Source organism: Vulpes vulpes, chromosome 10, assembly GCF_048418805.1.
Source record: "Vulpes vulpes isolate BD-2025 chromosome 10, VulVul3, whole genome shotgun sequence".
NCBI classification, from domain to species: domain Eukaryota; kingdom Metazoa; phylum Chordata; class Mammalia; order Carnivora; family Canidae; genus Vulpes; species Vulpes vulpes.
In genome coordinates this window covers 38,487,939-39,064,654 of record NC_132789.1, presented here as the reverse complement: position 1 = coordinate 39,064,654, position 576,716 = coordinate 38,487,939, and the positions used below count along the sequence as shown (strand labels likewise).

Sequence of the window (576,716 nt, the reverse complement as noted above, 5' to 3'; positions counted from 1 at the left end):
TCATTAATATATTTCTCAATTCCACATTTATGGAGTGCCTCCTCTGTGCCAAGACTGGAGATCCAGGGTGCTAAGACAGGTAGACAGTCCTTCTACCCCTCGAAGCTCTCGATCTGGTTTGGGGAGGCCAACAAGCAAACCACCAGTACCTATATTACCATGGAGGGCCTGGGATGCAAGGGGGCATTTTATAAATTGAATGTCCCTTGGTGACAATTCAACTTTCTCTTCCCCAGAAAGAAGTGATTCCTTCGCTTTTTTTTTTTCTTTCAAAGTTCCTATTTCCTAGTGACCAAATACAGCAGGATAAGAAACACCTGACAAATTCTAACCCTAAAGCATCTACCTTCCTTCTGGTTTCAGATGCGAAGCACATTCTCCACGGCGCCTGATACCAGTCACAAACCCTGCATGCTAAGGCCATGTTAATGAGGAACTTGGTTCAGGCATCAGCCGTAGAACATTAATATTCATGGTTAATATTTGCAAAAACCTTCATTTCAATCTTTTGTTTCTGTTGTGGGCACGGGGAGGGGGGAGTCTTAAAATGGCCAGAAATTCCCAATTCCTATTTATTCTATCTAGGCCTTTTCTTTTTGGCTTCCATTATTTCATCAGGGTTGGCAAGGAAAGTTGGTTCTGCTCCTGTCCAAGTGTTAAATGGATACTCATGTGTCTCTTTGCCACACTGGTATAATTAATTTTATTGCAAATAGGATTTTTCTTTCTTCCCCTTTGCATGCAAATGTGCTCCCCTTTCAGTGTTTGCATAATAGCAGTAATTCTTTCATTTGTACAAAAGGACATGCATTATTTTGGCAGATAGATGGAGCTTTGATGGAGAGATTATTACATTTCCAAAAGCAAAGAGAATAAATCAGAATTTAGCCAGACGCTGACTAAACACCCCCTTCCCCCAACTGCACTGATCACGGGCCAAGTGGCTAACACGCTGTGCTTTCCTCCCGGAGAATAAACCTTGCAGAACAGTAGGATCTTACTGGCTACTCTCTATTCTTTGCCCTTCTCTGCCCTGTTCTGTGCACTCTCCCACCTGGGCTCCCTTGCTGTCTGGCTTCTGCTTGGGTTTGGCCAATGAGAGTCAGCAGCGTGGAATGGAGGTGAGAGTAGAGGCAGGCTGGGGTATTTACTTCCCTGCTCCCTCCCTGTTTGCCAAGGCTCAGAGGGTGGCTGTACTCCTCCTAGGCCACAGCTCCTCTATGGTCACCTTTTTCTGCAATTCCAGCTCCCACTGGCCTCTGGGAACCCCCTTCCTTCCTTTTGCTACTCCAGGCTAGGCCCTGCGAGCTTCGCTACCTGCTGTGGGCTAACCCTGCCCACATCTATATAAATAGGCCTTTATGTTCAGCCTTTCTGAGTGTGCCTTTGCCTTCCAACACACTGACAGAACCACCATATTCCTAGGATGTCGCTTGGTTCACTAGATACCTCCCCCCACACACACGCGTGCACATGTTCCATAGCCCTGGGAAAGTGATAAGGAAACCCAAAACCACTGAAGTATAGAGGTCCCTTTATGTCTGCACAGAGTTTTTAGAAATTCCACCAAACAGAAGAGGAGTTTTCCCTAGGCATGGCTAGTCTCATGGAAGTCATGGAGAGATTTTTGCCTTAGTCACCTTCTTCTGGTCACCGCCCCCTGATTTCCCTTGAGGAGCCATCTCTTCCCTACTCTTGGTACATGTGGTTTAGGGAGGGCTATTCCCTCCCTCAGCTGTGAGGAAACGTGAGACCCAACGCTGCCACTCAGTACACCACGTCCCCCAAACCACAGTGTTGGTTCAGGGATAAGCATGTGATATAAGCCAGGCCAATAAAAACCACTTGGATGAAATTCTCAGACTTTGGCTAGGGCAGCTAGGAAAAAGGTGCTTTCCTTCCTCTGATGTTGCTGAGGACATAACCTGAAGTTTTGGTGCCCATCTGCCTTGAGGTACAGAGCCTGCTTGAGAAGTGATCAATCACGGTGGAAGCAGAGCTAAGAGAGGAAGAGGGAAAATCTGGGTTCCAATCATCTCACTTGAGCCCTGAACCAAGCCTTGTGTTGCCTTTGCACTTATGTGAGCAAATGTTCGTTTGTTACATTTACTTAAGCTGGGTTCCTGTCGCTTGCACCTTAAGCTTGTTCCAGTGCACAGAAGATGGAAGCTCCATATAAACTATCATGGACTGGGGAGGGGGCAGACAGAGAAGAAAAAAGAATTTACTATTTCTGGAGCATCTGTTGTGTGATCCAGAATAGAGCACATATAAATGTAGGTTAATTTATTTAATCCTCAAAATAACTTTGCGCAGCTATGTTGAGGAACTTGCCAATTGCTACACAATTAGCAAATGGCAGGGTTAAGTTCAAACCAAGGACAGAAGGACAGCCTGCTTGCAAAGCTATATTTGTTCCACTATAATGTGCTGCCATCATGATGCTCTTCTTCATCTTCCTCCTCACTATCATCATCATCATCATCCTCATTTTCTTCTTCAGGAAGCTCAGTGAGGAACTAGACCACAAGATCAGGAAGCCGAGATTCTTGGTCTCCTGAAAACACAGACCCTGAAGCATATATATGCGTCTATACAAATAACTAGGACATGAAGGAGAGAGTGATCAGTGCCAGTAAAGAGGAGCAGACATCATATTGAGAGGGATTACTTCCATTTGAGGCATTGGAAGAGTTCAGACCCAGATGGTGGAAGGGAATCCAAACATAAGGTAAGAGTCTGAGCAAAGACATCAAAATTAGGAATGCCAGACCACAGAGAGATTCAGTTTGCACATTTACAAACTTCTGTCGTTCTCCAAGGTTCTTTCCTTGGCTGCCTTCTCAATTTCTTTTTCATTTTGTTTTAATGTAGTATGTTAGGAACATTTAACATGAGATTTACCCTCTTAAGTTTTTTTTTTCCCCCTCTTAAGTTTTTAAGTGCACAATCAGTATTGCTGACTATGGGTACAATGTCGTACAGCAGGTCTCTAGGGCTGATTGATCTTGCTTAACTGGAACTTTATGTTCATTGATTAATGACTCCCCATATCCCCCTCCCCCGCCCAGCCCCTGGCAACCCCACTCCACTCTTTGATTCTATGAGTGAGCGGATTTGACTATTCTAGATACCTCACATAAGGGGAATCAGGCAGTAGTTGTTTTTCTGTGGACTGGTTTATTGCACTTGGCAGGATGTCCTCAAGGTTCATCCATGTTGTTACACGTTGCAGAATTTCCTGCTTTCTAAAGGCTGAATGGTATTTCACTGAATGCATGTGTGTATAACCACATGTGTGTATGCATGTATATATATGTATGTATATAGGATGGATCACATTTTCCTTATCCATTCATCTGTCAGTGCACATTTATTTTTTTTAAGATTTTATTTATTTACTCATGAGAGACTGAGAGAGAGAGAGAGAGGCAGAGACACAGGCAGAGGGAGAAGCAGGCTTCATGCAGGGAGCCCGATGTGGGACTCGATCCCGGGGTCCCAGGATCATGCCCTGGGCCAAAGGCAGGCGCTAAACCATTGAGCCACCCAGGGATCCCCTGTCAGTGTACATTTAGGTTCTTTCCACATCTTGGCCATTGTGAATCATGTTGCAATGAACACGGGCATGCTAATATCTCTGAGATTCTGATTTTTGTTTCGATAAATATCCAGAAATGGTATTGCTGGATCATATGATGATTCTACGTTTAACTTTTTGAGGAATTTGTATAGTGTTTTCCATAGCAGTTGCACCATCTTATAATCCCACCAGTAGTACACAAGAGTACCAAGTTCTCAACATACCCACCAACATTTGCTGTCTTTTTTTAATACAATAGCCATCCTGACATGTGTGAAGTGACTTCTTACTGTGGTTTTGATGGTCTTGATTTACATTTCCCTGGTGACTAGTGATCTGCATTTTTTTCCAAAAAGAAACAACCAACAGTGTGAAAAGGTAACCTACAGAACAAGAGAAAATATTTGAAGATCAAAGAACCAATAAGGGGCTAATTTCCAAAGTATATAAAGAACTCCTACAATTAGGTAGCAAAAACAATAACTTGATTTTAAAACGGACCGAGGACTCGGATGGACATTTCTCCAAAAACAACATACAAATGCCAACAGGTATTTGAAAACATAGTCTGTGTCTCTATTTTTCTCTTGATGTTCTTCCTTGGCAATAACAAGACCAGAACATGGATACTTCCAGTCTCCCGCTTACCATGGTGCCTGGCACAGTCCTTCTCCACTTGACGGCAGGGTGAGGCAAACTCCTCTGTCCTCCAGTATAAATATACCTATTCTTCAAAGGAGTTCACCTGGAAGACACAAGCAACAGTGAACTGGTAACCATGCTAGCTGGTGTGAAAGGTGAACCTACAAGCCTTTGAATGTGTCCTTGAAGTCCTAGCACATCAAGGGTCCTATCCAGCTTCCAAAGAAAAAGGTGTCATGTGTTCCAACATTGACACTTGTTATAAATATGGTGTGAATTCAGCCCTAGAGACACTGCTTTTTCTCAGGATTTCAGCAGAAATCCTGCTTTGACCTCTCCTTTCTCCTATGGTTTGTCTCATTACTCTGTGAACAAGTGACAAGCTTTCGCACATGCATCAATGCCTTGTTTTAGCACCCTTCCATCCCACATCCATTAACGAAAGGTGTTGCACTGATGTGAAACCAGGCAGACAGACCAACCCCCTACACCCACCGTCAGTGAGTCTGCTAAGTAAAACACACGAACACACAGTGCACTATTTTTAAAAGCAAGTTAAATCAGGTGCCTTTAAAGTTGAGTCCTCTGGGATTGTATTGAGTCCCTAAGTTCTTGGTTTTGTGATCCCAAGGGACCAAGCAGGTTAGCTTTAATTGTTTAACTAGGCCACTTAAGCCACTGAGCCCTTGTCTAATAGGACAATATTTATAGGCATTGCATCATTGCAGAGTTGCACTGTTCTTCTCAGTTTGAGATCATCCTTCAGTTTGTTGGGATTTTTTTTTAACTCAGGAGGGAAGAAATGAACTGTGATTTCATTAATAGAAACTACTGATAAAAACAGAAGAGTGGAAAGATGTCGAGATGCTAACTTGTGAGTGGTGAGAAAGGCAGATTCTCTCCTGGCAAGTTTTGATGGTGATATGAAAAATTTGAAGGTGATATTTTGACCAGTGGAGGCTGGGGCAAATTTTATTAAAATGACTAGTCTGAAAAAGTCAATTTCACCAAATTTTCTTCATTGCTGTGGTTTGATATAACTTTATTGTTCTGTGGTAGAGGAGACTGATGTGTTCATCGTTTGGACCACACATGATACGTTGTGAGTTTATTTTGCTATTATTTTTTTCAGAGCTTTCTAGCTCTGTCCTAACTTCATGGTTTGGTTGTTTTATCTATCAAGGCTAATTGACACATATACTCATGATTTAATCATGAAGATAACAATGCTTAACATTTATTGGGCACTTACCATGTGCCAGGTACCACATGTAAATACATCAGATGTATTATGTCTTTTGATCCTCAAGCAATCCTCTTTGTTTCTATTATTATCAACACATCAAAGATGAGGGAAATGATGCTTAAGAGGTGTGTACACTGCCCAGAGTCACACAACTAGTAATCAGTGGCTTCTGGGACTTTAAGCCAAGACTGAGGGATTCCCAGGGATTCCCAATCCTCCTAGCCACAACAGCAGGCTGACTTCTATCAACAAATCAATTGTGCACTTTTTCCATCCAGTCTTACAGTTGAATCATAGAATTTTTGAGTTGGCTTTGCTGGGGGCGGTACCATGCTTACATGAAGAGCACAAAAATCCCCATCAAAAACAACAGATTTTGGGGATGCCTGGGTGGCTTAGTGGTTGAGCATCTGCCTTCGGATCAAGGTGTGATCCCAGGGTCCCCGAATCGAGTCCCACATCAGGCTCCCTGTGCAGACCCTGCTTCTCCCTCTGCCTATGCCTCTGCCTCGCTCTCCATGTTTCTCATGAATAAATAAGATCTTTTTTAAAAAAAGACCAACAGAATTTTTTAAGTTGCCTTATTTTCATTAAAACCATAAAAACTCACAAATTTTGGGAATATCTTATAATAAACAAAAGTAAAAGTATTTAATAAAAATAGTATTTTCAATGTGTAATTATATGGCTATATATGCATGTGTATTATATGGCTATAATATGTAGCATTCAGAAACTAAAATTAAATGGATATTTGAACAAAGTGGATATTTGTAAAGTCTATCTTTACAAGGTAGACTGGACTTCCAATCAAGAGGAAGCACTAAAGATGAATGCTTTGATCCACCCCCTTTGCTCCAAACACATGCAATAATTGATAAAATATAAGAAGTGCAGGAAAAAAGATAAATATCTCCACTGAGCAGAGCTGGCAGTGAATTACAAAGTGGCGAGTAGGTTTGAAGCCACAAGTCTGTTATGTTCCAAGTCTGCAAGTACATAGCGGCAGCTCAAATTTTGGCTTCTACCACATAATGGGAACTAACAGTGCTTGCCGCACAACAGTGGAACAGAGCTATGCTCACTGCTCGAAGCCAGAGGCTAGATTGGGCTCCTCCTTCTAAAGGAGTCTGTTAAGAAAAAGCAATTAACAACTTACTTCCTGAGACTACAATTTTATAGAGGATTCTTGGCTTAGAAAAGTGGGCTGTAGATACAACTTCCTGGCCAGGAACTGAGCCAGCCACCTGCTGCCCCATGATTGGATCTGTGATAGCCCCAACATCACTGCAGAGCAAATTCCACCTGGTGCTGTACTGGGGACATGCAGGAGGGTCAGATGGAGGCAACTGTAAATCCCAAAACTGCTAGACAAACAGGATGAGAGAAACACACACACATTCTCTCTCTCTCAGACACACATTCAAAATGTGACTGTCATAGCAAATGAAGAAATCTAATACCAAAGAAGGAAGCCTGCAGAACCATCAAAATCATTCACTGAAACATGAAATGTCTAGAGATAAAATTACTTTTATGCAACAGTCTTACAAAAGCTTTAAAATAAGTATGTCTAAAAAATAAAATAAAATAAGTATGTCTAAAATGTTCAAAGTCATAAGCCAAGGTAATACATTCAATAGTAAGGAGTAAGAAATCTGAAGCACACAAGAGACATGAATGAAATAAATCCAAGCAGGCATTAAGAAACCACAAACATAGGGGATCCCTGGGTGGCGCAGCGGTTTAATGCCTGCCTTTAGCCCAGGGCGTGATCCTGGAGACCCAGGATTGAATCCCACATCGGGCTCCCAGTGCATGGGGCCTGCTTCTCCGTCTGCCTATGTCTCTGCCTCTCTCTCTCTCTCTCTCTCTGTGACTATCATAAATAAATAAAAATTTTAAAAAACATTAAAAAAAAAAGAAAGATAAACCACAAACATGTATTTGTGGAACTAAAAGAATGTGGTTACCAAAATTTAAAAAACAAAATTCAAAAGAAAAGAGAAACTCTAGGTTAGATCCAGAGAGTACTGAATTGAGAAATAGCTGCGAGCCACACACACACAGAACTTCGTCCTGAGTGACAACAAGCTGATTTTTTTATTATAATAGTTAACAGATATGAACGATGCCCTGAGAGGCTCCACCCTATATCTGAGAGATGTTCCAAGAGAAGAGGATGGAGAGAATGAGGGAAAGGTAATATTTGAAGAGATTAGACCTGAGAATTTTCATAACTGCAAAAGACATGTGTCCTTTGATGGGAAGGACACTCTGTGGACAGAGCATGACACATGACAGTGAAAGTGCAGATCACTGTTGCTAAGAAGAAAACCCTAAAAGCTACCAAAGAGAAAAGACCCCCCCCCAAAAAAAAAATACCCAGAAGAAACCAAGAGGTTGACAGTGATTTATTTTCAGTAACAATTGTGGCCACAAGACAATACAGTAACATCCTTAATATGCTAAAAGAAACTAGCTGTCAGCCTAAAATTTTATATGCAGCTAAATTATTATTTAAGACTAGAGACAAAAAAAGATGCTTCAAAAACATGAAGACTAAATGAGTCCTCCCACAGACAGCTCCACATCTACATACTTAGTGAAGGATGAATTTCAGTCAAAAGAAATGTGAAACTACAGCAGAAGTTGAAGATAGAAAGAACAATGAAATAACTGAGAAAAAATTCACAAAATATGTTTTTATGCCTAATTAAATATCGAATGTGCATACACTATGGCTAGAAGGATAGAAATGCCAAAGAACAATGTGTTTGTTAGAATATTTTTTATTCAAATAATATATGTTAAAATTTTAGGAAAATTAAAAGATTAACAATCAACAGAGGAAAAATAAAAGGAACATTTAAAAATCAATTTGCCAACCTAATAAATAATCAAAAAGGAACAGAGAGTGGATGAGGAGGAACACAAGGAAAATGCCAATAAAGAGAAAATACAAATAAAGTATATCAGAAATCACCATAAATCCAACTGCACTAAATTCATTTAGTACAAATCAGAGGTCAACATATAGGATTGTATGGATTGAAAAAAAGAGATGGAAAAACTTATATATGTCTATCTCCAAATAAAGCTAGTAAGATGATGTTAATTTACTGCACAAAGTTAATGGGAATTAGGGGGGATTGCATAACAATAACAAGCAATCTACCAGGAAGATAGAAAAATTGTCAATTTACATGCATCTAAAACGTAGTTTCCAAATACATAAAGCAAAACAGACAGAATTACAGGGAAACGGACAAATCCTAATCAGAGTTCAAAATTTTTGAAACGCTTCTATCAAACACACATAGATCAAGCAGGCAAAAAATTAGTAAGACTACATATAGTAAATATGAAGAACAAAATGTAAAACCATGGTATAATATAGAATTTTCCAAATGTTTTTTATGTGGTCCCTTTAAGAAATATATTTTATAGCAAAACCTAGTATACAAATGGACACATACACAGATAGATGATAGATGACAGATAAATAATTCTATAAACCATGTTCATCTTTAATACAAGTGATACATTCTGATACAATTTATTTCATTCCATTCTATTTCATTTGTTAAAAAACGTGAGTTGCAACCAACTAAATTGATTTCACAACCCAAGAATGGATTGTGACCTTTAATTTACAAAACACAGATCTTATAAATATATTCAGCTGTGCCTCCAACAAGTAACAAACCTTCTTTTCAACCTGCAGTAAATAGTATCTACAATGGTGAGTCCGCAGAAGCATACAAGCTGGAACAAGCAAGGATATTTGCTGTAAACACTTCTATTCTACATTGTACTGGAGATTAAAGTCAATTCACGATGTGGGGGGGGGGGGAGGAATCAAGAGGATATGAGTTTGAAAGATTGACTAAGACAAATTGCAGCTGATTTTATTATCTGGTAGAAAGCATAAGAGAATCTACAAACTTAGTAGTAATAAGAGAGGTCAACAAGGTTAACACAAGGATAACACAACAAGGTTAACACAAGAATAACAAACATTAATAATTTAATGCCTAGGGGCACCCAGGTGGCTCAGTCGGGTAAGCATCCAACTCTTGATTTTGGCTCAGGTCATGATCTCAGGGTCAGGAGACAGAGCCCCACAATAGGGCTCCATGCTCAGTTGGGAGTCTGCTTAAGATTCTTCCCCCCCCCCTCTCCCTCTGGCCCTCCCCCTACTCTCTCTCTCTCTCTCTCTAAAATAAATATTAAAAAAAATAATTTTCTTAAACACCAGTAATGATCAATTATTAAATGTAATAGACAAAAGTTACCATTCATAATAGCAACAAAAACATAAATCACCAAGGAATGAATCTGGTGAAAGATGTGCATGGCCTTATAAAGAACACTATAAAATATTGTAAAAGATATAAAGGAAGACCAGAATAAATGGAGAGGCATACCATGTTTAAGGATGATGACGATTTCATATGGTGAAGGTGGCAGTTCTCTCTAAAATACTCTGATATTGAATATAATTCCAATCAAAATCGCAACAGAAATATATCTACCCTGAAATTCATTTGGTAGAGTAAGAAGATCTGAGTAACTCGGATAATTTTGAAAAAGAAGAAGGTTGGGGGGCTTCTCTACCAGAAAGCTAGATTTATCTGAAGCCATAACAACTAAGACAAGTGGAATTGGCTCAAGAATGCACAACCATATCAATGGAGCCAGAGAGAATGTAGGAACAGACTGGCACACATATGAAAACCACCTAGGGCAGAGGTAGCACTGTAATCAATGCAGAAAGGAAGGGTTGTTTGAGAATTTACACTGTGACACATCCAAAAGAAAAAATTAAGATGTAATCATCCATTCACATTCTATAAGATAAATTCCAGGTAAAGATTTAAAATTAAAACTTTAAAATTTCAGGGTCACCTGGGTGGCTCAGTGGCTGAGCATCTGCCTTTGGCTCAGGTTGTGATCCCAGGGTCCTGGGATCGAGTCCTGCAACAGGATCCTCGCAGAGAGCCTGCTTCTCCCACTGCCTATGTCTCTGCCTCTCTCTGTGTCTCTCATGAATAAATAAAAAATAAAATCTTTTTTTTTAAAGAACTTTAAATTTTCAAAAAATATATAGAATACATTTAAGGTTGTGAGGAAAGAAGTATTTAAAACAAGATTTCTTAAATGCGAAGCAAAAAGGACCAACCATAATGTGAAAGACTGGCATATTTGTCATTAAAATTAACTGTTGGGGGATCGCGGGGTGGCTCAGCGGTTTAGCGCCTGCCTTCGGCCCAGGGTGTGATCCTGCAGTCCCGGGATCGAGTCCCACATCGGGCTCCCTGCATGGAGCCTGCTTCTCCCTTTGCCTGTGTCTCTGCCTCTCTCTCTCTCTCTCTCATGAATAAATAAAGAAAATCTTTTTTTTAAGAAATCTTATTTCTTTTTTTTTAAGATTTTATTTACTTATCCATGAGAGAGACAGAGAGAGAGAGAGAGAGAGAGAGAGAGAGAGAGAGAGGCAGAGGGAAAAGCAGGCTCCATGCAGGAAGCCTGACATGGGACTCGATCCCAGGTCTCCAAGATCACACCTTGGACCGAAGGTGGCACTAAACCGCTGAGCTACCCGGGCTGCCCTAAATAAAGAAAATCTTTAAAAAAAAAAAAAAAAAAAAAAGGATGTCGGTATCCCTGGGTGGCGCAGTGGTTTAGCGCCTGCCTTTGGCCCAGGGCGCGATCCTGGAGACCCGGGATCGAATCCCACGTCGGGCTCCCAGTGCATGGAGCCTGCTTCTCCCTCTGCCTGTGTCTCTGCCTCTCTCTCTTTCTCTCTCTGTGACTATCATAAATAAATAAAATTTAAAAAAAAAGGATGTCAATTGCAGATAAAGATGTGACATATATATATATATAATAAAAATATATCTAATGTATAATACATATGATATAACATATGTAATATATACTATTATATAACATACATAATGGAATATGCTCAGCCATAAAAAAGAACGAACTCTTGCCATTTGCAATGACATGCATGGCTCTAGAGAGTGTACTGCTTAGCGAAATTAGTCAGAGAAAGACAAATACCATATGATTTCACACATATGTGGAACTTAAGAAACAAAACAAATGAACGAAGAGAAAAGGAGACAGACCAAAAACACTCTTAACTATAGAGAATAAGGTGATGGTTACCAGAGGGTAGAGGAGCAGGCGGTTGGGGGAAATAGGTGACAGGGATTAAGAGCACACTTGTTGGGCAGCCCCGGTGGCTTAGTGGTTTAGCACAGGCTTAAGCCCAGGGCGTGATCCTGGAGGCTCAGGATCGAGTCCCACGTTGGGCTCCTTCTGCTTCTCCCTCTGCCTGTGTCTCTGCCTCTCTTTCTGTGTATCTCATGAATAAATTAAAAAAAAAAAAAAGAGCACACTTGTCATGATGAGCACTGGGTGTTGTATGAAACTGTCAAATCACTATGTTGTATACCTGAAACTACTATAACACTGTATGTTAACTATGCTGGAATTAAAATAATAATAGTAATAATAATAATAATAACCCCAATTTTAAAAAAGAATGTTCACTGCAGGATTGTAATGAAAGCATAAAATGGAAAGAACCTAAATGGCCATAAATAGAAGAAAGGACAAATGAATTGTGGCATGCTTCTTCAGTGGACGACTCCATAACAGGCAAATAGATCAACGAAAGCTACCTATGTCCATAAATATTAAGACATGACACTGAATCCAGAAGCAAGTTGCATAATAATATGCTTGGGACAATAATAGTGGCAATAAGTCTGGAAACTTGAAAATTATGCCACCCGTAATTTGCATACACACAAATGTAGTAATTATATTAAAACAGGCACAGGAATGATAAAACCAAAATAGTTGATTATCTCTGGGCAAGGAAAAGGAGAAATGGGATAAGGACAAGTTCTCAGTGGCTTCAACTAAATCTTTAAATTTTTTTGTCATAAGAGAATAAAAGGGAAATACGAGGTCTTTCCGGAGCTGAGTGCAGGGTACACAGGTGTTTACTGTCACTCTCCATGTTTTCCTGCATTTCATCACAATTTCTTTAGCACAGAGGAGCCTGGGTGGCTCAGTTGGTGAAGCATCTGCCTTCAGCCTCAGGTCATGATCCCAAGGTCCTGGGGTCAAACCCCACATCAGGCTTCCTGCTCAGCAGGGAGTCTGCTTCTCCCTCTTCCTCTGCCCCTCCTCTCCACTTATGTTCTCTCTCCCTCAAATAAATAAATAAAATCTTTTTTAAATGATCTTAGCTAGATCTTCTATAGAAGATCTATAGCTTCTATTTTTTTAAGATTTTATCTAATTTATTCATGACAGACAGAGAGAGAGAGAGAGGCAGAGGGAGAAGCAGGCTCCATGCAGGGAGCCTGATGTGGGACTCGATCCCAGGACTCCAGGATCATGCCCTGAGTCTGAGCCGAAGGCAAATGCTCAACTGCTGAGCCACTCAAGTGTCCCAATAAATAAAATCTTTAAGAAAAAAAATAATTTCCTCAGCACAGTTAACCCCATCCTCTTCTACTTTCTGTTTATTTGTGGATTGTGATACCATGTGTTTGAATTACTTCTGTATTAATAAATTGAAAGACCTAAACAAAACAAGCAAAATCTTTCTTGTATTATTGGTTCTCAAATATTCTTTGTCTTCAATAGATGCTTTTGCTTTGAAAACCTGTATGGTTGCCTCATTTATGTCACTCCAGTCCAGATAATTCTCACTGGTTCATAAGGGTGAATTTGTAATCTCATCAGAAATCTATATTTTTAGTTGGTTCTCTTTAAAAAAAAAAAAAAAGTATAGGGGCACCTGGGTGGTTCAGTACATTCAGCATCCAACCCTCAGTTTTAGCTCTGGTCATGGTCTCAGGGTCATGAGATAGAGTCCTGTGTCCTGACAAGCTCAGCATGGAGTCTGCTTGTCCCTCTCCCTCTGCTCCATCACTCTCTCGTGCTCTCTCTGTGTCTCTCAAATAAATGAATGAATGAATGAATGAATGAATGAATAAATAAATAAATAAATAAATAAAATCTTAAAAAAAAAAAGTACAGAAGTAAGTAAAAGATTTCCAGGAAAGATGGAAGAGTAGGAGGACCCTAGGCTCTCCTTGTCCCTTGGAAACAACTAGAGAATGCTCACATCAGTGTAAATAATCCAGCAAACGACCCGAAGACTGGCGGGATAAACCCCATGACTAAATGTGGAGACGAAGCCACATCGAAGAGGGTCTGACCACTTACTGAGCTCTTCATAGATACTGACTAATTGGCAAAACAGAGTATAGAAGTAATGTATAACACAATCATAGAAAATTTGGGAAATAGCAATCGCTTAAAATTCTCCTCTCCCCAAAATGCTATTTACTCAACTATTCTATCCTCTCGTGCTTGTGTATGGGTCAGTGCAGTTGTAACCAATTTGCACACTTAACTCTGTAGCCTATGTTGTTTTGTTAAGTCAGTATTGCCCTGTGGTCTCCTTCTCTTCCTATTTTTTTTAAGATTTTATTTATTTATTCATGAAAGACACACAGAGAGAGGTGGAGACACAGGCAGAGAGAGAGGCAGGCTCCATGCAGGGAGCCCAATGTGGGACTCGATCCTGGGACCCTGGGGTTATGACCTGAGCCGAAGGCAGATGCTCAACCGCTGAGCCCCCCTGGTGCCCCCTCCCTGCTCTTCCTCATCTCTCTTATGTCTCTTTACTGTCTGTGTAATAGTCCAGCCCACCTTTCTACAATTATTTAACCTTTCTTCTATTATTGGACAGTGAGGTTTCTTTTTTTTTTCATGAAGTTTGTTTTTATTTATTTTTATTCTTTTTTAAATTTTTTTTATTGGAGTTCAATTTGCCAACTGGGTGTTATAGCATAACACCCAGTGTTCATCCCGCCAAGTGCCCCCCTCAGTACCTGTCACCCAGTCACCCCAACCCCTCGCCCACCTCCCCTTCCACTACCCCTAGTTCATTTCCCAGAGTTAGGTGTCTCTCATGTTTTGTCACCCTTGACAGTGAGGTTTCTGTCAATCCACATTCATAGAAATAAAAATCCAAGACAAAAACTTCGTGAAAATATATTTTTTTGTATTTTGAATGATTTGAGAGCTAGGATATCTAGTTTCAGAACATGAATCTTTCCATGAATTGCTTCCCCAAACTGACCTTGCTGTTCCTTGCCCCCAGCAGTGTTTGACAGCACTGAGTGCCTCACTGTGGCTCTGGACTCCAAAGTTGCAATTCTGTAGCAATAATCACCAAATCCTACTTTTTTTCTAAAAGATTGTCTTTGCAATCTTTGTGACTGTTGCAAGAAGACAGTTGACACGTCCCCATTCTGCACTGTTTATAAAACTTTCTAAAAGATGACCTGAGACTATAGCACCAGGAATATAGTCAATAGGGACACCTGGGGGGCTCAGCAGTTGAGCGCCTGCCTTCAGCCCAGGTTGTGATCCCAGGGTCCCATGATCAAGTCCCACATCAGACTTCCTGCAGGGAACTTGCTTCTCCCTCTGCCTGTGTCTCTGCCTCTCTCTGTGTGTATCTCTCATGAATAAATAAATAAAATCTTAAAAAAAAAAAAGGAATATAGTCGTAATATGGTAATAGTGTTGAATGGTGACGGATGGTGACCACACATCATGGTGAGCACTGAGTGATGTACAGAATTGTTCTATCAATACTCCATACACCTGAAACTAATATAATGCTGTATGCCAGCTGTGCTTTAATAAAGATAATAAAATAATAAATAAAATGATAATCTGAGACAATGGCCTATCAAATATATAATTTGTGTATAATTAGAAATAACTTGTGTCAGTCCTACCCTTGAATTTGAACATCTTAAAACTCTGTTCAAAAATGGGGAGGGTGGGGCAAGGAGAAACATGTTATTTTTTTAATCTAAATTGTTATAAATAAACTTCTTGAAAGTTGAGTTTTTAAAAACTCTTTGCTGGGGGGTGGGGTCTGTATCTTTCCTTAAGTACAAGAAGAACATATTGAGAGATGCCAAAATATGAAAAATTAAATATAAATAAAGATATTGAAAGCTCAATCTGTTCTCAGGGTGATTAATTAAATGGTATTTAACTTAAAATCACAGCACATTTTGTTTTTTCTACCAAAGCAGGTTAATTGGGGCATATTTTGGAAGTGATTAAGTGGTGGTAAAACTTGCAGGGACATATGTACAAGGATGTTCTTTGCAGCACTGTGGAGGCAAAAAAATCTCAAAACAGAATGAAAGGCTGTCACTGGGAACTGGTTAAAGAAGTGTTGTCACATGCATGTTATGGAATGTGATGCAGCAAATAAAATGGAGCCTTCGTGTCTGCCCACATCATTGGAGAGATTTCCAGGCAGTATTACTAAGTGGGGGAAGCAAGATCTAGAGATTATATCACAGGACACCTGGGTGGTTCAGTGGTTGAGCGTCTGCCTTCGGCTCAGGTTGTTATCAGGGTCCTGGGATCAAGTCCCACATTGGGCTCCCCGCAGGTAGCCTGCTTCTCCCTCTGCCTATGTCTTTGCCTCTCTCTGTGTGTCTCTCATGAATAAATAAATAAAGTCTTTAAAAAAAAAATAAAGATTACATCATAAAAACAAAAATAGTATGTGGGTATGTACAACTGTATAGGATCATGTCATTAACATAGGGTATCTGTGCATAGGAGGGAGGAGGAAAGAGGGAAGAAGGAACAAGAAAAGAAAGACTCCTTTCCTACAGACAAAGGTGAGCAAGCATTTACATGAAACTGTGAATGAGCAGTAAAAGAAGTAAGAAGAAGAAATGCCACTCAAACAAGTGTGAGCAGCTCAGTTCAAAACTTCCCCAGAGTGACTCCTGGCCTTACGTCCCTTACCGGCCGCTCCTGTTGGAGACTGACATCAAATTCCACTTTCTAGCCTCTTTCTCTCCTTGTACCTAAGATGGTACAGCAGACAGCATAGAGTTCTTCTTTAAGATACATAAATAAAAATAAAACCTTACAGGATAAAGGTAGACACGCAGTATGTATGAGTCAAGAGCTCACTAAAAACAAAACAAAAAACAAACAAACAAAAAAGAGCTCACTAAAGAAGCAGAAGCAACAGGATAGAGATCGATTTTAAGGAACAGGGACTGACGAGTGGCAAGTGCAAATTCTGCAGAGTAAGCCAACAGGCTGGAGGCCAAGGGAAGAGTGGATGCTGCAGCTTCAGTTTGGAAGCTGCCTGGAGACAGAGTTGCTTCTTCCTTCGGGGACCTCAGTCTTTTTCTCTAAAGGCCTTCAACTGATTGGAGGCCACATCACGGAGGGTCGCCTGCTTCACTCAAAGTCTACTGAGTGTAAATCTCTTTGAGTCTTAAGTAGACTAAAAGTCTACTTAAATGTTAATCTCACCTAGAAAATGTTCACAGTAAAAAAAAAAAAAAGAAAAAGAAAAAAGAAAAGAAAATGTTCACAGTACATCCAGACTGGTAGCGGACCAAACACCCGAATACCATGGATAAGTAGGCAAGTTGACATACAAAATGAACCATCACATTGACCAAACTTTCAGAAACATCAAGACCGTTTTCCTTACAATTTCCAAGTGAACTCCATGAGATGATCACACTTTCTCTCAAGTTACATTAGAAGATATAATCAGAGCACAAACAGTATTCAAGGTTCTTAAGGTCTGGCTTGGATCCTAATTTCCTTCACTGACTTGGCTCTGTGTGTGTGTGTGTGTGTGTGTGTGTGTACACTTGACAGTGTGTCTATTAGCAAATTTCCTGAGCATACGGGCTGGACTTACCTATGCTAAAAGCTACCTGCGTGTGCCTTTTTGTAGGGTTAGTCCCATTTCTCTGACTTACTCCCCAAGCCATTCTCTTCTCTCTCTTCAATGGCTCAGAAGTCCTCTGCCGTGGACTCAAGACTCAGTTCAGATATCCTTGCTTCCCAGAAAGTGTCCCATAACCACTACCACCGCCCCTCCGAGTCACGTTCCTCAGCCCAAGTCTGATGCAGTGCCCCTCTGTGGTTCCCACGGTTCCCTTCCACCCTCCCCTTCCCTACGCACACCCTTCTGTCCTGGCACCTGTCACACTGCATGGTAATAGCCTGTCTGTGCATCTGTTTTAGCCCCAATTGACTGTGTTCCTTGATGGCAGGGATGATATCTTATCCATTATTGCATTCCCATGCCGCAGCAGTATTTATTAGAAGAATTAATAATTAAATTCTGCTTTCCTTAAGAAGTTCTTCAAAGAACCTTGCCTGGCCCCTCCAGGCCACTACTGCTGAAGGCAGTTTCATCTTGCACTTTGAGGGATTGAAACAACCTCCTTTAAAGGCTGTCCAAGCATCTTTAAAAAAGAAAAGAAAAGAAAAGAAAAGATTTATTTATTTATTTATTTATTTATTTATTTATTTATTTAAAAGCATGAGAGAGTACAAGCAGGAGGAGGGGAAGAGGCAATGGGAGAAGCAGGCTCCCCACTGAGCAGGAAGGCCCAACCCCACCCCACGCCCACCCCTGTGGGGCTCAATCCCAGAACCCTGGGACCAGGACCTGAACCAAAGGCAGACGCTTAACCGATGAGCCCCCACCCACCTCTCCACCCCCACTCCACACACCTGTCCAAGCACCTTAAAGGTACAGCTGCCACCAATGCTATTCACACATCGTGAGTGTTTAGAAAGTGGTATAAGGACTGGGCAGTCTTCCAAGGGAGGATCCTGCTGTGCTATTTTGATGTCACTGAGGCAGACCTTGAGGAGGCCTTCAACACTTTCATAAAATCACCACCTAAAATAAGCATTTTAGGGATGATTGGCCCAGCTTCTAATAACCCCTCCCCTTCTTCTTGGAACTGCCTCTGATCCCCCCAGAGCAGGCTGCCAGCAACCCTATTTGGACCGTTTGATGGCCTAAGGTCATCACCTAGGAGATCACCTGTCCCTGGGGCCCTCAGGTTCCCTCTGCCTGGCACAGAGGACCCCAGCGAATCAGTCCCTGCCTTAGCTACAAGTCAGAAGCCACGTTCTCTCCCATGAATGGAAGAGATAGAGAACATTTGTCACCAGTGATAAAGACCAAACCAGAGGTGAGGGATGGAGGGAAAGTTTTCCGTCCTTCCCGAAACCACAGAGGGGCACATTCTACGTTCCCACTCTGGAGGTCCAGGAGACATCCCTAAGTCTTCACAGCAAAGTCCCCCTGCCCAGGTCATGTTTACTCAACTGGATTTCTGTTCCTCACAACCAAAAGAGTGCCACTGACTTTTCCAGCCCATGCAGAGCAAGAGCAGAAGGTTGCAGGCATCTTGACTTAACTGGACAAGATCGCTGGTTATACAACCAACCTCACTCTTCCTCTCCAGAGAAACTGAACAGGGAAAGGAGAAGAGGGCATGACTTGCCAGTCATGGAGCCTCTTTGGTATCTCAGCTTTGCTGTAAAAGCCTGACATATATCCCTGTAAACCGCCTCATGCTTCAGTTTTCCCCACCCATGCAACAAAGATAATGTTTGCTGAACCTTCTCCCCAGAAGAGATATGAGGCTTAAGTAATAAATGTTTGCTCTGCATGTTGAATTTCTCAGATAAAAAAAAAAAGACATGTGATATTCAGTATTACTTGGAAGTCTATCATCCAGGGAAATATATTTTCTAGCAACACCTTCCCTACGCACTCGGAAGGCTCAGCTGCATATTTTACCTAAATATTAAAGCGAAATCTGGGCCTGTGTGACCCCTCGACCTACAATTTCCCCACTTGAGAAATCGAGATTTGACACTTGGAACAAGTTCTGAATCGCCCACTGTCATATCAGAGAGGGAGAAAAAAAGGAATTAAAACCATTTACATAGTTTCCACAGCCTTTGGTTTGGACTGAACCATAGAATTCCTCTTCAGCAAATCCTAGTTTCAGTTTCCCTTCTTCTTCCAGAAAGAACAGGAAAGGAATAAGAGCCTCTGCTTTAAGAGAAGGGAACAGCTTGAGGTGTGAGCAGCCCACAGGACAAGCCTACAAGAATTCATAGTCGCTGCTGTCCTGTAGTTTCACTACCTACAAGTGTTAACTGGGAGAAGGCTTCAAAGGACTACAAAGAGACTAGTATTTCAAGGCCCCTAAGGCAGGCAAATCCTTGTGTCCACTGGAGGTGCTGAGAGTGATGGAGGGTTCCAGAAGGAGAGGGGAAGCCAGGTGGTAATCAGAAACAATGAACAGGCATTTCTGGTTGGTGGCTGAAAGAACTCCCAGAAGAAAGGGTCCTAGAGCTTCTAGACCTAGCAATTTGCTGTGATTTCCCTTTTTTTCCTTCTAAGAAAACGCATTAGTACCTAACTTTATATTCATAGTCATTTTTCTGAAAACAGGCACCCTGGATTGCACAATATTGAGACCCACAAATCCTGGACATGTACCGATATTAGGACAGGTTGTAAATGACGTTGAAAAGTCCTTCCTCCACCCTCCCCTCCCCCGCCCTGGCTTCTAATTCCCAGGCCTTGCCAAGGTCAAGCTCAACCCTGCCTCTTCAGCTATACCCCACCATCCTTTCCAACTCCCTCCTCAAAACCAATTCAAGGGGTGCTGGCTCAGTGGGTGAAGAGAGGGACTCCTTATCTCAGAATTGTGAGTTCAAGTCCTACATTGGGTGTAGAGATTACTTTACAAAAACAAAATCAGGGGGACCTGAGTGGCTCAGTCACTGAGTAACCAACTCTTGGTTTCAGCTCAGGTCATAATCTCAGGGTCATGAAATGGAGCCTCAAGTCTGGCTCCATGCTCAGTGGGGTGTCTGCTGGAGATTCTCTCTCTCTCTCTCTCTCTCTCTCTCTCTCTCTCTCTCTCTCCCCCTCCCCACTCTAAACAAACAAACAGAAAACAACAACCGCAATCTGGCCTATCTGGTTCTCTTAGGACCATGTTGCCCCACTTGCATCTTTCCGAGATAACAAATTAGTTATCTAACAGACTAGAGCTCTACCAAGGGATCACAGCCTGAAAATGGGTTGGAATCATGGGTTACATTGAAGATACAGAATCTTAACCCAAATGAATGAACTTCAGTTGAAATAAATTTAAAAACAAAATTTTGTCGTTTATTTCATATTACAGATGTGGTGTATTTAATTGAGAAATTTTAGAAAATACAGAGAAGCCTAAAGAAGATTATAAATATCATCCTGTAAAAAAGCAAAACACAACACCAGTAATCCCATCACCCCTCACTAATCTCCCTAAACATGTTCTTCTGGATTGTTCATTTCTAAGCATATACACAAAAACTATGAGTTCTACAAACCTGAAATCAGAATAATGTTTTGAAACCTAGTTTTTTCACTTAATAATATACTGTGAACATTTTTCCCTATCATTAAATATTGGTTTATAGGCTCATTTTAAATGGCTGAATAACACTAAGTTTTGGGATAATCCATATAAAATGGGCAAATTCCTAGAAAAACACAAACTACCAAAATCAACTTAAAAAGAAACAATATATCTGAGTAATTGTGTAACAAGTACTTAACAAGTAAAGATATGAAATTAGTAATAATATATTTTTTTAAAAAGACAATTTCCCACAGAGAAAAGCACAGCCCCCAAAATAATTTACTGGTTAAATCCACCAAACATTTAAAGAATTAATGCCATTCGTTCTCAAACTCTTTCAAAAAATTGAAGAGGAGGGAACACTTCCTAACTCATTCTATGAAGTGAGCATGACTCTGATACCAAAGCCAAAACATGAAAAAAAAAAAAAAAGGAAGTTACAGACCGTTGCTACTTATGACTATGCAAAATCCTCGACACAAATTAGCAGATCCACTCCAACAACATTAAAAGGATTATTAACCGGGACCAAGAGGGTTTTATCCCAAGAAGGCAAGGATGGTGCAACCTAAGAAAATTAATCAATGTAACACATTGAATTAATAAAACAAAGAGGAAAAAACCCACACAATCATCTCAATTGACACAGAAAGGGCATTTGACAAAATCCAATGTTCTTTATGGTAAAAACTCTCAGAACGCAATAGATAGACGATAGATAGATAGACTATTACCAAGTATTGCCAAAGACGGGAATAAGCCAGAACCTTCATATCCTCCTGGTGGGTGTGTAAATTGGTATACTCACTTTAGAAAACTTTTCAGGGGCATCTAGTAAAGGTGGATATATGCCTGTGCTGAGACCTGATAATTCCATTGCTAGGTATATACAATAGAAAATTAACATACGTGCACCCGAAAGATGGGCACAAGAACGTCTCTAGCATTTATTTGTCATAGCACAAGACTGGAAAAAATGTGTTTATTGGTAGAATGGAAAAAATAAAGGGTGGTGAAGCCCTGCAGTGAGCTAACATACAGCAATGAAACCAAACCGGCTGCAAGCTGCCGCAGCCGTGGATCTCAGAGATGCAGTGCCAAGCAAAAGAAGTCCGAGACACAAAAAAATATGTTCTGCATGATTCCATTTGTTGGCATTTCAAAACAAGGGAGAGCTACCTATGCTTGGAAAGCAGCATAGTGGTTACCTTCGGGGGGGATTAGTGACTCCCGGGAGAAACAGGGGGTCCAGAGTGCTCATTCTGGTCTGTTTCTTGGCCTGGATGGTAGCCACACTGGGGCACCCACCTTGCAATTGTAACTGAGCCATGCATTTATGATTTGTGCTTTCATGCGATGTGCTTGGCAAATAAAGGGAGATATATTTAACTGCGATGGCATACACAGCCCTAGTCGCTCCCAGCGGTGTGGCCCTGGTATCCGCTGGCATGCATTCTCAGGCCTGGAGAAACCCACCGGCCACTCCTCAAAATTTACAGAGAACCTAATACACCCTGGGCTTTATTTAGCTCCTGTTCCTGAATCTACTGCCACCCAGCATGCCCCGGTGCCCACCTGCCACGGCAGATAAGGGGCTTGAGTGCCTGCCCACCTTTCCTTTCCTTGGCCCCAAAGCACTCTGAATGCATACCCTCCTTCCTCTCAAAACCTGCCTCCTCCAATGCAAAAACCACACATGATTTCCCCCAAACCATCTGAACGTTTGGCCCTCATGCCTGAGAAAGCTTCCCACCCCATTAATAAGGAGAGGTTATCACAAAACCCACACCCCGTCCCCTAAAGAGAATCATCCTCTCCTTGAACTTCCTGGCCGGGGTTAGTGGCCTTGGGTAAGTCACTTAACCTTCCTGAGGTTAAGGATTAAAAAATAATACCTGCTTTTCGGGTTTGTTTCAAGGATAAGAGATAAGGTATCAACAGTGAACACAAAGATTTGTGCTTTGCTCGATAATTTCATTTTTGCTTAAAAAAGAAAAACACAGCAGAAACAAGAAAGCACACTGTCTCTAAGCCCCGGCCTTATCCTGGGTTTAGGTGTTAACTCCTTACTGGTAAAGTAAGGAAGCTGTGCCAGAGCTCAGGCCAGAAACCAGAATGTAGAAAGGGAATGGAGGCACCATCTGGCCCGTCTCCTGAACAAAGCAAGACCCCCCCCCCCCCCGCAGGGACCACCTGTTTCCATTCTGCTCACCCCCAGAAACCCACCCCTTCATGATGCAGCCCAATCGGCATTATTAATACTTACAATTCATTCGGCAGATATTGATGGACTGGTATGTGGTCTATGCCAGACATTGTGTCATGGGGTTGAAGGTGCGGTGATGAGCAAGACAAAAGCCAACCCTACGCTCTTGACACTTGGGACCTAGTGGGGTAGAGAGTTCTCACTTTTAGAAAGTTCTTTACATAACACTGTGTTGAACAAAGCAGGACTCATAGCCCAAAGCAACTGTATTCTTGTCTTCCACTGTCTCTTCAGGTTCTGGTCACTCTTGGGTAACACAGGATCGCCTGTCCAGTCCGGAGGGCATCCAGTTATCAACTCTTCCAAATCCATTCAACACCACTTGCTCCCCCTCTGCCCAGCTTAGGCCCCTGGTGGAAAGCCCCAGACAGGCTTCTTTCCTCTTTCTCTGCCCCCCACTTGCTAGCTGCTAGTACTGACTCCTCCTCCCCCCAAGATCTGCAGTGAGTGGGAAGGGAGGAGGTTAAGAAGAGACAGGAAAGTTCTTATTTGATGGGCAACTGTGCAAGCGGCCTCTGGGCTCTCTGGAGTAGCCAAGGGTTTACAGTTGACCCTTCCTCTTATGAGTGTTTCTGTCATTTCTTCCGGGATGGCCCCCGACCCACCAAGGTGGGGCTAGCAGCTGCCATTCTCTTGGTCAAGCACCCCTGGTGTGTCTGTTCCTCCAGCAGCCCTATCAGATGGGACGTATCACCACTCCATCTGTGGCCACTTGCACACGTGGCCCCAGGCTGGTGTGTATAAAACACTCAACCATCCTTGGCCCTGAGCGCCTCTCTCGTCCCATTGGGCCAGCCTACCCCTCCTCCTTCCCCGAAGACTTCTCCGATGGGAATCAGACCCCAGCTGACCACCCTCCCCAGACTGCAAGGGCATAAGTTAACTACCAGAATTGCCCTTCTCTCTTGATTTAAGGAAAATGGGGAATTGCCCCTCCCCACATAGCAGCACACGGAGGCGGAGGGGTAGTGGGAACTTTCTTCACACCCTGGTCAACAAGGAGGTGCACTGATTACAGAGAATTTCAAAATCATAATAAAACCAACCAAAGGTTGGTCTGATTTTTATCACCAACATGATTTGGCAACGCTACACAATACTTGTAAATACTTCTCCCCACTGGGGCAGACCACTCCCCATACACCTCTTGGTACACTGCTACCCCCACTTCTCCCCTTGGTGTTGGTGTTGGGGGGGCCCTTACGGCACACCTGCAGCTCTCCCTAAAAGCCCTCTCCACCAGTGGTTGCAGTCTGGCCTTTTAGTACACTTGACATGGGCGAGGGCAGTAAGAGTCATCGAGCCCGTTTTATTATATCACCTTTGATAATGAGCATCTGGGACGAACCCCTCACCATGAAACGTATTTTGGTGCATCCCTTTAAATTTCCAATTTACCAGGCTGTCACCCTCACATCAAGCTGGAATCCCCCCTCCTGCCTCTCCTACTCCTCTCCTGGAGGTAATGACCTCTTAGGGGCAGGAACATTCCGGGGGAGTTAAGAGGCAAAGCACCTGGCTCAGAGTTTGGCACATGGCAGGTGCCCCCACCCCCACCACCTGCTCCCAGGGACTCAGAGGAACCTGACAAAGGGGTGTCTTCCTCACCTGTGCTCTGGTTTCCTCCAAGCAGAGTGTCCCCCCAGTCCATCCATTTGGGCCAAGCACATGCTTCAACTGTCTCCTCTACCTGGAAGCTACATGGTTAACCTTGGCCACACCTTTCTTCAATAAAGCCTTTAATTAAATCATTAAACTCCACACTAGGGCAGCCCTGGTGACTCAGTGGTTTAGCGCCCCCTTCAGCCCAGGGCGTGATCCTGGAGACCCGGGATCGAGTTCCATGTCCGGCTCCCTGCATGGAGCCTGCTTCCCCCTCTGCCTGTGTCTCTGCCTCTCTGTGTGTGTGTGTGTGTGTGTGTGTGTGTGTGTGTGTGTGTGTGTGTGTCTCATGAATAAATAAATAAAATCTTTAAAATAAAATAAAAAATAAACTCCACCCTATGTAGGGAAACAGAACCAGAGAGACCAGGTGACTTCCCAGAGCGGCAGAGCTTGTGTGGTGGAACGAGGCAAGGAGGGGAGCTCTCCTGCCCCCCTGCTCACTGCCCATCTTGTGTCATCAAGCTGCCACCAGATAAGCACGCCTGTAGTGTCTTGGCAAAAAAGACTGTGCATTTGCCTTCTGCCTTTGTGCTCCCTGAAATCCTAACACACTTCAGCAAAATGATCCGCAGCAAAGTCCTTAGGTTCTAGGATGGCGGGCGTTCAAATAGCACACATTTCAATTCTGGTTTGATTGTATGTTGTTCTATGCTTACATAGAATAAAGAATGTGTGCGAATTCAGAGAAAATATGACAAAGACTTGACTGTGGGCAAACTGAGATTATGTGACATTGTATCAGAAGTGTGGCAGCGAGGGATGCCTGGGTGGCTCAACGGCCAAGCGCCTGCCTTTGGCTCAGGTCCTGATCCCAGGATCCAGGACTGAGTCCCCAGCATGGAGCCTACTTCTCCCTCTGCCTCTGCCTCTCTCTCTCTCAGTGTCTCTCATGAATAAATAAATAAAATCTTTAAAAAAAAATAAGCGTGGAAGCGAGTATAGACATTGAGGAGAAAAACTTTCAGAAATCAAATGTACCCAGGGGTGAACTGGTAAGCATTTAACAGATGGAGGGTGAGGAGGAGCAAAGGAGATCTGGCTCATGGCACTTGGCTGCTTTCTGTGGTGTAAATACTGCCACTGTGGCCGATTCCTTGGCAGTTGTGACATCACAGGAGGTGGAGCTGCGGAAAGATGTACACCCACAGCTCCACCACCAGGCATGAGCCAGCTCCAGCCCAGCACTGAGAGTAGCACCGGTACGTCTGTGACTGTTCTTAGTCACTTATTCTTTCTTATACCAAGAGTAAGCCAGGCATTGTGCTAAATATTGGAGATAAATGGGAGGGGAAAAGAGACCTGGTCTTCATCCTCTTGCAGATCAGTCTAGTGGTGAGATAGACATTCAATCAGAAAACCATGAAAAAAATGTAAAGTTGTAACTCTGAGAAGTGTTAAGGGGAGTTTATGGTGCTAGGAGGTCCTGGAGCCAGAGGACAGACAGCGTCAGCTTGCCTGGGGCAGTGATCGCTGCGCTAAGATCTGAAGGAAGCTTTGGAGCATCATCATGCAGAGGGAGGAGAGAAGTGATCAAGCCAGAGGCTGGAACATGTGCAAAGGCCCTGTGGTAAGAACAAAGTTGTCTGGCACATGATAATGTATAGACATAACCACCTTGGTCCTTTTCTTTTCCATATCTCCTTACCTGGAAAGGTTTCAAAAACCCATCAGAGGCATCCTGGTTGCTGCAAAGATGATTAGGATTTTTATATCAAGAATGCAAAGACAAATATTTAATGCTCTATTTTTCAACTTCTTAAAATACATTTCTGTGTTGAGCCCCCAGTAAGAAACAGTTCTGGGAGCCAAGTTTTTAAAAAATTTTTTTCAAGAGTTGGGTTTTACTGGGAGAAAAAAAAAAAGAGTCTCTCTTGAGACTTCAAAAAGAAAGGATGCAGAACTCAAACCTTAGCTGTGGGATGGAGAGAGGAGAGAAGAGATCATCCACAGCTTCCCTCGGCACTGAGGTGGGGAGGGGAGCTGGAGGGGGAGCCCTCCTCCATAGATGACACTAGTGGGTCCTGGGCAAGGGCAAGGCAAGTGGGAGCCACGCTCTTAGACTGTCATTGAGCCAGCCCTGGGCCACACAAACAATGCCATCACCACTCTCTGGAAAGGAGCTTTCCCTGACAGCTCCTGAAGGTCGCCCATGATGTACAGAAGTAGGACAGTCTTCTGGATCCCAAAGTTATGCTGAGGGTCATTGGAGCTGCCCCTTGGTCAACAACCCAGGTCATGCATAATCTCCAAACAGAAGGCGGTGTTCCTGACTCACCGAGGGGCCTGGGGGACAAAGAGAAAGCAGGACCCTTCGCTGCACTGAGATGGGACTGGGAAGCGGTAAAACCTGCCCGGTGCACCCATCTGAGAAACAGAAATGTGGAACATGTGGCGGGATGTGGTGCACATTTAGGGTGGAGGGGCTGAGGCTACACCAGAGGGCCTTGTACACCTTGCTGAGGAAGGTGTCCTTAGAGACAGCGACAGGCCACTGGAGGGTCTCACCCAGGGGACAGCTGTGAGTTACCATGTGAGAAGAATCTAGAACTGGGATTCCTTCTGCTGCCCACTAGATGATGGGCCGAGTTGGTGGTGTTTCTATCATCATTCTCTCTCCAGTGCTCTGTCCATGACCCCAGACTGATCCTGGGGTCCTGATTCTCTTCCCCCTAGAAAGAAATGATACTGAAACACATTGCTGGTGAGAAGTTGAGGAAATGGGCTCTGTCTACATGTTGGTGAGGTCAGAAAATTGAGACCATACCTTGGAGGGCGGTTTAGAGAAATGTCCCAAAGATACAACCTAAATGTCCATTAGGAGGGGGTTAGTTACACAAAGCATATGGCACACGGGACATTCGTATGCAGAATATTATGCCACAGTTAGAATGAAGTTGTACCATTTATTGACATGAAGAGATTCTCAGAAGATACCAGAAAGGGCAAACAGCAGGGTAGCAAATGATATATGTGGTGTGACTTGTGTCTGTGTGGGTCCGTGTGTGTCTAAAGCAAGAACATGTGGGGGGTCATTTTAAGCCGATGGAGGTGGCTTTCTTTATTTTTTTATTTTATTTTTTTAAAGAATTATTTATTTTTTATTTATTTATTTATTTGTTTGTTTGTTTGTTTGTTTATTTATAATAGGCAGAGAGAGAGAGAGAGGCAGAGACACAGGAGGAGGGAGAAGCAGGCCTCGTGCCAGGAGCCCGACATGGGACTCGATCCCGGGTCTCCAGGATCATGCCCTGGGCCAAAGGCAGGCGCTAAACCACTGAAGGGACATTATGGGGAACTATCTTTAGAAGGGACGTTATGGGGAACTATCACTTTGGATGGAATACATTTCTGGCCTCCCTGGTAGTGTATTCTTGCGCTTAAAGGGATGAAAAGCAATAAACGTTAAGGCTGTTGTGGAAGTTGGAAGACAGAGAAGCCCTGCCAGATGGTGGAGAGGCTGCTGAGGACGGTGACCCCAGGGATGGGATCGCTGTGTTCGCTCTCTGCTCAGACCCTGGACAAGTCTTCCCTCCTCTCCAGGCCTCGGTTCCCTCGTCTGTACAAGCCCGGAAGCGAGTGTGAGACTCCTGGGAAAAGCTCAGGCCTGCATTCGAATCCTGACTCTTCCACATCTAGCGGATGACTTTGGCAGTGACCTCCTTTGAACTTTGTTTTTCCCATATGTCAAAGGGGAACCTCCCCTCCTCCCCCAAGCACCCACCTCAAAGGTGCTCAAGAAGACCACCAAAGGCCTGGCCCCATCCTGGAGCAGCCTGGGTGCTTTTGCAAACCTGGTTTCCTTGTCCTGCCCTCAGCCCACCTCTGAGGCTCAGTGATGCACACCACCGAGCCGTCTTGCCTCAAAGCACCGCCTCGGTCAACCCACCTCCCCACTGTGAGAAAGCTTGGACTTGTCACCATGTACCCAAGCTACGGCAATTTTTTTTTTTATGCTACTATGTGCCCGGCTTCAAGAATTCAAAAGAAATGCTAATTTTGTGGTTCTTCTCTTAAAACAATTTGCAATCTATACAGGACTGGAGAAGAGAGGAAGAAGTCTTATTTCATCAACTTAAAAGTGTTTCTTTTTAACCTTTTTTAAATCTCACAAAATGTGATCCTTTTCTACTATTCAAGGTCTTGTCAAAAAGGAACACTAATTATACCAAACGCTGAGAAACAGCTTTTAAAACTCTGGTTTTAACCACTTAATTGAAAATAATTATATTTCAGGGCACCTGGGTGGCTCAGTCGGTTAAGCGCCTGCCTTCAGCTCAGGTCATGATGCCGGGGTCCTGGGATCAGGGGGAAGCCTGCTTCTTCCTCTCCTCTCACTCCCTGCCTGTGCTTTTTCTCACTCAAATAAATAAATAAAATCTTTAAAAAATTATATTTCAAAGATTTCTTGCCTGTCACAAAAGCTAACTAGGCTCAGTGAACTTCATTCATTTGTGCATTCAATGAGTATTCTGAGTGCCTGCTATGTGCCTTGGTTTTGGAGATGATTATTTTTTTTTAGATGATTACTTTTAAAACATACAGGGATTTTGAAAATCTTGACCCTTGTGGAGCTTACATCCTAACAAGGATGGGCGTTGAGAGACATGGAAAAAAAAACAAATAATACAGTAAAGGAAGATAGAAAGCATCCAGAAATGGAGTTCTAATTTTAAATACAGAGCTTAGGTAAAGCCTCACTGAGACCAAAACACGGCAAATGTACAAGAGCAAGTCGTGTGGGATAGTAAGTGCAAAGGCCCTGAGGTGGGAGTGAGCCTGGCATATTGAAGAAACAGCCACGAAGCATGCCAACGAAGACGAGCAGAGGCTCAGGGAAGGGAGCGGAGTGATGAGTCGGAGGGCCAAGTCCCGAGAAGGAGCACCTCCAACACAGTCAAGAGCAGCAAGGAGGCCAGAGGCCGTTGGAGGTGCTTTCCCCTGGCCAGCAGCCAGCCCCTCACACCCAGGGGAAAGGAAAGAGGGGCAACCGTATCTACAGTGATCACAGAGGGAGGCTGGAGCTGCCCTTGGGCTCGGGCACCGGGAAGCGCGGAATGGAGACACACTCCTGGTCTTGGATGCATCTGTCAAGCATCTGAGCATATGCTAGCGGCAGCCGAGCCTACTGAGAACACCTCTAAGGGCCTCCACGTAGCCACGTACCCAGGGGCCTGTTCTAGAAGTCTCTGTGGATGCAAGTGATGACTGCGAAGACTCAAGTGGCAGCTCACGATGCAGGATGAAGTGTGGACTTGGCCTTCCCCATATGATGGCAAACACCCAAACCATCAGCACGGCACCTTTTTTTTAAGTAGCAAAAAGAATAAAGCCACCATGTGATTCTCTTAAAAGAGAGAGAGAGAGAAAGGAAGGAAGGAAGGAAGGAAGGAAGGAAGGAAGGAAGGAAGGAAGGAAGGAGGAATGGAGGAAGGAAGGAGGAAAGGAAGGAAGGAAGAAAGGAAAGGAAAGGAAAGGAAAGGAAAGGAAAGGAAAGGAAAGGAAAGGAAAGGAAAGGAAAGGAAAGGAAAGGAAAGGAAGGGTGGGGCGCGGTCGGGCAGGGTATGAGGTTGGAGGGCAGCTTTCGGGGCGCAGGGCTGCAGAGGCCCCAAGGCCCGAGCAGAGGCCGTGAGGTCTGGCTCAGGTCCCCCCAGGCCCCCCGACCCTGGCCTAGGGAGCAAGGCTGGACAGAGGCTCACCCAGGAACCCGCCTGGGCCGCGAGGGGAGATCACGGGCTGGGGGGCTGGGGGTGCAGAGGGGCGGCCACGTCCAGGTGTGTGAAGGTGGAGACCATAGGATTGACCGAGGCACTGGGTGTGCAGCGTGGCTCGAGGGGACGGCCGAGCACCCGCTCAGGTGGGGCAGGAGCATGAGCTCACTGGGGACTGGAGTCTACATCTGCGATGTCTAACAGCCAGCCCTGTGGAAACGTCTTGAAGGAAGCTGGACCCCTAAGGCAGAGTCCACAAGACAGACCCGGGCAAGAGGCCAGAGCGTGTGCGGAAGGCATGTCAAACCTCACTGGGTGCGACCAGCAAGCAAGCGGGGAGGAAAGCAAAGCTCCAAGCCTGGGCCCTGGAACACCTCAGTGTTTAGAGGCTGGGAGCTGCAGAGGGCCCAAGAGGGAGGCTGTGGTAGGGGTGGGGGCCAAGTGTCCTGGAAGGCAGGGGGAGAAGCACGGCCAAGAAGGGAGGGGGGTGCTTTAGCAACACCCGCCAAAGGGTCAAGCAGGGCAGTACTGAGCATTGACCTTTGCTGGGCAGCGAGGAGGTCACTGCCAACCTCGACCTCGGTGAGAGTAGTGCCCCTCGGGGCAAAAGCCTGATCAGAGAGGGTTCGAGAGCTCAGGGGAGAAAAGGGAGTAGAGACAACATCCTACTCTTTTTTTTCTTTAAGATTTTCTTTATGTGTTTATTTATTTGAGAGAAAGAGTGAGCAGCAGCTGGAGCAGGGCCCAAGGGAGAGAGGATCTCAAGCTGACTCGCTTCCAAGTGTGGAGCCCTAGGCGGGGCTCAATCTCACAACCCTGAGATCATGACCTGAGCTGAAACCAAGAGTCAGATGCTTAACCAGGTGCCCCGACAACATCCTAGTCTTTATGGACTTCTGCTACAATGGGGGGCAGAGAAGGGACACCTGCCCCTGTGGTCTGCTGGCCCCTAGGAATGATGCAGTGGGAAGAGGGGATGGATGCTGGACACAGGGGGATAAACCTAGGAGCCAGAAGTGGATGGGGAGGCTGGGCTCCATCCCCGCTGCAGAGCAAGCCTGAATGCCCAGAATGGGGAGCGGGGGAGAGAGCAGAGGCCAGGTGCTGGCAGGTGCTGGCGGCAGTGCAGGATGTCCCCAGAAGTTTCTTCTGGCGGTTTGTTTTCTCTGACAGTGGGTTTACCTACCAGTGTCGGGGCTGGAGGACAGAAGAAGAAGCATGGACAAGGAGCAGAGAAGTCACCAATCATCTCACTAACTGAAAACAGGAGGCTTAAGAAACGGTCCGAATTTGCCATTTCCAGTTTGCAAAAAAGAAGGGCCAAGTTGGATGCTCTTGGTGCGTGTGAACCCTGGTGTATGGTCCCAGGTGAGTCAGACAAGAGGGGCCCTACATACGATCCTTGTGGGTGGAGGGAGGATCTGAGCTGATGCTCTGAGTACCCAGAATTCAGATATGTAGTGAGAAATCAATAATAATGCCAAGCACTCTACATTAACTAGGTCATTTAATCCTAACAAAAACCCATTAAGACGTAGCTATTTTTATCATTATCACCAAGCTCAGAATCATTAGCTGTAGGTCACATAGATTTAAGTGGTGAGGCTGGGATGCAACCTGCCATCTGTCTGGCTCCAGAGTCCTCGCTCCTGAGCGTGCCTCCGGACTGTTAGTGGGGAACCGCACAGGGAGCAGGCGTCTTGGGACCAGCAATGGAGTCTTCGGCAGAATTTACGGGTAGGATGAGCCCCATGTGGACAAATCCGGGAGATCCACCCAGGTACACTTACCAAGGCTACGCAGAGGGATCAAAGGACAGCGGCTTCTTAAGTACACTGGACCTTCCTGAAGACATTTACAGTCCAGGGATAGAACTGGTCCAGGCGGGAAGTCACCGAGCCCCATCCTAGGGTGAGGCCCATCTGTATTTAGAAATGTAAAACGGGGATCCCTGGGTGGCGCAGCGGTTTAGCACCTGCCTTTGGCCCAGGGCGTGATCCTGGAGACCCGGGATCGAATCCCACATCCGGCTCCCGGTGCATGGAGCCTGCATCTCCCTCTGCCTATGTCTCTGCCTCTCTCTCTCTCTCTCTCTCTCTCTCTCTGTGTGACTATCATAAATAAATAAAAATTAAAAAAAGAAAAAAGAAACGTAAAACGTAAGGAGCCAGGATAGGAGAATCCAAAGGAAGAAACGTGTCCAGGAGCTTTTGAGAGAAACACTCCCTACTCCTTGAACTTTGCTTAATATCCAACTTATTGATCCATAATTCTGCAGAGCACTTAGTATCGTTTACTACATTAGCATTCCTCACACAGGACTTGCACAAGATACAAATCACAACAGATGGATTTGTCAAAATGAAGATTCCACAAACACGAAAAATCTGATTACTGACTCATTTCATCTTTCTTCTGTTGAAGATTGTAGCTCTCATATCAGATTTTCTTAAAGATCTTAAACCCCTCAAATTTAGCATGTGCATAATCTGCTTTATGCTGTTGTATTGAAATGCATTTTAAAATACCAAATTTAAATTTCATAATTAAATTTAAATTTTAATCATGTGCCCCTTTTTCTGGGGTTCCCTCCAATGACTATGAAAATGTTGCCAGGTATAGTATCTATACCTGCTTTGTCCAATATAGTGGTCAGTAGCTGCATATGGTATTTAAATTTAAATTAATTTAATTTAAAATTCAGTTCTCATTAGCCACATGTCAAGTGTTCAGTCAGCAGCGTAGCTGGTGGCTAGTATGTGGGGGGCATTGGTGTAGAATATTTCCACCCCTGCAGATATTTCACTCGGATATAGCTGATCTATACCTTCTTTGGGTTGTAGTTATCTTTTATTAGACTCAAACGAAGAAACAAATACTGCCTCAGAAAGCTAAATTTGCACAATCTGGGGTGTCAAACTATTAGCTCTTGCTTGAAATAGGAGGCCTGGCTGTACAGCCCAAGGAGATTCAAACCCAAGTCCTCAGTCATTGGCCTGGGCTTCTTTCAGAATAAAATTTCACTCATTACATCAATGGGAATTGATTTCATGAAAAATTCAGATTTGTGACATTTCCTTTTTCCCAGATGTGATGCACTCCTCAAGTTTGACAAATTCAGAATTACCTAATTAATTGATTATCATTGTGATAATCTAGTCTGTTGACCTAGTCTGTTAGGATTATTGAAATTTTTAAGTGGACCTTGTCAGATTCTCATTATAATTAGCAAGAACATCTAAATGAGAGAGTCTACGTAATCATTTCTCCTCTTTGGGAAACTTGGCCAATTTATCAGCCTAGAACTCTCTTCAGCCCTAACTGGAAATGACCGCTGATGCAGAATAATTGCTGACCCCTCATCAACTTGGTTCTTTTGATTGACCCATGATTGCAAACATTCCTTGGTGTCCTTGGTACCTTTCTGATTTTTTCCAGGATTTTTGGCTCATTTGCATGTTTGTGTTCATTCGTTCTTGCTTACATAGATTAAAACACTAAATGTGTTGGTTTAATAGCCCATGTATTTAAAAGCACCAAAAACTCTAAATATTAAGATCCTCATTTAAAAGAATGAAAATTAAGCATATTTGATTACACCCATCCCTTCTGTTGTACTACAACTACTTTCTCGTACATTTTATATTAAATTTTCTCTTTTGAGTGTCATTAGGATCTTGTGGACTTCCAGGTACCGAATTTTTTCCAAATACAGTCATAATTACTTGTATTCTCTGTGCTCAGATTGTCACAGCTTGTTGAGTAGGAGCCTCTGTAAGTCCTTTCAGAAATTATCCTTGCTTCTGGAAAACAATACAATTTTCCAGAATCACTCTGATCTTTTCCACTTAAGTGGAGAATGATGTTCATTTATCAAAAACTAGACCTAGGTTGAGATTTTTTTTGTCTGTCTGTTTTACTGAGGTATGATAAACATATACCAGCATATCAGTGTCAGGGATGTGACATAATGATTGGGTATTTGGATATATGGCCAGATGATCACAATAAGTCTGGATCATACCCACCATTGCACATAGTTACAATTTTTTTCCTTAGGATGAGAACTTCTAAAATCTACTCTCTCAGCAGCTTTCAGCTATGCAAAACCATATTTGATGGCCCCGTGCTTCTGCTACTGGTGGGTCACTTTTAGTAACAGGGCTTGAAAGATATTTCTTTCTAAGGTCATAAATTCACATTGATTTTTTTTTCGGCATTCAACCTTGTGCACCCCTCTCCTATTGCCAGCATGTTTCATTTACCACTAAGACTTACTAACATAACTGGGGTGCCTGGGTAGCTCAGTCAGGTAAGTGTCTGCCTTCCGCTTGGGTCATGATCTCGGGTCCCAGGATAGAGCCATGAGTCAGACTTCCTGTTCAGTGGGTAATCTGCTTCTTCCTCTCCCTTTGCGCCTCCCCTGTCCCTTCTCTCTCTCTCTCTCTCTCTCTCTCTCTCTCTTTCTCTCTCCCTCTCTCTCTCTCTGTTTCTCTTTCTTTCTCTCTCATTCACTCTCTCTCTCCAATAAATAAAATCTTAAACAAAAAAAGACTTACTAACATAACTGAATGAAACAAATTTAAACAGTCTCCTAGGTCACTTCTCACATAAAGAATATCTGATGTAATTTTTAGAAGAATAAAATTCTCTCATCCAACAATTCTGTTTCCATTATAGCAGGCTAGGTTATTAGACTGTCCTCCTGACTCCAAAACAAAAACAAAAACAAAACAAAACAAAAAAACAGAAGTAATGTGTAAAATATTTCTAAAAATTTCCTTAAAGTATTATAGAGCCAGCAAGAAAACTGAGGAATTAGCAGGCCAAAACCAGAGCAAATGCAGGCACCCAGGAAAGTAATTAAGTCCCTCAAAGACTTTTTCAAATCCTGGCAAACTCCAGCTTTGGTTTTGACGGCTTTGTAGGCAAGAGCTCAGAAACCAAAGCATTTCTGGGGCAGGGTAATCTGATCCTCTTACATACCTGGCAAGACTCTCAAAGGACTACATCCTCAAGGTAAGACTGAGCCAAAGGAAACTGCCCTTGAAGGACCTAAATAGATGTTTCTCCAAAGAAGACCTGCAGATGGCCAACAGACACGTGAGAAGTTACTCAACGTCACTTATCATCAGGGAAATGCAAATCAAAACCTCAATGAGATATCACCTCACACCTGTCAGAATGACTTAAATAAAAACACCAGAAACAAGTGTTGGTGAGGATGTGGAGAAAGGGGAACTCTCGTGCACTGTTAGTGGGAATGCAAGCTGGTGCTGCCATTCTGGAGAACAGTGTGGAGGTTCTTCAAAAAAATAAAAATAAAAAAAAATTTTAAATAAAAAAATAAAAAATAAAAATAGAACTACCATGTGATTCAGTAATTCCACTACTGGGTATTTGCGCAAAGAAAATGAAAATGCTAATTCAAAAAAATATGCACCCCTACCTTATTACAGCATTTTTACAATAGCTAAGATATGGAAGGAGCCTAAGTTTCCGTCCATAGATGAATGAATGAGGAAGATGTAGCATATATAGGATAGAATATTACTCAGCCGTAAAAAAGGGCAAGATCTTGCCATTTACAACAACATGGATGGACCTAGAAAATATAATCTTAAGTGAAATAAGTCAGACAGAGAAAGATAATTACCAAATGATCTCACTCATATGTGGAATTTAAGAAACAAAACAATAAAGACGACAAAGCAGATTCTTAGATACAGAGAACAAACTGATGGTTACCAGATGGGAGGTGGGAGGATGAGTGAAATAGGAGATGGGGATTAAGAGTACACTTATCATGGGGCACCTGGGTGGCTCAGTTGGTTAAGCATCCAACTCTTGGTTTCAGCTCAGGTTATGATCTCAGGGTCCTGGGATCGAGGCCCACATTGGGCTCTGTGCTCAGTGCAGAGTCTTCTAGGATTCTCTCCCTCCCCCTCTGCTCTTCCTCCTGCTCACATTCTTTCTCTCTCTCTAAAATGAATAAATATAAATATATATATAAATAAAATAAAATGAATAAATAAAACACACTTTTAAAAAAGAATTTAAAAAAAGACTACACTTATTATGATGAGCACTGAGTAACGTACAGAATTGTAGAATCACTATATTTTACAACTAAAACTAATATAACACTGTACATTAACTATACTGGGGTTTAAAAAAAAAAAAGGTAAACTGCCCTCATGTACTGGAAGCCCTTATTCACACCATCTAAGTGGTCCAATAGAAAAACAAGCCATACATTTAATTAAAGTAGTTCCAGACTGATAATAACCCTACACACTTGAAAGAAACACAAAACTCTTTGAAGAAAGACATCCTAAGCCAGGTGTTAGCAAACTATAGCCCACAGGCCAATCTGAGCCTCAGCCTGTTTTTGTAAGACCCACAAGCTAACATTGTTTTCACATGTTTAAGGGTTGTCACAAGGAGAAGGAGGAGGAGGAGGAAGAGAAGGAAAAGGAGTGACAGAGACAGTATATGGCCTGCAAAGCCTAAAATAAGTCTACTGTTCTTTACAGAAAAAAAGTTTGCCAATCTCTGTGGCTTGGACATTGAGGAGTATACAATCACAGAAAAACAAGAGCACACACATAAAAAATATCAGTGAGTAAAACCAGCAGACACCACAGACGTCAGAACAAAACCCACAAATTAGAAAAAAACAAAACCCACAAATACTTCTGGCTTTGAAGTGATCAGAAAACTCTTAAGAATTTTTGCCTCGTTCTATTGCTGAAGCAAATGCAGCGCTAGCTCCGATTGGAGGAAGGGGAAATCCTTCACCTGTAGGGAGGGCTGCAGACTGACAGCACAGAGGGGATGGATATAGGGAAGAATGGGACCTGGGTCCATTGTCTTCTTTTTTCTTTTTTAGTGTATTAAAACATACATAACAACATATGGGGCACCTGGGTGGCTCAGTCAGTTAAGCATCTGCCTTCAGCTCTGGTCATGATCTCAGGGTTCTGGGAGGGACCCCGTGTCGGGCTTCCTGCTCATTGTGGAGTCTACTTCTCTCTCTCCCTCCGCTCCTCCCCCAGCTCATTCTCTTTCTCTCTCTCAAATAAGTAAATAAAATCTTTTTTTAAAAAACCACATATAAATAAAATTTACCGTCTTAACCATTTCTAACTGTATAGTTCAGTGGTATTGAATATATTCATATTGTTGTGCAACTATTGCTACCATCTGCCTCCATAACTCACTTCATCTTGTAAAGCAGAAACCCTACGCCTGTTAAACAACACATCCCCATTCTTCCGTCCTGCTGCCCCTGGCAACCACCCTTCTACCTTCTGTCTTTACTCTTTAGATGACTCTGAGCACCTCGTGTAAGTGGATCATAAGGCGTTTGTCTTTTTGTGACTGCCTATTTCACTCAGCAAAATGTCTTCGAGGTTCATCCCCGTTGTAGCATGTTAGAGTTTCCTTCCTTTTTAAGGCTGAATAGTGTCCCACTTTGGGTACATACCCCATTTTGCTTATTTGTGGGTCAGTCGACGGACAGTTGGATTGCTTCCACATTTTAGCTATTGTGAGTAAAGCCGCTGGAACGTGGCTGTAGAAATATTGCCTTGAGATTTTGCTTTCAATTATTTGGGGTTTATCCCCAGAAGTAGAATTGCTGGGTCATATAGTATTTCTATTTTTAATTTTTTGAGCAGCCTCCATATGGTTTTCCACAGTAACCATAGGCACCACTGTACATTCAAGACTGGACCCAGTTTTGCAATAAATCTACCACAGGGTGACTTATCTGAGTAATGTCTGTCTCCCCAAGGCGACTCTAAAGCCCTAGAAGGGTGGGAATTATGTTTTGTTTGCTCCCTATTTTATCCTCAGTGCCTAGCACAAAAGCCTCATATATAATACTTAAAAAACAGTACGCATTTACTTAGCACTGCATTTACTTAAAAACCGTTTTCTTTTCTTTTAAAAAATTTTTCAGATTTATTTTTATTTATTTGAGAGAGGAGGGAGGCAGAAGGAGAGGGAGAGAGAGTCTCAAGCAGACTCTATGCCGAGCGCAGAGCTCAACAACCCCGAGGTCACACACAATCTGCATGGAAACCAAGGGTTGAATGCTTAACCGGCTGTGCCACCCAGGCGCCCCTCAAAAACTATTTTATTTGTGTCTGATCATTTTTATATATAAACTTCTGTATTTCTGTCGTCTTTTTTTTTCTGACGGATGCCAGTCATGGCATCACGTTTACTCCACAATATGCCTGGTTTACTTTGATGCAAATGGTGGATGCTGCATTAGGAAAGTGTTTGTAGGTGTAACCTGAGGCTTCAGATGATGATACCTTCCTCTGGAGAAGATGTATATTTGCTGTTGCTTGGTGCCCAGTGGAGGGGGAGGGGGAGGGATGGGGACACCCGCAATCCAGGACCATCTTAATCCAGTTGCAAGAATTGAGATTTTCCAGGCCACCAAGGCAGTTTGAAGCTGGGCTGTGGCCTGGACAAGAGCTGGCTAAGCTCTCAATACAACAGACTATTTTTTGGTCCAGCTTGTCTCATTGTCTTTAGCGAGAAGATTGACCCTCTTTGACTAGAGGTGGAAATTCTCCCTCAGTACGTGTTTGTTCACTAAGACATGAGATAAATCAAATGGTCTCCATTCTTGGCCTTTTTGAAATAATATTTAATATTATGGGAGGAACGAAAACATTGCAGTTTTCAGAGATGCCTGTGGCTGTTTTTGCATGCTAGGGGTGGCAGCAAAATTCATCTATGGGAGAGATTCTCGCTCTCCTGTTTGGGAAATGCTTTAATGAGCCCCTTGAGTATGCAGAGGTGAGGCGAAGAAATTAGTCTGGAAAGGGAGGTCAAAACAGTGAGGAGATACCTGCGTTGCCAGAAAATGTGCAGTGTTCCTGGGGTGCTGGGGTTATAATGATGCCAACCACATTTTTGCTTTCTTGGGTGGGAGGAAATGAGGACTTGGGGCCCCAAGACTTGAGGGAAAGAGAATCTGGGTTTAGCAAACTCTGCAATGGGAAGAGCTTCGACCACCTGAGAGGATACAGTGAATCCTGTGCTGTGATTCCTCTGCGTTGTATGTAGGTCTTGGCTCCTTTGTTAGTTCTGCAGCCTGGTGTCTGTGGTACTAAAGGGAGCTAACCAGTCCACACTGGGGCAGCCTGGGGAAGGAGGGGGAGGAAGGGTGCAGCCTGTTGATGGAGGCAGGGAATCCACACTGCAGCAGCCCAGAGAAGCAGCTCAGAGCCGGCAGCTGCAAATGGCACCCAAGCTATAGGCCTCAGTCTCTGACATCTCCTGTCACCACCACCCCACCCCCCCCCGAGCCACTTGTTCCCCTAAGCCTGGCCATATTATTCCTCAAAAAGCTCTTAAGTGTTTCCCCTCCTCGCAGCCCACGGCACCTGCCCTTCAGGTGTCACCGGGTCCGACCTGAACACCTGCAGCTGCCTTAAGCCAAACCACAGGTTCTTCTGCTCTAGGTCATCATCACAGATGCCAAGGGGATTTTTTCCAAAGCCCAGCTCTGGCTGCAAGCTCTCTTCCGCAGGATCCTTCTCTGCTACAGGGTAAAGTCTCAGCGCTGGCAAAAGGCAGACAACGCTCTCCGCCATCCAGCCCCGACACACGTGTCCATCTCATCTCCACGGCTTCCCTCCACCCCATGCCATGTGCGTGGGGCACATGGTGACAGTGTAGTGGGGAAGAGCACGAACACCAGAGCTAGCCTGCCGGGTTTGGAGTCCCAGTCCACCACTAATCAACTCTGATCATAGGCAAGTGGTCATAGGCAATCTCATCTGGGTAGAAGGATGAAGGGGGCCAGCGTACCCGAAATCAAAGAGCAGTGCCCGATGTTGGTGCTACATCAATGTTTGCTAGTATTATTACCATTTCTGCTATTTCTGGACAGTCCCACTTCCTATTTCTCCATGCTTTTCCCTTCCAGAGACTTCTGCCCCAATGTCCTTCCTATCTCATGTGCCCGACAAATTCCTTTTCAACTTTCAAGGCTCCTGTCACCTCCTCCATGAAGCTATCTCTGATCTTTCATGACCCCATCCATTTTCCCGAGAGCCCTTGGCATTCACTTCCCATCTGAGGTCACAGATCTCTGTTCACATTTCTGTCTCCCTATAAGCAAGCAGGCCCCCATCTTATCCCTGTCTCCCCAGTCCTTGGCACACAGTAGATGTGCAATAAGTATTTCCTGAATGAACCTCCATCTCCCATCCTAGACTACAGGGTCCCCCAAAATGGGACCACATCTCAATCACCTCTGTGCTCTGTTCTTAACTGAGCATCTTGAATTTTTTCTACCATCCATTGTCTGCACTCTTCAGCCAACCCTGCGAGAGTCCCAGATCTCTGGTCAGTCTCTGAAGAATTCTGATCTCAGACATTGGTTCTTGCCTGGTGAATGCTGGAAAGATCAGTATTTGACCTGTCGTCTACTCTTGCTATGTGCCAACCCTCACACTCTTTTGTCAACAATTTATAGCCATGGGTAGAGAATTTAGAGAGTGTTTGGAAGATTGACACAAAAAACAAATGGACAGCTTTTCTTGTGACCCCAGTGCCCGCAGAATGCCAATATGCATATGATTTATTTAAATAGGTCCTGGGTTAGCAAGAGTCTGGAGAACTTGATGGGGGCATGGAAACAGAGCCAAATGGTCTTTGGAAACAAAATGTTTCGTTGCAAAGGAAAACATCCAGTTAACTAAAAGATAAAGCAAAGCAGCATGCCAACTTTATGACCTTGAATATTTATGTCACTAAACCTCGGAGTAAAGATACTATGTATGATTTCCAAAGGATGGTCAAGAATGTCCATTTCTAACATAGTCTCGGTCCTTTGGAAACTGAGGGAAGAGATTCATTCAGCAAACATTAGAAATAATTATCTTGTCCTGCCAAATGGCCCAACTATGACACTACAGTCAACCCCTAGTAGTGAGCTTGTGGAAGGCACGCTAGCACGCTCGCTCTCCAGAACACGGCCTATTCCTGGCGACCAGAATTGATCTGTTTCCTATTGTCAAAGATTCTGGCTGTTAAAACCAAGAGCTCAGTGTTTCCAATGTCTCTTACCTGCACAGGAATGAGAGAGGAGAGATTCAAGGTGTTTTGAAAAGTCATTTGAAAAGTCATCAGAGGGGCACCTGGGGGCTCAGGTCACGATCTCTGGGTCCTGGGGCCAGATCCTATGTCGGGCTCCCTGCTCTGCGGGGAGTCTGCTTCTCCCTCTCCCTCGGACCCTCCTCCTTGATTGTGCTCTCTATCTGCCTCAAATAAATAAATAAATAACATCTTTGGGGAAAAAAAGAAAAAGAAAAGTCATTAGAGAGAAACAGGCACCGAGAGTAAGGGATAACCCACGGGTGCTGAGGGAACACGGTACGTTAGAGTGGCTGTTCCATTTCTAGGTCTTGTCCCTGCTAGAGACACTCCTGTCTGAGGGACACTCCAGCCCCATGGTGGGCTCTCAGTAAACCAAATTACGAGACCCCAGGACTTGACCCAGAACACCAGGGTATTTGTCTCCTGTGGACACTCCTCTTTCCAATCACTAGCCTGGCTGCTCAGAGGTCCTGGAACACAGGCTTCTTAGAATAGAAGGTGATTCATGGAAAGGCTGGCCTCAGTCTGAATTGGGGAAGTATCTCAGGACCCATCACATTTTAGCAGGTCAGTGTTAGGCACCTCCAGCTAAACCTGGTCATCTTTCTTTATCTATTGTGCAGGGCCACCCAGCGATGCCTCTACTCCCTTGGTCTTCAAGTGTCCTCCACCCATGTACGTAAAGAACAAGGAAGTCCAGGAAGGGAAGCTGGGTGCTGAGGGGCAAGGGTGGCAGGGGCACCTTGCCATCATAGCCTTTTCCTTTTTACCTTGAATTTTGTGCCACTTGAATATATAACATATTCAAAGAATAATAAAATTATAAAAAGAGTACCCATACCCTTGGCCTTATGAGCAGCTAGTTTTTGGAAAGAGAACTATGCCCCAAGCCAGACACTTGTTGATTTTTGCCAGAGTCCAGGAGAGAGATACAACAGCCATCTCAGGATGGCCAGTTGCAGGGGCCACGCAAGCCTGGGGTCGCCGCGGGGAGCTCCTGCAGGGGAAGGAAGCTGACACCAAGGGGCAGAGCACCGAGGGGTGGCCTTGTAGCAATGCTGGAGCTCCTTAATCCCCGCTCCCTCACACTTTTCAGTGACACGAAACTTTTCTGCCTTAAAAATAAATTAAAAGAATCTGTTTTACAAGATACTGAAGAACTTCTGAGCTGGTTTAGAGGGTTGTCGACACAACCATTTGAGAGAGTCAATGTGAAGGAAACAGCATGGCAGGGTGGTTAGGAGTTTTGGGACTCAGAGACTTCTGGAAATGAATCTGGCCTGATCACTTACCAGAAACAGAATTTAACTGGAACCTCCATTTTCTGGTTTTTATTTTTTTTATTTTTTTTTTTTTTTACAGTTTGGGGTTGGTATTGGTACCTCTCCACTGGAATGTGAGCTGCCTGGGGACAGACCGTTGTTTCCCTCGCTTGCTGCTGTATCTCGGGGCCTGGACAATGCCTGCTATAGGTAGGTGTTCATTCCATAGCTTTCCAATCAATGATAAACACCTCACAGGGCTGTTCTCAAGATGAAACAAGAAAACGCAGGCCAAGTGTTTTGCAGAGCATCTGGCCCTCGCCGAACACTAAATAAATGTTGTCTTTTACTATTATTGATTTGGGTAAAAACTTCTTGAGAGAATTGTCTTTTCCTTTTTCATCTTTTAACTTGTAACTGAAGTATAACAGGCATGCACAAAAGCACAACAATATTTGAATTATTTGACCACCACCCCAGCCCATCTCTCTTCGTCCAAGGACCCTTCCTCCAGATGATCCCCCCTACAACATATTGTTTCTGTCCCTCCATGCCAGGGGTCATCCTCAAGCTAATTGGGTCAGTTACTTGAAAGTCAGTTGGCTTCACGTCTTCCACTTAGGAAGTGACAGGGGAAAGTCTTCATTCCCTGCAGATACCAGCCACGGCTTACTGAAGAATCCGGTAATGGGCATCTGTCAACGTAGACGCTTAAATGTCAAGAATGCATCTTCGCTCTAGGGCCCTCTGTGGTTTCTGAGTGCTGCCTGCAAATGCGGCCCCTCAGTTAATGGTTTTGTCTTCTGCCCTCGTAAATGGGGATCCTGCCTTCCTGGTGACAGTGCCAAGAGCTATTAGACAATAAAATACCAAACAGATAGGGATAAACTAAGGGGTGGTCTTTGCAGATAGTCATTCATTCATTGCACACCACTTCGGTGAGTGGTATCACTGAGTTCTGTGAAAAAGGATAAAGCTACAAACAAGTTACAGTGCCTGCTTGATAGGATAAAGGTCTGCTAGGCTAAATGGATACTAAATAATTAACAGGTGCGATGAGCATTATGACAGGGGAAGGCTGGGGTTCTTTGTAAGTATATATCAGGGGAGCTAACTTCATGGAATGAGGAAGGCAGATCGGGCAAGGCCTTCCTGAAATGTCAAAGATGTCCAGAGACCAGAGTGTGTGGGACCAGGTGAGGCCCACCTTTCCAAGGGGTCTCCCCCAGCCACGTGCCTCCTCTGTCTCTAAGCCACACTGGAGCCACGCAATGAAAATGCGAAAGAGTGCCTTGAAGTTTCCCGAGATACGTGCCCACGGACGTTTGGGAGTTCGGACTCGGAAGGGGAAGCCCACACATTCACATCTAAAGCCCATCCTGCCTCGCCTGCCTCAGCTCTAGAACATTCCCTAATCTTGTGTGGCCAAACTTCCCTGGAGATAGATCCTTGTCCCTCCTGCTGTGTGGGAAGTCTTCCAAGCTGTTGGATCTTGATAGGAAAGAGTCAGCTTTAGATGTTCCAGGAAAATGCCTCCTGTCTCCAAAGTCGGCCTTTCTAGACTAGGCTGACAAACGCATTTCCATAAAGGGCCAGAAGGTAAATCTTCTAGGCTCTGCGGGCCATAGAGTCCCCAGTCCCGATGACACGACTCAACTCTGCTGTGGCAGTGCAAAAGCGGCATACACAATTTGTAGGCGAATGAGCATAGCCGTGTCCCAATAAAACTTTATTATGAAACCAGCCACCAGATTTGACCCGCGTGCCATCGTTTGCTCTTATTCTAGACCATTGTCTTTCCGTGGATTTAGAAAGGCTAGTTTGGAACTTAGGGAGAGCGATAATTTCTTTGCTTTAGGTAGTAGCCTCTTTCCTCATTCCTGGGCAATGAGCTTGGTCTCCCAGCCCAGTCTTAAGGGCTGTGAGAGAGCGAAAAGTAAATTGCTAAGAAGGGAAAATCTATCAGGAGGTTCTTCAAAGCATTATCCTGCGATACAGTAAAGCCTTAACCAAAAGTATTTATAGCATAAGAATGAAATCCCATCTGACTTTATTCATTGTTATAAAAGCCTGGACAGCTTGGAACTAATCTCCTGCTTCTGTTCTTGCCTCCTTTCAACTCATTTTCCACTCTCTTGCCCAAGTGTCTTTTAAAAACACAAATCTGATCATGTCATTCTGCTGCTTCAAGTCTTACAATGGCTCCCCGTTGCTCTTGGGACAAAGGCTCCACAGGACAATAAGTTCCTACCAGCATCCATCCTCCCCTTCTTCCTTGCCACCAGAGCCTGGCTGGCCCCAGGGCATGCATGGGTCCTGGCTGGTCCCACCCAGCACCTCAATCCTATACCAGGATCGCTGTGGGTTATGCTGGCAACACTGTTTTGACCCACAGACTCAAGAAGAGGGCTGCTGGGCACTTTAGGGAAAGTTCTTCTCTGATAAGAGAGAATATGTAAAAGAAAGCTGTTTTCTCCTGCTCTCAGAACACTCCCAACACCAGACCCATGGGCTTCTCTGCATCAAGCAATTCTCAGTGGGCATTGAGATGGGCATCCTACAATTTAACTCAAATCTGACACTTCCTAAAATAATAATAAAAAAAAAAAAATCTGACACTTCCTGCCTGGAGTTAGTGCAGACACCACAGGTTAGGAGCTCGGTCTCACAAGCCTGCCCCCCACTCAGGCTCACTTGCAAGTCTCGGGTTGTCACCTGTTCTTTTGACTGGCCGGCTATAAATCGAGAGTTCTAGAATCCCTCCTTGGGGTGTGATGACTTGCTAGAATGGCTCACAGAATGCAGGGAAGCATTTATCCGTGTTTGCTGACCTATTCTGAAGAATATTACAATAGATATAGGAGATCAGCCAGCCCAAGAGACGCATAGGACAAGGTGTGGGGAGGGGGCACCAGTTTCCATTTGCTGTCCAGCCACACCGCCCTCCCTGCACCTCACCTGTTCCCCAGCCCAGGTGCTCTTTGAACTCCATAGGTCAGGGATTTTTATGGGTCCCTCAACACATAGGCATAACCAATTATTAACTCAGTCAGCAGCCCCTCATCCCTCCCCGGAGGTTAGGGGTAGAACTGAAAATTCCCAGCTTCTAATCAGGGCTTGATCTTTCTGGTGGCCAGCCCCCTTCCTGGTGCTATCTAGGGGCCCCCAGCCACCGGTCATCTCATTAGCATACAAAAAGACACTCTTATCACCCCCAGAGATTCCAAGAGTATTAGAAGCTCAGGACCCAGGGTCAAAGACCTAGCACCCCTACCCCTCAGGAAATTCCAAGAGATTTAGGGACTCTGTGCCTGGGAGCAGAGACAAAGACAAAGATATTTATTATATCACAGCATGCAAAGAGGCTTTTTCACAGCCCCTTCCCTTCTGGTTGGGAAACTGTCATACTGGGAGGGCTATGCCTGGACCTGCCCCAGCACATTGGATCATACAACCCCCCAAACCAGGCTATCCTTTAGATAGCATGAAGTTGATCCAGAATCCCTTGGGACCCCAAAGGCTTCAACTCCCAAGGTCTATCCCAAGGAGAGCAGAGTTCCTAAGCAAGCCTAGACCAAATTTAGTCCTTGGTTGTATAGGAAGCAAGAAGATGAATGGACAAGTCCAGGTCTCCCTGGGTCGAGGCTGATAGGAGCCCCTCTTCCCTTGCCACTAGCATATCCAGCATGAACTTTATCCTCCCAGGAGACGGGCTTAATGGAGAGTTGCCCAAAACTGTCCACTTATGGCAAGTCAGGCTCACGGCTAAGCACTGCTAGGAAACTTCTGCTTGAATTAGCATGCAGAGCTGCAGAGGCACTGGGTTTTATTTACCCAGCTCAGTACCCAGATAGATTTTCAAGATTTTGAGCTCTTATGTATACATGTCATGCCACCAAAGTTGCTATAAACCCTTGAGCAATTTGCAACATACCCTAGACCGGTCTTGGCTCCCAGGGGTTACCCTCTGAGGAGGTACTGCTGGGTTCTTGGAATGTGGTCAAAGAACTTAACAATGAAGGAATTTTCCAAATATGTGCATGGAGTGGTGAAAGCTGTGCCTTCTCCCTGCCTTGGCCCAGTAGCCTGGGGCGCTACAGTGGGCAAGAGCCAAGGGAAACTCATTTTTCTTCTCCTTCCTGCTGGGGTGGCACCTCCTTCCTTATTCAGACTGGCTTTAAAAGGAAGCAGTGTCGGGAGGAACTGTAAGGAATCCCGCTCTGGGAGAGAACTTGGGATCTCGGTCTTTGGTGTAGTTCTCTCCCTGTGTCCCGTGACTGCCCCCAACTCCTTCCTTTACGTTCTCCAGCTCCATGGAACAGAAGACAAAAATCCCAAAGGGGCTGGGACTTCCTCTTGGGAGAGGAAAAAATTTAATAGAAAAGAGAAACACATAAAAATATACTGCAGATTTGTATTACGCTCAGAATGAGGAAAGCCAAGACCTCTAAGGTTGAGGGGTCCCCTGTCAGAAAGTTAATATCGAATGACAGCAAGCAGGTACGGTGGCCCGCCCACCCTGTTCCTTACTTTCTCCATCTAATAATCTATTTAAACATCCCAACAACCTTATGAAGTAAATGTTACCATTGTCATCCCCATCTTACAGATGTGGAAACTGAGGCACTTGGGGTTTAAGTCACTTGCCCAAGGCTACAGAGGTAGCAAGCGATGGAGCTCAGATTTAGAGCAGCACTCTGATTCCAGAACCCTCTGCGACCTCTTAGGATAGGAGATAAAACAGCAAAGATAGAGTGTGTATTTAAAATGCAAATCAAAAAATATATAAATAAATAAATAAATTAAATAAAATGCAAATCAGGGGCGCCTGGGTGGCTCAGCAGTTGAGCATCAGCCTTTGGCTGAGGGCGTGACCCCAGGGTCATGGGATCGAGTCCCTCATGGAGCCTGCTTCTCCCTCTGCCTGTGTCTCTGCCTCTCCCTCTCTCTCTGTCTCACATAAATAAATAAATAAAATCTTTAAAAAAAAAAAGTAAAAAGGAGCCAGTGAAATTAATTTGAATAACAGCTTATTTTACCATGTCTCTAAAAGATCATTTCCACATGTAGGCAATATGAAAATTATCAATGAGATGTTTTGTATTATTTTTATCCTACTAAGTCTTCAAAATGCAGCCTGTGCTTTACACACACAGGACATCTCTGTCACACAAGCCGTGTTTCAAGTGCTCAATAGGCTCATGTGGCTCGCGGCTGCCGTACTGGACGTGAGGCCTAGTCCAGCCTCCTGCCCCCAGGGAGGTCCAGTGTGGCCATTTCGGGTGATGCAATTGAGGTCCAAAGCGGTTAGTCCGGTGGCTCTCAACCAGGGTGCTCTCTCCCCCAGGGGACATTTGGCAATGCCTGGGGACAGTTTTGCTTGTCATGACTTTGGAGGGGGCATTTAGGAAGGTGCTAAAAGTGCTACACTGCGCAGCACAGCCCCTGACGCAAGGTTGGCAGGGGTGCACAGGGTTAGAGGAAGGACTCTGGGACCCACGCACGCTCATTGCGTGCTCATTGTTCCCTCCTGCCTTCCGAGCCTGATCTTCTGCTGTCTACACCATGGGCTGTTCCACCTGGAGACTCACAACTCAGCTCCTGCTGAGCCCTCCTTTCTCCATCAGTCCAGCGGGGACTTCCGAGGACTGGCAAGCCGGGGTGGGGGGTGGGGGGTAACACAGCTGCCCCCGGGGGAGGGGAGGGAGCCAAGTAGCATCTGTCTTAAGTCTGTATCCTACACACACACATACCCCCCAAGAGGCTGGGGGTGGGATCCAGTGGTGATTTCCATTGCAAACCATTTCTGAGCATCATTAAAAATCTTCACTTGAGTTGGTGCAGGGAAGGCAGGAGCACCAGACCGTGAACAGACGCATTGTCTCAGCAGAGTCCGCCCTCCCAGCAGCCAGGCTGCCATACGCCCGAGCCAGCCCCACGTCCCCGAGGAGCTGGGAGATGAGAGCACGCGGAGCCAAGACCCAGGGCCTGCCCCCCAGGATGCCCCTTCCCTGGCCGGCCGACCACCAGCCTCTCCGAAGCCCACCGATCTCTCACCTTCCCCCAGTGCCTGGCAGGGGCTTTGGGGAAACACTCCAGGGAACTCCCTTTCTGGAAAAGCCAGGACAACACATCTGAAAAACTGAAAGCCTCTCAGATCCCGAGAACACAAAGTGGACGTGCCTCGTCCAGGGCCTGGCCTCTACTGGAGACGCAAGTTTTTTTTTTTTTTTAAGATTTATTTTATTTATTTATGTGAAACATAGAGAGAGGGAGAGGCAGAGACACAGGAGGAGGGAGAAGCAGGCTCCATGCAGGGAGCCCTACGCAGGACTCTATCCCGGGACTCCAGGATTGCACCATGGGTGAAAGGCAGGCACTAAACCACTGAGCCACCCAGGGATCCCCTGGAGATGCAAGTTTTAAAAATGGTTTTACGAACTAGGGGTGGTGGAAGGGGAGGTGGGCGGGGGGCGGGGGTGACTGGGTGACGGGCACTGAGGGGGGCATTTGATAGGATGAGCACTGGGTGTTATTCTATATGTTGGCAAATTGAACACCAATAAAAAATAAATTAAAAAAATAAAAAATAAAAAGTCGTTTTAATACGCAGTAGTAAGCTAGAGGGAGCCAGCGCTGAACCACTCAGGGCCTCCAAGACTCTCAAACCCTCCATTCTTCACATGCGAATCTCATTTTTCCAGTTTTATTGAGGTATAACAGACAAAGCCGAAGATATCTGAAGCCTGCGACTGGGTAAGTTTTGAGAAACGTGTACACCTGTGAAGCCCCTGCCACGCCAGGTGGTAAACCTACCCTAAAATGTCCCCATGTCCCCTCGTCCCCCGGCCACCTGCTTCCCGTCCATTGGGGTTTGTTCGCATTTCCTATAATTGCGTATATTTTATTTTTTATTTATTTATTTTTAAGATTTTATTTATTTGAGAGAGAGAGAGAGGCAGAGACACAGGCAGAGGGAAGAGCAGGCTCCATGCAGGGAGCCTGACGCGGGACTCGATCCTGGGTCTCCAGGATCACGCACTGGGCCAAAGGCGGCGCTAAACCACTGAGCCACCCGGGCTGCCTGATTGAAAATAATTCTATTGGGTTCAGAAAACCTCAGAAAAAGCCCACTGTTTGGAATTGCACTATATTCATATATTAATTTTGAGAGGCCTGATATTTTTAATTATCTTAGTTTTTCCTTATGACTAATTTCCATTTATTCAGGTCCTTTTTCAGTTTTAGGTCCTTCCATAAAGGTTTCATAAATTTAATAGTTTTCATGTAATTCTTAGGCCTTCCTCGGTATTTTATAGTTTTCGATACTATTGTCAATGGGACTTTTCCTCCTCTATTTCTTCTTTCTTTTCAAGATTTTACTTATGCATGAGAGACACACAGAGAGAGGCAGAGACACAGGCAGAGGGAGAAGCAGGCTCCATGCACCAGGAGCCCGACGTGGGATTCGATCCGGGTCTCCAGGATCGCGCCCTGGGCCAAAGGCAGGCGCCAAACCGCTGCGCCACCAGGGATCCCAGGGCCCCCAGGCCCGTTTTTAAGAATCGAGTTAGTGGCTCAATGGTTCAGCATCTGCCTTTGGCTGGATCCCCAGGATCGAGGCTTCCTGCAAGGAACTTGCTTCTTCCTCTGCCTGTGTCTCTGTCTCTCTCTGTGTCTCCCATGAATAAATAAAATTAAAAATAAAATAAAATAAAATAAAATAAATAAAATAAAATCGAGTTAGTTGGCGGGGGGGGGGCGGCGGGGAGTGAGTTCTTTGTTTTCTTCGTTGTTGCCTGTTGAGAGTTGTTTATATAATCTGGATTCAAAATCTTGTCTACATATGGGACTGGCAAATTTTTTATCCCAGCCCGGTGCTCGCCTTTTCATTCTCTTAACAGTGTCTTTTGAAGGACAAGAGTTCTTCATGTTTAATTCCAAAAAAAAAAAAAAAAAAAGAAAAGAAAAGAAAAAAGACTCACCTTATTGTGAAGCAATTTCATAGATGTTGGGGGACCCATTAGGACTGCTTTGTGGAATGTGGAGACTAAGCTCTTGTCGCCAGCCAAAGGACTCCCCTGATGAGCAGCCTGCAGCCACATGGGGTCCCCAAGAGGTTTCTGGGAATAACCTTTCTGTGCCTCTATTTTTTCATCTGCAAAATGAAGATGATAATTAATACCCACATCATAAGGCTGATGCAGGAATTAAATTAGCTAATATCTGTCGAGCTCTTACAACAGCGTCCAGCACTTCATAAGGGCTGGGTGCCTGGTCCTGGCATCATCACTCCACACTGAGGACGTCCATGCAGGCCAAATACACCGTCGTGGGGCAAAATACCTGGACAATTGTTGTGATAAACATTTATTTCTATGACGGTCCTGGGCTAAAAACTTTACTAATTTACCCACTGAAACAACCAAAAAGAGGAGGTACAATTATTAACCACACTTTACACCTGAGGAAACTGAGATCCAGTGTGACCGGGGAGTAGCTGAGCTAGAATTCAAATTTAGGTCTGTTTGGCCCCAAATCCATGCTATTTATTGCCAGTCCACACTTGCTTTCTTCCCCAAAAGGACTTCCTGCCACTGAGTAGAGGGGACCATTTCTAACACCACAGGGGGCTTCTTCTTCTTCTTCTTTTTTTTTTTTTTTTTAAGATTTTATTTATTTATTCATGAGAGACACAAAGAGAGAGGCAGAGACACAGGCAGAGGGAGAAGCAGGCTCCATGCAGGGAGCCCAACACGGGACTCGATCCCAAGACCCCGGGGTCACACCCTGAGCCGAAGGCAGACGCCTCAGCAGCTGAGCCACCCGGGCGTCCCACCACAGGGGTCTTCTGCACCTGGTCCTGCTTGTCCACCTGTCCTGGTGGGAGACCACAGACCTGCCCAGGACCTTGTTGAGAGTTGATCCCCCCTTCTAGACGCCACTCTCCGCTAGGGCCACAAATGGCACCGCTTCAAGGGCCGCTTGCATACAAGTGAGACATAGACTCACAGGTTCTTAAGAACAGAAATAAGTTTCAGGGTCACTCAGTTCAGCCTTTTGCTAACACCAAACTCCCAGGATCACCCTTGGCCCCGCTCGGGGTGGGAGGGAGCAGAGGGAGTCGTGTCTCACCAGGCAGCTTTCCGCTTCTCCAGCGCTGGTTGTTGGACACCCTTCCCACCTCCCTGTGGCTTCCTGACACACGAGGGCCCTCAGCAAACGTTTTGGAAACAATGGGCTGGGGACCCCTGGGTGGCTCAGTGGTTGAGCGTCTGCCTTTCGCTCAGGGCATGATCCTGGAGTCCTGAGATCGAGTCCCGCATCGGGGTCCCTGCATAGAGCCTACTTCTCCCTCTGCCTGGGTCTCTGCCTCTCTCTGTGTGTCTCATGAATAAATAAATAAATAAATACATAAATACATAAATAAATACATAAATAAAATCTTAAAAAAAAAAAAAAGGAAACAATGGGCTGCCATGGTGCAGGTCTTCCAAGGAGCGTCTGCCAAGCCATTGCAGCAGGACACCTGTGGCCCACCAGGAGGCCCCACACCTGCCCCACGCCTGTTCCCGCGTCAGGGATCCTGACTGTTCCAGCTCCTGGCTCTACCACCCTGGGTGCATAATCTCTCAGAGCCTCAGTTTCCGCAGCTCTGAGGGGGGGCCTGTCCCCCACGGAGGGTGGTGGGGACTGAAGGAGTGAATGTAGGTAGAACACTGCCAGCCGTAGACCCAAGGGAAGCGCTCGGTCGGTGGCTGCTGAGTGTTGATGTAGGAAGCTCACGACCTCCCAGTTTGCTGCCAAGTCTTGTCCCAAATCACGGTAGAAAGAAGAGGGACAAGTGAGAGATACATGGGCACCCAGAACACGATGGATTTTTGAAGAACAGGTGGGGACAAAGAGCAATGAATGGTGCCCGTTGGAACGCACCCCCTTGGGTGTTCAGCGATGCTCAAAGGCCCAAGTCACTGCCAGTCCCTGCACCACTTCTTCAGGAGCCCCTGGGGGTAGCAACTAATAAAGGAAAGAAGTTGGGGACCACTCTGGGGTGCCATTTGGGGTCCAAAGAAGATGCAGAAGAAACACCCTGAAATTTGCTTTCTCCGATGACTGTTTCCAGCCCAGACTGAGCAACGGAAACGTGATGGAATCCGCGGGATGGGCGCCCAGTTGGGAGTTGAATAGCTGTTCAATATCTACATTCTGATCTTTTCCTTCTCAATATTCTTTCCATGGCTTTTCTGGATTCGCTCCCTCAAAAGGCACTCACTGCCTTTCGTTCGGAACCACTGCCTTCCTGTAATTCGCCAAAATGACAAACACAGAGGGAAAGGGGAGAGGCCATCTCTCGGGGTTCTGCAGCCCCTTTGGGAAAACGAGGAGCTGTTCCATGCAAACCTGCAAAGAGGGTGCGTTGGGGAGTCAAACGAAGGGGGGCACTGTTCAGAAAGGGGGGGGATGGCCTGTAAATGCCACCAGAGCAAAACTGGAAGAGTCCGTGTTGCCCGGGCTGCCGCTGGCATTGCTGTAAACAAGTTGAAGGCAAGGTTCTTGCCAAGAGAGCTCATGTCTACACTGTGTTAAGCAGTCTCCCCACGAACCGAGTCGGCTTCCTGCAAGGCCTGAAGGAAAACTCTCAGAAGAAGGCTGTTCAACCAACGCCAGCCTCTCCACGCAGGGAAGCACGCCTGTGAGAGCCACTGCAAAGGAGCCCGAGTTCGTGGAGTAACAGGTGCAAAGAAAAGGAAGGAGGCGGAGGAGGGCAGTGAAGGTACTTTTTGTGGTGTCACAGTGACGGATGTACGTCATTCTATGGTTGTCCAAACCCACAGAATATTCCACACCAAGGACGAACCCTAAGATAAGCTATGACTTTAACTTCGGGTGGCCAGGGGATGGGGTCACTGGGTGACGGGCACTGAGGGGGGATCGTGATGGGATGGGCACTGGGTGTTCCACTATATGCTGGCAAATTGAATTTAAATTTTAAAAAATAATAATTTTTAAAAACTTTAACTTTGGGTGCTTATGATGTGTCATTATGAGTTCATCCTTGGTTTAAAAAAAAAAAACTGTGCCCCAGTGTGAGTGGTATTGGTAACGGGAGGGACAGAGGTACGTGGGGAACCTCTCAGTTTTGTCGTGAACCTACAACTGCTCTTTAAAAAGCATCTGTGCGTTTTTAAAGACCTCTGGGATCTTTTTTAGAAAGGCATTTATTTAAGAAAAAAAAAAGGCATTTATTGAGCATATTCTTTCTGCCAGCAGTGGGTTAGGCACTGTGCCAGCACATGGGAGGTACAAAAACGAATCGAAAACAGTCCCTGACTTTGAATCACCGTTGCTTATGGTTTCATGATTTGCGCCAAATGTGAGGCTCCGCAGAGGCGCTGGTGAATTCCTCAGAGCAATCCTATGAGAAGGGTACTCTCCTAATCCCCACTTTACAGATCAGGAAACTGAGGCAGCGAGGCGTTAGGAAGCCTGTTGGTGATGTCACAGTCGGTAAGGAGCGGAGCCAGGACTTGGACCCAGGCAAACCGGCAGCACAGCCCATCCGCCCCGCTGAATGACCCCAGGAGAGCTCAGCTGGGGAATAAGGTTGGGGGAAGTGGACATACACCTGGGTAATATGTGGATACCAGGGCCCCTAATATGTCCTCATAAGCCAGAGTTGTCCTTTAAAAAAAAAGAAAAAAACTTGGTGACCCTAATCTAGAGAATGTCACCTACATCATTCATATTTACTTTTTTTTTTTTTAAGTTTTAATTTATTTTTTCATGAGACACACAGAAAGAGGCAGAGACACAGGTAGAGGGAGAAGCAGGCTCCATGCAGGGAGCCCGACACTGGACTCAATCCCAGGACCCCAGGGTCAGGCCCTGGGCCAAAGGCGGCACTCAACCGCTGAGCCACCCAGATGCCCCTCGTGTCACCCATTTATTCAAGAAATATTCAGTAAGCATGTGCAACGTGTCAGGTACGTGCCCGTCGGAGGCCTGAGCAAACCACACAGGGCTCCCACCTCGCGATGGAGAAGACACACCCAGGTGGGCTTGCAAAGGCACCGAGTGCCATGAGGACGCGCAGAGGCTTGGGACCACCTTCAGGGAGACCAGCCTCCTCGGAGAATAGGGACAAGTGTGCCAGGAGGAGGCGCATAGTAGCCGAGAGTTATGCTCAGTCGGGAGTGGGGTGTTCCAAGCAGAGGAGAGAACATGAGATAAGGTCGTGATGTGAGAGACTGTCTGGAGTGTCGAGCTCCTGGGAGAAAGCCAGTACAGCTAGTGTAGAAGGAGAGAGCAGAGACGGGCTTGGTGGAGCTGGAGAGGCAGTCAGCGGCCAGATTTTTCTGGATCCTTCATCCTGAAGCAATGGGGGAGCCACAGAACTAGTGGGGCCTTTTAATCGGGGCAAGGCAAACTGCTATCACAAGTCAGCCCCAGGGGCACCCGGGTGGCTCAGTGGTTGAACATCTGCCCTTGGCCCAGGGCGTGATCCCAGGGCCCCAGGATCGGGTCCCACATCGGGCTCCCTGCATGGAGTCTGCTTCTCCCTCTGCCTGTGTTTCTGCCTCTTTCTCTCTGTGTCTCTCGTTTTTTTTTTTTTTTAAGGTTTATTTATTCATGAGAGAATATATGACAAATATATGACAGGAGTTTCTCACTCACACCACAGGCCAAGGCTAGATTCATTCCTAGTTGGTAGACTGCTGTATCCGTTACTTGTCATCGCCATGTGGCGAAACAAACAGCCACAGACCCTCAGTGCCACACACACAACAGTAAACGCTTATGGCCCCGACATCTGGAGTCTGATGGGCCTAGATCGCTCTGCTCATCTTGCTGGGCTCATCCCCACGTCAGGCATTGCTGGTGGAAGGCTGGCCTAGACTGGCCTTGGCTGAGCAACCGGGGGACGAGGCTCAGTCCGTGCGAGCAGAGGCTGGGCTGTGCTGCCGGCAGTCTGGGCCCAGGTCCCAGCTCTCCTCCTCACTGACTGCGACGTGAGTCGCAGCTTCCCAACCAGCTTCCCAGGCTCGTCTCTTCCCCTGTAGCAACTAGGCAGGAGTGTTCATGTGCAGGTGGCACAGGTGCAAGCAAACACACGGAAGCCTGCGCGATTTCATGAGGCTGGGGCTCGGATCGTTGCCTCATTTGCCTGATTCCACCGATGTGAGCAAAATACTCCACCTTCACTGTGCATTCACATCACAGTAAGACAGACGCGCAGAGGAGCGAGAAGAGGAACTCTCTGATGTACTCTACGACGGCCCATCCCGATCGTGTCCGTTGAAGGACCCTGGCCCTTTCCGTATTGTGACTCTGCCGTCTTCCAGAGCCTTGTCATCATCGGCAACTGGTCAGCGAGAAGAGGAAAATGGGGATGGGGGAGGGAGGCCTGCTGCCTTGAACAACAAGCAGCCCCTATCACTTCCTCACACATCCCAGTGATGAGGGCTGGTTCTGTGACCAAGCCTAGCTGCATGTCCCCAGCTCGACAGGTGCTCTCCCGCCGTGGCTGCGTAGTCTGGGAGGGGAGAGGGAATGGCAGCAGACAACCAGCCGTCTCTGACCCAGCAAGTGACTCACTGTCATGCTACCCTAAATTCCTATGGGAATGGGAATGGGAGTAACAACGTCCTGTATCCTCGCACTGTCCCAGGTAGAGGTGAAGACAAACCCTCATCATCAAGCCAGATGTTTCAGGGGGCTCAGGGAGCAGTGTACGGACCAGGGCTCAGCCGGGCCTAGACGCTAGTCTCTGCAGACCTTAATGCAGCCTACAGAGAGCTAGGGACCAGACAGGGGACATCGTCCCTGGGCTACCCTCCTGAAGTTCATCCAAGCCGCCGGTGGGGCTTCTGGGAGGGGGTCCCCCTCCCTCCACACAGATGTCTTCCCTGACAAAGAGGATGCCACGTGACTGCTTGGGACACCCAGCCACCATCCAGCGCGACAGGCTCAAGCACAGGGCCGGAAAGAATCCCAGCACCCCCTGCCTGCCCCCTCTCCGAACCATGGCCCAGGAACACGCGCCTCTAGAAAGCAGTGGGTCGGCTCATCAAGCCTCTCTCCAGAAAGCCGAGACATGCCTCGAATGCCAATGATCCCCCACACCCGAGAGGAGGGGAACGCAATTACAGCAAATTCTGCTTACGGCTCAGATTCAATATTTGGAAGGGATGATCGTGAAATAAGAGATTGCCTGATTTCTCTCCCAAGCCCGTGAATGGTTCATTAGCTCCTATTTGACATTTGATGGTTGAGTCTGATTGGCTTTATTGTGGAGTTGGACTTCAAGAAGTCCCCAAGACAGAGCAATCAAGTTTCACAATGATCCCCAACTGCAAATTTTGAAACATAGATGGCAGCTGTGCCTTGGACATCGATCCCATGAATGCTGCGGGGACTTTGCATCCCGTCCCCACTTAATGAGACGCCGTCCTGCTTGCCAAAGCTGGGCCCTGACTCAGCACTTAGGATTTCCTCCACACTTCAGCCCAGGGACCACAAACAAAGAACCCCTAGACTCGGGCATCAGGAGGGACCAGTGCATCCCAGCCTAGGCCACCTAGGCACGGGCGTCTGAGGAATGTGAAACCGAGCCTGTGGCCCCGGAGGGGACGCCGTCTAACTGGGGAGATGGGTTCCTTGCACTAAGAACAGGATCAGAAAGGCAGCAGACGCTCAGCTCCACAGTGGGGGCACAGGGGCTGCAGGGCAGGACAGGGGCAGGACAGGAGGGTAGGGGGGCCGTGGTCTGGGCTGGTGCCCTGGCAGGTGGGACAGGGCAGGGGGTACCCCAGGCATGAGATGCAAGCAAGGGGTTGGGGGAGCCTGACAGCTCCCCGACTCCACTTCCACGCTGGAGGCAGGGGTGCCTCCTCGGGGCTCCTGCCCCTGCTCCCTGATTCTGACGCGTGGCCTTGTCCCCCTCTGTCCTGATGGACTGGGTGCCCTTTGCAGGCAGGGACTGTCTCACGCATTTCCAGACCCTGGCTGGTGCCTATTCAGTGTTCGTGGGTGTCCCGTGTCTGGTCCCTATCTCCCTGTCGACTGCAGAGCGGCGCCCAACCGCATTGTACGCCCACCCCGGGTGTGACTGTTACGTTGCCGGTGGTGTCATTATGTCCACCAACATCCAGGTCTCTTCAAACCGACCAGAATTCCAAGAGTCCGGGGACTTCTGCAGCGAGGCAGTGCTCACAGGGGGCGTGAGAGGTCGCCTTCCTCCCTCGATGGCTCCCTTTAAGCCCTAGGAGGGACAGAGAGCAGGAGGGGGACACTCACACAGACACAAAAATACACACATGCACATGCGCCTGTGCACCACTCGCACATGCCGGCTCACCCTCCCGTCGTGTGCACATGCCTACACATGCTCGTACACACACACTCATATACACCCATGCTCTCACCTCTAAAGATACAGACACATGAAGCACCCACATACCAACACACTATTCTCATATATGCAAGCGCACACATGCTCACATCACTCTCACCCACGCACGCAGATGCACACAAACCCACTCACATGTATGCACACAGACATGTTCCCATACACATGCTTACAGGCATGTGGGTGTGTGCACACATGCTCACACACACACACACACACACACACACACACACCCCTTGCCATGCCTGCCTTTGACCTCAGGGGAAGCAAGTCAGAAATGCCAGCAGAAGTCAGGGTCGCAGGCACACACCATCTCCTCCTCCCAGAGCAGCTCTGGTCTCTGGAAGCCTACACATGTCCTCCTCTGTTTCTCCTGCCGCCTCAGCTGCCCCTTGGCTGCCCCCAAGACCTGATTTCAATGCCAGGCCCCCCCACCCCCATGGCATGAACTTCCCCTTCTTCTCCTCCCCATTTCAACCTTCTCATTCACCTCAGCATCCGCTATCTGGAGAGCACAGGCCCTGGGCATCAGCCAGCTAGCAGGAACTTTTCCGGAACAACCTCACACATTTTTCCCTTCTGGCACCTCCCAGGAGTATCACCAATGGTGACCCTCATGATCACGCTGGTGGGACCACCTCCCACCCAGGCGTAGACGTGGAGACAGAGGCTCCGGACTGTGGCTCAAATCAGGGACAGTAAATGAGCTCACCCACAACTCTTCAAGAACTGCCTCAGAAGGATGGAGTCTGAAGATCAAGGGCAATTTGGCTTTCTCTGCCTGCAGTGTCAGCTGCCCAACACCAGGGGGCAACCCTGATCCGCTTATTTGTGTTTAAACACTTCTTCCTCAAGCTGGAGAGAATATGAATAAACCAGAAAGGGGGTGGAGGGAATAGAGGAGATATGAGGGGGGGGAGGGGGATGTGAGGCTGTGTGGGTGTCTGTGCGTAGGTGGGGTGGGGGAGTGGTGTGAGTGCGTGTGGGTGTGTGGGAGTGTGGGTATGTATGTGTGGGTGTGTGCATGGGTGTGGGTAGGTGGGAGGCCCTGGGGTGGGGCAGTGGGTGTGTGGGGGAGTGTGGGCCTGTATGTCTGGGTGTGGGAGGGCTGGGGCGTGTATGTGGGGAGCCAGGGGCAGGGGGTTATGTGGGTGGAGGCTGGGCGTGGAGAGCACCATCAGTAGGATATGGCTAGGCTGGGAGGAGCCAAAGGGGAAGACAGAGATTGAATGAGATTCAGTGTGGTTGCTAATAATGGGGTACATATGTGGTTCTAAGTTTCCTGTTGGCCATAGCACACACAGAACCACCGCCCAGGTCACCCACTTCTCCAGAGACAGGCCAAAATTTCATTTGGGGGGCTGCTGGAAATCTACCACACCTTGGTTCATACAGCTCCTGGTTCAGGGTCTTCGGGATCAACTCTGCCCATGCGTTGGACCCAATATGCTGATCCTTCTTTAAATTTGTCATCTTTCAGGGAGCCCGGGTGGCTCAGTGGTTTAAGCACCACCTTTGGCCCAGGGTGTGACCCTGGAGACCCGGGATCGACTCCCGCATCAGGCTCCCTGCATGGGGCCTGCTTCTCCCTCTGCCTGTGTCCCTGCTTCTCTCTGTGTGTCTCTCATGAATAAATAAATAAAATCTTTAAAAATAAATAATAAATTTGTCCTCTTTCCATTTTAGCCTTTAACTTTAAAGTGATAGCTAAAAACGCTAGCTCTAGAGCCATAGCGCACCCCACCAGGTCCACTCCCTGTCCTCCTTTCACCATCCCACTCTGCTCAGCTTTATATCTGCTCCTTTCCCAGAATAGATCTTCTCAAGGTCACCAGCCACTTCCACGTTGCCAAACCCAGGAGCAGTTCTTGTCTTCATCTTACCAGAGCTAACTACAGCCTTTGACCCAGAGAATCACGCGCTGGTTCCTGAAACTTCCTTCATTTGGCTTTGAAGACACAACACTCAGACTGGTCTCTAGGACTGCTCCTTCTCCGTCTGCTTTGCTGGCTCCTGGCTCTGTGCCTTACCTCCCAATGTTGCAGTGCCCTATTACGGTCCTGTCGTGGGACCTCTCCTCTTTCCCAGACGCTCCCTCAATCCAGGGTCAGAACTCACTGTATCATATACTCCTTGATGACGACAAGATATATGTCTGTGGCCCTCATCTTTACAGATGTCAAACAGGCATCTCAACACGTCCAATCAGAGCTCCTGATACCCTCACTAGACCTGCTCGCTTCTGTTCCCCATCTCGATGGCAGCACCACTTGACTTGGGACAAACTTAGAGTTGTTTTTGACTCCTCTCTTCATTCACCCCTGACATCGAAGGTAACAGAAAATAATCCTGTGGTTCCAACCTCAAAGAATGTCTAGATCCAACACCTGCTCACATCTTAATCCCAACTCCTCGTCCAAGCAACCAGCATGGCTCGGTGTGCAGTGACTTTGTCCATTGTGTTGGTTGCTGTATCTCTTGTGCCTAGAATGGTGCTTGTCACATGGTAGGCCATCAGTAAGTATTTGTTAAGTTTTTTTTTTAAGATTTTATTTATTTATTCATGAGAGACACAGAGAAAGAGAGAGGCAGAGACACAGGCAGAGGGAGAAGCAGGCTCCATGCAGGGAGCCACATGTGGGACTCGATCCTGGGTCTCCAGGATCACGCCCTGGGCCGAAGGCGGCACTAAACCGCTGAGCCACTGGGGCTGCCCTATTTGTTGATTAAGTTATTGGATGCCTTAGAGTTTGCTATGCCCTGAAGACACAGAAATGATCATGTTTCCTGATAAACCAATGATTTCACAACGATGAGAATAATAATAACATTATTATTATAACATAATTATTATTATTAAATATATTATAATAATAACAATTCAGCATTTTCTGAATACACAGCATGGGCCAGGCCCCTTACATGTGTCAGGAAGGTGCTAGATGCGAGGAATGAGAGAAGTAGGAAACTGTCCAAGGCCAAACATCTAGTGGTTCCTGGAGTAGGTACTTCAAACACGTTCATTTATTCAACTCATCAGCTCTTGGTTGGGCACCAGCTATTTGGCAGATATTGTTTTGGGAGAAGAAGATAGACAAATTCCTTACTCTAACAGAGCTTATAATCTAGTAGGGAGGGAACACAAGAGACAAAATGGACATGTAGGACCAGTGCTACAAGAAAGCAAGGAAACAAGGGGTGATGGGGGAAGCTCTCTGAGGTAGGATGGCCAGGAAAGAGATCTTTGGCGGGATCCCTGGGTGGCTCAGTGGTTTAGCACCTGCCTTCAGCCCAGGGCGTGATCCTGGAGACCTGGGATTGAGTCCCACGTTGGGCTCCCTGCATGGAGCCTGCTTCTTGCTCTGCCTGTGTCTCTGCCTCTCTCTCTCTCTCTCTCTCTCTCTCTCTCTGGGTCTCTCATGAATAGGTAAATAAAAATTTTTTTTTTAAAAAGAAAGAGCTCTTTGGGAAAATGGCATTTGAGCAGATACCTGGAATGAAGTGACAGATGAGCCATACAAATATGTGGGAAAAGAGCAAAGACCTCAAAATAAGCAACCTTTGGCATGTTTGGGTGGCAGCAAGGAAGCTAGTGTGGCCAGAACCCGGAAAGTAAAGGGCAGACTCTTTGGAGATTAGGTCAAAATCTTTGGAGGGGTGCCAAAGGGACCTTGGAGGACAGTGGAAGCCTTTGGCTTTACCCTGAGTAAAGTGGGAAGCTGTTAGCAGACTAGAGCAGAGGAAGGACATAGTCTGGCTTAGGCTGTGATAGGATCACTCTGGCTGCTGTGTGGAGAAGGGCCTGGACAGGGGACAAGAGTGGACACAGAGAGATGAGGCTCAAAGTTTCTCTTGGCCAGGCAATGGCGCCCCGTTGTTTGGTCTGGATGTTGCCGTGAAGGTAGCTTTTCCGATATGATTGACATTTACAATCAGCAGACTTTGGGTGAATCATGGGGATGGGCTTCATCCAGTTGGGTGAGGCCTTAAGAGCAAAGACTGAGGTTTCCCAAGAAGAGAGAAATCTGCCCAAAGATTGCAACATAGAGACCCTGTCTGCGTTTGCCACCTGCTGGCCTGTCCTTACCGGTCTCCGACTCAAGACTCCAACATCAACATCTGAAGTTCCAGACCAGCAGTCTGCAGTCTGCCCCACAGACTTCAGGCTTGCCAGCCCCACAATTAAATAAGCCAGTTTATTAAAATAAATCTAGATAGACAGGCATAGATTAGATGATTGATAGCTAGATGATAGGCAGGTAGGTAGAAAGAAGGAAGAAAGGAAGGATGAGATATGAATCATATATACATAAAATAGGATAGGATATATATATATATGTATTAGATGTTGGTTCTGTTTCTCTGGAAAATCCTGACTAATATGCTATTGTAATAATTTGTGAGACTAATGATTAGTGATGAGAACTTGGACCTATAGGTAGCAGTGAAAATGATGAGTCATGGTTAGAGTCTAGAAATATTTTTAAGGTAGAGCCAATTGGATTTGCTGATGAATTGAATTTGGCAAATTAAAAAAAAAAAAAAAAAGGCATCAAGGTTGACTCTCGGATTTTTGGCCTGAGCTACTGGGTGACTGGTAGTACCATCGACTGTAATGGGAGATACTGAGCTGGTGAATGAAGGAGTCTGGACCTGAGGAGACAGGTCAGGTTAAGGGGAGAATTGAGAACCGGTGGGCACTGAAGTCCCTGAGATGAGATAAGATCTCTGGTGACCAGACCCGGGACTGAGCCATGGAGGCCCTGGAGCATTCTGAAGTCTAGAGTTCAAAGAGGGAAGGAACAACCAACAAAGGAGCCTCAGGAGATGAGCCAATGAGGTCGGGGAGCATGCGTCCCAGAAGGCAAGTGGAGAAGATGCTTTGTTCCCAGAGAGACAGAGTGGTCGGCTGTGACAAATACTGCTAGAGAGGCGGTCCATTTAGGGGCAGGGAGGGTCACAGGTTCTGGGACACCAGCGGTGCCGGGGGAACCCAGTTTGGAGAGAGGAACGCCCGAACACACACACACAGGTAAACTGTCACTCTGCCGTGGCGTTTGAAGCTTCTACACAGAGACCAGAGTCACTTCCCATGTCCCTGAAGAAGGAAGTGCCCTGAGAAATGTCAGGGGACCCCAGCTGAACGGGGTGGCAAGCGTGGGTTTACGTCTGTGCCAGTTAGTTTTGATGGATGGTGGGTCATTCAGAGAGTGATTGGGAGGAGCTGGGCTGAAATATGAATTTGAGTCATGTTAGACAGATAGGGAAGTCACAACTTGTTCCCAGGAAAAGAGTAACACATGGCTTCCTGGCTGGAAGAGCTGGAAGGGCCTCCAGATTTGTTCCTCGCCCTTCCTGTGGGGCGAGTGGGGCTGAGCTCGCTCTGGTTGAAAGAGCAAGGATTTGGGAGCCAAAGATCAGAACTGATCCAGCTGTGGGTTCAGAGATGGGGCCTGTCACGGAGGAGAGGCAGAGGCACCACCACTGACTACGTGGCCGCCGTGGACCAGACGCCAGCTGGAAAGGGGTCAGCTTGGGGCCAGGGAGAGTCACAGGTGCCCCTGGGATGGGACTGGCCAGTCTCTCCTCACAACAGCCACTATGACAGTGTTCATTATTTCCTCTACTTACTGATGAAACAGAAGCTCAGAGAAGCTGAGTAAGGAACCCAAAGTCACATGGTTGAGAAGCACTGAGATCTTCTTGCCTCCAGGGCCCATGTTCCTTTTTCTAGAACCCAGTCAACTGAGCAGATGCAAGAATTCCAGAGATAAATCCTGTTGCCCCCTTGTATGCACATAGCACTTGACCTTTTCAGGCCTTGGGTTTCTCATCCGGAAAATGGGAGACAATATAGGGTTAGATGGAATGACGCACACAAACCAGCCCTGAGCCTGGCTCTTGGTGAATGTTCCCAAAATGAAAGCTATTATTGTTATTGATGAGTATTTTCAGTTTACAAGTGAAAAACCCATGTAAGAGTCCATTTGGTTCCTTCACATCCTAAAGAGTAAAGGCTGAAGTCTGGACCCCCAGCAAGACACAGGAGAGGCCAGAGCTCACCCAAGCCCTTTTCCATCCCAACCTAAGATAGGGAAAAGCGGGAGATGGGCATGTCAGGCTGCTGGAATGCCCCAGCAAAAGCATGGGCAAAGAGGGCATCAGGGCGTGTGACAACATCACATTTTAGCGACAAATTGGAGACTGAGCCTTAAATAGTGGGCCCAGCTGAGCCACCTGGGCTTCAATCCGATGTCACACAGTAGGCCCCCTGTCCGGCAGAGGTGAGCCCGGGCTCCAGCTCTGTTTACAGCTGCCTGGTGGCAGTGGTGAAACGCCCTTGTGGACTCTGCCCTCTTCTCTCCAACTAACTGACGCTCGGCCCCAAGGGGTAGAGGGGTTAAGGAGTGGCGGGAGCTCCTATTACCCAGGAACTAAAGTGGGCCCGGCCCCACCATCCCCACAGTGACCTCATTATGGGAGATGCTGTCATTGTGCCCATTTGATGGAAGAGCAAAACAGGCTCCATGAGAGTTGGTGTGACTTGTCCAAACTCACACAGCCGCGGTGGGACCAGGATTTGAGCCTCGGTCCATCTGTCCCCAAGGCTGGCATGCTTTCCTCTTCCTCCAAGCCGATAGCCTGCTGGGTTAGGTGACTGGCAGGTGAGATGGGGCAAACACGGCCTGAGGGTACCCAAGCACCATTTGGAAGTGGCAGAGAGGCAGGCTGAAGGCCTGGGTAGGTCCCCGTCAGAGGGATGAGCCTTAAACTGGGAGGCGGGGGAGGAGACACAAGGGTCCAGAGACACAGAGAGCCCTGAGGTCAGCCCTGTGTCTGCCCACCATGCCCCGGACCAGCCTGTATGTCTACATCCTTCAGCCAGAGAAAGGACAGGGGCCGGCCTGAGTGAAACAGGGGCCAACACTTGGGTCCCCGCACTGCCACCGACTAGCCTGGTGACCGGGGCCAAGTTTCTTCACTTCTTGAGCCTCATTTTCCCTGTCTGAATGGTCTCTCCATCATCCCACTTGAATGGGTGTATTATGGAGCTAAGGGCAGTGGCATGTCCAAGGCCCTCCCACAGAGCACCCCCGACAGGTGTCTGCCACACAGTGTCCCATCCCTAGGTGCGCTGGGCCTCCCTGCCCTTATCACCCCCAGCCCCTTTCCTGGGAATGGGCTCCTGGCTTGTCAGAGAGACAGTCAGCTATCAACCCCACCCCAGCTGGCCAGTTAATGAGTGACCAGGGCACTGGAGCCCGGCCTATAAAGAGCTCCTCACCAGGAAGGCAGATGGGAGCCCGTGGACGGTGGCTGTGGGATACAGACAGAGCAAGATGCGCAGCAGGATGGTGTCAGGGCTCCTGTCCCGGGTGGCTGTGGTCCACCTGCTACTGCTGCTGCTGCTGCTGCTGCTGCTGCTGCAGGACACACAGTCAGTCTACATTCAGGTGAGTCCCTCTGGCCACTGAGCCCTTTGCCTGAAGTGAGAGGCTGGGGTAGAGAGGGGATGCTAGGAAATTCATGGGCTACGGGGGAGCAAGGGCCCAGGGCTCACCCCAACACTGAATCACCCCAGGGACCAAGACAGCGGGTGGGTGGGGGCGGCCAGAGTGCCGATGGTGATGACGATGGTGATGATAGTGATAATAAACCACCGCTAGTCAGCATTGCTCTCTCAGAAGGCAGGTCCTGGTCAGAGGTCAGAAGGTGGAACAAGATGCAGTCCCTGCCCTTGAGGAGCCCGAAGGAGAGGGGTCTCCCCACAGCTCTCTATATTCACCCCATGTACGGGTGGATGGGGGATAGTCACCAGAAAGTTTCCCTGGCGGGTAACCGAGCTGACATTGCAGGATGAGCAGGAGAGCCAGCCTCCGAGGACGTGGGCTGCTCCAGGCAGAGGGCACAGCGTGTACCGAGGCTCCTTCCAAGACGATGTGAAGCTGGAAGGAGTCACGGAAGCAGGGCCTGCCTGCAGGGTGGCAGGATGCCCCTGGGCAGCGAGGATGGGGAAGTCTGTGGCCCTGGGTGTCTGTCCCATTCCTGACTCTGGGTGAAGCCTCCCTGCGGGGGATGGAGGAGAGTCAGCTTCCCCTGCAGCCCCGGCCTGGGAACCAGCCAGCTTGGGGTTGGGCATTTTGCCATGTCAGTTCAGGGGGGATCACCCAGTTACTGACTGTAGACTGACTGTGTGCCCTGTAGCAGCAGCAGCAAGAGGACCACAGCCATCCTGGGCAGGAGCCCTGGTACCCAGTTACCGAGTGGCGATCACCCATTGTGGCCTGGGTGCCAGGCGCTAGGGAGGCGTCATTTGTCAGATGAGACTCAGAGTGTGGGATATACAGGTGCCAGCTGGGAAGAGCTGGGATGTGAACGGGGGTTCCACGGGTTCCAAAGCCCATACCTTGACCCACTCTCCGCAGCGTCACTGCGACCACGTTTACAGGCGGGGGCCTGTGGTGCGCTGGGGTGCGAGGTGCCAGACACCACCTCCCACCTCCCAGCTGTCCTTTGAGTGTGGCCTGGACCCTCCGTAAGAACAGGGAAGGCTCTGTGGGGTGTGCGGCGTCCTGGCCCGGGTCTGGATGCCATCTCATCTCCTCCCCCCTCCGGCCCCCTAGCACCAAGGCTTCCAGGTCCAGCTGGAATCAGTGAAGAGGCTGAGTGACCTGCAGGGGACGTGGGTGCCCAGCCCCCGCCTCCAGACCCAGAACCTCGTGCCCCCTGAGTGTCACCACCCGGCCCTGCCAACGGACCTCCAGCCCATCTGCACGACCAGGGAAGCTGCCAGCATCTTCAAGGCCTTGAGTGAGTATCCCCACCCCTACCAGCGTCCTGGCCCTCGCTCTCTGTCCTCCCCATACTCCAGCTCATGCTCTCTAGTAAGCCCCCAGGGGACAGGAGGGTCACGAAGCTCAGCCCCTGACCTGCCCTGTTTGGGCACCGCATCCTACCCCAGCCCCCAGCGCCCCAGACCCTTGGTGGTCCTGGTGGACTTCCCAGATGGGAGGGAAGGGGACGCCCGGCAACTGACCTGTAAGCAGGGACTGCACTACAGTGGGGGGCAGGGGGGCACAGAGTCTGGGAGGCTCCCAAGAGGAGGTGACATCTGAGCTGAAACATGAGGGAGGGAGCAGAGCTGGCCAGTGAATGTGGCCACTGACTGAGCACCCCCAGGTGCCTCCTCTCCTCACCACCCGTCAGCTGATACCGTCCATAGAACCCACGGGAAAACTCGGGCCTGCCCGCCCCGGAGGAAGGAGAGCCCCCCCACCCCCAGGAAGGAGAGGCCCGGCCCCCCAGGAAGGAGAGGCCTGGGACCTGAACCCCTGCCTGTTGAGAAGATGCCTCCCCTCAGGCCCCCCTTCCTGACGGCTCCTCTCTCCCGCCCAGAGGCCATCGCCAGCGACGACTGTGAGCTGTGCGTGAACGTTGCCTGCACCGGCTGCCTCTGAGGGGGCCGCTACCCCGAGCACCCCGCGCCCCCAGGGCTCCCGGGGTCATCGTCACCCAGCCGAGGCCCGAGCTGCGGGATGCGGAGCCCTGGGACACGTGGCTGGAGGGGCATCTGGCCCCTGAGGAGGCCCTGCTGCCCAATAAAGATCCCCCACCTACCTACGCCCCGAGTCTGGCATCCGTTTGTCTGCCCGGCGGCCGTGGGCACAGCTGCCTGGGATGCCCAGGTGCCTGGGAGAAAGGTTGATTCCCTGAGGCTGCCGGGAGTTTCCCAGGCTATTTCCTAGAGGAGGGGGGAGCTGGGCATGGAATGAGCCCCCCCAAATCCCAGGGTGCAGGGAGGGCGGGGAGCTGCCCCGGGGGTGGGGCCGCGGGGCTGGGTGGGTGCAGGGAAGAACCGGCCGCGCCCTCTCCCCGGGGTGGGTGCCTGCTGCCTCTGCCCTGGGGCTCCCGGGGGCCTCGGCCTTCACCCTTTACCTTCATCAGCTCCACTTTCTCAGGCCCCCCAGGACTGTCTGTCCAGCTCCAGATGGGAGCCCCCGCCCCCCAATCTGGAGGCTCCGGGCATCATAATAGAGCCCACATCTAGGGAGCATTGGCTACAGCTGAGGCACTGTTCTAAACTCACTGAGTCCTGGAAACAGGCTGGTGAAGTGGGACTAGTTACTAGTTACTAGTAACTAGTTACATTAGAAGTGTTGCTAATAGGGCAGCCTCGGGGGGCTCAGCGGCTTAGCACGGCCTTCAGCCCAGGGCCTGATCCTGGAGTCCCAGGATCGAGTCCCACGTCAGGCTCCCTGCATGGGGCCTGCTTCTCCCTCTGCCTGTGTCTCTGCCTCTCTCTCTCTCTTCTCTGTGTATTCTCATGAATAAGTAAATAAAATCTTTAAAAAAGAAGTGTTGCTAATAACCACTCCACAAACAAGGAGACCCAGGAAGAGCGAGAGGACGGACTAGACCGGGACCACCGGCTCAGCCACAGCAGGCTTCCTCCCAGGCAGGGCCCCCCATGCTCCGAACACCAGCCCCATGGAGGACACCTAGCAGAGGGGGCTCCAGGTTCTCAAAGCTGCGGCCAGCATCTTGGGCCTGTCCACGGGGTGGGCTCGTCCACAGCCCCTGTCCCGGACGGCCAGAGAGGAGAGCCAGGCGCAAAGGGGCTGCACTCCCCGAACTCAGCTCACCAGGGCCAAGGCCACAGTGAACCACCCCCCCCCCCAGGCCAGCTGCCCCCCTACAACTGCCCAGCTCTGCTGGTGAGCCCTGCAGCCTCCCCCTCCCGCAGGCCACAAGCCCCGGAGCTCTAGCTCCTTCCTCTCCCTCACCACACAGGCAAGGCTGGCTGAGGCCTTTGCAGTCCCTCCTGCGTCTCTCAGGCCCAACATGCAGGAGAAAGACCGCAGCGCTGCTCTGATGGGGGCCCCTTACCCTTCTGTGGCTCCCCAGTGCCCCTCTCTCAAGTCTAAACTGAGCCCACGCACCATTGAGCCCAGGCTCTCACTGACCCCTTCAGCTGCGCTGGGTCCCCACCTGCCTGGGGAGGAGGCGGTGAAGGGAACTGCCTCTGACGAGCACCTGCTCGGTGCCAGGCTCAGGGTGAGCAGGGGCACAGGACCCGTAAGAGCAGCACCAGCAGAGCGCCCACTACGGGGCCCCAGGAGCTTCTCCTGTGTTACCTTGGCTCAATCCTGCAAAGTGGGGATTCTTGTCATCCCTGTTTTACAGACGAGGAGGCTGAGGACTGGCTGCAGCCGGTGACAGGCTGTGCAGAGCCAGGATCCACACCCAGACTCCAGCCCCAGAGTGCAAGCAGTAAAGGACCCTGCCCCACCTGCGTCTCCCCAAACCCCCTGCAGCCCAGGGCACTGCTGGGCTCTGTCAGGATCCCCATTGTCAGATGAAACCAAGTGGCACAGAGGGCTTCACAACTTGTGAGTGACATGGCCACGTCCAAACCCAGCCCTGTGTGCCTCCTGGGACTACCCCGTCCAGACCAGACCCCCCAGGGCCTCTGGCCTTCCCGCCTCTGTGTCTGCACCTACTCCACCTTCCAGAACACCCTTTGCCTCCTGCCCTCCAGACTGGCTTGTGATGTCCATGCCAGGCCCACAGCAGTGGTGCAAAGGCCCGCCTCCCCTCCCACCTGCAAAGCCTCCCTGACCTGACCCTAAAGAGTCTCATCTGGCACTTCCCTGCCACCCAACTCCCTGAGAAATGCCTCTTTCCCGGTCCCCCTAACTTTGCTCACAGGCAGCCCTCTTAACGGCCTCAGCTTGAGCCTGGTTCCCAGCTTTTTTTTTGTTTGTTTTTACCATTTATTGAACTCCATTCAGCCCCGGCCTGACCTGAGCCCGCAAAGCATCCCCGATCGCGGGTTACCCCACCCCTCCGCGGGGCAGGTGCTATTGCACTCCCGAGTTTAGTGGGGGGAGGGGGGGAGACTGAGGCACAGAGAGGGCAAGCGGCTTTCCCAGCACCGCACGGGATGCGGGAGCGCCGAGGCTGGCCTGCGGAGCTGCGGCTTTCCCCGCGTGGGTGAGAGCCTCCCGCACCCACGGGCGCCGAGCGTTTCCCCACGACAGACTTGCCCAGGCCCCGAAGCCCCCGTAGGGCAGAGGTCAGAGGCATGCGGGGCCACGGCCGGTCGGGGTGCCCTCCCAGCACCCCGGACAGGGCGGGAGCGGAAGACCCCTCCTGGGAGGGGAGGGGCATGTGATGTGGCCAAGGGAGCCCAGCCTTGGGGCCTCGGGAGGGGCTGACCTGCTGACCCGGGGGGGGGGGGGGGGGGGGCGGGCAACCCCGGGACATGCAAAAGTGAAGCTGAGGCTGCAGGCTGGGGGCCTCTGGGCCTGCGCGGGGTGGCAGCCCCCTCCCGGGGCGGGGTGCAGGGGCCTCCCAGGGCAGGACAGGCACCCACCACGCCGGCGCCCAGCCCACCGGCGGAGGAGGAAGGAAGCGACACCAGGAGGACTCTGGGAACTGGTTTATTGGCGGCGGGTTGGAGGGATCCTCGGGGGGCACCGGCAGCTCCTCGGATGGGCCAGGGCCCGGGGTCCCCAGGGCGCTCCCCCGGGCCCTGTGCTCCGAGCCGGCCGTCCTAGCACCCGGCGCAGGCGGCGAAGGCACAGATCTCGCACGACCTCGGGTCCTGGGCGATGGACGCTGCGCAGGAGACACGCGGCGCCGAGGGGGTCAGAGCCCCGCTCCCCCCGCGCCGGGGCCTGGACGGCCGCCCCCGGGACCCCGGGAGGACCCAGGCCCACCCCCTCCCGCCCCGGAGCGCTGAGGCCGCGCAGTGCCGGCCAATCACCGGGCGCAGCGAGGAGCGCAAAAGTAAGCTCCGCCAATCACAACCCGGGACGGACTCCGGCAGGTCCGTCGGGCCCGCCAATCAGAGCACGCCTCACCTCAGGGCGGCCAATCAGGGAGCTCCGCCCCGCCCCCCCGCCCGGGGCTCACCCAGCCTGCCGAGGATCTCCCGGGCGTTGGGCTCCTTGCAGAGCGGCCTGAGTTCTTCGGGAAACTTCAGGTGGCTGCAGGCTCTGGGGAGCGCGGGGCCGCCACGCTTCCTGCTGCTCCGCATGCTGCGCTCCTGGAGCTCCCCGAGGGCCTTGAGCTTCTTCACTGACTCCAGAGGGAAGGAGAAGTCTCCGTCCTGAGAGACACGTGTCGGCGCGTGGGGCCGGCTGCAGCCTGCCAGCCTGCCCCAGGGCGTCCGCAGCCTGCCCGACGCCCAGACGCCCAACACCCAGGCCACTGCTCTGGCCGAGAGCGGGGCTGGGGAGTAAGGGCTAGAATGGGTTCTAGCTCCTTCACTTCCCAGCCGTGTGCCGAGGGAGGGCCTTCTCCGAGGCTTTTTCCTCCCCCGAAAAATGGGACTGAGCATCCCCGTTTTCCCAGGGTGACCATCAGGCTTCACGTGAGCAGCCTGGCTCCTGGCAGCCGCTCAAGAAATTGGCTAATCACCACCCCCCCCCCCCCCCCCCGCTTCTTTCCTAAATGGTTATTTCTCCTCTCTCCTCCAAGTGTGAAAGGGGAAAGGGGTGTGGATGGGACAGGTTCCTGAGAAAGAGCCACACTTGAGACATACCCTCTGCTCCATCCCCAAGGGGACAGGCCCTGGGCCTGGGCGCAGAGAGCCAGCAGGGCCCGGGGAGGGACAGAGGATGTACCTGCACGGTGACTCCCTCTGCCAGGACAGCCCAGGCCCCAAGGAGGCACAGTGCAGAGAGCAGGAAGGCGTTCATGGCAGCAGTGGCCAAGAGGGAGGAGCAGTTGGTTCTGGATGCCAGAGGGAAACAGTGGGGCTTTTAACAAGGGCTGGGTTACTGAGTAACCTGGGAGCCTCGTCAGCACCTCATCGGCTTTCCCATCGACTGGGGCCTGATCAGATAAGGCTAAGACAGCCTTGCAGATAAGAGATCAGTCCCTGAGGCCGACAGAGTCCCAGCCCCGCCCTGGGCTCCCACTTTTCCCCACAGCCAGGCGAGGTCCTGCACTCGTTCACCAAGCACACACACTCACTGACCCCTGCTCCCAGGGTCCAGGCCCCACACTGGGGTAGGCCTGCACTGGGGTGGGCCTGCAGCCCCAGGCCAGCCCTTAAGGAGGGAGACGGGTCCACACAGTGGCGATGCAGGGTGATCAGGTGAGAGGGGGTGGTGGTGGGTGCGGGAGCCGCCTCATCCAGCCCAGGGCTTGGGGAGTTCAGGATGATTTCCCAAAGGAGGTTGTGTCAGCACTGAGTTCTGGAGAGTGGGTGGCATTTTCTTAGAAAAGGGGTGGGGGATAGGCCATTTCTTGCAGAGGATGCTCCACGTAGGACACCCAGGAGGGAAACAGGTCTGGAATATTCAGGAAAATGTGAGTAGTTCAGCCTTGGGAGGAGAGGGGGTTACAAGAGGGTTTCACATGATGAGAGATGAGCTGTAGGCCAAGGTAGGTACCAGGTTGGGCCACTATGACTTCGAGGAAGGGCTCAGCTCTGCTGTCCCATGGGCCTGGGTTCAAGTCCTACCTGCTGCATGATTTTTTTTAGATTTTATTTATTTAGGGATGCCTGGGTGGCTCAGCGGTTGGGTGGCTGCCTTCGGCTCAGGTCATGATCCCAGAATCCAGGATCGAGTTCCGCATGAGACTCCTGCAAACAGCCTTCGGGACTCGATCCCGGGACTCTAGGATCACACCCGGAGCCAAAGGCAGATGCTCAACCACTGAGCCACCTAGGCGTCCCCCGCAGCATGATTTTTGCACTTGGGCAAATTGTTTCTCCTCTCTGAGCCCCAGCACCCCTTGGGGGTATTAGTCAATTATTATTAGTCAATAATACTAATAACACCTACCTTGTGGCCTTATTCTGAAGATCAGATGATGTAAAAATGCTTCACTCAGTCCCTGGCACACAGAAAGCACTCAGTAAACGGTCATCCCATTATTATTATTTTTATCACTAGCAGCAGCAGCTCCTGGCTGATGACCACCTGCCCATCTGAGCCACAGCCTGTCCTCATCCTGTGCTGACCCTGCCTGCCCGTCAGCCTCAGATTGTCCTAGAAAGAACTCCTCCCCTCTCCCTCCCGATACCCTTGCCCCTGCTCCCCTAACCTCCTCTGTTTCTGTCTTCCGACTACCCGTCCCATGTGTGCTCCCCCTTCTGCTCCCCTTCTTCCCCTACCAGAGCAGCGTAATCCCCCAACCCTGACCTTTCTTACCAGGCTCACCTCGCCCACCCTTCCTGAACATGCTTCCCTGCCTTTGAATGGGCGGTCTTATCTGCCTGGAAGGCCTTTCCACCCTAGTCACTAGGTGAACTCCTACTCAAACTTTAAGGCCCAGGCCAAATAACCCCCACTGCATGCCCAGCTAAATAACATCTCTTCGTTCCTGAAGAACCAGATACATTCCCCCACTGGGGATCTTATTGCGTAGGATTACCCGGCTGTGTATTTCTGCCCCTCTAGACTCTGACCCTTGGGCTCAGTGTGTGTTCCTTGTGTTCTGTTGTGAGCAAGGTCCCCAGGATACCTGAAGAAGGAGGAAAGCCCTGGGAGCTCCAGTGTCCTGATGGGCAAACAAACCAGGCCAGAAGCCTGGCCAGCTTGAAGGAGGGGGACAGGGTAGGGTGGAGGGAGTCAGTACTGAAGAAGGGGCTGGAGGAGCAGAGGCTGATAAATGGGGTCGCGTCCAAGGGAGGGGCAGGAAACACCTGCTCTATCTGCCCTCCTAGGCCAGTGCTCAGAGCGAGGGGGCACTTCCCTCCCGTGTGTGTGTGTGTGTGTGTGTGTGTGTGCGTGCGCACACACACACGCACACGCGCGTGCACCCTGAAGTGGGGGGCGGGGGTGCAGCCACGTGGTGGCCTCTGCTAGCCGAGCGCTGGGTGGGGGCACGTAGCAGGGGAGGGGGGATGGCATGGGCTCTGTTAGGGTTATGGATGGGGCCCAGTGGAAGGTGAGACTAGACACTGGCACAAGGGTGGAGTTTGCTGTCATTGGGGTGGACGTGAACCCTATGTAGAGATCTGGGGGATAGCCGAGGTTGGCCCTGAGACTGAGCTGGGGTGGCTGGAGTCCAGCCAGGTTAGGGTGAGAGCTGGGGAGGGTCAGTCTGAGGTCCTGGGCTGGGGTTGGGGCTCGGCGGGGGAAACATGGAAAAGCAGTTAGTGGGAGGCGTTCAAATCAGAACTCCAAGTGGGGTTTGAGTCCAGGGCAGAGGAGCCGAGGGCCGGTGGGTGTCGGGGTTCGCTTTGGAATTGGGGAGCTGCTGGGGTTGGGTTGATGTCGGGATTGCAGGCGCTGTGGAGGCTGGTCAGGGTCAGGTTTGGGATCAGGGTTGGGTGGGTGTGGGGCTCAGGCGAACTGAAACATAACTGACATTAAGGATGGGGCTTGGGAGCTGCTGTGGGCTGGAAGGGGCCTGCCAGGGCTTCCAGTCCCTCCCCTCCCTGGCTACAGAGGGGCTGAGGGGGCTTGGGCTCCTAACGCCTGCCCCCGCAGCCCCCGAGCCAGGCCTACCTGGAGCCAGGCCTACCTGGAGCCAGGCCTACCTGGAGCCGGAGCCTGGGGGAGGGGTTGGGGAGTGACGTGGTTCACGCTGTGGGAAAGAGGAAACGGCTCCTAGGACTCGCACCTTTGGGCCCTGCCCTACTAACTCCACCTCCGACGTCGGCCTGGGAAATGGGAACCAGCTCCCCTTCCCGTACCAGCCCCGGCCCAGGTGTGAGTTTGGGCGGCCTCCCCGCGCTCCTGGGTGCTGGATCTTGGGGCCCTTCCAGAACCCCGTGTCCACACCTGAGCCCCGAGGCATTGGCCCAGCACCTCCACACCCCTCTTCATTCCCTGTGGGCAGCAGGTGGGGTGGGGGTGCTGGGCCTCCCACATCCACGGCCGCCTCTTCCGGCAAACTCGCTCCTCTGTAGCCTTGCAGGTGGTGCCGCCTCCGGGCCTGTCCGCCCCAGACCTTCAGGAGAAAGCCCAGGCCCCCTGGCCTGGCCTTCAAGGCCCTTCAGGGGCAGGCCCCACTCACTCCTTCACCAGGATCCCCAGAAGCGCCCCGAGGAGCGGCCCAGGGAAGGAGGGCCCCCCCTGTTGTCGGTGACAGTCCCAGCCCTTCCAGGGAACAGCTGTGTGGCCTTTCCCACACTCTGTCTCTACTGTCTGAAAAATGTAGACAAGGAGTGGCTTTCCGGCCATCAGGGAGCGTCCCCTCCAGCCCCAGCGCCAGCAGGGTGGCTGGAGACCACCCCTCCTCCTCCGGCTGCAGCACCTCCCAACCTCTGTCTCCCCACTTGCCTCTGAGCTCCTGAAAGCAGAGCCCCGCTCACGGTGGGCACAACCCCGACTCCGACGGGCCTGGCACCTGCAGTGGGTGCTGCTGGTCCATCGCAGGTGGCCCAGTGGCCCCGACCCAGCTCTGCTTCCTGGCGGGCCAGAGGCCCAGAGGCCCAGAGGACAAGAGGCCCAGAACGGAGCCCACGCAGGCATGAGTCTAGAGACTTCCATGCTGATCTGCGTGACCTTGAAGAGGGAGGGTGCGGCTCACAGGTCACAGCCTCCCCATCCTGCTTGTAAACACGTCCTGGAGGGTGTGTGACATGCTCTGGTTCCTCCAAGAGCCCAGAACTGTCCGGGGAAGACTTGCAAGCTAGCTGGGGATCTGTGAGGAATAACTGCAGAGCTCCATTTTATTGATGGCTAAACGGAAGCTCACAGAAGCCAGGACTTTCCCAACCGCACACGCGGGGGTGCCGGGTACGGTTGTCCTGGTAGCGCACACGGCGTGGGGCCCCCAGACAGCAGAGAGGTGGCTGGCTACCCGGGCCTCGGGGAAGACACAACTTTCCCCATTCATGGCCGGGTGCACTTGGCAGTAGCTGAAAATCCCAGAGCAGAACCAGGTCTCACGGGACGCCTGGGGGGCTCAGCGGTTGAGCACCTGCCTTCCGCTCGGGGCGTGACCCCGGGGTCCTGGGATCGAGGCCCGCATCGTGCTCTCCCCGGGGAGCCTGCTTCTCCCTCGGCCTGTGTCTCTGCCTCTCTCTGTCTCTCATGAATAAATGAATAAAATCCTTTAAAAAAAAAAAAAAGAAGCCAGTTCTCTTGAACTCCAAAGACACATTTACTCGGTCCACACCTCCTACATCTCCTCCTGGCCCTGGCCCCGCATCTTGAAGGGAAGGAAGAAGACGGAAGCAGCTGCTGAATTGCACCCCATGAAGTAGCTCCGTGGTGCACACTTTACAGAAGAGGAAACAGGTTCTCAGAGGAGAGGGCCCAGCGCTACCCAGAAGAGGATGGAGTTGGACCTCGAAGGCCATTGGCTTGACCCGTCGGGGCTGGGCTGGCGGCCGGTGGGCGGGCTATTCCCCTGCGGCCCAGGGCAGGTGGCCAGAGCTCCCTCCGGCAGCCCTAGGCGCTCCGGGCCTTGGCCTCACCCCAGAGGCCCCAGGCCCGGGGAGGCCGCGGCGGGACGCCCACCGGGAGCGGCCAGAAGGTCCGCTGGGGCCAGGTCTGAGGATGCCTGCCGGATGGGCGCCGACAGGGCCTCGAGCGGGGCCTCGATGGAGGGACACGGTCTGGACCCACAGGGATGGGGGCCGAGGCCGCAGGTGCACCGGTGGGAGGGGGGCTCCCCGGGGGGCGGGCCAGGTGGAGGCAGATGTGGGACCGGCTGAGACCAGCAGGGAGGAGCGGCCAGGGGCCGGGCCGGATGAGAAGGGGGAGGAATTCCTTGGTGTCCACGCAGGCCCGACCCTGACAGAGGCCGGGAAGCCCGCTGTCTCCCAGGCAAGTGACGCCAGGTTGTGGGCCCCTGGGGGTGGGGGGCCCAGAAGGCTCGGGAAGGGGAGGGAGGGTGAGTTGGAGCCGAAGCCACCTGCCCCCACACAGCCGGCTGCAGGCCCCTAGTCCCGGGCAGGGACTGTTCCCACGGAGGGCTGGGAGGCGCCCTCGGGCGGCAGGAAGTTGCCACTCCGACCCTTGGGCGCCCTCTGGGGGCCGGGGCAGAGAGGGGCATCGCCCCGCCCTGTGACGTCAGCCCAGGCCGCTCCGGGGCGGGCGGGGCGGGCGCGGTGGCCCCACGGAGGCCAAGGGCACCGGGCGGGTCGTCCGGCCTCGCTCGCTGGCTGTGACCCCCTGGCTGTGACCCGGGCAGGGGCCCTCCCGCCTCTCCGCGGCGCTGTCGGCGATGAGCGGGACCATGACGCGACCTGCAGGGCAGCGGGGGCTTAGGTCGGATAACCCACGGGCTCCCGCACTGGGCAGGGGCCACTCTACGAGAGGGGAGAGGGGGGCCGTGTGGTTCCCCGAGGCCTGCTGAGGCGACGCGGGGCTGGGAGGGTGCGCTGGGGGCTGGGGCCTCCGCACCTGCACCTGCGACTCCGGGGACTCCGGGGAGGCGGCGGCCTCGGAGCTCGGAGGGTTGGGGTTGGTGGGGTGAGCTCCGCCATCCTGCCCTGGGGCGGGCAGCGGCTCAGAGGCAGCTCCGAGCGGGCCCCACCCCCATCGGGAGGCTTACCGACGGCACCCACGGGGCTCCTTGGCTCCCCCAGCATGATCTGATTGGAGAGAAGACTCTGGGGCCTGGTCGCTGGGCTCCCTCCGGCCCGGTGGGGAAGGCCCTTCAGAAACTGGAAGGGCACACGCTGGCGGCCACGCGCCCTCTGCCGGCCTCTGCCGCTCACTGCAGCCTCGCTGCTCTGGTCTCAGGGCCCGGGCTCTGCGCAGAGCCCACAGCGGCACATCTGAGTGACCAGGGCGGGCGGCGGGCGGTCGGCGGGCGGCCTCCGTTTGAAATCCCAGCTCTGCTGCGGCTCCTGCTATCATCATCATCACCATCATCACCACCACCACCACCACCATCACCACCGCCGCCGCCACCACCACCATCATCACCACCACCGACGACCACAACCACCACCATCGCCACTGCCACTGCCAACACCGCCACCCCCACCGCCATCATCACCACCACCACCACCCCCATCACCACCACCCCCACCATCACCGCCACCGCCATCATCACCACACCACCACCCCCATCACCACCACCCCCACCACCACCCCCCACCACCACCACCCCCCACCCCCACCACCACTACCATCACCACCATCACCACCCCCATCACCACCACCCCCACCATCACCGCCACCGCCATCATCATCACACCACCACCCCCATCACCACCACCCCCACCACCACCACCCCCCCCCACCCCCACCCCCACTACCATCACCACCATCACCATCATTCCTACTACTTACAAGCTGGGAGGATGACCCTGGGCAAGTGTATGGCTCAGATTCTTCACTTACAACCGGAGCTTGAGAATACCATCTACCACCTAGCTGTTTTGAAGAGTAAATACGACCTACAAGGCGCAGCTGGGAGAAGTAATATTAATAAAGGGTAGCTGTGTTCTGTACTTCTGGGGTCAGCGTCACGTAGGGGCGCTGCTCTGAGTGGGAGGCTGGAGAGGGCCCTGCTGCAGCTGCCCGCCAGGTGTGTGCTCTGCACGTGCTGACTAGTCACCATCAACGGGAGGGAGACATACAGGGAGGTCGGTTCAGAGTCACTCTTGAAAACCCTTTAGGAAGGAACCACGCTGGGGACAAAGACCCCGTGTCTCAATAAGGCCAACACGGCCAGTTTTTCCAAATGTGGGTTACAGTCTGCCTTTGAAGTAGCTGACTTGCGGCCAAAGGCCATGTTATGTAGAACACGGGTGTCTTCATCCACTGGGGTCGCCCAGTGACACAGGTGCTCACGCACACGGCACAGGGTAGCAGCCCCCAGGGACATCCAGCCTCAGGTGGCTATTCAGTACCTCCGTCCTCCCTCTTTGGCCACGTGTGTACAACTGCCCCGGAGAGCTCTTCTGAATGCACGCCGGATGCAGCTGTGATGTGCCTGCCTCCCTTCTGTAAAATGGGACAGTAACAGTACTGGAGCAAGGTTCCTGCGCAGGTCGAGTAAGACAACGTGTGAATGAATTTTAAATTCCTGTTAAATGTATGATGCTCTCTACGACTCCCTTTCCCCAAATCTTCCCCTAGACGTGACTGAACAAGTCACTTCCCTCGCTGGGTCTGTGTTCTCTACAGGAAGATGCAGGGGCTGTATGAGAGGATTTCAAAGAGCCCTTTTGGCCCGAAGCCTTCGAGATAGTCATGATTCTAGGCAGTTCAGATGCAGTCGACCCTTCGACAGCCCTTCACAGGCACTGCTAATGACCAAATTTTACCTGTGAGGGGGCCGGGGGGACAGTTCCTCACTGCAAGAGGCACACATGTGCTGGTGGGTAGGCATTACCTCTGGCTTTGGGAAAATTTCCTTTTGGAAGGCAATAGGGTAAAAAAGAAATGAGCTTTGGAGTCAGGCCCAGACTGAATCGTCCTAGATCCTCTATTAGCTATGACAACTCAGGCAAGTTAACCTTTCTGAGCCTCAGTTTCCCCAACTGTAAAGTTGCAACAAATAGCTTTTTCTGGCAGTGATGTATGGGTTCAGTAGGAAATAGCAAGAGGCCCTGGGCAGGATTATGGGATTGGTAGGAAACCCTCCTCTGCTTGAGTTAGGCAGGGTGAAGCTTCAAGTCCACTTCCACCAGTACCGTTGGTCTGCCCAGGAGTTAGCCTCTGAACCTGTTTCCATGTCAATCAAGTTGGGAACTCACCACTTATCTCATGATTGCCCTGCTCATATGAGAGGTATGCTCTCATTATGGTGATGAGACCATAATGGTAAAAATGGTAATTTTTGGTAATGGTAAAAAAAATTTTACCAGCAAACCGTCCCTTCTTCAGCTTCCATTCCCCCCATGGTAGTCTAGCGTCCATGCCTGGCTCAGAGCAGTAGTATAAATGGAAAAACCTTCTCCTGTCTGTTCAGGACCCTCTGAGGACTCAACTCCAGTAGACCATGCTAGGCTGAGGCCTTCCTGGACCACTGCCTCAGCCCTCAGCATAACCTAACACCTCACCACCAGAATCTTGCCTTGCCAGGGTGCACCTTTGGAGCAGCTTCCCCGGGCCATTCCCCTGGGCTGGTGTCCGTTGCCTGTCCTGGGTAAGTCTGCACCCACTAAAGGCAGGAGTCATGGCTTTCTCACAGGAAGGGTGACAGAGTATGTGTGCTCAGCCAATGTTAAGATCCACTTTCACCTTTGGGTGGTAGCCCTCTGGGAAGACAAATCTGGGGGCAGGAACGGGGTCAAGGACAGGGGAGTAGGGGAATTTCTTGAAAGAGGATGGTGTAAAAGAATCAAGTGACCCGGATTCAAACCCAGCTCTTATCACTTCCAATAAAGGATCTGGGTAAGCCACTGTACTTCTGAGTCGGAACCATCCTGGGAGATGAGGATAACAGTATCTACTTAGCACAGCACTTGGCACATGCTGAGTGCTTTTTCATGGCCCAGGTACTGTTCGAAATGTTGAAATGCATTAGTTAATTTAATCCCACTACAACTCTAGGAGAAAGGTATTACTATCCCCTCATTTTGAAGGCATTCCAAATGAGGAAAATGAGGCTCAGAAAAACTAAGTCAGTCCCCCAAATTCACAGAGCTAGTGAGATATTCCTAAAGGCAGCATGGGACAACAATCTCTAAGGCCGTAAGGACTGTCTGCAAGTTTCTGCATCAGGACTGGCTCCAGTCTTGCTCCCTCGATTATAGCGAATGACACAGGCCAACTGGTGTTGTGAATAGAGTTAACATAATATATTTATTTTAAGTGCCATTCATGCATATCAGTTCTGGCAGCAACAATCCTAATGACACTTGGGGTATTTCTTTACAGCACTAAACAGTTACAAAGAATGGGTGCCGTTCATCATAGAGGCAAAATATGAAATCGTGCAATAGCAAAACTGTAGAAACATTAAAACACTGACTGTCCAACAGCAGTACAGAGAGCAGATTGTGTTTGCACAAAAAGCCAATGCATTTTCATCACATATATACAATATAGATATGTACACATCACCCTCTGAATGAACAATATCAAAATACTCTATTCCATTTGAAATAATCCCCGGATTGATTCCCTCCCACTTCAAAGGACATCTGAGAGACATGTATTTACAAGAACACACATGAATACATTTACATTTCAAAAACTGCCACAAATGCCAGTCGGATTATTCTCCTGGACAGAGTACCCCCCCCATTTGATTATAAGCATTTATTATACTTTTCCCCAAAAGTCTTCAGTCAATTTAAGCCCAAGACAGAACTTGCTCTGTATTAACAACTACCAACTGAAACAGCCACTAGAGGGGATGCTCTGCACCTCACCAGGTGGCTCTGGCTGGCTGGAGCCTGCTGCGAAGGCCTGTCCTGGGCTCCTGGGCCACCTGAATCACAAGAGGGCAATGGGACTGAGTGGAGGCTCTGCCTCCAGGGCCATTTGTGTTAAGTTTAAATTTTCATAAAAATATTGATCACTGCAAATCAGTAAATGATTGCCAAATGGGAAATGAGCTTCACAGAATTTGTAAAATCTTCATCAGTGGTTTCTACTCAAATCATTCAATGTAAGACTGCATTCTAATACCCAAATTGTTTAAAGTGCACATTGCTACCCAAGCAATTTAAAGTTTCAAAACAGCTATTTTGGTATCTAGAAAACAGTGACTTGAGCAGACTACTGAACCCCCCCCACCCCATTTTTTCAAGTTTTTTTCTCTGCAGGCTGCTATCTCATCTGGCCTCTAATCCGTGTAAGAGGGGCCCTGTTGGTGGTCTTGCCAGAATCCTCCGATTTTCACTGATCCAAGGGGCTGGAACTGAGCTTCCATTTTCATGCCAAGCAGGGTCCAAACAACAGGAACATAAAGCCCTTCCTTTCTCCCCAACCTCACCAGCCTTTACTATGGCTGGCTTCCCAGTGATTCATTAAAGGCAACACTCCATCAAAAAAAAAAAAAACCCACACACGTTGACAAACACTCTCACATACACACATACAAAGATGTCTGTTTAGTTCAAGTAGAGAACACTCAACCACATTATCACTAAGGCTAATTAAAGTGATTTAAGCATGGCTGATAAAGAGACTAGAGATGCTAAAAAGCAACCAGTGAGCAGTTATTACTCCTTGATTTGATGGAACGTATCATTCCCCCATTATAAATGAAAGAAATTCTGCCTTTTTTTATGGTCTAAAGAACCAATTCAAAACCTATTCATTTTTTAAAAAATCTCATTTGTTACTTTTATAAAACTGATTATAAAACTAAGACAATCAATCCATGCAAAGTAACTATGATACAATATGAAACAAAACAAAAAACTAATAAAAACCCCAATGAGGCACACTGCATTTCAAAGAAAGTAACCCAATGTCATGCATACACAGACACACGGGACAAGAGAAACAGCAGACCACTTAAGGGTTTCTGCACTGAAGACTGAGGCAAATAAAATCTGTGTGTGGCTCTATCCTCTTTTCAGTGCTTCCTAAACAGAAAGTGAGGAAACTTGCATTATACACAGTGCCCTGCTGTTCTATTGCCCAAATGAACTCTGATTTGAATTCCAGAAAAATCCTATTTAGCTAATATGTCTCAATCAGCAGGAATGCTAAGATAGAGAAATATACTCACATGGTAAAACGAGCGATGATAAAGAGAATGACACAATCTCTCTGATTGTCTTGTCTGTAAACTCTTAAGAAAAACAATTCTGTGCTTTCAGACACCACACTTCTCCTTAATGAACCCAATAGGATCTGAGCATTCACAGAAGGTAGCAATAAATATTAAAATAACACTTTTGAATAATAAATACATGGGTGACTATGGAGGCAATGATTTTGTTAAAGAGCCAAGCAATGCTCAGCTGCTAACTGATCAAATACATTTTAGAACTGTTCTAATGCAGATTTAAGAAAACAGACATTGACAAGGTACAACATAAACTCTGTAATCCCCCAACCATCAAAACAAATTTGGTCAGTTCTTTATGCTGCTCAGGAACAACATGCCCCTCTGGACTGTTTGGAGAGTATCAAACTCTGGGTTCTTTGACTTGCTGAGTTGAACTCAATACCCACATCTCTGAAAAAAAGATTAAATAAGGGGAATTGGGTTTTGAAAAATCTATTTCCTTTCAGTTGCCTACATCAGTTAAAAGCATCCTGCAGGAAATAGCCTAATGAGGAATAAAAACTCACAGTAACTTTCTTTTCAAGACGTAATAATCCAATTAGAAAAATTGAAGCCTTTCAGTAATTTTTGTACATATATTTACACATATGTATCTATAAACTGCTTGCAGCAAAATAGGCTCTGTCTGAAAAATCAGTCTGGCACTTGTGGTCAACATCAAACTGACACAAATATGCAAAAGCTGTTCAAATCACACAACAGTTAGGAGCTACATAGGGCAGCTGGCAGGGAGACAAACATGTAGTACTTGTTTGGATCAGATAAAAGCAGTTAAGTTATCCAGCCAAAATCTTTTTGATTGTCTTCAAAAGAAATTTTGATAACATCGGTAAAGTGATTAACAACTTTGTTTTCTCAACTGGATTCTCTTAAACCTTTCCCTTCACTGCACAGAAAGGTGACGCTGGGGTCTGGTGCCTTGCAGAAACAAGCTCTACACAATTGAATCCCAATCAAAGTCATCCTGGATGTCATCTGGAGGCAGAGAACGTCGCATCTGGAAGGCTTGGGAAGGCATCATGTGCTGCTGGTTCATGGCTCCGTGATGGCCTGCAAGGAAGGAGGGAACGTCAGTAGTGACTTGGGTAGAGATAAAAGGAATTAATATCAGCTGAGCGCTTCCTTTGTGCCAGGCACTTGGTGCACATTAACTCCCTAGTCCACTCAGAAGCTCTCACTGAGGTGGCTCTTATGATCATTTTATAGATAGCAGGGCTTGGATTTAAAAGAATGGAACAAGTTACCCAAGGTCATACAACTAGGAAGGCAAATAGATTTGAACTTTGTTCACTTGACCTCCAAATACATATGCCTGTTTGGTTACTCCAAGAGGTAGCAAGGAGGGCATAAAAAGAACACTAGAGTGTCCAAATGCTGATACAACCCTCTCTCTTAGTCTGTCCTGCATCAATATATGTTCCAGTAACATGAACCGGCTCCCATGAGAATGGTAAAAGGGGAATGATGTCAGCATACCAGTGTGATGTCACACTGGGTCATCCTGAATTCTCAGCAAGTTAACTTTTGTGCCATCAAGTAACAGTGGGTGAACATAGAGGATATCGACACAGCTGAATGCAGGAAGCCATGGTGGACCAGAGTGAAGAAATAGGATGCCCACCCTCTCCACACTCAGTCTTCTTAGATTAGTGTGGCTGTGTGCAGCTTGTCCTCTCCCAATTTTGGTGCATTCTGCCCTTGTCTCCACAGCTTTGTCAAGCCCGATTCCAAGCCAGACTTTTTCTCTTAAGTGATAATTTCTATTTACTTGCAGAATTCATTATTTTATTAGGAATTAAACATATGTTGTTAATGTTGTGGAATTTTTACTGGATTGTTGCAGTTTTTGTTTGATTTTGCTTGATCTGATTACAAAGTTTCAAGTAGTCTGCTGCTAATCTTATTTTACTTATAAGCCCTGTATATTTTAATGCACCATTTTATAAAATGTTAAGGCCTTTCAATATATCACAGTGTAGCAGAAATGCCTGTATTTATTTTTTGACTTATTAATTTCTTACTATGTGCCAGGCACTAATTTAAGTGATTTATGTATAATCCTCGTTTAATTCTCTTAACAACCAACCCTAGGAGTTAGATAGTGTTATGAGCTCCCTTTTAACAGACCAGGAGGTTGAGCTAGGAGGATTAGGCAGCTACCAAGCAGCAAAGCATCAGAACACAAACTCTGGGAATCCAGTTCCAGAGTCTTAACTACAGTATCTTGCCACCTACAGGTTCCTGGTGAGCGCTGAGGAGAGATAACACTTATTCCTGCACATTCATCAAAGCACAGGTCAATTGGCCCCAACTCCTCCTTCACTACTGCCTGGCACACACTTGTTGGGGGTTTTATTTTTTTAGGTGAGGGGGTTTTAAATTCACACCTGCACATGACCTTTCTGTTCCTCAAGCAGCCTAAGTGGAGAAAACAATAAACTCTAAATCCAGTTATCAAGACTCGAGTCTTGGTTTGTTCCTTTAGCAAAACTGGTGGCTCTGAGTAAGTTATCTCCACTCCTGAGCCTGAATTTCCTCATCTAGATCCTCCTTAAGCTCCCTTCCACCTCCACCCCATGCCTGCCTTTGCTGCCCTGATAAATGTAACTTATCCAGCATTCAGGAACCCAGGGGAACATTTATGAACTAGTGACTCTTGCAACTTACCTCCTCTGTAAGAGACATCCTTAGAAACTAGAGCCGGGGGGGCCGGGGGGGGGGATATGAGGAGAATGAATGGAGCAGAATATACAGGAGCTAATCAAACAAGTTCTTGAAGCCTGTTCAAGTCCTGTTGAAGTCAAAAAGCCTCAAAGATGCCTAAGACCCCAGGACAAGCCCTATGCCCCTGGACCTCTTTAGAAAGGCAAGACAATAATTAAAATCATAACATCAAAGAGACTTCAGGTCATATGGTCCAAATACCAAATGTCACTTAATTCCCCTCACCCAGCACTAAAACCAAGTAACTGTACACTGTCAACCCCATCCTCCCTTACCAGGGAGTTCACTCCCTCCTGAATAGCCTCACACTGGGACAGCTAAGGTCTTTTTTCATACTACACTCTGAGTACCAACTGCAACACAACACACCCCAAATTACCTGCAATTGTTGTTCCTGGAGTGCTGAGTGCCTGTGGGATGTGAGGGTAGCCAGGGGGCGGCATCACTGAAGGAGGGAGATTTTGCCTGGAGTCTATGTACAAATTTCCTAATCAGATTGAAAGGCAGAATGAAGGAAAATAGACTTACATAAATAAAACAAGTCAAGCATTAAGACCTTAATAAAATTATTACCTAAAACTAAACTAAGCAGGTAAGGCAAGGAAGAAGAAAGAAAAATTACTTCTTTCAGATGCTAATACCAAAGGTGGTGCCAGGCTGAGTGTTAGTACACTAATGCTAATTATGGCATTGCCTCTTTGTGTCTGAAAGCCTGCAGGCAAGTCATCTCTACTGCTGCTGTTACACTTCATAATAGTTCAAAAGCATTTTCATATCTACGTTATCATCTGAATCTGAGCCTTCCATTCAGTCCAAAATGAGGGCAAGACAGGGCATATCCCCATTTTATGGATGAGGCAACTGAGGCACAGAAAGAAAGACTAAGCTGACATGCCCAAAGGCACATCAGTTTGACAGGGCTAGCGTGAGCATCCAGTTCTCCTGGATCATGGGCTCTAAGAACCACTGTCCCTCTCTTCCTTACTTTTTCACTTTCAAAGAAGACCTATATGTGTGCCCTAGCTGATTAACAAAATGAATGAGTAGAGGCACAGAGTGACAGGAAAGGCTTGCACAAGTTTAAAAGAGCTACATCAAGTAAAGCTGATGAAAAATCTATTATTTAGAAGTGTGAAGATGGGAAACAGAGATCTCATTTGAATGGCATTTCTGAAGGCTCTTAATATATTTTCCTCGACAGGAGCCATTAAGTGTAACAGCTCTAAAATGTCAATTATGCTGCATCCTAATGCAAAGTAGAAAGGGAAGGGAGCAAACATCATATGCTCCCTCCAGCCCCCCATTACTCCTGGGGAAGAAGAACCATAACACTGGCTCACATTGTATGGAACATCTGGAATTCTGGAAAGGCTATTTCTCCCTTTGGTATTCTACTGTGTCTAGAATTACATATTACAACTGCATTCTAGCAATGCTGTAATCAAACTAGAAAACAGCAACCATTTCCCAGAGGCAAGTAAAAAGATACTCAAGGTAGGAACACTCTATTTGGCTGCTCACAAATTCTTACCTGTCAGTGGAATGTCAGACTGTCCAGGCTTAAAATAGCCTCTGAGACAGCCTGATTCAGGCCTCCCTCTATTCATGCAGATGAGGACATTAAGACCTACAGAGAAAATGCGACAGAACCAGGAACAGAACCCTGCACTTCTGAATTCTAGCCATTGCCTCCCAAGATGACATGCCTTTTTAGAGTAAAGTTTACAGTCAAAACTAAGCTCTTTGATCAATTTACATAAGATTTAGGAAGAAAAGAGAGAAGAGTTATACTAAATTGTAGCTCTAGTATTTTCTTAGAGGAAAAATAAAAAATAAAAAAATTTAAAAAATCTTAAAAACAAAAACAAAAACAAAAGTAACCTATGATATCTCAGTCTAGAAAGAATCCAGAAGAGGTGCTTGGCCACATGCACACGGGACAGCAGATGGTTAGTGCTTTTTCCATGACCACAAATGCCAAGTTCCAAAACCAAAAGGTACACTGGACCTTACTTAAAAATTTAGGTCACAAAATTGAAGAAAAGCATTACAATTCCAGAAAGGGGGAGCCACTGGCTAACATATACCATGGCCCTTGAAATAATATTCTCTTAAGACTGACCCACACATCCTTCTATCGGTCTTCCTAGAACTTCCTGATCTGCTGGAGGCAATAATCTGTAAGCAACATAGGTACCCCACCCCCCACATTAGCATTTTAAGGCTGGCTGAGATGATCTGAGATGATCTGCAGAGAACATGGCAGCACTTAGAAGAACTAACTTCGTTATTTTGGTTGAACAGGGAAAGAAAAGAGGAAAGGAAAACCAACCAAGGGACAAAAGACAGAAGGGACGGTACACCTCTGGGATTTAGGACAAAAGACAGAAGGGACGGTACACCTCTGGGATTTAATACAAGTTGGAAAAGTCAAAGTATCCTGAAAGGGAAAACTATAGGTTTGAAACCTATCAGATGATCAAAGAAGATAAGCCGTCTATGTACAAGAAGAGATAAAAAGATGAAATGGAAGAAAGCAAATCAGTGAAAATATACGGCAAGTTATACAGAACTTGATACTTAAAAACAGATATAGGGAGGATTCTGAGAAGACAGTAGAGTAGGTAGCACCAGGAACCTCTCTTCCAACCTAGACAAAGCTACACTGGTAGACTTTGTCCAGTACAACAGAAAACCCTAGAGCCTTTGGAACTTTGGAACCCTGGAAGTCTGCTGAGAGTTTACAATTTGTAGAGGATGGCTTAGAGGATAAATTGCGGTTAGTTTTGGTCAATTTCAACTCTTAGCCCAACAGCCATCACCTAGCCATCCATCTCTACCGCATGGTAGGCAGCTGTGTACATGTTCCTGGAACAACTCATACAGCTTACAGGAGGAGCCAATGTGGGCTAAAAGGCCATTGTGCTTCAACTACTGGGGACCTGTGCTCTGATCACAGAGATGCAGACACAAAGGAGGGTGGCCACTGTTGCACCTTCCACCAATGCTGCAAGCTTGTCCCCTCCAACTGAACTGATTTCCAGAGGCTTTAAAGGGGAGCTACTGCCTCCTCTCCCCCTTCTTTTATTTTTCCTTTTTACCCTTCCAGGAGACAGAGAGTAAAAGCTAGGACACTGAAAAACAACTGCATATACTGAGAAAATTAAAAAGTGACCACCTATGCCAAGAAAAAAAGCAGACTCAGAGAAGACCTGAGAAGACCTTAGAGCAAACCTTAGCACAAGGATACCTTGCAGCCATCAAGAAAACAAAAACTGGAGACAAAATAATTAAAAAACAGAAAACCCCGGGGAAGGGATAGAATTTGGTTTCTATAGGTAGCACTTTATTAGATTCAAGTGTCTAGTTTTTTTTTTTTTTAAATATTTTATTTATTTATTCGTGAGAGACACAGAGAGACAGACACAGGCGGAGGGAGAAGCAGGCTCCATGCAGGGAGCCTGAGGTGGGACTCGATCCCGGGCCCCAGGATCATGCCCTGGGCCAAAGGTGGCGCTAAACTGCTGAACCACTGCGGCTGCCCAAGGATCTAGTTTTCAACAACAAAATCACAAAGCATACAAGTAAACAGTAAAGTATGCCCTATTCGAAGCAAAAACAAATCAACAGAAAAAGATCTTGAAAAAGATCTGATGGCAGATCCACTACACAAAGACTTTAAAACAAGTGTCTTTAAGATGCTCAAAGACTAAAGGAGATGTAGAAAAAGTCATCATTACAATGTATGAATAAACTGAAAATATCAATAAATAGAAAACCTAAAAAGAAATAACAAAGAAATTCTAGAACTGAAAAATACAATAATTGAAATGGGAAAGAAAAAAAAAAACAGGATTCAAAGGAAAATATGAACAGGCAGAAGATAGAATCAGTGAACTTGAAGATACGACAATGAAAATTATTAAGACTAAGTAATAGAAAAAAATTAAACAAGAGACTAAGGGACCTGTGGGTCACTATCAAACAGATCAACTATGCACTGTGGGAGTCCCAGAAGGAGGGATGGGACACAAAGAATATCTGAAAAACTAATGGCTGAAAACTTCCCAGATTTGATGGAAGAAGAACGGCAATATCCAAGAAGCTCAATAAACTCTAAATAAGATGAAGCCAAGGGACCCACACCAAGGAACACAGTGTAATTAAATTTTCAAAAGCCAAAGATAAAGAGCCAATCTTGAAAGGAACAAGAGAGAAGTGACTTGTCACACACAAGGGAACCTCAGTAAGAATACCAACAGATTTCTCATGAAAAACAAGGAGTTGGAAGGCAGTGGAACAATCTAGTCAAAGTGCTGAAAGAAAGTGTCAACCAAGAACTGCTATACCCAACAAAATTTTCCTTTTCAAAAGTGAGAGAGAAATTAAGACAGTTACAGATAAAAGCTAAAGGAGTATGTTACCATTAGATCTACCCTCCCAAGAAATGCTCAAGGGAGTCCAAGAGAGTGAAATAAAATAGTAATTCAAAGCTGTATGGAGAAATAAAGAACTCAATAAAGGTAAACACACAAGCAATCCAAAGAGTTAGTATTACTGTAGCAACAATTTAGAACTCCACATTTTCTTTTGTACATGACTGAAGAGACTAATATATTTTCTAAAAGTGGTTAGTCTGGGCAGCCCGGGTGGCTCAGTGGTTTAGTGCCGCCTTCAGCCCAGGACGTGATCCTGGAGACCCGGGATCGAGTCCCACATCGGGCTCCCTGCATGGAGCCTGCTCTTCCCTCTGCCTGTGTCTCTGCCTGCCCACCCCCTCTCTCTCTCAAATAAATAAAATCTTAAATAAATAAATAAATAAATAAATAAATAAATAAATAAGGTTAGTCTAGAAAGTAGTATTATTAAAACTTTCATTTGTTAACTCCACATGTTTTTTATATAATTTAAGAGACTAATGCATTTAAAGGAATTATTAATATAGGTTTTGGGGCACACTATGTAAAAGATGTGACTTTGTAACATCAACAACCAAAAGGGACGGAGATGGAGCTATAAAGGAGCTGAGTTTTTTATGTTATAAAAGTTACACTGATATAAATTCAAATTAGAGTGTTATGACTTTAGGATGGTAAACCCAATCCCCATGGTAACTACAAAGAGCTATATACAATAAACACAAAGGAATACGAAAAAATTCAAACATTTCACTACAAAAAAATCAGCAAAACACAGAGGACTACAGTAGTGCAAAAATTAAGGGACAAGAAAGCCTATATATATATATATATAGAGAGAGAGAGAGAGAGAGCAAAATGACAAGTCATTCCTTATTGGTAACTATTTTAAACATAAATGGGTTAAATTCTCCAATCAAGAGAAATTGGCAGAATGAGTAAGAATAAGAGCCTCATTTTAGGACCAAAGACACAAATAGAATGAAAAGTGAAAGGATGGAAAAGGCAACCAAAAGGAAGTAGAGACTAATATCGGACAATATAAGACTTTTTTTTTTTTTAAGACTTTGTTTATTCATCTGAGAGAGACAGAGTGAGTGAGAGAGAGCACAAGTCAGGGGGAAAGGCAGAGGCAGAAGGAGAAGCAGACTCCCCACCGAGCCTGATGTGGGGCTCGATCCCAGGACTTTATGACCTGAGCCGAAGGCAGACACTTAACCAAATGAGCTACCAGGAGCCCCCAAAATAGACTTTAAATCAAAATGGTGACAAAGAAGGACATTATGTATCAATGAAAGGTTCAGTACAGAAAAATTATAAACACTTACACACCTAATAACAGACTGCAGCAAAACAAATGAAACAAAAACTGACAAAACTGAAAGAAGAAATTAACTACTCTACAATGATAACTGGTGATATAAATACCCCACACTCAAATGGAAAGAACAACCAGAGAGAAGAAAATAAGGAAACAGAGGACGTAACACAATGAACCAACTAGATCTAACAAGTACAGAACATTCTACCCAACAATATGCACATTCTTCTCAAGTGCACATGGGACATATCCCATATGTCAGGCTGCAAATTAGGTCTCAGTAGTTTATAAATGATAGATATACTAAGCATCTTCTCTGACAAGAGGATGAATAGCAAAAGTAGTGTCAAGGGGGAAAATTGTAACTACAAGCACATTAAAAAACAAGAAAGATCTCAATCAACAACCTAACTTTACAACTTAAGGACCTACAGAAAGAAGAACAGAATAAACCCAAAGCTAGCAGAAAGAAGGAAATAATAAAGATTAGAACAGAGATAAATGAAACAGTAACTAAAATTAGATATGAAAGTGGGGACACTACAACTGATTATAAAGAGAACAGGATCCAGAAAAGGGGGAAGGAAATAGCATCATTTGCTATTGTATACCAGCATACTGGATAACCTAGATGAAATGAACAAATTCCTAGAAACATAAAAACCACCAAGACTAAATTACAACAAAATAGAAAATCTGAATACACCTAAAACTAGTAACACTGAATCAGTAATCAAAAATATCCCAATAAAGAAAAAAGCCCAGGACCTGACGGCTTTGCTGGTGAATTCTACCAAACATTTAAATAACACCAATCCTTCTCAAACTTCAAACTTTTCCCCAAAACTGAAAGACAGAGAGCACTTCCTAACTCATCCTATAAGGCCAAAATTAGCCTGATACCAAGTGAGACAAAGACATCTATAAGGAAACCACAGACTAATATCCCTTATGAACACTGATCCAAAAATCCTAAACAAAGTACTAGCAAAATTAATTCAATACCATATTAAAAGGATTAAACATGACGACCAAGTGAGATTTATTCCTGGAATAGAAAAGGATAGTTCAACATATGAAGTGATCAATGTAATACGCTGCATTAACAGAATGAAAGGGAAAAAACCTACATGCTCATCTCAACTGATGTAGAAAAAGTAACTGACAAAAGTCATCACCCTTTCATAATAAACACTTAACAAACTAAGAATAGACTAAAACTAGTTAAACATAATAAAAGCCATCTATGAATATCCCATGGCAAACACCATGTTCAAAGGTGAAAGACTTGAAAGCTCTACTTCTAAGATCATGAACAAAAAGCAAGGATGTCCACTTTAGTCAACATACTACTAGAAGTTCTAGCCAGGGCAACTAGGCAAGAAAGAAATAAAAGGCATCCAAATCGGAAAGGAAAATGTTTATCTCTGTTCACAAATATGATCTTATATGTAGAAACCTCCAAAGATCTTACATGTAGAAACCATCCAAAAATAAAGTAAATTGAGCATAGTAGTAGGACAAAGTCAACATGCAAAAATCAGTTCCATTTTTACACAATGAACAACCTGAAAAGGAAATTTTCAGAACAATTCCATCTACAATGGCAATAAAAAATACTTAGGAATTAATCACAGAGGTGAAAGACTTGTACAATTAAAACTACAACAGTAGGGGCACCTGAGTGGCTCAGTGGTTGAGCGTCTCTGCCTTTGGCTCAGGGCATGATCCCAGGTCCTGAGATCAAGTTCCACATCTGGCTCCCCACAGGGAGCCTGTTTCTCCCTCTGCCTGTGTCTCTGCCTCACTGTGTCTCTCATGAGTAAATAAATAAAATCTTAAAAAAAAAAAAAAAAAAAACCTACAAAAATATCACTGAAAGAAATTTAAGACGACATAAGTAAACGGAAACACTTTTCATGTTCATGGACTGGAAAACAATATTGTTGAGATGTCAATGCTATCCAAAGCTATCTACAGAGTCAATGTAACCCATATCAAAAACTCCTTTTTTTTTTTGACAAAAACATAAAATCCCATCCTAAAACATTATAGGGAATTTCAAGAGACATTGAATAGCCAAAACTATCTTGAACAAAAATAACAAAGCAGGGGGACTCATACTTTCGGATTTTAAAACCTGCTACAAAAATATAGTTGAAAACAGTGTGGTCATGGCACAAAGGCAAATATACTACAAGCACTGGAATCAAACAGAGAACCCAGGGCAGCCCCGGTAGCGCAGCGGTTTAGTGCCGCCTGCAGCCCGGGGTGTGATCCTCGAGACCCAGGATCGAGTCCCACGTCGGGCTCCCTGTGTGGAGCCTGCTTCTCCCTCTGCCTGTGTCTCTGCCTCTCTATGAATAAATAAATAAAATCTTTAAAAAAAAAAACAAAAACAAAAAACAGAGAACCCAGGAATGAACTCATGATCTCTTGCATATATGGTCAGATGATTTTTTAAAAGGGTGTCAAGACCATTCTATGGGGGAAAGGACCATCTTTTCAGCAAATGATGCTGGGAAAACTGGATATCCATATGCAAAAGCATGAAATTGGATCTGAATCTAACGTCATATGCAAAAAATAACTCAAGATGGGTCAAATCAAAGACTTACATTTAAGACCTAAACCATAAAATTCTTAGACAAAAACATAGGGCAAGAGCTTCATGACACTGGATTTGGTGATGATTTCTTACATAGGATACCAAACTCATAGACAACAAAAGAAAAAAAAGATGAGTTGGGCTTCCTGAAAAATTTTAAAATTGTGCATTGAAAGACACTATCAACACAGTAAAAAAGAAAACAAAATAATGAAAGAAAATATTCATGGGACACCTGGGTGGCTCAGTGGTTGAGCATCTGCCTTCGGCTCAGGGCATAATCCTGGAGTTCTGGAATCGAGTCCCACATTGGGCTTCCTGCATGGAGCCTGCTTCTCCTCCCTCTGTTTCTGCCTCTCTCTATATATATATCTCTTGCAAATAAATAAATAAAATCTTTTTGTTTAAAAAAAAGAATAATCACAAATCATGCATTTGATAAAGGGCTAATATCCAAAAGAATAGAGAATTCCTAAAACTCAGCAATAAACCAAACCGGATTTTAAAATGGGCAAAGGACCTGAAAAGATACTTCTCCAAAGAAGATACAAAAATGGCCAATAAGCAGATAAAAAGATATTCAATAATCATCAAGGAATGCAAACCAAAACTGCAATGAGATACCACCTCACACACAGTAAAATAGCTACTATTTTTTAAAAAAGAGATTAAAAAAATAACAAATGTTGGCAAGAATGTAGAAAAACTGGAACCCTTGTGCACTGTTAGGAGGGTGTAAAATGGTATAGCCCCCATAAAAAACAGTATGGTGGTTCCTCAAAGAATGAAATAATTACCATATGATCCAGCAATTCCATTTCTGAGTATATACCCAAAAGAACTGAAAGCAGAGCCTTGAAATAATATTGGTACACTCTGGTTCACAGCAATATTATTCACAGTAGCTAAAATATGAAAGCATCTCAAGTGTTTGACAAGTGAGTAGATAAGCAAATGTGGTATATACATACAATGGACTAGTAATCCAGCCATAAAAAAGGAAGGAAATCCTAATATATGCCACAACATGGATGAAGAAATGCTAAGTGAAATAAGTCAGTCACAAAAAGATAAATACTATAGGATTTCATTTACCCTAGATACTTAGAAATAGTAAAAAATCAGAAACAGAAAGAATGGTGACTGCCAGGGGCTTGGTGGAGGGTCAGAGGGACAGGGGTTAAAATGGGGGCCTGTATTGTTTAATGAGTACAGAACATGCACTTTACAAGATGAAAATTTATGGAGATGGATTGTGATGACAACTGCACACTATGAGTATATTTAATGCCACTGAACTATACACTTAAGGATGATTGGGATGGTGATTTTATGTTATATTTTACAATAAAAAATTTTTTTCAAAGAGTATTTACACATCCAAAAGATACCAAATAGGAAGTGACAAAAAGAGAGGGGAGAGGGAGGGAGAAAGAGAAGGAGAAAAGAGATAAATGAGCCATCAAAAAATACAGTTTAGTTGTCAGGCACATTGGAGGGCACTCAACAAGTTCAGCTAATACTAAGTACCTTGTATATGCCAAGCACTGAATGAGGCTCATGGGTGGATGTAATTTACGAAATGAATGAGCCACCAAAATCAGTCACTGAGTTTCAAGTTAGGTAAACTATTCAAATGGAAGAGGCAAAGATGATGGAAGATTTCTATCAAAAGACACAGAGAGCTGTCTAGGTACCTTCATCAGTTCAATGCCCGACTCTTGATTTCGGCTCAGGGCATGATCTCAGGGTTGTGGGATCGAGGCCCAGATTGGGCTCCATGCTCAGCAGAGAGTCTGCTTCAGATTCTCCCTCTTCTTCTGCTCCCACCCCCCGCCCCCACATGCACTCTCGCTTTCTCTAGAATAAATAAATCTTAAAAAAAAAAAGACACAGAAATAAAGATTTCACATGAAAAGAAAGCTATAGCATGGCTGGGGATCTTGAGAATATGTAAAGACCAAATTTGTGAAATAAGCTAGGATAAAGGTTGAAGGAAACCACAGGATAGAAAAGAGACTTAAAAATGCATCAAATGTAAAACCAAAATAATGAACAGAAAAGAAGTCAAATTAGAGATAAAAGGTTGCAAGAAAATAAACAAAGAAAGCACTTAAATATTAAACATCTACAGAATGAAAAGGTGCTGCAATTAGAGTAAAATAGATGGCTACAAGGGTAAAGAGAAAAAGAAGAAAGTTAGGTGAAAAACACAAAGCATGAATTTGAAGTACAGAGTAAAACACCGAGACAATTTACCATTACTGTACTCTTTACTTGAAGCTTTGAATTTTAATCTTAACATTCTTAGAAGATATATAAAATAAGACATGCTGATTTTCACTGCAAGTCTCCACAAGTTTAAACAGATATAGCTTCATGACTATGTTCTTATAAAATTGTATATATCTTTAAAACACTTAACTCTTGTTTGAACTGAAAAGGTTAAAGATCACAGTCAACTGTAAACAATAATCATATAGATCATGACAAAAGTCTCCTTTATCTCAACTTTTTAAACATATCTTTAATAATATATAAATTATTTTATTTCATTGCATTTCTTAGAAATGAAAATATGTAAACGGATCACTATCACACTAAAAACATACCAAGCTGTCTCACTAAATTTCACACAAATGAGAAAGACAATCAGGAAGATAATTAAACCAATACCTGTTCCAATGTGTTGGGAAGGTTTTGTTGGATGCATGGCACCGTGACAGACATTTTGCTGAACATTACTTTGTGAGTGGATAAGGCCAGTTTGTGTAAAGAATTGATTAAGAGAAGAACAGAGATCAGCAAATTGAACCTGATCCAAAGACCAGTTCTTGAGATCTGCCTGTCTCATACTCTCCATCAAACCTATGAGAAAAGTATTAGAAACAGCACAGTTTGTTCTGCAAGCATTGCAAGGAATATAACAAGACACAATTTTTTTTTCCAGCCCTCAAAATTTCCACTGGTAATGATTAACTGTGCAATGAAGAATGACATTTAAAAATTATTCAAAGCTTAATTACTTCTAAATGTGGCCAAACTTCTTTCCGAACTCTTACCTCTGATCCTCTGCTACATCTACTAACTTAATCATGAATTTTGCAGTGTTGTTTTTTAAGCATACTATCAACTGCAAAAGAAACACTATATAAGGAGATACTTTACTACAAAGAACCATCCCTATGAGAGTAAACAGATCATGTATTTTTGGTTCTATGTCAGAAAGAACCCATACTTACCTTGGAACTGTGAAAGGTCTACATCTGACCAATTAACACTGCTGGCAATTCGACAACTTTCTTTTAGCATGTCAAGTGTTGCATACCAGTCATTTGAAACACCTATAAAAATAATATTGATAATACTACATAAATCTTGGGTAGTGAAAGTCTGAAGTATATGGTAGGGGGAAGACAATGAGCTGGGCTTATTCCATCCAGTTTTATGAGTGATTCACATCCATCATATCATGTGTTGATGTCATATGTTGGGGCAATCGTCTCTGTGAAACAGGCAGAGGAGTCTTATTTCTCTTTATTTTATAAATAAAAAGAAACTGAACCAAGAGAGGTGGCATAACTTAGCAAGGTTACTATGATCAATCTAAACCTTGAACCTGGTGCTTCCAAGCCCCAGTCTGACAGCTTACAAACTGCCCTATCACCTTAAAATGTCAAACTTGATTACTGCTCTTTACATTTGTACAGTACAAATGAATGACAGGCAGGGCAAGTCGGACAAATCAATATACCCTCCCTCCTTACTATATGAAGTCCATTTTCCTGTCTTGTTATGACATTAAGAAATATGTTCTTTGTAACTCAGAGGCAAGTTCACATTTAGAAGTAACACACAGTATCTTAAAGCACTGACTTAAGAGAGGCAAATTAGATTGTATAGCAAGAGGACAAATTTCTTATAAGGCAACCCTGACAGAGAGAAATGCCTTAGCACAGTCTTCCTGGCAAAGTAGCAAAGAAAGGACTGAGACATCTGTAAGAAATGTTGATGAATCCAAACCAAGGCTAGTCAGGAATAGTATCCTCTGATTGTAGTATCATCAGGAGGGTTAAGACTCCACAGTCTATATGTCAGCAAAGTGGTCACCACTCAGGGGCATGGGGCTAGAGCTGCATTCAGTGACAGTGCTGAGTAGATGAAGAAAATCCTCCATTTAGTCACTGCATCAGAAATTATTCTGTTATCAGAATCACCACTGGATGGATAAAGGTTAAGAACTAATAAAAAGGATTTTTTGCTACATCACAGATAACTCTGTATCAACTACTGGTTATTTGGTTTACAAAATAACCAATTACGGATTTTTTTTTCAAATAAACAATGAACCAGAGACAACATGACTCTGCCCCCAGGCAACTCATAACTAGAACTTTGTTGGGGAAAAATAAGTAATGCCACATTCAAGTCTATGAGACTTTCATGTCCATGACCTATAATAAATGCTAATTTGGCAACACAAAGCAATCTCTGCAAGACCCACTCAGTAAATGTTTACTGATTTAGTCCTTTTGGAATTACTGGTGTTATAGTCTTTGAAGTCCTGATAGGCCAAGATATAAATTCCAATTCTAATGCTTATTAGCTCTGATCTTAAGGCAAGCTGTTAAACTTCTTTAAGTTACACTTTTCCTATCTATTAAATGTGGTAATTTATAGTTGCTTTGAGAGGACAATAGGAGATAATGTATCTGAATTGCCTATCACACAATGGGAACTCAAACAACTGTTAGTTTCTTCCATTCCTTCCCTATTAAAGACAATTCCTAATTCCTCCAGGTGAAAGGCTATTTTCCTTCTCTGGCAAGCTACCTCTGGTATAGCAATATGCCACTAAGAACACACGATGGATTGTTTTCAGTGGTAATAGTATTTTTTTCTCCCCTGGCAATCAGTAGACTTAATAGAAGCCATGACCAGAGCATTACAGACTTCTACTGACACCAAATCTCTACAATCATTAGTCAATCCTTAAAATCATATTAAGAACAAACTTAACTTTTTGAAGAGTGTACTGACATTAAAAAGGGAGGCAGTAGTATAATTGAAATAAATCAGAAAAAGCCAAGTATCATATGATCTCATTTACATGTAGAATCTGAAAACAAAACAAAAGAAACAGCTCCATTTTTAAATACATAGAACATGTGGATGGGGGGGGGGGGATGAGCAAAATGGGTGAAAAGGAGTGGAAGGTACAGGATTCCAGTGACGGAATGAGTAAGTCATAGATGTGGAAGGTACAGCATAAGAAATAAAGTCAGTGGTATTTTAATAGTATTGTATGGTGACAGATAGTAGCTACACTTGTGAACACAGCATAACATACAGAGTTGCCGAATCACTATGATGTACATCTGAAACTAACCTAACATTGTGCATTAACTATACTTCAGTAATAAAAAAAAAAAAAAAAAAAAAAAATTTAAGTCAACAATAGTGACTAACACTAAGAAAAGAGGGCACTACTTATACTTTTCTCTATGCATAGACCTATAATAATTTCAAGACGTTTTTGGGGACTCATCATTATCAAGAATTATACCCAATTTTCAACTTCATTCTAGAACCTTCTTAGAATTATTATTTTTCTCCCTTAGAATTATTAACTGGGAAAACAAAATAAATTATGAAAAGGAATTTACTAAATCTGAAGTACCCTGATACGCATTTTTTGAACCTTATATGATTTTCCTCAAAATATTACTTTTCCACTTTGTAAAAAAAAAGGGGGGGGGGGCAACAGTTTCAGAAAAACTTAAGCTTTATAGCAAAGTCAGAATATAAGAGACAGTGTGCCCTATCTAAAGATCATTTCCCTGACAGTAGTTTAATTGCCTGAAATAATGATCGATTTTTAATTGTTAAGAAGCAGCACTATCTAGCATATATAAATTGTCCCTCCAAGATAAAAATCTCATCAGTGATTTGGTTTTTAAATGGATAGCCAGGCAAGCTATGGGAAGGATCTGTACTCTGTACAACTCCAAAGGGCCCCATTCACCTTGTAGTCTATGTCGGGGGCATCCCTGGGAGTTCTGCAGTGCAGATGCGTGGGCTGTGAGCAATGTGAATTCAGCATCTCACGAGAAACCATCAATACCTATCTTAGGAGCAATAGAGTTTTTAAAAACCAGGATATGAAGAATATTTTCTTCCTTTGCAATCTATCTCTCTAAAATGAGATACTTGGCAGCAATAAGCAAAGAAAGGAAGAGTGGGAACATTCTCTGAATACTTAAAGGCAAGGTACCAGCAGAGGCATTTCCTATTTGTATTCTCAATGCAATCCTCATAACAACACTGTATACCATGGTACTTTAGTTCCATTTTTATAGATGAAGAAATAATGAGACTAAAAGAAGTAATGCACGAAAGGTCGTAAGAGTCATAATGAGAATTTAGATATAAGTTTTTTCTGACATAACCTATATACTTTCTTCTATACCACACCGAATCATACTAGATTGCAGATAGACTGTGTATCCCATTCTTGGAAATGCTCACTAAAACACTGGTTTTCCAGAAGGACAAATGAGAGTCTAAACCAAAACCTACAAGGGTTGGTGAGTTTGCCTATGTTGTCACGGTAAATTTTAATCAAGAAAATCTCCAGATCAATGTAAGGATTGAATGAGTTACAACTATAGGGTTACAACAAGGAAGCACAAAAGAAGACAGATGAGAAGGGTTTCAGGAGTAAATATACATAAGCCTCAGATAACAAAGAACAGATCCTAATTCACAGTCAAACACGAGTCAGGAGACACCAACTTACCAGAATTACAGGATACCTGTTGTGGGGTTGGGGGTGCCTGATGTGTTAACGTCTGATGCTGATGGTTCGGATGGTGCTGTATGTGTTGATGTGGAGAGGGGTGCTGGGGGTGAGGGGGCTGGAGCTGGCTGTGCTGCTGCGGGTGCGATGCTGGGTGCTGGGGACGCTGTGGATGCTGTGGTAAACCATGCGGTCGATGGGACGGATGTGGAGACGGCTGTGTGTGCATCTGGGAGTGGGGCAGTGAGACTTGTGCAACCGAATTACTGCCCGTGGTGCTGAGGCCACCGCCATGATTGTTGGACAGGCTGCTTTGGTTGCTGTGTGGGTGAGAGCTCACTGTGCTGCTAGGAGAGTGCTGATACGAACACGAGGTGTGGGACTGCTGGGAAGATTCAGAAGGGATGGTCATCAAACCTAGACATAGTGAGAGAAAGCAAGAACATTCTGGGTCAGATTTCAGTTACATTTTATGGCAGACATTTACAAAATTATTTACAGAGCAAAGGTATACATATCAGGAAGCAATGCTGGCTCAGCTTAAGAAGTGTCGACACTCTCCCCTCCTTCTCCCTCTCAGAAAGAAGAGGAAAAAGAAAAAGAAATAGAAAGAAGAAAAGAAAGAAAGAAAGAAAGAAAGAAAGAAAGAAAGAAAGAAAGAAAGAAAGAAGAGATAGAAAAGAAAGGAAGAAAGTAAAGGCAGTATGTGAACTGAAATCTTGAAAGACTAAGTAAATTTGGGGGGAAAGTGGGAAAGGTGTTGGGTCACATTCAGGATAGTTCTCTACAGGCGTGAAGACCAAGAATTTGAGAGAGGTAGAGGAGGGAAATAAGGCTCAGTTATTTCTGAACTTTTTCTTGGACAACTCCAAAAACTTTTAAGTCAAAGGTGGCCAGAATTCTTAAGACTAAGCAAGACAAAACAGCCATCTTCAGTGCTTTTTCATTCAGCTTATGAAATATTCTTTAGACCATACAGTTTAGGAGTTAAGAATGCATAATTTATAACACCAGAAATTAAGGATTAAAGTCTTTGTACTGCCATCTGCACACCTGGTAATGCTGGAAAGTTATTAACCTCTGCAAGTCACAATTACCTTAATTATAGATGGGTATGGATATATCTATTTCACAGAATTATTGTGAGGATTAAATGCCATGGTGCAAGTGGAAGGTGAGGATTAGTTCAGTAAATGTTAGCTGTTAGGATGATATCGATGATTAGGCCAGAAGAGACTAATGTTAAAAATGTACTTTTGGTTTGCAGGTGGACACTCATTTTAATAAATCTTATTAGAATATTTGATCCAACATAACTAGGCTATTTTCAAATCCCAAAGGATGTCACATACAATGTTTTACTGAATCAAAACACAATGGATTTTATTAAATGAAAAAGAAAATCCTATAGCACAGTTATCATTAATAAAAGAATCAAATCTTTTAAATGAAAATATTATTCTCACATTGCCCATTAACAGTAAAGTTATATTGAAGTATATTGTAAAATAATCTTAACTAATAAGTTAAGGTTTTATACGTAGAAGAGTTAATAAAAGTTCTTGTCTTGGCCCTGGAAAACTATCATTTGAAGGGAATTTATAGGGTTCTTACAAGTCAGATGAAAGGAAGCACAGTTATTTCATTATCCATGTCTAATAAAGTCCTAGCATTGTAAAAAGGAACTCAGAAATGACCTAAACCAACATTTTCAATACCAATTTTTTCTTTTTTTAAAGTTGGCTCCATGCTGGACATGGAGCCAATACAGGGCCTGCATTCATAACCCTGAGAATTAAGGCCTGAGCCAAAATAAGAGTCACGTAACTCACTGACTGAGCCATTCAGATACCCCTCCAAACTGTTTTTAAAATAAAATTTAAGGATGTTGTATAAAATAGTGACCCACAGCTTACCACTAATCAGTATGTTCACTTGTAAGTGCCATACATGAAATTGCAAATTTGGTGCTACCACATACCACCAGCTATCTCTGCGCTAATAACAGTAAAGACAGGAAAAGCACATCTATTCCCGTGGTGCAACATTTACCACTCAAACACTTCACATGCTAGACGTTACTAACTAACCATGGCAGTCTTTCCAGGCTAACTAATCTAACCATGGTACAGATGCAATGTCAGAATCCTTCAACATGCGCTATTCCAGGATACCACTAGTAAGTGAAGTAGGTGTATGCATTTTTGTGCCATTATACAAATATATACAAGATATAGTAAAGGCACAAAGAATATTCAATTGTGACTATGATGATACTGTTCACGATTCAAGAAATTTAACAGCTGCTATGTGAAAATAATTAACATTTTTCAATAAAAATATACTCTACAAAATAGTATTTTAAAAACTCCACTTGAAATTAATAGGTTATGTATGTCAATTATACATTAGTAAAACAAAAACCCCCACCCCCAAGAAAACAAACTCACCTTGTTGACTAAGTGACTGCTCAAAAACTGACTTATAAAGGCTCCGAAATGAGGCACTGAGATCTTCAAAATTATATTCTGAGAAAAGTAGTTGTTTGTCTCGTTCTGGAAGGTTGTACTGTGGTTGCTGTTGAGGAGTTAATGACTGAGAGACTGGTTCTGGATGGTTTGTCACCTAACATTAAAAGAAAATACTACTAATTTAGTAGCTCTATATATCAGAATTGGTCCGTTACATAAAATAACTGAAAATATCAGAATAGATTCTAGAATCCAAAGGAAATAATGTCCCTATCTTTGACTTTCCCATCCTCTGTTAAGCTGGGTACACATGAAGGACAAGACCACAAAATCGTTACCCTGGATTTTGAAGATCCACAGAAATCTAATCCAACCCCCACATTTCAGAGAAGAAAGGAAAGAGTTCAAAGAATTTAAATGACCTTCCCAACACCATACAACTAAATAATAGGCTAGGCCTGGAACCCTTCAGTGGAAATGGTGACTTGATAGACTTTGAACAAAGCAGGGTTGCAGAATAGAGCTTTTCTCAAATAATTTGTTGTTTGAGGAGTGTCTCTAGTCTGTACATTTTAGAAAACCCAAAATAATGGTTTCAGTTGGCCAAAGTGTCTGTTACTAGTTATGTCCTTATTTATGGCCTAGGATAAGAAGTCTCTTCTGGGAAATTTAAGCAAATGATTAGACAAAGGATAACACATATTTTTCTCAGATGAGTTGAGAAAAGTGAGAAAATGAAATGAATGATTTTAAAAATTTCTAGTTTTTAAACTTCCAGCTTCTGTACAACCTATATCTTCATTTCTACTGAAGCAATTTCATCTCAAACTCTACTATGATATTACTAACATTTTCATTCATTTATTCAAGTAATCTTTAGTATTTAAGCTCAAATACTGTTACTACTGTGAGTCAGGTAGTATGGTGCTGCCCAAAGCAGCAAGGAGCTTCAACACACCTAACTTTCATTTCTAGAGAAAAACATTTTTTAAATGAAATTAAAGGGAAATGAAAAATGTAACAGGTAAAGAGAAATGTAACATATAAAGAAGATTCTAAGAAAAACAATATAGCATGGCTTTGAGCTATGCAAAGAAAAATAAAAACCATCATTAACAACTAAAAAATAAGAATTATCACCAAAGGCAGCACAACTAAAAATAAAAAAAGATCAGTTATATCTCTTAAAGATTTTATCAAGGGATGGTAAACTGCCTTTTTTTTGTTTGTTTTAGTGCTTTGAGAAATTAAAATATGAACAGTCACTGTAAATTTATGCAGCCATTCAAAATGATGCTCATAAGAAGTCTGCAATAACAGAAAAAATATGAATTTTGTGTAGGGGAATGACTCCACCACTGGCATTCTGGTGACCTTACACGTCTCCACAGAGGCGACTGGAAGCAACGCTCAAATGGCAGGATGACCTAAGCCTTGGTGATTATCCTGGAACATGGAATGTGAGTGGTCTTATGAGGAGCAAATTCTTATTAAAGACAGTTTCTCATCTGCCTCCCTATTTCAAGTGAGGCAGGGGACTTTCTACTTTACTTCTTAGGTACAGCTGTGAGTCATACAACTGCTTAGCTGCAGTTTGGAATCCATTCCTCCTTTACAGGGACCCACCACTTGTGGAGTTTGTCATCTGGTTCCTCCAGTTTGGTGTCATCTTGTGGGATGTGGGGAGATGGCACCATACAAATCTGGTTTATACATAAGTAGTAACACTGTCTCTGTGCACTTGGGCTCACTGTGTCCTCACAGGATCAATCTATAAACATGTGGCAAGCCCAACCCGCAGCTGGCACTGTCCTGTTGCTTACAGAGCGTTTGATGACTACCTGATGTCTTGTTAAAGGAAAATGCACAGTATATGATGCCTAGTTTTGCACAGGAAAGTTTAACCTTCCTATGTGTACTGGCATAATAGACCTGTTCTTTCTTGTGTCACCTCGTTCTACAAATATAATTTTTTCTTTTTATTATATTTTGTAATACTGGACACTCTTGGTGTCAAGATTCTCCACATTTTATTATTTAAAAAACATTTTAAAAATTATTAAATCTTTGCTTAGTTTGCTTCAATGCTCCAACTAGTCCTCTGATATTATGATTTCATCATTACTGACTGCTTTAATTTAGTTTACCTTCTGATCAACAATGTTTTTCAGGAAGGGCACATGAAAGGAAAGGTAGGAAGCTTTTTAAGCTCTGCATATCAAAAAATATCTCTCTTCATATATGAATGCAAATTTGGCTGGACATATATTTATAAATCCAAACCTATTCCCTCAAAATTCTACGTAAAGTATTATTCCATTATCCTCCGGTACTTAGCATCATAGAAGCATGATTTGTGTTTCCCTGAATGTATCTAACTTATATCTGAGTATTTATATGGGTGATAATTTTTGAAATTTTAAAATTTATCATGATGTGTCCAGGGACAGGTTTTCCTCCATTAACTTTTCCTACAACTCAGAAACCCTTTTATAATCTCTATTTCTTCTGAAAACTGCTTCTGCGCCAACTATTCTAGCTAGCTTCTTCTTCAGGGAAACCTGTAATTCTCAATTCTCCAGATCTATTATCTTCTTGTACATAACTGTTATTCCCTTATCTGTAACTTCTACATTCTGAATATTTTCAGAATGTAGAATATTTTAGTTTTTTTTCCCTCCAGAGCACTGATAACAGTTTTGCTGAGCCACCTTTTCTTTTCATACATTCATACATTAATTCTCCCCTCTCATTTTTTGGTTTCCCTTGTGTTACTTTCTTATTTAAGGTTCCTGTCCCCTATATATCTTTGTCCTGTGTAAGGTTTTGTCTATTTACTCATCCGGGAACAGGGAGTGAACTGGGGAGATCAAACTGAAACCAATAAACAGTGCAGTGTATGGCTCCTGAGCTCTGTTCTATCCTCTAGGGAGGACAGTTGCCAGATGATTTGAAAAGAGGTATCAGATAACACAAGGGTCATGTTCTTATAATAGGTAACAAAATCAGCACACACAGATCCCTTTATAGTATAGCTTTGTTTTCCAGACCAAAATTAAAAATATACGGCTGGTTAACAATGGAATACCAAGTTGTCCTAACCTCTGAAGTTTGCAGAATTCCCTTCTCACATCTACAGCTGGAAAACATGGTAATATAAACATTCTCTAATTTCTTTTACCAAGGACTATGAAGTATCATCAAATATAGCTTTGTTAGACTAAAGTACAACTTTTCTCCTATTCCAATTACTTTTCACAGAACACTGTGTTTCACTCACAGAACAGATAAAGTAGACCAAAATGATAAAACAAAAACATAGTATAACCACATATCTGTATCTAATCTGGTAAAATATAAGTACAATTAAAATATTATCAAGGTAGGAACCTACTTTACTTATCCAAGCTAAATAAACTGATTAGTGAAAAATACACACATCTTCACTTTTTCATTTATACTTCAATGACATTTGGCTTATTTTTAAGCACTAAAGGAGTTCTCAGCAAAGAAGTTATTAACTTCACCAAGACTTACCGGTGTATAACTATGCACACTGCCAACACTGTTCAAATTAACAGATGCCAAACTCTGGTCTGAGAGACTGTTGTTAAGGCTACTGCGTGGGCTATCACTACCATCCTGATCGGTGTTGTACAAAGTTACCTAGAGAAGAAAAACATTTGCATAAGTAAGTTCTCACTGTATAGAGTTCTTTCTAAGCAACTCCACACAAAAAAGCCCAATTAGGATGGTATATGGCAAGAAGACAAAACATTAGTGGTCTTTCCTTTGGTGCTTACCTACTGCAACTCCATGCCCTTCACTGCTAATGCCATGTTTGCCGTGAAATAATTACTCTCAAACTGAAAAATATCTTATCCAGAAGCACATAAACTCAATATACTACCAGGTGTAATTAGTTCATCAACATTTAATAAGGGGATTAAAGGTTTTCACTGTTAAATATTTCTACAATGTACAAACTTATTTTTACTCAGGTGTTAAGCAAAACTGTTATTCTCTTTTATTAAAATATTTAGGCATCGAGGGATGCCTGGGTGGCTCAGTGGTTGAGCATCTGCCTTCAGCTCAGGGTGTGGTCCCAGGGTCCTGGGATGGAGTCCTGCATCAGGCTCCATGCAGAGAGCCTGCTTCTCCCTCTGCCTTGTCGTTACCTCTCTGTGTGTCTTATGAATAAATAAAATCTTAAAAAAAAAAAAAGGCATTGACAAAAGAACACAAGGAATTTTTAAGAATCATAGGCATTATAGTTATATTACTGAAAACTGGACACTCAACTGTCCAACATACCTGCAAAACCATAGATAGATAATAATAATGTGGCTCCATCGGTTAAGCATCTGACTTGGTTTTGGCTCAGGTCATGATCTCAGGGTTGTGGGATTGAGCACCATGTCGGACTCCATACTCAGTGCAGAGTCTACTTGAGATTCTCTCTCTTCCTCTCCCTTTGCCCCTCCCCCCTCTCATGCTCCCACTCTAAAATAAACCTTAAAAAAAAAAATTCTAACATACATATCAGATGCCAAGAACTATAAATCAAACTGTTAACAATGGTTAACCAGAAGCAGGCTGAGCATTCCTGAAGACTTTTATCAGTATTAACATTAGAATCTTAAATTGGAAACAAACAAAAGTTTAGAACAGATAGCCTATTTATCCTTCAAGGTTCTATTCAGATGGTACGACCAACTTTCCTTTCTATGTTCCTATTTCCGTGGGTACAATATATTTAGCTTTATGGTATAACTAATTTTTATCCACTAGTAGACTCCTTGAGTCCCCAGTAAGTAATCATAACCAACACAGTGCTTTCTATTCAGTATACAATTAATATTTAGTGACTTAACCAACTGAGCTATCACCGTTTGTGCTAAAAATGGAGTCACATTTGCCAAAAGAGACCAACTATGTAGAAAACTAGGCATGTATCCCGCTATACTGAAGGCAAAACCAAACTGTCCCCCATTCACATCAGCTAGAATAACATGCCTACAAACTAATTAGGGAAAAGAATATTAAAAAAAAAAAAAAAAAATCAAGCTTATGGGCTCCTAGCTCAAAAAATTACAAGCACCCTATGGTAATTTTCTTAGCCACTCACACTCTCTCCTATCCATGCTTAGTTATCTACCACTCAAGCAAGAAATCTTGGACAAAATCTTAATAGCTTATTTTTTATCTGCAAAGAGGATAAACATCTTTATTAAAATTTAACATGTACATAATAAAGTGCACAAATGACTAATTTATTACAAAATGGGCATACTTGTACAATCACCATGTAGAACAAAGCATGGAACAGTTCTCAAACTTCGATCCCAGAACATTTTTGCAGTCTTAAAAATTGAAGTCAAGGAGCTTTTGTTTGTGCTGTTATATCTATTAATAATTGGCATATTATATACCCCCCAAAATAATAATTGGAATATTATATATTAAAACAAATTTTCATTTATTAATTAAAAATAACAATTATAGGGATCCCTGGGTGGCGCAGCGGTTTGGCGCCTGCCTTTGGCCCAGGGCGCGATCCTGGAGACCCGGGATCGAATCCCACGTCGGGCTCCCGGTGCATGGAGCCTGCTTCTCCCTCTGCCTGTGTCTCTGCCTCTCTCTCTCTCTCTCTGTGACTATCATAAATAAATAAAAATTTAAAAAAAAAAAAAAATAAAAAAAAAATAAAAATAACAATTATAAACCCAACTAAATGTTAACATGAGAAATATTTTCTGGGGCACCTGGGTGACTCACAGTCAGTTGAGCTTTGGCTCAGATCATGGTCCCAGAGTCCTGGGATCAAGCCCCACATCAGACTCCCTGCTCAGTGGGGAATCTGGTTCCCTCTGTCTCTCCCGGTGGTCGTGTTTTCTCTCTCTCTCTCTCAAATAAATAAATAAAATCTTACAAAAAAAAAAAAAAGAAGAAAGAAAGAAATATTTTCTCTCAATAAACAATATTAGAGTTTCCTTGTTTTACATTTTTTGTAAATCTCAATGCCTGGCTTTTAACAGGATTAGATTCTCTTATCCACTTTGTATTCCATTTGCTGCAATGAGCTGTTTAGGTGGAACTATACAAAGAAAAACCAGTATCACACATATATATATTTGGAAAAGGGAAGAATATTTTAACAGGCTTTCAGATTATTGTGAATGGTCTTCACCAAAATATGCCAAGTCACAATTTTTTAAAGATTAGTTACAATGTGGATCTGAAAACGCATCAATTTTTCCTACTGTTACATTAAAATCATCTGTTCTACATTGTACTTTGAATGGATCATTCATCCAAGCATGATTTTATAACATTATGCACTGGCCATTTGGAAAATACTGATTCAACAAGTTATATAGATCTTCCGAATACTGACATGTTTCATTATACAACATTAAAACAACACACTTGCTAACATGACCAGTGATTTCTTTAAAAAAAAGAAGTCTTTAAAGTCTGCTATTAGACTCATTATGATGGATAAAAGTTTTCTAAACTTCCATTTTTTGCTTAAAAGCTCAAATTTTATCATTGCCAAAGGATACTGTCAATTATTTTCCTTGAGGCAACAAATTCACTTTGTTCATTATCAAAAAAAATCTGCCAAATACCGAAATCTGAATAATCAGTGTCTATTATTCTTTCACGTACAATGATCCATGAACAAAAGCAGCTAGCTCCACATCCGACTCAAACAACCACACAAGAAGGTTGCTCTTCCTTGAAGCAACCACTGTACTTCAGCATGTGTTTTATGAATACTTTCCATTTCATCATACAGAATATTAAGACATGTACTCAAAGGTCACAACTTAAACTATTTTTCCTGCTTCACCAAGGAAATCACTGTTAAACTAGTAACTTGTTTAAATCATTTATTAATTCTAAGAGTTTATCTGTAGATTCTTTTGAATTTCCCATATAAACAATCATGTCACCTGTGAATGACAGCTTTGTTCCTGCTTTTTCCAAGTTTATTTAATATTTGTTTCAGGGGCAGCCTGGGTGGCTCAGCGGTTTAGTGCCGCCTTCAGCCCAGGGCATGATCCTGGAGATCCGGGATCGAGTCCCACATTGGGCTCCCCGCGTGGAGCCTGCTTCTTCCTCTGCCTGTGTCTCTGCCTTTCTCTCTCTTTCTGTGTCTCTCATAAATAAATTTTTAAAAATCTTAAAAAAAAAGTATTTGTTTCATAACACTTCCCTTCTCCTCTACCTGCCTGAATACTATTGTCCTATATTTTACTTCTACATGTTTTACACCCACAATGTATTTTTTGTATTTTTGCTTTAAATAGTTTATTGTCTTTTATGAAGAGATTTTAAATTAAAAACAAACAAACAAACAAAAACACCCAAAGCTTTGTATTTACCCACAGTTACCATTTCTGGTTCTTAATTCCTTTCTGTAGATATCCAGATATCTTAGTTGTTAGCCCAGCATACTAATATTCTATATACTTTCTAGTCTTTTCATATGTTTTATTTTGTCTGACTTTTGTTGCTCTAATCTTCAATAATCTTTCCTTCTACAATGTCTAATCTGCTGTTAATTCCATCCAGTTCATTTTTCAAATCAGACATAATTTTTATCTCCAAGAAGTCTGATTTGGATTTAAAAAACCTATATCTTCCAAATGTCTATACACATGTTCAACCTATCATTTTACTCCTCCATGGAACACAACTATTTATAATAACTGGGCTTTTTCCAGCTTTACGAGATATAATTAACATATAAGTTTAAGGTATACAATGTGTTCGTTTGATACACTTATATTCTGCAAAATAAGTACCACCATAGCTTTAACACCTCCATCACCTCACATAATTGCCATTTCCTTTTTATGAAGAGAACATTTAAGATCTACTCACCCATTCATTCATTGATAGGTTACTTCTAGATCTTGGTTTGTAATTGTTTGCTGTTTTATACTAATTCTATCATCTGTGTTATTCCTGGGTCAGTTTTGCTGTTCTCATTATATATTTTTTTAACTACTTTTTTGCCAGCCTGGTAATTTCTTATTGGATGCCAGAACACTGGGAATTTTACATTGCTTAGCACTGGATATTTCTGTGTTCCTATAAACATTATTGAGCTTTTTTTTTTTTTAAGGCATAAATTTCTTTGACAGAGCATAAGCAGAGAGTAGTGGCTGAGGGAAAGGTAGAAGCAGACTCCATGCTGAGCAGGGAGCCCAGTGTGGGGCTTGATCTGATCATGACCTGGGCCGAAGGCAGATGCTTAACCAACTGAGATACCCAGTCACCCCACATTCTTGACCTTTATTCTGGAACACAGTTAAACTATCTGACCACAGAAATAAAGTACTGATACATGCTATAATACGGCTGAACCTGGAAAATGTGTTTAGTGGAAGAACCTGGAAAATGTGTTTAGTGAAAGAAGATGTAACAAATTATGTATATGATTCCATTTATATGAAATGTCCAGATTAGGCAAATTCACAAAGTTAGAAAGTAAATTAATAGTCACAGGAAATGGAGAGAAAAGGGAATCAATAATCAATGGTAATGGGTACAGGCTTCTCTTTCTGGGGTGATGAAAATGTTCTGGAATTATATGCTGGTTAATGGTTGCAGCACACCCTGGTGAATATACCCAAAACCACTAATTATAAACTTTAAAAGGGTATTTTTTACAATGGTCTCTAAATTACATCTAAAAAATTAAAATCAAAATTTAAAAGTAGAATTACCTAAAAACAGATCAATCTTTCTGGGTTTTGCTTTGAAGGTACGTAGATAGGACCAGAGCAGCATTTTAATCTAGGGCTAATTTTATTCTACTACTGAAGCAAAATCTTTGAATACTTTACTTAATGACCTGTGAATTATGAAGCATTTCACTCCTGTGTGAACAGTCACTATACCTGGCCCTATAGAGTAGCAGTAATTTCCCCACTAATACTTGCAGGTGATTCTTTCTCTAGTCTTCCTTACTCTTGCACTGATAAATACCCAACTGAAGAATCGGATGGCACCCTCAGTCTATCACTGTAATTTTCTTTTGGTACAGCTTTCTCCTCTCTAATATCCTCCTGCCCTGGGAACTTTAGCCACCTTGGGGATGCCATGATCTCCCAGCTCCACTTGTTCCACTCAGGGAAACCTTTGAGCCTTGGAAACTTTGTCCGGACAGGAAGCTAGGACAAGTTTAGGGTTGACCTTGTTTGTTTACAATTTCTCACAGATCACTGTCCTATGGCCCAATCTCTTAAAATCCATTGTTTCATATACTTTGTCAGTTGTTTCAAGTAGTGGAGTAAATTTAGGCCCTGTTATTCCACTTTGGCCAGAAACTTTATTAATCTTTACAAAGAACCAACTTCTTGTTTGTTGACTTATTTTTTATTATCTTTGTCTTCTTCAGATTTGTTTTGCTCTTTATCTAGATGCTTAAATCATTAATATTCAATCTTTCTTCTCTTCTGGTACACAAATTTAAGGCTAATACTTTGACTGCATTCCTTCCACAGGGTTTCATATTTCTGTTGGTCATCAATTCAAAGTATTCACTAATTTCTATTAGGATTCTTTCTTTGTCCTTGGGTGATTTATAAACTATACTGCTTAATTTTGTAAACTTTGGAGGATTTCTGATCATCTATTTGCTCTTATTTCTACCTTAATTACACTCTGCTGAAAAATATGCACTATAAGGTGTTGGTCTTCTGAAACTTGCTGAGACTGCTTTTATGTTCTAGCATAAATCAGTATTACATGATCAATTTTGGTATATATTCTATATGCACAAAAAATGTATATTCTGGGGGCAGTCAGTTGAGTGACTCTTGGTTTTGGCTCAGGTCATGATCTCAGGATTGTAAGATCAAGCCAAGTCAGGCTCCACACTCAGCACAGAGTATGCTTGAGACTCTCTCTCCTCTGTCCCTCCCCTCCACACTTTCTTGCTTTCTCTAAAATAAATAAATTTTTTAAGAAAAAGTATATTCTGCAATTGTTAAGTGTACTATTGTGTGTGTATGTGTGTGTGTGTGTGTGTGTGTGTGTGAGACTCACCAAATGAGTCAAACTTCCTAATTTCCTGGTTCAAACCTTTTATATCTTTAGTGGAATTTGTTTATGTTCTAATTTTGATCTGCTGCTTCTATGAGTTATAGAGACATATGTTAAAATCTTCCTCTTTGGTCAATGACTTATCCATTTCTCCTTTTAGTTTTGTCAGCTTTTGAGGCATATATAAATTTAGTATTCTTATTGAAATGATCCTTTTTCATAATAAAGTATCTTTGTTTTCAGGAGTGTATCTTGTCCTTTAAAAGATGTATCTTGGGCAGCCCTGGTGGCTCAGTGGTTTAGTGCCGCCTTCAACCCAGGGCGTGATCCTGGAGACCTGGGATCGAGTCCCACATCGGGCTCCCTGCATGGAGCCTGCTTCTCCCTCTGCCTATGTCTCTGCCTCTCTCTATCTTTCATGAATAAATAAAATCTTAAAAAAATAAATAAATAAAAGATGTATCTCTTGCAGGGCACCTGGGTGGCTCAGTCACTTAAGTGCCTGACTCTTGGTTTCCACTCAAGTCATGTTCCAGGTTTGTGAGACTGAGACCCATGTCAGGCTCTGTGCCCAGTGTGGAGTCTGCCTGAAATTCTTTCCAGCTCCCTCTCCCAACTCACACTCTTTCTCTCTAAAATAAATAAATAAAATCTTGCTCGTGCACGCTATCTCTCTCTCTCTCTCTCTCTCTATATATATATATATACATAAACACATACAAACACACATATATATACAGTCTGACAATCTTTGAATTTTAAGTGGAATATTTCATACATTTACATTTATTTCCTAACATAATTCAATCTAAATATTCGTTAGTGGAACATAATCTCAGGGTTGGGAGTTCAAGCCCCACACAGGGTGTGGAGATTACTTTAAATAAAATCTTTAAAAAAAAAAAAAAAAGAAAGAAATTCAAATTTTCAGACTCCAATCCAATGTACTAAACCAAAAATTCTCAGGTGAGGCTCAGCAATCTGGATTTTAACAAGCCCTCCTAGTTATTGTGACATATGTTGATGAACCACTGCCCTAAATATTACAACATGCTCTTGCCTTAATACTTTTACTACTTCCCATGCAATGCAAAGACTTTAACTGTAAATACAGTTGATCCTTAACAACATGGATGTGAACCACATGGGTCCATGTATATACAGAATTTTTTCAATAAATATAGTACAGAGGAACCTGGGTGGCTCAGATGGTTAAGTGCCTGACTCTTAATTTCAGTTCAGGTCATGATCTCAGGGTTGGACATGGAGCGTGCTTAAGACTCTTTCTCTCTCCCTCTCCCCCTGCTCCTCCCTGCCTTTAATTAATAAATATATAAATATATATATATAATAAACAGCACAGTTACTGGGGCACCTGGCTGGCTCAGTAGGTAGACCACGCGACTCTTGATCTCGGGGTTGTGAGTTCAAGCCACATGTTGAGTGAAGACTTTGATTTAAAAATATAAATAAATAGGGGTACCTGTGTGGCTCAGTCAGTTGAATATCTGACTTTGGCTTGGGTCACGATTGGGATCCTGGAGTTGGGATCCTGGTGCTGTCTCTCTCTCAAATGAATAAATTAAAATCTTTAAAAATAAATTAATAAACAGGACAGTAGTGCAAAAATGTTTTTCTCATAAGATTTTCTTAACACTTTCTTTAGCTTTATTGTAAGAATAACAGTATATAACATACAAAACAGGTATTAATCAACTATTTTGTTATTAGTAAGGCTTCTGGTCAATAGTAGGCTATTTATTAGTTAAGTTGTGGGGAAGTCAAAAGCTTTATGAAGATGTTCAACTGTGCAGGAGGTGGGGCGGGGCCTTGGCATCCTTCAACTCTACATTGTTCAAGGGTCGATCATATTTCTTCCTGCCTTACCTGAATACTGTCATGTATTTTAACTTCTACAGTTATTTTAGACTCAAAGGTATTGTACTATGTAACAGAACTGCTATTGTAAACAGTCAATACATACTTAGCTCTATAAACAGACATACTTTTTTGGTGTCCTTCATTCTTTCAGCACAGGATAATTTCCATCTATCTAAAAAATTAATTCCCTTTAGCTGTTTAATACTAGTGTACTAGTAACGTATTCTCTCTGATTTTTCTTTGGCTGATAAGGTTTTCTTTTGATTAATCCTTCTTTAGGTTCTCAGAAGTTCTAGAATCTGTACTGTGTTATCTTTCATCAGTTTAAAAATTTTAATATATTGTTTCTTCATTCCTTTTTCCTCTCCACTGAACCTAATAACAAGTTTGTTAGACCTTTTCCGCTCTCTCCCACTGATCTCTTAAGCTTTCCTGTGTTTACATTGCTTTTCTTTGTGTTTCAATCTACATATTTTCTACTGACAGTTCTTCCAGTTTACTATTCTCTCCTCTGGTGTACCTAATCTGCTATTAGACCCATGTATCAAATTCTTAATTTCAATTATTATCGTTTTCAGTTCTAGAGTTTCCTCTTGATTCTTCCATACAGATTCCAATCGCTGATAAATTTTCCATGATTCAACTATTTTCTTACAGTTATTTCAAAATCAGTATCTAGTAGATCACTTGTAATATGTTTATGCTGTTTTTCCTTACCCATTCCCTTGTTATTTATTTGGTCCTGTTTTCTATTATGTCTACAATTTTTGACTGAAAGGGAAATCTTACTTAGGAAAATTTGTAAAAACTCACGATGATGTTATTTCTTCCATAAAGGATTTAGTTTTCTTTTGGCAAGTTGAAAAATATTAGCGACCACCCTAGTAACAATTTGAAGCTGGTCTATTTTGGTTTACTCTTACTCACAGAAGCCTTCTGAGGTACTGACTTGAAAGCCTGGAGGGTTTACCATAGATCCCTTCCTCCTTGAAGATCATAAACAATAATTTTGTTCCCTCCTTCTGAGACTTTAAATCTGAGTAGTGAAAAATCCACTTCATGTTTCTATGCCTAAGCCCAAATACAGGAGTTAGAATTAGTAAATGCCTTAAGTCAATATTACTTGCAAGAAGTTGAACTCACTACTGAGATTCACGAGGATCTCAGTCCTCAAGTCATGGCTGTTTGATAGCTTCAAACTCCAGTTTTCATCTTCCTAGCCCAATGACTGGTCTAGGTGTCTGCTTTCTGTTCAGCCTCTATGCCATGCATTGAGAACTGAGAAATGTCTCAAGGGAAATATGCATGGCTTATCTCAATGTATTTCCCTTTTTCCTGGGATCTTCGCCCCTGAAGTCCTGGCTTTTCTGTTCTCCAGTGTCTTTCCCCTCTTTTTTATTGGTAGTGGGGATGGTGGTATTTTATGTAGATAGAAAGAAGGATTAGTCTAATCTAATCTAATAGTAGCTATTCCATCATATTTGGAAGCAGAAGTCTGAAAACTCCAGCTCCTTTGACCCCCATATTATTTCATAATGAAGTCCGAGCTTTACTATTTCCTGATTGTTTCCTAATAACCACACTATCTATGTTTAGGCCTCAGTATCTCCTACTTGTACTACTGCAAAGAATAGTATTGGATATTTCTGATTCTAACCCATGTGCTCCACCAGAAATTCTCAAGTTTAGTTGGCACCATTAGGGATGATTTCTTAAAGTACATATTTTTAAACCCTATCCATAAGTATAAAATAAATGAGTTGGCAGGCCTTCAGTAAAACCTTAGAATTACCACCAGCCCCACCAAACACACACATACACATGCCTTCCCGAAGTGATTCTGATAGAATCATTCCATGAATTGGTATTTGGAAAAAATCAATACTCTATACCTCAGCTGCCAATTTCCTTTCTGAATTGTAAATCCGATCAGCCACTAAGATGATAATCTGCTTGTATTGGTTTATTACCCTTCTACAAATAAAAAGAATCTATGTATACTGTATCAGTATAGTTATGTATATACATAGGTGTATGTTTATGTGTGTGCATGATAAAGTGGAAGAGATAAACCAAAAACCAGTGTAAGTAAGGGGGAAAGGAAGGGAGGGTAAAAGCAAGGTATGAAAGTGAGAAGGAGCATGACTGTGAGACATATATGGCTTCAAGATGCTCATGGTTTAGTAAGGGAGGAAATACATGCATAAAACTTAGCTACTTCATGAACCTCCCAGAGACTTTTTAGGTTTTAAAAGATGAGCCTAAGAAATTACTTTGTAAAGAAGAGATATTTATATCCCACTAGGTATCTAATGACTTGCATGAAATTTTGAAGTTCTGACTCTTGCTTCAAAAGGACAGGGAAGGAGAGGGGAGAGGAGGGGAGGAAAAGGGAAGGGAGGAGAGGGAAAGGGAGAAAGAGAAAAAAAGAGAAGGAAAGGAAGGAAGGAAAAAAACAGCAGACTACTACATACTATCTCTGGCTATGCACCTACACTTGAATATGAGTATCATGAAATAGGTTGACCACCATTCAAAGAACTCTACGAGTTTGTCTAAATTATTCATTTTACTGGATAATGTTAACTCCTTGGGAATCTGAAAATCTTTTCTTCAAGCACATATTTAGAGGGGTAATTAACGGTTTTTGAAACAAATTGATTCAACAAATTACTGACTAAAAAACTCTATCAATAGGAACTGGCAGTGGCAAGAATTTAAATTAAATAGAGCTTCCCAATAAGCATCCTCCAACTTCTTTAGAGAAATATTTTCTTCTAACTGTGTATACCTCAAAACATTGTGGATTCAAGCTTTCAAGCTCCCATGTATAGGATAGCCAAATTTGTATCATCTTTAAATGCAATCATATAAAACTCTATTGTTATTATAAAGGCAAATTAAACGTATTATTCAATGACATTTCAAAAGTGTTTTAAAAAAACAGAATTACTTTGTTAGTCACAGTGTTGATTGCCAGAGTTGGAGAGGCACTTCCCGAAATAATACACTCCATTCCCAAAGAATCTGAATCTATGCTATATGGAGTTGAGGCCTAAAATACAAGAACAAAATAAATAATCATTAGCTTATATATCCAGCAACTTTAACACAATTTGAAGGTATTTCATCAAATTCTCCAACATTCAGCTTTGTGCTGTTTCTGAAAACATGAATTTAAATCCTTACTGAAATCTCTTGTACTGTATTTTAATATGGTACTGACTTGATATCACAAAGTCCATTGGTTTGGCTACTTTGAACCAGCTCTTTTAACTGACTGTGGAACAGCTGAGCAAAAATCCTAAACTTCTGTAGTAGAGACTGCTAGCAGTCATCTAATATCCATTTTCCATCTTCTCCCTTTTAGTAATAAAACCTTATAGTTATTGACTTATGGCGGCTCTGCTACTACCACCTTTCCAGGCCTCATTTGCAACCAGTTGTGGCCATGTGACTAAGGTGTACAAGTGGCCACGTAACTAACTTGTGTAAAGCAGATGTGAGCAACAGTGATATGTGCAACTTCTGTCTACCTTTTTGAAGAACCTGCTTGTCTTCCACTCTGTCTTTCCCTCTTATTGTAGGCTGGGACACAGATACGGGGTGGTAAACTTGCTTAATCAAAAAGCCAAGGGAAATACCCTAGGAACATCGAAAAGATGAGAAGAAACAAAAACATCTGAATGAACCTGTAGAACACAGCTGGTTGGTTATCTGTCTAATCTATCAGCTCTAATTATGTGAAAGAAATAAATTTCTGATTTAAGGTTCTCAGCTGCTTAATTTTTCTTCCTTTATCTGTTAGTGCAATAGAACAGATCTGAGTAACACAACTTCATACACATTGTTTATAGAGCTAACATGGAGGTCAAAATTCTACATTTAGAATCCAGGGTATAAATGGTGATAACTTCTTTTTTTCGTAAGAGATGATTTATGGCTTTGGTGAGTACTCAAGAGTGTTCAACTTCAATGCCAAAGCTGAAGAAGGATAGACATAAACAATGTGTGGCTATGATGCTAGTTCCATGTATATTCCTCTTCTGCCCGCCCCCCCCAAAAAGCCATATATGGTCCCAAGTGAGGATGCATTTTTAAAACACCACACTGAATGAAAAAGAGGGCAGTTTCACCAAGACATATTTCTAAGATTAATCTACTTATCACTTAATCCCTCATCATGAATATTTTTCTTCAGACAACTTACAAAAGGTAGGGACACGCAGTTTGATTGAAATGAAAAAAAGAAAAGGCAAGCCCCCGCCCCCCGCCCCACCCCATGTGAAGATAGAATCTAGCACTTTTGTGCTGGGTACATGGGTACACATTGAGAGTGAGGCAAAAGTGGCAAAGGGCTTCAGAAATACAAGTGGAAGAAGTACAAAGACGATTTTGTCTATGCCTCAATTCTAGTGCCAGTCAACTTAGCTAAACCTGAATTAACATATAAGATTACTTTAAAACACTGTATCTCATGTTCCTCTAACTTAACTGAGTCATCTCCAATCCCAACTACTGGTTCACTATTTCTCACTCCTCGCCACTGGTAGGAAGAAGCAAGCATGTGTCTGTATGATGGCATGCAAATTATTCAACCTTTATGCTCTTTCACCCATCTATAAAAAGGAGGATTATGTCATTTCCTTCAGAAGTCTGTTAAGAGCATTAATGAAATAATTCATGCAAAGCTCTCAGCATGATACCTGAAACACAGTAAGGGCCAGCCTGTTGACTACTAGAACATATCTGCTATTGATGCTGAGGATCTTTGAAACAGAGGGATATTTAATAGTGATTGAGAAAAGGGACAGATTTGATATGAGACACTGTTTTCCTACAAAGCTAGATTCATAGCTTCAGCTATTATAAATCAGATGGTAAATTTTAAAAATCTTTTAATTAAATATTATTTATGGACACTTCAGTCTGGTTCAATCTAGAGAATAAACAACACTCTCTTTACAACATGCTTTGATATGCTCAATAGTGTGGCATATATTTTTACTTACAGGCACACTGACAGACAATAAACAGTCTGATTAATAAAGCCAGGGGATCTAGGTATCCCAAAATGTATCTTGATAACTGTTGTTATTGTAGCCAAAACTCAAATTCTGGACAAAGAAAGCATCAATGAGTCTAATCTGGGGGAACCAGTCAGTTTATGAAAGATCCTTTCTGGCGTTTCCTCTTACTCCCTGTCAAAATCAAAATCCTACCCATTCAAGTTCTACTTCCAGTATGGTGGTGTGATATCCCAGAGAACAACCTTCTGCTGGTAACAACTACAAACTGGGTGGAGGGGGGTGAGGGAAGGAGGCACAGAGCATAAGATGACAACAAGCAGAGGATTCCAAGGAGTAAATATATTAGGCAGATATAGAAAGAAGTCAAAACTTGGAGACACTAGCCTCAGTTTCCTGGTTTCTTGCAGCTTTGCCCCAAGGCGGGGCAGTAGATGTGGAGGTAGGTAGCTAAAGTTGTCTTTCTGTCAGGTGGAACTAGGGAAAAGAACCCAGGTAAACACTGCCAGATATCAAAGAGAGAACAGAATCTGAACAGGGTAGAATGTCAAAAGGGATACTCTAATACTATGTATGAAACACCACACAAGTCACAAAAGGCTGACCTGTGACTATGCAAATGCAGACTAGAAAAAAGCAGACAGACTTACAGAATCAGACCGAAATTGGAACCACTGTCCATAGAAAAGAGAACTTACCAGTTTGAGACTAACATGGTTAACTGCCAGCTAAAACAGAAATACCAATATTCTATGGAAGATTGTAACAGAATCCAGAATCTATAAAACATTATTACTTACAATGGCCAAGATACAATCCAAAATTACAAGACATACAAGCAAGGAAAAGACAACCCACTGTCAAGAGAAGAGATGATCTATGGTAGCCTACCACAAGAAGACTGAGATATTGAAATTATGAGACACAGACTTTAGAGTAGCTAATTCTAATCATGCTCAATGAGATAAAGTAAAAAACAAAAACGAAGCACACTTGAATGAAAACATAATAAAGCAAATCTTAGTGGAGAAAATAAAAATATAAAAAGGAACAGAATCAAAATTTACAAAAGAAAACTACATTAGCTGTATTTTGACAGTCAGAGGATAGGCTTAATATTAGAATGGAGATAAAATAGTAAAGAATCTGTGAACTCAAAGGCAGAGCAACAAAAATTAAAGGACCAAAAGAAAAAAGATTGATTAAAAAAAATTAGAGCATCAGAAAGCTATGGGATAATCTCAACGGTGTAACATACTTAGAGATCAGGAAGGAGAGGAAAGAGAAAAAAAAGAAAAAATATGCAAGGATTGATGACTGAACACTTCAGAAATTCATTTAAAGACAAATGTATATATTTGAGAATCTCATGGTAAACCTCCATAAGACCTATTTTTTAAAAAATCCCACTTGGATATATCATGATTGAACTACTGAAAATTAAAGACAGAAAGCAGCAAAAGAAAAATGGCGTATCACATATAGAAGAACACTGATTGGAAATGATCAGATTTCTCATAAAAATGATGGAGGTCAGGGCACTTGGGTGGCTCAGTCAGTTAAGTGGCTGGCTCTTTATTTCAGCTCAGGTCATTATCTCAGAGTCCTAGGAAGGAGCCCCAAGTTGGGCTCAGCACTCAGTACGGAGTATGCTTGTGGATTTCCTCTCCCACTGGCCCTTGCCCTGCTCATTCTCTCTCTCTCAAATAAATCTTTTTTTACTTAAAAATGATGGAGGTCATTAGAAAGTAAACATCTTTAAAGTACTGAAAGAAAAAACCTTTCAATCTAGACTGTATATCATAGGAAAATATTCTTTAGGAAAGAAGGCACAAGAAAGACATTTTCAGAGAAACAAAAACTAAGAGAATCTGGTGCCAAGAGACCTGCATATATTGCAAGATAGTTCATTAGGCTAAAGGTAAATTACAGCATAGGGAAATGTGAACCTTGAGAAGTGAATTAAATAAAGCACCAGAAATGGTAAACATCTGGGTAAATATAAAAGCTTGTTTTCCTCTTAGGTTTTAAAAACAGTATGATTATTTAAGGCAAAATTTGTAACATTGTCTTACAAGACTTCCAATATATGCAGATGTCATACATATTACAACTAGAAGGAATGATGAGAAAAGGGGCAAAAGGGACCCATGTGGTTGGAAGAGATTTCTGCATTTTATATGAAATGGTAAATTATTATGTCTGAGTAGACTACAAAAGGTTAGGAACATATACTGGAATTCAAATATATAAGTCCCAATCTATAGCTAAAAAGCCAATAGATAAATTTAAATAGAAACCTAAAATACACCTAAGTAATCTAAAAGAAGGCAGGAATGGGGGAAAGAAAGGAACTAAAAACATAGAGGTCAAACAGAAAACAAAATGAAGACCTAAATCTAACAATATCAATAATTACATTTAAGTTAATAATCTAAACCTCCACTAAAAAGATTATCAAAGATACTAAAAAAGAATCCGCTAACTGCAGCCTACAATAGTCACAACTTCAAACATACAGACACAGAGGAGATGAAAGTAATACATGAAAAAATATATACACTGTAAACAGTAAACATAAGGATGAAATGACTATATTAATAGCAAATAAAACAGACTTTATGACAGAGTATACCAAACGATTAAAAAACACTTGATAGGGATGCCTGGGTGGCTCAGCAGTTGAGCGCCTGCCTTTGGGTCCTGGGATGGAGTCCCACTTGGGTCTTCCTGCATGGAGCCTGCTTCTCCCTCTGCCTATGTCTCTGCCTCTCTCTGTGTTCTCTCATGAATAAGTAATTAAAATAAAATAAAATGTAAATGTGACTAATAAAAGAGCTTCAAATTACATGAAGCAAAAACCAATTAAAATCAGTAAGAAAAACACTGGCATGCATTAGCAAAATGCCTTGATCTAATTGATATTAGAGAACACTATATCCAACTGTAGAATACATATTCTTTTCAAGTGCACACAGATATTTCACTATAATATAACACATGCTGAGCCACAAAATAAGTCTTTAATAAATATGTAAAAGCTGAAATGAAAAAAACACTTTATTATAAAGCAGTAAGATATCTAGGAATATCCAAATATTTGGAATACTTGGAAATAACACATTTATATAAGTAATTCATGAGTCAGGTAAGACTCACCAGAGAATTTTTTTAAATACTTTGAACTAAATGATAAATACAGAAATAAAATAGAAAACAGACAACAACAAAATTTAACAAAGACAAAATCTGGTTCTTTGAAAAGACTAACAAAATTGAGAAACACTGAGCTATCCTGGAAAAAAAAGAGAAAATACATATCCTCAAATTCAGGAATGAAAGAAGAGTTATTACTACAGATTCTATAAATATTAAAATATCATAAACCACTTTATACCAACAAATTCAACAACTTAGATCAAAGGAACAAATGCCTTTAAGAATATAACTTACCAAAAGTGGCATTAAAAAGAAAAAATATTAATAGTCTCATATCAAATAAATTAAACATCAAAAACCTACCCACAAGAAACCCTGCAGGGCCAGATGGTTTCCACTAATGAATTTTCTCCAATATTCAAGAAAGATATACCAATCTACAGAAACCTTTTTTTAGAAAATAGAGGAAAGAATATCCCCAATATAAGGCCAATATAATCCTAATGTCAAAACCTGAAAGACATTACAAAAGAAAATTATAAATCCAAATCTTTCATGAACACAGATGCAAAATTCTTTAACAACGTAGAGAAAACTGAACCCAACAATATATGAAAGTAATAATATATCATGACAGTAGGCTTTATCCAAGGAACACAAGGTTTAACACAACCAAAATGCAACCAGTGTAATTAAACATGCTAACAAAATGAAGAAAAGCCATATGATCTATACCATTTCAATTTGTATAGAAAAAATCTGATGAAATCCTACACCCATTCATGATTAAAAACTCTCTGAAACTAGGCTTACTGGAGACCTTCCTCAATTTAATAAAGGGTATCTACAAAATCCCAACAGATATGTCACACATGGGGCTGAAATACTGAACACTTTCCCCAAAAAAATTGAAATAAGGAAAGGATGCCCACTTTCATCACTTCTACTCAACACTGTACTGGAGATTCTAGTCACTATAATAAGGTGGGAAAGAACAAGAGTAAGAAGAAGGACAGGAAACTGTTTAATTGGAAAATCCCAAGGCACTATAAAAATGACTACTAAAACTATCAAGGTCATAGGATGCAAAGTTAATATATAAAAATTAATTTTATGGGCAGTCTGGGTGGCTCAGCGGTTTAGCGCCACCTTCAGTCCAGGGTGTGAGCCTGGAGACCAGGGATTGAGTCCAACATCCGGCTCCCTGCATGGAGCCTGCTCCTCCCTCTGCCTGTGTCTCTGCCTCTCTCTCTCTCTCTCTCTCTCTCTCTCTCTCTGCCTCTCATTAAAAAATGAACAAAATATTTTTTAAAAATTAATTTTATATACTAGAAGCAAGCAACTGGAAAACTGATTCTAAAAAAATATATAGCTTTCAAAACCAAAATATTCAGGATTAAATCTAACTGGAAATATCCAGGTCCCCTACGCTGAAAACTTAAAAAAACATTCCTGATAGAGAACTAATGAATGAAGAAACAGAACACTTGGATAATTAATATCCTTAAGATTTCAATTCCCAGGGTACCCCTACCCCATGCCCACCACCATCAGGACTGCCTGGCAAGGAAAATGGAAGAAGGCATGAATGACAAAGAGGAATGAGGAAATTTTTGGTGGTGACTAAAATGTTCTTTTGACACTGGTGATAATTTCGCATGTGCAAATTCCTTAAACTATAAACTTTATTTGATGAATTGTATATAAACAATCTCTCAATAGTATTGTAAAATAGCAGAAAACTACATCCTACCCATTCATCCAAATGAACTAATGAAAAACACTTCTAGCCTATAATCTCTAACTGGACAGGATTTCTTGGCTTTATAACCCCCAGGAACTTTTATTCACACCTACCTTTTAGAGGCAACATGTAGTTCCTCCCACATGATGTATACTCAGTACATGTTTACCCAATTGAAATAAAAAATTTTTTTTCAGTTCTAAAAGTAGGAATGTAGATTGCATTCCTTCTGCTCACCTATACCTTTAACCGAATCCCCCCTTACTCAGACTCAGGCTCAGAGATAAAAGGCACACAGAAGGGGATCACCTAACCAACAAAACCACTCTAACAATGACAGAAACTAAGTCACAAAATGACAACAATCTCAGATATGCAGCAAATGTAGAATATCCTGCCTAGAAGAAGGTCCTCTTTTCTATTTATCCATCCATCATCTTTTTTTTTTTTAAGATTTTATTTATTCATGAGAGACAGAGAGAGGCAGAGACATAGGCAGAAGGAGAAGCAGGCTTCCCGTGTGAAGCCCAGCCCAATGCGGGACTCAATCCCAGGACCCTGAGACCTGAGCCAAAGGCAGACATTCAACCACTGAGCCACCAAGGTGTCCCATTCCAGTCATCTTTTTGATTAAACTTGTAATCGCCTTTGAACTGTCACACACAACTTAAAAATAAGTAATGTGTATGCCCCCATCTTTGTTCCAATAAAAGCTGGATAATTGCAGACTGTATGGTTTTTTTTTCCCCCCAGAGGCCAACACGTTTAAGATAGTGAGTTTATACAATACTTCTATATATCTGGCTTTTACTCCCTCAAGTAATTTCCGCAACAATGCATTGTAAGATTTTAGAAGAACTATCCACAGCAATTTCCTCCTTGTCTTCCTGCTTCTACCACTGTTCTCCTAGAGCAGCTAACAGTGTTCATGTTACAATGTAAGTCACTACTTTGCTTATAGCTCTCCAGTGGCTTTCTACCCTACCCCTCCCTTGGCCTAAAACCCAACTCTTTACAAAGGCATACAAGGCCCTGCACAATCTTCCTCCTACTCCCATTTATCTCTTTGATGTCAAGTTCTACTACTCTTCCCTCCTCCACAAGCTAGAACAGCCACAGTGACGATCTCGTTGTTTCTCAAGATTCCAGTTATGTTTCTACCTTGGAGTCTCTGCACTTGTGGGATTTCCAGGGCCCAAAGAGCTTATCGGCTCTGACAGCTGATAAGCTTGTCATTTACATTTATACATAAAGAAACTATGGCCAGAAAAATTAAACCTCTAAATTATAATACAGTAACTTTAAAACTAGGTCTCCTAACCTTCTAGCTAAATTCTATTTCCCCTAATCCATGTAATCCATGACTTTGTAACATGACTTGATTTTACTTATAATTTTATTATGTTTTTACACAAAACAACTCTGGATGATTAAATGCTGCCAAAATAGAACACAATCTACGGGGGGTGGGAGGGGGATGTTTTTGTCTTTAGAATTTCTATTTCCTACCACTGGCAGCACCCCAGGGGCATTATCTCCTATTCAGAACTCTCAAAGCACCTTACCAGTGCCAAACATACAACAGAAATACAGTAAACATGTGCCCTCGTTACCCATAAGCAAGTTACATACAACCATTTCAGCTTCTTCTATGACAATACTAAGTTTGCCCACTTGTTTTAAAACCCTGAATGAGGCACTCAGGCAAACACTAACCAGTGACCAGAAGAGTCTCTTTCAATTACAAGAAACAATATACTCAAAAAAAATGCACCCTTAGTCTACTAATTTAACGGTTGTGCCCATATACACCTTGAAGAGACAAAAGATTTTTAAAAGATTTTTTGGATTAGATCCAATTTAAGAAATAAGTCAAAGGCTGTGAAAATGCAAGAGGCTGTGAAAAACAAAAGTGCACACAGATCTGAAAACACACACATATATTCAACCAATAGAAAAGAAGACATGTAGCAACCACATTCTCCTCTGTGTTCATCTCTAGCCTGTTTACTACAAACACCTGTACCTCTCTACCTGAGCATATTTTTTCCAATTGGGGAACATGATTTGGCTTTGTGCAGGGCAGGCCAGAAGCACAAAAAAGGTAATGTCTCTAGTAACATCATCACTCAATGAAGGGGAAGAGCTGACAGCTCACTGTCCAGAACTCCCAGTGTTTCCTAGTTGGACTGAGCATTAAGTGCTCACGGTGATAACTGACTTGCTAATCACCCCACCTTCCTAGTATCACCCCTCAAACTACCTGTACTGAATTCCTTGTCTACTCACAACAGAACTCAAATCTTGACAGGGATCTTCTTTTCTCAAAAGGAATGTCTACTGGGAGAGACAGGAAATCTTCCTTTAGCACAACAGTCCTCAAATGTTTTTTATCTCAGGACTCCTTTGCACTAGTACAAGTTACTGAGGTTCCCAAAGAGCTTTTATTTATGTGACTTATATCTATTTGTATTTACCTATTAGAAATTTAAACTGAAACAAAATTTATTAATTTATTTAAAACAATGATACACTGCGTGTTAACATATTTTGTATGAAAAATATAGTGAGAAAATAAAAAAACTTAGAAAAATGGCATTATCTTATATTTTTAAACAAGCTGCTTTAATGCTTTGGTTAACAGAAGTCTTCTGCATTCAATCTATTACAAAATCACAGGTCATATAGCCTCCGAAAAACTGTAAGTAAAAAAAGCAAAGAACATCTAATATTATGAACACAGCTTTGACCCCCTGGATCCCCTGAATGTGCCTCACACAGCTTTAGTATAACAGATTCCTATAAGCAAAGAATACTACTACAAAATGACCAAGACACATGATTAAAATTTGAGAAGGGGGGAAGGCAATCAAAGAATGAACAGAGAATATGTTTCTGTGATTATGAACATGATAAGAGATGAACTATACTCATCTGAAGCACTCATTCTCTCTCTCTCTCTCTCTCTCTCTCTTTTTTTTTTTTTTTTTACAAAGAAGTGCTTAGAACAGGAGTTCCCTTTTCTGTTCCTTAACATTCAGTTCCCTTGGAACAGTTTCAGTTTTCCAGTCTTCAAGAAAATCTCCATAGGTAATATCCAGCTAATTTTGCTTTTTCTACCCTAAAGCAGCTTCTAGTAGGCAGGGCACTTTTCATCAATATATCCGTTGGTTGAACAGAATAAGCAAAACCAAATTAAAAAACCAAAATAAATGCAAATGGTTAAAGAAAATATTTGTTAATCAATATAAAAACAGAAACTAATAGGACAGGAAAAAATGAAAGAAATTACTATCGTTGGACTCTATGCTCCAGCCATACAGACTAGCCAGTTCCTTAAAACTCTGGGCACTTTTTTTATTGAAGTTATTTATTGGGGGGTGCGGGGGAGGGGCACAAAGAGGGAGGGAGGGAGGGGTACAAGCTGATTCCACCCTGGGCAGAAGGCGGGTCTTGATCTCATGATTCCTGAGATCATGACCTGAGACGAAACTAAGAGTTGGATGCTCAACTGCCTGAGCTACCCAGGTGCCTCTTTGAGCACTTTTTTTTTTTTTTTAAACAACTAGGCTTGTACATGTAATTCCCCTTGCTCTTTCACATTGCCAATCACCCTCATCTGCCTTATTTCTGTCCATTTACCAGGCCTCATGGAAACACCAGTTCTCTGCTTTATAGGTCCAAAGTTCTCAAGACCCTTATCTTTTATAGTGACCACACAATTTATCATCCAAATGCAATTTTTAGAATGAATAGGGAACTATTAATTATGCTGAGACAAGCAATATTATGAATTATCAGTTTAGATTTCCTGCTTAACTAAGAGTTTCAAAGGAAAGTCTGTCTTGCTTACCACTATTCCCCCAACACTTAGCTCTATGCTTACAATGTAAAAGGTGTGCTCTCTCAATAAATGGCAAAAAATAATGCAAATTAATTTATTTTTTAAACATTTTTTATTCATTTATTCATGATAGACATAGAGAGGGAGAGAGAGGCAGAGACACAGGCAGAGGGAGAAGCAGGCTCCATGCTGGGAGCCTGATACGGGACTCAATCCCCAGTCCCCGGACTCCAGCATCATGCTGGGCCAAAGGCAGGTGCTGAGCCACCCAGGGATCCCCAATGCAAATAAATTTAAAAGAGGAAAACCTCATCCAGATAAAATGAACTGCTCTGTTCTCTCGCAAACCTGATACTATTCCACCCCTATATCTTATCTTCTTTGATCATGGATCTCTTATCTCCCTATCTGCACCCTCTCCAATCAGAATATAAACTTCAGGAATGCAGAAAATATCTGTTTTGTTAAATAATGTTTCTCCAGCACATAAATACAGTGCCTGGTCAGAGCAGACACTCAACACTCAAGAACTGTGTGCTAGTGAATGCTCCTTTATCCTGCCTTGCTGCAATCTCCACCTGAAAGCCAAGCCACATAAGAAGCCATCCCAGATAGTCCCAATAAAAAAATGTCTCCTTCCTCTGCATATAGCAATGTGTTGTATTTTCTCCTAATATTTTTTATACATACTTTGTTCTTGTGCTAGAATTGTGTCTTATCATGTCTCATTGTTCTTGGGATACCACATAACATTTTAGCACAATGCCTGACACACAGTATCTAGAAAACAAAGTTGTATCAAATGAAACTGGTAAAATGGCAGCATTTCACACAATTATGAATACATAGTAAGAGACTGGATACTATGCTGCTCTTCTAGAGAACTTACTAATTCATGCATATATCCCTAGCCCAGACCATTGTCATTTTACAATGATATCTACTCAGCATTGAGGGGGTTCAGAACAAGCCACCTCAGAACAAGCCATTTCGGAATGTGGATTATTTTTAGTTGAAGGCAAACCAGACCCAGGAGACTCAGGAAAAACTTTTTACTTCCTGCTCCTTAACTGCCCAAAAGAAATTAGAAAGGGGCCTGTATCAGGAAGAAAGTCACTACCACAGATAAGTTTTTATACCTATCTGCATGACAGGGCAAACATTTATTTACTAAACATTTGCTCTTCTCCCATCTTCCTGTGAATTGCCTTCTTCTGTGAAAGCCCAAACCCCTATGTCTTTCCGTAACCCAGGATGGTTTATAAACCTCAAATGCCTGGCTGCCCTGAGTCTCATATCTTTGTGGGACTCCCATAAGTACTTATGTAATTAAATTTGTTTTTCTTAAAGGAGGAGGGGGGCCAGGAACCTAGAAGGGCAGTGGAAAAAACAGCATCTTCCTCTTACAAAGAGTATTTTATAAAGAGAGATATCTTTCTTAAATGTTTTGATTCATTTCTCAACACTACAGGCTATCAAATCAAAGTAACTTCCTTAATCCCAAGGCTTTAGGCTTTCTACTCCTTATCTAAATGTCCACACCCTAGCCTAAACTTTACATGATAGTTAAAAAGGTTCTCAATTATGCCCACCTGCACTTCTTGCCCATCAATCATGCACACTGTTTTCTCCAAGTGGAACAACATCCTTTACTATTTCTATGCAAAAAAAGTTACATGCTAAGCTTCAATCCTCTTCCCAGAGGCCTTTCCAGGGCAGCACTATCTATTTTGAGTCACTTCAGCTATCCTTGCCTGGTCTAATAGATTTATTAGTTAATACTTGTTCGTCACTTATAATCATATTTAAGCCCTAATCGTATATGCGTGTCTCTGTATGTATGTACATAATATAAATTTTATATATACGTACATTAAATGTGGGGATTCTCTTTTAAAATCATGGACCATTAGCTCACAAGATATGCATATATAAAAAGAAATCTGAAATTTGATTCACTGTTGTAGTCTTCAACATAGCAAACACTAACGCCAGGAAAGGACAGTTGTACACAGCATAAACTCTAAAGGCAGGCTACCCAGGTTCATAATCCTGGCCTTGGTACTTACTGGCCTTAGTACCTTTTGATAACTTACTTAATATCCATACCTATAAGTTTCATTATTTGAAGTTACTATAAAAATTACAAGAGTTAGGGCAGCCCAGGTGGCTCAAGAGGTTTAGCGCCGCCTTCAGCCCAGGGTGTGATCCTGGAGACCTGGGGTCGAGTTCCACGTCAGGCTCCCTGCATGGAGCCTGCTTCTCCCTCTGCCTATGTCTCTGCCTCTCTTTCTTTGTGTCTTTCATGAATAAATAAATAAAATATTTTTTAAAAAATTACAAAAGTTAATATATTTAAAATTCTTTAAAAAGCATCTGGGGGGTATCTGGGTGATTCAGTCGGTTAAGTGTCTGATTTTGGCTCAGGTCACGATCTCAGAGCCCTGGGATCAAGTCCCGGGTTCAAATCCATGTCAGGGTCTATGCTCAGCAGGGAGTCTGCTTGTCCCTCTGCCCACTCATGTGCGTTATGTACTCTCTAATAAATAAAATCTTTAAAAAAATAAAAAGCATCTGGCACATAAACTCAATATAATTATCTATTATTTTACAATGTTGTCTTAGCACAGGTTGCTAGAAAAAATAACTATAAGCTTGGTGGCTTATCAACAACTGAACTGTATTTCTCACAGTTCCAGAAGCAGAAAATTCAAGATCATGGTGCCAACACGGTCAGGTTCTGGTGAGAGCCCTGTTAGTAGGTATCCTCACTGGTTTCTCACATGGTGCAAAGAGAGCTAGCTAGCTTTGTGGCCCATTTTTATAAAGCCACTAATCCCATTCATGAAGGCTACATCCTTCTGACCTAATCCCAAAGGGCCCACCTCCAAATACTATCACAATAAAATTAGGGTTTCAAACATGAATTCTGGGGGAACACAAACATTCAGTTCAAAGTAGCTGTTGAGACTTCCATCTTATTTTATAAATGGAAGTACCGAAACTCAAAAACAAAACAAAACAAAAACCAATTTGCCAAAAGTCACAAGAACAAGTAAACTATAAAGCCAGAAGAGAAACAAAGGACTCCTTCTAAAGGAGTCTATTCATGTCACCAAACTAAATTTTATTCAGTAATATTTTTAAGGTCTCTAGGTCCATTTTAAGGTAAAGAAAAAGTGGCAAGAGGTTAGAAGAAGAAAAAGGAAAATGAGAAACATTTATATATGAAAGGATTAAGAAAAAAAGAAAGGAATCATGTAATGATTAAGACAGAACATGGGCTTATGTTCATGTAAATGGAAGGGACAAGGAGGTGGTCCAGAGAACTGAATTACAAATACTAGGTTGGAGATAACTATCATTCTTTATTTTTCATTTAGGACATAAAGATATGGTTACTTGCATTTTTAAAAATCCTTTCTCTTTAGCAGTTTAGAAGGCCAATTCTGTCCCACTAAAAGCTCATCTCTCTTCAAAAATGTGTAAAATATTTTGATTTTTCACATAGAATTCTGAGAAAAATATTTCAGAAACTTAATAAACTTTCAATGATGTCAACATACTTACCATCTGCATTTTTAAAACTTTTAAAAGTTTATGGGTGTCTGACTGGTTAAGAGAGCTTGTAACTCTTGATCTCAGGGTTGTGAGTCTGAGCAGCACGCTGGGTATAGAAATTACTTAAAACAATAAAAATAGGGGTACCTGTGTGGCTCAGCTAATTAAATGTCTGACTCTTGATTTCAGCTCATGATCTCAGAGTCGTGAATCAAACCCCCTCAGGCTCACACCTGGGCAAGGACCCTGCTTAAGATTCTCCCTCTGCCCCTCCCTCCTTGCTCACTTGCTCTTTCTAAAACAAACACAATTTTTTTAAAGTTTCAACTTATGGGGTGTCTGGGTGACTCGGTTAAGCGTCTGACTTTGGCTCAGGTCATGATCCCAGGATCTGATAGAGTCCTACACATCAGGCTCTCAGCTCAGTGGGGAGTCTGCTTCTCCCTCTACTCCTCCCCCCACCCCGCCCCGCTTGTGATGGCTCTTACACACTCTCTCAAATAAAATCTTTTTTTAAAAAGTTTCAATTGATGGCTCATGTTTAGTTTTTAAGAAGACTTTAAACTTATAAATATATTCAGAACCATCATTATTTGACTATCATATGCATTTCCTTAGATAAATCCCAATGGTCATTTAAAATACAATCTCTGTTCTAATAAAACTACTACCTTCTTTCAACTCCCCCCCAAAAAACCCTCTAAATGAAAAATACAAACTTAACTAGTTTGTCAGAGCAAGAAATGATATTTTGTAAGAAGACTGCCTTTCAGAATATTTATTAAACAATATCTGTCTGCCTGATTATATGTAGTCTGTTTACAGCTAGAATCTTTCAATATAGTTCCTCTCCTACAGAGCAACCAATACAGAGCTCAGGCCAAAATAATTATCAATAGTACTAACCAAAAGACTGGCTATCTTATGAGACTACACTACAAAGGTAAGTTGTTGAAACTTTTACATGCTTTTCAATTCAAAATGAAGATAAAAAGATAAACAGTAGAAAATACAGGTCCAAAATATACATTCAAGAATACATGCTTTGTATATAAAACATACTTCTGAAATCAGAATCCTTTATTTCTATGAATTTCACTGAAAAACAGGTAATTTGGTCTTCAGAGAAAAAAAATTACTCACAAAAGTAAAGAGTGGTTGCTCTAAGAACTATGAAACAAGGTAGTAATATTCAGAGTTGATATCCAAAAGGAATGCACAGTTGTCGATCCACCTACCAATTCAAATTTCCAAAAATAATTCAAGTTCCAGGAACTTCAGAAGAAGAGAACAAATGGGAGAAGACCATGATTCCTCAGCTTTCCAAGATATACATGCTGTTGATGCCGTGGGTTGACAATGTGGATAGTTCTCCTCTTTCTTCAAATTCTTGCAATAGATGCTAAATGTTTTCTACCCCATGTCCTCACACAATTAAAGTCCAATTAAAGCTAAGTCTCTTTTAAAACGCAGAATTTGGAGGACAGGAACTGAGGTTCATTCCTTCTCAAACCATTACATACATGGTTCATCAACATCTCAGTCTTAAAACTTACCAGAAGACCATCTCACCAATACTAAACTTTAATTTCTTAAACTGGTATGTATAAAACCAAAAACCATTTTGGTCTAAGAGTTCACCTCTAATTCAATATAGATAAGTACTGGAATATTGAATTCCCACCGCCGGCTCCATAAATCTGCCTTACCAAATATCCCATGGCTGCTATACTTCACGAGCTTACCTGATCCCAACTTACACCCAGCGTAAGGTCCTTATCTTTGAGATTGGGAAGTTCTCTCTACCAGGAATGGGGATAAATATCTAAGGAAATTTATCTGACCAATTATTACCCAGTTTCCTTCATCTTATTCCCTTTGCCCCGATTTATTCTGCAAACATTACGATCTTATTATGAGCTGTGAAAAATACTAACACTGGAGATACAAATACATTTTCTCTGCTCTTAAGGGATCAGAGTCCAGTGAAGGAGACAAATGTAGAAATTCTACAAAGTGTGGGAAATTCTAAAAAAAAAAAACTGTAAAAATTCTACAAGAACACAAAGAAGTAAGGAAAAGCTTCACAAGATAGTTAACATCTGAAATGAGTCTTAAGGAATAGTAAGGTAGAATGGTGCATATATGTGTTTTAGTTGAGATGATGAAAATACAGATTGGTGAAAGCTGAAAGGTAAAGTTAATATCTGATGACAGCCAAACTGGACTAAAAGTATATTGCAACAAATAACTTAGGATATCAACTAGAGCTCCTTTTATCTTCCACTCTTACAAATTAATTTTAACCACAAATTTACAAGAATGATCTTATACAAACAACAACCACAAATTTACAAGAATGATCTTATACAAACAACACATATAAACAGGATTTGGTACACAAAATTATTACTACATGGTTGGAAGCAGGAAAAAGCATTTTGAAGACAATCAGGAAAATTCAATATAATCAGACTGATTGCCTGCAGTGAAAGGCAGTAACTTTGTTACATAAAACCAGTCTACAATGTTGTAGATACGGAGGAAAGGACACCAAATTAAAATTCAAGAGACCTGGATTCAAGTCTCACATTAGCTGTGCCCTAATTACAAAACAAACTTTTTATGGAATTCCTAAACTGCCTACCTCACTCAAGGGGCTATTAAAAGCAAATAAAATGAGTCTGAAAATGCTTTCAAACAACAGAAATGCTATACAAATAACATATTACCTTCATTAAGGTTGTACTTGTCATACTGGAAATGAATTTAAAAACCTGTATTACTGACATAAACCCTACCATACTAAATTTGTGATAAAGAGCTTTTTACCCGTTCTACAGATCGTGCTCTCTTCTTTGGCCGAGTAGGCAGCGCATCTTCCTTCGGATTGGTGTCTATTGCCCAGTAGGACCCCTAAAGGTAAAGACAGAAATCACATTAACAGTATATTACAGCAACCCCATACCATTAAAAATGGATTTTTATAATCCTTTGCTCCAAAAGCAAACATTCTGCAGATACAACAGTGGAAAAGTAGCATAAGAAGATAAACTAGCTTCAAGAAAAGTAAAGTTTATACGAAGAAAAAAAGTCCATTTACAACTAGATTATTGCAGGAGAAAAAAATTGTAATCTGAAGTATCAAGGTCTGAGAACTTCTGGCACAGCCAAAGTGCAGTGCAATGAACACACTTTTAAAATATAGCCGGATTCTTAATTGGACACAAATATGGTAACTACAACATATGACATTCAAATCTAATAGAGTTTTATGTATAAAGAGACTACGCTCTGGGACCTCACAAATCCAAATGGTAACTTATAAGGACAAACTGCCTGAACACATTTTATATAATAAATGCATCCTGGGAAGCAATGGTCTGTACATAAATCTTTTATTGCTTATTCTATTACAACTTTTAAAATATTTATCCTCTCTTAGAAACAACTTCTTAGACTACTCATTTGAAAATACATATTTAGCACCTACTGTGTTCTAGGCACTCAGAAACTGTGATTCCTTTAAAAAAAATATTTGAAAAGTATACCTTTTCACATTATTATTTTTTTAAGATTTTATTTTATTTATGAAAGAGAGAGAGAGAGGCAGGCACAGAGACACAGGCAGAGGGAGAAGTAGGCTCCATGCAGGGAGCCCGATGTAGGACTTGATCCTTGGACTCCAGGGTCATGCCCTGGGCTGAAGGCAGGCACCAAACCGCTGAGCCACCCAGGGATCCCAGCATTTGCACATTATTATACAGATGAAGAAACCAAAGCTCAAAAAAAGAAATGGTCTGTTCAACCAAGGGTATTGAGAACCAGAACCAGAATCAAGGTCTTAACTTCCTTTCTTGCTCAGTTACTTGTTTACACACACACACTCACTCACTCACTCTTGAGGGAGGAGGGCAAGGAATGAAGGAGAGAGTAAGAAAAGGAAAGAAGGGAGAGATGCACTTCAGCTTCCCAGGCTCCTTTTACAGGCAGTATTTGACAATGAGGGGAAATAAAGTGCTCATCTACCAATCCTCAAACTTTGTGCCCAACATCAATTAGCTGTTTAGAGTTTTTTAAGCATACCATGTCCTTTCACACAGCTCTGCCTGCCCTACATGCTGATCTCAAGGCCTATAATATCTACCCTACCACTGACAACCTCACATTCTACCTTCAAAATTTAGCTCAGATCTTATCTAAAGGAATCCTTCCTCTGATCCTCCTACTATCCTTAAAAACTCGTGACTCTCTCCCTCTGTAAGATCTCCATACCATTTAGACAACTGATTGCAATTAACATTTATAAACTTATTTATAGGTTTATATCCTTTCCGGGCTGAGTTCCTGATGGTGGAAACTCATTTCTATGTCTACTGTGCCAGGCACAATGTCAGACAATAGTAAGTACTCAATAACACTTGCTGAAATGGGGAGAAAAGCATGTGAACAAACTGTCAACAATTTTAAGAGAACAGGGCATCATACCATGCCTTCCCAGATCCTAGCGTAAGCTGGTACCTGAACTTAGCACTCATTTCATCACCCAGCCATTACCAGAAGATTTCTTCCATATCTTTTCAAAGTAGTCACTGCAGTTTCAGCTAATGAGTCTACCAGACCCGATATAAGCTTGCTAACAACCATGTAATAAAATGTACATGTTACAGAAATTAAGCACCAAAAATGAAAACGATTTTAAGTTCAGCTAGCAAGTTTCCAAATAAACAAAGGCGGAAAAAAGTTTTATACTCAGTTGTTACATAAGTTGATAAATAAAGCAGGAAGAAAAATACCAATGCTCACAGGACAATAGCTTAAAATCCACTGTTCATGGAAATGACAAATTTCCAGTGTTTAGTATTGTTTTTAATGGGATTTATGTATTAACCTGGGGAAACCACTCAGTGTCCATACACCAGACTGACTTATTGTTAAACATTTTAATAAAACCATAAAAAAGTATACTTCCACACAAAATATGATTGGCTATAATTTATCACAAATATATCAAGAAAAAAATTGTTCATAATCTGAACTATTTAGGAAATACTAAAAAACCCTAAATGCCCAAATGCAAACACAAACAGTTGAAATTATTCACAAAAGAAACTGTACAATCTGGACACCTGCTTAGCTCAGTCGGTTGAGCATTTGCCTTTGGCTCAGGTCATGATCCCGGAGTGTCAGACAGAGCCCCACACTGGACTGACTCCCTGCTTGGCAGGGAGTACTCTTCTCCCTCTCCCTCTGTCCCTGTTCGTGTGCTCTCTCTCACTCACTGTCTCTCAAATAAAATCTTTAAAAGAAAGAGAAAAAGAAAGAAATTGTAAAATCCTCCACCTTAAGTAGCTCTTGCTAACCCACTGTCTGAATTTCATCTGTGAAATCACAGGTTTGCATTAAATAACCTCAACATCTCCCTTCACAGATCAAAACCACAAGATACCACTTCACACCCATTAGAAGGCCTATTAGGAAAAAAAAGACAAAAAACAGAAAACAGCAAGTGTTGGCAAGGATGTGGACACGCTGGACCCCTTACACATCACTAATGGAATGTAAAATGGTGCAGCCACGGTGGAAAATAAGTGGCAGCTCATCAAAAAATTAATATGATCCATCAAATCTACTTCTAGATAGATACCTAAAAGAACCAAAAGCAAGGACCTGAACAGATATTTGTATCCTCATGTTCATAGTAGTATTATTCATAATATCTAAAATGTAAAGCAATTCAAAGGTCCATCAATAGATGGATAAATAAAATGTAATATATATTTTTTTTCAATGGGAAATTATTCAGTCTTTAAAAGGAAGGAAATTCTGGGGCACCTGAGTGTCTCAATAGGGAAAGCGCCCAACTCTTGGTTTCAGCTCAAGTCATGATTTCATGTGTTGTGAGATCAAGCCCCATGTGGAGCTCTGCACTCAGAGCGGAGTCTGCTTGAGGATTCTCCCCCTCTGCCTCTCCTAATTGACTCTCTAAATCCTTTGATTCTCTAAAATAAGTCTTTTAAATAAATAAAAAGAAAGTCTGATGTATGTATGCTGTAACATAAGTGAACCATGAAGACATCATGCATGTTAAGTGAAGTAGGTCAATCACAAAGAGAGAAATATTGTATAATTTCACTTAAAACAGACAAAGCCACAGACACAGACAGTAGAACGGTGGCTGCCATAAGGTGGGGGATGAGAATATGAGGAATTACCACTTAATGGTTATAGTTTCAGTCTGGAAAGATGAAAATGTTTTAGAGATGGATGGTGGTGATGATTGTACAACAATGGTAGTGTATTTAATTCCACTGTACTATATATACTTTAAAAATAGTTAAAATGGGGCAGCCCCAGTGGCGCAGCAGTTTAGCGCTGCCTGCAGCCCAGGGTGTGATCTAGGAGACCCTGGATCGAGTCCCACGTCAGGCTCTCGGCATGGAGCCTGCTTGTCCCTCTGCCTGTGTCTCTGCCTCTGTGTGTCTCTATGAATAAATAAATAAAATCTTAAAAAAAAAAAAGGTTAAAATGGTAAATTTTATGTTCTGCCAAGCCACACAAAGGTTACCTTTGTTCTTCCTTATTAAATATTTCTCACAGAAACTGAACTGCCCAGATACAGGCTATCAACAAACACATTCCACTCAATTTCTTCTCAGAGTAAGGCCTGCACTCAGCAAGTTGCACTCTAGACCCATGTGTGACAAGAAGGAAACAACAGTTTTTTCAAGTGGTTTTATTTTTAAAAACGACTTCAATGGAGCATGTATTCTTTTAAATAAAGCACACCTATTTTAAGTATACAGTTCAAGGAGTTCTGGCAAATGTACACATTCATGCAACACCAAAATCAAGATACAGAACATTCCCATCACCCTAAAAGGCACCTTTGTGTGGCTTGGCAAGCAATTCTCTTTCCTTTGCCCCCACCTCCATCCCATACAAACACTGACCTGTTTTCTAATATTATAAATTAGTTTTGCCTTTTCAAAATTTCACATAACTGAAATTAGCCTGTCAAACTGTTTTCAATGCCCACTAGCAATATATGAGGTCAGCTGCTCTATGTCCTTGCCCACACTTGGCATTTTAAGTCTTTTACAATTATAACCCATCTAGTGAATATTATAATTGTACCTCACTGATTTTCATGTTATTTCCCTAATAAACGATAGTAGGCAGCATCTTTGCATGTGCTTGCCATCCATTTTTCATCCAAATTTTGCCCATATTTTATTTGGGTTTTAAGACTGGATTATTTGCATTATAAGAGTTTTTAAAATGCTTTTTGATTAACAAAAGATATAATATATTCTATCTAATATTTTCTCCCAGTCCGTGGTTGTCTCCTCGTTTTTGAAATAGCATCATCTAAGGAACAAAAATCTCAAGTTCGAAAGTCCAATTTATCAGGGCACCTGGGTGGCTCAGCCTTTGGCTCAGGTCCCAATCCCAGGGTCCAGGGATCGAATCCCACATCAAGCTCCCTGTAGGGAGCTTGCTTCTCCCTCTGCTTATCTCTCTGCTTCCCTGTGTCTCTCACGAATAAATAAATAAAATCTTAAAACTAAAAAAGTCCAATTTATCAATTTTCATTTTGTGGTTTGCACTGATTGTTTCTTTTAAAAAAATATACTTGGTTACTAAAACATACAAATATTTGCACCCATGTTTTGTTTTTTTTTTTTAAATAAAGATATCTATCTATTTGAAAGAGTGAGCAAGAGAGCACTGAAGCAGCGGCAGAGGGAATGAGAGCAGCAGACTTCCCCGCTAAGCAGAGAGCCTGGAGTAAGGTTCGATCTTAGGACCCTGGGATCATGACCTGAGTGGAAGGCAGATGTCCAACCGACTGAGCCACCCAGGCACCCCTATTTTCACCCATGTTTTCATCTACATGTTTCGGAAGATACTTTTAACCTTTATGTTAAGGTCTCTGATCCACTGAGGGTTAACTCTCTGTATGAGGCAAGGATCAATATAAATTTTCCTTCCACCCACACCACTCCTTGGAAAGACTACATCCTTTTCCCACTGAATTACATTGGCACCTCTATCAAAAATCAGCTGAATATATACATGGGTCTATTTCTGAATTCTATCCTGTTCCACTGATCTACATGTCTATCCTTATACCAATACCTCTGTGTCTTAATTATTGTAGCTGTACAAAAAAATCTTGAAATCTGGCACTACAAGTCCTAAAGTTTCCATTTTTCCAAAATTGTTTTTGCCTATTCTAGGTCCTTTGCATTTCCACATAACTATGAGAACCAGTTTGTCAGTTTAAGAAAAAAAAATTCCATTAGGATTTTTATTGGGATTGCATTAACTCCATAAACCAATGGGGGAAAGACTGACATCTAACAAGTCCTCTATTCCACAAACTCATAAACATGTTATAGCTCTCCATTTACCTAGGTTTTCTTTTATTCCTCTTGATAATGTTTTACAGGGTTTAGTGAACAGGTCTGCATTTATTTTGTTAAAATGTATCCCTAAAGTATTTCATGATTTTACAGGCTACTATAAACGGAATTGCTTTTGTTAACTTGCCTTTGTTCCTTGGTAATCTAAAAAAATTATATTGACCTTGTATCTTGTGACTTCGCTAAATTCACTTATTAGTTCTAGCAGTTTTTCCATAGCTTCTTTATGATTTTCTACATATGCAATAATGTTGCTTGCATATAAAGACACTTTCACTTAGTATTTTACAATTTGGATGTCTTTTTCTTGCCTTACTCCACTGGCTTGGACTTTTTTTTAATGATTTATTTATTCATGAGAGACACAGAGAGAGACAGAGAGGCAGAGACACAGGCAGAGGGAGAAGCAGGCTCCATGCGGGGAGCCCGACGTGGGACTCGATCCTGGGTCTCCAGGATCACGCCCTGGGCTGAAGGCAGGCGCTAAACTGTTGAAGCCACCCAGGCTGCCCACTGGCTCGGACTTCTAATAGAATGTTGCATAACAGTGAACGCAAACATCCTTGTTTGTTCTCAATGTCAGAAGGAAAGCATTCAGTTTCTTATCATTAAATATGATATAAACTGTAAATTTTTGATAGATGCCTTCTTAATCAAATTAAGGAAATTCCTTTTTATTCCTAGTTTGCTGAATGAGTCTCAATATTTTTTTCTACATTTGAGATATGATTTTTCTGTTTTCTTCTACTATGTAGTGAGTTATATGTATTAATTGGCTTTCTAATTTTAACCTGCAACACATCCCTGGGACAAATTCCACTTGATCATGACATATTCTCCTTTTTATATATCAATGAATTTAATTCGCTAATATTTTGTGAAGATTTTGGGTCTGTGTTCACAAAGGATATTGGTCTGTAGTTTTATTTCTTTGCCTGACTTTAGTATCACAGTAATGCTAAACTCATGAAATGAGTTGTAAACTGCTCCTTCACTCACTATTTTTTTTTTAAGTTTCTGGAAGATTGGCATTGGTTTTTCCTTAAATATTTTAGCTTCTGGTTTCATTGCTTTTATTTGTTCATTTTCCATTTTCTTGATTTCTAATTTTCCTGTTTCCTTCCAATTACTTTTCGAATTTGCTCTTATTTTTCTACCTTCTTAAGGTAAACTTGCGTAACTGATTTCACAGCCTCCTGATTTTTCTTAATTTAAAGCTATAAACTTCTTCCTTAACACTGCACTGGCTGCATGTCACAATTTATTTTTTTTATTCTGCTCTCATTATCATTCGTTCAAAATACTTCTAACATTCTTATAATTTCTTTCTCTAACCCAGAGGTACTTTAGAAATGTACCATTTCATTTCTAGACATTTGTGGTTTTTTAAATATATTTTTGTTACAGATTTCTAATTTAATTCTACCAGTCAGAAAACATACTCTAAAATTTCACCCCTTGGTAATCTACTAAAACTTGTTTTCTGGCCCAGCCTAAGGTCTATCTTGGTGAATATTTACTGTGCCTTTGAAAAGAATATACTGCCTTTTTTTTTTTCAAGATTTTTATTTATTCATGTGTGTGTGTGTGAGAGAGAGAGAGAGAGAGAGAGGCAGAGACACAGGGAGAGGGAGAAGCAGGCTCTCCACAGGGATCCCGATGTGGGATTCTAACCTAAGGCTCCAGGATTACGCCCTGGGCAGAAGACAGGTGTTAAACAGCTGAGCCACCCAGGCTTCCTTCCCTATAATCTGCTTTTGATGAATATAGTATTTAGAGCCTTAAATCCTTGTCTAATTGTTCTATTATTTGCTGAGAGAAATATGTTAAAATATCTTCCTATAATTGTGGATTTGTTTCTCTTTTTAGTTCTGTTTTTTTTGTTTTGTTTTGTTTTCTCTTTTTAGTTCTGACAGGTTTTTTGTTTTTGGAAGCTCTAGCTTGTTGTTTTATCCAAGATATTATCTTTAAGTAATCTCCAACCAGTGCAGGGCTTGAACTCACAACCTAGAGAGTAAGAGTCCATGCTCCATCGATGGACCCAGCAGGAGCCCCAAGCAGCTGTTTTTTTGGGCACACACATTTATAATTCTTAATATTCCTGATGCAGAGGTCTTATTTTCTGCTACCTATATAATATGCTGTTAGGGTCACTCAATGACTTATCCATTTATAGTTCTTTTCAGCTCTACATTCTCACTGGTTCTTTTCATAGTTTCCATCTCTGTAATGAAATTCCCTATCTGTTCACTCATTCATTATTTGAATATACATTATTTTTATTCTTTCAACATGTTTATAGTATCTGTTTTGAAATTTGTGTCTACGAAATCCATATTCTGAGCCACTTGTTTACCTGATTCAGGAGCTGAGATAACTCCCAACACTTTCCGGTGCCATACTGACTGACACCAGTCTCTTTCATATCCTACCCTTTTAGGCTCTCTATGAATTTTTCCCTGAATAATGAATGCATCATGCTGGATTCCAACATAAGTACTACAATATTTAGAAGGTCATATGATATCCTGAAGAGAACATCTATCAATCCACATATGTGGATTTAAACCCCAGATGTGGTTCAGGAATTTTGAACAAGATGGCAAACCTTTGATCTACTTTTCTCTTATCTATTTCATAGAGTTATCATAACAATTAGCCCAAAGTATATACTAGGAAAACTAGTTATTACTATTTAACTATGAACAAGAAGTGTCCATGGGACAGAGAAGTTAGGTCATTTTAGAAATTAACTTCTAGGATAAATAACAAGGAGAGTGGGAAACAAATTTATGAGATTTTTAATACAAATTTAAGTATAGTAAACCCAGATTTTCTTTTCTTTTTTTTTTCAGATTTTATTTATTTATTATGAGACACATAGAGAGACAGGCAGGGACATAGACAGAGGGAGAAGCAGGCTTCCCACAGGGAGCCTGATGTGGGACTTGATCCCAGAACCCCGGGATTATGCCCTGAGCCAAAGGCAGACACTTAACCACTGGGCCACCCAGGTGTCCCTAAATCCAGATTTTCTGTAACATATAATACTATATTTATTATATCCAAGTTTTTCTGGTTTTGGAAATATATATACCAAAATACTCCTGAATATAACTAATTGTTCATCAACTGTCGTGCATAAAACTAAAACATCTAACCAAAAATACTCATTCCAAATTTCCAATCTCTATATATACGCTCTACTTTTTATTACTTCTGTTTCTTTAACTTATATTTTACTATCAAAAGGCAATAGTGATTTCAGATTTCAAATATATTGAATAGATTTAACATATTATTACTTCTGGTTGTTCTTATATTTTCAAAATGCAGTACTTTTGAGATTTTTGATGGCCCAGGATTTTGGTGAAGGACAGCCATCTGTCCCGAAATTACAAAAAACATTCTCATATTTGGTTTATAAACACCAAAAAGATTGAGGACTCTAACATTTTTTCCTGTATCATATATTTCCTCCCAAGCACTTTTGTTTACACATCTGACTTTAGGATTTGTCCTCTTACGAATTATCGAGTTTTGGTGCAGAAATATCATAAAAGATGAAAAATGTGTCACATTGCTTTATAGAAAAAAAACAGGATGATTTTTATTCTAGTCACAAAATACAACATGAAGATTTTCTTGTTGAATGACTAAAGGGATGAGAATATTACATTATGTTTTTGTCCTCAGAAATATATCAATAACTCAGTATCTTTTGAGTTTGGGAAGATATATCTAAGATATTATTAGATGGTGATTATAAACATGACAATTAGAGTCTGAAGTGTTGCTCTCTTTGTATTCATTTTTTTCATTCTACAGATAAAAATAAACCATCCTCCTTTGTCAATTTTCATCTTTGTCCTTACAGAAAAAAAAACCCCTAACTCTCACAATATATATTCAATGAAAGTTAAAAGGGGGAAAAAAAATAAACTTAAAATGGCACCTATAGACTTTTATTATACATTCTTGAAAGTGTTTGGGCATCTCAATAAGAAAACTGAAGTATAACTGATGATTTCATTATTACATCATCCTTCTAGGTCATTCAATCATTCTTTTGTATTCTGATTTTTTTTTTTTTTAATTTTATGATAGTCACACACAGAGAGAGAGAGAGAGAGAGGCAGAGACACAGGCAGAGGGAGAAGCAGGCTCCATGCACCGGGAGCCCGACGTGGGATTCGATCCCGGGTCTCCAGGATCGCGCCCTGGGCCAAAGGCAGGCGCTAAACCGCTGCGCCACCCAGGGATCCCCGTATTCTTCTGATTTTAATGTTTGGGCATATGGATAAAAACTGATGGGCAAGGATGAAATAATAAAGGTGATGTAACCATTTCAAGATTTAGGAAAATTAAGATCAATAAAATTCTACAGAGACACCTGGGTAGCTGAGTGGTTGAGCGCCTGCCTTCAGCCCAGGGCATGATCCCAGTCCTGGGATGGAGTCCCCCACCGGGCTCCTCGCAGGGACCCTGTTTTTCCCTCTGCCCATGTTTCTGCCTCTCTGTCTCTCATGAATGAATAAATAAAATCATAAATAAATAAATAAATCTATAATGCATGTTATATTTATAAAAGAATCACATGGTAATTGCAAGATAGCATAAGTTCTATTCTTTAGAACCTAAAAAAAGGTTTTATTTGCAAGAGAGCACAAATGTGGGGGAGGGGTGGTGGTGGTGGGCAGAGGGAGGGAGAGAAGCAGATCCCCTACTGAGCAGGGAGCCTGAAGTGGGGCTGGATCCCAGAACACCAGGATCATGACTTGAGCTGAGGGCAGATGCCCAATGGACTGAGCCACCCAGGTGCCCCTCTTTTTAAAAAATACATAAATTTCCTATTTGTCCTTCAAAAGATTTCTAAGAAAGAATAAAAGTCATAAAATAATCATCTTTACAAATTAAAATTGCTCAAAATAGATACCTGAAAACTGAACTGGGTCCAATGGACCCTGATGATATACAAAGGGTTAAATATATACGAAACATTTCCTCCTCTAGTATTTGATCACATATAGTTTTGCACTAATCAGTTAGTACTTTTTCTCATCTCCTACAATTTCTAAGGTAGAAACATAAAAATATTTGGCAAATCTTACATTTTAAGGGCTGAAAAGGACCTACTACAACTATTACAACTTTCATTCGATTGCCAAAGAGACTTGTGCCTACAAAAGTTAAATGACTCTAAAAATTTATCTTTTCTTTTTTAAAAAAGACTTTATTTGAGAGAGAGCACACGCTTGTGCACACACACACAAGCAAGGGGAGGGAGAGAGAAAAGCAGATTCCCACTGAGCTCAAAGCCTGACCTGGGGTTTGATCTCTCACAACCCTGAAATCATAACCCGAGCTGAAATCAAGAGTGGATGCTCAGTGTACTGAGCCACCACCGGGGTGCCCCTCATCTTTTTTCATTTAACATTTGTTTTATTCCTACTTTGCACAAGAAAAAACAGATTAATAATAACAGTCAAAATATATTTAGTGAAGCTTAATATCAGAAAGTAAATGTAAGAACAAGCCATACCTGTACAAAACCTAAATATTTATCTAATCTACTACTGGGAAAATGACACATGCTGAATCACCCAAACTGGATAAACTTCTCAAACTATGGGCAGATATCAGAAAGGTAAACAACCTTTCTGTTAATGACAGTTCATGAAGGGTTGATCATGTGCTAGTCACAATGCTAGCACTAGGAATATAATACAAAGTCTCAGTCCTCAACTGTGGTGAAAGGGACAGAAAAGATACCTGGGTAATTAACTCTCACCACTTTCATGTCCCTGTTCAAAAGTCACTTTCTCAATAGGCTTCGCTTGCTTGTTACTGTTTTGAGAATGGCAATCCACACTGAATCCACTTTATCCTACATATTTTTCTACAGCATTTTTTTAAAAGATTTTATTTACTTATTTGAGGGGGAGAATAAGAGAGAGCATGAGCACAGAGGGAGAAGCAGACTCCCTATTGAGCAGAGAGAATGATGGAGGATTCAAACCCAGGACCCTGAAATGATGACCTAAGCAGACACTTAACCAACTGAGCCAGCCAGGTGCCCATCTACAGCACCTTTATTATCTAACATTCTATATCATTCTATATAACTTATGTATTTGTTTATTGTTACTCTCCCGTAAGGCTGTAAGTTCCTCATGGGCATGGATTTTTTTGTCTGTTCTGTTTCCTTATTTATTCGAAATACCTAAAATAATGACTAGCACACAGCAGGCAAATAGATAATCAGCAAGTGCTAAATGAGACAACTGAGCTAAATCTCAGGATGATCAAAAGCTCAAATGTGGAAGAAGGAAAAGGGAATAAAAACAATTTTAGGCAGAGGAACGAGCTCAATTAGCATTTTTAACCTGGCATTCATGAACTCTCAGTCTATGCACAGGATTCAGGGACTTCATGAAACTGGGTAAGGAGAAAACACTAAAACTCGGCATTTTCTTCCATTATGAATGTAAGAAACAAACAACATTAGAAATACCTAAAAATCAGTTTAATTCCTGTCACATTAATAGTTTTTATTTCAAAATGTCAGTCATTACTACTCATTACTCATTTCTACTTGTTATTTAATGCTATATTCCAAAAATAACAATGTGCTACCACATTCAATTTCAATAACTCAGTATCAAAGTATTAAACATTATTTAATGTTTCTAAGGGAGCATATAGATTACTGTATCATAAATGTTATAATATTTTTATAACTATTTTAATGTAACTGTTTATCTTTTCAATCCTGCATTCTAGTTTAAGCATTTAAAAATACTCTGAGAGGGTGTTCCAAGGCTTCAAAAGAACTGCCAAATGAAGCCATGGAATAAACTGTACAGAGAATTCTGGTACTAAAGTCAAAGATCTATGAGAGAGAATAAGAAAGAATCTGTTCATTTGACTAGGTTAAAATAATTATAAGACATGGTAAGAGAGGAGTCCAGACAGCTAAATTCTTTTTTTTAATTTTTCTTTTGCTCCATTTGAATACTATTTATTTCCTTCAATATTTATGTGGCATGTTGATTTTAAGTTTTCTTGTAATTACTAATTCATAAACACCAAAAATTCATTTAAAATGTATTGGGATCCCTGGGTGGCGCAGCGGTTCGGCCGGTGCCTTTGGCCCAGGGCACGATCCTGGAGACCCGGGATCGAATCCCACATCGGGCTCCCGGTGCATGGAGCCTGCTTCTCCCTCTGCCTGTGTCTCTGCCTCTCTCTCTCTCTCTCTCTCTCTGTGACTATCATAAATAAATAAAAAAAAATTTTTTTTTAAATTAAAATGTATTATATTAACCCATCCAAAATTCTAAGTCTTAATAGTCTTTAAAGTACTTACTTTTTAAATTCTCCATAAGCTGTCACAAGAGGCAACACTAAAAAGTTATGCTAATATACAATTTATACTCACTGTTTTATATAGTGAAAGCTTTACACAGTAAAGACTAGCCAACAACTTCAAGAAATCTTTATCTCTAGGGGCACCTGGGTGGCTCAGTGGTTAAGTGTCTGCCTTTGGCTCAGGTTGTGATCCTGGGGTCCTGGGATTGAGTTCCGCATCAGGCTCCCCATAGGGAGCCTGCTTCTCCCTCTGCCTGTGTCTCCTGCTTCTCTCTCTGTCTCTCATGAATAAATAAATAAAATCTTAAAAAAAAAAAATCTTTATCTCTAAACCTAATATACTGTATGAAATTCTGTTTATAAGTGATTTTCCTACCAGAAATTTTACCAGACCAGAAATTTTAATGGTAGTGATCTTATTCATCCTAAGATCTCCAGAGCCAAATAACTAGCAAAAAGCTGTAACTTAATAAATGACTGCCAAACTTAACTCCAAAAAATGTCTTATTTGTAAAATAATTAAAACATTCAGAACATCCCAGAGCTAAACAGGGCTTATTACATTCTGTAGCTCTACTTGCTTTTATATATACCCAGCATTTTACTCAAGTTAAGAGGAATAAAAGATGCTCACAGACTGAAAGATTTAATATCGTTAAGATGGCAATATGCCCCAAAGTGATCTCTAATTCAACACAATCCGTATCAAAATTGCAGTCAGTTTATTTGCAGAAACTGACAAGCTGATCCAAAAATAAATAGGTATGTGACCCAAAACAGGCAAAACAATCTTGGGGAAAAAAAACAAAGTTGGGAAGATTCATATCTCCTAAATTTAAGACTTACTATGAAACTATAGTAATTTGAATTAAGAGTCTAGGAAAAAAAATAAATGTATTTTATGGTCAAATGGTTTTCCACAGAATGAGATAAAACAACAGGGAAAGAATAGTCTTTTCAACAAATGGTCCTGGGAAAACTGGGTATCAACATGCAAAAGCATGAATTTGGGCCTCTTACCATCATGCATAAAAATTATTCCAAAATGGATCAGAGATCTAAATGTAAGGGCTAAAACTATAAAACTCTGGGGAAAGAAGTGCAAATGCTCATGATTTTGGATTAATGACTTCTTAGATATAACATCAAAAGTATAAGCAACCAAAGAAAAATTGATAAATTTATCAACAGACACTATCAAGAAAGTGAAAACACAGCCTGCACAATGGAAGGAAATCCACAAAACATATAATACAGGATTTGTATCTAAAATATATAATGAACATGTAAAATTCACTAATAAAAAGACATCCTGTTTTAAAAATAGCCAAAGGACCTAAAGAGACATTTCTCCAAAAGAGATATACAAATAGCAAATACACACATGAAAAAACAAGCATTATCATGTCCCATTATAGAGCAATACAAATCAAACTTGTCACAGAATGAGATACCACTTCACACCCACTGGGATGGCTATAATTAAAAAGATGTAATAAAAAGGGTTGGTAAGGGTATGAAAAAACTAGAAGCCTCATAATTGTGAGAATAATTGTGAGAATATAAAATAGTGTAGCTCCTATGGAAAATTTTGTATGGCAGTTCCTCAGAAGATTAAACATATGATCCCAGCATATGATTAAACATATGATCCCTACAAAATGATCCCTACAAAATGATCCCTACAAAAGATTAAACATATGATCCCTACAAAAATGAAAATATTATACAAAAGCTTGTACAAAACTGATCACAACAGAATTTTCATAATAGCCAAAATAGAAACAACCCAAATGTCCATCAACTGATGAACAGATAAATAATTGTGATATATCCATACGGTGGAGTATCATTCAGTCACAAAAAATGGATAAAATACTGATACATGCTACAATATAGGTGGCCCTGAAAAACTTAGGCTAACTGAAAGAAGACACAAAAGGCCACAAATTACATGACTCCATTTATACAAAATGTCCAAAATAAATCCATAGAAAAGAAGAATGAAGTGGGAATGACTATTAATGAGGACAAGGTTTCTTTTGGGGTGATAAAGTAAAAATGTCCTGAAATTAGATAGTGGTGATGGTCCCACAACTTTGCAAATATGCTAAAAAAACCACTGAATCATATGATGTTTTTAAAGGGTGAATTTTATGGTATGTGAATTTTAAAAATACTTTAATTAAGGAAAACAGGAGTCATGGAGCTCTGATTTAATACAGTGGTATGCCCAACACAGTCAAATGCCACTTTTCACAAAACAAAGTCAGTGGTATTGCCCAAAAAGAACTCAACTCCCTTGATTTGTAGCTGTTTCCTGGCTTTCCTTTGGACCATGTCAATCTTTGATAAATATTCTAAACAGTCATTAATGTCAGAAAAAGCCAAGTAGTTCATCCACTTTAAGAATTCCAGATTCTCTCGGATTCAAAGTATAAGTGAATTAGTGTAAAATGGAATAAAAAGTCTTGACCCTGCCTTCCTGACCAAAAGAGTAAAAAAGATGCAAAGTGACAATTTCTAAACATCTAAAAACCAGCCTTAATTGAAAATAGCTAAAGAATTAATGTATAATTAGAAAAGTTTCCTTAAGAAGAACCCAACACTGGGGGACCTGAGTGATTCAGTCAGCTAAATGTCCAACTCTTAATTTTTGGCTCAGGTCAATCTCAGGGCTGTGTGATTAAGCCCCACTACTAGGCTCTGCATCAGTGGAGAATCTGCTTGAGATTCTTTCCCTCTGCCCCTCCCCCTGCTCAAATACACTCTCAATCTCTCTTTCTAAAAGTAAGTACAACTTAAAAAAAAAAAAAAAAAAAAACACAAAACCAGCTACTTCTTAACTAGGAAAAGACAAACATCATTCTTACAATAAATGTTTAAGCATCTATTATGTACAGATACTATGCTTGGTGCTATGGGGATATGAAGATGTCAAAGACCCAATCTATTTTTTTTTAAGTTTTATTTAAAGCAATCTCCACACCCAATGTGGGGCTTGAACTCATGACTTCAAGTTCATTGATTTCTGCCTGAAATCAAAAGTCACATGCTCCTCCAACTGAGCCAGCCAGATGCCCCTCAAAAATCCAATCTTGGTCAACAAAAAAACACAACAGATTAGAACAGGTCAAAACACAGATGCCTACATCACTTAAGAACCATAAAAGTTGTATGCTCAAAAGGCTATGGTAATAAAAAGAAAAGAGGTGAAAACAGGGAAAAAGAAAGAAAAAAAAGGTGAAACAGAGAAAAAGAACTGTTACTGTGTTTCAGAGTAATGCTGACATTTGAACTGACCACCAAAGGATGAATAAGATGGAAAGACAGACTATCTTAAATACTCTAAGATACAATATTTGAGATATGAAGATATCCTCAAAAATAAGAAGATATAAAACTGCGTCATAAATGCAAGAAAAATAATGCAGTACAACTTAAATATACAGTTTAGGGCATGAAGCTGCGGGCGGGCTAGAAATGAAAATGTGGCAAGAGAGACAGGTTTGTGGTTCTGTTTATCATACCTGAAGGCAACACTAAAGAAGATCGAGCAAAGGGAAAGAGAAATTAGAGGAAAGAGACCAGTTAGAGATGACAAGTAATCTAACTTGTCTTAATTAAAATCAACTTATTTCTTAAAAATCTCACTTCTTCTAATAACTTTGTTTTAGATGTAAAAACGAAGGATCTCAAAACAGCAGTGATGATATAAGGAATCAGATGAAAGAGTGAATTAGGTTTGGGGCACCTGGGTGGCTCAGTCAGTTGAGCATTTGCCTTTGGCTCAGGTCATGATCCCAGGGCCCTTAGCAGGGAGCCTGCTTCTCCCTCTCACTTCTCCTCTCCCCATCCCACTCATTCTCATGCTCTCTTTCTCATGCTCACATTCTCTCAATAAATAAATAAAATCTTAAAAAAAAAAAAATGAAGGGCACCTGGGTGGCTCAGTGGTTGAGCATCTGCCTTTGGCTCAGGTCCTGATCCCAGGGTCCTGGGATCGAGTTCCGTGCATCAGGCTTCCTGCGGGGAACCTGCTTCTCCCTCTGCCTATGTGCCTACCTCTCTCTGTGTGTCTCTCATCAATAAATAAATGAAATTTTTAAAAAATTAAAAATTAAAATTAAATAATGTTCATGAGCTTCCAAAACCTTATATGGATCAGGGACAATACTATATATCTTATTATACATCCTAACGTTCCAGCATCAGAGCACTTTGTTGAACTCATTTCACCAATTATCTCTTAATATACAGAAAAAAAGACCAATGGAAATTCTACAAATAAAAAATCCAATAGATGGAATAAAAAGTTCATCTCATGTGCTTAATGACAAGACAGAGTGAAAGAGAGATCCTGGAGACATATCAGTAAAAATTACCTAATATGAAGGAAAAAGAAAAAAAAAAAAAGACAAGAGAAAATAAAGCCTCAATGACCTGTGAAACAATGTCAGTCTATATTTTAAATGGACACTAAAAAGAGAGAAAATGAAGCCCTAATGTATTTTTAAAAGAACTAATGACCAAAATATCCCAAATTTGGATGAAAGCCTCTTCTGTAGATCCTAGAAGATTAGCAAATCCCAAGCAGAATGAATACAAGGAAAACTACACTGAGGTACAAACACCTTCAATCTAAAAATTGGGAGAAAAATCTTGGAAACCAAAAGAGACAAGGATTAAGAGGCACCTTACAGTAGTCCTCCTAATCTACTGGACATCCATTCTAAGACCCCACAGTGGATGCCTGAAACTGTGAGTAGTATCAAACCCTAAACATACTATTTTTTTCCCTATATACACATACCTTTGATAAAGCTTAATTTAAAAGGCATGGGGTGCCTGGGTGGCTCAGTCATTAAGCATCTGGCTTTGGCTCATATCATGATTACAGGGTTCCTGGATCAAGCCCTGCATCGAGCTCCCTGTTCAGTGAGGAGTCTGTTTCTCCCTCTCCCTCCAACTCATGCTTGCTCCTCCTCTCCCTCTCCCAAATAAATAAAATCTTAAAAAAAAGAAAAAAATTAGGTTTAATAAGAGTTAATGATTAATAATAAAACAGAACAATTGTAACATACTATAAAAAATTATACGAAATGTGGTCTCTCTCAAAATATCTTATTGTACTCACCCTTCTTCCTGTAATGATGTGAGATGATAAAAATGCTTGTGAGATCATAAAATGCCTATGTGATGAAATGAAGTGAGGTAAATGACGTAAGCATTGTGACACAATATGAGGCTATTATGACTGACCTTCTGACAGTATGTTAGAAGGAGGATCATCTGCTTTGCAACCACAGTTGACCACTGGTAACTGAAACTGCTGAAAATAAATCCACAGATAAGACAGGTTCTACTCTAAGGCGGGGGGGAGACACAACAGGACACACCACCACATATAAATGACAGCTGACTTTTCACCAGAAATAATGGAGGCCAAGGAAAAGAACATCTTCAAAATTCTGAAAGGTAGGGAAAACCCTGCAAACTCAAGATTCCACATCCAGAAAAAGTAGTCAAGAGGAGGAAATAAAGACGTTTTCAGATAAATAAGAGCCAACAAAATTTATTGCCTGCAGACCTACACTATAAGAAATGCCAAGAAAACATCCTTTAAGGGCTAAAGGAAAAAGAGATCAAGTCTGAAATTTGGATTTACAGAAAAGAACACTGGAAGGTAAATAATTAGGAAAACACTTTCTCCAACATAATTTCCTTAAAACGCAACTGTCTAAAGCAAATAAAACAATCCTAAAGTGAGATTTGTGATACAAGTAGAAGATATGACAACAGCACAAAGAAAGGGATGCACAGATAAATAAAACGGTACTGTTGTAAGATTACTAGATTTGTGAAATGGGTGGGAAAAGGTAAGCAGTAGGAAGTATGAAATATGAAGTGAAAAGGTGGTATATTACTTCTAAATAAACTTTTAAGTTAATATTACATATTAAGCTGTAGCATGACTACTAAAAAATAAAAGGAGCACAGCTAAAAAGTCAAAAGAGAAAAAAGAAGAGACTTTAACTATTTAAGTACTTTAAACTATTTGAGGGGGACACCTGGGTGGCTCAGCGGTTGAGTGTCTGCCTTTGGCCAGGGTGTGATCCTGGAGACCCAGGATCCAGTCCCATGTCAGGCTCCCTGCATGGAGCCTGCTTCTCTCTCTCTGCCTACGTCTCTGCTTATGTCTCTGCTTCTCTGGGTCTCTCATGAATAAATAAAAATCTTTATTAAATAAACAAACAAACAAACAATTTGACGGATGCCTGGGTGGCTCAGAGGTTGAGCGTCTGCCTTTGGCTCAGGGTGTAATCCTAGAGTCCCAGGATCAAGTACCACATCGGGCTCTCTGCGTGGAGCCTGTTTCTCCCTCTGCCTGTGTCTCTGCCTCTTTCTCTCTCTCTGTGTCTCTCATGAATAAATTAAAAATAATAAACTATTTGATTAATCCCAAAACTTGCAGAAATAAAGCAACAAAGAAACAAAAGAAAAACAAATTGTAATCATATGAACAATCATTTTAAATATGGACTAAGCACCCTAAGAAGGCAGAAACTGTTAGATTGAATTTAAAAAGCATGAGCCAATGGCTATATACTGTTTATAAAATACAAGAGCATATATAGACTAAAAGCAAAATACTAGAAGATATATGCTGTGAAGCTACTTAAGAAAGCTGTAGTGGCTATATTAGAAGAAAAAAGTAAGTTTTAAAGAATATTTTAAGAGTATTTCATAAATATAAAAACAAACAGGAAGATTAAACATCACACACAAATATTAATTTTATTTAAGTTTTTTTAATTTATTTATTCATGAGAGAGACAGAGACAGAGAGGCAGAGACAGAGGCAGAGGGAGAAGCAGGCTCCATGCAGGGAGCCCGACGTGGGACTCAATCCCGGGTCTCCAGGATCACACCTGGGCCGAAGGCGGTGCTAAACTGCTGAGCCACCCGGGCTGCCCCAAATATTAATTTTAAATGAGTCACAGACCTAAATGTGAAATTTAAAACTATAAAATCTGTGGCACCTGGCTGGCTCAGTCAGTAGATCATGCAACTCTTGATCTTAGGGTCCAGAGTTCAAGTCCCAAAATGGACATAGAGATTACTTTAAAATATTTTTTAAATAATAAATAAAATTATAAGATCTACAGAAGAAATCACTGGAGAAACATCATTATGAACCTTGGTTGATTTCCTGGACAGGACACAAAAGTCACTAATCGTTAAACTAAAAATTGGTAAATTAGACTTCATCAAAATCCAAAATGTCTACTCTTTTTAAGACAGCATTTTATCAAAACCACAATGAGATACCACCTCACAACAGTCAGAATGGCTAAAATTAACAACTCAGGAAACAAGAGATGTTGGTGAGGATACGGAGAAAGGGGAACCTTCTTACACTGATGGGAATGCAAACTGGTCCAATCACTCTGGAAGACAGAATGGAGGTTCCTCAAAAAGTTAAAATAGAACTACTCTACAGGGATCCCTGGGTGGCGCAGCGGTTTGGCGCCTGCCTTTGGCCCAGGGCGCAATCCTGGAGACCCGGGATCGAATCCCACATGAGGCTCCCGGTGCATGGAGCCTGCTTCTCCCTCCGCCTGTGTCTCTGCCTCTCTCTCTCTCTCTCTGTGTGACTATCATAAATAAAAAAAAAAAAAAAAAAAAAGAACTACTCTACAACCCAGCAACTGCACTACTAGATATTTACCCAAAGGATATAAACAGTGATTTGATGGGGTACATGCAGCCCAATGTTTATAGCAGCAATGTCCACAAGAGCCAAAATATGGAAAGAGCCCAGATGTCCAACAACAGATGCATGGATAATGTGATATACACACACACACACACACATAAATATATATATAATATGTATATTACCTATACATTATATTTATATATTACATATATTATATATATGTATACTGGAATATTAATCAGCCATCAGAAAGAATGAAATCTTGCCACTTGCAATGACGTGGATGGAACTAAAGGGTATTTTGCTAAGCAAATTAAGTCAGAGAAAGACAAATACCATTTGATTTCATTCATCTGTAGAATATTAAGAAACAAAACAGATGAACTAAGGGAAAGAAAATTAAAATAAGATGAAACCTGACAAGGAGACAAACCATAACAGACGCTGAACTCTAGGAAACAAACTGAGTGTTGCTGGAGGGAAGGGATAATTGGGGGATGGGCACTAAGGAGGGCCTGTGAATAATAAGCACCCACTGGCTGTTACATGCAACTGATGAATCACTAAATTCTACTTCTGAAACAAACAAACAAACAAAAAAAAGAATACCTATTAATAGAAATCATTACATTCAGCAACAAAGATATAAAAATATGAAAGACACTATTATAATAAGAAAAAGGCAAACTAGTCTGAAAAAATATTTATATAGAATAAATCTAGGAAAAAACATATCCAGAACATATTTTTGAAAAACCTACAGAGCGCATGGATGGCTTGGTCAGTTTAAATGTCAGACTTTTGGACTTTGGCTCAGGTCACGATCTCAGGGTCATGAGATGGAGCCACATAGGTTCCACACTGAATGTTGAGCCTGCTTAAGATTCTCTCCCTCTCCCTCAACCCCTCTCTCTCTCTCTCACTCTCTTAAAAAAAAAAAAAAAAAGCCGTTGGGTTCATTAAAATAAAAAAAAATTACAACTCAATAATGACAACCAAATTTTAAAAAGAAAAAAAGGCCAAAAGACTTTAAAAGAACCTCCAGAAAAGAGGATATACATATGACCAGTAAGTACATGGAAGATGCTCAATGTGGAAAATTCTATATTAAAACACAATGAGATACCACTCCATGTCCACTAAAATGACTTAGTCAAAGATAGATACATGATACCACCTGTTGACCAGGATGTAGAGCAACTGGAATTCTCATGCACTGCTATTGGAAATTTAAAATACACAACTACTCTGGGAAAAGATTTGGTAGTTTCTTATAAAGTTAATCTCCCACCTACCCTTTGACACAGTAAACACTATGTTAGAGAAATGAAGGTATATATGTATGAGAATTTCTTAGTAGCTTGTTCCTAATAGTCCCAAAATGAAAACAACCCAAATGTCCGCCAAAAGATCAATGAATAAATGGAATACTACTTAGCAATAATAAAAAACAAACAACTGACGTGCAATAGCATCACAGACATCCTGCTGAAAGAAGTCAGACATAAACAGAGGGTACAGGTAATCCAAGAACATGCTTGGGGGCACTAACAGCCCCCCACCTCTGGTTAAAAATCCACATGTTACCTTTGAGTCCCGCAAACCTTAACTACTAATAGCCTACTGTTGACCAGAAGCCTGATTAACAATTAACACATACTTTCTTTTATATGTATTATTCACTGTATTCTTACAATAGAGTAAACTAGAGGAAAAAAGTGTTTAAAAAATTATAAAATACATTTAAAGTACTGTATTTATCGAAAAATTCCATGTATAAGTGCACCTGTGCAGTAGAAACCTTGTATTCAAGGGTCAATTGTATGCTGAATGATTCCATTTATGTCAAGTTACATTATGTGAGTTTTACACAAACTAACCTACTATGGAAAACTCTACTGTGGACTTAAAATATCACAATCTGAAACTGGGGTTTGTTGTAAAGATTGAGATAATACCTATAAAATAACTCCCTAATCTGTAATGCAGTATACAAATGTAGACATTAATTCATATCAACAATTCTGGTACAGCACACTAATGTTCTCCTGAAAGAGAGACTCCAACAGCCTACCTAGTGTGCAAAACCCCAAAGATCACAAATTAGAACTGTATAGCTTTGGGGATGCCTGGGTAGCTCAGCGGTTGAGCATCTGCCTTTGGCTCAGGGCGTGATCCCAGGGGTCCAGGCTGGAGTCCCGCATCGGACTCCTTTCAGGGAGCCTGCTGCTCTCCCTGCCTGTGTCTCTGCCTCTCTATGTGTGTGTCACTCATGAATAAATCAAATCTTAAAAAAAAAAAAAAAAAGAACTGTACAGCTTTGAACACACCTTCTAAAAACAAATCAACTGCCAACTTCGAGATATCCTAAAATATGGTGCCTCTATCTGGCTTATCTGGCTCTGTTAGAAGAGCATGCAACTCCTGATCTTGGGGTCATGAATTCAAGCCCCATGTTGGGTGTTGAGATTACTGAAGAATAATACTAACAAAAAAAAAATTATATATATCCATCCTAAAACAAAGATTGATTTTAGAGGGGGGAAAAATAGCACCCAATTGATTTTAGAGGGGGAAGAAAGTGGCACCCAATTAAAAACCAGGTAGGAATCCTAAACTGAAGTGATCAAACAATACTGATAATTCATCAATTTCAGGAAAATTAAGGTAATCAAAATCTAGAAAATGCATCAAAAATTAAAATGTGCCAAAGACCAACAATGGACTTAAATACCTTTAACTTCATCATTACAAAATATTTATCACTTAAAATAAAATACAATTATCCTAATAATTTATTTCTGATTGAAATTTTATGTCAATAAGAAGTACCCTGCTCTATCACACATTAATTTGACCTTTCTTTAACAGCCTTCAGATTGAAAACAGCCTAATAAAAATGCCATTATCTGGTACACTTTGCTAACTCAGTTGCTGGAGCATGTGATTTTTTTTTTAAAGATTTTATTCATTCATTCATTCATTCATTCATTCATTCATTCATTCATGAAAGACACATAGAGACAGAGAGAGGCAGAGACACAGGCAGAATGAGAAGCAGGCTCCATGCAGGGAGCCCAACCTGGGTCTTCTGGATCCTGGGTCTTCTGGATCATGCCGTGGGCTAAAGGTGGCGTTAAACCACTGAGCTACCCAGGCTGCCTAAGCATGTGTTTTTTAATCTCAGGGTTGTAATTCGAGCCCCACGTTGGGTACACAGACTACTTAAAAAAAAAAAAATCTTTAAAAACTAAAGCCATTATCTGATTAAATATAAACAGAAGTTGTTACTATTTATTTCATATTCCCGGGGAAAGCAGTCCCTATCATAAATTACTAACCATTCCAAATGGCTAAATCTGTGAATTTTATGTTTTTGATTTCAACTAACCCTATTGACAAGTTACACATTCACTGATAAAGTGAATCACCAGAGACTATTCTGTGTTCATCCTTAACTCTCAATGCCCATCATTAGGGCCTCTGACACATACTGAATCCCTTCTGTCCCTGACTTTTTCTTTGGCTTCATACCATGTCTCAATGTTTTATTTTTCTCCCAGTTTAAATTTGCCAATCCAGTTTTAAAAGTCTGTTTGTTTTCCCTCCAACATCTTAAGATGCTGGTAATTGCCCAGAGCTCCATGGTACAGCATTTGCATGTACTATATAGAGTAAACATACTTCCCAATTTTTGTCTTGATTTACATCTATTGCCTAAGCATAATTAAGAAACACCCCCTTTCATTCTTAGAAGTTTCTAGTTTGGACTAGAAGTTAAATAAATAGTCACTCTACTCAGACCACAAAAATAGACTGTAAATAGTCAAATATACTCAAAGGCAGGCAGCTTGGTTGGCTAGCTGGCTGAATGAATGTTTGGACAAAAACTACCTTAATGATAGCTCAGGTCCTTGGAACATTTTTCTTGAACAAATACAGGCTTTTATTACTTTTACTTTTAAATATATTGATTACCAAATTAAGCTAAGTGGTTTTTTTGTTTTTTGTTTTTGTATATAAGCTAAGCGTTATTCAGGAAAGAAGACTGTTAAGGAATTTACTCTTCATCACTGGATTAAAAATAATACATAATAAACATATTGATTATAGTAAACAGTTCCTTAAACGTTAAAGATACTTAAAAACAGTATGTCCGATTAAGTGATCAATAGTTGGTCATATCTTGTTTTTAAATTACCATTGCCGGGATCCCTGGGTGGCGCAGCGGTTTGGCGCCTGCCTTTGGCCCAGGGCGCGATCCTGGAGACCCGGGATCGAATCCCACATCAGGCTCCCGGTGCATGGAGCCTGCTTCTCCCTCCGCCTGTGTCTCTGCCTCTCTCTCTCTTTCTCTCTGCGACTATCATAAATAAATTAAAAATTAAAAAAAAAAATTTAAGAAGTGCACTACCTGTGATGAGCACCAGGTGTTGTGCACTAAATTGTACACCTGAAACAAATACTACTGTTAACTAACTGGAGCTTAAATAAAAATCTTTAAAAAAAAAAATAAATAAATAAATAAATTACCATTGCCTTAGCTTAGTCCTTTTAGAAATTTTTTTTAAGTTGGAGAAAAATAAAGTTTTAATGTATCACAACTGATTTCCAAGAGAGAGAATTCTCACCTATGTTTAACATAACCCACAAAGCAGTTTAGTATGGTTACTGTGTTATTAGGTTAGGTTAATTCAACACTGTCTTGTACCTTAGTATTTTGTCAAACTAATTACTGACCCAAAGACCAAAAGAATTTGATGGCCAAATGAAATTATAACTGACAACAATCCACATATTCTTCAAATGGTGATTAAATGTGGTAAATCTATACAACAGAATATATAAAACAAAAACAATGAACTGCTAAAACAACAACATAGATAGAATCTCAAATACATTATGCTAACTGGAAAGAAGCCAGATCCAAAAGGCCACCCACTGTATGAGTCCCACTTACATGAACTTCTGGAAAAAGCAAAAATATAGATTGAAAACAGATCGGTAGTGGCCTGGGGGTGGAGGAAGAGGCTGACTACCAACGGACAATAATGTTCCATATCTTGGGGATCCCTGGGTGGCTCAGTGGTTGAGTGCCTGCCTTCAGCCCAGGGCATGATCCTGGAGTCTCAGGATCGAGTCCCACATCCAGCTCCCTGCATGGAGCCTGCTTCTCCCTCTGCCTGTGTCTCTGCCTCTCTCTCTCTCTCTCTCAATAATGAATAAATAAAATCTTAAAAAAATATATATGCTCCATATCTTGATCACAGTGTTGGTTACACTGTATGCTTTTGTCAAAACAACTAGAATCGGGATCCCTGGGTGGCTCAGCGGTTTAGTGCCTGCCTTTGGCCCAGGGCGCGATCCTGGAGTCCCGGGATTGAGTCCCGCATCGGGCTCCCAGCATGGAGCCTGCTTCTCCCTCCTCCTGTGTCTCTGCCTCTCTCTCTCTCTCTCTCTCTATCACAAATAAATCTTAAAAAGAAATAGAATTATACACCAGTGAATTTTACCATATATAGTTTTTTAAATTAATTTGTTGACAAGGCACGCCTGGGTGGCTCAGCGGTTCAAGTGTCTGCCTTCAGCTCAGGGCATGATATCGGTCACAGGATCGAGTCCCACGTCGGGCTCTCTGTGAGCATCCTGCTTATCCCTCTGCCTGTGTCTCTGCCTCTGTCTCTCTCTCATGGATAATAAAATAAAAATCTTAAAAAAAAAATTGTTGACAAAAAAAAATATATATATATATATACATATATATATATATATTTTTTTTAAAAATAAATAAAATAAAAATAAAATAAATAAATAAATAAATAAATAAAAAATAAAAAAATAAAAATATAAAATATATATATATAATATATATATAATATATATATATTAAATATAAATATATATAAATATATATATTTATATAAATATATATATTTATTTATATTAATTATATATATATTAATTATATATATATTTATATTTATATATAAATATATATATATTTATATAAATATATAAATTTATATAAATATATAAATTTATATAAATATATAAATTTATATAAATATATAAATATATATATAAAATATATATAAAATATATATTAAATATAAATATATATAAATATATATATAAAATATATATATATAATATATATAAAATATATATATATAAAATAAAAAAATAAAATAAATAAAAAAAATCTTAAAAAAATTGTTGACAAAAAAAAATATATATATATATACATATATATATGTATATATATATATTTTTTTTTTACAAAATACTTTTTGTAAAATCTTAAAAAAAAATTGTTGACAAAAAAAAATATATATATATATATATATACATATTTTTTTTTTTTTTTACAAAATACTTTTTTTAAAAGTAGTTTAGAGATGGGAAAAAATAGAGGAGGCCAACAAGAACAAACTGTGACTTCCCATCCTTAAAAGATAATGGAGAATATGGCATGTGGAAATAAAAGGCCACTCTAACTCAACTGCCTTTCCTGAGTATATTGTTAGGGCTCTGTGCAGCACATTTATTTCTGCAATGTTCTCTCTGAATAGGATCCTCATCTCATTCAACTCAGTCTTTCAAATCTCTTCAAATGCCAGTGCTTATTTACTTTTAGGCTTTCTAACCTTGCTTTGTCTACTGAACTGTCTCACATTCAAAATCCACCTTTGCCTTAACATGTATTCCCTGGTACTCATCCTTTTCTTCACTCTTGGATCTCATGTGAGTACAGTGGCCCCCTCTTTAACCCCAGTTTCACATCCTGCAGTTTGTCACAAACTATGGTCCTTCTAACATATCATCAGAAGGTCAAGAGTAGCCTAATGAGCCATCACAATCCTCCATCACTCACCTCACTTCATCTCATCACGCAGGTACTTTATCATCTCATATCATCATAAGTGGGAATAGAGTATAATGTATTTCGGGGGGATGACATTCACATTTTTCCTACAGAATAACATTAACACTGTTCTATTTTATCATAAGTTATTATCTCTTACACTATGCCTAACTTCTGAATTAAATTTTATCATAGGTGCATATGTATAGGAAAAAGACATGCATAGGGTTTGGTACTTTCCAGGGTTTTGGGCATCCACTGGGGTTCTTGCAATGTATCCTCTGCAGATAAGGGCAGATTACTGTACTTACATTAATTCCCTTAATTCCTGATTCTATCTCAACTTTATTCTCACTGGTCCCTTAGCTCAATTTGATCGTGTCCTCTTCTCAGCCTTCGAGGGGCTCTTACCTACCACGAATTAAAGCCACAAAGGTTATTAATTTGATCTATCCCTAAAGTGCTTCAGAAGTGGCAAACTCTAAAATATCCCTGGGAACCCTACCAGTGTTTTTTCAATCAAATAAATAACATGTCCTTATTTTTGTCTAACCAAACTCTTGCTTTTATCATTAAATCCCACTTCCTATTTGGTTTTATACAAAGAGGTCAAATTCTTCACAAAAATCATGCATCTACTTTAAGACTAGTATTAAAATTACACTCTTACCTTCTTTCCTCAGAGTAAATACCACATACCTGTGATTTCTACAACACTGTTAATCACTTAATATCTTACATACTTTCAAACCTCTCTAGTTCTTCTACATCTTTTAACAAATCAAGTGACCAAAACAGGATACTTATGAATAAGAAATAATTTATAAATAAATACAACACAATACTAATATGGCCAAAAAAGAAAACTCTTTGTAAAAAAGAGATCAGTCAACTATGCTATGGTCCCCATACTATGACAGTGGACAAGAATAGGAAAAAATCAGTCCAGAATTTCAGAAAATTCTCTAGCAATTGTTTCCTCACAAACCACTCTGATTTTCACAGCCACCAAGCCTTTATGAACTTCCTATTTCCAGGCAAGAAAAGCATGCTCCACCCTGCCCTAAAAAGCTCTTCTTAGCATGAATCCACTAAAGTTAGTCTCTCTCAGAACAGGCAGGTGGCCCTCATAGTGTCTTCTTAGCTACTACCTCAGTTCTATTAGAACTCACTGCCACCAACTAATTATACAACTGTTGAAACCACTTCCTGTAATCTTTTATTTCCTTTAAAATCAAAGATTCATTTTTCTGAGCTGGAGAAGAGGAAAAAAGGTTGAAAAAAGATGAAGGCAGAAAGCAAAGAAAGAGATAGGATTTGTTTTCCCATAATGTGAAAACATTTACCTTCCTTTAAGATAATTAAGAGGCATGTGTAAATAAAAGGCAGGATAAGAAGACTTTAAAGACAATTAGATCATAAAACAAACAGAAAATAAAACTAATAAAAATAGAAAAGATAATTAAAAATGGAGATGGACTATAAGATGCAGAAACAGGATTGTAATGAAGATAAAAGAAAATAGACATCTGTCTTAAAAGAGGCAGCAGAGTTACTGATGCAAAACATAATTTCATTTTGTGTTTCTTTTTTAAAGAAAGCAATATTGAGGCTATTTGAAATTAGTTTCAGGGAACATAAGAAGACTGATCTCAGCCCATTAATGTATACGGGAGAGATTCAAATATTAAGGGATTTCACGGCAAAGACTTCTAGAAAATGAAGGACTGATTTAGGAATAAATAGCCATATAAAAACATCTGTAATTCAACAATACTCTTCTAGGTTTAGGCTGGCCTTCATATTTCTCTGGTGATACACTGAACAGGAAGCTATACAGATAAAAATACAAGAAGAAGATACTGGATGTGCTACTTCTACCTCTACCTCTTGGACCCTTATGAGTCATGGCAGCAACTAGTAAAATCCTAAGGGGTTAAAGTCCACCCCATACCCAAGATCAAAAACTACTCCCACCCCACCTTGGCTCAATGGTTTTCTCCCACTGTGGTGAGGGTGGTTTTGGAAAAGCTCCTCAAATGCCAGGCAACACTGTAATACAAAAAGAAAAAACAATTCATAAGTACCAAAACTTAACTAACATTTTGGCCTCCCTCTCAAGGAAGATTGGTGTAGTAGAAAAAGCTTTAGTCTAGGAACCAAGGAAACCAAGGGTATTCTGCTTGTGCAGCCTTCATTCTAAGATGTTTGTTACATTCCAGATAGGGAGGACACCAAAACTCTCACCTGCTAAAGGTTAGTAAACTAGTGGAACGTAAATCAGAAGCTGCGGATGGTCATCATTGCCATTAACTGGGCTGATAAAAGCAGCCATCAGAGAAGCCGGTAGAACTAAGGGACTTTAGTAGACTCAAGTGACACAATTTAAGAACCAGGCTCCAGGGATCCCTGGGTGGCGTAGCGGTTTGGCGCCTGCCTTTGGCCCAGGGCGCGATCCTGGAGACCCGGGATCGAATCCCACGTCGGGCTCCCGGTGCATGGAGCCTGCTTCTCCCTCTGCCTGTGTCTCTGCCTCTCTCTATCTCTCTGTGACTATCATAAATAAATAAAAATTAAAAAAAAAATTTAAAAAAAAAAAAAAGAACCAGGCTCCAGTTCCTCCTATATAAATTTTCTCCCTTAGTTCGTCTGTAATGGGTTTCTGTGATTACAGGTAAGTCTGGCCAATACACTTGAGTTCTAATTCCACACTGAATCTGGACAAGTCATTCCTCATATATTAGCCTTAGTTTCCTTTTCTATAAAATGGGTTAGATCTGAGGTTTTTCAAAAATGTTTTTTAGGCAATAGTATTTTTAAATAAAAAAATTGTATTTTGGTACCAAAAATTAAAATGACTTTATTCCTATAAATGCATTTTATTAAGATTCAATTTACATGTACTTCTGACCAAAGAAAGAACAATGGATATTTAAATCTCACCTTGAGACTGAAAATAAAAATGTCTTTATTAATATAATGTACTTTATAAGATTAAATGTATGATATTCACTATTATGACCAAAATTAATTATAGCAAAGACGTGCTTTGATTAAAACAAGACTTTAAAACTGGAAACTAATGGGAAAAGTTGAAATTTGTTAAATTCTCAGGATTCTGAGAAAACATGTTTTCCACATACGCCTTATCCCATGATACTATTTAATTAAAGGTGGAGAAAGTTTTAGGTTCTGCACAAAAGAAAACCTGACAGCACAAGTTCTTTTTAAATAGATTGCCAGTTGGTTAAGACTTAGTACATAACATAGTAAAGCAATCAGGTGTATTGGGCTTTTTTAATGATTTAAACGTCATGTAAAAATTATATCTGAACCAACTATTTATAGTATTAAATCAGTGCTCTCAAAGAACTCTACTAAAATAATCTCTAAACTCTTGTAGGAACATTTTCAGTCAGATTCATATATACTCACTGCCCATCAGAAATTGTAATGAAGCAAATATAACATTTCTTTTTTTATAATAAGCCTGCTTTAAAGAAAAGAAATACAACCTTAGAGAATTATAAACACAGCAAATAACTGAGTCAAATAAGAAGACTATAATAATAATCTATTCGATCTTACTGAGAACCAACTTGATGGGGCACATCACAGAAGGTACTATAAAATATACATTAAGAGTGCATTCTTTATAGTGGAAATGATTAACTTTTTATCTCTAACCTCTAGAAGTTATCTATCTAGCAGAGGATACCATTCATTCATTCATTCATTCATTCAACAAGAGTGCCTCATCCGTGACACCAGCCACTGTGCAAGCAAATGGAGCTAAAAAGTGTGTGTGTGTGTGTGTGTGTGTGTGTATCCATACATACACACACACACGCACACGATCCCTACCCTCTTAAAGTTTAGACTTCAACCTAAGGACAGCAGATAATCCATGAAGATTTTAAACAAAGAAAATTTTTAAAAAATTAAACAAAGAAAATATAACAGGATAACATTTTTGAAAGATAGCACTGGCTACTATGTAAAAGTTACTATAAAGAAGTAGTAAACCCAAGGATAGACTGACTGGTTAGGAGCTACTACAGTGATGACCAAGTAACAGAAAATCAAGAGGGAGTAACAGACTCAGATGAAGTATACGGAAACAAAAAAGCTTCAGAGAAGAAATGCTGTAGCTCATCAACCTTAAAAGACCCAAAGAGTAGGCCACACAAGTAGAGAAAGGGAGTTTGTGCCGTAGGAGATAATCATACGAAAAGCATGTTTGGGAAACTTCAAGAAGTTCCTCAGAGTCAGTTTGAATATGAATCATAGCTAGAAAGGTAGATCAAGGAAAAGCATAAAGGGTATTTGATAACACAAGGAAACATCTCCAAGACACTGACCGGGCAGTACTTTTAAGTAGGGGTGGTAACATAGCCAGGTTTACATTTTAGAAAGATTCTTCCAGGGATAGTTAACTTAAAAAGACCGTTTGGCTGGTTAGACTTTTTAACCAGCCAAACAATAGTGCATTTGCCAATAGATAAATACACTGTCTCAAAATCATCTAATAATGCATCCTGACAACCAAATTATGGCCCAAGAAAGTACTCTGAGCTTTAGAAACCAAGTAACTAGTACCAAGTTCAGGTCACACTGCAGTTGATATGGCTATTAAAACCAAAAAGAAGGGAAGTCCCTGTAGATAAAATACTAGAAGTAAAATGGTGGCAGGAGATAAATAGAATGAAAAGGAAAAAACATCAACTAAGAAATTAGGGAAACAAAGAATTTTATTTCAGGGTAAGAATTATTGGCACTTCTGTCAAGACCTACCAAATATACCTCTTATATGCAATAAATAATGAACTGTGGTTCCTGACAAGCAATTCAAAAACCAAATAGACACTACTTAAGAAAATAAACAAAACTAGATTAGAAGCAGCAACCTATTACAGAGGACCAGCTCTACACTAGAAGTTACTTCCCACTGCTTAAAGAGAAAGCTCTCTCTGCCTGGTTGGTCCTTGAAGATTACCAACTAAATGGGGATGAAGTAGGGTAAAGTGAAGGAGCATCAGGAAGGTTCCTGACCAATGAATTAGACAGGTTCTTGAGTGCTCTCATTCCAATTCTCTATGTGTAACAGATTATTACTCAGATACAAACATGACAACAGATAAATAATGAAGAATCCAATTATTTTATCTTAAGATAATGAATCCTACCTTTCCGGGATCATCCTTTGATCGAGGCACTTTAAGGAAACACTTGTTCAGTGACAAATTATGTCGTATGGAATTCTGAAATTAAAGAAAAGCCACAGGGTCATTGGAATCCAAGAGACAAAAACTACTCTTAAAAACAGAATCAGAAGCCTAAATACCTCTGTGCACTAGAATACAATTTCAAGCTTCAAATGTAAGCCTTTCCAATTTTTAAATTATCAGTGCTGCAAAGTAACTACTGGGAAAGACAGCTTCTAGTAAACTTTATAAAACTCCAAATGATGAAACATGTATCCCATTTTAAACGTTTATTAAGACCTTTTAGGAAGATGTGCCTATGATTAATGTTAAATATTAAATACGAAATATAAAATTGTATATTACATCATGACTATGACTTTTTTTAAGATTTTATTTATTCATGAGAGACCGAGAGCCAGAGAGGCGCAGAGACACAGGCAGAGGGAGAAGTAGGCTCCATGCAGGGAGCCTGATGTGGGACTTGATCCCGGGTCTCCAGGATCACGGCCTGGGCTGAAGGCAGCGCTAAACTGCTGAGCCACCCAGGCTGCCCCATGACTATGACTTTACCTGTGGTATTCATTCATTCACTTTTTTTAAAAGTAGGCTCCATGCCCAACATGCAGCTAGAACCATGACCCTGAAATCAAGAGCTGCATGTTCTACCAACTGAGCCAATCAGGCAACCCCCATTCACTCATTCTTAGAATTACCCAGAATTGTAAAATGCTAAGTTATTCTACCTGAATTATAGGAGATAATTTTTTTCTTTCCTGCAATGTTCAAATAAGCTATAATGCACAAGTATTATCATTTTTCTAATGAGTTAAAAAAATGTTTAAGCAAAAACAATTCCACTGTTCCATTACAAGAATGTATAGAAGCTAATTAGGTTCTTACTTCAATTTGTAAGAAAACACATAAAACAGGGTAGCCCTGGTGGCTCAGCGGTTTAGCGCTGCCTACAGCCCAGGGTGTGATCCTGGAGCCCCGGGATCGAGTCCCACGTCGGGCTCCCTGCATGAAGTCTGCTTCTCCTTCTGCCTATGTCTCTGCCTCTCTGTGTATCTCTCATGAATAAATAAAATCTTAAAAAAAAAAAAACCACATAAAACAGTGGCTACAGAGGGCTAGCAAGAACATCTAGCTTCATCAATGCAGCAAGAAAGAATAACTATCCTGGATAGCAAGAAAATGAACTCAGCGACCTGAAGAATCTGTGAAACAGAAAATCTTCTCTTGAATAAGGACTGTGCCACAATTTTTACAAAAAATACCCAAAGGCCATTTCTTTTTTAATTTTTTTTGTTAACTTTTTTTATTTATGATAGTCACAGAGAGAGAGAGAGGCAGAGACATAGGCAGAGGGAGAAGCAGGCTCCATGCACTGGGAGCCCGACGTGGGATTCGATCCCGGGTCTCCAGGATCGCGCCCTGGGCCAAAGGCAGGCGCTAAACCGCTGCGCCACCCAGGGATCCCAAGGCCATTTCTTTTTAATACAATGTTCCAAAATCCATTCCATAATTTCTGTGCCAACATGGCCAGGTATTTGGTAGAGAGGGGGCTCCAAAAGCATTTAGCCAATTTTAGGGGAGTATTTAGGGCATATTTTAAACATAAAATCCAGAACTCTAACAACAATGCCTATATGAAAACTTTCCTCTCAGGACACCTGAGTGGCTCAGTGGTTGAGCACATACCTTCAGCTCAGGTTGTGATACCAGGATCCTGGGATTGAGTCCTACATCGGGCTTCCCATAGGGAGCCTGCTTCTCCCTCTGCTATGTCTCTGCCTCTCTCTCTCTGTCCCTCATGAATAAATAAAATCTTTAAAAAAGAGAGAAAAATTTTCCCCTCGTAGAGGAATATCAGGATTACAAAAGTCTTTTAAAAATGACCACCGAATATAAATTCAAGCCTATCTTATTACCAAACACCAATTTCTAACTTAAGAATGGGAGTTCCACCTCTGCTTGGGATATAAACAGCTACAGAGAGTAATGATCGCTCCCAAACAATGAAAAAACATTTAATGGTGAAGCCAAAAAACAAAACCAAGAAAATCCTATTTTTGAGTCACATCAGAGAGATGAAGCTGCAAGGCAGCACAACAAATTAAATTCCTAAGAAGGACAAGCCCATTCAAGGAGAAAGCAGACAAACTGTCTCATCTTTTGGCAGAGAGTATGGGAGAAAGAAGTGGCCACCATCCAAGCATCCAAGAAACTAGCTAAAATTTGTAAGGTAAAGCATAGGCTGGTGTGCTTTTTTTTTTTTCAAGATTTTTTTTTTTCAAGATTTTATTTATTTATTCATGAGACACAGAGAGAGAGGCAGAGACACAGGAAGAGGGAGGAACAGGTTCCCCAAAAGGAGCCTGATGCAGAACTTGATCCCAGACCCTAGGATCACTCCCTGAGCCAAAGACAGAGATTCAACCGCTGAGCCACCCAGGCGTCCCCGATGTGTCAGTTTAAAGTAGCAAGGGCCCCAACCATAAGGGAAGTTCCTACTCACTCTTAAAGCTCTTTCCCCATGAACCTTTATCACATGCTCACAAGAAAGAATGGGAATAAGAAAGGAGAACAAAAAAAAAAAAAAAAAAAAAGGAGAACAAAGAACGTTTCCCTTGTAGTTCATAAGCAGGAAGGAGGTAATAGTTGTAGTGGGAAATAAGGCCCTACCACCTTCAAGAGATCTCACAAAGCAACTTTAACTGTGAGGCAGGAGCAGCAAAACTCACCGACAGGACTCTGGCAAAGATTGATTCTGAGGGAAGAATGGAAATGATGGAAATGAAAACCCTCTCAAGACACAAGCAAAGATCTACTGATGGCTGGGAAGGAAGAGTAGAAGCAAACCCCCTTTACCTCTGGGAAAACTGTCAGAAAGTACCTTGGACCCGGGACCCTACATTAAAAGAAACTATAGATACCCTAGTATGGCTCAAGGGAAGAAACACTGAAAGGCCATACCTCAAGTCCAAGGGCCTAAGTATGACTGAGGCTGAATCAAGAAAACAGAGGGACACCTGGTTCGTTCAGTGGGTAGAGCATGTGACTCTTGATCTTGGAGTCATAGTAGGGGCCCCAAGTTGGGCATAGTTATTTTAAAAAGGAAAGGAAAAGGAAAGGAGGAAGGAAAGAAAGCAGAGAAAACTCAAAGCCCCTATCCCAAGCCCAGCAGTGAATAACAAGTGAGAACAGCCTATTGATAGAAGACAGGCAGGAACATGGAGAGATCCCCAATTGTAGCAAGGTAGGCAGAGACAACAAAAATCTAAAGAGAAAACAGGAAAATTGAGAAAATTCTATAGTACCCAGGCACCTCATTCCAAGTACAGGTAATAAAAGCCTATTGCTACAGCAATGCAAAGTCTGTTATACTGAAGGTAAAGATACCAACAACAAAATCCAAATCCAACTCAATTATTGACAAATTGATTCAACTCCCCAAACAAATGGCCTGGGGAGAAAGACACTTGTCCATCTACAGGTATAAACATTATTTACCTTGGGTTGCCTGGGTGGCTTGGCTGATTAAGCTCTGACTCTTGATTTTGGCTCAGGTCATGATCTCAGAGTCATGAAATCCACGCTGGGTGTGGAGCCTGCTTAAGATCCCCTCTCTCCCTTCTTCTTCTGCCTCTCTCCTCAGCCCCCACCAACTACACTCGCTTCCTCTCGATACCATTTATCTCAATCTTGACCATTCTTCTATACATATTATCTGGCACTCAGTCAAACATTGCAAGACATGTAAGAAATGCAAGGGAAGAAACTCCACTGTCAAGACATAAAACTATCAACAATATTCAAATGAAAGGTCTTAGAACTATCAGACTAGAACTTTAAAATAACTAACTGATATGTTCCAGGACCAAGTAGAAAAGGTAGTAACTTGCATAAAGAGATAGGGAATTTCAAGGACACCTGGGTGGCTCAGCGGTTGAGCACCTGCCTCTGGCCCAAGGCATGATCCTGAGTCCCAGGATTGAGTCCCACATCATGTTTCCTGTATGGAGCCTGCCTCTCTCTCTGTGTGTCTCTCATGAATAAATAAATAAAATCTTAAAAAAAAAAAAAAAAAAGAGATGGGGAATTTCAACAGAGATGTGGAAACTGTAAGAGTGAAATGTAAATAATAAAATTAAAGGACATAATCAAAGATAAAGAACTCCCTAGATAGATTCATCAGCAGACTGGACACAACCAGGGAAAAGCTCAGATATTTGAGGCTAGATCAACAGAAATTATCCAAATTGACACACATGTGAACAAACTTTAAACACACACACACAAGATCATTCAAAAACTGTGGAACAATATATGTAATGGGAGTCCCAGAGGAGGAAAAAAAAAGTATGGAGAAGAAAAATGTGAAGAACAGCCAAGACTCTTCTGAAAATAATTCAATACATCAAATCACAGATGCAGAATTTCAGAGAACGCCAAACGGAAGAAATTAAAAATTCACACACCTATTTTCATTAGAGGTCAAAATGGTGAAAATCAAAATGAAGAGAATATTGTGAAGGCAGCAAGAGGGGGAAAATTATGTACAGAGGAATAAAGATAAAAATTATAACATCTCAAAACTGTGCAAAGTTTTTGAGCCATCTCAAAAACTGTGCAAATTAGAAGGCAACAGAGTGACATCTCCAAAATACTAAAAGAAAAAAAAAAACCTATTCTGTATGCACTGAAAATGTCTCTCAAAAATGAAGACAAGATAAAGACTTTGAGAAAAGCAAAAGCTAAAAGATTTTATTTTTTATAGTGCCTGTTGGCTGGTAATGCTATATGGAAGTTCTTCAGGCAAAAATGTAACAAATAGGAACTTGGATCTACAAAAAGAAATAACAGTTCCAGGGGCACCTGGATGGCTCAGTTTGTTAAGCAGCTGCCTTTGGCTCAGGTCATGATCCCAGGGTCCTAGAATCAAGTGCCATATTAGGCTCCCTGCTCACCCAGGAGACTGCTTCTCCCTCTCCCTCTGCCACTCCCTCTGCTTGTGTGCTCTCCCATGTGCACTGTCAAATAAATAAAATCTTAAAAAAAAAAGTTCCAGAAATTGTAAAAATGAAGGTAAATTTTAAAAACACTTTTTCTTATTTATAACACTTTAAAAATATTAACTATCCAGGGACTCCTGGATGGCTCATCGGTTTGGCGTCTGCCTTCGGCTCAGGGTGTGGTCCCGAAGTCCCAGGATGGAGTCCTACATTGGGCTCCCTGCAGGGAGTCCTTTTCTTCCTCTCTGCCTGTGTTTCCCCATTTCTCATAAATAAATAAAATCTTTAAAAAATAATAAATAAAATAAAATAGAACTATCTCGAGAAAATATAACAATTATGAAGTTTATAATATAAAAGTAAAATGCATGACAACAATAGCACAAAGGATGGGTCAAAAGAATTAGAAACATAAGGTTTATAATGTTCTTACACTATACATAAAATGGTATAGTTGAAGGCAAACCTTCATAAAGATGCATATGGTAAAACTAGAACAGTCACTAAAATTTAGAAGGGGTATAACTGATAAAATAATAGCAGAAATAAAATGGAATCATAAAAAATAGCCCAAATCTAAAAAAAGACAAGAAAAAAAAAAGGAACTAATTTAAACAAACTGGAGTTCATCTACCCACCTTAAAAGTTTAAGATGGGGGTGAAAAAATTTTTCTAAATGGCCTCAGGGGAAGGACACATCTCTACTTAGGGCTTCCTCCTCTACAAAAAGCTAAGATGTATGTTGGAAATCATCAAGACTCCCCCCCCCAAGTCCTTTTTTTCATTTCTACATTTGCTGCCTACGTAAATCTCATCTACAGCCATGGCTTCAATGACCATCTGTGATGATCTATCTGGACCTCCAAACTACACCTATCTCCTGAGTTCCTAACATATATTTTCAACAATCTACCAGACATCTCCAGAAACACCTTAAACTCAGTATGATTAAAATTAAACTCAATCTTTATCCCCACTGTGATCTTCCAGTTTTCTCTTCTCAGGTTAAAGACAGTTATTCACATAACAGCTCTAATCAGAAAGCATTAAGATGGGCACTTAGATGGATCAGCTGGTTAAGCATCTGCCTTCAAGCTCAGGTCATGATCTGAGTCCCACATCAGACTCCCTGTTCAGTGGGGAGTCTGCTTCTCCCTCTGCCCCTCCCCTCAGCTCATGTTCGTTCTCTCTCAAAAATAAAATCTTTGAAAAAAATTTAAAAGAAAGCTTTAAGACATATATAAAATTAAAACCCTTCTCTCTTCTTCACCATCTAAAATAAATGTTACCAGATCTTTTTTCTTTTTTAAAGATTTTATTTATTTACTCATGAGAGAGAGAGAGAAGCAGAGATATAGGCAAAGAGAGAAGAAGGCTCCCCGCAAGGAGCCTGATATGGAACCCCGGGGTCATGCCCTGAGTCAAAGGCAGTCATTCAACCACTGAGCCGTGCAGGCATCCCAATCTGTTACCAGATCTTAAGTCTACCTTTGATCCACCTACTTTATTCCATCTCCCATCACTATCTCAATCCAGGACACCATTCTCACCAAAAATAGTACAAAGGCTTCCTAAGTGGTGTTGTCCTCCACCTTCCTCTCTTTGTCTCTCCCCCACCATGCTCTACTCTGTAGGCAGTTCTCCACAAGGTATTCAGTACTATTCCTTCACTTAAAACTTTTCAATGACTTCCCACTGCACTTAGGATAAAATCCAATAACCTTATAGCCTCCAAACTCCTTCATCTGACCCTACCCTCCTTACCCTACTGTCTATATTCATCCCCTCTAATGTTCCTTCTCACCTCTAGGCTTTCATTTGTTGCTCCCTCAAAGAGGACTGCCCCAGCATTACTCACTCTATCCCTTTCACCTGAGTCTATTCAACTTCAATTCATTCTTGGCTTAAACATCAGTTGTTTGTTTTTTTAAAGATGTATTTATTCATGAGAGACAGAGAGAGAAAGGGGGGTGGGGGGGGCAAAGACACAGGCACAGGCAGAAGGAGACTCCCTGCAGGGAGCCTGATGTACGGGACTCAATCCCAAACCCTAGCATCATGCCCTGAGCCAAAGGCAGATGCTCAACCACTGAGCCACCCAGAAGTCCCTAAACATCAGGTTCTTTAGGGAAGTCTTCTCTGACTTTTCTCAATAGTTTAGGTCTCACTGTAATAAACTTATCACCCTGGATTTCTCATCACACTTGTAATTATTTGTTTAATGGTCTTCTTCCCACATACTGCATCCTATACCAAAATGTACGTAGGCTCCATGATGGTAAGGACCTTGTCTATCAACTCATAACCTAGAATATAATGCTTTTCATATGGTAATCACAAATCAGTTGAAAAAAAAAATACCAAAAGTATATTTAGAAAGTTAAAATACCCAGAGAAAAGGGCGCCTGAGTGGCACAGTTGGTTAAGCATCTGACTCATGGTTTCAGCTCAGATCATCATGTCAGGGTTGTGGGGTCAAGGCCCAAGTTGGGCTCCGAGTGGAGCCTGCTTAAGACTCTCTTTCCCTCTCCCCTTCCCCCTGCATGTGCATGCCCCACCCCCTCTCAAATAAATAAATCCTTAAAAAAATTTTAAAAATGCCCAGAGAGATACGAAAGTCAAGACATGAATATATATACATATATATATATATATATATATACATACACACACGCACGCGCGCGCACGTAACGAAGAAGATCCTCACATCTTGGCCAGACTGTAACTATAATAATTCCAAGAAAAGAAGTTAGGAGAATAGAGGTAGATATAATTTAAATGGTCTAGGTTAACCTGGAGAAAAATGGCCCAGGTTAAATAACTGATCAAAGCATATTGCTTGGCCTTAAAAATCTCAGCCAAAAGTGGTTTCTCAAAAGTAAAATTTATCTGGACTAAAATCACTTATATTGGTTTTTAATGCCAATTCCTAGGCTCTATTCAAGATGACTAATTCAAAATCTCTGGAGTTGTGACCCAGGAATCTAAATTTTAAAAACATTCTAAGTGATTTTTATTTTAAACTTAATTTTAAACTGGTACCTCTAATTCAAATTAACCACCACATTCCTACCTGTATCTTGTTTTTCCCCATCACTGTGAGAGCCCTAGTTTCCCAACATCAAATATATGTACTCATGAATTCTATCATACCATGCATTATTATATAGTTTTAGAATTACTCCCAACTTCTCTTCTTGGGGTTACTGGAGGTAGAGACTGACTGCCTCTAGTGAAAAACCATTAAACAGAGCTATTAAGTAAACGTCATGGTTTCTTTGCAATTCTTTTCAATCTTAGTATATATCCCATGGAAATAATAGAATACTCTTTTCAAAAGTTCCTTGAATTTTTTTTGTGTGATTGTGTTATTCATTTGGTAAGACGTATGGCTTCTCTGTTTCTGCTTATATTCAATTCTAAAGTTTCCTTTTTCCATCCTTTTTGGTTCTCTCTCTCTCTCTATATATATATATATAGTGTAAAAACACATGGTTTAGAACTAAATAAAAAGTGTACTCAAAATCTTATTCTCTTCTATACTCCTTCCACCTAGGTTCCACCCAACCCCTTATAAGTAACTATATTCACTACATTTCTAGTTTATTATTCCTGTTTCTTTTTTACGATAAACAAATATAGATTTTTCTTTCTCTGCCCACATAAAAAGTAGAATACACTCCACATACACATAACATTTTTTTGTATTTTTCTTTTTATACCCTAAACTCCAGTAAGCTAAAAGGTTTTCTTTAGTAAAATGAATAGCGCAAAAATTTAAATTCTTTTTCCTCTAGTTCAGATTACAAAATCATTCCATCATAGAAATTAAAATAGTGTTTTTTAAACTCTTCTGGAATATTCAAAGAGTTATTTTCAGTATATAACCTCCCTTCAATGCCCTAGCACAGAAATGAAAGGGAATTCTAACTAAATATTAAAGTTCTATCTGAATCCTTTCAAATGACCATGGCAATATTTTCTCCTCTGGGTGACAAGAAATACTGAGCAGCAGACTGTAGGAGTGTGCAAAACAAATCTAAGGAGAGCAAATTGTAAAATGTGAAAATAGAGTTAAGACCGGAGCAAAGGAGGTGGTAAACCAGTTTCCATTTGTCTCCATTTGCAATGTTTATTTTAAACTATTTCTCTGTCTACAGAAATAAAATTGGCAACAATCCTGGCAAGTTCTAAGCACCTTAAAATTGGGGGAAGAGACTTTTTTAGAAGAAAAATTATAAGATAGCAATCCCTGGAAAAATTAAAGATCTGCCCAAAGCAAGAGATTGGACCAATCTCTTTGGTTCTATGAGCAACATACTCCTCCACCTATTCCCATTTCTTCCCTTTCCCCTTCTTTCCTCACTATAACTAAGCCATTATCTTCCAGCTAAAACTATCAGTTACTTCCAAACCAGTGTCAGGGCATGAGTTGGGCTGGCCAGCAGCACAAAATTCAGCAGAATGGATGTGGCACTCTCATGTGGACTTACACTTGAGCCAAGCTGAGGTCAGACAGTAAATGAGGTACATAATTGATCTTAATGTACTATTCACTTCGAAATTTGGACCAAGCTCTTCAGCATGGCATTCATATATTCACAGAATCTCTGCATTCTGGCTCTATCCCAACTCTTACTGCTTTCTCTCAAGAACCCCTATAAGCAACTGTTTCCTGAATGTTTTATATATATATATATATATATATATATATATATATATATATATATATTTTTTTTTTTTTTTTTTTTAAGATTTTATTTATTTATTCATGAGAGACACAGAGAGAGAGAGAGGCAGAGACACAGGCAGAGGGAGAAGCGGGCTCCATGCAGGGAGCCCAATGCGGAACTCGATCCCGGGACTCAAGGACCACGCCCTGGGCCGTAGGCAGGCACCAAACTGCTGAGCCATCCAGGGATCCCCCTTTTATATATATTTTAAATAAAAACCCAAATCTTCCTCGTCTTCAAAATAGTGCTCAATTACACTTCCTCAATAGTTTTCTATTGATTCACCCTTCCTGTGTGCTCCTAGCACTTAGTCTTTTTGCCACTCAAGAACCTCATCACGCTTGCCATAAGCTCTTCTAAATTCTCACAGCACTTATTAACTTCAATCTTCATTTAACACTCTTTACTAAGTCACACATATACTGGATAGTATTACACACAGTAGGTGTGCCCAATTAGTCAATTCATCACAGCACAGTATTCTATATTTCTCTATTACAGAACTGTTTACATAACATCATACTTACTTGTTTATAGATTATCCCCCTTATCCAATAAAGATTATAAGCTTCCTTAGGAGGCCTGTGTTAATAAGTTTCTTAGTACTGCCAAACTCAACATACTCACAAGAGCATACAGTAAGTAAATCCTTTTCAAATTAAAGACTAAAGTAGCTGAAAACAAGAGGATATGATCTAGGCCAGAGTCCACAGAATGAACTCAGCCAACAGACTTATGTTTGGCCTGCACTGTATTAAAGAGAACTGGAATTAAAATTTTAAAATTGGGAAACAGGGCAGCCCAGGTGGCTCAGTGGCTTAGCGCCACCTTCAGTCCCGGGTGTGGTCCTGAAGACCAGGGATGGAGTCTCACGTCAGGCTCCCTGCATGGGAATGGAGCCTGCTTCTCCTTCTGCCTGTGTCTGTGCACCCCCCCCCCGCCCCCACTGTGTGTGTGTGTGTGTGTCTCATGAATAAATAAATAAAATTTAAAAAAAAAAAACAAAAAATAAATTGGGAAGCACAAAATCCAGATTTCTGAATTTTCAGGGGGTGGGGGGATGTAAGATCTGTCATATTCTCTAAAATGCAACAAGTGCCTAGAGCACAGCTGCCTTACATTAGACATGCACTCTTCTGTTAGGCATCTTTTTTGCTTTACTCATTTATGTCACCTGTCTGGTTTCTGCAAATATTTAAGTTTACAACCAGTTATAGAGACCCATGAATCCCTGATGGGCTTTCTAAGCCACTTATTCAAATTTGGGGCATGTCTATTCCCTAGCCACCATGTTTTTCCAATATTAAACAGGTTTATCAAAATCTGCCTTCCCTTATCCGAAATCTTGACAGAAGGACTCTACTGAATAGTAGTGCCTAAAGCCAGAGCACACAGTTTACATGGATCACTACTACTTGGTTAAAATGATGTTTTTTTTTTAATTCATGGATCAAATACTTTTATGTATTTCCTCCAATGAAATATTGTTAAGAGTAGACTCTTATTCATATTATACTGTTAACAATTGCTGCTCATACTGAGTTGGCCAGTTGAGACAGACCATCTTGGAAAATTAAATTTAATAAATATTTATACAGTGTTTACAAAATTATAGGCCTTGTGTAATGGTTAAGGCATGAGATTTGAAATCTCCAAATCTCCAAGTCTGTTACTAAATCTTGGGTTCCTGCATTCTTTGAGAAACTGTAAAGTTAGTTCTCTAAGCCTCAGTTTTCTTACTTTGCAAATTTGGACAGTAACAATACTTACTTCCTAAAACTGTTGTGTGACTTAAAAAGACAAAGATGTAAGAAGGCACTTGGGAATAAAGCACCTGACACATAGAAATAAAAGCAACTATCACTTAAGTATTTGAGTACAGAAACAAAAACTAATGAAACAAGATATTTGAGCAAAAATCTAAAAGTCTATGATGCTGTTATTAATCAAGCATATGGAAACAGAAGAGATTAGTTCTATAGGGAGGAGAGAGATAACACAAGCTGAAAGACAAAATAGGATAATGCCAACTAGAAAAAAAGGCAGAAAGTCCAAGGACAAATAAGAGAAAATTGAAAGCAAGGAAAAAAAAATCACAGTTTTTATTTCCAGGGACAGCTAGCAGGCTGGAATAGGCAAAAGAAAAAAGATGCATAAGAAAGAACTAGAAAAAAGTAAAGCTATGAAAGAAGGCTGGGACCAAGATTCAAGGTTTCACTTGAACCACATTTCCCAGGCTTACTAAATGGAAGCACTGTACTAGGACATGGAATAGAAGTGGATATATTAAAAATCCCTTCCCTTGAGACACCTAATTATCTGACATGGTGCATAGCACATCATCAATGCATAATAAATCAGTAAATATCTTTAATAAATCTAGTCAAACAAAAAAGACAAAAGTGTTGAGACAGGAAGGCTTAAAAGAAACAAGAGTAATTACCATCTAAAACTCTAAATTCCCTTTTTCCACATGCATATACACATACCCTACATAGCATACAACTGGGTAATTCTCATATGGAATATAAACAATATGTGCAGACACAAAAGAAAGTTAAGTTGAATTATTTGTTGTAGAACATAAATTAGGTAGGAAACCAATTTGACAGTTCATCAAAAAGCTTAGATGAGGAACGAGGGCTTCTTAAAGATCTGGTTGATTCTACGAGTGGACAGGAATAATACAAGATGAGCCTGGAACATCTTGTTGTGCCAGAAAGTTAAAAAGTGCTAAACAAACAAAATAACAGGGCCAAATCAAAAGGGCACAGGAGCCAACTTCTAAGAGCTCTTTATGGCCAAAGCTTCAACTATCTGATTGACAAATAATGACAGCACAAATAAATGTCCATGAATGCATACTATGCAAAATAAAAGACTGAATAAGTAAATAAAACGAGAAAGTAGAAGTCTTGAATACAAAAGAATCCCAATTAATAGAGAAGGAATAAAGGAAAAGAAAAAACTCAAAAGTACTGAACATCAATTTCTCAGTTTTTATCACTGTACTATGATTACATAAGATGTTAACATAGAGGAAGTGATTGAAGGACACAGGAGAAACCTCTGGACTATTTATGTAACTCTTTGATAAATCTAAAACTCTTTCAAAATGAAAGTTAAAAAAAATCTTAGATGAGGAAAACAATACTAGTTACAATACTTTTTTTTTTTAACTAAAGACCCACTATCCACTTACCTGAGCTGTAGGTATTGTTTTCCAGTGAATGCTAATTATCTCTGTTCTTACTTTATGTTCTCTCAGTCATGCAACATAATAAAGTTTTAACGAATTGGTATTCCATCAAAGGTAAAATTAATCAGTTAATAAAAAAATTTTACTTGTCTGACATCTTAAAAATGACTAATCATCAGAATTTCACTTTTTAATTATATAAGCCCCTACAAAGCTTTATCTTCAACAGAGCCATTTTTAGGTTTATAGCATATAAATAATAATTTAAATAAAATCCTTACCTTCCAACCACTGCCAGCCTCTCTATAATATGGGAAGTTATCACAGATCCACTGGTAAATCTCACTTAGAGTCATTTTCTTTTTGGGTGAGCTATTAATTGCAAATGTAATGAGGCTGGCATAACTGTATGGAGGTTTCCCATCTTTGTGCTGTTGGACTTCTTCTTGGTCCAGTGTTGTATTTGGGTCAAGGAGTGCATTCTTCTTGGAAATTCCCGTTCCATGTGCATTTTGTGTAGCATCAGATTTTTGGATGGCTGCTCTCATGGTGAGCTGTGGTAACCAGTCCATAGATGTTAGGCTGCTCTCCAGTTCAGATGTCATCCTGAAGGTAAATAGACTCCTTAGTCAATATCAAGGAAAGAACCCCTGCTTCTCAAAATATCCAATATTCACAAATCTAGGAGTTCCAAAGTGAGGGAAAGCCTGAGTTAAATCTGGAGGAAAAAGATTGAGTATGTTAATGACCAAAACAAATATTTAAGGGCTCAACATTTCCAATCTTTTTAAATTTTTTCCTCTCCAAAATACAATAAATTTGGTTTTAAAATGTTTAAGATTCAGAACAATACCTACACACAAAGTGATCCCAATGCCAATGTTTCTAAAAAAGACTGTCACTTTAAATAGGGCAACAGGATCATAGTATGAAAAATAAGTCTGCAGTCCAGCTCTTTACTCACCAATATCACAGGCCCTTTAAAATCTTAAGACTGTACACTTGGCATTTCTTTTACACAAATTTTAGGGGAGTCATACAAACAAAAGACTATCCAAAGTAAAGAAATCAGAAAAGTGACTGAGAAACAAGCACAGGAATTTACAAGGAGAAAAGAAGGTAGAGCTGAGCAGGTGGGAGGTAGGAAAAGCAAGAAGGGTAGACAAGAATAGTAAGCAGACAAGCTAGCTGGGGGAGCTGACCGAAAAGAGGAATGCAAACTCAAGGACACTGATGAACAAGAGAAGAGGAGGATAGGCAGTACCAAGGCAGCTAAAAAAATAAGTAAAACACCACAAAATCAATGAACAAGCTTAAGAAAACTAAAGATCTGGGAGTGTAGGATAGATGAGATAAAATCATATAAATGGATATCAAGAAGCATTAAAAACTCAGGGCGGTCTAATGCAAACATCTAATGATCTGGATTCTGTAATGTATTTCTCTCCAAGGCTGAAAAATTCAGGCCATTACAACCCAAAGAAAGAAAAGAAAAACAAAATCTGCCACGTTAACACATATTCCGGAGAAGGGAAAAGGCTGCTTATAGAATTGAGGATAAAAACATAGAAACAAAGCTTGACACTTCACACTGGAATTGCTAACTTTCAGAAGATACAAAACCTGTCTACCATGGGATTAAAGAAACAGGAATAATGACTGTGGTGATAGAGAAGAATCAGACTTCTAAATGATATCAAAGTAACAAGAAAAAACAAAGTACCTCACTGAAAGGAAAATTTTGTGGCAAATAAAATCCAATACGGGCCCTCATGCCAAATGGCTGCAAAAGGGACTCTGGGATATGCACTTCTGGGAGCCAATACAGAACTGATAAAGAATGCAGGCTCTCAAGTCAGAGAGATCGGAGTTCATACTAATTCTACTAGTTACTAGGTCCAAGAAATGGAAATTAACATCTCTAAACTCCAGCTTTCTCATCTGTAAAATGAAACAATAATAGTTCCTACAGTTAAAATATTACTTTGAGGGGGCACCTGCACGGCTCAGTCAGTTAAGCATGCATGGACTTCCAACTCAGGTCATCATCTCAGAGTCCTGTGATGGAGTCCTGCATCAGGGCTCTCTGCTCAGTGGGAGAGTCTGCTGCTCCCTCTTCTTCTCCCCTGTCACACACCCCTGTCCCCCACCCTGGCCCCAGCTGGAGCACGCTCACCTGCACTTTCTCTCTCTCTCTCAAATCTTTAAAAAATTAAAATATTACTTTGAGAATTAAATGTGGTAGCATATACACAGAAGAAACATCCGTTAAGCATTAGTTAATAATATTACTCTAGGATTATCTGGCGAGGGTACTACTGCACTATAAAGTAAACCAGATTAGGCAACAGTAATTATAAATCAAGAGACAGCCATGAGGAGTCTATCTGTACTGCCAGTAGAGACCTATTATCTTGCTCTTTGGATATTTTCATCCACAGTTTTACCTTTTTCACTTTCTCAAATTTCCATCTCTACTCTATATATTCCTCTGAAATGTGAACTTTAAATTCTCTACACAGCACCTTCAGAGATTAAAAATAAAAACAGAAACAACTTACCATCCTGCTCTATCATCTCAGCATTATATGACATGCTCGTTGCCAGGATGAAAGAAGTTATAGGAACTTAGGGACTAAAGAAAACGCAAGGGCGCCTGGGCGGTTCAGTCAGTTAAGCGACTGCCTTCGGCCCAGGTCATGATCCCAGGGTCCTGAGACTAAGCCATGTGTTGGCTCCTTGCTCAGCTGGGAGCTTTCTCCCTCTCCCTTTACCCCACCTCCAACTCATGTTCTCTCTCTCTCTCTCTCTCTCAAATAAAATCATTTCTTAAAAATTAAGAAATAGGGCAGCCTGGGTAGCTCAGCGGTTTAGCACCGCCTTCGGCCCAGGGCGTGATCCTGGAGTCCCAGGATCGAGTCCCACGTCGGGCTCCCTGCATGGAGCCTGCTTCTCCCTCTGCCTGTGTCTCTACCTCTCTGTTTCTCATGAATAAATAAATAAAATCTTTTTTAAAAAATTAATTAATTAAAAAAATAAAAATTAAGAAATAAAGAAAACAAGATAATTTAGAAAGTGGGGCTTCTGTTTGCAAATTATTAAATTTTTAAAAAGATTTTATTTATTTATTTGACAGAGAGAGAGAGTGCACGCGCGCACGCACAAGCAGGGGGAGCAGGACAAACAGGCTCCGCCAAACAGGAAGGCTGACATGGGGCTCAATCCCAGAACCCTAGGATCACAACCTGAGTGAAGGCAGGTGCTCAACCAACTGAGCCACCCAGGCGCCCACAAATTTTTAAATTTTATATATTCTTGGTAGTAAGGTAAAAAGTGTTTCCACTGCTGTGTGTTACTTGGTTGCCGCAATGGTTCTCCATTAAGCATGAAGAACACAAAAAATGACCATTAGATTTGACCAGATCATCAGTAACTTTAGAAAGAAACCTCTTAATGGAATGGTGATGACAGAAGTCCACTTGTATAAGAGCACAGATGGTGGTAAATTTAAAAACAGCATGAGAGGCTCTGAGGAATCTGGTTATGGAAATCTGGTTAAGAAATGTCAGGCCCTCATTACCTCACCTCATTCCAAAAGCTTCCTAGCTGGCCTCCCTGACTGATTTCTTACCACTCCTCTCTGCTAATCACCTCGAGAATCCATGCATACACTCCAAGGGAAATCTGGCAACACTATTTTCATGCCCTTGTGCCCCAAAACTTTTAATGGTTCCCTTTCTCCTATTATACTAAATCTAAACTCATTTTCAACTACCTTAGTTTTTATTAATCTTTTATTAATCCTTCTCTAAATTCCCGGAGCAATCATAACCTCAATATGGCATTTACCATGCTGTTTCATACATATAATTGCGTCATACACCTTAGCTTACTACCCTCATTCCCTCTTCCCTTACCTCCCCACTGAGAAGAGTACCCATATAACTAATACTTCAGATGCTAACTAACCCATGCCAGGTACATGTTATCTGAAAAATAACACAGTATTTGGATTAAAAACATTCTTTTCTGGAATGTCTTTTCCTTCTAACACTGCCTAGCTGGTTTCTACTTCTTTTCAAGTCTCAGATTAAATACCCCCCCGCCCCCCTCCAGAAAGCCTGGTCAATCCACTCTTCTTCCATCTCCTAAACTGAACTAGATCCTACTCTCATAGTAGCATATCAACACCTCTATCCCAGGATTTACACAGAATTATAACTATCTTTATCTATCTCCCCAGAGACCATGAGCTCCTTGGAAGAAGAAACTTTCTTATTCTTTTCTCTCTCTAATGCCTAAGAACATAATAAGTGAAGGGTTAATGAAGAATGGTTAAATGATTGAACCAGTGACTAGCCAATGAAGGTATGAATGTGATCCTTCCCAAAAAAAGTGAAATCATACACAATGACAAGCTAAAAGGAAGCAGTGAACGAAAAAAGGACTCAGTAGCATGAGGTAAGGATAATCACAGGATTCAAGAACTTTATGAATTGGAAAAAAGTATGACTCAGACTGACAAGTAGCACCACACAGGAACAGAGACAGTTCTGGAATAGCAGAGAAAAATAGGAAGATGGAAGCAAAGATAAAAAGATAATGTTACTTATAGGAGAAAACAGGGCATGGAAAATTGAAGTCTTAAATTCTTAAACTCTGTAACGGTATTTATTGCTAAAAAAAAGTTTCATGAGGAATCTTTTCTGCATAAAATGAGACTGTAAACAGCACTGAGATATAACAACTCAACATTAAGTCATGAGATGGGGGGAGAGGAGGGGATTCTAATCCCACTTTATGAAACACTGCCATTGATATCCCAAATAAGCTTTCTGGGTACTTTAACACATTGCTTGGCCTCCCTCTGCAACCTCCCTAACTACCAAGGAGTAACCAATAATTACTCAGGAAGTTTTCAAGCTTTCAACAGTATCAAAAAGGAGGGGGGGGGGAAGGGAGAGAAAAGGTAGAGATATTGTTGGCTTCCTAAATAAAGGTAAGACAACAACAAGGAAAATAATAATAATGAGGATAATGATGTCATGACCTAGATATTCTTGAATCCTCCCACTCTATTCCTAGCACTTGGCATTTCATCTTGAAAGACTTAAGAAAGGGACGCCTGGGTGGCTCAGCAGTTGAGCATCTGCCTTTTGGTTCAGGGCATGATCCCGGAGTCCCAGGATCGAGTCCCACATTGGGCTTCCTGCATGGAGCCTGCTTCTCCCTCTGCCTATGTCTCTGCCTCTCATGAATAAATAAATAAAATCTTAAAAAAAAAAAAAGACTTAAGAACAATCACAAGAACTATTCATCATAAAACTTCTAAGAAAAACTAAGCAACTGAAAACTCAAAAGAAATTTCTGTAATTACCACAGCAATAATTCTGATCACATGCATCTCAAGGAATATATATTTTTTCCTTTTTTTTTTTTTTTAAGAGGGAAGAGGGGAAGGAGCGAGGGAGAGAATCAAGTAGGCTCCATGCCCAGCACCACGATGGACTCAGGCTTGATCTCACATGACGTGTCAAAACAAAGCGACACTTAACCGACTGACCCATCAAGGTATGTGTGCATGCATGCATACACATACACACACACACACACACACACACACACCTTAAAATATATGACTCCTATTACAGAACCTAGCACTCAAGGCAACAAGAAGTAAGATCTATGGCAGAAACCATCAACTGCCACCTAATATCTGTTATGTTCTTCCTTAGGAATATAATCTCAATTTCATTCTGGATGGCATTGCACCTCTTGCCATGCCTGCTCTCTGCAATGTGAACACAACAGCTATTGCTCCAGCAGTCATCTTAGATCATAAGGTGATCTTTGAAAATGGAAGCCAAACACTGAGGATATGGGAACAGAGAGAAGGAATCCGGGGCCCTGAGTTTTTTGAGAAACAATTGTGAAGCTGCCATCCGAGCCCTGAACTGCCTACCTTCCAGATTTCTTATGTGTCCAACTACTATAAAAAGATATCTACCAGCAGATGAATTCAATTCTTAACTAATATGAAATTTGGAACATGGAAGTGGGGTAATACAAGTAACAGAGACTAAAATAAGGCACTCTTAAGGGAGTTGATGAAGCAAACATTAATTCTGATATTGCTAGCTGGAAAACCTGTGACCTTATTAAAAGAGAGTGAAGGATTTGGTCAACTGTGGTCTACAGAAATTAGAACAAACCATATGTCAACTAATGCTATAGCAAGGAGAGAAATATAGAAAAAAAAAATCAGAATGTTGGCATGTGCTGGCTTCTTATCACTTAAAGTCCTGAGAGAGAAATAAACTTCAGAGTTGCAAGCAGAGATGGAGAAAATGCAGATTTCCTAAGGGAGGGTAACTCCCTGCCTATGGCCTGCAATTTAAGCTAATAGTCCTATAATTCAAAGTCTTGCATAGCTGAAAAAACACAAACTGCTTCTGAAGTAGCAAACTGAAGTAACTGAATGGTAGCTACAAAACTGCAGCCTTGGCAGTAGGGAAGACTGGTACCTTACCACACAAAACTGAGGTCGTAAGGGTGTTGTCTTTCCACCCATGATTTCCACCATTGTTTCAAATGGCCTCATCAGAATCATCATTCCCTCAGAAGCCAGAAGAGGCTTCTTGGATGGGGAAAAATACTATTTTCACCAACTTGTAAGTGAAATTTAGCATTTCTTTTAATTATGAAATTAGACAAATCATAGTACTTATGACTTTGCTACCAATAAAAATCACAATATATTCTCACGTGTAAATGTTGCAGAATCTCAACTTTTCATTTAAACTTAATTACTTAAAAATTGTGCTATTATATTAGACTTGCCAATAGATCTTTTATTTAGTAAGTTAAAAGCACATATTACTATGTTTCAAAGTTAATATTTTGCTGTCTTTCAATATAATTGGTTTCCTTTGTAATCCTAAGTACTTTATATTTTGTGAATTTTGAGACATCATTCTGAGACGGATCCACAGGTTTCACCAGACTGCTGAAGGGGTTCCACAGCACCAAAACAAGACTGGAAATTCCTGGGTAAACAGAGCACAAAGGGCACAATCTTCACACTGAAAAATTCTGTCTGGGCAGGCACTTTGGATCAAAGCAGCAAAAAATCTAGAAACTAAGTGTTTTAAGATAATTGTATGGGAGGTGGGGAGAGATAAAGAGACTAGACTGCAAAAGCCTCTTAAGTTTCCAAAATAATAACCAAATTCATCAACAAGAAGTGACCTATAAAAGCTGTACATTTCCCAGAAAGGGCATCTTCACTAATACCCATCTCAAATGTGGTCATGGAAGACACTGGACAAGATTAAGACCTTTCAGAAGGTATAGGAGACAATGGAGGCCCTATCAAAGAACAAATCTTTTTTTTAATTTTTTTTAAATTTTTATTTACTTATGATAGTCACAGAGAGAGAGAGAGAGAGAGAGAGAGAGAGAGAGGCAGAGACACAGGCAGAAGGAGAAGCAGGCTCCATGCACCGGGAGCCCGACGTGGGATTCGATCCCGGGTCTCCAGGATCGCGCCCTGGGCCAAAGGCAGGCGCCAAACCACTGAGGCACCCAGGGATCCCCCTATCAAAGAACAAAATCAAGAATTTATTATACTATCAGGGAGCCACTGTCACTCCTAACCAGTAAGATTTTATAATGCACTTAATAATCCCCTTTTCTGAATAATAGCTTCAATCACCGTTATCCTAATTCCTTCCCTACCACTAGTATTAGGTAGAACGTCAATAACTCATCTTTGGTTTACAGAACTTTGAACCACAAAACCCCACACTACGATATAATGAAAAAGACTGTGTACCAAAAAAAAAAAAAAAAAGACTGTGTACCTAAAGAGCTTAGATTTTCAGTTATTTATAATAACTGGATGAAACTCTGGGTTGTTCCCCTTTGGAAAGAATAAGTTCAGTATATAGGAGAAAGTACACGTGAATATTTGTGTACCCACAGGGGCAGCTTATGGCAGAAATCTAAAAAGAAATAAAATAATCTACAGATTGACTTTATGTTTTATAGTCACGACAAAAAATAAAATTTTATCTTATAAATGAGGTAAAAATTTAAAGCTAATTTTACCTAATTTAAAGGTAAAAATTTAAGCTATTTCCAAGCAAAAGTAGATGGTGTTACTTTAGTTTTCATATACCAGCAAACTCAGTTTCCTAGTTTAATTTCAACAAAGTAACAGCATCCTACATTAGATATGACTTAGTAATGAAGAACACAGACTCTTGAGCAAGTCTGCCTGGATTAGAACCCAAACTCTTTGGCTTTAAGCTATGTGACCTTACACAAGTAAATGTCTCAGTTCCCTCATTTGTTAAGATGAGGATAAAAATAGCATCCAACCCAAAGGATTGCTGTGAGGATTAAATGAGGACTAAATGAGTTAATACAAAGTACTAAGAATAGCTTCTAACATACAGTCAATTTTATTATCAGATTCATACTCTTCAGAATTTCCTAAATTTTATTTCATTTTTTAAAATAAGATTTTAAGTAATCTCTATACCCAATGTGGGGCTCAAACTGACAACCCCAAGAATAAGAGTTGCACACTCTACCGAACTCTACCGCACCAGTCAGGTGCCCCAGAATTTTCTAAATTTTAAATGATTGTCATTCTTATTCAGTGGTTTTAGACTTACATGCCCTAACTGACAAAATAATCATTTAACCACCTCAATGGAAATGAGCCCCTCATTCAATTATTTACACTAAAGTGACCCAGAAAGAATAAGATTTTAAATTTTTGTTTGTGGACTACGTATGAGAATTGAGAACATACTCTTCCCCATAGAAATTAGATGATGTGACGATGATTTCTGAAGCAGACCACAAAATCCTATTTATTCCATAAAGGAATTCTAACTCAACAGTTCTTAAAAGCCCCTGTTGGATATCTTGGAGCAGAGAGACAAAGGAGTAATGGCGGGGGGGTGGGTAAAAAAAAAAAAAGAAAGAAGCTTTTCCATTTTCCTGGTGCAAGATCAGCTTGTTCTTGACAAAATTTCAGTATGGTTTATATCTGACATACTTCTAATTACCCTCTATACCTTGGCTCTCTCATCTCACATGCCCTAAGCCTCTAATATTGGCCACCATGTTGGTATCATATAATGCATAATTACTTGATCTTCTCTTTCGGTAAAAACTCGCACCTCTTCAAGACAGTTGGTCTCTGCTCCATTTAGGAAAAAAATGGACAGCATCAAACTAATCTCCACCAAGGTATGAATAACTGAGCCTTTAAACTTCCTATAAGCAATGACCTTTTAAAAAAAAAAATAAGCTGAAAAATCCTCACTGGTTTGAAGTGAAAATAGAGGTGGAGGAATCAATTTAGGAGAAGGAATCCAATACACAAATAGTAGAAGGTCACTCTTCAAACCTCATGACTTTCACAACTTCTATTTCCCCTCCTAAAATTCCAAGAATATTCACAACACAGCTCACACAAAAATCTGGGAGATTTAGTCAGGCAACTGTCATTTGTAAAACTACTATGATTTCAGAGCTATTATCATAAAATCAGAGATGAAAAAGAATCTCAGTAGGTCATTTTTTAAAATCCTGCTATTATCTATTTTGGAGACCAACAATATTCTTTTAAGATCTTCAAGGGAAGAAAAGTTCACAACTTAACTCAGTCTGTTCTAAGGTATGTAACTCAATGAGTGTTTTTTTGTTTTTTTTTTTAATTTTTTACTGGCTCAGGGCACCTGCTGGCTCAGTTGATAAGAGCACGCATTTCTTGATCTTGGGGTCATGAGTTGACCCCACACTTGGCATAAAGACTACTTTAAAAATAAATTCCTTTAAAAATTAAAATTATTAACTGGCTAATATATATCCCCTTTGCTATGGGAAGTAAAAGTCTTTAAATTCTCTCTTGGAAAATGAGAACTGGTCAGAATTCTATTCACGATACTTCACGTATTGTACAATATTAACACAACTTGAGTTCCTTTTTCTGTAAGCTTAAAGTCCAGAATTACTCCAATAGTATCTGAATTTGGAACCCTAATATATTTATTGCTCTTTTCCAGATTCTCTCCAAGTTACCCCACATATGATATTAGATTTAAAAAACTGTATTCTGAATTCATACAAGCCATACTCTTAGAACTCCATTTAAGGTACAAACTTAGGGATCATGTGGTCAAAAGATATTTTCACACTGTATGTATAATTATCATCTAAGGTATCTTTTGCTCCACAATGTGAGAAGGAAAAATAAACATTTTTGGACATTAACCACTCAACTACATTGTCATCAAGTAAATACTGTATTTTACATTTAAATCTCACTCACCTACTAGAATCTCTGAGTAGTTTGGAAAGACTGATGAACACTAGTCCCTTTAACACAAGAACACTCGAAGTCACCTTTCTAGCTGTTATTTAAAAACCTACACAGGAGCACCTGGGTGGCTCAGTAAGTTAAGTGTCCAATTCTTGATTTTGGTTCAGGGTCCTGGGACAGAGCCTCATGTAGAGCTCAGTGCTGAGCTTGGCGCCTGGCTTAGGATTCTCTCTCTCCCTCTCCCCCACTCGTGAGCTTGTGCATAGGAGCTCTCTAAAAAAAAGTTAAAAACCCATACAGAATCTGCTATTAATACTCCTTAAACTTACTTTAAAATACGTACGTGTGTGTGTGTGTGTATATACACACATATATATGTAGTATATATAATAAAAGTCCTCTGAGTGACACATATCCACTAATTCATCCTGTCTCAATAAAGTGTTTATCCTAACCTCTTACAACCATACTGTTCCAACTCACCATACATTATACCAGTAGTTTGGCATCAGTGCTGGCAGAGGTTGACATCGTGGAAGGTAATCCCATCTTACCTTTTACGGTTAAATATGTTGCACAGAAAATGTTAAGAAACAGCTTCAACTTCTACATGTCATGTCTCTGATTCAGTGATCCTAAAAGTGTTATCCAGACACCCTTTCAGGGGATCTGAAGGATCAAAACAATTTTCATAATGAGATGTTATCTGTCTTTTCCACTCTCATCTCTCGTTAAGTGTACAATGGAGCTTTTCAGATGCTATGTAATGGGTGATATCACATCAGAATGAACGCAATGGCAGAGATGAGAATCCAGCTGTCTCTATTAAAACAGTTTCTAAATTTGCAAAAATGTAAGGCAATGCCAATCTTATTCATTTTTTTGTTTTGTAAAATACAGTTAATGTTTCATAAAACACGTTGTGTATGTTAGCATACTGTGGGTTTACTGTTATTTTATGTAAATTAATAAGTATTTTCATTTTTTCCTAGTTTTAAGCCCTAATATAATAAATTTTGATAGATATAACACATAAACAAAAGCTCTTTGGATGCTAAATAATTTTTGAGAGACCAAAAAATTTAAGAACCATGTTATATGGCTAATATAACCTTAATTTTATAACTCATCATGAAGATCACAGTTTCCAATATAGTACAATGTAATGAAAACAGCATGGGGCTTTTTTTTTTTTTTTTAAGATTTTACTTATTTATTCATGAGAGATGCAGAGACAGAGAGCTAGAGACATAGGCAAAAGGAGAAGCAGAGAGCCCAGTGTGGGACTTGATCCCGGAATTCTAGGATCAGGTGCTGAGCCGAAGGCAGACACTCAACCACTGACCAAAATAGGTGCCTCCAGTATGGGCTTTCCAGTCACTCAAAAAGCTCGAATTCTCACTCTCCCACTTATTAACTGCATCCTTAGATAAGTCAAACAAACTTGTAAGTCTCATAGATTTCCTGTGAGTAGTAAATGACAAAATATATATGGAACACGCGAATACAGTTAATGCCTGGCACACAGTAGACACTCAACAAATGACAACTATTAGACACCTTTAAAAAAAAAAAAAAGAAGAAGGAAAGAAAGTTAACCGCAAAGAAAGGGGTCCCTCAGCTTAAAATCTCCAAACTGCAAAGAAAGGGATCCCTCAGCTTAAAATCTCCAATCAGCACCATAACCTTTAACAGGGACCTGTCCGGGGATCCCTGGGTGGCGCAGCGGTTTGGCGCCTGCCTTTGGCCCAGGGCGTGATCCTGGAGACCCGGGATCGAATCCCACATCAGGCTCCCGGTGCATGGAGCCTGCTTCTCCCTCCGCCTGTGTCTCTGCCTCTCTCTCTCTCTCTGTGACTATCATAAATTAATAAAAAATTTAAAAAAAAATTTAAAAAAAAAATAAAAAAATAAAAAAAAAAAACAGGGACCTGTCCATAAGCACCTATCCCTCAGATTCTCAAGTAAGCATCAGTAGGAGGCAAAATAATCTTTCTGTTGTCCTTTTCTTTTATTGTTTCTATGAGAATCTTGAATGATAGTAAGCACATAATGAGTATGTATTCAATACGTATCTGTCAAAGTCAACAGAACTGGAACAAGATTCCAGTTCCAAATGCACAATTCCAAAAGGAAGGTGGCAATCTAGTCTCCCATTCACTACCCATATGACTACAAGAAAAGGGTCTGAATCCTAAAAAAAAAATCCTCTCTTGAAATCCTAACTCTTCTCACCCAACATTGGATACATGCTTCTTTGTATCAGATATTTCCTGCAGTAGTTTGCTTAGCTCACCATGCCCTTTCTCAGAGTTATCTGCATCCCCAGAGCCCTGAAAGTCATATCTATACCAACAAATTAAAGGAGGAGAACCAGGGTTGACACCTGACCTAAGTTGTTCACCTGAATTTTCCTCCTTAGGAACTCAGAATTAGGACTGAAATTAGGTTTGAGATGGCCTCCTGAATGAAGAAGCTATGAACTTGAGAGGTATCGGATGGCCATGTGCCAAAAAAGGCAAAGAAAGTTGGTTTGTAGAAATGAGGAAACAAATTACAGTCTGAGAAAAGCAAGAGAGGAGAGAGTATACTGCCTAGGTTCCTAAGAACCTAAGTTCTAGCCCCTCAAGAGATCCAACTATCCCCTTGGTTCTGTGAAATACTCCCATATTCTCCACAAATAAATTTCTTTTCTATTTTGTTTAACATATCCAGTGCCAGTTTCCTTTACTTGCAGCCAAGCAAAGTTTGACTAAACTAAGCTTACTAAATCAAATCATGACACTTTTTTATTTTTCAGTACTATTTTATATCTTATACACTGTTGACAGGCACAGATTTTATACTTAACTCTTTTACTTTGCCAACATACCCAGTGATGCTTTTTATTCCCTATTACCTCTGATATCATTTCCCCCACATACATGAATTTGTGACAACTCAAATTTCTCCATCTCCCTATAAAAAAAGCTGCTGCCTTTCATAACAAGTTTTTTTTTCAATTTTAGAGAACGTAAATTCACTAGTTTTCTATCACTTTTCTCTCCAGTTTCCTGAATTGATATTTCCTTTTTATTTTAAAGATCTTATTTATTTATTCATGAGAGACACAGAGAGAAAAAGAGAGGCAGAGACATAGGCAGAAGGAGAAGTAGGCTCCACGCAGGGAGCCTGACATGGGACTCAATCCTGGGTCTCCAGGATCACGCCCTGGGCTGAAGGTGGTCCTAAACCGCTGAGCCATCCGGGCTGCCCTACTTCCCTTTTATAATTTTTTTATAGTATCCTCAATTAGTAGAATATTTTTGACATCCCTCATCTTAAGAAAAAACCTCAAATTATGATGAATACTGACAGCCAAGAGGCAGAACTTCATGATTAAGAGGATGGGCACTGGAGCAAAGCCTACATATGAATCCCAGCTCTGTCCCTTCATTCCCTGCATATCCTTCAGTTTAGCTTAACTTTTATATCTCTATTTCCTCACTTAGGAAATGAAGACAACAATGGTATCAGCCTTATAATAGAGCTGTTGGAGGGATTTGATTAATATATTTTAAAATGCTTAAATAATGCCTGGTCTAGTAGTGAGAACACCATACATGCTAGATATCAAAGTCAATATTTAGTCACAAAAGTTAACTTTTTTAATAATATGTCCTTAAGTCAATGACTAGTCAAGTGATACTCTTCAATACCTAATAATCAGAAATGGAAGCCCTGGGGCATTCTGTCATCTAAGATCAAAGATAAAATTACATTTAGGATGCTCAAGGCCAGAACTGTCCAACAGAACTTTCTGCAACAGGGCAGCCCCGGTGGAGCAGCGGTTTAGCACCGCCTTCAGCCCGGGGAGTGATCCTAGAGACCCGGGATCAAGTCCCACGTCGGGCTCCCTGCACGGAGCCTGCTTCTCCCTCTGCCTGTGTCTCCCCCCCGCCCCCAATAAATAAATAAATCTTAAAAAAGAAAAAAAAGAACTTTCTGCAACAATGAAAATGTATGTGTGCTATCCAGTATGATAGCCACTAACCATGTGTAGCTACTGGGTAATTAAAATGTAGTGTAACTAAAAAACTGATTTTTTTGTTTTTATTTTTATTTAATTTAAATAGTCACATGAGGCTAATGACTACTGTATCAGACAATAAAGCTTTACAATATAAGCCAGAAAAATTCAAAATATGGTTTAGAAAAGTCTCTGTAATTGTCAAAATTGAGAGGGTTTCTCATTACTCTTTATTTAATTGGAATATGCCACACCTAAACAGGCAAATTAATAGATTCTATCAATTCCCCCAAAAAGCTTGATAAACATGGTAACAAGGATAAACAATGGCTATTTTTGCCACTGTGTGGGAGAGACCTAATAGCGTAAAATTATAAATATAATAAATATGTAATATTCAATGTCAGCAACATCCTTAGCCTGAAGGCCTGCTGCAAACTTGAACACTACTGGCAGTTACTTTAGAATCTAAGAATTCAGAGCAAATAGAGGAAATCTCCCATGTTCTTGAGCTAACAGCAAAGGACACAAATCTGTCCTCTTTTTTTCTAAAAATGATGATCCCTTTTGCTTTCTACTACTGAAAAAGAGAAAAGAAAAAATATGCCAGGTGACTTATGTATATATTTAATCCCATGAATCCTAACAGAGCAGTGAGATAAGCATTAAAAACCCTGTTACCGCAAAACTGGGAAAAGTGAAATAACTTTCCAAGATCATATGGGTAATTCGTGGCAGAAACTTAAGCCTGCATTTACCTAATTCTAAGACTATATACCAAAGCTGCCTTATTAATACCAAGCCTGTTACTAGAAATAAGGCAATAAGAGGTCTTAAAATAAATCCACCCTTTTCTGGTCATTCTAAATAGTAAGGTCATCAATATCAAGAGAAGAGAAATGAGGAAACAGATGGACAGGAAATTTATCTGGGACACTAACACATGAGGTTCTCCTGTGCTAAAATATCCGTATGTGTTTCCTAGTATATCCTAAACAGACAGATTGGATCAATAATAAAAGGCATCTTTAAGGGAGAAGCATAAAAGGGTACCCTGGGTGGCTCAGTCAGTTCAACGGCCAAACTCTTGATTTTGACAGGGCCATGATCTCAGGGTCATGGGATGGAGCCCAATGTTGGGCTCTGTGTTCAGTGGAGAGTCTGCCTGAGGATTCCCTCCCCCTCTCTGCCCCTCCCCCAGGTCACAAAGGCAAGTACGCACACACTCTCTAAAATAAATAATTTTTAAGGGAGAAGCCTAACAAAAAGGAAAAAGGGCAAAAATTCCGGTAAAAATAGGAAAAAAAAAAAAGAAAAAACGAGATCTCAGGTAGAAGGTGGTGTCACCAGAAACTACTTATAGTGCTACTGATAACCACCAGTGTCCCAGGATTTATATACACGGGAACTGTAAAATCAATCCTCTATGCAGAAATACATAAAGGGCCTCAACTAAACAAGTCTAAAGAAACATCAAATTTTATTTTGCTTTAATCAAACCAAATTATAATAATCTATTGTAACAAAATGCAAAAGAAGTAGGTTATATACACATATGTGTTTACTTGTCTACATAAATGTCAAGGAAAGTTTCTACTTTTTTGGTAAGCTTTTGTTCTTACTCTGTACTTAGAAATAAAATACAGGTACATCTCAGGACTCAAATCTATACTTTTCAAAAGATTTTATTTATTTATTCATGAAAGACAGAGAGAGAGAGAGGGGGCACAGACACAGGCAGAGAGAAGCAGGCTCCATGCAGGGAGCCCGACATGGGACTCGATCCCAGGTCTCCAGGATCAGGCCCTGGGCTGAAGGCAGCGCTAAAGTGCCGAGCCACCCGGACTGCCCTAAATCTATCTTATACAAACTCAGGAACCAAGCAGATTCTGCTAAATTTTTAAGATTCTATTGTTTAATAGAAACCATATCAATCATCATCTGAATTCTCATTCTTGTTATCCAAAACTGAGGAATTGAACAGATGGAGGGGATGCACTATTCACTATCTAGACTCTTACTATCCAAACTCAGGATATGAATGCAATAGATTCAGATTGCAAAGAATCACTGTGAATCTTATATCAAATTTTAATATAATTTCACATGATTTACAAAATTAGGATTTTTTCTTTTAGCAACATATAAGTATTCTACTAAAATCAGATAAACACTGGCTGCAAAACATCTGAAAAAAACATCTTTTTATACCCTACTTCTCAGTAGTTAGCTGGAACAAGTTATTAAGTTATTGCCTCTCAGCTCCAAACCCAAACCCTTCTTTCCAATCTGCCTTAATGATGCTGAAACTGGGATTCTGCAAACCATGTTTGCGCTTTGCTAGGTGGTTGTCTCTCAGGCTGCCAAGAGCCAGTATTTCAAGATGGACTGAAACCCCAGAGTAGGAAAAAGATACTGGTGCCTTTCTGTCTGTTCTTTGGGCTTTACTCCAGCAAAGATTTCCTCATTCCTACAACAGCATATCCTCCCATAGTAGCAAGTGAATCCACGTTATAGTTCTCCCAAGACTTGTGAAAGACACCAAGTCCAGTCAATGCCCACTCTTCAAAGGTCTGAGGCTCAAACCTGTGGGACCCTTCTCTTGAGCTCAGACACCAGCACCAGCCATGTAGTGTCTTTTCCTCAGAGGTCTGAGCTTTGATTCTACAGAACCCTTCCTCCTAAGTCTCTAGGTTTTCCCTTTAGTCTCTAAGCCCTTGGTGCTGATAGACGCTTCTTGAAGTGTCTCTCTCCATGATAGTTTTATTTTTATCCTTTGTTACCTACTTAACTTTATATCTAGTTAATGATTTTGTTAAATCATTTTGTTTAACATTTTGTTAAAATATCTCTATTCAGGGGCACCTGGGTGGCTCAACTCGTTAAGTGTCTGCCTTTGGTTCATGTCATGATCCCAGAGTCCTGGGATCAAGCCCCACATCGGGTTCCCTGCTCCTTCTCTCTTTCCTTCTGGCTGCTGCTCTGCCTACTTGTGCACTTTCTCTCCCTCTCTCTCAAATAAATAAATAAAATCTTCAATAAGAAAAATCTCTGTTCAAACAAACGGTGTGGTTTCTGCCTCCTAACCGGGACCTGACTGATTTAAAAGAAAAAAAAAAGGCTCATTATATAGAATATAATACTGTTACAGTAAGTTCTGTTAAAATTCAATGCTATCCATAATAACAAGCAAAGAAGTGTCAAAAGTAACTTGTTTAGGGGTGCCTGGGTGTTCAGTTGGTTAAGCAACAAGGGAGGCCATTCCTGGTATGGAGAAGACTATGCGAAAGTAAACTAAAGTTCATTGTGGTTTAAGTAATCCAGATTCCTCCCCTATCGCCACCATCAAAAAAAATAGTCTTTCTTTTCTCCTCTTCTTTTTTTTTTTTTTTTTTTTTTTTTTTTTTTTAATTTTTTTTATTATTTATTTATGATAGTCATATATATAGAGAGAGGCAGAGACAAGGCAGAGATAAAGGCAGAGGGAGAAGCAGGCTCCATGCACCGGGAGCCCGACATGGGATTCGATCCCGGGTCTCCAGGATCGCGCCCTGGGCCAAAGGCAGGCGCCAAACCGCTGCGCCACCCAGGGATCCCTCTCCTCTTCTTTATATCATTAAGTTATACTTGCTTCCAGTTACCAAAAAAAGAAAAAAAAAAAATCAACGACAAGCAACAGTTTTCTACCCTAACACATTTAAGAATAGGAACTCTCTGCTTCATAGATGGACCATACAGAATATTACAAAAATGAAAGATGTATATAAGGATACTAAATAATCCAACTCAGACACCACAGAGTACTAATTAAATGCTAAAGGTATAGCTATATACACAAAAAAAATTTGATTCTAGAATATTATGCACAAGAATTATAATACAATATTACAAATGATCAAATAACATACAGTTCTTTTCTTTCATCATTCCTTCCAATTCTATAATTCTACCAAGCTCAGAAGTTAGATATACATTATTCCTAACCCAATGTCACATATAGGCTTAAACCTACACATAAATACTCAAAGAGGTTTAAAATCTCAATGACTTTAGTATAGCATTATTTCAGCATATCTCACAACTAAAATATCTTTAAGGAAGTCTAATCAGTAGATCAAAGTCTCCAAAATATCCCAATATAGCCATATTCAAAGTTTTAAATATTAAAAAGGGGAGGGGGGTAAAATGACTCCTCCCATCATTCTGAGCACTATTAAGTCAATTAGTTCCAAAGCAGCTTTGGAAATCAAAGAAATGATGATGGGGCACCTGGGTGGCTCAGTGGTTGAGTGTCTGCCTTTGGCTCAGGGCATGACACCAGGGTCCTGGGATCGAGTCCCACATTGGGTTCCCTGCAAGGAGCCTGCTTCTCCCTTTGCCAATGTCTCTGCCTCTCTTTATGTCTCTTATGAATAAAGAACTTTTAAAATCTTAAAAAAAAAAAAAAAGATGATAGTCTCTTTTTTTTAAAAGGTTCTTTTCAGAGCTATATAGGTGTCCCTCACTTGGAGGTACGGACAGAGGACACATACACTCTAGCAAAGTAGAAAAGCAACCTCTCCATCTATTTCCATGATAAGCTGGAGATGCATTCTCAGGGAAAGAAGTGCCATAATGGCAGAGTAAAGCTTTTCTACTGAAGCAAAGGACAGCCAGCATTGGCCTGCTGAAAATTCAAGTACATAAAAATGCAAATTCAGGGGCACCTAAGTGGCTCAGTAGGCTAAACGGTTAAGTGTCAGCCTTCAGCTCAGGTCATGATCCCAGGGTCCTGGGATTAAGCCCCTTATCAGGCTCCCTGCTCAGTGGGGAGCCTGCTTCTCCCACTCCCTTTGCCCCGGCCCCTGCTCTCTCACTTGCTCTGCCAAATATACAGAAAATCTTTTTTAAAAATACAAATTCATTTTTCTTCTGTGGCATTCTAGACCACCAGAATTGCTTTCAAGCCTTAGGATTCCCTAACTTCACATTCATAGCTCTAACAGCTTTTTATCTCTCCTCTCTCTCCTTCTGCCCTCCAAAACTGGGCATTCCCAACTCTCTTCATCACTTACTCTGTTCTAGCCATGCTGACTTCTTCATTAGTCTTCCAAAACACAAGGCAAGTCTCAAGCCTATCAGTTCCTGGATTCCCTCTGCCTGGAATGCTCATATTCCATATACCCCAAATGGAAGAATCCATCACTCTTTCAGTTCAAATATCACATTTTCAGTAAAGCTTTCCTTGACTAAAATGACACACAACCCTATTATTTCCCATTCCCCTTCACTATTTTTTCACTTAGCCCTCATCACCATCACTAACATGCTTCTTGTGCTTGCTCTGGCACTATATATACTAACAGATATTTCTTGTTTATTAATTATCCCCTCCCCAGAATGCAGCTCCATGATTATAGGATTTTTATCTGTTATGTTCACTGCTATAGTCAGCATTTAGAATAGTGCCCAACGACATACCCAGGTGCTCAATATACCAAATGAATACATGATACTGCTCCAGCAGTTACTTGTAACCAGGACATGCTACCATTAACAGTTCACATTCTAGTCTGAAAGATTTCAATTAACAGATTAGATTTAGGTTATTTTTTCAAACTGTGCTCTGGGAACTGCAACAATACCTCAGGGGCAATTGTGAGGGTAGAACATGAAAACCTAATAAGCAAGCAAAAAGTCCTGTATGCTTTTATTCACAGGATTTCACATAAGATTTAATTTGTAAAAAGGATTTAGCAACTTCAAAAACCTAAGACTACTGGATTATATACAACTTAGTTTCTACTTTTTAAGCTTTACTTATTTACTATAAGTGAGGATAATCTCAGTATATTTATATCATGATTTAAAAAGAGATAAAAATAGATAAAACTAGTCTTATTTAATCTGCTACAAAAGCAATCAAACTCTACTGTGTACTTTCTAATTAAAACAACTAGAAAGCAGAATAGTTCTTTAAAAAAGAAGTATAAAAATTTTGTTATTCCATGTATAAGAACATACATAAATTCAGTAGTTGGAAATTAAAATCCAAATCCCATTACTACAAATATCTCCATACACAAAAATATCTCCCAACCCATCAAATAGCACTGTCTGACAAAACAATATTTTATTACGAACCTTAACTTGAAATTCATTCTAATATGACCTGACCAGTTGAACTTTTAAAATGTTACACATTCCAGTAAGGAAAAGAAGAGCACTCACCTTAATGAAGTTACAGATGGACAAGCCTGTCCATACAAACCCATCTGGCCACAAAAAGAATCTGAAAAGTAAAGAAAAGTTAGTTATCAGAAGCTCCAAAGTATATTAAACTATAAATAAGATTCATTTCTTAAAAAAAAAAAAAAAAAAAAAAGATTCATTTCTAATTAAAACACTCTGAAAACAAACAGAAGGCTAAAATATTCAACTCTACCTGAACATTTACCTTTATGAATCAAAAATGCTATTAAACAATGAGAGGAATTATACTGAAGACAGACATACCAGGAAGCATAAGAAAAACACACTATAATTGTAACATCCAAAGGAGCTGAAAACATAAAATTCAACAACTTGTTATGCTAAGTATTATACGGAGAGGATAATAATGAGTATGCAGGTTCCCATCCTCACATAATTGTCCCCTATGCCATCTACTCTTCAATCAAAACAGCGTTATCTTTATTGATTTCTTTTATACTGGACTTAAGACTTCACCTGAAGAAAGAACAGTTCCATCACTTAAAGTTAAAAATAGCACTCAAACAGGAGTTTTGAATAAGAAACTCTAGGTTCAAAATCAACTATGGGGGTCCCTGGGTGGCTCAGCGGTTTAGCGCCTGCCTTTGGCCCAAGGAGTGGTCCTGGAGTCCCAGGATCAAGTCCCACATCGGGCTCCCTGCATGGAGCCTGCTTCTCCCTCTGCCTCCCTCTGCCTGTGTCTCTGCCTCTCTCTCTCTCTCTCTCTCTCTCATGAATAAATAAAATCTTAAAAAAAAAAAAATTAACTATGACACTAAAAGACCTTAAAGAATTTATGTAACCTCGCTGAACCTAAGATTCTTCATCTGTAACTTGGGAATAAATACTGCCTATATAATTCTATTTACTCATCAGGGATAAATTCCAGGTTTGTTGTTAGAATTAAAATCAATGAACAAATGTAAAATTGTCTATTAGTACTACTACCGGGCACAAGGATGATCCACAAATGTCTACAGGTAACATGAATGAGAGAACTTGGAATGGGCATAAGCATAAACATATGTATACACTGCACAAATAGTGGAGACTGTGTACAACTAAAGAGAACATGTTCACACTGAAGGAGATGGATCAGCTGCTATTCCCAGTTCCAGCCAATTGCTGCTAAGGAGAATTAATTGCAAACCCAATATTCTAAGAACTAATTTTTCAAGATAAGCAAGTTATCCAAAATTTTATTTGCATTCTCCTGATTTTTCTTTTCTAAATACAATGTGGACCAAACAAAACATTAGATTCTGTCCCAAGGTTATAACCTTTAAGCTAGAGGCTGAATGAATTCCTTGCATCTAATTGTTCCTGCATGCACTAGAGAGAGACAAGGCACTTCTATTCCTGCCAAAATGACAGAATAGATAGCTTAATCAACATGTCACTGAAAATTACAAACACTGGATAAAATCTTCCAAAATCTTTAAAAATTAATCAATAATCCTGAAGGAAAATAACATCTGATCAAGGCCTAAAAACTAAATATAACAGAGAAACTAAAGAAGTATGCAGGGAACTGAAACCAGCTTTCATTCACCTTCAAGGCATTTTGCCAAACCCTATGAATTTCAGCTTGCACTTAGAAGGCCTAATGGGGCCCAAGGTACAAGAGGCAAAGTCCAGGTATTACCCAAGAGATAGCAAGGAAAACTTGCTTGCTTAACCTTGGCACTGAGTGCCAGCCAGGGGATGGGGGCCTGTGATTGCAGTAAAACAGTATCTCCCCTGATACTGATAATCATAAACTGACTCTCACCTAAGCTGACTCTCCCCTCTCAGGGTTTAAAAAGCTTCATACATAGAATTTTGTTTACAGTAGTCCTAGAATGGTATTATTCCCCACCTGTCCTTGAGAAAAACAAATGCAAATCCTCTCTGGGGAATCTGCCTTTGATCTAGGCCTAGAATTCCCAGATAAGGTACCAAAATAAATAAATTCACAATCAAAAATCAGAAAACCCAGAAGGAATGGGGGATCACAAAACCCAGGAGGGACACCTACCTGGGTGGCTCAGCAGTTGAGCATCTGCCTTCGGTTTAGGGTGTGATCCCAGAGTATGGGATCAAGTCCTGCATCCGGCTCTTCCAGGGAGCCTGCTTATCCCTGTCTATGTCTCTCACGAATAAATAAATTAAAAAAAAAAACAAAACACAAAAGGAAACAAGCCACCTTAGAGTAAGATAAAGCTGAAGTATCAGTTTGCAGAACCAAAACCTCAAAGATCTCCAGATATGGTAATTACTAGACCCTTAAAAAAAAAAAAAGATTTTATTTACTTATTCAATGAGAGTGGCAGAGACAAAGGCACAGGAAGAAGGATCCCTTCAGGGAGCCTGATGCGGACTGATCCTAGGACCCCGGGTTCACAACCTGAGCTAAAGGCAGACACTCAACCACTAAGACACCCAGGCAACCCTACTAAAGCCTTTTTTTTTTCTGTTTTACTTTATGAGTGATTAACTACTCCTCTGTTTCAATTACCTGTATGACTCTCAAATCTCTAACAGGGATCAATCTCCTAATCTCCAAACATAAATATCTAACAACATTCCATCGTGGAAAAAACAAATCTGTCATTCCAAAACAAAAATGATCATCTTTCTTTAATAAAGTTCCTATCATAAAATGACATAAGTCCTTTTACTTAAGAATGGCCTTTTAGCCTAACTCCTTTCTTTGCCTTTGTTAAAACAGAACACCTCTTTCCATTTTTTTATTTCTGTGAGAAATGACTTCTCTAAACACTCCTGAGCTCTTAACCCACTCCCCACCAAAGAGGTAAGTAACTTGATTACTGGGTAGAGCTAACTCAGGACTCTACATCAGGACTCCTCCACAGGCAGTGATCTGGATGCACTGCTCTGTTGACCCTAACAATCTACGTATCAGATGGGCTGTCCCATGGTCTAGATTCGTAGGCAGGGATAAAAGAATGGAGAGTGAGCCAGCCCACTTGACTTTAAGATCTAAATAGCATTCTGTAATATTCTACAACATCAGCTTTAGCAAAAACAAAGGTAACTCCTCCAAAAGTTACCATATGACCCAGCAATTCAATCCTACACACAAATGTATGTATGTATGTGTTTATAGAAAAGAAATCCTCTTGGGGATGGATAGATGGACACACTCACACAGGTACATGTATGTGTGTGCATGCCCAACAGAATTTAAAACATATATGTGCAAAAACTTGCATACAAATGTTCATAGCAGTTATTACTTATAATGGCCAAAAAGTGGAAATAAACCAAATGTCCAACTTATGAATGGATAAATGAAATGTGGTATACCACATTTGGTATATTGTGGTATACAACATTCATATAATATACAATATTATTCAGTCATAAAAAGGAATGAAGACCTGTTACAAGATACAACATGGATGACCTTGAGAGCCTTATGCTAAGTGAAAGAAGTCAGACACAATAGATCACATATTTGGAAAACAGATTAGTAGTGACCAGAAGATGAGGGAACAGGGAGGGACTTCTATCAGGCTTTTTTTGGAATGATGAAAGTGTTCTGGCACTTGATAGCAGTGACAGTTGTACAAATTTGTGAATAAAAACCTTTAGTAGAGAGGCACCTGGGTGCTCAGTCAACTGAGTGTCTGACCCTTAGTTTCAGCTCAGTCATGATCTCAGAGTCATGGGATCAAGCCCCACATTAGGCTCCACGCTCAGTGACAGTCTGCTTGTCCCTCTCCCACTGCTCCTCCCTCCACTAGTGCTAATTCTCTCCCTCTTTTCTCTCTCAAATAAATATAAATAAAAATCTCTAAAAAAAAAAAAAAAAACCTTCAGTATAAAACCACCCAATTATATGCCTTAAAATGGAAACTTTATGGTATGTGAGTATGTATCTCAATAAAAAACTATATTTAAAAACAGTAATTTTGGGATCCCTGGGTGGCTCAGTGGTTTAGCACCTGCCTTCGGCACAGGGCGTGATCCTGGAGTCCCGGGATCGAGTCCCACATCAGGCTCCCTGCATGGAGCCTGCTTCTCCCTCTGCCTGTGTCTCTGCCTCTCTGTCTCTGTCTCTCATGAATAAATAAAATCTTAAAAAATAATAAAAAAATAAAAACTAATTTTTTTCATCTGTTGGTTCTCGTTAAACTCCTCAGTTCAAAATTCCCTCCTCAGGCCAGGGAAAAGGATCTTATATTTTGAGTCCCCCAAACATCAACAACCTTAGGACCTCCAATTAGTTACCATTTACTACCAACTCTAGCTCCCAGGTATCTTTCTGATTTGCTTTAGCCTCAGTGCCTTAGTTTCAGTTTTTAATCTGAATTTTAATTCATTTTTAATCTAGATTACTCCTCCTAAATGGTGAACTCTAGGCTGGTTAACTGAAAGAACAAACATCTGCCAATCTTCTCTCTACCCAGCAAATGACCAGCAAGCAACATGGAAAGAAAAGAAGGCTAAAGTTTACAGTTCGGTCAGGAAAGTCCCAGTGTCCTCTGAATTACAAACTCACATTTCTGAAGCCAGCTATAGTTGAGTATATTAATTCATTCATTTATATCCATAATTTATACAGTTTGAGCTAGTGTCAAAAGCACCTAGTAGAATTTTCTCCAAACCCTTTAAAAACCAACATACAAGTAGGTTTGTATAGAATGGCAACCGGAAAATGAGTGGTAAAGATGAATCATTCACTGATGAGTATGCTTCAATAGAAGCAACTGTACTCTACACTGTCACCAACACAAGATTATGGAATTCCTTTTAAGATAAGCAGTCTTCAAGTGTATATTAAATTGAGTTACAGGGGCACATGGCTAACTCAGTAGAGCATGTGACCTTGATCTTAGAGTTGTGAGTTTGAGCCCCACAGTAGGCACAGAGATTAATTTTTTTTAATAAAATATATGAGTTACAAAGTATTTACATTTAGGAAGATGTTTATCAGACTAACAGTAGTATAATAACGCATTATTTAGGAGCAGGAGGTGAAATGGGATGAAGTATTTTTAAAAAGCTCCCTAATTCTTATCTAATTTTCCCTCTCCCACTGACACAGAGATGTAATGCTTTATAAGTTTACAAAGAACTCAACATTCACAACCTTGAGTCAAGACATAGATTGGAATACCAATAGTGACCTTAGGTATACTATTAATTTTTCTAAGGCTTAATTTCCTACTCTACAAAAGAGAAGATTCATGCCTCAGATTCTCTGTGGCTACAGCTTGAATGAAAGCATCAGCGTAACCTTAGAAAAAAGAACTACAAGTTTGTTTAAAATAAATGCTACAGCACTAGAGGTTAAGAGACTATTCCTTTTTTTTTTCTACTTCTGAACTTAGACCTGTCTTATAAAAGACTTGAAAGTATAAAATTCACTAGCATCCATGAAGGAATAACCCCTTTGACTCATATTACTTAACTGAGCATTGTGACTTGTTATACCATTAGTCACAGGTAATTATTAAAGCAGTCAAAGAAATTACCTACCTTAATCAGCCTGAACAAAAGAAATCTGCCAGAGGAAGGAGTAAAGGGAAAAGAATCCTGCTGAGTAGCCATAAGCTGCCCATCTCACCTCCACCTGAAGGTACTGGAGCAGCTTGAGCTAAAAAGTGAGATCTCAGAGTCCTATGCTCCAGAAAGCAATTAAAATCATGTGAGAATTGGACGCCTGGGTGGCTCAGGAGTTGAGCGTCTGCCTTCATCTCAGGGCGTGATCCCAGGTCCAGGGATTGAGTCCCACATCAGACTCCCTGCAAGGAGCCTGCCTTCTCCTTCTCTCTCTCTCTCTCTCTCTCTCTCTCTCTCTCTCTCTCTCATAAATAAAATCTTTAAAAAAAAAAAAAAATCATGTGAGAATGATCAATTCACCACGGGAGTATTAAAGGAAAACGAGAGGCCAAACATAACTTTGGAGAGCTCTGATAATTAAGAGAAGAGGAACTAGTTTAAAAAAAATTTTTTTTTTAAGAAAATTGTACCGGAGATGGCTGCAAGTGATTTAATGCGCAGAAAAAGCAATAATGCTACATGTTAAGATGGACACATACTGAAAACAGAATATTGGCTTTTATTAAAAGAGAATTAATAGTAAGAGGGTGGGTTTTGAGTCCTAGTGAAAAAAAAAATAGACTGCAAAAGGGTTAAGAATTAAGACTGGGTTTGTAGCTAAAATACAGGGTTAGCTACAAATTGAACAAAATGAAAATAAATGGGAAATGCAATAAGGTCAAGCAGTCAGAGAGGAACAGATTAAGGAATCAGAGAAGGTGAGTATGTTACAACATTCATCACACTGCATCCCCCATTACCCTGTTTTCTTTACAGCTGATCACCAACAGATATGACCTGTTTTACTGTGTTTCTCTCCCACTGGAAAGCAGAGAAATAGTTTCATTCTGTTACATCCCAGAACCTGGTATATAGTTAACTGTCATGTTTGTTCAATAAATGAATAGAACAGGTTCCACAAGCAGTGAAAAAAGAGAGTACAGGTAAACTAAGAACAAAATCTGACTGAAAACTCACTAGACCTTTTAAATAAAATCTGTATCCATCAACTACCTCTCGCTACTTCAAGGCAAATAATTTAGGACCAATCTGCAGTTAGAAAAACAAGTATCCAGAATATATGAAAAACCCTTAAAACACAATAATAAAAAAGTAACACAATTTAAAGTGGGCAAAAATTTGGAGATACAGCTCATGGGTAGAGCATCTGACTGCAAAAATAAAAGGGCAAAGATAAAAGTTACTAAGATCTGTAAGTGTGCATTAAGCACATGAAAAGATTAATCATCAGGGAAATGCAAATCAAAACCACAATGAGATACCACTTCATACTCACCAGGATAACTATAATAAAAAAAAATAGACAATAACAGTGTTGCAAAGGTGTAGAGAAACTGAAACTTATATATTGCTAGTGGAAATGTAAAAGTGCAGCCACTTCACAAACAGTTGAGCAGTTTACTAAAAAGTTAAACAGTTACCATATGACATAGCCACTCCACTCCTAGGGTATATACCAAAGAAATTAAAACATTCATGCATAGAAAAATCTATACACAAATGTTCATAGCAGCATTAAATCTTAACAGCAAAAAAGTAAAAATCCAAATGCCCATTAGTTGATGAATGGATAAGTTAAGATATGCTATATCCATACAGTGGAATAGTAATTGGTAATAAAAAGGAATGATACATGCTACAACATGATCCTGGAAAACATGCTACGTGAAAGAAAGCAGTCACAAGACTACATGATTCCATTTACATCAAATGTCCAAAACAGGCAAATTTATATTAGTAGTTAGACTGTGGATCACTGGTTACATTTAATAAGATTAGTAGTTTCTTAGGGTCTGAGGAGTAGGGGACTAAAGGGGACTGACTGGGGATGGAGTTTCTTTCAGAGAGAGGAAGATGTTCTAAAATTAGACTGCAGTGATGCTTACACAACCCTGTGAATACATTAAAAACACTGAATTTCACACTTTAAATAGGTGAACTGTATATGAATTCTATCTCAATAAAGCTTCAAAAAATGAGAGAAGTTTAGAAGTCCATCACACAAATGTTCTTAAGTTCCTGCTTCCCTCGCTAGTGCCACAGGAGCCACCCCCACCCCCAAACTGGAACAGGAAAGGTAGAGTAAAAAAGTAATGACTTCACCAGAAAGCAATGCTACCACAGCAATATTTTCAAATATATAACCCCTGAATCATTAGTGGTTCAGGAAAGTTTGTTTTCTGGTGAGTTCCACTATTTCCAAACTGTATCATCTATTAATTAAACATGTTTAATGAAGATACCCTTACGGTTCACAAAAAAAAAAAGTTTTATACAAAATTCTAGAGAAAATTCTACTAGTATCTACAAATCAACTACTTAGGTTAACTGCCACTCTCCTCCTAAAACAAGGACAGGTCTGTTGTTCTCTAATAACGGAAGACTAAAAAAAAAAAAAAAAAAAGTGCATGCCAAGCAACAATCAGCTTTTAGCTTTTTAAGACTGTTTTAAGACTAAGGAGTCTGAACTAACTGCCTCTTTCCCGAACTCCATAGTTTATGTCTGGTGTCAAACAGGCAGTAAATGTGGGGGGAGAGAGGAGCTTCTTGGCCAAACAACACAGAGCTATATAGCTTTTTACAAACCCCAAACCTTACTTCCTGCAATTTATGTAAACAGATCACAGGCCACCCTCTTCAAACTAAATCATAACCCAAGTAAATAACACAGGATTCTATTTCTGGGTCTGTCATTAACTCACTGGGTAATCCTGAAGCTTCAGTCTCTCTACTCTGCTCAATAACTTAACCACAATTTCCAGTCCTAAAATCCTATTATGTGGTCTAATAAAGAACTTGTTCCCAATTTACAGATTTGTTTTTAATGGAAAATCTGACAAAAGTATATGAAATTAAATATTATGTTCAAGTCGCTTTTACTGAATGTACTGAAATATGAAAAATTCAAAAGATTGTTTACTTAATCAAAAATGTTGAACTCTTCCACTTTAAACTTTTAAAGGTATTCACTAAACAGAGAGAATAGGCTTTCAGAAGGCTGAAGGGTTTTGAGGCTTTAAATTTAAACTCAGTTATATTTAGAAAGCCAAGATGCCACCTCTCTGGATCCTGTATCTTTATCTTGGGCATTTGATTCATGTGCTTTGCCTGGTGTAATTCAAAGCAAGAGATCCTACCATATCCCTGAAAAGTAAACTGAACACATCAGAATGTACTGATCACCAGAGGAATGTCATACTGTACTGCAACCAAAAAGATAGGAAGCTACAGTCTCCCACTCCTAGAGCTGTTTAACAAAATAAAAATTACCTATCTGGTCCAAAGGCAGTCCACAAACCACTGCCAACATTGTAAGAACAAATTTTATCCCATCACTAAAAACCCTGACTCAAGTCTAGGGTGAAACCTAGGGAACTTGTTAAATAAAAGTATATCAGCTGATTCTGATGCACAGGAACTACTGGTTTACCACATGGCTAGCAGAAAGGCTTCATATCACTTACCAATTATGTTCAATAGGTAATAGCTATCTGAAGTGCTACACTGAGGAGGTCATGTCTAAAAACAACCAGTAATTAGTAGTTTGCCATGGACAAAGTGAAGGGGAAATGGCCACATGCAAACCACGTATCTATCATCTGTGATTCAGACCACCGAAAGGGCTTTTTTTTTTTTTTTTTTTTTTTTTTTTTTTTTTTAAGGAGGCTTCTGGGGTAAGAGAAGAGACTAAGATCTGCATTATTTACTTTTAACTAGCAAAAGCTTTGGCTGGCTGACTCTGGGGGATGGGGTAAGAGGAAGCAAGAATAGGACCACTAGCATAGGTACCCACAGTCTCCATAAATACTTATTAGTATAAGCTTCCCAATATTACACAGAAAAAAACAAGGTTTCTGCTCTCAAAATGTCAATAATCTTGTTTGAAAAATGAAAATTCTGCACAATTATATAAATTTCGTTTAAAAAAAAAAAAAAAGGAGGTTGTGCCTTGAGTTCCACATCTGTTAAAGGTGGGAGCTAGTGGGAACACTGAGTACCAAGCAAAAACAGTATAATTTAGATGGATTCAAGAGGGAATCACCTGGAGGTTCCTCATCAATACATGACTAAAGTAATGGTTAAGATTCCACTGGCAGTATTTTCCAGGAAAAAAACAAAAATATATAATCAACGCATGACACCAGAAGGCAAATAATCTGCTTTGTATTGTTTTGTATCCATCTATCTCTAACATTGGATTGCTGGTTCCTAGTGGTCCAGGTACATGTCAAATTAACTGACTGGGTGGCTCAGTCAGTTAAGTGTCTGCCTGTGGCTCAGACCACGATCCCAGGGTCCTGGGATCAAGCACCGAGTGGGGCTCCCTGCTCAGCAGAGAACCTGCCTGTCCCTCTCCCTCTACCCTTCCCCCAGGCTCATTCTCTCTCTCAAAATATTTTTAAGACTTAAAAAAATAAATAAAATAAGCAAAAAGAAAAAAGAAAAAAAGGCTGTTGAAGCATATATGGCAAATAGCTTAATGACAGACCTGTGATGGGTATATGAGGATTCATTATACTTTACCTACTTTTGCAAATACTCAGCAATGCACTTGTGGACCTTCCTGTTACTTGGTCAACTCCAGCACTGTACAATTAATTCTTTTTCTTTTCTTTCTCAGATTTCAGGAAGCTTAAGAATGACTGGTACTTCTGAAGAAAACAGCCTAGACTCAATCAGAAGAAAACCGGCATTCATTTGTTAGCTCTACTAATAGGAAATCTCTCTGAATCTACTCAAAGAACTTCTTGTAAATTAATATGAGAACTGAATATGAACCAAGAGAGTGACTCAGCTGCTAAAAAGAAACAAAATACAATCTTAAACTTCATTAAAAGAATAGTATCCAGATCAAGGAAGGGCCCTGGTCCCAAGCACTCTTCCCTGGTTGGTTCACAACTGGAGTATTATGCTCTGTTTTGAGCGCCACATTTTAAGAACACTTACAAGCTAGAACGCTTGCAGGGAGAGATATCAACCTAGTGAGGAGTTTAGAAGCCAAATGTAAGTGCAGAATGTCCGAAAAAACTGGGTGTGTTTAATGTGGAGAAAAAAACATTTCCCTGCTTTCCTTGTCACCTCAACCATAGAGACCCTCAGTATATTATTTTCCAGAGGATTTCAAGAGTTGTTAATAAGGATTCCATTGTCAGGTAAGTACGTTTGAGATGAACTTTTTTCTCTAACAGACTTACCATAGTGTTCAACATCCTCAAGTGCTTTATGATTCTTCAGGAAGGATGTTCATTCAGTATTTCCAAATGGAACCATTTGTTCATGCAACAGAAATTCACCAAGCCCCAAATACTTGCCAAACATTTCTCTAAGTGCTAGGGATACAATGAACACTTTTAATATTCTGGATGATACTTTGTGAAAAGACAAGTGATCCTCTTGCTACTCCTCTAACTTGCATTGTGCTCCCATATCTCTAGGTTTTTTTATTATGCTATCAGCCTAGAACATCCATCACTAATCTTAATTCAAATATCATCTCCTCCACAAAGCTTTTCTGATCATAAGCAAAAACTCACTTTCAACAAGCCAATGGCTTTTTCTCTGTATCAGTTCCTTGAGAATAGACTACGCCTCTTAATTATCTTCAGATCTCTCATAATGCCCAAGACAGTGTTCAAGAAATATTTGTGGAATAATCACTGAAATACTTGAAGGATTATCTTGTTAAAGAACGCAAACTAGGTCTCTACTGTTCCACAGAGGACTAAGAGATGAAGTTAAAGGAAATGCTGCCTCAATTAGAACTAATGCAGCCTACCTTACAGGTGTTCAGCGACTATAGGTGTTCTAAGGGTAGCCAAGTAAGTATGTATCAAGAGCTTTAGAGGGAAATCTCACTGGCCTAAATGAAGGATTAACTCTTAAAATTTAGGAACTACTGTACTTCTATTTTAGACAAAAGAAAACTTTTGATAAAATAGATTTGTATCAATTTTAAAATTCCAGGGGCATCTACGTGCTCAGTTAAAGGGTCAGACCCTTGGTTTTGACTCAGGTCACGATCTCATAGCCGTTGTGGGATCAAGCCCCAAGTTAGCTCCCGGCTCAGTGCAGAGTCTGCTTCAGATTCTTTTTCCCTCGCTTTCTGCTCCTCCCGCTCACTCACTCTCTTTCTCTCTCAAATAAAATCCTTCCAAAAAAAATCTTAAAATTAAACTTAAACATTAAGTACCCTTTCACTTACAACTATAGTGAATATATAATAATGCCTGTTAATGTCATTTACAGTGCTAAATATAGAGACACAGTCTCTATTCTAAAAGAATCTAAAAGCAAAACATTGCTCCCAAAGCTAATCTGAAAGCATAGATCATTTACCTTAATAAAAAATGTTCCTTAGGGGGGAAAAAATACTCCTTAGATGACGAAATTCTTTAGATGACTTTGAATATTTTGCAGGCAGAGGAATAACTATGAAGCCATTCACTCCTCTTAAAGATCTCTACAGACACCACTAAATACATTAAGTTCTTCAAAAACCAAAGGTAGCCATTCTGGCTTTTTAGTTAAAAACTAGAGAAAATAAAATAAAATAAAATAAAATAAAAAACTAGAGAAGATACCTCCACATAACAAAGGTTTTCTCTGCAGTCTCTCAAACTAAAAGCTGTAGTCTTTGCTGGCAAGAACCCTGTCTTCTACTTGTTTCCCCAGCATTTAGTAGAATGCCCAGGACATAGCACAAACAGTGAATAAATGAGCAACAAGTTAGAGAAATTAATGAGTCCAATGTCCCTGAATGAAAACAGCACCTTATGGGGCACCTGGATGGCTTAGTTGGTTAAGAGCCTGCCTTCAGCTCAGGTCATGATCCCGGAGTCGTGGATTGAGCCCCACATCAGGCTTCTTGCTCCGCAGAGAGACAGCTTCTCCCTCTCCCTCTGCCCTGATCCCCCTTCCTCCATGCTTGTGCTCTCATTCACTCTCTCTCTCTCTCTTAAATAAATAAAATATTAAAAAAGAAAAAAAAAGAAAACAGTACCTTAAAGAAGCACTAACAAGCAGTTTTTCTTATTAGAAACATGCCAGTAATATGGTAGCATACAAGCAGATCTTAAGTCTAGTTTTCATTATAAACCACAGTGCTATTTTCAGATCACTTATTGATAAGTAATTACTGTAAGTAAACCTTAAAGTCTTGGTTGCTTCTAGGGAACTGAAATTAATTCCTTAATCAGTAAAGCTAAATGACCAAATTCTAATGTGAAGAAAACACAAAAACACTTATTACACCTACAACTTAACCAATAGATTACAATGGAATAATTATCAAACTGATTTATGAACATAACTGTCTAGAAAGCAAAATACTGTGATAGCACCAAGTGTTTAAACTGCTTTTCAAAGTGTTATGATTCACATTTCTCTGAATCCTCTAAATTCTCATACATGTCGAATTTTTCTGATTATAAAAATGATATAAGCTCACAGTAGAGAACTCAGAAAATATAAACAGGTTAAAGGAGAAAATAAAGACTACTCACTGTGATGCTTTCTTTCAAAATTTTTTTTCTATGCAGTTGTAACTTCTTTACATACTATTACTCTTCCTACCCACTAGGCAAGAGAATAGACTCACATTATGACAGTAACCTAAGTTCCCTCAGCAGACTCATGTTCCAGGAACATTTTAATGTCTACATGTTATAGATATGTACTCCCATAAGACCAAATCTGCTATTTTGTAATTCTTGAAAGTGTCCCTTTTGATTCTATCTCCTCCTTGCCTCCAAAATTCTACAAAGACAAAGAAAGCAGACTCAAGTAAAAATATATCCAACAACTGGAAACAGACCCAAATTTAACAAGGGAAGAAGTTGTTCTCAATAGTTTTATGTCCCTAGTCTGATATTATCACAAGACAAATTCTGCTCTACATAGCCCAGGTCCTTTGGGGTCCATAACCTCTATTTTCTACCTCAAAAATCCAAAGTATGTTCTTTATAAAAATTTTGCCAGTTTTCTATGAAGAGTACAAGACCAGAAACAGAATGCAAGATCTTTGTTCCTGTCTCTGCTCTATTAAACGACTTGAGTAACAGTAAGTCTTAACTTGTATCATTTTCTCCGTTTGTCAATAATAGGTGTATTACTTGCCCTACCACTATTACTGGGCTGTTCCAAGGTTCCAAAATCCAACAGATCAGAGAAAATGCTTTTCAGAAAGTATTATTCAAATGTAAGATGGATATTTTTCCAAAACACACATCCCCTATAATAAAGATTATAAAACAGTACTTCCCCAAATATGCAAAATGCCTTTTCCGATGGTGATACTAACTACACACACACACACACACGGTGAGACAACACCATTAAGAACTCCTTACACATAGGGTAGACAGGTAAAGCATGTTATAAATTCACAGACCCAACCACACTAGCAGAAAATGATGCCATATATTATTCATCTCCTGCTAGGACAGTCAACTTGCTCCTGATTACAGCATATTTGACTGTTGTATGTCTGTACTTCCCAAAGTTCTACAGCCAAGGCACAAAACCTTTAGTCATTTTTAACAATTTAATAAGCATCCAGAAACCAGAGTGGTTTAGTAATTATTAGATTCTATGCTTTATTAAATGTGTCAAAGTAAGAGTTCTTGGGGATCCCTGGGTTGCTCAGTGGTTTAGCACCTGCCTTCAGTCCAGGGTGTGATCCTGAAGTCCTGGGATCGAGTCCCACATCAGGCTCCCTGCGTGGAGCCTGCTTCTCCCTCTGCCTGTGTCTCTGCCTCCCTCTCTCTCTCTCTCTCTGGTCTCTCATGAATAAATAAAATCTAAAAAAATAAATAAATAAATAAATAAAAGTTCTTGAATACAGTCCTAATAAAATCATATTCTTATTTATCCTATATTTTATCTTGTCACAGTACAAAAGTCTGACATGTATAAGTCTCATTTGCTTTCTGTTTCAGTTGCTTTGTCTCAATTCTATAAAAAAGTAATAACCAGTTTGAAAGACATCACATTCTCAGGTTATCAGTTAGTATGTCATGTAGAATAGAAGCCGAAGCTACCTAACTACAAAGGTTACTTAAAATAAGTAGAATGCCATTGTTATAAATATAAATACAACATCTGGTTCCATATAACAAAGCTATTTCCATATCCCAACAGATGGCCCACAGTAATAATGCTTTGCTGATCTGGTTATAACAAATTCTATTAAATCCAAAATCCTGTATAGCAGATGCCTTTTCCAATTTCAGTGTAAGTCAATCTCTTTAACCAAAACACTGTGCTTTGGTTCTTGTTATTTGTGCACTAAAATCCAATTATGCCAATTAAGATGATCAAATTTTTTGACAGGTGTTATAAAATGCCACTACGATGTTTTCTGAGTTTTCAAGAAAGGAGGGTAGAGTACCTCTATCTAGGACTGAAACACTAACTGCTGAAAATGGAAAACAAAAACAAACAAAAATTCAGTTATAAAAAGGCTGAGGAGAGGTAAAAGTAAGCTTTAGCTGTCCCAAGCCAAGGTTTCTGAACAGCTGCAACGTGAAAAGCTAAGTGATTAACAAAGCCAATGGTGAAGAGCACTGAAAATAATGCAATTTCTGAGTTGAAAGGCTGTTAGGAAGGACAAACAAAAAAGGTGCTTATAAGCATAAACAACATGTATCTCTGTACACTAGAATCAGGTTCGTAGTTTTTAAAAATATGGACACAATGTCAGCTTTAATTTTGCTGTTTGCTTCCCCAACATACTCAATATCCAATCTTCATACTCTCATCATGCCCTTACTTGAAATATTACCCTCTATTAACTCATAACACAGTAAGCAGTACAATGTAGTGATTAACAGCCACTAAGTTCTGAAAATAGACTGCAGGCGTTCAAATCCTGCCTCTTTCCATCCCTGGCTATAGAACCTCAGACAAGCTACTTAATCTCTCTGTGCCTGTTTCCTCTCTGTGCCTATAAAATTGATAAAAATAAAACCTACCTTTTAGAGTTGTTATAAGGATTATATGAATAATAAACATAAAGTACTCATAGTAAGTTTTGGACCCATAGTAAGGCTTCAGAAAATGTTCTCTACTATTATTATCATCACATAAATACCCACTGGTGATCTGAAGAAAAGACAGGAATATGAAATGACTTCTCTAAATCACACAGCAAACAAGTGATAGAATCTGGTTTAAAAAAAAAAATACACACACATACAGATTTCTTCATTTTAAGTCCTGAAGATTAATCATTAAAAATTACTGATTTACTAAGAAGATTTCCCAGCCCCTGTAATTATCCAGAAATTCACATAGGAATCCTTTAACTTAGACAATAGCACAGAGTAGCAGAAATGGCAATGAACATGGACTAAGAAGATCCCACAGCTCCATTACAGATTTAGATGTACAATCTTGAGTAAGTCACCTAATCTAAACTTCGAATCACTCATCTTAAAAAAATGCTTTGCCTACATCACAGGACTGTTGTGATATGAAATGAGATGATGTATGAGAAAATATATGTTAAGTGTTCAAGGGCCATGTCTTACTACTCATTTTTATATCCCCAATTCCTATTAGAAGGCATAGCAGAGGTTACAATCTAAAAGAAAAGCCACTGGAGGAATGAGATTGACAAGTAAGGGCTAAGATGAAGAAAGGGAAAGGTTTTTACAAGAATAAGAAACCCAAATGTCCAACTAATGAAGGGATAAATAAAAGGTAGTATTGCCATACAATGGAGTATTATTCAGCAATAAAAAGGAATGAGATACTGATACAAACCTCAAGATGGATAACCCTTGAAACATTATGCTAAGTCTAAGAACCCAGATACCTTATGCTGTTATGATTCCATTTATATGCAATGTCCAGAACAGAATACAGACTTTCTTTTATGGGTTGATGAAATGACTAAAGATGACTGTGGTGATGGAAGTACAACTTAATATACTAAATATACTAAAAACCATTGAACTGTATAATTTGGATGAGCAAACTATATACTATGTAATTTATACCTCAATAAAACTTTAAAAAAAAAAGAGTAAGAAAAGTTTGTGAGAATCATTCAAGTATAAAGTCACTGGTTTTAGAATACATTTGTTTCTCTTTTTAAGGAAAAAAAAGTGAATTTTCTGATATTTGAGTAGCTCTGGACAAGAATGAGACTGGTGGAAGCATTAGGAAAAAATCCTTAAAATTACAACACCGGGGCCCCCTGGGTGGTACATTAGCTTAAGAGTCTGACTCTTGGTTTCTGCTCAGGTTGTGATCTCAGGCTTGTAAGAAGAGCCCTGCGTCAGGCTCCACACACAGCACGAAGTCAGCTTTAGACTCTCCCTCTCTCTCCCCACCCCCTAAAATAAATAAATCTTTTTTTTTTTAATTTTTTTTTTTTTAAATAAATCTTTTTAAAAAAATTACCACACCAGACCATAATGTCTCTACAAATCCTTCCGTGGAAAACAAACACCTATTCTTTCCTTTCAAAATTCTAAGGTTAAAATTTACTTCCCAGGCCTACCTGAATAGTCTTCACCATGCTGTTTTTGAACTTTCAGACTATCTCTGACACTTATCAACCATATTACTTCTCCTATCCTTGGCTTCCATATAGCACTGATGTACTTACTTCCTGGTTCTCCTCAGAATGTTTACCTGTTAGTCTATAACGTCACCCAAAATTCCAAACCTCAAAGGTCTTTCACCATCATACTACTAACTTCCTATCACTCATCTACTCACCTGTTTTTTACTACCATCTACAGCCCTGGTCAGTGAACAATCAATATTTTTATCTCTATTAATCCTATAGTAATGTACTACAAATATTTCAATCTTACTCTAGTCAATTCTTTATGGTCTTTTCTAAGGCTGGGAAGCAGTACTGAGGCTCAACCAAAATAATTTCTATCCTATTTCTATGTGACTTTGCAATGTGGAGTACATTGTTTTCTTCCAAATAGATATCTGTTCTTCAGGGTGCTAGGGTGGCTCAGTTGGTAAAGCAGCTGCCATTGGCCCAGGTCATGATTCCAGAGTCCTGGACTCCTCACTGGATGGGCAGCCTGCTTCTCTCTCTCCAATACTTGTGCTCTCCTACTCTCTCCCTCTCACAAATAAATAAAAATCTTAAAAAAAAAAAAAAAAAAAAAAAGATGTTTTTCTAATTGTTTTGCTTAAACTAGTCTTCATTTCCAGAGTCAGACCAGCAAGGAGAAGAGACCATCAGGACTGGCAAGAAACTAGCCTGCTACTGAAAAACTGATTTTACCCCAACTAATGTTGCCCCACAGTGATACTTTCCTAATTTCCTATTATCAATCATCCTCCCAGGACTCTAGGCTTTTATCTTTTAATGTTTTATTTGCTATCTTCCCTTCGTCCACAATCATCACTAAGTTCAAATTAATTTTTACTCACACATACATCTTCTTACATATCCTATGTTTCTTTCTTAGGACAGTTTCATTTAACAATTAAGTGCAAAAGCTCAAAGATGAGACTGCCGGGGTTCAAATCCTGGCTCTGCAAGGATTTGGGACAGGTTACTTAACCTCTCTGTAACTCAATTTCTTCATAAGAATAGTAAGACCTTGGGGATGCCTGGGTGGCTAAGCGGTCTAGCGCTGTGTGTGATCCTGGAGTCCCGGGAACAAGTCCCGTGTCAGGCTTCCCGCATGGAGCCTGCTTCTCCCTCTGCCTGTGTCTCAGCCTCTCTCTGTCTCTCATGAATAAATAAAATCTTAAAAAAAAAAAAGAAAAGAAAAAAGAATAGTAAGACCTTTAAGAAGATTCTGAGATAAATACATATAATGAGCTTAGAACAATGCCTGGCATACAGGAAATAATAAATGTTAGGTATTATTTTATTTCCATAATCATTACCTTGTATCGACCCTCATCTCATTCCCCAAATTCTCCAAGACCATTCTTGTCAGTCTCCTCACTCCAGAACACTCCGATAATACAAAACCTTCCTCAGGAACAACATGCACTATCTTACTTCTAATCTAGAATCCAATATGATACCCCAACAAACTAAACATTACATTCTTGATAGGTCCTCTACCAATACCCACTCACTAATCCTGAATTCATTTATTACTACTTACCAATCCAGACTCTCTGTGCAGGTCAACCGGCTTGCTGTATCTTTTATACACATTGTCACTTCTCTATCTCTGTAAATACTCCTTCACTCTCCTAGAATACATCTCCTCCCCTCTGAAAATTCCTATCTTTTGCAAATCTCACTTATACTTTTGAGGTTGGGCATTGTTATCCCAACCAGGCGTCTGATGTTGCTTGGTGGTTTATGAACACGTATGTTACGTGTTGTTTCCCCATAGAAGTTGAAGCATTTATAGATAGAGACATATTTTATTCCCGTGTCTCTTCACACAGACTACTTCACACGCAGCACAGTATTTTGCAGGACACAAATGCTGACTTGCTAAAAAAAAAAATATGCTTCAGAATACATCAGAAAAACAGTCTCTATTTTCCACTGCCCCACCCATACTTAGCATAATGAAAGCAGATAGAATCTGTATTTAAATATTATTTTGCATAGAATACACTAGCAATTGTACCACATAAAAGGAAAAATATATATACACTCAAAAAGAATGCACAACGCAAAAAAAAAAAAAATCAAGAAAGAGAATGCCAGCCAACTTGGAATCTAAAAAGTGACTTCGTAATATTAAAGATTTTTTTATTTGGCCCAAACTAATGAACCAAAGAGAGCCAAAATAAACATGTCCTGACCCCATCCAACAAACACCTCATAAATACATGAAAAGTTCCCAGTATCACAAATATCGGTAACGAGATTCACCTCAACTCCGAGACACTAAAAGAAAACAAAAATCCTCAGGTGTCTCATAAAAACGAAAAACTTTAAGAATTCAATCCCAGGGATCCCTGGGTGGCACAGCGGTTTGGCGCCTGCCTTTGGCCCAGGGCGCGATCCTGGAGACCCGGGATCGAATCCCACGTCGGGCTCCCGGTGCATGGAGCCTGCTTCTCCCTCTGCCTGTGTCTCTGCCTCTCTCTCTCTCTCTGTGACTATCATAAATAAATAAAAAAAAATTAAAAAAAAAAAAGAATTCAATCCCACCTCATGAATATATGCCATCCAAACAGAAAAGTGAAAAGAGCTGCTGCTTTTGTATAAATATTTGCTCTGGTTTAGGAGGAATTAAGGCTTCTCTCACTGCGAGTGGAGCCTGCGCCCTGTTAAGGGATCACACAGGAGCGAGACGCCTCGGCAAAATGCAAGGAGCCCTCAACCTGGGACGCGGACATTAAAGGAAAACAAACTACCCCCAAAACGCGTTTCAAAACCAGTTTCAGAAAACAGAGGAGCGCAAAGATACTCAACAGAAAAAAAAAAAAAAAAAAAAACAGGAGAAGTGAAATAAAGGAGCTCCCACGACCTCTGGGACTCAGGGACACTACGGAGCGCCGCGTTCCAAGAGCCATACAGGTAAGCAGATAAGTACTTCCACAACACGCACTCGTCTCGCTGGGAACCAGAAAGGAAAACATAAAAAATAAAAATGAATGAATGAATGAATGAGGGTCTGGAAAAGACAAAACAGATGTCCACCGGCCGCTCGGTGCCCGGCCAGCCCGACTCCGCTCATTTGGGAATCCGCTTAGAGACGGAGACATAAACTAGCGCAACACAGGAGGGAAAAAAAAGAAAAAAGAAAAAAAAAAGGAAAAAGAAAAACCTCTGCCAACCAGACACACAGAAAGTAGAACGGAGAAGTGCAAACTGCACACCTCGGTGCATCAGCAGCTAGAGCACACTCTGGTGGAGTCGCAGGCAACGGATGGGGCGGGGGGGGGGGGGAAGAACGAAAACAGCTAAAAGCGGAGAAGGGAAGAGATCTGGGAAAGTAAGCCCGGCCGCGTCCCCCGCGGCTTCCACTTTCCGAGAGTACGACGCCGGCTTCTCCCGCCGCCCCCAGCCTAAGGTCGGCCTGGGCGACGCGCACTGACCCTACGACCAGCCTCCCGGAGGACGGAGGACGGAGCACCGCGCAGACCTCCCTCCTCGCCAGCTGCAAAAAAATGGAGGGGGGAGGGGGAGACACCCTACCACGTGGGCAGGATGAAACACACACAGGACAGCAACACGTCCGCACGGAGCGGCCGCTCGCCCCGGTGCCCGCGGAGGACGCGGCGTCGGGGTGCGCGGGCCGCTCCCGCAGGCACCCCCGGCGGCCGACCCCCCCGCCCCGCCCCGCCCCGCCCCGCGGCTGGAGGGGAAGCAGCTGCCTCGTGCCGAGGTCGGGGGCCGGCGGGGGCCGGCGGGGCGGCGGGCAGGCCCCGGGGGTGCGGACGGCCGCTGTCCGCGCGCTCGGCGCCCCCGGGAAGCCCGTCCGGCGCCCCGGGGCCCCGCTGGGGGAGGGGCGGCAGGCGCGGAGCCGCCGCTTCCCGGCTGAGGGGCAGCAGCAGCTGAGGACGAGCGCCGCGGGGGAGGGAGGGACGCAGCGCTCGCCGCCCTCCAGCCGCCGCCGCCCCGCCGCACGGCCGCGGCCGAGAGGGGAGCCGCCGTCTCGCGGAGGGCAGCCCCTGCCTCCGTCCCGGGAGATGCCCCAGCCCCGCCTCCTCGCCCGCCGCCTCGGCCCCGCCGCCCCGGCGGCGGGCACTCACCTCAGGCTGCGCAGGCCGGGACGGCCCGGCCGAGCCCCCGGCCGCTGCGTGCGTCTCCGCCTCCCGGGAAAGGCCCCAACGGCGCCTGGTGCGAGCGGCCGAGGCCCCGAGCAGCGCCGAGAGCTGCGGCGGCGGCGGCGGCGGCGGCGGCGGCGGCGGCGGGAGCAGCCAACATCCGGGGCCGCGCACCCGGAACTACTTCCCGGCCCGCTCCCCTCCCGCCCCGCCCCCCCGCGACGTCGCTGCGTCAGCGCGTCACCGGCCCGGCGTCGGCGGCGTCCCCTTCGCTCCGCGGAATCGGCGCGCGCGGGATCCCTCCGCGGGGACAAGTAGTGCCCCGGGGCGCCGGGGGCGCCGGGGGCTCGGCGGCGGGGCCGCCCGCGTCTGGCGGTTCCGAGCGCTTCCGGGCGTCCCTGCGCCTCCGAGCGGCGGCTGGGGACTGGGGGCGGCCCCGTAGTGGGGGACGGCAGGGACCCGCGGCTCCCGGACTCCTCGGGCCCCGGAGCCACGGCGCCCTGTGACCTTGTCCGCCCCCCCCGCCCCCTCGCGGTGGCGACGAGCGCCTCCGCCTCCGCGGGGAAACCGGACCCCGTTTCCACCTTTGCACGGCGCGGGCACCTGGCGCCGTCAAGCCCAGGCTTCTAGGCCCGTCCACCGAGCCCATCCCCGGTCGAGCCTTAGCTTCCTGCTTAGAGCACAGCACCGAGGCCCTTCTGATGCTACACCGGTTGTCCCGGTTACGGTCCTTGCTCCCAACAGGTGGAACCTGCAGAAGGGTAGCTCGGAAGACGTGAACCTCGGAATCTCCTTCTACGTCAATCTTCACGGTTTCTTTCTCTAGATAATTAGCCCTGCGGATCCGCCCTGTAATTTCATGCTTGATTACGTTCAGACCTCTAATCTGCTGTTGTTGCATCATTGGATCAGTCACGTCTCTAAAAAGCGAGCCCCAAGCATGCATTTGAGCTCACAGTAGGTGCTCAGTGTTCGATGCGAATTGGCCCTAGGAACCTTTTTTTGACAATGGTCTGGTAGGGAATCGGATAAAGACCTCAGGTAGTCAAGGAGCTGAGTACCCAGCTCCTTCAGCAAACACTGAACACCTGCCATTGGCCAAACATTTCTAGGCGCTGGGCATTCAAAGTACTCCTGTATTCCATTTTAATTAATTAATTTTTTATTCATGAGCATACACAGAGAGAGGAGAGAGAGAGAGAGAGAGAGAGGCAGAGACACAGGCAGAGGGAGAAGCAGGCTCCATGCAGGGAGCCCGATGTGGGACTCGATCCAGGATCTCCAGGATCAGGCCCTGGACTGAAGGCGGCGCTAAACCGCTGAGCCACCCGGGCTGCCCTCCTTTTCTATATTTAAGACGCTAGCAAGTCTCTGAAAATAAAAAGGTTCATTCACGCATTTGTCCAACAAATACTTGCCAATTACTATTAAGGTTGTCAGACACTATTTTAGTGCTTTGGATGCATCAGCAAACAGTAGAGAGAGAGGAGGAGGAGGAAACATCCTTCCCTTTTGGAGCTTTCATTTATTGTGGGGAGAAAGGCGATTAACATGACAAGAAAATTATTTGGTGTGTTAAAAGGTATTCAGCGCTATGGCTGAAAAGAGACCAGGGTAAGAGATGTGAAGAAAACTGGAGGACGGTAGGGCTTGGGATTTTTTTTTTTTTTTAACAATAGCAGTTTATTTATCAATATTAGTTTTATTTGGGACACCTGGGTTATGCCAGACAGTTGGTTATACATCTGAATTCCGCTCAGGTCACAATCTCAGGGTCCTGGGATTGAGTTCCACGTTGGGCTCCCTGCTCAGAGGGGAGCCTGCTTCTCCCTCTCCCTCTGCTGCCTCCCCTGCTCATGTGCTGCTCTCTCTCTGGTGAATGAATGAAATCTTAAAATAATAATAATAATAATGTTAGTAGGTTTATTCAACAAAGCCAAACCATGTGTTAGGTGCTGGGGCCTCAGTGAAGAACAAGCCAAAGCTCCGACCTGGTGGACTGTCCAGCTAGTGGAGACCACATGCCAGGTGCTTTCACGTGTCCTCTCATGCAATGCTTTCGCAAGTCTGTGAGAAAGGACTCTTATGCTCATCTTTGCAGCTGATGAAATTGAGGCTCAGGAGAGAAAAACCAGCTGGAATTCAAACCTGACGTCTTCATAGTCCAGCTCCCTTTCTAGCTTCAGCTGAGGCATTTCATATTTTTCTGTTTCATTATACCTCACTTCTTTCATCATGGAAACTCATGTGTAAATCTAGGCGAATGGCCTTAGGCCAGTATTGAGGCAAAAAGGAGGGAGAAAAAGAAAATATTTAGAGGAGGAGAGGGAGGAGTTATCAAAACATCTAAACGTGTGGAGCAAGGTAATAGGGGTAAGCAAAGAGGATTTAGTGGAAGAGAAATGAAGGGAGATTCATTAGTATTCCAATTCTGGTTTTACAGGATGGGATCTTAAACAGCCATCAGGGAGAGCCCAATTCATGAGGTGACTTTAATGAGAAACTTGAAAGAGGTGAGGGAGTGAGCCATGCCTTTGTCTGGGAGTGTCCCAGGCTGAAGGACTAGCTAGTGGAAAGGCCCGGAGGCGAAAGCATTCCTGAAAGTGTTAGAAACCAGGAAGAATCCAGAACAACTAGAGCAAGGTGAGCAACAGAGGCAGGAATGGACAGATAAGGTCACAATGGGGTCTTGTAGGCCACTGTAAGGATCTTAAATAAAAAAAAATCCACAACCAGGCTTTGAACAGAGGAGCAATATGCAGTTCATGCTTTCTAAAGACCACTCTAGCTACGGTGCTAAGAGTAGATGGTGAGTGGGCATTGGAAGCCAGAGGCTCCACTGTCCTGGTTCAAGATGATGACTTGGATCAGTAGGAAAAATAGGATACAGTCTCTATAAGAATTCACAGTATTGGGACGCCCAGATGGCTCAGCGGTTTATCACCGCCTTCAGCCCAGGTCGTGATCCTCGAGACCCGGGATCGAGTCCCACATCAGGTTCCCCGCATGGAGCCTGCTTCTCCCTCTGCCTGTGTCTCTGCTTCTCTCTCTGTGTGTCTCTCATGAATAAATAAATAATATCTTAAAAAAAAAAAACACACAGTATACTGTGGGATGCAAATAGATCTGACAATGACATTACACTGTGATAAGGGAAAGAGTATCCTGGAATAAGCCCCACATCGGGCTCCCTGCTCAGCCAGGAGCCTACTGGTACCCCTCCTTCTGCCTGCAGCTCCCCCTGCTTGTGTGCTGGTGCGTGCTCTCTCTCTCTCTCTCAAATAAATGCATGAAATCTTTAAACCCAGCCTGGGAAGGTAAACCTGCGTTTAATCTTGTGTTCCATAGCTTAGTTCTTGTGTGCCTGTATCAAGCAATTTAGTTTCACTTAGTCTCATTTTCTTGCCTATTAAATGGAAACAAGAACCTATAGCTACCTAGCAAAAGGGACCCATGTACAGGCTGCCATAAAATAAAGGCTCCCCCGGGGTGCCTGGGTGGCACAGTCAGTTGACTGTCTGATTTGATTTCAGGTCAGATTGTGATCTCAGGGTCATGAGATCAAGCCCAGCATCCAGCTCTGTGCTGAGCAGGAAGTCGGCTTGGGTTTCTCTCTCTCTCCCTCTCCCTCGGCCCCTTACCCCGTCAAATAAATAAATAAATCTTTTAAAAATCTATTTTAAAAATAATAATTAAGGGGTGCCTGGGTGACTCAGAAGTTGAGCATCAGCTCAGGTCCTGATCCCGGAGTTCCAGGATCAAGTTCCATATCAGGCTCCCTACAGGGAGCCTGCTTCTCCCGCTGCCTGTATCTCTGGCTTGCGCGCTCTCTCATAAATAAATAAATAAAATCTTAAAAATAATAATAATAATAATTAATAAATAAATACAAATAGAGACCTGAAAGGCATTATGTACGAGATTGAGTGTCAGCTCAGAAGAGAGTAGTTCATCCAGTCTTGGGAGGTGGGGTAGGCTGGCTCACAGTTGTGGTGAGCAGGAGAGCCCTCAAAAAGGAGAGCAACTCCTTAAGAGGAAATAGATTGCTGACAGCAATGAGATAGAGATTTTATTGTTTTGTGTTGTTTGTGATCTTTTCCCAGCCTCATGTGGATTATAAATTCTCTGAAAGAAACAGCCCTGAGCTAAGCTGTAATTGCCCTACAGAAACCTTGATTCAGCCACACCAGCAGTACATCAGCAGGGTGTTCAGTGCTTCACGTGACCCACAGCCACTTAGACACTTGAGGTTTTACTTGTTCCTTTTCTCTCTCCATTTATTGTAAGAGGAAGGCAGAAAATGAGAAATGAATTTAAAATGAGCCAAGACCTACAAGAGGAAGAAAGAAAAACATGAGAGTCCCTCCTGTTATTCCCCAGCCTTGAAGGATCCTTCCAGATTCCCTGGATATCTTTAGATGATACTTTATATTTCACATATTCAATGCATAGCAACAACAACAAAGCCTATATACAAAGGCCACTGGGAAGCTCTCAGCACCACAAATGCTATTTAAAGATGACACTCGGCAGTTGGGTGTTGGACACTACGCATACTTGACTAGCGCTCGATAATCATTTATTGAGACCCTACTCTAGACCGTATATTGGGCTAAATACTAGGGAGTCAAAAGGGAATACATAAATTCTCTATTTTCAGCAAACTCCTAGGCTGCTGGAGATGCAGACATGAAAACAATCCCAATGCAATTTGGTAGAGATTTGTACTTGTGCCATGGAAACAGAGAAAAAAAAACAAGGCTTAACTCAGATTAGATGGGGACGGGGGCACCAAAAAAAGCTGCACCCTTAATGGTAAGGTTAAGACTAAGTCTGAATAAATGAGTAGGAGTTTGCCATGTAAAGACAGAAGCAAGGCTGAAGTAGAGGAAGAAAATCTGGGGTAGCGGAGGACAGCTTGTATAAAGTCAGAGGTTGGGTAAATATGAGAAAATAGAGGCCATGGAAATTAGAGTCATGTAGGTGGTCCTTAAATACTAGTGACTGATGGGAGTAACAAGCTCATAAAGCTAGGCCATAGCACTCTACGTAAACCATCCGTAAATTAAGTTCTCTAGGAGCTTGGTATTAACTTCAGATTAGATCCGGACGGCAGAAGAAAGGAATAGCTTAGAATATTTCTTCCTAGTAGAAGGCAGCAGCCTAAACTTTTTCCAAGTTCTAGCAATGCATTTGCACAAGTGCACTCACACCATCTACCCTCCCCGCTCTGTAGCCCCCATCCGTCTTCCTTGTAACCACCTGGCTCAAACCTTGGCTTGCCTTCACTCAGGATTGACCAAGCTAATTAAAAGCATAACGAAAGACACAAGGGCATTGAGACAGTTGAACAAATATGAACAAATACATAGATTAACTGAAGTATTTACATTGTGTGTAAGCAATGGTGTAGAAGAAATTTGGGTGGCACGAGAATGAGTGAGTCAGGAGATGTTCAAATAGAGTAGGATTAGAGGAAATCTCCTCTCTCCAGTTAGTTAGCTCTATCTTTTGGAATGATTGAATGAAAAACCGGGTTAGCAGGAAAAGAAAGCCAAGGTTTGCAGCTCAAAGGAGCCTGAAACTCCAGGTACAAACATGGCAGTTAGGAAACAACTGTTTGATTTCAAGTTGTGAAGTATTGACCTATTTCATGCCTAATGAGCTGAATAAGAACAATCAAGAAACACTAGAATGATGAGAGAGTGGCTAATATTTATTGAGTGTCCCTTGTATGATTGGGAACATGACAGCCCCTTTCATACTTTTTCACTTAATCCATGTAGCAAGACTATGAGGTGGTCATCCCCATTCTATGTATTTATTTTTCTAAAGATTTTTTTTTTTTTGAGTAATCTCTACACCCAACATGGGGCTCGAACTCACAATCCCAAGATCAAGAGTCACATACTCTACCTACTGAGCCAGCCAGATACCCCGGTCATGCCCATTTTACAGAAGGAGAAATAGAGGCTCTGTAGTGAGAGTGGTAGTTAGAATTTGAACCCAGAACTGCCTGGCTCTAGGCTCATCTTCAAAGACCCTCTAAACCATCCATGCACAGTGATAGGAGAATTGTAACCTTCTGGGTGCTAGCCACTGCAAGACAGTGTATTTACATCCAAGTACTACTTCAGGAAACCTTTCAAACCTTGTTAGAGACACAATTGGGGTTGGGACCAACACACAAAGTCCCAAAGAATCCTCTTCATTTTTTCTATAGACACACAACCCAAATAGTTTCTGCTGCCTGAGGGGGCAGGTAGCTGAAAATCTGTTTTGCAACAACAACAACAACAACAACAACAACAAAAGGATCAGGAGACTCGTAGACCATTTTATTGTCCCAAAACATTTACTGTGCTTCTCAGGGGTAGCTTTGGGATGGGTTGTACTTCCCTCACTCCTTTGACAGCAGGCTTGATTACGTGACTTGCATTAGCCAAAGAAATGTGTGAGTGGCTGTATGAGCCACTTTCAGATGGAAGCTTTAAGAGTCAGTGTGCTTCACTGTGTTTTCCTTTCCTGCTGCCCCGATGACCAGTAGCATTCGGGACAGAGGCTAGTGGACCAGCCTGATCCCAGAGTGAAGGTAACATGCAGCAAATCTACAGCTGACCTGGGAAGGACACAGAGCATAAGCGAGAAAAACAACTTTTGCTCATTAAGTCACTGAACTTTGGGACTTACTACCATAGTATAACAGATCCTATCCTGACTAATGCAAACTCCTGCTGAATTTTTTCCCTTTGGTGACCCAAATTTCTGGTGTCATCCCCAGGTATTAAAAGTTGCTTGGGAAGTGTGAGAAAATATAGGAAATGGAATGATTGTTGTAATGTAGTGAAAGGCTTTAAAATAAAAGATTTTTGGAGAGCCTGGGTGGCTCTGTCAGTTAAGTGTCAAACTCTTGTTTTTGGCTCAGGTTGTGATCTCCCAGTGGTGTGATCGAGGCCCTCATTAGGTTCTGCACTCAGGGCAGGGTCTGCTTCATATTCTCTCTCCCTCCCCCTCTGCTTCTCCACCCCCTTCCCCCCTCAAATAAATAAAATCTTTAAAATAGAAGGGGTTTTTTAAGATTTTATTTTTTTTAGGTAATTTCTACACCCAACTCAGGGCTCGAACTCACAACCCGGAGATCAAGAGTAGACTGCTCCACCAACTGAGCCAGCCAGGTGCCCCATAAAAGAAAGGATTTGAAACTTGGTCTTGACCTATGGGCCCAGACAAGCCTTCATAAGAGGTTCCATAGACTGTGTCATGTCCCGGAGGAAGTTACAAAGATTAAGATATGGTCTTTGTACTTGAGACAAAAGCCATCCTCACATCCATTTTTAAACCTGGCACTTACAAGGCACTCAATATATTTTTACAAATTTTTGTTGAACTAATGCTGTAGAATGATCTGGAATTATAACTCATGTCTCTTAACTCTCCACAAAGGCTCTTCCTATGTTGTGTATTGCCCACTGGGTTAAGGGATCTTGGAAAAGAAGGCTATAGTAATATTTTTTTTTCAGTTACATCACTGTATAAGTTTAAGGTATGTAGCATGGTGGTTCGATTTACATATATTGTGAAATTATTACAATAGGTTCAGCTAACATTTATCTTCTCGTATAGCCACAATGAAAGGAAAAAGGAAAAAAGTTCCTTATGATAGGAACTGTCAGGATTTACTCTTTTAAGATCTATCCTATATATCATATAGCAGTGTTAACTGTAGTTACCATGTTGTACATTATATTCCTGGTACTTACTTATCATATAATTAGAAATTTGTACCTTTGGGCCACCTTCCTCCAATTCCTTTACCTATATAGTTTCTTTTGCTATTCAGAAGCATTTTAGTTTGATGTAATCTCACTGGCCTATTTATTGATTGTGCTTTAGGTGTCATATGTATGGTAATATTATTAGCAAATTTTTATATAATACCTTACAATTTATATGCATTGCCTTTATTTGGAATGCTGCAGAAATTAAAAAAAAAATGTCTAGAACATTAGCATCTGCAGGGCTGAAGCATCATAGGCCCTCAGTAAAGGCACACAAACCTCCCTGAGTAAATTACAAAGACCAGAAAACCTTGAAGAGCCCGGGGGACTTGGGGACTTGGCAATGAGAAATCTAGCTTGAAGTGCACTGTGGACCAATCTTTTAATGGGACCAGACTAAGAGAATATGCAGGTGAAAGTCAAATTCAGACAAAGGTGCAGGGCCCTGAAGCATCTCCAAAGAGTACAGAGTGGTAACTGAAAAGCTTTCCATGGAGCATCCTCAAAGAAAGCATTGAAAAAAGTCCTGAAAATGAATTAGGACTGCCCAAATATGTGGATCAGTCCTTCAAAACGAGGAAGAGATTCAATCTGTTATTACTACTATTCACTTAAAAAGTTAAAATACGGGATCCCTGGGTGGCGCAACGGTTTGGCGCCTGCCTTTGGCCCAGGGCGCGATCCCGGAGACCCGGGATCGAGTCCCACGTCGGGCTCCCGGTGCATGGAGCCTGCTTCTCCCTCTGCCTGTGTCTCTGCCTCTCTCTCTCTCTGTGACTATCGTAAATAAATAAAAAATTAAAAAAAAAAAAAAGTTAAAATACTGCAAAGATGATATACATCTAATTCTCAGGTATAACAGTGCCTGGGCATAATTAGAATATTCAAAGGACTAATTTAAAGCAGAGAAATGAAGAGTTATCCAGTGAACCTATTTGGGTTAATCTTAGCAGATTAACCAGATTGAATAACATGTAGAAAAAGATTCTTTCTTTCTTTTATTTATTTATTCGTCAGAGGCACAGAGAAAGAGGCAGAGACACAGGCAGGGAGAAGCAGGCTCCCCATGGGGAGCCTGTTGCGGAACTCAATTCCAGGACCCCGGGATTAGGACTTGAGCCAAAGGCAGATGCTCAATCACTGAGCCAGCCAGGTGCCTTTTCCTTCTTTCTTTCTTTCTTTCTTTCTTTCTTTCTTTCTTTCTTTCTTTGTTTCTTTCTTTCTTTCTTTCTTTCTTTCTTTCTTTCTTTCTTTTTCTTTCTTTCTTTCTTTCTTTCTTTCTTTCTCTTTCTTTTTTCCTTTCTTCCTTTTTTAAAATTTATTTTTTATTGGAGTTCAATTTGCCAACATATCGCATATCACCCAGTGCTCATCCAGTCAAGTGCCCACCCCCTCAGTTCCCGTCACCCAGTCACCCCCACCCCCCGCCCTCCTCCCTTTCCACCACCCCTTGTTCGTTTCCCAGAGTTAGGAGTCTCTCATGTTCTGTCTCCCTCACTGATATTTTCACTCATTTTCTCTCCTTTCCCCTTTATTCCCTTTAACTATTTTTTATATTCCCCAAATGAATGAGACCATATAATGTTTGTCCTTCTCTGATTGACTTACTTCACTCAGCATAATACCCTCCAGTTCCATCCATGTTGAAGCACATGGTGGGTATTTGTCATTTCTAATGGCTGAGGAATATTCCATTGTATACATAGACCACATCTTCTTTATCCATTCGTCTTTCGATGGACACCGAGGCTCCTTCCACAGTTTGGCTATTGTGGACATTGCTGCTAGAAACATCGGGGCGCAGGTGTCCCGGCGTTTCATTGCATCTGAATCTTGGGGTAAATCCCCAGCAGTGCAATTGCTGGGTCATAGGGCAGGTCTATTTTTAACTCTTTGAGGAACCTCCACACAGTTTTCCAGAGTGGCTGCACCAGTTCACATTCCCACCAACAGTGCAGGAGGGTTCCCCTTTCTCCGCATCCTCTCCAACATTTGTGGTTTCCTGCCTTGTTAATTTTCCCCATTCTCACTGGTGTGAGGTGGGATCTCATTGTGGTTTTGATTTGTATTTCCCTGATGGCAAGTGATGCAGAGCATTTTCTCATGTGCATGTTGGCCATGTCTGTCTTCCTCTGTGAGATTTCTCTTCATGTCTTTTGCCCATTTCATGATTGGATTGTTTGTTTCTTTGCTGTTGAGCTTAATAAGTTCTTTATAGATCTTGGATACTAGCCCTTTATCTGATACGTCATTTGCAAATATCTTCTCCCATTCTGTAGGTTGTCTTTTAGTTTTGTTGACTGTTTCTTTTGCTGTGCAGAAGCTTTTTATCCTTCCTTCCTTCCTTCCTTCCTTCCTTCCTTCCTTCCTTCCTTCTTTCTTTCTGAGGGAGAGAGAGTGCAGGGGCGAGGGGCAGAGAGAGAGAAATCCTAAGCAGGCTCCACATGGAGCCTGAGACTATGACCTGGGCTAAAATCAAGAGTTGGACCCTTAACCTACTGAAACACCCAGATGCCCCAGGATTCTCTGTTTTTGTTTTTGTTTTTTTCAACCAGGAGACTACATTGGAGTTTCTTTTGGTAAAAAATAAAATAAAATAACAGAAATCCTTGCAACTGAAATATTTAAATAATGTCTGGGATTTGCTTTTAAATACTCCAGAAAAAAAAATGTGTGTGGGAGATCTATAAAACAAGACTGGCAAAATATTAATGTGTATAGAAATTCAGAGGAGGGATGGCTCCCTGTCAAGAATAAGGAGTGGAAAAAAGGAAGTAATATTTTGCGTTAGTAAATCACTATAATGATGCTAAGTTGGAGATCATTGTCCCCACTTTACAGGCAAAGAAAATTGAGATCACATTGCTACTGAATCGGACAATGTAGGAACTTGATCCTTAGTCTTGTGACTTTGAAATCTTTCCTTTGCTAATATCCCACATTGATTGTCTAAATATGTTTTCTCAGATACTGACATTTTACTGGAAATGGAGAAGAGTTATTTTTCTGTATAATGGAAAGTTATTTGTAATTCCTGTATCTTTCACCTTTCATTATAGGTTCTCATCTCCACTTTTTTTGAAGTAGTATCTATACCCAACATGCGACTCAAACCCATGACTCCACGATCAAAAGTCAGGTGCTTTACCAACTGAGCCAGCCAGACACTTCCCTCATCTCCACTTTTGAGCAGCTTTTTCAAATACCTCCTGACTCATGAAGTTGTTTTAATCTCATTTAATCTGGATTCATGATCTACCTATGGTTGACTCCCACTATTCAGCACAGAATGAATATGGAATTTTTATTTTATTTTTTTAAGATTTTTTTTATTGGGCAGCCCCGGTGGCGCAGCGGTTTAGCGCCGCCTGCAGCCCAGGGCGTGATCCTGGAGACCGGGGATCGAGTCCCGCATCGGGCTCCCTGCATGGAGCCTGCTTCTCCCTCTGCCTGGGTCACTGCCCCTCTCTCTCTCTCTCTCTCTGCATCTCTATGAATAAATAAATAAAATCTTTAAAAAAAGATTTTATTTATTTATGTGAGAGAGAGTGAGCAAGAGAGAGAACACAAGCAGGGGGAGCAGCAGGCAGAGGCACAGGGAGAAGCAGGCTCCCCGCTGAGCAGGGAGCCAGTTGTGAGGCCTGATCCCAGGACTCTGGGATCATGACCTGAACTGAAGGCAAACGCTTAACCTCTGAGCCACCCAACCACCCATGAATTTATTTATTTTTATTTTTATTTTTATTTTTTAGGATTTTGTTTATTTGAGAGAGAGAAGAAGAACAGGAGTTGGGGGTGGTGCTCAGAGAGAGGGAGAAGCAGACTCCTCACCATGCAGGGAGCCAGATGTGGTGCAGGGCTAGATTTCAGGACCCTGGGATCATGACCTAAGTCAAAGGCAGACGCTCAACCAACTGAGCCACCCATGCACCCTGGAATGTTTGATGTTTTGTTTTCTTGTTTGTTTAGTTGGGTTTTTTTTTTTTTTTGGCAATAATTCTCAAAGCAAGAGATGCCACAATGCCTGCATGCACATGCATATACACCCATAAACACAAAGTTTATGGTTAAGTACTTAAGGACAGTTTTTCCTTTTCAACTACTTAGTTGCTGAGTGACCTGCTATGCCCACTTTTATCCAATTGCTTTTTCGGCTATGTTACATAGAGCCAAGCTTACCCCTTCTAGGGGGGTTTGTTGTTCCTTGCTACTATGAAATACATTTGTCAATCTTGTGCTGTAAATTATAACTGGATTTGATCTGTTTCTAAATGAAATTTCAAATGCTGATGTGATGGCTATCCACTCCTTCAGTAAACATTTGTTAAATGCTGACTTCTGGGCTGTGTCCTGAGCTCAGGGATTGAAGTACAAAGATAAAAGCAATAGCTAGGGGGCAGTACAGCATAATAGTGATTAAGTGACTATGCAGTAGTGATAAGTGAGCAGCTAGTGATAAGTGAGTAGGGGCTCCCTTGCCTGGGGGGAAGTCCCAGCCCTGCCACTCAGTATCTCAATGACTTTAATTGGGCAAATTGTTTAATCTCTCTGAGCCTCAATTTCTTCATCTGTAAATGGGTATAATAATAGTACCTACTGCATAACTATGTTGTAAGTTAACTGAAACAATGCACTTGTAGAGAGGTTAGCATGGTGCTTAGATCCTAAGAAGTGATATAAATGTGAGCTCTTCATAGTTCCCTGCATGGTTCATAGAAGAAGGAGAGTGGAGGAAGAAAGTTGATCGGACTAGGGGTGGATTTTATTTTTAACTTTTTATATAAATTCCAATTTGTTGGCATACAGTGTTCTATTAGTTTCAGGTGTACAATTTCCACACTTCCATACATCACCTGGTGCTCATTGCAGCAAATGCACTCCTTAATCCCCATCACCTGTTTCCCCCATCCCCCCCCCCCCCCCAATCTGGTAACCAGTTTGTTCTCTATCGTTCAGTCTATTTCTTGGTTTGCCTCTCTAACTTTTTCTTCCCGTTTACCTGTTTGTTTCATTTCTTAAATTCTACATATGAGTGAAATCATATGGTATTTATCTCCTCTGATTGGCTTATTCCACTAAGCATAATATTCTCTAGCTATGTATTCTATGTAATATTCCCTAGCATACTATTCTCCATATATGTTGTTGAAAATGGCAAGATTTCATTCTTTTTTATGGTTGAGTAATATTCCATTGTACATACATAGCACATCTTCTTCATCCATTCACCAATGAATGCACACTTGGATTGTTTCCATAATTTGGATGTTGTAAATAATGCTGCTATAAAGATGGGATGCATGGGGGCCCCTGGGTGGCTCAGCTGGTTGAGCGTCTGCCTTCAGCTTAGGTTGTGCTCTCCAGGTCCTGGGATGGGGCCCCGCCTATATCGGGCCTCCTGCTCAACAGGGAATCTGCTTCTCTCTCCCTCTCTCTCCCCTCTGTCCCTCCCCACCAATTGTTCTCTCTCTCCCAAATCAATAAATAAAATCTCAAAACAAAACATGGGATGCATGTATCCCTTTGATATTTTTGTATTTTTTGGGTAAATACCAAGTAGTGCAATTGCTGGGTTGTAGGGTGGCTCTATCTTTAACTCTTTGAGGAACCTCCATACTGTTTTCCAGAGTGGCTGCACCAGTTTGCATTCCCACCAACAGTGTAAGAGGGTTCCCCTTTCTCCACATTCTTGACAACACCTGCTGTTTCTTGTGTTGTTAATTTTAGCCATTCTGACAGGTGTGAGGTGATTCTCATTGTAGTTTTGGTTTGTATTTCGCTGATGATGAGTAATGTTGAGCATCTTTTCATGTGTCTATTGATCCTTTCTGTGTCTTCTTTAGACAAATATCTATCCATTTCTTCTGCCCATTTTTATTTTTTTTCCCCAAAGATTCCATTCATCCATTCATGAAAGACACACACACACAGAGATAGAGAGAGGCAGAGACACAGGCAAAGGGAGAAGCAGGCTCCATACAGGGAGCCTGACGTGGGACTCGATTCTGGGTCTCCAGCATCATGCCCTGGGCCGAAGGCAGGCGCCAAACTGCTGAGCCATCCGGGCTGCCCTCTTCTGCCCATTTTTAAAATCGGATCATTCATTTTTGGAGTTTTGAATTTTATAATTTCTTTATAAATTTTGGATACTGACTCTATCAGGTATGTCATTTGCAAATTATTTTCTCCCATTCTGTAGGCTGTTGACTGTTTCCTTTACTATGCAGAAGCTTTTTATTTTGATGAGGTCCCAATAATTTATTTTTTATTTTGTTTCCCATGACTCAGGAGACATTCTAAAGGGGTGCCTGGCCAGCTTGGTTGGTAAGTGTGCAACCCTTGATCTCAGAGTTGTGAGTTTGAGCCCCACGTTGAGTGTAGAGATTACTTAAAAATAAAATCTGAAAAACAAAAAAGGAGACCCATCTAGAAAGAATTGCTATAGCTGATGTCAAGAGATTACTGCCTGAGTTCTCTTCTAGGATTTTCATGGTTTTAGATCTCACAGTTAGCTCTTTAATCCATCTTGAATTTATTTTTGTGTATGGTGTAAGAAACTGATTTAAATGTCTATACTACCCAAAGCAGTCTACCCATTTAATGCAAACCCTACCAAAATAGCAATAGCATTTTTACAGATCTAGAACAAATAATCCTAAAATTTGTATGGAACCACAAAAGACCCCAAATAGCCAAAGCAACCTTGAGAAAGAAAAAGCTGGTGGCATCACAATTCTGGACTTCCAAGTTATATTACAAAGCTATAGTGGTCAAAACAGTAAGGAGCTGGCACAAAAACAGATCAATGGAACAGAATAGAAAACCTGGAAACGAACCCATAATTGTATGGTCAGTTAAGCTCCAACAGAGCAGGAAAGAATATCCAATGAGAAAAAGAATATCTCTTCAACAAATGGTGCTAGGAAAACTGGGCAGCAACATGGGGGTGGATGTTTTAAGAAAAGTGTGCAGACACAGAAACATTTGAGATCAGCCTTGAAGGATTAGTTCAAGCTTGTTGGGGTGAGGGAGGCAGGGGAGTGACTCCAGGTATAAAGGCCTGGCCCCAGTGCTCCAGGCTGTACATATTTGAAGGGCCTTCCATCTGAGCTCCCTAGGAGCTCGGGGCATGGGTGCTGGGTCAGATGACATCTGCTCAGCAGCTGTATCACAGGTCAACTCCTTTCTCTGCCCATTCCTCTTTTTTTTATTTTTAAGATTTTATTTATTTATTCATGAGAGACACAAAGAGAGAGGCAGAGACACAGGCAGAGGGAAAAGCACATCCATGCAAGGACCCTGACATGGGACTTGATCCCAGGTCCCCAGGATCACGCCCTGGGCCGAAGGCAGACGCTTTAACCGCTAAGCCACCCAGGTGTCCCTCTGCCCATTCCTCTTGACTTCACTCCCCCACTAGAACTGATCACAAAAGCACACTTCACTCCCCAAGCACACTTCACCCCCCAAAAAACTTCTTGCCCACAAAATCCCTATCAGAGTCTGTTTTTTCAAGGAGCTTAACTTATCACATCATGAATGATACTAATTATAATTTGAAACAGAAAAATATTATTTATGTGCACAGTGTAGAAACCTCACTACGGGGGGATCCCTGGGTGGCGCAGCGGTTTGGCGCCTGCCTTTGGCCCAGGGCGCGATCCTGGAGACCCGGGATCGGGTCCCACGTCGGGCTCCCGGTGCATGGAGCCTGCTTCTCCCTCTGCCTGTGTCTCTGCCTCTCTCTCTCTCTCTGTGACTATCATAAATAAAAATTAAAAAATTAAAAAAAAAAAACCCTCACTACGGAGAGCCAGCTGGGAGAGGCACACACTAATTTATCTGTTAAGCCAACACAATGCATTTTTCCAACACTGTAGTAAGGAATATTCTGTACTTATTTACATCTAAGCATTTTAATGTGCATACAGTCTTGGAGAAAGGGACTGTTTCATTTTTTTAAGATTTATTTATTTTAGAGAGAGAGAGCACAAGTGGGAGGGGCAGGGGGAGAAGGAGAGGGAATCTCAAGCAGACTCTGCACTGAGCATGGAGCCTGACACAGGGCTCAGTCTCACAACCCTGAGATCACGACCTGAGCCAAAACCAAAAGTCAGATGCCCAGCCGACTGCATCACCCAGGCCCCCCTGTACTTAATGTTTTAAATATGATTCCTTAATCTCCTCAAACTATTTTCAGTGGAAAACTTCAAAACATATGCAAACAAAGAATACACTGAACCCTCCCCATCATCCGGCTTCAACAGTAATGAAGTAGTACCCCCTTGTTTCAATCTAGATCTCACCCTCACCCTCACATTGCCCCTTCTGTGTTATTTTAAACAAATTCCAGATACCATACTTCAATACATGCATAGCTTAAAACTGAATCTCCAAAAGATAAGAACTGCTATTTTAACACATCATATCATCATCTAAAAATTAATGGGAATTTCTGAAGTTGGAAAATAAATGTATACAGACCTATTAAGATATATTTTTGATACATCTGGTCAGTATTTACATTTCCAAACCTCTTATGAATTTCTTAAGGTTTTGTTTGTTTGAATCAAGGCTCAAGTAATATCCACAAATGGAAATTGGATGATCTGTCCCTTAGATATTTTTTAATTTATACGTTCCTTCTTCCTCTTTTTTCTTCCAATTTGTTCGCTGAAGAAACTACACTGTTTTTCCTGTAGTATTTCTCACAATCTGGATCTTGCTGATTGCTTCTCTGTGGTTTTTTAATGTGCCCTGCCCTCTGTGTTTCCTATAAATCAGTAATTGAGTTTCTAGACTAAATCAGATATTCATGTGTGACTTTTTTTTTTTTTTTTTTTGGCACAACTACTTCTTTGGTAGTATGTTCTTCTATTAACGAGGCACAAACTATCTGGTTATTTCTCCTTTCCTTCTTCCAATGAAATACTTAACAAAATTTTCCTCCCAAGAAGTTACAATCAGCATAACTTGGATTGCAAGTTAAGAATTGCAGCTGAGGGGCATCTGGGTGGCTCAGTTGGTTAAGCATCTGCCTTTGGCTCAGGTCCTGATCCCAGATCTTGGGATCGAGCCCTGCATCAGGTTCCCTGCTTAGCTGGGAGTCTGCTTCTCCCTTTCTCTCTGCCCTTACCCCGGCTTGTACTCGCTCTCTCTCTCAAATAAATAAATAAAATCTTTAAAAAATTAAAAAAAAAAAAAAGAATTACAGCTGAAGTACAGCTGGGCCATCACAGGACAACTGATCTTTAAGGTCTGCTGAAGATGAAATCTAATCCTACTGTTATCCTATTATCTGTCATCATTGTCCTATTATCCATCAGGTATGCTAATCACTAATCATGGTATAATAATTCAAAGTATTTATTGAGTCCCTACTCCAGGCCAGCCAAACTTTATTTAGGTTATGTAGTCATCACAGCCACTATGCAATGTTAAGTTTTATTATCCTCATTTTAGAGAAGAAAACTAAATTTCAAGGAGATAAAATGACTTTCTTAAGGCCACACAGCAAATGGCAGAAGCAGAGGTGGCATGTAAATGCAGATCTGTCAGGCCCAAAGGTCTCCTTTTTCCCACTAACCCCCAATCCTTTGAAAACCCAACAGAATTATAAGAACGATCCCTGCCTTCAGCAGGATTATATCTATGTAGGAGCAAGAGAGAAATCGCTAAAGCAGTTAAAGACCATCAGATAAGAAAACACTATATAGAACATGAACAATGAAAATGTGTGCAGTTTGCAAGCACTGATTGCTATAAATGAACAGGAAGGAGGAGGGGGCCATCAATGTTGATTGAAGTTCCTCAGGGAGGTTTCATCAAGCGATGCAGGAATTATTGCAAATATAAAAGCTTTACCAATGAGCAAAGGGTCCTTTGCACAAGCATCTTCTCCCTTGGGATCCATGTCACACTGACACAAAGATTTTGTCACCATGGCAACTGGTCATTGGACCAATGAAATAATCAGTTGTCATGGTAACATGATCTCCATCTTACTCCCACCAGGCACCTGTTCCAAATCATCACATCCTCCAACAACCTCATGCCACCTCAGTGCTCCTTTCTTTTTTCCCTAGTCACCCTGTTGCCCCCAGCCACCTATGTCTGAGCACCTAAATTTATGGCTAGATGTATATATGAGACTATTAAAGCCAGAGCAAAGGAAGTAAAGAGCTTCACTACAGATGGGAGGAAACTCTCTAAAATGTAATTGTTGAATGAGCCACAGCACTGAAGCAAAAGAGCATGTGATGCTTCCCACTCCTCACCCCCTACTTTTCCCTAAGTAAAATTCCTTTGGATTTTGAAACATTGCACTACCCGGATTCTCCTCCTACTTCTGACTATTCATTCACTGGGTCCTTTTCCTCCTCCTGTCTCCTAAATGCAGATATCTCTCAAGGCTCCATCCTTTGTGTCTGTACTTTCTCTGACAGCACTGTCTGATAGAGTAGGCACCAACCACGTGATGGTTATAGAGCCCTTGAAATTAATTATTGATAAGCTGAACGGAAGTGTGCTTGAATATAAAATCCATACCAGATGTTAAAGACTTCATAACAACAAAAAAGTATATAAAATATCTCATTAATAATGTTTATAGTCATTATAGGTTGAAATGATATGATTTGGATATGTTGAGTACAGCTAAATGTGACATTAAAATTCAATTTTATCTGTTCCTTCTTAGTATATTTAATGTGGTTACTGAAAAATTTAAATTGCAAATATGGCTCATATTTATGGTTTGTGTTCTTTTTTTTTATATATTTTTCTCAAATGTGTTCTATTTCTACTGCACAACACTGCTCTAAATTTTCTCTTTTAAGCTATCTCACCCATGCCTTAGGTGTCAAGTGTCTCTTCCATGAGATGATTCTAGGATCCCAAATCCCAGCCCTTTTTTCTGAGATCCAAACCCACATTTCTAATGGCCTTCTGGCCCTTTCACAAATAACCACCAACTCCTTAGCCGGGCAATAACAGAGCCATGAGCTTTCCTTCAAAATCTGTTCTTTCTCCTGATTAACTTTATTAAACTTTTGTGTTATTTTCTTTTTTATTTATTTGTTTATTTTAATTTTTTTGTGTGTGTTATTTTCTCATTGCTGCTGTAACAAATGACCACAAACCCAGTGGCTTAAAATCACACAGATTTATTTACTCTCTTACAGTCCTGCAGGTATGAAGTCTGAAGTGGGACCCACTGGGCAAAAATCAAGTTGTCTGCCGGCTGCATTTTCTGCTGGAGGCTCTAGGAGAACCTAGAAGCTGTAGAGGCTGCCGTCATTCTTTGGCTCCTGACCACCTTCCACCTTCAAACCCAACAATGACTGGTCAAGTCTTTCTCAGGTCATATTCCTCTGGCACTAACTCTCCCGCTTCCCTCTTTTGCTTCTGAGCTCTGTTGTGATTCCCATGGGCCCATCAGGAGTATCCAGGATCATCTCCCCCATTTAAAGGTCAGCTGATTAGCAAATATATTTCCATATTCTTAGTTCTCCCTTGCCATGTAACATCACATATTCACAGCTTCCAGGGAATAGGGTGTGGACTTTTCATCTGAATGGGCTGGGCAGAGAGGGAGAATCTGTGTGTGATCCAGCAAGGAAAGAAATGGTAATCAGGGCAGATAGCTCTCTGACTTTCAAGGCAATCACTGTCAGATATGGAGCAATTAAAGGGGCTGACTGGTATGGACATCAATGCTAACACCTTACTTAGTTTACTGCAGAAACTACCTCTAAGACTCCTTTCTCCATCACTCCTTTTCCCCAGTTACACCTCCCCTCCGTGACAGTTTTTATACATCCTAGACATCTGTCTTACTCTTTTTGTATCATGATTATGTATGTATGTACTTGGTCTTAACCTCTCTGCTAGGTTGGGAAATAATTTGTAAGCAGGAACTATTTGGTTTAGGGTTGTTGTCATCGTGGTCGTTGTTGTTGTTGTTTTATGAAGTAGACTCTATACCAAACATGGGGCTTAAGCTCATGACCCCTAGATTAAGGGCCACATGCTCTTCTGACTGAGCCAGCCAGGCCCCCAGGAACTATTTGTTTCACCTTTGTGTTTAACTGTGATGCCTAACATGGTACCTAATGGAGTTTCCCAATAATCATTTCTCGAATTTAGTTGAAGAGAGACAACTCATGTTGGCTTATAAAGGATGTGCTTTGCCACCACAACCACTGATTTCCTGAAACAATGAACACCTTTTAAATTGACTTCCACTGGGGTGCTTCAGCGGGGAGTATGCTTCTCCCTCTCCCACACCCCGCCCCGCACCCCTCCCATACTCTTTCTCACTATCTCTCTTTCTCAAATAAAATATTTAAAAATAAAATAAAATAAATTGACTTCTTCTTTACTGATACTCTCCATTCTGTTTTATTTTATTTATTTATTTTAAAAGATTTTATTTATTAATTAGAGACACAACACAAGCAGGGGGAGCAGCAGGCAGAGAGGGAGAAGAAGAAGCAGGATCCTCATGGAGCAGGGAACCCGATGCGGGGCTTGATCCTATGACTCCTGGATCATGACCTGAGCCAAAGGCAGATATTTAACTGACTGAGCCCCCCAAGCACCTCTCTCTGTTCTGTTTTAGAAGAACTGTTAAGAGTAGCCCAGGTGGCTCAGCAGTTTAGCGCCACCTTCAGTCCAGGGCCTGACCCTGGAGGCCCGGGATCCAGTCCCACATCGGGCTCCCTGCATGGAGCCTGCTCCCTCTGCCTGTGTCTCTGCCTCGCTCTCTGTGTGTGTGTGTCTCTCATGAATAAATAAATAAAATATTTTTTAAAAATAATAAAAGAACCATTAATGTGAGGCACCTGGTTGGCTCAGTCAGTGGAGCATGTGACTCTTGATCTCCGAGGTTGTGAGTTCAAGCCCCATGTTGGGTGTAGAAATTACTTAAAAACTGGGGATCACTGGGTGGCTCAGCGGTTTGGTGCCTGCTTCACGCCCAGGGTGTGGTCCTGGAGTCCCAGGATCAAGTCCCACATCAGGCTCCCTGCATGGAGCCTGCTTCTCCTTCTGCCTGTGTCTTTGCCTTTCTCTGTGTCTCTTGTGAATAAATAAAATCTTAAAAAAAAAAAGAAAGAAAGAGAAAAGAAATTACTTAAAAATTAAATCTTAAAAAAAAAAAAACCCATCAATGTTATCCTTGTAAGTATTGGGCTGCTGTGGACTTAAGTTTTATGCTCATCCAGGGTCAGCCGTATTTGATTTTATAAACTATTGATGTCAGATATACTTAAATTATAAAATATAATTTTATATAGCAGTGTAATATGAATGTCAAAAGAATGAGAATTGTTTCTACGAAGACTGAATTAGGTATCCCAAAAACAGAAGGAAGTGCAACACCCTAAAATCTACTGATGTTGTATACCATGTGAACAGATTAAAGGAGAAAACCTGACCATTCCAATAAATACAAAAAAAGAAAATCAACAAAATTTAACACTCATTCATGATTTCTAAAATTATTTATTTATTTATTTATTGGAGAGAGAGAGAGGGCACAAGCAGAGGGAGAGGGAGAAGCAGGCTCCCTGCTAAGCAGGGAGCTCGACATGGGGCTCGATCCCAGGACTCTGGGATCATGACCTGAGCAGAAGGTAGATGTTTAACCAACTGAGCCACCCAGGCACCTCTCTAAAAATCTTTAAAACTGAGATTAGAAGGCCATTGTCCTTATTTAAAAATAATATGATTGATTGAATATAAAGTCCTAAGATAATCCACAGAATAGAATCTATTAAAACTAATAAGGGAGTTCAGCAAACTTGCTGTGTTTAGGACCATTATGGAGAAATCAATAGTCTTTCAACATCAGTAAATAATCAGAACTTGCAGTGAGAACAAAGATCCCATTCACAATAAGGACAAAAATAAGATTACTAGGAATCAATCTGACAAAAATGTAACTGTGAAGAAAATTACAAAATTGAAGAACATGTGTATATACACACAACAGGGAGATCTGAATAAATGGAGAGATCTACCTGGTTCATGAATTGGGAGATTTAATGTCATAAAGATGTAAATTCTTCCCAAATTAGTTCATAAATTCAATATAATTTTAAATAAAATACAAATATGACTATGTGAAACTAAACAGACTGGCCTTAAAATTCATATCGGAGAGAAAACGATAAGACAGTTTCGAAGATGAGAACAAAATAGACTGTTGCACCAGGTATCAACTTATTTTACCATAACAGCGGGCATGGTCCTGGCTTGAGGATAGACTGACACAGTGATAAGTAGAATAGAAAAGGGACTCTGGAAAGAGGTTGATGAATATATGCAGACTTGATATATTCAATGGTGGCAGTATGATGGCAGGGGGTGGAGGTGGGAGGAAAATGAACTATTCAATTATGAGAAAATTGATTTTAAAGAATTCAAATAACATATTTGAATCCTGGATCCACCTGCCCCTGGAGGCCCCAGAAGCCATTGATGTTTATTCCTGTAATACTTCTAGTTATCTCAGCCTCACCATGGAATGAGAGCCTGGCTTTGGTGTGGCCTCTCTGCTCCCAACACAGCAGAAGACACAGTGGTTCTAGGGCCCAGGTCCCACCCTACCAAACTCAGGGAGGATATGCCTCTTCCATTACTGTCAGATGCAGATAAAGCAATCAAGCTTCATACAACACCACTGAAGAGACTAGTTTGCCCCCTGGCTAGGCAGAGAAAATGTGGAACTCAACCCAGAAGTGAATTAAATGCCACTGGAATAAGCTTCACCTGAGAACAGGGAGGAGAAAAAAGGATCAGCAGATAAAATGTTTGCCCTTTTTCCTCTCTCTGATGGACTATTCTGAGTTGTGGTGCATACACAGAGCATGTCAGGAGGATGTCCTGGGTGACCAGGGCTGGATCTCCTTAGGATGCTATGGCCAGCTTGGTAACATAACAACTGCGATTTGTTTTCTTTCCTTCTACTCCTCATTTCCCTTCTCATTAACTCTTGCTGCTTTGGGATTGCTCATCTAAATACTTTAGCAAGATGTGATGCCTCGGGTTCTATTTTTCATGGAACTTAGGGTAAGACAGTTGTGTATATAATAAAAAAGAAAGTTAGATCCCTACCTCCCCCCCACACCATACTGAAAATCATATCAAAGTGGAATAAAGATCTAAACATTACAAATAAAGCTTTAAAGCATTTTTAAAAGATTTTTATTTATTCATGAGAGACAGAGAGTGGGGCAGAGACACAGGCAGAGGGAAAAGCAGACTTCCCACGAGGAGCCTGAGGCAGGACTTGATCCCAGGACCCTGGGATCACGACCTAAGCCTTAGGCAGATGCTCAATCACTGAGCCACTCTGGTACCTCTAAAGCTTTAAAACATTCTGAAGAGAATGTTAAGAAAAACTTTCTCTCAGAATAAGCAAGTATTTCTTAAAACCCAAAAGCACAAACCATGACCGAAAAGACTAATACATGTCATTACCTGTAATTTAGAAACATTTATTCAGCAACAGATGACATGAACAGGGGCACCTGGCTGGCTCAGTCAGAGGACTGTGCAACTCTTGATCTCAGGGTCGTGAGGACTGGAACTCATGCCCCATCTTGGGTACAGAGATTAATTCAAAAAATCTTTTTAATAAAGAAAAGATGACATGAACAAAGGTAAATCCCAGGCTGCAATCCGAGAAAGATATTTGCAATACATTTAATTGACTAGGGGATCCCTGGGTGGCGCAGCGGTTTGCGCCTGCCTTTGGCCCAGGGCGCGATCCTGGAGCCCCGGGATCGAGTCCCACGACGGGCTCCCGGTGCATGGAGCCTGCTTCTCCCTCTGCCTGTGTCTCTGCCTCTCTCTCTCTCTCTCTCTCTCTCTCTCTCTCACTATCATGAATAAATAATAAAAAAAAATTTACATTTAATTGACTAGGCTAGGTATCTGGAATTTAACAAAATTTCCTACAAGTCAAGAATAAAAGATAAACAACAGAGAAATGACAAAGTACAGAAAGAAGCAATTCCTAGAAGACTTCTGGATGGCCAATAAATACATGAAAAGATAATGAGCTCACTACTGATTGGGCAAATCAAAATAAAATCACTTGAGATACCATTCCACACCTATCTAAGTGGGGAAAAACTTGAAAGAATGATAGGTGAGCATTGGGTATGAGCAATGAACTCTCACACAGTGCTAGCAAGAGCGTCAACTGCTATAACTATGTTAAAAAAAAAAATGATGATACACTTGTAAAGGTATGCATGCCCTGGGGTGCCTAGGTGGCTCAGTCAGTTAAGTGACTCAGGTCATGATCCCAGAGTCCTGGGATCAAGTCCCGTTATCAGGCTCTCTGCTCATCACGGGGAGTCTGTTTCTCCCTCTTCCCCCTGCTTGTGACCTCTCTCTCTCTCTCTCTCTCAAATACATAAATAAAATCTTTAAAAAAAATGCATGCCCTTTGACAACCAAATTCCATTTCTTGTTATATTTTCTAGGCTAGATAAACTCCCACATATATCTACAAGGGGATTTATGAAAGAATGATCACTGTAGTGTTGTTTATCATGGGAAAAAATGGAAATAATGAGAAAATAACAAGTTTTGAAATATTTGCAAAATATGAACGGCAAACACATAATGATGAGAGAAAAAAAATCAAGTTGCAGAATCATGCATGCCATGTCATATAGATGCCATTTATGTATAGATTTCAAATAGGTAAAACAAAGCCATCTACTTATTGGCACACGTGTGTAATAAGTATAAAAACACATATGGGATGTGGCCTGGATGGCACAGTCGGTTGAGTGTCCAACTCTTTTTTTTTAATTTTTATTTATTTATGATAGTCACAGAGAGAGAGAGAGAGAGGCAGAGACACAGGCAGAGGGAGAAGCAGGCTCCATGCACCGGGAGCCCGACGTGGGATTCGATCCTGGGTCTACCAGGATCGCGCTCTGGGCCAAAGGCAGGCGCCAAACTGCTGCGCCACCCAGGGTTCCCGAGTGTCCAACTCTTGATTTCAGCTCAGGTCCTGATCTCAGGGTCGACTCAGCCCTGCCTCTGGCTCTATGCTCAGTGGGGAGTCTGCTATGAATTCTCTCTCTCTTTCCCTCTCCTTCTGCCGCCTCCCCCACCCCCAACAAATCAATTAGCAACAAAACATATATGGGTTAAAAAAAAAACCTATATGGGTAAGATAAATGCTAAATTAGAGATTCTTGTCCTGCATGGGGAGGGCAAAATAGAAATCTGTGTGGAGTGTGTGCAGGAGTTTTCAACTCTATCTGTACTATTTATTCCTCTTGAAAACTGAGGCAACTTTACCAAAATGTTAGGATTCATACAGCAGAGTGTAGGGACAGGTGTTCCTTCTGTTGTTCTCCTTGTATGTCTGCAACATTTCATTACATTTTCTTTTCTAAACAAGGTGGAACGCTTTGAAAAGATTCAATAAAAGCTGAGACACTGAAAAACAAAACAAAAACAAAAACTACCATTGAAATAAGTGTGGGCAAAACAATTGTAAAAAGTTGGGTAAATAATTCTAAGCACAGTAATTTCAAGTCCTGCACACAGATTTCCTTCTGAGATATGTTGAAGTTCTGTTTTAAAGAAACCCAAAGTGGGGTGCCTGGCTGGCTCAGTTGGTCCGGCATATGACTCTTGACCTCAGGATGCTGAGTTGAAGGCCCACATTGGTTATGGAGCCTACTTAGAAAAAGAAGAAGAAGGAGAAAAAGAAGGAGGAGAAGAAGAAGAAAAGAAAAGAAACTCAAAGTGGAAATTATTAAAATGCATATTGCAGGTATAGGTTGCTCAAGAAAGATAATGCAGAGCTCCAAACAGGACTCATTCTCAACCTCGCCTTCCATCAAACATTGGTGACTGAATGGATATAAATATGCTTGAAGTTAAAATGAAATATTTAAAAATAAATAAATAAAAATAAAATAAATAAAATGAAATATTTAGGGACTCCTGGGTGGCTCAGCAGTTGAGCATCTGCCTTCGGTCAGAGGGTTATGCTGGAGTCCCCGGATCCAGTCCCACATCAGGCTTCCTGCATGGAGCCTGCTTCTCCTATGTCTCTGCCTCTCTCTCCTCTCTCTCTCTCTCTCTCTCTCTGTGTGTGTGTCTCATGAATAAATAAATAAAATCTTTAAAAAATAAAATGAAAATTTAAAGTAAGTATAGATCCCATTTTGTGATTTCTTTAGCAGAATTATTCAAGTTCTTATCCTGATCTGTTGGATAAGGAGACCTCTTCAGTAATCATTCCAAGGTCTCTTAGCACATATTAAAGTCCTCCGTGCTATGCGTAAGGCACGGATGGCTCCCTGAAGGATTGAGTGAACCAAAGAGGTGAGGGTTGCAAGCATCCTGGGCAGAGGATAAAATGGGAGTATATTCAGCAAAACATGGACAGGAAATAGAGCACGGATTTCTTTCTTTCTGGAAGGTGTAGGAGCAGGAGAGAAGTTGAGAAAATAGGTTATGGTAAGACCAAAGAAAGAGATACTTGGGTTTTGTCTTAATCTCAATTTTAGCATACTGTAGTTTCAAAAATTGAATGCATTTTATTCATCACATTTCTTTTCATTCATCGTATATTAAGTTGGCATGTCAAAGAGTCATCATCTGCAGTTTCTAAAGTGCTTCAGGAAAACCTAGGCTGATGTCATTTCTAAGATTAACACAGTGGGATCAGAGTTATCTCTTTCTCTTTCACCTTCTATAATAATTAGTAAATTGTCGTATTTCTTTTTTAAATAAATTTTGACACAAAAAACTAATGTATCTTTTTTTTTTTTTTAATTAATACACCCTTACAGGGACCCTGGGTGGCTCAGTTGGCTAAGCATCTGCCTTCAGCTCAGATCATGATCCTGGGGTCTTGGGATCAAGCTCCATGTAGGGCTCCCTGCTCTCTCTCTCTCTCTCTCTCTTTCAAATAAAAGAATAAAATGGGGATCCCTGGGTGGCTCAGCGGTTAAGCATCTGCCTTTGGCTCAGTGCGTGATCCTGGGGCCCAGGGATCAAGTCCCACATCGGAGTTCCTGTATGGAGCCTGCTTTTTCCTCTGCCTATGTCTCTGCCTTTCTCTGTGTCTCTCATGAATAAATAAAATCTTTAAAAAAATAAAATAAAATCTTTAAAAAAATTAATGCAACTTTAAACAAAATAAATACATTACAAATTAGCCCATGGTTCCTTTGACCACCAGCCAATGCCAGTTCCCCCTCCCCACATATTTTTTTTATTTTAAAGATTATTTATTTATTTGAGAAACAGCAAAAGTGGGGTGGGGGGGCAGAGGGAGAGGGAGAAAGAACCTCAAGCAGACTGTGATGCAGGGCCCAATCTCACAACCCTGAGATCGTAATCAGCCAAATTTAAGACCAGTTGCCTAATAGACTGAGCCACCCACATATATCAAAGTAATATAGGTACCCCTCTCCCTACCTGCATATAACCAAAGGTAAGACCTGTAGCTTGGAAGGAGATTATCCAAGTTCAAATCTTTTGTTTGGTTGGTTAGTTTGGGTTTAGGTCTTGATTTTTTCTCTTAAAAAAAAACTTTATTGATGTATGATTAACACGTAAAAAGGGATATATATTTAATGTACACAATTCAATGAGTTTGGGATTAAGTATCTGCCTGTGAAATCATCACCACCATCAAGGCCATAGATGTCTCCATCTTCACCCAAAGTTTTCTTCCTCACCCTTTATCATTATTTTTTGTGGTGGTAAAAACATTTAACATAACATCTACCCTCTTAGCAAAATGTAGGTGTAAAATACAATATTGCAGGGTGCCTGGGTGGCTCAGTTGGTTAAGTGACTGATTCTTTTTTTTTTTTTTTTTTTTTTTTAAGTGACTGATTCTTGATTTGGCTCAGGTCCTGATCTCAGGGTCCCCAGGACTGAGCCCCATGTAGGGCTCCATGTTCAGCAGGAAGTCTGCTTCTCTCTTCCTCCTTCTCTCTCTGCCCCTCTGCTTGCTCTCTCTCTCAAATCTTTTAAAACATAAAATAAAATATTACTACTTATGGGCATTATGCTGCAGAACAGATTTGCAGGATTTACTTAACTTGCAAAACTGAAATGTTGTGCTCTGTGACCATGACCTCTGGGTTTCTTTCTTCCCTCAACCCCTCTAACCACCATTCTACTCTTTTCTTCTATAAGTTTGACTATTTTAGACTTCACATATAAGAGAGATTATTTACAAATTCAAATCTTGATTCTGCAACTTCCTCATGCCTTGAACAAGTCATTTAACCTCGCAGCTTCAGTTCATCATCATGAAGATGATAGTGGTACACATTTTATAGGGTTGTTGTAAGGATTAAATGAGGTAAATCTTTCAAAGGGCTCAAAGAATTTTATTTTAATAGAAAACACTAATAATATGCTATTATTGGCTATTATTTTCAGTTTGGGCCCTTACTCTAATGTTTTAAATATACACATACCTGCAGATAACATTGTGTGGTGTGAGATTGTTTTTACTAAATAGTATCATACCGGACATACTGGTCGGCCACTTTGTCACCTGAGAATAAATCCTGGAGGTCATTCTCTGCACATAAAAATCAACCTTTTCTTTTAGATTGTGCATAGCCAGTCCACTTCTACACATTTTTTCCCAATCTGTCTTATGATGAACAATGCTGCAGTGAACATCTTTATACAAGCAGTTGCACACTTTTTAAAAAGATTTTATTTATTTATTTGAGAGAGATATAAAGCACGAACTGCAGTGGGGGAAGAGGAGGGATGGGGAAGAGTAGACGGACAAGCTGACTCCCCACTGACCCCAAGATGATGACCTGGGCAGAAGTCAGATGCGTAACCCACTGAGCCACCCAGGCATCCCTGAAATTTTTTATTTTAAATTAAATTTCCCTGATTCCTGGGAGAATTGGTCAAATGTCTGGGTTTTTAAAAATATTTTTATTTATTTATTCACAAGAGACTCAGAGAGAGGCAGAGACACAGGTAGAGGGAGAAGCAGGCTCCATGCGGGGAGCCCGATGTGGGACTCGATCCCAGGACCCCGGGATCACACCCTGAGCCAAAGGCAGATGCTCAACCACTGAGCCAACAGGCATCCCTAAATATCTGTTTTACTATGTATATTGGCCATTTGTGTTTTCCCATTTGTAAATTGTTGCTATCCTATATTCTTTTTTTTTTATTAACTATATAAGTTCTTTATCCATTATGAGTCTTAATTTCTTGATACAGGTACTACAAATATTTTTTCTCAGGGTGCTGCCTTTAACTTTCCTTATGGTATCTACTGTTCTACAGAAGTTTTTAATAGTGACATAGGCAAATGCACCACTAAGAGACTTTTTTTTCTATTTGAATCTTCATCAGCAAGATTTTCCTTACTCCTAAAGCCAGAAACATTTTTCTATAGTTTTTTTTCTAATAATTTCATAGCATTTTTTATATTTAAGTTTTTAATTAATCAGAAATGTATAGTTTTGGGGCCCCTGGCTGGCTCAGTTGGCAGAGCATGCAACTCTTGATCTTGAGGTAGTAAATTTAAGCCCACATTGTGTGTAGAGTTTACTTCTTAAAAATGTTTATTTTTAATTGTATTGTTAAGAATCCAATTTTACTCATTTCCCCAGGATTTCCAATTGTCTTCGATTGCATTTTTTGGACATCTGCTTTATTAAGAGATAATTCACATGCCATACAATCCACTCATTTGAAATGTGCAAGTCAGTGTGGGCTGGCACAACCAGTAGAGCATGCAACTCTTAATCTCAGAGTTGTGAGTTCAAGCTCCATGGTGGGTGTAGAGACTACTTAAAAATAAAGTCTTAAGGGATCCCTGGGTGGTGCAGCGGTTTGGCGCCTGCCTTTGGCCCAGGGCACGATCCTGGAGACCTGGGATCGAATCCCACATCGGGCTCCCGGTGCATGGAGCCTGCTTCTCCCTCTGCCTGTGTCTCTGCCTCTCTCTCTCTCTCTCTATGACTATCATAAATAAATAAAAATTTAAAAAAAAGAAATGATTTATAAAAAAATAAATAAAATCTTAAAAAAATAGAAATACAATGTACAAGTCAATGCTTTTTAGTATACTCAAAGAGTAGTACAATCATCCCTACAATAAATTTTAGAACATTTTCATCATTCTCAGAAAAAACCTTATCCCCTTTATTACTCTAACCCTCCTCCCAATCCTACACAACCATTAATCTACCTTCTGTCTCTGTAGATTTGCCTATTCTGGACAGTTCATATAAATGGGATCATACAACATGTGGTCCTTTGTGCCTGGCTGCTTTCACTTAGCCTAATGTTTCAAGGAATGTTTCATTCCTTTTAATAACCAAAAAATAGCACATTCTATTTCTCTATGCATCAGTTGATGGACATTTGGGTTGTTTCCATTTTTTGGTTATTATGAATAATGCTGCAATAAGCATCATGGCCCCAGGGAATCACTAATCTGGCTCCTATCACTATAGGTTAGTATTCCCTTTTTTAGAATTTCATATAAATAGAATCATATATTTTTGTCTCTTGCTTTTTTTTTTTTTACTGAGAATAATGTTTGTAAGATTCATCCATGTTATTTGCACATATCACTAGTGTACACCTTTTTACATTTTATCTATTTCTTTTTATTTATTTGATGGAGAGCACAAGAGAGAGAGAGAGCGAGCAGGGGAAGTGGCAGGCAGAGGGAGAAGGAAAAGCAGGATCCCCAAGGAGTAGGAAGCCTAATATGAGACTCAATCCCAGGACCTTGGGATCATGACCTGAGCCGAAGGCAGATGCTTAACTGACTGAGCCACGCAGGTGCCCATAGTGCACACCTTTTTATGGCTGATTAGCATCCCATTTGTGGATACATCTCCAAATTTTAAAATTTTGATGGGACTCAATTTACCAATTTTTTAAAATGTCATGCTTTTTGGATCTCACTCACAATGGTGCCTTTAAAATTTATTCATTGGAGAAGCTTTCCTCTCTGGTCCTGATGACTCTCAGGCATTCACAGGACTCTTAGATAATAAACAGATCTCATGGTCATGATAAATGAGTTTTAGTTCAGGCTTTAGAATGCCCAATCTATATAATAATCAAAATGCCAAACTTCATTAAAATGAAAACTCTCCTCTATCTTGGACCTTCTGCATGAACATTTAGAACAGGAATGGAGGGAGGGAGGGCCTGGTAATTCTCTCTTTCCCAGTCTAGGTTATGGCCTCCTCTTCCAGGTGGCTCTCTCAGGTTTGGAACAGTCAAGTAAGAACTTTCTCTCAGGTTGGGGAAAGAAATATTTCTGTTAAGTAGTTTCAAGTTCTCTGGGATTGGCAAATTTTCAAAGCTGACTATTTCCTTCTTGGCTATGTTCCTTCTGCAGAGGCCTCCTTCTTGGCTATGTTTATTTTCCTTCTTGGCTGTGTTCCTTCTGCAGAGGCCCCCTCTAGATACATTCTATTATACCTGCAACAGTGCAGGTGGTACCATTTTCCTTCCCATCTCAGCTCTTGTTTTTTGGTGGCCCACTGTATCATGGCTCTTTCTGTTGGAGTCCCATGGTTCTTCCAAGCAATTTTCTTGGGCAAGATTTAATAAGGTTTAAGCCAACTTTCTTTCCAAAGAAATCTTCCACTCTGACTAACTCTTGGAGTGCAGGCCACTTGACATAATCATTTCCCCCTTCTCTCCTGTGGTTTAAGCAGCTAGCCAGCCCATCTCTGCTCTTCACATGTTCCAGGCTTAAGGCAGACACTGACCTGGAGGAGTTACAGATCAAGGTCTCCAGGTGGTCCCATTGAAACGGTTCCCTCTTGGGGCACCCGGGTGGCTCAGTGATTGAGTGCCTGCCTTCGGCTCAGGTTGTGATCCTGGGACTCTGGGATCAAGTCCTGCATTGGGCTCCCTGCATGGAGCCTGCTTCTCTCTCTGCCTGTGTTTCTGCCTCTCTTTCTGTGTTTCTCATGAATAAATAAATAAAATCTTAAAAAAAAAAAAAAAAGAAATGGTTCTCTCAATTTGACAAGGGGGAAATATCCCCTACCCCTGCTGAGAGACTCAATATAGCTCTCCTCCAAAAAGTCCTCTTCACAAAATTTTATGGCAACCTTTATATCCCTGAGGGTGAGGCGGTTGAGAATGTTCAATTCGTTTTTGACCATTGACTTTGGAACTCCTACAAGATGGTCTGCTGACAACTTTGTTATCTAATATCTACAGCCTTAGGGTTTCTGGCTGAAACTTCCAATTTAAAATCCCATTACACTTGCATTTGTGAGCTAAATGCTACTTGGATGTGATATATTCTTCTTCTTACTATCCTAATGGATTAAATATGTCAATGTTTTATTTAATATTATGGAATCTATGTTCCATAAATTAAATTGACTGTACTTGTGCTTTTTTTGTACCGACCTTGTGAGGATCATGCAGCAGGATAGAAATTTGCATACTATGACTCAGATGTGCAAAAGAATATCATGTTCATTATTTTCTACAACTAATTCTATCTCAGACTCAAGCCTCTACTCCTCCTAATAGCATAGGAAAAAACTTCTAATTATGTTTATGTGTCTATGAGTTCAAATTGAATTTAGTCAATTTGGAATCACACTGCTGGCTGTTTTTCCCCCTGATGACAGCAGGGGAGGAGCCCCACACTATCTTGTGACCTGCCCTCATCCCACTGTTCAAACCTGCTGAGGAAAAGCTGGTTCTATTTTATCTTCTGCAACGCTGTTCCGATGTCTCCTACTGAGATTCATCATCTCTACATTCGGTGCTTCTCCATGCCAACATCAGGCAGGGAAATAATCCCAATTATTGAGAAGGGGAAAATGCATCAGGAGATACTCTTTAAACATTTTAACTAGTTTACTTATATTTAAACCTGAGACATTGATTGTTCTTATGCTTTTGTTGCTAAATCAAGAACCCAATCACACAGAATAGTCCCCAATTATAGTGATGGGGAAGTGAGCTGCTGATTTCCTCCAAGTGCTTTACTCAGCTCCTCAGCATCCTCTCATGAAGCCTGCACTAATAACTATCACTTATAATAGCTCTGACAGGTGCCTTCCTCATAGCATTTTTAATTCTTACTATAACCCAGTGGGGTACAGAATGCCATTGCCATTTTACAGAAAAATAAATGGAGGCATAGAAAGGTGGCCTGTATTCCTTAGGATACTGGCTAACGTGCTGTAACAAAGAGATAACAATACAGTGGTTTGAACAGCTGAAGGTTTATTTCTCTTTCAGAGAACACAACAGAGGCAGAAATTTCAAGGTGACAGGTGTTTCTACTTTACTCAGTTATTCAGGGACCCAGTACCTTCTGTCTCATTACTCCACCGTTGAATCATTCAGGGTGCTGTCCTCACCTATTTGGTAAAAGCTGGCTCACCACTACACCTGCATGTCCCAGCCTGTGGGAAGGACGAAGAGAGGATAAAGGACAGGCAGTTTCTTTAAGGAAACTGCACACAAACACTTCAGTTCGTGTCCCGTTGTCCAGAAAGATCATAGTCCCATGGCCACAACTAACTGCAGGAGGGGCTGAAGAATATGATTTCTACTCAGAGGTCACATGCCAAGGTAAAACTAGCCGTAGATAGGTATGGTGGTGATTCTATTACTAAAAGGAGGGAATCATGGACATTAGGGATTGTTTAGGCATCTCTGCACAAAATCTAATATGATTCTTTCCTTTCAAATTCTGAGCAGTGTGTGCAGATGAAAAATTACATTTCTAAACTTAACTTGCAGATAGGAGCCACCAATTAGATATAAGCAGAAGTCACTGTGTGGGGCTCCCAGGAAAACTTTTATTGTCCTTCATCCTTCCTGCTGTCTGGAAAGCAGATGAGGTGACTGGAGCTTCAAAAGCTATATTAGACCATGAGTGACCTAGAATGTACTAAAGATGATGGGGGCATGCGGAAAGAAAGAACGTAGAGACTTAATGACCAAGGAGCCACCATACCAATCTTGAACCACCTAACTCTGCACTTCCTTGGGAGAGAAATCAGCCCCTTTCACATTTCAGTTGCTTTATGACCTATAAGCAACCAAATGTAATTCTTAACTAACTCAAGTTATTCAGTTGAGCAATGTATTCATAGTCATACAGCTAGGAATACTCAGATTTACCCAAAGCCCATATTCTTGCCCTTTCCAGATTAAATTAGTCTTTTCTGAGTCAAAAATGGTATCATTTTGTCAAGATTCTGCAATGCAATGAAGAAATAGTGGCAGGTTCCAGCATATTTAGGGAAAGATACTTACCCTTTACAACTAGAGTCCTTTATGTGATAAGGCATTTTGACTAGCAAAATGTTTCTCTGTTAGATGTCTGCAACATAAAATTACAGAAGAGCACCATGAGCTATTGAACCAGGCAAGATTTGTTATTTTTATCTCTTTTTCTATTAATTTTTAATTGGCTTCCCGTTAATTCCTTTTGTTGTCAGCTAGCATGTGCTGACAGGCAAGCAGTTGGAGGCACCAGTGTTAAGGAAGATTAATGGGGAGCATTTTTGAAATGTATAACAATCTACTCATCACTGTTACTTTTTTCCCATTTGCAAAAAAAAATCTGTAATTATTTAACTTTAAGTCTAATACAGAGGACACAGAGTTGGAGATTCTCTGAGCTACGTGATTGACTGATGGGCCTTATGTCATCAGGATGGAAAACAAGGAACAGGTTATGAGATCCATTATGACCTTATGAACCCGATAAAGGCTTTACTCTTTCTTGTCTAGAGAGCATTTGGTTAAAGTAGGAAATCAATTACATGGACTATATTTTATTTTATTTATTTGAGAGAGAGAGAGAGAGAGAGATCACAGTGGGGGTGGGGAGGGGCAGAGGGAGAGGGGGAAGCACTTCCCCAATGTGGGGCTCCATCCCAGGACTCCAGGACCATGACCTGAGGGGAGGCAGACACTTAACCCTCTGAGCCCAACCGGGTGCACCCTACATGGACTATTTAACCTACATGTTCTAAATTGTTATTAGGAATAATATCACTAGAATTAGTGAGCAAAACTGTGCTACTTTTTTGGGCAAAATACCAGAGTTGACATAAGTTGCTTAGAAGGGTTTATTAGATAATGTTCTTATTATCTCCTTTTGAGAAAAGAAGAAATGATTGTCTGAGGCTATCAAAATGTTTTTTTTAAAGGTTTATTTATTTATGATAGACATAGAGAGGCAGAGACACAGGAGGAGGGAGAAGCAGGCTCCATGCTGGGAGCTTGACGTGGGACTCGTCCCGGGACTGCAGGATCGCGCCCTGGGCCAAAGGCAGGCGCTAAACCGCTGAGCCATCCAGGGATTCCCCTATCAAAATGTTTAGATTTAGAATGTCCTGTGTAGTATAAAGGAAATAAGTAAGACTGATTTATCAACAAATGTCACTTTTTCATTGTACGGGTTTGTGGTAGATAGAATAATGAATGATCCTCCAAAGATGTTCATGTTCTCATCCCCAGAACCCGTGAGTATGTCACCTTACAGGATAGAGGGGGTTTTGCAAGTGCAATTAAATCAAAGGTTTTAAAACAAGAGTATTTTTTAAAATTTCTTTTTATTGGAGTTCCATTTGCCAACATATAATATAACACCCAATGCTCATCCCATCAAGTGCCCCCATCAGGGCCCATCACCCAGTCACCCCAACCCCCCACCCACCTCCCTTTCCACCACTCCTTAAAACAAGAGTATTTTAAAGGTGCAGAGGCTGTTGTGATGCCATTTAGGGGGCCATGAGGCAAGGAATATGGATTGCCACTAGAAGCTGAAAAAAGCCAGGGACTGATTCTCCTTTGACTCTCCAGAGGGAGTACAGCCCTGTCAACACTTGATTTTAACTCAAGAAAGCCCATTTTTAGACTTCTGATCTTATGACTTAGACAATAAACTTGTGAGGCACCGACCTCGCCCAGTCAGGGGATTATGTGATTCTTGATCTCAGGGTTGTGAGTTTGAACCCCATGTTGGGCAAAGAGATTACTTAAAATAATAATAATAATAATAATAATAATAATAATAATAATAATAAATTTGTGTTGTTTCAACTCACGAAGTTTATGGTAAGTTTATGGTCATTTATTATAGCAGCAATAGAAAATGATGTATGGGGCAGGCCGGGTGGCTCAATGGTTTGGCGCCACCTTTGGCTCAGGACGTGATCCTGGAGACACGGGATTGAGTCCCGCGTCGGGGTCCCTGCATGGAGCCTGCTTCTCCCTCTGCCTGTGTCTCTGCCTCTCTCTCTCATTCTTTCTCTGTATGTCTCTCATGAATAAATAAATAAAATCTTTAAAAAAGAGAGAGAGAGAGAAATTTTACAATAGGAAAGCCTGACAAACACTACTTCAGCCTTTATTTATTGGAGATCAGAGTCAACATCAGTAGTAACAAATCATATTGATAGTATGTATCCCTGATATAATGTGATGAAAAATGGCATCTGTTAAAAAGAAAACCACAGGTCCAAAATGATGTCACTTAGGCCAACTCACCAAGCCTAGGCTTAATACCTAACCTGAATGCAGTTTCAACCTCTCCACAGAAATGTGGTCTTAACAGGTTAGTCAAGAATTTTCTGGGTTGCCTGGCTGGCTCCATCGCAGCATGTGACTCTGATCTTGAGGTCGAGGGTTCAAGCCCCACGCTGAGCACAGAGCTAACTTAAATTTTTTTTCCTGATAAACCCCAATGAGATAATCTTTTGCAAGGGCCTCTGTCCTCCTGGCTGCCACGCCAAAAGGAAGAGGAGGTAATCTACTCCATGAGACTACCTGCTACCTGCTCTTACCCCCCACCCACCCCAAGGAAAGTGACCCAACCTGAAACAATCTTTTCTTTCTTTTGCTAATAACTTCCTTGCCCCACCCTCCTTCCTACAAAAATATTCTATTTTATACAACTCTTTCTACTCCTTCCAGCTCCTACTTGCTAGGTGGGATGCTGCCCAACTCATGAATCACTTAATAAAGTGAATTAGATCATCAAATCTTCTCCTTGAATTTTGTTTTTTAACAAACCTTACCTCTTGTGGTCTTGCTCCCAAAAGGCAATAACCTGGCTGGCTCAGTCAGTAGAGCATGGAACTCTTGACCTGGTGGTTTTAAGTCAGAGCCCCATGTTGGGTGTAGAGATGACTTAAAAACAATCTTTAAAAAAATACCAGACCAATTGTCTTGAAAACTATCAAGGTCACCAAAAGGTCAGTCTGAAAAAGTGTCTTTAAAAAAAAAAAAAAAGATTTTATTTATTTATTTATTTATTAGAGAGATAGAAAGAGGGACCGAGGAAGAAGGAGACTCCCCACTGGGCAGGGAGCCAGACATGGGACTCAATGCCAGCACTCCAGGATCATGAGCTGAGCCAAAGGCAGATGTTCAACTGACTGAGCCACTCAAGCACCCCTGAAAAAGTGTCTTAACTAAGGGAAAACATGGCAAGTATATGTATTGTGGTATCCTGGATGGGATCCTGCAGCAGAAAAAGGGCATTTGGTGAAAGCTAAAGAAATCTAAATAGGTCATCGATTTTGGTTAATAATAATGTATATCAATATTAGTTCATTCATTATAACAAATATGCCATAGTAATCTAAGATGGTACTAAATAGGGCCAACAGAGCACAGGATATATGGGAAGTGTGTTTGCTATCTTTGCAAAATCCACATTTTTCTGTAAATCTTAAAGTTTTAAATTATAAGCTGATTTATTTATTTTTTAAAGATTTATTTTTATTTATTTATGATACACACACAGAGAGAGAGAGAGAGAGAGAGGCAGAGACACAGGTAGAAGGAGAAGCAGCCTCCATGCCGGGAGCCCGACACTGGACTTGATCCTGGGACTCCAGGATCGTGCCCTGGGCCAAAGGCAGGTGCCAAACCACTGAGCCACCCAGGGATCCCCTATAAGCTGATTTAAAAAGAAATAAGTGGGGCTTAGTGGGTTAAGCATCTGCCTTCAGCGCAGGTCATGATCTCAGGGTCCTGAGATCAAGCCCTGCAATTGGGCTCCCTGCTCGGCGGGAAGTCTGCTTCTCTCTTTCCCTCTGGAGCTCCCCCTGCTTGTGATCTCTCTCTCTCTCTCTCTCTCTCTCTCTCTGTCAAATAAATAAAATCTTGAAGAAGAAGAAGAAGAAGAGAAGAAGAAGAAGAAGAAGAAGAAGAAGAAGAAGAAGAAGAAGAAGAAGAAAAGAAGAAGAAGAAGAAGAAGAAGAATGAATGAATGAATCCTGGTTTCTGATGTAGCATCGGTGGGGTAAACAGACCCACAATAAGCCAGCCCTTAATTTTGTGTCAGTTGGCATGTTGAATCGGATATCCTTGGAGGATGTTCCAAGATCCCACTATAGTCTTCCATTTTTCCTAGAACAAATACTCCCCCAACGTCTCTCAACAGGAATTCAGCATCTGCCAAGTAATTCTAGAATTATTCAATCAGCAATTAGTCAATTCAGCCATCACCACACCCTGTGGCAAGCATGGTTATTCTAAAGGAGGAAGGCACCCTGGGACACAGAGCTAGAAGGAGGCAGGATGAACCTGCTATCTCCCTCCTTATCCCCTGCACCCTAACGAACATCCTTCTGGCAGCTATCAGGAACGCCTACTTGGTTTTGTTCCAGGGGTAGGTTAGAGTGAGGGGGCATGTGTGGTTGCACTGCTGTAACTTTAGGCCTCCTATGAGACCAGGAAAAGGTCTAGGACTTTGTTAATGGGGACTAGTGGCTGGATGGAGAAGTGCTGCCTCTCAATTTCAAGCTTCGCTTTCATTTGGCCAAAGCAGTGCTCTCAGCATGATCCTGGGGAGCACAGCAAGTGATCTGATTGGTAAATTTGGAAGCAGAACTTGGTTCCTTGGAGGGTATTATGCTGAGTGTAGTAAGTCAATCGGAGAAGGACAAACATTATATGTTCTCATTCATTTGGGGAATATAAATAATAGTGAAAGGGAATAGAAGGGAAGAGAGAAGAAATGTGTGGGAAATATCAGAAAGGGAGACAGAACATAGAGACTCCTAACTCTGGGAAACGAACTAGGGGTGGTGGAAGGGGAGGAGGGCGGGGGGTGGGGGTAAATGGGTGACGGGCACTGAGGGGGACACTTGACGGGATGAGCACTGGGTGTTATGCTGTATGTTGGCAAAGTGAACACCAATAAAAAATAAATTTATTATAAAAAAAAAAAAGAACTTGGTTCCTTGGACCCATTTGAAAACATAAACACCATACCTGTGTTAGTTATATTATTAATTTAGCTCCATGTCATTTAATTCCCTAATTACGTTTTATACACCTCTTAAGCCTTGTGCACAACTAACCATTAACATTGCTCTTTTGAGGGTAATGGAAGGGGAGCTGGGTGGGGGGGTTGGGGTGACTGGGTGATGCGTACTGAGGGGGGCACTTGGCGGGATGAGCACTGGGTGTTATGCTAAATGTTGGCAAATTGAACTCCAATAAAAAAAAATTAAAAAAAAAAAACTTTGCTCTTTTGATTCTACCCCTCCTTTTTACACTGATTATAAGAATCTGACGGGAAACAGATAATGACCTTGGTCTTCAAACTATCTGACGTACCAGATCCCGCAGCCAGGGCACCAGGTTGTCTGGAAGAATGCACACTTCCAGATTGTTCCAGGCCCTCCCCCACCCCAGGATTTCCAGAAAGCTCTCCCCTTCCCCTCATGTATATACCTCCTTCCCCAAACATATATAAACTGCCCCAAGGCTCAATAGGGCAAAGTAGCTTTGGGAATGATCCCCTGCCTTCTCGTTGGGCCGCCCTTATGATAACAAAGCTTTCTTTGCTTCAAAACCCGTGTCTCATGGGGATCCCTGGGTGGCTCTGTGGTTTAGCACCTGCCTTTGGCCCGGGGTATGATCCTGGAGTCCTGGGATCGAGTCCTGCGTCGGGCTCCCTGCATGGAGCCTGCTTCTCCCTCTGCCTCTCTCTCTCTCTCTCTATCATGAATAAATAAATAAAATCTTAATAAAAAAAAAAAACCCGTGTCTCAGACTCAGGTGCAGCCACAGGTTTGAGTTCAGTGACAAAACTGGGCGTGCACAGCAGAACCCCCTTCCTACTCCTTCCTTTGGGGAATGGGCCTGGCCACAGTAGAGGCCCTCTGTTCTGCTCCCACATGTCGTGTGTTTTATAAATGCCCTTCCCTTATAGAGGAGCCCTGCAGAAATTCAGTGATTCCTCTGACCGAGTGGTAAACCCATCTAACCCTGAGCTTTAAGGAGACAGTTTGAAAAAAAAAAAAAAAAAAGACAGTTTGACTCTCACATCTAAGCCACATTCTCTAGCATCATAGAAATAAGTATGGTAATGGGAAGTGTTAACCATCACCCCCATAAGGCCTAACCTTTGGAGTGATACTCCGCAGAGCAGTCAAGGCCATGGGGCGTTGTGCTCAAGCGAAAGCAAGTGAAGGCAATAGGAGGCCTTGATTCCAGGACTCTTGGGCTGGGACACAAGGTTCGTACACAGCCTGAGACTACCTCTTGGAAATGGAAGATGGCATTCAGAAAGACTTCCTGAGTGACTCATGTGTCTTTTTTTTTTTTTTTTTAAGATTTTATTTATTTATTTATTTATTTATTTATTTGAGAGAGACAGCTTTGGAGCATAAACGGGGGAAGGCCAGAGAGAGAGGGAGAAGCAGACTCCTCACTGAGCAAGGAGCCCAACTCGGGCCTCGATCCCAGAACCCTGAGATCTCAACCTGAGCTGAAGGCAGACACTTAACCAATTGAGCCACCCAGGTGCCCTGCCTCATATGTCTTGTCTGCAACCTATGGGGATGTGATGCATAATGCCCAGACCTAGAATTAACCTCATCTCCTATAAGCCAGGGCCCTCTCTCCTGTTCCTTTTTCTTTTTCTTCTTTTTAGAGATAGAGTTTGAGGGAGTGAGTGGGCAGAGGGAGAGGGAGAGAGAATCTCAAGCAGACTCCATGCCCAGCACAGAGCAAGGCGTGCTCAGTCTCACAACCCTGAAATCATGACCTCAGCCAAAATCAAGAGTCAGATGCTTAACCAACAGAGCCACCCAGGTGCCCCTCTCCTATTCTTGTAGACAACTAAGGGGACATTTGGAACCTAAGCTATACCATCAACAAAGTACAGATCGTATCTTATAAACACGAGCAATACTCTAGCCAGGAGTTAGCCAGTAACCTTTGGGCCACATTTGGATACATCTAGAATGGCTATGACGTTAGCCACCACGCTAGCATTAACCATGGTCTGTTATGTACAAGCTCCACCTCTACAGGTACATGATGAGCTTTGCTGTGTGAGTAATCTTTTTGGACACATTCCCCTAGAGATACAACAGACAAAAGACAAAGAAAGCAAATCACAGAAAACATTTTGATGTCTCTTAATCTCACCCCTGATGGAAAGGAACATTTGGTGGAGCCAGGACTAAGTCTTTTCCCAGTACTGTCCGTGGCTGCTGTGCCCGCCATCCCACTCCTCCCTGGAAAACAAGGGGGGACTTTGCAGCTGTCTCTCTGGTCTTCACCAGCTTGGGCTTGTTTCCTTCTGGTTGTTGGCCCAGTTCAGTTCACTTACTCTTGGCTCCTGGTGTTTATCGATGAGTTTCTTGAGCACCTGGTGATGCTTCCGATGAGACTATGGGATTACAGCATTTTATTTTATTTTTTAAAGATGTTAAGTTGTGGGGCGCCTGGGTGGCTCAGTGGTTGAGAATCTGCCTTTGGCTCAGGGCGTGATCCCAGGGTCCTGGGATCAAGTTCCGCATGGGGCTCCCCATGGGGAGCCTGCTTCTCCCTCTGCCTGTGTCTCTGCCTCTCTCTCTGTGTCTCTCATGAATAAATAAATAAAATCTTAAAAAAAAAAAAGATGTTAAGTCATCTCTACACCCACCAGGAGGCTCAAACAACTCCAAGATCAAGAGCCCTCCGCTCTACCGACTGAACCAGCCAGGCATCCCAGAATTATAATATTTTAGAGCTGGCTTTAGAGGATATTTAATTAATTAATTTTTTAAAAGATTTATTTATTTATTTGAGAAGGAGAGGGGTAAAGAATCTCCAGCAGACTCCTGCTGAGCGTGGAGCTCCACACGGTGCTCCATCTCACCCACCCTGAGATCACAACCTGAGCCAAAATCAAGAGTTGGACTCTTAACTGACTGAGCCACCCAGGTGCCCCAGAGGCTGTTTAATTTAAATAATGGGTTATCCGATATAAGATTCTCCATCTCGTAGATAAGGCTAGTGAGGGTTACATGACTTTTCTGACATCCCATTGCTGGCTAGTCAACAGTGCTAGCGAGGTAGGACAAGAATTGGGTCTCCTAATTCAGCGGGGTTTTTCCTCCAACGTGTGCTGCCTCCCATATATCCCACTTCCTCTACTGCACATGACTAAGATATCTAATGCGTTCACTGGCATCAAGATTTAAAAAATAATGCAATCAAGAGGCCTCAGCACGACCTGACAACACACAGTGTGTTGTCAGCTTCCCAGGCAAGAAGGGACAGAGTTGATTACTTTGAGTTTTTACAAGTAATGGGGGTGACTCATGTCACCTTTGCTTTCCACAGAGGGTTTTTAGTTCAGAAAGTACGGGACTGCTCTTTGTTGGCAAATCCGTTTGAAAATGATTTATTCACAGCTGTGTCCCTCGCAATACTGATATGATCTTTCCCTGTAATTTGTTATTTTCTCGAATCTGAGCAATCCCATGGATGCTCCTGCGGTTCCGGGCAGCTCTTGCACTGTCTACACTGTCTCTAAATTACTTTCTTCTAACTCTGTTTGATGTATTCAGGAACCACCTCAGGAGACCCCCCCTTCCACACCTCCCTCCTGCCCTCATCCTATCATCGGCCAGAACCCCATACAATTTAGTTTTATTGAGGACAACACAGGAGGAGAACAAGAGAATGTCTGAGGGCCAGATTATGAAGCACTCCTGGGTCTTCAATTGTGTGCCCTTCTACTGAAAAATAAAGCCCTAGGGCAGCCGCATGAGGGACACAGGTTGAGAGATGCACATGTGTGTGTGACCACTTTTGGCCTCACTGAGTCACGGCTCCAGAGGACACACCAGGGGGCAACAGTAGCCACAGGCTCCTCTATTCCTACTGGAGCGAGGGCCCACTGGGACACAAGTGGGATTTGGGTGTTGCTGGGGTCCAGTGAGATGGCATCTCTTGCCTCCTGTGCTGACTGCTGAGGAAGCTTCCAGGAAGAGAACTCAAGCCATATCCATGTTTTCTATGTAGCTCTATCTGAGGGGCTGGGGGACAGTGGGCCGGGGCAGGGCTGACAGAGGCTAACTGCAGGCAGGACTCCAGATTCCCAGGGGAGCATTCTTCACCAAAGAAAGGGTGTGGTGTCAGCAGCCACCTGTGGCATCAGGGCTTCAGGTTTGGTGAGTATGGTAGTCCTGGGACCTACAGGGTGGCTCTTACCAAACTTGTCAAACCCAGCCACTCACCATTGGTGTCTTGCATGGTTCTGGGGAGCAGCAGAGGGGCACGTTTAGGCTGTGTGTGACATTAAAGGCCTGTCTTGGTACATCAGAGACCCGTCACAACCTGACTGTGTGACTCGATGTGCACACGGTGGTGGCTGGTATCTCCATGACGTGGTTCTCTCACAGTTCTTCTTAGATTTTTTCTTTTCCTTTTTTTTTTTTTTTAAAGATTTTATTTATTTATTTATTTGAGAGAGAGAGAGAGAGAGAGCATGAGTGGCAGGGACGACAGAGGACAGAGGGAGAAGCAGACTCCCCGTTGAGCAGGGAGTCCCAGGACCCTGAGACTTGGACCTGAACTGAAGGCAGATGCTCAACCGACTGATCCACCCAGGCACCCTTAGATTTTATCATTTTCTATCTTTTTTATTAATCATTTTCTATCTTGATAAGAAACATGCCAGTTTCAGAAAACACAGAACCCAAAATGCTTTATAATTTTCACAGCTGATGTCGGTGTGCTTTTGACGGCTCTGTCACACTTGTGATGGTTTTCATTATTTTTTGCTCTGGCATATTGGGAGGGCGTATGAGGATGTTACAGTTGGATGACGGGGTGGGGTGGGCCTGTGATCCCTGCTGCTCCTGCTGTGTTATGTGGAAGGTAGTGGCATCCCTCTGATACACTGGCAAACAAGAGAGGGAGCTGTTCCTCTGCTTTTCAGAGGAAACAGTAGGAGCTGTGTGTGTGCCAGCCAACAGCTGCGTAGGGGCAGTCACAGCTCCTGGGGGGCATGGCTCAGGATCCTTGCAGAAACAGAAAAAGGGCTTCTTCCTCCTGGAGAACACATGTGGGTGGGTAGGTAGCTTAACCACAGTGAACCACATTTCATGTTAGACTTTGGTGCCTATGCCTTAGCGCTTGTGCACTGAACAACTCACACAACTGTGCCTAACTGCACAGCTCTATGGACTGGCCCCTGTCAGACCATCGGGGAAGCTCACGCGCACATCTCCAAATAGAGAAGCGAGATGAGGTCCAGGAAAGATACACAGGCCTGAACGGCAGGGTGGCCAACCCTGGTCCAGCTCAGTGGTATCAGCCTAAGTGGCAGGCAGTCCAGGGGAACGAAGGAGCAGGGGTCCACATGGCAGGCAAGCAGTGATCAGCATGGAACATTAAGAGTAGAAACGTCAGAAGTATGAAGTGAAGCTTGGGCTGTATGGTGGGAACCCCTGAAATATTTGCTGGGGACGCTCAGGGCGTTAGAAAGGCAGAGTGTGGTGATATTTCTTGTTTTGTCTGCCCACACCCACACAAACGGTATGAGTCTGCCGAGGCTGCCAACAGCCGCACCCCACTTCACAGCCACAGGATCCAGCCAACCAAGGAACCCATAGCTTTGGCTATGATTAGCCCCGGGGTCAGCCAATCAAGTTCTTCTGGAGGATTGTTTTTTCATTTAGAGGTAGAAGGAAAGTCACCTGGCATTCCATATAAAGAGTGTTAAGAAGGTGAATGGGGGCTGTCTTCTGGGCAGTGTAGAGGAAGGTATCTCTTGTAGGAGAGGGTGGGGTCAACGTAAGAAAGAAGCAGAGGGAGTGGCAGAGAAAGGGAGAGAAGAGATTGAAAGAGTGAGAAAGACCAACTCAGAAAATGTATTTTTAGTCCCCTAGATGTAGCTGTGACTGAACTCCACTCCTAGAGTTCCAAGGGTTATAAGCCACCAGCACATTCCCTTTGTGCTTATGTTAGTTTAAATTGAATTTGTCATTTGTCAACGAATGGCCTCTAACAAATGTAGGCAGGGAAACTTGGAAGGGTTCTGAGCACCTGAGCTATGCAGGTGAGACCTATCTCCTAACTCTTAAATGAGCTTTTTTTTTTTTTTTTTTTAAGATTTTATTTATTTATTCATGAGAGACACAGAGAGAGAGAGAGAGAGAGAGAGAGACAGGCAGAGGGAGAAGCAGGCTCCATTCAGGGAGCCTGATGCGGGACTTGATCCCAGGACCCCAGGATCACACCCTGGGCCGAAGGGAGGCGCTCAACCGCTGAGCCACCCGGGCGTCCCTAACATGTGCAAATTCATTCACAGGTTAGGCATGATAGAGTTTTAGCAGGATGACCAGTGATGAGGGGGATGATGGCCAGAGCCCACTAGGAGCAGAAGTAGGGAAAACCGACCTAACTAAAGGGTCATTTGTCAATGTCCCAAGATAAAGAATATGCCAGGACTGAGTCCCAGCTGGTTTCAGTATCAAGAGACGCTTAGCAGGTGAAGCCTAGCTACTGAGGGGATCCGAGATCAAAGGCAGCAAATGGCAATCATACCCTGGTTCTAGGTTGGCAGTCAGCCTCTACAAGGTAACAAGAATAGGTCTTGGGCTCCCCAGAGGTAGGAATTCAAAGAGTTAAGAAGAGGATCAGGATCTTAGACCAGCAGGGGCATCAGGCTAGTCCTTTTGTCCAAACAGGAAGAAGAATGCCCACTTGGAAAGCTGTAACTCAGTGGACATGCCTGGCCGTCAGGCGATGGGGCAACTTATTTCACCTCCTGGCAGGCTAAAGGAATCCAGCTCAGGTTAGGTAGTAAGGATACAAATAGGACGAAGACACAGCATAATTGCTCTCAAATTGCTTATAATCTAGACAGAGACTGAGCATAAAGAGATGATTTCAAATGCATGCAGATACTGGAGGACTTTGATAAATGCCAAAGGAGGGGAATGCATAGTGTGCTATGAGAACACAAAGAAGGGTCACTGACCCCCAAACCAAGGTTTAAGAAGACTTCCTGGAGAAGATGCTGCTTGAGCTGATTCCAGCAGGCAAGGGAAAGTGAGAAAGATCTACCATGAACAGTCATGGGGGTGGGACACAGAAAAAGCACATTCAGGGCATTTCAAGAAGCTGGGTATCCCTTCAGTGGGAAGTCCAGAGAGTTTCTTATGCCATGCTGAGGTGTTTATCTCACACAGGAGTAGGGAGGTATGGTGGGAGCAATTCATCACCCTCGTGTCCATCTTTCCTTTTCCTTTTAGTAATAGAAGCCCTGTAGCTGGGCATATACCTCCCCAATTAGGGAATATAGTCTCCAACCTTCCTTGCAGTGGACATGACTATTGGACCAAGTTCTTGGGCTGTGAATGGAAGCTAGGACTATAAAGTTCATGTCACCGCATTCAAAGGAAGCCACTTGTTCCCCACTTCCTCTTTCCTCTCTTTTTTCCTTCCAGAGGCCTGGAACACAGATGTGGCCAAGAGAGGCAGCCTCAGACATGGCAACAATGTCCATGCCCCGGGGTAGGTAGCACACTAAAGATAAAAGGAACCTGTGTCCTGGGATGAACCTGTGAAGCAGAGCCACTTCCTCATCCCAGACGTCTTCCCTGGACCACTGAATGAGAGGGAAATAAATTTCCCTCTTTGGGGGAATTTTGTCTTTGGGGTCTCTTATTGCAACACAACATGTACCCTAACATGAGAGAGCAGGAGAGATTATGTGAGGGAGGATTTCCTTTTTTTTTGTTGTTTTTTTAAGATTGATTGATTGATTGATTGATGATAGAGAGAGACAGAGACAGATGGAGAGAGAGAGGCAGAGACACAGGAGGAGGGAGAAGCAGGCTCCATGCTGGGAACCCGACATGGGGCTTGATCCCGGGACTTCAGGGTCGCGCCCTGGGCCAAAGGCAGGTGCCAAACCGCTGAGCCACCCAGGGATCCTTTCCTCCTCCTCCTCCTCCTCCTCCTCCTCCTCCTCCTCCTCCTCCTTCTTCCTCCTCCTCCTCTTCTTTTTTTTTAAAGATTTATTTAGATGTGAGGATTTCCAATAGAATTCCCAACTCGGTCACAAATGACGGAGGAGCTAGGAAAGGTGGGGAAAGCCAACCTGTCTTTAATGATGAGAGCTGAACGAGGCTGGGGCTGGCAGAGAGTGGCAGCAATTAAGCAATTATGCAGCCTTGTCGCAAGAGAGAGAGGGAAGCCCCTTGAGAACCAGAAACTTCTACCCGGCTCTGATGAGCCGAGTTAATCCAGGATGGCAGCCAGCATCCTCCTGAACGTCTTCTTTGTACTCTGCCTCTCAAAGCTGTGTGTCTACTGTCATCTTCAAAAGCCAACTCCAACAGGCTTTGCCTGAAGACTTCATTGACAGGCCCAACTTAGTCATTTTGGGTTAATTATGCTTGCATAAGAAAAATATTATTTATAATCATCTTCTATTTCCTGAAGAGGATGGGTCCTGTAATTGGAAGAGCTTCTGTTTTGCTAAGCACGGTAATTTGTCAGGCGCAGGTTTGGAAGTAGAAACTAGGATAGAGGGACGCCCGGGTGGCTCAGCAGTTGAGCGGCTGCCTTTGGCCCAGGTCATGACCCCGGGGTCCTGGGATCGAGTCCCATGTCGGGCTCCCCATGGGGAGCCTGCTTCTCCTTCTGCCTGTGTCTCTGCCTCTCTCTCTGTGTCTCTCAGGAATAAATAAATAAAATCTTAAAAAAAAAAAAAGAAACTAGGATAGAATGCATTCCTCTGAGGAATGAAGGGTTGAGGAATCTGCATGGGGCTGGGAGGTGGTGGCGGTTAAGAGCAGCAAGGCTGGAGGCTAGGGGGTATGGTCGGAAAGGGGATGGGAAAACATCCGTGTGGCATCTCCTCTGGAGAAAGAGGTGTGTTATCGGGGGTCTTCAGTTGCTGCAGCCTACATGACGTAAATCAGGTCTTCCCTTCAGCAGATTCTGACTTGTTCACTAAGACGTTGGTATGAGGGCATAAGGGGCAGGAGTTTGAATTAGAGGATGAGGGAAAAGCTGACATCTGGATTACACACAGCATAGAGAGAAGAAACCAGAGCACAGAAAGCGAGAGTCAATGCCAGTGACTGACAGTTCTAGAATTTCGGATACTTTCTGTTAGTCATTATTTTTTTTAATATTTATTTATTTATTTATTTATTTATTTATTTATTTATTTATTTATGGTAGACAGAGAGAGAGAGAGAGAGAGAGGCAGAGACACAGGAGGAGGGAGAAGCAGCCTCCATGCCGGGAGCCCAATGTGGGACTCGATCCCAGGACTCCAGGATCGCGCCCTGGGCCAAAGGCAGGCCCTAAACTGCTGAGCCACCCCGGGATCCCTCTGTTAGTCATTAATTCTATAATTTGAAATTATGTGTCCTGGATTGTCTTATTCTGAGTCACTGTTCACCCAATAACTACTCAATGCCCATTACTGGAATAATCACCACTGGCACATATTAATCGCTTATGAAAATTCAGAAACAAGGAGCTTTCTTCTAGCTGAGGGTGGGATGAATTTAAGGAAGGCAACATGACAGGAGTTGCATTTGAGCTGGGCCTTGAAGAATGGACAGGAATCGGTCATGCAAAGGCTTTTCAGGGGAAGGGAACAGCATAGACAATCTGACAAAAGCCAAAGTCCCACATTTTTTTTTTTCCAACTTATACTTAGCAATGTCCACTGTGTGCCAGGTGCAATGCAAGGTCCCAGGGATGTGAAGATGAATTTGGCTTCAGCGGCTTCTGTTAATACATCCTGCTATTTTCTATTTATTGTTATTGGTTTTCCACATCTATCAGGTCTTTTTGGCCACGTTTCTGCCTGGCCAGTTTTTCTTGCTTGAATTCATGTGTGTGTGAGATGCTTCTTTTGCTCCCTAATGCATGTTAACCTGCCATTGATCACCATTTCTCTAATTTATTGAGGTCAATTGAATTTTGATCTTCTATATACTTGGCACATCCATCTGCTTGGGGTCATATGTAATATTGATGAAGACTATCACTTTCTTTCCACTGTCCAGACCCACATCTCAATACCCTTTTGTGCCAATATGTACTGAAGGTTAAAAGTAAAACGAGAAATATAGCCCTAGAATCCCAGGTTACAAAACCTAGTACACTTGACCTTTGAACGACATAGACTTGAACTGTGTGGATCTACTTATGCATGGATTTGTTTCAATAAATATAGTCTAGTACTATAAAGTGTATTTTCCCTCCCTTTTGATTTTTTTTTTTAAAGTTGGTTTGAACAAGAGGCTTGAACTCAGAACACTGAGATCAAGACCTGAGCTGAGATCAAGAGTCAGATGCTTGGGGGATGCGTGGGTGGCTCAGTGGTTGAGCATCTGCCTTCGGCTCAGGTCGTGATACCTGGATCCTGGTATCAAGTTCAGCATCGGGGTCCCTGCGGGGAGCCTGCTTTTCCCTCTGCCTGTGTCTCAGCGTCCGTGTGTCTCTCATGAATGAATAAATAAAGATCTTAAAAAAACAACAAAAAAAGAGTCAGATGCTTAACCAACTGAGCCACCCAGGCACCCTTCCTTTTGATTTTCTTAATAATGCTTTCTTTTCTCTAGCTTACTTTATTGTAAGAATGCCGTATAAAATACATATACAAAATATGTGTTGTTTATGTTGTTATGTTATTAGTAAGGTTTTTGGTCGACAGAAAAACTTTACTGCTAAGTTTTACGTTTCTAACTACTGTTAAGTAGGGAGTTAAAAAATTATACGTGGATTTTTTTTAAAGATTTAATTTATTTATTCATGAGAGACAGAAAGAGGCAGAGACACAGGCAGAGGGAGAAGCAGGCTCTATGCAGGGAGCCTGACGTGGGACTCGATCCCAGGTCTACAGGATCAGGCCCTGGGCTGAAGGCAGCGCTAAACCACTGAGCTGCCCGGGCTGCCCTATACATGGATTTTTGACCCTGCAGGGGGTTGGTGTCTCTAACGCCCGTGTTATTCAAAGGCCAACTATATTTCTGTAATTGACCACAATTTTGTCAACCGAAATTGCATGATGTCTCTTAATGACAGTTATAACTATTATCAACAGATACCTGAGTACCTATGACAGGTGGAAACCATGATACCTGATGCATTGGCCCCTGGTTCTTAAGAGGCTTCCAGTCCAGATGAGAAGGCAAATAGACGATGCATAGGAGACTATCCAGTTCCTCTCCCTAATGGGGTAAGAAGGAACAGAAGTGAGAATGGGGCTATTCCCTTCTCTTCTGCCTTAATGGCTTCCTTCAGAAGGAAGGATTTGTTAATCGGATTGGTCAGAACCCAGGACACCAGTGGATTCCACATTCAACCTGGTTGGGGTCACTTTGTGTTGAAAGGTCACATGGCTGTGTGTGCTGCTTTGCTCTCCATTTCCTGCTAAGTAGGCCCAGCTCAGCCTCCAGCACACACTTAGAAGAGGAAAGCTGGTCTGCTTCACAGATCTGATCATCTTCTCCCCTCTTTCTGCAGGCATGCCCACGCATCCTGGCCCCAAAATGTAGAGGGTGGAAGGGGAACAGGGAATTAGGAAGCTTCACTGCAGCAGCCTTAAACCTATGCCACGTCATTCAACTAAGTCTTCTGGCAGAGTTCTATTCTAGAGGTTATTGGGTGCGAGCTCAGCTATGAATAAAATGATCCTTTGGTTTCAATTCCAATTTCTTTCTTGTGTATGTATAGTCCCCTTGGGAACCCTAAGGAGAGGAGAGATGATTAACAGAGCAGTTGACTATTTCTGGTCCTTGAGTGTGGCATATTATATTGTTGGTCACCAGCTGTCATACATTTTTGCTGTCCTTCCCTGTGGATGTCAGAGTTGGCCAGGTGACTTGTTCTGACCAAGAAAATGTATCGGTTCCAGGCAGAAGTATTAAGAGCCAGTGTGCCATTCACCATAATCACCATAATCGCTTTTCTTCTTTCATGAGACCAACATTGTTCTGGATAAGGGTCACTTATAAGCCCAACCCCAGCATGAAGACAAATTAGGATATAGCCAAGCTGACCTGCCATGAACATGTAGGCTATTTCAAGAAAAACAACAACAACAACAACAAACTTTGTTGTTATAAGCTACTTTGAGATCATTTGTTACTGCAGCCTAACCTAGCTGACATGTTTACTTTATATAGTCGAACACTGTGATTTGTCCTAATATCTTTTCTCCCTTCATTTCTCCTAAGAAAACCCTCATTTTGCTCAGGTGATTCTCCAAACTCTATGTGTGCTTGGGGGGAAGGGATTCTAATTCCCAGTCACAGGGGCGAACCATAATTAATTTTATGGTAGTTTCTTCCTCCTTGATGGCAACTGGTTCAGATATGGGCATATGAGACTATGGGAAGTTGGCTTGAGTGCTTCCAAGACAGGTATTTCCATGCTAATTAAAAGGGACACATGAGAAGAAACAGTCTCTCTACTTCTGCCAGACATTATGTGTACGCATGAGTTAGGTGGACTTGACAACCGTTTTGTAACTATGGGGGGCACTGACCTAAGAATGTCGGAATGAAAAGATGGAAATAATTGAGATCCCCTGATAGTGTTACTTAGCTGTTAAATGAACCTACCTCTAAATTTCTTGCTACATGAGATAATATATTTTCTTTATAGTTTAATAAGACAGTAGAATCTGGAATTGAGGGGAAAAGAATGAGTTTCGTTTTAGGGGCATTGAGGTGATGGCAAAACATCCTTTTACATTGCCGGAGCTCAAGAGATGTCAGAATTAAATTTGAATTTGGGAGTCATCTGTGGAGAAATGTTATATAACAATACATCTGGGAAAATAATCCTATGCCAGAGACAGTATCTCTGTACTTGAAGGATTTCAGTAATATAATAAAACATTAACCTAAACAAATGTAGCCATCTCCTAACTGGTTATATCACTGTCCTAGGTCCTCACCTGTCACCCATCCTAGGAAAGGGAGATCACAGGGGTGGTAGGAACCTGCTAGCAAGGGAGAGCAAAGACAGTGAGGCATTGATGACACCATCTGGGTCCTCAGACCCTGCTCTCCTCAAGCGTGGATATGCGCATGATCTGCATATGACTTATGTGCTCTAATCTTGCATAGATGACTATAAACGTGGGTTATAAGCGTCTTGTAAATTTACTCTTATATACCTTTTTTTTTTAAAGATTTTTATTTATTAATGAGAGAGAGAGAGAGGCAGAGACACAGGCAGAGGGAGAAGCAGGCTCCATGCAGGGAGCCTGATGTGGGATTCGATCCCAGGTCTCTAGGATCATGCCCTGGGCCGAAGGCGGCGCTAAATCACTGAGCCACCCGGGCTGACAATCGTTAAAGCAAACTATGGTTCATCATCTCATAGACTTTCTATGTGTCATACTGCAAAAGCCCCAGAGGGATCACCAAGGTCAACAAAATGAATGTCATGAAGTATCAAGGAAATGGTCAATATAGAAGATAGAGTCTCTGATGCCCAAGCTGATCTGTGGTTAGAAGATAGTTTTGAGGGATCCCTGGGTGGCGCAGCGGTTTGGCGCCTGCCTTTGGCCCAGGGCGCGATCCTGGAGACGCGGGATCGAATCCCACGTCGGGCTCCCGGTGCATGGAGCCTGCTTCTCCCTCTGCCTGTGTCTCTGCCTCTCTCTCTCTCTGTGTGACTATCATAAATAAAAAAAAAAAAAAAAAGAAGAAGATAGTTTTGGGGGTGCCTGGGAGGCTCAATCAGTCGAGTGCCTGACTCTTGATTTCCCTCAGGTCACAATGTCTGGGTCACCAGCGTCACTCCCACCATGGGCTCTGCATTCAGCGTGAAGCCTGCTTGAGATACTTTCCCTCTCCCTCTGCCCCTCCCTTTGCTCGTGCTCTTTTTATCTATAAAATAAATTTACTTCAAAAAATAAATTAATTTAAAAAAAATTTAAACTTTATTTATTTGTTTATTTAACAGAGAGAGAGAGAGAGAGAGAGGGAGGGAGGGAGGCAGAGCGCACAAGCAGGGGGAGCTGCAGAGAAAGAAGGAGAAGCCAATTCCCCACTGAGCAAGAAGCACACATGGGGCTTGATCATGGGATCATAACCCCAGCTGAAGTCATATGCTTAATGCACTGAGCCACACACTGCCCCTAAAATACATTTTAAAAATCTTTAAAAAAAAAAAAAAAAAGGATTTGGAAGTTACTAGTTTAGTGATACTTTAATATATGGGGGAGGGTTCTATTGCAACACAAAAGGATTTACCTACTATGGCTTGAAAAAGCATTAATTTTTGAAATTCTGTTTAGACGTAACTTTGCCAAACACATACCCAGTGGGTAAAATGCACACATCTGCATACTATTTGCAGAGAAGCCTATACTTTACCTGAGACATCTTAAAATGGGTTCCTAAATTGTCACTGCTGGGCTGGCCCTGAAATTACTCTTGCTTCCCTAAGCAGCAAAAAAACAAAAACAAAAACAAAAAACGGAAAAGACATATTTTAATGAGCTGGAAGAGCAAATGCAATCTTCAAAGATGGCTCACTTCAGTCTTGCAGTTATTTAGAAAGGATCTGGCTCCAAACATTGTTTTTGGGCAGAATTTGCAATTGACTAGGACCGAGGACGGTATTTAAAGATGACTCAGTTGTACGGTGGGGGTGGGGGGGTGCCGGGAGGGACCAGCCAGCGGTCCTTGTAAGCCAGTGGATTCATCACCTTGGGGGTCCGAGGCCCAGAACCGCCGGACCCTGGGAGCCGCTGCCCAGTGTAAGAAAATCCGAGACCCTGAGAAATGCACCTTCAAATTATCCGGATGGGAGGTGGCTAAAACCCAACTCCCCTCACCCCACCCGCAGCTCCAGGCCAGGATTTCCGCAGAGAATTCCCAGGCCAGGGACCAACTGGGAGGGGGGGTGGGGGGTGCTGGGGCGGGACCCTAGGCGGGTGACCTTCGCCAGGCCCCGGAATCCCCCTCGGGACGTCCCCGAGGCCCTGCTCCCGACTCCGGCGGGGCCCTCGGGTGCTCGCGACCGCCGTGGGACGCGTCCCGCTGCGCATCGCCCGCGGAGCCGGGCCCACCTCGCCGCCACCCCCACCCCGCGCGCCCTCCCCCCACCGGGGCCCCCAGCCCTGGAGGCTGCGACCACGGCTGGGACGCGCCCCGCTGCGCATCGCCCGTCGAGCGGGCCGGGCCGCCCGGGATGCCCCTCCCCCGGCCGCCGCCGCCGCCGCAGGCCCCCGGCCCGCCGCCCCTCCCGGCGCCGCCCGCCGAGGCCGCCCCTGCAGCCGGCCCGCGCCCGCCGCCGCGCGCTGATTGGCTGCCCGGGCCGGCGGCGGCGCGGAGTGGCCGGGCGGCTCCGCCGGGTCAGGGCTGCAGAGGCGCCTGGCGCACCGGCGGGAGCGGGGGCGGGGGCGGGGGCCGGGGCCGGGGCCCGAGCGGGAGCCGGAGCGGGAGCCGGAGCGGAGACGCCGGCCGGCCGCCCGCCAGCCCGAGCGAGCGGCCCGGGGCGCGGAGGGGGCCCGCGGGGCGCCGGCGCCCTGGCCGCCATGTGCTCGCAGCTCTGGTTCCTGACGGACCGGCGCATCCGCGAGGACTACCCGCAGGTGCAGATCCTGCGCGCGCTCCGCCAGCGCTGCTCCGAGCAGGACGTGCGCTTCCGGGCGGTGCTCATGGACCAGATCGCCGTCACGGTCGTCGGCGGCCACCTCGGTGAGCGCGGCGGGCCCCGGGGGCGGGGGGCGGGGGGCGGGGGGCGCGCGCCCGGGCCTCCCCCAGCCGAGCCTCCTTCGGGGTCCCCCCCAGCCCTCCTCGGGCTGCAGGAGCCCTAACCTTGAGCGCCCGCTCGGGCCACCGCCACCTGCCCCGAGGCCAGCATCCGAGGATGCCCGGTGCCCGGGCGACTTTGGGAGGGACGCGAAGGCGCCCGAAGCGGCCCGGAGGTGCGCGGAAAACCCGGCTGCAGCCCCCAGCCTGGCAGCCCCAGGTCGCGCCCGCCCCCTGCCAGGACGGCTGCAGAGAGCCCTCGCCGCACCGACGACATTGCCGTCAAGACGACTGCTTTTAAAAGTTTTTAGGGAGTGTGCGAGCCTCGGTGATGCACTACCTAGAGTATCGGTCCCAAACCGGGAACCTGCACGGGGGGAGAAATTTACCGTTGGAGTCACCTCTTGAGTGTGTAAGTGGGAGAGGAGCCCGTTGATGGGTTTTCCTTTAAACTCATCCTCCCCCGGGAAAGTGTCCAATGCTGATTCCAGAAAAGCCAAGGTTTCAGGTACACACCGTTCTGGCCTCCTCTATTTCTCCACTGATGTGTCCAAGAGACATTTTGGGGTAAGACACGATTATTCACCTGTGGCCCTGACCTCAAAAGGTTAAGCATGTTTTTAGATACAATGAAGTACCTCTAAGGCAAGCAGCCTCTGATGGGAATCCCTGTTTTAGGAACTCCCCCCCCCCCCCCCCCCCCAGCCTGCAGTTCAGGTGGCTCCAGCCTCCACTCTGGAAGGAAGCCAGCTACTTCTCTGGGATAAGATGTGGGACTGGGGGTGGGGGGGCGGTATTGGGTCCCAGTTCAGAGTGCTTTGTGGAACATCGTCCTTATTATTTCAACCATACCCTGACTAAATAAGCTCATAATTTGCTCTTCTTTAGCAGATAAAAGGGATTCCAAATTCTGAACAGGTTACTCCTAGAGATCTTGAATATGACCTGTGTCTAATGTATCTGTTCTAAAAGCTTCATCCATAGATTTATCTAAACCCTTCATAAGTAATATCAGACTGTGTAGCCTCTCGGAGAAATGCACTGCAAGCATTATTAGATGTCATACATTTAGCCTAAAACAGTGTGTCATCTGTAAGGGGTACTGTCTCTCTAATCTCAATTTGCTAAAACTCTTACAGTTAGTTCACATAGCCCTAGATTCCTGAACGAGGGATCTGCAAAACTGGATCCTTAGCACAGCTTTGCTGCTAACAAGTATCTTGGCTTTGCACTGGCCGGGTCACTTTATGTCTTTGAATCTCAGGTTTCTCGTGTATATAAAACTAAGGGTTAAGATCCGTTCAGCTCTGAAATTGTTAAATGGAATAATCTTAAATGGAATAATCTTATATTTTACCGATCTAAGGTCTAGTATATGCGTCTTTCTACCCCCAGGGTCAGTTTGTTTGCTCTTCGTTTTATTTATTTTACCGCTTGTAAAGATGCCTTTTATTGAGGTATAGTCATTGAAGTTCCATATCATATTCCTGTTCCCATCCTGCATTCTGTGAAAGAGGAGGGAAATGTTGTTTTGTTTCTAAAACCCCATTTTAGGAGCACCTGGCTGGCTTAGTTGGTAGAGCATTTGGCTCTTGATCTTGCGGGTCATGAGTTTGAACCCCACGTTGAGCATAGAGATTACTCTTAAAAAATTAAAAAAAAAAACATCTGTTTTAAAGAATTGGCCCTAGAGAAAGAAAATTATATTCTCGTGCTGCAGGAAGAGTTTGAAGCCTTTTGTTTAGTGTCTTAAAATTTTACAGGAATTCATGTGTGAATGTATCTCAGTCTTTTCACAGAGCAGAAGTTCCTTCTTTTTAAGTAGAAGAAAATATATGTAGTTATTTGCCTAGTTGATGGAGAAAACTGAAGACAGGCATTTTTTGAAGCAGTTTTAATCTTCTGCTAAATCAGAGATAGCCGCACACTATGCGTTATACAAAACAAACCAACCAGATCACTATTTCTGCCATCCCAAGCAGTCAAAAGATTTATTTGTCATGGGAATGGATTAATTGAAGCACAAGGAAGTAAGCTCCATGCAAAGAGTGAGCTACTTTGCTTGTTCAGTGCTGTAATGATGACATGAACAGTGTCTTGCAATAATAGGCACTCTAAATACTTTTGAGTGAATTAAGATATGCACTCTATTTCCCAATTTCTTTTACAAACTGTAGAAAAGCACTGGCAGTTTGCTGAGCCAAGTAATCCTCTGAAATAAACTCTAGAACTTAGTGGCTTTGAAATACAGAAATAGTTACTGATATTAATGCCATTTCCCATTTGAAAATTACTGAGTGTGAGAGGTGGGAAAGCCTTTGAGATATCCATCCTGACCCTTCCGTTTTTGTAAATGAAGGACCTGACGCTCAAAGATACTCAGCTAGCAGCTAGTTAGCAGCTTAACGACAGTTCAAGACCCGATCTAATTCCCAGCTACGGGTATGAAATAAGTGGGTGCAAGGGCATCTGTAGCCTATAGTGCTTTTTTCTGTGGATATGGAATTGAACTGAATTGAATTACATTGAGGCTCCATGGTGACTTTGCAGAGTGATTTTAAAGTTTACAAAGTTAAGGCACCTTCTTTACAAAGTCTGCATTCATTCTACTGCTCCCTCTGTTCCTTCTTGACGTTAGTATGGGGGTCAGTGCAGGAGTCACTTTGGGACAGTATGGGGAGGACCTCAGCCAATGATATTCTTTCCTGAGCTTCCTTCTGTGGAGGCTGGTGGGACCCCAAATCCAGAGACCAAAATTTCAGGTTATGTCTGGAAATAGGATTTATACAAGGGATGAAAGGTTTGGGATTTAAATATTGCAGTTATTTATTTTTTTATTTTTTAAAAAATATTTTATTTATTTATTCATGAGAGACACAGACAGGGAGGCAGAGACACAGGCAGAGGGAGAAGCAGGCTCCATGCAGGGAGCCCGATGTGGGATTCGATCCCGGGGCTCCAAGATCAGGCCCTGGGCTAAAGGCGGCACTAAACTGCTGAGCCACGCGGGCTGCCCCAAGATTGCAGTTATTTAAGCAAGGTAATACAAGGAAGCTGAAGATGCCATGCAAATGCAAGATTTTGTGATGAGTGGTCCAGCTGCCCCAGCGTAGGTTTGGATGGGATGAATGGGAATGGCTACTGGGAAGAGCAGAATGACCTTCCTGGGACTGAAGCAATCCCGTAGAGAACACTTTCCCTTCACCTTCCTGCAGGACGTAGCATAATGAGAGCCATGTCTCACTTCATTCCTTCCTAGAAACCACAAGTTCTTCATTCACTCAGCAAATATTTCTTAATTATTCTCAACTGTAGGGTAAGGTGGTGGTGAATGTGTCACCCGAACACACATCATAATAGTCAAAGCAAAATATGCATAGTGTTTATTGTGTGCCAGGCAGATGTCGAGGTTCTTTCTGCAAATGAACTCTTGTAAACATCGGTAGGGTATCTGGCACCTAGTACTGGCTGGTGGTTAGGACCAATACTCGGGAGTTCCAGGCTCAGCAAACTTGTTTCCTCTCTTCCATGCCACCCCATCCGCGCATCGCCTGCCCTGACTTCACCGTGCCCTGTGCACTGATTGCCTCAGCCCCGGGGTGCTCATCATCTTTTGTTTTGTTTTGTTTTGTTTTGCTTTTTTAAAGATTTTATTTATTTGGGGATCCCTGGGTGGCTCAGCGGTTTAGCACCTGCCTTTGGCCCAGGGCGCGTCCCTGGAGTTCTGGGATCGAGTCCCGCGTCAGGCTCCTCCCTCCTCCTGTGTCTCTGCCTCTCTCTCTGTCTCTCTCTCTCTCTATGTCTATCATGAATAAATAAATTTTAAAAAGTCTTTAAAAATTTTATTTATTTATTTGACAGAAAGGGAGAGCACAAGCAGGGGGAGTGACATGCAGAGGGAGAGGGAATCGATCCCAGGACTCTGGGATCATGACCCAAGCTGAAGGCAGACACTCAACTGACTGAGCCACCCAGGAGCACCCCAGGGTGCTCATCTGGTGCTCCCTCTCCCTCACGTGGCAAACTTGTATTCCTCCTTTATCCTCAGCTCACATCACTCATCCCTCTGAGGTCTTTCTGGAAATCCTTCCCCTCCCTTCAGGCCATCTCTTCTCCATCTGCTGCCAAGTTAACACTGTATATCCTTTTAAAATAGCATCCATCATATTTTATTGTAATTTATCTGTTTACAAAGTTTGTTGTCTCTCCCTAAACGACTGGGGATCCCTCAGATGTGTGCTCCGCAACTGGCACACAGTAGGCCTCCAGTTTATGTTTGGATGATTGAGTGAAGGGCCTGAGAGGCTAATTTGAAGCATATGAGACTTTTACCATAATTAGGTTCTGTTTGGGAGATCATGGTTGGATGTGTAAATGTTTTTTGTCTGCGAGGGCAGAGTCATTAGTGCAAATTAAGTTCTTTGGCCACCCCTGAGCCTTGACAATGACAATTTCTTGTCTCAAGAAATAAGTATAGCCACAAACTCAGGGATAGGCATCAAGACCAAAACAATGCATCTGACCTGGAAATGAGGGTGTGTAATAGTTAGTCTCTTAGGAGCAGAATGATTCAGCATTCCTCGCCTTCCTTTCAGAGCTGAAACCTTGGTGGCCATATGGTGATTTCTAGGTCAGATTCTTTTTTTTTTCTTTTTTGAAATTTAATTAATTTATTTAAGATTTACTTATTTGGAGAGAGCACGTGTGTAGATGCATGCCTGTGAGTTGGGGGAGAGGCAGAGGAAGAGAGTCTCTCAGGCAGGCTCGCCACTGAGCACAGAGCCCCACGATCCCAGGACCCATGAGATCATAACCTGAGCCGAAACCGAGAGTCAGGCGCCCAACAGACTGAGCCACCCAGGCGCCCCCAGGTCAGGTTCTAAAGGTGTCTGGGCTACTTTTCCTTGGTTCTCTGCGATCAGTTGAGTAAGATTTAAATGTTTGGGTGGGTGGGGTCTGAACTTAATTGGAAGAAATGGTGGTCTTGCAGCCTTCCAGAAGACAAGAGGGCCTCACAGAAGAAGGAAGGAGTCGCGTTGCTGTGCCAGGAGGCACGAGCAGACAAGGAAGGGTCCCGTGCTACCCGAGGGCACAGAGGTTGGTCTTTGGCCTCGCTCTCTGCCACGGGCCCGGGCCTGACACTGTGTCATCTGAATGAACAATCATATGGGACTCGTGGAAAAGTCAGAGAGCGGATGGAAGCATCTACCATGTACTGTTTCTAAGCTGCTGTGAACACTGAATGGATATGCTCTGCACTGTGGGTCCACGTTTACATCCGTGGGCTAATCTCAAGGACTGAAGATGGACTGGATGTGTAGTTTATGATTCTAGCAGTAGTTTTTAGGGCTACTTCATCAACTGTGTCAGAGAGAGTTCTAGAACCAGTAGGTTGGGATCCTTAGTAGATCTCAAAGCCTTGCTTACAGATATCTGGACTGCCTCTTGTTGCTACCATAACACTTCCACCAAATTTGTTAGGCTTGCCTGGTGGAAGGCGTAGAGCCATCAGGGAAGTCCGTGTCATTCCCATCCACCCACACCTCCTTCTTGGCATCCCCCTTACTAACAGGGAGTCCAGTGACGGCTTGTATGTCAGAGCTAGCCTCACCTCACTCTGCCCCCTTCTCCAGTGGCTTCTCCTGCACCACCTTGCCCACTTTGCTAAGAGACTTCACCTTATTAAGGTTTATATTATTTTAACACAAACCGACAGCATATCACTGAAGCTTTCACTGTATTTCTGTTTGGTCCTTTGCTGTTAAAAAGAAACTCAGGGGACCCGGGGTGGCTCAGTGGGTTAAGCATCTGCCTTCAGCTCAGGTCATGATCTCAGGGTCCTGGGCTCGAGCCCCATGTCATGCTCCCTGCACAGTGGGGAGTCTGCTTCTCCCTCTCCCTCTGCCTGCTGCTCCCCGCTGTGTGTGTGCTCTGTCAAAATAAATAAAGAAAATTAAAAAAAAAAAAAGAAAAAAGAAACTCAAGAAGACTGCCTGCCCCATGAGAAAGTGAGAAATTTAAGTTATTGTGCATTTAGGAACTGATAGGAATAGTGGTTCTTTATTTCTGTGACTTTGTTATTATTAATGTTTCCATATCTTTTATGTGCCTTAATCTTCACAACCATCCTGCCCATTCAACAGCTGTTGCCTGCCCAGTCTGTGCCAAGCCTGTGCTAGGTACTAGAGATATAATGAAGAGTAAGAACAGAGTCTCCATCCTCATTGTTAAGATTTCATTCACTCATTTTGTCAACAAATTCCTGTTGATTACCTATTATCTATAAGTTATCATTCTAGGTGCCAGAACAAAAAGGCAGGAATCTCTTCCTCTCCAGGAAATTATAGCCTAGATGGCAGAGAGAAGATACAAACAAAAATGTAAAATATGTGGGAGGTTAGTGAAAAGGGCTAAGGAGGAAAAAGCAGGGAAGGGGGATCGGGGTGATAGACTTTCTAGAGGTAGAGGAGGGGATGCAAGTTTAGATAGGGTGGCTGGGGCGGTCCTCATATAGGAGATGATGTTTTAATTTTTTTTTTTTTTTATTTATGGTAGTCACACACACAGAGAGAGAGAGAGAGAGGCAGAGACACAGGCAGAGGGAGAAGCAGGCTCCATGCACTGGGAGCCCGACGTGGGATTCGATCCCGGGTCTCCAGGATCGCGCCCTGGGCCAAAGGCAGGCGCCAAACCGCTGCGCCACCCAGGGATCCCAGGAGATGATGTTTAAGCAAAGACCTGAAGTTGGTGAGGAAGCAAGCCATTTAGCAATCTGGGATTAGGGGATCCTGGGTGGCTCAGTTAAGCATCTGCCTTTGGCTCAAGTCATGATCCTGGGGTCCTGGGATTGGACCCCAAGTTGGGCTTGCTCCGTGGGGAATCTTTCTTTTTTTATTATTTTTTTTAAAAATTTTATTTACTTATTCATGAGAGACAGAGAGAAGCAGAGACACGGGCAGAGGGAGAAGCAGGCTCCATGCAGGGAGCCCGATGTGGGACTCGATCCTGGGACTCCAGGGTCACACCCTGAGCTGAAGGCAGAAGCTTAACTGCTGAGCCACCCAGGAGTCCTTGGGGAGTCTATTTCTTCCTCTCCCTCTGCCCCTTATACCCTGCTGCTTGTGCTGTCTCCCATCTCTCTGTATCAAAGAAATAAATGAACTCTTTAAAAAAAAAAAAAATAGCTCAGGGCGCGATCCTGGAGATGCGGGATTGAATCCCACATTGGGCTCCCGGTGCATGGAGCCTGCTTCTCCCTCTGCCTGTGTCTCTGCCTCTCTCTCTCTCTCTCTCTTTGACTATCATAAAAAATAAATAAATAAATAAATAAATAAATAAATAAATAAATAAATAAAATAGATCTCTGGGATTAGAGTAGTGTCGGCAAGAGGGAACAACAAAGCAATCTGTGGCCAGAGCAGCATGAACCAAGGGATAAGCATTAGGAAGGAGGGTCAGAGAAGAGGGTGAGGGGAGAAAAGCCAATATATAGTGCCTTGGAAGGACTTTTGTTTTTAGTAGGCTCCATGCCTAGTGTGGAACCCAATGCTGGACTTGACTTTACAGTCCCAAGAGCTGAGGTCAGGAGTTAGACAGTTAACTGACTGTGCCATCCAGGTGCCCTGGTCATGGAAGGACTTTGTATTTTACTTTGGATGAACTGGGACTCCGTTGAAGGATTTTGAGTGGAGGAGTGACGTGATCTGCCTTATGGTCACAGGGTCATTTTGGTCACTGTGTTGAGAACAGACTGATGGTAGCAAAGGCAGAGGCAGGGAGATTGCTGAGGTTCAGGTGAGAGATGATGATTGTTGGAAGAGAATGATTTCAGGGGAGGATGTGCAAGGTGACTGGATTTGGGATAGATTTTGAAGACAGAGTTGTCAGGATTTGCCTACCGGATCAGATGTTGGATGTTCAGGGAAGAATAGACAAGGAGGACTCCAGTGTGTCTGGCCTGAGCAGCTAGAAGAATCAAGTTTGCCATTTACTGGTATGGAAAGGATGTAGGAGTAAGTTTGGGCAAATGGTGAGGATCAGGACTGAGTGTGAGATGCCCATTAGACATCCAAGTGGAAATGTCAAGTACACAGTTTCATATTATTTGGGATACCAAGGAAAGCCCCGGCCTGAAGAGATCAAAATTAGAAGCATCTCCATTTACCTATCAAGGGAGTGACTACAGATAGAAGAGAGAAGAAGTCCAAGGACTGAGCTCTGGGGCGCTCCCTGAGAGTGGTTGGGGAGAGGGGGAGCAGCCAACAAAGAATACTAAGAATAAGGGATGAAGAAATCCAGGAGTGAATGGTGTCCTGGAAGCCAAATGCTGGGAGTATTTTAAGAAGGAAGATGTGATCAAATGGTGTCAGATTTTGCTGGTAGATCAAGTCAGGTGAGGAGTGAGAATGGACCATTGGATTTAGCAATGTGGCCTTAGCATTAGTGTCCCTGATAAGAGAAGTTTCATGAAGTAACGGAATCCAGCAAATATGCTACACCGTCTTAGGAGTTTTGTTATAAAAGGAAGGTGAAAAGTGGGTTGATAGCCTGCTATGAACTGAATTGTGTTTCTCCCCCAAATTTTCTCTCCCTTTCTGCCTTCTAAGGTTAAACAAGACAGGGACGCCTGGGTGGTTCAGCGGTTTGGTGCCTGCCTTCGGCCCAGGGCATGATCCTGGAGTCCCAGGATCGAGTCCTAGGATCGAGTCCCACGTCGGGCTCCCTGCATGGGGCATGCCTCTCCCTCTGCCTGTGTTTCTACCTCTCTCTCTCTCTCTCTCTCTCTGTATCTCTCATGAATAAATAAAATCTTTAAAAAAAAAAAAAAGGTTAGACAAGACAGCAAGAAGGTAGCTGTCTGCAAGTCAGGAACAGAGCCCTCACCAGAACTCAGTCATGCTGGCACCCTGATATCAGATTTTCAGTCTCCAAACTGTGAGAAATAAATTTCTCTTGTTTAAGCCCCACCCCCACCCCAGTCTGTGGTATTTTGTTATAGCAGCCTGAGCTGACTAAGACCTCCCCCAAAGGGGGGATGGCTTTGAGAGCTTTTCTTAAGGAAGAAATAACAGCATGTTGTATGCTCCAGTGAGTGATCCAGCGGAGAGATCAGTGATGTAGGGGAGAGGGGGGGAATTGCTGGAGCAGTGCTTTGAGTGGAAGGGGTTGGGATCTACTGCATATTTTAAGGAATTGGCCTAAGCTAGGAGCAAGGACACTTCAGCCGTTATAATAAAAGAAAAGATAACCTGTACGACCCAGGTGTCAGCAGGTGGGTAGATGTGCTTGTAGGGGCTTGTAGACAGGTTCCTTTCTGATTGTTTCAGTTTCTCTCATTGCGATAGGAAGAGTGAGAAGGCTGAAGAAGGGAGGAAGTAGCAAGAAGAGAAAGCGAAATTGTTTTCTGGGTCAGGAAGAGTGAATGGACCAGGGAAATAGGGTGCTTGCCAGGCAGCAGTAAGGATGCCCTTGAGACCAGTCAGCAGGGTTATGTATTTTTTCTCCATATTCCATTGCACGGGAGCGCACACAAAATAGGCAGAGTTGGATCAGTCTAACCAGGGATATGGTTTAGCCAAGCAAGAAGCAGGTGCAAGATTTGAGGGTGTACCGTAGATTTGAAGATGCATGCTATGGTGTTTGACCATGGAATTTAAATAGGTTAAAAGGGGAAGTGAGAGACAGTGAAAAGGTGGGCATCCATCCATGGTAGTTCCTGGGGGGGGTCAACGTTGGGCTGGAGCTGGGGTACTAGAGAGAGCATGCTGGAAAGATGGGAGACAGTGATTGAAAACTGAAATTAGGGTAAGTGCATCATGTCTAGACTAACCCGGAGTGGTGGCCAGGGTGGGGTGGTGGACAGCATCTTTGGAGGAAATGAATTCAGGAAATAGGGGCCTGGGTACTGGAAGACTCTTGCACAGGAATATTGAGATCACATCATCACTAGCTCTGACCCGGTGGGGAGTCGTGAGTCAGGAGCTAAAGCTTCAGGGAGGGACCGAGGGGGGTGGCTGGGTCCCTGGATGACCCGCACAGGTGGACTGATTAGGGCCAAGCTGGGAGTTTGAGGGGAGAGAGAGGAGAATGGTCTGGAAGCCTCTGTGAGGAGCCAGGGGCATCCCTCCCTTGGGTAGGAATCCCAGGTGCCAGGGAATGAGAATACCACAGCTGGGAAGGGACTTTGGGGAAGCTGGGGAGAGCCGGGGGTCCGCTTCCCTCGGGAAAGGAGGCGAAGGGACACTCACCAGGGAGGTCCAGGATAGAGGATCTTCTGCCCTTGAGTCCTGGAGGACACCTCAACGGTGGCAAGGATGGAAGGGGGAGTAGAAAAGACAGTGTCAGAGCTGGGGGGTGGGAGATTGGCATCTCCAGAAACAAGGGGGCTTTGGAGACTGGAGTGTAGGGTGACCGATACACAAAAGGGATAAAGGGCTTGATGAGATTCATCTTCGTGGTTGCAGGGAAGCTCGCGTTGGTGAGTGGAGCAGGGGAGCCTGGGGGTGGCTTCCAGGTCCTGGGACCCTTCCATTTTGCAGAAGAGCAAACTGACACCCGAGAGACGTGCATGTTGCCAAGCTGTCCAATGACAACAAGGAATTAAATCAAGTCTCTGACTCGGAGGCCAGTGCTTTGTCCGCTTGACCGTGATCAGCTTTCAGTGCAAGTGCACTCTACCTCTTGCAGGGCCTTGGTAAATACATTTGCCCTGAGATATCCCTCAGCTTGGGGCCTCAAAGGTGCCAGGCCTCGACGGCGGATTTCTTCCTGAAAGGTAGTCATTATGCATTTGTTGGTTTTACACGTTTCTTCTGAGCTCAGAGGCACCATGAGTCAACATCTCCTTTCTGAAACTATTCTTGGTTCCCAGAGACGATCACTCCCGGCTCCCTGTGCCCCTGCTGTCACTCTGCCCTGATACAGGGGCCTGTTAGGCCACTTCTGTTGAGTTACAGTCGGTCGCCTCCTCTCCCCACCCGCTGCCCAAACCAGACTGATAACTTCCTGACGCCAAGGTGCTCTGCACACAGCAGCAGCAGCAGAATTCAACACGATTGTGTGTTGTCTTTCTTAAGTTCCAGGAATCACCCCTCCACCCCCAGGCCCAGCCTTTAAGCTGGTGGCTGTTCCTTAGCTGTCAGTGGCCCTCCCATGTCTCTGCTGCCCTTACCATTTGAGGGCACTGGGACCCCAGGTCTAACCTGGGCACCTGAAGCTCTGTCTGAGGGCTTTCTCTGATGTGGCCCCCAGATGCATGCAAAGCCAGGAGGGCCAGGCAACTACTAGCGCAGCTTTCAACCAAAGACAGACACGGTGTAGGCTAATGATGGGTCACCTGCTCCCTCCCCACTAGGGTGGGATAACAGAGCCTCATGCACTAAACCATTTCTTATTTTTATGCAGCAGGATTAAGCCCCAGTCGCCACGGAGGGGGGTCCCTCACTTGATAGCACACCCTGTATTTGCCACATTCCCTCCTCTACTCCCCCACCCACATTTCCTGAAATTACCCCCCTATTAATAAACTTCTTGCACTTGTCTCAGGGCGTGCTTCTGGGGGCGCCCAAACTAACACGACTTGGCCCAGAGTAGGTGCTAAATAAATACTGCTAAATGGACGTGTCGAGTGCTGGACTGAATGAATATTCAAGTTGTGTCTATGTGTCCTCCTCTACGAGGAGCTTAGAGTCTCCTCGTAGACAGAGATCCCCTGGTTCAGCTTGGTATTCCTGCTTAACAGTGTGACTCATCCCAACAGTTCAATAAAGTTGAAGTGAATTAAATGACCTGAAAACAGCAGTTGGTAGAGAACAAAAGCGGCCACATGATGACTGTAGGTTTTAATGAGGTGGAGGTAAGATTTCTTGGGGCATTGTAACTAAGGACTTTAAGAGGAAGGTGAAAAAAAAAAAAAAGAGGAAGGTGGAGTGGGGATAGCATGTCCTCCTTAAAAATAAAAATAAATAAAATAAAAAAAAATAAAAATAACTTCCTTATGAGAAAGTGGTGGGCGAAAGGTAGAAAGAAACCAGGGAAACCTGGAGCATGATTTGACATGAACCAGATCGTGTTTCACATGGCACCTCTCCCTCATAATGCAAGGAGATCATGTAAAGCTCTCCGTGGATTATCCACTTACTTTATTTATATTGTTGATTCCTTCCTGACAACTTCCAGAGCTTCAGTGCCAGCCACAGTTACATGATCCTGTTAAAATATAGGGGTTCTTAAAGCTGCCTTGAGGTCCTTGCTTGCTGTCATGCTATTGTGTCCTCAGATTTTCTTATTTCTGCTGCTTGCTTTGTACATGAAGGTTTTTTTCTAGTACACCAAAAACCTGTTTACTTTTGAAGCTTTCTCCTGTGAAGCCCAGGATGTGTGCACAGGTACGCACGGGTTGGAAGGATCGTGACCCATGATGCATTTGTTTTCTGTCAACGTGGAGACTTTTAAAGTCAGATCTATTGCAGAGATCCCTATGGCAAGAAATCTTTTGTTTATTTATTTCATTTTTTAAAAATATTTATTTATTTATTTTAGAGAGAGAGAGTGGAGGGGACAGAGCAGAGGCAGAAGGAGAGAAAAACACTAAGTAGACTCTGCTGAGCGAGGATCCCGACGCGGGGTTCGATCTCCGGACCCTGAGATCACAGCCTGAGTCGAAACCAAGAGTTGGGTGCTTAACTGACTGCGCCACCCAGGCACCCCTAATTTTTTTTTTCAAAGTAATCTCTACACCCAATGTGGGTCTCAAATTCACAACCTTGAAATCAAGAGCTGCGTGCTGTATGGACTGAACCAGCCAGGTGCCCCAAGAAATTTTTCATTTAAATGAGATAATATATGTGAAAGGCCTTACTTAGCACAGTACCTAAAATACAACAGACGCTCAATAGAAACACTAACCTGATTCAGATCTGAACGTCTGCACCTCTGACTAGCCATGCTTCTACTTCTCTCTATGGGAGGGAATGATTGAGAATGGGTTTTAATTTTTTTTTTTTTTTGAGAATGGGTTTTAATTTCTAGAGCTCTACTTTCCAAGAATGATTTGCTTCTTTCTAAGACTATTTCTCTGTATCATAGAGTACATTTCTTTGCTATTGCACATACAATGTGAAAGTCAAGTTTTTTTTTTAAATTTATTTATTTATGATAGTCACAGAGAGAGAGAGAGAGAGAGAGAGGCAGAGACACAGGCAGAGGGAGAAGCAGGCTCCATGCACCGGGAGCCCGATGTGGGATTCGATCCCGGGTCTCCAGGATCGTGCCCCGGGCCAAAGGCAGGCGCCAAACCGCTGCGCCACCCAGGGATCCCAAAAGTCAAGTTTTATAGACTCAATTCAACCTGATACACGAGTTAGAAAAGAACAGGCCCAGGTGTTTGGGGAAAGTTGTCCCCCTTTCCTACTTGTTTTTTTTTTTTTTTTTAAGATTTTATTTATTTATTCATGAGAGACAGAGAGAGAGAGAGAGAGAGAGAGAGAGAGGCAGAGACACAGGCAGAGGGAGAAGCAGGCTCCATGCAGGGAGCCTGACGCAGGACTCGATCTCGGGGCTCCAAGATAGCGCTCTGGGCCAAAGGCAGGCGCTAAACCACTGAGCCACCCAGGGATCCCCCCTACTTGTTTTTAATGCAGTAAAAAATTTCCAAACATAAATAACAGGTATCAAAAGGACATTAGCCCATAACGATCCATGAAAGTAGATTATTGTTTGTAGAAGTAATATGGAGAAAATATTGTTGTGGCTGGGTTGGCTTGGCTGTTGGTCACTGTACTAATTAGTTTGAGGTTTGACCTTTTTCACTATCTTAGTGACCCATGTGGGGACAGAGTGGTTTAATTTAAAAAAAAAAAAAAAGGTGGTTTGAGGCTAAACAGTACATTTCAAGCCCATTGTAGGAGTCTGGGAGACCCCAAATAATATTCCAGAAACAACTCTACTCCCTCCCTCCTGCCCTGTTCCCCAAGTCAAGGTGATGCCCAAGAGCACAGGGCCGCTTAGTCACATGAAATCTTTGTTATTTGGGGGCACGAGCCTCTTCCCTCCATCCACTGGCAGCCAAGCAGAGCCCTGCCCGCCCTGGTGTCCTGCATCAGCTCTTCATTCCCTTGGCTTGAGGCCTATAGATTGCAGTGGAAGTGCTAAGGACTCTGGGAAAGGTGACCCATTTAAGCTGCATCCTGTATTAAGTTTATCAGGTCTTTCCCTGAGAGCAGATATGGATGGGGTGGGGATGGGGGGAGAGCCATTACTAAGTGGCTCAAGGTCTCAGCAGGTTTGCCAGGAGCCAACCTTACACACCCAAGCTGTTCTTGGCCATGGCCAAGTGGAAGCGCTGTTTGCACTGGAGCCATGGGGGAGAGTGGCAGCCTCTTGTCTGCTCCTTGTGGAATTGGTGACTTCCCTGGGTTTAGATGGCAAAGAGAACAGAAATGTGCAGGGCAGGCGAAGATGCCCAGAGCAGGAATGCTGGAGCTGTGAACGTGGGCAGCAGAGGAGCCGGTGGTACAGAGGTGTTCCTAAACCTGTCGGGTCCCTCGGCACGGAGCTGGAGGCTCAGAGCCCACACCTGTCTAACTGCTTGGTGTAGAGCCTTTCCAACTCCGCTTTAACCCATTCCATTCTTCATTTATTGAAGGCTTCAGTTGGAATGAGCCAGGCCCAAAGATTTACCTTTGGAGAAGAGAGATGAAGTTCTGGTAAGACTTCCTAGGTGTCTGTGAATCTGCTTGAGGCTGAGCTGTCTCCGTCCACCTGTGGTTGGTATTTCCAGAAACGACTGAATTCTTTTCTTCCCATTTAGAAGTTTAACTGTTCGTCTGTGGCCTCATGTTGGGATTGGAAAGCCAGACATTTCTGCTGCTTCTCATTTCTCTAGGTCACTTTTCTGTTGCAAAGCCATTTTTCTCTCATCAGGAGGTGCAAAGCTCCATAAATTGTCCTACCCTGCTCGGTAGAGTGTGTGTGTGCAGTGGCGATGCCAGCGCCCCACGTGTGGGTGGCTCTGTGTACTTTCCAGAGCACAGTTGCACATATTCCCTCGTCGTGTGATGTCATCCCGGGCTGTCGCTTCTGCCCTGAGTGTTTACTCACCATTCTCACCCACTGGAATACCTGTCTTTCTTTCTTCTCCTGTCACTTTTGAGGACGCTAATACAGAGTTTGCTTTTTTTTCTCCTTTTATATTTATTCTTTTCTCTGGGGGCTGTAGGTGGCAAAGGAAAAAAAAAACATATAAATGATTCTGTTTTCTGATGGCAGAGTGAAGATAACCCAAATGCTCTTTTATAAGTCATCACCTGAGAATTATGTTCCAGTTCCTGGGGTTCACACTGTTTGCAGAAGTCCCGAGAACAGTTTATCTTAATGATCAAACCTGCCCTCTTTTGTTAAATTGATGGAACAACTCTTAGAAGAGGGGGGGAAACTGGGCAAGCTAGATAATATAGTACCTTTGTGGTTTTTGTTTCTGTTTGCTTCCTTTTGTTTTGTTTTGCTTTGTGTTTTTATATTAATATTATTCATCCCCCAGTGGAGCAATACTAACGTTTCATTAGCATTTTTTGTGTTCTTGGAATTATCTGGTGGTGTGGCACATCGCTTGCAGAACAGAAAGCACTTAAGTTAAAGCCTGTTTAAAAGATGGTTCTGAAACTGTTTAAAAGGTCCTCTTTAGAGCCTTTTAGAGACTCCTTTAAGGCTCACCAAACCGACCTAGTAATTCTCTGAACTCACATCTCATCGCCCTGCCCATCCCATTTCCTGTCTCCTGTCTCTGTGGTTCCAAATCTACCTCCCTGTGGCTTCTGAACAATTTAGCAAACATCAGGTGCCTGTCATGCACCAGGCACTGACAGACAAAATAATGCTTATGGATAGCTGTGTCTCTTGGGGTCAGAGAAGACCAACCAAACCAGTCTTCTGCATGGAAGCCCTACAGATACGTCAAGACTGAACTCGTGATCCTCTGAGTCTTTACTTCAAGCCAATACTCCCAGTTTCCAAGTGTAATACAAGTGCAGGTCCTTTCATTATATGGACTGCTTGTCTTTGGATACATTCTAGTTTTGTTTGATATTAAATTGATTTTTTGTAGATTGATTTTATTTATTTATTCATGAGAGACACAGAGACAGAGAGAGGCAGAGACACAGGCAGAGGGAGAAGCAGGCTCCTCACAGGGAGCCCAACGTGGGACTCGATCCCGGGTCTCCAGGATCACGGCCTGGGCTGAAGGCAGCACTAAACTGCTGAGCCCACCAGGGCTGCCCTAGATTGATTATTTATTTATTTATTTATTAAAAAAATTTTTTTTATAGATTGATTTTTTTAAAAAATTTTTGTTGTTGTTCTAAAGGTAATATGCACTTGGAGACATTTTGCAAAATACAGATAAGTGTAAAGTAGGAAATCATCCATCATCCCATTACCCATTGTTAAAATGTCGGTATATTTCCTTCTAGTCTTTTCTAACTTGTATTTATGATTTTGTGTCCTGTTTTTTTTCTACTTAACATTGGCATGTTTGCATTCATTATAGTCATAAAAATCATTTAAGCAGTTATGTAATTTTTCAGACAGACTTTTACTTTTTTTTTTTTTAAAGTAGTCTCTGTGCCCAATGTGGGACCCAAACTCATGACCCCAAGATCAAGAGTTGCATCCTCTACTGACTGAGCCAGCAGGGTACCCCTTCAGACAGACTTTTTTTTTTTTTTTAAGATTTTATTTATTTATTTGAGAGAGAGAGAACATGAGTAGGGGGCAGGGGTAGAAGGAGAAGCAGATTCCCTGCTGAGCAGGAAGTAGGGGACTTGATCCCAGGACCCTGGGATCATGACCAGAGCCAAAGGCGGATGCTTAACTGACTGAGCCACCCAGGCGCCCCTAGACAGACTTTCAAAGGTTAAGTCATAAAAGACTAATAAGGATCCCTTAAGTGAGCTGCACTGCTTCCCTTTCATTACGTCTCCAGCCTCCCAACCCCTTACACTTGGAGTGACACTAGGGCTACCTGGAAGGAAGGTGCTGTGCTATCTTACCTCTCCTCTGTGGATTCTTCTAACTTGGATTATTCTTGATCTGCTGCTTTTCTCTCTCTCTCTCTCTCTCTCTTTTTTTCCTGTTCGTTCTTTTGCATTTCCTCATAATCATGCTCTGCCCATTTGTGTGGAGTGTGGCACTGCTGTAGCCCTCTGGCTACTACAGGATTCCCAGTGCCGTTATCAAGGCTGTCTTCCTGCTGGGTTCAATCTTGAGGAGTCGGTTGGAGCCAGTTCTTCTGGAGGGACTAGACCACGGCCAGCACGGAGCTCACTCTTGTCCTTCAATTGCAGGCCTTCAGCTGAACCAGAAAGCGCTCACCACTTTCCCAGATGTGGTGCTCGTGCGGGTGCCCACGCCCTCTGTGCAGTCAGACAGCGACATCACGGTCCTGCGCCACCTGGAGAAGCTGGGCTGCCGCCTGGTCAACCGCCCACAGAGCATCTTAAACTGCGTCAACAAGTTCTGGACTTTCCAAGAGCTGGCTGGACACGGGGTTCCCATGCCAGACACCTTCTCCTATGGTGAGTGTCCCTGGGATTGGAACTTACCTTTCCAAAGCACCTGCATCGCTAGGTTTTCCCTCCCCCAAAGCGCTCTAGGTCTTGTTGGTTTTCAGTGTGCATTTGTTCATCTTAGGTGACTCAACATCTTGGGTCTTTACCATGGTCGCCCCCTGTGTCTGTAATTCACTTGTTCCGTGTGTTTGTGGTATGCGCTTTGTGGCGGCCACCATCCTAGGTCCTGGGCTATAGCAGGGACTGAGAGAGTCCTGCCCTCAAGGCGCTCCCAGTTCATCACCGCTGTCAGTGGTGGAGGACAGCAAGTGTCAGAGCAGTGGTGAGTGCCATGATGAGTGAGCGTGACTTGGGACAGGATACCCGGGAGGGCTCCACGTGTACCTCGGGAGACATGGAGGAGGGTTTCCTGAAAGAGAGAATATCTAAACTCAGCTGAAGTTATCCAGCTGAAGCAGCAGGGACGGGGAGTAACCTGAGCCCAGAGCAGAATCTGGATCGGCCTAGAGTCAAATGAGAACATGACAGATGGGTGGTATTTTGAGTAGTTTGTAGGTGTAGAGTCTGTGAAGTGGATTAGGATGACTCCTGAGGATAACAGGGCGGTAAGCAAGGAGGTGGCCTGATGGGAGTTCGGAATATCACTTTGGCTGTTCTATGAGGAAAGACTCAGACCAGGGCGACAGGATATGTGGTGATGGGCTTTTTGAACTATCCAAGTGAGCGGTGATGATCTAAACTAAGGGGACCGGGGGCACCTGGGTGGCTCAGTAGGTCAAGCGTCTGTCTTCAGCTCAGGCCATGATCCTAAGGTCCTGGGATCGAGCCCTACATCCGGCTCCTTGCTCAGAGGGGAGTCTGCTTCTCCCTCTCCCTCTGCTGCTCTCCCTACTTGTGCTCCCTCTCTCTCTCAAAGAAATAAATAAAATATTTTTTAAAAATAATAAAATAAGGGGGCCATAATAAGAATGAAGGTAAGTGAACACATTGGGAATTACGAAGGAGATCGCAGTAACAGGACATAACGACTGGCTGGATATGAGGAGTCTAGAGAGCAATTGAGTGACTCTGGTTTCCAATTTGGGCAACCAGACGTGAAAGCAAACATTCACAGAGATGAGAAGCATGAGGGGAGAAACAGGTTGGTGGGTAGGGAGTGAGAGGTTATCGGGCAGAGATGATTTCTGTTTGAGGCTTGTTGTTTTGAGATGTCCGTAGTATAAGCAAGTGTATTCTGTAGGCAGCAGATAAATGGATCTGGAGCTCCCGAGAGAGCTGTCGTCTAGGAGGGGATTTGGAAACCTTTGCTCCGTTAAGCGAAGTCACAAGAATGAGTGAGATTGCTCAGGGGAACGTATAGAATGAAGAGAGGGCTGAACTGTACACCTAAAGTGGTAAATTTTATGCATATTTTACCACAATAAATAAAATTCAGTGAGAGGATTCAAGAGGGAACCCTTTCGAGAGTGGGTCAAGGAAGAGGAATGTGTCCAGGAGACCAAGCAGGAGTGGTGAAGAGGGAGAGGAGAGAGGACAGATGCCAATGAAAGAACATTCCAGGAAGGATGGTATAATTAAAGGTATTGTCTGGTTTTGTTTTGTTTTTAAAGATTTTATTTATTTGAGAGAGAGTAAGCGAGAACGAGTGAGAGTAAGCGAGAACGAGTGAGCACAAGCGAGGTGGAGGAGCAGAGGGTGAGGGAGAAGCAGGCTCCCACCTGGGGAGCACGGAGCCCGATGCAGGACTCGATCCCAGGACCCTGGATCATGACCAGAGCTGAAGGCAGATGCTCAACCGCTGAGCAACACCCCATCCCCGCCCCCGCACGGCACCCCTGTGGTCTGCTTCTGAAAGGACAAGTAACATAAGCACCTAGACGTGTGTTGGATTTAGCAGCAGGGACTTCAGTTTAGTGATGGGGAGAAAAGCCACTGTCAAGGGAGGCCCAGGGAATGAATGAGAAGTGAGACAATGCAAACCGGTTTGAGTAGCTTGATGGTGGGGGTTCAAGGTTGTCATTAAGGGGTGGGGCAGGGGCAAGGAATCGGGATCTTATTTGTCAAAGATGGGGGAGAGCCGAGCGTGTTTAAAATGGCAATGGAACTAGGAGGTTGGAGACCCTCTAGAGGGAGCTTAGTGGTGCCTGACCCCCGAGGAGGCGGGAGGGAAAGGGGTGTGAAGCACAGGTGCAGGGATGGCCTTGAGTAAGCAGGACCCCTCTCTCACTGTTTTATAGGGAAGGGAAAAAGGATAGCTAGAGAGGAGGTAAATAGGTCAGCCATGTCAGGAAGTAGGGGGTTCCCTTTTTTTGCTTTTTTAAGGAGATAGAAGTTTGTTGAGTGCACTGCAAGGGAGCAGCAGGCAGGACAGCAAAGGAGACACAGTCATCGGCCTGGAGGCAGTGGTGGGGGGGTTGGGGGGGACTGTAGTTAAGGGGGGTGAGGGGGATATGGGAACGTATGGAATTGTCTTTTCTTTTGGTTCCTGTGCCTGGTTGTCCCGTTGGTCAGCTAGGGCTTGTGGATATTTTGAGGTGGGTCACCTAATGAGCCTGTTCCAGTAAGAGGGTCCAACTAGAGGGTCACTGTGGGCCCTTCTACCTGACTCAGGCCCTCATCGCTCAAGCCCATTGCCTAAAAGCAGTCTCTACATCCCCGTGACAGATCAACCAGGGCAGATCTTTGGCATTTGGGCGGAGGTCCCGTCTTCAGTAGCTTCTTCATGCTGGCAGGTGGCTATGCTGTCCCTGCCCAAACTCGGTCAGGGATGCCTGGGTGGCCAGTGGTTGAGTGTCTGCCTTGGGCTCAGCTCGTGATCCCGGGGTCCTGGGATCGAGTCCCACGTCAGGCTCCCTGCATGGTGCCTGCTTCTCCCTCTGCCTGTGTCTCTGTCTCTCTCATGAATGAATAAATAAAATCTTTAAAAAAAAAACAACCCAACTTGTCGGTCCCTCAGGGGTTCTGTGCAGTTACAGACCAGAGCATGTATTATATCACTGTGCTGATTGGAGATGGGAATGAAATTCCTTGGCGGCCAGGTCCATGGGATTTCGGGGGCAGGGAGCCTCTGATGGGCTGGGGTTCTTATTGAATCGTCATTTGTATGTGCGATTGTGGGATTTACTCAGACACTTGGGAACATTGTTTGCCTGTCGATTAGAATGGCAGCTGGATCGGAGGGAACAAAGGGAATACCAGGGGGCCTGAAAGAAGCCAGGTGGCTGAGAGGCAGGCGCATCAGGAAAGGGTCCCCACCGAGTCCCTAATGTGTGGATTCACTGGAGAAGAGCTTCCACTGCCAATTACTCCTCAGGTTGGAGACCTCGAGGGACGGAGTGGGAGAGGAGAAGACAGGGCCCCTGGCCTTCACGGGCCCAGGTAGGCCAACCTGTTTGCCCTCAGACCTCCAGGCCCCCTGGAGAGCTGCCCTGGCCAGAGACCTTCTTCTGTCCAAGGAGCAGTACAGGGGTCAGACCGCCCACAGGCCAAAAAGAGAAGGGGGGAGGGAGGAAGGGTCCCTCCGGAGGGAGGGCGAGGGGGGACATCCCACCCTTTTGGGGTGGGGCAATCTGGTGGGTCCCCCTGGGGCTAAGGGTCCTCACCAAAGGGTAACCTCCCCCTGGGAAGTCATCAGTTCCCCAGGGTGCACCAGGCTGAGGCCCTGCCAGGGAGAGCCCTGGGCAGCCGACCTTCCCCATACGGGACACCAAATGTGGGGCATCCCAGCCAGGTGGGGGCTGGTGGCACGGGCTGGGGACACAGAGGAGACAGAAGTTCACACACCGTAGGGGAGCCGCGGGCAGGGCAGCAAAGGAGGCATGGTCTGCAGGAGTTCCTGCTTTCTTCTTTTTTTTTAAAGATTTATTTATTTATTTATTTGAGAGAGAGGGTGAGAGGGAATGCGAGTCGGGGGAGGGGCAGAGGGACAGGGCCTCCAGCAGTGCCAGATGTCACCTCCCATGAGACCCATGTCACCTCCCATGAGACCGCGACCGAGACGCTTAGCGGAGCTCCACGGCGTCCCCGGAGTTCCCTTCTAGTAAAACCGACTGTTGGTACCTTCTTCCCGCCCCTGATCATATGTGTGTGTGTGTGTGTGTGTGTGTGTGTGCGCGTGCACAGCCCTGCCGTGGTTTTATTCCAACCGTTACGGCGTGGGGGGGCCACAGCCGCGGAGCTGGGCCTTGTCAGGACTGCGGGAGCCCCCGGCACACCCTCGTCCTTGATCCGCGTTGGTTGCCTCCCCTGCCTGCTCCCACAGGTGTCACAGGGGGTTGAGCTGCTTTAATGGGAGGACCTGGAGGCCTGGGGAGGATTCGCACGAGGGGCCGCACTGGGCCGACCGCTCCGGCCTCAACTGCACTGACTTTCACCCTTTCTCGGCAGGTGGCCATGAAGACTTTTCAAAAATGATTGACGAAGCCGAGCCCCTGGGCTACCCGGTCGTGGTGAAGAGCACGCGAGGACACCGGGGTCAGTGCTGCTCCTCCGGGGCTTCCGCTGGGGCTGTGCGTCTGCCGGGAGAAGTGGGGACCCCCGGAGGGGCTCGGGGTCCTTCCCTCTGTCCCCTCCTCTCTGTCCCCCTGTCCTTGCTTCCTCAGACCCTTCTCATTCCCGCCCTGGCCTGGGCAGCAGGCTCCTGACTGGACTGACTGGCCTCCCCCACCTTGCCGCCAGGGCATCCTCTCTTCTTAGGGACTCATTCCTCTGAACCACCTGTTCCTGTCCTTCCCTCGCTAAAAACACGCCCTCCCACGGGCCTCGTGGCCTGTTCCACGAAGTCCGTGTTCCTCACCATAGCTCCGAAGGCCCCAAAGCTTCAGCCTTCCTCGGCAGCCCCTCTGGCTGCGTCAGCCCTCCCTAACCCGCTGCAGACCCCTTCTCCTTCACGACCTAGACCATGTATTTTCTTTTCTTTTTTCTTTATTATTTTTTTTAAGATTTTATTTATTTACTCATGAGAGACACACAGAGAGAGGCAGAGACACAGGCAGAGGGAGAAGCGGGCTCCATGCAGGGAGCCCGATGCGGGACTCGATCCCAGGACCCCGGGGTCACGCCCTGGACCGAAGGCAGGCACTCAACCGCTGAGCCACCCAGGAATCCACCTGGATTTTCTTTTCTTTAAACCTCTGCTCTCTTCCCTTTGCTGGCAAGGCCATCTTCCTCTGGCCTCTGGTGACTTCCACTCACCCGTGAAGGGCCGCCCCAGCTGACCGCCCCCTCCACTGTTGTTTCCTCCCCCCTGCCCAGCCCAGGTCCCCCTCCCTCTCTGGCAGCAGAGTGACTTGCTCTCCCCTTGTGTTTCCGTGGCACTTTGTCCACGCCTCTAACACAGTCACAGGTGTCTGTGCCCTTTTCCCTCGCTGGCTGCAGGCTGCTCGGCGGCAGGAACCCGGCCCCTTGCCTCTGTCCCCAACACCTGCTCTGGTGCTTGGGGCATAGCAGGGACCGGGAACTGAGAGGGGCAGGCACGCAGCTGGGAGGTCTCCCCGACAACGTGAGGGCAGGTACCTGCCGATGTGACCCCAGGGCGACTGCAGTGAGGGGAGGCACCTGGGACAGACAAGTGCCGAGGGGGTCCTGCTTTGGGGACTGGGTGGCGACATGGACTGGACACAGGCACTGCTGCTCCCAAGGAGCTGCAGTGTGCACAGGGTGGAGACGGTTGCATTGCAAGGTGACAACCTCTGAGGCAAGCTCGCCCAGCACCTGCTTGTGCCCGACAGCGGGGCCGATTCTGCCATGAGGCAGGGAGGGCCTCCCCAGAGGAGAAGGAGACTGAAGTTGGAGTCTGGAATTCCAACTGGAGGAAGCGAGGAAGCAAACACACAGGAGCAGGTGTGAGCAAAGCAACCTGTGCGAGCCCAGGGATCCTACTGAGGAGAAAGGAATGAGTTGGGGGGCACTGTGGGGCCCTTAATACTATTCAGATGGATATGCTACAGGCCTGAAGTTCAATGTCTCGTTTTTTTTGTTGTTGTTGTGCTAAAATATACAGTAATTGAGAATTCAACTCATATTTATTGAGTGCCTAGAGAGTGCCAGGCACTGTTGTAGGCTCTGGGGATACAGAAGGGAACAAAGCAAAAACCCCTATCCTCAAGGAGCTCATGTCGTAGAGAGGTAAGACAGACAATAAACAGAAATTAGATAAAATACATCATATTTTCAAACGTTTTAAAAATTGAGATGTAGGGGCGCCTGGGTGGCTCAGTCACTTAAGCATCCGACTCTTGGTTTCAACTCCAGTCATGATCTCAGGGTCGTGGGATGGAGCCGTGTGTCGGGCTCCACACTCCACAGGGAGTCTGCTGGAGATTCTCACATTCCCTCTCCCTTCCTCCTCCAACCCTCACTTCTGTGCTCTCTCTTTAAAAAAAAATAAAAATAGGGGCACCTGGGTGGCTCAGTGATTGAGTGTCTGCCTTCGGCTCAGGTCATGATCCCGGGGTTCTGGGATCGAGTCCTCCATCAGGCTCCCTGTGGGGAGCCTGCTTCTCCCTCTGCCTTTGTCTCTGCCTCTCTCATGAATAAATACGTAAAACATTTTTTAAAAATAAAATTACAATAAAACATTGAGATGTAATTCACATAACAGTTCACCATTCTTAAGTGTACAATTTAGTAGATTTTGGTATATTCACTATTGTGTGCAACCATAGCCACCATCTAACTTCAGAACCTTTCCATCCCAAAAAAGAAACCCTGTGCCTACTAGGGGTCAGTCACAGTTGCCTCCCCTAGTCTTTGGCAGCCACAATCTGCTTTATGGATTTGCCTATACTGAACGTGTCCTATCAATGGAATCCTACACCGTAGCCTTTTGTGTCTGGCTCCTTGGACTTAGCGTGTTGTCTTCAGGGGTCATCCATGTTGTAACATAGATCAGCCCCTCATTCCTTCTTAATAATCCCTCAGTAATAGGCTGTTGTGCGGATAGACCACATTCTGTTTATCTGTTCATCAGCTGATGGACATCTAGTTGTCTCTACTTTGTGGCTGTTATGCATAATGCTGCTGTGGGCATGTGTATGAGCGTCGAGGTGAACATATGCTTTCATTTCTCTTGGGTATGTATCTACCTAAGTGTGAGCTGTGGGGTCATGTGGTGACTCTCTGTGTAGCTTCAGAGGAACTGCCAAACTATTTTCCACAACGGTTGTGTCATTTTACAGGCCTACCAGTAGTGCATAAGGGTTCAGATTTCTCCACATCCTCCCTAATCCTTATTTTATTCATTCACTCATTTATTTATTTATTATTTTTTTTAGAATACTAAATAAAACTTTTTGATTGATTGTTTTGATTTATATATTTAAATATTTAATTTATTTATTTGAGAGAGAGAGAGAGAGAGAGAGAGGGAAAGCATGGGCAGGAAAGAGAGGGAGAAGCAGGTTCCCCACTAAGCAAGGAGCCTGACATGGGACTTGATCCCAGGACCCTGGGATCATGACCTGAGCTGAACCGACTGAGCCATCCAGGTACCCCTGACTGTATATATTAATCTGAGAGTTTGTAGCCTGAAAACTGGGCAGGCCTAACTCTTAGAATATACATATATGAATGTCTTCTTTGTCTTGACAAATTAAGCTAATAGTCACCATACTTACATCATAAAAACAAGCCACAGGCCAAATTACATGTTTTCCAAGCACTAGTAATGTAGGGCCCATTGGATGTATGGATGTATGGATGTATGTATTTTTATTTAAATTCAGTTAATTGGGGATCCCTGGGTGGCTCAGCGGTTTAGTGCCTGCCTTCAGCCCAGGGCGTGATCCTGGAGACTCGGGATCGAGTCCCACGTCAGGCTCCCTGCGTGGAGCCTGCTTCTCCCTCTGCCTGTGTCTCTGCCTCTCTCTGTGTGCATCTCTCATGAATAAATAAATAAAATCTTAAAAAATAAATAAATAAATTCAATTAATTAACATACAACGTATTATTGGTTTCAGAGGTAGAGGTCAGTGATTCATCAGGCTTATATAACACCCAGTGCTCATCACATCATGCGCTCATCACCCAGTTACCCCATCCCCCCAACACCTTCCCCTCCAGTGACCCTCACTTTGTTTCCTGTGATTAAGAGTCTCTCATGGTTTGTCTACCTTTCTGATTTCATCTCGTTTTATTTTTCCCTCTCTTTCTGAATTTTTAAAATATTCTTTGAGGTCTAATTGACATACAGCATAATTAATGTCAGTTTTAGTTGTACAGTATAATAATTCAATATTTATATACATTATGGTCAGACAAAGTCTAGTTAACATCCATCACCGTACAGAATTTTTTTTTCTCATGATGAGAACTTTTAGCAACTTTCAAACATGTGATTTGTTTTTATTACCACCATCCCAGTGGGTGTAAGGCATCTTAATGTGGTTTCGCTTTGTGTTTTCATAATGACTAGTGACGTTGAGCATCTTTTCCTGTGCTTATTGGACATTTGTAGATCTTTGGACAACTGTCTATTCAAATCCTTTGCCCACTTTTCAGTTGGATTATTTGCCTTTTTTATTGCTGAGGGGTTTTTTTCTTTTTAAAGATTTATTTGTTTTGCGGGAGGAGGGGGAGAGAGAATCCTAAGCAGACTCCATGCTGAGGGCAGAGCCTCCTGAAGGGCTTGATCTCACAACCCTGAGATCACGATATGAGCCAAAACCAAGAAGAGTTGGATGCTCAACCAACTGCACCACCCAAGTGCCCCTTTTTATTGCTGAGTTTTTAAGAGTTCACAACATAGAAACATAATGTGAACATGTTTTTTTCCCCACCCTGTAGTTTGTCTTTTCACTTTCTTGATAGTATCCGTGGATGTACAGAAGGTTTTGATTTTGATGGAGTTCAATTCATCTATTTTTCTTTCCTTTGGTGGCTTGTGCTTTTAGATGTCATTTTGTGGCTGCCTCATCCCAGGTCACACAGATTGACACCTGTGTTTCCTTCTAAGAGTTTTATAGTTTTAGCTCCTACCTTTCTTTGAGTCTTTGATCCATTTTGAGCTGATTTTTGTATATGGTGTGATGAAAGAGTCCAGCTTCCTTCTTTTGCATGTGGCTATCTAGTTGTAACTCTTGTCAAAAATCACCTGTCTGTATGAGGGTTTATTCTGGGCTCTCGGTTCTATTGCATTGGTCTGTACGTCTCTCATCTTATGCCAGGCCACACTCTCTTCATTACTGTAACGTTGTAATAAGTTTTGAAGTTGGGAAGTTGTGCTCCAACTTTGTCCTTTTTTTTTTTCTTTCTTTGAAGATTGTGTTGGATATTTGGCATCCTTGACTTTCCTTTTTTTTTTTTTTTTTTTTTTTTAATGTGAGACACACAGAGAGGGAGAGAGAGAGGCAGAGACACAGGCAGAGGGAGAAGCAGGCTCCATGCTGGGAGCCCGACGTGGGACTTGATCCCAGGTCTCCAGGATCACACCCTTGGCTGAAGGTGGCACTAAACCACTGAGCCACCGGGCTGCCCATCCTTGCCTTTCCATATGAATTTTGGGATCAGCTTGTCAACTTCTGCAAAAAAAAGAAAAAAGAAAAAAAAGGAAGTTAGACTTTTGGTGGGATCTGTATTGAATCTGTAGGTCAGCTGGAGGAGTGTTGCTATCTTAACAATATGAAGTCCTCCGGTCCCTGAACATGGGGTATCTTTCCATTTACTTAGATCTTTAATTTCGCTCAAAAATGTTTTGTAGTTTTCAGTGATAAGTCTTATACTTCTTTGGTTAAATTTATTCCTTAACTTTTTTGTTCCTTTTGATGTTCTGGTAAATGGAATTGTGTTCTTAATTTCGTTTTCAGGTTGTTCGTTGCTGGTGTCACACATAGTATCTTAGGGAAAATGGATTGGGAGTAAACAAATTATAGCAGCAGTTATACTCTGGCCTATAGAAATAAATCTAAAGAAGACAGTGCAAGGGTACGGGCTGTGCCCTTGAGAAAGTTACTAATCTTGTAGACCTTTATTTCCCTGTACTGTAAAATAAAAAATAACCATCCTGTCCTAATGGCTTCATAGGGCTAATCTGAGGTATAAATGAAATGATAAAACCATCTATTTGGCACATGAGAGATGATTAATCTAAGTCCTCTTTCCCACTCCCTTCCCCTTTTTCCTCTGTTCCTGAAAACTGTAGCTCCTTTAGTAATTTCAGACTAAGTCCTATATTAGAACCTGCCAGGAACCAAGGAACCAAGCCCCTATATCTAGCCCCCATCTCTACTGAAAATCCTACCTAATGCTCAGGGAACCCCTAGTGCCTATAATTGAATCCCAGCCATCTGTGGTCAGACGCCAGGTCTCCTGGTGCCAAATGTCCAGTGGCAGAGACATGTGTTGGAGGATACTTCTCAGTCTTCTATGCCCTGAGGGGCTGATACCCATCACTCTTTTTGTTAAGACTTCAGAAAGGTCCCACTCCTTTTTTTTAAATTTTTTTTTCCCACTCCTTTTAATGTGGTGACACAAATTTTAGAAAAACCATCTCTTTGTTCCATATTTGTGAACAGGAAGGCTCAGGCTGAGTGTGCTCATGTCAGATTTGTAGAGCAAACCTATCAGGAACTCCCACTCAGATCTGTCAGCTAATATGTAAATGGAAAGGGAGATGCCAAGTGATTATAAAAGCACTGGTGATTCAGGCAGAAAATAAAGTATTTGGAGTCAAGAAGAAATGCTTTCCCTAGATAGAAGTGTATAGGTCATTCCTTTTTAGAGTTAAACAGGTACAGCCAGATAATAAGTTTCTCATGTTTAGAAGGAGGAGGGTGTCTGTCGGAGGTTCCCTCTTTGGACTCCCAGACCTTGTCCATAGACCTCTCTTAATGCCATATCCTGCTGTGTTGTGCTTACCTTTTGGGGGTCTCTCTCTGCCTAGACTTGGAATTCCTCTACAGTGTGTTCCATTAATTATGTTCTGTAAACACTGATTGAGGTTCAGCTTTGTACCTCGACCCACCGTGAGCTTTGGGGCCTTCACAAGCTGGAGATTAGACTCAGCCTAATCCTGGGGTGAGAGGAGATGCTAACTGCTTTTGGAACTGAATTGACTAGAGCCTTACGATTTTATCTTGGCCTCTTCTGTGTGTTTCTGGAACACATTATTATTCCTAAAAGAAGAGTTGTGGTAGAGGGAGAGGGAGCTGAGGAAAGCCAAGAGAAAGTTTGGCAGCCATTTGAGAAGAAGCGAGAGTCTGGTCAGAGAAAGGGAAGGGGCTCAGGTAAGGCAAGTTCAGAAAGAAACGACAGTGGTAGGGACAGGGAGATGGGAGGGCAGAGGCTTCTCTAACCACTCCTCTTGCTCTGTCTTCTTCAGGAAAAGCTGTTTTTCTCGCAAGAGATAAACATCACCTCTCAGACATCTGCCATCTGATCCGCCATGATGTGCCCTACCTGTTCCAGAAATATGTGAAGGAGTCACATGGCAAAGATATCCGAGTGGTGGTGGTAGGGGGCCGGGTGATAGGCTCAATGCTTCGCTGCTCCACAGATGGACGGATGCAGAGCAACTGCTCTCTCGGTAAGGTAGACAAGCTCACGGTCAATTTTTTCATTAGGTTGTTTGCACCCATTCAGTAAATGTGGATCGATCCCTCCTATCTTGTCAGGTCCTCCGCTGCACACCAGGATCACAGATAAGGATTAGAAACAAGCTCTGTCCTGTCACAGCAAGCAGCCCGGGAAAAGGACAGATGGGTCAGTGTCACAGACGGTGCTGTGACACAGGTCAGGCCTGGGCATCGGGACACTGAGAGGGAGCCTTGTCTGGTAGGCGTTGGGACTCAGCAGTCAGGTTTAAACTAGGCAGTGACATGTGGACCCGGGCTTGAGAAAAACTGACACGTGGGTAGAGGAGGGATTGAAGGCAGGAGGCAAGGAGAGGAGCTTAGAAGATTTTTACAACTGTCGAGGCAAGAAATAATGAGAGTCAACACCAAGGCAATGCAGAAGGCAGAGTGTATTTCGTGTTTACGTTGTAATTGAAGATTGGGTTTTTCCTATATGTATGATATTATTAGAAAGCTGCAGTTCATATTTGGATCAAATGCATAACACCATCCCACGAACCTATTGTTAATCTTGTTTTCTGTTATGGTGGATGGAGATGTTCCAGGAGAGAGATAAATTATTGTCCCCATCACAAAAAGCCATTGTCACCCTCATCGAATGAATGTGTATGTTGCTAATCTGAAAAAAAAAAAAAAAAAGTGCCCACGGTTATATCCTAAATGACCCGGTGAGTATACCAAGGCTAGTGACTAATAAAGAGACTGAGACACCAATTCGGCTCTTCCTTTATTAATACTGGTTAAGCAGTTGGCAGGAGCGGACTCTACAAGAACGTGTGTAATTAATGAGAGAGGCTCACGGCCCCACAAAGGAGAAGACCTGAAAGCAGATCGTTGCAGGACACTTGATGGAGTGTTGTGATGCGGGCAGATGCCAGGCTCAGGTTGACACAGTGCTAAGTACTCAAGACGCGGTCTCATCTCATTAATCTCATTAGCGTGTGTGTGGTGCCACCATGTTGAACCTCTTGTATTATGTTGTCTTTTGTAGTCACCTTACAAGATGCATTCTTTAAGTAGGTAGGAACCAGATGGTTTTGCCATTTGCCCATGTTGCTTTCCTTGGTGAGCTAGTCTAAAATTCTTTTATAGCCTTTTCCTTATACATTCTAGCAGGTGGAGAAGGGATGGCGTTAAGGAAAAGGCATGAATCCTTGGACCTGAGAATACAGGTCTTAAGTCTTTCCATGGAGACTGTTAAACCTGAGGTCTTAGCTTCATAGTAGGTAAGGACAGTCAGACTATCTTTGGTATGGGATTTTGTCTCACAAGCCTATCCATCTACCTCTTCCTAAAATATAATATTAATTTTTTAAAAAAGGATTTTTAAATTTATTTTGGAGGTGGAGGGAGGGGCAGAGGGAGTCAGAGAATCCCTAGCAGACTCCATGCTGAGCGTGGAGCCTGATGTGGGTCTGGATGCCATGGCCCTGAGGTCATGACCTGAGCCAAAATCAAGAGTCAGATGCTTAACTGACTGGTTCACTCAGGCGCCCCAACAAAATGTTAATTTTGCCTTTTTCTGTACAAAAGCAATGCATTCTCATGTAGAAAATTTGGAAAATATGGCAAAGTCCAATAAAAAAGATATTTATCATTAATCCCGTCCGTTAAAGACAGGCATTGTTAACATTTCTGTATTGTTCTTTCTGGCAATGTCTTTTGGCACGGTTGTGGTCATGCTGCAGTCTTTAATCTTTCCAAGTATTTTTCCGTGGGATAACAAACTCTCAATGGGCATTATTATTCATGATTATAAAATATGCTGCTTCCCTCTATTGTGAGAGGTTTCTAGTTTTTCATTTACTCACCAACAAATATTTAGTGAGTGCCTGCTATATCCCAGGATTTTTGTTTTCCAGTATTTTATGTTATTTTTTTAAGATTTTATTCATTCATCTGAGAGAGAGGCCCAGAGAGACAGTGTGAGCATAAGCAGGGGGAGGAGCAGAGGGAGAGGGAGAAGCAGGCTCCCCGCTGAGCAGATCCGGGGTCTCCAGGATCGTGACCCCGAGCTGAAGGCAGCCGCTTGCTGACTGAGCCACCCAGGCTCCCCTCCAGGATTTTAAGTACCTCTGCCATCACCATCTTTGTGCATACAGCTTTTTTTTCCGTTACGTAAGACTATTTCCTTAGTGGTAGATCAGAGGAAATAAACATTTTTAAAACTCCTAGATAAGCAGTGACCCTATTGTTTTCCCAAAGGGCATCCTGATTTCCAAGCGGATCTTCTATGGGTACTAAGAATGCCCATCTCACTGCCTCTCCTCAGCACTCCCCCCCGCCATCTCTTCTCTGAAGGGTCAGCGTGGCCCTAGTGTCTGATGTCACCATTATGTCACTGTGCTTTCCCCACAGGTGGTGTGGGCGTCATGTGCCCGCTGACAGAACAAGGCAAGCAGTTGGCTATTCAGGTATCTAACATCCTGGGCATGGACTTCTGTGGCATCGATCTGCTCATTATGGACGACGGCTCCTTTGTGGTGTGCGAGGCAAATGCCAACGTCGGCTTCCTAGCCTTCGACCAGGCGTGCAATTTAGACGTGGGTGGCATCATCGCGGACTACACCATGTCCTTGCTGCCCAATAGGCAGACTGGCAAGATGGCTGTGCTCCCAGGACTGTCCAGTCCCAGGGAGAAGAAAGAGCCAGATGGCTGCGCTTCAGCTCAGGGAGTCGCAGAGAGCGTCTACGCCATCAACAATGGGTCTACCTCTAGTGAGAGTGAGCCTGAACTGGGAGAGATCCGGGATTCCTCAGTGAGCACCACGGGGGCCTCGCCCCCCATGCTGCCCGACCCCAGCTACAACATTAACAACAGGATTGCTTCAGAATTAAAACTTAAGTGAATTCCTGCTTTTTGGCAGCATTTAAACCAAATCCTACTGCTTCCCTGTAGTTTTGAGTGAATAAAATCTGGACTAACGTGATTTCATTTGCACAGGAACTAAGAAATCCCATCTGGGCACTCCGCATTCTTTCTAACGGTGATTTAAGCAAACGGCTTAGCTTTGTGGTTTTTACAAAGACTGAAATAAAAACACCACGAGCAACATCCCGACTGATCAACTTGAGACGGATCGGTGTCTGCCGCAAGCACTTGGATACCACGGCTGACTTTTAAGGCGCTGACTCTGTCGCTGCTTCTGGCTGCTATCAGCAGAGCCAGTGGACTCGGAAGGGCTCCCGGAAGTACTGTCCTCGGAGGCCACCACCAGATGGAGGCCAGTGCAGAAGAGATGGAATGTGACTGCAGTTACGTGCCCTTCGTTAAGTGTGTGTGTGTGTGATGCTTGAAGAATACAGTTCAGTCTCTGCTCCCCGTCAATCACCATCTTGGCCATATTTCTCTGACACTCAGGATATGGTGTTTTAGGGAGCTTCCTCATTAGCATTTTCGATGAAGCACTTTGTAGAAAGTTTGAGATTGAGCGTTACTTGACTTCACTGGTTGGCAGGTACCTGCTGTGTAACTGGGGCTTTCTACAAATTGCTTTGCCACTCCGAATTTATAGACCCTGCTTCACAACTAATGCCAGCCCCAGCAGCCTCTTGCACCTTTGCTGCCTTTGGCCTCAGCTGGAAATGCACTTCAACGAGCTAGTGGCCACACACTCTTTCTTCTGCGTGCACTAGAGTTGAACGCCATGAACTTTCTTGTCAATGGACTCTGTTCATTTGTCATCCAGCAGCCGGTGGGTTTTTATCATAGAGAGCTTACTGGAAGATAATCATTTCCCCCTTTCTCTCCTAAAACTTTGTGTACTGCTTAGCTGTAGGAGGTTCTCTTGTATGCATTGGTGTTGTGGGCCTGTTGGGTAGATAGAGCCATTGGAAACACACTCTAATCCCCTTGACATTCTAGTCCTAGCCAGGTCCCAGAGACCAGTCCTTACCCACTTTTCCAAACTGGGGAGACTCAGGAATTACTCATTGCACATTTTAGGGGAGGAGGGGGTTGGATAGTGTGGACAGGACACCAAGTGCTTTTCACTTTAACTCTTGAAGCAGCAAAGGATGATCTTTCCCTTGGGAGAAATTGCGGAGGTGGGTTTTCCATTTCCACTTAATGAAGTATGATGAGAGTGAGCAAGCCTCCCTTTTTAACCAAATACACTAAAACATAAGCACTCAAGAGTTACCATAATCTGTGTTGTTTCCTTGGGAGACCACACTCTTGAGTTGTGATGTTGCACGTGCCAAGAATGGGTGGAAGTCGTCTTTGGGATTATCTCTGAAGCCCTGCAAGGAAAGATGCCTCACAGCCTTATACTCAGACTTCATTTTTTCACACTACCCTTCCCAGAGGTAGTTCCAAGCTCCATCACCCATTTTCTTTATCAGACTTACCTTCTAATGCTCTTCGACTGTTCCAAAAAAGAAAAAAAAATCATCCCTCAAAACACCAGTCTACCCATAAAGGACAACAATGAGGAAGCAAGCTTTCAAGTGGACAGTTTCCAAGGAAGGCTCTAGAAATAGTCTGAGTTAAGGACAGCTTCACTGGACTACACGTACATCTTCCCAAGGTGACTAGTGTGAAGGCAGCAACACCCATCTGGGTGTATAAATCCCTGTACTTACTCTGCTGTACATGTAAAATGTGTACAAAGTCAAAACTAGTACATTTTTTTTCACAACACATTTAAATAGAAATTGGCTTTTAAAATATTGTGGCTAAAAGCACATCTCACCAAGTAATGCGCAGTTGAAACGCGTTTGGCTCCATGTAATGGAGATACCGCACTACACAGTTGTAGTTTAAATGCAGTCCAGCCTAGGTTGCATGCCACTCAATTGTAACTCTAGTAACGCGTCTTGTACAGTTGACAAATGATAAATACTTCACCTTTAGACAGGTTAAGACATTTACCTTATCTTTACCACTCAGGGTGGGTTCAGAAGGATAGTTCAAGGTCTGTTCTTGTTGGAATTGTCCAAATGCTTTCTACGTAAACATCTGAACCAAGTGGTGACCCTCTGGAAGCTGCATTTGCTCATTCCCACTGTTCACTGTAAGCCCAGGTGCTTACAGTGCCCACCCCCCACCTGGAGGGTGCTTCCAGCTGCTAGTGACATCTGTAGTCCTTGGCACCATTGCTTGAGATCTAGCCCCTGCCTGGAAGCAGAGAAAGCTAGATCGCACCTAGATCACAGCTTCCTCCCTGGATTTCCCACACTGGCCATGGGCCCTGGGAGCCTTGGTCGCGGGTCTGGGCCACACTTGTTACGGCCGCCCGCCAGGCTGCTGAAAGGAGCCACAGATGTGGCCACAGAGCCACATCCTGGTCCTGACTTTCCCCTTAAAGAGCTGACTCACCTTGTACAGGCAGGTGGACTCTGCCTCCCATTTTTCCATTCTTCCAATAGGGAAGACGCCCCTTTACCTCTTGAGGCTGCTTTGAGGTTGAAGTGAGTTAATTAATGAGACTGTGCATCATGTGGGAGGTGGTAAAAGAATACCTCCCGCATCTGGCTTTAGAAGTTTCTCATCGTCCCTCCTCTGAGGGAGTCAAGAAAAAGGCCATGGATTCTTGGCATTAGCACACTAGACCATGAGAAAGGATGCAGCTTCTCAGAGGCCTTACCACCTGAAAGGATTAAGGCTCTCATGTATTCGCACAGCCTTCTGGATGGATCGTATCTAACCTGGAACTCTTGACTCTCCTATATCAACAGTCTTCCTTCTGTAACATAAATTGCAGTGTCTGTATAAGGTCTTCCCATTATCTGATAGTAGCATCTTGAAACTGGTCAAAACTTGAATGCCAATAGCTCCGTCACTCAGAATATATATGATTCTGCACTTGGGAAAAATGTCTTCATGGTATCTGATTGCTGGGGGGTGGGGGCTTGCAAGAATGTGGGCTTGGGGCTTCGGGGCTGTAACATCTGATAAAACGGTGTGAGTGGATCATAAGCTCTTACTATCGCCGTTCCAGACTCATTGCTCCCAGCTAAGAGGGGATTCCGTGACGCCTGGGGATGGGGCGAGGAGGAAAGGGAAGGAGAAAGGTCTTGGATGGTTTTGTGACATTGCAGGGGGAGAAATAAGAAATTGGGATCATTTGGGATTCCAGGCGGAAGGAAGAAGAAATGGCTTTTCCGTGGGTTGTTTCAGTGAAAGAATCATGCACACGCATTCATTAGAGGTAGGGGTCTCGGAAACTGTTTCGTATAAAGAAAATGAATTACACGGATTCTCATTGACCTTGGGGAAGTGGGAGAGACCTGCCTCGGCACTTGCTCAAGTCCTGAGGAATGCTGGTCTTGATGCAAGTCCCAGGGAGACGGAAGCGGTTTGGGGGGGTGGGTCCAGGATCCCCCAAGTAACAGCAGGCCCTGCTGCAGAAGAGCACCTGCAGGTGAGCCTTGGGCACCCAGCTTCTCCGAGGTGGGTCTGAGGGGCCGTGTCCGAGTGAATCCAAAGCCATTAGAACGGGACACCTCAGCTTCCGTACTTTCCTTTGCATCTGCAGGTGAGGCTTCTGTTTGCTGTCACACTGCAGATGTTTGGGGACAAGCCCTGACGACAGTCTCTCTTGTCTCTGGACTTAGCATCCTCCCATCTGCTGCTACAGCTATTAGGCCAAGCCGCGTGCTGTTTTTGACTTTCTCTGAGACTCGAGGTCAGATTGGGACTTCAAAATGCTTCCACCTGGAAGACCTCCCCATCTCAGGAAAATGTTGTCGGAATCCTTCCTTAAAACTATATTATGCTGCCATTCCCAGTGTATGGCCGGACCCTGCAGCCCTCCCTTCTAAAACACTCCCTCGAGTCTGACCACTTTGTTCCTTCAAGCTTCTCAGTTCCCTTCTCCAGGTGTGGTTCCCGTGCCAGCGTGTGGCCCTCTCCTGGGCCCTGTGCTGGCATCCCAACCCCATTTGGTAGTCTCGCTGTGCCATTTCATGCTCACCGTGCCTCCGAGGCAAGACTGAGGATGTCACCCGTCAAGTGGACCCAGGAATAACCACACTCCCGACACCAGTTCAGTCCCCCCATTTTATAGATGGAGGATCTGAAACCCAGGAGCCAAGAGCATGTAGCTAGTCAGCGGCAGGGTGGGGACGCGGGCAGGCCCATTCCCCATTCTGGCTCAGCACACTGCCAGAGGTGGCTCTGTTCTCCCCTGGGGCTTAGCACTTGCTGTCACCCTGGACTCCCCCTCTGCCCTTTGTCCTGCTGGGCCTCTGCTCACAATCAACATGGTGTTGATGCGCCAGCTCTGAAGGGTTTATCTCTTGGATGGCTTTGAATGAGTCCTAGAGGCGTATATGAGGTTTTCTAGGGTGCAAGCTGGCGTGTGGCCTGTGCCTTCAGACCCACCAAGACCCATTCAGCCCCACCTCACGCTGTCAGTGATGGATGAGAGAGGGAAAGGCCCTGCTGAGCTGGCCGAAGGCTCCCTGGGCCCCAACTTAGCTGACGTTTCCCCGCTGCGGAATGTCTTGGATGTGTGGAGGCCTTTGTGGGCCTCTGTGGAGGTCAAAGGCTTGGAGGTCCCAAACTTCTCCCATCCGGCACTCCTGCCGGGGGATCCTGATGGATGCACACGTTCCAGTTGCAATTGGCCACAAAGTCAAAAGTCTCCTTCCACTTCAAACCCACGGTGCATTCACCTGCAGCCCAGCCACGAGGCCAGATTCTTCCCTCTTGTAGCCCATAGGTCAGCTGAGGCCCACGTACCCCCTGGGATCCAGGCACATCTGATAACTGGGCCTTTGGATGTCTGCTCTCTAAGGCGCTGACATTTTGGCAGTCCCAGCTGACTCCAGACTTCTACCTCGTTTTAGGCAATGACGGGGTCTCCTCCCTGCCGTGCATCAATGACACAAAGCTCAGTTCCCTCTCCCATTTCTGCACACAACAAAATTCAAATGCGCCAGCATATGTGTGTGCATGTGTGTTCCAGTGACCTGAGGGGAAGGAAGCAAGAGGTTACAGCAATGCAGACATGATACCGCCCCCCTCCATAAAGGGTTCTTTGGATACATCACCAAGGAGCCCATCACCTTCTACCCCACAAGTACCTGTCTCTCTGCTTGGGGCAAACCAAATCCACTTAAGTGCTCTTGGACAGCAGTGAGGCCAGTCCTTTTCTTAATTTGATTTCTGCCAATGCCCTTACCTTGGAGAGTTCCCCTTCTCCAATGGGTGGCTTATTAAAGGCATTTTCTTAAGCAAAAAAAGCAAAAACGGCTCCTTCCTCAAGAGGAACTGCAGTGTCACCACTTAGGGTGGTACATTTTCCATTCATTCTATGCTAACCAGGCATCACAGCAACCAGAGGCCCCACTGTCAGGGGCTTCACTCTCAGTGGAAGGCAACATGGGCTAAGGTCAATAATGCCAGTTTGAGCTTGACATCCCGGGTGCAAATCCTGACCACATAACCTATGGCTTGTGTGACCTTGGGAGAGTCACTTAATCTGGCCAAACCTTCATTTCTCTACCTATAAATGTGATAAACACGATCGCGAATGTGAAGCACTTAACCACATGCCTAGCTTTCAGCAGCTTCGTTCCCACTGTCAGCAGTCACGGGTGGCTCCTGCCTGTCATCAGGGCTCAGGGTCAAGGGATGAGAGCGAGCACACAGCAGCTCTACAGCTGGGGAGGGAGGAGGGCGAGGAGGCCTGGCAGCTATTTAACGATGGGCAGGTTCCATCCATCCTGGAGATTCTATGATGCTAGAGTGTAGGATCTAGGTGGTGCATTTGGCTTCATGTACTTGTGTTTGAAGGAAAGCCTGCCTTGGACAACGGGGAGTCTGGAAAGCTGGCAAGCAGCCTGCCCTTGGATGATTTAGCACCTGGTTTCTTCGACTTTTCCTGTATTAGGTTTGCTGGCTTTGCATCAAATGGAAGGAGGAAGTGCCAGGGACTTGAATTAAATCTGTCACACAGAGGGTGAGGGGGTGCAGAAGGCCAGGGCTGCGTGGGGAACTCCAATAGCCCAACAGCACCATCTGGGCTTGGCAGCGATGACAGCCCTGAGATCAGATGCAAGGAGCCCAGAAAGTAGCTACTATCCTGCCACCCTGCGCCTGTGGAGTGGGGCGCCCAGAATCTCCCATCTAGAAAGAATGCTCATCTCCTCTAAGGGGCGGCCGGGGCTCTCCATCCCTTTGCGGAACTAACAGAGGTCTCTGAAGACAGGATTAGGCAGGTGGCTGGCGTGTTTTCATCCCACCGGGGAAGTCTCCGGAGTGCCAGTGGTGTCCTGGAGCCAGCTCATCCTGGCCCATGAGACTGGATTGTTAGCATTTTCAGGAATTCAGTGAGCTGGTGTTTTGTTTTTTTAAACATGACTAAAGTGTATCACACAGAAATCAAGTGTATTAAAAACATGGGTAATAAATACTCAAATGTCATCACTTCCTGATTTTTTGACTACGTTTTCCTCTGCTCGATGCTGTTGAGCTTGTGCTGTCATTTCCTCGCGGTAGAGACGCCTACGATGAGCAGCGAGCTGCTGTGCGGCTCTGCAAACGCCACCGTGCCGTGACCCTGGCCACTTGAAATCGGCCACGATGGGGTAGCTACCTGCCAGCAATGGGCAGATGCCACATGGCAGGCTGTTACCCCTGGAGGGCTGGTGGTGAAACAGGCATCAGCACACACCTGCTACTTGGTGACCGAGGAAGAAATTGAGCCCCACGAGCACTGAAGGAGCTGGTTCCCAGGGGCTTGGCCTGTGTGAGGTCCTCCTTGCAGCAGGTGCCCTGGTGTAGTGCGCAGAGCTGACCAAGAAAGACGCTTGAGAACACTGCTCCTCTGCTTGTTTTGTCTTGCCTCTGTTTGCCATGCGTGAGAAATCTTGTTTACTTCACTCCGAAACTTCTGGAGACATCAGAGAGTTCTGGCTCCCTGCAGGCTGTACCTTAGCCCAGTTCCCTCCAGCAGAGTGAAGGGCGGTTTCTCCTGCCCCACTGGCAAAGTGCAAATGTGCTGCAAGGAATATATCTTACCTGGGCCTGGAGAGAGCTCCTTGCCAAGTGGTGTCTTCAGCAATAACAATGTTAAGTCCCCCAACAGGGAAGAAATCGTTTATAACTGATTGTTTTTGCTGTCTTCGCTTTTTTATTAAAATGACGACTGTGGGACAAAATGCTTGGTTTGCCTCTGTTCCCCACACTCCGTGCCTTTTGGTGGTTCTTTTTAAGTAAGAACCACACGCTGAAGCTACATTTTATTATCTTCATATCACAAAACGAGGGGAAAGCTTCACAAAAACTTCATCCTATTCACTTGCACACCAGCTGCATCCTGAAAAACCATAATTTTCCTTTCAAACGCGGAGTGTCGTCTGAATTGTAATATTGCCAACTCTCAACTGTCAAGATGATGGAGGAAAATACTAATGCAGATGGTTTGAGCGTGTCACGGGCCTGCTCCATGAGCTCTCTTGCACTGACATTTGAATTAAGATTCAAGGAGCAAATGAGAGCTGAAAGCCTTTAACAAGGGTCGCGTGGTGCAGTCAGGGCCCCAGGGGACTGAAGGAATCTGTGCAACCACCTGAAGAAGGCACCCCGGGGACGCCTGGGGGTGGCTCAGGGTTGAGCACCTGCTTTCGACTCAGGGTGTGATGCTGGGGTCCTGGGATCAAGTCCCGCATCGGGCTCCCTGCAGGGACCCTGCTTCTCCCTCTGCCTCTCTGTCTCATGAATAAATAAAATATTAAAAAAAAAAAAAAAAAAAAGAATGCTCCCAGGTCAGGCTGAGCCACAGGGACCTGTATTTGCCTGATACTTCACAGGCTGTGCTGGGAGAAACAGGCATAAGACCTTTAGCACCTTACGACGGTCAGCACCAGGCCGGAGACCCTTGAACTAGGGCTGTTCCCCAATTTGTGAGGGTCGGGGAACCCAGCCTGAGTCAAGAGATTGGCAGGGTAATCCCTGATTGTTGCTGCCGGGGATGATTTGGGGGATGCCACTGTCCTACCCCTCATGTGTCCTTTGACCTAAACATCGGGAAATGTGACCTATGTTTCTTTTTATTCTTTTTATTTGATGTGAGAATCTTCAAAGGACACAAAAGCACAGAAAACACCCAGCGTGGAGCCCAATGTGGGGCTTCAACTCACAACCCTGAGGTCAAGACCTGAGCTGAGATCAAGAGTCAGACACTTCACTGACTGAGCCCTAGCATGTATCTCTTTTTTTAAGAGAAGACCCTTCCTTATGCCTTTACCCAACCAAAAAAAAATTAACAATAATTCCTTGGTACCATCTACTTCCCATTCTACGTCAAATTCCCCTAGTTGTCTCAAAAAGAACTCCCTTTAGCTGCACTGTAGTTCAGGGTATTTGATGGGGCAGGAGGTACATTGGAAAGGGTGGTGACTGTTTCCCCATCCTCCTGACTTTGGCTCTGGCAGAAACTGTGCCACCTGTGGAGACACCACTGGAGGGGCACCAGCTGGCTACAGACATCTTTCCAAGTGGTTGAGTCTTGGGACTTCCTCTCCTCAAGGAATAGGCCTACGAAGCTCCCCTTCTATTTTCCAGGGTCCCACGGTCTCCCCCTGAGACCCACCCAGACTGTGTGCTGCGGACACCCCTGGTTGTCACCGTGGCACCCACTCCACTGCTTCTCCTGCACCTGTGTCTTTCACTGCAGGTATTTCCTAAATCAGGGAAGAGGCCTCTCCCAAGGGTTGCCACTTTCACCAGCCTCAGATCTACCATACCCTCAGGGAATCACAGCTCTTCAGCTCTCCCAAAGCGCTGTGGCCTCCTCATTTGTCAGGAAATTTTGGCTGGATTCCTCATGGGATGCGTGGTGGAGCTTCTGAGCAGCAGCACATGTGTCACATCTGAACACACATCTCTCACTGGAGACACGGGGCGACTGATGCCCTGCCTGCTTCAGGATTTTCTTTTGCTACAAAGAACATTAAGACCATTGGTTGGTGAACTATGAATAAGGTCCGTATTTTATCATCTGATAGTATCATATCAGGGTTAATTCCTGATTTTGATGATTGTGCTGCCAAGCATATGGAAGAGCATGTCCTTGTTTTTAGAAAATACACATTCAGTGTTGGGGGGTGAAGGGGCATCATGTCTGCAACTTACCTTCCAATGGTTCAGAAAACAGTGAATAGCTAGGGAGGAAAAGTGATAAAGCAAATGTGGTAAAATGTTAACATTTGGGGAATCTGGATGAAAGGGACAAGGGGATTCTTTGCATGAACAGGTTTCAGTCAAGAAACCTGAAATTATGTCTACCTCCTCTGCTGGGTTTTCTCCATTAATCCTTCAGTCTGGGGGCATTTCCTTGTCTCTCTTCTCTTCCATGGGCGATCTCCTCTATCCCTGGTATTAGTTACCATCTACCTGATGTTCTCAAAGTTCTCTCTCTCTCTTTTAAAAAAAATATTTTATTTAAATTCAATTTGCCAATGTGTAGTATAACACCCAGTGCTCATCCCATCAAATCAAATTTCTCTCTGGAACCTAGGCTTCTTCTCATAATGCCAGATGGTATGTCCTGTCGCCTACCTTTTTGTCTGGTCCCTGAATGTCTCACCGGTTCCTCCAACTCACCTTGCCCCAGTCTGAGTACATGTTCCCCTCCCCTTCCCTCTCCTCCCCTTACAGGCCCTCTCCTCCTCCACGCCCCCCTCACCTGCCTGCATGGTGCCAACTGCTTGCTCAAACCAGAAGAAAATAAACTGCAACTCCAGTGCTCCCTTTGGGCTGCTCTCTTCCTAATCCTTCGTGGACATTTTTGTTTCTTGTGGTGAGACTTGACTTTCAAACTAGGAGAGGTCTTTCGTCACTGCCTTGTTCATCAAGATGTTCTAGAAGATCTGTGATCTTTGCAAAGGTTTGCAAGCAATGGACAATGATTTTATAATATATAATCCTAGGTTTATCACCTGGTTGCAACATCCATATGCTTTTAAAGCCTGCTAGCATTTATTTAACCATTTGTTAACTACTGAAACTGTATGTTTGTGTGGGCACATATTAAAATATATTAAAATATTTCTCTCTGTTGCGTTGCCATCAATATTGATGAATATCAGGAAAGACATACTTTTTCTATCAAACAAAATGATGACATGGTCTGTCATTCAAGTAATGGTTCATTATCCTTTTTTGAAGTACTTACTTTGTCAGATGTTTGTTTTTCATGACCTGTTATTCTTTTTTTTTAAGATTTGATTTATTCATTTGAGAGAGAGAAGAGAGCACAAGCAAGGAGAGGAGGAGGAGAGGAGGGAGAGAGGGAGAGAAAGAAGGAAAGGAAGAGGGAGGATGAGAGGCAAAGCAGACTTTCCACTGAGCAGGGAGGCTGATCCCAGGATTCTAGGATCATGACCTGAGCCAAAGGCAGACACTTAACCAACTGAGCCACCCAGATGCCCCTATGGATCTGCTGGGAGATGTCACACTTTATAGCATCATTGTGAATACAGAGCCACCTCACTTGCGAGTTGTACACCTGTAGTGGGAGCTTCTGGTGGCAGAGCAGTTTGTTACTGATCTTGGTCATCTGAGGATCAGTGACACAGCACCACTCCATACCTGTGCAGTGATAAAATGTTATATAGCAGGAATACAGAGCAAGTACTCAAAAGTGAATTTTTGTTAATGTTCATAGACAAATGATATAATTTGTGACAATGAACATGTACTTGCTGGTAGAAAAGATTTAGCTAGACCTTTCAAGGATGATTTATCAGCTCCAAGCCTGCAAGTTCTGCTGAAGATGCATAGGGAAGATGTGATGACCTGGTGGGAAGAGAAGAGTCACTCTGTGAAGGACCCACTGCATCACCAGAACTCCTGGTTCTCTTTAGCCTGCTTATACCTTTTTGGGTCAAGTAAACCACATTTCACAGAGATCATTGGAACTGAGATTATGTCCCGCATCACTGTATCATGTATGAAAATGAAATACATCTTCATTGAAGAGTCAAAAAAAATGAGGGCAAAATAAAACCTTTTAAGATTAATGAAAGAGAAAATCTGAGAATTTGCCATCAGCACACCCTCACTACAGGAAATCTCAAATGAAGCACCATCAGTACACCTTCACATGGAAATCCCAGGTGAGCCAGATGAAAGTATGAAAAACAAGAAAGAATATGATGACTTTATAAAATAAAAATAATTGTGATTTGTGATGTAAGACATATTTGAAATAAATAATAGTGATAATATACAAGTTAGAGCAGTAAATGGAATTAAAATGTTTTAAAGGTCTTATATTATTGGGGATGAGGGTTATACATCCTGAAGAGCTCAAGACCTTATTAGTTAGGAATGAATATTTGAATTTCTGGGGTAACCACTGAAAGACTAGAAGCATAGTATATAACCTACAAGCTAGTAGAGAGGAGGAGAAAATAGAATGGGAAAAATATATAATCAATCCAAAAGAAAGAAGAAAATAGAACATGCAGATCAAAGAGAAGACACAAAATAAGAACGTAGATTTAAACTCAAATAATTTAGTACGTAAATAAAATGTAAATGGCTAAATGATGATTTAACAATTGCAGATATAAAAATATCTAGTTCTATTTTTACGAGAGATATATCTAAAAATAAGGATATAGATTATTAGAAAGTAAAAGATTGCAAGAAGAAATATCAAGTGTTTTGGTAAGGGTTCAGTTGGGAGAACAGAAGCCTCTAGACATTTTTAAGTAAGGAGCTTTATTCAATACAGGGAATTAGAGGCTTACATGATCTTTGAAATCGCTGGGTGATAAAGACCAAGGAGCAAAGGTCAGCAAGCTGCTTTCACAGAAAATCTGCTTTCAGGAAAGCAACCGGATGATTTTCAAGAAGATTAATGGCTGCTTCTTCTCATCCAGCCTCCAACTCCTGTGTAGTTGCCCCTGATTGGCTGAATTCAATCCAGAATCATGGAAGAAAAAAGAGGGAACTGTAGTTCTAAGTTCCCCATTGGATACAGAGATAATGCTGAAGGAAACCATGAGGATGCCTTGCTGGTATCAAGCAATCCAGCCCCAAAGGAAACGGAGGTAGCTACATTACTACCAGACCAAAACAGACTCTAAGGTGAAAAGTGTTAACTAGAGATAAAAGAATCACTTCATAGTACAGAAAATAAAGATTCAATTCACCAGGAAAGTCTAATGTTTGAATTTGTACTTGCCTAATAATAATAAAGCCTCAAAATATATAAAGCAAAAATGGATGGAACTACAAAGAGAAACAGATACATCCGCAATCATAATGGATAGATTTTAAATGCCTCTCCCAGAAATAAACAAGTAATTCAACAAGGATATGCAAGACTTGAAAATATGAACAGGCTCGACTTAACAGACATACACAGGGCAATGTGCCCAATAATTCTATTCTTCTCTAGCACAGACAGAATGTTTTCAAATATTGAGCATATCCTGAGCCATACAGCAAACCACAACAAAGTTCTAAAAGTCAGAATTGTACACAGCATATTTTATGACTTCAATAAAATTAAGCTAAAAGTCAACAACAAAGAAGGAATTAAAGTTACCACCTTCTTTTAAAAATTAAGAATCATATTTCTAATGGACTCATAGATCATAGAAAATTAAATATTTAGTGCAAAGTGACAATTGAAATGCTGCCTTTCATATTGTTAGGATATGCCTTGTTAGGATAAACTAAGGCAGTATTTAGAGGAACATTTATAGCTTTAAATGCAAATTTTCAAAACGCAGAAAGACTGTATCCCCCACACCCTTCTATGGCAAAGACCTGATGATTAAATTACTAAACATATGGAAAAGTAGAAGGTTATGGCCTATAATCAAGAGGAAAATCAGTCAAAAGGAACAATAAATTGGGGTGCCTGGTTAGCTCAGTTAGTTAGGTGTCTGACTTCGGCTCAGGTCATGATCTCAGAGTCCTGGGATGGAGTCCTATGTCTTACTCCCTGTTTAGTGGGGAGTCTGCTTCTCCCTCTCCCTCTGCCCCTCCGCCTGCTTATGCATGCTCACATGCTCTCTCTCGCTCTCTCTCAAATAAATAAAATCTTTTTTAAAAAGAACAATAAGTATAAACACTCTAATTTACACAATGAGTTTATAAATAGATTCAGTGAGGAAGGACGCATGAACAAAACCTCAGAGGTGGTAGGAGGACAGAGAATGGAGCAACGAAGAAGGAAGAAAGGGACTGATGAATATGGTGAGGAGGGAGCTAGAGTTTAGTGAAATGGCCTTGGGAGACTTCCTAGGAACAGGGAAGTTCCAGTATTTTCTTGTAAATTATCTGCTGAAGAGTGGTCGATCCTCCTCCTCACCCCTCCAAACTTCATCACACATCTCTTTGAAAGAGTGGACCCATACCCCGGGCTAGTGGGTAAGAATCCAGAAGCACGGGGTATGTTCCAGAAGAGAGGAAAACAGCTGCATGAAGGTTGTGCAGAGGAGAATGCACCTGGAGTGACAGTAAGGCCCTGTGACTTCATAGCCACCGTGGAGAAGCTCAGAACACGCACTGGTGTGGAATGGGGGTTCCAGCAGATTTTACCTAGACCTGAAGGGGCAACACGGCCACCTGACCCCACCTGACATATTTTTATTAACTTACAGTGAGGAACACAAAACTGTCTCCCAAGGCCTCAACTTCCATATCCTCTCCCTTGGATGAAGATCTTATCCAGGAAGCAAAGTGCTACTGGGCAGGCTGCTTGGAGAGTCTGGAGAAAAGAAGGATGTGCTAGATGACCAGAGGCATCGATGGGACAGGCCGAAATAGCCACAGTCATATCTGGGCCGTTTTACAACAATAATGAATGAGATTCTGGGGGGATAAAGATCACTTGAAAGCTATTAAAGTGAGAGAGTGGGTTTTTGAACCCAGGTGTGTCTGCCTCCAAGGCCTATACTCTGTCCCTTCCATCACAGGGGCCTTTCAGAGTGCTGCTCACCCAGACGGTGTACGTGGCTCACATCTGCTTCAAATCCTTGTCTAAGAAAAGAAAGACCCTGGCCCGGAACAGTATCTCAGCCTATCCAGACTCTGGGGTGCCCCACCAGGCCCAGGGGCCTTCTCTGGCAAAGACCTGTGATTTACGTCCGCATTTTCCTATATGTTTTTGATATATCTCATGTTCTTTTTGTTCCACTACTCTCTTTTCACTGTCTTCTTTTGTGTTAAATGGATATTTTCTGGCATAACATTTTAATTTCTTTATCGGTTTGTAACTATTTTGCAGAGCAATTTTCTTAATGATTGCTCCAAGAACTACAACAGACATTGAAATCACAATCTACCTCCAGATTAATGCTAACTTAATTCTGGTAGAAGAGGAAAACTTTGCTCCACTGGAACTGTATCCTCCACACCCTTCTTTGGCAAAGACTTATGAAACATGTGTCCTGGGGAGACTTCTGGCAAATGTGATAAACTATTTGTGGTTTAATTTCAAGCACATCACTCAAAGTCATACAAAGTCATGAAGCCAAGTGCAAAGGTCATGATAAAGATCAGTTTTACTGATTTCTATGCCTAAAACTCTATATTCCCTCCCATACGCTGTGTAAGAATAAAAACATGACTCCGTATGCAGGCCCAGGGGAAATGAGTAGGAGCTTCAGCAAGCTCCTCAAAGCAGTTGTGCAAGCTGGAATAGATTTGATGTTGAGTAGCCCCTTGAACGGTTCCCTGATGCAGAGTTCATGGGTCACTAAGTAATGGGATGAGCTTCTTCAGCTGAGATCATATTTAGTAAGTCTTCAATGGTGCTTTGTTCGTTGACACTGAGATGCTGTTCTTTGGCTAGACTGAAGGCCCTCATGGCATATTCTTGTGCCTGGAATAGAATTGCAGTTACAAAAGGAAGTTGTCATAGGAAAGCTTTATGTTGGGAAGCCCCATCTGTGCTCAACCCAGAAACACAGGAAAGGACCCCTCCGCTTCTCACACCTGCCACGGAGCCCTTGTTGGAAATTTGTGAACACCCACCGGGTCCTTACAGCTAGCCACACATGTGCTGGGTGGGGCGTGGGGGACCAGAGAAACCCACCTGGCTTGACAAACTAAGCACAAAGTAAGTACAGCTGTCTAGCAGAGTGAGCTCTCTATAGGGTCTTAATCAGGACCCTCTGAACCAACTGTGCAAGATGCAGAGGTGACAGGTGCCATCCTGGGGGCCATGTAATCCAGAGTTTTGACTTGGACCGAGGCCTCCCGGAACATCCTGGGACACCCTCTGGGCTACCTCTTCTATCCCTCTCACCTCCTCCCTTCCTTCCAATAAATATTTATTGCATGGCTACGATGTTCCAAGTACTATGATCACAGGTCGAAATGCCTGCCCTCTTGGAATTTACAATACAGGGCAGGGAGAGAGGCAATAAACAAGACAAATAAGCAAAACATCATCCACCTTCAATAGTGATACATGTTAAGGAAAAAAAAAGTAGGAAAAGGGGGCTGGGAAGCACCAGGAGGAGGGTTTTGCAGCTTTAGATGTGGGGCCAGGGAAATCATCATTGAAAATAAGACAGTTGAGTAAAGACCTAAAGGAAGGGAGGTGTCAGGGGCCGCCTGGGTGGCTCAGTGGTTGAGTGTTTGCCTTTGGCTCAGGGTGTGATCTAGGGGTCCTGGGATGGAGTCCCATATCAGGTTCCCCACAGGGAGCCTGGTTCTCCCTCTGCCTGTGTCTCTGCCTCTCTCTCTCTATGTCTCTCGTGAACAAGTAAATAAAAATCATTAAAAAAAAAAAAAAGGAAGGGAGGGAGGTGTCAATCTTGAGTATATAGATATGTCCCTATGCCCTAAGGACCTCCTGTAGATCTAACACCCTTCACCCTGCCTTGGGGTCAGGACTTTCTGGAGTACACAGTCAAAATTGACCCCTGAACTGTAGGAAAGAGGTTTTGTCCAGTGAAAGCTTTGGAAATTCAATGGAAATGTTCCTCTGTTCTCTCAGCACTCTTACCTAACCCCAGAGAGTGCCCTGGTCTTCACTATCACATGATTATAACCCACTCACGGAGCTCTACTAGGTCCTGGTATACAGTAGGTGCTTAGTAAAGTTCGCTGAAGATAGGTAGGGAGGAAGGGGGTGGGGAAAGGGATCCTATATTTTCCATGACCCCCACACAGAAAGGCCTCCTCCAGCCAACCCTCCCTCCCCATCTCTCTCCTTGCCTGCTTTTCTTTTTTCCTTGCAGCGCTCTTCACTATCTGACATTACATTACTCATTAAGTATTTCCTTGTTTATTGTGACTTCCCCTCCTCCAAAAGAAATTGGGCAAACAATGGACCCTCTCTGTTCCTCAGTTTCCTTATCTGTAAAGTGGGTATAATACAGTACCTACTTCATGAGTTTGGCCCAAGAATTAAATAGGATAGTTCATGAGAAGTACTTAGGCTAGTGATGGGCATGTCCCTAGGGAGGAAGACAATGAATGCAGTTTCCACTATGCATGTTGGACCCAACAAATGAGAAACATCGGGAGCATCCAGACTGCTTTGAATGAAGTGAGGGCTTACTCAGAGGGCAAAAGCCAGTGCAACTGGGCGAACCCCACCAAATTCACCTAGAGGAATTTCTACCTCCCTTTCAGACACGGTGCTTTCTGGGGAAACTTGCCTTTGAAGAATTCATCATCAGGTAGTAAAGCATGACCAGGATTTTCAGAACAAAGATTGTTTTCTGGGGGTCTGTGTTGGATGTAGATTCTCGAATATTCCAGATTGAGGTCAGGATCTGAATGGCTTCTGCTTCCTGGGCTTCATCTGCAATGGAAAGGAAGAAAGCTGGAATGAAGAAGACAGCCTGGAGAGCTGCTGAGTCTCCCCTCAAGGGTGAGCAGGGAGTGGTCAGGGCACTGGCCTCCTGCACGAAGCACAGCAGGTTCCTCACCTGGTGGCCATGTGCAAGTAGGAAGCCAGGTGGTAACAGGTAGCTCCACCAAACCTCCCCACAGGTTGCTCAAGGTAGCTATTGTTTCTGGTTTCTCTCTTTCGGAGTCCTGAGCTCCTGATTTCTTAGGCCCCAAATGCAGGAAGCTGTCACAGTGGGATTCCTTGGGGTCCCCCTCAGCTTCGGCTGGAGAGCAAGAGTGGGGAGCCAGGACTTCTGGCAGCCAGCAGCTTGATCCTCCCCCAAATCCAAGGGTGCTTGAGCAATGGCCTCTCTGCTCCCCCAGTGTGAGTCTGTTTATTCTTCCTCTCAGCAACTTTGGGTCCTACTTTGGACCATTTTGAGTTATTTGGGGCCAGATGCTTATAAGTACCTTCACGTACTACGCTTAGAGAAGAAGGCAGAAAGGACATACACCATAACGCTAAGGTTGGCTGCCTTTGGATTTCTACGATTTCCAAGTTTCTTCCTTTAACCTAAACCATTTTTATAGTGAGAGAAAACTCAATAAAGTTAAAATTTTTTAAAAATCTTAGCTCCAAACATCTCCTCCAAGAAGTCTTCCCTCTTCAACACTATCCAACTTCCCTATGCTCTTCCTTCTGGGGCCCACCCTGTAATACAACGCGTACTTGCAAGAACTTCCTTTTATTTCATATAGCTTCTATCTCATCAACCACACTGTTTGTGCCTTTTGAACTAGAGGAACTAGATCCTCTGTCCCTTTTTATTATCTCAGAGGGAATGATGCTGTGCAGCCCCACTCAGCACTCACAGTGGGATTTGCTGAGCCTGGGAACAGAGACATGAATGACACTCAGCTCCGCCGCTGAGAACCTCACTGTCCAGTAAAGGAGGAGGAGAAAGTACCAGAACAAATGAGCAATGTGGCTTCTTCAGAGAGAACCCTGGCTTATGTGCCCTGGAGAGATAACACACATGACATGGCTCGGTGGAAATCACAGAGGGCTCTGGAAGGTCTTTCTCTCTCCATATCTGTCCCTTATGAGCCCCCAGAGAGGCTATGTGTGGTGCCAGGGCTCCGAATCTTTTGGATTCCCCCATCTCAGGGTCCTCATCAGTAAAATACAGAAGATGGCACTGATGTGCTCCATGACAGGGACAGTGGCTCTCCGTCATGGGGACAAGGCCTGTGAATTAAGAGGGGTGAAGCCACGGCTCTACTTCCCAGGGAGAGTGCCACTCACCCAAGCCAGTGTCAGTCTCAAATCGTTTGCCCAGTAAGTCTATCTGCTGGATGCGATTCTGTGAGAGCACTTGGTAGTGATTGTTCAGGTATTTACTCCAGATCTCAGCGATCTGTTGGGAAAGCAGATGTAATCAGAGCAGCAAGCCAGACCCGAGCCTAGTCCATTTTGCTAGTAAAGAAACAGGAAGAAAGGAATAGTGGAATATATCATGTATCAGACCACGTGATCTTGGGCAAGTCATTTCATCTCTCTGTGCCTCATATTTCTCTTGAATGGCCCGACACCAGTTGTAACTTAGAAGTACCAAAGTACCAAGGCTCAACTCCCACATTCCCCAGCTCACCTTGGTGTACAACGTGTCTGCTAGGTCCAACTTTTTAAGGCCGTAGAAGATATTAGCCAGGTGGAAATAGCCCCCCGAGGTCCTGATGTCCTCTGTTCCAAATGCACAACTGGCAAAATAAATCTATAGAGGGAGGAAGAAGAGGTGCTTTAGTTCTCCTCGTAAATCACATATCTGATAAAGAACTTGTGTACATAGAAATTGTAATGAACTTTCACGGCAGCATATTTAAAATTTAAAAATGGGCAGAAGATCTGAATAGACATGTCTCCAAAAAGATATGCCAATGGCTAATAACACATGAAGTGATGCTTGGCATTATTAGTCACCAAAGAAATGCAAGATAAGATCACAATGAGATACTACTTCACACACACTACAATGGCTCTAATCAAAGAGGCAGAAAACAAGTGTTAGCGAGGAAGTGGGGAAAATGGAACCCTCACATGTTGTTGGTGGGAATAGAAAATGACGCAGCCTCTGTGAAAAGCAGATTGGCAGTTCTCAAAGACTTAAATGGTGAGTTACTATATGACCCAGCAGTTCCATTCTTAGGCGTATACCCAAGAGAAATGAAGGCATGTGTCCACTCAGACTTGTACACAAATGTTCAGGGCAGCATTATTCATAACAGCCAAACAGCAAAGACAACCCCAGTGTTCATCAAGTGATAAATGGCTAAATAAGTTGTGTATATCCAGATGATGAATACTCAGCAATAAAAGGAATGAAGTATTGATAGGACAACACAGATGAAACTCAAAGTAATTATGCTAAGTGAGAGAAGTCAGATGAAAAGACTACATATCATTCTGTTTATATTGAATGTCCAGAAAAGGCCAATCTACAGAGACAGAACGTGGCTGCCTGGGGTTGGGGGTCAGAATGAGAAATGAATTGTAAATGGGTGTGAGGGATTTCTGGGGTGATGGGAATGTCTAACGGGATTGTGCTGATGTCTGCACAACTCTGTAAGTTTACTAAAAATCATTGAGTTGTACTCTTAAAGTGGTAAGTTTTATGATATGTATCTATAAAGCTACAGTTTTTTTTGTTTTTGGTTTTCTTTTTTTGAAAGGTAGGCTAAAGAATCTGAGGTTGATCTACTTCTTAACTGTGTGGCCCAGCCCAAAAGATAAGAATCTGTAACTCTGCTTAATTTGTTGTGAGAGCATAGAGAGAAAACACAAATAAGGAAGTGTATTAGTCTCTTAGGTGGAAATAGATGGCACCCTCAAAGTGTTTCCTGAAGATAGTTTAATGAAAAGATTGTTTAAAGAGACATACAGAGGTTAAGGAACCAACAAGAGCTAGTGAAGCACCAGCGAGTGTCAACAGCAAGAAATTATTACCCTCCTGACTCCTGAAAAAGAAAGAGAGAAAGCAAGTCACCAGGGCCCTACAAGAGTTAGAGCTATGGGAGAAGGCCATCTGCCAGTAGCTGGGGCCATGGAGGAACAATACCCCTGCCAGAATCGGGATGGAGCAGAAAGGCAGCAGAGAAAATAGATACCCAACCTCTTTCCCCTCCTAACATCCACTCCCCTACTATGCCTCTCACTCTCTAAATCCAACAGAAACCAGGAAGCAATGGATTGTGGGTAGAGGTCAGCCTCCCAGGCCATAGTAGAGCAGAGAGTGGATTTGGGGGAGGGGGATATGGAGACTAACCAGCACAAGAATGTTTCCAGTGGATTTATGGACATTGTACAGTGGAGACAACCGGAGGGAAGGTTGCCCAGTGGAGGGGCTGAAGAGAGAACCAACTCGTGTTGAGACAGCATCCTGACCCTAACCTCAACCAGATTTCAGGTTCAGGAACCTTCTCTCTGGTAATATTGTCTACTACTGAAATCCTTATAGAAACCTCATTAAATTTTGGAAGAACAGCTCCATCATCACCCTCATCATCATATTATCTAACAGTTTTACAGTTTGGTAGTTTATAAAGAATGTTCATATATGAACAGCTCATTTAAAATTAATAACCACACTCTGAAGTAGAAACATTGATGTTATATGTAAAAATGATAGCAAAATGCTGCACATACAGTGTCCTATTATTAACCTCAATGACCCAATGAGGCATGAGCTATTTGATGATTTGTCTTATACTTGATGAAAGAGGTGAAATAGTTTGTCCAACACTATGTCTAAGAGTAGAAGTAAAGCCCTTCTCTTAACCAGGGTGCTGTTCTGCCTTTATTATCCTCAGAGCAATCGGGCTTGGAGAAGTGATATGACTTGGCCAAGGATCCAGAGCCAAGAAATGGAAAGGCTCGAATTCAGGTCATTAGAACTGTGTTCTTGCTAATACCTCACCAGTCAGTTGTCAACAGAAAGTTCTAGAGAAATGCTCAGTTAATAAAGAACAAACAAAACTAAGTATAGTGGTTCCCAGAAACATTCAGGTGTTAAAATTTAGTTTGTTTACATCATTGGCCAGATGATAACGGGCTTCCTCATAGTTCTCCTTAGCTATAGAGAGAAGTCCCAGGTTCCGATGCAGTAAAGATTGGGTGGCATAACAACATTCAGTTGATTTGAGGACTGTCCACTGGGCTTGGGATAGATATTCCTCAGCTTGAACAATCTGGCCCAGACCTGCCCAAAAGAAGTAAAGAAGGTTATAATTCATATCCTGGCTAGAGGACACATGATGCACTGTGAGTCAGCACCCATTCACTCACTGATTCACTGACCTCATCATTTATTGACACACAAGAACTGGCACATGAACATTCATAGCAGCCGAGCCACAATAGCCAAAAAATAGAAACAACTTAAATGCTCATCAACTGATGAATAGATATACAAAATGTGGTCTATCCATAACCATGAGTAGAATATTATTCAATCACAGAAGGGAAAGAAGTATTGACACATGCTACAACACAGATAAGCCTTGAAGATGTTACACTAAGTGAGAGAAGCCAGACATAGAAGGTCACATATTGTCTGATTCCATTGATATGAAATGTCCAGAATAGGCAAATCCATAAGACAGAAAATGGTGGCCAGGGACTGGAGGGAGGGAGAATGGAGTATGACTACTAATATGGGCATGGGGGTCCATTTGGGGTGACTAAAATGTTCTGTAATTAGATGTAGTGAAGGTTGTACAATCTTGCGAATATACTAAAACCACTGAATCGTACCTTAAAAGAGTGAATTTTATGTATGTGAAACGTATCTCAGTTTATATATATATTATGTGCATAAAAGATATTAAATATATATTATTAAATATTTAATTTAATATCTTTTATGTACCAGGCCTTGTGTTGAGTGATGAGGATTCCAAGATGAATCTAAGCCATTGCCCTTGAAAGATTTACAGCTGCGGTCAGGGAATGCATGTGTGACATGAAAACAAATATATTTATAACATAATATAAGTGCAACAACAGTTACATCATAAGGTTTGTAAATGGTAGGGAATAGGAGGTGTTTAATTCTATAGATGGGGGGATCCCTGGGTGGCGCAGCGGTTTAGCGCCTGCCTTTGGCCCGGGGCGCGATCCTGGAGACCCGGGATCGAATCCCACGTCGGGCTCCCGGTGCATGGAGCCTGCTTCTCCCTCCGCCTGTGTTTCTGCCTCTCTCTTTCTGTGACTATCATAAGTAAATAAAAAAAAAAAAAAATTTAAAAAAAAAAAAAGAAAAGAAAAAAAAATTCTATAGATGGGGTGTAGAGGCCAATGGTATGGGGAACGGCATGGCCAGTGCTATGGACTGAATGTTGAGTCACCCCAAAACACATAATTGCAGCCCTAATCCCCAAAGTGATGGTATTTGGAGGTGGGGCCTTTGGGAGGTAATTTGGTCCTAAGAGTAGAGCCCTGTGAATGGAATTAGTGCCATAAAAGAAGAGATACAAGAAAGGTGATCCCTCTCTCTGCCATATGAGGATAATAAGTGAGAAAGTGGCTGTCTATAAGCCTGAAAGTGGGACCTCACCAGACACCGAATCTGCAGACACCTTGATCTTAGACTTTCAGCCTCCAGAACGGTGAGAAATAACTTTTTGTTTAAGCCACCTGGTCTGTGGTATTTATTATAGCAGCTGAGCTAAGACAGGAAAATCTGAGCTGAATTTTGAGGATAGATAGAAGTTTTCCTGACAAATAACGGAGGGCGGGCATCTGGAGCAGAGGTAATACATATGCAGAACCATCGGGATGTGAAACAGTAGGCTGTGAGTGGAGAACTGTCTGTGCGTCTGTGATGCTGGAGCACAAAGTGTGAGGAGGAATCAAGTTGCAGGAAACGAGGCTAAAGACGTAGTCAGGGGACAGGTCATGGAGGGCTTAGTCAGTTGCTCCAAGGAGGTGGATGCACGTCGATAAAAATTAGAGGATTTTCAGAAATGGAGAGAGAATTGGATTTAGATTTAGAAGGATCCCCAGGAGCCTGGGTGGAGGAGGAAGGACCAGAGGGGAGGAAGAAAAGTGGAAGACTCACTAGAGGACTTTTGAAATAGTTCAGGCAAAGACTGATGAGAGCCTGAACTAAGGCAGTGAGCGAAGATGGAGCCAATATATAAGAGACATTTAGGAGCTAGAATGGACCCCATATGGTTACTAAGTAAAGGCACCTTTATTTCTACTATTCAGAGACTACTGACACCTAAAACTTTTTGTTTGGTTGTAAAGATGCATCACAGTTTCCTGCCTCCCTGCTTGCCTCCTAGGGAGGCTGTCAGAACCGGATAGAAAACTACCCTGCCAGCCTTCTGCAGAGCTGGAGGTGTGCTCTGGGTGCGGGGTATTTCCTGTGATGGATGCTGCAGCAGAAATGGCACCAGGAAAGGTCAGGAGATGAGGACAGAAACCCCTCATAAGTCAATCTTCTATTCTGCTTGCCCCTCCTCCCAGGCCTGGTTCACAGGCAGGCATCACCCAGTCTAGCCATAATCACAGGTCACTGAATTGAAGGGGGAGAGCTGAAGAAGAAGCAGTCTGAGGGAGGAAGCAAGTAACTTTGCTTGACTGAAGTTCAAACTAAAATGGGAAGATACTAGATTAGAAGCAGAAGGCCGAGGCCCAGGTTCCTGGCTCATGCGAACATTGCAAACCACAACTTCCATCTGGATTTTTCTTTAAAATAAGAGCTGTAGACTGAAGTCTTCTCAGATTTAAAGAATCAAACGACTCTTAGCAAAGATTATCTAGATGGGGAAGAGATTGGTAGAGGGCACCGCCAGACACTGGAAACTTTTCATCGTGCAGTTTCCCTTTGAGGAGACTATGCCAGGGGAGGAAGGCCCCAAGGCTAAGCTGAACCAGCAACTAAAGTAGCATCCCAGAGAAAAAGGCATACTTGGGAGAAAAAACCTTGAGGCCCCAAAATCCAGACAACAGGTAGAGTGAGATAGGAGGAATGTACTGCTCCAAGCAGGTCTAAACTAAGACTGTGGCCCTTGGGGGGGTAAGTCTAGGCATGCCCCTTCTACACAGTGCTTGCCTGGGCAGGTGTAGGGATGGAGCAGAGGTTTCAGACACACAAAGATGCCAGAGGAAGTGAGACTGTCTTACAGGGCTATGTCATTAGCGTACAGAAGAGAAAAAGAAAGGACGGCCAGTTAAAGAGTGATGGCAGCTGTCTGCAAGGTGAGACAACGGGCTCACCCTGGGCTAGCAGCTGATCTGAGAGATGTTGTGGGGGAAGATTTTGCAAGGCTTGATGACGAAAGTAGAGGAGACGAGAATAAGGCAGTCACAGATAATCATCTGCGAGGCTGGGAGGCATCCAGGGGAAGGAAAGGGAATTCGCAGTCACTGAGGGCCTGCTATTTGCTGTCCATACGCTATGCTCCACCATTTGCACCTGTGATCTAAGTTGGCCACCAACTCCGTGAAATAAATAGCAGGGGAGGAATGTGCCGAGGAGGAAACTTCATTCATTCATTCAACCATACATTCACTTAATCTAGAGTCTCTACCCCTTTGCTAGATGCTCAGCGCATACTAGTGAATAAAACAGACATGATCTCTGCCCTCAAGAGCTTATAATCAAGGGAGCTAGATACACGATAAACAAACAAAAATAAAGTGCCATGAAGGAAATGAACAGAACACAATCATCAAAAAAAGCGGGGAAGAAACATACCTTGATTGGATGGGAACACCTCTCTGAGAAGATGATATTTAGGCAAATACCTTGATACCTAGGATCACTCAACCAGTAAAGAAAGAGTTGGAGGGGTCCCTGGGTGGCTCAGTTGGTTAAAGCATCCAACTCTTGATTTCAGCTCAGGTGGTGATCTCAGGGTCATGAAATAGAGCCCTGTGATGGGCTCTGCACTCAGCAGGGAGTCAGGATTCACTCCCTCTGCCCCTCCCCCCACTTGCATGTGCATTCTCTCTAAAGTAAGTAAATAAATCTTTTAAAAAAAAAAAAATTGGAATTTGAACCCAAGCTCTCCTGGTTCCAAAGTGCTAACCAGAGTGAGCGAAGATGAGTAAGGTGGCTCGTTGAAGATATTGTCTGACTGACAATATCATCTCTTGTTGATTAAAATTCCAAAGTTTTACCAAAAAGAAAAGAAGAGACTAAATACCTGTTATTTTTTTCCACTCCAGCCTGGAGGAATCTCTAAGATGACAAAGAGACATGTGCACAAGGAATGTGATTTATTTAGACTTTCAAAAAGGTTGGCAAGGTTTTCAATGACCGGGGGAGGTATAATGAGAACTTCCATTTAGATGGAACCTTCCGGCTTGCAAAGCACTCTCATGTTCTTTACACACAAACTCATTTAATCCTCAAAACGATCCTGTGAAGGGGACTCAGATTCACCAAATGCTTTCACAGTGCCCACCAGATGTCAGGTTCTATGAGAGGAGTTTTTGAGCACCTCCTCCATGCTAAGTGCTGTTCTGGGTGTGAAGAGATTCTTGTAAGAACAGGGACAGGCCCAGTTCTCTCTGAGCCTGTAGTCAGAGGGGAGAAAAGAGGAATTTTAATTAAGTAATCTCATCAATGGATATATAATAATAACTATTATTATTTTGGTTTTAAAAAATACTTTAATATTAGAGAGAGATCACACGCAAGCTGAGGGGAGGGGCAGAGGGAGATGGAAGGGTGAAGAATCTCCAGCACACTTCCTGATGACCACAGAGCCTACCTGGGGCCCAATCTCAAGACCCTGAGATGGTGACCTGAGCTGAAACTAAGACTTGGATGCTTAACTGACTGAGCCACCCAGGCGCCCCTGTATGTATAATTATTACTGAAATAAGTGCCCAGAAAAGAGGATGAGGTTTTTAAGGGGGTATATAAAAAGAAACCTGGCCCAGTCTGGGGGCTTGGCAAGGCTTCTAGACAAGGAGCTGATAACTCTTGAACAGGACTTAGGTGGAGGGGAGAAGAAGGCAGGAGAGGTGGAAAGAGTGGCTGGAGAAGAACCTTCCAGTACTAGAAGGAAGGAGGCCAGTGTAACTAAAAGGGAGAGAGAAGATATCAGATGAGGTGGAAAAATGTATAAAGGCTGGCCCAAACTGTACTTCATAGGCTCTTGAGGAACCCGGTCTTTATTTAGTGGAGTGATTTGACCCTGAATCCCATTTTCCACTAAAACAAACAAACAAACAAACAAAAAAACAAAGCTCTTGTTCCAGAAAGCAGGAAAGTGATCGAAGAACAATCGGGAATGTGTCAAGGAGACATAGAATCCAGTCTGAATGGGCTGCCACTTGCCAGATCCCAAACAGTCTAAGCACCAAATTAATGATAAGAATATTAATCCATTGACTAGAACAGGGAACCAAGATTTCATACTTACATAAATAAATAAATGAATTTACTGAAAGCTTGATGGAATGGGATATTTATATAGTTTCAGAATACTTGTCCACAAAATACTTATTAATCGCAAAAAGGAGGAAGAGTATACAAAGGGAAGCCTGGTGATACCACCTTAATAGCGTGACTTAAATGGGTATCATCAGGCATGAAATAAACTGAAAACACGTGCCAACTTGTAGGATGAGGTGCAAACAACACAGCACCACTTGTGATACTCCCACCGAACATACATCACCTGAGTCCAGTCGAGAGGAAACATCAGAGAAACCCAGGTCGAGGGACATTTTGTAGAACACTTGACCTTCAATCTTCAAAGTGTCAGAGTCATACAGTCAAGGAAAGACTAAGAAACTATTCCAGAATGAAGGAGACTAAGAACACATGGCAACAAAAGTGAAAAGCGTGATTTTGGACTGTATCCTTCTGCTCTAAAGATGTAACTGGGACGACTAGAGAAACTCGAATGGGGTGTGCTTGGTAGATGAGAGCAGATGATGGTTGTAGTGGTGGATTTGAGGGATTTGGTCTTTGTGGGAAATGCATCAGGCACGCAGCTTTCTCTCATGTAGCTTAGGGGAAAAGACCTGGTTTGTACTGTATTTCCAACAGTTTTGCCTTTCAAAAGTCCACTTTTTAAAAAGAAAGTACTGGCTATTACGATGTATAAAGTGGGCTGTACAGTAACTAAAGCCCTGTGGATGCTCAAAAATGTTAATTCCCCTCCAAGATGCTAATTCTCTTCTGGGAGCAACCGCCATGTGGGATGGAGCCAAGTCTGCGCTTCCCACTCTCACCCAAGGGATGAGATATGTAGTTCCTCTTCCCTCTCCCCTCCACAGGAGCAGGTTTCTACACTCCTCTTTGAACCGGGTGACCCTGACACAAAGGCTGGTAAAGGTAAATATCACCCTCAAGCTGAGTCAACCCAACTCTCTCTTCTAGGAATTTAACACTGGCAATCGGATGCTGATTGCTTCTACCTCCCTCCTTGAACCTGGAGGACATGTAAATTCCACGTAAATTCAGGTACATCTGATATTTTGGGGTAGCTGTTTTCCGTAGCAGGCATGGGGCAGAAACACCTGGTCTGCAGAGATGGTGAATAAAGCAGCTGCCAAGAGAGAAGCAGAGACAAGACAAAGGCCCAAGAAAGAAAGAGCCCCGGCCTTAGTTTGTTACAACATTCTGATTCTAGTACCTCATGAAGACTCAGTTCCCCTGGGACACTCCAGGGTCCTAATAAACGTCCTCCTTTTGCTTGGGCCAGCTAGAGTGGATTTCTGTAGTAAAAAGTTGATGACATCTGCTTCCCCACTTGGGCCAAACCTTATAGTGACATTGCTCTTTTACAAAAGGTATTTTGGTGCCACTGCCAGTATAACCTAATATAGAGCTCCTTAAGGGGCCTGGGGGGGGTGGTGGCGGGTGGCGGGTCTCAAGTCATTTCACTTACCAAGGCTCGCCTCGGCCAAGAGCAGGTAAGCAGGTACAAGCTCTACTGAGCTCAGGCCGTGCACATTCATGCGGAAGCGAAGCGAGTGCAAAGCTGCTGGAACGGCAGCTTCGTGTTTTCCTTCAAAGAGGTATTTCTGGGCTACAGTGTAGCAGAATTCAATCAAATGCTTCTGCAGAAGAAAAAACTAGAGCATCTCAGACAGCTGAAAGGTAAAAGGCAATGGTGGCCACAGGTACACCTGGAGCTAATATCCAATGAGCTGGTTGAGGGCACTTGGTTAACCTGCTTGTATAAGGTGGACGTGAGACCCAAAACGGGTGATATAAAAAGGTAGACCTGGATTGTGAGTTCCTCGAGGTCCAGGGAGCAGTGTCTTTTCACCTGAGTTCATCGATTGGCAGAGATGAGTGCTCAGTGTTAATTAAACAAATATTACTCTTGTATTTATAGTAAAATTGTAGTTTAGCAAAATCGTTATGTCTCAGGATATTCCAAAACTTTCCCCCTGTTATTTGAGTTAATTTTGAGAGAAATAGCTTATCTTTCATTCTGGAGTTAGCCTGCTTAGCAAATATCAGAAATAACTGAAACTGCATTGTTCCAAAGCCATTCTCAAAGTGCCGCAATGCTAAAACTGATGAATCTGGTGTTTTGAGATTTATGGCTTATAAAGCCTTAGTTGTTTTTTTTTTTTTAAAGAATAATTGAGATGCTGCCAATGCTATAATAGAAGTTTTAAAAGTTCTTTTATGAATTCACCAGTCTATTCATACATCATTTTTTTGACCACCTTGCTCTTGCCAACATACTTAGCATATATGGACGTTATGACTGAATTGTCCCCACCCCAGCTGCACCCCACCCAAACTCCTATGTTAAAGCCCTAACCCCTAGTATCTAAGAATGTGACTGCATATGGAGACGAGACCTTAACAGAGGTGATTAAGTTAAAATGAGGCCATTAGGGTGGCCCCTAACCCACCGTACTGTTCTTATAATAGGAAGAAATTTGGAGAACACCAAGGATGCCTGTGCACACAGGAAACCAAACCTGCTGATGCCTGGCGTTGATCATGGACGCCAGAATTGTGAGAATTGGTTCCAGAATTGTGAGAAAAAAACATTTCTGCTGTTTAAGCCACCCAGTGTGTGGTATTTTGGTATGGCAGCCCTTGGAACCTACTACAGTAGTTGTTCAGCAACTATGTGGAGAATGAGAGACTGACGACATAAAGTCATGAAGCAAAGCATAAAGTCACCTCTGTCCTCAAAGAGGTTCCAGTTTGGTGATGTGGCTGCAGTACACCCCGTGTCCTGGGCGGTCTCCCTGCGCCCATGAGCTAAGCCTGTACCAGGCCTACAGGACCCACCTGCCGCTGCTGGAGCTGCTGTAGGCCATGCTGCCGCTCCTCCTCTGAATTGTAGAAGGGCATGGAAGTGCGCAGCGGGATCAGCAGCTGACATATCTTCTCATGGATGCTGCTCCAGTCAGCTCTTTGATGAACCAAACCGCTGACAATAAAAACGTGGACTTCAGTATCTTTCCCTGCAGCCTGGCCTAAGATTCTAGTGGCCCCACTACTTGGCTGAGCCCTAAACACCAGAAAAGTAAGCCCAACACACCTCAGGCAGGGACCCCAAAGCCTTCTGACACAAATTGCTTTTCTCTCATGTGCTTATTTGATAGTGTAGAAACTAGTTTGGGGTGAGAAGCTGTGGCTTCTTCGGGCACAGGTTCACACTCCAAAGTCATGGTGACTGGTGACGCTGTGGCTGCTGTTCTGCTTTTCTGCTTTGTTAATAACCAACAAAGACAACTTTTAACTTGTCATTAATCTAAGGCCACTTTCGGAATATCTGATTATTGCTGATGGCTGTGAGGGTCTTTTTCTTGGGGAAGGGAAAGGAATTTACATTTGCTGAGGCTCTAGGAGCCACTTGGCTATGATGTCGCATGGCTCTGGGGGAGCGCCCCGCGCCACGGGCATTGTCTTCTGTGCTCCAGGGGCAGAGTCACAGGAACGGGCTAGGAACGGTCCCCATTCCCAGCATTGCAGCAGGTGTCTCTGCAAGTGACTGTTTAACTTTTTGAGAACAAAAGCTATGACTTCAAAGATAAAGAAACATAGGCAGGAAGAGCTTAAGTCGTTACTCTCAGCCTATACTCCAGAGCCAGTTGATTTTTTAGCTCTCCAGAGGGAAGCACCTTGACAGTTTGGTACAAAGCTTTTCTGAGTTTTACATACAGATTTGGTATTTTTTTCAACTAATTCATTGGACAGGACAGAAGTCCTGCCGAGAATCCACTCCCATTCCTCAAAGAAATACCTCTATCACTGATTCTCAAATCTCTTCCCAGATTCTGACCCTTCCTCCAATTATTTTTTTTTTACATTTTTAAAATGATATATAACTCACATACCACAGAAGATTCACCATTTTTAAGTATAATTAGGGACGCCTGGGTGGTTCAGTCAGTTAAGCATCTGCCTTTGCCTCAGGTCATGACCCCAGGGTCCTCATGGAGCCACACATCAAGCTCCCCGCTGAGCAGGGGAGCCTGCTTCTCCCTCTCCTGTTGCCCCTTCCCCCTGCTTGTGCTCTATCTCGCTCTCTCTCAAATAAATAAATAAAATCTTAAAAAAAAAACACTATAATTTAAATTCAGTGGTTTTTAGTATATTCACAAGGTTGTAAAGCCATCACCTTATCTAACTCCAGGACAATTTCATCACTCAAAAAAGACACTCCATTTGCTCTAACTGGTCCTCTCATTCTTCTTTCCACCCACTGGTGCCCAGAAACCTCAAATCTACTTTCTCTATGTAGTTGCCTGTTCAGGACATTACATATAAATGGAAACAGATGATATGTGACCTTTTGTGTCTGGTCCCTTACACTTAGCATAATGCTTTCAAAGTTCATCCACTTCATAGCATTCATCAATATTATATTCCTTTGTACATCTGAATAAATATTCCACTGTCTGGCTGTATCACTTTTAATGTTTCTCCACTCATCAGTCGGTGGACATTTGGGTTGTTTCTACATTCGGGCTATTGTGAATAATGCCGCTATGAACATTTGTTTATAAATTTTTGTATGAACACATGCTTTCAGAGCCTCTTGAATATATACCTAAGAATTGCTGGGTCATATAGTAACTCTATGTTTAACTTTTTGAGGACTGCCAAACTGTTTTCCGTAGAGGTTGTACCATTTTACAGCCCCGCAGCAACAGATGAGGGGTTCACATTTTCTGTATCTTTGCCAACACCTGTTACTTTTTTTTTTTTTACTACAGCCATTTTAGTGTGTGTGAAGTGGTATGTCATTGTGGTTTTATCTTGCATTTCCTTAACAACCAATAATGCTCAGCATCATTTCATGTGCTTATTGGCCATTTGTATATCTTTGGAGAAGTGTTAATTCGAATCTTCTGACCATTTTTTTTAAATGGGTCTTTTATCTTCCTATTGTTGAGTTTTTTTTTTAAATTTTTATTTATTTATGATAGTCACAGAGAGAGAGAGAGAGAGAGGCAGAGACATAGGCAGAGGGAGAAGCAGGCTCCATGCACCGGGAGCCTGATGTGGGATTCGATCCCGGGTCTCCAGGATCGCGCCCTGGGCCAAAGGCAGGCGCCAAACAGCTGCGCCACCCAGGGATCCCAGCGCCACCCAGGGATCCCCCTATTGTTGAGTTTTAAAAGTCCTTTACATATTCTAGATATAAAATCCTTATTGGACATGATTTGTAAATATTTTCTCCCATTCTGTGGGTTGTCTTTTTGCTTTCTTAATAGTGTTCTCTGATACACAGAAATTGGTCTTTGATCAACTAAATTTTGGTGGAGTCCAACTAATCTATTTTTTCTTTGGATTTTTCTGATTTTTTTTTTTTTTTTTTAGATTTTATTTATTTATTCATGAGAGACGCAGAGAGAGGCAGAGACACAGGCAGAGGGAGAAGCAGGCTCCTCGCAGGGAGCCCGATGCAGGACTTGATCCTCAGCATGCTCTGATGCTCAACCACTGAGCCACCCAGGCATCCCTAGATCCTTGTGCTTTTGTATAATAGCTAAATTGTTGGGATACCTGGGTGGCTCAGTGGTTGAGCGTGTCTGCCTTCGGCTCAGGGCATGATCTCGGGGTCCGGGGTCAAGTCCCATATCCGGCTCCTTGAGGGGAGCCTCTTCTACCTCTGCATGTGTCTCTGCCTCTGTGTCTCTCATGAATAAATAAAAAAACAAAAAAATTAAAAAACTGTTGCCTAATCCCAACTCACACATATTTCCAACTATATTTCCTTCTGAAAGTTTTATGTTTTTAGGTCTTACATTAAGCCCTTTTTGTCTATGGTGTAAGGCAGGGGTCCAAATTCATTCTTTTATATGTGGCTATGCAGTTATTCCAGCATCATCTGGAAGGGATCAATCACTCTTTCACCAGTTGAATGGTCTTGGCACCCTTGTTGAAAATCAATTGACCATAAATGTACATGCTTATTTCTGGACTCTTAAACCTAGTCCACTCATCTATATGTCTATCCTTACGCCACTACCACACTGTCTTTATTACTGTAGTAGTACTGACCATTTTTTTAAGTGGGTCTGATCTTTTCTTTTTGGTCAGAAAATGACCAGTACTTTAATACCAGTAAAAAAATGACCAGTACTTTATTACTGTACTGTACATTAAAATTTGAAATTGAAAAGTATGGGTCCTCCAGTTTTGTTATTTTATTTATTTTTATTTTTTAGCTTTGTTCTTTTAAAAGACTCTTTAGCTATTCTGAATACTTTGCATTTTCATTTAAGTTTAAGGATCAGTGTGTCCGTTTGTACAAAAATGACAGGTGGGAGTTTTGATAGGGATTGCACTGAATTAATAGATCAATTTGAAGTGTTAACTGTCTTTAAAAAAAAGATTTTATTTATTTATTCATGAGAGACACACACAGAAGGCAGAGGGAGAAGCAGGCTCCCTGCGGGGAGCCTGATGTGGGGACTGGATCCCAGGACCCCAGGATCACGACCTGAGCACAAGGCAGATGCTCAACCACTGAGCCACCCAGGTGCCCTGAAGTGTTGTTACTACCTTAATAAGTCTTCTAAACTATGAATATGGAACAGCTTTCCATTTATATAGGTCTTTCTTTTAAAAATGTTTTTCAGTTTTTAGTGTATAAGTCTTGCTCTTCTTTGATTAAATTTCTTTTTTGATGCTGTTGTAAATGGAATGGCTTTCTTAATTTCATTTTTAGATTGTTCATTGCTAACATGCAGAAATACGACTGATTTTCTCACATTGATCTTGTCTTCTGTAACCTTGCTGAATTTGAATTCACTTATTAGTTCTAATAGTTTGTTGTGGGTTTTTTGTAGATTCTTTAGGGATTTCTCTATATAAGATCATGTCATCACCAAATAGAAGTACTTTTACCCCTTTTCCAGGATAGATGATGACTTTTATTTCGTTGTCTTACCTAATTGCTCCAACTAGTATTTTTAGAACAATGTTGAATAGAAGTGATGAAAACATCATTGTTGTCTCATTCCTGGTTTTAGGGTGGAAAGTGTTTGGTCTTTGATCACTAAATATGATGTTAGCTTTGTGTTTCTCTATAGATTATTCATACTCATTACCAAGTTAAAAGTTCCTTTCTATTCCTAATTTGTTGTGTTTTTATCACAAAAGTTAGTGGATTTTATCAAATGCTTTTTCTCTATCTATTGAGGTTATCATGCAGTTTTTGTCTTCTCTTCTGTTAGGATAATGTCTTAAATAGATATTAGTATGTTGAGCCAACCTTGAATTCCTGGGAGAAATGTCACTTGGTTACGATGTACATTAAAAAAAATCCTTTTTATATGTTGCTGATTTGGTTTGCTAGTATTTTAGGGAGGATTTTTTTGCATCCATATTCATGAGGGATATTGATCTGTAGTTTTCTTGTGATGTTTTTGTCTGGTTTTGGCATTCGGATAACACTGGCCTTATAAAACGAGTTGGGAACGTTTTCTTCCTCTTGTATTTTTCTGGGAAGAGTATTTGAAGAATTGATATTAATTCTTCTTGAAGTATTTGATAGAATTCACCAGTGAAGTCATTTGGTCCTGGGGTTTTCTCTGTGGGACGTTTTTGATTGCTAGCTAAATCTCTTTACATATAGACCTACTCAGATATTTTTCTCTTGAGTCAGTTTTGGTTGTTTGTATTTTATCAGGAATATATTTCATGTAGGTTTTCTAATTTGTTGGTATACTATGCTACATAGTATTCTCTTATGACCTCTTTTATTTCTGCAAAATTGCTAGCAATGTCCCCACTTTGATTTCTTACTAGTAATTTGGGTGTTCTGCTCTTGTTCAATTTAGCTAAAGGTTTTTTAATTTTGTTAATCTTTTTTAAAAGCCAACTTTTGGTTTCGTTGATTCTCTATTGCTTTTCTATTCTCCACTTTACTTATTTCTGCTCTAGTATTTAATATTTTCCTCCTCCCACTAGCTTTGGGTGGGGTTTGCTTTTCTTTCTCTAGTTTCTTAAAGTGGAAGGCTAGATTATTGATTTGAGATCTTCCTTCTTTTATAATCTCTGTGTTTAAGCTAGAAAGTTCCCTCTGAGTACTGCTTTCACTGCATCCCATGAGTTTTAATATTTGTGTTTTTGTTCTCATTTCATCTCAAAGCATTTTCTAATTTCCCTTGTGATTTCTTCGATTCACTGGTTTACGACTTATTTCCACACATTCATAAATTCCTCAAATTTCCTTCTGTCATTGATTACTAACTAATGTCATTCCACTGTGGTTATAGAACATGCTTTGTATAATTTCAATCCTTCTAAATTTATTGAGACTTGCTTTATGGTCTAACACATGGTCTATCCTGGAGAACACTCCATATGTGCTCAAGATGAATGTATATTCTGCTATTGGTGGTAGTGTTCTATAGATGTCTGTTAGGTTCCGTTGGTTTATAGCGTTGTTCAAGCCTTGTATTGCCTTGCTAATCTTCTGTTCGTTATTGACAGTGGAACTGAAGTGTCCAACTATTATTTAGTTCTCCCTTCAATTTGACACTTAATACTTCATGCATTTTGGGGATCCCTGGGTGGCGCAGCGGTTTGGCGCCTGCCTTTGGCCCAGGGCGCGATCCTGGAGACCCGGGATCGAATCCCACATCAGGCTCCTGGTGCATGGAGCCTGCTTCTTCCTCCGCCTGTGTCTCTGCCTCTCTCTCTCTCTCTCTCTCTGTGACTATCATAAATAAATAAAAATTAAAAAAAAAAAGAAACTGTTGTTGGATACATAAATCATGAATTTTTACATTTCTATTGCCTACTGTATATTTTTACTCAAATGTGACTAAGTTAACTGTTTGCTTCCAATTATACATATTCCAAAACTGGTAACAGTAACCTAGCACAGGGTCAGCAAAGTTTTTCTGTAAAGGGCCTAATAGTAAATATTTTAGGCTTTGAGAGCTACACGGTCTCTGCTGCAAAAATTCAACTCTTCTGTTGTAGCAGAAAAGCAGTCATAGACAACATATAGCTTTGTTCAATCACTCTCTCTCCTTCCTTCCTTGTGGGACAACAGAGATGCAATAAATTATTTTCTTTATAAACTGTAACCACTATCACAGAAATGATAAAAGTATTTAAAATTTTTTATAGGTAATTATTGTAAACAAATCAATAAAAGCACTTAACAGCCAGGATATAGAAATAGTTGAGTTCAATAAGGTATTTATTAAATCGGGGCCTCTTGAGTAATTGTGTGAGCAATGGAAGTATTAATTTACTTAACTGCCTAGACTTTTGTTCCACTGAGAGCATTTGACATATCTTGCTTTTCCAAATAAAATGAGCATTATTTATACATTCATGAGCTCTTTCCTTATTTGTCTGTCTCACCCCTAACACCCAACACAGGGTCATGCATAGAGAAGAAGTTGCAAATTATATTTTCAATCAGGGCTCACAATCAAGTAGCTTGTGAGCCAGACGTGTTTTGTTTGGCCATTATCTTGTTTTTAAAACTGAAATGCATGTCTTTTGGCAGGACACTCATTCTGCAGTTTACCACAGATCCTACTGTCTATTGAATACTACTTCACTGCTGTTCTCTCTTCCTGGACAGTGAGAGCATTTTAATTTGTGCCCCATTTGTTCAATAAAAGGAAAACTTATTTCAAATTACTCTTATCTATATGCTATGATTTGCTCATCTATAGTACTGAAGCCTCTTTTACTTGTCTATAATGTTTCAGTGAGTACTTTAATAAAATTGCCCTTTCTTACAAATGTTCAATTCCCTGGGAACATTCTCACAAACCAATACAGAACAATATGTGGAAGATTACAGAGAGCATATAAAACGGATGTATGTATAGGAAAAGAATATAAGGAAATTGATCAAAATGTCAGGTTATTAATTTCTGGGCTGTGAGATTATGGATTATTTCTCTTTATTTTTTATATTTTCAAGTTTTCTACAGTGAGCATGACTTACATTTACAATCGGGGAAAAACTCTTTGGCAAAAAAAGAAAAAAACACTTTCACAAATTCAAGTTGACTCTCCTTCCTGCTCCTTAAGTTGGAGAAGGAAAGAGAAGGAAAGGAATATTGAGTGCCAACTTAGTCTCAGGCATGACACTAAAACACAAAAACCCTCTGAGGAAGGAGTATTAAAGTACCCATTTCTGACATATAGAACAATTACCTCAGTTTTATTTTATGGAAAAATCTTGACATCTCCAGGATACAAGGATATAGAAATCTGGAGGGAAAAAAAGGCTGAGTGAGGTGGGGGTGGGGCAAAGAGAAGACCTTAAAGAGAATGAAAGGCAGTGAAAGAGGAGAAGGCAAATAATGCTGGATAAGGGCGTAGGAAATAATGATTTATTCACGCATTCATCAAATATTTAGTTTCAACTATTTCAAGACACTTTGCAGGAGACTGTAGGGTATACACAGATGGGTCTGACACAGATCAAAAGATAGCATATGTATCACAGTCCTTCTATACATATTCAACATAATATCCTGCATTAATGAAACATGAGAAAATTGACATAACACACTTGCCAACAACTCAAATGAAGAAGGGAAATAAGAGTCAACTGAGAGTAGAGTGACTACAAAGTGAGTTGAGAGGAAGCAGGAATTGCTTCTGGTGCAGGGATGATGCTCGTATCAGCCATAGGACTCTAATCTCTCTCCTGAGTGCCAGGTCTGTACTTGAAGTTGTTCATTAGCCATATTTCCCAAGTGACCTGAAGGCCCTCAAACTCTGTGTCCCCATCCCCATTTCACCACCACCTCCCTATCCACTTAGAAGTCTGCTTACTCAACAAATGATCAGAGTGTCTGGTATGTACCACCAGTAGGCTTAGTAAAAGACAGAGATATTAAACAAGGAAACATAAAATACAGCCGTACAGGAAAAAAGAAGAGGTGAGACAGAAAAATAAGAGAGGAGCATTTTCAGAAAGACCTCTCTAAAGACATAACATTTTTGAGAACTGAAGGATGAGAAGGCCCTAGGAAGATCTGTGATTGAAGTGGAGGTTCCCAGCAGTGGAGGGAACAGCTTAGGCAAAGACACTGAGGGAGGAAAGGACTTAGCAAGTCAGAACTGAAAGAAAACCTCTGTAAATACATCAAGGATTAGAGGGTGGGGAGTATGGTGGGAAATGAAGGTAGAGAGCTCACCGGGGCTTTGCAGTTTAGTTTCTGCTACAAATTCTGAATTGTATTCTAAATGCAACAAAAGACACAGCAATGAAAACACAGATGCCATCCCTCCCTTCATGGTATATACAGATCTAGTGAAGAATACAGATTATTAAACAACTGATTTCAATCTGTGTCAAAAGTTTTAAGATAGGGAATATACAGAGTGCTGTAAGAGAGCACGGAGGAGGGGACACCTAATTCAGTCTGAGCAGGTATATTCACTCTCCACAGGGACCATTGCAACAACTTCTCAATCAGTTATGCAGCCTCCAGAGTCACCTTCCAACTTATCTTCCACACTGCTACCTATCATCTTTCCTTGACACAAATGAGAGCTGGTCAAAACCATCTATGACCTCCCAGAGGGTAAATTCCAAAACTTCTTGATCTCCTGTCACCATTTGGCCCTAACCTCTATCTTCTCGGTTTAAGCTCCTACCACTACCCATCACAATGGTTTTTAAACTTTCTTTTTAGTAGGAAACACATTTTATCATTACAAACACACATTATCCACATCAAACGCCAGAAAGTTTCAAGAAACAATTCAAGTAGGATTACTCTGATACTTTCTGACTTCTTTCCTTAAAATGCTGGTTGATTTATTCATGACTTGCTAATGGGTCTATTCTGCAGTTTGAAATCAGTGACTGCTTCCTCCACTACAGTGGAATTTCTCCACTCGGCTTTGAACAAGCTCTGTGCTTGGATGCCTGGATCCAAAGAGTAGCCTGGATGCCAGGAGAACCCTGCCCTTCTGTCTTCATTGTTTATTCACCTAGCAATTTCCTACTGACCTCCCAAGAGTCATCCCAAACATTATTTATTCAGAGAAACCTTTCCAGATATTGCCCCAGTCACCGTACTTCCACCCTTGGAGGTCCCAGGAAATAACACACCCTGAGCGACAGTACGTGCCATGCAGGGTCTATTACAATGACTTTTCAGAAACAGGTCAGTCTGCTCTGGACGAGGTTTCTGGACATCAGCAACCTGGCTGTTTTATTTCCGGTCCAAAATAGGGCTTAATCGGAAGCAAAGGTCAGGGGATGTCACCTTGAATAGATGAAAACTCACCTCATTTTCTACTACCCTCCCCCACACTCTCACCATCTTGGCTGTGCACCAGACAAACTGGCCTTCTTTCTAGTCCTCAAGCACACAAGGTCTTTCCTCCCTCAGAGCCTTACTCTTCCCCCAGCATTTCCCTGGCAGCCTGCTTGCTGCTACTTTACCGTCAAATCAATATCTACCCTTAGAGAGGCCATCTGCCCAACCTCTCAGCACATTTATTTTTTTTAAAGATTTTACTTATTTATCCATGACAGACACAGAGATGCAGAGAGAGAGGAGCAGAGACACAGGCAGAGGGAGAAGCAGGCTCCATGCAGGGAGCCCGAGGCGGGACTCTATCTCGGGTCTGCAGGTTAGCAGGCGGCGCTAAACCGCTGAGCCACCAGGGCTGTCCTCTCAGCACATTTCCTTTGTTTTTATGGCATTCAAGGCTCTCTGGAAATTATCTTATTTTCTTTGTTTACTCGTCTACCTGTCCCACATTAGTAAGTGAGGGGCACAGTCCGCCAAGTATCCCCCAGGAACTTCGGCGGCCAGGACGATGCACAGCGTGCAGGAGGCGGTCAACAAAACCTCAGGTGACGAATGAGGGAGCGGGAGCCAGGGGTGCGGACGCAGAAGTCCCGGGGAGCTGTCCGGGAGCCGCCGGGAGTGTTCCCGGGCAGGGCCGCTGCTACGCCCTGCGCAAGGCACCCAGGTGCCGCATTTCAAGGGCCTACCAGTAATAAGTGACCGTGCAGGCCGCGCACACCCGCTCGGCCGGGGCTTCGCACACCTCGCAGCACAGCCGCCGCCCTTTGGGCACCGCCAGAGGGTAGATGCGGTCCATGCTGCAGCCCGCAGCGTCGGTCTCCAGGACGGTTGCCTGGCAACGACGCGCCGCGCGCCGGCGTCACGTGACCGCCGTCGGGTGCACAGGGACGTGGGGGAGGGGGCGTGGCTGCACTGACATCTAAGAGCGTATTTGTGCAATTAAAAAAAGAAACAACCACCAAAAAAAAAATCAAACGCAAAAGGCACAACTCCTCCCCGTACGTCCCGAGGGTTAAAAGGTTCGGGCAGCGTGACTTCAGTGGAATCGAAGCGCAGGGAGGCGGGTACGGTGGCCGGCGAGCGGCAAAGGCAGCCGGAGGAGGACGCGAAGGGGCGGCTCCCCGGGCCCTTGCAGCCCTGCCCAGCCGCCAGCCCCCGCCAGCCCCCGCCAGCCCAGGGTCACCTCTGCGGCGCTCCGGCTGCAGACACCGCGGGCAGCCGCGCAGGACGGGAGGCGCGGCGCCGCCGCAGGGGGAGGCCCGGCCCCGCGCAGCCGCAGTCGCGGCTCATGGGAGCGTGCGCGAGTGCGGAGCGCGCCGGGGGCTCATGGCGGAAGTGGACCTGGTCGCCGAGTTTCCCAAGCCGGCGGACGCGGCGCGCCGCGGCGAGGTTATGGCTCGCTTCGCCGCCAGGCTGGGCGCGCAGGGCCGGCGGGTGGTGCTGATCACGTCCGGCGGCACCAAGGTCCCGCTGGAAGCCCGGCCAGTGCGCTTCCTGGACAACTTCAGCAGCGGGCGGCGCGGGGCCTCCTCGGCCGAGGCCTTCCTGGCTGCGGGCTACGGGGTCCTGTTCCTGTACCGCGCTCGCTCCGCCTTCCCCTTTGCCCACCGCTTCCCGCCCCAGACCTGGCTGTCGGCGCTGCGGCCCTGCGGCGCGGCCCCTCCGGGCTTGCTGAGCCTGCAGGCCGAGGAGGATGCTCTTCCGGGCTTCGCGGCGGCCCTGCGCAGCTACCAGGAGGCTGCGGCTGCCGGCACCTTCCTGGCCGTGGAGTTCACCACCTTGGCGGACTACTTGCACCTGCTGCAGGCTGCGGCCCAGGCGCTCAATCCGTTGGGTGCGTGCCCTAGGAGTTCAGGGTTTCCTGCAGGCGGAGCCGGCCTCCCCAGGCACTGCCCCCCTCACCTTCTCGTTATCCGCAGTCTGACCGCCGGGGAGCCTCAGCTGAAAAGGAGCCGATCCCATACCCCACTCCGATTTATTACACCCTGTGCTTCTCTCCGCAGGCTCTTCTGCGATGATTTACCTGGCTGCGGCCGTGTCAGATTTCTATGTTCCTGTCTCAGAAATGCCTGAACACAAGATCCAGTCATCTAGGGGCCCACTGCAGGTGATGGGCGCTTCTCTTCCAGAGATCTGATCCCCCATAATCAATCTTGGGTTAATTCCCTCTTGATCTGGAGATGGCCTTTCTGCATTCCGTATGTGCTAGGCGCTAGGGATACAGAGATGACTAAGACACCGCCCTCCCTCAAGAACCTCACAATCTAGTGAGGGAGCTGGACACAGACATAATTACAGTACAGAGGGATAAATGCTCTAGTAGAGGTACGTACAAAGTGAAGCCAGAGCATGGGGTGAGTGCATTCTCGGGGAAGTCAAGGAAGGCTTCCTGCAGTGGATGACACAAACTGGGTTTTGAAAGATGAACAGACTGTAGCAAAGTAGGGAAGGTCCTTCCAGAAAGAGAGCAAGTTGGAGTTTGGAAAGGAGCAGCGTGCTGCCAACCGGAGTGGTTTGGTGAGGCTGGAGAGGAGGGAGAGTGGGGGCGCAAGAGGGGCGGGCAGACTGCAGAGAGATGCTCTCGTAGATTTTGTACTGCTTCTTAAGGAGCTTGGAGCTTAAGTTTTCCTGTGGCACTAAGGAAAACTAAAGAGAACGAGGTAAAGTTTCCGTTTGAAAAGAACATTCTGGCATCACTGTGAAAAGTGCATTAGAGAGTGGCGGGTGTAGGTTGGCAACGTGAGGGTGGTTGCTGTAGTTTAAGGATAAAGGGCGTGGGGTGGGTGGCTAGTGGTGTGGTTGAGATGTTGAGGAGATCTGGCATCTTGGAACCTGAAAGAATTCTTCGTTATGATCCAAGCAGAAGTTAAATAGGAGACACTATCTGTGGGACACTTGGTGACTTTGTAGGATACTTCATTTGTTCGTTTCTTCAACAAATATTTATTGACTACCTGCTATATGCCAAGCACTGTAGTAGGTCCTGAAGGTAATGTAGTGTAAAGAAACGTACTGCGCCCTTGTGTGGCTTATAGTCTTCAGAGACTATAAATAAGTCAAATGCATCCTATGTTAGTGAAAAATGCTAAGCAGAAAAATTAAGTGGGGAATGCGTATATAATCCCCATCACACTTGCTAACTTTCTGAAATCCTGATAGTTACCGTAGTAATTTCATACTTTTAAAATTCTGGGAGCTTTAGCTTATCCTGTATTTCTTAGTTCTTGAAAGTACACAAACGACTCAACATTCTTAGGAGGGATCAAGGACTACCGTAGTAGTAGGACTTTTGATTAAATGAAAATAAAATCAGTTCTATTTCTTCAATGCTAATATGTGTTATGAGTGACAGTTTTTAAATGGAATCCAATAGCCATTCTACTGGCGCAAGAAATATTTTAGGCTGAGAGGTTTAAAAACCCAACTTGAATTAAATTTCTACCAAGGTCACATTTGCCTTACCAATTTGCATGAATAGATTATTTGCATTTTACTTGAGAGTGGTTTAAAATAAGGGGAATGTTTTAAGAAAATACAGTGCTGTTTTCAGAGCTCTGTTAATGGTGATGGTGGTAGGGCAAGGTTAATTCACAAGATGTGGTTTGTGTCAGAATTTGTATGAAGCCTTGGAATTAGGTATCCTTACGAACCCCACGGAGCCAAGGTTCTTAAGCTAAGCATTTAAAATGCTCTGATAAGTTTGACAATGAGAAATCCCACTTAAATTGACATAGCCAAAAAATCTGAGTCCCCGCTTCCTTAGTTTCCCATGAGACTGACCTGGTAGATAGATAGTGACCTGTGTTTGCTTATTAAACTTTTCTTTTTCTGATACAGATAACAATGAAGATGGTGCCAAAAATGCTTTCTCCTTTGGTTAAAGACTGGGCTCCCAAAGCATTTACAATTTCCTTTAAGTTGGAGACTGACCCTTCCATCATGATCGATCGTGCACGGAATGCTTTGGAAGTTTATCGACATCAAGTGGTGGTGGCTAATAGCCTTGAGTCACACGGGTCCTTTGTGATTATTTTAACGAAAGACTCAGAAACCAAGATACTGCTGTCAGAGGAAGAAACAGAAAAAGGTATAGATATAGAAAAGAAGATAGTAGATGACCTTCAGTCTCGACACACAGTTTTTATACATGACAAAAACTGAAGTAAAAAGAAAAGCCTTTGTTTGTAGGATCAAAAATTGTTCAGTGGATCAGGGCTCTTATAAGTGGTAAAAACAAATCCTTTGCTATCATAAAGACAAAAAAATGAAGGGAAAAAACTGTGAGTGGTATGCAGATAAATATAGTTTGGTATTTATCTTTTAAAGATCATTTCATACTCAGTAAAAATGAAAAAAGCAAAGCAGTTATGATCAAACCACCTGACACACTTACCTGATTATCACCTGGATTGTGAAAATGAACACGAACTGTTGCTCACCTTTAAAAAAAAGAGCTTATTGGGAATTATATTTCTCAGAATCTACATGTGAGGCCTGAATATCAACCTTCTTCATATTATGAGGATTATGGATGCATGAATGGCCATGCCTTAATGATCAAATATTTCTTGATGGCCTACTATGTGGTAGGCCCAGAGGATTATGAGGATTAAAAAGATGATTAAATATGTCTCTGGGAAACGGATGTATGAAAAATAAAGTGCAATAAAGTGTGCCCAAAAGCCAACACAATGGAAATGATGTTTTTTGGAAATTTATCAAAGGTGGGAGTACGAGAGGACACTTCCCTTAAGACAGATTGCCTGTAGAATGACGAGCTTCCCACTACATTCACTTTTTGCTCCTTTTCCTAGATTGACTCCATTTGAGTTAACAGTCTATCTTTCATATATTTTAGAACTCTTCTTAAGGGAAACTTAATCTGACTCCTACTTCATGACTTCTGCCCTGAGGGAAGCTTTACAATGTGAGGAGTAGGGACTTTGGAAACATCTCAGCCAAGTTTGGCCCTTCCAGCTGTGTCAACCGTTACCTGTGTAAGCTTAGACCCTTGACTTAATATCAACTTCCTCATTTATAAAACAGAGATAATAAATCTGAGTAATGTCCTTTGTTGTGAGGATTAAATAAAACAAGAGAAGACGTTAGCCTGGTGTCTGGCATGTAGATTTTTAACCTGCATATAAATTTTTTTCAACAAGGATATATTCTGAATTCTTGATTTTTCAGAGTTCCTCTCACTATCCTCGGCTTTGGGTTGGGAGTACAAGAAGTGTGGTTCAGAAAAATGCCCTAAATGGTTGGATTGTCTAGAGTGTATGTTGAGAAAGTACCATTAATAAGTAGGTAAGCAGGGACTGTACTTCACACATTTGATTTGAAATGCATTTAGTGATATATCATGGATTTGGGAAGGATAGCCCCCCAATGTGTCCGATGACAATGGAACAATAAATTTTAGTTGAAAAGATTTGAGCAGAGGAAAAATAACTGCAGCAATTAGGACTATTCTGGAAGCAGCAGTCCCATTGAGCAAACATTTTAAGAGAACTTAAGGTCCATTTAGCAAAAACCTCGAAGATGACAGGCTTGGTCACCAGTGGCTGCAGTACTGAAGGGCTAGGAGGTAAAAGATTGATTTCCTTCTCTACATCTGTAGTTTCATGTGGACGATGACTATCATTATGATGTTTGAACGTCCAATGAGGGTAAATGGAGTGAAAACTAGAAGTGATCTCAATGTTTCTACCATAATTACTTCCCTTGGGAACCATTTCCTATCCTGTTGTATTAGGCTTACACAAACACCACTTTCCTACATGGATTTATATAAAGTGTTTTCCAGTTCAGTTCAATTTTCATTTGGAGCACTTAAACAGTGTTTACACACGCTGAAATTCCAAGAGGTTTTTTTTTTTTTTTTTTTTTTTAAACAGCAAATAGCGTGCAAAGAAAGAAATACTGAAAAGGAACACGAGTCAATGAGAGCAAATGAGAAGGCACTTGATCTAGATTGGAGGACCAAGAATTGTTTCCCTGAGGAAGTGACACTTGAACTAGTATGTAGCAGTTAAGTGGACTGGAAGTGATGGTGATGGGCATTTTAGATCGAGAAAAAACGCTTGTAAGGTAGAAATGATTGAAGCACTTCCATAAAGGATAAGATCTGTCCAAATAATGCACCATCTGTCCAGATAGCTGACCAAGGTTTGGAAAGGATCCTATAAGACTGAGATGTAGGTACCTATTTGAGGTATCAGCAAAGCAATGATTTGACCCAAAACATGGGTCAAATCATGCTTTGATGAACTAACTAGAATCTTGCAATAAGAGCATTTAAATGAACATGATATAAACCAAGCCTCTCTTAAATTGTCATTTAGAAATTTTTATTTTGCGTGACATCGGTGGAAGAACGGTTCACTCAAACAGCATTTTCACTGCTTAGGACCTCAAAAAGGGCTTCTGTCTTAGGGACAATTCTAGTCGAGTCCGGTTTCTTCATTTTTACAATAATAAAGCCAGGTCCAAAAAAAAAAAAAAAATGCGGTTTGTCATAGGCGCCCCAGGTAGTGACAGACCTAGGCTTAAAACTCAGAACTCCTGACTCTCTCTTTTAAGAATGAAGTTCTGGGGATCCCTCGGGTGGCTCAGTGGTTTCTGCTGCCTTCAGTCCAGGGCATGACCCTAGAGACCCGGGATCGAGTCCCGCGCCTCAGGCTCCCTGCATGGAGCCTGCTTCTCCCTCTGCCTGTGTCTCTGCCTCTCTCTGTGTGTATCTCTCATGAATAAATAAATAAAATCTTATGAATGGGTAAGAAGATGTGCTTTATGTATACAATGGAATATTACTCAGCCATTAGAAACGACAAATACCCACCATTTGCTTCAATGTGGATGGACCTGGAGGGTATGATGCTGAGTGAAATAAGTCAATCGGAGAAGGGAAAACATTATATGGTCTCATTCATTTGGGGAATATAAAAGTGAAAGGGAATAAAGGGAAAGGAGAGAAAATGAGTGAAAATATCAGCGAGGATGACAAAACATGAGAGACACCTAGCTCTGGGAAATGAACAAGGGGTGGTGGAAAGGAAGGTGGGTGCGGGGTTGGGGTAACTGGGTGATGGGAACTGAGGGGGGCACTTGACGGGATGAGCACTGGGTGATATGCTGTATGTTGGCAAATTGAACTCCAAAAAAAAAAAAAAGGAAGAAAGAAACTAAAATATTAAACAATAGTCATGTGTAAGATTGAGGGACACTGAGGAATTAAAGCATTCTAAAGTCCATGTTCCTGCAAAATATTTTTTTAAAAAATGGCCTTGTAAGATAAAAACAACAACAAATTGATGAGAACTTATTAATGAAAGCAAGCTGAATTAAGTGAAATAAAGATTTTTGTTGCATCTCAAAAAAAATTTAAAGGTAAAAAAATAAAAATTAAAATTAATAAAATCTTAAAAAAAAAAAGTTCTTTCTAGAAAAATAAAACCAAGGTTATCAGGCCGGGTCTCCAACTTAAGGCCCTGGCGGGAAACTGCTTGAGGGTTATAAATGCCCGCTGACAAAACTTAGCCTCGAAGTAGGGACTCGCGGAGCTATGCTGTTACCATGGTGACGGCCCAGCCAATGGAATCAGCCGTACTTTCGTTCCTGCCGAAAGACCCCGCCCCGCGACCCGGAGACTAATGGGGTGCGCGATCTGCACAGGAAGGGCAGCCCCTGAGCCAATAGCGCGCGTCGTTTCTATGGTGCCCGCCGGAAGGGCGCCTCGGCGTCTCCGCGGCCAGCGCGGTTGCTATGACGCCGGGGCCGCCGCAGGCACCTGCGGCTGGCGGCTGAGCTGAGTGACCCGGGGCCTCCGACTCCCCGAGAGGCAGCTGGCGGCCCAGGTCCTGAGGTTCCCGCGTTCCCGCCTCAGCCCCTTCTGCGTTCCTTTTCAGCGCTCCAGGTCTTTCCCGCTCTCGCCTGTATGGCCCGGAACGGGAGGAGAGGTTCTCCCGGCTCTGCCTTTGTCGTCGCGGCCCGGGCTGATGCCGCCTGAAGGGGGACTCGCCGGCCTCCGGGGACACGGCCGCCGCGGGCCTTCAGGGCTGGGCCGCCGGCTGTACTCAGGCCTCGGGGCCCCTTCTCACCGCCCAGGCGAAGACTCAGCCCTGCGCCTCCACGGCCTGGCCTCCCCCGCTGGTAGGCTCGGGAACAAAGAACTGCCTTTTTCTGCCTTTTTTGGGGGGGTGGGGGGTATGTTCATCCTGCAGAACCCAGATTCCCGATGAAGCTCTGGAGAGGCCTTTTGTATCGTCAGCTGCAGACGTCACCAAGTCAGTTACCTTGCGCCCTTCGAGCTACAACCTCCTCTTCTCTCATCCCCCCAGCACCTGTCCTCCCACCCTGCTCATCCCACAGCCATCTCCACCCTCTCTCGTCCACGCTGTGCATCACTGACTGTCCATTGGTCTCCACCACCCCTGCCATCTGCAGACCGCCTCCCTCCGCCTTTCTGCTACGATGATGCTTCGGGTAGCTAAGTATCCCACATTCTCCAGCTCTGGAATCACTGGGAAGATTTTTTCTTCTTCTCTATTTCTCTGCACTATGGCAAGCTTTCCTGGCTTGGGTAAACTAATCGGGAGCGTGAAGAAGCGCACATTGGTAAATACACACAGTAAATTTCTGCAGGCCTGGTGTGTTTTGAAAATCGGATGGGGAAAGTCAAAATGCATTTTTTTTAGGCCCGTCCCAGGCTTACAGAAAGAAAGAAGATGGTTCCTTGCTCACGTGAATATTGTGTTAGGTATACGTGATGTATTCATGCGTGGGAAGAGATCATTGGAAATGATCAACTTTAAGCGCATACAAACACAATGCCTTGATAGGATCGAACTTTCTGGAGAGGAGTTGCTTGAAACAGTTCTTGTGCCTTCTTTTCATATGAGTTTCTCTCTCTTCTTTTTTTTTTTTTTTATTTAAGATTTTATTTATTCATGGGAGACACAGAGAGAAAGAGAGAAGCAGAGACAGAGAAGCCGGCTCCATGCAGGGAGCCTGATGCAGGACTCCATCCCCAGACCCAGGATCATGCCCTGAACTGAAGGCAGACACTCAGCCACTGAGCCATCCAGGCATCCCTCTTTCTTTCTTTTTAAATATTTATTTATTTACTTTAGAGAGAGAACAGGAGCACATGGAGGGGAGGGACAGAGAGTGGGAGAGAGACAATGCTCCAGCAGACTCCCCCCTGAGCAGAGCCAGAGGGGGTGGGTGGGCTATCTCAGGTCCCTGAGATCAAGACCTGAGGCAAATCAAGAGTTCCCTGCCCAACCAACTGAGCCACCCAGGTGCCCTTTCATGTCAGTTTCTTTTTTGTTAAGATTTTATTTATTTATTCATGAGAGACAGAGAGGCAGAGACACAGGCAGAGAGGGAGAAGCAGGCTCCCTGAGAGGAGCCTGATGTGGGACTCGATCCCCAGACCGGGATCATGACCTGAGCCAAAGGCAGATGCTCAACCACTGAGCCACCCAAGTGCCCTCGTGTCAGTTTCTTAACCAGAAAGTTCTTTGTGATGTGAGCCAAGAAACAGAAACAATGAGGAGTGATTGAAAAAAAAAAAAAAGTATTTCTAGCAAGGGAGTAGGCTTAAGAGTCCTAAAAAGACTGGAACATAGGACCTTAAAAATAGAATGAAATTCATTTAGAGCCAGTGCAATTTTTTTTTAAGTTGGAAAACTTTGCCTTAAAGTATGTGTTCCTTGTTGAGTCTTACTATTTCTTTTTCAGTACTCAGGTTTAAATGAAAACTATTTCCCTGCATGAAGCAGGCTCCATGCAGGGAGCCCGATGTGGGACTCAATCCCAGGTCTCCAGGATCACACCCTGGGTTGAAGGTGGCACTAAACAGCTGAGCCACCTGGGCTGCCCAGATGTCTATAATTTTTAAATTATATTTGTGTAGAAGAGAAAGAAGAGTTAGGGTGAATGGCCTATCTGGGTATATGAGTTTTTGCAGGCATTCTATTGACTTCTTTTCCCTAATGTCACTCTAAGACCGTTAGATCTAAAACTCATCCTTTGCTCAGAGCCAGAAGATGTGCTATAGCATGAGGTATGGTCCTGGCCCTGTCATTGTGTTTTGAGGGCATTTGTAGGGGAGTTAAGAACAAGTAGCAAAGACACTGCACCCATTCTCCTTGCCATATTTCCATTTAAAATTCTTTGTCTCAGTTTGCTTTGACAGTTTTACCAACTCATTCTTTACCTCTTGAAGTTTGGGGTGAGGGGACTCAAAAACTTTTTAAGACAGTTAATGAGCATTTATTCAATATCTGCTTTGTAGAGAATCATTTGCATGTATGCTTTGTTATGTGGGTAATTTTATTTTTTTATTTAAAGATTTCTTTATTCATGAGAGACAGAGAGAGGCTGAGGGAGAAGCAGCCTCCCCACAGGGAGCCTAATGCAGGACTCAATCCCAGAACTCTGGGATCACGACCTGAGCCAAAGGCAGATGCTCAACCACTGAGCCACCCAGGTGCCCTGTTGTGGGATTTCAGGTGCAGTTCAGATGTTAGAGCATTTATAATTCAAATAATGGATTTTTTTTAAAAACGATTTTATTTATGAGAGAGCATGCACGAGCTGGGTGAGGGGCAGAGGAAGAGGGAGAAGCAGACTCTCTGCTCAGCATGATCCCTGAGATCATGACCTGCACTGAAGGCAGATGCCAAATAATGGATTTATATCACCTCAAGATCTGCTTTTTTAGAATTTTCAAATTACTTAACCATTGAGTCTCAGTGAACCAACCTGGAAAAAAATGTGTGTTCTGGGATGTTGCAGGAAAACAGGCAGAGTGACCCAAATGTTCAAAGTCATGGAGATATAAGCAGCTTGGTGGGGATCTGTAAGTATACCAGCGTGGAGGACTAATGTCAAAGTGTGGTGGAAGATAAGGCTATGGAGATAGGCAGGGGCAGGTTGTGAAGAATCTCTGCTGCCCAGCCAAGGGGTGCGAACTCTTCCTGGAAGCAATGGGAATGATAAGCAGCAAGTGATTTTGCATTCAGGACAGTCAGTCTGAGGGCTTTGGATGGAGGCCAGCCTGGCAGCAGCACATCAGTTAAGGATGCAATTACACCAAACTGGACAGGAAGTGAGGAGATCTACACTAAGGCTTCCTACACTTCCACACTTAGATAAGAGGTGGAATCTACACATTCAGGGACTGGTGGTTAATCAGAAGGCAGGGCCATGGATGACTCCCAGGTTTCTGGCTTGGGAAACTGTTTCGATGGTTATTTTGTTAACTGCTGACCACAGAAGGAGAAGCAGGTGGAAGGGAAAGATGAATGGATTCAAGCTGAGTTGTTCATTAGACAATTGGATATGCATAGGTCTTAAATAGTAGACTCATTTTATGTTGTCTTCCTAGCCGACATCATCTTCTCTGGAATATGTACCTCTCCACCAATCTTTATTTAAAGAATAGGCTTTGGTGAACCCCTACTTCCAACCCATTCCAGTGACAATGGACTGAATGAGGATTGTAGAAACTAACTTTGGAGAGGGGGACACCGTTCATTGGATGAGCAAAAAATAATCAACTCTCATGAATTTGAATTAAAAGACAAAGGACAGAAATGACTTAATCTGAAAAGTTACTAAGGCTTAACACATGAATGGCTATTTTTAGCCTGGCTGATGAGCAAGCAGAGAAAAATCTATCCTTGTGGAGAAGCAAGTAAATTGGGGCAGATTCACATGGAAACTCAGAGCTGAAAGACCTCAGGAGTCAGGATAGACTAGTCCAATCTAGTCCAGGGTGGGCTGTCCAGTTCCATATCCAGTTCCTATGTAGTCATATGTATGTTCCAGTATATGCCCTTTTATCTTATTCTTTAATTAACCCTCCTACGATAGTTGGGATTGGTTGGCTGTAAGGGTCAGAAAACTCATAATTAAATGATTTGAAAAGATAGAAATTTATTTCTCCCAAGTAAGAGTAAAGAAGAAAGCAGTCCAGGCAGTGTCTTAAAATTGTCGGAGAATCAGATTTCTCCTCTCATGATAGTATATTATCTGTGGCACGTGGCTTCTACCCCATGGTGTTCAGGATGGCTGCTCAGGCTTCAACTATCTTGTGTGTATTCCAGCCAGTAGAATGGAGGAAGGAGTGGGGAAGGGTGGTCTCATTCCTTTCTGGGCATTTCCTAGAGGTGGCTCACGATGCCATTTACATCCCATTGGTCAGAACTTAAATCACATGGCTATATCTAGCAGTGAGGCAGGCAGCCATGTGATCGTTCAAGAAATCAGTTACGCTGTGGGAAAAGGGAAGAATAAATATTGGGGGACAACTGGCAGTCTTTGCCACACCCACTTGTGTTTGTTCTAACTTCAGTGTGTTTCTGTTTCTTCCCATTTTTTTCTAGATAGATCTGGAGTTTAGTAAAAATTGATTATTATTTAACCCTAACAGCCCCATAAAGTAGGCATTATTAATAAACCATTTTATTTGAGAGTAAATAACAGTTGAAAGAAGTTAGGTGACTTGCTTAGTCACAAAGCTAGAGAGTGGTGGAGCCGAGGTTTGAACCCAAATGTCAGACTCCTATATCCATGCTGTTAACCACTATGATAGCGAGAAAGGCAGAGAGCCAAAGACATGATTCTTAGGAATGGCATCCTCTCAAGGGGCTATGGAAGAAGAGGATCCCAGGAAGAACACAGAGAAGGAAAGGCTGGAGAGGTAAAGGTAAAAACAGGAGAAAGTGATGTCACAGAACAGATGATGGAAACACTTTCAAGGAAGAGGTGGACATACTGCAGAGAGATCACAGAAAAATTACAGAAACATGTCCAGTTTGTTTGACATTTTGAAGGTTATTGGTAACTGATATCTTGAGTCTCATGCTAAGAACAGAAGCCAAAATGCGGTTGTTTGAGGAGGGGTAGACAAATTAAAAGGATGATAGTAGCTTCAGAGGAATGTGGTGGGGTCAAAGGAGGGTTATTTTTTATCTTTATTTTTAAGACCAGAAGCATCTTTTTTTTTAGAGAGAGAGAGAAAGAGAGAGTCCATGTGGGGAGGAGCAGAGAGTGAGGAAGAGAGAATCTTTTTTTTTTTTTTTACATTTAAAATATTTATTTATGCTGAGTGAAATAAGTCAATCGGAGAAGGACAAACAGTGTATGTTCTCATTCATTTGGGGAATATGAATAATAGTGAAAGGGAATATAAAGGAAGGGAAAAGAAATGTTGGGAAATATCAGGAAGGGAGACAGAACATAAAGACTCCTAACTCGGGGAAATGAACCAGGGGTGGTGGAAGGGGAGGAGGGCGGGTGTTGGAGGGGAATGGGTGACGGGCACTGAGGTGGACACTTCACGGGATGAGCACTGGGTGTTTTTCTGTATGTTGGTAAATTGAACACCAATAAAAGTTAATTTAAAAAAATATATTTATTTATTTATTTATTTATTTATTTTCATTTTAAAAATTTAAATTTGCCAACATATAGTATAACACCCAGTGATCATCCCGTGAATTGCTCTCTTCAGTGCCCATCACCTAGTTACCCTATTTCCCCACCCACCTCCCCCTCTGTAACCCTTTGTTTGTTTCCCAGAGTCAGGATTCTCATGGTTTGTCTCCCTTTCTGATTTTTCCAACTCAGTTCCCCTCCTTTGACTATTTCTTGTATTGCACGTATGAGTGAAACCATATGATGATTGTCTTTCTCCGATTGACTTACTTCACTCAGCATCATACCCTCCAGTTCCATCCACAACGAAGCAAAAGGTGGGTATTCATCTTTTCTGATGGCTGAGGAATATTCCATTGTTTACATATAGAAAGAGAGAATCTTAAGCAGACTCCACATCTAGGATGAAGCCTGATGTGGAGTTCAGTCTCATGACCCTGAGATCATGACCTGAGCCAAAAATCAAGAGTCAAACACTCAACCAACTAGCCATCTAGGCACTCTGGGATGAGAAACATCTTGAGTGAAGAGCAAGAGATCAGTAGAGAGGGAGATCATGAGTATACAGAAAAGAAATGGCTTCCCTGAAGAAATTCTAGATGGGATGGGATCTAGAACACAGTTGAAGAGACTTGCTTTGATCAGGAGGATGGAAATCTCCATTGAGTCGAGAAAAAGCAAGGTCTCTAAAGATGAAGGCTAGTATCTTGGTGTTAGGGAAGAAGCTGACCAAGTTTTATGATGACTTTAGTTTTACTAGTGCTGTGGGAGATAAGGTCATCTGCCAAAAGAAGGGAGAGGTGAGGTTTGGAGTTTAATGGGAGAGATGGAAGTTCTGAATAGTTGCTGAGTGAAATGGTAGCAGAATCTGGTAAAGAATGCATAGATTGATCTGACAATAGAGAAGCTTGGCTCAGACTGCAGGCCATGATTTGTAATGGCTCCAGTTTGTTTTAGTTTTGCTTGTTTTATTTTTCTCTACTACCACTCAGCAAATGAAAATAGAGAATAGTCAAATGGTCAAGCTTTTGCAGGACTGGGATTTTCAGGGAAGGTAGGGACATGGAGCAAGATAACTGGGGACATTGATGAGAGATTGAAATGATCAACTATTGGGTCTAGGCTTGAGGGAGAAGCCAAAAGTATCTGGTGGTTTGAGAGATGTTATGGCCTAGGGACAGGTCTTACTGCCATTGCAGAATAAGTACCGCTTAAGACAGCAATCATTTTATACTCATCAGTATATATATGTGTGTGTGTGTGTGTATAACAAATAATAACAAGTGTCGGCAAAGATTTGAAGAAATTGGAACCAACCCTTCTGCATCATATGGTGGGAACATAGAATGGTGTAGCTGCTTTGGAAAACAGTGCAGCAGCTCTGCAAAAAGTTAAAAAGAGTTATAACAATTCTACTTCTAGATATATACCGAAAACAATTGAAAGCAAGGACTTAACCAGATACTTGTACATTCCTGTTCACATGTTGATTCATACAAGTTGAAAGGTGGAAACAGCCCAAATGTCCATTAACAGATGAATGAATAAACAAAATGTGACACATATACACATGCAGACACACACTCACGTGCACACCCACTCATGCTATTATTCAGCCTTAAAAGGGAGAAGGAAAACACGAGTGGGGACCAGATGATGGGAGTGGGATGGGGAGGAACACAAGAAGATTTTTAACTGCAACTCATGAGGAAGACACATGGGGTATAAAGATTAAGACCTGGATCTTTGTTCTTTCAGTGTGAGGTTCAGATGATAATTAGAATTCTATATATGTCCATTCTAACTGTTGATGTGAAAATGATGAGACTGAAGAACTTAGCAAGAAAGGAGAAAAATAGTAAAATATGATTTTGCTATCAAAGCAAAACTGAGTATAGTTTGTGTAGACTATCTGGAGTATGATAATCATTATGCAGATCACTACAATTAGATTAACTTGGTTGAAAGTGATGTTTGGGGAGATGCCTGGATGGCTCAGTGGTTGAGCGTCTGCCTTCAGCTCAGGTCGTGATCCCGGGGTCCTGGGATCGAGTCCCACATCAGGCTCCCTGCATGGAGCCTGCTTCTCCCTCTGCCTATGTCTCTGCCTCTCTGTGTATCTCTCATGAATAAATAAATAAATAAATAAAATCGTAAAAAAAGAAAAAAGTGATGTTTGGGGCACCTGGGTAGCTCAGTCGGTTAAGTGTCTGCCTTTGGCTGAGGTCATGATCCTGGGGTTTTGGGATTGAGCTCCTCATAGGACTCCCTGCTCAGCAGAGTCTGTTTCTCCCTCTCCCCCACTCCGCCCTGTACTCACTCTCTCTCTCTCTCAAATAAATAAATAAAATCTTTTTTAAAAAGTTTGTCATATTCACAGCTAAAGGTTCTAGTAACAGAGAAACACAGATCATCAATCAAAAATTTATCTTTCACCCACCATTATAGTGTAAGCTGTTTTGTAGCATGTCTACTTTTAACTTAAAAAACTAAAGATAATATTGATGGCAGGCTTGTATCAAGAAGTTTTGGAAGAGAACCGAGTGAGTTAGAAGTCAGCAAAAATTCAAGCCATATTCTGAGAGCACAGTCATTCCTTGGTACTATGGAATCAATGAGTTCTCTAGCTTCCAGAGGAGTCTTTTTATCTCTCAAATTCAATTGAGGGAAAAAGGCTTCTTTGGAATTTATAACTTTGCAAGGGGCCTTTGGGTGATTTTCAGATTACTAAATTGTAAACTTCAGAACTGGGCATACAGAAAAGCTTGTATTTTTTTAAAAAACAGACATTTGGGGGATCCCTGGGTGGCTCAGCGGTTTGGCGCCTGCCTTTGGCAAAGGGCCTGATCCTGGAGTCCTGGGATCAAGTCCCACGTCGGGCTCCCTGCATGGAGCCTGCTTCTCCCTCTGCCTGTGTCTCTGCCTATCTGTGTGTGTGTGTGTCTCTCATGAATAAATAAATAAAATCTTAAAAAAAAATAAGACAGACATTTGCCTTATCTATCATGTATCTATCTACATCATGTCATCATGTCTTTTTTTGTGTTGGCTTTTCATGTAAATGTTCATCATAACTGGACAACATATCCATTAACAGGAGAACTGAACAATACTTTGTACAGAGTCTAACTCTAGGTGTATATATGCACCAGCTTACTTGCATGCTCAGCTGTATGCGTGTGTATGCATGCATGTGCCTACACATACACTTATCTCTTTTACAAAGGACAAGTTCAGTTAGAATATGTACTGCATCATCTCAAGAAAGAAGGAACTGAACCTCTTGTTGCTACAGAAGAACCACTCTATTTTGTTTGGTGCTTATTCCAGAACAGTGAAGACGGGCTGAGCACTGCTAACCAGAAATTTAGAAGAGCTTATGGTGAAGCACATGGAAGAAATGAAAGAAGTGAGAACTAATAATATAAAGTTTTAAGATATCTATGATTTTGTTCATTGTCCTTCATTAAATTGACACATTAAAAAACCAACATTTGAATATTCCTGTGTAGTGTGCAAAGCACTTGGCACATATGTTTTTGTTTTCTTTCCTTGAAACGTGCCAACAGTCTGTCTGTTTTCATTTCCAGTAGAGTACACCTACAGGTTATCACCTAGGGATGACTGGTTAGATATCCAAATAGGTCTGCTTAGGGTGGCTTGCATTATCTTTGTAAATTCATCCTTGTTTCAATAACTGACTCGTTAGCTGACTCTCGTGCTTTTATAGCTTGGAGGCTTAGAAACCTGATTAGTCATGTACTGTGAGTGGATCTGTTTCTCAAAGGTGACCTTATATTAACTACACTCGCAGAGAAGTTTGTAGAAAAATAGATAGCAGCTTACTAATTGACAAAAAGAAATGTAATTGCCACAGGAACCAGGCACGCATGTCCTGTGGCTGATGGATTCTTTTGTCTACAGGTACATTATATTACAGATGTTTACTTGTTGAACAAATGATTATAATTTTTCTAGCACTGGCTAAGATAACCACAATAGGGCTCTCTATAGCTGTCCTTATTTCTCGACCTGTTATAGGCTAGAACCAGGGTAACTAGCCCTTAGATGAGTAGGTAATGGCATCTTTTGACCTTCTTATCACTCTTTTGATGTTTCCAATACTGATCAACCTACTTTTTGACATATTCTTTCTTTAAATGAGTTAAAAAAATACTCTCTCAGGTTGTTTGAAAATCACTCTGCTGTGTTTCAACATCTCAGCTCAGGCAACTTACTGATTTTTAAATTTAACTGTTAGAGGACAATTTGATTTTCAAACTCTTAAAGAAGAATGCAGCTCCTTTAGAACAAAAGAAGGACAGCATAATAGACCATAAACTTTAACATTAGGCAGATGGGGGTGGAAAATTGCCTTTACTACTGTCTTTCTGTGTTAAGTTAGGTAACTTCTTTGAACTTGAAATTCCTCATCTATTCGTTGAGGATTGATAATAGCTTCTTCAAAGAGATGTGTGATGTTTACACAGGTTAAAGTACATAGAACATTTCACACACATGTATTTGACACCTAGCAAGTACTCAGTCAATTATTATTAAGAAACAGGTATTATTGTTCCTGCCATTTTGAAGAGAAAGTAATTGAAGACTAGCAGGAAGTTATAAAGTTAAGTGGCAGTGCTGTGTTACCTCTGCTATACCATTCAGCTTTTTGTTCATATTGCAAGATGTTGTCCAGTAGATTTCAACACAGTTCAGCAAAATGCAATTCAGTTACTTTGGCAGTCTACTTCTAAGCACTTTGGCACGTAGGCTAGAGCTCAGCCTCTGGGTCTGGCCGGGCAGTGTGAAGTCTAGCCCCTCCCCTTACTTCCTGCATGACAAGGCAAATCCCCTAGGCCTCCAGCAGCCTGCTTCCTCCCCTAGAAAGTGAGAGGGTAATAGTCTCATAAGATTGTAGTGAAAATGAAGGCTTTGATCTCCTTATTCTAGTGTCTGGAGCATTGAGTTAGCTTTTAATCTATTCTTATGAACTCATAAAAGTACCTTTTAGGAAGCTGCCATATTAACCAGAAGCTATTTTTAAAAAATACTCAACAATTGATTTTTTTTTCAAAAAAAAATTTTTTGAAGATTTTATTTTTTCATGAAAGACACACAGAGAGGCAGAGACACCGGCAGAGGGAGAAGCAGGCTCCATGCAGGGAGCCCGACGTGGGACTCCATCCCAGGTCTCCAGGATCACACTCTGGGCTGCAGGCGGCGCTAGACCACTGAGCCACCTGGGCTGCCCTTAACAATTGATTTTAATTCAATCTTATGTTAAGATTTCAGGCATCATCATTGTTGTTAACATAGGAATATAAACAGTTATTGTGGGGATTTTTCTCTGTTCGTGGGTATCATTTTATATTTCCTAAACTATAGATAAGGAGACTTGATTTCAAACCTGATTTGTTAATGGGGAAAAAATTAGAGATTGTGAGTGTCTGCGAAATTTGTGGTGGTGTGTCATCATGTCTATGGGAAACGGTCTGTTAACATAAAACAGCTGGAAGGAAGTTTAGGGAGGGAAACTCACATGTAAGGAAAGCCAAGTTTTCTTTTTATTTCTTAGATTAGGGACATGATAGTATGGTGATCTCTTAATGACTCTTTTACTTTATAGATTCGATGTAGGTTACTATATGAACAATGGACTAAGAGTAAGAAAATGTGTTATTTTCTTTTTAGGTTAAAAAGTATGCAAGTCATGTCCGTAACTTAATAGAGGAAAGAGAAGTATTTTCTCACAGTTGTGAAAAGGAAAACAAACAGCTTAGACATGTGGTTAAAGAACTCCAACCCAAACAGGGTAATCTTTCCTTTTGTAAAAATGTGAAGTTTATTTTTTTTCTACTTCTAAAAATAATATGTGACAAATTTGGGAAATGCATAAAAGTAGAAGGAAGGGGGAAAATTACTATATAATCCTCCACTCCAAGAAAAGTACTTATAATGTTTGGAGTGTATTTTCTGCTTGGTGTTTTAAATTATCTATTCTGAAATAGTCAGGAATGTGTGTGTGAGAGAGTACAGGATGGTTATTTCCTTCAGTGTCTATTCTGGTACTTACTACACTATGTCATAGTGACCTGTGTCAGCTCCTCTGGGCCAGAGATCATGCCCTGATCGTAGTGGTTTCTGTGTTCCCACAGCACCTGCCTTGTAAAGAACTAGCACATTAAGGAATGTTCATCCCTTAATAATAATAAAAATAAAGTAATAATACAGTAATAAATATAATAAATAATAAAATAAGTAAATAATAATAATAAATATTAGGAAATATTTATTTAAGTACTACAGAGCTACAAGAGAAGACCTGGATAGAACCCCTTTAGAATATTTTGGGTTTTTTTTAACCTCACAAATTATATATGATTATTACTAGTGTTGGTGGTTATTTATATTTACCAGACATTTATTATTTTCTTTGCTCAGCATTTTCCCTTGCATCTCAGATATTCCATATATTCCATTTGGAATCATTTTAAAACTGTCATGAGGGTCTGCTGATGGAAGTTTTCTCTTTATTTTGAATCTTAGATGGAGGGGTTGAGTGAAGTATAGGACATATTTCATCTGTTCGGCACTCTTGCTTCATTTATTTTCCTTTCTTGTTTTCCATTGAGTATACTGAATTTTCTTCTGCTGCTTTAAAAGTTTGCATTCTATTTTTGTTTGTGTGGTAGTTGCATTTCTAAAAAAGATTTTATTTACTAATGGGAGACATAGAAAGGCAGAGACATAGGCAGAGGGAAAAGCAGGCTCCCCATGGGGAGCACAAGCAGGACTCCATCCTAGGACCCCAGGATCACAATCTGAGCCCAAGGCAGATGCTCACCCCTGAGCCACCCAGCTGCCCCAGTAGTTGCATTTTTAAGAGTTTTTCTATTTCTTCTGGCATTTTTAGTTATTCTCAGCAAGAGGTTGGTTCAGGGCTCTAATCTGCTGTTCTGTGAGAAATGGAAGATACTGTTATGTCCTGCTGCCAACATAAATTAGCTCATGAAATATTGGTAAATAAGGGAATGATGTCATTTTAACGCAGAAGTTCATATACAGTGTACCCCAGCATGTTAATGATTTGGGCTTACCAGCAAGCATTGGAGTTTATACATGAAGCTAATTTGTCCCAGAGTCTTCTTTGGAGTTCAGTTGGGCCACATGTTTCTCCTTGGAAGTGCTTATGCCAAGATATCCCTAATCTTTGAGCATTTTGCCTTTGTTTTCATAACTCCACAGACTCAACTCTTTTAGCTCACCTTTATAGCAAGCCTGATTTTTTAAAAGAAGGTAAAAGTCCTATATTTACTATAGTATTTCTTTATTTTTTAGGAATTTGATGTATCTCTTTAAATGTACCAGTATAATTATTAGGATTGTCAGTGTTTTTTATAGCACTCCAGTTACACAATGACAGAAGTTTGGAATTGTCTGTACCAATCTGTTGCTTCAATAAACTTTATTATTTTTAGCAAGCAGTTTGCAAAATACAAGTTTGTTTTAGAAACATAAAAATCACTTCAGAAATGCTTCTATAATTAGGGTATTTTTTGAAGGTAGGGGTAATATGATTTGATAATGGATGTAATGTTAGGTGGGAGAAAAGGGGAGAAATCACTGGTGACCCAAAGCCTTATGGCTGAGTGGTTGGATATTAGAGGTCCAGCTACTTAGGTTGGGGAGCCTATGGGAGGTTCCATTTGGGGAAGACAGTAAAGAGTTTGCCTTTGGACATGTACATTTCGATGCATGTATTAGATATCCAAGTGGAAATGTCAAGTAGACAATTGTGTATGTTTGGAAGGAACCGCAAGCTAGAGCTGTGAATTTGGGAGTCATCAGCAAATAGCCAACACCTAAAGCCTTGGGACTATAGACAGTTATCTGGGGAATGAAAAGAAGATTAAGGGCTGGGCCCTAGGCATTTCTATGTTTAGAGTTTGGAAAGGGGAGAAATTAGTCAAGGAATCTGAGAAGGAGTGGCACGCATGGTAGTAAGAAAACCAACAGAGTATGATGTCCCAGGGAGAAATGATGAAAGCCTATTATCTTTGATATAAGTGGGAATGGGATTCAGTGCACAAGGGGAGAGTCTGGCCTTAGGAGCAAGGATAGTTTTTGTTAAATCTCACAAGATGGAAGAGTATGTGGGAATTGGCAGATATGATAAGAAGAGTTTGTGGAAATTGGAGTGCTGCTTTTTTCTCAGTGAAATAGGAAGCAGGTTATTCAGCTGAGAGTGAGGATGGGTAAGGAGGTGTTGGAGACTTGAGGAGAAAGAGAAATGAAATAATGGTCTACATCTCTAGATAATGAGAGAGAGAATTCCAGGGAACTATGGGAGGATTGGTGGACAACAAGGATCCACTTGAGGTGAGTAGTGAGTAGACATGAATTTAGAGTGAAACCAATTGCCACTGGCTGTGTGGTTTTCTCCAGCAACACTCAGCTTCTAGAGTGAGGTGCAGGAGAGGTAAAGGGTTAGATTTAATAGGCTGGAGTTCTGTCAACTAAGTGTAATGGAGAAAGAGGGGCAAGAAGTTGTGAGTGTTTTCAAGGGGGTGATTAGGGACACCTGGGTGGCTCAGTGGTTAAATGACTGCCTTTGGCTCAGATTGTGATCCCGGAGTCCCAGGATTGAGTCCCGCATCAGGCTTCCTGCATGGAGCCTGCTTCTCCCTCTGCCTGTGTCTCTGCCTCTCTCTGTGTGTCTCTCATGAATAAATAAGTAAATCTAAACAAAAAATCAAGGGAGTGATTATAAGGATGAACTGATTAGATGAACCTAGGTTGATAAGAAAGTAAATGAGGACAGGAGTGGGATGAGGAACGTTAAAAAGTGTTTAAAGCTAGTGGATTATAGTTGCCATTATGGTCAAAAACTTGTTGACATCTAGCTACCAGAAGTACATAGGAAAGGATGATTGGAGAATGGGATGCTTGAAATTGAGACTAGGGAGTTGCTGCTAACAACAAGGTCTAGAGAATATCTGTGGAGTAGAAGCTGAGATGAGGTAGCAGACTCAATCTGAAGTTAGTTGGTGAAGAGACTGAGAAGCCAAAGCACTAGAATAATCTACCTGAATATTGAAATCACCAAGAATTTTGGCAGGGACTAGTTAAGTAACCTTATACAAACTAGTTGGCTTGTTGGTGCCTGCATCCTTGTCTCATAAATGGAATAATCATGTTCCCTACCTAAATGGATTGTTGCAGGGATTAGATTACATAAATTTACCTTAAATTTATGCTGCCACATAGTAAGCACTCAATAAAACAACAAATTTTAAAGTTACACAACAGTAAGAATATCTACCACTTTTGAGAACCTTTCCCCACTACTTTTTTTGTTGTTGTTATTATTTCTGAAAGTTTGCAAACACTCTGAAGAGATGGGGAGAAGAGTGGTAGTAGCAGTATAGCTAATTTAAAAAAAAATTAACTTGCATTAACACACTTAAGAGCACACTTAACACCTTATAACAGCAGTTTTTTTGCCTGCATTCCTTTTAACAGTTTTGTTTCTGTTATTTCTTCATAACAGAAGTGCAAATAAAAGAGATTGAAGAAGTGTTGTCTCAAGAGGGTTTGTCTGAAATAGCTCTGGGCAGCCCCAGGGAGCAGATTGAGTACTTACTGGTAGAAGAAGCACATTCTCAAGAAAACTGGAAACTGGGGGCCCCAAGCCAGAGTCCCAAAGACATATGGCCAGTCACCTACAGGAAAGACTTGTCCAGGTATTCTGAAATTAACTAGGTAGTTGAATAAGAGGCAGGCCAGTTTTTTGTTTGTTTCTTTAATAATTCATTGATTAAATGATCAGGAAGTCAGTTTTAATAATGCTTACATATATAGGGTGGGTTTTTTGTGTGTGGTGTTTTTTTTTTTTAACGAGTGACTTGTTTGAGAGAGACAGTGCACGCGAGAGAGACAGTGCACGCGTAAGCCAGTTGGGGGAGCTGCAGAGGGAGAGGGAGGAAGATAATCTTTTTTTTTCCCCAAGGTTTGTGTTGTAATTTTATTTTTTTATTATTATTTTTTTATATAAATTTATTTTTTATTGGTGTTCAATTTGCCAACATATACAACAACACCCAGAGCTCATCCCATCAAGTGTGGAGGTTCCTCAAAGAGTTAAAAATAGATCTGCTCTATGACCCAGCAATTGCACTGCTGGGGATTTACCCCAAAGATACAGACTCAATGAAATGCCGGGACCCCTGCACCCCGATGTTTATAGCAGCAATGTCCACAATAGCCAAACTGTGGAAGGAGCCTCAGTGTCCATCGAAAGATGAATGGATAAAGAAGATGTGGTCTATGTATACAATGGAATATTCCTCAGCCATTAGAAACGACAAATACCCACCATTTGCTTCGAGGTGGATGGACCCGGAGGGTATTATGCTAAGTGAAATAAGTCAATTGGAGAAGGACAAACATTTTATGGTCTCATTCATTTGGGGAATATAAAAAATAGTGAAAGGGAATAAAGGGGAAAGGAGAAAAAATGAGTGGGAAATATCAGAAAGGGAGACAGAACATGAGAGACTCCTAACTCTGGGAAACGAACTAGGGGTGGTGGAAGGGGAGGTGGGCGGGGGGGGCGGGGGTGACTGGGTGAGGAAGACAATCTGAAGCAAACTTCCCTACTCAGTGGGGAGCAAGATGTGGGGCTCCATCCAAGGACTCTAAGATCCTGACCTGAACCAAAACCAAGAGCTGACCACTCAATCAACTTTGCCACTCAGGCACTCCAAATATATAGCTTTTATGTTTGCAGGAACATCTCTGCCACTTGTTCGTGGTATGACCTTGAGCAAGTTAGTGAACTTTTGTGAGTCTTGATTTTCTCATCTGTAAAATCTGAGATCAACCTAACTACTCCACGAGGTTATCATGAAAATGAAATAACATGTATAAGACTAGAATAGTACCTCACATATTAATTAGCATTATTGTGGGGGGTTTTTTCCTCCACAGAAACATATAATAAAAAGTGAAAGATTTATGCCATCTGAAGAGAAATCAGAATATTAATTAGCATTATGGTTAATTGTTTATCGAGAACTTTCCATCTGCCAGGCTCTGTCCCAGTGGATGTAGAAACAAAGTCAAGTTAGACATGATTTGGGCTTGCAAGGAACTTACAAGCTAATGGATGGAAGAAAAAAGCCAGTGATTATAGTTCAGTGTATAAAGTCCCATGATAAAGGAAGGCACAGAAGGCTCGGGAAACTGAGAGGAGGGGCTGAGTCAGATGTGATAGGTGACCGAAGAACATCTTCCATCTCTCATCTTCCAGAGGAGATGTTGAGTAGTATTTTGAAAGCTGAATATGTATTAGCTACATAAAGATGCTGGGAAAGGCATTCCTAGCAGAGGAAACAATGTGTTATTACATGTAGTTCACGGAAGTGAATGCTAAGTAATGTGGCTGGAGATGTTTTCAGGAACTACATCATGGTGAGATTCATACACTAATCTCAAATTTGGACTCAGCACCCAGCAGTGTTCCTGAACCATACTAGAGGCATAAAAACATTTTTTAAAAAGATTTTATTTTTCAGGGATCCCTGGGTGGCTCAGCTGTTTGGCGCCTGCCTTTGGCCCAGGGCGCGATCCTGGAGTCCCAGGATCGAGTCCCACATCGGGCTCCCGGCATGGAGCCTGCTTCTCCCTCCTCCTGTGTCTCTGCCTCTCTCTCTCTGTGTCTATCATAAATAAAAATAAAAAAATAAATATTAAAAAAAAGATTTTATTTTTCAGTAATCTCTAAACCCAACAGGTTGCTTGAACCCACAACCCCAAGATCAAGAGTTGCAGGCTATGCATATTGAGGCAGCCAGGTGCCCCAAGGCATAAAAACATTTAATGGACTTTGTTATAGAAGGTCTGGAGAGGCACTAAATACTCTTAAGAGGAAAGAGTAACAATCTGATTCATGTTACTACAAAATCTAGGATTTTGATTTTTGATTGTATTGAATCAGTTTAAGAGGAATTTACTATCTTACAATATTGATGTGATCTGTGATCATAGAATATCCATTTATTTTTTAATGTATATAAGTAAAGTTTTACGATTTTCCCCACAAACTCTTGTACTCTTGTTACATTTTTTCTTAGGTACATCATATTACTTCACATTTTTGGATGCTATTAATAGCAAATGTTATCTTCTTAAAAAGAATTTAATATTCTAACTATATGTGGCTGGTATTTAAAAATGCAATTATTTTTTTTAAAGATTTTATTTATTTATTCTTGAGAGATAGAAGGTGAGACAGAGCCAGAGACACAGGCAGAGACAGATCCAGAGGGAGAAGCAGGCTCCATGCACCGGGAGCCCGACGTGGGATTCGATCCCGGGTCTCCAGGATCGCGCCCTGGGCCAAAGGCAGGCGCCAAACCGCTGCGCCACCCAGGAATCCCTAAAAATGCAATTATTTTATACTGACATATCTAACATTGTTGCTAAGGTTTTTTATTCATTTTACTTATTTATAAACTACTTTTTCCTCTTTATTTTTATTTATTTATTTAAGTAGGCTTCACACCCAGTGTGGGGCTTCAACTTACAACCCCAGATCAAGAGTCATGTACTCTACCAACTGAGCCAGCTAGGTGCCCCTCTTATTCATTTTAATAATTTATTAGAAGATTTACCTGTTCTACCTGTACAATCAAATATCTGAGAATAATGATACTCTCATTTCTTCCATTTCAGTCCTTACTCTTTCCATTCTTTCTCTCTCTCTCTTATTTTATTTTTTTTTATTTATGATAGCCACAGAGAGAGAGAGAGAGAGAGAGAGAGGCAGAGACACAGGCAGAGGGAGAAGCAGGCTCCATGCACCGGGAGCCCGACGTGGGATTCGATCCCGGGTCTCCAGGATCGCGCCCTGGGCCAAAGGCAGGCGCCAAACCGCTGCGCCACCCAGGGATCCCTCTCTCTCTCTCTCTTTTAAAGACTTTATTTATTTGACAGAGAGAGAGAGAGAAAGAGAATACAAGCAGGAGAGTAGTGGGCAGAGGGAGATGGAGAAGCAGGCTCTCCACTGAGCGGGGAGCCCCATGCAGGGCTTGACCCAGGATCCTGGGATCATGACCCAAGCTGAAGGCGATTGAGCCACCCAGGCACCACTCATTTCTTTTTCTTGCCTTTTACTGGGTAGGCCCTCTAGTATTACCTTGAAATTAATATTATTAGTAGTATTAAATAGTATTTTCATCTTGTTATTAATATCAGAGAAAGCATTCAGTGATTCATTATTAAGTATGATGTTTGCTAGAGGTTTTGTTTCAAATGGTACTTTTTATTTATCATTTATACTCGTTTCTAGTTTGCTAAGAGTTTTTTATAGTCATTGATGAAATAATTTAAAACTTGAATGTTAATGGGAAAATTTTGTTGATTTATTTTTCTAATGTTAAACCTATTTTGCATTCCTAGGATAAATCCAACTTGTTAATGATATGTTATCCTTCCTAGATATTATCAGGTTAGATTTGATAAAATTTTAATCTATGTTTATGAATAAGAAGATTGCCCTGTGATTTTTCTTTCTCCTGTTATCTTTGTTGGGTTTTAATCTCAAGGTTTGGCTAGCCAGTGTTAACCAGCCATTTTTCATTATTGCCTCTGTAATGAGATTTTTTAGATTTACTACTACTGTAGAGTTCAATATACTGTAGGCATATCATGCTTTGTACATAAGAAGAGTAAGATTTTTTTTGCCCCTGTAGAAACCAATTTTCACTCCTTTGGGGATGATATTGTCTCATTGAGAATGGATAGCCTAGCCTCATAAAATGGATTGGACTGTGTCCCTTTTTTTTCTTTTTAAAAAAAATTTAAATGACTTTTTTTACAAAGATTGATGCAAGTTTCATTTATCTCTTATTATTTATTTAGGAGACATTTGAACAAATCTACCAGCCTCTGCAAAGAGAACATGAGAAATATCAGGAACCTGTGCAGCAATCTGAAAAAATTTTGAGTGAGGTAAAAAAAAAAAAGAATCCTTCACTTAATAATCACAGCTAATTACACATTAGTTTTTACCAAGTATTTTGTTTGAATATATTAAAATATACGCTGTGAAAATTATAAAATTATACATAAAAGTATTGTAAACATATCACAAAGATTTGGGAAGAAAAAAATTAATAGCTAATTTTTATTGAATGTATCAAAATTTAAACAATCAATATGTGTTATATCCTTTGAAAAATCACTTTGGGATAATACATACTTCTTCCCAAATATGTTTGGAGCCCTTTTTTGGGGGTAGTCTTTTAATATATACAGCACATTATTTTAAGTATAATCAATTCTCCTCATAGAATTAAATTTTCTAATCTGGGGAAATGTTATTAAGTGCTAAATCCAGTAAATAAACTATGTGCTAGAAATTTAACTGCAGGAAATAACCCAAGATAAATGTATATGGATAAAACTGTATATCATAGTATTATTTTAAATAGCAAAAATTGGAAACTACCAAATATTTAAATAATTATATAAATCATATTGCACCTATTTTGGAACATTATATAGCTTTTAAAAATTATCATTACAAAATCTGTACAGTTATTTGGGGAAATGTTTCTCATATAATGTTAAATGAAAAAGACAGAAACATGTATGTAGATTGGGATTATGACTACATAAAAAATGTATATAAATAAAAAATACTGCAAGGATATATACCAATATCCTAGAAGTGATTTTGTTATGTAGATGGTATTTTGGTTGTCTTTCAGAAATAGTTGTATGATGTTTATATAAATAATACATATTTTAGGGATCAAAAGCAAGGTATAATTGAGACTTAATTTCTTAGCTTTTAAAATACTTTGAAAATAGGGGATCCCTGGGTGGCGCAGCGGTTTGGCGCCTGCCTTTGGCCCAGGGTGCGATCCTGGAGACCTGGGATCGAGTCCCACATCGGGCTCCCGGTGCATGGAGCCTGCTTCTCCTTCTGCCTGTGTCTCTGCCTCTCTCTCTCTCTTTGTGTGACTATCATAAATAAATAAAAATTTAAAAAAAATGATTTTTAAAATACTTTGAAAATAATTGCAGAAAAGGAGCCATAAACATTTGAGTGTGTTCATATCTTGAAATTAAATGTGAAAGCATTTTATAAACTGTATTTAATGGACCATATACATAAGGATTTTTTTCTCTCTTTTCTGCCAGATGATACTCATTTTTATGATAAAATTTCTATTTCTTATAATCATATAATCATAAACTCTTATTTTTTAATCATAAACTCTTAGATATTAAGTTGAACTATATGAAGTTGTATGTTCATAGGTAAAAAATCAAGTATCAATAATTTTATATTTCAACTTAAAAGAAATACATATAAATGAAATATTGTTTGCTGCTTTTCTTTATTAGCTTTCAAATGCTTGTAGGAAATAGTACAGTGTTATAAGAATACATTTAATTTTTGTTTTAAAAAATTATTTTATTTTAGCTTTTGTTAGTTTAAAACTAACAATAGTTTTATTTCAGTCCCATAGTGAAGACCTGGAAAAAGCTAAAATTTCACAAAACTGCCCGGAGAGGAATGCAAAACAAGTAGCAGAAAGGTTAGGGATGGCCCAGGAAGAGATCCGAAGGCTCACTGATGAACTAAAAAGGAAGGAGAAAGAACAGAGTAAATTAGGTAAGCTGTGGTTGCAGATGAACATTTCTGATGATGTTTTCAATGTAATTGATATTTTCTCAGGGTGGAACATGAGTGCATTGGAAAAAAAATCTTCTAAGACAAACACATAGAAGTTTGATAAACGGCTTCTTTTTGTACACTGTCTACAAATTTTTACTGAAGCGTAAGCATAACATACCTACCAAAATATGCACAACTCCTAAGTGTGCACCATGTGGTCCAAGAAGCTCCCAGCATCCCAGAGCCCCCTTTGTTTCTTCTTTCTAGGTCTACACCCTCTCCCCCATCCAAAAGTAACCACTATCCTGACTTTTAATACTGTTTCTGAGTTTTTACTGCAGGTAATATGCATTTTTAAATTTAGTTTGTTTCTCTTGTTCAGTCTTATGTCCATGAGATTCACTCTGTTGTTGCATGTAGCAGCACTTTGTTCACTTATGCTGGTTGTATAATATTCCACTGAATAAACATATAGTTTACTTTATCTAGCCATTCTACTGTTGGTGAGCATTTATGTTGCTTCCATCTGTGCTCTGTTATGAATAGTGCTATGGATGTTCTTGGACTTACCAACACATTTCTGATTGTGATATACTAATTATTGGATTGAACGGTTATGTGTACAACCTACTTTGGTAGATAACTGTTATACTGTCTTCCAAAGAGTTGTATTAATTTAAACTCTTCTCAGCTGTATAGGAGACTTTGGTTACTCTACATTCCTTGTCAGTATTTGGTATTGTCAGTCTCACTAACTTTGACTTTTCCGATAAATGTGTAGTGGTATGTAATTATGGCTTTAATTTGCATTTCTCTGATGGCTGATGAAGTTGAAAACCCTGTCATAATTTGTTGTTACTGTTGTTGTTGCTCATCTAGATATATTCTTTTGTGAAGTACCTGCTTAAGTCTTGTATATATTTTTCCATTGGGTTGTATTTTTTATTAATTTGTAAAAATTCTTTATATATTCCTGGGGCAGCTGGCTGGTTCAGTCCATAGAGCATGTGACTTTTGATCTTGGGATTGTGAGTTCAAGCTCCACAATGGGCGTAGAGACTACTTAGTAGCAAAAGAACAAAAGAAATTTTTTAAAAATTCTTTTATATATTCTGGATATGAGCCTTTTGTTGGTTATAAATGTTACATTGGGGTTTTTTGCCATATAGAAATGTTAATATTTTTCAAGTTGGGTTTAGCAGAGTTATTATTCTGTATGGCTTCTGGGTTTTCATGTGTAAAAGCCTTTTCTATATCATTACAAGGTTTTTGAAAGTATTCATCCCTTTAGTGTTTTATTGCGCTTTCATGGTTTCATTGTTTATATTTCAGTCTTCACTTTATCAATAATTTATTTTAGCATAAAAGTTTAAACTTTTATCCCCCTTTTATATTTATAATTTACAATGACTAAAAAATTAGGCCAATTTTCAAATGCAGTATATAAGTTACTTTAGGATTGTATCTTTAAAGTGTTAAATGTTAAAACAATAATGATTCTGCCAACTTAATTATGGATTTAAAAATGAAGAATATCAGAGAGGTTGGGATTTTGTTAGGAATGTGTTTTAAACAGTGTACACAAAGGAATTTTTGGAATATGGAATTGTTCTATAATAGGGTTTGTGATTATACCACTATATATATATTTGTCAAAATTCACTGTCCACCTAAAAGGATGAATTTTTACTGTATGCAAGCTATACACCCAACTTTTTAAAAAGGGAAAGAAATGTGGCTTTGTGAATATGATGAGAAGCAGTCTTTGCTACTTGTAATATGGAAGGAGAAAGGAAAAGCAGGACACTCATTCCTCTTAGTTACATTTGGACACAACAGAATACCATCACATGGCACCCTGTTCTATAACCAGTTGGCTGGTCTCATAGATCCTAAACTATTAACTGAAAGCTGTCTCTCTACAGTCAGTATACTGGGGGACTGTTAGGAAGTTAAATTAGCAAGTCCTTTAAAAATATATGTACTATCAAAAAGAATAAAAATAAAATAAAATAAAATATTAACACCAGTGTGTGCCCTATGTATAAATTCTTGACTTATCAGTTTATAAGTCAATGTATTTCTAGGTAACTGTGTTACATGACAATGTTTACCAAGTATTAGTCTACTTACAACAAATTGACTCATTTATTTATTTATTTATAAAGATTTTATTTATTTATTTATTTGAAAGAGAGAGAGCATGAGGGAGAGGAGAGGCCAAGGGAAAGGGAGAAGCAAACTCCCCACTGAGCAGGGAATCTGACATGGGGCTCGATCCTAGGACCCCAAGATCATGACCTGAGCCAAAGGCAGCTGCACAACTGACTGAGCCACCCAGGTACCGCCAAACTGACTCTTTTGAATGAAGTACTCTATATTAGTTTATTTTCTAGCTCTCTCCACAACCAACTGAGCCACCCAGGTACTGCCAAACTGACTCTTTTAAATGAAGTACTCTATTTTAGTTTATTTTCTATCTCTCTCTATATCACATCCAAAAATTTGGATGAGAATGAAAAACTCTGGATAGTAACAAAGATATTTATTCAGAATAAAACAGAATTCATGTGAGATATTTAGAGTATTCAATAAACAAATTGAAATAAAAAGATGAATTTTTTAAAATTTAAGGGAATTAATAACCAATTATAACATGTGGCCTTTACTGGATCCTGATTCAAACACATTTGTAACATTGGTGAAAAAATTGGAACTGTGAGTATGTACTGGATATGTAAGGAATTTAGTTAAATTTCCCTAACCACATGTGAAGTTTATGTTTTAAAAGAGTTCTTATCTTGTAATTTAATTATAAAGTAAAATAATGAGCAACACTAAAAAAAAGATTTCTTATCTTTTAGAGATATATAGTGAAATATTTATGATGAGTGATATGGTTTCTGGGATTTGCTTTATAAAGTGTCCTACATCAACCTACACAAAAATTGACTGCAAAGCTAAATAAGAGTTAAAACTATAAACCTCTTAGAAGAAAACAGAGTAAATAAATCTTCATGATCTTGGATTAGGCAATAATATATTAGTTCAGCACCAAAAGCAAAGGTGGTAAGAGAAAAACTAATAAACTGGACTTAATAAAAATTTGAAATTTCTGTATTTTAAAAGACAACATCAAGAAAATGAAAAGACAACTTCCTAGACTGGAAGCAAATATTTGCAAGTCATATGTTTGATACAGAACTTATATTTAGAATATGTAAAGAATTCCTATACTCCAATAATAAAAAGAAAGTATGATTTTAAAATGAGAAAAATATTTGAGTAGACATTTCTCTGGAGAAGATATATGAATGACCAGTAGGCACAAAGAAGATGCTCAACATCATTAGTCATTAGGAAAGTGCAAATTAAAACCACAATAAGATACCACACACAATCACTAGAATAAATAGCTAATAAAAAAGACAATGACAAGTGTTAGTAAGAATGTGGAGAAATTAAAACCTTCATATAGTGCTGATGGCAATGTAAAATGATACAGATACTGGAAAATAATTTTGCAATTTCTCAGGATTTTTTTTTTTTAAATTTATGATAGTCACACAGAGAGAGAGAGAGGCAGAGACACAGGCAGAGGGAGAAGCAGGCTCCATGCACCAGAAACCCAACGTGGGATTCAATCCTGGGTCCCCAGGATAGCACCCTGGGCCAATGGCAAGCGCTAAACCACAGCGCCACCCAGGGATCCCAATTTCTCAGGATTTTAAATGTAGACTTATCATGAAGCCCATCAATTTAACTCTTACGTATCTACCCAAGAGAACTGAAAACATGTGTTCACACAAAGACATTCACATATGTGAATGTTCCAAGCACTATTATTTACAATAGCCAAAAGGAAGAAATGACCCAAATGTTTATCAACTGATGAATGGATAAAGAAAATGTGATATATTCACTTTGTGTAGGAAATAGTTAACAGAAATAACTTGACGCTGCTATCCTTAGAAAGGCATGCTTGAAGGTCAGTCCTTGAATAACATCTGGGAACTTGAATTTTGGGAAGGTTCTCACCATTTCCTAACTGGTAATAGTGGCTCACTGTGCCTTAATGTTTGTACAAACTATGTGGCTTACACTTACTTATTTAGGGTTCCTGGATCCCAATTTTAATGTGGAAGAGGGAGGTGTCTCTCATTACGACCAAGCAGTTCTTGGGCATCAGTTGGGTGTCCTACAATTCAACTTAATTCTAACACTATTTTCCATTAATTCTAACACTGTTCACCTGGATATAGTGTCGGATTCTACAGATTAAGGCTCAGTTTTGTTTTGTTTTGTTTTGAAGAGAGAGAGAAAGCATGCGCCTGCAAGGGGCAGGGGAGGCGAGAAAAGGAGAGAGAGAATCCCAAGCTGAGCATGGAGCCCCACTCAGGGCTTGATCTCAAGACCCCAAGATCATGAGCTGAGCCAAAATCAAGAGTTGGATGCTTAACTGACTGAGCCACCCAGGTGCCCTCCTCTTTTTTTTTTTTTTTTTTTGAAAAGAGAGCGCAGATTAAGGCTCAGTCTTCTAAGACTGCTCCCCACCTCTTCAGATGCCAGTTGCAAGCCTAGGGTATCACCTGTGTGCTTCTGCCAACTGGGTGTAGATTGGAAGTTCTTTTTTATTTATTTATTTATTTTTATTTTTAGATCAGAAGTTCTAATTACCCCTCCTTGGGTTCAACTAATTTGCTAGTGACTAACAGAACTCAGAAATTCTAACATTTTGTCACAAGGTTACTGGTTTGTTATAAAAGAATACAATTCAGGAATAGCCAGATAGAAGGGGATGCCCCTCTGAGTGTACCATCCTCCCCAAATCTCCGTGTGTTCACCAATCCAGAAGCTCTCCAAACCCTCTCCTGGGTTTTTATGGGGGCTTCATTACATAGACATGGTTGATTAAATTATTGGCTATAGGTAATTGATTCAACCTCCAGCTCCTCTCCTGTCCCTGGAGGTCAGAGGATAATTGGAAGTTCCAACCCTTTGTTTGATTTTTTTTTTAAAGATTCCATCCATTTATTTTACTTACACACACACACACACACACACACACACACACACACACACACACAGAGGAGAGAGAGAGAGAGAAAAAGCGCAAGCGCAAGCACAAGCAGGGGGAAAGGCAGAGGGAGAGGTAGAAGCAGGCTCCCCACCGAGCAGAAGCCCAACGTGGGACTTAATCCCAGGACCCTGGGATCATGACCTGAACCAAAGGCAGATGCTTAACTGATTGAGCCACCAAGTTCCAACCCTTTAATCGCATGGTTGGTTTCCTGGAAACCAGCCTCTGTTGTTAAGCGTGGTCCAGGAGTCACCTCATTAACATAAGATGCCTTTATCACTCATCACCTAAGAAATTCCAAGGGTTTTAGGATCTCTGTGCCAGAAATGGATTGAAAACAAGACCAAATACATATTTCTTATTACAAATCACAGTACCACAGTGCTGGACACCTCCTTTCCTTCCAAGAAACTGGAATTTTGGTACTTGATGGGTAGAAGGTGGTATATATGTGACCAGCCCCAAACAAAAACCTTGGGCACTGAGTCTCTAGTGAACTTCTCTGATAGACAACATTTCACACATGCTGGAGAAATTAAGCACATCCAAGAGAAGACTCTTGGGCACGTGAGCCTGATTTCCTCTGGACTTTGCCCCATTTACCTTTTACCTTTGTTGATTTTGCTTTGTATCCTTTTGTTGTAGTAAATCTTAGCTGTGAATATTAGTATATCTTTTGTCCTGTAAGGCAAGTCCTAAGAGTCACCAAACCTGGGAGTGATTTAGGGGACTCCTAATATTCATGCAGTGAATACAATTTGCCTATAAAAAACCCAAAATACTTATACTTGCTACAACATAGATGAATCTGAAAAACATAATACTAAGGAAAAAAGTCAAATGCAAAAGGTTATATATTATATGATTCCATTTATGTGAAGTGTCCAGAAAAGGCAAACCTATAGAGAGAGAAAGTAGATTAGTGGTTGCCTGGGGCTGAGAGTGGGATCAGGGCCAACTAAATGGTCATGAAGTTTCTTTAGGGGGTAATAAAAAGTTCTAAAATCAGATTATGGTGGTGGTTGCACATATGTAAATATACTAAAAGTCACTTAATTGTACACTTAAAATAGGTGAATTTTATGTAAATTCTATCTCAAAAATTATACCTCAATAAAGCTGTTAAAAATATAAGAACTGGAGGAAATAGGTATATTAGATAGAAAGCTAAGATGGTCTCCAAGAGCCCCACTTGGTGTAAATATTCTTTTTCCCAGTTAATTCAATCAAATACAATATAGATGCTCCTGTGAAGAGCCTTTACAGATGTAGTTAAGGTCCCAGATCAGTTGCCTTTAAGAAAAAGAGATTATCTTGACCTGATCAGATGAGCCCTTAAAAGGGCTTAGTCTTTTCTGGGTGAAAAATACTCAAAGTATGAGAAGGATTCAGCATGAGGGAAATTCTCCTTTGCTGACTTTGAAGATGGAGGGGACCATGTGGCAAAGAATGTTGGTTGCTTCTAAAAGCTGATAGAGCTCTGTATATGTATGTAATATTTAAGGATGCAAATGAAACAAGATTGGCTATGGCTTAATAATTGTTAAAAGCTGGATGATAGATATAGGTATTTCCTTAACTGTTGTATCTACTTTTGTATATGTCTGAAATATTCCATAGTAAAAGAAGTTCTAAAAAATTATCTAGGGTAACCACTAAAGGAATAGACTTAGAAAATTAAACTGTCAAATAACAGAGAGGTCTCTGAAACCTACAACCAACACAGTGTTAGAAATATTACTAGTTTAAGAGAAATAATGGAGAGCTATGATTTTCACATGTCTGCATGATCATGGCAGGAGAAGCTAACCTGGCAACGTGAGTTGATGCATTTGGTGGTCTCTGATATATTTGAGTTTTGTATATGATATATTTGGCTGTATGTGTTAATGTAAAAATGGGTTGCTGTTGCTTTTTAAGTGAAAATCAAATCAAATGTTTGCAGAACCTCTCGATTACCTCCTCAGGACTTTAACCTTCCATAAAAATTTTATTCTGAAGGATAAATACTGAGCTTCCCAAAGGCCTTTCTGGTTTGGCTCTTGCCTATCTATATGGCTTCGTACCCTATATTTCCCGTAATCCTTTGCACTGTAGACCCAAGCAGTATTAAACTACATGTAGTTCCCAAAACATTCAGTGTTCTCTTACTCACTCTCCTTCCAGAGACAAACATATTAGAAAACCATGGTCTTTTTTTTTTTTTTAAGATTTTTTTTTTAATTCATGAGAAACACAGAGAGAGAGGCAGAGATATGGGCAGAGGGAGAAGCAGGCTCCCTGTAAGGAACCCGATATAGGACTCAATCCCAGACACCCGGGATCACATCCTGAGCCAAAGGCAGACACTAAACTACTGAGCCACCCAGGCATCCCAGAAAACCATTGTCTTAATAAAACAGAAGCTATTCTCACATCTCTAGCATAGCGTACTCAAACAGACCTGAGTTCAGATCCCAGCTTTATCATTTACCAATTATGTGACTCTGAGCAAATTGCTTAATTTTTCTGAGCCTCCTTTATCTTATCCATAAAATGGGAATGCTAGTATTTGCTTTGAAGATTTGTTATAATGTTAATATATCTGACACTAGTAGCTGCTGCTGTTGGTAGCAGTGGTAGTAACTATTGTTATGGTCAGGAATATAATTTTAGGTGAATCTAGTAGATCAGACTGGGATTTACTCCAAAGAATTGAGCGTTTGGGGAGTAATAATAAAACATGCACAATTGTGCTGATGTATTTACTTTGTGATTAGGAATGATCTCTTATAAGGGTCATGTTAGCCTCTTACTTCTGAGAGGTTCTTCATCCTGACATAGAAGCCCACCAAACATATCACTGGTAATGACTAGACCCAAGGAAGCAAAGTGATAAAACCTGGATTAGAGAACCCAAATCCAATAGACTACAGTGCCCCATGTCCTTGCCCTGTACCATTTGGCCATCTTCATATAATTCTTCAATAGTATCAAAAGGTATTTCCTGAAATTTTGTTGTCTTGATGTTTCTAGCAACTACTGGTAAAATTCTTTTTTAAAAAAGTTTTGTCTTATTTATTTAGAGAAAGCGTGCATGCATGGGGCAGGGGAGGGGCAAAGAGAGAGGGAGGAGGAGAGAGAGAACCTCAAGCAGACTCCCTGCTGTGCTCGGAGCCTGACGTGGGGCTCAGTCTCACAACCTGAGATCATGACCCACGCCAGAATCAAGACTTGGATGCTCAACTGACTGAGCCACCCAGGCACCCCACTACTGGTAGAATTCTAAATATTACTAATTGAAGGAATTAATTTTAAATATTTCTGAGTGTAATTGAAGCTGAGAGTATCATGCTTAAAAAGTTTAGTTGTTCCTATTGTTTATTGTGATCCAAACTCTTCAACATGGACTCCAGTTAGGGAAACAGAACTCTTGCGAGACTGCACAATCAGGAATAATGATAGGGTGAAGTGAGAACATTAAGGGGAGTCTGGAAGAGTTTCCTGGAGGTGACATTTTGTAGAAACTCAAAGGACAATCAGCAGAAAGTGAGTTTTCCAAAGAAAGAGAATGCTAATCATTTGCTCCTTACAGAAAGATTTTCTTTTTTCTTTAGATTCCGCACTTGAGAAGGCTCAGCTAGAAATTAAGAAATTGAAAGAAAATTTGACAAAGCTGCAAGAAAATGGTGAGTGATGCATGTTAGCAGATATGTTTAATAATACACTAAATAATAACAAGTGTATTATACACAATTTAACATAATGTCTTTAATAATAGTGATAAAGCACTATTGTCACTGTTATTATTTCTACTACTATTACTGCTACTACCACTTATTTCTTACTAAATAGCAGGCATTCTATCTATCAGGCACTTTATATGCATTGACTCTAATCCTCACAATTCCAAATAGTGAGTATTATCATTCCCATTTCTTAGACAAAGAAGCTGAGTTATGGCAAGGTTTAGCGAGTTATCCAATAACTACACTGAGTATTAATGAATTAAGTAATATAGGGCTGGTATTTGAACCCAAATATATCTAACTCTAAAACCTGTGGTCAACAGAAATAGCACATATTTTACTACTGAGATCAAGACACATTATGATGAATTTAGCAATACTTTATATATACTTGCTCACTGGGAAGTCAATAGGCTTGGAATCCCTGGTGAATTAATCTGACCCTAGCTGAACTATGTAAAAATGCTACCAGCTATAAATAATACAATGAACTTTGAGTGTTTTAATGGTAGCAACTACAAAAATAATTAAAATCCTTTACTTGTTTTAGATAATTCTAAAACTAGGCTTCCCCAGTGATATTGTGATTTATAATAAGAAATATATATTTGGTCTTTGGCCCTGTTTCTGGCACCAAGCTTCAAAAACCCTTGAAATTTACTCCAATGGGAGTGATAAAAAGTGTCTTTTATTATCTTAAGGAGGGCTTTTGGAAAGCCCCTAGGTTACCAAGGCTGGAAGGGGACAGCCGGTAGAGATTGAGTTCAGTCCTAATGGCCAATGACTTCATCAATCATGCCTATGAATGAAGCCTTTGTAAAAATCCCAAAGGACAGGGTCTGGAGAGCTTCTGAGTTGGTGACCACATGGAGATTTGGGGAGAGTGGTGTGCCCAGAGAGGATATGGAAGCTCCTCACGTCTTGCCCTATGCATCTCTTCCATTAGACTATTCTTGAGTTATATCCCTTTATAACAAACTAGAAATGTAGTGGATAAAATGTTTCCCTAAATTCTGTGAGCCCCTCTACCAAATCATTTGAACTAAGATGATTTGCAACCTCTGATTTATAACCAGTCAGTCAGAAGCACAGGTAACAACATGGATTTGTCTTTAGTATCTGAAGTGGTGGGCATTCTTGTGGAACTGAGCTCTTAACCTGTAGAATCTGATGCTGTCTCCAGCTAGATAATGCCAGAATTGAGTTGAATTATAGGATACCTGGCTACTGTCCAAGAATTGCCTGGATGTGTGGGGGAAAAAAATCCACACATTATAGTTGGTGATTAGAGTTGCTAACCCTCCTTTTCAAAAATATATCAATGCAATTATAAAATGAACACTACTTTCTTAGTAACTGAAAAAAAAGGGGGGGAAACAAAATCAGTAAATATAAAGACTTAAGGATAGTACCAACCAACATGACCAAATTAATAATTAGAGAAAAGTCCGTCAGATTACACATACTTTTCAAGTACACATGGAACATTCTCAAGGAAAGGCCATACTGAGCCATCAAACAGCTTTCTGTGGAAGAACTACAATCACACAAATTGTGTTCTCTGACCATAATGGAATTGAACTAAGAATCAATAACAGAAGTATGTTTAGACAATCTCCAATATTTGGAAACCAAACAAGATATTTCTAAATTGCCATGTGATCAAAGAAAAAATTACAAGGGATACTAGAAAATATTTTCCATGAATTAACTTGAATGAAAATGAAAAAAAAAAAGCATATCAATATTTGGTAAAAGTAACTAAAACAGTACTTAGATGGGAATTTATATCATTTAATGCTTATACCAGAAATTGAGAAAGGACTCAAAGTGATCTACACTTTCACCTTAAAAACCCAGAATAAGAAGACCAAATTAAATCCACATCAAGTGCAGTGAGAGAAGTATTAAAAATAAGACTTGAAGTCAATACAATTAAAGACAGAACCACAAGAGAGTAAATTATGGAACCAAATGTGGTTATTTGGAGGGATCACTAACACTGATAAATTTCTACCTAGATTGATCATGAAAAAAAAAAAAAAAGAGAAGACAACAAATCACCAATGTAAGAAATGACAGAAGAACATTTCTACAGACCAAAAAGATAATAAGAGAATATTTTGAACAACTTTATGCCAATAAATTTGAGGATCCATATGACTTGAGCACATTTCTTCAAAGACAAACTACCAATCCTCACTCAAGAAGAAATCTGCCAGGCTGCCTGGGTAGCTCAGTCCTTAAGCATCTATCTTTGGCTAGGGTCATGATCCCAGAGTCCTGGGATTGGGCCCCATGTATGTGGGGCTCTCTGCTTGGTGAGGAATCTGCTTCTCCCTCTTCTCCTGCTTGTTCTTGCCCTCCTTCTCTCTTCCAGAATACTTTCCAGCTTTTAAGTGGTCAGCATAACCCTGATATCAAAACCAGACAAAAATACTACACTATCACTAATGACTATAGAAGAACTTGTAAAAGTTTCCAGCTTGGTGAGGAATCTGCTTCTCCCTCTTCTCCTGCTTGTTCTTGCCCTCCTTCTCTCTTCCAGAATACTTTCCAGCTTTTAAGTGGTCAGCATAACCCTGATATCAAAACCAGACAAAAATACTACACTATCACTAATGACTATAGAAGAACTTGTAAAAGTACAGAGAGTAAGGAAAACTTTTGGGGTAGCAAAATTAAGTTGTGTTTATCCACAGTGGACTGACTAACTAAATGACTGTGCGTCTATGAATAAGAAGGATGTAGATCTATGTGCACAGACATGAATAGATGTCTATGATATATTATCAAGTTAAAAAAAGCAAGCTGTAGAGTAATATATGTAGTATAATGTTATTTTAGTTTTTATTTCTTGGATGTGTGTATCTGTGTGTATGCCCATAGGACGGCTATGAAGTGGTACACATTAATGTATGACAGTGAAGACACTGGAATAATTTTGTATAAGTTGTAAATAGCTGCTACCCTGAGTCTTTCAGCTGTCTACCATCTACCTCAACTATCTGAGCTCCTTCCAACCCCTTGTCTTCCCAGGCATTAAAGGGATAATGCTTGGCAGTTCTCTAGAACTCTACTCCAGAGCTACATTCTTAGAGGTGAGGACCCATACTTTAGCAGTTGATAAATACTTTTAATACAACCCTTGTCTGTACATGCATATAAAATATTTTGATGAATATTTAGTAAGTATTAATATTATTTTGGGTCATCTAACCCTTTGAGTAAGGGTTAGATGAGAATATTCACTTGAAGATAACTGTACAGTTTTACTTTTAAACAAAAAGCCTATATTCATTTGTGATCAGCCAAATATATTGCATTTAAAAACAAGCCATTATTTGGGATACCTGGGTGTTGGAGTTGGTTAAGTGTCCAACTCTTGGGTTCAGCTCAGGCCTGATCTCAGTGTCATAAGACTGAGCCCTGAGTCAGGCTCCGTACTTAGTGTGGAGTCTGCTTGGGTTTCTCTTCCTTTCCCCTCTGGCCCATTCTCTCTCTCTCTCTCTCTCTCTCTCTCTCTCTCTCTCTCTCTCTCAAATAAATAAATAAACCTTTAAAACAAGCCATTATTCAACTGCATTTTTAAGATTTATGAAAATTAAAATTCTGGTAACATTCAGTGTGGAGAAATGGGCAGAATGTAACTTTGTGCAATCTTTTTAAGGAGTGATTTGGCAATATCTATTAAATTTTCTAAATGCACATATCCTCTGATCCAGCTTTCCCATTTCTGGGAATTTGTTTTTTGGAAATAATTTCATAAGTGCCTAAAGATTGATGAACAAGGATAATGATTTTAGAATTATTTATAAGAGTAAAGCGTCAGTAAAATAATAAAAAAAAAAAAAAAAAAAAAAAAAAAAAGAAAGAGTAAAGCGTCAGCAATGCACCTGAATCTTCTTCAGTAGGGGAAAAGTGACACACATGATGACACATTTGGACAATGGTGCGTTGTACAGAACAAAATGAAAGACTGGATGAAGATTTATAGTTAATAAGTTGTATATGAATAAGATGGACTAAAGAGTAGAGAGAAACAAATTATCGATATGACAGATGGCATCGCCAAAATATATATTGAGCAAAAGAAGCCTGACATGAAAAATACATATATTAAGATTCCATTTGTAGGAAAAGCAAAATCCAGTAAAACTAATCTAAAAATAGTTCCAAATGAGAAATGGAAAATGGCTTTATAAGGATTGTGCTGTAAAGACATCCATGACATGTTCACAAGTGGTGAATTTGCAGACAGATTATGTAGCATTGTTTAAATCTTTAAAAAATTGCACAGGCCAAAAACCAAATGTCTCTGTCTTTGCCTCTGTCTGTCTCTCTCACTCTAAATCCACACCCACTCACACATAGATAGGGTGGGATTGTGAATAATTTTTTTCCCCTTTTTGGTATGTTTTCAGCATTTTTCAAATTAAAAAAAATACTAAGGGGGAAAAGTAAATGGGAAGAGGAAAACTAAAAATAAAGAAAGAACATAAAGAATAATTAATACAAAACAAGTGATGAAGAAGGAAAACAAAAGAGAATTTAAGGCAACAGAAGAAAAATAAGAAATATGAGTGGAAGTGGCTCAAAGAAACAGCTACAAATTTAGGAAAGTCTCAGGCAGCAAGTTTGCAATATTGAAACTGATGAAAGCTGGAAAGAGCAGGTCTTAACATGAGGTGCTAAACTCAGAGGGAATTACCATTTTATGGGCTGTGGTGGAGGCAGAAAGATGATTTTGATGCATGAACTTGATTTAGCTAGGAAAATCTGGCTGTCCACTGCTCGTGGCTCATCACTTGTCATCTGTGGAGCCTTACTGTTGCTAAGTAGAAGAGAAGAGTCTAGGAGTAATATGTGATGTGTAAGAGAGACAGGATCACAAGTAAGATAGGAAGTTGATTTTCTCGATTGTTTAACTTTTAGGAGGTAGGCTCCACGGCTTTAAAGGTACAATTCCCTAAAGAACCTCTGTTGCTGGAAATCCTATTCTCAAAAAAATCCAGCTCATTAGTCTAGTGTGAGAAATAAAAAAGTTCTGCTCTGTTTCAATAGGTTGTTAGAATATTCTAGGGCTGGACTTGAGAGCATAGCAGCTCTCCTGTGCAGAGATCCACATATGCAGAAACATGGTAGGACTGACAAGAAGCCAGGAAATAGTACTTCCTTAGTTTTAAAGTTAGTACCTCAGATCAAAACTTTGATCCAGTTGAACCAACTGTGTTCTGTTCTGTTTTAGATTCAGTTGACCTACAGAAGGCAAAGGAACATAATCAGAGACTAGATGAGGAAATTCTGGCTTTAAGAAATCGGGTTCGATCACTTGACTCAGAAAAGAAAGTGCTTGGAGAAGTGGTAAGTTGTTCAATGTAATTTTTCTTAGAATTTATTTAAATGTGTTTAAAATAACAATCAGCAGCTAGAGCACTGTATACATATGATTACTGAGGACCAATCCTGGTGCCTATCGTATCCCAGATAGATGCCATACTCTGACCTAGATGCAGTCTATCAGTATTTATGTTTTATACATTTTAACTACCCATGCTAAACAGTAATGCTAATGCTATTATGTCAGTTTAGGATCTTTTCTTTTTAATAAGGATTTAGGTAATAGTTTATACTTAATTTACCAAATAGAAATTATTTCTCTATTTTATTGGGTAAGTTTGAGTTGTGTCACATTTTTTAATTATTTCTTTTTCATCCTTTATTGATTTTTAACGTGTACTTCCAAGTTCTGGATATATGTCTCTTCAATTTTAGTGGGTTTTGGGGCGCCTGGGTGGCTCAGCGGTTTAGTGCCTGCCTTTGGCCCAGGGCGTGATCCTGGAGTCCCAGGATCGAGTCCTGCATCCGGATCCCTGTATGGAGCCTGCTTCTCCCTCTGCCTGTGTCTCTGCTTCTCTCTCTGAATAAATAAAAAAATCTTTTTAAAAAAAATTTTAATGGGTTTTTAAAAAGATTTTATTTGAGAGAGAGACAGAGATAGCAACAAAGAGCACAAGCAGGGAGGAGAGGGTGAAACAGACTCCCTATTCAGTAGGGAGCCCCATGTGGGGCTCGATCCCAGGACCTTGGGATCATGACCTGACCCAAAGGCAAAAGCTTAACCAACTGAGCCACCCAGTTGCCCCCGATTTTAGTTTATTTTCATTTTACAGTTATATCTCTAGTGTCTCACACAACACCTGGCATATACTAAGTGCTCACAATATACTTGTTGCAAGAATGGATAAAAGTACCCATTAGGAAACGAACTAGGGGTGGTGGAAGGGGAGGTGGGCAGGGGGTGGGGGTGACTGGGTGACGGGCACTGAGGGGGGCACTTGATGGGATGAGCACTGGGTGTTATTCTATATGTTGGCAAATTGAACACCAATAAAAAATAAATTTATAAAAAAAAAGCACCCATTAGGATGGCTCTTATCAAAACAATAGAAAATGACAAGTGTTGATGGTAATATGGAGAAATTGGAACCCATGTGCGTTGTTGTTGAGAATGAAAAATGATGCTGCAGTCACTATAGGAACCAGCATGGCATTTTCTTTAAAAAGTAAATGTAGAATTACCATTTAATTGAGCAATTCTGCTTTTGAGTATATACCCAAAGAATTGAAAGCAGGGACTTGAACAGATACTTGCACACTCATGTTCATAGCAGTGTTATCCACGACAGCCAAAAGTTTGAAGCAATTCAAGTATCCCTTGATGGATAAATAGATAAATAGAATGTGGAATATATAATAGAATATTATTCAGCCTTAAATAGGAAAGAAATTCTTTTTAAAAAAATATTTTATTTATTTATTCATGAGAGACACAGAGAGAGAGGCAGAGACATAGGCAGAGGGAGAAGCTGGCTCCATTCAGGGAACCTGATGTGGGACTTGACCCCAGGACTCCAGGATCACGCCCTAAGCCAAAGGCAGATGCTCAACTGTGGAGCCACCCAGGCAACCCAATAGGAAGGAAATTCTATTCTATGCTACAACATGGATAAGATTTGAAGACATTATGTTAATTGAAATGTAAGTCAAAAAAGGAAAAATAGTGTATGATTCCCCTTATGTGAGGTACTTAGAGTAGTCAAAATCATACAGACAGAAAGTAGATTGGTTGTTTGGGACTGCGGGGAGAGGACAGGATAGGGAGTTCTTTAATGGGCATAGAATTTCAGTTTTGCAAGATGAAAAGAATTTTGGAGATTTATGGTGGTGATGGTTGCATAATAATTAGAAGATACTTAATAGTACTGAACTGTGCACTTAAAAATGGTCAACATGGTAGATTTTGTATTATTTGTTTTTTTTTTCATTTTTATTTATTTTTTTTAATTTTTATTTATTTATTTATGATAGTCACAGAGAGAGAGAGAGAGAGAGAGAGGCAGAGACACAGGCAGAGGGAGAAGCAGGCTCCATGCACCGGGAGCCCGACATGGGATTCGATCCTGGGTCTCCAGGATCGCGCCCTGGGCCAAAGGCAGGCGCTAAACCGCTGCGCCACCCAGGGATCCCGGTTTTTTTTTCATTTTTAAAACACCATCATAAAAAGAGTGAACAACTGTTCAAGTTGTCTTAGTCTTTGTGCATGTACATATTTAATACATATATGTATATATTAAGTATATTATAAGTAATATAAGCTATATAATAAGTTATTATAATACTTAAAATATACTTAATACATGCACATACATATATACACATACATGATAAAACTCAAGAAGGGTATATCCTGAACAGTGTTACTTCTGGAAAGGGAAATGGGATTGTGGGGTAAGGTTATGTGAAAGAAATTTTCAATTTTTACTCTCTATACCTATGTGTAGTTTGAAATGTTTTCATAAGGGATGTATTCAGTATTCCTTGTATCTTTTAAAAACAAAGCAGACCACCTCCCCAAACCCCATATTCTCATATTCAAAATGCTTTTGTATTTGAGGTTGAAAAACTTAAAGGAGAGATTCATGAATCTCAAGAGAATAAGCAACTTGGAAACCACTCCCCTGGGAAAACTGTGGACACCAAACAGAGAGAATGGGTATTGTAAAGTCTATTCATTCTGATTTTGAATTTTGAAGCAAGTCGCATTTTTGTAAAATACACCAGAGTGATTGTACTGATCATTTGCTACTCTCCTCTTGCTGTCTGTCTTTCTTTATTGCTTGGCCAATTAGAATGGAGGAAGAAATTGGGGAGCAGAGGATGTGTTTCTGTTAAAATCTTCCCCACAGGGAAAATTTATATGAAGAATGTAATGGACTATTTTCTTTTTTAAAGGAAAAAAAAAGGGAATCTTACAAAGATACAACCAATTTGAGCATTTTTAATCATCAAAATGAAGTTGATTTATAGAATCAACAATGGTGGGGTAGTGGGTAGTTGGAGTCACACTGAAAGAAATAAACTATGGTGAAGAACCAGAAGGGCTTAGATGCTGTGCACCATGTCTCGTCTTTTCAGCATGATCAGCCTCTGAAGTGGTGGGCAAAGTGATCAAACGCAAGCTGGAATGAAGTGGGACCCAGTGTGGTTTAGATAGGGCTGTGTCAAACATTCAGGGCAAGGGGCTAGTCTGCTTTGGGGGGCTTTCCTCTTCCATACCCAAGATGAGTGACATCCCTTGTTGCTGAGCTTGTTTTTATTGTAGCTCCTTGAGCCCTATAGCACAGACCTCTTAGGTATCATGGAAACTGCAGCTACAGGATTTCTTGGCTCTGACTCAAGGAACTAGTATTATTCCTTGTCTTCCAAAACCCTCTTGCATAGAAGCAGTGCAGTTTTGTAGGAAGGAAGGGAAGAAAAGCAGAGAAGGTGGGAGAGAAGAGTGCAGAGAGTAGAGAGAGAGAGAAAGAGCGCAAATGGGGAGAGGGGCAAAGGGGGAGGGAGCCAGAGGGAGAATCTGAAGCAGATTCTGCACTGAACGTGGAGCTGGACAAGGGGATCCATCTCCTGGCCCTAAGATCATGACCTGAGCTGAAATCAAGAGTCGGATGCTCAAAGAGAGAGAGAATCTTAAGTCAGCTCCACGTTCAGCAGAGCCCAATATGGGGCTTGATCTCATGACCCTGAGATCATAGCCTAAGCTGAAGTCAAGAGTTGGGCACTTAACCAACTCAGTCACCCAGGAGTCCCTCACTGTGGTTTTAATTTGACTTTTGAGAGTGTCTAATGACAATGAGTAGGTTTTGATGTGCCCATTGGCTGTTAGTATATTTGTTTTTAATATTTATTTATTTATTTATTTCTGATAGTCACAGAGAGAGAGAGAGAGAGAGAGGCAGAGACACAGGCAGAGGGAGAAACAGGCTCCATGCCGGGAGCCTGACGCTGGACTCGATCCCGGGACTCCAGGATCACGCCCTGGGCCAAAGGCAGGCGCTAAACCGCTGCGCCACCCAGGGATCCCAGTATATTTTGTTTTATGAGACTTCTGTTCAAATATTTTGTTCATTAATTGAATTATATGAATATTAAGTTGCAGGAATTCTTTATATAGGTTGGAATCAGGCCTTCATTAGATATATGTATTTTAAATATTTTTCTCAGTCTATGACTTGCTTTTCATTTTTAAAAGTGTTTTATGAAGAATAGTTGTTTTAAAATTTTGATAGAAATTTATCAAAGTTTTATTATAGGACAGAAAAGCCATCTGAGAAATGGAGAACGTAACGGGTTTGGGGTTTCTTTAGGGGAGTTGAAAATGTTCTGAAATTAGATAATGGTGATAATTGTGTGACTTTGTGAGCATGCTAAAAACCACTGAACCATAAACTTTTATGGTATGTAAATTATACTTCAATTCTTTCTAAAGAATAAATGTAATTACATACAGGTAAGACCTGTGTGCTGAAAACTACAAAACATTGCTGAGACAAATTAAAGACCCAAATAAACAGAAAGATGTAGACCATGTTAACACATCAGCAGATCCAATATTGTTAAAATAAAAATTCTCCCTCACTTGATCTGAAGATTCAGTGAAGCCTCCAGAGCTATGAGGAATACATTTCTGTTGTTTTAAGCCACCTAATGTGTGGTGCTTTGTTATAGCAGCCCTAGGAAACTCGTTGACATTTTGGTACCAGAAAGTAAGGCACTTCTATAACAAATACCTAAAACTGTAGAATGGGCTTCATAATTGTATTATATATAGAGGCTAGAATAATTTTGAGGTGCTAGATAGAAAAAGCAAAACTGCCTTGAAGGGAATGTTGGTATAATATGGATTTAAAGGTGATTCTGATGGGAGCTCAAGAAGTGAGAGCTTCAGGGAAGGCTTTGTCATCTCAGACAACACATAGATTGCCATGTCCAGAATGTTGCTATAAATATGCACATCAAAGGTGCTTCTGCTGAGGCCTCAGACAGCAATGAGCAACATGCTGTTTGGAGAAGAGGTGATACTTGTTATAAGGTAGGAGAGTGTGGTTGAATTATGTTTTACCGTTGGGTGGAAAGTAGAACCTATAAGTGACAGACTTGGATGCCTAACTATGGTGATTTACAAATAAAAGGTATAAGGTGTGATTTAACCTCAATGATTATGGTAAAATGTAAGAGGAAGGAAATAAATTGGATGAACTGTTAATAAAAAAGAACAACACTTGCTGTTCTAAGCCCTGTAGTACACTGTTATTATTCTTGTTTTAGCCTATTACCTTTTAAAGGAAAAGCAGGGGATCCCTGGGTGGCTCAGCGGTTTCGCACCTGCCTTTGGCCCAGGGCGCGATCCTGGAGTCCCGGGATCGAGTCCAGCATCAGGCTCCCGGCATGGAGCCTGTTTCTCCCTCTGCCTGTGTCTCTGCCTCTCTCTCTCTCTCTCTCTCTCTCTCTCTCTCTCTATGTTTATCATAAATAAATAAATAAAAATAAGTCTTTTAAAAAAAAGGAAAAGCAAAAGTCTTCATATTTAACCACATATTGACCATTTCTAGAGCTCATCATTACTTTGCATAAATCCAACTTTCTATCTGGTACCAATCATACTTCTTTAGCCTAAAGAACATGTTTCAACATTTCTTCTAGAGTAAGTCTACTAGTGATAAACTTTCTGGTTTTGTTTGTCCATAAAAGTCTTTACTTTAAAAAAAATTCTTTTTACCTTGGCAAAATACACATAACAGAAAATTTATCATGTCAACTATCTCTTTTTAAGATTTATTTATTTATATGAGGGAGAGAGCATGAGTGGCAGGTGGGGGAAAGGGAGGAGAAGGAGGGAGAGAGAAACAGAATCTGCGCTGAGCAGGGAGCCCGCTGCAGGGCTCAATCTCACAATCCCAAGATCATGACCTGAGTGGAAATCAAGAGTCAGAGGCTCAGCCCACTGAGGCACCCAGGTGCCCCTCGTGTTTCTAAGTGTACAGTTCAATGATAGTAAGCATGTTCACATTGTTGTGCAGCCATTACTAACATCCACCTCCAAAACTCCCTTCATCTTGTAAAACTGAAACTGTATATTCATTAAGCAGTAAGTCCCCTTTCTGTCCTTCCCCCAACTCCTGGCAACCACCATCCTACTTCTGTCTCTATGATTTTGACTACTATAGGTACCTCACATAAAGGGAATCATACACTATTTATCCTTTTGGGACTCACATTTCAATTAGCATAATGTCTTCAAGTATCATTCATGTTGCAGCATAGATCAGAATTTCCCTCCTATTTAGGCTGAATAATATTCCATTGTATATTCCACATCCTGTTTATCCATTTATCCATCAAGGGATACTTGGGTTGCTTCAACCTTTTGGCTATTGTGGATAACACTGCTATGAACGTGAGTGTGTAAGTATCTGTTCAAGTCCCTGCTTTCAATTCTTTTGGGTATATATATATAGATGTGGAACTGCTGGATCATATGGTAGTTCTCTTTCATTTTGTTGAGGAACCACCATACCATTTTCCACAGTGACTGTACTATTTTACATTCTCACTGACAGTGCACAAGGATTCCCCTTTCTCTATATCATCAGCAGCAGCACTTGCTATTTTCTGTTTCTGGCGCTAGCTTTCCAAATGAATGCAGGGTGGTTTCTCACTATGGTTTGAGATGCATTTACCTAATAATGAAAGATGTTAAACATCATTTGATGTGCTTATTGACCTTTCATATGTCATCACTGGAGAAATATCTATTCAAGTCCTTTGCCTATTTTTAAATCAGGTTGTTTTTATGTTGTTGAGTTTTTGGAGCTCTTTACATATTCTGATTACATCAATCCCTTATTGGTTTTATAACTTGCAAATATTTTTCTATTCCATAGGTTTACTTTTCACTGTGTTGATGCACAAAAAAAGTTCTAGGTTTCATGAAGTCCAGTTTGTCTATTTTTTCTCTTATTGTCTGTACCTTTGATGTCATATCCAAGAAATCATTGCCAAATTCAATGTTGTAAAGCTTTTACCATCTTTTCTCCTATGAGTTTTATAGTTTTAGGTCTTACATTTAAATCTTTGATCCATTTTGAATTAATCTTTATATACGCTGTTAAGATACAACCTATTCCTTTGCATATAGATTTCCAGTTATTCAAGCATCATTTGTTGAAAAGACTAGCCTTTTCCCATTGAATGTTCTTGGCACACTTGTCAAAAATTATTTGACCATATACATGAAGGTTTATTTTTGGGCTCCGTATTCTATTCCATTGATCTGTATGTCTGTGTTTATGCCTGTACCACACTGTTTTGACTACTGTGACTTCACAGTAAATTTTAAAATCAGGAAGTATGAGTCCTGAAGCTTTGTTCTTCTTTTCCAAGATAGTTTTAGCTATTCAGCATCCCTTGAGATTCCATATGAATTTTAGGATGGGTTTTTCTATTTCTGCAAAAAAATGTCATTGGGATTTTGATAAGGATTACCCTGAATCTGTAGATCAGTTTGGGTAGTATTGACATGTTAACAATGTTAAGTCTTCCAGTTCATGAACATGGAATGTGTTTGTTTGTCTTCTTTAATTTTTTCAGCAATGTTTTGTAGTTTTCATTGTACAAATCTTTCACCTCCTTGGTTAAGTTAATTCCTAACTATTTCATTCTTTTTGATGCTACTATAAATGGAAATGTTTTTGTAATTTCCTTTTCAGATTGCTTGTTGTTAGTGTGTAGAAGTGTGACTGAGTTTTGCGTGTTGATTTGGTATCTTGTTACTTGGCTAAATTAACTTATTATGTCTAATTGTTTATACAATCTTTACAGCTTTCTACATATAAGGCAATATCATTTGCAAACAGATAATTTTACTTCTTCCATTCCTATTTGGATATCTTTTTTTTCTTGTTAATTGCTCTGGCTAGAATTTCCAATACTGTGTTGAATAGAAGTGGTGAAAGCTTTGTTTCTGATCTTATAGAAAAGCTTTTAAAAAAAAAAAAAAAAAAAAAAGCTTTTAGTCTTTGACTATTGAATATGGTGTTCACTGTGGGTTTTTTATAAATCTCTTATTGTGTTGAGGTAGATTGTTTTTAAGATTTTATTTATTTATTCATGAGAGACACACAGAGAGAGGCAGAGACATAGGTAGAGGGAGAAGCAGGCTCCCTTCAGGGAGCCCGATGCAGGACTCGATCTCAGGACCCCAGGGATCACAACCTGAGCTGAAGGCAGACACTCAACCACTGAGCCACCCAGGGATCCTGAGGTAGTTTACTTCTATTCCTAGTTTATTTCATGTTTTTTTTTTTAAATCATGAAAGGGTGTTGGATTCTGTCAAATACCTTTTCTGCATCAATTGAGATGATCATGTCAATGTTCCCTCATACTTTTAATGTGGTGTATTACATTGATCGATTTCTGTATGTTAAACCATATTTACATTTCAGGAATAAATCTCACTTGCTCATGGTGTATATATTCATTCAAATATAATGTGAAATTCATTTTAATAATATTTTGTTAAGAATTTTGCATCAATGCTCGTAAAGGATATTGGTCTGTGGTTTTTTTCTTCCTTTTTGTATATTTGTATGACTTTCATGTCAGGGTAAGCTGGCCTCCCAGGATGAGTTAGAAAGTGTTTCTTCCCTTTTAAGTTTTGGGAAAGGTTCAAGAAGTGTTTGTCTTAGTTCTTTTTTAGATGTTTGGTGGAATTCACCAGTGAAGCAATCAGGCCTGGGCTTTTCTTTGTACCTGAGATTTTTTATTACTGATTCAGTATCCTGTGAGTTATAGGTCTAGTCAAATTTTCTGTTTCTTCATGATTCAGTCTTTGTTGCTTTTATGTTTCTAGGAATTTGTCGATTTCATGTAGGTTATCTAGTTTATTGGTGTACAATTGTTCAAAGTACTCTCTTCTAATGCTTTTTAATCTGTAAAATCAGTAATGTACTCACTTTCAATTTCTATGTTAGTAATTTAATTCTTCTCTTTTTTTCTTAGTCTTTCTAGCTAATAGATTCATCAAATTTGTTGATCTTTTCAAAGAACCAATTTTTAGTATCACTGATTTTCTTTTTTTCTTTTTTTATTTGATCTGTGCCCTCTTATTATTTCTTTCTGCTAAGTTTAGATTTTTTTGTTTGTCCTTTTATACCTCTCTAAATTATAAAGTTAGGTTGTTGATTTCAGATCTTTCTTATTCTTTGATGTAAGCTATAGCTATAAATTTCCCCCTTAGTACATCTTTCATTACATCCCATTAGATTTGATATGTTGTAGTTTTGTGTTTCATTTTCATTCATCATTAGGTATTTACTAATCTTTTGTGATTGCTTCTTTGAGCCATTGGTTGTTTAAGAGTATGTTGTTTAATTTCTACAAATAGTTGAAATTTCCAGTTTTCCTTCTGTTATTAATATCTGTTTCTATCCTGCTGTGGTTGGAGAAGATACTTTGCATAAGATCTGTCATTCAAAATCTACTAAGACTTAGTCTATGGCCTAAAATATTGTCTGTCCTGGAGAATGTCTGTGTGCATTTGGGAAAAGCGGTCGAGTAGAGGTCCTATATATGTCTGTTAGATATTGTTGCTTTATTGTATTGTTCAAGTCTTCTGTTTCCTTATTTATCTTATACCTGGCTGTCCTATCCATTATTGAAAGTAAGATACTGAAGTCCCCAACTCTTTTTTTTTAAAGATTTTATTTATTCATGAAAGACACAGAGAGAGAGAGAGAGAGAGAGAGAGAGAGAGAGAGAGAAGCAGAGACACAGCCAGAGGGAGAAGCAGGCTCCATGCAGACAGCCTGATGTGGGACTCGATCGCGGGTCTCCAGGATCATACCCTGGACCAAAGGTGGTGCTAAACCACTGAGCCACTTGGGCTGCCCCTCCAACTCTTATTATAGAAATGTTTATGCCTTCTTTCAATTTTGCCAATTTTTGCCTTATATATTTTGGTTGGTTATTAGGTACTACTATATCTTATTGCTGTATTGAACCTTTTCTTAATATATAATGCCCTTATTTGTCTCTTGTAATCTTTTTGATTTAAAGTCTATTTTGTGGGATGCCTGCATGGCTCAATTGGTTAAGCATCTGCCTTCAGCTCAGGTCATGATCTCAGGGTCCTGGGATTGAACTCCTCATTGGGCTCCCTGCTCAGCAGGGAATCTGCTTCTCCCTCTCCCTCTGTCTCCCCCACTTCTCATGCTCATGCTCTATCTCTCTCAAATAAATAAAATTTTAAAAATAAAATAAAATCTGGGATACCTGAGTGGCTCAGCAGTTGAGCATCTACCTTTGGCTCAGAGCACGATCCTGGAATCCTGGGATGAAGTCCCACATCAGACTCCCTGTAGAGAGCCTGCTTCTCCCTCTGCCTATGTCTCTGCCTCTCTCTGTGTCTCTCATGAATAAATAAATAGATAAATAAATAAATCTTTGAAAAAAATCTATTTTGTCTGATATTAGTTTAACTAGCCTTGCTATCTTTTGGTACTATTTGCACCCTTTTGCTTACAATCTCTTCATATCTTTGGATCTAAAGTGAATCTTCCGTGGACAGTATATAGTTAGATTATGTTTTGTTTTTTCCATGATACCAATGTCTGTCTTTTGATTGGAGAGATTAAGTGCCTTACATTTAAAGTAATTATTAAAGTAGGACTCTGTCATTTTGCCATTTGTTTCTATGTGCCTTATAGCTTTTGATCCCCCTCATTTCCTGCATTAGTATCTTTCTTGTGTGTAGTTAACTTTTTGGGTAATAAAACATTTTAATTCCTTTTCATTCCCTTTTGTGTATATTCTATAAGTATTTTCTTTGTGGTTACCATTGGGATTACATTTAACATACTTAAGTTCTAACACTTTAATTTGGATTTATCCCAGCTTAACTTCAATAATATGCAAAAACTCCACTCATTTACAGCTCTGTTCTCAGTAATTGACATCACAGAATTACGTCTTTATATAGCATGTATCCAAAACAATGAACTAATAATTGCTTTTTAAAATGTATTAGCCGCTTGGGGTACCTGGATGGCTCCATTGGTTAAGTGGCTGCATTTGGCTCTGGTCATGATCCCAGGGTCCTGCGATGGAGCCTGTATCAGGCTTACTGCTCAGTGGGGAGTCTGCTTCTTCCTCTGTCCCTCCCCCTACTTGTGCTCTTTCTCTCTCTCTCACACACACACTCTCTCTTATATAATAAAATCTTTAAAAAATGTATTAGTCTCTTAACATAGAAACCAAATCATAGAATTAGAATGAAAGTTACAATAATACTAGCTTTTAGGCTAATAATAATTTTTATTTATTTATTTTTTAAAGATTTTATTTATTTGTTCATGAGAGGCAGAGAGAGAGAGAGAGAGAGAGGCAGAGACATAAGCAGAGGCAGAAGCAGGCTTCCTGCAGGGATCCCAATCCAGGACTTAATCCCAGGACCCTGGGATCATGCCCTGAGCCAAAGTTAGACAATCAACCACAGAACTACCCAGGCATCCCTAATTTTTAAAACAATATATTAATCTCTTAAATCATGTAGAAAACAAAAAGTGGAGTTTTAAACCATTGCTAATTTTTATCATCGCCCATGTATTTTCCTTTACTGAGATGTTTATCTCTTCATATGGCTTTGAGTTACTGTCTGTTATCTTTTCATTTCAACCTACAGGACTCCTTTTAGAATTTCTCACAGGGCAGGTCTAGTAGTAACAAACTCTCTCAGCTTTTTTTATCTGTGAATGTCTTAATTTTATCCTCACTCTTGAAAGAACAGTTTTGCTGGATATGGAATTCTTGGCTGTTTTTTTCTTTTAGATTTTGAATATATCAGCCTGCTCCTCTGGCCTCCAAAGTTTCTGACGAGAAATCTGCTATTAATCTTACTGAGAATCTCCTGTAGGTGACAAGTCACTTCTTTTTGCTACATTCAAGATTATCTCTTTGTCTTTGGCTTTCAGTAGCCTGATATGTCTCAGTGTGAGTCTCTTGCAGTTCAGTGAGCTTCTTTGATGTTTATATTCATGCCTTTAAATAAATGATCATTTTCTTTTGACTTTGATGGTAACCATGATCTGTTGCCCATTCCTTGTCTTATCATCCATATATCCACTAGAAGGAGACTGATCTGGGAAGCAAGCACCAAGACAAGACTAGAGTTGCAGGAGAGTTATTGGGGGTGAACCCTGAGAAGGATCAAGGGAAGGGCAGACGTAGCCTAGCAAAAAAGCCTTTAGCTCATGATGTAGGTCTGATATCTGTTAAAGAAGAGGGAGAAGGAAAAAAGATTGAATAGGAAGAGCCTCAGATTGTGGTGTAGCTCTGAGAAGTCTTGTTCAGACCAACAGGGCTTTAGCGTAATGGTAACCTGTGAAGGAATTCCACATTAACTATAAATGTCCGAGCCTTAATATCCTCACCATGCTCAGTTATTCACTGGAGGCTGCCTGGGAAGAGAATGCCAAGTTCTTTCCTGAAGAGAGAGATACCTACCAGTGGTGCACTTTCATGTGGCCCTCTTTATCACAGGATTCCTGATAGTAGAAAAGATCCTTGTAGAGTAACTGGTTAATCTGTTCCCTCTATGATAGATGTTATCTATGACATAAATGAACATACATCATATTTTAAAACATGTTTAGTAAAGAAGATTATACATTTTCCTCTCATGTTTAATTTTAAATACCAGAAGTTTTTCTTTGTCTAATCTCCATCCTGTAGGCTGTGGTATAAACCACTTTTTTTTTTTTACTTGTTCATCAAGACTTGAAATACGTGTGGATTTCTAAAATAATACTAAATAGATTTTTGCCATCAATGTTTTCTCTTGATCTTCCATGAACAAGGATTCAAGCTTTCTTGATTGAGTTTGGCAGCCAAGCAATGATGCTATCATATTAACTAAAAGATCATTCTCATCTGTGGAATTGAGTGAACCGAGTACTGTAATCAGTAGGTTAGGATTTTCAGATCTTGATGCAGGGCCATGCTCCCCTTGGGATGAATCTTCAGCTTTTAGGTGGGTGCATGGGTGTCACATGCCATCATTCCTGGTTTCTTACTGCTTTGCTTTCTGTTTCCTACAAAAAGGAAGTAAGAGTATGGGAATGAAAATTTCAGTGCCTACAATGTTATAAGGTCTCTGCTGTGGGTTTGATATAACTCATTTAATGTTAACAGAAAATTCTGGGAGGTAGGTATCTCTCACCCTGCTGTGTAGGTGAGGAAACCAAGATCACAAATTCATAAGTGTGAAGATTTCAAATTTCAACTGACTACAAGACTCATGTTTTTGCTACTGCAATTTTCAAACTGTGTTTTGAGGATCCTTGATGTTCCACAGATGCAGAGCTCTAGGTCTTCTGCTTCTATATCAACCAGAGAAGCCTCCATTTCTGGGTACCCTGTAGAGAGTTTCCCCATAAGAATGCTTTTGAAAATAAATGGGAAGAAAAGGGAGGTGGGCGGGGGGTGGGGGTGAATGGGTGACAGGCACTGAGGGGGGCACTTGATGGGATGAGCACTGAGTGTTGTGTTATATGTTGGCAAATTGAACTCCAATTAAAAAATATGTAAAAAAAGAAAATAAGTGGGAAGAGATGACTTTAAAAGGACAAATAATTTAGAAAACCAATCCCTTAAATCGGGCAGGCTATTCAAGATAATGACCTGTAACCCTTACCCATTTCTTTCTTTCTTTCTTTCTCTCTCTTTTTTTTTATTCATGAGAGACACAGGGGTGGGGGAGCGGGCAGAGACACAAGGAGAGGGAGAGGCAGGCTCCACACAGGGAGCTCGATGTGGGACTCAATCCCAGATCTCCAGGATCAGGCCCTGGGCTGAAGGCGACGCTAAACCGCTGGAGCCACCCAGGCTGCCCCCCTTATCCATTTCTATCTGCAGACAGATTTACCATTGATAGACCATCTTAATGCTGCTAGTATGCATATTCTCAGAGAAGATGCTTAAAAAGAAGAAATGCTAGGTATCTGGTAGGAATGATAATAGCCGCAATATATTAAGCATGTCTCAAATGCTGTGGTCTGTTCTAGATATTTTATAAACATAATCTCATGTAATCCCTGTAACAGCCCTCCCCAAGGTAAGTAGGTATAGTCCCCATGTCATATTTGAGAGAACTTGAAAGGTCTTGAACAAAGTGAGCGGCAGAGCTAGGAGTTGTTCCAGGCTTGTCAGGCCTTGGAGCTGATTTTGTATATCACATCAACTCTTGGATGAGGATTTATGGAAGGATTTACGAAGGGGATTTATAACAACTCATGGGGGCTATAGCATGCTCAGCACTGAGCACATAAACCGTGCCCACCTGGAGGTGATGACTATGTCCCATCCTGCCTGGTGCCCACACCTGCCATTCCATTGACTGTGTCTATGAGAGAGCACAGCCTAGTGCAGGCACATAGTTGAGACAGCAGTAGCACTTGTCATACTGTGCCTAGGAGGCACAGTTTGCTTCAGAGCAGTAGACGATCCCTACCTTTGGGCCAGTAGAACACTGAAAGTGGAGAATTCTGAGCTGTTACACTGCACTCCAGAGTCGTTGGTGGCTACCCCATGCCAGTGAGGCAATTCCCTAATAAGTCTGGTAGTGCTTGCTTTTTTTCTGACTGCTGCCTGACAGGCGAGGTAGGCTCCCTTCAGCTACCCAGAGCTCTCTCTATACCACTGCTCATTTCTTAGATTATTTGCTGCCCCTTTGCTGTGTTTTTCTGCTTGAAACTTTGATCACCACGAAGTACATGCAGGACATAGATTGCCTAAATGCATAAGCATTTTTAGTATGCCACAAATTATGTTAAATTTCAAATAAACATTCTCTTGAAAAGCTATTTTTTAAAAGCTATAGCATTAAAATACATGGCATTCTTATACTAAAAAACACAGAGGAAATGAGGGGAGTTTTCATTTTTAAGAGTTGAAATGTTTCTTGCATTTTGCACTGAGGCATCTCAGGTGGAGCCAAGGAGATTCTTGCCTTGAGTGCCGCATGCATCAGCATGTCATGTGTGGATGTACAGAAACATTCAGCAGGGCAAAAGGGGGCTGATGAAGGGGAAAAGCCGCTCTGAGAAAAAATTTACCCTTTCCTATATCCTTGTTCAGCGCTCCTAGGAAACCGACTTGATTCTTAACCAGGTCTTTTTTCTATACTCCTGGACAGAAGAATTTGTAGAAGTTACACTGGGTGTTCATCATCCATTTTTCCAGTTGCCTGTCCTCTCTTCCTATTTTATTGATATTAAACACAAGAAAGGTAAGTCTATTGATAATCAACTTTACCAAACTAATAATTTTTGAAAAAACCTGTAGGTTAAATTAATATGTATCTGGAAGTAAATTATGAATCTGCAAGTATAAGCAAAGCCCCAAAATACTTTTCTCCAAAATTTAATTAGGTAAAACTCTGATATATCAACCCTTTCCTTTCTTCAGCTTAAATAAATGAATGTTTTTGTCTCTGAAATAAATGAAAAACTTAACTGAAGTTTCTGTTGAAACCTAATTCTGAATAAAAGTAATATCAGTATTAGTGTCTTCTATTTCTAAATTACATCTAAATACTCAAAAGCTTCTTTTGCATATAGTATTGTTACTGGGCCAATCAACAATAAAAGGGTACTTTTCAAAAGTGAAAAAAAATACATTAGCAGCTTAAGTTAGGAAAATGAGGATCCGGGATCCCTGGGTGGCGCAGCGGTTTGGCGCCTGCCTTTGGCCCAGGGCGCGATCCTGGAGACCCGGGATCGAGTCCCACGTCGGGCTCCCGGTGCATGGAGCCTGCTTCTCCCTCTGCCTGTGTCTCTTGCCTCTCTCTCTCCCTCTCTCACTGTGTGCCTATCATAAATTAAAAAAAAAAAAAAAAAGTGGAAAATGAGGATCCTGTAGTATATTTTTCTAATACTTGGTCCCTTTGATTTAGCTGCCAAACAGCAGTGAGGGCTTAAATACTTAATAAAGCAACTCTCCAAAGGACCTAAGACCAGGGGTGAAACTTGTTGATAGGGAAATTTTTCAAGGTGTAGCTTCAGGGAAGGACACTTAAGAACTATAGCTTATGTTTTCAGTGTTTTTTAGAGTAACACATGAATGAATTTAAACTGATGATTTATTTGGATTAAGATTTCCCTCTTAGAGCCTGAGTTATCAGTAATATAGGAAAACAGAAGAGAAACCAGTACGAAAGGTCAAGAGACAGTGCAAGTACAAGATATGAATGAGGCAAAAAATAAAAAGGTTGTTTTCAGTGACAGTTGCTAATACAGGTGAGGCGGACTCCCATTACTAAATCACTAAATTGCATTTTGGCCTCCATTTAATTTCCTCATAGGTTTTTGTAACAGGAGAAAATATACTTAGGCAAGTCCAAATAGAGAAGATATTAAAAGTAAGGACTTGTAAGTTAGATTTGATTTGAATCCCAGTGCTATGTGATCTTGGGAAAAATGTCTAATATATCTGAGCCTCACCCCTGTTCTCTGTAAAAAAAAAAAAAAAAAAAAAAAAGTAGTTCCAATTTCACAGGAGTCATGGGAAAACAAAATGAGGTAATGCAAGTAAAGCATGTACCATAATGTACATGCTAACACATGGTAAGCACTAACTAGTAGCTGCTCTCATTATTTTAATTATTATTATCAATCTGGAAAGATTTTACCAACACTTTATATTTGGTAGGTGCTTAATAAAATTCTTTCAAAATCTCACTTAATTCCTACTCTGATGATTATAATGTATGTAGAACAATTATTAGCTCCATTTGACAACTGAGAAAACAGGTTGAGAGAGAAAAATGTCTCTTACAAGCAATGGGACCATGAATTCCTTTTCCCAGCTTTATATCTCCCCTAAATGACTTTATAATTGAGTTAGGCAGGAAATTATTATTATCAATATTTATAAGAAACATTATTGTACATAGAATTAATGATGTAAAATGCTTTTTACAGATTTTGAAAATGAGCCAAGAAAAAATTGAAATATTTGAAAGTGAGTTGTCAGAAGAGAGAGAAGGGAGAAAGCAATTGACATCTGATCTTAATACTGTGCAGATGGCTTTGAAAGTTAAAAGTGAGGTATTTTATCACTCAGGATGTTATTTCCCTCTTTTTGCATTCCTACTTTAGGGATTTCGTGTTACCATTCATTTTGATTCTAAAATAAATCGTAGCTGTAAAATATGCGTTTCTGTTAGTAATAATGAGGTGAGTATCATTTCCACAAGCTGAGTTCCAGCAGCCTTTAAGTAGCAGGTGTTTGGTTCTTATGGTGGCCATGGAGTCATGGACTTGTCTTTCCTTTTAACTGCTTGTCCTACCATCTTGGAAAGGTCTATCAGGAGACAACCAGCCTATATTTGGAAGAGACACCTGGAAGTGAGTTCATGGAAGTCTAGATCACCAATTTGAAGGATGGTGACACTTAACCGGTTTGCAGGGGGTGGGGGTGGTCGGGGGGTGACAGGCAGTGCAATGCCCCAAATCCCACCTTGATGACCTACAGGGATTTTCAATGCAATGAGGTAGGAAACTGATGCCACTTGCCCTCTTCCTGTGGTTTTGGGTGGTCACTCTCTATTTTCCCTCTATTTTCCCAACGCCTTCCTCATCAACACTCTCTTCCTCTTCTGATCTCAAGGCTTTGGGAAAATAGCAAGTAACTCCTCTCCTAAAACAAATTTTATATCACCTGTTCCCTTTATGGGGCACCACAGATTCTCAGGCCCCAATCATCCACCAACTGAACTATATATTCCATGTCATCAATGTAAAAATTGGATAAGAATCTACATATAACTGAAGTGTTTTCTCTCACGGATCTAAAAGAAAATCAGAGGACTAGAGGAAAGCTTAGTTGATTATGTCACTGAATATATACAACATTAAGTAAGGCAGCATAATTTGTAGCTAAGAACAGAGTTTGAAGTTGGTCAGACAATTGAATGTCAGCTTTACCACTTCCTAGCTATGCGAACTTAGGCAGGCCACTTATACTCTCTGAGCCTGTTTTAGTAACCCTAGCACATGGGATTGTCGCAAAATTAAAAGTACAGTTGTTCTATAAAAGGTAATTTTTTAAAAAGATACATTTAAAAATAGGCAATATAACTAATGCAGGAGTTGCTGAAGAATTTACCTTTCTACAAGCCTTGCTAAAAGTAGGAATGACTCTACAAACCAGTCCTTCAACCTGTGAATGATAGAAATTAAGAGTGCTCAGTTTAATTAATTGATTTAAGTAAACTTTAACTACTAAGAAAGTAGTTCTGCCAGAAAAATAAGTTGGAATATTTAAAACAAAAAAAAATTTCAGAGTCATTTTAAAGATTCCTTTTTAGAAGTATTATATCTCTTATGGAGAAAAGTCTTGTTTTATTTTACTAAATATCTTTATTTCTTAATCAGGAATTACAAAAATCAAAGTCAGAACTTATATGCCTTTATAATGAAATTCAAAGTCTTCCAGGGACAACAAAAGACAGAGACCATTTTTTAACAGCATATGACCTGCTACAAAGAGAGAATTCTGAATTAGAAACAAAGGTGAGACTGAATTATTTAAATGTTCAGTGTTTGACTTTATCTTTTATTCAGATAAGAAAAAAGGAAATCAATTCTCAGGGAAATATTACTTGTAAATTAGGGTTTCTTTTATTATTATAGAATATATTTCCATATAGTTTTGGTTATAAGCCAACCTGTGTCTCAGAATAGACTTCAACTAGTATGTCACTCTTAGGATTAATCAGTGAATTTTTTACTTTAAATCAGTTTCCCAACAGCTTAATTTTTGGAGCACATATTATAATGTAAAAGGTTTACCTAAAAATAGAACTACCAAATGATCCAGCAATTCCACTATCTAGGTATATACCCAGAAGAATTGAAAGCAGGATCTTGAAGAGATACTTTACACACCCATTTTCATAACAGCATTATTCACAAAGCTAAGATGTGGAAGTAATCCAAGTTGTTTATTGATGGATAAATAGATAAGCAAGTTGTGGTGTGTACACAATGGGAACTCATTCACTCTTACAAAAGGAGGGAAATTGTACAATATGCTACAACATGGATAAATCTTGAAGACATTATGCTAAGTGAAATAAGCCAATCACAAAAACACAAATACTGTATGATTCTAATTATGTGAGGTTCTTAGAGTAGTCAAAATCATAAAGACAAAAAGTATAATGGTGGTTGCAGGGGCTGGGGGAGGAGAAAAGGGGGAGTTGTTATTTAATAGGTAGAGTTTGTTTTACAAGATGAAAAGAGTTCTAGGAATGGATGATGGTGATGGTTGCACAACAATGTGAATGTATTTAATACCACTGAACAACATACTGAAGTGTGTAAGGTTAAGATGGTAAATTTTATGTTATGTGTATTTTACTACCATCCCCAAAATTTAAAACAAACAAAAGTTTACTTAAGTGTCTTCAACTTTAAACCTTCAAATCAAAGCTTTTTTTTTTTCAGCTACACTGAAAATTAGGCTTATACTTAGAATTAGAAAAATGTTTAAATGTTCTGACCCCAATGTGTTCCCCAAGTATAAAAATGGCTGCCAGACCAGGGTTAGAAGGAAGGGTTGCCTGTAGGGTGATTTCTGGATTCCCACTTATTATTAACAACTCCTACATGAAAATTCTCTTCCTCAGTTACTCTCTTGGTCTTGATTAAAATGGTAGGAAGGAGTGAAGGCTTGAACACACAATTAAAACATATTTTCATACCACATGTGAAATGGAAGATTAAGTTTAGGACTCATTTATCCTATATGAATTTGTTGTCTTGAAAGTAGGGTGCAAGTTGCTGAGGGATTGGGACATGAATCTAATAGTATGTGACCTAGAGAAGGAAAGATGCAGAACATTGTTTTTTCTACCTGGAAAGGTGGATACATGGGGCATAGCCTATAGATGAGCTTTGTGAGACCTTGTCATTAAAGTGAGTTATCATCACACTGTACAATTAAAGGATCCTGTCTTATGAAATATCACTGGACAGTGTAACACAGAAGATGAACTGAGGCAACAAGGATATAATATAAAAATGAGAGATCCAGATCACTATCCTGGTAATCTGGCTCTCCCTTTCTCTCTCTCTTAAAAAACTTTTTATTTTGAAATAATTTCAGACTCATAGAAAAGTTGCAAAAATAATACAAAGAATTCTCATGTACCTTCACCCCTCCAATGTTAACATGGTACCACAGGTGCTTTGTCATCCTAGCGCTGTCTCCCTTTTTCCAAGAATACCCTTCTTTAACACCATGGATTTACATATCCTTATGCTTACGGTAAAAATGGATTTGCATAACAACTGCAAAATGTTAAGTTAAATTAGAAGAAGAAGACTTCAAATAGGATATCAATTTATATTATATGTCAATAATCATTTAAGCATTCAATGGACTCAATGTACTTTCTCATAATTCTATATTAAAACATACAAAATAGAGTATTTTCTCACTTAACTTTTACAGGTCATGAAGCTTTCACAAGAATTTGAACAAGTTAATCATTTTACTGTAGCTGCTAATTTAATTGCAAGTGAAAGTATCTGTAAAGATCCTGTGTCTAAACTACCAATTTTGGAATTAGAGACTCAAAGCCCAAAGGAGGAGAGAGAGGAACTCTGGTAAATTGAGAAAGTCCCATATCACATTAATTATTTGGGGGGTATACTTTATTTGACTTGATCATTGTAAGAATTTGACATTCATTTCCAAATGATGTGAGCAGAAAAATTAATTACAAGTGAGCATTCCCCCAAGGAGTTTGTCTTTTGATATATTATTACATTTTTAAACCTTTTATTGCTTTTAAAAATAAATTTATGCTTTTAGTGGGAAATTTGGAAGGCATGGAAAAATAAAAGGAATGATAATAACCCATAGTTTCGCCAGGGAAATATGTTAATGTCCTAACTTAGACTATACTCTGCTAAGAGATTTTTTTGCTGTTTTTATTTAACACTGCATCTGATAATTCTTTTGATTACCTTTCTTTCTTTCTTTTCTTTTGTTTTCTTTTCCCTTTTCTTTTCTTTTCTTTTTTCTTTTCTTTCTCCTTCCTTCCTTCCTTCCTCCCTTCCTTCCTTCCTTCCTTCCTTCCTTCCTTCCTTCCTTCCTTCCGTCTTTCTCATTAATCTTGCCCTCTAACTCTTATATTTCTACTTTTTCACCAAAAATATCTTTCACTGAAGCTTTTGAGACTTTGGGCAAATGCATTACTCTGCTTCAGCACAAAGACTAATAGATCCAATCAAACTTTTTCTGGGCAAAAGCCTAGAACTAGGTCATCTACTATTATAGATGGCAATTTTGACATATACTATATACTAAAGGATACATCATCAGTAAACTAGGAAAATATGGTCTAGGTATAGCCAAATTTATATCTTTGTAATGTTTTAACATAGAAGGATGGGTTTTGTTTTTTGGGGTTTTTTTGCTAGTTTTGGACCACTGAATTTCATGCCTTCCTGAAAGTTGCTTTTAACTTTAGAGTGTACTCTGAGTCCAAGATTCACAATCATGAAACCTAATTGCAGAAGGGGAAAAAGCATATTGGAGGCATGGTGGGGGACAGGCATGATAGTGGTCACAAGAACAAAAAAGCCAAGAAGCTTGGCCACAGCATTTAAGTTTGCTATAGGAAAAAAAGGAAGTCTACTTCTTGAGCACTGTAATGGTGTATTACCAGGTTTTTGAGGGAGATTGTTCCAGTACCTCTATAAGAGGTAAATCTATGAAGACCAATTAATTCAGATATGAGCCATAGATGAAGAGATAGTGGCCTAGACTGAGTAGGTGGGAGTTGAAGTGGCCAATCTGAACACTCTTCAGAGAAGATATAGACATTATCAAAGCTGACAAAAATCCACCTAGCTGAAATGGGATACTTGCCACAGGGAGCAAGGCTGTGGCCTTAATTCATTTGGAGGTGGGGAACCTTGCAATAATAAATGTACTGGACTTCTGGGACAGCCCAGAAGTCCAGTAGCTCCGCGGTTTAGCACTGCCTTCAGTCCAGGGCATGATCCTGGAGACCCGGGATTGAGTCCCACGTCGGGCTCCCTGCATGGAGCCTGCTTCTCCCTCTGCCTGTGTTTCAGTCTCTCTCTCTCTGTGTCTCATGAGTGAATAAATAAAATCTTTAAAAAAAAAAAAAAGATACTGGACTTCTTTATCAGGAGCCCCTTGCTACCACCTGTTTCTATTACTTGGTCCAAATTACTTCCTATCACTGGGTTTGTGAGAAGCTACATATCTGCCCTATCTCCTCTTCTCAGATTGTTTTCTCATTTATCTCCTGTGCCCCCCTTCACAGTCCCCATTTATCTCAGCTCCAGTACACCATCACATTAGACAATAAAATTCCATATCTACCATGTGTCAGGTACTGTAGGGAGAAACTGAGCATACAAAATAAGACATAGCTCTTACCCTCATGCTCCATATAGTCTGCAGAGGGGAGATAGACAATTAAACAAAGCAGTCCTGGAAACCATGGGAGCACAAAAGAAGTGACCTGGCTCATTCTTAAAGGAAGTAACAGACTGAGTCCTGAAGCATAGGTAACCCAGGACCAAACAAATGGTGAGGGAATAATTTTTAGGGGGATTATGACATGTGCAAGAGAAGGCCTGATTTGTTTGAGGAACTCAGTAACCTCGGCACTGCTACAGCACAGAGCATGGAGAGAGGAAATGGGGAAGGAGACGATGAGAGTGAGGAAGTAGGCAGGGACCTAATTATGAAGGAAAGTGAGTAATTGCATGGGGAAGTTTGGACAGTAGGAAACTACTGCAGGGTTTGTTAACATGGAAGAGACCAAAGCAGATTTGGCCTGTTCACTCTGCTGTGGAAAAGAGATGTTAGCACAGGAATGAAGTTTGGAGGCTATAGCTAAATCTGGGTGAGAGAAGATAGTGATGTGAGGATAGAGAAAAGTAGATGGAATTGAGAAGAGGTAAAATCAACAGGACTTAGGGACTAATGAGTATAGGAAGTGAGGAAGAATGTATGGTCATCCGGGACGTGGGTGTGGGTGGTGGTTAAGGAAGACCTCCAAGTTTCTGGTTTGATGGTGTCATCTGTTAACACAGTTTTGAGGGAGGAGGGAAAAGAGTACAGCTTTTGATACATTGACTTTGAAGTGTCTTTGCAACAGCCATGCCAAGAGTGAAGCCTGGACTGGAGGTAAATTTGAAAATCATCAATAAGTAGACAGTAACGGAAGTCCTGTGATGGATAAGATAGTCCCGTAAGTTGCTTAATGAAGGTACCCAAAGGCAGAAACATAAGGAAAGCCTCCCCATAAGAGACAAAAAAGAATTACCCCAAAGGTAACTGAGACAAAACAGTCAGAGAAGTAGAACAAAAGTCAGGAGAATGTGCCAGAAGTCCGGTTAGAGAGTATTTCAAGAAGAAAGAAATAGCAAATAATGTCATGGACTGCCAAGAAAATAAAGAACAAAAGGTAACTACTGTATTTAGGATTAAGAATGTGGTTGAAGACTTTAGTAAGAGTTGTTCCAACGAAGGGCAAAAAACAAATGGCTTCCTAGATCACATCTCATGGGATGATAAACGGGAGTGAACTGGGAGTGAGTGGAATTTGAGGAAGTGAAAATGGCGAGTGTGGATGCTTTCCAAAGAGTTTAGTTGTGAAGGAGAGAAGGGAATATGGAGCTGAGGTAAAAGGAAATGTTCAAATGTTCAAATGCTGAGAAAGACAAATGGGCAGGTTTAGGATTCTGACTACCAGAGGGAGCCTAGCCTTAGGAGATGGGCTACCTGGCCTGGTGTAGGGGAAGGAAGAAAGGGAGAATGGAAAGAGATCCAAGTGGGTTTTTAACTGGAGAGGAAATCAAAGGACTTGTTTGATAGTTTGTGTCCTCTGTGAAATGGGAAGGAAAGTCATATGCTGAAAGAGAGTAATGGAAATGTCAGAGTCAAAGAAGTTTGAAATAACTGTGGTAATTGGAAAGGAAAGCTTACTAGGGAAGTCAGGCAGTGTTGAGGGCCCGGTTAAGGCTAGAGACCATGACTGTATATGGCATTTGTCTTTGAGAATATGTGATGTGTGGGACAACATTTAGTATAGGCAGAAGAAGACGACTGGATTCCTCCAGGGCTAAGGTTTTGCCACATGAGTGCACTGGAAGGACAATGGGGGGGAAAAGTCGAACATTTCATTTAGGCAGTGATTAAAATCATGAACACTAAGCTTGGGGCATCTGGGTGGCTCAGTTGGTTAAGCATACAGCTCTTGATCTCAGCTCCGATCTTGATCTCAGGGTCGTGAGTTTAAGCCCTGCACCCACCCTCCAGGCTGGGTGTGGAGACTACTTAAATAATAATAATAATAATAATAATAATAATAATAATAATCCCTAAGCTCTACATTGGCTAAAGAAGCAAGTAAAGGGAGCTGATAGAAAAAGAGATAAGGAATTGAAGGTATTTACGTAAAAATTACGTAAAAAGGAAAAGCTGAAATCTGGATATCTAATTTTAGTTATTTTGGAAGTAAAGTGTTTGCTTATGATACAACCCACAGTGTGATTATGCAAGTAGTTGGCAAAGAGGGAGAGATGAGATGAGAAGGTAATTAGAGATAAGGAGACTGAGGAAGTGAGATGCCAAGGCATTGGTAGGTGATCTGTATGGTCCTTGGAATCTTCCAGGATGATGGTAGGATTTGGGGTGAAGAGGATGCCAGAAAGCCAGGAGCTAAAATCTTCCACTGAAAAAAAGTAGAAGGTGTTACAGCATGGTTCCATGCACATAGAAGGTGCTCCATGAGCCAAATTGATTGATCCTTGTAGTACATGTCTTCTACTAGATTTTAGCTCCTTTAAGGTAATGGACTGTGTCTTGTTTTTCTCTTGTTTATAATGCTTTCCTTAAAGAGTAACAAATCTTTAGAACAGGAGGGACCTGAAGATCTTCTAGTGGTTTTCACACTGCAGCCTTCCAAGACTTTAGGAACTCTAAGCGGGGGCTCAGAAACTACCTTTGGAGATGAGGAAAGACTGATGAGTGGGACTAGGAGCTCTCCACTCACATTTCAGCCAGAGAAGACTCACCTTACCTGTTTTATATGTGGTCTTCTGTATAAAATTTTACTTCAAGAAGGGGGCCACAGCTAAAATATTTGAAAACCACAGCTATGTAGCTAAGCCTTCTCCTTTCACAGAACAGGTTTCTGAGACCAGAAGAACTGAAATGCCTATTTTGGTCACAGTCACATACTTAGCAAGTGGTCAGCAAGACTGAAGGAGGTTCCGAGTCTCCTAACTCTGAATTAGAGGTTACCACTTTACCTACTTTGGAGAGTCATAAATATCCTAGGGGCAAGAAGGTGCTGGCACACTTGGGTTGTAAGTAGTTGCTATGAAAGTGAGCTTTATGGTATTAAAAATGGCTCAGGACTCAGTCTTTGTATATATATATAACATGGGAGAGGGACGGGTTAAGAATGAAGTCCCATCTACTTTGTTCTGGACTATCTTCAGTGTCTAGAACAATGCCTGACACATAGTAGGTACTTTAAAATATTGGAATGAATGGAGTTCTCCTCCTACTCCCCCTGTGTACTTGCATTACAACCCAAAGTTCGATTTCTGATGGTAACCCTAAGCTGATCTCAGCCTGGATTTGCTTTGTTAGGATGCTTGGGCCAGAGCAGCTGGTAGCTTCCTTTGACTTTAAAGCCTTAATGAACTGTCCTTCTAACACACACTCGTTCACCATCTCCTTGCATTCTTACTACCTTTATCAAGAATTATTTGTTAAATATTCAAGTTGATTTTTGTTTCCACTTCAACTTGACAGTGAATTTATATCCATAAACTACTGACACATTTTCCATCTTCCTCTACACGATTTCTTCTCCAGTCCAATCCATTTGGTGAATAGTCCCTCCATTCACACAGTTGATCAAACAAAAACCTAAGAAGTCACTGTTGCTTCCTCCCCACATCTAAACCATCAACAAATCCTGTCAGTTCCACCATGAAAATATAGAATATTTCATCTGTTTGTTTCTATTATATCTCCACTGTTACCACCCTACTCTATGACACTGGTATCACTCACTTGGACTATCACAATATAGTCTTCTTCTTCTTTTTTTAATCACAATATCTTCTTAACTGACCTCCCTGCATTTATACCTCTTTACCAATCCATTCTCCATAGAGCAGCCAAAGTGGTCTTTTAATGATGCAAGTTGAATGAGATTACTCCTCTGTTAAAAACCTCTCAATGGTTTCCCACTGCACTCAAAATAAAGTCTAAACCCTTACCGTGACCTATAAGGCCTTCCGTGACTTGGCCTTTGTCCATCTCTCCAATTTCCTCACTGTACCGCTCTCTGCCTTGTTTATCATGCAGCCTTTCAGAGCCTCTAGCCCTTAAAGCACTTTCCTACTTCAGGAATTTTGCACTGAAAAGCTGTTCCTGCCCAGAATGCTCGTCTGCCAGATTTTCGTGTGGCTAACTCCTTTGCACCTTCTCAGAGTAGTAATCAGTAAGCATCATGTTAGGGAAAAATCCTAGCTCCTGCTCTGCCATGTAGACTTATCATAATCTAAATATCAGGTTTACTTGTTTGTTGTGTGTCCTTGTATTCCTCCTCTGGGCGCGTGCTCTATGAGAGCACAGTCCTGGCTGTCTCGGTCACCACTAACTTTTTAGCACATAGAACAGTGTTTGGTGGGGCACCTGCATGGCTCAGTCAGTTGGGTATCTGAATCTTGATTTCAGCTCAGAGCATGATCTTGGGGTCCTAGGATTGAGCCCCACATGGGGCTCCGTGTTCAGTGGGGAGTCTATTTGAGATTCTCTCCCTCTGTCCCTCCACCTGGCTCACAGGCTCGCTCTCCCTTTCTTTCTCTCTCTCTCTCCCAAATAAATAAATAAATCTTGAAGAGAAGAAAAAAAAAAAAGAACAGTGCTTGACCTATAATTGATATTCAATAAATATTTGATGAATGAGTGAACTAATCTTTTCCTTCCTCTCTGGAAGCAGAGTTCTAGTACTACCCATCCCTATTCTGTTCTACTAGGCTTGATTCATTTTGATCATATCTTATACATGTAGGTTTTCAAAATGCCTTCACATTTTACTTCATAAGATCCAACAAATCCCATTTTATAAATGATGACACTAAGACTCTGAGAGATTGTGCCTTGCCGAAGGTTACCTAAGTAGTAGGTAGAAGATCCAGGATTAGAACTCACAGCTTCTACTGTGTTATAGTCTTTCTTAAATCTCTGTATGTGTTCAAGACTATGTTCAAGCTACTAGAAAAGGAACAGGGTAGGGATTCTGCTTAGGCACCTACCTGTTGAAGCCTAGTGACAACTGCAAACTTATAAAATGAAATAAATAACAGAAGGGGTGAGTTTCAGTCAGTAACAGATCCTTTCAAATAAAGATTAAGAACCAGAGGGATGGGAGGGGGGATGAAGGAAATAGCTGATGGGGGTGAAGGAGTGCACTCGTTATGATGAGCACCAAGTGTTGTATGGAAGTGTTAAATTACTATATTGTACACTTGAAACTAACATTATACTGTATGTTAACTAAGTGGAATTAAAGTAAAAACTTTAAAAAAAAAACACAAAAGAAAAGTTACTGGGGGGAAAAAAAGGACTGTGTTAAAGGAGAAATTTGAGAGTCACAGTGAGTTTTCCCAGCCCTAAAGTACAGGTGTGCACAATGCAGGACATGTTCTCAGGAATATGTCTTTTCTGGCTGGTGGTCTACTTTTGCTTACACAACTTTTACATTATTATTATCATTATCATTATTACTACTACTACATGAAAGAAAATAAAGTAATACCTAGTAGTATGTACTACTTTTAAAATCTGTTCAGTTTGCCTTTTGTTTCTGCATCACACATTTTATCTTTTGAAAGGACAAAGACTTCCTTTTGGGGGGCATTTATTTAATGGATAATTGTCCTCATGTATCAAGAACACTTTAAATTCCCATATTCTGAGATATTGCTAATTCTTCTTAATTAATGAATTAATGTGAATGCTGTTCATTTATCCAGACCATTAATGAAGATGTAAAATGGCATCAGCCCCAGGATTTTACCCTAGAGAGCACTTAACTCATCATTCCCTCCAAGTCAAAGAAGACTTACTGACTGCCTTGCTCTAAATATGGCTTTACAAGCACATCTCATAGACCCACCTGAGAGGAAGACCATTTAAACTTTATCCTTAAACTATGGAAGCATAATGAAGGCTACTTCCCTTTGCCATGTCAGCATGGCCCCCATGCAATTATAGAAGGAAATTACATTTAGGTCTGGCTAAGTTTACTCTTTATAAAGTCATTTACCCTTTTAAATGTGACAAATCAATCACCTTCATAGATATTACACCTAAATGACCAATTCATATTTGCCCTTTCTTTAAAGAAAGATTTTTAGTTTTAGGTACTTGTAGACTCACATGCATACAGTTGTAAGAAATAACAGAGAGGTCCCATGTACCCTTTATCAGTTTCCCCCATTGGTAGCATCTTGTAAAATTATAGTATAATATCATAACCTGGGTATTGACTTTGATACAGTCAAGGTACAGAACATTTCTATCACCACAGGGATCCCTTGTATTGCTCTCTTATAGGCCCCCTCCCAACATTTCTCCTACTTCGCCCATTTCTTAACTCTAATTCTTAACTCTAATTCTAATTCTAACCAGTCTATTCTCCATTTCTCTAAGTTTTTCATTTCAAGAATGTTATATTAATATAACCATACAATGTGTAGCCTTTGGGGGCTGGCCTTTTTTCACTCAATTCTCTGGAGATTCACCTAATTTCTGTATCAATAATTGGATCTTTGGGGCATCTGGGTGGCTCAGTGGTTGAGCATCTGCCTTCATCTCAAGTCGTGATCCCAGGGTCCAGGGATCGAGTCTTGAATCAGGCTCCCCCCACCTCCCCCCCCAGGAAGCCTACTTCTCCCTCTGCCTATGTCTCTTCCTCCTCTCTGTGTCTCGCATGAATAAATAAATATAATCTTTAAAAAATAATTGGACCCTTTGACTTATGTAGTATTCCACAGTATGGCTGTTCCACAGTTTAACTGTTCATCCATTGAAAGACATCCAGTTTATTTCTAGTTTGGGCTGTTTTGAATAAAGCTGCTATAAATATTCAAGTTTTTATATGAACGTAATTGTTCATTTCTCTGGGATAAATCCCCAGGAGTGCAATTTCTGGGTCACGTAGTAACCGTATGCTTAGGGGTTTTTTTGCTGTTTTTTTAAGACACTGATAAGCTGTTTTCCCCCAGTTACTATAACATTCCCACTAGCAATATAGGAGTGATCCAGTTTCTCTGCATCTTCACTAGCATTTGGTTTTTTCACTTGTAAATTTTAGCCATTCTCATGGATGTATAGTAGTATCTCATTATAGTTTTAATCTGCATTTTCCTGAAGTCTAATAATATTGAGTATGTTTTTATGTGCTTATTTGTAGCAGTCTATCCTCTTTAGTGAAGTTTCCTTTTGTGTCTTTGCCTATTTTCTAATGGGTTTATTTTTTCACTGTTAAGTTTTGAGAGTTCTTTATGAATTCTAATATTAGTCCTTCATCAGCTATGTGATTTGCAAATATTTTTCCCAGTCTGTAGCTTGTTATTTACCCTCTTTTCGGGATTTTCTCAGTGTGAAGTTTTTCATTTTGATGACGCATCAGTCTTTCGTTTTATGAATCATACTTTTGGTGTTAAGTCTCGGAACTCTGCTTAGCTTTAAATCTTGAAGAGTGTCTCCTGTGTTTTGTTTTGTTTTGTTTTTTACAACTTAAGTTCATTTAGCATTTGAGGTTTTTTTGTTTGTTTTTTTTTTTTTTTTTTTTTTAGTTTTATTTATTTATGATAGTCACAGAGAGAGAGAGAGAGAGAGGCAGAGACACAGGCAGAGGGAGAAGCAGGCTCCATGCACCGGGAGCCCGACGTGGGATTCGATCCCGGGTCTCCAGGATCGCGCCCTGGGCCAAAGGCAGGCGCCAAACCGCTGCGCCACCCAGGGATCCCAGCATTTGAGTTTTTATTTTATTTTATTTTATTTTTGTTTTTCTTTTGTTTTATTTTTTTTTTGTTTTTTTTTTTTCTTTTTTTATTTTGAGTTTTTATTTTAATTATTGTACTTTTCAGTTCCAAAATTTCCATTTGGCTCTTCCCTTATATCTTCTATTTCCCTGCCAAGACGTTCTAGTTCTTTTCTGAGACTTTGCATTTTTTCATGTGTTTCAGCTGTGTTCATAAGTGCTCATCAAAGCATTTTTATAATGGCTGATTAAAAAATCTCTGTCAGACAATTCTGACTTGTTGGTTTTATCATCTATTTTTATCTTTTCTCATTTTCCGGGAGTTTGGTATGAGAAGTAATTTTAGATTAAAATCTGAATATTTTGGGTTTTATGAGACTCTAGGTCTTACTTAAGCCTTCAGTTTAACTGGCTTATTCTGATACCACTCTGGCAGGGGGAGTAAAAAGGGTGCTGTCTCATTACTACCCCAGGTGGGGTACAAGTCAAGGTTCTCCATTCAACCTCCATGGACACCCAAGGAAAGAAGGGCCTCCTCATTACTGCTGGTGAGGGTGGGAGGCCTCTGCTTATCCTGCTCTGGCTGTGAGGGGGAAGAGTGCCTGGTTACTGTTATCCACTGGGTCTCTATGATACCACATGTAAGTGGGTAAGGGTGGTCCTGTTAGTGAAAGTCCTTACTCTCCACTAGACCTCCTCTGACACCACCCCAATGAAAAGGAAGAAAGGTGTCTCCTCACTGCCAGGTGGGGGTGAAAGTCCAGACTCCTCATGTCAGCCTGGCAGAGATAAAAGTCCTTGCTCCCTGTTGGCTTGTCACACCACCCTAATGGGGTAGGTGGGATGCTTCATTAGAGCCTGGCAGAGGAGGAAGTATAGACTCCTAACCTGACCTTGGCTGACATGGGTGAGGGTGGGACCACAGTTTTTTCTGTGGTGTTTGGCTGGAGTAAAGCAGTTATTGCCTGAAAGTTTTCTTACTTGTTTTGCTGTCCATTTCTTGGTCCTCTGTTCTTGTTGGTGTTGTCTGGGTTGCCAGCTTCTTCAGATGCAAGTCTAGGATACCTGAGGTGAAAAGAAAACCCACGAAGCTTACAGTCATGTCATTCCTCGAGTCCTGAGTACTCTAATTGGGTCTGCCTTCTCTCTACCTTTCAGAGTCTTCTTATGTTTGTTTTATCTATAATGCCAGGCTTTTAGTTGTACTTGGTGGGAGAAACAGGAAAGTAAGTTTACTCCATCTTCCCAGAAGAAGTCGGCTTTTCTATTCTAAAAATTATGAGATATATGTTTACATTTTCCCAGTCTTCAATTAAATCTGGCTTCCACTGGGAGTAGGAAAAGGAACAGAGTTTATGAAGGATGGGGAAAAAAAATCATTGTATTTTATCAGAAATTTATTTTTAAAGCATTTTAGTCTTTCATATTGTTTTGGATAATTTGAGTATATTATCTTTAAAAACCTGCTGAGTTGGGGTGCCTGGGTGGCTCAGTCAGGTAGGCATCTGACTCTTGATTTTGGCTCAAGTCATGATCTCAGGGTGATGGGATCAAGCCCCACATTGGACTCTGCGCTAGGTGTGGAGCCTACTTAAGATTCTCTCTCTCTCTCTCTCTCTCTCTCTCTCTCTCTCTCTCTCTCCCTCCCTCTCCTCCCTTTCTTCTTGCACTCTCTCTCTCTCTAAAAACAAAAACAAAAACACAACCTGCTGAGTTCAAAAAGAATTTTAATTCTTTTTTTGTATAATGCCAATGGAATTTTAAAAGGGAAAAAAAAACCTCCCTAGACATAATTTTTCCCCGTCATTTCCAGTTTTTTCTATATATACATTTCCCAAGGCATTATGTATGTTTATACACATTACATACATATATATTGTTCTACCATTTTATTTTAATCAGTATTTTTCATGTTGATGAACAGTCTTTATACCACTTTCAAGTTGATTTATCTTTAATTCTCTTAGCCATTTCTGTGTCTCCATTTAATCACTATTTTAAATAGCATGCTTATGAGCATTATTATACATTCAGCTCTTTTCTTCTTATGAATTATTCTATTGCAGTAAATTCATTGGTATTCAATTATTCAGTCAAAGGGTCTGAACATTTTTATGGCTCTTGATCTGTATTGCCAAATTGCCTTCTTGAAGAATTTGAGCACCCACTATAATTTGTGAAGCATGCTATGCTAGGCTCCAAGGTAGCTGAAACAAATTTAAAATGAAGGGAATAAAAATTAACTCAGCATGTTTGTCTTCACTCTACTTGTCATCCACACTGCCTGACCATTGAAGGTACATTCCCTCCCCTTGGCTTCTTCAGCTCACAGTCTCTTGGTTTTCCTCCTCCCTCTCTGGCTTCTCAGCCTCCTCTCCAGGCTCTCATTCCTCTGCTTGTTCCTTGCAAGTCTTTAGGTGTCTATCTAGAATGGTGGTCCTCCTCTCACTTTCTCCCTTTTCCTTGGCTTGTGTTATCTGATCCTGAGGCTTCTGCTCACAATCTTCTGTATCTCTGTGTTCACCAAAGGCATCTCTCCAATCTAAATCCACATTCCCCCTTCTTGGTCTACCATCCATTTGATTATTTGCCCCAGTCAGAAATATCTAGGTGTCATCCATTATTCATTTTCCTCCTCTGCTGCCACATCCAATTCATGACAAACTTTATCAATATTGTCTTCTGAATATTTCTAGAGTCCACTGCTTGTTTCCATCCCCACCATCCTGTTCTAGTCAATCACTGTTTATCACATAGATCACTAATAATCTCTGGTTTCCCACCAATGGCATCTAAATGATCTTTCTAAGGACATTCTCTCTTTTGCTGCTAGGCTTTTACCTATTTTATTTATTAAGTCACCTCGGAACACTTATTTTTCTCTTTTCCCACCTATACCAGCACCTTCCCCATATATATATATATATATATATATATATATATATATATATATATGCAAGTATGCACATATCTGTACCTTTATGTTTGCCTGGTTTGTCCCTACTCATCCATCAGGCCTCAGATTACTTAGTACTGGTGTAATCTACTCACTTATTATCCTTATTTTTCACTAAATTGTAAACCCTTTAGGGCAGGGTTTATGTCCTGTTGTAGCCCCAATGCCTGCTAAAGTGTCTGATGCTTATTGAGTGATTTAAAAAAATCTTTATAAGCTGTGTCTACCCAGTGCCATACTTAATATGAAAAAGTGAAAAGCTCACTTAAGCTGGCTGATTTGGAAAAATAAAAGTAAACTGGTTGACTTGGTATAGATGAAAATCTCTGATGGGTCATCTCCCTGAGTGTGAGTAAAAAAAATATGACTCATTTATTTTTAAAGTTTATGAGTAAGATAACTGTTCTGCTACAGAATTCAAGTTGAAAAATTTGCTTGCAGTACTGGTTGATATTTTTTTTCTCCATATTCTGCTACTATAACAAGCATTTTGACAGTTTTCTGTTGTTATATTTGTACCAAGTCCTGAACAAGGAGAAAGTAAGCAGAAGGAAATTGCAGAGGAGTCAGTAAAAGAGGGCACTTTGCCAAGAGAGAGGCAGAAGGAAGACTCACAACAGAACCAAGATATGAAGGGTGAAGGACAGCAGTTGACCTTGAAGCGTGAGGAAGTCATGAGGCTTAGTGAAGAGCTGAATCCTATAAATCAGAGCCTCCGGCAGTCTCAGAGCTCGGGGGATAGTTCAAATGACAGTAATGCCCAGGTAGGTGCTGTAAACACTTGCTCTGACTAGGTCCATTTCTTCTGGCCAGCTGTGAATGTGAGCACCATCTTTATATCAACATTAATCTATGTTATTAAGCCAGATCATCACCATTGCCTGAAAGGTCATAAAATGGCAATCAGGATCAGAACTAAGCCCATCAGCTGATCCACTTTGTAATAAAGGGTTCTTAAGGCTTCATTTAGGCTCAGCAGAAAGAAGTACTGATTGGTTGCCAATGTGTGCCCCCCGGGGAGGCAAGATAAGGAGGGGCAGGATCTGGGCCATATTTTCTATTCATAGTGCCTGGCTTAGATGTACAAAATAGTTTGGGTGGGGAAAAAGACCATAGATTTGGAATTGTTTTAAATTTGGCTTTTGCTATTTACACAAGATCTGCCCGCTGGAGAAATCAAGGGAGTTCCTGCCAACCACACCTCAGCTTTTATACCTCAATTTTTCAGGTTCCCTCCTGTACAAATTAAGACTTCCCGGGATGCCTGGGTGGCTCAGTGCATCTGCCTTTGGCTCAGGGTGTGATCCCGGAGTCCTGGGATCAAGTCCCGTATCAGGCTCCTTGCATGGAGCCTGCTTCTCCTGTCTCTGTATCTCTCTCTGCCTCTCTCTGTGTCTCTCATGAGTAAATAAATAAATAAATAAATAAATAAATAAATAAATAAATTCCCCCATATGTACCTATCAAGGAATTATTCTGAGATCCACAGAGGGAGGCCTTTGTGCACATATGTAAAGCAACTTGAAATGACTGATAATATGCATTTAAAAATGGCTTCAAGTATATATTTAGGGGGGAAAAGGCAGAGTAATAACGAAGTCAAAAATATATTTGAGAAGAGATTCAAATATAGAGTCTGAAAACTGAGGCAAGTCACAATAAAGAAGAAAAATAGATACCTAAAAGGAGATTCAGATACATTTGGAAGAGAAGGGAGCCATCACATCCATTCAGAAGACCAAAGGGGAGCATAACACCAAATGTTCAAAAAGAGGTTAATTTTAAATCCCCGAGAAGTTCGTTCCCTTTGTTGGGCAGGGAACAACAGCATAGGAGGCTTGGGAAGAGGCTGAGCACTGTGGTCACAAAGATTATAAAATCTTTGTTTATAAGCTTAAAATGATTAATGCACTTAAAAAACAATGAGTTGGAGAGTATGAGAAGTAGCACCCCAGCAAACAGCACTTGCTAATTTTATTTAATGTGTCCTTTCTCATTATTTGAAGAATCATCTTCCTATACCCAGGAGAGAGGTAAAAAACTATTAAATATATATAAATTATGTGGGACATCTGGGAGAAGAGCCACTTTGTGAAAGGGCAGATGGTTCTCTACACCACATAGCCTCAAGGGTTTCACTGAATTCTTGCAGAGTTCACTAATTTTGTTCCATAATAATGACTTTGAATTATTGAGAGAAGGGTAAGTTGCTCTTACTCGTTTATCTGACCATTATTAATTGAGTATTTATAACATGCCAGGCCCTGGTGTCAGGGCACATATGGCAAGAGACAAGATAGATGTGGGCCTCATGAGAAAAAAGAACATATTTATATTTTGAACTTTACATTTCCCAAAGCAGTATCGCACACACTATTTCATTTACGTCTTTAAGTAAGCAGAGAAGAAAAGATGTTTTAGATAGATTTTTTTTTTCCTTCAGGGTGCTGTGTAATGATAATTTCAGAACCTTTTTCTGTGGCAGAGGGTCCTTTGACCTACTGGTGGCTATAAATTGCTCTACTTTTTAGTTCTTGGGTATGTGTAAATTTTTGGTCTTCACTGCTGTTGTTGGTTTAGTGTCTAGTGCCTAGCTGCTTATCCATGTGTGCTGCATCTTCTTAATCTTATAACATACACATTTAAGCAACTGTAGCTTGAGACCAGATACCAAACTTTAAAGAATGCTTATAGATAGTAAATACATAGAAAAAGAATTGTGAAAGCCTTTTTTATGAGTAAGCAGGTGAGCTCTATTGTTCATACGTATTTGTGATATCATTTGTGGCTGCTGATCGCATTTGGTGGCATAATTTCTGCTGTTCAACAGTGTTCCAGGTAAGGTTGTGATAGCTGAATTCGAGATTATTACCTCCCCAACGTTTGTGAAACGAACTGGAATCACCAATAATTAATTTTATAGGTTTAAAAATCTAGCTTCATGTTTTTCTGTAACATTTTTAAATATTTGCTTTGTTCCAGGACTGTACTAAATACCTTGTGTATATTAAGCAACACAACGAGGCAGGATATTATTGTGGCCACTTTACAGATAAGGAAAACTGAGGCCTTAGGTTAAACCATTTTCCCAGAATGACACATCGTGGTGGAACCTGAGTTGATCTACACTAGAGCTTGACCTCTTAGCTGCTGTGTCATTTGCTTCCCCCTGCTGAAAATTTCAAAGAAAGCATACACATCTCATGTAAAACTAATTTCCTGAGGACTGGCAAGCTGTCTCCCGGAGGCCCTCCCAGGGTGTCTCTTGTTAGGCTTGCAGGCTCCGCAACTTGATGCATTAGTCCCCTTAGAATAGATAGATCTATCTGTGTCTTGGGGATAAACTCACGTTAAACCAAACTTTTGAAACTACTGGGTAAAATCAGAATGTCAGTTATTATTTTGTAATAATTATAAACAGCACTTGAACATGTTAAAATGAACAATACATTTACCTATAGAGAACTGAGAAAGACAAATCAAAATCTGAAGGATGTTTGATGAGTAGAGAGTCAGAACCATTGGACTTCATTTAATGACTGACATATTTACAGGTTGGATAGCCTGTTCCATCCACATTCACTGGATGAGAATATTTTTTTTTTATTTTATTTATTCTTGAAAGAGAGAGAGAGAGGCAGAGACACAGGCAGAGGGAGAAGCAGGCTCCGTGCAGGAAGCCTGACATGGGACTTGATCCCAGGTCTCCAGGATCATGCCCTGGGGTGAAGACGGCGCTAAACTGCTGAGCCACCCGGGCTGCCCTGGATGAGAATATTTAAGGCTCATAGGCTTTAATTGTTTCCACAAAAGGAATGATTCTGTCATTGGGACCAGTATATGGATTTGGTTCATGTTAAATTTTTATTTTATGAAGATAATATTTGAAAATATTAAAAGCTAGGTTTTAAGCATATAAAATTAAGATAATGCTGGTTCCAATTTGTTTCATTTTAATTCTTAAGGAATTATGAATTGAAGAGCCATTACATACACATCATCTGGTCTTAAGCCTTTAATTTGCAGATGAGTCAGCTGAGACTCAGAGAGGATGATTAACTTAATAAGTCTGATGATGGATCAGGAAAGGACACTTAATATTCTTTACTTTGCATTACTACATGGTTCCTACTAGCCTGAGTGAGTCCAAACACTTCTGTAATAATTTTCTGCCAAGAAGCATTTTATATGGTAGGGAAAAAATACACTTTATGTTGGTCACTTGACTGGTTGACCGGTAGCTTCTTTACTAGTTGCCTATCGTGAAAAATAGTTTGCATTTCTACTCTGGCAAAGTGACTTGACTAGAAAACGTAGACAAGAAGAACTATTGTTCTGGTTTTTCTCATCTTCAAAACAGGCTTAAAACTTTGTACATTGGTATAAAAGGGGGTGCTTCTCTTGTATATCTCTGTTTGGGCATGTTAAGTGGCCATATGGGCTGCTGATTACTAACTGATTATTAAAAGCTGCCATCAAATAAATAAATAAGTAAATACTGCCATCTGATAGTTAGATAAGAAGTTAGACTGGTGATCAAGGGTTTCCAGGCTTCAGGAGAATTCTTTTTTTCAGATGGAATCAGAAGGCCCTTAAAATTAAGCTTGGTAGCATCCACAGTAATGGGTAATGTTACTGAGTGCTTATTGTGCACTAAGCATCATGCTAAGTGCTTGCATGCCTTTTCTTCCTTTTCTTACCCTTTACTCCATCCAGCAGTTATCATTATTATCCCCATTTTAACATGAGGAAAATGAAAAGCAGGAAGACTAAGTAACTTCTTTAAGATAGATTCAGGACTGAAACTAATTCCAGAGTTAGGGTTCTTAATAATTTTCCATTAAAGATTTTTTTCTAGGGAACTTAGACACTTGCAGCTCTAGGACAGGCAAATTGGATTCAGACTGCCTTTTTGACTAAACCAAGATAGGAATTAAAAGGCTTTACAGGACTTGGGGAATTCTGTGTTGCAATTCTGTTGTAAGCAAGAGAGAACTAGACTAATGACTTTCTGGGCTTTCCAGAAAGTCACAGGCAGGAAGTACACTGGACCCAGACTCAGGAAACTCTAAATATATGTCATCTATTGAATGGGATAAGGTTGGATTCTTTATCTACATAGCACCCCCATGTGAGCCTACCGGTTAGAAAACCCAGTGACTCCTCCTTTGGTCAAGGTGGTTTTATTGCCCTGGAGACCTGACAGGAGGGTGTGTGGTTGTTAAATAGTAACTGAAGAAGAATTTTCTGGTAGTAACAGGAAAGCAATGAGTAAGACTGGGAATTTAAGATCTCCTGCTAAATGTTCTCTCTCTCTCTCTCTCTCTCTCTCTCTCTCTCTCTTTTGCCAACAGATACCCCCCCCAACACACACACACATACAGTGTATACTTTCCTTCTTCACATATTGGCTCTTTGAACTCCTCATTTAAAGCATGTTTTACCCTAAAATGATCATGCTTCTGTTTCCCTTCATTGGTATGAAAAGTGAGAAAGTTAGTTGTCTATACTTAACTGGTTTGCTCAAATGATTTCTTTGATATTTTCACTCCAAAATAGTAGGAATTAAGTTATATGAACATGTACCAACTAGCCATAAATATAAAAAAGAGTAATTTGCTGTCCGTAAGCCAACTCCAAGAATATTCACGCTCTGGCATTGCTGCTTCTGACAGCTGGAACCCATGTTTTACCAATATTCTTTCAAATTGCCCATGTTCCTCTTTTAAAATGTTTGTTTAGCCTCCATCATCTGAAGAAAAATTGAAATACCAGCAGCAAGAGGATGTACAAAAGCTTCGCCAGAATTTGCACCGGCTCCAGGTTTTGTGCTGCTCAGCCGAAAAAGAGCTCCAATATGAGCGAGGAAAGAACTTGGACTTGAAGCAGCACAATAGCTTACTTCAAGAAGAAAACATTAAGGTAATTCTGGTGGGCATAGCCTTGATTGAGGGGGTGGGGGTTGTTTGGGGGGAGGTCTCAGTTGCTAATTGGCCCAGGGGACAAATGAGTTTGAATTCCCCAGCTGCATAATTCGTGATAGGACCCACAGATGTGTGGACAATATGAGCTCTCTGCTCCGACTTTGCCCTACCAAGTAGGTACACAGTTCAGTTGTTTCTCTGCTGTTGAACTTGTGTGTGTACTGTCAACCTGTAAATGTGGAAAACTTTTTTAAGTTACACAGTCTTTTGAAATCATTAGCTAAAAGTTGTAACAATAAATTTGAAGGACCTGACCCCAAATGCTGGAGGTCCTGCTCTAGTTCTACCTATAAACTTATTTATCCCTAAGAGCTCTATTATTATTGGTTGAATTATATATCAACTGCACTGAGGTACAATTAATTCATAGGAGGCAAAATTGTTCTTCCTGACATGAGACTATCAAAAGTTAGGAGGACAGCCCCCAAACATGCTTGTTTTAAAATAATCTATATAGAACTGCCATCCAGAAAGTCATCTAAATTTTATGAATCACATAAATATTCAGACTGAACCATCATGTAAAATAGTGCTTCCTTTTAATTGAAATTCGATTCTGTAAATGTATATTAGGGGCCTAGTTTCTGTAAGTCCCTATCTAAAGTTCTGGAATTCAACATTCAACAAGTATGTGCTGAGTATTAAGTCATAGCCTAGGCAGGAAATCTTGTTAATACTGAGGGTTTAACTCTAGGTAAAACTGATACAGTTCTTATCCCCTCGTCTGTAGAAGTCCATGGTCAAATCCTGCCTGCCTCTTGTTTTTTTGTAAATAAAGCTTTATTGGCCCACAGGGACACCTGTTTGTTTACATATTATGGATGGCTGCTTTCGCATTATAATAGCAGATTTGAGTAGTTCTAACAGAGACCATGTGGCCTACAAAGGCTAAAATATTTACTCTCTGGACTATTACAGGAAAATTCATCACACCTAGTGTAGCGGGAACAAGGTACCTTCTTCAAAAAGTGACCTAAGAATGGATTAAGAAGGGTCCCTACTTTTTAGGAACTCAAAATCTAGTAGGGAAGATACAGAAGAAAATAAATAGTCATTTATGTCAAACTTTAAGGGAAGCCCTTCTAAAGAGTCCTACTATTCCAGGATTACTTGAAGAAACCTCTTCCTTATCCTTACCCTTCATGATTTTGAATTTGAATATATTTTCTCAAGCCTTTGTAGTTTTAAGTTAAATCTGAAATTTCCTTATAAGAGGGGGTTTCACTTTTCAAACAAATTTTGAGATCATTTCAACTGTCTAACTCTGAGCGTATTCAAGCAATACTATATCTTTCTTAAGGTGTAATAACCAGATTAACACACATTATGATGCCTTATCTGTCGTTGACACCCCAGAAATATTTGTTAAATTAATGAATGAGTCCTTTAGGGATGGGTAAATGATAGATTGGTAAAAGTTCTGTTCTAAATCGCCTTAGTGGTGGGGTAAAATATTGGCCATTTCAATAATGAGATATCAGTGTTTTGGCTGGTTCCTTAGACAAGGCACCTAAATGGAGTCATTACAATAGCCAACTACCTTTTTATTTTTTTTAATTTACTTTATCTCTTATAAACCTCCCTACGGCTGTGAAGGGTCAGCATTTTATAGATGAGAAACTGCAAAGCTAATGCATCATGGAGTCAGAATTTAAATCCAGGTCTGTTTCTCTCTTTCCTGTGAAGAGTTAACTTTCCGTATTACACCTCTCCTCAACTTGGGATCATCTTGGAACCTCAGCTTTGCAAACTAAGAACTTACTTTTAAAAACCCACTCAGAAATGATCAAACTCTGGGTCTCTGGCTAATGTTAGACATATTTAAGATTAATTAAGAAACTAGATTATTAACTTATTGCCTTTAAACCATTTTATTATGACCTAGAACACTCAGAAAGTACATAAAACCTAAAAATAGAGTTTAACAAATTGTCATAAAGTGATTACCCATGTAACCACCACTCAGGATGAGAAACAGCACATTGGCCACCTACTAGCAGTTCGTGCCTCTTTCCCATTGTAATTCCATCACCTTTCCGTTTTAGCCATAACTGCTAATTTTGACAATAACCCTCTTGCTTTACTTTATAGTTTCACCACCCATATATGAATCTCACACAATATAGTTTAGTTTTGCCTATTCTTGTGTCTATCTTCTTATGACCTACTTTGGAAGGTCCATCCATGTTGCAGTATATAGCTATTGTTCATTTCCTTTGCAGTCCATCATAAGAAATTGCCATTATTTATTCTCTGTATGGTTTATGGACATCTTATATGTTACCAGCTTGGGGCTATTAAGAAGAATGCTATAGGCTTGCAGAGCTTCGGGCAGAGAGCTGTTCTGCCCCCACCAACACTGAGACACTATGCTGGATCCTCTTATTTGTGATTGAATACCCCAACCTAAAGCTAAAGAAGCCCTCCTAGATGCACATCATTGGCCATAATAGTGTTTGCTCCACTGTTACCTCATTTCTTCATTACCAGCATGGCCAAAATACTGTGTGTTAGCTCTATGACTGATGATCACAGGTCCCGGAAGCCTTTAGCTTTCTTGGCCTATGCAGGAGGTAGACAATATATTATGAGAGGACTCGAAACTTTTCTATTTATAGCAAGAAGTTTAGGTCTCATAACCCTGAATTAATCAAATGCACCAAATTTTCCAACATTTGATTTCTTCTTTTCCCTCATTTATTTGTTTTTTCTCCTGTTCATTAGATCTGCCTGCATCTTACTCAGTTTTTAAGGCTACATTGTTCTTTTTTATTTATTTTTTAACCTCCTAATTCCATTCACATATTGTGCCCACCCCCTCACCTCCGTCCCCTCTGGTAATAATGTGTTTGTTCTTTGCATTTATGAATTCATTTCTGTTTTGTTTTGTTTGTATTGCATTTCACATTCCACATATAAGTGAAATCACACGTCTTCCTCTATACATGGCTACCTGGTTCTTGAAAAATGAAAGTTCCAGGCAGCACTGGTGGCTCAGCAGTTTAGCACAGCCTTCAGCCCGGGTGTGATCCTGGAGACCCAGGATGGAGTCCCACGTCGGGCTCTCTGCATAGAGCCTGCTCCTCCCTCAGCCTGTGTCTCTGCCTCTCTCTCTCTCTGGGTGTCTCTTATGAATAAATAAAATCTAAAAAAAAAAAAAAGAAAGAAAGAAAAATGAAAGTTCCTAGCTAATAAGTTAGAGAGCCTTTTGAGAAGACACCTGTATTTAATAGGTTTGGTCCTGTCAATGAAGTTTAAAAAGCTGTATCAATCCTCCAAAATAAAATGAGAAAATGAAAGAGAGAGAGGGGTTGAACTAGTTTAGAGTGGCAGGGAAGGGGACAAAGAAGGATTTTTACTGGAAAAATAGGAAGCTTATTAAAACTTGATCTATAATTTCTTTTTGGTAACACCAAAGAGATAGCTTATTACAGTAGTTTTTCTCTATTGATCTATATTGACCACCAATGATATAAAGGCATATTAGTCCCATAGGGTTTCTTTATTTCTACACACATTCATTTCTACTCTGTTTAATAAATCATTTTGATCATTTTTACATATCTGTTAACATTTTTGGAAATGGCATATCTGGTGTTCAGAACTTAATGTAAAAGGAGGTATCAGGAGCTTAGCTCTCTGGACGCTTGAGCAGCTTTTATCCAAGGACCTTTGCTTTTAAACATAGAGCATAAGAGCATGTTATTTCAGATATGTTCATTTATTGAATGTAAGACTCTTTCTTGAATAGTGAATGCACAAAAGGATCTGAGTAATGCCTCTATTTTTCAAAAACTGCTGTTGTGAACACTCGTATACATGTGTTCTGGTGTCCATCCATAGTACGTATTTCTTTAGGAAGAGAGTGGGAGTGAAATCATAGGGTATATATGACTTGAACTTCTGCTAAAGGTTTATACTCCTACCAGCAGGTATGAAGTTTTCTATTGCTCTACATTCTCAACAATTCTTGATACTGTCAGACTTTACAATTTTTGCTAATCTTATATCTGTACAGTGGTAGCTCTTAGCAGTTTTAATGTGCATTTTCTTGTTTTAAAAATGAAGCTGAACAGCTTATTTATTTGACATTTGAGTTTCTATTTTGTGAAACACTTGTTCAAGATTTTGTTTACCTTTCTGGGGGGCTTCTGTCTCTTTCTTTCTTTCTTTCTTTCTTTCTTTCTTTCTTTCTTTCTTTCTTCCTTTTCATTTTCCCATTAATTTATAGGAATTCTTAATTTATAAAGCCTTGATCAGGTGTGTATTATGAACATCTTCTACTCTATGGCTTATATTTTCACTCTCTAAATATATGTTTTGATGAATCAAAGTTTTAAATTTTAACCTAATCAATGTTTGCCATTTATAACAAGGGTGGCTCAGTCAGTTAAGTGTCTGCTTTCAGCTCAGATCATGATCCCAGGGTTCTGGGATCAAGCCCCAAGTTGGTTCCCTGCTCAGTGGAGAGCTTACTTCTCCCTGGCTCATGCTCATGCTCTCTCTCTCTCTCTCTCTCTCTCTCTCTTGCTATCTCAAATAAACAAATAAAAAATCTTTGAGAAAAAAAAAAAAGGAAGAAATCACTGACGACCTCAAAGTCATAAAGATATTCTCCTACATTACTATATTGTCACCTGGGCCATAAGAATATTAGTATATATATATGGTCTGTTTCCAAGTTCTCTATTCTGTTCCATTGTCCTATTTTGTCTATTCTTGTGCCAATAACATGCTATCTTAATTACTTCAGCTTTACATAAATCTTAATATTTGATAAGCACATCTTTTTTTCTTGTTGTTCTTATTCTAGGATGCCTTGGCTACACCTGGCCATTTGAAATTCTGTATAAATTTTGTCATCAGCCTGTCAAGGTACACGCACATACCCACATGTACTCACACATATACACATATTTATACACATGGTCTTTTGGGATTTCTACACTGAATTTATACACCAAATCTATAGATAAATTTGGGGAGAATTTAAATCTTTATAATATCAAATCCTCTACAAAATGTGTGTGTATTATATTTAGGTCTTCTTTAATTTCTCCCAGTATCATAATTTTATTTGTGGAGGTCTTATACATCTTTTGTTAGACATACTCCTAGGTGCTGATACTTTCCATACTATTGTAAGTGGTAACTTTTTAAAAATTTCATCTTCTAACTATTGCTAACACAAAAAATGTACTAAGTTTTTTCTAATAAAAACCTTGCCATGCTTTTAATTACTTCTTATAATTTATGTTTATATTATTCTGTATTTTATATATAAGCAATCATATCATCTAAGAATAAATATGATTTTCCTTCTTCCCTTCTACATACATGTTCCACCTTTCATTCTTTATCCTTGTTCTAAGCAGTGGTTAATATAGTGCCAAATAGAGCTGGTGATAGTGGGTACATTTTCTCCTTCCCAGTCTCATTTCATTGAATATGTCTTGTAAGGTATTTTTTTAAGACTTTTAAAAATCACATTAAGAAAATTCTAGTGTTCATTCAATGTTTTGTGATGAGCACATATTGAATTTTATCAAATTACTTTTCTGCATATTTTTATTTTTAAATCTGTTAATATGGTGAATTACATTAACTGATTTTCTAATGTTAACTCAACTTTGCATTCTTGGGATAAACCCAACTTCATCCTAAATTATTATTCTTTTTTCTACATTGCTGATTCTAGCTTGCCAGTATTTCTTTGGAATTTTTGCATCTTTGTTCCTGAATGAGACAGGCCTGTCATTTTCCTTTCTTATAACATCCATGTCAGATATTGGCATTAAGGTTACCCTAGCCCCTTAACATGAGATGGGAAACATACCCTTTTTCTGTTCTCTGGAGGAGTTTCTAACAATAAATTACAATTCCTTCTTCTTCAATAACTGTAAGAACTGATTTCTGAATCCTTATGATTCTAGAGTTTTCTTCTAGGAAGATTCTCAATTACTGATTCAGTTTCTTAATAGTTATAAGAAATCGGGATCCCTGGGTGGCGCAGCGGTTTGGCGCCTGCCTTTGGCCCAGGGCGCGATCCTGGAGACCCGGGATCGAATCCCACATCAGGCTCCCGGTGCATGGAGCCTGCTTCTCCCTCCGCCTGTGTCTCTGCCTCTCTCTCTCTCTCTGTGACTATCATAAATAAATAAAAAAAATTAAAAAAAATTAAAAAAAAAATAGTTATAAGAAATCACACTTTTCATTTTTTCTTGTTATCAACTTAGGTAAATTTTATTTTTATAGAAATTTTTTCTTTTCATTTAAGTTTTCAAAATTTTTACTAAAATTAGTCATCAATTTTAAAATATAAAGATAGTCCCTTTACTTTCATGGTGCTAAGTAACCTGTGATTTAAAAGAGGTTGGCAGGGGAAGAAAAGGAGTTGGGGGGAGGGCACCTGGTTGGCTCAGTCAGTTAAGCCTCCCAACTCTTGATTTTGGCTCAGGACATGATCTCAGGGTTGTGAGATGGAGCCCTGCATCAGGTTCTGTGCTGGGTGTGGAGCCTGCTTGAGCTTCTCTCCCTCTCCCTCTTCCCCTCCCTCCCTCCTGTGCACTTGCTCTCAAGAAAGAAAGAAAAGAGAGGAGGGATGGAGGGCAAGAATGAGGAAAAAAGGAAGAAAGAAAGAAAGAAAGAAACAACAAACACACACTTGGGCTGCAATGAAGAGAAGAGATAAGAAGGGAATAAAAATGGAAGCAGCAGGACCATGTTGTTATCATGATGATCCAGGCTAGAGATGATGATGTCGTACACAAGGGTGGTGGACACAGATGGGCTGATGCAAGACACGTTGTGGAGGCAGCATGCCAGCAGGTGCCAAATGGGCTCATGATGAGAAAGGAAGGCTCTGGATGACTCTCAGACTACTGGCTCAAACAGAACTTTAGGTGGTGGCATCACTTACTGAAATCAGGGAGATTGAGGGAAAAAATGATTTTTTTTTAAAAGCTTGTTATTCCTTTTTTTTTTTTTTAATTTATTTATGATAGTCACAGAGAGAGAGAGAGAGGCAGAGACACAGGCAGAGGGAGAAGCAGGCTCCATGCACCGGGAGCCTGATGTGGGATTCGATCCCGGGTCTCCAGGATCGCGCCCTGGGCCAAAGGCAGGCGCCAAACCGCTGCGCCACCCAGGGATCCCCGGAAAAAATGATTTTTGATATGGACAGACTCAAGGAGTTTTATTTTGGCAGTTATGTGCATAAAGGTGGTATTTCAAAACCACTCTCAAGGCCTAGGGTAGTCCAATGATATTTAGAAGTTGGGTAGCATTAGAATGGAAAGGACCAGGAAGGAACACAGAAAAGAGAAAGGAGAAAACCAGCAGAGTTCGGTATCATATAGATTCCAACAGGACTTTCTGAGATGGAGGGAGTGAACACTACCTAAGAGTTCAGTTTGTCCATTGGATTCATTTTGGCAGTGGGGAGATCAGTAGTGCCCCTGGCATAAACAGTTTCATGGAGTAGTGAGGATGAAAGCCAGCTTGTAGGAGATTGAAAAAAAGGATGGAAAATGTTCAGATGATGCGTGTATAGAAACTCTTGGGAAAATTCCTCTGTCCAGCTGCCATCTGCCATCTGGCTAGATAGACTTTGGCAAACCTTACTAACACATGACAGCTCCAGAGAGGTAACCATCCATGTGACATTGGTTATTTGTCAGCTCTTGGGGGACTGCACTGCTATGAAAAGTGCTTATCCTAGCTCAATATTCATCTTATTTCAATGCTTATTACTATCACTCTGTTTAATCCCCACCTCTAGATCAAAGTTGAACTAAAGCAGGCCCAGCAGAAGTTCTTAGATAGCACAAAGATGTGTTCTTCACTCACAGCAGAATGGAAGCACTGTCAGCAGAAAATCAGGGAACTGGAGCTGGAGGTACAGGCTCAGAGCGTTAAATCACAGAACAACCTGCAGGAAAAGCTGGATCAGGAGAAATCAAAAGTTGCTGATGCAGAAGCGAAGGTAATTATCCTCGAGCTTAATAAACAGCATGCACTGAATATCACAACTGAAATCCTATTTCCCTAAGGATATTAAGAAGTAGTTACAATGCCAACTTGATAGAATTCTCGGGTTTTTCTTTGCTCTTCCATACTTTCCTCTCTTTTGACATCACCTGCTCCTACCGTTCCCAGTAAATCTCGTGTTTCTTTAAACTGCATGAACTTTAAAAGGTTAAGTTTCATTAAAGCTATAACATGAACTTAAAGTAACCGATTGAAGCCATATGACTTTTGTTTTATACTTTCAACTTTTAAAAGATTTATTCTCCTCTCATTTGTCTGTTGATATGATATTTACTTTGTAATTTTGGGGAGATTTGTGTTGTGAAATGGACTGTTTTGAAATAATGCCCCTGCATTTCAGATTGCCTAACACCAGGTGGCAGTAGTATGTAACAGTTGCACATTTTGGTCCTTGGGTTGGAGAGTCAAATTTCACATAAAAAAATAAATCATAAAATAAGTAAATAAATCATTTCATCAAACCATATAAGTATAAAACAAATATCTAAGAGTAGATGACAGCGAGCAGCCCGGGTGGCTCAGCGGCTTAGCGCCTCCTTTGGCCCGGGGCCTCATCCTGGAGATCCAGGATCGAGTCCCATGTCCGGCTCCCTGCATGGAGCCTGCTTCTCCCTATGCCTGTGTCTCTGCCCCTCTGTGTGTGTGTGTGTGTGTCATGAATAAATAAAATATTTTAAATAAATAAATAAATAAATAAATAAAAGTAGATTACAGCAATCTTAATTATGCTCAAAAGCCTAATTTTGAGCTAAAGAAACCAGAACAAGAACGTTCATACCGTTTAATTTCATTTATATGAGGTTTAAGAATAGACAAAACTAAGTTATGATCTGAGAGTGGGATTGTCTTTATTAGGGTCACTAATTGGGAGAGGACTAGAGGGAATTTTCTGTGGTGCTGGGAGTATCCTATACCTTGATGTGAGAGACAGTTGTAAGTGAAACTCCATTCAGTATGCTCAAGATATGTGAACTTTGTGTATATTATTACTCCATTAAAAAAGTAATTGGTGGGCATCTGGGTGGCTTAGTCAGTTAAGTGTCTACCTTTGGCTCAGGCCATGATCCCAGGGTCCTGGATTGGAGCCCCCAGTCGGGCTCCCTGCTCAGTTGAGAGTCTGCTTCTCCCTCTGCCTTTAATCCTTGCTCATGACCTCTCTCTCTTTCTCTCTCTCTCTCTCTCTCTCTCCCTCACTCTCTCTCTAAAATAAATAAATAAATAAAATCTCTTAAAGATTTTTTTAAAATAAAAAAACAGAAAAGTAGTTGGTAATTCCAGATTAGTAAAAAAATCTAAATTTAGACAGTACTAAATATCGGTGAGCAGGGATCCCTGGGTGGTGCAGCGGTTTGGCGCCTGCCTTTGGCCCAGGGCGCGATCCTGGAGACCCGGGATCGAATCCCACGTCGGGCTCCCGGTGCATGGAGCCTGCTTCTCCCTCTGCCTGTGTCTCTGCCTCTCTCTCTTTCTCTCTGTATGACTATCATAAATAAATAAAATTAAAAAAAAAAAATTTAAAAAAAAAAAATATCGGTGAGCATTTTGTACAATAAGGAGTTTTAAATATTGACTCCAATTGAAAGAATAAATTAACATGAACACTTTGAGTTTTTTTAAAAAGACATTTATTTAGGCAGAGAGCAGCACATGTGAGAGTGTGGGGAGGGGCAGAGGGAGAGGAAAGAGAATCCTTAAGCAGATTGCGTGCTGGGCACAGAGCCCCATGCAGGGCTCCCCAGGACCCCAAGATCATGAGCCAAAATCAAGAGCCAGATGCTCACCCGATGGAGCAACCAAGGCATCCCAGTATGAACACTTTGGAAAACAATTTAGTACTTGTACCTGCCTCTGTCTCTGCCTCTCTCTGTGTCTCTCATGAATAAATAAATAAAATCTTAAAAAAAAATCCTATCATGAATCTAGTCGCACTGTGAAGAAAATAGACATGCTCACACATTGCTGTTGGAAGTATAAATTGGCCTAATACCTACAGAGTCAGTTTGGCATTATCAAACAAACAAATAATAATAATACCTTTGCCCTAGCAAATCCATATCTCATAATTTATTCTAGCGCGATTGTTTGTAATAGCGAAAGACTGGAATCAATTTAAATATCCCATCAGTAGGGATCTATTTAAATAAGTTATAATATATCCTTATAATGGAATGGTATACATCTATAAGAGTTCTATATACACATATAATATGGAAAAATCACCAAACATAGTGTTATTTTTAAAAAGTAAAATGCATCTGAGGCACCTAGGTGGCTCAGTCAGTTAAGTGTTTGACTCTTGATTTTGGCTCAGGTCATGGTTTCAGTGTCAAGAGATCAAGCCCTGCATCGCGCTCTACACTGGGCATGGAGCCTGCTTGAGATTCTTTCTCCTCCCCCTATCCCCTCTCCTCCTCTATTCACTCTTTATCTAAAAGAAAATATTTTTTAGAAAAGCAAAGTACATAAGTATATATGATATGTCATCATCTGTGTAAAAAATATGCATACGAGGGAGAACTGTATAATAATATTCATGTAGGCATAAATAAATCCCTGAAAGGTACACAAGAAACTAATACCAGTGATTATGTACGTAGTGCAGGAAAACTGGCAGGAAGACAAGCTAGAGATGGGAAGGAGCTTTCACTATAAAGCTTCATTTACACAAACATCCGTTAAACTGTGTGAATGTTTCATATATTGTAAAACTTAGGTAATTTATTTTAAAATTAAAATTAATCTAGCCTTGCTGTTTACTTTAGACCAGATTTGTTTGTTAGCACTGTGTTTGCCAGTTCCTCATATGGCATATCCCTAATTGGAAAAAAGGTCAGACTTTGCTTAACATTTTATTGGTGAAATTTTTCCTTCAAGATTTTGGATCTACAGCAGAAATTAGAACAAGCTCACAAAGTCTGTCTCTCAGACACGTGTGCTTTGGGGAAGAAGCAACTCGAGGAAAGAATAAAAGAAGCCCTGGAAAATGAAGCTAAAACAAAGCAACAATATCAGGAAGAGCAACAAAACAGGTAAGAGGAACAAAGATGGCAGCTTCCCCCGGGCTAACCACCGAGTTTGCCAGCAATGTCAGTTTATGGACGTATTTCCTCAGTGTTCCCACTCAAGTGAACTCAGTTACACCAGACTTACCAACACTGTGTTCTCATTGTTGGTCTTGTTTGCCATTCACACTAGCGTGTCAGATTCTTAAAGGCAGGGATTGTATCTTGTTGCTTTGAGACACCCCAGTCCATGTTCTTGATAACTGTATTACCTCTGAAATATGATACTCTGGGATTTGCTTTTCTAGTTCTAACATGACTGGTGAAAAGGCAAACCAAATGAAATTGATGTTTGTATTTATCAGCTGATTTTCTTCAAAGAAGTCTCAAGTACTTTCCAGGTATCTTAATCATCAATAATCTGTTCCCAGATAAGAGCTTTCTTTTTTATTTTTTCTCAAATTATTAGGATTACTATTAGAATTCTTACTTAGGCGATCTCCCTGGATACCTTAAACTTCAGTAACTGGTTTCTTTTTCTATGACACTCACAGTAATTCACATATATTTTAAGAAAAAGTTGGTTTTAGCTGCTGAAAAGATACGCAGACATTCATGTATATTATGAAGCTGAGAAATATACTTTCAGCTTTAGTTAAAAGCTCTAGTATAGGGCCTAGCACTCAATAGGTACTCAGAAAATAGTGAATGAATGAATGTTTGAATAAGTAAATGAATAAATGTATGAATGAAAAATGAGTTCACAGAGTGAGGTACAGTAGAAAAATACTTGTCTCACTGCTGCCTCTAACAGGATGGCAGGCCATCCTTCTGTTATAACACAGCTAGATCCTGAATAAACTATAGTCCGTATACCTTTTAAAGCTTTACCCACAGTAAAGCAAGAGAAAGCACCAACAGCAAACATACAATAAGCTCAAACAAAAATGATGAATGTGAATAAACTTCTAAGTCAGAGAGCAAATAATAATATCACCTCGGGTTTGGGAAAAGGAGCTGAGGAAGTTTGCCTCAAGGTGGGAGAGTGAACTAAAGACTGATACTAAGCTGAGAGTCTTGAAGTGTTCCCTAGTAGGCAGCTTCCTGACTTCCCCAAATTATCTTAGGAGGAAAGCAAGCCCAATTCAGATGTGAAGGATTCCCATATATTAAGTTTAATCAGATATAAGCCTACAATAAAAAATTACCAAATGACACAAGGAAACTGGCTACCACAAATGATTGTCATTGGATACAACAAACACCAGATTTATAACCCCCAAGAACTTCTGCAACAGGAATTATGAATAATAGATTGCAAAACAACTGTATGAGGTTTTTAAAAAAACAAAATATGAAGAAATCCTCATACCCTGTTAGTAGGAACATACATTGGTACAGCCACTGTGGAAAACAGGATGGAAGTTCCTCAAACAATTAAAAGTAAAACCACCATATGATCCAGTAATTCCACTACCAGGTATTTACCCAGAGAAAATGAAAATACATTAATTTAAAAAGATACAGGCACCCCTTTGTTTATTGCAGCATTATTTACAATAGCCAGGATATGGAAGCAACATAAGCGTCCATCAATAGACAAATGGATAAGAAAGATGTGATGCTGTACGTGCGTACACCCTCTGTAATGGAATGTTATGCAGCCATAAAAAGGATGAGATTGTGCCATTTGCCACAAATTGGATAGACCTGGAGAGTATTATGCTAAGTGAAATAAGTCAGACTGAGAAAGGTAAATACCATATGATTTCACTCATATGTAGAATCTAAAAAAAAAACAACAACAAATGAACAAACAAAAAGCAGAATTGGATCTATAAATGCAGAGAACAAATTGAGGATTGACAGGGAAGGATAGTAGGGGAATGAGCAAAATGGATGAAGGGGAGTGGGTGATACAGGCTTGCAGTTATGGAGTGAATAAATCATGGGAATGAAAGGTACAGCATAAGGAATATAGTCAATGGTATTGTAATAGCATTGTATGTGACGTATTATGGTAGCTATACTTACGGTGAACACAGCATAATGTATAAACTTGTCAAATAACTACGTTCTACACCTGAAACTAATGCAACATTGTGCATCAACTATACTCAAATAAAAATATTTTTAAAAAAAGAAACAAAAGATGTAATCCAAGAATTGAACAAGGAAAAGGCTATTTAACTTCCCTGAAACTTGGTTTCTTATCTCTAAAGTGGGACTAGTAATACCAGCTCTATACTTCTGTGAAGATCACCCAAGACAAACTATGTAGAAGAAATATGTAATATTTCAGCTAGCTATAAGAAAATGAAATATGTAGGGAAATTCTTTTCCACAAAGAACTATATAATATACATTGTTTTGTAACCTGGAGGAAAGCAACCCCAATTTAGATATTTAGATTGTAACCTAACTTTTTTCACTGTTCGGTTTATCTTCCATAAACCTTCTAGAACATTATTCTAATAGCAGACCATAATTAATTTAATCCCTTATTGTTGTATATTTACATCTTTTCCAGTTTCTTGCTGTAATAAGCAATAACCTAATATCTTTCCTTGTAGCCAAATTTTTGTGTATATCCTTTACTACTTCCATGGGATAATTCTAGCAAGTACAATTGTAATTAATTATAATTAATTATAATACTCATTATGAAATTTCAGTTACTAAAGAGAAATATTAGGGCACATTAGTGACTCATTTGGTTAAGCTTCTGACTCTTGATTTTGGCTTAAGTTATGATCTCAAGGTCAGGAGATTGAGCCCTGTGTTGGGCTTTGCGCTGAGCATGGAGCTTACTTGAGATTCTCTCCCTCTTCCTCTACCCCTCCCCTGCTCGCACAGACCTGTGCACTCTCTCTCTTTATAAAATAAATAAATCTTTGTAAAAAAAAAAAAAAGAGCTATATAAAATAAAAAGAATAAATCCTTTAGAATTCTGTCCTTTGGCAATAACCACTTCGAGTGGTTCATACATATTTCTCAGGTCTTTTTTCTACACATATGCATATATTTTTATTATTCGTATTTTGTTGACAAAAGTTGACCCCTTTAAAATATATTGCTTTGGGGTACCTCGGTGGCTCAGTCGATTAAGCATCTGCCCTCTGGCTCAGGTTATGATCTCAGAGTCCTGGGATCGAGTCCTGCATCAGGCTCCCTGCTCAGTGGGGAGTCTGCTTCTCCCTTTACCCCTCCCCCCTGCTTGTGACCTCTCATGCTCTCTCTCTCATAAATAAATTAAATCTTTAAAATAATATGTTGCTTTTGAATTTGCATTTTTTACCTAACAATATAACATGGGCATCTTATTAGCTATGTGCTTTTGAATTTGCATTTTTTACCTAACAATATAACATGGGCATCTTATTAGCTATGTAAGAGCTACATAATCTTGGTCAAGTTTCTTATCCTTTCAGTGCCTCTCCACACCTAATTCATAAGATTGTTGCATGGATTAAATGAGCTTTAAGAGTTAGGTTATATTATCAGCATAGGGCACATAGTAAGCACTCGTATTAGTCAGGAATCCATCAGAATAGAACCAGTAAGAGAAATACATATTTAGTAAGAGATTTGGTACCAAGATTTGGTCTTATGCCATTGTGGGGCAGTTTACACAGTTTGTAAGGCTATCATCATTCATCTTATGCTAGAGCTCAAAGTCTGCAGGATGAGTGGTCAGGAAGTGTAGATGGATATGAAGTGAGAGTGCAATGACAAGCTAAACCCATGAGCACAGGGCAAAACCGTGAGGATGGACTGGACCCTGTCCCTGCCTCCAACCTTGATGAAGTAGGTGTCCTGCAGGAGAAAATGGTCCCCCTTATCAAGGAGCTAACTGAACACCTGGTCCAGGAGCTGGAGAAGATAGAGCAGTTGCAAGCCTAGCTGTTGCTTCACACAGAGGTGAGCCGCAGATACCTGGCAATGGGATGAGCTTCAAAGCCACCTACTCTGACTTCCTGAGTGTAAAACCCAAACTGCTTTACTTCCACCCTCCATACCCTGTACAAGTAAAGTGTATCTCTTGTAGCCCAGTCTAACCAGAAACATATACAGAGGTAATTCCTGGACAAGTTGACACGTTACAAGTCAGGACTAAAAAGGTGTTATTATTATTGTTGTTGTTGCAATATTTGATGTTATTTTTGTTACTGTTGTCATCAACATCTTCTTCAGTGAAGTGATAAATGTTCATCTGGCCCAGAACAAAATGTCTGAGAATAAGGCAAATGGCAAGAAAAGGGGCTAGAAAAGTAAGCTAGACTCGAGCCCTGCTGAACATAACAAGCCACATCAAGGACTTGGGGCATGTTCATGGAAGACACTGGTCTACAGCTCTCCTTTCCTGTAACATCTCTATCTGGTTTTGGTATTAGGGAGATGCTGACATCATAGAATTGATTAATAAGTATTCCCTCTTCCTCACTTTTTCTGGAAGAGATTGTAGAGAATTGATATCATTTCTTCTTTATATGTTTGGTTTAATTCACTGGTGAAACCATCTGGGCTTAGTGCCCTATTTTTTGAAAAGTTATTAAATAGTGATTCAATTTCTTTAGTAGGTAGAGGTCTATTCACAGTATCTATTTCTCCTTGCATAAGTGTTGGTAGACTGTGTCTTTCAACAAACCAGTCTGTTTCATCTAAGTTATCAAATGTGTAGGCATAGACTTGTTTAAAAAAATATTCTTTTATTGTCCTTTTTTATGTCCATAGGATCAGTAGTGGTGATCCATCTTTCATTTCTGATATTAGGAATTTGTGTCTTCTCTGCTTCTTGATTACCCTGCCTAGTGGTTTATCAATTTTATTGATCTGTTCAAAGAACCATTTAAATTGTTTTTCTCTATTGTTTTCCTGTGTTCAGTTTCACTAATTTCTGCTCTGTTTTTTGTTATTTCTTTTCTTCTGCTTTATTTAGGATTATATTGGTCTGCTTTCTCTAATTTCCTAAAGTGGAAGCTTAGATTATTGATTTTTGATCTTCCTTTTATGATATTTGCAGTTATTTTTTTTTAAAGATTTGATTTATTTACTCATGAAAGACACACAGAGAGAGAAGCAGAGACACAGGCAGAGGGAGAAGCACGCTCCATGCAGGGAGCCTGACATGGGACTCGATCCCAGGTCTCCAGGATCACACCCTGGGCTGAAGGTGGTGCTAAACCACTGAGCCACCGAGACTGCCCAATATTTGCATTTAATGCTGTAAATGTCCCACTAAGCACAGCTTTCATTCCAACTCACAAATTTTGTAAGTTGTATTTTCATCTTCATGTAAAATACATGTAGTTCATAATATTTTTAATTGTTTATGACTTCTTATTTGACATGTATTATTTAGAAGCATATTGTTTAATCTCCAGATATTTTGGGATTTTCCAGCTATCTTTCTGTTATTGATTTTAGTTCCATAATATCATTTTAAACAGTTTTATAACATTCTGTTACATAACTATAATTTATATAAAATGCTTTTTAGACATTTTTGCTGTTACAAATAATGATGCAATGAATATCTGTGTACATAGACTTTATAATAAGTGTTATACTAAGAGAAGATGCTGTGGTAGTGCATAGCAGAGACACCTAGTCTGGTCTAGGGAGCTCAAGAAAGCCTTCCTCAATGAAATCTGTTTAAGCTTAGTGTGAGGAACTTGGGATGGATAGCTCAATAGAGAATATTAGGGGAAGAAGTCCTAGAAGAGGAAGATAAGGACAAGGTTGAAGTTGCAGGGGAGAAATAAGTGTAGAGGATGACTTATTTCAGGAGTGAAAAAAGTTCATTTTGCCTGGAACAAAATGTTTGGGGGCAAGAAAACGAGGCTAGAAAGGTAAGCTAGCTAGCAAGCTATATTGAGATATTTGAACCTTATGATATGATGAGATTGTGATGTAGAAAGAGCACTCTGGTTGCTATGTAAGGAATGGATTGAGAGATTAAGGCCATTGGGGAAACCAGGAGGCTTCAACCCATTTATCTCTTAATTTCTTTTTTTTTAAGCTGGATACAGTGTACTTTATTGATGGTACATAACAACACAGGAGCTCCCCAAGCCCCTCCCCTTCTTCAGGGGTCTGGGATGAAAACTGTGGTGGTCTGGAGATTCTCAGTGTGTTAGGGGATGAATTGGGGCAAGGACTCCCCAGCAGCTGAGGGCCTCTCTTCCTCTTGCTCTCACTGAGACTGGTGGTCTAGGGGTTTCTTACACATTAGAGGCCATGAGGACCATAAAGTCCACCCCCCAGTTGCTGTAGTCAAATTCATTGTCATACTAGGAAATAAGCTTGACCAAGTGGTTATGAAGAGGAATGCCAGCCCCATCACTGAAGGTGGAAGAGTGGGTGTCACTATGAATGTCTCAGGAGACAACCTGGTTTTCAGTGTACCCCAGGATGCCCTTGAGGGGGCCCTATAATGCCTGTTTCACCACTTTCTTGATGTCATCGTATTTGGCAGCTTTCTCCAGGCAAGAGGTCAGATCCATGACTAACACATTGGGGGTGGGGACACAGAGGCCATGCCAGTGAGATTCCCATTCAGCTCAGGGATGACCTTGCCTACAGCCTCGGCAGTGCCAGTAGAAGGAGGGATGATATTCTAGGCAGCCATCATGTCACAGCTTGCCATAGAGGCTGTCCACAGTCTTCTGAATGACAGTGATGGCATGGACTGTGGTCCTGAGTCCCTCCACGATGCCGAAATTGTCATGGATGACCTTGGTCAGAGGGGCCAAGTAGTTGGTGGTGCAGGAGGCATTGCTGACAATCTTGAAGGAGTTGTCTTACTCCTCAAGGTTCATGCCCACCACAAACATGGGAGCATCAGCAGAGTGGGAACAGATGATGATCCTCTTGGCCCCACCCTTCAGGTGAGCCCCAGACTTCTCCATGATGAGACAGCAGTGGACTCCACAACATACTCAGCACAACATCATCCCAATTGACGTTGGCGGGATCTTGCTCTTGGAAGATGGAGATGGGCTTTCCATTGATGATAAGCTTCCTGTTCTCAGCTTTGACTATGCTGTGGAATTTGCCATGGGTAGAATCATAGTGGAACATGTAGATCATGTAGTTGAGGTCAGTGAAGGGGCCATTGATGGCTACAGTATCCACTTTACCAGAGTTAAAAGCAGTCCCAGTGGCCAGGTGCCCAATATGGCCAAATTGACTTACTCCAACTTTCATCGTTGTGTCTCAGGGACAGGACTGGCACTGCACCAGAAGATGTGGCTGCATATATCTAAGGGAGAGGAGCAGAGAGCCTTCTTAATTTCATTCATTGGCATAACTGGTTTATTTGTCTTTTTTCAAACTATATATAATATGGGAATTAATTTCTAACATTTCATTAGTTTTTTAAATTTTGACTTGCTATTTTTCAATGTCCATTTCCAACTCCTAGATTCTATTGCATATAACTCAATTTTCTTTAGTTCTAGCAATTTAAAACTCACCTTTCAGCTCCAAAGCTTATTTCTTAGTCTGGCCCCTGATCAGAAATTCAGAATGGAACCAAAAGAGTAGTCAATAATTGGCAAGAATTGCTCAGGTCTATAATGAATGAGATAAAACAGAGGTGAAGGGGGCAGTCCTGGTGCAGGGGCAGATATGAACGGTACAGGTAAGCTTATAGAGCCTGCACTTATATCCAGAACCATGACAAGAGCTGGAGGTGCTGGAGGCTGAGAGATATGAGTCCCAAGTCTCAAATATCAATCTCTCCCAGTAATCCATTGGCTTTTCTGAAAACTGAAGTTAGAGAAAGTGAGTTCAGTTGTCCAGTATCAGTAGTGACCTAGCATGTAGATGTTACTCCATCATCCTCATCATATTCTTCTTGATCATCTCCTAAATCCAAAGAACCTTGTCAGAAATCCTCAGAAACTCTTCCACGAACTGTAGTCTGATGAGATTCCCTCTGAGGAGTTAAATACTTATGGCCCTTCTGGAAAAGGGTGAATTTCCTCATCAAACACGGGCTTATTTATGATTCAGCTCTTGCAGTGTTAACCTGTGTGCATTAGTATCAATAACATTTGTAACTAACAGCCCTATGTTGAACCAAGAAGATCAAGGGACCCAACTTGTAAAGCCACAAGAACGAGTAGAAAGAATAGAAGATTCAGGATCAGAGCCCTACCTCCATCTTATCCTAGCAAGTTAATTAAACCTCTCAGAACTACAGCTTCCTCTGTGAAATAAGGAAAATTACTTCCTCTTTGTAGGGTTGTCTTGATGAGTGAGAAAGAGAACTAAGAGAAGCATTTGTCACAAAAGAGGTCCCCTGTGCTGGTCTCTTTATTTTATGGACACGTGCCCTACCTCAATGAACCAGTAAAATCCCTTGTGATGATATAACAATTTTAGGTCAAAGAATTCCATAAACTCAGTGTGATTTAATGTACATTAATTGCTCTCAGGAAACTCCTAGATCAGAATGTAAATGAGCTACAAAAGCAAGTGAGCATCTTACAAGATAAAGGGAATCAACTGGAAATAACCACTTCTCAGCAACAATCCAGAATTCAGGAACAGGAGGCCCAACTTAAACAACTAGAAGATGAAAAAAGAAAATCAGACGAGGTAAGAAAAGCAAATAGATGTGCTTCTCAGTTTTCCTGTTCCATAGACCTGAGTAATACCTAATGGTCATTGAGTGCCTAGCATTTTACCCATTAAGTGTATTGGGAAAGCAGAATCTACTCTAGATATCTCAAGCAAGAAAGGATCTAACACAGGGAATAACATGCTTACAAACTGTTGGAAGGGAAACTGTTGGAAGGGAAACGTAGGGGTGGAGAGAAGGTCAGAAAGAACTGCTGCTGACTTTCAGTAACTCCAGAAGTTCAGAAATCCCAGAGAAACCCACTCCTGCAGCCCCAGAGTGGGAGATTTGCAGGAACACTTCCTGAAGCCCCTGCAAATGTCTCGTCAGCTGTCTCTCCGTCCATTTACCTGCTAGTGCTAGAGGAGAACCATGGGTTCCCCCCACAGTGCTGGAACTCTGCTGTCAAGAGAGTCTGGGAAATGTAGTTTTCAGACTTCCAACCTTGCAGCACAGAACAGACTAATTTTTAAAAAATTGTTTTTCAGCATCTTAAGAGCAACCAAGAATTGTCAGAAAAGCTTTCTGGGTTGCAGCAAGAGAAGGAAGTGCTACGTGAAAAATATGGGCAACTTTTGAAGCAGTTTGATGTTCATGTGAGGTAAACAAAAACCAGTTCCCTCTGGATAAGGATTTCATGCTTTTCCCACATACACCCTTTTCATTTGCCTTCATGGTTTTCTCCCTGCACATACTTTGCTCAGTCCGGATCACCCTCTCCCTGTTTCAATTCCTCATTTCAACTCATAATTCTTAGGCTAGGAGTCACCTTCTCTAAGAAGCCATTTTTGGTGCCACCAGCCTGGGCTGGGTGAAGTGCTTGTTCTCTGTATCCTTAACAGCGCTTGGTATATGCATCTTTGTATTTATTTCAAAACTTGCCGCATTATTTTGAAATAATGTGATTCACTACGTGTCTTCCTACCAGACTATAGGCTTTTCAAGGGCATGGACCATGGTCTTATTTTCCTTAGTCTACAGTATATACTAGGTGCTCAATAAAAAATGTGTTTCTGAACTTCCTGCTCTTTCTTCCATTCCCTGCTCATCATTCCACCAGATGCCTCCTGCTCTCCTCCTTTCTGGAATGTAGCATAGTAGTTCAGAGTATGGACTCTGGAGCCATATTGCCTGAGTACAAATCCTAGATCCACTAGAAACTAGCTGTGTGACTGTGGATGAGTTATGTTGCCTCTCTATGCCCAAAGTCCCTCATCTTTAAAATGGGCAAAATAACAGCACTTATCTCATAAAGTTGTTGTGAAAATTAAATGAATAAATAGACATAAAGCACTTAGAACAATGTCTAGCACACAGCTATTATTCTATTTCTTTTTAGTTATTTTTCCATGACCCACCCCTCTGCTCCCAGCTCTGTAGTCTCCTGCTCTATTCCTTCTATTAGGCTGAAATTTCTTATTCTTTTGTATTCTTACTCGCCAACTATGCTGATGGTATTAATAATAATGATTTTAAAACCATTGTCCATTGCTGTATAGCAAAGAGTATTTTTCAAAGTCATTGGTATTCCTTATCTTGCTTCAATCATCATATTAGTGAGAAATGTAGAAACCATGGTCAGGGGACTATGTATGGTTCAGTTGATGCTGCTTAGAAATCTAAGGCTAGAACTCAGTCCTCTAATATAAATAATAAATAATAAATAATGATAAATATAAATTAATAAATAAGTAAGAAGTGCTCTTCTCACACCTTATCTTGGTATTAGAAGGAATTGAAAGAATGAAGTGCGAGATCCAGAACATATAAAATGCCACGATGCCTGCCAAATGAATTGACACTGAATCTAATGTGTATATAAATTGCTTACCCAGAATCCTTCGTGTATTCATTCCTAGTCTCTGTCAATACACAGTTTTATGATTTTACTATCATAGCTTGGATAAAAAAATTTTTGAAGATTTTATTTATTTATTCATGAGAGACACACAGAGAGAGGCAGAGACACAGGCAGAGGGAGAAGCAGGCTCCATGCAGGGAGCTGGATGTGGGGCTCGATCCTGGGTCTCCAGGATCATGCCCTGGGCTGAAGGTGGCGCTAAACCACTGAGCCACCCGGGCTGCCCCATAGCTTGGATAAAATTTTATATTCCCCTCCTCTTAGTGTTGTCTCGTAAGCATAGCGCTTTGTTGCCACAGCCTTTGAATTTGCTTATTTTTGTAAAACATAGTATTTCGTAAAGTTGATGTACCCTTGCACAAATAGTTGCAGTTAAACAGGATCTGATTGCTAAAGAAGACTAACAGGATCCAATGACAGTGCTTCCAAATGTCCAACTTGTTGCAGGAGAGGATACAGTAGCACAACAGAATTGCCTTCCATGGCAGTCTCACAGCAGACAGTCCTGAGTGGTCCAGCCAGGATCCCCAGAGGTGATCCAGATGTGTAAGGGCCATGCTGGGATGCACCTCCTCTCTTGGGTCAGGAACTACCAGTGTGTGCACTGAATACCTCAAAACCAGGGACCCCCCAGATGGAGTCTCAGCTGAGATTTTTCTTTATACATATATACACACACACATATATATATATATGTGTGTGTGTGTATATATATTTTGTATATATACGTATATGTATATATATATATATATATATATATTCAGCTGGTCATGTGAGCATATTTCTGCTACGTAACCAGCCTCAACAGCAGAGTCTTCTTGAGATCTTACTGAGACCAAGTACAAATCATTGGTCTCACTGTTATCAGTAAACAGTGCTGACAAGCTGGTGAAAACTGCCATCAGATTCCTCAGCCCTGGGATTACAAAGCAATGCTGCTTTAATCAGCAAATTTCATTACTTCACCAATAGTCAGCGCCAAGGAAGAACTTTAGCAAAACAGCTCAGGTCAGTTCTAGGCCTGCTGGAATCAACCCTCACAACACAGTCCTAATTGAGTTACAAATTACTCACTGGTCTTATGAATGAGATTTTTACTCAGAATAACACAGAAAAAAGGTATTTTGGTATATGTATATATACACACACACACATACTTTTTGTTTAAAACATTATTTTTATAGAATAAATTTCCAGGAGTGGAATTACTGGTCAAAATCTGGAACTCTGGTTCTTAAAATGTCATGGCAAACATTCAGAAGCATCCCACCAAAATGTTCTGCTATCATTATATAAAAGTAGTAATTACACCACATCCTCATTAGCACTGGGTGCTGCTATTGGGGAGAGGACTCTGAAGAAATTTTACCCAATATTCTTTGTTTTAGTGGAGGTATAATTGACCTATAATAAATGCACAGATTGTGTATGTACAGCCTTATACTTAGCAAATGTATACACCTACACAACTACTACTGTACTGATCCAGAACATTTCCATTATCCCTTAAGGTTCCATCTGAACTTTTCGCAGTCACTCTGCATCTCCTGCAGATGCAGAGATGTGTCCCCCACTTCCTCCCAGACATCCACTCTTCTGATCTCTGTCTCATCTAGAATTTTATCTAAATGGAATATTATTGCATGTAATATCTGTGTCAGACTTCTTTTGAGCAACATATTCTATGATTTTTTTAATGCTCACTTATAATTATAAATATTTGTCATTTTATTTTAAATTTCTCTGATGGCTAGTGTGGCTGAATATTTTTCCATGTCATTTGCCCATTGCCTTTAGGACAGTGGGTCCTGACCCTAGCTTCATGTGCCTGGACCCCAATATATGTTAGTTAGATCAGAATCTGTGGGGATAGGGCTTAGGGACCAATGTCTTTATAAAAGCTTCCTTGTGTGGTTCTGATGGATCATCCAGTATTAAAAACACAGCTTTAGGAAAGAAAATGGAAGGAATTATCAAACTCTAGGTTCATTTTTTGTCTTCATTCCCCTGACCCCAGCCCTGACCTTTACAGACAATGCTTATTTTTTCCAAGTTGTCCCAACCACTCTTCCAGAGGAACAAATTCCTTGCCTTTTTGAAAGAAAAAAAAAATAGAAAAGTCCATCTGGTTTTACTTAAACATAAGCAAAAAATTGTCCCTACATTTTAGACATGAGTATTGTGCTGCCTCATAGATCTAGTAGTTAATAAAGTGAAAAATAAACTTAGAAAATTCACATGTTCTTCACACACGTTGGCCAGGAGAGCTTCTGACCAAACCAAAAAGTGTGCCACCTAGCCAGCCAGCACTGGCGAGGGAAGGCTCCAAGCTCTCACCAGCTGTACTGCATCAACATACTCTTCAAACCATGCATAACACTATAGAAAGAAGCCTGAATATTAAGCAACAGGAGCCAGTTCAGTCAAGCATAATACGCTCACTTGATGGAACCTCATACAATTGTAAAAGATGGGGACCCCCAAAGACTAGACAGTGGCATGGGGAAATGCTTACAATATAATAAATGGAAAGACGGTAAGACTAAAATTTTAATGTAGGCAATGTTTAAACAAAAGATGCTTATAAAAAGACTAAAAGGAGGGGCAGCTGGGTGGCTCAGTGGCTGTGATCTCAGGGTCGTGAGACTTGAGCTCCACGTGGCGCTCCATGCTCAGCAGGAAGTGTGCTTAAGACTCTCTCTTCCTAAAAAAAAAAAAAAAAAAGACTCTCTCTTCCTCTCCATTTGCCCCCACCTCAAATAAACGAATAAATCTTTTTTAAAAATTAATTTCTTAATACTCCCAATGGCAAAATAAGAGAGAAAGCAGCTAGGATTTGGGTTTTAATATCCTAGGGCAGGATGGGTAAAATAAAACCCAGAAACAAGTGCTGTGTTTCAAATGACGTCAAAACATCAGAGTAGGGTAGCCTGGGTGGCTCAGCAGGTAGCCTGGGTGGCTCAGCAGTTTAGCACCGCCTTCAGCCCAGGGCCTGATCCTGGAGACCTGGGATCGAGTCCCATGTTGGGCTCCCTGCACGGAGCCTGCTTCTCCCTCTGCCTGTGTCTCTGTGTCTCTCATGAGTAAATAAATAAAATCTTTAAGAAAAAAAAATCAGAGTAATTGTGAACAGCTGAGAAACCCAGAGGATGCCAGGTAGGTTGTTTGTACACTGGTAGGTGTTACACCTCTGAAGCCATGGACCAGAGGATGCTAAAACCCAGTGATATCTTTTGCCAAACTATTTCTAGTAAAAAGGGAAATAAGAACATTTATGAGATGTAAATATCTCCCTGTAAAGAATCTTAGTCACAGCAGTGGTAATCTTGAACACAATTCTGCAAAAATATATACTTCATCCTATGCAGTGGGTACTGCAAGAGCCACAAAACTGAACAGGCCTGAGGCAGTTTTATGAACCCGGTATCTAGACCAACTCTATTAATTAGGATGTAGGTAGAGTTGCTGGAGCAGAGACCCTGAATAGCAACATCTTTTGAAAGGAAAAGTTTTCTCTCCTACTTAACAGTGTAGACATAAGCAGTCTAGAAGGGGTATGGTGGCTCAGTGTAACAGGAGTCTAGACTCCTTTGTCTCGTTGCTCCAGCATCTTTAACATGTTACTCTCATCCACATTCAAGCCAACAAAAAAGGAAGAGGGGACAGCAAGGATGTTCCATTTGCCTTAAGGACACACTACTTCCACTCATGTTCTATCGGCCAGAGTTTACTCATATGGTCCCATCTAGCTGGAAGGAAAGTCAGGAAGTATAATTCACTTTATGGGCAACCAGGTGCCCAGCTGAAAATCAGAGGGTCTATAATGACAGAGGAAGGAGAAAATGGACTGGGGACAACCCCAGCAGTCAATCACTGCCAAACACAATGACAAGCTGTATCTAGGCTGGTATGTATGTCTCTGGCCTTCAGGAATTCCAACTTCTCAGCCAGATATCTGACTAACAGCTAAGTTCGTATTTTTTTTTTAATTTCTTTATTCACTCGAGACACAGAGAGAGGCAGAGACATAGGCAGAAGAAGAAGCAAGCTTCATGCAGGGAGCCGATGTGGGACTTGATCCTGGGACTCTGGGACCATGCCCTGGGCCAAAGGCAGATGCTCCACTGCTGAGCTGCCCAGGCATCCCACTAACAGCTAAGTTAATCTTCTAAGGGAAAACATGCAAATGATTCTTGTATCAGCAAGTAAGAGATCAGCAAGTAAGAGAGAGAGGGCACTATTTTGGAAAATGGAGGAGTCTTACAAAAACATATTTAGGAGTAAGACATAATTTAGAAGACCACAGGACCGTCTTGGAGTAGCTCTTCTATCACAGTTTGACTAGAATTAGCATCTAGATAAGTCTGCTTTGCTCCTTCCCTCCCATCTGGCTCCCAGCTCTTACATAAAACAAAATATCAAACCCATACATACATGATCAATTAATTTATGACAAAGAAGCCAAGAATATACAGTGGGGAAGTGACAGTCTCTTCAATAAAGTGTTTTAAGGAAACTGGATGGCTACATGCAGGAGAATAAAACTGGACCACTCTCTTATACCATATATAAAAATTTACGCAAAATGGATTAAAGACCTGAAATGTAAGCCTACCTACAGCTAATATCATATTCAATGGTGAAACACTGAAAGCTTTTCCTATAAGCTCGATAATTCATGGGGATGTAATATATAGCATGGTGACTAGTTAATAGTTAATAATATTGCATTGCATCTTTGAAAGTTGCTAAGAGAGTAAATCTTAAAAGTTCTCATCACAAGAAAAAAAATCCTATTTATGGTGATGTTAATTAGATTGTGGTGATCATTTTGCAATATATACAAATTTCAAATCATCATGTTATACACCCAAAATTAATATAAAGTTGTATGTCAATTATACCTCAATTTATTCTTTTTAAAGATTTTATTGACTTATTTGAAAAAGAGAGAGAGTGAGCATGAGCAGGAGGGGCAGAGGAAGAGGGAGAATTTCAAGCAGACTCCCTGCTGAGCAGAGTCCAACACAGGGCTCTCATGACCCTGAGATCGTGACCTGAGCCAAAACCAAGAGTCCAATACTTAACCAACTGAGCCACCGAGATGCCCCAATTATACCTCAATTTAAGAATAATAAAATTTAATTTAATTATTAAAAATTTAAAAATAGATTTCTTACTGGGAAAAATCAGCAGTGTCTGGTTTGCTTGGCCTTGCTGATATTTTAGCATTCTTCTCTGTAGAAGTAACTTCCTTCCGTGTCAGGAGGTCCCTAGAGCACCCTCAGGTATGGTGATTCATCGAGACTCATAGTACTCAAAAAAGCTGTTATACTCATGGTTATGGTTTGTATTACAGTGAAAGGATACAGATTAAAATCAGCAAAGCGGGATCCCTTGGTGGTGCAGCGGTTTGGCGCCTGCCTTTGGTCGAGGGCGCGATCCTGGAGACCCGGGATCGAATCCCACGTCGGGCTCCCGGTGCATGGAGCCTGCTTCTCCCTCTGCCTGTGTCTCTGCCTTTCTCTCTCTGTGTGTGACTATCATAAATAAATAAAAATTAAAAAAATAATAATAAAATAAAATCAGCAAAGGAAAAAGGCACATAGAGGCCAGAAGAGACAAGACACAAGCAGCCTTCCCGTGGTCCTCTCCCACTAGAGTAGATAGGACAGTACATTATCCTCTCCGCAATGACGCATGGCAACATGTATGAAGTATTCCCAAGCACAGAAACTCACCTGGGCCTGACATCTAGAGAGTTTATCAGGGGTCAGTCACATAGTCATGGAGTGCCCCAATGATTAACCTTAACTACTCAGTCTCTAGTTCCCCTAACCCCCAAGGTCAAACTGACACAGCACAGCCCAGGGCCCTAGCTGAACAAAAATGCACTCACCATCAATCATACTGTTAGCATAAAATATTGGTGTGGCCCCAGGCCACAGGTAAACAAAGATGTCGTTACCAAGCAGGATATTCCAGGGGCTTAAAGGTTGTCTCCCAGGAGCCAGTCAAGGAATGTGAAGGGTTTGGATACCTTGGTCCACAGAGTTAACTCCTGCACAGCTTCTGTCTGCTGACTTCATAGAGTATGGAGATAGGCTGCACAAATTTGCTTTAAAATCAAACAAGGGTGCAGCCCGGGTGGCTCAGCAATTTAGGGCCTCCTTCGGCCCAGGGCGTGATCCTGGAGACCTGAGATCGAGTCCCACATCGGGCTCCCTGCATGGAGCCTACTTCTCCCTCTGCCTGGGTCTCTGCCTCTCTCTCTCTCTCTCTCTCTCTCTCTCTCTCTCTCTGTGTCTCATGAATAAATACATAAAAATCTTTTCAAAAAAATCAAATCAAACAAGGTTTTTAGTTACCTTCCCTTAAGTTAGGGCTTCCCCCCCAGTTTAAGTATCAGAGGTAAGATCAGATAGTCAAAATGTGAAAACTGCCTGCCACCCCCGCCCTGACTGGCTGTGTTCTCTAGGGCCTACAGGGACCAAGAGTAGCTTTCTCATTCCTTAAACACATTTTGTTTCAGTTAAAATGCCATTACCCAAATGTCTAGGCATTCAGGGGAGTCAGGGGCTATAGAGACAGTTAGAATAGTTTTTTAAAAGATTTTATTTATTTCAGAGAGAGAGAGCATGAGAGATCAAAAGAGAGTGTGAGAATGAGTGGGGGGGGGCGGGGGTGGAGAGGGAGAAGCCGACTCCCCACTGGGCGGGGCTCCATCCCAGGACCCTGGGATCATGACCTGAGCCAAAGGCAGATCCTTAACTGACTGAGCCACTCAAGCACCCCCCCATTAGAATAGTTTTTGTTTGTTTGGAGTAGTGTTCTTTGCTTTGTTTTTAAGATATCAGGATGTAACTGACTGCAAAACAAAACACAACCAAAACAAAGCAACCACCTGACACATATTTAGACCAAAAATCTTTTCTCCTTTAACAAGAAATCTCAAGGAATGTGATTGTCGAGATGGCTTCAGCTGCTCAGTGTCTCTAAGGACCAGGCTCTTTCCTTCATTCTGCTCTGCTGTGCTTGGTGGGTGGGCACGTTCGTCTTTAGGCTTGTCCCATCGTGGTTACAAGGCGGTGGCTGCGGCTGCAGGTCGCACAGCCTCAGCACAAGGGCAGCTAGGGCGGAGAGGGATGGTTTCTCAAGTCCCTAGAAGTGTCCAGCAGGCACACCTTCTCACAAGCCCACCCCCCTGTCACACACACACACAGCTGGGGCCCACCCACCTTTCTTGAGATCAAGGACTCTCTGTGGACACCTAAATGAAATCTGGCTTTGGTTAGCAGGAAAGAAGAAAGGCTGCATACCTGCAGACCTTATAGCCTGCCACAAGGGGTCTGTTTATAATGAAATGGAAGCGGTAAGGGGCTCCCTCCCAAATATGTCCAGGGCTTTCCCTCAAGCTTTAGTCTGCATTAGAATCCCCGGAGGACTTGCTAAAACACTGATCCACCCCCAGAGTTTATGATTCTGTAGTTCTGGGATACAGCCTGAGACTTTGCATTTCTAACAAGTTCCCAGGTGATGCCGATGCTCTCAGTCAGGACACAGTTTGAGAATCACTGCTGTAGGCTTAGAGAAAACTCAGTTTAGGAACCTGGGCTGCAGCCATGGTTCTCATGGGGCAGTGGTTTGCCTCCCCAGACAAGGAAACATTTTGCAACGTCTGGAGATATTTGGGGTTGTCACACAGTAGAAGGTACTCCTGGCATATGGTGGGTCGAGGCCAAGGATTCTGTGTAAGCATTCTACACACCACAGTACAGGCTTCCACAACAACGAATCACCTGGCACAGATTGTCAACAGGACAGAGGTCGAGAAACACTAGTTTAGAGTGATTTTGTGTTATCAGACCTAATGGGTTCAAAGTAAGATATCTCCTCAATTTTTAATTTGAAGAGGTGCTTCTTGAATAACCATTTCCTTATTTGGAAAGCACAGTCATCTTCAAAGATGCTTGCCTAGTTGGGGTATCCAGGCTTTAATCTATTTTCTTGTTTACTCAGATTAGCTGTTTATAGTAGCTTGAAATGGTAATGTACATTTTTGTCCTTCTTTTAAAAAACAGTTTATTGGTATAATTAACATACCATACAGTTCACCCACTAAAGTGTACAATTCGGTGGCTTTAGTTGTACATCTATCACTACAATCAATTTTAGAACATTTTGTTACCCCCAAAAGAAACCTTTTAGCCATCCTCATTTTCCCTCCTGCCCCCAACCGTAGGCCACCAGGAACCCTCTACATTTGCTTGTTCTGGACATAGAAATGCAATCATGTGATATGTGGTCCTTTGTGACTGACTTCTTCCACTTAACATAATGCCTTCAAGGTTCATCTGTGTCGTAGCATGGATCTGTATGTTGTCCCTTTTGTGCCAGAATAATGTTCCATTGTACAAATATGCCATATTTTGTTAATCCATCCATCAGTTGATGGTCTTGGGTTGTTTCCACCTTTTGACTATTGTGAATAGTGCTACTATGAATATTCATATACAAGTTTTCACATGGATGTGTTTTCATTTCCTTTCTCTTGGGGGTGGAACTGCTAGGTCCCAGGGCTCTTTGCTGAACCATTTGAAGAACTTTCAGGCTTTTTCCAAAGAGGCTGCACCGTTTGACATTCCTACCAGCAGTGTTTGAGAGTTCCAATCTCTCTGCATCTTTCCTAGCACTTGTTGTTGTTTGTTTTATTTTAGCCAGTCTAGGGGGTGTGGAGAGGTATCCCACTGTAGCTTTGATTTACATTTCCTTAATGGCTAATGATGTTGAGTATAGTATCTTCTCATGGGCTTGCTGGCGGTAAGTTTGATTTATGTCGGAATCTGAATTAGAGTCTTGAGCAGAGACCTACGTAGAATTGGCCTTCAGAAGTCCAGACTCAGGCAAGGACTGAGAGTGGACTCAGTTATCGGAGGTTGAAGTGGGTTTATCACTGTCCAAGCATATAACCAAGAACTAGGAACTCAACTACTGATTCCATGGAGCAGGAATCAGAAATAGATGTCAAAGAGTTTCCTGAGTTGGGGGTGACTAAACCTGCTGCTATTTAGGAGGTTACCCTTGGTCCATTCCCCTACCTTGGGGGCCAGATGTCCTACAGATGTGAGGCAGGACAAGTATCCACATCTGGTGGCAGGCCTCAAGAAAGCAAGAGAAGGAAACCTAAGAAAGGTGCGTACTGAGGAAGCAACATAAACTTTCACTCTGCTCAGCTGCACTCTGTTTAAATTTACTTTTATAGGAACTATAATGAGAAACATCAGCACCACAAAGCCAAACTTCGCAGAGTTAAGGACCGTTTAGTTCACGAAGTAGAACTACGAGATAAGAAAATTGAAAAACTGGAACATGAAATCAGAATTTTGCATCAAGAAAAGGAAAAGGTGAGCAGAAATGTGAAGAGCTCCCTGATGTGCTGTGGCTCGGCTCATTCGAGAAAGTCCCATCCTGCTTTAATTATCTTGCAATCTCTTCATACCCTAGGTTCTCATTTCTTTCCCTTGCACCTTCTTTCGGTGTAATTCTGCCAAAAAAAAAAAAAAAGTAAGACTCATGGTGTTGCTAAAACGGATCAGACACTGAAAATACCCTGCCCTTCTGACCCCAATCAGTGTCTTGTTTTCAAATGAAAATGTCTTCTCTTAAATGCATCAGCAGAGACTTCCAAAGGACCCTCAGTAACTCATTCCTACTTCATATTGCGCTCAGTTTGCATCGAACTTCTGTCAGTTTTAAATGGCAGAGAAAGTGGGTGACTCATGTTCCTTTATCAATGCTTGTGTAGTGTCTCTAGGCTTTTTTTCTCAATATTCATGGCTACTTCATCCTTGTCCCATTGCCCCTGTGACTTAGTGGTAGGCAGGAAGAAAATGACACAGATGGCATGGAATCAACTGCAGAATGGTCTGGAGATCATTAAGCTATGTGAATTCAAAGTGGAGAGCCAGTAATGTTTTCCCTTCTTGAGATCCTTAGCCCATCAGAATTTTGAAAACTCTGTGCTCGCTCCTAAAATACTCATTGCTATGTGTGTGCCAAGGATCCCAAAAGAACTCATGCAGTTTCAGTCATTCCATGGGCTATTATGGGATGGTTAAGAATTCTAGACTACACACAATAAAACATTTTTGGATTATAACAGATGGGTCACCAATGTTTTAAAAAAATCCTCCTGATACTCCACGCTATAGTGAGAAAGGAAAATAAGTTGGATTTTGCTGTATCCTTCTATTTGGGCACGAAATTGTCAAACTTTTAAAGACTCAGATCTAGGTTAGACTCACAACTAGGAAAAGTACACAAAAGTATACAGATGAAAGTAGCAATCCTGGTTCATGGGCCCACCAGAAATATCAGCCTACTTCTGCATTGCCACGTTCTTGTACTGCCTGCCTTCCACTCCTAGGGTTACATGACAGAAACAGCCTCCTACTTTCAGCAGGCATGTTTACTTTCTTCCTGACTGTGCTGGGTTAGAGAGCGTCCTCCACAAACTTGTGTCTCCCCAGAACCTCAGAATGTGCTCTAACTTGGAAATAAGGCCTTTGCGGGTGTAATTAGTTAAGATGAGGTCATAGTGGATTAGAGTTGGCCCCAAATCAAGTATGACTGGTGTCCTTATGAGAAGAGCCAGCACATGTAGACACACATAGGGGAAGAAGGCTGCATGATGGTGGAGGCAGCTGTTGGGGTGATGCAGCTACACCAGGGAGCACCAGGGACTGCTTGTAAGCACCAGAAGCTGAGAGAGAGGCAGAAGGAACTAACCCAGCCAACACTCCCAGGTTTAGGCTTGTGGCCTCCGGACATGTGAGAAAAACAGGTCCTGTTGTTTAAAGCCATCCAGTTTGTGGTAATTTGTTACAGCAGCCCTGGGAATCTGACACATCTACCCAGAGAACAACAGATCTCCAGGAAATACTCTGGAGATGGCAAATATGCAGAGCTAAGGAAGGGCAGTTGGTCCCTTTGCCTACTGTCATTGAAGGGTGCTGTGGATTTTGGCCTTAGATACAAAATCTTGACTTGCCACTGAATAGTTCTGTGACCTGGCACAAGTCTCTGGGTATTGTTTTCCATCATGAAATGCCAGAACTAATCCCCACCTCATAAGGCTTTTATGCAGTTAAAATAGGAAATGCCATGGAGTGGCACCTGACACAGACAACTATACATAGATGTTATTTTCTTCTCTCTTGGTATATCCTCTCTTAGAAACATGTTAATTGGTATATGTCAGTTCACAAGAGAAATTGTTAATAGAATAGGAAATACTAATGCCACAGTGGTACAAACCTGGAGATCCTGATTTTACTTATTTTAGAGCCCACGGACCAGAGCTGGGCTCACCTTCCAAGTACCAAGTCTCCAGAAAGTAATGCCGCTTTTTTTGGACTTCATTCCTTCAGCCTTCTCTTTATACAGTGAGCCTGTTGAGTCTCTTGCCTGTTGTAAACATCCAAACCAAATTTCTCCAAATGTTTTATCCTTTTATTAGAGCAAATGTCCTGATTTTCTGGTTCAAAGAATAAGGCATTTCCAAAGGGCAGAGTTTCAGGAGCCTGCCCCATCCAGATTCCTTTCTAATCCAGTTGTAACTGCAGAGTATTATCAGTGGGATGACTGCTTCTATTCTCAGTCCTTAACCAAAAACGTACTTAAATAAGAGCAGACAAGACTATTGTTAGACATTGAAGGGTCCTGGCTGCGGGACTTTAAAATCTGGAGTGGTTTGTTTCAGAACATAATGTCATATCCTTTCTTACAATTCTTGAATAATAGATGGAGTCTTTTCTGGATGATCTATATCGGTGCCTTATTTAAAAGATAGTAAGAAAGTTGCCCCTCTTAACTCTATGATTCACCATCTGCCAGCAGCTCATTATTCTCTTCCCATCCCCACTCACTCCTGCCTTTGGCAGGTAGGGAACAAACACAGAAGGGTGAAGGCACTTACCAGTGACAGGTCATCACTGATGTGAAAAGGGCAAGTCTACACTTTTGAGCTTCTGAACTCCTCACCAACAGTGATATTTATTAATATCCACTGACTCTTTCAATATAAAAACGTTAGTATTTTTTCACAAGCTACCCTTCTTTATCATTTTAGCTATAGCTTTGCTAGCTATTGCTTTTTGGAAAATTGTTGGTAGGAAATGAAACCTGGTGTCAAGCTAGAAGTCTCTTTGGGCTGATCTCCACAAAGATATTCTCAGTAGCTGGCTTACCTGCTTGATTTGCCAAGCCAACTAAGATCCTGACGCTGGTTGCCAAGTTTGAGGGCTAAATTCCCACCTCTTCTCTTTGCCTAAGACTATCACCACATTGCAGACGGAGATGTGTTATAAGGAAAAATGTCAAACTGAAGCTTTAGGGGGTTCAGTTGTATTTGTTAGTGATTTGATACCCTGTGATATTAGAATATACATGAAAGCCTTGGGATCTTACTGGAAGTTGAGTGCTCAGATATTTTTAACTGTTAGCCAGAAGAATGATTAATTGTTAAAAAAAAAAAAAAGCAGGACCTAAAATGAACAAAATCAACAAAAGAACTATATAGCTGGCAACATCAGCAAATAGGTGAAGACAACCTAGGGGGCAAGAGAGGAAAAATAAAAAGAGGAAATTTGCTGTCCATTTCGTGATTCTTCCTCCTGCAGTAACAAGGGGCTTTATGATCTCTAGGATAAGGCATTCCGGGACCAGGTCATTGCTCAAAATGATATACTGCTCCTAGAGAAAAGGAAACTTCTGGAACAATTCCTAGACCAAGAACAATTAACCCACAGCAACAAATGTGTAATATCTTCAGTTGAGAACAGGTAGGTGCGATCCTGCCTGAGGAGCCAGTGAATTCTCCATAGAGGTTTCTCCTTCACCAAAGAGCACAGAATTAGGGCAAAGAGAATGGGTTGATCTTAACACATAGAGTCACCAATAATAGCTATAGTGATAACATTTTGGGGGCATTTACTATGTGCTAGGCACTGATGTAAGTTCGCTCTCTCACCAAGCCTCACACCAATCCACGAGGGATGCTCTGGGATTAGCCTTAGTTTATAGGTGAGAAAGCTAAGGTCCAGAAAGGTTCGGGAGCTCAGGCAGCTTGGTCAGTGACACAGTAGTGTGCGAACCTCAGTAGCTTGGCCCTACAGCCCACAGTCTGTGGGGAGATCTGTCCAGTAGCCTGGAACTCTCCTTTCTGCTATTGTGGACACACACTTCTCCGGGCAGGCCTGGGGAGTCTCTGATTATCTCTTATTATCTGTGTCTCCCCTTGAATATACTCTATATAAGCCACTGCCCTTCTCAAACTATGTCATTGATTCTGACATTCCCAACACAACTGACTTATTACCCGTGCCTTAACATTAATGATGTTCTCATCTGACCCTCCTAAAGACACACTCTGGCCATCTGGATTGGACTTGTATGTTTTACTTACAAGAGTTACTTACAGTTACTTACAGTTTACTTACTCCAGAAACTGGAGTAAGTTTCTTCTACAGGGTGCTCCTTCCTTTTACAGATAAGAAAACTGAGGCTCAGGTTTGGTAATTTGCCAAGGATCACACAGCTAGTAAGTGGCAGAACCAGAACTCAAACACAAATCTCCGACCCACACTGTTGTACCCTCATGTGTCCCAAGTAAACCACGGCCCTGGAGAGTGAGCCTGGAATATTGGTTAGGAACTCAGGCTTAGAAGTCTGAAAGATCTGGATTGGCATCTCAGTTCTGTGACTTTCTGGTTTTTATGTCTTTAAACAAGTTGCTTCTTTCTGGGCTTCAGTTTCCTCATCTGTAAAATGGGCTCCATAATGATAGTGATTTCATGGAGTTGTTGTGAGGATCGAATGAGCCAATACATGAGCGGTTTTAAGTGTTTACTCTGTGGGTGGTTACAGTGCGTAACACATGGTAAGTACGTGGTAAAAGGTTGCTGCTGCTGCTGCTACTACTGCTGCTCTACTTCTACTATTACTACTGCTATTGCTGCTGCTACCACTACTGCTACTGCTGTTGCTGCTGCTGCTACTATTACTGCTGCTGCTGCTATTACTCTGTTGCTACTATTACCACTACTAATGCTGCTACTATTAATACTACTGCTGCTACTACTACTATTACTACTGCTGCTATTACAACTGCTGCTGCTACTACCACTAATGCTATTACTACAGCTGCTGCTGTTATTGCTGCTACTATTACCATTACTGCTACTGTTGCTGCTACTACTGCTTTTAGTACCACTACTACTGCTGCTACTACCACTACTACTGATGCTGCTGCTATTACTGTTACTGTTACTATGGCTGCTGCTGTTACTACTATTATTACTGCTACTGCTGCCACTACTAATACTAGTGCTGCTACTACTACTATTACTACTGCTTCTGCTGCTACTACTGCTGCTACGCTACTGCTACAAAAGTATGGGAGGACTGCATGAGATTAGAACCAGATGCAGGCTGTGTAGCTACAATATTTGAAGGGATGCAGAGTCTCTTGTTTCAGTCCCACCCCTAAATGGGACCATATCCTTCATCACATTTCTCTAGGGCTAGAACTGTGCCTTCCACACTCTTGCATATGGTATGTCTCTGTTCTCAATATGTTCTTAATGACTATGTATGGTCCAGAAGCTTATTAGTTCCTACTTGGTCTTGGAACATGGTGGGAATCATTCTGCCAAACATAATCTAGGCAGTGGGCTAGGACCCAGAGCTGGTGGGAAATGGGACATAGTGTTGAGTTTTAGTAATTATACAGAAAGTTTCAATTATTCCTGTGATCTATCTCATTCTTAGAGTCTTTCTTCTGGATCAAGAAAATAAGCAATTGCGGGAAATCAGCCTCCGGCTTACACAGCACGTTGGCTTCTTAAAGCGAATCATAAAGAGCATGCAGATTTATGAAGAAAAGGTAAGATGTGTGCTTTTGCGTGTCCTTCATATGAAGCCTAGTTGCCAAGGTTATTGTGCTGTCTCTTCCCTTCATCTTTGTTTTTAAACATATTCCTTTTTTAAAAAAAGATCTTATTTATTTATTCGTGAGAGACACACACACACACACAGAGAGAGAGAGAGAGAGAGAGAGGCAGAGACACAGGCAGAGGGAGAAGCAGGCTCCATGCAGGAAGCCTGATGTGGGACTCGATTCTGGGATTCTGGAATCATGCCCTGGGCTGAAGGCAGGCGCTCAACTGCTGAGCCACCCAGGTGTCCCTTCCCTTCATCTTCATGTAGCTGTAGGCTGCACTTGGCCTCATAGTGGACTGTGGCAAAGAGGCTCATTGGCTGCACCAGAGCAACAGACTCTGAGACTCCTTTTGGCCAACTTTGCTCTTTATTAGGTCAGCTTGGGACCTTGAGATCAAGGCCCAAGCTAAGATCAAGAGTCAGATCCCCAACTGAATGACCCACCAAGGCACCCCTGGGTCAGCTTTTAGTAAACACTCTCCCCCTACATTATCCCAAAGAGATTTATACATGTCTCATAGCTTCTTCCTTAACACTATATCATCATTGCCTTTTTTCTTCTCTATCTCATTAACTCAGCAGTGAGATCCTGAAGGGCAAGTATTGTATCTCATCTGTCATTGTATCTATAGACAGGTGCTCCATAAATATTTGGGAATGAATGAATTTAAATATTCTCACATGTATGCCTCATTCTCAAATCTGTTTGCCATGGATTATTCTAGCCCTGAGAAATGAGCAGTCTGAGGCTCAGAGAGGTAAATGGAGATAGTCTGGTCTGGCAATGAGTCAAGCCTGAGGAGAACATTGGAGTCAGAGAAAAGCAATTAATGTACAGAAATCCAAGTAGACAAGTAGCAGAGTCCAGACAGCTGTGGCAAATAGTATAGGTTCAGAGAAGGTCCAGAGTCTGGCTGGTCAATGTGTCAGCAAAAGGGACTTCAGTGAACAGAGTTGCATTCTGAATCCAGGATTTCAGAGGCTGCTTGCTTTCTCCCCTGGTTTATATCATCTGCTAGATGTTTCTTCCCAAGATATTTCATGTAGATTCTGTTTGTTGGGTACTATTGGTATGAGCATAAGACCCACATCTGATTTATTCTCAGAAAGGTGATTATTTCTGGGGTCCCTGCGTAGCTCAGTCAGTTGGGCATCCAACTCTTGATTTCAGTTCAGGTCATGGTCTCAGGTTTGCAGGATCAAGCCCCATATCAGGTTCCACACTCAGCACAGAATCTGCTTGGGATTCTCTCTCTCTCATTCTCTCTCTCTCTCTCTCTCTCTCTCTCTCTCTCTCCCCCTCTATTCCTCCCCCAACTTCTTGCTCTTGCTCACTCTCTCTCTTAAGTAAATAAACAAAATCTTTTTTAAAAGAAAGGTAAAAAATTTTTTTAAAAAATAAAATAAAGGTAATTATTCCTAAGGCATAGGAGTTGTTTTGTAGATTTTGTCAAAAGTAGAACTGCCAGATTATGGGCTTGATTTCCAACAGTTTATGTTTTTGCTTGAGCTACAACTGTTCTCAATTGTCTAGCCATTCACAATATACTTATTCATTCAGCAAATATTTATCAGTTTTAGGAACTATGCTAAATCCTAGGAATATGAAGATAGACCCTTTTTCTTGAAATCTTTAGTTAAGTAGAGAAGGACAGACATACATGAATAAGCATTATAGTCTTATAGGTACGGACTTAGAGCCTTAATGGAGTATATACTAGGACCAATAGCTTTGATTGCCACCATATTATGCTCAAACAAGATAAGAAATGTGACATGGGTCAGGACTACGGTATATCAAACTCCACATTTCATGTGGAACAAAAGTACCAACTGGTAACATCTTCATATGTGTTAAAACAACTCCAAAATTGTTTTTAAACTTAGAATCTTAAGAATCTTCCACTTCAGTCCCCTCATTTTATATGGGAAGGCGATGAAACTCGAGAGAGGTTAATGATGTACCTGAGTCACACAGCTACTGCTGACATTTCCCACGTCTCTTGATTCTCAATGATTGAGTATCATACTACAAACAGATCAGATATAGAGATCAGACATATCCTAGATCTCCTCTTTCCTTGCAACACCTCAGAGACTAAAATGGTGAGAGTCTGACATTTATTGAGTGCTTGCTATGCGCCTGGTACTTTGCTAAGCATTTTATGTACATTATCTCTTTTAATCTACAAAATAATCTTGCCATTTTCACAGCTCAGGAAATTGAGCTCTAGTGAGGTGAAGTGACATCACTGCCCAAGGCATATCGCTAATAAATAGAAGAGCAAGGACTGAAACCAACTCTCTCTGTTCTTAGCCATTACCTTGTAATACCCCAAGTCTACTGTTTCCCATTTGGGATATTGGCATACCTGGAGACATAGGCTGGTAAGAGACCATGTTGCTTCCTGCATTGTAATCCCATCTTTCTCTCTTTTGGGTTGTAAACTCCATGAGAGCAGGAGCTATGTTCATCGTGTTACCCTCCATATCCCAAGCACTTAGTACCTGGGTTACAGCAACAATTTCACTCATCTCCTTTCACTCTTCCCTCGTAATCTGTCCTGCCCATGCCTCCAGAGTAATCTTAACGAAACACTGCCTGCCTTCGTAGTTCTTCATCTCACAGAGTTTCAGAGACTTGCTTTGTCTATCAGATAAAGTTCATTCATTCAATAAATATTTATTAGGCATATAGAGTGTGCCAGGTTTCACACTGTCCCCCTTGTGGTTTGGATATGGTGATGTACAAGATACAGTGTTTGCGCTCCCTGCACTCAGCCCTAGTGAGAGTGAAAGTCATATCTACCATATACTGTGATAAGCACCTCAATAGGGATCCCTGGGTGGCGCAGCGGTTTGGCGCCTGCCTTTGGCCCAGGGAGCGATCCTGGGGACCCGGGATCGAATCCCATGTCGGGCTCCCGGTGCATGGAGCCTGCTTCTCCCTCTGCCTGTGTCTCTGCCTCTCTCTCTCTCTCTCTCTGTGTGACTATCATAAATTAATTAAATTAAAAATAAAGATTAAAAAAAAAAAAAGCACCTCAATAGTGGTAGGCCCAGAATGCTGTGAAAGCAGGTGGAATGGCATCTAGACCTGTCTGGGGTAGTTAGAGAAGGCTTCCAGAGTTGTTGATGTCTAAGCCAGAAGAACTGAAGCCACACAGGAACTTCCCATGGTCCAAATAACTTTCTGACATCAAACAAACTTGATCAAATGAAACAGATCTATTTGCTGTTTCACCCAAAGCTCTGAAGTTTCCTCCCTCTGTATCATATATTTTCCTTACTTGGAAAGACACATCCCATCTTCCTGGCTTTTGTCTTTTGAAGTCCTTTTGTTCTATTAGTCTATAGCCAGAGGGGTCTTTACAAAATATAATCTGAGCTTATGACTCAAAGCTATTCAATGACTTAACACAGTCTTGTTGATAAAACCCAAATTTTCCAACACAGTCTTCATATTCTCCACAACCTGGCCTCTGCCACTCTCACCCTTCTTATCTCTCATTGGTTCCCCTCTCCACTCTAGGGTTCCACATTGTACAGGTCTTTGAATTCTATATTCTATCAGCTTTAGGCTCTTCTAGGAAACCCCTCTCCCTCCACTGCCTTCTCCTATGACTTCCCTCCACCAGATTTTCTCTTGGCTGGTTCCTACTATCCCTCAGAATTCAACTAAATATCTTCTCTTCCATAAAGCTTTTTCTGAATCCTCCCCTCTCAAAATATGGCTTTGTGTCCTTGATATATTTTCTCAAAGCACCTCACGTCTCAAATCCCAGCTCAGCATTTTACTAGCTGTGTGAAGAAAGGAAACCTAATTCACTTTCTAGTTCCCTAATCTGGGAAAATGTAGTAATAACACTCAAAGGTGGTTGTTCCACACCAAAATCTGTATATAAAGACTTAGAGCAGCATTATTGATAATAGCCAAGAAGTAAACAATCCAAATGTCTATCAGATGATGGATAAAATAAAATGTGTTATATCCATCCATACAACAGGATATCATTCAGCCATAAAAAGGAATGAAGCATTAATCCATGTTATAATGCAGACAAAGTTTAAAGATATGTGAAATGAAAAAAACGGTCACCATATATTATACAATTCCATTTATATAAAATATCCAGAATAGGCAACTATATAAACATAGAAGTAGATGAGTAGTTGCTTAGGGCTGAATCATTTAGGGATGGGAGGTGTAGCTAAAGGTATTAGGTTTATATTGGGGGTGCTGAAGATTTTTTAAATTGATTGTAATAATGGTTGTACAACCCTGTGAATGTACTAAAAACCATTGAATTGTACACTTTACTTTTATTTATTTATATATATATATATATAAGAGAGAGAGAGAGAGAGAAAGAGAAAGTGCAAGCAGGGGGAAGGAGCAGAGGGAGAGGGACAAGCAGACTCCATACTGAGTGTGGAGCCCAACACAGGGCTTGATCGCATGACTCTGAAATCATGACCTGAGCTGAAACCAAGAGTCAGATGCCTAGCCAGCTAAGCCACCTAGACACCCCAAATTGTGCACTTTAATGACTGAGTTGTATATTGCGTGAATTATATCTCCACAAGAATGAATGAATGAATCAATGAATCAGTGAATGAATTTCAAATATGGCTACTGGCAATAAAGTAGAATAATTAGAATAATGCATATAAAGTACCTAGTGTGTTGCTTGGCAAATAAATGGCATTCAAAAAATGGCAGCCCTGGTGGCTCAGCGGTTTAGCGCCGCCTTCAGCCCAGGGTGTGATCCTGGAGACCCGGGATCGAGTCCCAAGTCGGGCTCCCCGCATGGAGCCTGCTTCTCCCTCTGCCTGTGTCTCTGCGTCTCTCTATCTCTATATCTCTCATGAATAAATAAATAAAATCTTTAAAATATATATAGCTTCTTTCTTTCACTGCATATACATACACTTGTGTCTATATTGAACACTTAATTGGGTTCCTCCCATATGTTAGATATGTTTATGTTAATTAATTTTCACAATACCCCTGAACGATTAGGTATTAATTGTTATTCTTACATTTTAAATGTAGGAAGCAAAACACAGAGAGGTGACAGGATGTATCAGAATCTAACAACTAGTAGAGCCAGAATTCAAGCCTTGCTCTCCTAACTTCTAGTCTAGTAATATTTTTCACAGATTATAAATTTCTCCGAATGCTAGTTTTTTCTTCCTTATAGAAGTTTCTCATTTATTTCAGGATAACTAAAAATTTCTCACAGAAACAAACTGGCCTATATTAAAGGTTAAACAGAGGTCCAAGTTTCAGAGAATTACTAAACCCTCATAATCATATGTAAAATTTGGTCTCTGTTGATTGGTTTCTGTGAGAAAGGGTATTTGGTTTTTAAAGTCATAGATTTTATGAAAAAAATACTTTTTTCATAATTTAAAGGGACAGAAAATATTTACCAGAGTACTAAGTAAAACCTTACCTAAGTAAATAAAACAGAATGATTTTTATCAGCTAATATGAGGTAATTCATGTAGGAAAATAGATATAATAAGCAGGCTTACAATGGAAGTGCTAATGTAAAAATGTAAGATTTATAATTACCATATATTCTATAGGTATTTAGGGAATACATTGTTTTCAGTTTTATTGAGGTGTAATTAACTTATAACATTCAATGCATAAGTTAAAAAGTGTAACTTTGATTTGTATAACATAATGATTTGATATATGCATGCAATGCAAAATGATTATCACAATAAGATTAGTTAACCTCTAGCACCTCACATAGTTACAATTTTTTTCCTGGAGATGAGAACTTTTAAGATCTACTGTCTTAGCAACTCTCAAATATACAGTACAGTACTGTTAAATGTTGTCTTCAGTGTGTATATTACATCCTCAGAATTTATCTTATAATTGGAAGTCTTTGCCTTTTGACCACCTTCAACTAATTCCTCCATTCACCACACCCTCACCTCTGGCAATCACAAATCTGATCTCTGCTTCTGTGAATTTTTTTTTTTTAGATTGTACATATATGTGAAATCATGTAGTATTTGTCTTTCTCTGATTTATTTCACTTAGAATAATTCTCTGAAGGTACATCCGTGTCATTGCAAATGGCAGGATTTCCTTCTTTTTTCATAGTTGAATAACATTCCATGTGTGTTTATCACATTTTCTTTATTCATTTATCAATCCATGGACACCTAGGTTCCATGTCTTGGCTGTTGTAAATAATTCTGCTATGAACATGGGGCCGTGGGGTGCAGATATCTTCAGACAGTGATTTCATTTTCTCTGGATATCTAGAAGTGGAATTGTTGGATCATATGGCATTTCTGTTTTTAGTTTTATGAGGAACTGCCCTACTGTTTTCCACAGTGGCTGCACCAATGTAGATGCCCACCAATGGTGCACAAGGGTTCCTTTTTCTCCACACCTGTGCCAGGATTTGTTATCTCTTATGTTTTTGTTTTTGTTTTGTTTTGTTTTGTTTTTTTAATGATGGCCATTCTAATAGGTATGAGGTAAGTGAATTAAATCTTTAGCCAAACATATATATAAAGCATACATTTTAGGATCGTATTGCCAATGGCTTATAATTTTAAATATGCAATCCTTTCTTTTCTTTTAGGAGACAATTAATGATGTCCCTGAACTTGAAGTATGGAGTAAAATCTTGCCCTTATCAAGCTCCAGGTTAGTAAAGTCAAGACAATCATCTGCAAGCCTGAGAGTCATGGCAGCCTAACCCCTCCTGAGTTGCTAGCTTGACAAAGCATAGCATTTGGGGGTGATTTTTCTATACTTAGTACTTGAATCTTTTTCCATTTCCTTCTCTCTTTTCCACCTCTTCACCCCCATATCTGACAGAATCTTGACTTAAGGTAGAAAGTAATCCCTGAACATAAATTTAAGGTAAATGTTACTTGACTTTCTTTGTATTTGACTCTTGTAAAAAACTGAAATCCAATTGATACCTTATCCCTGTAATCCCAGAGTGCTATCAAGAGATCCTGTTTTCACAAAGTCCTCACAAATGGCCATTCTTAGTTTTTCAGGAAGAGGTTTGGTACAGTCAGTCAGAAACCTTCAAGAGCTTGAGGAACGTAAGTCAGAAGAAGCAATCGCAAACCTTGAAGTCCCCCAAGTCTCTTTAGGGTTCACAGAATTCTGAAGCTGGATACATAAAAGTGACTATTCTGAAAGAGACACAGTGCATCCAAGAACAAGACCAAAAGTCAGAACCATAAAATCACCGGTGGCTAAAACTAGACTGATCGAAGCTGCTAACTTAAAGCTTGGGTGTGAGGGTGGAACATGACATGGAGAAGAATTACCACAGATCCCCACTGGACATCAACTGAGAGTCTTTGAAATTGCTGATAAATTCATTAAACCAGTTATAAAAATAGATTTCTCAAGTGTGTTTGATATCCTCAAGTAACTTTGTATTGATCAATAATGACTTAAGTTCAATGGTTTACTTAGTGTTCTGTTCAGCAGAGCACATATATGTCTAATTCAGCACTTTCCCCCTATTATCATGGGTATTAATTATTTTTGAAAAGTAAAAACAATGTAATCATATTAAAGCAAATATTTTAAAGAGAAAAATCTCCTCTAATCCGGCATTCTTAACACAACTATTTTCATATATTCCTTTTTGGTTCTTATTCAAATGCATATATTTTTTAAGTGGTTGTTATATGTTCATTTTCACAGTCTGATTTTTAGCATAATATGCCATAAAACGGGATCCCTGGGTGGCTCAGCGGTTTAGTGCCTGCCTTTGGCCCAGGGCGCCATCCTACGGTCCCAGGATCCGGTCCCAAGTCAGGCTGCCGGCATGGAGCCTGCTTCTCCCTCCTCCTATGTCTCTGCCTCTCTCTCTCTATGTCTATCATGAATAAATAAATAAATAAATAAATAATAAATCTTTAAAAAAATATATATACACCATAAGACATTTTCCTGTGTTTCAGCAGTCTTCATAATTATTCTTTCAGTAGCCACATGATATTCTATCACGTTGATGTTCTATAAATTATCTTGTTTGCATTCAAGTTGTTTCTGCTTTTTCACTATTTGAGATTATGCTGTGGTGAAAGTCTTTGCGAATATAACTCTTCTTTTCTCTCGAGTTACTCCAGAAAAGATTGGCAGTTATGGGCCAGAAGACACAAATGTTATACAGTTTTGGTATATCACTTGTAGCGTTGCTTTAAAAAAAAAAAAAGGAAAAAATTGTGTCAACATAATGTTTCTATAGTCAGACTTTTTTTCTTGTCTTTTCTTTTTATTAAGTAGGCTCCACACCCAGCATGCAGCCCAATGTGGGGCTTGAACTCACCACCCTAAGACCAAGACCTGAATTGCGATGCAGTCAGATGCTTAATCGACTGAGCCACTGGTGCCCCTATGATCAACCTCTCTAAGCCTCAATTTCTTGATCCATAAATGGGAACAGTAGTCATTCCTGTCCCATAGAGTTGTGAGGACCAAATTAAATGAAATGTGTATTTAGAACTTAGTAGCTGCTTAACAAATGCTAGGCATCATCATTTATTTTCACTAGCACTGGTTTTTCCACAACCTCATCAACATTGGATATTACCAATTAAAAAAATTATTTTAGAATAGTTGGTATAAACTATACTGAAGGGTGACTCCTGCTGTTCTTTCTTCCCATCCTGCTCCTCTCCCTCCTACTCTCCTCAGACTCTTTCTTCTCCCTCTTCAGTTGGAGATAGAGAAGGATACCAAGGGGAAAGGAAAAGTAACTAAAAATAAAAAAGACACCATTAAGTTGAGACATTGAGTTTTTACATGTAACCCCTGCTTCCGCAGACAACTGGCCAAAAAGGATGATCAAAGGATATAGGACACAATAGCTATGATATCAGATACATGCTGTGACTCTAAGCCTTGCCCAACGTGACCTTTTTTCACTCAATTCATTGAATCTATTTATTGGATCCTCACTATGGGCTACTCAATAGTAGGCACTAGAGCTAAGGATGGGAGGCCAGGAATGATCTATAAGCAGGTTCATTTTAAAAGCTCTAGCTGGGGGCAGGTGGCTCAGCGGTTGAGCACCTGCCTTCAGCCCAGGGCGTGACCCTGGAGACCTTGGATCGAGTCCCACGTGGGGCTCCCCGCATGGAGCCTTGTCTTGTCCGAAGACAGACAAGAGCAGTTTCTGCTTTCATGGAGTTAATATGCTATCAGTTTGGAAGGTAGGTGTGTGTGCGCGACAGGGACTCAGAGCTGGGGACACAGAACACAGAATTTTGGATGGTGAGTGGCACGAGAAAAACAGTGATGCATCTGGAAGAGTGACTGCTGAGCTGAGACCTGAGCTACGGGGAGCACTCCCTGCCTGCATTAAGATCCAGAAGAGTATTAACGACACTTAACAGCTAAGGACCAAGACTCGCAAGAGTATCAATCTCCATGACCTCGAGGAAAAGGCCGCAGGATCCTAAGGGAGCCTGAAACAGGATGAGGCCAGGTATGCGCCACCAGACCATGGAATGTAGGCCTTTGTATGTAAGGATTGGGTTTTTTCCCTAAGGATGGGAGGCCAGGGATGATCTATAAGCAGGTTTATTTTAAAAGCTCTAGCTGCAGGCAGGTGGCTCAGCGGTTGAGCACCTGCCTTCCGCCCAGGGTGTGACCCTGGAGACCCGGGATCGAGTCCCACGTGGGGCTCCCTGCGTGGAGCCTGCTGCTCCCTCTGCATGTGTCTCTGCCTCTCTCTCGTGATTAAATAAGTAAAATCTTTAAAAGGAGGGAAAAAAAATAAAAGCTCCAGCAGGAATGAACGGTAGGTGACAAGAGGGGCAGCTCGGGAGCAGAACCACAACTCCGGTTCCGGCTTAACCCGAGCGCTCAGCATCCAGCACCCAGAACCCACCGCCTCCCGCGCCGCCGCGGCGCACACTGAGCGGAGAGGGAAAGACGCGGCGTGTACGTCGGCTCGGAGGCCCTGGCCCCGCCCACTTCCGCGACACCCAGTTTCGGCGCCGGAGGCCGGGAGCGCTCCGCAGCGGGGCGGGACTTCCGGGGGGCGGGGCCTGGCCTCGGGTGGCTCTGCCTGCGCCTGCGCCGGCGAGTAGCAGCCCCGGAAATCGGAGCTCGGGTTCGCCAGAACCGCTGCCTGCGGCTACTGCTTCCGGGTCGGAGCCATGGCGGTGGCAAATTCAAGCCCCGTCAATCCCGTGGTGTTCTTTGATGTCAGCATCGGCGGCCAGGTGAGGTTCCAGGCCCGGCCGGGAGGGTTTCCCGCACCCGGGGGTAGCGGACTCGGGAAGCCAGAGGCGAAGCTGGACCGGGACCTACCGACCTGCGGGGCGGGGGGCTCGGGAGGGAGAGGAGTCGTCTCGCGCATCCCAGCGCCCCGCCGGGGGGCGGAGGGGACCGGGTCGCCCCTCCGAATTCCTGCTCGCTGAGGCCTTCTGACCGTGTCCCGCCGCCTGCAGGAGGTCGGCCGCATGAAGATCGAGCTCTTTGCAGACGTTGTGCCGAAGACGGCCGAGAATTTTAGGTAAGGGGATGCTCATCGGAACCGGGAGCCGGACCGGGCCTGCGTGCCGGCCCGCTCCCCGCCCTTGAGATCGGAGCTCCGAATTGCCCCCGTTTTTACCCTTCCCATCTCAGTTCATCGTAATTCTGGGTGTCGAGGCCGGCGGGCCCGCGGGGGGCTCAGGCCGCGCTCCCCTCCCCGCCCCTCTGCGCCAGGCGCGCCCCCCGCTGTGGGGTCACCGAGACTGAAGCATCCCCTTTTCCCTTTCAGGCAGTTCTGCACTGGAGAATTCAGGTCAGTCTCTCAGACGTGGTTGACTCGTCTGCTCGCTCCTGAAGGGTGTCCCGGGGCCGCAGTGGGGTTTTGGGGAACCACACCCGTAGGCCTTGAATGATTGCTGGTGCCGGTAGTAGAAGGTTAATACCCCAAGGGTCTGTCTTCAGTTCATTTGCCTCCTTTATCTCTCTCCTCCCTACCACCTTTAGGGAGTCTCTTGGCTCGAGTGTGTGGGAGCTGGGAAGACCTGTCATTACTTGTCGTCATTCCAAGTCTCTTTCTTTTTGGTTATAGAAAAGATGGGGTTCCGATAGGATACAAAGGGAGCACCTTCCACAGGTAAGGCTTGGCAAACCATCCTGAGGGCTTTTAGAATTACTTTCTAAAAAAGTAATTTCTTACTTTTTTTTTTTTAAGATTTTATTTATTTATTCATGAGAGACACAGGGAGAAGCAGGTTCCCTGCAGGGAGCCCGTCTTGGGACATGATCCGGGGTCTCCAGGATCACACCCTGGGCCGAAGGCAGGCACGAAACCACTGAGCCACCCGGGCTGCCCTGTAATTTCTTACTTTCTTTAGAAAGTAAGATTCATTTCTTTAGAGGGAACTAAAACCATAGGGTATTTCCTAGATCTTGAGAAGGAATGTTTTTTGTGAACTCAACAATAGATTTGAAGGCTTATTAAAAACCAAGGGATCCCTGGGTGGCTCAGCGGTTTAGCGCCAGAACTTTGCCAACTGAATTCAGCAGAAATGCCAAGGTATTAACAGTAGGTGCAAGGTTACAATTAACAGTGTTCCCAGCATCCTCTCCCCCATCCCCAGACCCCCAGGGATGGATTCTTATTAGCTAAAGCCAGTAAGAGCAGAACATTTTTTTTTTTTTTTTTTTTTTAGAGCAGAACATTCTTTAAAAAGGAGGCAGCCCGCGTGGCTCAGCGGTTTAGAGCCGCCTTCAGCCCAGGGCGTGACCCTGGAGACTCGGGATCCCACGGCAGGCTCCCTGCATGGAGCCTGCTTCTCCCTCTGCCTGTGTCTCTGCCCCCCCCCCCCCACCTCTCTCTCTGTCTCATAAATAAATAAATAAATAAATAAATAAATAAATAAATAAATAAAATAAATAAAGTCTTAAAAAAAAAACCAAAGTTTAAAAAACGTTTTATTTTTAAATCAGTGTTAATCTAAAGTATAATGAGTACGTCAATGTTTTTCTAAATGACAGAACTTCTCTCAGGATCCTTTATTCTCTGTTTCAGGGTCATAAAAGATTTCATGATCCAGGGTGGGGATTTTGTTAATGTAAGTATTATTTCTTTGCTAATAAAGACCTGTAGGAATATTGGTTTTTATTACTGCTGTTGCTACTATTTTTTTTGCTACGGAGTCCAGTCCTGAGGCTTGAAACAATAACCAAGTTTGATGAGGAAGAGGGGTGACAGGAATGTCCTTTAGAGTTGCTGGCTTTATACCATTAGGTGACAGACATCAGCACCCTGATTGAGTCACTGACTTCCAAATCAGACTTTTAGGGCCAGAAGCTAACTTTCCCAGCATGCCTATAGATGATCCATGAGAGATGCAAACTAGTTAGTCACATGAAACTTGGATAGAAATCAGATGCAATTGTTTTGTTTTGTTTTGTTTTCTAAATGGCAGTAAGTTCTCTTTCAGTGAGCTAAATGCTATGTCCTGTTTCCACATGCCTGGAAAGCTGAGTTTTTCATCAGAAACCGATTTAGTGGGCAAAGAATCAGAGCAACAGAGGTAGATCATTCTGGAAGGATGTTTCCTCTATTTACTAACGGGGCCCAGTAGAATGGCTCTTTGCTGCGATTAATGGACTTTCTTGTGACTAGACTGTATGTGTCTCTCATACCAAGCCTCTTCGCCTTCCTCTGACTCTGGAAGGTGCTGAATAAACCGTATCTCTTCTTCTTAAATCTACTTTTGTTCTTTTTTTTTTTTTTAATTTTTATTTATTTATGATAGTCATAGAGAGAGAGAGAGGCAAAGACTTAGGCAGAGGGAGAAGCAGGCTCCATGCACCGGAAGCCCGACGTGGGATTCGATCCCGGGTCTCCAGGATCGCTCCCTGGGCCAAAGGCAGGCGCCAAACCGCTACGCCACCCAGGGATCCCTCTACTTTTGTTCTTAACCAACCACTTGTGTGCATGTCTGTGGTCTTATTAATATCATTTGGTTAGTCATGTTGCTATTTTCTTGAGTCTTGGGAGATGTCTTTCTCCTTCTTATCTATATTTATTTAGTTAAACTTTGAGGAATTTTTAAAGACTTCCTTCCTGTCTAGAAAAGGTTACAAAGTGGCAGATTTTAGGCTGAACCAGACTTTTAGATACACGTTGTTTCATGTGTGTGATGTTGTAAAACTGGGACATTTCACCAGAAAATTCCAGAGTTTTGTTTCCTCTTTAAAGAATGGAAAACAGGTGTGCACTTGGCCTGTGTTTCTCATGTAGCAGCAATGGTTTGGAATCAAATAACTGTTCCTTTAATCAGGGTCTGTCCTTGCCATTTCACCTCAGTCACTACCACCTGCTTCCCTTACTTATGTCACTTGCCCCTGGAGGGCAAGTTTGCAACCCCTGGCTTCCACTGATGGTAGTAGGGCCTGGACAACTGTATACTTTGTGGTACCTGGTAAGAGGGGCTAAGAATCTATTCTCTGCCCTTTCTTCCTCTTTTCTTCCTTTTCATCTTTCTTTCTTTCTTTCTTTCTTTCTTTCTTTCTTTCTTTCTTTCTCTCTCTCTCTGTCTCTCTCTCTCTCTCTTTCTCCTTCCTTCCTTCCTTCCCAAAGGCTCCTGTGTTGCTGTATTGTCTTAACAGGAGCAAGACCAGCTTCTTACTGGTCATTGCCAGGCACATCCAGTCACTTGCCAATAGCTCCAGGATCAGACAATATAGTCGGTCAGCCAGAAGGCTGAGTGTCAAGAAACAGTTGTTTGGTGCCACTCTTAGGAAAGAAAAAATAGAATGAGCAAGAAGCAGAAGTAGGATTTGAGACCTTTTAGAGTTGGACCAAGAATATGTATTTGTTTTAATAATTATTTTTTGGTTACAGAAGTGCAAAAAATAAAATCATCTCTCAAGGAGTCTTGCTTTTCAAGGAATATATTCTTGGCATTTTAGTTTATAGCTGCCAGTCTTATTGTTACATATGTATGTATCTCAAATATAATCTTTAGCAGACTTAAGATCATGTATACATTTTAATTTTTTTATGCTTAATAATTGTCTACATTTTTCTGTCATTAAGTCACGTTATAATAGCTATGTAATATCCCATTATGAATAGATAACAAATTTATTTGATCAATCTACAATTGTTAAAAATTTGTTAGCTTTTTTTTTTTTAATATGTATCTATTTAAATTTTAAGGCACTGCCTATTGTTTGTTCTGAGAATTTTTTTTTTAAACATTTATTTATTTATGAGAGACAGAGAGAGAGAGAGAGGCAGACTCCATGCCGGGAGCCCGACGTGGGACTCCATCCCGGGACTCCAGGATCGCACCCTTGACCAAAGGCAGGCGCCAAACTGCTGAGCCACCCAGGGATCCCCTGAGAATTAATTTTTGTTATTTTCCCTACTCTGGCTCCTGGAGAGCAATAGATCGCATAATTGTAGAGAAGGATGTGGGCAATGGTCTGTCCCCCAGGTTTATTGGGAAATTGGAAGTGAACTGGTTTTTCTCTTCTGTATATATGTAGGAGTTAAAGGTATAATAGCTCACATTTATATAGTGCTGTGTCAATTGCAGGGTCTCTTCTGATTGGATCCTCATGGCAGCAGTGTAGAGAGCAGGTGATTTCATCTTCACTTGATAGTTGAGAGAAGTGATGCTCAGTGATATGAAGTGACTTTCCCAGCTCATAAAGGATTGATCTGGAACTCACATCCAGATCTTTCCACTACACAGAGCTTGGTTTTAGTAATTTTTAACCAGATAAAGGTTCGATTTTGACAGCTTTTTTCCGTCTCTGGCTTATGTTAATCCCCTTTGGTAATCTTTGCCTCAATAAGGGCCCCTTGATTCTGCCCTAGGTCAGTGCTTTCCCTTTCTGCCATGCTCCCAATATTCTTTTTCCTTACTGGCTGGAAGAGATTGGTCTTTGGCACCTTCTCAATATTACCTTTAGACCCCAGGGATTCTGCTTAAGGTACTGCAAATATGACTGTGGTCTAGTTGCTTTATTACCCTGATTTAAGTCGACTCCGCTGAAAAATGAGGAAGATGTTAGTGCTTATTCTGTGTGATTACTGAAAGAGCAAAGAGATAATGCTAATAAAACTAGTTTAAGCAGAAATTGGGGATTTATGATAAGGTGTTTCATGAAACCCAAAGGAAGAAACAGGTCTAAAAACTGGAAAGCCATATGGAACTGAGGCACTCCTTTTATTTCTGTTTCTCCAGTGCTCTCTGTACCTGTATGTTGCCTTCTCTTTCTGTTCTCTAGTCCGCTTTACAGAAGATGGTCACTGCTAGCTTCCAGGTTTACATGATAAATTCAACCTTGAAGGGAAGCATCAGTCTTCTTTCCCGATTCCCAGAGAAGGAACTTTAGTTGGTCCTGCATTGTTTGGGCATCCTCCCCTGGACCAATCAGCTCTGATCCGGAGGGTAGTAGTATCTGTATAGACTAGACTTCCAAGAACCCACCCACTTGCATAGGTTGGGGAGGTAGGGATAGTGGTCAGTTAAGTGGGTAATTTTATTTGACTCCAGGCACAAGAGTCTTCAGGAGTGGCAAGGATTATGTACATGATGGTTGTACTATTGTTCCCTACTTTGCCTCTGTCTAAACCGAGCTTTTAGAAGTCTAGCTGTGACCTGTCGGACCCAATCTGTGCAGTGCCCTGGCCAGTCTGTGGGCTGCAGGTGCCTTGTATGGGGGTGGCTTTGATTGTACAATGGGGTCAAAGAGGTGTGGTTCTCAAAGGGACCTTCAAGAGGAAGAGTATACCTGAAGAGTGTTGCTGTGGTGCAGCAGCATTCCTCCTTTGGGCTTCAGGGGATGCCCAACACTCAAAACTTGCTAACACTTCCTTTCTCTCTGCTCAGGGAGATGGTACTGGAGTTGCCAGTATTTACCGGGGGCCATTTGCAGATGAAAATTTTAAACTTAGACACTCAGCTCCAGGCCTGCTTTCCATGGTAAGTGAGGTCCAGTCAAGGTTTTTTGTTTTTTGTTTTTTTAAGATTTTTATTTACTTATTCATGAGAGACCCACAGAGAGAGAGAGGCAGAGACAGGCAGAGGGAGCAGCTGACTCCATGCAGGGAGCCTGATGTGGGACTTGATCCTGGGTCTCCAGGATCAGGCCCTGGGCTGGAGGCGGCACTAAACTCCTGACCCACCCAGGCTGCCCAACCAGTCAAGGCTTTGGATTAGATTTGTATGCAGCAGATTTCTGGGCCCCTTTTGAGCCCAGTGATGTCTCTTAGGATCAAAGCAAACTCTTCTCTTGCTTGTCCCAGGACTCACCTCTGCTTCACCTCCTTTCCCAGTTGGCTTTGGTTTTGTTCAGCTGGGCCCCCTAGCAATCTGGGAAACCAAAATTGAACTCTGATGTGTGTTTTCTTACCTTTGTCTTAGCCAGGATATGCAGCTTGGCATCCAACCCTGTTGCTCAGAACACAGCCAGTTCTGCTTTTAGGCCCAACATCCATGCACTTGGCACACCACCCACCAGGATTCCCAAGGCACCTTCCCACTCATGCCACCTCCTGGCTGGTCCTCCTCTGGGCTCACTGACCACTCCTGGTCCCTGAGCACCCTTTCCTACCCCCTCCCATTTCTCCCTCCCCTTTCTCAGCTCCCTGCCTCATCTATCCCACTCGTGCTCACTCTGCTGCATGTTCACTCCCTCGTCTTCCTCTTACTCATCCTGTCCTAATTTTTCCTTACTCATCCCACCTTGCATTCCTTTCATTCTTGAATCCCCTCCCTGCTTTCCCTCATCACCCATTTCCCTGGCAGTGTCTCTAGTCTTGCTCTCCCTGATCTAGTATTTCCAGGCACCCGCTCTGTGCTGACTTGCATAACCTTCCACTTATTTAGGCAGGCATTCATCAAGTGAAGGTTTTCTGACACCCAGTCTGTTTCAGACAGGTGTACAGTACTCCGGTACAGACCTGATCCCTGCCCTTCTGACACTTAACATCTAATGGGGGAATCACTCATGCAAAATGACAAGCCCAGTGTAGTATAATTCACACTACTGCCTGTTGAGATAAGGGCTCCTCCGGGTATGTAAAAGTACTGGGAGGGCCCCGCAGCATGAGAGTAAGTACTTCAGGGGTCAGGCTTCAGAGGAGGGTGGTGTGAAATAGCAGGGTGGCAGTCAAGAGGCTGAAGGTGAGGAAGGATGAGAACATCTCTTATGAATGGGAGAGGGAAGGGCCAGTAGAGACCCCTGGAGAGGCAGGTGGGTCTAGCTCCTTAAGGGTTTTAAATGAAAGTAAAGATGAAGTGTGTGGAGTTTCTTGCATAGGTTATGGAGAGCCATACACTTTTTTGAGCAGGGTCAATAAACTTTGTGATTTAGGATGAAGCTCCTGGCTGCGGGGTGAGTGGCAGATGGGAATATGGAGGTGAGCGCAGGGAAGCTAGTCAGGATGCTGTCATGAGAATTGGGCAAGACCAGACCAGCAAACTGTGCAAACCCCATTTTTGGAAAGCCAGGCTGGGTAATCACGGGTAAATGCTGCAGGAGATGCTTAGGTGGGCCTGGATCTTTGCTAGGAGGGCTGGAACCCTCTACGGGCATGCCCCTATGTTAGCATCTATGGAGGAGTCAGAAAAATGGAAGGAAACAGTGTCTGCTCCCTCAAGCTGACACTGGTGAAGTTGTGCTATCACAAATCATGTGCAGAACTGTTTATGTTTCCATCCTCCTCTAAATCGTAAGTTCCTTAAGGGCAGGGACTGGGCCTCAGTGGTCTTAAAGCCCTACTACTTGAGACAGAAAGGCGTGGAGCAGATACCGATGAATGACCAAAAGATCAGCATGATGGCTAACATTTATTGGCCAATTGCTCAAAAAGCACTGTATTTGCATTAATTCATTTTAATACTCTCAGCATCCCTTTGAGATAGGTATAAATGAGAACCCCGAGGCCCAGAGAGGGTATGTGACTAAACTAAGGTCGCACAGTCTGTGGTGGAGCTGGGATTCCAACTAGGTCATCATCTGGCTCTAGAGCTTATTCTCGAAAGCAGTAAGCTGACCTGCCTGAGAATTAATTAATGAGTGGCTGAGGACAGAGAGCGTCTCCTGAGCTATAAAAATGTATATGATGGTTCTCTGGTTTGTTTGCTAATAAATGTTCATACGCCAAGCAGCAAGGTAGATTGATTGACTGGTTGCTTGTTAGGTGGAAAGGAGGAAGCAGAGATTTGGGAGCCCTGAGAAGTCTGTCCCTCATTGCACAATGTGTGCCCTCTCTGACTGGCTTAGGCATTCCCTTGCTTTCGTGCAATGAGCTGTTCTAAATACACGCAGAAAACCCAAAAGTAGCCTCATCTTATGTGGGGCATTTCTAAGTATAACTAAAAATCCTCAGTGAGGTAGTGAGCACGTTCCCCTAGACAGTGTCATGAATGTATTTCATACACACTTTTATCCCTGCACAGCTGAGCACAGAATTAACCAATTTAAATTCACGCAGCATCCAATTACTGCTAGTGGCCTATGTCATAATTTCCAGTCCTGTCTCGGTCATGTTAATCTTACGAGACTTGTGCTTTTAATAGTACTCTGTTTTCCACTTTCTACTCCTTTTTTCCAAAACAAAGGAAGTATCCAATAAAATGTTCACATAGACCTTGTTGCAAGGCAGTGCTACTGAAAGGTAACTTGTCGATGTACAAAAGCCTGAATTTAGTGTATTAAAGGCAGTTCTGGGATACTAGCATGTAAAGTACAAAAGTACACTTCCTTAGAAAGTCAAATATCACCCTAGAAATTATCCCTCTGCATCGTATGTAATAATAGCCTCTTCTTTTATAACACATTATGAAATGTAATGATATAGAAATAATTTTCAAGGGAGGATACAGGTAGAGACTTTCAGATTCTCAATTTAAAAAATTTTTGCTCCTGTAAAATTCAATAAGGATTTTGGGTGTAGCTGTAGAAAGCAAACATCATTGATTAAATGTAGTCTTTTTCTAGCATGGCACTAGCTTAGCAATTTCTTGCACTTTCTTAAAGGCATTTATTACCGTTGTCACGGTGCAGTACAAAGCTATTCAGACAAAAGAGCTTATGGCATAGGCAACAGGCTTTTTCTCAGTGGTATCTAATTTGTAACTATAATCCAGGTATAACCAGTATTGTATTAAATACAGCAAATCAGGTCCCATGAACAGTTGTTCCCACTTTAAAAATTCACACTGCAGGAGAACTGTGCCTTGATTCAAGGATCTAGCTCCTTGAGGGCAGTGATTATGTATTCTGTTTATGTCCTTGGATCCTAGCTCCGGAGACCTGGCTTATGGTAGATATTCAGTAAGGTTTGCTGAAAAAAAGGAATCAAGGCTACAGGCTCTTTTGAGAATCTTATCCTTTGGCTAGCATGGCTGGGAAAACTCACTGGAGTTGTACTTGGTTTCTGTCAGGCAAACAGTGGTCCCAGTACAAATGGCTGCCAGTTCTTCATCACCTGTTCTAAATGTGATTGGCTGGATGGGAAGCACGTAGTGTTTGGTGAGTGCTATTCCTATCCCAGAGTCCAGGCCCCATTCACACAGAGTGGGACTTCCAAAGGAGCCAGTCCCCAGGCTCTAGGCCCAAGAGGGTTCAGCTGATATAACTGGTCTGGGAAGGTGGAGGTGGTGGGAGGTGGGGAGGACATGTGCTTGGAGCACTAAAGGGAAGGGCGGAAGGGCTGTGTGATAGAGTGTGTGACCACTTGGCTGATCTGTGTGTCTGGGAGGGAAACCCAGATGGTATCACTGAAGAAACGCCATGCAGAGGCAGCATGGTATGGTAGGGCTTTGCAGTCGCTCAGACCTAGCGCTCTGTAACCTCTTACCTGTGACCTTGGGCAAATCATTTCACTTCCATCAGGTCCCAATTTTCTGATGGTAGGAGGAGGGTCAAATGAGATGATGGCTAACAGTGGGTATCAGAAGCTGGAAAGTGCTACGCAAATGAGAATAATAAAGTCTAGCTCTTATTCTTCCTACAGGAAAGATCATTGACGGACTTCTAGTGATGCGAAAGATTGAGGTGAGTCATGTTCTGATTTCCTGTATCTCGTCCGTTCTGGTCTAGGAGCCAAGTGTGTGAGGCCCGGGCCTGACCACCTCCAGTTACGTGGGCTCCCTCAGGAAGAGGGAGGAGTACGTGGCCCCTGCCTCCCTGTGTTTTCGGCCTGCAGCTTTGCATCTCTAGTGCACACCGAAGTTTGGCCTCTGACAGCCCTTTCACCTCCTTGATAAGATCCTACAGTGGATCCAAGATCCTTCATGACCTGGTTCCTGCCACCTCTGCACAGCCCCTTCTGCCTTTACTGCCTCCATATTACAGCCTCCTCAGGCTACTAGCTCTTCTCTAAATGTGCCATACACATTCCTGCCTCTGGCTCCTTTCTGCCCCTGAGCGTTTGCTCATGCTGTTTCCTCTACTGGAATGCCCTTCTCCTTTCTTTTCCTCCTCTTTGGATCCACTGCCTCCTTCTAGGCCCAGCTCAGATATCTCCTATGGTGTGAATCCTTCCTGACCTGCCGAAGCAGTGGTTGCTTCCTCTGCCCTGTTGTATAAACTGTCTTATAACTTATTGCCTTGTTACATATCATAGGTTTGATTTTTTTTTTTTTTTTAACCTGTAGTACATTTTCTCTTTGATCTGGATTATCCTTACCCTTCTGCTAGGATGTGGATTGTTATCCTTTCAGTCCCTGAGTTCTCAATCCAGAGCACAGGGGCTGACAGACATCAGTAAATGTTTGGTGAGCTTGTGTCTGAGTACGTGAATCTCCACTGTGCTTTCTCTCCTAGAATGTTCCCACAGGCCCCAACAATAAGCCCAAGCTACCTGTGGTAATCTCACAGTGTGGGGAGATGTAGTCCAGAGCAAGACTGACCATCAGGTACGTGTGTCTTTCTCCTCCTGGTTAGGAGTCCCCAGTGAAGACAGCATGATCTAGTGGAAGGAACTTCACACTTGAAACATGAGAACATGAGATTGAGCCCGTCTCCGGTCTCTGTGACCTTGGGGAAATCACCTTCCTTTCTGAGCCTGTTTTCCTCATCTGTCAAATGGGGACAATAGCGATCTCGGGCTCATTGTAAGGATCAAAAGAGAAAGGGTTATTGGGGTGTTTTTACTTTTCTACCACTTGGTGGTTTACAAAGTATCAACCTCAGAACCAGTAGGCAGTCTCCGACAGCACTGCCCGACTGTAGTTCCTTCCATTCAGGGCTCCTGCTGGAAGGACCTGCCTCCCCCCCCCCCCCCCCCCCCGCCTCCCCCCCACCTTCCCCCCCAGCAACTCCCTGCTGGGAGCAGCCTGGGCTGCCTGGAGCACAGCTGTCACGCCTCTCCTCAGAACTGATGCTCATTTCCAGGCCCTGACTTTGTATCTGCCAGCCTCATAAGTGAATGCAACATACTTCTCAGCCCATGTGGGCTCACTTCCTACCCATATTTGCCACTGCCTGCTCTTTGCCGGATGACAACTGAAAAATGCCTGTCTTTCAGGAGCTTATGGGGAGTAAGACACATTGTCCGAGGTGATCACTGGTAATATGAGTGACATTGCTAAGTGTTATCAGAGTTCAAGGGAGACATTGATCACTTCAGCTAGGTGTGGGGTAGTGGTGTTTTGCCTTGCTTTGCTTCCTTCCTTCCGTTTTCAAACCTGCAGAAAAGTTGGGAGAATGATACACTGAACACCCATCTATCTGCCTTTCACCCAGATATTCCAGTGGTTAAGATTCTCACTTACCATTTTTGCTTTAACTTGTTTTCTTTCTTTACCTTCTTGCCTCTCCTCTCTCCTGCTCCCCTTCTTTCCCTACTTCCTCCCGTCCTTTCTACCTTCATTCCTTCCATTGTTTTCCTTCCTTTCTTTCCCATTTGAAAGGTGAAGACTTTTTTTTTTTAAAGATTTTATTTACTTATTCATAAGAGACACACAGAAAGAGGCAGAGACACAGGCAGAGAGAGAAGCAGGCTCCATGCAGGGATCCTGATGTGGGACTCATCCCAGATTCCGGGATCACGCCCTGAGCCAAAGACAGATGGCTCAACTGCTGAGCCCCCAGGCATCCTGAAAGGTGAAGACTTCTTGACACTTTACCCCTAAATACTTCAGCAAACAACTCCTAAAAATAGCATCATATTTGACCACAGTAATATTTTTTTCACAGTAATGTTATTTAATATACATGTCCCAACTTCCCCAGCTGTCCACATAGTAACTTTAATAGCTCTAAAAAAAAAAAAAGATTCAATGAAGATTCATATATTTCATTTGGTTGTTTATTTTTAATTATAAAAGTAATGTTGGGCAGCCCAGGTTGCTCAGTCGTTTAGTGCCACCTTCAGTCCAGGGTGTGATCCTGGGGACCCAGGATCAAGTCCCGCGTTGGGCTCACTGCACGGAGCCTACTTCGCCCTCTGCCTCTCTCTCTCTCTGTCTCTCATGAATAAATAAATTAAATATAAATGAATGAATGAATGAATGAATGAATAAATAAATAAATAAATAAATAAATAAATAAATAAATAAATGTAACATAATACAATCTTGAGAAAACAGTTCAAGTCCTTGTCATCTCTCCTCCCCCATCCCATCCATCCCACTTCTGTCCCAGGAGGTAGCTGCTTTATCAGTGTGATGTATGTCCTTCAGGGCCTTTTTTGTTCCTATCTTATTTTGGGAGGTTTTGTTTTTCCCAAATTTCGTCACACTATTTTGTTCATCACTTGTTTTCCATTTGGCAGATGTCTTGAAGACTTTTCCTCTCCCATCACATAAAACTACTTAGTACTAAAACAAAACTGACAATATTCTATGTTTGTAGCATATAGCATATTTTACCCTTCTCTTATGATTTGAATAGTTATAAATTCTGAACCTTAGTTCTCTATTTTATATGTTATAACTATTTTGTCCAGAATGTATTTTAAGCAAAAACTAGCAATGTGTTGGTTTTCTGAACATTGGTGATAACCTTTGTTAAGCAGAAGTTCTAAGTTTTGATGAGGTCAAAACTATCCGTCTTTTCTCTTACGGCTTTTGTGGTTTTGTTTTGTTTAGGAAGGTCCTTAATATCTCAGATCATAATGTCTTTTGTATTATTTCTAATATTTCTATGGTTTTATTTACATACTTAAAAAATTACCTAGAATTTATTTTTCTTTTCTCTGCTTTTGTTCCTCAGTGGAGATCTAGTCAAATGCCAGACCATTTTAATAACTGTACATACCTCTCTCTGTGATTTTGTGTTATAGCATCTGGCACTTACAGGCATTCATTAAAAATTTATTACATGAGTTAATAGAGAGGGAGAATGTCAGGCATTTTAGGCAGGGAACTGGTGTGCACAAATGCTGAGGCAGGCATGCACAAGTGTTTCCTAGAAGCTGAACGTGGTCCTCTCTCTTGTCCAGCAAAAGATCCCTTCTCAGGCACAGTTGACACCCTGAGGTTTCTTTTCTGCCAGTACCAGGGGTCCCTAGGGCTCAGCATGCTCTACTTCAGTAGTGTCTGGCTTTTCCCTCCTTCTCCCACTTAGTTCTTTGCTGAACCTAAATTGAGCTACTAGGTCCTTTTCCTTCTAAGGATTGACCACTGATCACTACCGGAGGACAGAGATAAAAAGAATATGGAGTTCAGAAAACCGGAGGACAGAGATAAAAAGAATATGGAGTTTAGAAATTTTTGCTTGGGGCTTCTTTTCTTTATTTTTCTGAGTCCCTTATAGAAAGTTCGTAGAAATCCTTGTTGGGGGCTTGATTTCTGAGGGTGGTAATCACAACCCTCCCCTCCTCATCTCTTATTAGCAAAGGGTATGTAAACCTTTGCCCCCATGGAAGCCTCTCTTCTCGGCCTGCAACCCAAGCAGAATAAATTCCACAGGGTCCATTTGACGTTCCAGAGGCTTCTTAGACCAGAACTGTCCAATAGAAATTCCTTTCTGGGATGGTAGAAATGTTCTATATCTGTGCTGTCCATCATGCAGCTCCAGCCACATGTGACAGTTGAGCACTTGAAATATGTGGCTGATGTGACTGAAGGACTGAATTTTTAATTTAATTTTAATTAAATATAAGTCTGATACCTCCAATTCAGTTTCTTACCCCTGACTTGCTCAGAATTGAACTTTTCATAGCTAATACTTAGAGGCAACATCATAATGGCAGTTATCGTTTATTGCATACTTTTTGTGCTAAATACTGAGCTAAGAACTTGAATTATCTGATTTAACTTTACCAAAAATCTTTATCATAAGCTTTAAGGTGTTAGGGATTTAGGTGGCAGTACTGACCCCACTTTGGGTTTCTCAGTACTGTGATTTGGAAGAAAGGAAAAGTGGAGATTAATTCCCTAGAGAACAGTTGTCATCCCATCATTTTTCTTCCCAGCTCTAAAGTTACAAGCATCTCTAATTCCTATGGGAATGTTTTAGATTCCTCCAGTTGTGTGGGGCAGGATAATGGTCGACAGCTAATATAGATGCTGTTTTCAAACCCTACTGGGCAGTATTTCTCAAACCTTAATGTACTTATGAATCACCAGGAGATCTTGTTAAAATGCTGGTTCTGGTTCAGTGGGTCTGGATAGGGCCAGAGATTTTGCATTTCTAAGCAGCACTCAGGAGATGCTAATGCTGACTTTGAGTGGCAGGGCTATAGTAGAATAACAGAACCTGCTTTTTAATTAAGAAGCCTCCATATTCCAATGAGAAAAGACCCAGAAGGAGATCCTTTCTTGGTGGCACTGGTCTGGCAGGAATCTACTGCATTGAAATCAGGATATCACCAAATCATGCATATGGGGCCTTGCGCCTAGGCACTGGAAATAAAAGAAGATGGGAAGGAGATAGAAGATGGTGCCAGTGGCTTGATGAGCTGTATCTCCCTAGGAAGCACTTCTGGAACTTCTGTGTTTTGCCTTAGGTCCTGACTTTGGTTTTAGTGAGCATGAAGTTTTCTGTACAACTCTAGATATATAGAAACCATGGTTTTATTTCCGTGGGTGCTGTGAAAGCTTTTTACGATGAATTTGATTAGGTATACCTAAGTGACCCTTGGCCCTCATGATTCTCCTGCTGTAGTCTAGGCCAGTTTCTTTGCTACTTAGGACTACTTGGGGACTGGTCTGGAGCCTCTGGTTAGAGAGTCTCTTGGAAAGGGGAGTGGCTGAGAGCTCTGGCAGTCCAGCTAGTCTGGATTGCTGCTCTTCCAATTATCCCCAGACCTGGTACCTGTAGCAAGCAGTACATAGCTTTCTTCCGTCCCCAAGTTCCCTAAAGAATCGAATCACTTGAGGTCATCTGTTAACGCTACTAATTCCCAGATCCCTTTTCTGGAGAGTTTGAGTGAGTGAGTGTGAGGTAGGATCCAGGACGCTATGTTTGTAACAAGCATTTCAGGTGCTTCTTAGAGGAATATGGGTAACGCTGCTTTAGGTGGTGCTGTGATGAGTACCTTTTAACAGTGTGGCATCATTCAAATTCAAATGGTGATCAGATTAAAAGTTAATTAACCTGTGGGTGGTGGCTAGAACAGTGGTGAAGGTGCTATTGGAATGGTGGAGCTTTAGGAAACACTTGTCCCCCATTCTGGGATTACCCATAGATGTGATATGTTCCTGTAGAGGAAGATGATGAGGCATGTTGGTGGCACATGGACTGGTCCTTCATTCTTTCCACAGTACGCACTAATGGATTAAGATGGGCCCCATGCTGCATATGAGACTGCAAATTTGAAAAGCCCAGTTCCTGTCCCTAAGGAACTCACAGTCTCTTGGGGAAACTGACAATTATAGTGCAAAGAGCACTGGACTAGAGGCTTCAGAACAAAGTAAGGAAAGCTGGAATGCCTATGTCTGCCTGAACCAGTCTGGGGAGACTACAGGAGAGATGCTGCTCTGGCTGGCTGAGTAGGTGAAAGAAAAGAACTTCTCAGGTGGCTAAAACGGAAGGGCATTCCAGGCAGAGGGAACAGCATGAGCAAGAAAGCACAAAAGCAGGAAACAGCAGGAATTGTAAGGGAAACTGCACCTAATTCATATGGCCAAAGCAGGAAGGTGTTTAAAGCAAAAGGTAAGGGGTAGGGCTGGAGAAGGCCAGGGCCAGTTGTGAGATCAGGGCACGCTGAGATACTCATGTTATCCTGAGAGGGCTTCAGGCAGTATGCACATTTGTTCCCTCCTGGGGTGAGAGTCCATTGTACTCTGGGCATTGTCAGAAAGGAGCCTTGCCTGGCCCTCCAAAAAGAACCAGGCCAACAGGAGCCACTGGAAGATTCTGAGCAGGACATTGTGATTGAATTTTCTTGTTCCAATGATGATTCTGGCAGCAACGTGTAGGAGAAGCTGAGGTCGGTGAGGTGTCCACTGCAGAAGTCCGGGCCAGAGAAAAGGTTCCCCATGAAAATACAGGTCTAGGAAGCACCAGAGATTTGACAGCAAATATTTGCATGCCTGCTGGGTGTGTGACACTGTTGTCGCCTGCCCTGAAAGACAGAAGCCTTGCCAGCCAAAAGGAGAGGGAGGGAGAATGGCTTCATTCCAGTCCAATCCAGTACAAAGGCACAGCTCCGGGTAGTGATCACAGGGATCAGGTCTCACACTGAGCTACACCAATCAGTGAAATACCATGTAGCCTGAAAAAGAAAGGTAGATCTGAGTGGGGGGGGACAGATTTCTAGGGAATCTTTTTTTGGTTATTAAAGAGTATCATTTACTCTTCCTTTTTATTTATTTATTTTTAAGATTTTATTTATTCATGAGAGACACAGAGAGAGAGACAGACACAGGCAGAGGGAGAAGCAGGCTCCATGCAGGGAGCCTGATGCGGGACTGGATCCCGGGTCTCCAGGATCACGCCCTGGGCTGAAGGCGGTAAGCTAAAGCGCTGAGCCACCCGGGCTGCCCATTTCTAGGGAATGTTAAGGGACAAAGTCAAGATTTAGTACATTTGAGTGTTTCAGGAATTACTATAGTGAAATTAAGCCAACTGTTAATAATAGTTACTTGTGTAGTGTAGAGACGGCAAAGAGTCTTTTTCCCCCCATTTCTATCGTCCTGTGTATGCTTGAACTTTCTTTATTGAGCGTGTATCTTATAATAGAAATAAAATTGTGTATATACGGAGTTTTAACTGATCCTAGTTCCTCGCAGCTGCTCCCAGGAGCATGTGGCTAACCAGCCTGGTCCCTCCCATCTCTCCGGTCTAGGCACAGCAGCGGTGCCTTCCTGGGTACTGGCACAGTACTTGGTCCATCTCCGTACGGCATCTAACGTGGCACATTACCCCTGTTGGCCTGGTCTTCTCTAGACAGAACTCCTTGAGGCAGGGACCACGCTGACTCACACAGCACCTGGTCTACAATAGAGCTTAGGTCCTGGAGCACCATGGGACGGACAAAGTGCATGTACACAGTTTTATACATTCTGCTTTGGGGCCTACGGGTAAACTTCTGAGCCTGCCGCTGCCTGACACCAGGACTCCCTGTCCCCTGAAGGGGAAGGGGTGTGGCCACATGTAGGGGGAGGGAGACAGGGTAGTTTCTGAGTGTACTCACTCTGTTCTTAAAGCTAACTACCAAGGCCATAAACAGAGGGTGTGGACTTTACTTTCTCTATGACACTGGGACCAAAACCTGCAAGGACGAAGGATTGCTCTTTGTTCTAGAGCTCCACAGAGAGCCATCGAGGTCTGGCAAAAAGCACACAGACTTTGGAGCCAAGGAGACCAAGAAGCCCCATCACCGTCAAACCATTAAACCCTGAGAGACCCTAGTTTCCTCTTCTGCTTGATTACAGATAACATATCCTGCACAGTTTGTGAAGGGTAAATAAATGAGGTGATATGCATGGCCATAAATATTAGTTTCTTTCTTTTTGGTTCTTGTGTAATATACTCTCAACTTTATCATGAGGAACCAAAGGTCTGACAGTGGGCACGAGTCAGGCCAGTTCTGCTCTTTGGGGAAAAGCAGGTTAGGAGTGTAGACAAGAGCTGGGAGTGTTGTGTCTCATGGAATGTCCCCTTCAGTTGCATCCGAGCTGCTTCTTTTCCATCCCTAACAGACCTCCACCTCTGCCACCGTAGGCCTTCCCTTGCTCTGGGTGGCGCTTTGAGGGAGATCATCTGGATTGGCCCCTGTGTTTGCTTCCCTGCCTGCTGCTGACCTTTCTGATCAAGAGACCTTGGAAGTGTCACAGATTCAGAACCAAGACTGTTTACATTTTCGATTGTAAATAAAGTTTTGTTTTGTTTTGTTATATGTGTTGTTTTTAACCGATTATAATGATAGCCTAACCTGTCTCCTCACACCTTACCTTCACCTAGAAGGACTAGCTCTCGCCAGAGGCTAGCATGGACCGGAGCCAAACTGTCCCTGTGGTTAGGTGATGCCTCAGACTTGCAAGCAACTGTAGCACTCCCTTCTTTGGTTCCAGCTGGTTGGGCAAAGAAGGCAAAGCTCCAGGGCTATAAGTACAATTTATTCCAAGGATGTTCCCAGGTTCAGTTTGGTTGGTTCTGGAGCCTGTGGGAAAAGGGTCACTAACTTGGGATATTTTTGGATCCGAGACCATTTGGTAGAATGTGTCTCAGTCATGATGAAGTGAGAATAATTTATTCAAATCTTAGTTTTAATCTGACGTCTTTTTTTAAAGATTTTATTTATTTGAGAGAGCACAAGCTGGGGAGAGGACTCTGGGATCATGACCTGAGCTGAAGGCAGATGCTTACTGGCTTGAGCCACCCAGGTGCCCCTGGGGTCATTTTTTAAACAGTAGAGGTCTTGAGAAGTTCTCTTCCCCTTTCAGAACCTCAGTCTTCTCATCTGTAAAATGGGGATAATAACACCTATCTACCTCATAGCATTGTTGAAAGAGTCAAATAAGAACATGGATATGAAGGTAACTGCCTTGGAAAATGCTTATCCTGAAAGGACATGGCCCAACATGGAAAGACCCCACTGAGCATAATGTTCAAGGGGTAAAAAAAAAAGTTCCATGGTGGGACACCAGGGTGGCTCAGTGGTTGAGCGTCTGCCTTTGACTCAGAGCGTGATCCTGGAATCCTGGATCGAGTCCCACATCGGGCTCCCCGCATGGAGCCTGCTTCTCCCTCTGCCTGTGTCTCTGCTCCCCCCCACCCTTCTCTCTGTGTCTCTCATGAATAAATAAATAAATCTTTAAGAAAAAAAAAAAAAGCTCTATGGTGTTCCTTTCATGAAGCCGTTTCTTGCCATCTCTCTTGGCTCATGGACAGGGATGACTCACAACTCCTGGCAGTGGCAGAGGTAGCGCAGAGCTGAATTCTGTGACAGAAGAGAACCTGTTTAAAAGTGCCATTTCAGTGTATTGGGGTACAGGGAGCTGGTGAGCTATACAAAGGCCCTACAGTATAGATATTTGCAACTCTCTATAGCTAAGTAGACAGGGTTCAGGTGACAAAGTGAAGAAAGGACGACCTAATGGTGGAGAGTTCTTTAACCAGACAAGGTGGAATTAGAGAAAGAGGAAGAAGGATCAGCAGCTGAGATCCTGAGTTGATGTTCTTGTGATGGGTCATTCAGTTGAATCCAGTTACTTTTGGCATCTGCATTCTAGGCCAGTCTCTGTCCTGGGCACAGGAGTTGCAAGATGAGTAGGATGTGGCCCATGCTTGTGGCAGGAGTTAGGCACATTTCAATTCAGTGTGGTATTAGAATGTGAACCAGGAAATATGGGTGTGTTGTGTTGTTTTGTTGCTATGTCCCCTGCACCTAGAAAGGTATCTAGTATCTAGTACGTGCTCAAGGAATACCTGTTGTGTGGGTGGTATGTACAATGGTATGCTGTAGGGGTGGGGGGTAGAGGAGTAGCATGAAAGGAAGAGGTAACATTTGAGTTAATTATGGACAGATTGAGGGCTTTCTAGGGAGAGGAACTATGTTCTTGGGCCAGACTCTGTTAGAGATGGAAGACAGGGTGAACATTATTTTGCAATGGAGATTCTTGGAATGAATCTCTTTGCCTTTCCTATCACTTAAGGGTGGCACTGAAGTTGTCCAAACTGGTCACCATGCTGGGCAGTGTACTAGCAAGGGGCTAGCAAACTTTGGAACAGAAAGCTCCCACCTTGGAGCAGGGGTTGAATTTTGACATGAACTATTTATCCTCTAGGGCATCAGTATCATCTCTGCGGCTATGGAGGTGGCTACAAGGAAACTAGTTTCTTAAGTAACTCATCTTTATACTCATTGAGCATGAAGAGAGGGCTTAGTGTGGATAAGTAATGATACTTTTAAGTAACATTTTAAAGACAAATCTTACAGAATTGATATTGCTGTTTGAGAAGCCATCCCTTCAAAGCAGTTACAGAGGGAATATTGCTCATTTATTCACAGAGGTGCTGCTCCCGTTGTTCTTTTTTTTTTTTTTTTTTTTAAGGTTTTATTTATTTATTCATGATAGAGGCAGAGACACAGGCAGAGGGAGAAGCAGGCTCCATGCAGAGAGCCCGATGTGGGACTCGATCCCGGGACACCAGGATCATGCCCTGGGCCAAAGGCAGGTGCTAAACCACTGAGCCACCCAGGGATCCCCTGCTCCCATTGTTCTGTCTTTGTAACTCTACTTTGGAAGAAAGGTCGCAAACCTATAGGGCACACTTTTAAATGTCCCCAGTGTTGGAAGAACTGCCTCTGAGGAAGCATTTTCTTTTTAACAGTCAAAAGTTATGTGGAGTTGGAACAGATGAATAGCAGCTCCAGAATCCACCTATTCTGTCCATACACATAATTGCCACAAGCCTTTTTCACCCGGATTACTGGTGCAGCTGCCCAGATGACCTCTCCGCTTGCCAGTACCTCCTCCAGTCCATTTTCCACACCACGTTATTTATAGAACAAACTTACTAAGATGCTGGGTGTCAGGTACTAGTCCAGATGTTTCAGGAACTCAGTCTGAGGAGAGGAAGATTTAAATAGTGCGACAGTGTGTTAGGATAGGGGGGTCTCCTAATGAATAACATCTGAGGAAAGACCCAAAGGATGAAGAGTTAAGCAGGCAAAAGAGAAGAAGAGAGAAAGGAAGAGAGTTCTACGTAGAGGGAATAGTATGTGATAACTCACAGGAGGCGATGGCTAAAAGATCACCTGGAAGGTTGAACAAGGAAATGTGAAAAGAAGTGTCAGAGGTCAGTTTGGAGAAGTCCTTCAGAGTCCTGTAAATCACAATAAGATATTTGGACAAATCTAAGAGTGGTAGTAGTCACTGAAAGATTTCAAGTAGAACTCTCATGATCAGATAGATGTTTTCAGAATGCTCTTGATGTTGCGGTGGAGGATATTAGAGTAAGAAAGAGGTAGAGACTGGCCAGGGGTGGGGGGGCACAGTAGTGCTCTAAAGTGAGGGGTCAGCAGACTGTGGTTGGCAGGTCAGACGGCACTCCCTGTTTATCAGTGGCTCCTAAGCTAAGAATAAGAATGTTTTTTTAGTGTCTAAATAGTTGAAACAAAAGATTTTGTGATATGTAAAAAAAAATATGAAATTCAAATTTCAGTGTCCACAACACTGCGGTTTTTGGAACACAGGTGCACTTGTTTATTGATTGGCTGCTTTCAGGCTCTAAAGTTGAGCAGTTGAGACACAATCATCTGGCCTGCAAAACCTAAATTGTTTGCTCTCTGAGAAAGTTTGCCTATTCCTGCTGTAAGCAAGAGACGATTGCCTGCACTAGTGTCAGGGCAGGAGGAATGAGAGATCTGGTTTGGCATTTAGAGATCTTTAGGAGGTGGAATGGACAAGCCTCCATCATCCTGCCCCAGCTTGCTGCCTCCTTCCTTCCATCTTGTCCCTCTACAATCCCTTTTCCACCCAGTAGCCATTTTTTAAAAATCTTGCCACTCCCTACTTAAAATTCTAAAATTACCCTTCTCACCATTGCCCTTAGGATAATTTCAAATAAAAATGTTCCTAATTGGAACCAGCCTACCTCTATAACCCAAGGTCTTCATTCTAGCCTTACCCCGACTACTTGCCTTCCATTTCCCCCAGGCCCTCCCCGTCGTCTTGCCTCCAGGCTTTTGCATAAACCTCCTCGTGCCTGGAGTCGGCACTCCCACCTTCTTCCCACCTCCACTCCCAAAATGCTTTGTGCTTTTGCGAAGCTGTAAGAGTGTTTGTGGGAGTTTAAATTTCTGCCTTCATCCTCAAGACTGAAACTCCTGTGTTTAAACGTCTGCCTGCATCCCTAGACGGAATTTAGGGCAGAGACTTGGAGTTTCGAGCTAGCGCGTCAGGGCCCACAGGAGAACCCTTAGCATTAAGAACGAATGAAGGGGGGGGGGGGGGGTACTTGGGCTACATCAGGTGGCAGCCTCAGAAATGGTTTGTACGATGAGGACCGTAGTCCCCATTTCACACGGCTGCTGCACGGACAGAATGCAAGGAAAATGGCCAGCTTGCTCAATAAACGTGAGCTAAAGTGGAATCTGGTTTGTGGCCAATACAGAAAGACGCGCATACTTAACGACACACTTCTTAGAGGTACGATCGTGCAGGAGGCAGGTCGCCGTGGAGCACCCCCAGCCCCCCGCCCAAATATGCTGAGCGGGGGCGGCCGACGGACGGCACGGTCCCTCCAAGGTGACTGCTCCGCCCAAGCGGACGCTCTTTGAATGCAGCCGTTTAGGCCGGTCCCCGAAGCCCTCGCTGTGCAGACCGCACACGGCCACTGCAGAAAAGACGGCTGTATCCGCAGCGATGGCCCGAGGTCACAAGGACCACATCCAGGGATCGGCGGGGCAGAGGCGGCGTCCCCTCCACCCGGGGCCAAAGTGTCGCCGGCTCCCCTTCCGAGCCCCCGGGCCAGGCCAGGTAATCCCGGCCCCGGCGTTGGCCGCTGCCCTTCCCCCGGGCAGGACCCAACCCTGGACGTGGGGCCCGCCCGCCCGCGCCGCAGCCTCGCGAAAGTCACGTTCACTCTGCCCGTCCTCTCGGGTACTCTATGGTTCTCGTGGTGACTCTACTCTAATTCTAGTTCCGGTCTCTATGGCGGCGGCGGAGGCAGGAACGGTTGTAGGTCGGCCGAACTAGCCGCCTGAGAGCCAATGAGAGCGGAGGAGTGATAAAGTGCCGGCCAATAGGGGCCAGAGGCTGGGGTCAGGTGGTGAGATTGACAGCGCGGCTGGCCGCTCAGCGGCGCCCGGGGCGGGCCGAGCGCAGGGCTTATCCCGCCCGTCCCGCCATTCTCGCTAGTTCGATCGGTAGCGGGAGCGGAGAGCGGACCCCAGAGAGCCCTGAGCAGCCCCACCGCCGCCGCCGGCCTAGTTACCATCACACCCCGGGAGGAGCCGCAGCTGCCGCAGCCGGCCCCAGTCACCATCACCGCAACCATGAGCAGCGAGGCCGAGACCCAGCAGCCGCCCGCCGCCCCCCCCGCCGCCCCCGCCCTCAGCGCCGCCGACACCAAGCCCGGCACCACGGGCAGCGGCGCAGGGAGCGGCGGCCCGGGCGGCCTCACATCGGCGGCGCCTGCCGGCGGGGACAAGAAGGTCATCGGTGAGGGCCGGACGGGGCCGGGGGTGGGGCCGGAGGGAAGCCCGGCGGCGGAACCGTTACCCGGAGCGGGGCGAGCCGGCGGGGGCGCGCGCGGCCGGCGGGGACCCACTCGGCGGCGCGCGGCCGCCCCTCCCCCACGCCGCCGCCGCCGCCACTCGCGCCCTCGCGGACGCCGGCCCGCCCCGGTCCGCGTGCCCGGCCTGCGCGCGCGCCCGCCGCCTCCCGCGCCCCTCCCCCCGGGCGGCCGCGCGCCGCCGACCGCGTGTGCGGCGGGGTCCCTCCCCTCCCCGGCGGCCGCGTGCGCTCGGGCCCGCACGCCGTTGTTCCGCCCCCCCCCCCCCCCCCCCCCGCTCCCTTCCGCGTGTGCCCGGAGGGCGCGGCGCGCCGCCTACGCAGGCCCAAGTGGGCCGGGCGCTTCCCCTTCCCTCACGTGCTCCCCGCCCCGCAGCCGCGCCCGCCCGCCCCGGCCCCCGCCGCCCCGGGCACGCCCGCCCGCCCACCCACGTGTGCGCGGGGCCCGCGCGCGGCCTCGGAGGAGAAAGGCTGTCAGGTGGCCTCGGGCCGCGGCGCAGCGCGTGCGGGGCCGGGGCGCCCGAGCGTGGCGGCTTTAAAGAAAGGACGCCTGGTAATCGTGGGTTTTTTGTGTTTCTGTGTTTTTTCCCCCCCCCTCCAGCAACGAAGGTTTTGGGAACAGTAAAATGGTTCAATGTAAGAAACGGATATGGTTTCATCAACAGGTGAGATGACCGCCGCCGTAGCCTCCGTCCTGCCTCTTGCATGCTCTGCTCGGTGGGTAGGCGCTGCGGACTCGGAAGGGTGGAAGCGTGTGTAGCCTGCTTGCTCCTGCGGTGGCCGCGAGGTGGTTTTTCCTTGAAGGCTGCGGGGTTAGGGATCTGGACACGCTCTTTGTTTTGCAGCTGAATATACTTCTCGGAAGTCCGTTTGCGAGGCTTGTTAGGTGCAGAGCCACTTAAAGGGCAAGCGCAGTGAGGGAGGCAACTCCTAACGGGGCAAACAGCAACCGGAGATTTAGCCTCCTCCTCGTGGGCGCGTTTCTCACCCTGGCCACCCTCGTATGCGGCATTGAAATTGGTGGTGGGAAACGTGCTGTGACCCCCCCTTCCCCCATTAGTGCGTAGGGGCTAATTCTGACGCGTTAGCCTTTGGAGGGAACAAGACTGACAGTGCGAGGAGGTGAGGTGCTGTCATCTGGACTGTTAAGGTTAGATCGCCTTTGTTCAACGTTTCAATCTGTGCTGTTGTGAAGGCTTCGGATCAGTTTCATGTGAGGACTGCAACAGTTTTTATTTGTTCTGCGGTCGCATCTGGAAGAAATCGTCCTTCTCCCGTTCTCAGTTATCTCCCCTACTCTGAGCCCCATCCTTAGGACGAGTCTAGAATGGTCGTAGCAGCCGTGCTGCTAACGTGCGGATACGCACTGTACTCTCCGTGGTCTCCCTTGTGAGCCGGGCATCATTTTCAAGATGGCTGCCAAGCCGGGCTACTGGTGCGGCTGCAGATGGGCCAGAGCACCGTGTGCTCCTAGCTCGTTGGCCTCCCAGGTAGGCGCCTGTCAGCGCAGCCGTCTCTTAACTTCCTACTCCAGGAGGCACTGAGCGGCCAGGTTTTGGAGAGGACACCTGCGAGTGAGAAATAATGCTGAATGCTTGTGAAATGGGCACTACTGCTAGAAACCAAGTGGGCAAGAGCAAGCTTCAAGACCTAATTGGCTGGTGAAAAACCTTTCATTCCTCAACCGTAAAGTACTGTGGAAGTGTTCAAGACAAAATAGATCGTAAGCATCTATTTGATGGTCTGTTTTCCACGTTTGTAGTGTGGAGAAACATTTTGTTTCTTCCAGAATCTTTAGGAATTTTCCACCTTTTCATACACTGCTTTTGTGACACGCCAAGGCTACATTTTTTAAATCAGTTTTTTGACAATAGGTTACTAGCGATGAAGGAAGGGAGGGGGTGCTTGGGTGCTTGTATTTGGCCACTTCTTAGTTGGTCACTGAATATTTAGCAGTTCCTTCTTAACTGTCTGATTCTCCTTACTGGCCTAACCCCTAAACCAATAGTTTTTAAATTAACGTAGGCTTGTCTTGGGAGGTTGTTTAAAAATGCAGACTCCTGAGTTCTTTCCTAGCCTGGATTCATTGGGTCTAGTGTACATTTTTAACAAAAATTCCAGGCGATTATGTCTTGTGGGCCATACCTTGAAAACACTGCCCTTAACCCTCTACCCAGTGTGATGCTGGTGTACACATTAGAATGGGACTGTATATTTGCAGCCTTTTCTGTGGTTAGATTGTAGTTTGCGCTTTAGAAATTTTACCACGTGTTTTATGTTTTGCTGTATCTTGTTAATTGGACATAGGTTATGATTTTTGAAGTGAACAATTGATAATCCAAGATAAAAGAGTACTTTATTTGCATACTCAGGGTTTTTTTTATGAGCTGCCGTTCCTTGAATATCTGTTTTCTAACTTGGAGTCAACCCAATTGGTAGTTCTCCAGGGCAAGTTAAATGTAAATTGACTTTCGATGATCCTTTGTTTGGACTGTCCTAACTTCAACTATTTTGTCAAGTTAACTGGTTTAAATGCTTTGTGTTTCCAAACCAGTTATTTCACTGATTCGAAGACTTTCGAGTCACTAAAAATGTTGACTGCATTTAAGTCCAGGAGATGTTTGCCTTGATTAAGGAAAAAATGTAGGTCTTAAACTTAGTATGGTAGTTTGCAAGTTGGTTGGGTATGTAAGACTTTCGGTGGGGAGTTGGGGAGAGGCAGACACTGCTGCTTCTGTATAAAGGAGAGAATAGTGTTTGAGATGATTGCTGTGGCTATAATTTTAACCGTGGCATTCTGTGAATTACATACTGGTTCTTAAGATTTTTTTTTTTAATTAAAAGATAATTTCTACGTAAACTTTGATTTAAATTAACAATATGTAACAGCCTTATCAATTTTTTTTTTTAAGTTTTTAAAAAATTTTTATTTATTTATGATACACACACACACACACACACACACACACAGAGAGAGAGAGAGAGAGAGACAGAGACACAGGCAGAGGGAGAAGCAGGCTCCATGTACCAGGAGCCCGATATGGGATTCGATCCAGGGTCTCCAGGATCGCGCCCTGGGCCAAAGGCAGGCGCCAAACCGCTGCGCCACCCAGGGATCCCAATTTTTTTTTTTTAATTTATGATAGTCACACACAGAGAGAGAGAGAGACAGAGACACAGGCACAGGGAGAAGCAGGCTCCATGCACCGGGAGCCCGACGTGGGACTCGATCCCGGGGTCTCCAGGATCTCGCCCTGGGCCAAAGGCGGGCGCTAAACCGCTGCGCCACCCAGGGATCCCTCAATTATTTTTTAAAGTGTTTTCTTCAGATGGTTTTCTAGTATTAAAGGTGCTGAATAAAGAGCATAGAGCTTTAACACGGCAAGCATTTTTTGCTGTTTTTTGTTAGGCTACAGAATCTAGGAATCCTGAGAAATTCATGGTTACTCCTTCATGCGCTGTGTCTTAAACAGTAATTGGATTACGGGACGGGAGGGGTTTATTTAATACCTCCTCCCATTTCCTTTCATTTTGTTATGAAAAGCTTCATTCAAAATTATTGAAGATGTCATTAGAAGGATGCCACAGGGGTTGGTGGTTTGAGGGTTTGATTCTTTGCTTTTTAAATCTGGAAACCTAATTTTGTCTTTTGCTTCCAGCTGTTGAGGATTAATCCATGCTCATCAAATCCATGAAAAGGCGTGAATCAGTAGCAATTTTTTTATTGGGACATGTGTCTTTCATAGTGACCACAATAGGAGTACGTGTGTGTTCTCCATGGTACTTAAAAACGCTTGATCAATCATTCTAGGATTAAGATCTGAGTTTTAGGGACACATGGGTGGCTCAGCAGTAGAGCATCTGCCTTTGGTTCAGGGCAGGATCCCAGGATCAGGTCCCACATCGGGCTCCCCATAAGGGGAGCCTGCTTCTCCCTCTGCCTATGTCTCTGCCTGTGTGTCTCATGAATAAAAAAAAAAATATTTTACAAACTGAATTTTGGCTTTGGGGTCAGAAATCCCATGTAAATAGATCAGCTGGGTATGCATATTATTACCACCTTTAACTGGGCCATACATTCTCCTTATTTACCATAATAGGTCAGGCTTAAGTTTCTCATGTTGACTTCCCTTCCCTGCCTGGTGTCTGCATATGCATTTGAGTTTATTACCCATGGCCTAGGAAGAGATAAACTAAGGCAAGAAAGGGTTTAGCTATCTTTTCTTTAGGAAAAATACTTAGTAGTAGCTGTCAGGTTTAGTCTTCTGTTTTGGGGATTCCCTGTGTATATATATTACATAACTGATATGAGTGACTCCCTTCACACAGTGGTGACATTAAAAAGTAGCTAATGTTTCTCAAGCACTTAAACCAGGCATTATTGTAAGTGCTTTACGTGAACTCTTAAGCCATTTAATCCTCAAAATCGTTGGAAGTGGTGGAAACAAGCTTCAAAAGATGTCAATATTATTCTGAGACAGAGAAGTTGAGTAACTTGCCCTAGGAAGCATAGTAAGTGGCAAGGCTACGGTTTGAACTAGCTGCTATTACGCTGTCCCTGAAAATAGGCCCTAGTCCCCTTCAATTTGGTTGGTATCCAGTTAGAGGTAATATCTTAGGGTGGCTATTCTTGGCCATCAAAAGACTTTTCCTAAGTGATACCTAGCAGTCGCTGGAACTCCTGGGTTCCGATTTATTAGTTCCCCAGACTTGAAAATCTTTCTCTTTGCACTGCCTCTTTTGTGTGGTTCAGTAGCACTGTAACAGCCACAGTCCAGTTTGCAGGTTGGCTTTTCCAAATTAAAAGAACTGGCTTAATATAGCTAATGCTGGGATGCAGTTGAGGAATTAAAGGAGAGAACCTTTGACACTTAGCTCACTTCTGAATCTTTTCTGTCTTTATAGGACTTGCAAGCTAAGAATGGTTTTTTTTTTTTTTAAGGGTTATTTGAATAATATGTGACAGATACAGCCTAAAACATTAACTACCTGGTTCTTAGTTTTAAAAATTTGTAGACCTGTGAGAGAATGATTGCTGCCAAGTCTCTTGGGCTATTAAAATCAGACTGAACTTGATCACAAACGGTAAGATCTCTCTCTCTAAATATAGAAGGTATGGATGGATAATCTATACCATGATTGACTAAATGCTGTGGCACTGACTTGGTGATGTGCTATTAAGGAAGGGTGGGTGGGTGGGTGGGTGGGTGGGTGGAGGCATAAAAAATGATGTCTAAATAGTCTCCAAGGCATGCAGAATCCTTGGCAGTCTTGAAAGAGCCCTGTTACTAGTTGTAGGTTTGTGTAGAGGGTGTTTTTGTTTGGATTCCAGAACTGAAGCTCTTCAGTTTGGTACAGACTTCTGTACAAGGCACTTTAGGATTAATTTACATTCTGATTGTGTTAGCTATGGATCTTAAGTTGGCCAGAAGTCATCCTAGTTCACCAACTCACTGATAGGTAAAACCTTTTCATCTTAAAATCTTCTGGAATACAGAACTAGCTATTTGCCTTCTGTTTTTCAAGTATTGGGGCTGTTTTTGCTGAGTTTTCCACCCTTCAGTCTTAGCCCTTGGAAACCTCTACAATGCAGCTCACTTGAGGCAGAATGATGGAAAATAATGTGCTTGTTGGGTGCAATAGAAAACAAGTAAAAAGATAAGTAGGGTTTATGATCTTACAACCATCTACAGAACTTGGAAATTGGTGTCTTGGATGCTTTGGGTTATGGAGCATATATAGATGTTAAATCCTAGAGGGTTTTTTTGATTGTAGGATTAATAATTTGTGTTTGGGCAATTTGAGCTGTTAAGAACGTGGTATGGTAATTTGCAACAAGATAATAGGATAAGAGCATTTAGTTATGGATACATGAGCTTTTATGTGAGGTTTCATTTAAGGCAACTGTGATTTGGCAAAAAATGTTTGCTAAAACTTTAGGATGCTAAAATCTTTTTTTTTTTTTTTTTTAAGATTATATTTATTTATTCATGAGATGGAGAGAGAGGCAGAGACACAGGCAGAGGAAGAAGCAGGTTCTCTGCAGGAGCCCGATGTGGGACTCCATCCCCGACCCCCGGGATCATGCCCTGAGTCAAAGGCAGATGCTCAACTGCTGAGCCACCCAAGCATCCCCAGGACACTAAAATCTTAAGACAATTTCTGGATAAATTTAGTAGTGTAGGAGTAAGTTTAGTGCTGGCTACATGTTCTTTACCTTCAATTGTGCTACATTAGGAACTTTTAAGAGACTTTTTAAATCCCAGTGGGATTTCTATTTTTCTTTAGCATTTTCCAAACTTAAAAACTGTAACCCCTTTTTTCCTTGAACCTCTTGCGGATTCTTTTTTCCTTGAAATCCATACTTATTTGGTGAATAAGGACAGTACTACTGGTTAGGTGAGAACCTGAGAGGTGGAATTTTTATGAAAACTTTTCAGTGTAAAAAAGGCCCTTATCCAGCCAGAGGTGGAGTAGAAGAATACAGCAGAAAGCGTACACTTGCGTTCAGTTCAGAGCAGGAAGACTGTGCTATATGGAGTGATACGGTTGGAATATTGTGGGCCTGTGCTGTCATTAGACTTGTGGTTATTGCATCTGAGAAATGGAATTTTTAATTTGAATTTTAAGACTGATACCCAATTTAGTGTTTGTTTTGAACCACTTTCTTATGAACAGCTTGCGTTTGTGAACCTACTTTTCAGAAGTGTAAAAAAATAGAGCAGATTATGAAGGCTTAGTATGAAAAAAGAAATGTAAAATACTTTAGTGTTTTATACTGATTGTACATGTTTAAATGGTGAAACTAATTTAACCTGCTTTTACTTTTTTTATTGTGGCTACTAAAAAATAAATGTAGATACAGATTTCCCCTTGCGATCCAAAAGTAGCACATTCCCATGAAACCTTTCAAGAAAGTGAAATGATGTAAAGTGAACTTAGTTGGACAAACATGTATCAAGCTTGCATTTTATTTCTTTTGGACCACAGTACTAGGCAGTGAGCTGCCCGTAAAATGTCTCTGGCAGCAGTATGTATAGATGGGCTTTGGTTTGATGATAGTGTGGTCTTTCAGGTAAGTGTTGTTTCATTCCCACTGCCCAAATAAGGCAGCTTGCCTCAGATCATGAAGTTAGTAATAGCAGCCAGAATTCTTACCTTGGCTCCAATGGTTCTCCTAAGGAGTGCTAAACCACTGCTGTATGTATACTTCCAGGCTCTTTTCCTCTTCCTCCTCTCTGATTGGTAGGACTCGTAATATGTGGAAAACATACTGTAATAAAAATCCTTGAGGATAGACCATTTCTTTTTATTACTGGTGCTTATTAGCACAGCGCCTAGCTAACTTGCTGCTTTTTTTTTTTTTAAGATTTATTTTATGGGTTGGGGGAGGGACACAGGGAGTGAGGAGAGTCCTAAGCAGACTCCCTGCTGAGCAGAGTCCAATGCAGGACTGTGTCTCATGACCCTGAGATTACAACCTGAGCTGAATCGAAGAGTTGGACACATAACTGTCACCCAGGCACCCCTAGCTAGCTAGCTTATTAGTATATTGGTCTGCCCAGTCTATAATTTTCTACCCTCAGTCAAGTATGGTAAAGTTAGAAATATGCCTCTCGGTTCTCAGCTTATACCACAAAAGGTATGGTTCAGTACTAGGGATGTCTCTGTTCTTCTTACTGCATTAATAATAATAATGGGTCAACAAACTACCACTCAACGGCTGTTTTTTGTATGGCTTGTGAGCCCAAAATAGTTTTTACAAGGGGGGAGGAGATACCTAGCAGAACTTTGATCTAATTACTTGGAATAGCTGTGTAATGCAGGTGAGGATGTAGGGATACTTATTTGTTGTCCTCCCAGAAAATGGAGAGACCATATTACTGTAGGCTGCTTCTAGAGCTAAAAATGTAATGATTTCCAAATTGGTCAACATGCTTAAGATCAGGGCCTATGGAGTCCAGTTCTACCACTGAGCAGATGAATCCATACTTCATTTCCTAATTTGTAGAATGAGGGATTAATGATAGTGTCTACCTCAGGATTGAGGATTGAATGGTACGTATAGGTAAAGCATTGGAACAATATCTGGAACTGAAATCCTCAGGTAAGCTGTCTGTCCTATCTAATTTTTCCCATTTTGCAGATGAAGGAGGAGATCCAGTGAGGAGGAGACTGCTTTCCAAGGTTGCACAGCTGTTAATAGTGGGATGAGGACTAAAAATTGGGTTTTCTTCTTTTACCTTGAATTTCTGCATAGTCACTTAAGTTGTAACTATTAGATCGATTTAATGCATCTAAACTATAGTGTTCTATTTTGGTTAAAACTGTTTTTTTGAGCTGTCACATTTCCTAAATTCCAGGTACACTTTGGCTATGGTAATTCCCTAGTAGGCTGGTTTGTTCACCAAGTACATGAGTGCTGTTGTCTGGCACATCATTAATGAGCCTGTATAGGTTCCCACATATCTTTGTACCCACAAAACCTCTCCTTAAGCTGTCTTTCATGGGATGTTTAGGTGTATTCCTACCTTGGACTTTTAAGAAGATAGTTCTAACTACTAGATAAGTAGTTGCTAAATATTCTAATTCCTTTTATGATCTTGAAGTTTAAAAAAAATTTTTTTTTTGGCTGTTTATTTTTTTCTTTATGAGAAACACAGGAGAGAGAGAGGCGGAGACACAGGCAGAAGGAGAAGTGGCCTCCACACAGGGAGCCAGATGTGAGACTCCATCCCAGGTCTCCAGGATCACGCCCTGGGCTGAAAGCGGCGTTAAACCGCTGAGCCACCAGGGCTGCCCTGATCTTGAAGTAAAAATTTTTGTAGATAACTACTTGTATTTCTTAAATTTTTTTTTTAATTTTATTTATTTATGATAGTCACACAGAGAGAGAGAGAGAGAGAGGCAGAGACACAGGCAGAGGGAGAAGCAGGCTCCATGCACCGGGAGCCCGACGTGGGATTCGATCCCAGGTCTCCAGGATCGCGCCCTGGGCCAAAGGCAGGCGCTAAACCGCTGCGCCACCCAGGGATCCCTGTATTTCTTTTTAGTGTAGTGTGTAGTGTATCGTATGTACAGTAGCTACCTGCAACTATATCAGAAGACATGTTGAATAGTCAGTGGCATCACAGATACCAACTGATAAAAGAAAATGATGTATTGGCTACCTAGATACACAAGTGGCATTATCAGTAAATGAACTTTTCTCTATATGGAAGTCCCATTTTTAGTGAATTTAATGGATATTAAAACTAAAATACCAGATTCAAAACTCAAGTTACAATAAATGTACTTAAAATTCTTTACCTAGTCCTCCAGCAAGCCTGACCTCCTCCTCACCCCGATAATGGCAAATAGTGCCCATCTTTGGAACAGTTTTAAATGGCCTATTGTGATCAGCACTGCCTCTGTTGAGAGTTCCTGTTCTAGACTTTGCCCAGCTTTCCTTCTCTATTTACCAGATTTTTGTTGCATTTCTCCTTGGATCCTTAAGGGTTTGAAATTCAATCCCAGTGTTAGAAGTGAGACCTTAAGATTGATGGCTATGGAACTTTGTGGAAAGCCTGTGGACTTGATAGATGGGCCTTATGGCAACCATTAATTCCTTAAGTTTTCCAGTAATTTTATTTTTTTATTTTTTTTATTTTTTATTTTTTTAATTTATGATAGAGAAAGAGAGGCAGAGACATAGGCAGAGGGAGAAGCAGGCTCCATGCACCGGGAGCCCGATGTGGGATTCGATCCTGGGTCTCCAGGATCGTGCCCTGGGCCAAAGGCAAGTGCCAGACCGCTGCGCCACCCAGGGATCCCCAAGTTTTCCAGTACTTAACTAGCTTGTAAAGGTCCGTTTTTAATCACTTGTTTTGAATAGCTTTTGCGGTATTCTGGGTGTGTGTAGATTTTTCTTTTAAAGATTTAAAGTTCTGTTACCATATATGTCCTCATTTTACAATAATCCAAACTATATGGATTCTTTGATGCATAGTTCAATAAGGAGCCAACAGTCAGTAAGCCAGTCTAGTTCTTTGCAACTTTGGTCCTTTTGTCATTAAATATTAGTTATTGAGCCCATTCTCTGACTACTGGACAAAATGAAGAAGGTGGGGGAGGTCATTAAAGGTCTGGAAATGTTTCTCCTCCTGTAAGTTTTTGCTTATAGTATCTTCATCTTAACCCCACTGTCCTAGCTAAAATAAGCTCATCATATTTTCCCCCTCACTTCCAAAATCATGTACCCATAAAGTTTTCCCCATTTTTACCTCAAAAAAGAGATCCTCAAATATTCCCTCACAAATGCCCCCTAGCCTGGGTAGGCTTCCATCAGTCCTGGTCTGGGTTTCTAGAGTAGTTTTTAGAACTAACTAGGCTCCTCTTATATTTGAAATTTCCCTAATATCCACAAAATTTTTAACATTCGATGATGTTATCATGCCATACTTGTCTACTCAGAAGCCTTTGGTGTCTCTTCTACCTACGTAATCATTTAGCCCCTATTCATTTTACCCTCCCCTGCTGCCATATGCCTCATGCTCTGGTCTGTTTGAACCCTGTTTGTGTTCAATTTGCTATTTGCTTTACCTCTGTCGATAACTTCCTTTCTGTCTACTTCTGGAACATGTTCTCATTTTCCAGTGAACTTCTTTAATGTTTAAGCCAAATGTTGTGCTATAAAATAGTGTCTCATACTGAATGTAGGGGTGTGTGCACTAATAGGAAACTGCCTCATTCATCTTTGCCTCCTTAGCTCTCCAGTACAATGCTTGTCACCACATTAATGATGTCCATTTAAGGAGCGGTTTTAGGTTCCTAACCAAAAAAATTGAGCAGAAAGTGTTTCCATGTACCCCATGCCCATACGTGCAACACCCACCCCACCCCCCCGCCCCAGTCAGCACCAGAGTGACATTTTATCCTTACCACATCGCCCAAAGCCTATAGTTAACATTGGGACTCTCACCTGGTATCGTACATTTTGAGGGGGGTTTTTTTTAGAGGTTTTTATGAAATCAAGGAGAGTTGGGAATTGGGAATGGTGAGGAAGAAATAAGAAAAGGTAATAATGGAAGGAGATATATTATCTGAAATTAGTTTAACGAGGCTCTAGGAGTAAGTGGTATATGCTAGAAAGTTTTGTTAACGTTTGGTAGGATAAGGAGGATAGTTGCTAGTCATTTAAACCCTCTTAATAGCCTTTGGCTTGTCACACTTCAGACATTTTTTTTTCTCTTTAATGTTTCTATAGTTAGTGAGATTACAGCTGTTGGCAAGTGCTTAGTCTTAAAAAAAAAAAAATCAAAAACTATGTTTCTGCTTTAAGTTTCCTGGTGGCTGGTTGGCAGCCAGAAAGTCTCTAACAATAGGAAAAATAGGAGGAAGTGCACTAAGAACCAAGCTTATTCTTAACCTTTGGCAACATGAAGTGTATTCCATTTTCTGACTTTTTCAACTTGGTTCTGTCTTGCAGGAATGACACCAAGGAAGATGTATTTGTACACCAGGTGAGTGCTTGTGTGAATGTTTACAGTCCTAGTTTTAAGGGTTGTGACAAGAAAGGGATGGGTGTTTTCTCAACTGTTCCCTGCAAAAAGGTTATTCAATCCAAACACCAGTTTAGCTCCAGTGCCTACTCTAAGAGTGGGAGTCTGCTTAAATGTATACATTGAAACATTGTATTGGTGGTTTAGTTAATTAAAATAGGTGTTTCAAATGGGTATTTTGTTAATAGCTGTAGCTTTTTTAAATGAGGAAATGTGCTCAACTCACTAAATTTTGAAACCCAATTTCAGAGGAAGAAAAAATCTCCATTGACTAGTATTGCAGTAAATACACAAACTTTGAGGTTTTTTTTTTTCAAACACTGTCAGATTTCACCTCTATTTTAAGGAAAAAAATCATAATAATCCTGGGGAAATAGAGCTAAGCCACAAAAAACATAAATTTGAAGTGGACTCTAGAATACCACCAAAGTTAGCTTGGGTCCTTCTGTTTAAAGTACTTTGAGAATTTCGGTTGACTTGGAAAATTTATAAATTCTCACTAGTTTGTGGTTGAGTGAAAAGGCAGTGTGACAAAGTTGACAATCACTCATTAAATAATTTTCGGATTGGCTTTAGTGTTTGAGAGGGAAAAACTAACGTGGGATGATCAGGTGCCATTTGTTTAGCTTTCACAAGTACATTTAAGAAAAATACTTGGAAAAATGAGCATTAAGCAATGCTTAATTTTACTAAAGTACATTTACTGCAGTAAACACTGATATCTCAAGCTTAGGTATCTCATGGGCTCTATTGGACTTCATGGTCCTCAACAGGTTTGCAGTGGGTAGGAAGTACACGGTTGTGTATGTGTAGTAGTGTGCACTCCTTTTTTTTTTTTTTTTTTTTTTACCGAGACTGTTGAAGTATTATCTTGCATTGAAAATCACCCTAAGAACTTTTTTTTTTTTTTAAAGTTAAATCTTTTTTATTTTTTTTAATTTTTATTTATTTATGATAGTCACAGAGAGAGAGAGAGAGAGAGGCAGAGACACAGGCGGAGGGAGAAGCAGGCTCCATGCACCGGGAGCCTGATGTGGGATTCGATCCTGGGTCTCCAGGATCGCGCCCTGGGCCAAAGGCAGGCGCCAAACCGCTGCGCCACCCAGGGATCCCCACCCTAAGAACTTTTTAACCACTTTTTTGTACTTTTTATCTAGACAACAAAAGACAGGTTTCACACTCGCACTGTTACTCAGGCAGGTGTGAGCTTGATGGCAGCATACTTCTCTTAGGAAGGGGTATATGAGGTTGGTGCTTTTGTCCCTGAGGTGTCAGCAGCAATCAAGGGAGCCAGATCAATCTCTAGTAATGTCCAAAACCTTATCAGATAATCATAGGGTCAAATATATAAAGTATGGAAACATTAGAATTCTAAACATAAGGACACCTGGCTGGCTCAGTCAAAAAAGCATGAGACCTTTGATCTCAGAGTCATGGGTTTGAGCCCCACGTCAGGTGTATAGATTGCTTTAAAAAAAAAAAAAAAGCGAACCTTTAAATCTTAAGCATAAGTATAGGGCTGCTCAGTGTTATTTTTAAAACAAATGTTTTATAAAATGGAATGCCAACTCCTTTGTGTTCCTTACTTTGGCATGTTCAAGGAATATGCACATTGAAGAACAAGAGACCGCACGGCAGGTCGGTCTTACTTGTCAGCAACACTAAATGGTTGGGGCACATAGGGTGTTTTGAAGATGCTGACTGAAAGAAGTTTTGAGATTAAAATTATCTATACTTCTGCTATCCCCTATGACTGCAGGTAATTGAGAGTTGGCTATATATGGAAGGTATGAAAGCTGTGACAGTTTAGATGACAGATGAGATCAATTATTTGGCTGAATGCATGTCACCCACATAGTACTGACCCACAGGTGTCACCAATATGCTTTCCTCTTTATTTTGGAAGTGGTTCAACATTTAGTGGTTTCTTGGGGCTTTGGATGCTCAGGTCTTAGTGTATCAAGGATATTGCAGTTCTGGGCAACTTAGCTTAATTGGCTTCAGCTTTGTTGATTGTCCTGCCTCCTATGGAATGGAAATGCATGAGTGACCCTGTAATGGATACCGCTGTGATGTATTAGAACATGGGATTTGGAGTCCCAAGATCTGGATTTAGAAAAGTCCATACTGTGCCACTTAGCTGTGTGACCTTGGGCAAGTCACCTAACTTTTAAAAGCCTGTTTATTTGTAAAAAAAGGAGTAATAATACCTCACCTCATTTGTCATGAGGTTAACTAACACATGAAATAACTTTATTATATTCTACTCAACTTAAAAGTGAGGTGTTATTTTTCCCTTTTTACTTTGTTGTAGCAATCTAGAGAACAAGTAACAATGTGAGATTTATTGTATTTGGAGGTGGTAATAACCTATTATCTATCCCATGTGGTCAGATAAAGAGTGGCGCATAGTCAATACATGTGAATTGCATTTGCATTTCCATTGAAGTACTATCACAGACCAGGTGGAAGGGATTTTGGTTGACATTTGTAATTGAGTTTGATATGGTTAACACAGGGACAAAGTTGGTTTTGTCAACTTTAAAGCATGCAAAACTAAACTCGCCTGTCATCTAAACTGGCCCTGTGTGGGGCTAGCTTCTATTAAGTGCAGTCTTTGGGGATAGATGGATATCCTCATTTTGTTTAAAGCTACACATGATGCTTTTGCAAAAGGCATTTTAAAAAAAATAATTGTTGTGTCGAGTGTTAAATACTTTAGTTTGGAAAATAGTGGTAAAATGTTGGGGCCTTGTAAGATTAGAGTATTTTGGTTGAGGTTGGGGGTAGCATTGGTCCCTGTTTTCCTAAATTTATTGACGGTTTGGTCTTACATAAAGTTAATTTTAAGTGTATATCCAAGCTAAAATAATATTGACTCTGGTACATTTTGAATGAAAAAGCACATTATTCTCCCCTGTTAATCTATTTTTGGAATGTGATATTACTAGACTGCCATAAAGAAGAATAACCCCAGGAAGTACCTTCGCAGTGTAGGAGATGGAGAGACTGTGGAGTTTGATGTTGTTGAAGGAGAAAAGGTGAGGATGCTTTTTGTGTAAAGGTTTGACTTCAGTATCGAAATGTTTTGGAGATCTCTATCCGTTAGGATGGTGGCTCTAATGTGGATGGATGGGTCAGGTGATCACATGAACACAGGTGCATCAAGCCTAATGTGCTGGCTGCAGTTAGAGGGCAATCTCTTCGGAACAGTGAGGAACTGATATTTAATCATTTCTATGCACCCCTGGCCACATAGACCCTTTGTTATTTGCTTTGTGTAAATTTTGTAAAGTGTACTTAATTCTATTGTCACTGTCAATATATGATGGCTTTTGTAGGGTGCGGAGGCAGCAAATGTTACAGGCCCTGGTGGAGTTCCAGTGCAAGGCAGTAAATATGCAGCAGACCGTAACCATTATAGACGCTATCCACGTCGCAGGGGTCCTCCACGCAATTACCAGCAGAATTACCAGAATAGTGAGAGTGGGGAAAAGAACGAGGGATCGGAAAGTGCTCCCGAAGGCCAGGCCCAACAGCGCCGGCCCTACCGCAGGCGACGGTTCCCACCTTACTACATGCGGAGACCCTACGGGCGTCGACCACAATATTCCAACCCTCCTGTGCAGGGAGAAGTGATGGAAGTAAGTTTTCACCAAAAAGAAAAGCAACAACAGCATGTAATAACTTTAAATAGAACTGCATTTTAAGCATTATATGGATGTCTTCCCCTATATTGGAGTGATTAGTCTCATGGGGAGCTTTTTTTTTTTTTTTTTTTTTAGCTCCTGTATGCAAACTTTGGATTTGTTTGGGTTTTTTACTCTATTACTGATTGAGTCAACTTGATTGTCTTTTCAGGGTGCTGACAACCAGGGTGCAGGAGAACAAGGTAGACCAGTGAGACAGAATATGTATCGAGGTTATAGACCACGATTCCGTAGGTATGGTTTGTATTAAATTTCTCAAGCATATGTTAGGACTCAGCAGCAACCTGCTTCTCCTGCAGCCTTTTTGAGTCATTTTATTTGTTAACGCTTAACGTTTTCTTTCTTCAGATGCCTAAGAAGTGAACCTGAAGTCAGTTATCTTTGAGAATGTGTTCTTTGCTGGCACTGGTTAAAAACAGCTTGTGTAAATGAGGTCTACTTTATACGGTTGTGGGTTCTCTCCCTCCCCCAAATGAGGGTATGGAATTTCAGTTTTTTCTGTCCTTGAACAGGTGAGAGAATAGTTCAACCTGTGTTATATGTTTAAGACCTGCTTCATTGGGAGGGAGAAAGGTAAAGATAAGCATTGCCTTTAAAGCATTAAGGGAGTATGAAAACTGCACCTTACCATAAATGAAGAATCTGTGGTGTCACCCCCGAGAAGGCCTAATTTCCCATTAATCACTTCTCAATTTAAGTTTTAAGAAACCCATTCTTTACTGTAAAAGTATCCAAAATACAATACAGAAGTCTTCAAAATACACTGTGACTCTAAGAGAGGTTTCTGGATACCCATACACCCATGTTTGTTATATACTTCAAGGAAAGCATAGCACTGAAGTTTTAGGAATTTGGAACTCAGTTGAGATTGCACTATCTACATCAGTATATATGCGTTGAGGGTTTTGCAGTAGCCAGTGTCTGTAATTCTTGTTTCCATAGATGTGTGTTGTGTCCTCTGAGTTTCTATTTCATGAAAATGGCCTGCAGTTCTAGCTGATTCATTAAAATCTCCACCCATTGCTGGATGTTGGGGATCAATGGGGTTTTCCCTGTTGAGTGGGGAAGATTATTGATGCTGACAGATGAACTTTGTTGATCGTGAGCTGAACTATTGTTTAAACTAGCTTTAAATCTAGACCTAGATTACCTTGTTGAAATACTGCGTATAATACCACAGTATCATTTTTTTACAGTGACCAGTGTATTTAAAATTGAGCTAAAATAGGCTTTCATGGCAGTCTGTTCGTTACATCCATGGGTACCAATGGCAGAAAACTTGTTTACTTTTTTGTTATCCTATAAAGATGCTTAAATTTTTTGCCTTGCTTCATTAGTGTCTTTAAAAATTGCACGTGAGTTTTTGTTGATGAGTGCTTCAGTTTTGCTGTTTGCCTTTTAAGTTAGATGTAGGAGTCTCATTTGAATGGATAGACAAGTTGACAGTGCTAGATAAAAAGAATGGGGTAAAATCCTAATTAGGTTCCAGAGCATATTGAAAGATCTGTCACTAAGTGTAGCTGTTTCACTGAAAAGGAGACCAGTGAGTGGCGATGAGAGGAGGAGTGGTGTTAAGAAATAGAGGGTGTATTTGTAGGCTGAAAAATGGCAGTAGAAGACAGTTGGCAGAAGGCGACTGTTACAATTATCTCCAGATAGGATAGGATTTTGTGCAAAAGTGAGGGTTGGGCCCTTTTGTGTGTAAAGAAGCCAGAGTGTGTGGGCACTGGTGTGCTGCTAGTCAAGTCAAAAGGAGAGGGAGAGGTAAGAGGTGGGGGGAGTTTTGGACAAAGATGTGGAATGAGCTCTAGAAATCAAAGGATAAAAAAATGATCACAAATTTAAAGTTGGGTCCACCCAATGTGATTGTCTTTCCCAGCCATTTTTGAGCAGCAGGCTTAGATTGAGCAGAGTTGAATTTGTCTAGCATTTGTCAATCCTGATGAAGATTCTGGGATTGGGATTGGTCATAATTTAATGGTGGGCTTTATATTCTTGGGTAAGAAGGGAGAAAAATATTAAAGAATGGGAGCTAGAGTAAGTGATAAAATCACTGGATTATAAGTCCCAGTGGAAATAAAAGAAGGGGAAAACAAGAATGAATTAAACTACAAGAATAGGAAAAGGAGTGTTTGGAGAGTAGAATGCTTAAAACTGGGAGAACTCAGAATAAACAAGAACTGGATAGGAGGTAAAGAACTTAAAATGCTCAAGTTATTTGAGTCTGTCAGGATAACTACAACAGGCAAAAGATAGTATATGAAACCTAGCCTAACATAAGATTTGGAAAGCTCAGAGTTTTAGAAAGAAAAGGGGAAAATTGACTTAGAAGCCAATGGTAATGACCACTATCTAATTCCAGACTTTTTCACTACTTCCTTCCACCCTCAGCCAAAAAAAAAAAAAGGCTCTTGTGTCCATTAATTAATAGTCCCTCATTTCCCTCTACCCCACCCCCTGGCTACCACCATTCTACCTTTTCATGGGTAAATCTAGGTCCACTGCACGGATATTTTGTTTCATTAGTCAGCTGATAGGCACTTGGATTGTTGCCACATTTTTGTTACTGGTTATGATAAAATGGATATTTTCTCAGGTACAAAACTCTTGAGTGGAATTGCTGGGTCACATAGTAACTCTTTAACATTTTGAGGAATTGCTGGGGTGTTTTCTAAAGCTCCTGCACTGTTAAATTTACACCAGCAGATTGTGAGGATTCTAGTTTCTTCATATCCTCACCAACACTGGTGGTTTTCTGATCTTTTGATTATGGCCATCCTGGTGGGTATGAGGCAGACTCGTTTGGATTTGCATGTCCTTAATGACTAATGATTGCTGTGTATTTTGATTATGTACAGAGAGCGCCTCTTTTGTTTTTGATGCCCTGCCTTTTCAGCATGTGCTTCTCTATCCATGAAGGATCAGTAGCACTTCTTTCCAACCCTGGTTATGCCACTGCTAGTGGTTTCATGATTAACTTTGTAATAGGTTAAGTTAGTCCTTTAAAACTAATTTTAAATGCACATCTCCCAATTGACACCTACAAATCCTTGCACACTCATGTTCAGTTTGTGAAATAGGAACAAAGTTTGCATTTGTTTTTGATAAGCAGGCTAGATACAGAGTTTAGTTGACTGACCCAAGTGATAACACCTGGTGGGTTGGTTAAAGAATGAAGGTTTTTCACTAAAAGTTTTTGCACAATGTTCATTCCAGGGGTCCTCCTCGCCAAAGACAGCCTAGAGAGGATGGAAATGAGGAAGATAAGGAAAATCAAGGAGATGAGACCCAAGGTCAGCAGCCACCTCAACGTCGGTACCGCCGCAACTTCAATTACCGACGCAGACGCCCAGAAAACCCTAAACCACAAGATGGCAAAGAGACAAAAGCAGCCGATCCACCAGCTGAGAATTCGTCCGCTCCCGAGGCTGAGCAGGGCGGGGCTGAGTAAATGCCGGCTTACCATCTCTACCATCATCCGGGTAAGTAGGCTTAGGTGGCCTTCTGCCTTCTGAGCAGAGTGGTGGCCATTCATGTAAGAGAAAATCCCAAGTCATCAGGTAAGATGAGCCATTGTAAACTTGAGGATGTCTTTTGCCCACAGTCCTCTTGAGGTTACTTGAATATCCTGTTTGGGTAATGGCAATGCCGTGATGGGCATACTTGGCCTCTCAGACACCTCAGTTGTGACAGCTGAAGGCTTATCTAAATATTTCTTGAATATTAGGGCCTTTTGTCAACTGTTCTGAATGAATTCTGTGATTTCACCAGTAGGCTGAGAGTCTCACTATAACTTCATCCTAAGAAGTATGATGATTACATTGTATTTATTTTCAAACAAAGGTGGGATAGTTTACTAGAATTAATAACCTGCATGGCGATGAGCCCTATAATCTCTTTGGGGAAAGTGGCAGCTTTGATATTATATCAGCTCTACAGTTAAGGAATTCCAGCTTTTTACCTGATACTGAGAAGCATATAATCTTGTCTTTGGCTCAGAAATTGTCATTTCCAGCCAGTGATACTTTTGGTTTATTTCCTCCTATTTTCTGGGTGACAGAAGGTCATCCAGAACCTGTAAATAGCCATTCTTGTTGTAGAGCATTGTGTCTGCCCCTGTTCGTAATCCGTGTCTTGGGATAAACATATAGGTTTGTTAATGCCTTCCCTACTTAGCTGATGTGATCTGGAGCAATTTGGGGTTATACTAAAAGAACATTGTAGTCCATTGTGCAAGATAAGCTTAATTTATTTTTATTTTTTTTTTACAGTTTAGTCATCCAACATGAAGAAATGAAGATGAAATTCCAGCAATAAGAAATGAACAAAAGATTGGAGCTGAAGACCTTAAGTGCTTGCTTTTTGCCCATTGACCAGATAAATAGAACTATCTGCATTATCTATGCAGCATGGGGTTTTTATTATTTTTACCTAAAGACGTCTCTTTTTGGTAATGATAAACGTGTTTTTTAAAAAAAAAAAAAAAAAGCCTGGTTTTTCTCAATACACCTTTAAAGGTTTTTAAATTGTTTCATATCTGGTCAAGTTGAGATTTTTAAGAACCTCATTTTTAATTTGTAATAAAAGTTTACAACTTGATTTTTTCAAAAAAGTCAACAAACGGCAAGCACCCGTTAATAAAGGTCTTAAATAATTGTTTTTGTGTATATTTTTGTCTTGTTTTAGTTTGTGTGTCCTTAGCCTTGGCCATAGGGCACTTAAATCTAGTTGCAAATAGATGGTACTCACTGGATTACACAGGGAAATTTCCTTAAAACGTGTAATTTAGTGATTTATGAACTTCTACTGAACAAGAGAAAATATTTACTATGATAATTTGGCCATTTTTCTCTTTCTAAATTCTTTTTGCTGGCAGTGGTAAAGGGGAGAAGACATGCTCTAGCATCAACTAATTCTGTTGCCTGCAAGCCACTTATTTCTATGCTTGTGGAAGAATTATTTCAGCCTGCCACACGGCCTAGTGTGGTCAGTAAACAGGCTCAGTTCCTGAGTGTGATTGATCCAAGATGGTAACAACAAATTACCCAAAGGAAGATTTGATAAAGAACTTAGAGGTTGTTGAAAATAATTATGTGGTCTCAACCCCCTTCTAACCTAAACCTGTTTTGGTTATTTTATGGTATCTTGCTACATGTTCATTTGGGATCATCCTGGACAGCTCTCAGGGAAAAGATGGCAGGGGTTTAGAGTAGCACTTCCAGGAGTCTTGGCAGTTCTGTGTAAGGCCAGGTGGTGGTGTTCCTTTCCAGAGTGTGCTCAGAATTCACAAGATTGCATTGCACTGGTACCTTTAATAAAGACCTATGTTACTGTTTCCCCACCACCACCACCAAGAAAACTGAAGAGAACTTCTGCTTTTATGAAAATAGCATTTGGTATTTTGCAGCAGTGAGCTGTTTGCAGAGGACAGTGCACACTGAGCAGCAAGAGTGGGTCCACCAGGCTAAGAACAGTCAAGTCACCATAGTTTGGAACTGTAAGCATCTATGCTTTTTTTTTTTTTTTAAGATTTTATTTATTTATTCATGATAGTCACACACAGAGAGGCAGAGACACAGGCAGAGGGAGAAGCAGGCTCCATGCAGGGAGCCTGACGTGGGATTCGATCCCAGGTCTCCAGGATCGCGCCCCAGGCCAAAGGCAGGCACCAAACTACTGCGCCACCCAGGGATCCCATCTATGCTCTTTTTAAATTGAAATTTAACACGTAGTATAGTATTGGTTTCAGGTATAGAATTTAGTGATTCATCACATGGTGCTTCATTAATGCCCATCGCCCTTTTAGCCAATCTTCTGGCCTGTCCCTGCGCCTGGTTTGCCTCTCTGTTTTTATTTTTACTGTCTTTCCCTGTGTTCATCTATTTTGTTGAGTTACACATAAGAAATCCTGTATTTGTCTTTCTCTGGCTTATTTTTCATAGCATAATACGCTAGTTTCATCCACCTTACAAATGGCAAGTTAATCATTCTTTTTGATGGCCAAGTAATACTCCATTGTGTGTATGCACCACATTTTCATCCATCCATTGATGGACGTTGGGCTCTTTCCATAATTTAGCTACTGATCGTGCTGGTATAAATGCTGATTCAAAGGGGCATGTGCCACCCCAACACTCTTTTATCCTTTGGATAAAGTGTTCCACAGAATCACATGTCCTCCTTGTGCAGGGGTCATGCTAATATTTTCTATATTTTTAAATAAATTAATGGTAATTGCTTCTTCACTTTACTCAGCTTACAGAGGGTTCCATAGGAATGCACTGCTTTCAGATAGCTGAAATGTTAGTGTGACTTTATAAGAATATGTGGCTGAAGCAGAGTAATAAGCACAGGAGAGTGGTAAGGAATTAGGTATTCTGTACCTGGCATGTGGTATATTCTGTTCTATTCAAAATGAGAAACAAGGTGAGGGTGCTTGCTGTCATGGTTTATGTTAGAAACATTGCATTGAAGTCTCTAGGTAGTGTGTAGAGATAAAAATCTATAAAGAATGGAAAGGAAACCATGACGTAGGTCATAGATGATACTGGCAACCAAAAGTCTGCAGTCAACTTAAGGATAGATAATGTGTTAGTAAATGACTAACACCCATTTGTGTATAATAGCTAGTAAAACCTTTTTTACTTCATGGTTTTTTTAACTTGCTGTTTTATATTTGAGAGCATGGGCAGGCAGGGAGGGAAAGGGACAAGCCAACTGCCCACTGAATGCAGAGCCCAACATATGGCTTAATCAGCTCTTGGGGAGGTTTTCATGTTAATGGCTATAGAGGCTTGTCAATTCATCTATTCAAATTAAGTTCAATAAAAAAGATTGAAAAAAATCTTACTTTGATGGATCTTAGAAAAGGGAAAAGAGGTTTGTTAGAGGTTTGATGAAAGGAGCGTTGGGGCGCCTGGCTGCCTTAGCCGGTGGAATGTGCGACTTTTTGATCACGGATTGTGAGTTTGAGCCCCACTTTGGGTGAAGAAATTAAAGACTTAGAAAAGAAAATGTAAAATAGTTGTCTTGGAGAATGGGAAAACAAATAGCACCAGGGAAATAGAATTGCTAGAGAAGGTAGAGCACTGAATTTAACCAGAACTTTGCCAACTGAATTCAACAGAAGTGCCAAGGTATTAACAGTAGGTGCAAGGTTACAATTAACAGTGTTCCCAGCATCCTCTCCCCCCGCCCTATCCCCAGACCCCCCAGGAATGGATTCTGATTAGCTAAAGCCAGTAAGAGCAGAACATACTAAGAAAAAAAGGAGGCAGCCCGGGTGGCTCAGCGGTTTAGCGCCGCCTTCAGCCCAGGGCATGACCCTGGAGACTTGTGATCCAGTCCCACGTCGGGCTCCCTGCATGGAGCCTGCTTCTCCATCTGCCTGTGTCTGTCTCTCTCTTTCTCTCTCTGTGTCTCTAATGAATAAATAAAATCTTAAAAAATTCTCTGAGTAGAGTTGGTGAGTTCCACGTAGACTTGGAGTAAAAGTATTTAAGGGAGCTGGAAGGTGAAGTGTGGTGTACCTACACTGGTGTGCTTATGGAGGAGTACAGTTACTGGTAATGACAGTTTCTAGGTGATAGACCTGTGAGCAAGAGGAGGAGTCAGAAGTGAACATTACTGGAAGTGAAAATGTTAAAAAGACCATGCTGCTCAAAGGATATCTAGGTGTTGAAACTGCTGCAAGTCGTAGTAGATGTAATGTGTGTGAGAAGATGGTGCTCGGGATTCTGGAGTTAAAAATATTCAAGAAATATTGCTAGATAATGGCTTTAGTCTAGAAGCATAGGCTTCAAAGGTTGAGATTTTGAGGGCTTCTTCCAAAGGATGAAAGTGGTTTAGAAGTTGGCAGTGGTGTGATCTAGAGGAAACAGCCCACCACCAGGAGCCATACTGCTTCAGGTTTAGGGGGAAAGGAAAGAAGCCACTAAAAGGACCCCCAAGGAAGCCAGTCTTAGAGGCTGAGTAAGAAAGTGAATGTAGAAGTTCTGAGAAGAGGCTGGGGAGGGAGCAAACGTGGGTCATTTGGAGGTTGGAGAGCTACAACTGCCACCTAGGGGAGGAGAAAGTAAACCAGGAAGGGTCACACAGGACAGGCTTTAGTGCCAAGGTTCTGCTAGTGGGGAAGGCTTAGTCTCTGACACTACTGTGGTGAGGCTGACCTGTGGCTGGGAAAAGTGAGTAGGAGCTGCCTCTCCCTCTGGTGCTACAGGTAGAGGAGGGCCTACATAAAGGCTACAAATAATAAAAGTAAGTAGATTGTTAGCTTGCACCGTATTCACACCTTGAGTGATGATTCAGCATCTCTCCTAGGCTCGGGCAACTAGCTCTACCACCCTCTTGCGCTTTCTGTCTGGGCTGAGGAGCTGGTGATAGGGAACCCAGGTTATCTTTAAGTAGAATGATTTCTCATTTTCAAAATAATACTCTGGGCCCAAGAAAAAAGTTTGATCAGAAAAGAAGTGGTCAGGGCAGCCCCGGTAGCGCAGCGGTTTAGCGCTGCCTGCAGTCCAGGGTGTGATCCTGGAGTCCTGGGATCGAGTCCCACATTGGGCTCCCTGCATGGAGCCTGCTTCTCCCTCTGCCTGTGTCTCTGCCTCTCTCTCTCTAATAAATAAATGAAATCTTTAAAAAAAATAAAAAGTGGTCAGTGTAGACATTGTTGCAGAAGTCCAGATAAACAATGAGGCCTGTATCCTCCGGCGGCAAGAAAGAAGGTCAAATTTGAGATGTTGAGAAATGGAGTTGACAGATCTAGGTGACTAGCTGAAGAGAAAATCCAGCACAGTTGCAGAACGCGGATGCGGATGGCGCCATTTGCTGGATGCCCAAATGGGAGGAGTCCTCAGCTTTAAATATACAGTGTGTGAGGTGCACATGTGCGGTTGTATTTGGGAAGCAGATTGGAGCTAAGGAGTGAGGTGTGGGCCGAGGTGAATGCTTGACACTCAAGTGGCTACTGAAAGCTGCGGTCATGGACGAAACCCCATCACTCAAGGAGCATCTGTGGACAGGGTGAAGCCCCAAACTGGGAACAAGATCAAGGATGTAAAAGTGATGACCAGAAAGAGCTGTAAAAAGTCAGAAAGGGAGCACATCACGGAATCCTAGAGTCATAGGAAATGACTCCTTTGGCATCAGAACCAAGAGGTCCAAGAAGGTGAAGGTGGGAAAGTGTCGGTTGGGCTCAACAACAAGGAGACCACTTGTGAGAGCAGCAGTGGAAGTGAAGGCGTGGGCCCCAGGCCCCAGCAGCAGCAGGCTGAAGGCTGTCCTCCCACAGCCTCCCCGAAGCCTCAGTCAAGCCTGACTTCGTCTTTCTCACACTCGATCCAGTGAGTCTGCAAATCCTGTTGATTCTGCCTTTGAAACATCCAGAATCTGACCACTTCTTGCCGCCTCCTTCAACGTGGGTCTAGGCCTCTACGTCTCACCTGGGTTGTGTCCTAGACGAACCCCCGCTACGTTCCTTTCCACCCTCCACCTCTCTGCTGTAGTCAGCATAACAGCTGTGGTCACTTGAGCAGAAGCCTCTGGAGGCCTCCAGTCTCCCTGGAGCAGAAACTAGCTTCCTCCAGGAAAGCTTCACGACGTACCCTTGCCTGTCTCCTATTTTTCTCTGCCCTGCCCCTGATTTACTGCCAACTCACAAGCTGCCTTTTCCAGACAACACTCCCAGCTCAAGGCTTTTCTGTCTCGAGAGGAAGACAGTTTCCCAGTTAGCTAAATGGGCTTTCTCTCCGTTCTTTGAGGTCTGTTACTAGGAGGGCCCTTGCCATGGCCACATCTCCCAACCTCCTTACCTCACCCTGCTTGGTTGTTCCCCAGGGTGTGTGCTCATCTGCTAATTCTGTATTTCCTTATTCTTTGTGTTGGAGATTTTTGTTTTGTCCGCTGCTGCTGTATCCCAGCACCTACTAAAAGACTAGAATAAGAGCTCAAAAACTATGTTGAAATGGGATGAGCAAAGCGAAGGCTGCCTTTGGAAGGGCAGGTTTGTTAGTGTGACGTATTAGCCAAATTGGATGTTCTAGAGAGTGGAGGAGTGTGGTGATCAGTTATGCTGGGCTGAAAGGACTCCCCTGGGCAACATGGAAGTTCTGGTCACTCTGAGGATAAATTAGGGAAGAGTTTTCAGGGTGAGAGATGTTGATGAGGGAAAGAAGAGCCAACTGAGAAGACCTCTTCAGGATCATAAAGCCTCATGTACAACAAAAGGCCTCATTTTATCTTCTGTGCATAAAATGTAATTTTCATAAATCATTTGAGACACCTGCAAGGAAAGTGGTTTGGAGTCAGAGCTACCTGAGTGCCAGTTCTGTCAATGAAATTAAACCTTCCAGAGCCTACAAGAAAATGAATGGATTTTCCTGGATCTCACCTCCCACTGCCTAGTCCAAATGCATAGGAAGAGCCTCAGAAGCAGCATTTTTGTATCTCGAGATAACAAAAATTAGTTCTTGTGAGGAATCGGTGAGACCTGACATTTGTTTAGTGCTCAGTAAATGTTGGCTCTTACTAGCACAGGAATACTGTAAGGATCAGTTGAGATAATAGTTGTGAACACTAACCTGGAGTGATGGCCATGAGAACATGCCACAAGGAACCTAACAGACCAGTCGTACTTTGCTCTGAAGTCTTCCGTGTTTGCCCTGAACCCATAATTCCCCAGGGCCCCCGAGCCTGTGAGTGAACCTGGCAGGGATTCTAAAGCAGCCCTGTTCGGGGAAGACAGGGCTCCTCTGACAACTGACTTGGGCTCAAGAACTTCCTGGTTGGCCTTGCTGAATCTTCCTTATGCTGCATGACGGTCTAGGACTCTGCTACCCAGTAGTCCTTCACTCAGGTCCTGTCTCATGGCTCTCTCGGCTCCCTCCCCATTTTCTCTCACAGATGTTTCTCTAACCCTTGCACATCTAATTCTCTTTGGGGACCTACTGCCTGGAGGATTCAGACTAACATAAGCACCATAAAAAAGGAAGGAGGAGCGAGACAAGGACGATTCTGGGAAGATGACAGTATGAAGCGCCAGGCACCTGTCCCCCAGTCTGGTAAAATTATTTTGGAGCTCTAGATTCTTGAAGGCTCCAAACATCCAAGGAAGGTTTAGATGGTAAAAGTGAGGTTAATTAGGGGAATGTTCGCCCTTACCTAAGCAGCAGCCACCCAGACCCACCCCAGGGCAGGCAGTGGTGCACCTGTTCCTGGAGTAGCTTGAAGGAGCCCAAGAGAGCAATAAGGACCCTGTCCAAATATCGGGGATCTGCATTCTGCTCGTTCATTGCTCCTCTGGCCAAGGAGATATAGGCCGCAGCCATTACTGCTGCTTCTACCCTCATTATTACAAGCCCTTCCCCTCCAGCAGATGTGTTTTGTTTTTAAGATTTTACTTATTTGGGGGAGAAAGAGAGAGTGTGGGTGCACATGAGTAGGAGGGATGGGCAGAGGGAGAGGGAAAAGCAAACTGCCCACTGAGCAGGGAGCCTGACACAGGCTTAACCCCAGGACCCCAGGATCCATGACCTCAGCTGAAGGCAGATGCTTAACCTACTGAGCCACCCAGGTGCTCCTGACTGATGTGATTTTTAGGGAATATAAAGGGCCATTCCTTCCCCACTTGCTCATTTTAGTCTTTTCCCCTTTTGGGAGGCAGACATTAAGGATGGTCAAAAGCAACAAGTATTGGGGAAAATTAGAAAGTCATTGCATATGCCCGGGAAACAGCACAGGCTCAGGTAAGATCTAGAAAGACCTGAAATTTACACCTACGGCTGATCCTTGACATACACACAGGCTAGAACAATTGAGTACAGCAAACCCTGGGGAAGAGAAGCACTCTGACTTACAAAGTTAACACACTATTAGATTCAAATATCCCGTTTTTTTTTTTTTTTTTTTAAGATTTTATTCATGAGAAATACAGAGAAGCAGAGACATAGGCAGAGGGAGAAGCAGGCTCCATGCAGAGAGCCCGATGTAGGACGCGATCCCAGGACCCCGGGATCACGATCTAAGCCAAAGGCAGATGCTCAACCACTGAGCCACCCAGGCATCCCCAAATATCCTGTTTGTTTGTTTGTTTCTTTGTTTGTTTATTTATTTATTTATGATAGTCACAGAGAGAGAGAGAGAGAGAGAGAGAGAGGCAGAGACACAGGCAGAGGGAGAAGCAGGCTCCATGCACCGGGAGCCCGACGTGGGACTCGATCCCAAGTCTCCAGGATTGCGCCCTGGGCCAAAGGCAGGCGTTAAACCGCTGAGCCACCCGGGGATCCCCAAAATACCCTGTTTTTAACAACAAAAATTCTAAGGCATATAAAGAAAATGGGAAATATGGCCCATTCTAAGGGGAAAAAAAATAAACCAATAGAAACTATTCCTGAGAAAGACCTGATGGCTGATCTACTAGACAACGATTTAAAATACTCAATAGAGGGTAGCCTGGGTGGCTCAGCAGTTTAGCGCCACCTTCAGCCCAGGGCGTGATCCTGGAGACCCAGGATTGAGTCCCACGTTGGGCTCGCTGCATGGAGCCTGCTTCTCCCTCTGCCTCTCTGTGTCTCTGCCTTCTCTCTCTGTGTCTCTCATGAATAAGTAAAGTTTAAAAAAATAAAATACTCAACAGATGTTCCCAGAACAGAAGGAAGATGTAGAGAAAGTCAAGAAAATGATGTATGCACAAAATGGAAATATTAACAGAGAGAGAAACCTAGGAATAAATTCTACAGCTAAAAAGAACAATACCTGCAATGTAAAACTCACTAGAGGAATGCAAAGGCAGATTTGGGCAGACGGAAGAAAGAATCTGAACTAGAAGATAGAGTGACTGAAGTTATTGAATCTGAGGAACAGAAAGAAACAAAGATTGAAGGAAGGTGAACAAAGTCTAAGGGGCCTGGGGGATAACATGCAGCGTGGGAGTCCCAGAAGGAGAGTGAAAAGGGGCAGAGACTATTAAAATAATGGCTGAAAATTATGTGAGTTTTATGAAAGGACTAGAACCACACAAGAAGCTCAGTAAACTCCCAAGTAGGATGAATTAAACCCACACCAAGACGCAGTATAATTCAAACTGTTGAAAGTCACGACAGAGAATCTTGAGGTCTGCAAGAAAGCAGCAATCACATCCCCAAGGGGAAGCCTTGGTAAGATTATTCATCAGAAGCTTTGGGGGCCAGAGGGCAGCGGGCTGATACATTTGAAGTACTAAGAGGAAAAACTGTAAACCAAAAATCCTAACTCTAGAAAATCACAAAAATAGATTCTGTGTGATTACAGTCATGTGAGGTACTTGGATTAGTCAAACTGGAGGCAGAGAATAAAATGGCAGAAATGGGGAGTTATTGAATGGGTATAGAGTTTCAGTTTTGTAAGGAAAGAATTCTCTAGATGAATGGTCGTGACAGTTGCACAACAACAATGTGCTTACTGTCACTGAACTGTATGCCTGAAAGTTGTTAAGATGGTAAATTTTATGTATATTTTACCATATTAAAAATAATTGGGAAATAAAATGATGGGGAAGGTGTTGAATAAAGATATAAAAAAGAGTACGTTGGAAACAAAACTGAGGGATCTCTGGGTGATGCAGTGGTTTAGCGCCTGCCTTTGGCCCAGGGCGCGATCCTGGAGATCCGGGATCGAATCCCATGTCGGGCTCCCGGTGCATGGAGCCTGCTTCTCCCTATGCCTGTGTCTCTGCCTCTCTCTCTCTGTGTGACTATCATAAAAAATAAAAAAAAAAGGAAACAAAACTGATTTTAGGATCTTGCAGTGATTGTCAGTTTTATTTTTATTTTTTTTAAAGATTTTATTTATTTATTCATGAGAGACACACAGAGAGAGGCAGAGACACAGGCAGAGGGAGAAGCAGGCTCCATGCAGGGAGCCTGATGTGGGACTGGATCCCAGCACCCCAGGATCACGCCCTGAGCTGAAGGCAGACGCTCAACCGCTGAGCCACCCAGGGATCCCAACAACTGATACTAAAGGCCATTTTGGGGACACCTGGGTGGCTCAGCAGTTGAACATCTGCCTCCAGCTCAGGGCGTGATCCCGGGATCCGGGACCCAGTCCCTCTCTGGGCTCCCTGCGAGGAGCCTGCTTCTCCCTCTGCCGGTGTCTCTGCCTCTGCCTCTCTCTCTCTCTCTGTCTCATGAATAAATAAATCTTAAAAAAAAAAAAAAGGTCATTTTGTGAGACTTTGTCATTTGTATATCTTTTCCATTTCTATAAAAATGTCATATAACAATGTTCATGTGCTCATTGGATAATTTTTGGAATGCATATTTAAATTTAAAACTTTAGGGACTCCTTCATGGCTTAGTCGGTGGAGCGTGTGACTCTTGATCTTGGGGTCATGATTTTGAGCCCCATATTGGATGTAGCGATTTCTAAAAATAAATAAAAAGTTTAAAAAAGGAGGTGATAGAATTCTACACCAACTCTGGTTAATATTTTAACATCTAATAAGTCTTGTTAATTTGCATTGGTCACGAATCACTTTCACAGAAGAAGAAATAAAAGTGTTCTACTATTAGTCATGAAGTTTAAATGTACTCTAAAATTAATATGATAGCTTTTGAAAAGATGACTCTTGGCGTCCATTTGTGGTAATGTTGGTCCAACTCTTCTGCTGATGACAGCTAGGAATATTAGATATTTTCTAAAATCTTTCTAAAAGCAACAAAACACCTGGGGTTCCCAGGCTGGGTCCAGGCAAAGGATGGTAATGTAGAAAAGTGAACTACCTTTTCCCTGGATATACTTGCAAATCTGGAAGAGGCAACTAAGAGGCTGAGCACTGATCTGAAAGTGTGTTTGCTGATCTGAAAGAGGCAGCTAGGGATCCCTGGGCGGCGCAGCAGTTTAGTGCCTGTCTTTGGCCCAGGGCGCGATCCTGGAGACCCTGGATCGAGTCCACGTCAGGCTCCCTGCATGGAGCCTGCTTCTCCCTCTGCCTGTGTCTCTGCCTCTCTCTCTCTCTCTCTCTCTCTCTCTCTCTCTCTCTCTCTGCATCTCTATGAAAAAATAAATAAATAAAAAATAAAGGAGAAACTTGAAAATCTTTAGGTGTTATGAACTGAATTGTGTCGGTCTCCCACTCACATTCATGTATTGAAGTCCTAACCTCCAATATCTCAAAATGTGACTATTTGTGTATCTCAGGTATTTAAAGAAGTAATAAAGGTTACATAAAGTCATTGAGGTAGGCCTTAATCCAATATGACTGGTATCCTTATGAATTTAGAGGAGGAAGTTAGGACACGGACATCCACACAGCTGAAGGACCATTGAGGACACCAGAAGAAGACAGCCGTCTACAAACCCAGGAGAGAAGCCTCAAAATGAAACTGACTCTGCTGACACTTAGATCTTGGACTTGCACCCTTTAGGGAAGTGAGGAAGTACATTTCTGTTGTCCAAGCCACCCAGTATGTGGTACTTTGTTATGGCAGCCCTAGCAAGCTAATAAAGAGGGGAACCAGAAACTGTATTTGACTCAGCAGATTTTTTTTAATTGACCAGGTGGAAATCTGAGAAGAGAAAAATATAAGGCCTCAAAGAAATCAATGGGTAATATTTGGAAGCTGATTAAATATAACAAGATCAAATTAGTTAACTGGGAGACAGTTGAAGAAAACCACTTATAATGAAGTACAGATAATTTAAAAAATGGAAAACAGAAGAAAAGCTAAGAGAGAATATAGTAAAATCAAACAGGCTATAACTGGAGCCACAGAAGAAAGGAAAGCGGATTGAAGAGAGAATAGCTCAGACTTACTCAGAACTTATTAGTGAGGAGACACTAAAAGAGTCAAGAAGCCCACAAACTTACATAAAAAAAAAAAATCTACATCTAAACACATCAATAATGTTACCACAATTTTTGAGAGGCAAAAGAGGAATTGGGAGGGGAATGATGACTTTGAAAGAAATGATATTAAAGCTGACATTTGATTTTGGAACAGAAACAATGGTCGCCATATAAACAGTGGAATGATGCGCACTGGGGTGGCTCAGGGGTTGAGCACCTGCCTTCGGCCCAGGGTGTGATCCCGGGGTCCTGGGATCGAGTCCCTCCTTGGACTCCCTGCATGGAGCCTGCTTCTCCCTCTGCCTGTGTCTCTGCCTCCCTCTGTGTCTCATGAATAAATAAATAAAATCTTAAAAAAAAACAACAACAGTGGAATGATACCTTCAGTGATCTCAAAGAAAATAATTGCCAACGTAGGACTCCTCCACACAGTAGGATACAAAGGTGAAAAAAAGACAGATTGAGACAAAAATGGAGAGCACTGACAAGCAAGCAGCAGATTTGCACTAATGAGCAAAAGAAAATGATTCTATTGGAATATTAGGAGACACAAAAGCAATGGAAAGGCAAGAAATAAGCCCCACATAAAGGCTGCAACTGCTGAGGTGAGTAGAAGCAGGTGCTGCCTGTCACTAGTGGGAAGTAGGAAACCCTTTTAGGACCAGGATCTTGCACTGTCACAAAACAGAAGTTTGCTGCCTGGTGAAAGGGCAGGAAACTCCCTGCCATCCAAGACCCACTACCAGGACATGCAAAGGTCAGATGCTATGTGGGGAGGACAGAGCCCGCCCCTGAGGCTCAGGTGCACAGGGCCCGTCTGCAACTAAGGCTGGAGGAGGACAGAGGAGAAAACTCTCCTGCCACCAACACAAGCCTCGCATCATAAATAATGGCAAGCTGCTGCTGGGGAAGGGGCAAGTGTTTGGAGAGGGATTCCCTCTGTGGTGCAGGCATCCATGGAGCGTTGAATGTTGAGGTACATGCAAACCCCCCGAATTCCAGGTCTCAGGCTGAGCACAAGGTAACAAACCCCCAACCATCAGAAATGAGATGCTTCGATGTACTTAACAAATGACACAGCCAGGATCCTGGGGGGCTCGCAGTTGAGCATCTGCCTTTGGCCCAGGGCGTGGGATCCCAGGATCGAGTCCCTCCTTGGACTCCTTGCATGGAGCCTGCTTCTCCCTCTGCCTGTGTCTCTGCCTCTCTCTTTGTGTCTCTCATGAATAAACAAATATTTTTTTAAAAAAATGACACAGCAGAGGAAAGGATTCATGAGCTTGCTGACAGGTCAGTAGAAATTAACCCAACTGAAACAATAAACATGGAAACAATAAAACAGAGCAGAATATTTAAGCTGTACCACGATATCAGGCATGTAACGCAAGCAGCAGATGAAGATGATAAAAATATGACAGAAGAAGCATTTGAAAAAATAACAGCTGAAATTCTCCCAAAATCAATATAAGATAACAAACCACAGATCCAGGAAGCTCAGAACACAAGCTCAGAACACCCCCAAGGAGAATAAACACAAAGAAAGGAAAAACAAAGACCAAAAACATACCCAGGCACTTCATAGTCAAACTTCTGAAAACCAAGATGGAGAAAATCTGGGAAACAGCTGAGAGAAAACAAAGGAGCAACAACAAAATGAGTTACGCAGGCTTTTCATTTAAAAATTATGTAAGCTAAAAAATAAAAAAAATAAAATAAATAAAATAAAAATTATGTAAGCTAGGGATCCCTGGGTGGCGCAGCGGTTTGGCACCTGCCTTTGGCCCAGGGCCTGATCCTGGAGACCCGGGATCGAATCCCACGTTGGGCTCCCGGTGCATGGAGCCTGCTTCTCCCTCTGCCTGTGTCTCTGCCTCTCTCTCTCTCTATCATGAATAAATAAATAAAATCTTTAAAAAAATAAAATAAAAAATAAAAATTATGTAAGCTAGAAGACACTAGGATGACATCTATAAAGTACCGAAAGGAGGAGAGTCAACTCAGAATTCTATACCCAGCGAAAACATCTTTTCAAAATGATAAAGGGAAAAAAAATGATGAAGGGATGCCTGGGGGGCTCAGTGGTTGAGTGTCTGCCTTCAGCTCGGGTTGTGATCCCAGGATCCTGTGATCGAATCTCACATCACACTCCCCTTGAGGAGCCTGCTTCTCTCTCTCTCCGTCTCTCTGTGTCTCATGAACAAAATCTTAAAAAACAACAACAACAACAACAACAAAAAAAACACGATGGTGCAATAAAGAGGAGTCTGAAGCTTTCCTCTCCGCTGCTGTCTTGGGAGGCATCTACATTTGCCCAGGGTTTCAAGTGCCTTCTGAGAAAATCAGCATCTCAGTATTCCAGCTTTCACTTAGACTTAAAAAACAAAACAAAACAAAACTCTATCTTGAAATAATCCCAAACTTCAGAGAAAGGTTGCAAGAAGGGCTCACCTCCAGTGTGCCCTTCGCTTAGGTTGTCCAATTGCTATTGTACTGCAGGTATTGGCCTTGTAACTCTTCATGTGTGTATCCATGTATATTTTTTTCTGATACCTCACTACCCTCTTAGAACTTCAGTATGTATTTCCTAAAATACAAGAACGCTGTCTTACATGACTAGAGGAAACTATCAAATTCAGAAAATTCACTTTGAAATGGTACTACCCATCTAGACCACAGTCACCATTCAAATGTCACTGCTTGTCCCAAGTAGGTCTTCTGTCGGTCCAGGATCACTCACCACATTTAGTTGTAATATCTCTTCCATCTTGTCTGTTTTTTCTTGTCTTTTGTAACACGGGCGGTTTTGAAGAGTGCAGCTGGTTATTTTTTAGAATAACATCCATTTGGATTGTCATGTCCTAAGTAGGTTCGGTTTTTGCGTACACTTTTACCAGGAATATCACAGAAGTGATGCCGTATTCCACCAGTGCATTATATCTGGGGGCACACAATCTTTTTTAAAAAATATTTTTATTTATTTATTCATGAGAGACACAGAATGAGAGAGAGAGAGACAGAGACACAGGCAGAGGGAGAAACAGGCTGCATGCAGGGAGCCCGATGTGGGGCTGGATCCTGGGACTCCAGGATTACACCCTGGGCCAAAGGCAGGCATCAAACCGCTGAGCCACCCAGGGATCCCACACAATCTTGACTGTCCTGTTGCTGGTGGTGTTAAACGCTTGTCACTTGAAGACATGTCTGCTGTGTTTCACCACCATCAAGTTAAATATTTTATACTTACTAGTTAATAAATTATATTAGTGGCCATTTTACTGTAGAGCTTTTTTCCTGCTCCCATCTATTTAAAATTATTTGTTTCAGGGACGCCTGGGTGGCTCAGTGGTTGAGCCTCTGCCTTTGGCTCGGGGTGTGATCCCAGGGTCCCAGGATCAAGTCCTGCATTGGGCTCCCTGCATGGAGCCTGCTTCTCCCTCTTCTATATCTCTGCCTCTCTCTCTCTGTCTATCATGAATCAATAATAAAATCTTAAAAAAGAACAACCCAAAGAACTTGTAAAAAAAAAAATTGTTTCAATCTGGACTAACAGATTCTTATTTTTAGTTGCTGAGTTAAAATCCATTCCTATCCTTACTTATTTTGATAAATTGTCCCAGATAAAGTCTCTTTATTCTGGTTTCTACATCCTTGGGAACACGTCTCTGTTACTCCTTGAGCGCTTTCTTACTTTCTAGAACATTGAGATGCTCCAGGCTTATTATTTCCTTACCCCAGCCCTCAGATCAGCCATTTCTCCATGGAGCCCTGATACCTATTCATGGAGAATGGTAGTCAGAAATTAAGGTGCCCTCTCATTCCTGGGTTGTCATTGCTTCTAGGCTTTTCTAGGGGGTAGGGCTCGTAGATATATGTACGTATGTGTATCACACACATGTATGTACCTGTACACAACTATAGCTATTTCAACATTCATCTAAATATATTAAAGGCCAGGTGTCCATGCAGATAGCTCCAACTCCAAACCAACACCACAGGATTTATTGGAGTCTTCCTGTTGCATCTTTGTGAATCTTCCCTCTGGTGATGGGAAGCCTGGCTCCCATTATCTTCAGTATTTTACTTATTTGTTCAATCCCCCATATGTAACTCATCTTCCACCCTGGCGGCCAGGGAGGACTCCGTCTCGTGATCACCATGTGGGCCTCCATGTGGACGAAAGGGAGTGCTTCTCGAGTGTTGACCTGGTGGTTCGACAGCATCATACCAGCCCTTTCCTTTGATGCCCCTTGACGAATTCTCTACCCTTTCCCCAGTATTTATAGTTGTTTTGAACAGGAGCATTGTCAAGAATAAAATTGCCTTGTAACGTGCTCATAAATTGAGCCAAATATTATTTTTATCCTCTCTATGAGGAGAAAAGGTCGGGAAGCGTGACTTTGGGTGTTGTCCGTTCTTTTCCAGTTTTGTCTGGATCAGGTTTAGCCGTGGCTTCCTATAATCTTGCCAACTCTAAACGAAGTCACACACTGAACTGCTTTCTTTGTATCTGAAATTCAATCTTTTTTTTTTTTTTTATGATAGTCACAGAGAGAGAGAGAGAGAGAGAGAGAGAGAGAGAGGCACAGACACAGGCAGAGGGAGAAGCAGGCTCCATGCACCAGGAGCCCGACGTGGGATTCGATCCCTGGTCTCCAGGACCGCGCCCTGGGCCAAAGGCAGGTGCCACCCAGGGATCCCTGTATCTGGAATTCAAATGCCAGAGGAGGACAAGGCACCACACAGCTCTTCCCTCACGAGCCTAGATCAGCGTTTCCCAGACCCTGGCGTGTGCACAAATCACCCAGAGATCTCCTTAAAATGCCGAGCCCGTGTTACCTGGTGTGGGGTGGAGCCTGAGAGTCTGGGTTTCCACCAAGTTTCCAGGTGGCAGGAGACTCTAGAATGCTTGTCACCCGGGACCCCGTGGTCAGTGGGGTGGTTAAATTGCACGACCAGCAAAACTTACAAGCACTTTTAACTTTTTATTTTTTTCATTTGCAAACCTACACACAAAGAGAATGGAGTGACTCCTTAAATATCCAGGCACCTGCCAAACTTCCCCTGTCCCTGTCCTTTTTGTTCTTAGGGTATTTTATTTTATTTATTTATTTTTAAAGATTTTATTTATTTATTCATGAGACACAGAGAGAGAGAGAGAGAGAGAGGCAGAGACACAGGCAGAGGGAGAAGCAGGCTCCATGCAGGGAGCCCGACGAGAGACTCGATCCCGGGTCTCCAGGGTCATGCCCTGGGCTGAAGGCGACACTAAACTGCTGAGCCACCCGGGCTGCCCTGTTCTTAGGGTATTTTAAAGCAAATCCAGCTATTCTCCCATTTCAGTGTGCACGTCTAACAGATAAGGATTTCAAAAGCGCCAAACAAACCACAGTGTCATTATCGCCCAAAATTCACAATACATGCAACACAAAAAACTAATTCCTGGACACCATCCAATCCTCCGTCCTTATTGGTGTTCTCGGGCGCAGGCACTGGACGGGTCCCCCGAGTGCCCCGAGGCTCCCTCGCTATGCCCAGCACCTTCTGTGGTCATTCTACTCGGGCTTTCATCACTGGCTGAGAACACAGGCATTTTCCTCCCCAAACTGTATTTTACGGCCTGCCAGTTTCATTCTCCGGAGAGTTCTGTTAATAAACATCAGCCAAAGCTTTAGGATCGTGCCCTTTGACCCCCTTCCTGGGTCCCTGCCCAGTCCTCTGGCCCCGAGGCTGGGACGGTAAACAGCTCGTAAACAGCTCGGGCAGGAGGCCTGGAAAGTTGGCCCTGCCGCGGGCCACGCAGGTGACCTTGATGTAGACGAGTGGAACCGGTGGCTTCAAGAGCAGGCTTCCCAAACTCTCCCGGCCTTTTTTTTTTTTTTTTTTTTAATGATTTTATTTATTTATTCATGAGAAACACAGAGAGAGGCAGAGACCAAGCAGAGGGAGAAGCAGGTTCCATGCAGGGAGCCCGACGTGGGACTCAATCCCGGGCCTCCAGGGTCACTCCCTGGGCTGAAGGCAGGTGCTCAACCCCTGGGCCCCCCAAGGATCCCAACTCTCCCGGCCTTAAACTCCTCTAACTTTCCCAGGACACATTCCCGTGGCCAGGACCCCGCTCTGTGGGGGGTGAGCGTGCCGGGCAACGGGCAGCGAACGGAGCCTCAGCCTCTCCCTTCCCTGGTTTAGGTAGAGGGACGTCGGTGTCACAGGCCCAAGCTGGTCCCTGCAGCTGTCAGCCCCGCCCCGTCTGGCGTGGGGCCCCTCTCCTGCAGCCTCCCCCCAGGCTCGGGAGCACCCAGCGCGATCTCCCCCCGTGTTTTCCTACCCAGGCCCAAGCCTCCGGTGGACCTGGCACCTCGAGACGATGCACGCGGGGCCAACCGCTTCGTGCCCCGACGGCCAGGGCTGCCCAGCCCCCCACCTGGGACAGGAAGGTGTCCCGGAGCACCAGCAGACGTCGAGCCTCTGGGCCCCATGTCCCACCCGGCTCAGCGGGGTCCCCACAGGAGCCTCCCGACACCCTCCCTTTCAGGCTCCCAATGTGGCCGTGTCGGTCGGGGCTCTTTTGGCTCTAGGTGACACAAGTCACGCTCGAGATCGTTTCAGCTGGGTAGCCTGGGTGGCTCAGCGGTATAGCACCTGCCTTCGGCCCAGGGCGTGATCCTGGGGTACGGGGATCGAGTCCCACATCGGGGCTCCCTGCATGGGGCCTGCTTTTCCCTCTGCCTGTGTCTCTGCCTCTCTCTCTCTCTCTGTGTGTCTCTCATGAATAAATACATGACATGAATAAATAAATAACATCTTAAAAAAAAACGTTTCAGCAAAAAGGTGGATAATTGGGGGGGCTCTTACAGGGAAGCCTGGTCTCAGGGAGACAGACCTTGCCCTCATCTTTCCCCGGCTCACCCCTCCCCGGAGCTGCCCCTGTCCCTCCGCGACCCCCAGGGGGGCAAGAACCGTGGCCGCACAGCCCCGAGCTGCAGGCCTCCGGGGTGCCCCCCTCGATGCCGGGCCCCTGCGGCCGCTTCTGTCGGGATGTCCGGGGCAGCTCCTGGCCACCAGCTCCGGGTGACTTGAGAGCTTGTCCAGCGGCGAGGCCCGCTGCGCCCCGGCTCCGGCCCCGGGGACAGCCTCCTGCGGCTCTCACACTCGGGACTCGATGGGCCGGCCTGGGGGGACCCGTGGGGGTCAGCGCCAACCCTTGTGGCCAGAGGCTGGCCAGGCTGCAGGGAATGGCCACCCCCAAGGCACCCCAGCTCCAGGCCGGGGCCCTGCGCCCACAGTCCCACGGCTGCCCCCCCCAACCCCGGTCCCCCGAGGGAGCCTGTGTGTCATCTCCTCTGACTTCACCTCCCTTGGGGCAGGGGAGTGGGGGAGGCCGGGCTGCCTCTTCGGGGTCCAGTGACTTGGCGAGAGGCAGGTGTTGGAGGCAGCCAGGTGACGGTTGGATGGGAGACCAGAGGGTGCTCAGGGGCCTGGGAGGATGCTCGGGAGGGCGAGGCCCGAGGCGAGGGGTGGAGCTGACCGTCCTCTCTTTGAGGACGTCTCCCCCTTCTCTACTAAGGTGCTACCTGAACTCCAAGACCAAAAGCCCCTTCAGCTCAGACCGCACACTTTGGCATGTGGACAGGGCCCTGAGGCCGCCCCCTACTTTGGATCCAGGACAGGGATGTCCTGGGACCTCGGCAGCTGGAGAGCAGGAAGGGGAAGAAGGGGAGCACCAGGGGGCTTGCAGCCTTGCTGGGGACAGAAGGCCCTCGGGGCCCTCTCCTGGTCCCTTCTCACACAGTGAGCTCCCAGCGTCCCCGCGCCCTAGCTCTGGGGTAAGAGCCAGGCTAGGGACGCTCCTGGCGCCTGCCTGTGCCAGGTAAGTAAGCCACCCCGGAGGCCTGTCTCCCCACCTTTACCCCCAAAGAGCCCAGGGACCAGCTCCGACCTCCCCGAGCCAGGACCCACCGTAGCCATGCCAGGGACAGATCAAGTGACACCACACTTGGGGCTGGATGTTCACTTCTCTTTCCAAAAAATACCAAACACGCAGGCTAGGTGTGGCAGGGGACAGAGTCAGGGTGGGGGCCTGGACATTACACACCCAGGGGGCCCTTGGCGGAGGCGGACAATTTAACAACTGGTCTGAAAGTCAAAAGAGAGGAGAGCTGGTTAGTGGGGTGAGCAGCCCGTGGGGCGGGGGCTGTGGGGGGCAGGCCCAGGTGCAGGGCCTGGCCAGAGCCGTCAGACCAGGGCCCTTGCAGCAGCCCTACCGGGGCCCATTCCTGGGGCGGGTGGGGCGCGTTCTGGCATAGCCGTGGGCGTGGGCGTCCAGGTGGTGCGGGGCGCAGGGGCAGGCCTGAGGCCTGGACTCGGGACCAGTGGGGCCAAGCTCCTGGCCTCCCTGCACCTGTTTGCTCGTGCATAAGTGGGGACATTCACCACCCTGGCACTGCCCCCCTCGTGGGGTTGCCGTGAGGAGCCTGCTGGCCTGGGGAGGGCAACGGCTCTGGCCACCCGGGGTGTGGGGCACCAGGGTCCGTCTTCGTGGCTGTGTCCCCAGGGCCCCGTGCACAGTAGCCACTCGTGCAGCCCAGCAGTGGGTGACTAAGCAGCCTCGTGGACGCGCTGGTGCCTGGACAGGAAACGTGCCTGGGCCGGACACGCGTGTGCACCACGGGCCGGGGCCCGCCTCCGGCCTCCCTAGGAGCATCTGGGTGCGAGGCTCCGGGCGCAGGTGGGTGCCCACGTGGGGACAAGCCGCTCGGAGCCCTAACGGAGCTCGCGGGGCCGCCGTGCCCTCCTGGCCGTGCCCTCCCGGCCCTGCCCGGGGTGCCACGGGGCCGGGGGCTGGGGCTCAGACGTACTCTCGGGCAGCGGCTGATGGGCCCGGCCGGTAAGGCTGCGGGCTGCTGGCGGCGCGCTCAGGCTCGGGGCACGTGCAGCAGAGGAAGGAGCCCCCCAGCATGGCCAGGCTGGCCGACGCCCAGCCCACGAACAGGGCCGAGCCGAACTCGTACCTGCGGGTAGGGAGGTCACCGTCAGGGGTGGCTGCAGGCCTGCCCTCCCCTGGCCCCCCCTCCCCCTGGGTGCCCCCCCTCGGGTTGGGTGAGGGGGGGGGTGCAGGGGAAGTCCCCTCTGGCTTCCACCCTGCACCTGGCCACCAGGGGGACCCAGGCCCAGTGTGGCCCCGCCCTGCGCAGATGCAGGGCGGGGGGGGGGGGGGGGGGGGGGGGGGGGGGGGGGGGGGCTTCCTTATCCGGCCAGAGGAGAGGCCAGGTCCCACGGGGGAAGGGTAGGGAGGGTGGGGGGTGGGGACAGCGATCCCTGCCAGCTTTCTCTGTCGCCCTGGTGCTCCCGACTCCCCACCTCAGCCACCACCAGCCTGCACCCCTCCCTGCCCCGCCTCTGCGCACCCCCCCCCCCCCCCCGGGGCTCTCCGCCTCCCGGCCTTTGCTTGGCGCCCCCCCTTCTGCACCGCCTACTCCTCAGCCTTTAGGGCCCACCCGCTCCCAGGGCCTGTCCCTGAGCACCCCACCCCCACCCCATGCCTTCTAGGGACTCTTCCTGGGTGGCTGCTCAGCTCCCTGCTTGCCCGGCTCCCTAGGGAGCACCTGGAGTGCGGAGAGCACCCGACTGGTCCCTGTCCCTGGGGGGCCCAGCACGGGGCCTGCACACCAGGTGCCTCCGGGAGTGTCCAAGGGACCAGGCGCCTATCCCTGAGCTGAGCCGCCTCCTGCTTGGAGATCTTCTACAGCTGCCGCCCCAGGGAATGAGTGCCAGGCCTGAGGCCTGAGGCCCGTCTCTTCCCTAGCCACACCTCCACCTTCTCCGGGAAGCCCTCCTGACTGCGATGGCCCTGTGGTCTTGGTCTTTCCTCACTGTCGCTCCACCCCAGGGCCCAAGGTCAGCTGGGATGGCTGGGGCTGAGACCGTCCCCTTGTCTGCTCTGGCACAGCTGAAAGGAGGAGGGCAGCCAGGTGGGCCCAGGCTCTTCACCAAGACCCTAGCGGGCCCTCATACCCTCGGCCTTACTAGTCCTGGCTGTTCCAGCAGCTAAATATCTCTGACCCCGCTCTGCACTGCCGGCCTCTGGCTCCAGACCTTTGCACCCCACTGCCTCATCCCCTCCCCACCATGCTGCACACCACGGCCAGGACCGCTGGCTGCCTTCCGCCCCAGGATGGGGCACCAAGTCTTCCTACCCTGTAAGGCCCCCACACCTGCCCTTACCATTGGTCTCCATCTCCAGCCCAAAGTACCTGCTGCCTTGGGCAGGAGGACCAAGGAGGGGTTTACTGAGCTCTCCGGGGCCCTGGCATCATGCCGAGTCCTCCTTGCAACATCTCCCTGAGCCCTCACAACCTGGGTCCTGGGGTCCCACTTCCGTTTGACAGGAACGTGCCTCTCACACAGCACACACAGAGCTGGGATCAAACCTAAATTCAGGTTGCGCTGTCCTCCATGGGACTCTCACCCCTTCGGAGGGCCCAGCCACACCCTGCCTGGCCCTCCACTCCCAGGAACTTCTCAGTGACGGCACCTGCAGCTCACCCCCTGTTCCACCCTTCAAGCTGGGCAAAGGCCCAGCGTGCTCCCTGGTCCAAGCCGGGTGCCGGCACTCACCTGGCGTTGACAGGTGTGCTGGGGTTGAAGAACTCCTGCGTCACCAGGGTGGCATACCACGAGACGGCTGTCAGAGTGCAGAGGCCTAAGGACAAAGGAGGGCGAGTCTGCTCCGGCCCCCAGCTGGCCGCCCCAGGTGGGTTTGGCTACCTGCCACCTGCCGTGGCCAAGACGGTGGAGAGGGATCCGGGGACACTCACCTGCCAGCAGGAAGAGGACACCCCCAGAGATGGCGATGCGGCCCTTGGCGGTGGGGTTGCTGTCTCCAACCCGAGTGCACTTCATGCCGACCACACTGAGGACCATGGCCACAAAGCCCAGGAGCACGGCCACCACCATCAGGGCTCGCGCTGACTGGATGTGACCTGGGCAGGGCGGGAGGGACTGAGCGGGCAGTGGGAGAGGCGGGAGCATAGGAGCCCGGGATGAAGGGGCTGGGGCAGGAGCCAGCAGCTCCCCCTGGGCAGCCACCTGCAGCAGGTGTGAGGGGACAGTGAGGACAGGGTGGGGGGCTGCACTTGGCCTCTAACCCCGCCCTTCCCTCCCCCTGCAGCTTCCTCCAGGTGTGGCGGAGTGAAGCGGTGTGACGGTGCGGGGTAGTGACCTCTCTGGTCAGCGCTGTCTGTCGGTGGGACTCTCTTTTGGGGCCGGCCCACCCCTCGCCCACCCCTCCCAAGCAGAAGGGTCAGTTCCTCCCGGGGCCTTTCAGATTCAGCAGGAGGGAGAGAGGGTGCCTGTGGCCCAGCTCAGCCCAAGGGGGCTCTCGGGCAGGGACACCTTCATCAGCCATTCTGGCTCCTGGTCATCTTCCCCTCTGCCCTCTGAGTCACCCATGGCAGCCGTACACCTGTGCTCAGGTCAGTCCTGGGCCGCGGGCAGCTCAGGGGATCTGGGTGCCTGCAGGAGACCAGACGACCTGCCTGCATGGGCGTCATAGGGGAGGCTGGTGTGATAGCTGCTGGGCTCAGGCCTGCGTGGCCCTGGGCAGGGACACAGCTGCAGTGGTGCCGGCTTACAAGCCAACTTGTCACGTTCAAGTCCACACCCCGGGAGAAGGAGAGGGACCTACATGCCCAAGCACCTGTGTGCACAGGCACGCATGTGTGTGCACCCAAATGGAGGCCCGCTTGCCTAGGTGGCAGGCCTGGAGGTGCGTGTGCACGGCGTGTCTGCACATGGCGCTTCGGGAGGAGCGAGGAGAGCCTCCTGAGTGCCAGGCACCCCTCGACCTGGTCTAACCCTGCCACAGCCCTAGTGCTATGTGTGAAGCCCTAGTGCTCCCCCCTACGGCTGGGGGCCTGGGGACGTTAGAACCAGAGAGGGTTGGACTCCTTTAAGGTTCTCGTGGCAGAGCTGGGATCTGGACCCGTGGCTGCCAGAACCCCGAGCACCCCCCTCCACGGGTGGGACCACGCAACTGGCCTTGGATGTTCAAAATGCATGGGGTGGGGTGGGGCTGGAGGGTGGAGCCCAGCGCAGGTGGCAGGCTGCGGGCAAGCTGGCCTGCCCCCCCAGCCCACCCTCCCAGGGCAGCCCAAGGGAGGCCTACCTTCCAGGGCGAGCAGGGAGTCATAGAGCTTGCACTGCACCTGCCCCGTGCTCTGGGAGGCGCAGGACATCCAGAGCCCCTCGTAGAGCCCCACGGCCGTGATGATGGCGTCGCCTGCGTAGGAGGACTGCTTCCACTGCGGGAGGGCTGTGCTGGCGATGATGCCCACCCAGCCGCCCAGGGCCAGGAAGTAGCCCAGGAGCTGGAGGCCCGAGTTGGCCATGGCCCAGGGGAGGGGGCTGGAGGTCCCAGGGCTCAGGGCTGGGCCAGGGTCCCTGGGGGCGCTGGGGTCATGGCCAGGTGAGGAGAGCTGCTGGGTGCACCGGAGGCTGAGAAGGAGCAGCTCAGCGGCGACGGCTCTGGGCTCTAGAATGCAGGGGGAGGCCAGGGGCTGGAAAGGCCAGGGGCCCGCCCACAGCAGCCGCCTAAGCCGGGGCAGGGTCCCCAGCGAAGCTCCTGCCAGCCCCCTGGGGGCGGGGGGCGGGGCCGTGGCCCAGGTTGGTGCCCTTGCCCCGCCCCTGGGGATAGAGAGGTGAGGGCCTGGGAGGAGTGACCCTGCTTGCCCTCAGGGCCTTCCTGCCTGGGAACCCCCTTTAGGAACCTTCCGGGTGCATGGTTCTCATTCCTGCCCGAGCAACCGCCCTGAAATGATGGACTTTGCTACTGCAAGGCTGACCCGACCCTTGGGGTTTCCTGTCCTCTGACTGTAGGACAGAAAGGAAGTGGAATTCTCCTTTGCAGCAGGTAAGACTAGAGTTAGACATCAGGGAGAACTTTTTGGAGAGGGCTCCGAGGCCAGATGTGGAGAGACTGGGCTGGGTGTTGGGAGAGGGAGTTCCGGGTTCTGGGGGGCCATATGTATCAAAAGCAGGGGAGGCCCAGCCAGGGAATATGCACTGTGGGGTCTCTTTGAGATCTGAGAGGGGCAGGAGAGAGACCTGGGGCTTGGCCGGGGAGGTGAGCGATTGCACTGACCCTCTGGCATCAGCCTGAAGGAAGGCAGACTGCTCAGCCCCTTAATTCCCTTGCTGGGCCCCCCCCTCCTGGATCCTGGCTCCGGAGCAGCCTGACGGGAGCCTGAGCGGCCTCTGCACATTCCTAGGGTTCAGGCTGCCCCTCCTCCTGCCCTGCCTCCCCCCGCCCCCCAGCTCACCCTCTGGAGCAGGGGAATATTTAACTCTCCTCCAGCTCATTAGCAATCCCCTCACGCTCAGTGCGCCCCGTGGGCTCCCCTCGCTATGGGTGCAGGGGGAATGTCACAACCCCGCTCCCATACCCAGCGCCCACCTGCCTTCCCTGGACCGCACTGGGGGAAAGCAGGGTCTGCCGCAACCCCACCCCCCCCCCGCCCCCGTCGGCGTCCTCCCCCCAGCCCGGCCCCCCTACTCGTCCCCAGCCTGCTCCCTGGCATTCTTCACGTGGCTATGCAAACGAGAGGGTGCCAGGCACTGCATGGACAATGGCCACCCTGTGCACCCGCCCAGGGCGTGGGCCCCTGGTATGGCCTGCAGCTCCAGCCGCTGGGGGCGGGGTGGGCGCTGCTGGCTTGCAGGAAGGCCAGAGCCACGTGGGTCCGCGTACACCTGCTTCCTGGGGCAGCCTGGGGGTCCCCGAACTCAAAAGGGGCCTAGGACAGTTGTAGACAGGCCAGCCCTGAGTTGGGATCCGGTTCTCACCCAGTTCCGAGGCCCCAAGATCAGGGGAGCAGGGGACCTTGCCGGAGCCCAGAGCGAGCCAGACTCCTGGGGACGCAGCGAGCACCCTTTCTGGGTCCTCAAGGGCCCCCTTGGCGCTGGGTGGGCCCCTCACCCCTCAGGAACCAGGCCGCGAGGAGACCCACCCCGGCTGAGGACGCAGATCTGTGCCAGCGCCACGTTCATCCCACAGCCTCCTTTCTGGGGAGGACTGTGATGAAGGAGGGGGCTGAGAGCCAAAGGGGGGTGGGGGAAGGAGCCACGTAAGGTTACACCGCTGCCCCGGGGGGTGAAGTCTGGGGTGCTGAGGCCTTAGAGACGCCGGGATGCCTGCGCGCCCCTCCATCCAGGGCATCCCCCCCTCCCGCTGGGGCCCCAGGGCCACTTCGCGGTGGGAATGAGGCTCCCATCCCCTCTGAAGCCCTTCTGGGTAACCCTCTTTGCAACTTGAGGTTTCCAGTCGGTTCTGTAAGAATATCCTCTCCTACCCTGAGGGCCTTCCCTCGCCCACGTTCCAAACAAAGCCTTTTGGAATTCAGATCATGCTCCTGGGGGGGGGGTGCCTTACACCCCCTGCAGGTCCCCTGCAGTCCAGTGACTCCCAGGCATGCAGGGAAAGCAGAACCGCTCAGGGTCCCAACCCCGCCCCATCAGGAGCTGGCTGGAAACCGCCGTGGGGTGCCTGCCACCTCCCCCCAGTGCTTTCACGTGTGGGTACAGGAAGCTTTGGGTTCTGAAGCCTTACCTGTGCCACCGAAAAGCTGTGTGACACCAGGCAGGTCCCTTCGCCCCTCTGAGCTAAAACAGGGATAACGGCACTGGCCCTGTCCGGTTCAGGAGGGAGTTACGGGGATCAGATAATGGGTGGAGCTGCTTTTGGGAAATATCCTATGCTTGAAGAAACAGGGCTGCCTAATGAGAGCTCTTCCCAAAGACTCCCTCCCGGGCCCACCGTCCTGGCCCTCTCCTCCCGGCTGTGAGCGCCTTGCCGCGGCTGGACACCCACGGGCCCCTCCTGCCCAGCAGTGCCTGGCACAGAGCCAGGCTTAGCAGCTACGCGTGCCCCATGAGCGTGCCCCATGAACGTGCCCCATGGACGGACTGGTGGGGAGCCGGTGCTTGTGCCTCCCTCCCAGCGAGATCCCAGAGCCATTTCCCGGCCCCCTCCCACCGCCCCTTAGGGGGCTCTGACGGCCTGGTTGCCCTCCTGCAATGCTGGGGGCTCCGGGGCTCCGGCAGTCGTGCTGGTCTCACCCCGAACTCAGACTCTGACTCCCCCTTGGAACTGGAGGCTGGGGATGGAGAGGATGGAGTGTCCCCGCAGGGCCAGACGCCCAGATCCGCCATCCCGCAACGCTCTGCGCCTGCTTCCACTCATAGCACTTGGTGCGTTGTCCTTCCCGGGGAATGCAAGCACCTCCAAGGCCCTACTACCAGCCTCATTTCCGGGCCCCACGCTCCACCCAGGGGTGGGGGGGTGGGGTCTCTGCACCATGTGTGGCTGATGGTGGTACCCCCTGCTCCCCAAACACCCCTGAGCACAGGCTGTCTCTGCACCCCTGCTGGGAGCCCTGCCAGCTGCCGGGGGCACCAGAGACCAACCTCTTCCAGGTCTCCCATCCCCGCGGAGGCTCCCATGGATGCTCTCCCTTCATCTCCAGGGGACTCCCCCTGGCTGGCCTGTCCTGCCCCTGCACCTGAGCCCGGGCCGAGCAATCACGGCCACATCTCAGCGCAGACCTGCCTTCGCTCCCTGCTTCCGGGGCCCTAAGTACATGCACTTATCCCAGTCCCGGGGACACTGTGTGGTTTACATACATTGAGCCCGTGAAGGTTGTCTGCCTTGATGTGGAAGCTTCTGGAGGACCAGAACCAGGCTGATGTAGTTTCCTGTCTGCGGAGTGTCTGCTACATGCTAAGCATTGTGCCAGGTGCCCTGGGAGCATCCCCTCGTTACCACTGTCAGCCATCCTGGGTGGCGAGGGCCATAATCTCGTGTCACTGGGGAGGACACGCACTGCAGCCTCACCCTCCCCAAGGGCAGACGTGAGAGTCACCCAGCTCAGCCTGGGGGCGAAGCTCATGCTCTTCCCATCGATGTGTCCCCTCTCCCTATGGCAAGTGGGTCGCCAACAGGACACAATCGCCAGTGACTAACAGAGGAGGGACTGTCCTACGGGGTCCTGCCCTTGAGCGCGCCCACAGCCGCCATCTCCCAGCCTCAGAAGGCCTCCCACCCTTCGCGTCTCCCTCCAGCTCACCCTTCTGCCCATACGGAGGGCTGAGCTCCTGGGGCGGCTGTCTACACCTGCCAGCACCTCTTCACTCTCCTCCCCTTCTTGCGTGAGGCCCTCCAGCCCACCTGTCGTCCACACCACCTCTCCAGAGCATCTCTTGCCGATGCTCTCACGGATCTCCATGCCACCGGGTCCCAAGCGGCTCCTCCACTGCCCTCTGCTCAGCCCAGCAGCGCTGACACCCTGCGCCCCTCCTCCGTGAGCCGCCACCATAGGCTGCTGGGACGCCGTCCTCTGGGGCCCCTGCTCGCAGCTGTCCCCCCCATCCTCTGTGGGGCCGCCAGCCCCCAGCAGGCTCAGTCTTCCGCCTCTTCCTGTCCACGCTGACCCCAGTCTCCAGGCTTCAAACACCATCCAGGGGCCGGCGACAACTCCCAAAGTGATGGCTCCGCCTCCTCCCCTCTCTGAACTCCAGATCCATATCCACACCCCATATCCACACCCCGATCCATACCCCCAAGGGTCTGGTTGACACTTCTGCCTAGAAGCCTCTCAAGCTCCTGGGACTCTCGGCTCTCCTCACCTCATCTTGCCCCAAAGCCCCTTCCCCACACACCCTTCACCGAGGCGGTCACTGCTCCACTGAGGCATAGCCCCCATGCCCACAGCGACCGACGAGGCCACCGGGCCCCGAGCACACTGGCTGTCCTCCTCTGCCCACCCTGGGCCAGCCTCCTCGCCGCTCCCACCTCCCCAGGGCCCGACTTGCTTCCTTGTCGACCTCGCAGGGTCACACACACGCGTGAGCACAGGCACACACACGCATGCGTTTGTTACCTGCCTCTCCTACTAACACAGCAGCTCTGGGGCAGCAGGGACTTGTTTTGTTTGCCAGCATGTTATTCCCAGCACCAGGCGCTGAGCTGCTGCTCAACTACTGCGGGTTGACTGAGTGAAGGGGGACTCAGAGTGCGGGTTCCCAAACTCAGCACCCACAGCACCTCAAGCCCAGGAGGCAGGAGGGGAGACGCGCTGTGGCCCGAGGGGCAGGATCCTCACTTGTGCTCCTTCTGTGTCCGAGGGGTGTGCGTTACCCTGGGGACCAGGGGCTCTGAGGCCAGGCAACAGAGCAGGACGTGTGTGGCTGACACGGGCCAACATGCCAGGGCACTGCTGACCAGCCGGGGGCTGTCAGAGAGGGATTCATCGTAATCCCGTAATCCCCTTTACAAAGTGCTGTCACATCTGATGCTGAGTCCGGGCCACACGACCGCCCAGGAGGTGGGCAGGGTGAGGATCTGGGATCCCCATTCTACGGATGACAAGTCTGAGGTCCCCAGGGTTCAGGGTCGGGCCTGAGGCTGCAGGGGCAGCGGCTGAGCCTGTGACCTCGCCAGGCCTCCTGCCCGGAGCACCCTCCGCCAGCTGAGGGGGGCAGCAGGGGGCTGATTTCTACCCTCTGAACCAACTCCCGAGTAAAAAACCACAAATCATTTATTCTTTGGTCGTCTACACCGACACTTAAATACCGTGTTGCTGTGGCACGGCTGCCCGCGCAGCCCCCCACGGTGTCTCTGGGCCTGCGTGCCAAGCCCTCAGCCAGGCCCAGGGAGGGAGGGCCGTCCTGCCATGTCCACTCTGAGAGCAGCAGCACCGTGCGGACGGCCGCCACCAGGGTCTCTCCCGTTGGTTGGGCGGCAGACATTGGTTTTCCTGCTCCGCAGCCCCGCGGGGGCTGGCCAGGGTGGGACACAGTTCCCGAGGTGGGTCTGCTCACCCATCCTGAGCTGGGCACTGTCAGAGCTCATCCTTGTGCCCCACCTCACTGCCAGGGAGCGACTCCCCGACAGGCTGGGGGGGCCCCTCCTGGGTGTCCTGGGGCTGCTCCTGGGAGAGGTCCACCTCTTCGGGGCTGAAGAGCATCCTCACCAGGTCATCGGCCTGCACCCGGTCCTGCAAGGACACATCCCTGCCTATTCAGAGAAGCCTCTGGACCAGGTGCCACCTCCTGGAGAATGAGAGGTTCTTCCCCCACGGCCCCCGAGCCCATCTGCTCCCCGGCAGGTCTTATCTCTGGGCAGACAGCTGACGTGCTGCCCAACCAGGCAACCGAGCACCAGGACCGTTCCTCGTCTTGGCACCCCAGCCTGGAGCCCCGTTTACAAGTAACGAGGAAGGGCCAGGGCGGACAAGGCCATGTGACCACGGGGACAGCATGCTGGGGGAGGAGTCCCTGTGGATCCGGGCCTGGTGTTCCTTTACGTCCAGGCCGCTACCGGGCAATGAGACTGGGGAAGGTAGCAGCGGAGGGGGGCCCCTCCCGGAGCAGGTCACAGCGCCACCAAGGGCTCTCACCCGCTCACTGTGCCGCGCGTCCAAAGTGAACCACAGGGCGATGGCACAGCGCTGCCCTCTGGTGACAGCCTTCACTCCGTGCGGGTTTTCGGTGCCTGAAGAGAACCCCACGGCCCTGCCACACTGGGGCTGCACTTCTGCCTGGAGGAGACACAACGTGGGGGGTACACAGCACACAGACCGTCACACGGGGTCATTAGGGTCTGGGGAGAAAAGGTGGCCGGTCAGAGGCATGAGCGACACGTCTCAAAGCCCCCTGGGGTTCGAGGAGGGGGGCCACTGCGCTGTGAGGGTTCCCGTCTCCCAGAGACAGGCACGAGGGCACACTCACCGTCACAGTCTTGGCGTCTAGTTCAGTGAAATAGAACGTTCCTCCATCGAAGTCCCCGTTTAGATAGAGAATGGCACTGGGGACAACAGACAGCGTCTCACTGTGGGCCTCCTCCTCGTCGTCCCGCGCCCCCGCCAGCTCACAGCTCCGTGCTTGCACCTCCAGGTGCTCTCAGCCAGCAGCTGCGGGGGAACCTCCCACCCCTCCACCCTCCCTCCAGAGGGGCCATGTCCTCCTCCTCATCACACCACACGGCAACGACTCCCTTTCTGCCCGACTGTGAGGCCAGAGGGTGTGGGGATAAGGAACTGGATTCTGGGGACAGCTGGTCCCACGCCTGTGTGCATGTGTATAGGGGACAGGGCAAGGCGCAGGGTCCCGGGGGCCTCAGAGGGCCAGCTGGCACCTGTAGTCCCGGAAGGTGTAGGCGGGGGGCTCCTTGATGCACACCAGGGCCTCAGCATTCAGGATGCAGTTGTCCACGTGGACTGGGTGGCTACTGTCCTTCCTCTCAGCCTGTGCCTCTGGGGTCAAGGTAATGCACGTTAGTGTGGGGGCACCCCAGGAAACCCTGCAGCTGTCCTATTGGCACGGGGGGGGGGGCCTCTTAAAATGCGTCTGGGTCTATGGGGATGGCCAGTGAACTAGAGGGTCTCTGGCAAGCGGGTGCAGCGAGCAGGGCCGTGAGGCTCTAAGGAAGGGCAGGTTCTGGTCTGAGCAGCGTGACCCCGCTTTTCCGGCTAGAATTTCCAGAACAGGGATCCCCAGGGAGGTGAAAGCGAGGAGTCGGGAGGTGGCAGAATGTGGGGTACAGTGAGGCCAGGTGAGGATGGCACAGAGGGGAGCAGATAGGAGCAAAGGTAAGCAGCTGGCTTCAGCAGGGCCCCGCGGGGGAGAAGCCATGCAGGAGGAAGGCCATGGGAGGGGACAGACAGTGCGAACTGCAAGTGCCAGGCAAACACATTTACGACAGGAACCATGGCCCCCAGCGCAAACCCCAGGCACTCCCTGAGCAGGCTGGTGGCTCCATCAGGTCCCCGGCTGCCCAGTCGCCAGGCCCCGTCCCTCCACCTCCTATACCCCCCTACAGGCTCTCTCCTCTCTGCTCCCACCGCCGCTGGCCAGGTCAGGGCCTCATCCTTGCCCACTCGGGTCCCTGCTGACCAGCTTCCTGCCCTCTGCTCTGATCCGCGCTCTCCAAATCTCTCACCACAAAGCAGCAAAATGAGCCTTGTAAAACAAAAAGTTCTCACCAAGTCCCTTGTGTCTGATGACCCTTCCTGGCTCCCCCCTGCCTGTCCTCTGCTTTGAGATGCCGTGATGCATATGGTTGTGTATCTGACACAGTCCTGTGGGTGTGTCCAGATCTGATAGGACTGCAAACCTGGGGGAGAGGAAAAGCCTCTACTCCCTACCACCCAGTGGCACAGGAGTGCCAGGGGCCTCTGCAGGCGATGGCATGACACATCTGGCTTGGGCCACGCATGACCTTGGGGCACTGGCCATACCTCATTGTTCCTCAGGACCGCAAAAGGGAATGCAAGAGAAAGAAAGTGGACGGGGAACGACCTGGAATCTGCTCTGGCTTGTAGAACTCGATCTCCCACGGATTTGGTGTTTAACGACAGAGAACTTGCAACATAGCTCCTAACTGACCTACAGGCCTGTATGCCCCACAGCATCACTGAGGACCCACGGCCTTCAGGATGACAGACTCCTGAAGGCGGCTCTCCACAATCGGGCTTCTGGAAGCCTTCCCGAGCCTTGTCCCACAGCCGCCACGCCAACCGCACCCCCCAGAAATGGCCACTTTCTCAGTCTCCATGACCAGGCTGCCCAACGCCTGCACTTTTTTGCAAGGGCTGTTCTCTCAGCCTGACACTGTCTCACTACCCATCCTGTTCATCCTGCACAACGCCATCACCTCCTCCGGGAAATCCCCCGGACTCCCTGGTAGACCGGCGACACCTTCTTCCGCTGCACTGATCACATGGGGTCGCCACCTTTTGTGCTGGTTTCGACGCAAAGGGCTCTGCCCCATCCCCTTCCGGGCGGTCGGCACCAGCGCCCCCGGACACCGCGTGTGCCCAGCGGCCGTGGCAGGGGTGCAGGAGGCCCACCTTCGATGGCGGTGCGGCACACCAGGTGGGAGTAGGAGAAGTAGAGGGGCGTGTCCAGGCGGAAGTAGGACTCCATGACGCGCCGCACCTTCTCGGTGACGTTGTAGTACAGGTGCGCGCTCTGCAGCGGAACCCTGCCTTCCTGTCCCAGCTGCCGGGAGACCACAGCGGCCCTGAACGCCCGGCTGTGCGCCCAAGGACCCACTGAGGCGCCAGGCCGCCGTCGGCTCCCAGGCCCCCCAGTCACCCCCAGCCTGCCTTCCCCCCGTCCCTGCGAACGGTGCCGCAGCCCCCGCTTCAGGAAGCACCCTCCCCACGCGGCCCCACGCAGGGCACTGGTCCCGTCTTGCGGGTCATGCCTGGGTCATGCCTGGGTCACTAGCCAGGCCTCCCAAATCCACTCCCTCTACACACCCGCCCTCTGTGGCAGTTGGACATGACAGGCAGGTGTCCTCACGTCCCCCAGGCCTGAGCTTCCCCCGTTCCCCACGCCCGAGGACGCTGAGTCCAGACTCTACCTTGAGGGCTTTGAAGACCGTGACACCATAGAACTTCTCACTGCGGGTGTGTGGGGAGGTCTGCCCCCGGTAGCCGTCCCCCGAGGTCGCTGCTGCCTGCAAGGCCCAGAACACAGGCGGGCTCAGCCAGGGCAGCGGAGGGTCCGCAGGGAGGCCCTGGGCGAGCAGGTGCCCTGGGAAGCAGGTGCCCTGGGTGAGCAGGTGCCAGCCTGGCTTTCCCTTACGTTGGTCAGTCTCTGCAGCTCTCGGCACTCCTCAGGGGAGATCACGCCGTCCATCACCACCCTCTGGGAACCGTTCAGCACTCTGGAGTTCATGGTGAGGTTGATGCCTTCGTAAAGCAGCGGGCCACCTGTAAAGCAATGACAAGACTGGGCTGAAGCCGGTGGCACTTCTGTCCAGACCTTCTCCGTTGGATGGGAATGGAAATTCCAGTTGTTTCTGGGTCCCCAGAGAAGCCTCCTATTTAGTCACTTCCAAAGGGCCCAGAGGAGAGCATGTGGGGCTGATAAGACAGGAGAGCCAAGCCCTTGTCCTCGCCCCTTCCCCAATAGCTGTTGGCTCTTGGGCCTTCGCCAATTGTTGGAGGATATACCACAGACACACTGTTAAGCCATGAGCTCCAGAACCACCAAAAGGTGGGTTTGACTCCTGAATCCTCCACATATTAGCTGTGGGACCTCAGCAAGTTCCTTAACCTCCCTGAGCTTTCATTTCCTGGTCTGTAAAACAGCATCTACGTCCTGAGATTGGTGTTTGTTTGATGTGAAGAACAGGAAGGCGAGTTAAAAGCTTAGCACGATGCCTGGCACAGAGGAAAGGCTCAGAATCTCAGCTGCCATTGCACCAGCCACCGGCAGCATTTATTTAAAACGAGGACCTCAGTCTGTGCACCCATCTCCCAGGCAGAAGAACCAAGAGAAACAACAGAGTGAAAGCTGCCTGAAAACCAAGGAATGCAGGACAAATTCTTTTTGTGTCCTAATCTTGTGAAATTAGCCACTGTTCACTTAAGCAACAGCAGAGCCCAGGACAGCCTTGTCTTCTATCTCTCGCCATGTCCCCCGCTGCTGGGGACCTACTGGAGACTCAGGTCAACACCAGCTATTGGCAGAGGCCGCAATGGTGCCAGGCCGCTCGCTAGAGAGGCGAGGGTCTCACACCTGCTCTCCCAATAACGATGCAAACAGGCAGACCTTGTGCAAGCACCAAGACAGCTGGTGCCGTGGAAATTCAAAGGAAAGAGGGAGGGGATCCCCAGGACTGGGAGATGATGATGGGTGGGTATTGGGAGGAGGGACAGGACAGGCATGAGTGCAGACAGGCCCGAAGAACAGGAGCAGCCTGGGGCAGGTGAACAGAAGGTATAAGCAGGGGAAGAGCACACCCCGTGGTTAAAGGGGCAGGGTCTCAGTGTCTGGAAGGCCGGCCTAGCCACCACAGGGGTCAAGCCCAGATCAAGGATGAACAGGAGTGTAGACAGCGGGGGCCAGCGGGGGCAGAGGCGGGGCACGGGGCCACAGGGGAGAGGAGAGGCTTGGGGAGAGAGGCGAGGAAAAGCAGTCTCAGAGCAGCTTGGAGGAGGTGGGCAAGGGGAAGAGACCTCAGATCTGGAGGTTCGGCAGCAGGATGCATGCTGGGAGCGGAGTCAGGATGAGTTTTGTGCAAGCCACGCCGACTGCACTGGGCTCAACTAGTGCTGCTGTGGCACCGGAGTCCTACTTCTTAAGCAAAGGCCAAGCCTGTGCCTCCTCTGGGTGCACGTCCTGGTGAGTGAGGAAGGGTGCCAGGCGAGGCTAAGCCTGGCCCTGGGGCTGGGGACGGGCCAGCCAGGGTGCAGCATGCCAGCCTCGCTGCCTCCACGACAGCCGCGCATGCCGGGGCTCTGGCCCCTCACCTTCCCGTGTCAGCCGGCTCACATCCAGCGACTCCTTGGTCTTCTCCTCCACCAGCGTCTCAATCTCCTTCATAAGGTTTCCGATCTCCTGGGAGATGCGGACGGCTGTTTCCCGTTCGGACCTGTGAGCACAGCCGCTCTGAGGCCTGTATTCCGGGGCCACCCTGGCTCCCACCCCAGCTTCCCAGCCCTTCCCGGAGTGAACATCTGCCTGGGCTCAGGAAGCCTCAAGTGCATCATCAGGCCGCTCCAGCCATGCAGTTTCTTCAGGGTCCTCACTTTTGTTTCTCTTGCAATCTTTTGGGAATCACCTCTTCTGGAGTCCATGAATCCTAAAAGCAGATGGGGAGAACACTGAATGCTGCAGGATGCCCTCCTTCATCTTCCAGGTCTCCTGCATAGACTAGGGCCTGGGGAGCAGCTAGAGGGATTCTTTAACTGCCTTATCAGCTGCCTCCTTGCAGGAGGTAAAGACAGAGCTCAGAACCCCGGAGTCACCTCCGGCTGCCCAGAATCCCCCTTTGTCTTCCTCTGTCTCTCATCTGCGGGTTTCACAGATCCCATGTCTGGCTCAACCCCTAACAACTTTTCTCCTCCAGAGTCATGCAGCTAACTGGCCCCTCTCCTGCACCCCAGAACCCTCCTCCTGCACCCAGGCTCACCGGATCCACAAAGGGAATTCCGAAAACATCGTAGGCGAAGAAGAGCAGCTCTTTCTCCAGCAGGCTGCGCTGTCGGTACTCCTGGGCGCTCTGGGGAAACAGCATAAGGAATGCCCTGGAATTTAGCCCTGTGAACTCGGGGGGTGGGGGGACCACAACCCCATGCTCTACACTGTTGTCCCCGCCACTACTGCATCTGCTGTCCAGTCTGGGACAGAAGGCTCACCCCCGTGCCCAAGGGTGGCTCTGGCCTGACACCAACACAATACCCCGGAGGGTGGTACCGCACCCCCATGCCCCACGCCTCCCCCATTAATCTCCAAGACAGGAAAGCTGATGGTTCTCAGGAGATGTGGAAATATTCCTCAAAAGAGGAGAGTTCCCTCCTGACTTCCGCAGGCGTTCAACGGGGAGGCAGGAGACCCAGGTGTTGGGTGACCCAGGTGTTTCCAACCACCGCTGAAGTTGACACTGTGCTCCTCGTTGTACAGATGAGGACATCGAGGTGCAGAGGGGGTATGCGACGTGTTTAAGGTGACACTATCAGAAAGGGAGCAGGGACCGACACTCCACCCCAGGTCTTCCCAATCCCAAAGCCCACGTGCTTTCCTGTTAGGCCCCCCGCACCCCACCTCCCCTGAGACCCCAAAGAGCCTGGATGGGTCCCTCCTGGGGAGCTGGGGCAGGCCACCTGGCCCTTTCCCCGGTCCCTAGGGCCGGGACACTAAGTACCTGCTGGGGTCACATCTCTCCCTAGGTGCCCTGCTAGTCTCCAAGCAGCAGGAGGAGGAGAGAAAAGAAAAAGAAGACATTGTCAGTTGAAATAAAGGGTGAAAGCAGTAAGGAAAGTGAGTCCTACATCACCTAGCATATTTACCCAACAGGGAGAAGGAGATTTCCTCCTGAGGTGTTTAAGTGATTCACCAAGTGCTAGACACCACGCTAGGCGCCTTTTCTCGTTAAACCCCTTCCCACAGCCCTGGGGCTGCGAGGAATAAACGCCTACGGCCTCACTGATTCACGGAGGATGAGCTCGGGCTGGGAAGCAAGACAGCCCGCCTCCAGGAGCCCAAAGGTTCTCTTCTCTCAAGTGGGAGAACAGCGCCCCCTGCCACGGCCGCAGTGGGGATCAAGAGAGATGAGGGGGTGAACCGCATAGCGCAGCTCGTGGCCTGGGTCAGGGCTCAACAGGTGCCAGCTGCTTTCTTCCCCGAAGGAGAGTTCTGGCGGTTTATTTTCCCTCTCTGCCCCACACTCACTAATAGGATCATAAAGGGGGCGGGGGGGTGGGGTGGTGGTGTCTAAACTCATGGAGACAAAGAGACATGAGGAAGTACCAGCTCAGATGCAGACTGTCACCATCTAGTGGTCAAAGAGGACAACGAGACAACTACAAGGTGACTGGTCTACACAGGATTGTTTCTACTAGAGACGCAGGGTTCCAGGGCTGGGAAGAAGAACCTGGGTTTTCTCCCTCAGGGCAGGTTGCAGCCCCACCTCAGCAGGGTGTTAGGAGAATCGAATGAAATAAAAGCTATGGGAAGACTCTGCAGACCCCACACAGTTGAAGGGTCGCTCGCTGTGCTCAGCGGTAAGCCCCCAACAACCACAAGGGGAAGTCGGCTACCGACTCATCCTCCACTTCCCTCTCCCAGGGGACATAGCCACCTGGGGCTGGAGCACAGGCAGGGTGAGGAAAGCACCCTGCTCCACCTGTGTGCTCCCGAGCTAGGTGGGCAGCACCAGGCTCGCGTCTCCCCAGCTGGAGACTTGTGTCTAATTAAACACAGAGGGAGGCGTGACCCCCCCCCCCCCCCCCCCCCGGCCCACTCCACCAGCAAGTTCTCCTCCTCCACCCAGCAGCTCCCCTCTGCACTGGTCTCCTGCTTCGAGCTCTTCCCATTCTAAGCCTTGCACCATTACACCTGGTTGGGCTACTTACTGCTTAAAACCCTTCAAGCACCGCCTTCTGTCTGCCTTTTGGGACAGAGGCCAAGGTGCTCGCAGGGCGCTCAGGACTCTTCAAAACCTGACCCTCCCAGGCCTCATCATCTGTGTCATCTTCCATATACATGGGACAACTGTCCAGATTGTTTGCACATGCTGTCCTCCATCTGAAAGGCCCTTCCTTGCCTCATTCACCTACCGAAGGCTTTTAAAGCCAAATGCCAACAGCACTTCCTGTTGCAAAGCGTTCCACGACTTGCCAGGCAGTCGCTTACTTCTACAGCTTGCACACCTGTCCACTCTTAGATGTACTACAGTATTCTATAAGTTTTAGATTATATACCGTTCTGTGTCGTCAGTGCCCTAAGGTGTGCTTTAGACGGCATTCCAAAAGACACGAAGGTAATACATGTATATCTAAAAGAGGTCCAGAGTACAGACAGACACGAAGAAAAACAGGTCTCCCTCCCTACCCCTGGCCTGTCGGCCCACACCTCAGGGGTAAGCTGAGGAGCAGTTTCTTACCAATCTGTCCAAAAAGTTTACAACTTAAAAAATATATATGTATTTTAAAAAACATAGGGGTGCTTGGGTGGCTCAGTCAGTTAAGCATCTGCCTTCAGTTCAGGTCATGATCCCAGGGTCCTGGGATCGAGCCCTGCATCGGGTTCCCTGCTCAGCAGGGAGCCTGCCCCTCCCTCCCGCTCATGCTTTCTCTCTCTCAAATAAAAAAAATCTTAAAAAAAAAAACATAAATAGGATAGAATTTAATTCTGGTTGTAGGTGGTTTTTTTCTTTACCTAAAACAGTATTATGGAGACAGCTTCACAGTGGTGCAGAGTAACCTACTCACGCAATGGAACAGTCGTCTCATATACAGCTGAATGGATGTACCACCAATCACAGCCAGTTCCCAAGCAGATGGCATTTAGCTTGGTTTGGTTGGTTGCTTTTAGCAGCAATGTTCCGATGCGTACCCATGCACGCTTACCTTTGCATGCTTGTGCAACACCGCCGTGCGGCAAATCTCCGGTGGCACAATTGCTGGTTAAATGATCGGTCCAGTTTAAGGTCCCATCAGCAGCGTGGGTGTAGGCTGCTTTTGCACCCTTACATTTGTCTCATATATTTGTTGCATAAACAAATGAGTTGCCTCTAGTGTAATCATAACTATTCACTATTTTTTTCCTCTGACAAAATGAAAAACGAGTTCAAAGTTATATTCTTACATAGAAGGTAGGTGGGGTTTGAGAGCAGCCAGGGCATGGGTGACTGAGGCTCGCCTTCCTCTCACTGCTCTGAAATCAGGGATCACTGCTGCGGTGACCGGCCACCCCGTTTCAGGAGGTGGCTGAGGTTAGAAGTGAGGAAACCAACCCCCTGGTACTTGTGTGCCATCGGCAAGGCCCCCCCGATGCTGCCTATCCACACAACTCGTAGGACACACTCGTGCCACACCTGTTGGTATACAAAGTACAATTCTCCTCGGCAGGCCATCTGCCCCTCATGCTCTTCTTGTGTTAAAGAGTCAGAACCATAATCCCACTCCACAGAGGGAGAAGCTGAGACTCAGAGAGGCAGGGTTGTGTGCCCGAGATCCCACGCGACACGCACAAGATCACACAGGAGCCAGGGCTTGAGCCCAGACCAGTGACTCCAAATCTGACTCACCGTTCTGGGCTCAAGAAAGAGAGGGTCCAGGGTCTGTGTAAGGCGTACATACAAAGATCGAGGTTCAGGTAGTATCACATTTCACGAAGTTAAATACAGAGAACTTTACATGTTTTTTAATTACAAAAAATAATCTGTGATTCCACTGAAGGGAATTCAGAAAATATAAGTAGGCAACATAAGAAAAACCACCCATATCCCACTACCCAGAAATAACCAGTATTAACAGGCCAGTGCGTCTGGCCATTGTGTCTCCGGGGGAGTGAGCTGGGAACGATGCCGAGGGAGGAAGAGCGGGGAGAGGGGCAAGAAGAAGGGACAAGGAGGAAACGGAGGCCAGAACACAGGAGAGTGAAAAAAAGAATTTCGCGAAGTTAAAAGTGATAGATCTGGGCCAAATGATATCAAATCTCAAAGCAGAAGTGCCAAGAAAGGGGAAAGGGGTGCCTGCATTGCAGTTCTGCTTTTCTCTAATCTTTTCCCCAAGATTTTATTTATTTATCCATGAGAGACACAGAGAGAGGCAGAGACACAGGCAGAGGGAGAAGCAGGCTCCCCACAGGGAGCCCGATGGGGGACTCGATCCCAGGACCCTGGGATCACTCCCTGAGCTGAAATGCAGATGCTTAACCACTGAGCCACCCAGGCGTCCCTGCTCCCTGGTTCTTGAGTGACAGGTGCATCGGTGCACTTGCACCCAGCCCAGGGCCCCCTGCCCCGGCCCAAGCAGTGCCAGACTGCCCCCCACCCCCTGCTCTTCTGCCCTCCGATCTGGGCTCTGCTGGCAGCTGCCCGAATGAATGCAAATCTCTCACCTCACGGGGGCCGATGGATCTGGCTGGTTCTTCTCCAACCATGGCCGTATAGTAGGCCAGATTCTGGTTCATCACCTCATCGTTGGGGAAGAAGAGGAGATAGGTCTTGGCACATTCGATAGCCTGTGTGTAATTCCCAACTGCAAAGCAGAAAAAGCAATGGCTGAGAGGCGAGGGTCCAATTCTGGGCCCCGGGAACCACCGGTCAGGTGTCTCAGCACAGCCCCAGGCAGTGATGGCACAAGGTGGCCCTGCTACCTACCACAGCTGCTCGATCTGAGCGACAAGTTCTCGAAGGATGAGAAGAGCAGAGGTTACACAAACACAGAGTGCAGAACTGATAAGGGGCTCAGCGTCCGCAGGCCTGCCTGCTACTGAACTCCCATATCTTTAGAATTTCACCGGTCAATGAAACGCTGGCCTCCTATGAGACGGGTTCCAGGACAGCCCCATCCTCCTACCTCCTTCTTCCTACTGATTTTCAGAAGGTGGAGACGGTACAATAGCAGATGGCCTCTTTGCTCACACGTGTGGTCTCAACTCAACGATAAACACCCCACACTCCTGACTATGCGGTGATGCTTAGCACACAGCAGGAACTCAGTGGGGACCTGCTGACTCTTGGTTCTTGGATACGGGCAGCCCCCTGCCCAGAGCACCAGTGCTAACCTGGGGAGAAGGGCCGGAAAGGGTCCCGGGAACTGGTTTCAACGGTAGCACACCCTTGCCTTTGCTCTGACTGAACTCTGATGCAGAATCAGATCATAAATGTTACAGAAGGGATGAGAGATCCTAGGTCTCCCCCCACCAGCTTTTTGGGCTGCTGGCATTGCCTTCTAGGGCCAGTGGCTGTCACTAGGGTCACAAGTCACAGTGAGAAGCCACACATGTTGACGTGCTCAGTGGCCGTCATCCCTGCCTATCCTGCTCATGGCTTCCTCCTGAAAAGCAGCAGAGAAGGAAGAAAGGCGGCCTTACTGTTATAGTAGGCAAACTGCAGGTAGTTATAATGTGATGGGAGGAAGTCTTCAAAGGGCTTCTCTCGACTTGGGTGGGACGCAAGCTCCGTGACGCAGTTCTGCTTACAGCTGAGGACCTGGATGTAATGATCTGAAAGGAACCAAAGACGGGGAATGACCATCAGGTGGAGCTTCAGGATTTGAATTCTGGTGAAGAGGAGGAAATTCAAGTGGAAGGAATTCTCAGTCCGATTCCCAGATCTACAAAATCAAATTTCGGCTTGAGGCTGAAGACACCCAGCGGGTCTTGTCTGCACAGGGTCCTGGGAGACCACGCCGGTAGGGGAGGGTAGGGGAGGGTAGGGCAGGGGAGGCAGGGGAGGGGAGGGCAGGAGAGGGCAGGGGAGGGCGGGGGGGGGGCAGGGCAGGACAGAGCAGGGCAGGGCAGGGGAGGGCAGGGGAGGGCAGGGGAGGGCAGGGGACAGCAGGGGAGGGCAGCGCAGGGGAGGGGAGGCAGGGGAGGGAAGGGGAAGGGAGGTCAGGGGAGGGCAGGAGAGGGCAGGGAGGGCAGGGGAGGCAGGGAAGGGCAGGGGAGGGCAGCACAGGGGAGGGAAGGCAGGGGACTGGAGGCAGGGGAGGGAAGGGGAAGGGAGGGCAGGGGAGGGCAGGACAGAGCAGGGCAGGGGAGGGGAGGGCAGGGGATGGCAGGCAGGGCAGGGCAGGGCAGGGCGGGGCCTCAAACCTGCGATGGCCTGGAAGAGGTCGGCGTTGTACTCCAGGTAGTTATAGCCATCGTAGTCGTAGGGCCCTTCGCACAGGGCGCGGCACTCGGCGTTGGCCACCAGGTACTCTTGCAGCGCCGCCTCCAGGTGGGCCACCGCTTCATGTGGCTGCTCCTCCGAGTAGAGCCGCACTCCCAGCCGGAACTCGTGCTACTGGGAGGAAGGGGGACTCAGCTGGGGGCCCAAACACAGCCCTGGGCCCTGGGGCGGGGGCACCTCTGCCACGTGCACCTGCACCCTCACGGCCTGCTTCAGGTCAGCGATGGAAAAGTGTGGCTGCTACCTAGAAAACAGTCTTCACAGTTTTCTCTGGAAACTCAAAAGCATTTAGCTCAATCTAGATAAAAGATACATGGCAGTTCATCCTAATTCTCTCACACTTTCTATAGGGATGGTAGTGCTCGAAATTAAAGAATGGGTTTTGCTCTCTGTGGGACACAGCCTCCATTCTCAGGAATGGTAACCACTTCCGTTTGTCACAGAATCACTAAAAGAAACTGTGCGATTGTATGATGTACTAGACCTACACAATCTACTTTTTTTTTTTTTTTTAACTAGACTTCACACCCAGCATAGAGCCCCAAAGCAGCCTGAACTCACAACCCTGAGATCAAGACCTGAGCTGAGATCAGGAGTCTGGCACTTCACCAACTGAGCCATCCAGGTGCCCTCATACAATTCGCTTTTATTTTTTTATTTTAAAAATATTTTATTTATTTGACACAAAGAGAATGAGCACCAGCAGGGGAGTGGGAGCAGCAGGCAGAGTGAAAGGGAGAAGCAGGTTCTCTGCTGAGCAGGGAGCTGGATACCAACTGGATCCTAGGACCCCAGGATCACGACCTGAGACGAAGGCAGATGCTTATCAGACTAAGCCACCCAGGTGCCCCCACAATTTACTTTTAAGGGAGTCATTTTCAGGGGTGTCTGGGTGGCTCAGTCAGTTAAGCGTCTGCCTTCGGCTCAGGTCATGATCCCAGGGTCCTGGGATTTGGTTTCTTGCTCAGTGGGGAGCCTGCCTCTGCTGCTCCACCTGTTTGTGCTGTCTTCACTCTTTCTCTGTCAAAAAAAATAAACAAAATCTTTAAAAAAAAATAAAGTAATTCTGATATTGTTTCTAATATTTCTATTTCTAAACTATTAAAACTTAAGAGAATATAAGCTCTTTATAAAATGCTATATCACAAATAGTATCTCTCATGGAACACTGACTTCTGCTAAATGAACAGAATTAAGTGGCCTGCCTGGGTGGCTCAGCAGTTGAGTGTCTGCCTTCGGCCCAGGGTGTGATCCCAGGTACTGGGCATTGAATCCTGTATCAGGCTCCCTGCGAGGAACCTGCTTCTCCCCCTGCCTGTGTCTCTGCCTCTCTCTCTGTGTCTATCATGAACAAATAAATAAAATCTTAAAAAATAATAAAATAAACGAACAGAATAAAAACATCGAGGAACACACTGTACCACTTACTGTAGTGAGGGCAAAAACCTACACAGTAAATCAATACAATTATGCATAAAATGGACTATCACACAGCCATTAAAAATGGTATTTTTGAAGAATCTGAAGCCATGAGAGAAGGCTCGTGATATGGTGTTAGTTCAAAAAGGATGATGAAAAGTACATATACGACACCAAATTAGGGGTGGGAAATTAAGATACAGAAGACTTTTAAAAACAGGCCAAAATAGGGACGCATGGGTGGCTCAGTGGTTGAGTGTCTGCCTTCAGCCCAGAGCATGATCCCGCGGTTCTGGGATCGAGTCCCACGTCGGGCTCCCTGCATGGAGCCTGCTTCTCTCTCTGCCTATGTCTCTGCCTCTCTCTGGGTCTCTCATTAACAAATAAGTTTTAAAAATATATATTAAAAAAAAGGCCAAAATACGAACTTAACGGTTTTCTTAACGTGATAGTATTATAGATGATTATTTTCTCTTTTATACTTCTCTGCATTTTTCTATAGTGTTTTACAATGAACATCTACTACTTCTGTAATCAGAAAACAAGCCTAGTAAATATCACTTTAATAAAAAGAGAGAGTTGGGGGGGGGGGGACGACAAAGTTTTTTTCACCATATGAGGCTTGGCCTCTAGATCCTTGAAGTCAGCCTCCTTCACTCCAGACATGGTTTGGTAATAGTCTAGGTTTTGCCGCATCTCCATGTGTTCAGGATTGCCCACGAAGAAGGTGTGCGCTGCTGCTACGGCTTTCTCCAACTTGTTGATCTAAGAATAAGGTACAAAGACATAATCCTCATCTCCAAACCCTGAAGGTTTGTGTCCAAATGCTCAGTCCACAGTAAACAGGAAATCCCAGCCTTCCTGAGCCTTCCACTCAACAGTATGCTCCAGACCTTGCCAGCCCCAGAAAACACATCCATTGCAGGAATTAATTACATACCAAAACTTAGAGGCACATGGCACTTTGGGCAGAATGTCAGCCATTTCCCAAATCAGGCTGAGCCGGTCCCCAAATCCTAGGAGGCAAGCCTTCGACAGTGTAAACATTCTATTTTTAAACAAAGGCGATACTGTAGAAGGACTGCTATGGAAGAATGACTGTTCAGATAATATATTCTCAAGATTCAGAAGCAGCAACTGAGCTGAAAAAAACTCTAAGGCTTCAAGAATTTAGTAGTACGGGAGAAAGAGCAGTTAATGATTACACTGTGCCTGAGGATTTCCCTAGAAGATACTTTTTTCTTGCATAAAGTGTAATCTAGGGTTTTTGACACATTCAACGAAAAGATGGGTGATGGAAAAAATCCTAAGGTCTTTTACAAAATCTGGTTATGGCATCTTCTGACCCAAAGCTCAGGGCTCATGAGGTTAAAACAAGTGGTTATGCTGAAATCTGAGGAGAAAAAAATGTGCCACAGGCCGCAAGAAAGCCCATAGCAGAGGACTCTAGGATATCGGTGCTACACAGGTTCTTACGTAGAAGCCAAAATAAATCACTGATGGTCTAATGTTTTTCCTTTTTTCATCAGTACTAGTAAATGCATGCTAGATGAGGAGTCAGCCCTGGCTCTGACCTTCAAATAGCTAGGTGACCCAAAGTCAATAATCCTCATCTCTGTAGCTGTTTTGTAAGCTGTACAATTAGAAATTCTCACAACTCTGTCCCTTCCTATGTATGGATTTATTCTCTTGCCTTTATCTTTCTGCATTGCTCCTGCATCTCCCAGAGAGAGATCTTCTCTCTCTGCCCCCAGTCCCTCTTTACTCCCCAAGCACCCAGGCACCTAACTTCCTTTTCTCGCGTGGACAGCCAACTCCTCTCCCAGTGGCTAGCTCTACCACCACTTTCTCCTCCCAAGGCTTATTCCACATTCCATAATTAGCATACCAAATTAGCATACTAAAACCCGATTGATTCTGACACTGGCTCAGGAAGCCTGCAGAGCTCCCCCTCCAGCCTGCCCTCACTCTATCTGGAATGGCCATCCTTCCTCTCCTAGAGTGATATTTAGGACCAACTTCAATTGCCACCTCTTCTTTCAGACTCCCTGGTCTCTCTGAGACAAAGCTACATTCTCCCTCCTTGGTGCTCTCATAGCCCTACCTACACACTCTTTTAACAGCTCTTTCTATAGGGAAGCGATACAGAACAAAACAATACAAAGTCAAGTATTTTAATGACCCATATAAGAACTGCAATGTATTCCAGGTATTCAGGAAACGTCAAAGAATTTGAGAACGTGCTGTCAAGTGACATGACCAAAGACATGACCCACTTATTTTGTTTCAAGTACAGGACTTTTCTGAGCAACCAGGAGGCCTGGCACAGAACTGTGTAAACAAAGTGCTTGTGGAGACGTGGGAGTCCACGGCCCCCACGGCCTCTAAGTCTCTCTTTAGGTGGAACTGACCGTCTGTTAAACCAAGGATGTAACAGATTTGCAACACAGCTCCTCCTGCTTCTTCCTTTTCCTCTAATAAAATGGAGCTAATAGTAGCACTTACCTGCCAAGACAGTGACAGGATCTGGGGAAATAAATCAATAAAGACAAAGTACCTAGAATAGTGCCTGAAAGTGTATGCTGCGCACCACCACCACCACCACCACCACCACCACCACCATCACGCAAGCCAGGGGCACTCCCAATCCGTGTATCTACTTGGACTTAGGCCACTCTGGAATTCCTAAAAATACTCATTTTCTTTGAGAACCTGACAACAGCCAGAGGGTCCCGCTGCAGGGAGGGGCGAGACAACCCTACTGGCGACGTGGCAACCTCACGTCCTGAGAGAGAGCAGCAGGAAAAGCATCACTCCACAACCACCGGAAGGCAGGTCTTGTAGAAAGGTTCTAGCTTCTCATCGGACACTTACAATGAAATCTGGACGAGACACAAGCTACCGCTTTTACTTGTCTCCAGGAGGCCTCCCGGGGAACACGAAGCCAAGTTTTGCTCGGTCCGCGCCTCCACCCCAGGCCGGACTCTGGGGTTGCCGTCGGCCTACGCGAACCCGGCGCAGCAGGTCTGCCGGCGGGGTCCCTGTTCTCCCTGGGGGTCCGAGGGGGCTCCCGGCCTGGAGGCTCCCCTCGCTCCCGGAGGACACTTCCCAGGGCACCACCCGTCCTCCCCCGCCAGGTTCGCCCGGGTCATCTGCACCCACGGCGGAAGGCTCCCCCCGCCCCGCCCCGCCCGGGCCCGGGCAGGGCTGCACCTTGAAGTAGGCGACCTGCAGGTAGTTGTAGGGGCTCCGCTTGCGGAACTCCAGCTCCAGCTCCTCGCTGAGCGCGTGGGCGGCCGGCGGCCCGAGGCAGCGGCGCAGGCAGGCGGCGCGGTGCAGCAGGCCCCCGAAGAAGCGCAGGTCGCGCAGGGCGGCGGCGCCCGAGGCCGGCGACGGGCTGGGGGGCGGGGCGGGGTCCGGCTCCCAGGGCAGCTCGGCGGCGCAGCGCGTGCGGCAGCGCAGGCGGAGGGCGCGCAGGGCGGCCCGCGAGCGCAGCGCGCGCTCCATGCTCAGCACCACCCCCGCCCAGTCCCCGCGCGCGTAGGCCGCGGTCCCCTCCGCGAAGAGCAGATCGGGCGGCGCCATGTCCCATCCCGCCTCGGATTCCACCTCGGCCCGGGAGGCGGCGGCGGCGGCGGCGACGGCCAGCAGCGCGGTCAGCAGCCTGGAAGCGCGCGCAGCCATTGCCTCCTCCGACCTAACGGGACCGCCGGCCTGCAGCCACCGAGGCCGCAGTCCCCCCACCCCGGGAGCCCCGCCCCGGGGCCCGCCCCCGGCCGAAGCCCCGCCCCCCAAGCCCGGCCGCGCATGCCCAGGGAGCTGGCACCGCCTTTCTGACTCCCCGCAGGGCTGGACCGCCGAGCCCCAGCCGTGGCCCCGCCTCTGGGCGGGGCTTCCCGCGGTGTTGTCCAATGGCTGGGGAAGGCGGAAGCCCCGCCCGCGGGCCTTTGTGCGCATGCTCTTCCGCCGGGCGGCGCGAGGGTGCGGGGAGGTCTCAGGTGTGATGGCGAGCGCTGCCGCGCTGGGCCCGGCTGATGAGGTCCCGGCCAACGGAGTGGTCCGGCCGGCCACGGGTCGGGGAGGTAGGCAGGGCGGGAGTCAGGCGGGAGAGAAGCCCTCGCGGAGCCGCTCGTCCCCGGGGCTGCGCGGGACGCCGAGGGCGGGTGCTCACGGGCTGTGTTCCTGCGCAGGTGCGGCGGCGGCCCTGGTGGAGCGCAGCTCGAGCCCCGGCGGCCTGGCCCTGCTGAGCCCCTACCACACCCACCGGGCGGGGGACCCCCTAGACCTCGTGGCGCTCGCACAGCAGGTGCAGAAGGTGAGGTGCGGCCGCGCAGCCGGCTCGGCCGCCTTTGGCCTGCGTCCTACGACGGGGACCTCACAGCCTGGGGTCGCATTTGTTTATTAATTAATTAATTTATTTATTCTTAAAAGATTTTATTTATTTATTCGTGAGACACAGAGAGAGGCAGAGGCACATGCAGAGGGAGAAGCAGGCTCCATGCAGGGAGCCCCACGTGGGACTCGATCCGGGGACCCCGGGGTCACGGCCTGGGCCGAAGGCAGACACTAAACCGCTGAGCCACCCGGGCTGCCCCGTCTCCATTTTTTAAAAAGAGATTTTATTTCCTTATGTGACACAGAGAGAGAGAGAGAGCGCGCGCACAAGCAGAAAGAGGAGCAGAGGCAGAGGGACAAGCAGACCTACACCCCCCCCGCCCCACCCCCGCGCTAAGCAGGGAGCCCAGTGCTGGTTTCCATCCCAGGACCCGGGGATCATGACCCGAGCCACCCGGACCGCCCGGTTTGTCTCTATTTTACAACACGGGGAAGCTGGGTGTCGTTTGGAGTTGGTAGCCTGACCCCAACTCTGATCTTCTGAGACCAAAGGCTCCTTCAGCTGCAGTATGAGTGCCTATAATCTGGTGGAAAGTTCTGCACAGCACTTTGGATATTCAGTATTTCATTTGGGCCCCAGGACAGCCCCACAAGGTAGGCAGGACAGAAGTTACTCTTCCCATTTGAGGCATGAAGAGAAGTTCTTATGGAAGTTCTGTGGATCGCGCTATCGCTGCAGGTTTTGCAGGGGTGCATAGTCCACTTACTTTAAACTGCTTCCTCTGAGAAATTTATCTGTGACCTGAACACTTTGAGAACTAAACATATAGAAGGACAAGGGCTCTTAAATTTTGTTCTGTGTTGTTATTCACTGGACACAACATTCCCAAGGCCAGTGCTTAGATATTCATTGCTAAAAGTAAAAGAGATATGAAATAACAGAAAAAACACTGGAAGTTTGGACACCTGCATGTTTTTTTTTTTTTTTAATTTTTATTTATTTATGATAGTCACAGAGAGACAGAGAGAGAGGCAGAGACATAGGCAGAGGGAGAAACAGGCTCCATGCACGGGGAGCCTGACATGAGATTCGATCCCGGGTCTCCAGGATCGCGCCCTGGGCCAAAGGCAAGCGCCAAACCACTGCGCCACCCAGGGATCCCTGACACCTGCATGTTAATCCCACTTTTAACTTTTTTTTTTTTTTTTAAGATTTTATTTATTTATTCATGAGAGACAGAGAGAAAGAGAGGCAGAGACACAGGCAGAGGGAGAAGCAGGCTCAATGCAGGGAGCCTGATGTGGGACTCAATCCTGGGTCTCCAGGATCATGCCCCGGGCCGAAGGCCACACTAAACCACTGAGCCACCTGGGCTGACTTTTTTTTTTTTTAAAGTAGGCTCCAGACCCACTGTGGTGCCCGGCGGAGCTTGAACTCCCCACTGTGAGATCAAGACTTGAACTGAGATCAAGAATCTTTGACTTAATCAACTGAGCAACCAATCAACTGAGCAACCCAGTCTTCCCACCCTCACCCACTCTCCATACTAACTTACATTTAACTTGAAGCAAATTATTTTTCTTTGGACTTCAGCTCCTTTTTAAAGATTTATGTATTTGAGGGGGGGGGAAGGGGAGAGGGAGAGGGAGAGAATCTTTAGGTAGACTCTCTGCTGAGCCATAAGCTGTTTGGGGGCTCAGTCTCAGGACCCCAAGGTCATGACCTGAGCCAAAATCTAAGAGTCTCACGCTTAACTTAGTTGAGCCACCCAGGCGCCCCTGGACTTCAGCTTCTTTATCTGTAAAATGCAGAGTTTCAACTAGGAAAGCTCGTAGATCTAAAGCTATGAAAACCGAATTCCATCTATATTTATCAAGACTTCCTGTTGTAGAACCCTCTTCACTGTGTAGTTGTAGGGCCCTACTGCTTTAATGCTTCCAATATCCCTTCACCCTGTATGCGCTATCACATTTGGCCTTGCCTAAATTCAAAGGTCTGTATTTTGCTCAAAATTATTTAATAATTAATGTGTTCAAATTCCCTCACACATACATCTCTGTATTTCAGGATTTTTTGTTTCTTAAGATTTATTTTAGAGAAAGAGTGAGCATGCACAAGTGGGAGGGCCAGAGGGAGAAGGAGACAGAGAATCTCAGACTCCACACTGAGCATGGAGCCTGATGCAGGTCTCAGCCTCATGACCCTGAGATCACAACATGAGCTGAAACCAAGAGTTGGGTGCTTAACTGACTGCCAGCCAGGCATTCCCTGGCTGGGATTTTTTTTTTTTTTAATTAAGAAGTATTCTAATGCCTAGGAAGTTGCCTTTGATTCAAACTTTGTGACTTCTCTTTTCTAGAGAGGTGGGGAGCAAAGTATAACTTTCACGGATTAGGAGACTATCATGTCTCTTTGATTGGATCACTTATTGGGAGGGAGGCAACCAGGTCCAAAGCTTAGGCAAACATTCTCACGGGTTACTGAGTGTCTGTCATCTTTATTACGGTAGCCTGAAACAAAGAAAGATGGAACACCGTTTTTGCCCTTCATTGTATAATCTAGTGAAATATAGAGGGTGCATCATTGTGCTCCCTCCTTTTCTCCAATATTGTCTGTCACTATTGAGCAGCTGCCATAAAACACTAGAGACAAACAGATCGAATCAAGCGTATTTACTGTCTGTGTCCTGACATGTATTTTCTAGCAGGACCGACTGCTTATCAGCAGGCCTATCAGCCATTTCCTTGTTAATGTGTGTACAGAAAGCTCAAGAGGTCTGGTATTAAGGCATGAAATTTGGAATCAGACTGATCTATGTTCAGATCTTCAACTGCGGTTTATTAGCTTTGAACCCTTGGAGAGGTTGGCTTCACCTCTCCGAGTATAATTCCTAACATGAGCCTGAAGTTACCATCTCCAACTACATAAGGTGTAATAAAAACCAAATGAGATCATATATGTGAAGGGCCTCAGCGTGATTGAGGCTGGAGCTTGTGTTTAGTCATTATAAATCCTCTTCTCATTTCTGTTTGAATTAGTCTCTTCTGTTTACAAGGAAGAGATTTGCTGCTACCAACTTAAGAAAAAGACTAACAATGAGGCCACTTTCTAACCTAGAACTGCCTTAGCTCTAGAAACCGCCGACTCACTCCTTGGCCACAAGATCCCCTCATTGTCTTTGGAACAAAGTGCAGTACTTTCACTATGGGCCATAAGGCCTTGCATGACCTGGTCCCTGGCCCTTTCCTTTTTCAGACCCAAGTCAATTGTCATCCTCTGTAAGGTAAGGCCTTGCCTGTGGAAGGCCATACCCCACCCCATCCAAATGACGTACTATTACATTGAATTTGCCTCTAGGCTACACATGTGTTCCAATCCCTGCAGTCCTCATCACTCCCTGTTATTAAACCAGTTACTTCACTCACTTCTTACCTTTGATCTGCTTCTACCTCATTAATTATGGTTGTTTGTTTCATGGTAGCACATCATTATTCTGAGTCCGTATAATATTGGCTCTAATTGTCTTTCTGGTTGGTGTCTGTATTACTCACCAGAGCTATGCTGTACATTACAGTAGCCTCTAGCCACATATGGTTCTTGAGCACCTGGAATGTATGTATGGTTAGTGCAGCTGAGAAACTGAATTTTACATTTTATTTAATTTTAACTAATTTACATTTTAAAAGCTGCTAATCGATTGAATCATTGAACAGTTTTAAGTATACTTGGAACAAGCAAAGTACAGCTCTTTCAACTGTAAATTTATGAAGTCCAAATAGAGATTGAGTATTTCCAATCAAAATTTGGCATCCCAATTGATAGTATGTAAGTATAAAAATTATACTTAATATGAAATGTAAAATATCTCAGTAAAATTTGTTTTATAGTGATTATATGTTGGAATGATGGTGTTTTTTGACATACTGGGTTAAATAAAATGTATCATTAGAATTAACTTTACTTATTTGTACTTTTAACTCAACTGCTAGAAAATTAAGAATTACATATGTTACTTGATTCATATTCTTTTTTTTTTCCCAAAGAAGCCCAACATTTTATTTTTATTTTTATTTTTTTTAAGATTTTATTTATTCATGAAAGAGAGAGGCAGAGACATAGAAGGAGAAGCAGGCTCCCCGTGGGGAGCCTTGTGTAGAACCTGATCCCAGGAACCCAGGATCAAGACCTGAGCCAAAGGCAGACGCTCAACCACTGAATCACTCAGGCGTCTCTAAACCTCAAGAAGTCTTTTTTTTTTTTTTAATAATAAATTTATTTTTTATTGGTGTTCAATTTACCACCATACAGAATAACACCCAGTGCTCATCCTGTCAAGTGCCCCCCCTCAGTGCCCGTCACCCATTCACCCCCACCCCCCGCCCTCCTCCCCTTCCACCACCCCTAGTTCGTTTCCCAGAGTTAGGAGTCTTTATGTTCTGTCTCCCTTTCTGATATTTCCCACACATTTCTTCTCCCTTCCCTTATATTCCCTTTCACTATTATTTATATTCCCCAAATGAATGAGAACATACAATGTTTGTCCTTCTCCGATTGACTTACTGCACTCAGCATAATACCCTCCAGTTCCATCCACGTTGAAGCAAATGGTGGGTATTTGTCGTTTCTAATTGCTGAGGAATATTCCATTGTATACATAGACCACATCTTCTTTATCCATTCATCTTCCGATGGACACCGAGGCTCCTTCCACAGTTTGGCTATTGTGGACATTGCTGCTAGAAACATCGGGGTGCAGGTGTCCCGGCGTTTCGTTGCATCTGACTTGATTCATATTCTAAAGGCATGTGTATTAAGCTGTAATCTTGCAGAGGTAGGGACCTCTTTCTCATATTTGCCAGTGCATCCGGGGTCTGGCATGGCGTCTGACACACCGTGGTTGTTCAATCTCTGTTTGTGGAACAGATAAATCATTGACCCCGTCTACTCAGTTGTTGATGTTCTTGTGTGATGCTGCCTTATACCTTGCGCTTCCTTAACTAACCAGAAAACTCTCTTAATATTTCTTTTTTTTTTTTTTTTTTAAGATTTTATTTATTCATGAGATACACAGAGGCAGAGACACAGGCAGAGGGAGAAGCAGGCTCCATGCAGGGAGCCCGATGCAGGACTTGATCCCGGGACTCCAGGACCACACCCTGGGCCAAAGGCAGGCGCTAAACTGCTGAGCCACCCAGGGATCCCCCTCTTAATATTTCTTAGTTCAAATTTAACATCCTCATTTCTTCTCCTTAGTTGTATATCACTGGGGCATTAATTGGCTTTTCCTGAAAGTAAACAAGTAGTCTTTGACAGATTTCTGATGCCTGAGTGATAATCCTTCCCAGTACATGATATTGGTCACACCAGTCTCTGGCTTTGAAAATTATTCAATTTATTTTATTAAGCAATTTCCATTGCCTTCAGTTGCATTTCCTAGGGCATGAGAAGCAGTCTTGTGTGTACATTACAACTTTGTTTCAGGTCTACATCCTAGTCTTTAAAAATACATTTGAAGGTAACAATTAGGAATGCAAGTATAAGTTAAAATGTAACTAGGTTTGATGTTAATAATTCAAAGTAATGGTCAGATTAATAGGTAGTTTCTGTGTATAGCTAGATTCCTACATAACAGGTGATAAAAGCCAAATCACAGATGTCTTTGGATTTTTATTGTAAGACCCTTCCCTGACTTCAGAAAATATTTATTTATTTATCTTAAAAGATTTATTTATTTATTCATGAGAGATACACAGAGACAAGCAGAGACGTAGGCAGAGGGAGAAGCAGGTTTCCTGCAGGGAGCCCAATGTGGGACTCCATCCCAGATCCCGGGATCATGCCCTGAGCCGAAGGCAGACGCTCAACCACTGAGCCACCCATGCGTCCCTGATTTCAGAAATATTTAAACAGAAAACAAATGGAGACCAGAGGAATGAGTGGGTTTACTCAGGCAAAGAGTAAGAGGGAGAACACATCATATCAAGGAGACAACATATTCAGTGTATTTGGTAGCCTGTGAGAGCAGGGCATGTTGGGGACTGCAGAGGTTCAGTGTGACTAGAATATAGAGTGAAAAGGATAGAAAGCTTGGGACGTAGAAAAGAAGGAGGACTTAGCTCCGTGGTGTGGGGCATGTCAGGCTTCTCATAAGCAGTGCTATTTGGGCTGGGTGGGGAATGAGGGAGATGGGTGGGAGCTCATGGGGGAATGGTGAGGACAAGAATATTTTAGGCATCAGCAAAGAGGTTGAGATAACTCCTCACGCTGGGATCTGAGAAGAACATCGTAGAAGTCTGCCCTTTTTCCACCCACCCTTTGGTTTTGTCTCCTTTAGGCTGACGAATTCATCCGAGCGAATGCCACCAACAAACTGATGGTCATAGCTGAGCAAATCCAACATTTACAAGAACAAGCTAGGAAGGTAAGTAACAGCTTTTAGGCAGGCATTCGTTTTCTTCATTTTATTCACAGGATTGACTGATCTTGCTTCTCGTCGTTTAACTTACCTGTCTTCAGTAGAACCTCCTAGAAATATAGAAGTGTTGAGTGAAATAGAAGAGGCCCAAGAGGTTAGGAGTAAAATCAGCTTTTTCACTGGGAGACCATTTCAGTGAAGTAAGGCATTTTGAGGGGAAAATAGGTTCTCAGTTATGAAAGAAATGTACTTAGTACAGAAAAATAGGAAAGAAATTTAAAAGCCATTCAAAGCTAGTGATGTTCAACATTTTGAAATATAATTCTTTGAAAGGCATTTGTACTGTTTAGTAGCATAGTCCAACTTTGGTCTCTTCAGAATCATCTGGAACCTACTTCTAAGTCTGGGAGAACAGTTCTTTTTTTTAAGATTTTATTTATTTATTCATGAGAGACACAGAGAGAGGCAGAGACACAGGCGGAGGGAGAAGCAGGCTCCCTTTAGGGAGCGCAATGTGGGACTCGATCCCGGATCCCGGGATCACGACCTGCTCAATCGCAGAGCCACCCAGGCATCCTGGGAAAGCAGTTCCTAAGCTTTAAGTAGTTTCCAGTGAGAGATAATCACAGGATGTGAGTGCCTGTTACATCCGATACTTAATTTTTCACATCTCCCTGGTTCTTAGGTATTGGAAGATGCTCACAGGGATGCTGACTTGCACCATGTAGCTTGTAATATAGTAAAAAAACCTGGCAACATTTACTACCTTTATAAACGGGAGAGTGGTCAACAGTATTTTTCTATTATTTCTCCAAAGGTAAGAACATTTATTTTTGCACAAAAATCTACTCTAGTCTTTGAGAAATTCTTGGCTGTATGTGTGTGAAAATGTAGGCCTAAGGGTTTAGTAAATGTTCTCTAGAAAATTGGAGGTGTTGTGAGCCCAGGCGTGATTCTTAAAAAATATACATGAAAAATACACGTAAATTATTTCACAGTCATTATCTCTGTTAAGGGAGGTGTCTGATGTGTGAGGCAATGAAGATGATTCTGACTGGTCTGAAGTGGAAAACCAAAAAAAGAAATTTGTAGCGTAAAGTGAGGAAATAAGCCCAATTTCTTTACCTTCTCCCCCGATGAGAACTGTCTTCTTTGCCTTCTCCAGGAATGGGGTACAAGTTGTCCACATGACTTCCTTGGTGCCTACAAGCTACAACATGACTTGTCTTGGACTCCATATGAGGACATTGAGAAGCATGATGCTAAAATCAACATAGTGGACAAGTTGCTAAGCCAGCCAGCGGCCCTGCCTCCAAGCACTGAACCCACTTTCCAGGGACTGACTCAGGAGAGTGGACTCTGATAAACAGCTCCCATAACAAGGACCTGTCACCTCTTTGTTGGCCTCTTTCTCTGCCTTGATGGGAGGTGGCCTGAGAATTGAGGTGTTGTGGGTGAATCATGAACTTCTTGAAAAGAGACCTTGTGTGGGGTGCCTGGGTGGCTCAGTGGGTTAAGCGTCTGCCTTTGGTGCGTACTCTGTCTGTCTGTCTCTCTCTCTCTCTGTCTCTCTCTCTCCCTGCCCCTCTCCCTTCCTCTCTCTCTCCCTCCCCCTCCTCTCTCTCTCCCTCCACTCCTCCCCCTCTCTCTATCTTTCTCTCTCAAATAAAGTCTTAAAAACAAAGAAAAGAGATGTTGTGTGAATATAAATGCTGCTGTTCTTACTTTTAGTTAGGATGGTAGTGAATCATATCAGTCTCGTGATCCTCTCTGGGTCACAGGTACCCAGTCAGTCACTTTCAGAGTATTGGCCACTTCCCTTTTCCTTTATATCCATCTGTTCTCCCACAAGTCAGAGCATTAGGGAAAGAAGAGTTTATTCCCATGTAAAGGTTGATGAGGCATTTTCCAGAGAGGACTGTTTTTCATCTTACTGTACCTGGCAACGTTTGAGATTGGGTTGAGGTTGAACATGGTTAAAAAGAGGCAAACCGTGAGAGGGGCCCTTAACTGTAGAGAACAAACTGAGGGTCACTGGAGGAGAGGTGGGTAGGAGATGGGCCAGATGGGTGATGGGGATTAAGGACCGCACCTGTTGCGATGAGCACGGGGTGTTGTACGTAAGTGATAAATCACTAAATTCTACTTTTTTTTAAACATATTTTTTTTAAAAAGATTTTTATTTATTTACTCCTGAGAAACGCAGAGAGAGAGAAGCAGAGACACAGAGGGAGAAGTCGGTTCCACAAGGATCGACAGGGACTCGATCCCGGGACTCCAGGATCACAGCCTGGGCCGAAGGCAGACGCTGAACCGCTGAGCCACCCGGGC

At 43.0% G+C, this 576,716-nt stretch overlaps 13 protein-coding genes across 51 annotated transcripts; 7 read left to right on the top strand and 6 right to left on the bottom strand.

The window, feature by feature from the left end:
- The first annotated feature begins 65,598 nt into the window (after nt 1–65,598).
- On the top strand, nt 65,599–67,871 carry GUCA2B (guanylate cyclase activator 2B). Its single transcript, XM_072722470.1, has 3 exons — nt 65,599–65,712; nt 66,883–67,069; nt 67,655–67,871. The coding sequence occupies exons 1-3, from the start codon at nt 65,599–65,601 to the stop codon at nt 67,714–67,716; spliced, it is 363 nt and encodes a 120-aa protein (XP_072578571.1). The 3' UTR covers nt 67,717–67,871.
- Nucleotides 67,872–70,685: 2,814 nt separating this feature from the next.
- Nucleotides 70,686–73,205, bottom strand: GUCA2A (guanylate cyclase activator 2A). Of its 2 annotated transcripts, XM_072725274.1 has the most exons (4): nt 73,060–73,205; nt 71,890–71,998; nt 71,177–71,372; nt 70,686–70,879 (listed from the first exon to the last, which is right to left on the bottom strand). In XM_072725274.1, exons 2-4 carry the CDS (start codon nt 71,962–71,964, stop codon nt 70,815–70,817), a joined length of 336 nt encoding a protein of 111 aa, XP_072581375.1. In that variant the 5' UTR covers nt 71,965–71,998; nt 73,060–73,205; the 3' UTR covers nt 70,686–70,814. The 2 variants fall into 2 exon arrangements, with proteins under 2 accessions (XP_072581375.1, XP_025839531.1); XM_025983746.2 differs by lacking the exon at nt 73,060–73,205 and having other exon boundaries at nt 71,890–72,814.
- A 1,552-nt stretch (nt 73,206–74,757) lies between these two features.
- Nucleotides 74,758–78,232, bottom strand: LOC140594098 (uncharacterized). Its single transcript, XM_072722469.1, has 3 exons — nt 78,094–78,232; nt 77,732–78,020; nt 74,758–77,423 (listed from the first exon to the last, which is right to left on the bottom strand). The coding sequence occupies exons 1-3, from the start codon at nt 78,230–78,232 to the stop codon at nt 76,646–76,648; spliced, it is 1,206 nt and encodes a 401-aa protein (XP_072578570.1). The 3' UTR covers nt 74,758–76,645.
- A 2,689-nt stretch (nt 78,233–80,921) lies between these two features.
- On the bottom strand, nt 80,922–223,157 carry FOXJ3 (forkhead box J3). Of its 9 annotated transcripts, XM_025983741.2 has the most exons (14): nt 212,392–214,448; nt 211,725–211,862; nt 201,605–201,665; nt 181,328–181,652; nt 168,079–168,153; nt 135,337–135,420; nt 118,123–118,224; nt 106,764–106,892; nt 103,206–103,380; nt 100,756–101,172; nt 97,199–97,300; nt 96,633–96,824; nt 85,989–86,096; nt 80,922–83,935 (listed from the first exon to the last, which is right to left on the bottom strand). In XM_025983741.2, exons 3-14 carry the CDS (start codon nt 201,646–201,648, stop codon nt 83,820–83,822), a joined length of 1,869 nt encoding a protein of 622 aa, XP_025839526.1. In that variant the 5' UTR covers nt 201,649–201,665; nt 211,725–211,862; nt 212,392–214,448; the 3' UTR covers nt 80,922–83,819. The 9 variants fall into 9 exon arrangements, with proteins under 9 accessions (XP_025839526.1, XP_025839525.1, XP_072579756.1 ...); XM_025983740.2 differs by lacking the exons at nt 211,725–211,862; nt 212,392–214,448 and adding an exon at nt 222,851–223,157; XM_072723655.1 differs by lacking the exons at nt 211,725–211,862; nt 212,392–214,448 and adding an exon at nt 222,851–223,042 and having other exon boundaries at nt 181,328–181,764.
- A 54,205-nt stretch (nt 223,158–277,362) lies between these two features.
- On the top strand, nt 277,363–316,210 carry RIMKLA (ribosomal modification protein rimK like family member A). The gene is made up of 5 exons (XM_025983645.2): nt 277,363–277,646; nt 295,043–295,273; nt 299,654–299,740; nt 306,585–306,788; nt 309,196–316,210. Exons 1-5 carry the CDS (start codon nt 277,484–277,486, stop codon nt 309,684–309,686), a joined length of 1,176 nt encoding a protein of 391 aa, XP_025839430.1. The 5' UTR covers nt 277,363–277,483; the 3' UTR covers nt 309,687–316,210.
- Nucleotides 316,211–324,297: 8,087 nt separating this feature from the next.
- On the bottom strand, nt 324,298–349,249 carry ZMYND12 (zinc finger MYND-type containing 12). Its single transcript, XM_025983695.2, has 8 exons — nt 349,058–349,249; nt 338,890–339,031; nt 337,517–337,688; nt 330,686–330,855; nt 328,252–328,374; nt 327,906–328,017; nt 326,425–326,570; nt 324,298–324,635 (listed from the first exon to the last, which is right to left on the bottom strand). Exons 1-8 carry the CDS (start codon nt 349,165–349,167, stop codon nt 324,510–324,512), a joined length of 1,101 nt encoding a protein of 366 aa, XP_025839480.1. The 5' UTR covers nt 349,168–349,249; the 3' UTR covers nt 324,298–324,509.
- A 210-nt stretch (nt 349,250–349,459) lies between these two features.
- Nucleotides 349,460–353,479, top strand: PPCS (phosphopantothenoylcysteine synthetase). Of its 3 annotated transcripts, XM_025983697.2 has the most exons (3): nt 349,460–350,205; nt 350,375–350,478; nt 352,209–353,479. In XM_025983697.2, the coding sequence occupies exons 1-3, from the start codon at nt 349,698–349,700 to the stop codon at nt 352,530–352,532; spliced, it is 936 nt and encodes a 311-aa protein (XP_025839482.1). In that variant the 5' UTR covers nt 349,460–349,697; the 3' UTR covers nt 352,533–353,479. The 3 variants fall into 3 exon arrangements, with proteins under 3 accessions (XP_025839482.1, XP_072579754.1, XP_025839483.1); XM_072723653.1 differs by lacking the exon at nt 350,375–350,478 and having other exon boundaries at nt 349,672–350,205; nt 352,209–353,058; XM_025983698.2 differs by lacking the exons at nt 349,460–350,205; nt 350,375–350,478 and adding an exon at nt 350,559–350,696 and having other exon boundaries at nt 352,209–353,058.
- A 2,584-nt stretch (nt 353,480–356,063) lies between these two features.
- On the top strand, nt 356,064–474,727 carry CCDC30 (coiled-coil domain containing 30). 25 transcript variants are annotated; one of them, XM_072723627.1, is made up of 22 exons: nt 356,138–356,522; nt 365,151–365,229; nt 367,515–367,635; nt 371,374–371,566; nt 375,747–375,836; nt 377,358–377,511; nt 386,191–386,262; nt 391,571–391,686; nt 394,280–394,378; nt 410,155–410,292; nt 412,238–412,392; nt 425,327–425,567; nt 430,546–430,725; nt 438,568–438,771; nt 441,711–441,865; nt 450,283–450,445; nt 450,956–451,068; nt 461,591–461,732; nt 465,034–465,170; nt 467,158–467,272; nt 473,946–474,010; nt 474,365–474,727. In XM_072723627.1, the coding sequence occupies exons 4-22, from the start codon at nt 371,534–371,536 to the stop codon at nt 474,486–474,488; spliced, it is 2,496 nt and encodes an 831-aa protein (XP_072579728.1). In that variant the 5' UTR covers nt 356,138–356,522; nt 365,151–365,229; nt 367,515–367,635; nt 371,374–371,533; the 3' UTR covers nt 474,489–474,727. The 25 variants fall into 25 exon arrangements, with proteins under 25 accessions (XP_072579751.1, XP_072579745.1, XP_072579747.1 ...); XM_072723629.1 differs by lacking the exons at nt 412,238–412,392; nt 425,327–425,567; XM_072723628.1 differs by lacking the exons at nt 450,283–450,445; nt 450,956–451,068.
- A 2,692-nt stretch (nt 474,728–477,419) lies between these two features.
- Nucleotides 477,420–495,606, top strand: PPIH (peptidylprolyl isomerase H). Of its 3 annotated transcripts, none has more exons than XM_025983680.2 (10): nt 477,420–477,567; nt 477,796–477,860; nt 478,110–478,133; nt 478,410–478,454; nt 479,373–479,415; nt 483,199–483,291; nt 486,760–486,847; nt 487,332–487,372; nt 488,144–488,235; nt 495,434–495,606. In XM_025983680.2, the coding sequence occupies exons 1-9, from the start codon at nt 477,502–477,504 to the stop codon at nt 488,210–488,212; spliced, it is 534 nt and encodes a 177-aa protein (XP_025839465.1). In that variant the 5' UTR covers nt 477,420–477,501; the 3' UTR covers nt 488,213–488,235; nt 495,434–495,606. The 3 variants fall into 3 exon arrangements, with proteins under 3 accessions (XP_025839465.1, XP_025839464.1, XP_025839466.1); XM_025983679.2 differs by having other exon boundaries at nt 495,412–495,606; XM_025983681.2 differs by lacking the exon at nt 495,434–495,606 and adding an exon at nt 495,014–495,081.
- Nucleotides 495,607–500,568: 4,962 nt separating this feature from the next.
- YBX1 (Y-box binding protein 1) lies at nt 500,569–520,858 on the top strand. Of its 2 annotated transcripts, XM_072723625.1 has the most exons (8): nt 500,569–500,880; nt 501,554–501,617; nt 512,420–512,453; nt 515,444–515,533; nt 515,834–516,136; nt 516,354–516,436; nt 519,419–519,684; nt 520,474–520,858. In XM_072723625.1, the coding sequence occupies exons 1-7, from the start codon at nt 500,715–500,717 to the stop codon at nt 519,651–519,653; spliced, it is 975 nt and encodes a 324-aa protein (XP_072579726.1). In that variant the 5' UTR covers nt 500,569–500,714; the 3' UTR covers nt 519,654–519,684; nt 520,474–520,858. The 2 variants fall into 2 exon arrangements, with proteins under 2 accessions (XP_072579726.1, XP_072579725.1); XM_072723624.1 differs by lacking the exon at nt 515,444–515,533 and having other exon boundaries at nt 500,582–500,880.
- A 19,160-nt stretch (nt 520,859–540,018) lies between these two features.
- CLDN19 (claudin 19) lies at nt 540,019–544,746 on the bottom strand. The gene is made up of 5 exons (XM_025983735.2): nt 544,189–544,746; nt 542,840–543,004; nt 542,640–542,724; nt 540,881–541,033; nt 540,019–540,158 (listed from the first exon to the last, which is right to left on the bottom strand). Exons 1-5 carry the CDS (start codon nt 544,409–544,411, stop codon nt 540,110–540,112), a joined length of 675 nt encoding a protein of 224 aa, XP_025839520.2. The 5' UTR covers nt 544,412–544,746; the 3' UTR covers nt 540,019–540,109.
- A 4,849-nt stretch (nt 544,747–549,595) lies between these two features.
- Nucleotides 549,596–567,383, bottom strand: P3H1 (prolyl 3-hydroxylase 1). Its single transcript, XM_025983724.2, has 15 exons — nt 566,848–567,383; nt 564,247–564,399; nt 562,137–562,326; nt 561,414–561,545; nt 560,436–560,575; nt 556,003–556,092; nt 555,620–555,672; nt 555,341–555,462; nt 553,668–553,795; nt 553,444–553,539; nt 552,926–553,076; nt 551,212–551,329; nt 550,806–550,881; nt 550,475–550,615; nt 549,596–550,072 (listed from the first exon to the last, which is right to left on the bottom strand). The coding sequence occupies exons 1-15, from the start codon at nt 567,316–567,318 to the stop codon at nt 549,917–549,919; spliced, it is 2,217 nt and encodes a 738-aa protein (XP_025839509.2). The 5' UTR covers nt 567,319–567,383; the 3' UTR covers nt 549,596–549,916.
- Nucleotides 567,384–567,590: 207 nt separating this feature from the next.
- On the top strand, nt 567,591–576,074 carry C10H1orf50 (chromosome 10 C1orf50 homolog). The gene is made up of 5 exons (XM_025983714.2): nt 567,591–567,716; nt 567,825–567,949; nt 574,305–574,391; nt 575,071–575,202; nt 575,551–576,074. The coding sequence occupies exons 1-5, from the start codon at nt 567,638–567,640 to the stop codon at nt 575,746–575,748; spliced, it is 621 nt and encodes a 206-aa protein (XP_025839499.1). The 5' UTR covers nt 567,591–567,637; the 3' UTR covers nt 575,749–576,074.
- The last annotated feature ends 642 nt before the right edge of the window (nt 576,075–576,716 follow it).

Coding starts and splice junctions, on each gene's coding strand:
- GUCA2B (XM_072722470.1), top strand. CDS start 65,599: ATGCGCAGCAGGATGGTGTCAGGGCTCCTGTCCCGGGTGGCTGTGGTC. Junction 65,713..66,882: donor CACAGTCAGTCTACATTCAG/GTGAGTCCCTCT, acceptor CCGGCCCCCTAG/CACCAAGGCTTCCAGGTCCA. Junction 67,070..67,654: donor CAGCATCTTCAAGGCCTTGA/GTGAGTATCCCC, acceptor TCTCCCGCCCAG/AGGCCATCGCCAGCGACGAC.
- GUCA2A (XM_072725274.1), bottom strand. CDS start 71,964: ATGAACGCCTTCCTGCTCTCTGCACTGTGCCTCCTTGGGGCCTGGGCT. Junction 71,373..71,889: donor CAGAGGGAGTCACCGTGCAG/GTACATCCTCTG, acceptor CGTGTCTCTCAG/GACGGAGACTTCTCCTTCCC. Junction 70,880..71,176: donor GGAGATCCTCGGCAGGCTGG/GTGAGCCCCGGG, acceptor TCTCCTGCGCAG/CGTCCATCGCCCAGGACCCG.
- LOC140594098 (XM_072722469.1), bottom strand. CDS start 78,232: ATGGCGGTGGCGGTGATGGTGGGGGTGGTGGTGATGGGGGTGGTGGTG. Junction 78,021..78,093: donor TGGTGGTGATGATGGTGGTG/GTGGCGGCGGCG, acceptor CAGGAGCCGCAG/CAGAGCTGGGATTTCAAACG. Junction 77,424..77,731: donor GAGCCCCGTGGGTGCCGTCG/GTAAGCCTCCCG, acceptor GCTGCCCTGCAG/GTCGCGTCATGGTCCCGCTC.
- FOXJ3 (XM_025983740.2), bottom strand. CDS start 201,648: ATGGGTTTGTATGGACAGGCTTGTCCATCTGTAACTTCATTAAG. Junction 181,653..201,604: donor CCATCTGTAACTTCATTAAG/GTGAGTGCTCTT, acceptor ATTTACCTTCAG/GATGACATCTGAACTGGAGA. Junction 168,154..181,327: donor AGGCTGGCAGTGGTTGGAAG/GTAAGGATTTTA, acceptor CTTTAATTTCAG/AATTCCATACGACATAATTT.
- RIMKLA (XM_025983645.2), top strand. CDS start 277,484: ATGTGCTCGCAGCTCTGGTTCCTGACGGACCGGCGCATCCGCGAGGAC. Junction 277,647..295,042: donor GGTCGTCGGCGGCCACCTCG/GTGAGCGCGGCG, acceptor CTTCAATTGCAG/GCCTTCAGCTGAACCAGAAA. Junction 295,274..299,653: donor GCCAGACACCTTCTCCTATG/GTGAGTGTCCCT, acceptor CTTTCTCGGCAG/GTGGCCATGAAGACTTTTCA.
- ZMYND12 (XM_025983695.2), bottom strand. CDS start 349,167: ATGGACCGCATCTACCCTCTGGCGGTGCCCAAAGGGCGGCGGCTGTGC. Junction 326,571..327,905: donor TGAGACTGACACTGGCTTGG/GTGAGTGGCACT, acceptor TTTCCATTGCAG/ATGAAGCCCAGGAAGCAGAA. Junction 324,636..326,424: donor TGATGATGAATTCTTCAAAG/GCAAGTTTCCCC, acceptor ATTCTATTCCAG/GCACAAGAATATGCCATGAG.
- PPCS (XM_025983697.2), top strand. CDS start 349,698: ATGGCGGAAGTGGACCTGGTCGCCGAGTTTCCCAAGCCGGCGGACGCG. Junction 350,206..350,374: donor CCAGGCGCTCAATCCGTTGG/GTGCGTGCCCTA, acceptor TTCTCTCCGCAG/GCTCTTCTGCGATGATTTAC. Junction 350,479..352,208: donor CATCTAGGGGCCCACTGCAG/GTGATGGGCGCT, acceptor TTTCTGATACAG/ATAACAATGAAGATGGTGCC.
- CCDC30 (XM_072723627.1), top strand. CDS start 371,534: ATGGCCAGTCACCTACAGGAAAGACTTGTCCAG. Junction 425,568..430,545: donor CAAATGACAGTAATGCCCAG/GTAGGTGCTGTA, acceptor ATGTTTGTTTAG/CCTCCATCATCTGAAGAAAA. Junction 461,733..465,033: donor TGCATCAAGAAAAGGAAAAG/GTGAGCAGAAAT, acceptor TATGATCTCTAG/GATAAGGCATTCCGGGACCA.
- PPIH (XM_025983680.2), top strand. CDS start 477,502: ATGGCGGTGGCAAATTCAAGCCCCGTCAATCCCGTGGTGTTCTTTGAT. Junction 477,568..477,795: donor ATGTCAGCATCGGCGGCCAG/GTGAGGTTCCAG, acceptor CGCCGCCTGCAG/GAGGTCGGCCGCATGAAGAT. Junction 487,373..488,143: donor TAGTGATGCGAAAGATTGAG/GTGAGTCATGTT, acceptor TTTCTCTCCTAG/AATGTTCCCACAGGCCCCAA.
- YBX1 (XM_072723625.1), top strand. CDS start 500,715: ATGAGCAGCGAGGCCGAGACCCAGCAGCCGCCCGCCGCCCCCCCCGCC. Junction 512,454..515,443: donor AAGATGTATTTGTACACCAG/GTGAGTGCTTGT, acceptor TGATATTACTAG/ACTGCCATAAAGAAGAATAA. Junction 516,437..519,418: donor TATAGACCACGATTCCGTAG/GTATGGTTTGTA, acceptor TGTTCATTCCAG/GGGTCCTCCTCGCCAAAGAC.
- CLDN19 (XM_025983735.2), bottom strand. CDS start 544,411: ATGGCCAACTCGGGCCTCCAGCTCCTGGGCTACTTCCTGGCCCTGGGC. Junction 541,034..542,639: donor AGCACACCTGTCAACGCCAG/GTGAGTGCCGGC, acceptor CCCTACCCGCAG/GTACGAGTTCGGCTCGGCCC. Junction 540,159..540,880: donor CCATCAGCCGCTGCCCGAGA/GTACGTCTGAGC, acceptor TTTGACTTTCAG/ACCAGTTGTTAAATTGTCCG.
- P3H1 (XM_025983724.2), bottom strand. CDS start 567,318: ATGGCTGCGCGCGCTTCCAGGCTGCTGACCGCGCTGCTGGCCGTCGCC. Junction 564,400..566,847: donor TGCAGGTCGCCTACTTCAAG/GTGCAGCCCTGC, acceptor CCTTATTCTTAG/ATCAACAAGTTGGAGAAAGC. Junction 561,546..562,136: donor CCTCTTCCAGGCCATCGCAG/GTTTGAGGCCCC, acceptor GGTTCCTTTCAG/ATCATTACATCCAGGTCCTC.
- C10H1orf50 (XM_025983714.2), top strand. CDS start 567,638: ATGGCGAGCGCTGCCGCGCTGGGCCCGGCTGATGAGGTCCCGGCCAAC. Junction 567,717..567,824: donor GCCGGCCACGGGTCGGGGAG/GTAGGCAGGGCG, acceptor GTTCCTGCGCAG/GTGCGGCGGCGGCCCTGGTG. Junction 567,950..574,304: donor TCGCACAGCAGGTGCAGAAG/GTGAGGTGCGGC, acceptor TGTCTCCTTTAG/GCTGACGAATTCATCCGAGC.